The 576,716-nt window shown below is 48.9% G+C and overlaps 5 protein-coding genes across 6 annotated transcripts in view; 2 read left to right on the forward strand and 3 right to left on the reverse strand.

Moving 5' to 3' along the window:
• The first annotated feature begins 21,184 nt into the window (after window positions 1-21,184).
• Window positions 21,185-91,340, forward strand: zgc:86598 (STKc_CK2_alpha domain-containing protein). The gene is made up of 12 exons (XM_038798704.1): window positions 21,185-21,325; window positions 23,352-23,463; window positions 26,204-26,305; window positions 31,042-31,092; window positions 37,674-37,733; window positions 38,310-38,393; window positions 41,420-41,530; window positions 48,023-48,124; window positions 53,573-53,673; window positions 59,999-60,147; window positions 71,638-71,727; window positions 90,569-91,340. The coding sequence occupies exons 1-12, from the start codon at window positions 21,225-21,227 to the stop codon at window positions 90,682-90,684; spliced, it is 1,179 nt and encodes a 392-aa protein (XP_038654632.1). The 5' UTR covers window positions 21,185-21,224; the 3' UTR covers window positions 90,685-91,340.
• Window positions 91,341-131,245: 39,905 nt separating this feature from the next.
• LOC119965715 lies at window positions 131,246-275,226 on the forward strand. Its single transcript, XM_038796476.1, has 28 exons — window positions 131,246-131,509; window positions 136,350-136,424; window positions 138,438-144,317; window positions 144,480-147,603; window positions 160,548-161,930; window positions 170,589-170,760; window positions 182,646-182,871; window positions 197,615-197,827; window positions 198,582-198,788; window positions 202,564-202,745; window positions 203,649-203,781; window positions 203,977-204,039; window positions 205,988-206,107; window positions 209,432-209,687; window positions 212,150-212,283; window positions 212,621-212,818; window positions 215,999-216,150; window positions 219,831-220,008; window positions 227,365-227,473; window positions 229,250-229,383; window positions 236,444-236,555; window positions 245,775-246,001; window positions 251,916-251,949; window positions 252,262-252,381; window positions 255,981-256,162; window positions 260,700-260,932; window positions 266,302-266,352; window positions 274,267-275,226. The coding sequence occupies exons 1-28, from the start codon at window positions 131,246-131,248 to the stop codon at window positions 274,334-274,336; spliced, it is 14,232 nt and encodes a 4,743-aa protein (XP_038652404.1). The 3' UTR covers window positions 274,337-275,226.
• Window positions 275,227-280,894: 5,668 nt separating this feature from the next.
• On the reverse strand, window positions 280,895-465,760 carry cyhr1 (cysteine/histidine-rich 1). 2 transcript variants are annotated; one of them, XM_038798705.1, is made up of 5 exons: window positions 465,185-465,760; window positions 400,378-400,616; window positions 316,136-316,347; window positions 295,139-295,174; window positions 280,895-283,332 (listed from the first exon to the last, which is right to left on the reverse strand). In XM_038798705.1, the coding sequence occupies exons 1-5, from the start codon at window positions 465,512-465,514 to the stop codon at window positions 282,941-282,943; spliced, it is 1,209 nt and encodes a 402-aa protein (XP_038654633.1). In that variant the 5' UTR covers window positions 465,515-465,760; the 3' UTR covers window positions 280,895-282,940. The 2 variants fall into 2 exon arrangements, with proteins under 2 accessions (XP_038654633.1, XP_038654634.1); XM_038798706.1 differs by lacking the exon at window positions 295,139-295,174.
• Window positions 465,761-470,312: 4,552 nt separating this feature from the next.
• LOC119966651 lies at window positions 470,313-482,230 on the reverse strand. The gene is made up of 3 exons (XM_038798707.1): window positions 482,103-482,230; window positions 472,278-472,426; window positions 470,313-471,250 (listed from the first exon to the last, which is right to left on the reverse strand). The coding sequence occupies exons 2-3, from the start codon at window positions 472,380-472,382 to the stop codon at window positions 470,744-470,746; spliced, it is 612 nt and encodes a 203-aa protein (XP_038654635.1). The 5' UTR covers window positions 472,383-472,426; window positions 482,103-482,230; the 3' UTR covers window positions 470,313-470,743.
• Window positions 482,231-488,584: 6,354 nt separating this feature from the next.
• The window catches only part of oplah (5-oxoprolinase, ATP-hydrolysing), a 91,971-nt gene continuing 3,839 nt past the window's right edge, over window positions 488,585-576,716 (reverse strand). The window contains exons 3-23 of the mRNA XM_038796478.1: window positions 576,419-576,584; window positions 575,677-575,815; window positions 572,891-572,958; window positions 567,518-567,804; window positions 562,795-562,907; window positions 560,654-560,824; window positions 558,888-559,031; window positions 554,714-554,852; window positions 544,847-544,959; window positions 539,871-540,022; window positions 537,463-537,623; window positions 536,438-536,539; window positions 534,419-534,593; window positions 529,452-529,636; window positions 527,755-527,904; window positions 513,822-513,956; window positions 509,996-510,145; window positions 506,786-506,943; window positions 505,290-505,450; window positions 491,451-491,548; window positions 488,585-489,332 (exon numbers count right to left, since the gene is read on the reverse strand). Coding sequence (XP_038652406.1) covers window positions 489,168-489,332; window positions 491,451-491,548; window positions 505,290-505,450; window positions 506,786-506,943; window positions 509,996-510,145; window positions 513,822-513,956; window positions 527,755-527,904; window positions 529,452-529,636; window positions 534,419-534,593; window positions 536,438-536,539; window positions 537,463-537,623; window positions 539,871-540,022; window positions 544,847-544,959; window positions 554,714-554,852; window positions 558,888-559,031; window positions 560,654-560,824; window positions 562,795-562,907; window positions 567,518-567,804; window positions 572,891-572,958; window positions 575,677-575,815; window positions 576,419-576,584 — 3,132 coding nt within the window. The 3' untranslated portion in view covers window positions 488,585-489,167. The remainder of the gene's footprint in view (window positions 489,333-491,450; window positions 491,549-505,289; window positions 505,451-506,785; window positions 506,944-509,995; window positions 510,146-513,821; window positions 513,957-527,754; window positions 527,905-529,451; window positions 529,637-534,418; window positions 534,594-536,437; window positions 536,540-537,462; window positions 537,624-539,870; window positions 540,023-544,846; window positions 544,960-554,713; window positions 554,853-558,887; window positions 559,032-560,653; window positions 560,825-562,794; window positions 562,908-567,517; window positions 567,805-572,890; window positions 572,959-575,676; window positions 575,816-576,418; window positions 576,585-576,716) is intronic.

Here is a 576,716-nt window from a genome sequence, read left to right on the forward strand (position 1 = left end):
CATTCAATGAGATCATGGCTGATCTTTTGTGGACTCAGCTCCACTTTCCGGCCTGAACACCATAACCCTTAATCCCTTTATTCCTCAAAAAACGACCTCTCTTTATCTTAAAAACAGTTAATGAAGGAGCCTCAACTGCTTCAGAGGGCAAGGAATTCCATAGATTCACAACCCTTTGGGTGAAGGGGTTCCTCCTAAACTCAGTCCTAAATCTACTTCCCCTTATTTTGAGGCTATGCCCCCCTGTTCTGTTTTCATCTGTCAGTGGAAACAACCTGCCCGCATCTATCCTATCTACTCCCTTCATAATTTTATGTTTCTATAAGATCCCCTGGTAGCAGGCACATGGTGTAAATACTGTCGGTAATATTCTGTTGAGTCGTCAGTGAGTATCAGAAAGTTGTTTGCAGATAATTTGCTATGCGTGTATTAACAGCTTTCACCATCCACAATATCAATTCACTTCACTTAACCTTGTTTACTGTAAATAAGAGACTAGAATAAATATTCCAACATTACAACAGTGACACCTGTTGTATTTATGTACCCCATCAATACTCTCATCCATGTTCAAACATTGCAAAATGGGAAAAAAGGAATGCATTCGCAATTTAGACAGGTTCCACCTGCCCTCGCAGGAGGACATCAATTATTCCACTGCCACTATTCTAAAGACAAGCAGGGGAGTTCCAGCCAATAATCTATCCCTCAGCCAACATCAACAAAAAACATGATGTGGAGAGCATGTCCGAAAGTGGGGTTATGGTCTCAATCAGATTAGCCATGACCTTTTTTTTTCATAAATTTAGAGCAGTGTTTTTCAAACTTTTTTCTGGGGACCCATTTTTACCAACCAGCTAACCTTCAGGACCCAACCCAGCCCATCTTCGCGGCCCACGCCGGCCGACCTCTGCGACCTACGCCGGCCGACCTCTGCGACCTACGCCGGCCGACCTCTGCGACCTACGCCGGCCGACCTCTGCGACCTACGCCGGCCGACCTCTGCGACCTACGCCGGCCGACCTCTGCGACCTACGCCGGCCGACCTCTGCGACCTACGCCGGCCGACCTCTGCGACCTACGCCGGCCGACCTCTGCGACCTACGCCGGCCGACCTCTGCGACCTACGCCGGCCGACCTTGCCGATCCACGCTGGCTGACCTTCAGGACCCAACCTAGCCGACCTTCGTGACCCACGCCGGCCGACCTCTGCGACTCACGCCGGCCGACCTTCGCGACCCACGCCGGCCGACCTTCGCGACCCACGCCGGCCGACCTTCGCGACCCACGCCGGCCGACCTTCGCGACCCAAGCCGGCCGACCTTCGCGACCCACGCCGGCCGACCTTCGCGACCCACGCCGGCCGACCTTCGCGACCCACGCCGGCCGACCTTCGCGACCCACGCCGGCCGACCTTGGCGACCCACGCCGGCCGACCTTCGCGACCCACGCCGGCCGACCTTCGCGACCCACGCCGGCCGACCTTCGCGACCCACGCCGGCCGACCTTCGCGACCCACGCCGGCCGACCTTCGCGACCCACGCCGGCCGACCTTCGCGACCCACGCCGGCCGACCTTCGCGACCCACGCCGGCCGACCTTCGCGACCCACGCCGGCCGACCTTCGCGACCCACGCCGGCCGACCTTCGCGGCCCACGCCGGCCGACCTTCGCGGCCCACGCCGGCCGACCTTCGCGGCCCACGCCGGCCGACCTTCGCGGCCCACGCCGGCCGACCTTCGCGGCCCACGCCGGCCGACCTTCGCGGCCCACGCCGGCCGACCTTCGCGGCCCACGCCGGCCGACCTTCCGGCCCACGCCGGCCGACCTTCGCGGCCCACGCCGGCCGACCTTCGCGGCCCACGCCGGCCGTCCTTCGCGGCCCACGCCGGCCGACCTTCGCGGCCCACGCCGGCCGACCTTCGCGGCCCACGCCGGCCGACCTTCGCGGCCCACGCCGGCCGACCTTCGCGGCCCACGCCGGCCGACCTTCGCGGCCCACGCCGGCCGACCTTCGCGGCCCACGCCGGCCGACCTTCGCGACCCACGCCGGCCGACCTTCGCGACCCACGCCGGCCGACCCTCAGGAACCAACCCAGCCCACCTTCGCGGCCCACGCCGGCCAACCTTGCCGATCCACGCTGGCTGACCTTCAGGACCCAACCCAGCCGACCTTCGTGACCCACGCCGGCCGACCTCTGCGACCCACGCCGGCCGGCCTCTGCGACCCAAGCCGGCCGGCCTCTGCGACCCACGCCGGCCGGCCTCTGCGACCCACGCCGGCCGGCCTCTGCGACCCACGCCGGCCGGCCTCTGCGACCCACGCCGGCCGGCCTCTGCGACCCACGCCGGCCGGCCTCTGCGACCCACGCCGGCCGGCCTCTGCGACCCACGCCGGCCGGCCTCTGCGACCCACGCCGGCCGGCCTCTGCGACCCACGCCGGCCGGCCTCTGCGACCCACGCCGGCCGGCCTCTGCGACCCACGCCGGCCGGCCTCTGCGACCCACGCCGGCCGGCCTCTGCGACGCACGCCGGCCGACCACTGCGACCCACGCCGGCCGACCTCTGCGACCCACGCCGGCCGACCTTTGCGACCCACGCCGGCCGACCTTCGCGACCCACCATTTTCTGTTACCTTGTTTGTTGCTGCCAAAAATGGAGGAAATGGTTTTTGGTCCCTTTGGCTGCAATGGTCCCTTTGTTCCCCCCAACTTGTAAAAACAAAAGGCTGCGACCACATAAAAAAAATGCAGCCGCACTGCGCATGCGTGCCCGATCATCGGTACGCATGTGCATAGTTTCGTGCATGTACACTGATGATTGGGAACGCATGCGCAGTGCGGCCAAATTTTTTTTACCTGTTCCTGGCCATTTTGAAGGCCGGTCCCAGCCGGCATTATTAAAAGGTGGCTGTTGCACGCGGATTTGTGCGATCAGAGTGCCGTGACGGACGGCTCCGCGACCCTCCTGACACCCGTCCGCAACCCACCCGCGGGTCGTGTCCCCGTGTTTGACGACTGCCTGATTTAGAATACCCAATTCTTTTTTTTTCCAATTAAGGGGGGATTTAGCTCGGCCAGATCACTTACCCCGCATATCTTTTTGGGTTGTGGGGGGGGTGAGCCCCACGCAGGCATGGGAGAATGTGCAAACTCCACACAGACAGTGACCCAGGGCCATGTTTGAACCTGGGTCCTCGGTGCAATGAGGCAGCAGTGCTAACCATTGCGTCACCGTGCTGTCCTAGATTAGCCATGATCTTGTTGAGTCGTCCAAAGATGTGCAGGTTAGGTGGATTGGCCGTGCTAAATTGCCCCTTAGTTTCCAAAAGGTTAGGTGGGGTTATGGGGATAGATACATAGAGATGTAGAAGGTAGGAGCAGGAGGAGGCGGGGGGCGCTGCACGTGGGGGTGGCGCGGTGGCAGGTGACGCCATGCGCGGTGGCGCGTGACGCAGTGCCGGGTGGCGGCGTGGACAGGACAAACCCTTAATCCATCTCATTGATTGTTCCAAAAACCAATGCAAATCAACATCAATTCATGGTGTCCACAAGAGAGACATACTAGATCCAAGCTGACAAGAAAAGGCTTGAAGTTAAGGGCTTGAGCTGAGGCTCGATGTTAACCAAAAGGCTGAGAAGTGATACTATGTAAAGTTAAAACTCATGGGATTGTGGATATTGTCTTGAGATGGATAAAAAGCTGGTTAGCAGTCAAGAAGCAAAAAGCTGGAATAACTGGGTCTTTTTCTGATTGGCAGGCAGTGACTAGTGGGGTACCGCAGGGATCTGTGCTCAGACCCCAACTGTTCCCATTATATATTAATGATTTGAACGAGGCAACTCTCTCCAAATTTTAAGATAATACGAAATTGGGTGGGAGGGTGAGCTGTATGGAGGATGCGGAGATGCTTCAGTGGGATTTGGACAGGCTGAGTGAGTGGGCACATGCATGGCAGATGCAGTATAATGTGGATAAATGTGAGGTTATCTGCTTTGGTAGCAAAAATAGGAAGGTAGATTATTATTTGAATGGGTGTAACTTGAGAGAAGTGGATATTCAGCGAGATCATGGTGTCCTTGTGCATCAGCTAAAAAGAATCATAGAATTTACAGTGCAGAAGGAGGCCATTCGGCCCATCGAGTCTGCACCGGCCTTTGGAAAGAGCACCCTACTTAAGCCCACACCTGCACCCTATCCCCGTAACCCAGTAACCCCAGCTAACCTTTTTTTGGACACTAAGGGACAATTTTTATCATGGCCAATCCACCCAACCTGCACATCTTTGGACTGTGGGAGGAAACCGGAGTACCCGGAGGAAACCCACGCAGACACTGGGAGAACGTGCAGACAGTGACCCAAGCTGGGAATTGAACGTGGGACCCTGGAGCTGTGAGGCAGCAGTGCTAACCATTGTGCCACCGTGCCGACCCAGTCGCCGAAAGTAAGCGTCCTGGCACAGCAGGCAGTGAAGAAGGCAAATGGTATGTTAGCCTTCATGGCAAGAGGAATAGAGATGTTTTACTGCAATTTTATCGGGAATTGGTGAGGCCACACCTGGAGTATTGTGTGTAGTTTTGGTGTCCTTATCTGAGGAAGGATGTTCTTGCTATGGAGGGAGTGCTGCGAGGGTTTACCAGGCTGATTCCTGGCATGGCGGGAGTTAGGATTATATTCATTGGAGTTTAGAAGAGTGAGAGGGGATCTCAGAAACTCACAAAATTTTAACAGGATTATGTCATAATATATACCAGTATATCATGGTGCAGACACACACTGATGGACACACACTGGGACCAATCAACATGTACAAACACCGCAGCCAATCACCAGTTAGAATACACACACTATAAAGGCAGAGGGCACCATGGTTCCCGTTCATTCTGGGTGCTGCCTCTGAGTGTACCAGGAACTCATCCAGCCCAGCACAGACTCACAACACGTGCTGAGAGAATCAACTGGTTCGGACAAGGCTTAGGTCTCTAGTTCAAGTTAGCATTATTTAGACCCACAGTCATCGTGTGTTAGTTAGTTAGAAGTAGTTAATAAAATTGAGTTGAACCTTCATCTGTGTTGGAAGTGCCTGTTCATCTCTCAAGCCTACACAAGCCAACACAACAGATTAGAGGGGCTGGTTTAGCTCACAAGGCTAAATCGCTGGCTTTTAAAGCAGACCAAGCAGGCCAGCAGCACGGTTCGATTCCCGTACCAGCCTCCCCGAACAGGCGCCGGAATGTGGCGACTAGGGGCTTTTCACAGTAACTTCATTGAAGCCTACTCGTGACAATAAGCGATTTTCATTTCATAGAAGGGGTAGATTCAGAAAGAATGTTCCCGATGGTGGGGGAGTCCAGAACTAGGGGTCATAGTTTGAGGATAAGGGGTAAACCATTTAGGACTGAGATGAGGAGAAATTTCTTCACCCAGAGAGAGGTGAACCTGTGGAACTCACTGCCACAGGAAGTAGTTGAGGTCAAAACGTTGTGTAATTTCAAGAAGGAATTGGATATCGTTCTTGGGGTGAAAGCAGTGTTTTTCAAATTTTTTTTCCAGGGACCCATTTTTACCAATCAGCCAAACTTCGGGACCCACCATTTTTGCTTACCTTTAATGGGACAGGTGAGCCTGCTTGGTCTTCGCGATCTCACTTGCTTTGTCATTCAATGTTACATTTCTGTATGGGTTGTTCACCAGAGGACCTGGAGCTCACACCACCACTGCTTTGTCCTGTTGTGGATTCTCCTGAGCCACTATCCGGCAGGTTTAGTTGTGAGAGCCTGGCCTGTTTGTGTCTCTGGCCCTCTCTTCCTTATTACATTTTAAATTTTACCCTCCTTTTGCTTGTTTGCTGCTGACAAAATGGAGGAATCGCAATTGTGACCAGAGGATGTGACGTCAATGTTCCGGGTGCCTGACCTGTTCTCTGCTGTCCCTTCAGGCAGGAAGACTGTATTGAATTTTTAAAAAATCATCTTGTGGGTCAACGCGCTGAGGTCAGGAGGTGGCGGTGTTTCTTGCTGGACCCTGGGCATGGGCACTGATGAGCAGGCATGCATGCGCAGCGCGCCCACATTCTGAAAGCCAGTCGTGGCCATCCTTTTTAAAAGCCGACTGCTACGGCCGTTGCACATTAATTCCCGTAATTGGGAACACCGTGATGGATGGCTCCGCAACCCTATCGACACCCGCCCACGACCCACCTGTGGGTTGCCACACCGACTTTGAAAATGACTGGACTAATGGAATCAAGGGATACAGGGGAAGGCATCATCAGGGTATTGAACTTGATGATCAGCCATGATCATAATGAATGGCGGGGCAGGCTTGAAGGGCCGAATGGCCTCTTATTTTCTATGTATGTTTCTGTGTAACAGTGCTATATCCATAGAATCCCTACAGTGCAGAAGGAGGCCATTCGGCCCATCGAGTCTACACCGACCCTCCGAAAGAGTGCCATGAATTGACACTGGCCAATCCACCTAACCTGCACATATTTGGACTCAGAGAGAAAACCGGAGCACCCGGAGGAAACCTACGCAGACACGGGGCGAAAGTGTAAACTCCACACAGACAACCACCCAAGGCCGGGATTGAACCCGCGTCCCTGGCGCTGTGAGGCAGCCGTGTTAACGTTTCTTCCTCGTTCTCTTATCCTGTTTAGTGCTGCGATTTCCCCCTCCATCCATTCTGCCTCAAACACCTCCACTTGGTACCCAGTCTCATCTGGCCTCTCTCTGCAGGGACAATGCTACTCCTTCAAGGTTTGCATGCGGCTGACTGAACGGGAAGGTTCGACAGAACTTCGGGGAGTGCTTTGCCTGGGGTAGGCAGAACAGGCACTGGAATTAATGTCTTAATTTGAAAGAGACTTTCGTTCTGCCTTGGACTGAGAAAGGATTGATATGATCAAAGTGATGCAAGCTGAACAGTTGCACAATAAACTGGTTACTGTTTTTATCTTAAAGCTTGTGTGGGCACTTGTATTTTTGTCTCTCTTCTCGAACAATACGAGCCTTGTCTTGAGCAGTCATAATCCACCAGAAATCCTTTCGGATTGGACCTCTGAAGCTTACAGAGAGCGAGAGAGAGAGAGTCTCTGCAGCTGGAGTAACCGAGAATGAATATCAACCCATTGGTGTTGCTGAACGTGGAGCCTTAAGAGGAGAGTTTGCTTAACTGCTTTGTGCAGTCTCCTCACTCTCTGCACAGTACGTACATCTTTCTTCACACTTGTGGAAAGAGCGAGAAAACTCTTTCGCAATATCATCAATTGATCTTCCACGGTCAGTCCCGATCAAGTATGGTCTTCAGATCAAATAGGTTAGGATATGGGGGATAACGGGCAGCACGACAGCACAGTGGTTAGCACTACTGCTTCACAGCACCGAGGTCCCAGGTTCGATCCTGGCTCTGGGTCACTGTCCGTGTGGAGTAGCCACATTCTCCCCGTGTTTGCATGGGTTTCGCCCCCTCAACCCAAAGATGTGCAGGGTAGGTGGATTGGCCACGCTAAATTGCCCCTTAATTGGAAAAAAATTATTGGGTACTCTAAATTTATTAGAACTGAAATGGATATGGGGATAATTAATTCAGTCCCCATTTTCAAATTAAAACATTTCATCCTTGTTTTTAGATTATACTTAAGTTTTATTACTGTCTTGAATGAATGGCACTTTATTTTTAAACAGTGACCCCTAGTTCTGGATTCTCCTACAAGAGGAACCATCCTCTCTACGTCCACCCTGTCAATACCCCTCAGGAGTTTATATGTTTCAATCAAGTCGCCTCTTACTTTTTGACACCCGATTTTCCCATATCCCCACTTCTCTTGCCTCCTCCACTTTTGTTAAATTATCAGACTACTTGTCCGACATCCAGTACTGGATTAGCAGAAATCTCCGTCAATTAAATGATGGGAAGACTGAAGCCTATTTTAGAGTCCTTGCTCCAAACTCTGTTCCCTCGCTACCATCTTCGTCCCTCTACCAAGCAACTGTTTGAGACTAAACCAGACTGTTTGCAACCTTGGTGTCACCCTGAGATGAGCTTCTGATCTTGAATCTGTGCCGTCACTAAGATCGCCTCGTACCGCTGTTTAAGAAAGGTAGCAGGGATAATTCAGGAAACTATAGGCCGGTGAGCCTCACATCAGTAGTAGGTAAATTATTGGAGAGAATTCTCAGGGACAGGATTTATACCCATTTGGAAACCAATGGACTCATTAGCGATAGACAGCATGGTTTTGTGAAGGGGTGGTAGTGCCTCACTGACTTGATTGATGAGGGGAGAGGGGAGGATGGTGGATATTGTTTACATGGACTCAGCAAAACCTTTGACGGGTGCCTCATGGCAGACTGGTACAAAAGGTGAAGTCACATGGGATTAGAGGTGAGATGGTAAGATGGATACAGAACTGGCTCGGTCGCAGAAGGCAAAAGGGTAGCAGTAGAAGGGTATTTTTTTGACTGGAAGGTTGTGACTAGTGGTGTTCCACAGGGATCTGTGCTGAGGCCTCTTGTTTGTAGTATACATAAACGATTTGGAGGAAAATGTAGCTGGTCTGATTAGTAAGTTTGCGGATGACACCAAGGTTGGTGGAGTGGCAGATAGTGTTGAGGATTGTCAGAGGATACAGCAGGGTATAGATAGGTTGGAGATTTGGCAGAGAAATGGCAAATGGAGTTTAATCCAGACAAATGTGAGGTAATGCAATGTGGTAGGTCTAACATAGAGGGGAAATATACCGCAAATGGCAAAACTTAGGAATATAGAAAGACAGAGAGATCTGGGAGTGCAGGTCCACAGATCTTTGAAGGTGGCAACACAAGTGGGCAAAGGTAATCGAGAAAGCATACGGAATGCTTGCCTTCATTGGACGAGGCATTGAGTATAAAAGCTGGCAAGTCATGTTGCAATTGTATAGAACCTTGGTAAGGCCGTACTTGGAATATTGCGCACCATTCAGGTTGCCACACTACCAGAAGGATGTGGAGGCTTTTGCGAGGGTGCAGAAGAGGTTTACCAGGATGTTGCCTGGTCTGGAGGATGTTAGCTATGCGGAGAGGCTGAATAGACTCGGACTATTTTCATTAGAAAGATGGAGGTTGAGGGGTGACCTGTTAGAGGTCTACACGATTATGAGGGGCATGGATAGAGGGGATGAGCAGGCACTCCTTCCCAGGGTGGAGGGGTCAGTCACCAGGGGTCATAGGTTTAAGATCCGTGGGGCAAAGTTTAGAGGATATGTGTGAGGCAGGTTTTTTACGCTGAGGGTGGTGAGTGCCTGGAACACATTGCCAGGGGAGATTGTGGAAGCAGATACATTAACGGCGTTCAAAAGGCATCTTGACAAACATTTGGAAAGGATGGGTATAGAGGGATACGGCACAAGGAAGTGCTGAGGGTTTTGGCCAAGGTTGGTATCATGACTGGTACAGGCTTGGAGGGCCGAAGGGCCTGTTCTTGCGCTTTTTTGTTCTTTGTTCCACCTCAGCTGACTTCACCACAGCTTCTGATGCTGAAACCCTGCTCCATGTCTTCATTAACTCTCGGTGTGACTATGCCAACACACTCCTGGTCAGCCTTAAATATTCTACCCTCTGTAAACCTGAGGCCATCGAAAACTCTGCAGGCCGTGTCGTAACTCTCACTCGGGCCCATTATTCCCCTGTCACCCCTGAGCTCGCTGATCCACATTGGCTCCTAGTCAATCAATGTCTTTGATTTAAAAATTCTCATCCTTGTTGTTAAATCCCTCCATTGCCTTACTTCTCCCGACCTCTGTAATCTCTTCCAGCCCCCCCCCCCCGGCCGAGATATGTGCAATCCCCTAATTCTGGCCTCTTGAGCATCCCTGAATTTCACCGCAGTTGGTGGCCATGCCTTCAGCTGCTGCAGTCTTAAATTTCCTCCCCAAAAACCTCTTCACCTCTCTGATTTCCTCCTCTAAAAATATCCTTAAAAGTCCCCTCTTTGACCAAGCTTTTGGTAATCTGATCTAATATCTCCCTGATGTCAAATTTTGCTTTGTAAATTTCCTGTGAAGTTCCTTGTGACATTTTGGAATGTTAAAGGCGATACATAAATACAAGTTGTTGCTGGGAATTGGGTAAGGAAGATTGAAAAGCTAGCTTGATTACAGTGTGTGTGGAGAAGCACATTCTGGTTGACGGGCAAGGTGTTTGTAGACTGGATTGAGTAAATGGTGGTGGGAGACATTTTCCTCAGTGAGGCAGTTTGATATGTGTTCATGATATTCTCCAGTGCAGGGAGGCACGGTGGCACAGTGGTTAGCACTGCTGCCTCACAACGGCAGGAACCCGGGTTCAATTCCGGCCTCAGGTGACTGTCTGTGCGGAGTCTGCACATTCTCCCCGTGTCTGCGTGGGTTTCTTCCGGGTGCTCCGATTTCCTCCCACAGTCTAAGGATGTGCAGGTTAAGTTGCCCCATAGTGTCCAAAAGTTAAGTGGGGTGACGGGGATAGAGTAGGGGAGTGGGCCTGGGTAGGCTGCCATTTCGGAGGGTCGGTGCAGCTTCGATGGGCCGAATGGCCTCCTTCTGCACGGCAGGGATTCTGTGGACTTGTGGTGATTTAACCTGAGGATCATCATACCTCATGTGATGGGGTGGTTGAGAAGGCGGGGCCTTTGTGAATAACCTCAGCCGGAATGGGAATTGGAATGGGAACTGAACCCACGCTGCTGGCCTCAGTCCGCATCATGAACCAGCCGCCCAGCCAACTGAGCTAACCCGACATCCCTTGCCAAAGAGTTTCTGAATCCGTGTACACCACCTTTACTGCATGTCATGTACTGTATCTGTTCTCCTGAGGATTATTAGAAATGGGCGCTGTACAGCAAGCACCTACTCTGACACCACCTACAGGGAATTTGGGTAAATATTTGAAAAGATGGTGTGTAAAAAGATAGGGGAGAGTAGTGAATAGAGTTTATGATAACTACATCTAGCAGCAGAAAAAATATTCACCGTCTGTAATCCTGATGTCACATATGATAATGGAGTCACTGATTAATCTCATTGATCAATCTCTATTAATACAGTAACTTCATTGCAGTGTTAATGTAAGCCTACTTGTGACAGTAATAAAGATTATTATTAATAAGTCGACAGAACACTCAGGCATGAGGTGAGGAAAACTCCCAGGGGTGGAGAGATTTGGGAATCTCCGCTCTGAAGTCACCTGCTCCTCCCTATCAGTTCTCAAATGACTCACGCTGGATCCCAAAATATCATCTTCATTTAAATGTATCAGTAGGATATATCTCGTGTTCTCTTATGGTATTGCCACATCTATGCCAATCAGAATGACTGAGATACATTATTCAGCCAGTAGCGATGGTGGGGAGAGAATCCAGTCCAGACTGAGAGTCTCCCATCTTTACGCCCGCTCCCCTGACCAGGAGCTGGGTGCCAGTCTGAGCTTCAATTCTGTTTGAGCTTTTGGTATTAAGGCTTTGGAGCTGGCTAGCAGAGACGGCGATGAGTCTGCGATAGGTTTGGGGGCACCGTGTGCCTGAGGGACTTCAACTTTCATCAGCAGGGGATATTGCCACCATCTGCTTCTCCCTCTTTCTGGAGGCCTGGCATTATTAGGAAGGCGAAAGGGAATATAAAGGTGGGGAAGTTGTACTGCAGCTGTACAGGACTTTGGTGAGACCACCTCTGAAATCCTGCGCACAGATTTGGTCTCATTTAAGAAATATATATATTTGCGTTGGAGGCAGTTCCGAGAAGGTCCGCTTGATTCATTCATCAAAGTTTACAGCATGAAATCAGGCCCTTTGGCCCAACTTGTCCATGCTGCCCAGTTTCTATCACTAAGCAAGTCCCACTTACCCACGTGTGGCCCCTATCCCTCCATCCCCATCTTTCCCATGTAACTGTCTAAATGCTTTTTTAAAGACCAAATTGTACCTGCCTCTACTACAGCCTCTGGCAACTCGTTCCTGACACTCACCACCCTCTGTGTGAATACATTTCCCTGTGGACCCTTTTGTATCTCTCCCCTCTCACCGTAAACCTATGCCCTCTAGTTTTAGACTCCCCAACCTTTGAGAAACGATCTTGACTAACTACCTTATCTATGCCCCTCATTATTTTATAGAACTCTATAAGATCACCCCTAACCCTCCTATGTTTCAGGGAAAAAAGTCCCAGTCTATCCAGCCTCTCCTTATAACTCAAGCCATCAAGTCCCGGCAGCATCCTCGTAAATCTTTTCTGCCCACTCTTTCTAGTTTAATAATATTCTGTATACAGTATTCCAAGTGTGGCCGTACTAATGTCTTGTACAACTTCGACAAGACGTTCCAACTCCTGTATTCAATGTTCTGACCAATGAAACCAAGCATGCCGAATGCCTCCTTCACCACCCTGTCCACCTGCGACTCCACTTTCAAGGAGTTATGAACCTGTCGCCGTAGATCTCAGATGAGGGAACTTATCGTTTGAAGTTGAACAGATTGGGCCCTATACCCATTGGAGGTTAGAAGAATGAGAGATAATCTTATTGAATGGGGATGAGAAAAATATCAGCCATGATTGAATGGCAGAGTAGACTCGATGGGCCGAGTGGCCTAATTCTGCTCCTATGTCTTATAGTCTTATAAGATCCTGAGGGGATTTGATAGGGAAGAGGGTGATTTTCCTTTTGTGGGAGAGACTGGAACCAAGGGACACAGTGGTATTCGCTTTCCTAGAAAGTGGTGGAGGCTGGGTTTTGGTGGAACATTATTGGGGACAGACAGGAAAGTGGAGTTGAGACTGGGAGGCGGTGGCGTCGTGGTATTGTCACTGGATGAGTAATCCAGAAATCCAGGGTAATGCTCTGGGGACCCCGGTTCGAATCCCATCGCAGCAGATCGTGAAATTTGAATTCAATACAAATCTGGAATTAAACGCCTAATGATGACCATGAAACCATCGTCGATTGTCATTAAAATCCATCTGGTTCACTAATGTCCTTTAGGGACTCATACAGTTTAAGGTGCTACATAGGGCTCATATGACTGGGACGAGGGCAAAGACAGGTGTGCTAGGTGCTCGGGGAGCCCAGCGAACCACGCCCATATAAGAACATAAGAACTAGGAGCAGGAGTAGGCCATCTGGCCCCTCGAGCCTGCTCCGCCATTCAATGAGATCATGGCTGATCTTTTGTGGACTCAGCTCCACTTTCCGGCCCGAACACCATAACCCTTAATCCCTTTATTCTGCAAAAAACTATCTATCTTTACCTTAAAAACATGTAATGAAGGAGCCTCAACTGCTTCACTGGGCAAGGAATTCCATAGATTCACAACCCTTTGGGTGAAGAAGTTCCTCCTAAACTCAGTTCTAAATCTACTTCCCCTTATTTTGAGGCTAGGCCCCCAGTTCTGCTGTCACCCGCCAGTGGAAACAACCTGCCCGCATCTATCCTATCTATTCCCTTCATAATTTTAAATGTTTCTATAAGATCCCCCCTCATCCTTCTAAATTCCAACGAGTACAGTCCCAGTCTACTCAACCTCTCCTCATAATCCAACCCCTTCAGCTCTGGGATTAACCTAGTGAATCTCCTCTGCACACCCTCCAGCGCCAGTACGTCCTTTCTCAAGTAAGGAGACCAAAACTGAACACAATACTCCAGGTGTGGCCGCACTAACACCTTATACAATTGCAACATAACCTCCCTAGTCTTAAACTCCATCCCTCTAGCAATGAAGGACAAAATTCCATTTGCCTTCTTAATCACCTGTTGCACTTGTAGACCAACCTTCTGTGACTCATGCACTAGCACACCCAAGTCTCTCTGAACAGCGGCATGCTTTAATATTTTATCGTTTAAATAATAATCCCGTTTGCTGTTATTCCTACCAAAATGGATAACCTCACATTTGTCAACGTTGTATTCCATCTGCCAGACCCGAGCCCATTCACTTAACCTATCCAAATCCCTCTGCAGACTTCCAGTATCCTCTGCACTCTTCGCTTTACCACTCATCTTAGTGTCATCTGCAAACTTGGACACATTGCCCATATGTTCTGGGCATGCCCAGCGTTGGGGGGCTTTTGGAAGGGGGTAGCAAGCACGGTGTCGAGGGTGGTAGGATCCAGGGATGAGCCAGGCTGGGGACTCGTGATATTTGGGGTAGCACCGGAGCCGGGAGTGCAGGAGGCGAAAGAGGCCGGTGTTCTGGCCTTTGCGTCTCTAGTAGCCCGGCGTAGGATTTTGCTTCAGTGGAAGGATGCGAGGCCCCCAAGCGTGGAGGCCTGGATCAATGACATGGCGGGGTTCATCAAGTTGGAGAGGGTGAAATTTGCCCTGAGAGGGTCGGTGCAAGGGTTCTTTAGGCGGTGGCAGCCTTTCATAAGAACATAAGAACTAGGAGCAGGAGTAGGCCATCTGGCCCCTCGAGCCTGCTCCGCCATTCAATGAGATCATGGCTGATCTTTTGTGGACTCAGCTCCACTTTCCGGCCCGAACACCATAACCCTTAATCCCTTTATTCTGCAAAAAACTATCTATCTTTACCTTAAAAACATGTAATGAAGGAGCCTCAACTGCTTCACTGGGCAAGGAATTCCATAGATTCACAACCCTTTGGGTGAAGAAGTTCCTCCTAAACTCAGTTCTAAATCTACTTCCCCTTATTTTGAGGCTAGGCCCCCAGTTCTGCTGTCACCCGCCAGTGGAAACAACCTGCCCGCATCTATCCTATCTATTCCCTTCATAATTTTAAATGTTTCTATAAGATCCCCCCTCATCCTTCTAAATTCCAACGAGTACAGTCCCAGTCTACTCAACCTCTCCTCATAATCCAACCCCTTCAGCTCTGGGATTAACCTAGTGAATCTCCTCTGCACACCCTCCAGCGCCAGTACGTCCTTTCTCAAGTAAGGAGACCAAAACTGAACACAATACTCCAGGTGTGGCCGCACTAACACCTTATACAATTGCAACATAACCTCCCTAGTCTTAAACTCCATCCCTCTAGCAATGAAGGACAAAATTCCATTTGCCTTCTTAATCACCTGTTGCACTTGTAGACCAACCTTCTGTGACTCATGCACTAGCACACCCAAGTCTCTCTGAACAGCGGCATGCTTTAATATTTTATCGTTTAAATAATAATCCCGTTTGCTGTTATTCCTACCAAAATGGATAACCTCACATTTGTCAACGTTGTATTCCATCTGCCAGACCCGAGCCCATTCACTTAACCTATCCAAATCCCTCTGCAGACTTCCAGTATCCTCTGCACTCTTCGCTTTACCACTCATCTTAGTGTCATCTGCAAACTTGGACACATTGCCCATATGTTCTGGGCATGCCCAGCGTTGGGGGGCTTTTGGAAGGGGGTAGCAAGCACGGTGTCGAGGGTGGTAGGATCCAGGGATGAGCCAGGCTGGGGACTCGTGATATTTGGGGTAGCACCGGAGCCGGGAGTGCAGGAGGCGAAAGAGGCCGGTGTTCTGGCCTTTGCGTCTCTAGTAGCCCGGCGTAGGATTTTGCTTCAGTGGAAGGATGCGAGGCCCCCAAGCGTGGAGGCCTGGATCAATGACATGGCGGGGTTCATCAAGTTGGAGAGGGTGAAATTTGCCCTGAGAGGGTCGGTGCAAGGGTTCTTTAGGCGGTGGCAGCCTTTCATAAGAACATAAGAACTAGGAGCAGGAGTAGGCCATCTGGCCCCTCGAGCCTGCTCCGCCATTCAATGAGATCATGGCTGATCTTTTGTGGACTCAGCTCCACTTTCCGGCCCGAACACCATAACCCTTAATCCCTTTATTCTTCAAAAAACTATCTATCTTTACCTTAAAAACATGTAATGAAGGAACGGTAGGGAAATAGGTCGGCAGCAGCAGCAACCCGGGGGGGGTGGTTTGGTTCGGTGGGAGGGAGAATTGTGTACATGTGTTTATTGGATGTGGTGGGTTGGTTGTTGTCCTTTGGTTTTTACTATGGTTGTTTTGTTAATATTGTTTTGTTTATATTTTGTGAAAATCTTAGTAAAAATTATTTAAAAAAAATAAAATGGTCCTTTAGGGAAGGGAATTTGCCGTCCTTACCTGGTCTGGCCTACATGTGACTCCAGACCCACAGCAATGTGGTTGACTCTTAGATGCCCTCAGGTATGGGCAATAAATGCCGACCCAGCCAGCGATGCCCACATCCCATGGACGAATATATATATAAAAAGAGAACCAAATCAGCTATGACTTTATTGAATGACGGAACAGGTTTGAAGGCCTGAATGGCCTACTCTTGCTCTTAAGTTCTATGTTCCTATTTGAAGGCCATGTGTCTTGTGTATATTTGTGGGACCTTGCATTGTGGTCAACATGACCACCTTGTTTTCTTGCCAAGTGGCCATTCATTTATTATTAACAATAATAATAATAATCGCTTATTGTCACAAGTAGGCTTCAATGAAGTTACTGTGAAAAGCCCCTAGTCGCCACATTCTGGCGTCTGTTCGGGGAGGCCGGTACGGGAATTGAACCCGCACTGCTCTGTTCTGCTTTGCAAGCCAGCTATTTAGCCCACTGTGATAAACCAGCCCCATTTATTCCATTTATAATGACGATTTGTTGAAACACAACAGGAAAACAGCAACAGCAGAGTTTGCAGTGAGATAGTTAGCACTGTTGCTTCACAGCACCAGGGACCCGGGTTCGATTCCCTTCTTGGGTCACATGCGGAGCCTTCACATTCTCCCCATGTCTGCGTGGGTTTCCTGGTGGAGGGATCAATGACCAGGGGACATAGGTTTAAGGTAAGGAGCAGGCGGTTCAGAGGGAATGTGAGGAAAAGCTTTTTCACCCAGAGGGTGGTGGGAATCTGCAACTCGCTGTCTTAAAGGATGATGGAGGCAGAGACCCTCATAACATTGAACATAGAACAGTACAGAACAGGCCCTTCGGCCCTCAATGTTGTGCCGAGCCATGATCACCCTACTCAAACCCACGTATCCACCCTATACCCGTAACCCAACAACCCCCCCCTTAACCTTACTTTTTTATGAGGACACCGGGCAATTTAGCATGGCCAATCCACCTAACCCGCACATCTTTGGACTGTGGGAGGAAACCGGAGCACCCGGAGGAAACCCACGCACACAGGGGGAGGACGTGCAGACTCCACACAGACAGTGACCCAGCCGGGAATCGAACCTGGGACCCTGGAGCTGTGAAGCATTTATGCTAACCACCATGCTACCCTGCTGCCCTGAAGTATTGAAGAAGTATTTAGATGTGCACTTGTGATCCCAGAGTATCACAAGTGCTGGAACGTAGGATTAGAATGGTTAGGTGGTTGTTTCTGACTGGTGCAGATGCAATGGGCCAAAGGGCCTTTTCTGTGCTGGATGAGTCCATGTCCCTATGACTCCTCCCTGATGGCAATGTCCTTGTCACCTTTCTCTTTTGTGAAAACAGATGCAAAGTGCATTTCTTCACAACACTCGAGAAACTCAACACCATCCAAGACAAAGCAGCCCACTTGATTGGTGCCCCGTAAACCACCTTCAACATCCACTCTCTCCATGACCGATGCACAGTGGCACCCCCATGTGGTGCTGTCATGAAAGGTGGTTTGTAGCTAACGAGGCTGTGGCTGGGATGCAGACGGAGTGCATCAACACTCCCTCACCCTGCTCGGCATTGCCTTTTCACCGATTTGGGCCGGTGTTGTAAATGTTAACCAGCATGTACGATGCAGCTTTCCTGGTGTGACCTTATCCAGTCCATTCCTGTGGGATGGAATAAAATGCAGTGGGTGAGGTTCCTTTTGAAGCTTTCATTCAGTGATGGAAATAAGAGATTGGAATGGTCTTTGGCTGTAACTTGCGTTTGCTTTGTTTTTTGCTGACTGCTGGAATTTCTCAGTGGCTAGAAGCTTTTTTATCCAGGACTGCAGGTTTTCTGGAACTTTCACTGCTAAAAAGGCAGGTGGCGTTGGGGGGGGGGGGGGGGGGGGGGGGGGAGTTGTCAATTGACATTTTAAGGTCTGAGATTGATGAGTATTTGTTGGCGAGTGTGTCGAGGAATATGCAACAGAAGCAGGTAAATGGCGTTGAGGTAAGGTTAAGCACAACCTGAATGAATGGCGAATGGGCTGAATGGCGTCCTGATCCTGTGGGTTAAATAAGATGGACTGAGTGGCCTGAGTCACCTTGTGACACTTGTTAGCTTCAGATCATTGCCCTGCAGTTGAAGTTTAGTGTTGTTGCCCTGTGTTAAACCCAGGCTGGTGTTACTCCCGAGAGTGTTGTCAGGGGCAGTTAGATAGTTATTAACGTGGTGGCAAAATCTATTGCAATGGGAGCTATTGGTGAGAAATCCAGGTTGGCATTTCATTTTGTGCTTGACATTTTGGTTAAGCAGCCAGGGTTCTCCTCTGGGTCGTTCCTCTGGATTGAGGGTGACTTTCTTGCACTTGGATCAATCCAGTGCATGCTATGCGCACATGGGGCAGATAGTGTTTGAAAGGTTGGGTAGGTGGGTTGGGTAGGTGGGTTGTTTGAAGGGTTGGGTAGGTGGGTTATTTGAAGGGTTGGGTAGGTGGGTTGTTTGAAGGGTTGGGGTAGGTGGGTTGTTTGAAGGGTTGGGGTAGGTGGGTTGTTTGAAGGGTTGGGTAGGTGGGTTGTTTGAAGGGTTGGGGTAGGTGGGTTGTTTGAAGGGTTGGGTAGGTGGGTTGTTTGAAGGGTTGGGTAGGCGGGTTGTTTGAAGGGTTGGGTAGGTGGGTTGTTTGAAGGGTTGGGTAGGTGGGTTGTTTGAAGGGTTGGGGTAGGTGGGTTGTTTGAAGGGTTGGGTAGGTGGGTTGTTTGAAGGATTGGGTAGGTGGGTTGTTTGAAGGGTTGGGTAGGTGGGTTGTTTGAAGGGTTGGGGTAGGTGGGTTGTTTGAAGGGTTGGGTAGGTGGGTTCTTTGAAGGGTTGGGTAGGTGGGTTGTTTGAAGGGTTGGGTAGGTGGGTTGTTTGAAGGGTTGGGTAGGTGGGTTGTTTGAAGGGTTGGGTAGGCGGGTTGTTTGAAGGGTTGGGTAGGCGGGTTGTTTGAAGGGTTGGGGTAGGTGGGTTGTTTGAAGGGTTGGGTAGGTGGGTTGTTTGAAGGGTTGGGTAGGTGGGTTGTTTGAAGGGTTGGGTAGGTGGGTTGTTTGAAGGGTTGGGTAGGTGGGTTGTTTGAAGGGTTGGGTAGGTGGGTTGTTTGAAGGGTTGGGTAGGTGGGTTGTTTGAAGGGTTGGGTAGGTAGGTTGTTTGAAGGGTTGGGGTAGGTGGGTTGTTTGAAGGGTTGGGTAGGTGGGTTGTTTGAAGGGTAGTGGGCAGGACGGGAATATTTGGACAGCTGTTGATTTTTTTTACCAGCTTCCTAAATTTTCTTGTGTTGGGCCAGACAATCCCACCCACTGAACAGGGTAACAGTGGGTTTTGATGTGGTTATTTAGTATGCAGAATTATTTGAAAACATGGCAATGCAACACCCTCTGTTTGGCCACTTGGCAGTTCTGTTTTACATCACGAGTCTAAAACATTTCGCCCCTGCAAAATTGTTTTCATCAAATGTCAGAAATTTTAAAGGAGTCAATTTTCCCAGCAGTCATTCTTCAAACAGGTGACTTAACAGAGCGATAACGTCAGATAACCTTTCATTTCAGTGCAGAGTTTTATTTCCCAGTCCAGTTTTGAATCTAGTAGCTGTTGGAGCAGAGTATAAAAATCTCTGTTTTATACTGTTTCAATTCCCTGTTTTATACTGTTTCAATTCCCTGTTTTATACTATTTCAATTCTGTTTTATACTGTTTCAAATCCCTGTTTTATACTGTTTCAATTCTGTTTTATACTGTTTCAAATCCCTGTTTTATACTGTTTCAATTCTGTTTTATACTGTTTCAAATCCCTGTTTTATACTGTTTCAAATCCCTGTTTTATACTGTTTCAAACCCCTGTTTTATACTATTTCAAACCCCTGTTTTATACTATTTCAATTCTGTTTTATACTGTTTCAAATCCCTGTTTTATACTGTTTCAATTCTGTTTTATACTGTTTCAAATCCCTGTTTTATACTGTTTCAAATCCCTGTTTTATACTGTTTCAATTCTGTTTTATACTGTTTCAAATCCCTGTTTTATACTGTTTCAATTCTGTTTTATACTGTTTCAAACCCCTGTTTCATGCTGTTTCAATTCCTTGTTTTATACTTGTTCAAATCCCTGTTTTATACTGTTTCAAATCATAGGGCGGCACGGTAGCACAGTAGTTAGCACTGTTGCTTCACAGCTCCAGGGTCCCAGGTTCTATTCCCGGCTTGCGTCACTGTCTGTGGAGTCTGCACATCTCCCCGTGTGTCTGTGTGGGTTTCCTCCGAGTGCTCCGGTTTCCTCCCACAGTCCAAAAATGTGCAGATTAGGTGGATTGGCAGCACTAAGTTGCCCTTAGTGTCCGGAAATGTAATGTGGGGTGACTGTGTTATGGGGATAGGGTGGAGGTGTGGCCTTAAGTGGGGTGCTCTTTTCAGGGCCCCGTGCAGACTCGATGGGCTGAATGGCCTTCTGCACTGTAGACTTTGAGAACTATGAAATCCCTGTTTTGTGCTAATTGAATTCTATCCACCAGTGCTCGCTTAAGAGAACAGTGCAAATGTGGAGCTCATTGCAAAGTCAAGTGGAGAACAATGAAGGGAGGTTTGATGCTCATGCACAGGAGAAGAGGATAGTGGGATGCAGGGGCGGGGCAGTGTTGGATATAGCTAGTATGGGGTATAAAGAACAACATGAATCAATCGGGGGAGTGATGCTGAGAGGCTGAGTTTGATGTTGTGGGTTGGTCTAGCAGCCTCCAGTGGGGAGCAGCACTCCGTGATCTCTGTAATTATTTTTATATTGATTGACACAGTGACTTTGTGGTTATATTGAATACTGAACACCAGGCTACACTGCGCTCTGTCCTCAGTCTGTGCTTTCTCCACTGCCTAACCAAATTGTAAGAAGTCTTACAACACCAGGTTAAAGTCCAACAGGTTGCACTTTAACCTGACTTCTTACTGTGCTCACCCCAGTCCAACGCCGGCATCTCCACATCATGGTAACCAAATTGGAAAGTTGCTCTGTAGGTAGAAAGTATGATTCAGTCTCGTAGGGAAACTGGTCTGAGTCAATGTACAAATTCACTGTTTACGTTGTATTGCAGGTAACGCACAGGTGACCATTTCACCTCTGAACAAAGCAACATGTCTGGGCCGGTCCCAAGCAGGGCCAGAGTGTATGCAGATGTGAACACACAGAGACCTCGCGAGTACTGGGACTACGAATCACATGTTGTTGAATGGGGGTAAGAAGAACTCTGTCTCCTCCTCTATTCTGTTACCTGTCTCTGCTTCCTTCTCTTTGTGTGCGCCCCACCCCCCACCTGTCTCCGGTATGCCCGCCCCTACCCCCACCATCAACCCTTTATTGGCCCATTAGCTGCCCCGTGATGACCCCACCCGACCTCTGTTCCCTGGCTTCTCCCCATCCTTGGCAGGCTGTCTGACCACCAACCTCGGACAGTGCCCCTCCCTTCAGCCAACCCTGCCATTGTCCTCCTCTTGGTCAGTCTCTCCATCACCCCCCCACCCCCAAAACACGTCAGATGACCCTACCCCCACTTCTGCTTGACAGGCTCATCCACCCCCCCACCTCGCCAAAACCTTAGTCGAACCCTCTCCCTTTGACCAGTCTCGCCATCGACCCCTCTTGTCTGCCCTGCCCCACCTTGAGTCGCCCGATTTCCCCCTCCCACTAGCCTGGCCCACTGGCCCATAATCCCCACCGGCCTTTCCCAGCCTGAACTTCAGAAAGGTGGTGGGTAGTGATGCGGAAGTAAGGGGTCTGTGACTCGAGAAAATATGCAGATGAAGAATCAACATCCAGTAATCCTTGTCCATTTGTTATCAAGTGGGAAATTATATACCACAAGAAATGGCATTAATTGCCAACTTCAGGGATCTCTTACCTGCCGTGTATGACTAAACCAGGCATTGTCAAACTCGGGGGCGAGACCTCCGGGCGGGTCGCGGGCAGGTGTCGGGAGGGTTGCGGAGCCGTCTGTCGCGGCGCTCCTGATCGCGCAAATCCGGGCGCAACAGCCGCAGCAGCCGGCTTTCAACGATGCCGGCTGCTGCGGCCTTCAAAATGGCCATGAACATATAAAAAAAATACGGCCGCACTGCAAATGTGTGCCCGATTATAAGTGCGCATGTGCCCAACTATGCGCATGTGCATTGATGCATTGATGATCGGGCACGCATGCGCATTTTTTTTATACGGTCGCAGCCTTTTATTTTACAAGTTCGGGAGGCCAAAGAGACCAAGGGGACAAAGAGACCGAAAACCATTTCCTCCATTTCTGTCAGCGACAAACAAGGTAAGAGAAATTGGTGGGTCGTCAAGGTCGGCCGGTGTGGGTCGCGCAGGTCGGCCGGCGTGGGTCGCCAAGGTCGGCCAGTGTGGGTCGTCGAGGTCGGCTGGCGTGGGTCGCGCAGGTCGGCCGGCGTGGGTCGCCAAGGTCGGCCAGTGTGGGTCGTCAAGGTCGGCCGGTGTGGGTCGCGCAGGTCGGCCGGTGTGGGTCGCCAAGGTAGGCCGGCGTGGGTCGCCAAGGTCGGCCAGCGTGGGTCACGCAGGTCGGCCGGCGTGGGTCGCCAAGGTCGGCCAGTGTGGGTCGTCAAGGTCGGCCGGTGTGGGTCGCGCAGGTCGGCCGGTGTGGGTCGCCAAGGTAGGCCGGCGTGGGTCGCCAAGGTCGGCCAGCGTGGGTCACGCAGGTCGGCCGGCGTGGGTCGCGCAGGTCGGCCGGCGTGGGTCGCGCAGGTCGGCCGGCGTGGGTCGCGTCGGCCGCCGCGGGTCGCGCAGGTCAGTCGGCGCGGGTCGCGCAGGTCAGTCGGCGTGGGTCGCGCAGGTCGGCCGGCGTGGGTCCCGCAGGTCGGTCGGCGTGGGTCGCGCAGGTCGGCCGGAGTGGGTCGCGCAGGTCAGTCGGCGTGGGTCGCGCAGGTCGGTCGGCGTGGGTCGCGCAGGTCGGCCGGCGTGGGTCGCGCAGGTCGGCCGGCGTGGGTCGCGCAGGTCGGCCGGCGTGGGTCGCGCAGGTCGGCCGGCGTGGGTCGCGCAGGTCGGCCGGCGTGGGCCGCGCAGGTCGGCCGGCGTGGGCCGCGCAGGTCGGCCGGCGTGGGACGCAAAGATTGGCCGGTTGGTAAAAATGGATCGCCGGAAAAAAGTTTTAAAAACGCTGGACTAAACCACGGAGAAATAATGAATCTCAAGAGCTGAAGATTTGTGACCTACGATTGACTGCATTCGCTCTGACGCTGCTTTGCTTTTTCACACAGCAATCAGGACGATTATCAATTAGTTCGGAAATTAGGCCGTGGAAAATACAGTGAAGTCTTTGAAGCCATCAACATCACAAATAATGAGAAAGTAGTTGTCAAAATATTGAAGGTGCGTGCTGATTGTCTAAGAACACGAGATTACTTAGCTATGTGTTTCTTCTGTCGTATGGTTTTATTTTCTCTCTTGCTTTGTGCACTCAGTGACTTCCATATCTTGGTGTTGCTGTTGATCAGAATGGGGTAATTGGATGATGAGTCTGTATTGGATTTGTTTGGCACGCCACCGATTGGTCAGCCAGTCATGGCTGTGCTGATGGACTGTGACCAACCAGTAGTGCGGCCCTTACTGTACGGGCAGCAGCAGGCTGTGTTTCATTCCAGGGATGGGAATCGCCATATAATCCCAGCTAATTCAGAAAATGTGCAGTGCTTGAACATGTTCCTTTTGTTTGCAGAGAACAGGTCCCTGTGTATGAAAGTATGTCACTTCTAGCAAGTGTCTATACACACACAGACAAACACAGAGGGGAAAGGGTGGTTGAAAGGTAAAGAAAATACTAATCTAATCGAATAAAAGGATAAAGAATCTTTGATTCAGCTGGATATCTTCCAGTTAATTTATTTTTTCAGGTTAGGCCTTCAGCTTTGACAAAGGGCCATCTGGACTCGAAACGTTAGCTGTTTCCTCTCCCTACAGATGCTGCCAGACCTGCTGAGATTTTCCAGCATTTTCGCTTTGTTCGGCCTTCAGTTGGGTGCTCTCCCTCTTTTCTTTCAGCTTGTACTGATCTTCAATGACGACTTATGGAGACAGCAGGCAACCGTCAACAGAACGGGGGAGAAACACAGCTTCTCTCCCTTCGAGAGTCTTGAGACTTAGAACATAGAACATAGAACAGTACAGCACAGAACAGGCCCTTCGGCCCTCAATGTTGTGCCGAGCAATGATCACCCTACTTAAACCCACGTAACCCGTATACCCGTAACCCAACAATCCCCCCATTAACCTTACACTACGGGCAATTTAGCATGGCCAATCCACCTAACCCGCACATCTTTGGACTGTGGGAGGAAACCGGAGCACCCGGAGGAAACCCACGCACACACTGGGAGGACGTGCAGACTCCACACAGACAGTGACCCAGCCGGGAATTGAACCTGGGACCCTGGAGCTGTGAAGCATTGATGCTAACCACCATGCTACCGTGAGGCCCCTGCTCAATTTTTTTTGCCTTTTGCTCAATTCTCTCAGCATCACGCAGGAACCAATCACTGATTGTTGTCAGGCAGAACACTGACCCTGTCCAACCCACCGGTTACCAACTTGCTCCAAAATCGGTTCCTGAGATTCACTCTTCGCCGACGAGTCTGGTTTTTCTTCCCCAAAAAACAAAACCTAGGAACACACTGTCCTGGCAAACATTCTTCAGTTTAAAGACATATACCGATTATGGGTCATGGACCAAAAATAATAAAGTAAAAGAAGTGGAAACAAAGGAAATAAACAGGAAGGACACTTACACTAACCTTATCAGAGCATTGCTCACTGTGTATCGTGCAAACTCACCAATAGACAACAGGCTATCATTTTTGCCGCAACCAATTTAAGATGATCAGTCCAGCTTGTAATGTGACTCAATTATTATTAGAAGTGACATACATTCATACTCGGGGAGCAGTTCTCTGCAAACAAAAGGAATATGTTCAAGCCTTGCAGCTTTCTTTTGAATTACCTGGGAGCTTGGGGATTCTATAATTCCTTGTTTCTTTCTCCATGGCAGCACCTCAGCAAATTGGAATCGACTTGCCAACCAATCTCTTGTATGGACAGTAAGAAGTCTTACAACACCAGGTTAAAGTCCAACAGGTTTGTTTCAAACACTAGCTTTCGGAGCACTGCTCCTTCCTCGGGTGAATGAAGAGGTATGTTCCAGAAACATATATATAGACAAATTCAAAGATGCCAGACAATGCTTAGAATGCGAGCATTTGCAGGTAATCAAGTCTTTACAGATCCAGAGATAGGGGTAACCCCAGGTTAAAGAGGTGTGAATTGTCTCAAGCCAGGACAGTTGGTAGGATTTTGCAAGCCCAGGCCAGATGGTGGGGGATGAATGTAATGTGACATGAATCCCAGGTCCCGGTCGAGACCATGCAGACGCTGCAACAACGAATGAATGGACATTGCGCGACAATCTCCAGGCAGGAATGTTCCCTTCCAGTCGGGGAGCACTTCAGCAGTCAAGGGCACATTCAGCCTCTGATCTCCGGGTAAGCGTTCTCCAAGGCGGCCTTCAGGATGCGCGACAACGCAGAATCACTGAGCAGAAACTTATAACCAAGTTCCGCACACGAGTGCGGCCTCAACCGGGACCTGGGATTCATGTCGCATTACATTCATCCCCCACCATCTGGCCTGGGCTTGCGAAATCCTAGGCTTGAGACAATTCACACCTCTTTAACCTGGGGTTACCCCTGTCTCTGGATCTGTAAAGACTTGATTACCTGCAAAAGCTCGCATTCTAAGCATTGTCTGGCACCTTTGAATTTGTCTATATATATGTTTCTGGAACATACCTCTTCATTCACCTGAGGAAGGAGCAGTGCTCCAAAAGCTAGTTGGACTTTAACCTGGTGTTGTAAGACTTCTTACTGTGCTCACCCCATTCCAACGCCTGCATCGCCACATTGTAGTATGGATAGTTGTGATTGTTTGAAATTTGCCATTCTTGTGTTTGTCCTGATGAGTGCAAGTTGGGAAACTTCAGCGACATGTCTCTCTTTTCAACAATATTCTAGTTAAGCACTGTTTGTTTGTGTCAACATTTATCTAGTTTTTGTTTCCACAGCCAGTAAAAAAGAAGAAAATAAAGCGAGAAATAAAGATTTTAGAGAACCTGCGTGGAGGTCCCAATATTATTATCCTGTTAGACATAGTAAAGGACCCAGTGGTGAGTACCGAATATTGTCAAGGACTTTACCCACAGCCTCCAGATTTATAATAGGGTCAGGAGGCAGGGTTACCACCTTTATCCATCACATTGCAACTAGTAAAATGGCCTGCGTGCTTTTCTATATCTGAGCCAGTGGGGAAGAGCCCAGCGATCAGGAATATGTTTCCGTTTCAGAGAGGGTGCTCACGTTAGCCTGTGTGTTCAGTCAGGGCTGATATTGGCCACGGATCGTGAATATGTCAATTATTTGAGATCCGATGGGGAGAAACTGCGTCATCTGTGCAGCAGAAGATCTTTCAGGAAAGATTTTGATGTAGGAAGACCATTTCCCACAGCTGTTTAAATATCTGCACTATTTGTTGCCTGCACCATCTGCTTGTAGGCAATTCCACGAGTTATTCATTGTTTTACTGTGAAGAAAGAGTTTTTAAAAAATGTATTTGATTCCAAACGAGGGGCGGCGGCATGAGGACGCAGTGGTTAGCGCTGCTGCCTCATGGTGCTGAGGACCCGGGTTCAATCCCGGCACTGGGTCACTGTCCGTGTGGCGTTTGCACATTCTTCCCGTGTCTGCGTGGGTCTCACCCATACAGCCCAAAGATGTGCAGGGTAGGTGGATTGGCCATGCTAAATTGCTCCTTAATTGGAAAGATAAATATAAATAAATAAATAATCAGACAAAGTCAGCATGGATTTACGAATGGGAAATCATGCTTGACAAATCGCTGGAATTCTTTTAAGATGTAACCAGTAGAGTTGACCAGGGAGTACCGGTGGATGTGATTTATCAATAATTTCAGAAGGCTTTCGACAAGGTCTCGCATAGCAGATTACTATCATACAATTTACACTGCAGAAGGAGGCCATTCGGCCCATCAAGTCTGCACCGGCCCTTGGAAAGAGCACCCTACAGAAGCCCACACTTCTCCCCTATCCCCGCAACCCAGTAACCCCACCTTTGTGGACACTAAGGGCAATTTATCATGGCCAATCTACCTAACCTGCACATCTTTGGACTGTGGGAGGAAACCGGAGCACCCGGAGGAAACCCACGCAGACACGGAGAGAACGTGCAGACTCCGCACAGACAGTGACCCAAGCCGGGAATCGAACCTGGGACCCTGGAGCTGGGAAGCACCTGTGCTAACCACTGTGTTACCGTGTTGTCCTATGTAAAATTAAAGTGCATGAGATTGCAGGGAGCGTTTTGAGATGGATAAAAAGCAGGTTAGCAGACAGGAAGCAAAGAGTTGGAATAAATGGGTCTTTTTCCAATTGGCAGGCAGTAAGTAGTGGGGTACCGCAGGGATCTGTGCTAGGACCCCAACTGTTCCCATTATAGATGAATGATTTGGACGAGGGATCTAAATGTATTATCTCCAAATTTGCAGATAAGGTGGAAGTTAGATGAGCTGTGAGGAGAGTGCACAGATGCTTCAGTGGGATGTGGATGGGCTGAGTGAGTGGGCATATGCATGGTAGATGCAGTATAATGTGTTATCTGCAGTATGTGAGGTTATCTGCTTCGGTAGCAAAAATAGGAAGATTATTATTTGAATAGGTGTAAATTGAGAAGGTGGATACTCAGGGGAGACCTTTGTGTCCTTGTGCATCAGTCACTGAAAGTCAGCACGCAGGTACAGCAGACAGAGAAGGTAAATGGTATGTTAGCCTCAATAGTGAGAGGATATGAGTACAGGAATAGCGATGTTTTACTGCAATTTTATGCGTGACTTTGTCAAAAGTCTTCTGAAAGTCCAAATTACACCACATCCACTGGCTCCCCTTCATCAAGGGGACGAGTTACATCCTCAAAGTATTCCTGTAGATTTGTCAAGCATGATTTCCCCTTCATAAATCCATGCTGACTCTGTCCGATCTTGCCACTGTTTTATAAGTGCTCTGCTATAAAATCCTTGATACTGGATTCTAGAATTTTCCCTACTACTGATGTCAGACTCACTGGTCTATAATTCCCTGCTTTCTCTCCATCTCCCTTTTTAAATAATGGAGTTACATTAGCCACCCTCCAATCTGCAGGAACTGTTCCGCAATCTATAGAATCCTGGAAGATTATGGCTAATCTTGGGCTTCAACTCCATTTTCCCGCCGATCCCCATATCCCTGAATTTGCTGAGAGACCAAAAATCTGTCGAGCCCGGCCTTCAATTATTCAACAATGGAGCTTCCACAACCCTCTGGGGTCGAGAATTCCAAACGTCCACAATCTTCTGGGATAGAGAATTCTAAAGATTCACAACCCTTCGAGTGAAGTAATTTCTCCTCGTCTCAGTCCTAAATCATCAACCTCTTACCCTGAGATTCCCCCCCCCCCCCCCCCAACCGTGTTCTAGATTCCCGACCATGGGAACAATCTCTCCATGGCGCCCCTTCATGAGTTCGTAGGTTTCAATGCGATTGCCTTTCATTCTTCTAAACTTCAGAGAATATAAACCCAATTTACTCCTCCTCTCGTCTCTCATCATAGATGCCCTTTGTGGCAGGGACCAATTTTTTTTAAAACTTTAGAGTACCCAATTATTTTTTCCAATTAAGGGGCAATTTAGAGTGGCCAATCTACCTACCCTGTACATCTTTGGGTTGTGGGGGTGAAACCCACGCAGACACGGGGAGAATGTGCAAACTCCACACGGACAGTGACCCAGGGCCGGGATTCGAACCCGGGTCCTCAGTGCCGTAGGCAGCAATGCTAACCACTGTGCCACCGTGCTGCCCTGCATGGACCAATTTAGTGAATCTTTGCTGTACAGCCTTCAATACAAGTATATCCTTTCCTAAAATTGGGATTGAATGTTGTTGATCATATTGGTGCCAATGGCACGGGGTTCAATCCCTATTCCGACAGGGGTAGATTTTAGGACCTGTCGTCTTGCCCTACCCGTGGTGGAGATTGTGGCATTATGGGTCAGACCTGCCTTTGGACAGGAAGAGTGGAATCTGGAATTCCCCAGTGGAATGGTCCTGATAAAGCAATTGATGGCAAAGGGGCAATTAATTTAACTGTTTAATTGTTGGCGGAGTTGTCATCATTCACTGAGGGTGCTTCAGAGAGTGGATGTGATCTGGTGAGGTACTGAATTTTGTTGCAGCGTTAATGTAAGCCTACTTGTGACCCTAATAAAGATTATGAATTGTGAAGCAGCCGGGGAGAAGCAGTTAGCTGTTGTGGGGATAATGTGGACATTTGTTGAAAGCAAACATAAGAAGCAAGGAAAACAGAACATTTTGGCTTGTGTGCCTCCCTGTGTTCCTGGAGTACTGTTCCCTCTATCCATTACCTCACTGGTTACCTTTCGTAGCAATTATCTGTTATGCAGTTAGTGTTGTGCTGTACCTAACATAGTTTACATACGTGACTTCATTCCCCAAATCATTAAGATCGCTCGTTGCGATTTACTAATTCTGTTCGACTCGAGAACAGAGAGTCAGGAAACTGATGTATTTGATTGAAACCCTTCATATGGTTTATTTTATTGCCTCCAAATCATAAAGTTTCATTCGTCATATAAAACAAAGGGTAAAATTCTTAAAGGGTGCAGGAGCAGAGGCAGCTGGGTGTATCTGTGCAGAGATTATTGAAGGTGGCAGGACAGGTGGAGAGAGCAGTTAATGAAGCAAATAGTATTCTGGGCTTTATTAATAGGGGCACAGACTACAAGAGCCAGGAGGTTATACTGAACTAATACAAGGCACTAGTTAGACCCCCGCTGGGATATTGTGTACAGTTCTGGGCGCCACACTATGGGAATGCATTGGAGGGAGAGCAGAAGAGGTTTACAAGAATAGTTCCAGAGATTATGAGAAACTTAAGTGATGAGGATGGATCAGAGAGGTTGAGACTGTTCTCCTTACAGAGAAAAAGGCTAAGAGGAGATTTGATCGAGATGTTCAAAATCATGAGGGGGCTGGACAGAACAGAGAGAGAAACTGCTCTGCTTCTTAAAGGATCAAGAATGAGAGGGCACAGATAATAGTAATCTTTATTAGTGTCACAAATATTCTTACATTAACACTGCAATGTAGTTACTGTGAAAAGCCCCTAGTCGCCACATTCCGGCGCCTGTTCGGGTACACAGAGGGAGAATTCAGAATGTCCAATTCACCTAACAAGCACGTCTTTCGGGACTTGTGGAGGAAATCGGAGCACCCGGAGGAAACCCATGCAGACTCCGCACAGACAGTGAACCAAGCCGGGAATCGAACCTGGGACCCTGGCGCTGTGAAGCAACAGTGCTAACCATTGTGTTACCATGCCGCCCTAATTTAAAATGATTTGCAAAAGAAGCAAATGTGATGTGCAGCAGTACGGGGAAAAGGCAGGGGAACGGTATTGAGTCATGATGCTCGTTTGGAGAGCTGGTGCAGACACGATGGACCAAATGGCCGCCTCCTGCACTGTAATAATTGGGTGATTCTCAGTTTATTGATGAATTTAGTTGCAACACTTAGTATTTACCCAGTCGAGCCCCTCAGAATCTGATATGTTTCAAAAAGATCACATCTCATTCGACTGAATACCAATGAACTTAAGACTCAGAAGCAGGAGTAGGCCATTGGGCCTTCAATCCTGCTTTGCCTTCAATAAGATTCTATCATATATGGAAATGCAGATCGCGTTTTGTTACTTCTTTCTGAACAGATCTTATTTAATGGCACACAGGGCTAAAAGCACCTTTCTTTTCTTTCCATGTCTTGGAATCGGCCTTTCTCAGTCTCGGACACCTGCACTGGTGTTTGAACATGTTAACAACACCGATTTCAAGGTAAGTCAAGCCGTGGTTTATTTTGGGGTAGTAATGGCACGAGGTGTACAGTGATCAGCAAAGCTGTGGATGCAGCTAGAACTGTGGAGCACATGTCTCAACCAACTTGTTTCAGCAATACAGTTCACTACAGCGCTCTTGCACCGTAACTCTATCTGCTTTGAATGTTTCCTACTCTTCTCTTAAAGGATGCAGTGGTCTCCACCTCACTGTGATGTGTCATTCACTGCTCCTTAATCCCTCTGCTGAACGGCATTCATTCCATCCAATGCTTTCAACATTTATTACCATCTCAGACCAGGCCCCAACAGTGGCTGGGATATTGCACTGAAACCCCAATATTTTACTTCAATTTTTTGTAAGACTGTGAGGAAAGGATACCTCGCTCCAGGAGTAATTTCACGAAGAAATAGGGATATGATATATTAAAACAAATGTTATTACCAACAATATTTAACTCTTTAACGTCACACCAGAAAATAGCTTCCAATTACCCCATAAACAACACTACTCAATACAGTGAATAGAATACGCTTAACTGCTATCTTTATTCCCACTTAAACAACAAAGGAAAAATATATATCCACTCTGAATCCACCTTAAATAGCACTGACGCTCAGGAATATTCACTTTACAGAGATGTCCTTTGAGAAAGAGAGATCTCTTGACACTGCTTTACAGAAAAGATCTGCTTCCTGTCAGACCTATGCAGAAACTCTGACTGTATGTCTTCAAAAGCTCTTTGTTTCAACTCCCCTTGTTCTCCAACAAGTCTGCGCTGCATAAATACTCTTTAATATCTTTTAACAAGCCTACAGTGAGAGCAGAACTGCCTCAGTTGTGCACATAGCTTCATTCAGCCTGGAACTACAGAGGGCAAAACTTGACTTGTGTTCACCGCTTCATCCAGAACGGAACTGACCTGCTTTTCCTACAAAATTCCTGATGCCTAGGCCATACCCAGCAACGATATCATTCCCCCCTCCCCAATCTGAAATCTATTGAACGCCACAGGGAATCCCCTTAATCCAGGGGTGGGCAAACTTTTCCGTGCAAGGGCCACATTCAGAAATTCACAATTTTAAAGGGCCGCATAGTATATTAAGTAAAATAATTACTTCACCCGGTTATGATTCTGGGCGCCTCATATAGAACATAGAACAGTACAGCACAGAACAGGCCCTTCGGCCCTCGATGTTGCGCCGAGCAATGATCACCCTACTCAAGTCAACGTATCCACCCTATACCAGTAAGTCACCCAACAGCCCCCCAATTAACCTTAAAAAAAAAAATTTTTTTAATTTGTTTTTTAAAAAAAATTAATTTTTTAATGACTTGGTGGGCCACATAAAGACCTTTGGCGGGCCGCATGCGGCCCACGGGCCATAGTTTGCCCACCCCTGCCTTAATCAAAACAGCATTCCATAGCCAGGCCTATTACAATGCTTTAATTGCACCCCAGGCTCCCAAAATATACTTGCCTTTCAAACTAGGATTTCTTTTAAAACATGACTGCAGCAGTCAAACACACTCTAACCCAGGCTTTTAACCCTTACTTCACCAAATGCTTATAATACAATACATCTGAAATGTCTACATTCATCACAAGTTCACTCTTCCACCAGCAACGCGCAGTAGCAGCTGTTTGTACCGTCTACAAGATGCGCCACATAAACATGCCAAGTATCCTTCAGCAACACCTTCCAAACCCGTGACCTCTGTCACCTGGAAGGACAAAGATAGCCGACACATGAGAACATGATTCTTGAGCAGCTGCAGTCCGTGAGGTGCACGTACGGCCACATTGCTGTTCGGGAGGAAGTTCCAGTACCTTGAACGAGCAATGAAGAAGAAGCTGTATAGTTTCACATTGGAATGGTACGTGACTTTGAGGTGATGGGTGTTCCCATACACCTGCTGCCCTTATCCTTCTAGATGGCTGTCTCTTGTTTCCCTACCTCCTCTTCTCCCACATTCTGGAAGAGGCAAAACATGGGTCCCACAGCAAATGCAGGTGATTCCTGTCAGAAATTTCTCTCTGACCATTTGAAGGGAAAAGTGCCATGAGATCTCTGAAATCCCAGATCTACCTTCTGTGATAAACCGTAGATCACGGTGTACAAGTTGACCTGACATATGAGACAACCCTACTTTTTTGGTACCAAAAATCATTTTTGGTCCTAAACGTAAATCGTCACCTCTTTCCTGCTATGAAATTAATTAGGAGTCAGCTCCAAGTTTTCACCACAGACAACCAGTTGGTGCCAGAGACCAAGCAAGCAATATTGGCCATGTTGTGAAGAAGGTGCATGGAGTTGAAGACAAGACCACAAGGAGCAGATCGTGAGCTACAAACAGAAATGGGCCTCCAGCAAAAAGTGAAGTATGAAACTGGTTTCGAGCTAAAAGTCACAACATTAGCTAGCTCCTCAGCTAACTCCACTGCAGCGAGGGAATTTTGTGCTCGCGGGAAAACTGGTGAGAGAATGGAAGAAAGGAATGTGATCTGAAGAAGATGCCCAAGACCAAATGCGCCATGAGAACAGGGACCAGCCACTGACCTGAACTTGGGAAACGGTGACCATGTCGTCAGAAATGCAATGTGTGTCTGTGTGTCCTTAAGTGAGACAAATGAAACCAAGTCCAGCAAAGGTTTCAGAGCAGCAGCGAGTGGGGGAAGCTGCTTTATGGAATGAAAATGTCAAGATCGTTCCGAGATAACCAAAATGACCAGTTTCCGGCAATTCATCGTCAGAAAGCGGCAAAAAAAAAAGAACTCATTTCGCCACATGGGCAACATGGAGGAAACATTCATGGATTTTGAAACAACCCGCAACTGAACTGCGGAGTCGAAAGGTTCAAAAACGGTTTGAGCAAAAATCACGAGTAAGAAAACTAGAAAAGAGTGGTGCTCGCCTACAGGGTCAATGGAACAAAATTAAAGCCTGTACTAATTTCAAAGTAAAACCATGCTGGAAATCACGACCGCTGCAGGGGCTTGTATGCATGTCCATGACAATGGTTGGATGGATGAAGATTGGGTGAAGTTGTTAACCAATAATGTGAAGAATATATAACATCCTCATAAAGGACACTTGATTAATCCCAGAGTTGAGGGGGTTGGATTACGAGGAGAGGTTGAGTAGACTGGGACTGTACTCGTTGGAATTTAGAAGGATGAGGGGGGATCTTATAGAAACATATAAAATTATGAAGGGAATAGGGGGCCTAGCCTCAAAATAAGGGGAAGTAGATTTAGGACTGAGCTTAGGAGGAACTTCTTTACCCAAAGGGTTGTGAATCTATGCAATGATGGAGTGAAGCAGTTGAGGCTCCTTCATTTTTTATTTATTTTAGAGTACCCAATTCATTTTTTCCAATTAAGGGGCAATTTAGCCTGTTCAATCCACCTACTTTGCACATCTTTGGGTTGTTGGGGTGAAACCCACGCAAACACGGGGAAAATGTGCAAACTCCACACGGACAGTGACCCAGAGCAGGATCGAACCTGGGACCTCTGTGCCGTGTGACTGCAGTGCTACCACTGCACCACTGTGCTGTCGAGGCTCCTTCATTAAATGTTTTCGAGATAAAGATAGTTTTTTGAAGAATAAAGGGTTATTGGATTCGGGCGGGAAAGTGGAACTGAGTGCACGAAAAGATCAGCCATGATCTCATTGAATGACGGAGCAGGCTCGAAGGGTCAGATGGCCTACTCCTGCTCCTCGATCTTATGTTCTTATTATAAAGCAGGCATTGTTAAACGTGGGGTCGCGGGTGGGTGTTGGGAGGGTTGCAGAGCCGACCGTTGTGGCGCTCTGATTTGGCACGCATGTGCAGTGCGGCGGCTTTTTTTTAAACGGTCGTAGCTTTTTGTATTACAAGTTCGGGGGGGGGGGGTGTGTGTTTATTTATTTATTTATTTATTTATTTTCATTCATTTTTTTTACAAGTTTGGGGGGGTTTTATTTGATATAATTTTACAGGAAAAAAATGCAGAATTTTGGACAGATGGAGACTCCATACTTTCCGACACCGGAAGGCTTCACCTTCATCCAACAGGTTCCATTGGAGGAGCGTGTACGAGGGCCAAAGGGACCCAAAACCATTTCCTCCATTTTTTACAGCAGCAAACAAGGTGAGAGAAAATGGTGGGTCGGGCAGGTCAGCTGGCGTAGGCCGTGAAGGTCGGCTGGCGGGGGTCACAAAGGTCGGCCGGCGTGGGACGCGAAGGTTGGCCGGGTTGGTCCCGAAGGTTGGCCGGTTGGTAAAAATAGGTCCCTGGAAAAAAAGTTTGAAAGACACTGTTATTCCGGATGCAGCTTATTACTGAGGACATGTTTAGATCTCCTACAACCAATGAGATCAAGAGGCACCTGCAAAGAAGCAACACGCAAGTTGCAATTATACCAAGTTATTTCAACCTTTGGACGTGACAACAAGCCATTCAAGGATCATGTTCGCACTGAAGAGAACAGGTGAATGGGTGTGAGGGGGCAGGAAACCTTCACAAAGAGTGGAAGTATGTGCGCTGTTCTGGCTTGATGTTTCGGTTGGGATTCGTCATCGAATTGTGAGATGCTATTAATGCTCAAACTGTCATCAGATTGTTCAAAAAATGCTGACTATCCAATCAGTGGGTTGGAGAGGATTTGTCACGTAGGGAATGTCCCTGAAGCTGAAAGTGTCACATCTGATCCAGAGTGGGATCCTATCGATGATGTCATCGCCAAAGAAACTCCGAATGAATTTGATGAACTCTTTGCATCAAATGCCAAGGGCAGTCATTTGATGGTTTTAAAATGTTTTGATTGTGGTTAAAGGTTTCCTTGTAACATTAATTCATTGTGTCAAATTAATTTTCATTTGAATAACCAGTTTTATGTTTTTCTTTCACGTCTTATACTCTCAGAAGTCGATCCCTGTTTTTCAGAACGGGTTTTTCGAGGCTTCAGAGGTTGACTAGTACACTGCGATCTCCGGTTATACACAATATCCAGTACTTACAGAAACTAGCTGTTTGGTGAACTGGTCCACACTAGAGTTACGTTTCACCCAAACCTCACCCCTCCATCCTCTCACCCCATCCACATATCTTTTCTTCCTCATGTTCTTCATCTTCGTCTGAAATGTATCGATGCTACTTCCCTCAGGCTAAAAGCACAAGTTTCTCCTGAATCCCTGCTTGGATTAACCTATGACGATCGTGTATTGGTGGCCCATAATTCTGATTTCACCCGCAGGTCGAAACTTATTTTCCGTGTCTATCCTATTCAACTCCATTCAGATTCGTAACGATCTCGATCAGGTCACCCCCTCAGTCTTCTCTTCCCGCGGGACCAGCACCCCAGTCTGTTCAATCATTCCTGATGAGTATAATTTCTCACTTTTGGTATTATTCTTGTAAATCCATTTTGCACTTTCTCCAGAGCCTCCCTTTTGGACAGCATGGACACTACAACTGTGCATTTATACTCCACATCTCATTTTCCAATGATATTCGTCCTCACTAGTATCTCCAGAATTTTATTCCGCCGGTCAAGAACACTCTTGAGGAAAAATAAAACCATCTGCATATCCAACCCCTCTCGCTCGTTTTTTTTTCATTTAAAAAAAATTAATTTAGAGTACCCAATTCATTTTTTCCAATTAAGGGGCAATTTAGCGTGGCCAAACCACCTAGCCTGCACATCTTTGGGTTGTGGGGGCGAAACCCACGCCAACACAGGGAGAATGTGCAAACTCCACACGGACAGTGACCCAGAGCCGGGAACGAACCTGTGACCTCGGCGCCGTGAGGCAGCAATGCTAACCACTGTGCCACCATGCTGCCTCTCGCTCGGTTTCCTGAGTTTAAAAGCTGTGGCCTCTTCTCAGGCTTGCAAAGTCTTTGGACCGAGCTGTCCCTTGTTTTTTTTGTACAATCTTTCCTGAATTTCTTTTTTGATATAAATTTCGAAGTACCCAATTAATTTTTCCAATTAAGGGGCAATTTAGCTTGGCCAATCCACCTACCCTCACATCTTTGGGTTGTGGGGGTGAAACCCACGCAAACATGGAGAGAATGTGCAAACTCCACACGGACAGTAACCCAGAGCCGGGATCAAACCCAGGACCTCGGCGCCGTGAGGCAGCAGTGCTAACTACTGCGCCACTGTTTCCTTCTTTCTAATGAACTTATACTATGTTTTCACTCCTCTTAATGTAACACTCCACAGTCTACAGCATTAAATTACATCTGGCATCTGTCTACAATTCCACTGACCTGTTTTCCTGATGTCTTTTAACAAGCCAAGTTATCTGTAACATTTTGACTGTGAGGGTGATGCAGGGAGGGGGGGAGCTAAGTGTAATTTTTTTTAGCATAGAAGGACCAGGCCACTGCCAAAGGTTTGAGAATTAAGTGCCAGTGAGATAGGGCGGGGTTGCTACCCCAGTTCACTGAGAGGTTACATCGTCAACCAGGCATCACCTGCAAAATGGTCGTTAGTTTTGGCAAAGTTGTGCCAGCCCTTGGGGTGTTGGTGTGTGGGGAGGGAAGACCTGTGGAGATAACGTGTGTCCTTTTCTCAATTCTACAGCAATTATACCAGACGTTATCAGATTACGACATTCGATTCTACATGTATGAGATTCTAAAGGTGAGGAGCCTCTTTACTGTAGAGCTGTTCCGTTTGATGACCTTGAACTGAATACAGCTATCCCTTGTTTAGCACTCCTAAGGTGTTGCTGAAAACATGTAAAACAAAAATTACTTTCCTGTAAGGAAACAATATAATAATGAGTGGGTTTTGTCCCTGAACTGAAAATGAAAATCGCTTATTGTCACGAGTAGGCTTCAATGAAGTTACTGTGAAAAGCCCCTAGTCGCCACATTCCGGCGCCTGTCCGGGGAGGCTGGTACGGGAATCGAACCGTGCTGCTTGGTCTGCTTTCAAAGCCAGCGATTTAGCCCAGTGAGCTAAACCCAGAACTGTAATTTCTACATTAACAACCTACTGACTGCTTTGAATGTAAATGAGCCAAAGGTTCTCTTCCTAGCTCACTCTTAATAACTGAACTTACTAATTTGTTCTACTTACCTCCCGCCCATTGACCTGTTCTCAGCGAAGGTTTCCCCTTTTGACCACTGCCTCAACCTCTCCTGCACCCCCAGTTGTGAAGGTGTTTTTCATAATGGTTGAGCTGACATTTTGCTGTTTCTTTTCTCTGGCCAGGCTCTGGATTACTGTCACAGTATGGGGATCATGCACAGGGACGTCAAACCACACAATGTGATGATTGACCACGAACACAGAAAGGTAAAGGGCTGATGTATCTGGCCTTCAGGCTGATCTCAGCCAGGTATGGGGAAGCATTAGAGCTTCCAAGGCCACATCCAGGAGGTTGCTGCTAATCTATTGGAACTGAATCAATTATGAACTTGCCGCTTTCTCATGCCTCACGTGTTCAGATTGCAATGAAGTTGAGTTCAGCAGAGGCCCTGTCTCGGAGCGCTGATATCTCTGTGAAACCCATTGGGCGGTATTCACCCCTCCCACACCGGGTGGGAGAATCACCGGGGCGCCGTGCGAGTCACGCCACGCCGCCCCAACACCCGCATGCGATTCTCCCACCCTCCCGAAACCAGTGCCGCGAGTATCGTGCCGGGAGGCTCGGAGAATCTCCGCAAACGGCGAGTGGTGATTCTCCGGCCCGGATGGGCCGAGCGGCTGCTCCGACACGACAGGTTCCCGCCGGCGCCGTCCACCCCTGGTCGCTGCCGGCGGGAACTATGCGGGAACGCTGTGCGGGGCGGCGTGCGGGGGGGGGGGGGGGGGGGAAGGAGGGGAGCTCCTTCACCTGGGGGGGGCCACCGATGGGGTGTGGCCCGCGACCGGGGCCCACCAATCCCCCCCCCCGGCCTTCCTCCTTCCGCGGCCGGCCCCAGAACACCGGCGCCATGTTGGTGAGGGGCCGGCGTGCGTAAGAAGTTCCCCGCGCATACGCAGGATGGCGCGGCCCAACTGCGCATGCACAGGATTGAGCTGCCCCAACTGCGCATGTGCGGGTTGGCGCGGCGCCCATTTGGCGCCGTGTAGGGACGCTGGAGTGCCGTGAACCACTTCAGCGCGTGCTGGCCCCTTGTGGGGGCCAGAATAGGTCATGCCTGGGACCTGTTCACGCCGTTGTGAAACACGACGGCGTGGGCACTTAGTCCCGGGAGCGGAGAATCCCGCCCATTATGTACTGTGTGTGTAACTGTGCTCAGAGCTGTAGTTATATCAGCTTCAGCATTGGCTTGAGCTGCTGACAAATTGAGGTTCTGGCTTCTTGCTAGACTCTAGACCTGAACAGACCCAGTCTCCTGCTGGGAAAGCCAGAGCAAAGGTGGGGGCGAGGGGAATGGGCTTAAAGTTAGAACCAGTCATTAAGAGCAGGAGTAGGCCATTCAGCCCTTCCTGCCTGCAGTGTCATTTTGTCAAATGGCTCATCTGATTGTGGCCTCGCTCTACTTTCCTGTCTACCTCCCATAACCCGTTGACTCCCTTGCTCATCAAGAATCTATTGCAAACGGCCTTAAAAATATGCAATGACCCAGCCTACAGCACACTCTGGGAACGAGAGTTCCACTGACTAACAAATGTACACAGTACTGCAGATGAGGTCTCACCAAGGCTCCAAACAATGAAGCTCTCCCCAAAAAACAGTGGATCCTGGAGGTCGACTGAAAATTTCAAAACGCGAGACTGGTAAGATTTTTGTTAGGTAGGATTATGAAGGGTAACAGAATGAAGAGAGGTAGATGGAGTTAGGATACTGGTCAGCCATGATCTAATTAACTGCTAGAACAGGCTTGAACAGCTAAACAGCTCCAGGGACCTGGGTTCAATTCCTGCCACGGGTGACTGTGTGGAGTTTTCACTTTCTCCCCATGTCTGCTGGGTTTCCTCCGGATGCTCCAGTTTCCTCCCACTGTCCAAAGATGTGCAGGTTAGGTGGGTTGGGTGTGTTACATTGCCTCTTAGTCCACGGATGTGCAGGTTAGGTGGGTTGGGCGTGTTACATTGCCCCTTAGTCTACGGATGTGCAGGTTAGGTGGGTTGGGCGTGTTACATTGCCCCTTAATCCAGGGATGTGCAGGTTAGGTGGGTTGGGCGTGTTACATTGCCCCTTAGTCCAGGGATGTGCAGGTTAGGTGGGTTGGGTGTGTTACATTGCCCCTTAGTCCAGGGATGTGCAGGTTAGGTGGGTTGGGCGTATTACATTGCCCCTTAGTCCAGGGATGTGCAGGTTAGGTGGGTTGGACGTGTTACATTGCCCCTTAGTCCAGGGATGTGCAGGTTAGGTGGTTTGGGCGTGTTACATTGCTCCTTAGTCCAGGGATGTGCAGGTTAGGTGGGTTGGGTGTGTTACATTGCCCCTTAGTCCAGGGATGTGCAGGTTAGGTGGGTTGGGCGTGTTACATTGCCCCTTAGTCCAGGGATATGCAGGTTAGTTTATGGGTTACAGGGATAGAGTTGGGTGGAAGGGGGACATGGGTAGAGTTCTCGTTCGAAGGGTTTGTGCAGACCTTATGGGCCGAATGGCCTCCTTCTGCACAGTAGAGATGCTGTGATTCTATATTAACTTGGACACTGAGGAGAACCCCCTGCTGTCCAAAATAGTCCCCATAGAATATTTTATGTCCACCTGAGGGGGCAGGTGGGCCTTGTTTTAGCATCTAATCTGGATTTTGGCATTTTTGACAGTGCAACCATCGTTCATAGAATCCCTACAATGCCATTCAGCCCATTGGGTCTGCACCAACCCTACCCATATAGGGGGCCTGGGTTCGAACCCGCCACAGCAGATACTGCAATCTGAATTCAATAATAATCATGACGTATGAAACTATTGCCAATTGTCGCAAAAACCCATCTGGTTCACCAATGTCCTTTCGGGAAGGAAATCTGCCGTCCTTACCTGGTCTGGTCTACATGTGACTCCAGACCCACCGCAATCTGGTTGACTCTTAACTGCCCCCTCGGGGAAAACCAGAGGTGGGCCCAGCCAGCGACGCCCACATCCCATTGTAAGAATGGGGCGTGAACCTTTTTCACAGAGAAGTTTGGATAATGTTGTCAAATAAGAGATGATGATTTCCTCTCGGTCTGCTCTCAACTTCTCCACCTCAATTGGTGACTGAGAATTGTTTCACCACGACCGTGAGAGATCATACTTTCCATCCCCGAACCAGCCAGAAATCTGTGCAGCATCTTTCTCTTGTGATGTGTAGGGCATTGCAGAGGCCAGCACATTTATCCTGATATATGACATATTTTTATTCAATCATTCTGACCCACAGCTTCGACTGATAGACTGGGGCCTGGCAGAGTTTTACCATCCGGGACAGGAGTACAATGTGCGGGTGGCATCCAGATACTTCAAGGGACCTGAGCTTTTGGTCGACTACCAGGTAGGTTAACGAAGGGCCAGACGGTCAGTGGCTCAATTGGACAAAATAATGTATGGTTCATCAAGCCTGCCTCGTAATGGGCAGAGCATCACCATACTGGCCTGGAAATATATCGCCGTTCTTTCACTGTCGCTGGGTCAAATACCTGGAAATGCCTCCGTGTCTGAGTGTCGGTGGGCAGGTTGTTACTGAGCAAGTGCCATTTAGCATCAATGCTCCAAAGAAAACCAGACCCAGCTCCTTGAGCCTTTCTGAGTAACTGAGGTTCTTGAAATTAGATTCAGTCTTGTAGCTCTCGCTGTGGACCACCTTGTAGGAAGGGGGACTGCAGTTGATGCACAGCAAGATCCCACATAAAGCAAGACTTGAACCCTTAGAATTCAGGGGCAAAGGTGTTCAGAGAATTGTTACAGCGCAGGAGGCCATTCGGCCCATCGTGTCTGCACTGCGTCTCCAAATGAGTAATTCCCTCAGTGCCAATCTCCTGCCTGCTCCCGACAACCCTGAACATTCTCCCTTTTCAGACAACAGTTTACTTCCCTAGTGAAAGTTTCAAATGAATCAGCCCCCACCACGCTCACAGACAGTGCATTCCAGACCCTAACCACTCGCTGTGTGACCCTACCTCCACCACGCTCACAGACAGTGCATTCCAGACCCTAACCACTCGCTGTGTGACCCTGCCTCCACCACACTGTCAGACAGTACATTCCAGACCCTAACCACTCGCTGTGTGACCCTGCCTCCACCACACTGTCAGACAGTGCATTCCAGACCCTAACCACTCGCTGTGTGACCCTGCCTCCACCACACTGTCAGACAGTGCATTCCAGATCCTAACCACTCGCTGTGTGAATCTGCCTCCACCACATTGTCAGACAGTGCATTCCAGATCCTTTTTTTTTTTTTTTTTAAATTTTTTTATTGGAATTTTTTGCAGAAAATATAACAAAAAGTATAGCAAAAAGCAGTAATATGCAACTAACAGCCCCATAACACCCACAATTCCCCCCATACCGTAACATCACATGTATCACATTCCCCCACCCCCCCCAAACAAGAGAACTTAACCATAAATTAAAATTAGATAAATCAAATTTAAATAAAATAAGCTAACATAATCAACGCCCCCCCCCCTCCCCCCCCCCACCCCCCCAACCCCCCCCACCCCCCCCCCCCCCCCCCCCCCCCCCCCCCCCCCCCCCCCCCCCCCGGGTTGCTGCTGCTACTGTCCCAGTACCCTATCGTTGAGCCAGAAAGTCGAGGAAAGGTTGCCACCGTTTAAAGAACCCTTGCACCGATCCTCTCAGGGCGAGTTTAACCTTCTCAAGCTTAATAAAGCCCGCCATGTCATTGATCCAGGTCTCCACGCTTGGGGGCCTCGCGTCCTTCCACTGTAGCAAAATCCTTCGCCGGGCTACTAGGGACGCAAAGGCCAGCACACCGGCCTCTTTCGCCTCCTGCACTCCCGGCTCTACCCCAACCCCAAAGATCGCGAGTCCCCATCCTGGCTTGACCCTGGATCCCACCACCCTTGACACCGTCCTCGCCACCCCCTTCCAGAACTCCTCCAATGCCGGGCATGCCCAGAACATATGGGCATGGTTCGCTGGACTCCCCGAGCACCTGGCACACCTATCTTCACCCCCAAAGAACCTATTCATCCTCGTCCCAGTCATGTGGGCCCTATGCAGCACCTTGAATTGGATGAGGCTAAGCCGCGCACACGAGGAGGAAGAATTTACCCTCTCCAGGGCATCAGCCCATGTCCCGTCTTCGATCTGTTCCCCCAGTTCCCCCTCCCACTTCGTTTTCAGCTCCTCTACTGACGCCTCTTCCTTCTCCTGCATAAGCTTGTAGATATCGGATATCTTCCCCTCCCCGACCCAGACCCCCGAGAGCACCCTGTCACTCACCCCCTTCGCGGGGAGCGCAGGGAATCCCTCCACCTGCCGTCTAGCAAATGCCTTTACCTGCAGATATCTAAACATGTTTCCCGGCGGGAGCCCAAATTTCTCTTCCAACTCCCCCAGGCTCGCAAACCTTCCGTCGATAAACAGGTCCTTCAGCTGTCTAATGCCCGCTCTATACCATCCCCGAAATCCCCCATCCATGTTCCCCGGGACGAACCTATGGTTCCCCCTTAACGGTGCCTCCATCGAGCCCCCCACTTCTCCCCTATGTCGCCTCCACTGCCCCCAAATCTTGAGGGTAGCCGCCACCACCGGACTCGTGGTATACCTCGTGGGAGGGAGCGGCCACGGCGCCGTTACCAGGGCCCCCAGGCTTGTATCCCCACAGGACGCTCTCTCCATCCGTTTCCATGCTGCCCCCTCCCCCTCCATCACCCACTTACGCACCATCGACACGTTGGCCGCCCAGTAATACCCCGAGAGGTTGGGCAACGCCAGCCCCCCCCCATCCCTACTCCGCTCCAAGAAGACCCTCTTCACCCTCGGGGTGCCATGCGCCCAAACAAATCCCATGATGCTGCTGGTCACCCTTTTAAAAAAGGCCCTAGGGATAAAGATGGGCAAGCACTGGAAGAGGAACAAGAACCTCGGGAGAACCGTCATTTTGACGGATTGCACTCTGCCCGCCAGCGATAGCGGCACCGTGTCCCACCTTTTAAATTCCTCCTCCATCTGTTCCACTAGTCTGGTGAAGTTAAGCTTATGAAGAGCCCCCCAACTCCTGGCCACCTGCACCCCCATTCCAGATCCTAACCATATTTTTCTTGGTTACCTAAAAATGTTTTTCTTCATGTTGTCATTGCTTCTTCTGCTCCTCTCTCTCTCTCTCACTGTTAATATCTCCGCTCCTCTCTCACTGTTAATATCTCCGCTCCTCTCACTCTCTCACTGTTAATGTCTCCACTCCTCTCTCTCTCTCACTGTTAATGGTCCCGCTCCTCTCTCTCTCTCTCACTGTTAATGGTCCCGCTCCTCTCTCACTCTCTCACTGTTAACAGTGAATCTGTGAATGGCCCCGCCCCTCTCTCACTCTCTCACTGTTAATGTCCCCGCTCCTCTCTCTCTCACTCTCTCACTGTTAATGTCTCCGCCCCTCTCTCACTGTTAATGTCACCGCTCCTCTCTCACAGTTAATGTCCCCGTTCCTCTCTCACTGTTAATGTCCCCGCTCCTCTCTCACTGTTAATGTCCCCGCTCCTCTCTCACTGTTAAGTCCCCGCTCCTCTCTCACTGTTAATGTCACCGCTCCTCTCTCACTCTCTCACTGATAATGTCCCCGCTCCTCTCTCACTCTCTCACTGTTAAAGTCACCGCTCCTCTCTCACTCTCTCACTGTTAATGGCCCCGCTCCTCTCTCTCACACTGTTAATGACCCCGCTCCTCTCTCACTGATAATGTCCCCGCTCCTCTCTCACTGATAATGTCCCCGCTCCTCTCTCACTGTTAATGTCTCTGCTCCTCTCTCACTCTCTTACTGTTAATGTCCCCGCTCCTCTCTCTCTCTCACTGTTAATGTTCCCGTTCCTGTCTCACTGTTAATGTCCCCGCTCCTCTCTCACTTTTTTTTTTATAAATTTAGATTACCCAATTATTTTTTCCAATTAAGGGGCAATTTAGCATGGCCAATCCACCTACTCTGCACATTTTTGGGTTGTGGGGGCGAAACCCACGCAGACACGGGGAGAATGTGCAAACTCCACATGGACAGTGACCCAGAGCCGGGATCGAACCTGGGACCTCAGCGCCGTGAGGTGGTTGTGCTAACCACTAAGCCACCGTGCTGCCCTTCCTCTCTCACTGTTAATGTCCCCGCTCCTCTCTCTCTCTCTCACTGTTAATGGCCCTGCCCCTCTCTCACTATTAATGTCCCCGCTCCTCTCTCTCTCTCACTGTTAATGCCCCCCCCCTCACTGTTAATGTCCCCGTTCCTCTCTCTCACTGTTAATGTCCCTGCTCCTCTCTCACTGTTAATGTCCCCGCTCCTCTCTCACTGTTAATGTCCCCGCTCCTCTCTCACTGTTAATGCCCCTGCTCCTCTCTCACTGTTAATGTCCCCGCTCCTCTCTCACTGTTAATGTCCCCGCTCCTCTCTCACTGTTAATGTCCCCGCTCCTCTCTCACTGTTAATGTCCCCGCTCCTCTCTCACTGTTAATGTCCCCGCTCCTCTCTCACTGTTAATGCCCCTGCTCCTCTCTCACTGTTATTGGCCCCGCTCCTCTCTCTCTCTCACTGTTAATGGCCACGCCCCTCTCTCACTGTTAATGTCCCCTCTCCTCTCTCACTCTCTCACTGTCAATGTCCCTGCCCCTCTCTCACTATTAATGTCCCCTCTCCTCTCTCTCTCTCTCACTGTTAATGTCCCTGCCCCTCTCTCACTGTTAATGTCCCCGCTCCTCTCTCACTGTTAATGTCCCCTCTCCTCTCTCACTCTCTCACTGTTAATGTCCCCCCCCCTCTCTCACTGTTAATGTCCCCGCTCCTCTCTCACTGTTAATGGCCCCACTCCTCTCTCACTGTTATTGGCCCCACTCCTCTCTCACTCTCTCACTGTTAATGGCTCCGCCCCTATCTCACTCTCTCACTGTTAATGTCCAGCTCCTCTCTCACTGTTAATGTCCCCGCTCCTCTCTCACTCTCTCGCTGTTAATGAAAAACAAATTAAAATTGCTTATTGTCACAAGTGGGCTTCAAATGAAGTTACTATGAAAAGCCCCGAGTCGCCACATTCCAGCGCCTGTTCGGGGAGGCTGGAATGGGAATTGAACCGTGCTGCTGGCCTGCCTTGGTCTGCTTTCAAAGCCAGCGATTTAGCCCTGTGCTAAACCAGCCCCACTCCTCTCTCACTGTTAATGTCCCCATTCCTCTCTCACTGTTATTGGCCCCGCTCCTCTCTCACTGTTAATGGCACCGCCCCTCTCTCACTGTTAATGTCCCGGTCCTCTCTCACTCTCTCCCGTTAATGTCCCCGCCCCTCTCTCACTGTTAATGTCCCGGCCCTCTCTCACTCTCTCCCGTTAATGTCCCGCCCCTCTCTCACTGTTAATGTCCCCGCTCCTCTCTCACTCTCTCACTGTTAATGTCCCCGCTCCTCTTTCACTCTCTCACTGTTAATGTCCCCGCTCCTCTCTCACTCTCTCACTGTTAATGTCCCCGCTCCTCTTTCACTCTCTCACTGTTAATGTCCATGCTCTGTCTCACTCTCTCATAGTTAATGTCCCCATTCCTCTCTCACTGTTATTGGCCCCGCCCCTCTCTCACTGTTATTGGCCCCGCTCCTCTCTCACTCTCTCACTGTTATTGGCCCCGCTCCTCTCTCACTGTTAATGGTCCCGCTCCTCTCTCACTCTCTCACTGTTATTGGCCCCGCTCCTCTCTCACTCTCTCACTGTTATTGGCCCCGCTCCTCTCTCACTCTCTCACTGTTATTGGCCCCGCTCCTCTCTCACTCTCTCACTGTTAATGTCCCCGCTCCTCTCTCACTCTCTCACTGTTAATGTCCCCGCTCCTCTCTCACTCTCTCACTGTTATTGGCCCCGCTCCTCTCTCACTCTCTCACTGTTAATGTCCCCGCTCCTCTCTCACTCTCTCACTGTTATTGGCCCCGCTCCTCTCTCACTCTCTCACTGTTATTGGCCCCGCTCCTCTCTCACTGTTAATGTCCCCGCTCCTCTCTCACTGTTATTGGCCCCGCTCCTCTCTCACTGTTATTGGCCCCGCTCCTCTCTCACTGTTATTGGCCCCGCTCCTCTCTCACTGTTATTGGCCCCGCTCCTCTCTCACTGTTATTGGCCCCGCTCCTCTCTCACTGTTAATGGCCCCGCCCCTCTCTCTCACTCTCTCACTGTTATTGGCCCCGCTCCTCTCTCACTGTTAATGGCCCCGCCCCTCTCTCTCACTCTCTCACTGTTATTGGCCCCGCTCCTCTCTCACTCTCTCACTGTTATTGGCCCCGCTCCTCTCTGACTGTTATTGGCCCCGCTCCTCTCTCACCTCTGGGGGTCGAGGTGATTGACAAGCCTGGCGATCAGCCATTCTGGATTGTACCGGATCATCCTGTCATTTTGGCGGCTGTCTCCTTGTTTGGGGTAAATACCGTTTTTCCAGTATTTGCGATGTGGAACCCTTGCACAGCCGCATTGCACAGTCTTCTCTCTGGAGACCTGAAATGTCTGGTAGAACATCACCCCCCCCCCCCGGCCACCGCCACCCCTTTGTTGTCAAAGGCCCCCTTGAATATTTTACCTGGAGTTGGTCACTGTTGACAAATGAGCCAGAGATGACCTGAGCAGCAGGTTTTTTTTGCTGCAGTGAAAGTGGTTCGGATCTGGGGTGCACTGATCTGATGCCTGAGAGAATGCTGGGGCAGGGTCAAGTGAGGCATTTCAAAAGGAATTGACTTGTTATCCGAAGATCAGTGATGATATTGAGTTAATCCCTAGTTGAGCAGACTGTTAAAATGACTTTGGTGCAGTGAGAGCTGTGTTAACCGACATAACTAAACCACCTGTTCTCTCCTAGATGTACGACTACAGTCTAGACATGTGGAGTTTAGGCTGTATGTTGGCGAGCTTGATCTTCAGAAAGGAGCCCTTCTTTCATGGGCACGACAACTATGACCAGGTAGATATCTTTATCTTCCAGATGTATCGAGCTAACTGCAGAGAGAGTTTTAAACAGGAGACTAATTCTCTCACAGTTGCCCCTCTTTCCCTTGCCCGCCATCTGCCCATTTCCCTGCGAGCATTATTAATTAGTAGCAAGGAAGGACACAAGGGTCTTCCCCAGGCCCATTAACCACTGCGCCTACCTCAGCCACCATAGTTAATGATTTTGCCAAATTCTGGTCATTCGTGTCTTGTGGTGTACATTATTTTGAAAGAGGAAAATGCAAGGAAACCCAACCAACCAGGCCAGGCAGCGTGTCTCCATTGTTCTCTGTCTTGCCCACTCTCTCTTTCGCTCTTGTGTGTCTGCTCCGTTTTGCAATTGTTATTTTTTTTGCTCCCTCTGTGTCTCCATTCTCACGAGTGCACTCTCGTTGCACCCCTTTAGCCTCCACCCTCTGCTGAGCTTACTTCACCCAAAATGGTTGAACATAAGAACGTAAGAGCTAGGAGCAGGAGTAGGCCATCTGGCCCCTCGAGCCTGCTCCGCCATTCAGTGAGATCATGGCTGATCTTTTGTGGACTCAGCTCCACTTTCCGGCCCGAACATCATAACCCTTAATCCCTTTATTCTTCAAAAAACTATGTCTCTATCTTAAAAACATTTAAAAAAATAAAAATTTAGAGTATCCAATTCATTTTTCCAATTAAGGGGCAATTTAGCATGGCCAATCTACCTAGCCTGCACATCTTTGGGTTGTGGGGACGAAACCCACGCAAACACGAGGAGAATGTGCAAACTCCACACGGACAGTGACACAGAGCCGGGATCGAACCTGGGACCTCGGCGCCGTGAGGCAACAGGGCTAACCCACTGCACCACCGTGCTGCCTATCTTAAAAACATTTAATGAAGGAGCCTCAACTGCTTCACTGGGCAAGGAATTACATTCCCTTTCCCTTATCTACTTTCCCTTATTTTGAGGCTATGCCCCCTAGTTCTGTTTTCATCCGTCAGAGGAAATAACCTGCCCGCATCTATCCTATCTATTCCCTTCATGATTTTATATGTTTCTATAAGATCTCCCCTCATCCTTCTAAATTCCAACGAGTACAGTCCCAGTCTACTCAACCTCTCCTCGTAATCCAACCCCTTCAGCTCTGGGATTAACCTAGTGAATCTCCTCTACACACCCTCCAGCGCCAGTGCGTCCTTTCTCAGGTAAGGAGACCAAAACTGAACACAATACTCCAGGTGTGGCCTCACTAATATCTTATACAATTGCAGCATAACCTCCTTAGTCTTAAACTCCATCCCTCCAGCAAAGAAGGTCAAAATTCCATTTGCCTTCTTAATCACCTGTTGTACCTGTAAACCAACTTTTTGCGACTCATGCACTAGCACACACAGGTCTCTCTGCACAGCAGCATGTTTTAATATTTTATCATTTAAATAATAATCCATTTTGCTGTTATTCCTACCAAAATGGATAACCTCACATTTGTCAACATTGTATTCCATCTGCCAGACCCTAGCCCATTCACTTAACCTATCCAAATCCCTCTGCAGACTTCCAGTATCCTCTGCACTTTTTGCTTTACCACTCATCTTAGTGTTGTCTGCAAACTTGGACACATTGCCCTTGGTCCCCAACTCCAAATCATCTATCTAAATTGTGAACAATTGTGGGCCCAACACTGATCCCTGAGGGACACCACTAGCTACTGATTGCAACCAGAGAAACACCCATTAATCTTCACTCTTTGCTTTCTATTAATTAACCAATCCTCTATCCATGCTACTACTTTACCCTTAATGTCATGCATCTTTATCTTATGCAGCAACCTTTTGTGTGGTACCTTGTCAAAGGCTTTCTGGAAATCCAGATATACCACATCCATCGGCTCCCCGTTATCTACTGCACTGGTAATGTCCTCAAAAAATTCCATTAAATTAGTTAGGCACGACCTGCCCTTTATGACCCCATGCTGCGTCTGCCCAATGGGACAATTTCCATCCAGATGCCTCGCTATTTCTTCCTTGATGATAGATTCCAGCATCTTCCCTACTACCGAAGTTAGGCTCACTGGCCTATAATTACCCGCTTTCTGCCTACCTCCTTTTTTAAACATTGGTGTCACGTTTGCCAATTTCCAATCTGCCAGGACCACCCCAGAGTCTGGTGAATTTTGGTAAATTATCACTAGTGCATTTGCAATTTCCCTAGCCATCTCCTTTAGCACTCTGGGATGCATTCCATCAAGGCCAGGAGACTTGTCTACATTTAGCCCCATTAGCTTGCCCATCACTACCTCCTTAGTGATAGCAATCATCTCACGGTCCTCACCTGTCATAGCCACATTTCTATCAGTCACTGGCATGTTATTTGTGTCTCCCACTGTGAAGACTGACCCAAAAAACCTGTTCAGCTCCTCAGCCATTTCCTCATCTCCCATTATTAAATCTTCCTTCTCATCCTCTAAAGGACCAATATTTACCTTAGCTACTCTTTTTTTGTTTTATATATTTGTTGAAACTTTTACTATCTGTTTTTATATTCTGAGCAAGTTTACTCTCATAATCCATCTTATTGTTCTTTATAGCTTTTTTAGTAGCTTTCTGTTGCCCCCTAAAGATTTCCCAGTCCTCTAGTCTCCCACTAATCTTTCCCACTTTGTATAATTTTTCCTTCAATTTGATACTCTCCCTTATTTCCTTAGATATCACGGTTGATTTTCCCTCTTTCTACCGTTCTTCCTTTTTGTTGGTATATATACCTTTGCTGAGCACTGTGAAAAATCGCTTGGAAGGTTCTCCACTGTTCCTCACCTGTTTCACCATAAACTTTTTTGCTCCCAGTCTACCTTAGCTAGGTCTTCTCTCATCCCCTTGTAATCTCCTTTATTTAAGCACAGAACGCTAGTGTTTGATTTTACCGTCTCACCCTCCATCTGTATTTTAAATTCCACCATATTGTGATTGCTCCTTCCGAGAGGATCCCAACTATGAGATCATTAATCAATCCTGTCTTATTACACAGGACCAGGTCTAGGACAGTTTGTTCCCTTGTAGGTTCCATTACATACTGTTCTAGGAAACTATCGCGGATACATTGTATAAACTCCTCAAGGCTGCCTTGACTGACCTGGTTAAACCAATCGACATGTAGATTAAAATCCCCCATGATAACTGCTGTACCATTTCTACATGCATCAGTTATTTCTTTGTTTGTTGCCTGCCCCACCATAATATTACTATTTGGTGGCCTATAAACTACTCCTATCAGTGACTTTTTTGACTTACTATTCCTGATTTCCACCCAAATGGATTCAACCTTATCCTTCATAGCACTGATGTCATCCCTTACTATTGCCCGGATGTCATCCTTACATAACAGAGCTACGCCACCTCCCTTACCATCCACTCTGTCCTTCCGAATAGTTTGATACCCTCGGATATTTAACTCCCAGTCTTGACCATCCTTTAACCATGTTTCAGTAATGGCCACTAAATCATAGTCATTCAAGATGATTTGCGCCATCAACTCATTTACTTTATTCCGAATACTACGAGCATTCAAGTAAAGTACACTTATGTTGGCTTTTATACCTCTGTTTTGAATTTTAACACCTCGATCAGTAACCTCTCCTAAGTTATATTTCCTCTTAACATTTCTCCTAATTTTCCTTGTCATTGATCCCATATCTTCATGTAACAACCTACCGCATCGCTTACCATTTACGTTTTTACTTCCCGTTTTATTCCTTTGAGTATTCCCTGAGCTCCCCTCAGTCACTGTACCTTGTACTGTTGCCCTTTTTGATTTTTGACTCTGGCTTCTCTGCCTTACACTTTCCCCCTTACTGCCTTTTGTTTCTGTCCCTGTTTTACTACCGTCCGACTTCCTGCATTGTTTCCCACCCCCCTGCCACATTAGTTTAAACCCTCCCCAATAGGTCTAGCAAACACCCCCCCCAGGACATCGGTTCTAGTCCTGCCCAGGTGCAGACCGTCCGGTTTATACTGGCCCCACCTCCCCCAGAATCGGATTCAATGCCCCAGGAATTTGAATCCCTCCTCTTACACCATCTCTCGAGCCACGCATTCATCCTATCTAGCCTGACATCCCTACTCTGATAGCTCGTGGCACAGGTAGCAATCCTGAGATTACTACCTTTGAGGTCCTACTTTTTAGTTTAACTCCTAATTCCCTGAATTCAGCTGTAGGACCTCATCCCGTTTTTTTACCTATATCGTTGGTGCCTATGTGCACCACGACAGCTGGCTGTTCACCCCCCCCAGAATGTCCTGCAGCCGCTCCGAGACATCCTTGACCCTTGCACCAGGGAGGCAACATACCATCCTGGAGTCTCGATTACGTCCTCAGAACCGCCTGCCTATTTCCCTTACGATTGAGTCCCCTGTCACTATAGCCCTGCCGTTCTTCTTCCTGCCCTGCTGCGCAGCAGAGCCAGCCACGGTGCCATGAACCTGGCTGCTGCTGCCTTCCCCTGGTGAGCCATCTCCCTCAACAGTATACAAAGCGGTATATCTGTTTTGCAGGGAGATGACCGCAGGGGACTCCTGCCTTCCTACTGTTGCTCTGTCTTTTGGCGACCCATTTTCTATCTCCCTCAGTAACTTTCACCTGCGGTGTGACCAACTCGCTAAACGTGCTATCCACGATGTCCTCAGCATTGCGGATGCTCCAAAGTGATGCTATATTTGATTTTCACCGAGCAATGCAGCGCAGGAATGGAGGAGGCCATTCAGCCCATTGTCCCTGTGCTGGCTCTTTGGAAGGACTGTCCAATTTGTTCCACTCTCTCTCCTTTCCTCATAGCTCTGCAATTTGCTTCCCTGCCAATATTTGTCCAATTTTTCTTCGAAAGTTCTTGAATCTGCTTCCACCGCCCTTTTAGAGGGCACATTCCAGATCAGAACTCACTGTGTTACAAGGGGTAACTTTGAAGATGGCAAGATAAGTTGAGAGTGGTCAATAAAGCAAACAGTCCTTCGTGTTTGAAGGAGTCCTTCATGTCCTTCCTCAAGTGTGATGTCCCGAATTGGACGCACTGCTCCACCTTGAGGCCCAACCAGTGATTTGAAATGGCTTTGTGTAAATTCATTGAGTTTATGCTCTGTGTCCCTGTAAGGCGAGGCTCCTGAATACCTTTTGAACAACCTTCTTAAGTGCCCTTCCATCTGTACCTACGCCCCTAGGGCTTTCTGTTTCTTTAGAGTCGTACTGTTTACTTGATATTGCCTCGCCTCATTCTTCCAACCAAAATATATCATTTCACCTTAAATTGCAGGCACCATGTGTCTGCCCGTTTCACCAGTCACTTTATGTCACCTGGAGTATCCTCACTGTGTGTACATTCCTGAATTTCATGCTGTTTTCAGATTGTGAAATGATGCTCTGTTGACCCAGATCATTGATTTATTATTCACTTGTTTCTAGTTGGTTAGAATTGCGAAGGTGCTGGGAACAGAAGACTTGTATGATTATATTGACAAATACAACATTGAGCTAGACCCACGCTTTAGTGATATTTTGGGCAGGTGAGTCCTCACGGTATTTTATTTATTCAATGAAACCTGAAGGGTTGAGCTAGAGGAAGTATTTATATCGAGACTGCAAAAGAGAACATGTTGGGTCCCGAGCCTACAGCCTTTTAATGTCAAGATCATGTGTCGATGTGGAAATGTTTTGCTCATTCAGGAGGCTATTGGTCGTGCATGTCAGCTCGGATACGCTCAGGAAGTTAATCCGACTATGAAGCACGGGGAGTGCGTTTCGCTGCGGAGTGTTGTCCTGCTTTCACCTGACCGTATCATTATCACTCATTCCACCGGCGTAGGAACCCTGGCTCCCCCCCCGCCCCACTCCCAGCTGTGTTGTGCTTCCATTCTATAACCGTCCCTCTGTTACTGTACCTGGGATCAGTTCACTTAAACTGAGACCTGATGTTGTGTTTGGTACCTCCCCAGTCATTGCTCGGGCCTCCTACCTATTTCACGAGTGTAGTGAAAATCTGGAATTCCATCACTCCCTCCTTTTGCCCAACCCCCCGAAAAGCTGACAGTCAATTTAAGATCACCAGAAGCAGGAGCAGGCCATTTGGCCCCTCGATCCTGTGCCACCATTTGATAAGATCATGCCCAATCTGACCATGGTCTTAACTCCACTTCTTTACCTGTACTCTTGTCAATCAAAAATCTGTCTAATTCAGTGATATTCAATGACCCAACCTCCGCTGTTCTCTATGGAAGGTAATGGTGCAGTGATATTGTCACTGTCCAGGGATCCAGTTAATGCCCTTGAGACCTGGGTTCGAATCCCACCATGGCTGACGGTGGAATTTGCATTCAGTAAAAGTCCATTTGGTTCACTCGTGTCCTTTAGGGAAGGAAATCCCCTGTCCTTATCTGGTCTGGCCTACATGTAACTCCAGATCCACAGCAATGTAGTCGATTCTTAAATGCCCTCTGAAATGGCTGAACAAGCCACTCAAATGTATCCAACAGCTACAAATACCTACCCCTCGGGGACTGCAGCTCAACGCCACCTTCTTGAGGGCAATTTGGCATGGACAATGAATGCAGGCCCTGCCAGCGACACCCACATCATGCAAAAAATGTATTTAAAGAAAATTCCATCACACTCCTGATGGAGGTTTTGGGGAGTCAGGAGGTGAGTTACTTGCCACAGGATTCCTAGCCTCTGACCTGCTCTTGCAGCCACAGTATTTATAATATAATATAATAATCTTTATTGTCATAAATAGGCTTATATTAACACTGCAATGAAGTTACTGTGAAAATCCCCTAGTTGCTACATTCCGGCACCTGTTCGGGTACACCGAGGGAGAATTCAGAATGTCCAAATTATCTAACAGCACGTCTTTCAGGACTTGTGGGAGGAAACCGGAGCGCCCGGAGGAAACCCACACAGACACGGAGAATGTGCAGACCGCACAGACAGTGACCCAAGCTGGGAATCGAACCTGGGACCCTGGTGCTGTGAAGCAACAGTGCTAACCACTGTGCTATGGGCTGCCCTTGGAATTCAGTGCCTTTGTACAAGTTTGACAACATGGGGCAGAGGTTGGGGGGCAGGGATTTGTTGGGGGGGGGGGGGGTTGTTGAGGAGGGGAGTGGCAGGAAGTTGCCTTCCATTTGTCCATTATTGCCAGCAGAAGCCATCTTGATGGTGTCCTCTGCTGGAGGCACTGTTGCTGACCTCTGGCTCTGTGGAAGCTGGTCCTATGTTTGTGTCTTGTTCACATGTGCCTGTATGAGCCAAGAGTACAGGGTGGGATCAGTAATGAGGAGAAATCCTGGCTAATATTACCCTTCAAATATATGTCGCAGATTACTGCAATACCACTGTGCTCCTCTTGGTGGAGATGCTGAGCTATTAGAACTGGGAGGACCCAGCAAATCAACAAGTGCACAGACTGTGGATAATGCCATTCAGCCCTCCCGGGTGCACAGCCTGGGGATACGGCCATTCGGCCCTCCCGGGTGCACAGCCTGGGGATACGGCCATTCAGCCCTCCCGGGTGCACAGCCTGGGGATACGGCCATTCAGCCCTCCTAGGTGCACAGCCTGGGGATACGGCCATTCAGCCCTCCCGGGTGCACAGCCTGGGGATACGGCCATTCAGCCCTCCCGGGTGCACAGCCTGGGGATACGGCCATTCAGCCCTCCTAGGTGCACAGCCTGGGGATACGGCCATTCAGCCCTCCCGGGTGCACAGCCTGGGGATACGGCCATTTGGCCCTTCCAGGTGCACAGCGTGGGGATAAGGCCATTCGGCCCTTCCTGGTGCACAGCGTGGGGATAAGGCCATTTAGCCCTCCCGGGTGCACAGCATGGGGATAAGGCCATTCGGCCCGTCCAGGTGCACAGCGTGGGGATAATGCCGTTCAGCCCTCCCGGGTGCACAGCATGGGGATAAGGCCATTCGACTCCTCCACGTGCACAACACGAGGATAAGGCCATTCGGCCCTTCCAGGTGCACTGCCTGGGTATAAGGCCATTCGGCCCTTCCAGGTGCACTGACTGTGGATAAGGCCATTCGGCCCTTCCAGGTGCACAGATTGGGTATAAGGCCATTCGGCCCTTCCAGGTGCACTGACTGTGGATAAGGCCATTCGGTCCTTCCAGGTGCACAGATTGGGTATAAGGCCATTCGGCCCTTCCAGGTGCACTGACTGTGGATAAGGCCATTCGGCCCTTTCAGGTGCATTGCCTGGGTATAAGGCCTTCGGCCCTTTCAGGTGCACTGCCTGGGGATAAGGCCATTCAGCCCTTCCAGATGCACTGACTGTGGATAAGGCCATTCGACCCTTCCAGGTGCACAGCGTGGGGATAAGGCCATTCGGCCCTTCCTGGTGCACAGCGTGGGGATAAGGCCATTTAGCCCTCCCGGGTGCACAGCATGGGGATAAGGCCATTCGGCCCGTCCAGGTGCACAGCGTGGGGATAAGGCCATTCGGCCCTTCCAGGTGCACTGACTGTGGATAAGGCCATTCGGCCCTTCCAGGTGCACAGATTGGGTATAAGGCCATTCGGCCCTTCCAGGTGCACTGACTGTGGATAAGGCCATTCGGCCCTTTCAGGTGCACTGCCTGGGTATAAGGCCTTCGGCCCTTTCAGGTGCACTGCCTGGGGATAAGGCCATTCAGCCCTTCCAGATGCACTGACTGTGGATAAGGCCATTCGACCCTTCCAGGTGCACTGACTGTGGATAAGGCCATTCAGCCCTTGGTGCACAGATTGGGTATAAGGCCATTCGGCCCTACTGGGTGCACAGCATGGGGATAAGGCCATTCGGCCCTTCCTGGTGCACAGCCTGGGGATAAGGCCATTCGGCCCTTCCTGATGCACAGCCTGGGATAAGGCCATTCGGCCCTTCCTGGTGCACAGCCAGGGGATAAGGCCATTCGGCCCTTCCTGGTGCACAGCCTGGGGATAAGGCCATTCGGCCCTTCCTGGTGCACAGCCTGGGATAAGGCCATTCGGCCCTTCCTGGTGCACAGCCTGGGGATAAGGCCATTCGGCCCTTCCTGGTGCACAGCCTGGGGATAAAGGCCATTCGGCCCTTCCTGGTGCACAGCCTGGGGATAAAGGCCATTCAGCCCTTCCTGGTGCACAGCCTGGGGATAAAGGCCATTCAGCCCTTCCTGGTGCACAGCCTGGGATAAGGCCATTCGGCCCTTCCTGGTGCATAGCCAGGGGATAAGGCCATTCGGCCCTTCCTGATGCACAGCCTGGGATAAGGCCATTTGGCCCTTCCTGGTGCACAGCCAGGGATAAGGCCATTCGGCCCTTCCTGGTGCACAGCCTGGGGATAAGGCCATTCGGCCCTTCCTGGTGCACAGCCTGGGATAAGGCCATTCGGCCCTTCCTGGTGCACAGCCTGGGGATAAGGCCATTCAGCCCTTCCTGGTGCACAGCCTGGGGATAAAGGCCATTCAGCCCTTCCTGGTGCACAGCCTGGGGATAAAGGCCATTCAGCCCTTCCTGGTGCACAGCCTGGGGATAAAGGCCATTCAGCCCTTCCTGGTGCACAGCCTGGGGATAAGGCCATTCAGCCCTTCCTGGTGCACAGCCTGGAGATAAGGCCATTCGGCTGCTCCAGTGTACAACCTGCTTTAAAAGTTTGTTCAAGAAAAAAAAAATTGTTTTTAATCACAGACCTTCCAAATGGTCTTCGTCAGCAGATCTGTAGGTATCAGCTTGGCTCAGATCTTGACCACTTGCCTCTAAATCAAGAGCTTTTGGAACAAAACTCGCTCCTGGCCTTAGGCAGAGATTCCATAAGACATAGGAGCAGAATGAGACCACTCGGCCCATCGAGTTTGCTCTGCCATTCAATCATGGCTGATATTTTCTCAATCCATTTTCCTGCCTTCTTCCCATAACCCCTGATCCCCTTATTAATCAAGAACCTATCTATCTCTGTCTTAAAGAAACTCAGTGATTTGGCCTCCACAGTCTTCTGCGGCCGAGTTCCACAGATTCACCACCCTCTGGCTGAAGAAATTCCTCCACATCTCTGTTTTAAAGGATCGTCCCTTTAGTCTGAGATTGTGTCCTCTGGTTCTAGGTTTTCCTACAAGTGGAAACATCCTCTCCACGTCCACTCTATCCAGGCCTCGCCGTACCCTGTAAGTTTCAATAAGATCCCGCCTCATCCTTCTAAACTCCGAGTACAGACCCAGAGTCCTCAACTGTTCCTCATACGACAAGTTCTTCATTCCAAAGATCATTCTTGTGAACCTCCTCTGGATCCTTTCCAAGGCCAGCACATCCTTCCTTAGATCCTGTTGCTGGTTATGCTTTCCCTTAATTTGCTCTGTTTTAATTACCTTTGCTCACGAGTCGCCAGGTATCTTTCTGATACCACCACAGGGTTCAAAGCCGAACACTGATCAATGACTCGATACACCAGTTAGTAAGTTTGAAATCAATGCACATTTATTTACACACGCAGTCAATTATTACTCATGCATAAACTCTACTCGCTAAACTACAACTACTACTAAAAGCCTATACTTAGCTTCGAGTGGCCCACTCAGTCAGAGGAACAATGGCCGTTGTCCGGTTCTGATACTGCTGGCTTCGAACTGGTATAGAATAGTAGCTAGGAGCGCCTATCTCGTAGCGTGTGTTGACCTTAGACTTACTTGGCTGGTGCTTGGCGGGCCTCTCGTCGCTGAGAGCCAAAGGCCAAGGTGAAGATGGAGAGGAGTAAGAGTAAGAGTTCTCAAGAGAACAAACTGACCTTGGGGACTCTGTTTTATAGCCCCCAGGGGTTTCGCGCCCTTCGGGGCGGACCCTGGACTTGGTCCCAATTAATTGGACCATGTCCCAATTGTTTGTATCGATTCTCTCCAATAACGGGGTTGTTCCCCGATCGCTGGGCGGGCTCTAGGTAACCGTTGGCCTGCCTTTGTTTTAGCTCCCACTGGCGCCGGGGAGTCTGTCCTGGTACCGATTGTTTCAATGTTTCTTTTTGTCCCCGGAGATTACTATGCTAATGGCTTGTAGTTTCAGTTCTGTCTGGGTTCTGCAAGTTCCAATCCACAGGAAACCTTGCACCTGCTTCTTTTTCTAGTGCTGTCCATTTTTCCCTGCACTCTTTACGAGTATCCATTTTGGAATCGGGACGTGGCCACCCCAGGTGGGTACAATACGGGGCCCAAAACTGCTGACAATACTCCAAATGGGGTCTGACCAGAGCCGGATATAGCCTCAGAAGTACATCCCTGGTCTTGTATTCTCGCCCTCTTGACATGAATGCTAACAGTGCATTTGCCCTCTTAACTGCCGACTGAACCTGCACATTAACCTTAAGAGAATCGTGTACAAGGTCTCCCAAGTCCCTTTGTGCTTCTGATTCCTGAGCATTTCCCCATTTAGAAAACAGTCTATGCCTGAATCCCTCCTTCCAAAGTGCATAACCTCACACTTTTCCACATTGTATTTCATTTACCACTTCATTGCCCACTCTCCGAGCCTGTCCAAGTCTTTCTGCAGCCCCCTTGCTTCTTCAATACTACCTGTCCCTCTACAGGTCTTTGTATCATTTGCAAACTTAGCAACAGTGCCTTCCGTTCCAGATCATTTACCTTTGGGTTGTGGGGGTGAAACACACGCAGACATGGGGAGAATGTGCAAACTCCACACGATCAGTGACCAGAGCTGGGATTGAACCCGGGTCCTCTGCGCCATATGCAGCAGTGCTAACCACTGCGCTATCATGCTGCCCACTATAATAATTTGTATTTGAAATGGTTTTGGCGGTGCCTCTGAGGGACTAATTTGACGCGTTTCCAATAGTTGTTAACCCGTGTCGTCCCCCTTCTCTTTCAGGCATTCTCGGAAGAGGTGGGAGCGCTTCGTACACAGTGAGAACCAGCACTTGGTCAGCTCAGAGGCCCTGGACTTCTTGGACAAGTTGCTCCGTTACGATCACCAAGCACGGCTTACGGCGAGAGAGGCCATGGAACACCCTTACTTCTGTACGTCTCCCACATAGCATGTTGTAAAACACTGGGTGGGAGGAGGAGTGCATGAGTAACGAGTCGGGTATCTGTGAAAGAAGAACTCATGCTGCAAATGGATGGCAGCGTATTTTTCTCTCTTTGTAACTATTTAGCTAGCTGTATATCTCCAACCTGTAGATGGACTGGGTCGAGAGTTAGACTGACCTCCCCTGCCAAATACTTGTAAAAATAACCTTAAGAAATAGTAACTCGATTAGGCCCTGTGGTCCCTTGAGCCTGCTGTACCATACGTTACTGATCTTCAACCCTGATTCTACCCACCCTCAATACCGCAATGCCCCAAAACTCTTTAACCTCTGTCTTGAATATACTCCACAGCTGAGTTTTCACTGCTTCCAAAGATTCACAACTCTCATATCAGTCCTAAATGGTCGACTTCTTACCCCGACATGATGGGTTTTGGACTCTCCAGCTGAGGCAAACATCCTCTTAGCACTTAACCCAGTCAATCACTCTCAAAATCTTCTATTTCTTTTTCAACAAGATCACTTCTCGTTCTTACAAACTCCAGAGTATATAGACTCTTTCTATGCTTTCTCAATCATACCTGACAGTTCATACCTTGTTCTACCGTTATTCTAAACATTCTAACACAAAGCATCTTCCATGCAAGAGACGCCATCTTTTTTTAAAATACTTTGTTCTGAGGATGTGGGCGTCGCCAGCATTTATTGCCCATCACCAACTGGCATTTAAGAGTCAACCACATTGCTGTGGGTTTGGACTTGCATGCAAGGTGGGAGTGGCAGATTTCATTCCTCAGAGGACAATGGTTTCATGGTCACTGTTAGACTTTTAATTCCAGATTGTTATTAGTGAATTCAAATTTCACCACCTGCCGTGGTGGGATTTGAACTGGGGTCCCCCAGGGCTTTACCCTGGGTCTCTGGATTATGAGTCCAGTGACAATACCACTAAGCCATCACCTCCAACAATGTATCACTCCTTTTGCTCTTCCCTAGGAGTGCCAGACTGGATCTTGTGCTCGGGTCTCTGGATTACGCTCGAATCCACAACCTTCTTATTCAGAGGCTACCCCTTAAGCCAATGGGCTACCAGACAGCTCAATTAGTCCTTGGTGTCCTTATTGTAACCGGCCATTGAATCTTAAACTGTCTCTTCTGGGAAGGAAATACCTCTTGTTTGGATACCTGACCAGATCCCAATTTTCGTTAGGATACCAAGCGAGAACCTAATTCGAGAATCAATTTGTAAAACTGCGAGGAGAGGATACCACCTTGATAATGGATGAATATTCAGTTTTCTGCAAAAATAAACAACAAGTCTTTCTATATCTTTGTTCTCTTCATGTAACAACCCAGCACCAACGCCTATACCACTCGCATCAATTGCCACCTTAAATTGCGTGGCATAATTTGGTGTTACCTAACTGGTATGGTGGTTAATAGGGTTTTCAGGGCGGCGCAGTGGGTTAGCACTGCAGCCTCACGGCGCTGAGGTCCCAGGTTCGATCCCGGCTCTGGGTCACTGTCCGTGTGGAGTTTGCACATTCTCCCCGTGTTTGCGTGGATCTCGCCCCACAACCCAAAGATGTGCAGGGTAGGTGGATTGGCCACGCTAAATTGCCCCTTAATTGGAAAAATGAATTGGATATTCTAAATTTATATTAAAAAAATACGGTTTTCAGATTGTGAAATGCCTCCCGAAATTCTGATGTCCAGTGAAGTTTCCGGTTCTTTTTGAAAGGTTCAGTCAGTGGAGTAACCACACTGCTGAAATTTGGCATGAAGTTTCTGCCCAGAAATATCTCAACTTGTCTTCTCATCGCTGGGATTGGGAACTCCCCATTATCTTTAATTTTCATATTCCATGGGGCCATGTCCAACAGATTAGCCTAAGAATGTGACTTGGGCTTTTGCAAACTCACTTTTAGTCAAGTTTATCACCAAGCCAGCCTCCTCTAATCGATCGAACAATTCCTTTACGTATCCAAAATGCTCCTTCCACTTTGACTGAACACCACCAGATTGTCTATGTACACTGCACAATTCTTTAGCCCAAAAATGAACTTGTTGGTTAGTATTTGTAATATTGTTGCCACATTCTTCATTCCAAACAGCATAACTTTAAACTGGTACAGATCACTTGGCATTACAAAAACTGAAACCTCCCTTCGTGCTTTCTGTTGAAGGTATCCTTTAAGTGAGTCAATTTTGATAAAATTTGCCTGTCTCACCTTTTCAATACAGTCTTATAAAATAGGAATAGGATACGAATCTGACTTTGTAACTGCATTGACTTTCCTAGAGTCCACACGCAATTGTTGCGTTCCATCTGGTTTTGGTACCATCACAATAGGTGAGCTCCAATTGCTGCAACTCACTCAATGAAATCATTCTTAAGCATGCTTTCAATCTCCTTTGAACCTGTGCCTTGAACCTATGCCAACATTAAGTGGATTCGAGGGGCGGTACAATGGCGCAGTGGTTAGCACTGCTGCCTCAGCGCTGACGACCCAGGTTCAATCCCAGCTCGGGGGCACTGTCTGTGTGGAGTTTGCACATTCTCCCTGTGTCAGCTTGGGTCTCACTCCCACAACCCAAAAAGATGTGCAGGGGAGGTGAATTAGCCATGCTAAATTGCCCCTTAATTGGAAAAAAATAATTGGGGAAGAAGTTGGTTTAGATAGGTTCGGTGAATGGGCCAAAATGTGGCAGATGGAATTTAATGTGGATAAGTGTGAGGCTATCCATTTTTGTTGGAAAAATGAAAAGGCAATTTATTATCTAAATGGAGAAAAACGTCAGAGTGCTTCAGTGCAGAGGGATCTGGGTGAGCTCGTGCATGAATCGCAGAAAATTAGAATGCAGGTTCAGCAGGTAATTAGGAAGGCAAGTGAAATTTTAGTCTTTATAGCTAAAGGAATTGAGTATAAAAGTAGGAAAGTGTTATTGCAACTGTACATGGCATTCAGGAGTCCGCGCCTGGAGTACTGTGCACAGTTTTGGTCCCTTATTTGAGAAAGCATTAGAGACTGTTCAGAGGAGGTTCACTAGATTGATTCCAGAGGCGAAGGGTTTGTCATGTGAAGAGAGATTGAGCAGTTTAGGCCCATACTTGCTAGAGTTTAGAAGAATGAGAGGAGATCTAATTGAGGTGTGTATGATAAAAGGTATCGACAAAGTAGACGTGAAGCGGATGCTTCCTCTTGTGGGACAATCTAGAAAATGGGGTCACCGGAAGGGTTACGGAGAATTGGCAGGAAAGTGGAGTTGAGGTCGAGAGGTAATCAGCCATGATTGAATTGAACAATGGAGCAGGCTCAAGGGGCTGAATTGCCTATTCCTGCTCCTAGTTCTTGTGTGTGACATGTATGGCAAAATTCAACTACATCCTTATGCAGTCCAGGCCAATAAAAATGTATTTGTATTTTCATTTGACTTTTCCTTACTCCTAATTGACCCCCTACTGGAACCTCATGTGCTACCTGCAAAACCTCCTTTATGTAACCCACTGGTAATACATCTTGAACATCTGCCCATTTCTCATCTGCCTGAATATGTAAAGATCTCTGCTTCATCAGTAATACATTGTTTCTAATATAATAACACTCAGATTCTATTTCTGTATATGCCTTCTGATACAACTGCTTTATTTCTGAATCTTTCTGCTATAATTCTACCAACTTTCCTGAACTAAAGATATCCGCTCCATCTTCCACCTGTTCTAGTACTTTATCAACCATCTTACCTCTCGACCTCAACTCCACTTTCCTGCCAATTCTCCGTAACCCTTTAACCCATTACTAATTTTAAAATTTACTCAATGTCCTGTGATCCACCTCAGTCTGGGATAGTGATTTCCAGATTCACGACCCTCTGGGAGAAGTAATTTCTCCTCATCTTTGCTTTAAATCTGCTGGCCCTTATCCTAAAACTGTGACCCCATTTTCTAGATTGTCCCACAAGAGGAAGCATCCGCTTCACGTCTACTTTGTCGATACCTTTTATCATCATACACACCTCAATTAGACCTCCTCTCATTCTTCTAAACTCTAGCAAGTATGGGCCTAAACTGCTCAATCTCTCTTCACAAGATTGTTTCTCATAACTGAACTTCAGCCTCCCTATCTTTACTCTTTGATTCTCCTCCTCCTGTTTCAACCTGTGGCTTTGTGATCTTGTTACCACACAATCTGGAAACACCCCAGGATTTGCTTCGTGCAACACCTCAGTTGTTTGACTTTCCACTGGCTTTTCAACCACAGTAGGCTGCACTCCAACCTGTGAGCCAGCCATATCATTACACAGGATAAATTGTACCCCTGAAGAAAGGTAATTCTGTATTATTCCTCCCACCACTTTTCACCGGACTCTCTAACCTTACCGTACATAGTGGCACACAATCCTCTCGCCAATAATTCCGCATTTTACCACCTTTCCTGGGAATGCTCCTTATCTCTTGCTCCTGTATCCCTTAAGATCTTAATCTTCTTACGTACTCCACCTTGTACACACAAGTAAAAACTCACCGTCAGATATAAAATCTTTAAAAAGATCTGGCACCTGCTGTTGACCAGGAACCTCGCTCCAATTGATTGATAGACACAACACCTTTAACTTTGAATCACATCGGGCAGCACGGTGGCCTAGTGGTTAGCATAACCGCCTCACGGCGCTGAGGTCCCAGGTTCGATCCCGGCTCTGGGTCACTGTCCGTGTGGAGTTTGCACATTCTCCCCGTGTCTGCGTGGGTTTCGCCCCCACAACCCAAAAATGTGCAGAGTAGGTGGATTGGCCACGCTAAATTGCCCCTTAATAGAAAAAATAATTGGGTAATCTAAATTTTAAAAAAAACTTTGAATCACATCAGGACGGCACGGTGGTTAGCACTGCTGCCTCATGGCGCCGTGGACCCGGGTTCGATCCTGGCCCCAGGGCACTGTCTGTGTAGAGTTTGCACATTCTCATCGTGTCTGCGTGGGTTTCAGCCCCACAACCCAAAGATGCGCAGGGTAGGTGGATTGGCCATGCTAAATTGCCCCTTAATCGGAAAAAAAACTTTGAATCTAATAATCTTTAATTGAACACAATGCTTATCACCACAAGAGAGGTTCTATCATACATGTGTGGAATTGTACAGATATTCGGCTTCAGTGTACTTCACTCTCCACTCACAAGAAGCCAGACAAAGGTGAGTTACAATTGAGACCTTTATTACAATGCTATAGCACAGGCTAATGGCATTCTGAGACACCAGAGAGCAGTGATTCAAGAATTATATCAACAGATATACTGTAGATTCGGTTACATGAAATTAGCAGCCTTTGTTACTAGTTATCTATGTCCAATCATGACTCAATTAGGTTTACATCATCCATATTATATGAGAACAACTAACCAATTACAACAGGTGCATGCCTATTTTATTATATCCAATTAGTACAAACTATGTACATGCTGTCTCCTCACGTTTATCACAGGTTCCCCATTATCAAGAATGCGGTTATCAACCACCTACCTTATCTAAGTATAATGGTCGGGATTCTCCGTCCCGCTGCATTTTTGACAATGTCCATCTGTAAATTATCTCTTCATCAGCGAGATGTGTCCTTGGGCAGACTTCCTGCAGCTAACAACTTCAGCTAAACTGCTTGTGTGTGTAATACAGATACAGAGCTTTAACCCCTTCTGCGTTTATTGGATAACTAAAGTTTTAAAAACTAATTTTGATATAAGGTCCACAAATGACATACCCTATTAATACATCGCATATAAAGCACGTAAAAGATTCCACCTTCCTTTGCTACCACTACAAGTTCCTAAGCATAGGTTAAACTGTTAATATTTAGCAAAGTTCTTGTAGTGGATTTGTGGAGTTCGTTGCTACCCAATCTCATTGGCAAGCGGGCATTGAACTCTGTCTTCAAGCTGTGGAGATTTGAGGCTTCTTCCTTCTGCAATGTTGTTCCTTGAGGTTTCACTGATGAAATCTATTTGTCTCTCCTTCTTATACAGATCGTACTGGCACTGATCTCATCCTCTCAGTCATGTGCTCACAGAACAGCACTAATCAAATAAATGTCTTTTCTGGTCACGAATGTTCAAAGAGTCACTCAGGGGTTTTTCTTTTCAGGGGCATGACACACAGGGGCCTGAGTTTAATCACTGTCCAAGACATAACAAAAGCCATTGTCCAATCAGCTCCTGTGCTCACTCCCTGACTGCACCTCTTGTCCTTCACTGCACACCTCCCACTGTTTATGCTGATATAGGCTTTGCTGGTGCCTTTATGAATACCTATCAGGCCATAGTGTGTCTTTTAACTTTGTCATATTTCCCAGTAGACTTTGGGCTCCGGACCCCCTCCACTGGGGCATCCTCCCTCTTCATCAGCTCCCCATATATATCGGACACCTTGCCCAATCTCCTCCTCAGACAGCAGCTTGTCCTGTAGCGCTGGAGGTGGCAGCTATGGGAAAGAACGCAACTCAAGAAGTCGCTCACCTGCAGGTACCAGAATCCATTCCCCTTCGGCAGCAAGAACACCTCCTCAAGCTCCTCCAATACCGCAAACAAACTCCCCACAAGTAGGTCCCGAAAATACTCTATCCTAAAGTGGCTAGCCCCCGAAACCTCGCATCCAGCCCCGTCGGAAACTATCTTTATTCTTGATTACGGTAGAATGAGGGGCTGTAGATTGATTTGTTCTTAATCTAGGACAAAAGTTCGGCGCAACATCGTGGGCCGAAGGGCCTGTTCTGTGCTGTATTTTTCTATGTTTAACGCAGCATTAAATAGATTAACCTCACGGAAATCAGCTTACAATTAACACTTAAACAATTCTTAACAATAAATTAAACACTCTAACTTCTAACTGACACCTTCTCTATCTCCAATTGAGCAAAGCCCATCTGAGGCCAAAGGCCACTTCTAAATAAAATGAGTAAACACAGGGATGCTTGTTATCCTCTGGAGATTTCTTGGAAAGACTGCTTGAAGAGAGAGAGAAGACCTTTCAGACACCACCTGCAAGTCTTGGCTGACTTTTTGGAGACAGAAACTCAACAGCCTGCTGCAGACCTGTCTCCTCCCATTAATTATCCCACTCTGGTCCCCTGACCTGCTTGTTTAAGTCTAAACACAATGGGCTGGATTCTCTGCTGTCGGGATTTGCCGTTTCACCGACAGCTCGGGGATATCCCGACGGTATGGGGCTGCCCACAATGGGAAACTCCATTGGCCAGCTGGCGAGACAGAGAATCCCACCCCAGATCTCAAATTATTTACCATTCAGGGAATCATCTTTCCATAAAGAAATGTCCATTAAGTAAACACATACATGGTTGGAATGAATTATGATCTAACTTTTACGACATCTTAATTGCACTGTTTGCAGCCACGGAGTCGAGATACCCTAACCTAAATGATTTAATAATATTATTGCAACAGATATAAAATACTATATACACATGCACTAATTTATTACATTCATCACACAAACCTTTTGAACCATCAATACCCACATAATTTTTGGCCACTTCAATTGTTTAGCTACTTTCTCTAATGAGATTAAAATAGCTTTCACATCTTTCTCATCAAACCATGGCAGTGCTTGAATATATTTAAACATATCCCCAGTCGGCTTTGGAATGTGAAGAGTTACTCCTTCCTCTGAACATCCTTAATTACTGTCTTTAACGCCAACATTTTAAGGAGATAATGCTTTTCCAACCCTCGCTCCTTCAGTTTCATTTTGTGAAGTTTAAAATCTCGCCTTTCACTATTTTCTCATGCCTTTGCCTCTGTTTTCCTTTCCCTGCCCTCTTTCTTGCCTTTTCTTCTGTCATTACCGGGCTCTCTTTTTCCTTTTCCTGCATTTCTAATTGTTAAGTTTGCAATTGAATATGAGCTAATTCCAATAATTCAGCCTGTTTCTCTGGCAAATTTAAATGCGGAGCTTTCGTTTTAATTATCTCCACTTTCCTCATCCCTGCAGGTAAAGTCAACTGAGCATTTCTGTTAAATCCAAAAGCTTTGTTTTAACCACCACCCTTTGTAAACCACCCAGAGTGACCTCTTCAACACCCAGGAACCTCTTAGCCACTGAAAAAGCCATTTCGCAAATCACTCTCTATTTAAACTGACAGAATTCAACAAATGAAAGAAAGCATCAGTCCCTCACACATTCTGTCTTTAGATTCAATAATCCCAAGCCAAAATCAGAATTATACTTTTAATAATAATAATCTTTATTGTCACAAGTAGGCTTACATTGCAATGAAGTTACTGTGAAAACCCCCCAGTCACCACATTCTGACGCCTGTTCAGTTACACAGAGGGAGAATTCAGAATGTCCAAATTACCTAACAGCACGTCTTTCGGGATTTGTGGGAGGAAACCGGAGCACCCGGAGGAAACCCACGCAGACACGGGGAGAACATGCAGACTCCGCACAGATAGTGACCAAGCCGGGAATCGAACCTGGAACCCTGGTGCTGTGATGCCACAGTGCCAACCACTGTGCTACCGTGCTGCCAACGGTCCTGAGAAAGAGCCCCCACTTTTTGTTAGGATCCCGGATGTGAACCCCAAACAATTTTTAAAATTTTAAAACTGAGAGGAAAGGATACTTCATCCCAGGAGTGGATAACACTGACTAATAGGCATCTTTTTTGTCAAAACAAGCTTTAATTAAAACACAGAATTAACCACATTAACATCAAATAAAAAACTTTTTAAAAAAATAATTTTTATTGAAAAACTTTGAATTTATACAACAACATCAAACCATACTAAAATACCAACAATAACAATAATGACAACAATCATGAACCTTCGCCCCTCCTAAATGAACAACCCAACATATTAACAACAACTTAAATTAACACAATGTTAAGTTACATAACCGTTGTGGGAAAAAAAAATAGAAACTATAATAAGGAACTAAATAAAAAACTTTACAATTAAACAGTTCTTAAATAAAATTAAAAACTTTAATTTACTATCTACACTTGCCACTAATTCCAATTAAGAAAGCCAACGCAGTTCCACTGCCACTTATAAATAAAGTTAACAAAATAGGCTACTTGCTTATCTGTGCTGACCTTTGAAGAGAGAGAGAGAGAGACCCTATTCAGAAACAACCTGAAAATCCTTCTGTCAAGTCAGACCCTTCTGCCAACCTAGCAGAATTTGGCAAAACTGCAAACTACAGACAGCCCTGGCTTCTCCCATTAATTACATCATCTATATCCCACTAAGATATCCCATCAGCTGCTTAGCTAGGACTAAATACAATCCCTCATAAATTATCTACTCACCGGAGAATCTCCAGCAATCAAAACAATATCCCATTAGCCATCTCTCTGGCAACAAGTAAATGGTTAAAATCAATCATGACCTCATTTTTTACGACTCCTTAATTACAGCTTTAGTAGACATGCTGCCTGTATGTATTTTAAACCAGGGTTGTAAATAACATTACTGCCACAAATATGAAATATAATATATAACAATTTCTACATTCATCATACTATTCTTTCCTCACTATCCTTTAACCGGTGTCACAGTAGGGAGATTGGCGGCTCGCAGTTCCGACTGTGATATTGGGAGGGTTGGAGAGATGGGACAGGTTGGGGAATGGTCCAATGTGGCTGGTTGAGTTGGATTGAAGCTGAAATCCATTTTCCGGTTGTCTTTATTTTCCCAAGTGTGTGACCAGCTCTGGAAGCACTATTGGCTTTGGACAAATGTTCTTGGACTGGTCAAAAGTGGGCAGACAACAAAGCTATTCCAAATAGATAGGAAATGTATTAAGCAGCGATTATATCTAACAGGTAGAAGTTGATGGACTCTGTGGTTTTTACTTCCCAGTGTAGCTTGGGCAAGTTCAACATGTACTGACTTCTCTTTCCTTGTATTCTGCTTCTTCAGTAAGATCGTGAAACTGTGCCTCGGATCTCAAGGAACCCTCAATAAAAACTAAATGCTGGAAAAACTCAGCAGGTCTGGCAGCTTCTGTGGAGAGAGAAACAGAGTGAACAGTTCGAGTCTGTATGAATTATCACTGTAGCTGCCATCTCTAGGATTTCTCCTGCCATGTTTGGTAAAGGTCCAGCAGTCAATTCAAAAGTTAACCAATAGACCATTTGCTGTTATACCCGAGTCGGAACAATAGCCTGACCTTTAATTAACAATGTTAGCATGCAGACATCTTAAGGCTAACATCGTTCTTTGCACTTAACGGTCTTCCGTAATGCAGTCTTCTCTTTGGCAGTTCCTTGGTATTGAGGATGATTTACTTCCACTCCGGTTCGATGGGTTCTGAGGCAGCTGATGGATCCAATGTGCGATATACAGGCTGTCACAAGTGTGGCTGGTGCTGTTTGAAGGGTTGGGTAGGTGGGTTGTTTGGAGGTTTGTGCCTCGACTTTGCCTCTGCACCTTCCTGAATGAGCCCTCTCGCTTTGGGCCTGTACAAGCCAGGTCTGTCTCCCATGAGTCAGTGGGGGTGTTTGATCTCTTCAGGGATGCTGCAAGGACATCCCTGAAGTGTTTCCGCTGTGTTCCCGGGTGTTTCCTACCTCGATGGAGTGAAGCGGTTGCTTCGGGAGTCTGATGTCAGGCATGCTCTGTATCCTTCCCAGAGGAGCTGGTTTTGGGTGATTCGTGCCTCGAGGCTGGGCATGTCAGTCTGATACAGAGATACCTAGAAGATAGGAGCAGGAGGAGGCCATTTGGCCCTTCGAGCCTGCTCCGCCATTCATCACCACCATGGCTGATCATCCAACTCAATAGCCTAATCCTGCTTTCTCCGCTGGGAGAGGGCGCTGCTGTTGGAGTGACGTTCCTGCTGCTGGATCTGGAGGTTCAGCTGCCCTAACTTGTCCAGTGCTTTGTGGTGTCTGCTGCAGGGCGTCCAAGTCTCAAAACAATCTGAAGAATGCAGGTGGCCTCACTATTTCACTCATTTCTCTGTCTCCACTGTTGATTCTACAGATAGACCCGATCATTTAAAATTGTTCTAATTTCTTATCCTTTGTCTCTATAGAAACCTGGTTCCATAAAGCCTGTTCTCCCTAATCATCCCACCACATCCTCATTTGTACCTAACCTAGTCGAGCAGTAATTTCCCATTCGAGCACAACCCAGCAGTAACTCTGTTTACCAAAAGTCAACACAAAACATGCTTTAAAGGTCATATAGTGTAAAATTCCTAATCCAAAAAGATATAAAACAGTCCACCTTTGTTGTAGCAAGGTGTAGCTGAAATCCCAAAAGCTGTTGAGGCTGGAGGTCAATTGAAAATGTCAAAAGTGAGATTGATTTTGCTTCACCAAGGGGATACTGAGGGTTAAGACGAAGATTGGCAATTATCTAACTGAACGGCGGGTCAGGCTTGAAGCTGCTGAATAGCCTTCTGTTCCTGTGTAGACAGAAAGTGATTGTGTTTATATTAAACTTTGAACGCTCTCCTCCACAGATCCAGTGGTGAAAGATCAGGTGCGAATGGGTTCCACGGCGAGTATGTCCTCCAGTAGCACCCCAGTCAGCTCTGCCAGTATGATGTCAGGTAAGCAGGTTAACCCAAGAGGGAGACTTGGAAATATTTATAGTGCAGAAGGAGGCCAGTCAGCCCGTTCTATTTGTGCTAGCCAAGGAGGAGCTATCCAGTCTAATCCCAGCTTCCAGTTCTCGGTCTACAGTGGTTATTGCAACCTGAGTGCATATTGAAGTGTTGTTTTAAAAAACTGTGATGAGGCTTTCTGACACTATTGCCCTTTAAGGCAATGAATTCCAAATCCTCACCACCCTCCCGAGTGAAACGATTGCTCCTCAACTCCCCTCTAATCCTTCCACCAGTGACTTTAAGCCTCTACTCCCTGGTTATTGACCTCTTGTACTGATGGAATGGGTTCTTCTATCCACTATCTATATCCTTCCCAACTTTATACTTCTATTAAATCTCTTCCCGGCCACCTCAATTCCAAAGCAAACAACCCCAACCTATCCAATTTTTTAAATGTTAATTTAATTTACGAATTAATTAACGCAATGTCAATTAGAGGGGTACAGTGCTCTGACTGTGACATTTGGCAGGCCCCAGATGGCTTCATCTGCAGAAAGTGCACCCAACTAGAGCTCCTCACAGACCGCATTGTTCGGTTGGAGCAGCAGTTGGATGCACTTAGGAGCATGCAGGTGGCGGAAAGCGTCATAGATAGCAGTTATATAAATGTGGTCACACCCAAGGTGCAGGCAGAGAGATGGGTGACCACCAGAAGGGGCAGGCAGTCAGTGCAGGAATCCCCTATGGTTGTCCCCCTCTCGAACAGGTATACCCCTTTGGATACTGTCGGGGGGGATAGCCTATCAGGGGAAAACAGCAGCAGCCAGAGCAGTGGCACCACGGCTGGCTCTGATGTTCAGCAGGAGGGTCAAAGCGCAGAAGAGAAATAGTCATAGGGGACTCTAGTCAGGGGCACAGATAGGTGCTTCTGTCGACGTGAAAGAGACTCCAGGATGGTATGTTGCCTCCCTGGTGCCAGGGTCCGGGATGTCTCAGAACGGGTAGCGGGCATCCTGAAGGGGGAGGGCAAACAGGCAGAGGTCATTGTACATATTGGTACTAAGGACATAGGCAGGAAGGGGCACGAGGTCCTGCAGCAGGAGTTCAGGGAGCTAGGCAGAAAGTTAAAAGGCAGGACCTCTAGGGCTGTAATCTCGGGATTAGTCCCTGTGCCACGTGCCAGTGAGGCTAGAAATAGGAAGATAGAGCAGCTGAACATGTGGCTAAACAGCTGGTGTAGGAGGGAGGGTTTCCGTTATTTGGACCACTGGGAGCTCTTCTTGGGCAGGTGTGACCTGTATAAGAAGGACGGGTTGCATCTAAACTGGAGAGCCATAAAAATCCTGGCCGCGAGGTTTGCTACTGTCACACAGGAGGGTTTAAACTAGTATGGCAGGAGGGTGGGTAACGGAGCAATAGGTCAGAAGGTGAAAGCATTGAGGGAGAACTAAGGAATAGGGCCAGTGTGGCTCTGAGGAAGAGCAGACAGGGAGATGTTGCTGAAAACAGCAGATCTAGTGGCCTAAATTGTATATGTTTTAATGCAAGAAGTATTATGGGTAAGGCAGATGAATTTAGAGGTTAGATTAGTACTTGGAACTATGATGTTGTTGCCATTACAGAGACCTGGTTGAGGGAAGGACAGGATTGGCAGCTAAACGTTCCAGGATTTAGATGTTTCAGGCGGGATAGAGGGGGATGTAAAAGGGGTGGCGGAGTTGCGCTACTGGTTAGGGAGAATATCAGAGCTGTACTACGGGAGGACACCTCAGAGGCAGAGAGGCTATATGGGTAGAGATCAGGAATAAGAAGGGTGCAGTCACAATGTTGGGGGTTTATTACAGACCTCCCAACAGCCAGCGGGAGATAGAGGAGCAGATAGGTAGACGGATTTTGGAAATGAGTAAAAACAACAGGTTTGTTGTGATGGGAGATTTCAACTTCCCCAATATTGACTGGGACTCACTTAGTGCTAGGGGCTTGGACGGGGCAGAGTTTGTAAGGAGCATCCAGGAGGGCTTCTTAAAACAATATGTAGATAGTCAAACTAGGGAAGGGGCTGTACTGAACCTGGTATTGGGGAATGAGCCCGGCGAGGTGGTAGAGGTTTCAGTAGGGGAGCATTTTGGGAACAGTGACCACAATTTAGTAAGTTTTAAAGTGCTGGTGGACAAGGATAAGAGTGATCCGAGGGTGAATGTGCTAAATTGGGGGAAGGCTAATTATAACAATATTAGGCAGGAACTGAAGAACCTAGATTGGGGGCAGATGTTTGAGGGTAAATCAACATCTGACATGTGGGAGGCTTTCAAATGTCATTTGAAAGGAATTCAGGACCGGCATGCTCCTGTGCGGAAGAAGGATGAATACGTCAAATTTCGGGAACCTTGGATAACGAGATATATTGTAGGCCTCGTCAAAAAGAAAAAGGAGGCATTTGTCAGGGCTAAAAGGCTGGGAACAGACGACTCCTATGTGGAATATAAGGAAAGTAGGAAGGAACTTAAGCAAGGAGTCAGGAGGGGTAATAGGGGTCACGAAAAGTAATTGGCAAATAGGTTTAAGGAAAGTCCCAAGGCTTTTTACACGTACATAAAAAGCAAGAGGGTAGCCAGGGGTGGCCCACTGAAGGACAGGGGAGGGAATCTATGTGTGGAGCCAGAGGAAATGGGCGAGGACTAAATGAATACTTTGCATCAGTATTCACCAAAGAGAAGGAATTGGTGGATGTTGAGTCTGGAGAAGGGTGTGAAGATAGGCTGGGTCACATTGAGATCCAAAAGGTCGAGGTGTTGGGAGTCTTGAAAAATATTGAGGTAGATAAGTCCCCAGGGCCTGGTGGGATCTACCCCAGAATACTGAAGGAGGCTAGAGAGGAAATTGCTGAGGCCTTGACAGTAATCTTTGGATCCTCACTGTCTGGAGAATAGCCAATGTTGTTCCTTTGTTTAAGAAGGGTTGCAAGGATAATCCAGGGAACTACAGGCTGGTGAGCCTTCCGTCAGTGGTAGGGAAATTACTGGAGAGAATTCTTCGAGACAGGATCTACTCCCATTTGGAAGCAAATGGACGTATTAGCGAGAGGCAGCATGGTTTTGTGAAGGGGAGGTCGTGTCTCACTAATTTGATAGAGTTTTTCGAAGAGGTCACAAAGATGATTGATGTAGGTCGGGCAGTGGATGTTGTCTATATGGACTTCAGTAAGGCCTTTGACAAGGTCCCTCATGGCAGACTGGTACAAAAGGTGAAGTCACACGGGATCAAGGGTGAGTTGGCAAAATGGATACAGAACTGGCTCGGTCATAGAAGACAGAGAGTAGCAATAGAAGGATGCTTTTCTGATTGGAGGGCTGTGGCTAGTGGTGTTCCGCAGGGATCAGTGCTGGGACCGTTGCTGTTCGTAGTATATATAAATGATTTGGAGGAAAATGTAACTGGTCTGATTAGTATGCAGACGACACAAAGGTTGGTGGAATTGCAGATAGCGATGAGGACTGTCAGAGGATACAGCAGGATTTAGATCGTTTGGAGACTTGGGCGGAGAGATGGCAGATGGAGTTTAATCCGGATAAATGTGAGGTAATGCATTTTGGAAGGTCTAATGCAGGTAGGGAATATACAGTGAATGGTCGAACCCTCAAGAATATTGACAATCAGAGAGATCTAGGTGTACAGGTCCACAGGTCACTGAAAGGGGCAACGCAGGTGGAGAAGTTAGTCAAGAAGGCATACGGCATGCTTGCCTTCATTGGGCGGGGCATTGAGTACAAGAATTGGCAAGTCATGTTGCAGCTGTATAGAACCTTAGTTAGACCACACTTGGAGTATAGTGTTCAATTCTGGTCGCCACACTACCAGAAGGATGTGGCGGCTTTAGAGAGGGTGCAGAAGAGATTTACCAGGATGTTGCCTGGTTTGGAGGGCATTAGCTATGAGGAGCGGTTTCCTCCCACAAATCCCGAAAGACGTGCTTGTTTGGTGAATTGGACATTCTGAATTCTCCCACAGCGTACTCGAACAGGCGCCGGAGTGTGGCGACTAGGGGATTCTCACAGTAACTTCATTTAATGGAAGCCTACTTGTGACACTAATAAAGATTATTATTATACTCTATCATTTCGATAATATGCTTTTTTATTCTTCCTGGCAAAATGGACAATTTCACATTTTCGCTCATTATATTCCATTTGCCTGAACTTTAGCCCACTCAGTTAATCAATTTATATCTTTTTGGAGCCTCCTGATGTCCTCTTCAGAACTTACTTTTCTTCCTCTCTGGTTTTATCTTCATTTCATCAGCAAATTTGGAAACCATCCCTTCAATCCCTTCCTTTGAGTCATTTATATAAATTAAAAAGTTGAGGCCCCAGCACTGATCCCTGTGGCACACGACTAGTTACATCTTGCCAACCTGAAAAAGACCGATTTATATCTATTTTCTACTTCCTGCTAGCCAGCCAATCTTCTATCCATGGCAATAGGTTACCCCCATACATGAGCTTTTATTTTCCACAATAACCTTTCATGTGGCACTTTAATCAAATGTCTTCTGAAAATCCAAGTACAGTACATCCCCTGGTTCCCCCTCATCCATGTTACTTCCTCCCTCCCTTCCATTCCTTAGTTTATAGTTGCCTCTGGACTGTCACTTGTATCCTGTATAGTGAAGGCTGATGCAAAATACCTGTTCAATTCATCTGCCATATCCTTGTTTGCCATTATCAATTCTTCAGACTCACTCTCTGTAGCACCAACTTTGTTAACTCTTTTCTTCTTTAAGTACTTATAAAAACTCTTACTATCTTTTTATGTTTCTGACTATCTGTCAGACTCAAATTTTTTCCCTCCGTATTAATCGTCGTGTCATCCTTTGCAGTTCCGTCTATTCCGTCCAATCTTCTGACCTTCCAACTGTCTTTTTCCACAATTATTTGCTTTTTCTTTATGTTTGATACTATCCAGCAACACGGTTCAATTCCCATTCCAGCCTCCTCGAACAGGCGCCGGAATTTTTAACTCGTTGCAATGTATTTATTCTGTTTATTCTGAAGTAGCCCCTTAAACGTTTGCCATTGCATCTCTATTGACCGATCTCTTAATCTAATTTGCTAGTTCACTTTGGCTAACTCTGCTTTCATGCCCTCATAATTGCCCTTATTTAAGTTTAAAAACATAGTCTCAGAACCATTCTCCTCTCCCTCAAACTGAATGTCAAATTCAATCATGTTATGGTCGCTGCTACCTGGGGGTGCCTTCACTATGCAACCATTAATTACTCCCACTTCATTGCACAATGTCAGGCCTAGTATGGACTGCTCTCTGGTTGGCTCCAGAACATGTTGTTCCGCGAAACTGTCCTGAAAACATTCTATGAACTAGGCTAACTTTGCCATCTGACTTTTCCAGCCTGTATGTAAATTAAAATATCCCCCCCGATTATCGCTGTACCTTTCTGACAAGCTCCACTTATTACTTCCTTTACGCTCTGACCTACTATGTGGCACTGTTAGGGGGTCTGTACACAGCTCCCACAAGTGACTTCTGGCCTTTACTATTATCTCTACCCTAACCGTTTCCACATCCTGGTTTCCTGTGCTTAGCTCACTGCTCTCTAATATGCTACAACTACCAGAGCCACCCCTCCACATTTTCCTTGATTCCTGCCCTTTCTAAATATCCTGTACCCGTCAATATTTAGGTCCCAATCCATGTCCTCCTGCAGCCGTGTCTCCGTAATCTAATCACGGATTATAAGACCATTATCTAACCATACTTATTTTATTCCGTGTGCGCTCCTGGTTGATGTGTTTTGTTTCAAGTGCTTTGTGAATTCAGATACAGAGCTTTTACTTTTATCATTTTATTCTTTATACAACCTCTAGTCTCATCTATTGATTTACTGTTAGATTTCTCTACTTGTACTCTCTGTCCTCCCTGTCACGGTCTGTTTTTCATTGCCCATCGTAATATGTTTCTCTTTTACCTTGATTCCACTCTTTGATCTGCCACATTGCCCCCACTATTCAGTTTAAAGCTCTCTCTACTTCCTTAGTTATTTGGTTCACAAGAACACTGGCCCCAGCACAGCTTGGGTTCGACCGTCCCAGTGGTAAAGATCCCACTTTCCTGAGTAACTGGTATCCGTGCCCACAAACCAAAACCCGCTTCTCCCGCACCAGTCTTTGAGGCACTTATTCATCTCTCTAATATAATTGGTCCTGTTCCAATTTGCACATGGTTCAGGTCAGGGTAGCACGGTAGCATTGTGGCTAGCACAATCGCTTCACAGCTCCAGGGTCCCAGGTTCGATTCCGGCTTGGGTCACTGTCTGTGCGGAGTCTGCACATCCTCCCCGTGTGTGCGTGGGTTTCCTCCGGGTGCTCCGGTTTCCTCCCACAGTCCAAAGATGTGCAAGTTAGGTGGATTGGACATGATAAATTGCCCTTCGTGTCCAAAATTGCCCTTCGTGTTGGGTGGGGTTACTGGGTTATGGGGATAGGGTGGAGGTGTTAACCTTGGGAAGGGTGCTCTTTCCAGGAGCCGGTTCAGACTCGATGGGCCGAATGGCCTCCTGCACTGTAAATTCTATGATCTGAGATTATCACCTCCTTAATTTGATGCCTCAGATCTTATGCTGACCAAGCAGAACCTCCTTTTTTGTTTCGCCTGTGTCATTTGTACCTTCATGGACCGAGACAACGGGATCCTTCCCTTCCCTCTGAATGTTCCTCTCCAGCCCTGAGAAGGTGTCCTGAATCCTGGCACTGAACAGGCAAATAGCTGTCTGAACTTGTGTTCTTTGCTGCAGAGAACAGTGTCACTCTCCCACTACGGCTATATTCTTACCTGCTCCCTCCACTTGAATGTCTTCCTGTATCACAGCGCCATGATCAGTCAGTCCATCCACCCTGCAGCCCCCACTCCCATCCAAACAAGCTGAAAAAGCTTCAGTGCTGTTTGTAAGGCCGAGGCTCCAGTACTCCTGCCTTCTAAATCCCCTCACCTGCCTCACTTGCAGTAACACTCTCCTGTCCCTTTATTAGTTGAATTCCCACTTTGAACCAGATTCCTAAATAAACTCACTCGTTCTCTGTCTCGCTCAGGCCAAAATCTCCCCTCATTGATTGTACACCTCATACGGGTATCGCCTCAATGGCATCACCACCTATTTGCTACTCCACCCTCTATCGCCCCTCCCCCTCTCTCTCTGTTACTGCAATTCCTGATCCCAAGTAGCCATCAACTGATACATGGAATGACATAGAAGGTGGTTATTCGGCTATTCAATTAATCCCACTCTCCAGAAGCCTGCAAATACTTCTCCTTCAAGTATTTCTCCAATTCCCTTTTAAAATGTATTATTTAATTTGCTTCCACTTCCCTTTCAGGCAGTGAGTTCCAGATCACAATAACAAAAATGTTCGTTTTCCCTATTTACTCCCATCAAAACTTCCTCAAAAAGTCTTCCTATGTTCGGGAAACATGACTTGGCTCTTGCAAATCATTGTCTGTATCTGCCCAGTTCAAGTTTACTCAAAGGTCGGTCAATCTGTCACTAATGACAAATTCCGGTGACTGATGCTTCCGCCCCCACACTTTCTTGAATAATCTTCATAGTTTTCTGACGATCTGCTCTGTGTAACAACTTATTGTCTATCATCTTTAAGGGACTAAAACATCCCAGAGAACTTTCTGGAACTCTGGCCTTGGTCTTTCCTCCCTCACCCGGGCAGGCAGGTATTCAAGATACAGGAGCTGTGTCGCAGTCCAACAGCCTTCAAAGGACTGCGGTTAATTATCGTGTAGAACAATATATTTCTTAAAATTATTTCCTCAAATTTACTTCCTTCTCTGCATGACCGTCTCAATAGTTTTACCAGGATCACCACAACCCTCTTATTAGGTTTAATTGTTCCTTGTGAGTTCTGCCTGTGCTACTGGGGAGGGTTGAAGCTAACTCGACAGGGGTATGGGAACTGTGAGAAAATATCAGGAGAGGAATATCAAAATGCACAAAATATTGGGATAGAACTGAAGTAGACAATAGTAAATTGAAAGGTGGGATCAGAGGAAGGGCGAAAGTAATAAAGTCTAAAACAGGTACACTGTATGTATGTGAATGCACGGAGTGTGATAATTAAAACTGGTGAGTTATGCATCCAGGTTGTCACGTGGATGTACAATGTTCTGATTATAACAGATTAAGGATAAGCCCAGCAACTATATTAATAATCTTTATTAGCGTCACAAGTAGGCTTACATTAACACTTCAATGAAGTTACTGTGAAAAGCCCCTAGTCGCCACATTCTGGCGCCTGTTCGGGTACACAGAGGGAGAATTCAGAATGTCCAATTCACCTAACAGCAAGTCTTTCGGGACTACAGACCAGTTAGTTTAACTTTGGTTGGCAAACTTCTCAAAATTATAATTTGGGTCAGAATTTTAAAAAATAAATTTAGATTACCCAATTCATTTTTTCCAATTAAGGGGCAATTTAACGTGGCCAATCCACCTAGCCTGCACAGCTTTGAGTTGTGGGGGTGAAACCCACGCAGACAGGGGGAGAATGTGCAAATTCCACACAGACAGTGACCCAGAGCCAGGATCGAACCTGGGACCTCATTTTGGGTCAGAATGAACACTCACATAGACAAATGCGGGTTAATTAAGGAAAGCCAGCTTGGATTTTTTTTTAAATTTTTAGATTTTTAATTTTATTCCTTTCTCAGAGTTACAAAGCCAAAGCTCAGAGTGGACAGGTAATCCAGCTCCTTGCCTGCTCCAAAAAACAGATTGGATGTGGAGGCTTTAGAGAGGATGCAGAAGAGATTTACCAGGATGTTGCCTGGTATGGAGGGCATTAGCTATGAGGAGCGGTTGAATAAACTTGGTTTGTTCTCACTGGAACAACGGAGGTTGAGGGGTGACCTGATAGAGGTCTACAAAATTATGAGGTGGATAGTCAGAGGCTTTTCCCCAGGGCAGAGGGGTCAATTACTAGGGGGCATAGGTTTAGAGGAGATGTACGAGGCAAGTTTTTTTAGACAGAGGGTAGTGGGTGCCTGAAAGCCGCTGCCGGAGGAGGTGGTGGAAGCAGGGACGATAGTGACATTTAAGGGGCATCTTGACAAATACATGAATAGGATGGGAATAGAGGGATACGGACCCAGGAAGTGTAGAAGATTTTAGTTTAGACGGGCAGCATGGTCGGCACAGGCTTGGAGGGCCGAAGGGCCTGTTCCTGTGCTGTACTTTTCTTTGTTCTTTGAATCCAATTCATGATGCCCACAAGAAAGACATACCAGATCCAGGCATTACACCTAACCTCACGCTCAATCTTAGTCAAAAGGCCGAGAAGCAATATCAGCATGGATTTGTAACGGAAAATCATGATTAACTAATTAGAATTTTTCAAAGAGGTAACAGAGGGTCGTTGAGGGAAATGTAGTTGATGTGATGCACATGGACTTCCAAAAGACTTTGGATACAGTGCTACACAACAGACTTGTGAGAAAAGTTATAGCTCATGGAATAAAGTGATCAGTGGCAACATGGGTACAAAATTGGCTGAGTGACACGAAACAGAGTTAATGGATGTTTTTTGGGCTCGAGGAAAGGTTGTAGAAATGTTCCTTCGGGGTCGGTCCTGGGACCCATGCTATTCCTGATATATATTGATGAGCTAGATCTTGGCATACCGGGAACAGTTTCAAAATTTGAGAATGAAACAAAACTTGGAAACATTGTTAACTGTGAGGAGGACAGTGTAGAACTTCAAAAGGACACAGACAAGCTGGTGGAGTGGGCAGATAGGTGGCAGATGAAGTTCTATGTGGAGGGCTGAGAAGTGATGCATTTTTAGGCAGAACATGGCCCAATGGGACTCTCCGCTGGAGCCACCCCACACCGCCGGGAAACTTATAGGCGGGGATGCACGACTGGCGGGAACGGAGAGTTCCGGCCAATATGAAATGAAGGAGCAGAGGGACCTGGGTGTAAATGTGGATAAATGATTGAAGGTGGCAGGACAGGGTGTGGGAGTAGTTAAAGCAGACAGAATCGTACACTTTATTAATAAAGTCATAGAGTGCATGAGCAAGGAGGTTATATTGAGCTTGATTAAAATAGCAGATAGACCTCAGCTGCAATACTCTGTACTGTTCCGGGCACAGGGGGGTAGGGTAGGGGGGGGGGGGGGGGGGGGGGGGAGTATGGTAGGGTAAGGGGGGTAGGGTAGGGTAGGGAGGTAGGGTAGGGGGGGGGAGAGTAGGGTAGGGGGGTAGGGTAGGGTAGGGTAGGGGGGTAGGGTACGGGGGGAGGGTAGTGTGGAGGGAGGAGGGTAGGGTGGGTGGGGGGGGTAAGGGGAGGTGGGTTTGGGATCCGTTAAGGGGGTTTGTTCTTGCGACAGTATGTTCGCTATTTTCTTCTTTTTTGTATTGTTCTTATTAATTTATTGCTTTGTTTTGGGGGGGATTTTTCTTTCTGTTTATTTCTACACCTTGTTTACTTTATTGTTGGGAGAAAATTTGTTGTTGGAAAATTTGAATAAAAATTTTTTTTTTAAACTGCCCCCCCTCCCCCGCGCCGAGCAACCACTCAGTTCAAGGGGCAGTTTGGGATGGGCAACAAATGTTGGTCCAGGCAGTGATGCCCACATACCAAGAACGGATTTTTAAAAAATGTAATCGAAGTGTTCAAAATCATGAGGGGTTTGGACAGGGTAAATGGGAGAAGTGTTCCCATTGATGGAAAGATCGAGAACAAGTGGCCGCAGATTTAAGGTAAAAGAAGCAAAAGTGATATGAGGGGAAAAAAGACATTTTACACAGCGAGTGGTTAGCATCTGGACTGCACCGAGCTCTTTCCAAAGGCCAGTGCAGACTCGATGGGCTGAACGGACTCCTGCACTGTAAATTATATGAACTATGAGTGTGCGGAGGCAAGTTCAATTGAGGCTTTCAAGAGAGGAATGAGCTGATTATTTAAAAAGAAACAATCTGTCGGGTCACGGGAGAAGGCAGGAGAGTGGCTCCAGGTAAAATGCTCATTCAGAGCTGTTGCAAAGGGTAGCCGCTGCACTGGAATAATTCTGTTATACAATCCCCCTCGCTAGTTATACTAGTGTCATCGCGGCCTCTTTGCTAGTTATGCTAGTGTTACCGTGATCCCTTCGCTAGTTGTACTAGTGTCACTGTGGCCCCCTCGCTAGTTATACTAGTGTCACCGTGGCCACGTTGCTAGTTATGCTAGTGTCAACATGGTCCCCTTGCTAGTTATACTAGTGTCAACGTGGCCCACTCGCTAGTTATACTAGTGTCACCGCAGCCCCCTTGCTAGTTATACTAGTGTCACCGTGACCCGCTCGCTAGTTATACTAGTGTCACCGCAGCCTGCTCGCTAGTTATACTAGTGTCACCGCAGCCCCCTTGCTAGTTATACTAGTGTCACCGTGACCCACTCGCTTGTTACACTAGTGTCACCGCAGCCTGCTCGCTAGTTATACTAGCGTCACCGTGGCCCACTCGCTTGTTATACTAGTGTCACCGTGACCCACTCGCTAGTTATACTAGTGTCACCGTGGCCCGCTCGCTAGTTATACTAGTGTCAACGTGGCCCACTCGCTAGTTATACTAGTGTCACCGTGACCCACTCGCTAGTTATACTAGTGTCACCGCAGCCTGCTCGCTAGTTATACTAGTGTCACCATGGTCCCCTCGCTAGTTATACTAGTGTCACCGCGGCCCCCTCGCTAGTTATACTAGTGTCAATGTGGCCCGCTCGCTTGTTATATTAGTGTCACCGTGGCCCACTCCCTAGTAATACTAGTGTCACCGTGACCCACTCGCTTGTTATACTAGTGTCACCATGACCCACTCGCTAGTTATACTAGTGTCACCGTGACCCACTCACTAGTTATACTAGTGTCACCATGACCCACTCGCTTGTTATACTAGTGTCAGTGTGGCCCGCTCGCTAGTTATACTAGTGTCACCGCAGCATGCTCGCTAGTTATACTAGTGTCACCATGGTTCCCTCGCTAGTTATACTAGTGTCACCGCAGCCTGCTCGCTAGTTATACTAGTGTCAGTGTGGCCCGCTCGCTTGTTATACTAGTGTCACCGCAGCCTGCTTGCTAGTTATACTAGTGTCACCATGGTCCCCTTGCTAGTTATACTAGTGTCACTGCAGCCTGCTCGCTAGTTACACTAGTGTCAGTGTGTCCCGCTCGCTAGTTATACTAGTGTCACCGCAGCCCCCTCGCTTGTTATACTAGTGTCACCATGGCCCACTCGCTAGTTATACTAGTGTCACCGTGACCCACTCGCTAGTTATACTAGTGTCACCGCAGACTGCTCGCTAGTTATATTAGTGTCACCGTGACCCACTCGCTTGTTATACTAGTGTCAGTATGGCCCGCTCGCTTGTTATACTAGTGTCAGTGTGGCCCGCTCGCTAGTTATACTAGTGTCACCATGACCCACTCGCTTGTTATACTAGTGTCAGTGTGGCCCGCTCGCTAGTTATACTAGTGTCACCATGACCCACTCGCTTGTTATACCAGTGTCAGTGTGGACCGCTCGCTAGTTATACTAGTGTCACCGCAGCCTGCTCGCTAGTTATACTAGTGCCACCGCGGCCCCCTCGCTAATTATACTAGTGTCACCGTGGCCCCCTCGCTGGTTATACTAGTGACTGTGATCCCTTCGCTAGTTATACTAGTGTCACCACAGCCTGCTCGCTAGTTATACTAGTGTCACCGCAGCCTGCTCGCTAGTTATACTAGTGTCAATGTGGACCGCTCGCTTGTTATACTAGTGTCACCGTGACCCACTCGCTAGTTATGCTAGTGTCACCGCGACCCCTTCGCTTGTTATACTAGTGTCACCATGACCCACTCGCTTGTTATACTAGTGTCACCGTGACCCACTCGCTAGTTATACTAGTGTCACCGTGAGCCACTCGCTTGTTATATTAGTGTCAGTGTGGACCGCTCGCTAGTTATACTAGTGTCACCGTGACCCACTCACTTGTTATACTCGTGTCACCGTGACCCACTCGCTTGTTATACTAGTGTCAGTGTGGACCTCGCGCTAGTTATACTAGTGTCACCGCAGCCTGCTCGCTAGTTATACTAGTGTCACCGCAGCCTGCTCGCTTGTTAAACTAGTGTCACCGTGGCCCCCTTGCTGGTTATACTAGTGACTGTGATCCCTTCGCTAGTTATACTAGTGTCACCACGGCCACTTTGCTAGTTATGCTAGTGTCACCATGGTCCCCTTGCTAGTTATACTAGTGTCACCGTGACCCACTCGCTTGTTATACTAGTGTCACCGTGACCCACTCGCTTGTTACACGAGTGTCACCGTGACCCACTCGCTAGTTATACTAGTGTCACCGCAGCCTGCTCGCTAGTTATACTAGTGTCACCGTGACCCACTCGCTTGCTATGCTAGTGTCACCGCGGCCCCTTCGCTAATTATACTTGTGTCACCGTGGCCCCCTCGCTATTTATACTAGTGACTGTGATCCATTCGCTAGTTATACTAGTGTCACCGCGGCCACTTTGCTAGTTATGCTAGTGTCACCATGGTCCCCTCGCTAGTTATACTAGTTACACCGTGACCCACTCGCTTGTTATACTAGTGTCACCGTGACCCACTCGCTTGTTACACTAGTGTCGGCGTGACCCACTCTCTAGTTATACAAGTGTCACCGTGACCCGTTCGCTAGTTATACTAGTGTCACCGTGACCCACTTGCTTGTTATACTAGTTTCACCGCAGCCCCCTCGCTTGTTAGACTAGTGTCACCATGGTCCCTCGCTAGTTATACTAGTGTCACCGTGACCCACTCGCTTGTTATACTCGTGTCACAGCGACCCGCTCGCTAGTTATACTAGTGTCACCGTGACCCACTCGCTAGTTATACTAGTGTCACCGTGACCCACTCGCTTGTCATACTAGTGTCACCGTGACCCACTCGCTAGTTATACTAGTGTCACCGTGACCCACTCGCTTGTTAAACTAGTGTCACCATGACCCACTCGCTTGTTATACTAGTGTCACTGCAGCCCCCTTGCTAGTTATACTAGTGTCACCGTGGCCCCCTCGCTAGTTATACTAGCGTCACCGTGACCCACTCGCTAGTTATACTAGTGTCACCGTAACCCACTCGCTAGTTATACTAGTGTCACCATGGTCCCCTCGCTAGTTTTACTAGTGTCACCGCAGCCGCAGTTATACTAGTGTCAGTGTGTCCCACTCGCTAGTTATACTAGTGTCACCGCAGCCCCCTCGCTTGTTATACTAGTGTCACCATGACCCACTCGCTTGTTATACTAGTGTCACCGTGACCCACTCGCTAGTTATACTAGTGTCACCGTGACACACTCGCTACTTATACTAGTGTCACCGCAGCTCCCTCGCTAGTTATACTAGTGTCACCGCAGCCCCCTTGCTAGTTATACTAGTGTCAGTGTGGCCCGCTCGCTAGTTATACTAGTGTCACCATGACCCACTTGCTTGTTATACTATTGTCACCGTGACCCACTCGCTAGTTATACTAGTGTCACTGCGACCCACTCGCTAGTTATACTAGTGTCACCGCAGCCTGCTCGCTAGTTATACTAGTGTCACTGCAACCCCCTCGCTAGTTATACTAGTGTCAGTGTGGCCCGCTCGCTAGTTATACTAGTGTCACCGTGACCCACTCCCTTGTTATACTAGTGTCACCGTGACCCACTCGCTAGTTATACTAGTGTCACCGTGACCCACTCGCTAGGTATACTAGTGTCACTGCGACCCCGTCGCTTGTTATACTAGTGTCAGTGTGGACCGCTCGCTAGTTATACTAGTGTCACCGCAGCCCGCTTGCTAGTTATACTAGTGTTGCCGCAGCCGCTCGCTAGTTATACTAGTGTCACTGCAGCCCCCTCGCTAGTTATACTCGTGTCACCATAGCCCCTTCACAAGTTATACTAGTGTCGCCGTGGCCCCCTTGCTAGTTATACTAGTGTCACTGTGGCCCCCTTGCTAGTTATACTAGCGTCACCGCGGCCCGCTTGCTAGTTATACTAGTGTCACCGCGGCCCCTTCGCTAATTATACTTGTGTCACCGTGGCCCCCTCGCTATTTATACTAGTGACTGTGATCCATTCGCTAGTTATACTAGTGTCACCGCGGCCACTTTGCTAGTTATGCTAGTGTCACCATGGTCCCCTCGCTAGTTATACTAGTTACACCGTGACCCACTCGCTTGTTATACTAGTGTCACCGTGACCCACTCGCTTGTTACACTAGTGTCGGCGTGACCCACTCTCTAGTTATACAAGTGTCACCGTGACCCGTTCGCTAGTTATACTAGTGTCACCGTGACCCACTTGCTTGTTATACTAGTTTCACCGCAGCCCCCTCGCTTGTTAGACTAGTGTCACCATGGTCCCTCGCTAGTTATACTAGTGTCACCGTGACCCACTCGCTTGTTATACTCGTGTCACAGCGACCCGCTCGCTAGTTATAATAGTGTCACCGTGACCCACTCGCTAGTTATACTAGTGTCACCGTGACCCACTCGCTTGTCATACTAGTGTCACCGTGACCCACTCGCTAGTTATACTAGTGTCACCGTGACCCACTCGCTTGTTAAACTAGTGTCACCATGACCCACTCGCTTGTTATACTAGTGTCACTGCAGCCCCCTTGCTAGTTATACTAGTGTCACCGTGGCCCCCTCGCTAGTTATACTAGCGTCACCGTGACCCACTCGCTAGTTATACTAGTGTCACCGTAACCCACTCGCTAGTTATACTAGTGTCACCATGGTCCCCTCGCTAGTTTTACTAGTGTCACCGCAGCCGCAGTTATACTAGTGTCAGTGTGTCCCACTCGCTTGTTATACTAGTGTCACCGCAGCCCCCTCGCTTGTTATACTAGTGTCACCATGACCCACTCGCTTGTTATACTAGTGTCACCGTGACCCACTCGCTAGTTATACTAGTGTCACCGTGACACACTCGCTACTTATACTAGTGTCACCGCAGCTCCCTCGCTAGTTATACTAGTGTCACCGCAGCCCCCTTGCTAGTTATACTAGTGTCAGTGTGGCCCGCTCGCTAGTTATACTAGTGTCAACATGACCCACTTGCTTGTTATACTATTGTCACCGTGACCCACTCGCTAGTTATACTAGTGTCACTGCGACCCACTCGCTAGTTATACTAGTGTCACCGCAGCCTGCTCGCTAGTTATACTAGTGTCACTGCAACCCCCTCGCTAGTTATACTCGTGTCAGTGTGGCCCGCTCGCTAGTTATACTAGTGTCACCGTGACCCACTCGCTTGTTATACTAGTGTCACCGTGACCCACTCGCTAGTTATACTAGTGTCACCGTGACCCACTCGCTAGGTATACTAGTGTCACTGCGACCCCGTCGCTTGTTATACTAGTGTCAGTGTGGACCGCTCGCTAGTTATACTAGTGTCACCGCAGCCCGCTTGCTAGTTATACTAGTGTTGCCGCAGCCGCTCGCTAGTTATACTAGTGTCACTGCAGCCCCCTCGCTAGTTATACTCGTGTCACCATAGCCCCTTCACAAGTTATACTAGTGTCGCCGTGGCCCCCTTGCTAGTTATACTAGTGTCACTGTGGCCCCCTTGCTAGTTATACTAGCGTCACCGCGGCCCGCTTGCTAGTTATACTAGTGTCACCGCGGCCGCTCGCTAGTTATACTAGTGTCACCGTGACCCACTCGCTTGTTATACTCGTGTCACCGCGACCCACTCGCTAGTTATATTAGTGTCACCGTGACCCACTCGCTAGTAATACTAGTGTTACCGCGACCCCGTCGCTTGTTATACTAGTGTCAGTGTGGACCGCTCGCTAGTTATACTAGTGTCACCGTGGCCCGCTCGCTAGTTATACTAGTGTTACCGTGACCCACTCGCTTGTTATAGTCATGTCACCGCGACGCCCTCGCTAGTTATACTAGTGTCACTGCGGTCCCCTCGCTAGTTATACTAGTGTCACTGCAGCCCCCTCGCTAGTTATACTCGTGTCACCATAGCCCCTTCACAAGTTATACTAGCGTCACTGCGGCCCCACTTGCTAGTTATAATAGTGTCTCTGCAGCCCCCTTGCTAGTTATACTAGCGTCACCGCGGCCCGCTTGCTAGTTATACTAGTGTCACCGCGGCTGCTCGCTAGTTATACTAGTGTCACCGTGACCCACTCGCTTGTTATACTCGTGTCACCGCGACCCGCTCGCTAGTTATACTAGTGTCACCGTGACCCACTCGCTAGTTATACTAGTGTCACCGCAGCCCGCTTGCTAGTTATACTAGTGTCACTGCGGCCCCCTCACTAGTTATACTAGTGTCACCATGACCCACTCGCTAGTTATACTAGTGTCATTGCAGCCCCCTTGCTAGTTATACTAGTGTCACCATGACCCTCTCGCTAGTTATACTAGTGTCACTGCAGCCCCCTCATTAGTTATACTAGTGTCACTGCAGCCCCCTTGCTAGTTATACTAGTATCACTGTGACCCTCATTCGTTATAATAGTGTCACTGTGCCCCCTCACTAGTTATATCAGTGTCTCTAAAACTTGCTAGTTATACTAGTGCCACCGTTGTCCCCTCACCTGTTATACTTATGTCACCCCAGCCTCCTTGCTAGTTGTACTAGTGTCACCTTTGTCCCTGCGCTAGTTATATTAGTGACACCTCGGCCCTCTCACTAGTTCTCCTAGTGTTACCTCGGCCCCCTCGTTACTTGTACTAGTGGCACGTGGCCCATTATTAGTTTTACTAGTGTCACCGTGGCTCCCTCGCTAGTTGTACAAGTGTCACCGTGGCTCGCTTGCTAGTTATACGAGTGACACCCTGGCCCACTCGCTTGTTATACTAGTATCACTGCATCCCCCTCACTAATTATACTAGTGTCACCGTGGCCCCCTCACTAGTTTTATTAGTGTCACCCAGGCCCCCTCGCTGGTTGTAATAGTGTCACCGCAGCCCCTCACTAGTTATACTAGTGTCACCACAGTCCCCTCGCTAGTTATACTAGTGTCACCACAGTCCCCTCGCTAGTTGTACTAGTGTCACCACAGTTCCCTCGCTAGTTATACTAGTGTCACCACAGTTCCCTCGCTAGTTATACTAGTGTCACCACAGTCTCCTCGCTAGTTGTACTAGTGTCACCACGGTCCCCTCGCTAATTATACAATTTCACTGCGGCCCCCTCGCTAGTTATACTAATGTCACCGTGGCGCTGTGAGGCGAGGGCGCTGCGAGGCGAGGGGGCTGCGAGGCGGGGGCTGCGAGGCGAGGGGGTTGCGAGGCGAGGGGGCTGCGAGGCGAGGGCGCTGGGAGGCGAGGGGGCGGCGCGGCGAGGGGGCTGCGAGGCGAGGGCGATGCGAGGGGGCTGCGAGGCGAGGGGGCTGCGAGGCGAGGGGGCTGCGAGGCGAGGGGGCTGCGAGGCGAGGGGGCTGCGAGGCGAGGGGGCTGCGAGGCGAGGGGGCTGCGAGGCGAGGGGGCTGCGAGGCGAGGGCGAGGCGAGGGGGCTGCGAGGCGAGGGGGCTGCGAGGCGAGGGGGCTGCGAGGCGAGGGGGCTGCGAGGCGAGGGGGCTGCGAGGTGAGGCATGGCTGCCGCTTTTCAGCTCGTGTGGCTTGGAAGCCCTGTTTCTGTCTTGTCTGTTTAGTGTAAATGTTAATTATGTTGGCAGGGCCGCACAACCAGGTTCTGACAACTCTGAGGTACTCGGTGTCTTCATGTTGGGGTAGCTGTACTGGGACTCCCACCCCTAACCTGGCTGTCTTTTTCTGTTGCCTTCTGTTACCCCTGCAGGTATAATCTCGATGCCCATGTCTCAGCCCTTGGGCCCACTTGCCGGATCGCCAGTCATGTCTTCACCCAACACCTTGGGACCACCTGTCCCCGTCCCCGCCGGAGCACAGCCTTGACGATCGACCCTCGGCTCTTGACGTTGCCTGTCGCACCAAGGGCCCCACCGCGTTGTCGCACCCCCCCCCACCACCACCACAACCTCCTCGTCTGACGAGGCAGGGGGGCAGGTGGCGGTCGAGAGACGGAGCCTCAATCGCTCATGGGTCCTTAACACGTTTATTTTTGTTCACTGCAAAAAAAGGAATGACAGACCACCTGCAAAATTAATGATATTTGGGTTTGCAGCCTGTTATTGACGTTGGTTTCCTGTGTACTTAACTGCTGGACTGCAGAGACCTCGTGTCCTGTCCTGTCTTGGTCAGCAATGTAGCTGCTGTCTTTTTGTGACACTAGGTTTTTAGAATACCCGGCCTCTGTTATTGCAGAGAGCTATGGGAAAAAAACAAAAAAAAAGGATTTATTTTATATGTTCGTTACATCCCAACCCTGAACTATTGGTGCGCTTCCTGAAGCTGAGGCTTGAGCAGGAATAGACATTAATTGAGACCTTGCCCCTCAAACCCCTCTCCCTGAGATGATCAATGAGGGGAATAAACTTGAGATTTATGGTATTTAAACTCCCGTAAGTGTTATAATGAGAAACCTTCCCTCTACCACAACCCCCCACCCCCTCTCCAGGCTAAAGGTAATAATAAAACAAATACTTTTTCTGATACTGTGTTGTTGTTGTGATCTACTCTTATTTCCTTGAGCGCAGGTTTGGAGTGAGGGTAAGCCCATCTACTCTGTTGCCTCCATGCAAGGGGCAACTCACCTTGTCATCAGGCTCTAACCCAGGCTGACTGAGCCCATTTCCTGGTTTGAGAAGTACAACAGCTTATGCAACCCCCTTTAATGTGGGGGGTGGAAAGTCCCGCTGGGCTTCACAAGTGTGCGATGGAAATACGGACATCAAAACGGAAAGGAGGGGTGATCAGAAGCTGTTGTTTATGCCCAGAGAGACCTTCTCAACCTGACTTCATCACAGCTGATGAACGTATGCTTCTGTGCCTTTCTCCTGTATGTGTTTAGCTTCCCCTTCAATTAAGGCTGTGTCCCAGCCCCATTACGCTTGACCTTCTCCACGCTCCTGATCTGTTGCCTTCCCTGTAAATATGTAAGGGGTCTGTTAAAGCACGAGGTCAGAATGCAGGTTGTGCAGTGTATCAGGACTGAAAGCCTAGTGTCCCGATCAGAGAACCCCTCAATGCTGATGATGCTGCACAAGCCACCCACCCACACGGAAACTCCGTTGCAAAGAACCATGGACCATCTCTCCCGTGCCTGTCACTTGTTGTCCCTGACCTCGAGAAAACGATGGCCGTGGGACAAGTTATTGCTTCTCAGCCACTGTCTCACACACTGAATAATGCTTCTGCTGTGAGTGGGTGGTAAATCCATGGTGGCAGACAATGATCAGCCATGATAGAATGAAGCAGGCTTGATGGGCCGAATGGCCTGTATATCTTAGAATCACAGATTTACAGTGCAGAAGGAGGCCACACGGCCCATCGAGTCTGCACCGGCCCCTGGAAAGAGCACCCCACTTAAGTCCATGCCCCCACCCTCTCCCTGTAACCCAGTAACCCCACCTAACCTTTTTTGGACACTAAGGGCAATTTATCATGGCCAATCCACCTAACCTGCACATCCTTGGACTGTGGGAGGAAACCGAAGCACCCAGAGGAAACCCACGCAGACACGGGGAGTACGTGCAGACTCCACACAGACAGTGACTGAAGCCGGGAATTGAACCTGGGACCCTGGTGCTGTGGAGCAACTGTGTTAACCATTGTGCTACTGTTCTGCCCTTGATTCTTATGAGGTTACCTGTCACTTGATGCAGAGTTTGAAACGCACAGAGGGAAAGCAGCTACCACCCTCGGCTGACTCGTGGAATGAGCATGGGCTAACCCTGAGCTAGTTCTTGGCACCAAGCTGATGGTTTATAAGGTTTATATTCCCAGGATCTTACTGTATCGCTGTGAAAACAGACAATTCAACAGCTATCAAGAACCTCAACAATTCCCATCTCTCAGCCTGCGGCACATTATGGGAATACTGTATCACGGTAGGGCAGAATCATGAAAGCGGCAGTCTTCTCAAAGGCAGAGCTCCCAAGTTTATTAGCACTCAAACTGGGGCGGCTGTGTAGGCACGAAATCTCTCTATACTGAGGTAGCCAGAGCCAGACAACCAGTGGGGAGCCCAAAGCTCCACGTCGAGAACGCTTGCAAGCGTGACATAAAGGCCGTAACCATCGATTATCACACCTGGCCGTCGCGAGCACACGAAAGCGAGAAACGGCGATATCGCATGTAGGCTGCAGTGCACCACCCTGACCATCGGTGTCCAAGGCAGCTTGGCAGCAGGCACCAATACCGACAGAACCTGCCACTAAAGGATTGGCTTTCACAGCCACCAGTAAAGGTGCACCGAACGAAGACACTCCCACCTAAATGAACTGTTTGCTATGTGTCCCTCCTCTGGTAGGTAGGAGGATGCCAACACAAAACTGAGGCATCAATGCTATTCACCTCCACAGCCCCCTGTGAAAGCTAGTCCCACGTTCAGAGCTGTCTGGGTGAAGAGGATTCTCCTACAGCAGCTGTGGAGGGAGAGCAGAGTTAAGCTTTCACATCAATGATCTTTTTGTCAGAATTGTCAGAACATGCCAGAGGTCAACAGCTTTTAAGAAAGCTCAGAGGCAAGGCAAAGGTAAATGAGGATGGGAAGAGAGAAAGAGCAAATTCAACAGTGTGTGAGAGGGTGCAAGGTAAAGGGGAGATTTACTGATAAAAGAGTGCTGGTAAAGAGACAAATAAAGAAGGTGGGATTACAGAAACTGAAAATAACAATTGCAAAGTCACTAGTGACTCTTTGATAGAAATAAAATAGAGCTAGTACAGCACTCCATCTGTCCTGATCCGCTGACAGTGCAGCTCTCCCTAAGTACTGACCCTTTGACAGTGCAGCGCTCCCTCAGTACTGACCCTCTGACAGTGCGGCACTCCCTCAGTACTGACCCTTTGACAGTGCGGCACTCCCTCAGTACTGACCCTTTGACAGTGCGGCACTCCCTCAGTACTGACCCTCTGACAGTGCGGCACTCCCTCAGTACTGACCCTCTGACAGTGAAGCACTCCCTCAGTACTGACCCTCTGACAGTGCAGCGCTCCCTCAGTACTGACCCTCTGACAGTGCGGCATTCCCTCAGTACTGACCCTCTGACAGTGCGGCACTCCCTCATAACTGACCTTCTGACAGTGCAGCACTCCCTCAGTACTGACCCTCTGACAGTGCAGCACTCCCTCAGTACTGACCCTCTGACAGTGCAGCACTCCCTCAGTACTGACCCTCTGACAGTGCAGCACTCCCTCAGTACTGACCCTCTGACAATGTGGCACTCCCTCAGTACTGACCCTCTGACAGTGCAGCACTCCCTCAGTACTGACCCTCTGACAGTGCGGCACTCCTCAGTACTGACCCTCTGACAGTGCGGCACTCCCTCAGTACTGACCCTCTGACAGTGCGGCACTCCCTCAGTACTGACCCTCTGACAGTGCAGCACTCCCTCCGTACAGACCGTCTGACAGTGCAGCACTCCCTCAGTACTGACCCTCTGACAGTGCGGCACTCCCTCAGTACTGACCCTCTGACAGTGCAGCTCTCCATCAGTACTGACCCTCTGACAGTGCAGCACTCACTCTGTACTGACCCTCTGACAGTGCGGCACTCCTTCAGTACTGACCCTCTGACAGTGCGGCACTCCCTCAGTATTGACCCTCTGACAGTGCAGCACTCCCTCAGTACTGACCCTCTGACAGTGCAGCACTCCCTCAGTACTGACCCTCTGACAGTGCAGCACTCCCTCAGTACTGACCCTCTCAGTGCAGCACTCCCTCAGTACTGACCCTCTGACAGTGCGGCATTCCCTCAGTACTGACCCTCTGACAGTGCGGCACTCCCTCAGTACTGATCCTCTGACAGTGCAGTGCTCCCTCAGTACTGACCCTCTGACAGTGCGGCACTCCCTCAGTACTGATCCTCTGACAGTGCAGCACTCCCTCAGTACTGACCCTCTGACAGTTCAGCGGTCCCTCAGTACTGACCCTCTGACAGTGTAGCGCCCCCTCAGTATTAACCCTCTGACAGTGCAGCACTCCCTCAGTACTGATCCTCTGACAGTGCAGCACTCCCACAGTACTGACCCTCTGACAGTGCAGCGCTCCCTCAGTACTGACCCTCTGACAGTGCAGCACTCCCTCAGTACTGACCCTCTGACAGTGCAGCACTCCCTCAGTACTGACCCTCTGACAGTGCGGCACTCCCTCATAACTGACCTTCTGACAGTGCAGCACTCCCTCAGTACTGACCCTCTGACAGTGCGGCACTCCTTCAGTACTGACCCTCTGACAGTGCGGCACTCCCTCAGTACTGACCCTCTGACAGTGCAGCACTCCCTCAGTACTGACCCTCTGACAGTGCAGCACTCCCTCAGTACTGACCCTCTGACAGTGCAGCACTCCCTCAGTACTGACCCTCTGACAATGCGGCACTCCCTCAGTACTGACCCTCTGACAGTGCGGCACTCCCTCAGTACTTACCCTCTGACAGTGCGGCACTCCCTCAGTACTGATCCTCTGACAGTGCAGCACTCCCTCAGTACTGACCCTCTGACAGTTCAGCGCTCCCTCAGTACTGACCGTCTGACAGTGTAGCACTCCCTCAGTACTACCCTCTGACAGAGCAGCACTCCCTCAGTACTGACCCTCTGACAGTGCAGCACTCCCTCAGTACTGACCCTCTCAGTGCAGCACTCCCTCAGTACTGACCCTCTGACAGTGCGGCACTCCCTCAGTACTGACCCTCTGACAGTGTAGCCCTCCCTCAGTACTGACCCTCTGACAGTGCAGCACTCCCTCAGTACTGACCCTCTGACAGTGCGGCACTCCCTCAGCACTGACCCTCTGGCAGGGTAGCACTCCCTCAGTACTACCATCTGACAGAGCAGCACTACCTCAGTACTGACCCTCTGACAATGCGGCACTCCCTCAGTACTGACCCTCAGACAGTGCAGTGCTCCCTCAGTACTGACCCTCTGACAGTGCAGCGCTTCCTCAGTACTGACCCTCTGACAGTGCAGCACTCCCTCAGTACTGACCCTCTGACAGTGCGGCACTCCCTCAGTACTGACCCTCTGACAGTGCAGCACTCCCTCAGTACTGACCCTTTGACAGTGCAGCACTCCCTCAGTACTGACCCTCTGACAGTGCAGCACTCCCTCAGTACTGACCCTCTAACACTGCAGCACTCCTTCAGTACTGACTCTCTGACAGTGCAGTGCTCCCTCAGTACTGACCCTCTGACAGTGCAGCACTCCCTCAGTACTGACCCTCTGACAGTTTAGCATTCCCTCAGTACTGACCCTGTGACAGTGCAGCACTCCCTCAGTACTGACCCTCTGACAGTGCAGCACTCCCTCAGTACTGACCCTCTGACAGTGCGGCGCTCCCTCAGTACTGACCCTCTGACAGTGCAGCACTCCCTCAGTACTGACCCTCTGACAGTGCAGCACTCCCTCAGTACTGACCCTCTGACAGTGCGGCGCTCCCTCAGTACTGACCCTCTGACAGTGCGGCGCTCCCTCAGTACTGACCCTCTGACAGTGCAGCACTCCCTCAGTACTGACCCTCTGACAGTGCAGCGCTCCCTCAGTACTGACCCTCTGACAGTGCGGCACTCCCTCAGTACTGACCCTCTGACAGTGCGGCACTCCCTCAGTACTGACCCTCTGAAAGTGCAGCACTCCCTCAGTACTGACCCTCTGACAGTGTAGCCCTCCCTCAGTACTGACCCTCTGACAGTGCAGCACTCCCTCAGTACTGACCCTCTGACAGTGCGGCACTCCCTCAGCACTGACCCTCTGACAGGGTAGCACTCCCTCAGTACTACCATCTGACAGTGCAGCACTCCCTCAGTACTGACTGTGAATTACTCTCACTGAGAGTCAGCACAGACTAAAACGTATTGAATGGAGTCATGTGCTGTGTCTTATTCAATTGTGAACAGCTGGGTAGCAACCATTGAATGCAAACTAAAGGAAGAAAGAAATTAAGAAAAAAACGAGCATGTAAAGAAACAAAGGGAAAGAAAATAATGTAATATGTTGAACAGCACTGTGGGAGTATCTACACCACTTCAAAATGGCGTCTCACAACCACCATTCCAAGGGCAATTAGAGCTGGACAATAAATACTGACCTAGCCAGTGATGCTAACATCGTTGGAAGAACACAGGCTTTTTCTTCAGAGGGCTGAGCCCAAAGATGAGGTGCTGTTCATTGAGCTTTTAATGATCTTCATTCGAACACTGAGGCAGGCCAAGGACAGAAAGGTCAGAGTGGGAGCATTCTTTCGGATCTACCTCTTTGATCTCACTTTTGGCCACCTATTCTAATCACACTTTTATGTGACTCGGACATACTTTTATAACGCTCCTGGAAAGAACCTTTGGGTGATTTGCTACATTAAAGATGCTATTTAAAGAACAAAGTAAAGTACAGCACAGGAACAGGCCAATCGGCCCTCCATGCCTGTGCCGACCATGCTGCCCGTCTGAACTAAAAATGTTTACACTTCCGGGATTCATATCCTCGATCCCCATCCCATTGATGTGTTTGTCAAGACACCTCTTAAACATCACTCTTGTACCAGCTTCTTCCACCTCCTCCGGCAGCAAGTGCCAAGCACCAACTACCCTCTGTGTAAAAAAAATCTTCCCTCACACATCTCCTTGAAACTTTGCCCCTCGCATCGTAAACCTATACCCCCTGGTAATTGACTCTTCCACCCTGGGAAAAAGGTTCTGATTATCCACTCTGTCTATGCCCCTCATAATTTTGTAGACTTTTTTCAGGTCGCCCCCTCAACCTCCATTCCAGTGAGAACAAACCAAGTTTCTCCAACCACTCCTCATAGCTAATGCACTCCATACCAGGCAACATCCTGGTAAATCTCTTCTGCACCCCCTCCAAAGCTTCCAAATCCTTTTGATAGTGTGGCGACCAGGATTGAATATTATATTCCAAGTGGCCTAACTAAGGTTCTATACAGCTGCAGCATGACTTGCCAATTCTTATACTCAATGCCCCGGCCAATGAAGGCAAGCATGCCGTATACCTTCTTGACTACCTTCTCCACCTGTGTTGCTACTTTCAGTGACCTGTGGACCTGGACACCCAGATCTCTCTGACTTTCAATACTCTTAAGGGTTCTACCATTTACTGTATAGTTCCCCCCTCTGTTGGACCTTCCAAAATACATTACCTCACATTTATCCGGATTAAACTCCATCCGCCATCTCTCCGCACAAGTCTCCAAACGATCTTTATCCTGCTGTATCCTCTGACAGTCCTCATCGCTATCCGCAATTGAAATGAAATGAAATGAAAATCGCTTATTGTCACAAGTAGGCTTCAAATGAAGTTACTGTGAAAAGCCCCTAGTCGCCACATTCCGGCGCCTGTTCGGGGAGGCTGGTACGGGAATTGAACTGTGCTGCTGGCCTGCCTTGGTCTGCTTTCAAAGCCAGCGATTTAGACCTGTGCTACAACCTTTCTGTTGTCTGCAGACTTACTAATCAAACCAGTTACATTTTCCTCCAAATCATTTATATATACTACAAACAGCAAAGGTCCCAGCACTGATCCATGTGGAACACCACTAGTCACAGCCCTCCAATCAGAAACGCACCCTTCCACTTCTACCCTCTGTCTTCTATGACCGAGCCAGTTCTGTATCCATCTTGCTAGCTCACCTCTGATCCCGTGTGACTTCACCTTCTGTATCATTCTGCCATGAGGGACCTTGTCAAAGGCCTTACTGAAGTCCATGTAGACAACATCCACTGCCCTACCTTCATCAATTGTCACTTCCACGAAAAACTCGATAAAGTTAGTGAGACACGACCTCCCCTTCACAAAACCATGCTGCCTCTTGCTAATATGTCGACTTTTGCTTCCAAATGGGAGCAAATCCAGTCTCAAAGAATCCTTTCCAATAATTTCCCTACCACTGACGTTCACCGTCTGTAATTACGTGGATTATCCTTGCTACCCTTCTTAAACAAAGAAACAACATTAGCTATTCTCCAGTTCTTTGATACCTCACCTGTAGCCAGTGAGGATACAAAGTTTTCTGTCACGGCCCCAGCAATTTCCTCTCTTGCTTCCCTCAGTATTCTGGGGTAGATCCCATCAGACCCGGGGGACTTATCTATCTTAATATTTTTCAAGACACCCAACACCTCCTTTTTGATCTCAATGTGACCCAGACTATCTACACATCCTTTCCCCAGACTCCTCATCCATCAAGTGTTTCTCTTTGGTGAATACTGCCGCGAAGTACTCATTTAGTACCTCATCCATTTCCTCTGGCTCCACACATAGATTCCCTCCCCTGTTCTTGTGTGTGCCAACCCTTTCGCTGGCTACCCTCTTGCTCTTTATATATGTAAAAAAGCCTTGGTTTCCTTATTCCTGTTTGACAATGACTTTTCGTGACCCCTTTTAGCCCTCCTAAATCCTTGTTTAAGTTCCTTTCTACTTGCTTTATGTTCCTCATGGGCTTCATCTGTTGCCAGTCTTCTAGCCCTAACAAATGGTTTATTTTATGTTTGGACTAGGCTCACAATATCCCTCATTATCCAAGATTCCTGAAACTTGCCATATTTACCCTTCTTCCTCACAGGAAGCTGGTCATGAATTCGTATCAACTGACATTTGAAAGCCTCCCCCAGGCCAGATGTTGATTTATCCTTAAACATCTACCCCCAATCTATATTCTTCAGTTCCTGCCAAATATTGTTCTAATTACTCTCCCTGCCTGCCCCCCCCCCCCCCCCCCCCCCCCCCGCATTTTACACTTTCACCTGAGGACTAGTCATCTTTATCCAACAGCATCTTAAAACTTGCTGAATTATTTCACTGTTCCCGCAATGCCTCCCTACTGAAACTATGGGCTCATTCCCCAATACCAGGTCCAGTACGGCCCCTTCCCTAGTTGGACTAGTTACATATTGTGTCAAGAAGCCCTCCTGGATGCTCCTTACATACTCTGCCACATCTAAGCCCCTAGCACTAAGTGAGTCCCAGCCAATATTGGGGAAGTCAAAGTCTCCCATCACAACAACCCTGTTGCTTTTACGTCTTTCTGAAAACTGCCTCCATCTCTGCTCTATCTCCCGCTGGCTGTTGGGAGGTCTGTAGTAAACACACAACATTGTGACTGCACCCTTCCAATTCCTGAGCTCTACTCATACTGCCTCATTGCATGAGCTCTCCGAAGTGTCCTCCCGCAGTACAGCTGTGATATTCTCCCTAACCAGTAGCGCAACTCCCCCACCCCTTTTACATCCCCCTCTATCCTGCCTGAAAAATCTGAATCCTGGAACGTTCAGCTGCCAATCCTGTCCTTCCCTTAACCAAGTCTCTGTAATGGCAACAACATCATAGTTCCAAGTACTAATCCAAGCTCTAAGGTCATCTGCCTTACCTGTTATACTTCTCGCATTGAAACAAATGCACTTAAGACCACCAGTCCCACTTGTTCTTGAAAATACAGAAAAATGTGTCATTTGAAACATGGAAGTCTGGCAATATCTGGTTTGAGAGGGTACAGGGAAAGATCCCACAAAAGTTTCATAGCAGCTTCAAAGAGCAGGGTTGTAAAATGCAGATTCTTGCTCACAAGCAGGCTAATCAAACACACCTGTCTCATGTGGTAAGCTAAAACAATGGCTCACACCTTCATGGAATGTAACTATGTCAGGAAGCATCTGAAAAAGCATGGATGAGAGTTTCAATTGCATTAAGTGACGAATGTTTAAAACAGGCAAGTCTTTCAAGTCATAACCAAGTTAAATTTTAGCATACAGCTAAAAGCAAAGTTTCACACCTTAATTGAAATAAACTCTCTTAGTAAACAGCTGGACAGGATGGAAGATGCCCAGTCGACTTTGGTGTCAATTTTAAAGTGTAAAATTCTATGAACATCAAGACAATTAAAAGAAAATTGGAGACGACCTGTCTACGAGAAACATCATGTAAGTCAAAATCAAAGGCAAAGTTATGAGCTGGGGACAATTGGAAAATTAAACTATTCGAAATCACAGAAATAAAAGTTAACTATTGAAACCAAAGCATTTTTTAATCAGATCTGAGAGGAGACGATATGCCCAAAATGAATAATTAGTTGTAGTAAGATGTTTACATCAAAGATACTTTTAAACTATCAAAGTGAAACAAGCCCATTTACAATAAAGTCGTTAAAACTTAATAACTCTCAGAAAGAGAATATAAACCCAGGGAGCAGCAACAGAGGACAGGACAGAGAGAAACCAGCAACAGGAGAGAAGGGGAGGAGAACTCAGAGAGAGAGAGAGAGCTCGGTCATGGGAAAGACAAGGCAAGCAGCCGAGTTTAAACAGCTATACATCTAAGGAAGGCTAGAATTTAAACAGGAGTCAGAGTCAGCTTAGAGATAGCTAGCAGAGCCAGCTCTCTCAGCTCGGTGCATGGGAAGAACAGGACACAGCAACCGAGTTCACCAGCGAATACAACTCAAGAAGACCAGATTTTAAGAAGATCGATTGCCAAGGTGGGCCTGAAGCAACCAGCAGCAGCCAGAAGCAAGATCTTTTTTCCTTTCTGTAAAGAAAGTGTTTGCAGCTTTTAAAAGAAAAAATATAATAATAAAAATAACTTAACCTGAAAAAGTGGTTATTAGCTTACTTCACTTCCTTAATAACGCAGGACCCAGGACATCAATGCTATTAAGGGGTAAGTAGGTAAAATTCTTCGGTGAAGGTATGGGTTATACCGGGGGATAACTTGAAAAGATAGTTTGACCTGAATAGCACCCACAGAAGCCTGCATTGGAGTCAGGGAGTGAGAATCCCTGTTCACCATTTAGAATATCAACCTTTTTTTTGGTATAGGGGGAATTCTAAGAATAGTGGTGAGTTTTAACTTCACACTGTATTTTGCAACATCTCCCTGCCTGCTCTTCCTCTGAGTCTTACTGGCTCTATATAGTGGTCACCCATCTATCTTCCTGCACCTTGGGTGTAACCACATATCTAAAACTCCCGTCTATGATTCTTTCCACCACCTGCATGTTCCTAAGTGCATCCAACTGCTACTCCAACCGATCCATATGGTCTGTGAGGAGCTGCATTTGGGTGAATTTCCTGAAGATGTAGTTGTCCAGAATGCTGAGAGCCACATGGACCTCCCACATCTCACAACTAAAGCATTTTGCCCCTCTAACTGCCATTTCTAGAATTAATAAAATTAATATAAAAATAGATACTCACTAAGTTAAAGTAAAGTACAGTTTTGTTTCTCTTTTTAAAATTTAGTGTACCCAATTTTTTTTCCAATTAAGGGGCAATTTAGCATGGCCAATCCACTTAACCTGCACATCTTTGGGTTGTGGGGGTGAAACCCACGTAGACATGGGGAGAATGTGCAAACTCCACACAGACAGTGACCCAGAGCCGGGATTCGAACCAGGGTCCTCGATGCTGTAGTCCCAGTGCTAACCACTGCGCCACGTGCTGCCCTAAGTAAGGTACAGTTAGGTGGATTGGCCATGATAAATTGCTCTTAGTGTCCAAAATGGCCCTTAGTGTTGGGTGGGGTTACTGGGTTATGGGGATAGGGTGGAGGTGTTGACTTTGGGTAGGGTGCTCTTTCCAAGAGCCGGTGCTGACTCGATGGGCCGAATGGCTTCCTTCTGCACTGTAAATTCTATGATAAACTGTAAACTTCCTCGCATTCGATTTCTACTATAAATGACTCACTTTATTCTTTAAGCTTGGTTCCCTTACTTGTTATCTTTTTCAGTTTTCAGTTCCAGCTATTTAGACACAGTCCCTAATATCACCAACTAAACAGCTTACCACTTTCCTGTGATGACACTGTTATCCTGAATTGCAGCACGCTGTTTTAACAGCTGAAGAAAAGGCTGTCCTGGTGCGCCCTCCTCCCGCAGGTAAGTGCTGTCCCCGAGCCTTGAGCTGTCTTTATATTCTCCGCAGTACTAGGTGCCTGTCTCTTACAGGTCCGGTCCCCTCTCTTCCCGAAGGTAAGAGATAGTTGTTGTTGACTGACCAGCTTCTTGACTCATAACACGACACGTGGGCAAAGAAACAAACCAACTTATATAAATTTAAACAACAAAGGCAATGGATAATTGAGCAACGTTTGCCTGATACTGTTTTCGAAGATGACTCATTTTATCCCCCCCCCCGCATTCTGGGCTTCTGTCCAGTTCCTGTTAACTAGGAATGGTTTCGAGACCCGAGAAATGAAACTGAAACTGTGCAGCTGGAAAGTGCAGAAACTGACTACATGGTTGATGAGCTGAGAGTCTGAATGTACCGAGGCGCCTTTGGTCATCCTATGCAGCAGTCTACCCTGCTAACCTGCCCTTTTCCCCAGCAGCTTTAAATATCTCCTTCCTTCTCCAAATGTCAGCAGCCTTTTAGAGATGTTGTGTACCTTCATAGTTGCCTCATGGCCTCAGTTGCACGCTCCACATTTAGAGTACACCAACCTAGACTTAACATTAACTGGCTGGCAATATCAAGAGCCATTCAACAGTGCACCCAGTGGCACATCAGATTATGGAGGGCTATAACAAAATGGTCTTTAAAAATAGCAGAAGCATAGCTAGGTCACTGGACAGGCAGCACAGAGGGTAGCACTGTTGCTTCACAGCTCCAGGGTCCCAGGTTCGATTCCTGGCTTGGGTCACTATCTGTGTGGAGTCTGTACATTCTCCCCGTGTCTTTGTGGGTTTCCTCCGGGTGCTCCGGTTTCCTCCCACAAGTTCCGAAAGACGTGCTATTAGATCATTTGGAAGTAGGGCAGCACGGTGGTGCAGTGGGCTAGCCTTGTTGCCTCACGGCGCCGAGGTCCCAGGTTCGATCCCAACTCTGGGTCGCTGTCCGTGTGGAGTTTGCACATTCTCCCCGTGTTCGTGTGGGTTTCACCCCCACAACCCAAAGATGTGCAAGCTAGGTGGATTGGCCACGTTAAATTGCCCCTTAATTGGAAAAAAAATGAATTCGGCACTCTAAATTAAAAAAAAAGATAATTTAGACATTCTGAATTCTCCCTCTGTATACCCGAACAGGCGCCGGAATGCGGCGACTAGGGGATTTTCACAGTAACTTTATTGCGGTGTTAATGTAAGCCTACTTGTGACAATAAATATTATTATTATTATTTGGAAAGATTGTAGGCACAAAGATGCTACCTCAGACCGGCACCAAATTGAAAAGAAAATTGCTTATTGTCATGAGTAGGCTTCAATGAAGTTACTGTGAAAAGCCCCTAGTCGCCACATTCCGGCGCCTGTCCGGGGAGGCTGGTACGGGAAGTTGTAGCGGCTAACTCTGCATAGTTCAGATTCTCCATCCCAGACGTTCTCTGAAGGAGGGGGTCATGGGACCCACTAGCCCAAACAGCAAAGGGAGTTGTAAATTCACTGGTATGTGTTGGGACTTGTCCCAGCAGTTAGACCCTCGAGATGAAAATGGAAAGCCTGTTTTAAAGCACTCTGTAAATAGTTGTTTATAGTTGGAATAAATCGTTCGTTTTTTATAAGTTAACTGGGGGACCAGATTCTTGAAGTTATTACGCCAGTCAACAAGTCAAGCTTTCCAATCTCATCCATCAGACTCACTATTGCTCCATAGCAGCTAATCTACCCAAGTAACTGATCATTGGCATTGCTTCATGCCACTGATTATTAAATAACGGAGATGTGGTTGAAGGAGGGTCAGGCCTGGCAACTCAACATTCTGGGATATAGGATCTCCAGGCGAGACAGGGGAGGGTGTAAAAGAGGCGGTGGTGTTGCATTATTAATTAAGGAGTCAGTTACTGCAATAAGCAGCGATGATATCTTGGAAGTGTCGTCAAATGAGGCTTTGTGGGTAATGGTTAGGAATAACAAGAATACAGTCACATTGCTGGAGAGTGTATTACACCCCCCCAAACAGTCGTGCAATGGAGGAGCAGATATGTAGACAATTTACTGAGGTGTGTAAAAATAAGACAGTACAATTTACGTTTCATAGGTTCATAAGATATCAGAGTAGAATTAGGTCATTCGGTCCATCAAGTCTGATCCACCATTCTATCATGGCTGATATGTCCCTCATCTGTTACCTAGAATGCTACATACCAAGAGCTGGATTACAAAATCAGCCAGAGCATCTGCTCCCGAGAACACATGGTACCAGGAGTGGGCAATTTAGCCTCCAGAGCCGAAACACCTTCAATGTGATCATGGCTGATCCCATCATGGCTTCAACTCCACTCTCATGCCTGTTCTCCATAACTCTTCAACCCCATTACCAATTAAAAATCTGTCTAACTCCTCCATAAATTTACTCACTGTCCCTGCATCCACCGCACTCTGGGGTAGCAAATTCCACAGATTCACAACCCTTTGGGAGAAGCGGTTTCTCCTCAAATTTGTTTTAAATTTGCTGCCTCTTGTTCTGAGATTATGACCTCTCGTTCTAGAATACCCCACAAGAGGAAGCATCTGTTCCACGTCTACTTTATCCATTGTAGCATAAAGTTTGTTATGGAAAAGGAAAAAGACGGACTGCAAAGATTGGGGGCAGAAGTTGTTCGAATAAGGCAGGATCTGAACAAAGTAGACTGGGAGCAGCTTCTTGTGGGAAAATCTACAGCAGAGTTGAGGGGGGGGGGGGCTTAAAAAAGAAATGGGGAGAGTACAGTCCCAAAATAATAATGTAAGCCAGACTGAACATTAGTGAATCAGGTGGAATTTTATGACAATTGGTTTGGTTTTATGGTCATCATGGTCATGGACTTTTAATTTCCAGATTTTAATTGAATTCAAATCTCACCATCTGCAGTGGTGGGTTTTGAACCTGGGAGCCCAGAGCATTACCCTGGGTCTCTGGATTACTAGTCTAGTGATAACACCACTATGCCACCTTCACGTCTATCTTCACTCGGGAGATGGAGGATGTAATTACAGAATTTGGGGAGAGCAACTGAGGTTCTTGAACAGTTTGACACAGGGATTGAGGATTTTGTGGGCCGAAAAGTGAACAAATCCCCAGGTCCGGATGAGTTATATCTCAGGCCACTTGGGGGTGACGAGGGTGGAAATTACAGAGCTCAAACGCAAATTTATAATTTCTCTTTGGCCACAAGGGAGGACGGTTAATGTGGTTTCACTATTTAAGAAGAGTGGTTTAGATAAGCCAAGGAATGAGTCTCACAGGGAAACTGTTGGAGAAAATTAATCTCCACTTGGAGAGGCAAGGTTTGATCAGGAGTAGTCAGCATGGCTTTGTCAGAGGGAGGTCATGCCTAACAAATTTCATTGAATTTTTCAAGGTGACTGGGTGTGAAGATGAGGGTAGTGCAGTTCATGTAGTTGACACGGATTTCGGCAAAGCCTTTGACACATGGGAGATTGATAAAGAAGGTAAAAGCACACGGGATCCAGGATAACATGACAAGTTGGATTCAAACTGACTAAGTGGTAAGAAACAAAGGGTGGTGGTAGAAGGCTGTTTGTGTGAGTGGAGGTCAGTGTCCAGGGGCGTACCACAGGGATCAGTGCTGGGCCCCTTATTGTTTGTGATATGTACAAACAATATAGATGAGAATTTGTGGGGGGGGGGGGGGGGGGGGGGGGGATGATAAGTAAGTTTGTGGATGACAGGAAGGTTGACAGGGTGGTTCATAGTGAGGAAGACGGTCTTAGGTTGCAGGAAGATATCATAATAATCTTTATTAGTGTCACAAGTAGGCTTACATTAACACTGCAATGAAGTTACTGTGAAAATCCCCTGGTCGCCATACTCTGGCGCCTGTTCAGGTACACAGAGAGAGAATTCAGAATGTCCAATTCACCTAACAGCACGTCTTTCAGACTTGTGAGAGGAAACCGGAGCACCCGGAGGAAACCCACGGAGACACGGGAAGAACGTGCAGACTCCACACAGACAGTGACCCAAGCCAGGAATCGAACCTGGGACCCTGGAGCTGTGAGACAACAATGCTAACCACTGTGTTACCGTGCTGTCCATATAGATGGGTTGGGCAGATTAGAGGCAATAGAGTTTAACCCTGAAAAGTGTGAGGTGATGCACTTTGGAAGGAGTAACAAGGCAAGGAAGTACTCAACGAATGACAGGACACTAGGAAGCTCAGAGGAACAAAAGGATCGTGGAGTGTTTGTTCACAGATCCCTGAAGGTGGCAGAGTAGGTGAATAGGGTAGTTAAGAAGGCATAAGGGACACTTGCCTTTATCAGTCGTGGCATAGATTATAAGAGCAGGGAGGTTATGGTGGAGCTGTACAGGACTTTGGTTAGGACACAGTTGGAGCACTGTGTTCACTGTGTGGAGCACAGTAACTTCATTGAAGGCTACGTGTGACAATAAGTGATTATTATTATTAGTTCTGGTCACCGCACTACAGGAAGGATGTGATTGCACTGGAGGAGGTGCAGAAGAGGTTCACCAGGATTTTGCCTAGGATGGAGCATCTCAGCTATGAAGAGAGGCTGGATCCGCTTGGGTTGTTTGCGTTAGAGCAGAGAAGGCTGAGGGGGAGACCTGATTGAGGTGTACGATATTGAAGGGTATGGATAGGGAGTTCCTCTGAGTTGAAGGGTCAAGGTGAGGGGAAGGAGGTTTAGAGAGGATTTGGGGAAAATGTTTTTCACCAGAGGGTGGTGGGAGTATGGATTGCACTGCCTGGGAGGGTGGTAGAGGGGAGAAACATCACAATCTTTAAAATGTACATGTCCCAGCACTTGAAATGTCTTGACATTCAAGTGTTGAAAAGTGGGATTAGTGTAGATATTGTGGAGTTTTGTCAGTACAGACTCGATGGGCCAAAGGGCCTCTTCTGTGCTGTATGACTATGATTATAAAGAAGATGCGACAAAACCTCTGTTCCAAGATATCTCACAGCTATTGAAGTGCAAGTTCTCCTGGGGTGCAGATGTTGTTGTCATGCAGGAATGAGGGATTTTAGACACAAAGTTAGGGTGGAAAATTGTGGTTGTTCCACTTGGAGCTTAGGATTTAAAAAATAATTAATTTACGGGATGTGGGCTTCATTGGCCATACCAGCATTTATTGTCCATCCCGAATTGCCCTTGGGAAGGTGGTGGTGAGCTACCTTCCTGAACCACTTCAGTCCCTGAGGTGTAGGTACACCCACTGTGCTGTTAGGGAGGGAGTTCCAGGATGTTGTCCCAGTGCCAGTGAAGGAACGGTGATGTATTTCCAAGTCAGGTGGTGAGTGACTTGGAGAGGAACCTCCAGGTGGCGGGGTTGCCAGGTATCTGCTGCTCTTGTCCTTCTAGATGGTAGTGGTTGTGGGTTTGGAAGGTGCTGTCTCAGTTACCTTTGTGAGTTTCTGCAGTGCATCTTGTAGCTCATACACACGGCTGATACTGTGCGTCGGTGGTGGAGGGTTTGAATGTTTGTGGAAGGGAAGCAATCAACACACACACAAACCCCATAACACACCCAACTCTCTCCCCCCCCCCCCCTTGCCCTAAACCCTAACTACCCATACATTCGATTCCCTGCCCTTATTCGTCACTTCCATGCCTCCCACCCCCACCCCCACACCTGCTGACGGTCAACTCTCCTTGAAGAAGTCAATGAACGGCTGCCACCTCCGAGCGAAACCCTGTAACAAATCCCTTAAGGCAAACTTAATTTTCTCTAGCCTAAGAAACCCTGCCACATCACTGACCCAAACACCCGATTTTGGAGGCTCACACCTGTCCTCCACCTCCTCAAAAAACCTACTCATTCGGGCCACAGTCATATGAGCCCTGTGGACCACCGTGAACTGGATCAGGCTAAGCTTGGCACACGACGAAGATGCATTGACTCTCCTCAGGGCCTTCTCCCATAACCCGACTTCTAACCTTCCTCCCACTTCCTCTTCACCTCCCTAATTGGGATCCCTTCCCACTCCATCATTTCCTTGTATATTTCCGAGACCCTGCCCTCCCCAACCCCTGTTTTAGACATTGTCATATAGTCCCCTTAGTGGGAGGCGAGGAAAGCACAGGACCTGCCTCCGAACAAAATCCCGTACCTGCAGGTACCTGAACCCATTCTCACCCGGTAACTCAAACTACTCCTCCAGGCTGGGGAAATGCTCCTCAATGAAGAGATCCTCAAATCTCTCAATCCCTGCCCGCTGCCATCTTCTGAAGCCCCCCCCCCCAAGCGAACCGGTGATTATCACAGATCGGTGACCACACCGATGCCCCCTCCGGTCCCATTTGCTGCCTCCATTGCCCCCACACTCTCAGGGCTGCCAGTACCACTTTGCTTGTGGAGTACTGAGCTGGCGAGAACAGCAGAGGTGCCGTTAACAAAACCTTCAGACTCGCGCCCTGACAAGATGCCGCCTCCACTCGTTCCCACACGGAATCTCCCCCACTACCCATTTCCTAACCATCAATATATTAGCTGCCCAGTAGTAATTAATAAAGTTTGGAAGGGCTCCCTCATTGCACCCGCTCAAGAAGGACCTTCTTCACCCTCGGCGCTTTCCCGGTCCATATAAAACCCGAGATCTTCCTACAAAATGCCTTGGGGATGAAGATTGGGAGACACTGAAAAACAAACAGCAATCTCGGGAGCACTGTCATTTTCACAGTCAGTACCCTCCCCGCCAGTGACAGTGGGAGCACTTCCCACCTACGGAAGTCCCCTTTCATTTGCTCAATTTTCCTGCCCAAGTTTAGTTTATGAAGCTGTCCCCAGTCCCTTGCCACTTGAATCCCCAGGTACCTGAAACTCCCTCCCACCACTTTGATCTCCCTCAGTCTCCTCTCCTGCCCCCTTGCCTGGATCGCAAAAACCTCACTCTTGCCCAAATTTAGTTTGTCACCTGAAAACCGACCAAATTCCTCCTGTATTCCCATAATTCCTGCAATTTCCCCCCCAACGGGTCTGTTATATAAAGGAGCAAATCGGCCACATAGAGCGAGACCCTGTGTTCCACCCCCCCCCCCTCTCACTATCCCCCTTCAAACGTTTGATGCTCTCAGTGCCATTGCCAAAGGCTCTATGGCCGGGGCAAATAGTAGTGGGGAGAGTGGACACCCCTGTCTCGGCCCCCGACACAGACTAAAATACTCTGATCAAACCCAGTTTGTCCTCTCATTCACCACCGGTGCCTGATATAGCAACAGGACCCAATCCACAAATAGCTATGAAGAGAGGTTGAGTAGATTAGGATTATTTTCATTAGAAAGACAGAGGTTGAGGGGGGGTCTCATTGAGGTCTACAAAATCATGAGAGGTATAGATAGGGTGGATAGCAAGAAGCTTTTTCCCAGAGTGGGGGACTCAATTACTAGGGGTCACGAGTTCAAGGTGAGAGGGGAAAAGTTTAAGGGATATATGCGTGGAAAGTTCTTTACGCAGAGGGTGGTGGGTGCCTGGAACGCATTGCCAGCGGAGATGGTAGAGGCGGGCACGATAGCGTAATTTAAGATGTATCTAGACAGATACATGAATGGGCAGGGAGCAGAGGGATACAGATCCTTAGAAAATAGGCGACAGTTTTAGATAGAGGATCTGGATCCGTGCAGGCTTGGAGGGCCGAAGGGCCTGTTCCTGCTGTAATCTTTCTTTGTTCTTTGCGTGGGTTTTGCCCCCATCAACCCAAAAAAAATGTGCAAACTAGGTCGATTGGCCACACTAAATTGCCCCTTAATTGGAAAAAATGAATTGAGTACTCTAAATTAAATTGTTTTTTTAAAAAGGCAAGAAGTAAAAACAAACAATCCCTTCCAAGGTCCGAACACAGAGACCCAACGCTCATCCCATAACAAAGCATTCTAAACAGACCTAACCCCAAACAGAACCAAAACAAACGGGGAAAAAAACAAAAGAAACCCAAACAACAAAGACCCAAAGTTTTTCACAACATAGTTCATTCTTCTCAATCAAAGTTCAAGGTCCTTCTTCCCCTGCCAGTCCATTCTCCTTCGTGAAGTCTGCTGCCTCCTCCGCCGAGCCAAAGTACAGCTCCCAGAGGTCACCCATTGGCGAGTAGGTATAGTAACCCAAATTTAACACTCTTCTTGTACAGGGCCGACTTGACCCTATTAAAACTCGCCCTCCTCTTTGCGAGCTGTGCTCCCAGGTCTTGGTACACCCAAATCTCGACGTCCTCCCAAGTGCATCGCTTCGTCTGCCTGGCCCACCTCATGATGCGTTCCTTGTCCAGGAATCGATGCAATTGTACCACCATTGCCCTCGGCGGCTCGCCCCTCTGTGGTTTGCGCATCAGTGCCCTATGGGCCGATCTACCTCCAATGGCCGGTCAAATGCACCTTCCCCAAGCAGCTTCTCCAGCATTTTCCAACGTACACACCCGCATCTGATCCTTCGATTCCCTCCAGCAGACCCATGATCCGGATGTTCTGCCTCCGAGAACGGTTATCCAGATCCTCCACTTTCTCCAGCAGCCCAATCACTGCTGCCATCGAGGTGGACTGCTCCTCCTGCTCCCCTGCCAACTCCTCCAGCCTCTGGATCACCTGTCCATGGGCTGCCAGTCTCATCTCCACACGGTCAACCACCGCCCTGATCGAGTCCACCGCCCGGGCCAGGATCTCCGCACTTTCCTTCTGCTGTTGAGTGAACCTCTCATTCAGGAAGCTCACCAACTGTTCCATCGACCACTGAGCTGGCAAGGCCACACCCTGCACATCCACCATCTCTGTGTGCATTGTCTGCTTCTCGCTCACCTCAAACAACAGATTCGCTTTTTCCTGGGTACTTCTGGACCGCAGCTCCATAAACTAGGGGTCACTGTCTTCTGCTCTTACTTCTGCATCTTTTTCTTACAAAATTCCTGCGACAGAGTAAAGGTCACGAAATGACCACCGTGAGCGGGAGCTGCCAAATATGCGACCACTCACTCCATGGTCACCACCGGAAGTCCAGGAATAGGGATGTTTTACTAAAATTGTATAGGGATCGGTGAGGCCATACATGAAGTATTGTGTGCAGTTTTGGTCTCTTTATCTGATGAAGGATAATAATAATCTTTATTGTCACAAGTAGGCTTACATTAACACTGCAATGAAGTTACTGTGAAAATGTTCTTGCTTTGAAAGGAGTGCAACGAAGGTTTACCAGGCTGATTCCTGAGATGGCGAGACTTTCAGATGAGGAGAGACTAAGTCGGTTAGGATTATATTCATTGGAGTTTAGAAGAATGAGCGGGGATCTCTTAGAAACGTATAAAATTCTAGCAGGATTAGACGGAACATTCAGAAGAATGTTCCTGATGGTGGGGGAGTCTAGAATTAGGACTGAGGGGAGGAGAAATTTCTTCACCCAGAGAGAGTGGTGAATCTGTGGAATTTCCTACCACAGAAAGTAGTTGAGGCCAAAACATTGTCTAGCTTCAAGAAAGAATTAGATAGAGCTCTTGGGGCTAAAGGGATCAAGGGATATGGGTGAAGGCAGGATCCGGGAATTGAATTTGGTGATCAGACATGATCGTAATGAATGGTGGAGCAGGCTCGAAGGAGCTCCTCCTCCTCCTGCTTTATTCCATGTTTCTATGTTTGTCCAGTCGTCAGCGCATATGAAATGAAATGAAAAATGAAAATCGTTTATTGTCACAAGTAGGCTTCAAATGAAGTTACTGTGAAAAGCCCCTAGTCGCCACATTCTGGCGCCTGTTCGGGGAGGCTGGTACGGGAATTGAACCCGCGTTGCTGGCCTGCCTTGGTCTGCTTTAAAAGCCAGCTCCATAGCCCTGTGCTAAACCATCCCCTGTTGCTTGTGCTGTAGGTGTACTGGAACATCTTGGCTAGGGACGCTGCACGTTCTGGAGCACAAGTCAAGTGCTGTTGCTGGAATAGTGTCATGGCCGTTGCAATATCCAGTGCTTTCAGCCCTTAATATCACATGGATTGAGTTGGCTGAAGACTGACATCTTTTAAAAAAATTTTAGAGTACCCAATTATTTTTTCCAATTAAGGGGCAATTTAGCGTGGCCAATCCACCTACCCTGCACATCTTTGGGGTTGTGGGGGTGAAACCCACCCAAACACGGGGAGAATGTGCAAACTCCACACAGACAGTGACCCAGGGCCGGGATTCGAACCCAGGTCCTCAGCGCCGTAGGCAGCAATGCTAACCACTGTGCCACCATGCTGCCAAGACTGACATCTTTGACGCTGGAGACCTTTGGAGGAGACGGCTGGATCATCCACTCGGCATTTCTGACTGAAGATTGTTGTGAATGCCTCAGCCTTATCTTTTGCACTGATGTGCTGGGCTCCTCCATCAGTGAAGTTGGGGATATTTGTGGCGTCTCCTCCTCCAATGTGTTGTTCTTTTTAAAAAAAAATAATTTTAATTGAAATTTTTGAAAAATGTATAACAACAGAACAATAATAATAACAATAATAAACACCCCCCGGACCCGTAACAACGCATATAACGAACCCCCCCCCAAACCCGATGAACAACAAAATAAATTAAAATAAATTAAATTAACATAAACAATACCCCCCTGAAACCCCCCCACCCCTCCCCCCCCGGGTTGCAGCTGCTGCTGACCTAGTTCCTTATCGTTGAGCCAGAAAGTCGAGGAAAGGCTGCCACCGCCTAAAGAACCCTTGTACCGACCCCCTCAGGGTGAATTTGACCTTCTCCAGCTTAATGAATCCCACCATGTCATTGATCCAGGTCTCCACGCTTGGGGGTCTCGCATCTTTCATTGCAACAAGATCCTCCGCCGGGCTACTAGGGATGCAAATGCCAAAACACCGGCCTCTTTCGCCTCCTGCACTCCCGGCTCCACCCCAACCCCAAATATCGCGAGTCCCCAGCCTGGCTTGACCCTGGACCCTACCACCCTCGACACCGTCCTCGCCACCCCCTGCCAGAATTCCCCCAGTGCCGGGCATGCCCAGAACATATGGGCATGGTTCGCTGGGCTCCCCGAACACCTAATGCACCTGTCCTCACCCCCAAAAAACCTGCTCATCCTCGTCCCGGACATATGCGCCCTGTGCAGTACCTTGAACTGGATGAGGCTAAGCCTCGCACATGAAGAGGAGGAGTTCACCCTCTCCAGGGCATCCGCCCATGGCCCCTCCTCAATCTGCTCCCCCAGCTCCACTTCCCACTTAGCCTTCAGCTCCTCTACCGACGCCTCCTCCACCTCCTGCATCACCTGGTAGATGTCAGACACCTTCCCATCCCCGACCCACACCCCCGAAAGCACCCTATCCCTCACCCGCCGCGGGGGCAGCAAAGGGAACCCCTCCACCTGCCGCCTAGCAAACGCCTTGACCTGAAGGTACCTGAACATATTTCCCGGGGGGAGCTCAAACTTCTCCTCCAGCTCACCCAGGCTCGCAAACCTCCCGTCAATGAACAGGTCTCCCAACTTCCTTATGCCCGCCCTGTGCCACCCCAGGAACCTGCCATAAATGTTCCCTGGGACAAACCGGTGGTTCCCCCGCAGCGGGGCCTCCACCGAGCCCCCCACTTCCCCCCTGTGCCGCCTCCACTGCCCCCACATCTTGAGGGTAGCCGCCACCACCGGGCTCGTAGGGTACCTCGGAGGGAGCGGCAACAGCGCCGTTACCAGTGCCTTCAGGCTTGTGCCTCCACAGGACGCCATCTCCATCCATTTCCATGCTGTCCCCTCCCCATCCATTACCCACTTGCGTACCATCAAGACATTAGCCGCCCAATAGTACCCAAAGAGGTTGGGCAGCGCCAGCCCCCCTCTATCCCTGCCCCGCTCCAAAAAGACCCTCCTCACCCTCGGAGTCCCGTGCGCCCAAACAAATCCCAGAATGCTGCTGTTCACCCTCCTAAAAAATGCCCTCGGAATAAAAATGGGGAGGCACTGGAACAAAAACAAAAACCTCGGGAGCACCGTCATTTTAACGGACTGTACTCTACCCGCCAACGACAGCATGTCCCACCTTTTAAACTCCTCCTCCATCTGCTCCACCAACCTAGTAAAATTAAGCTTATGCAAAGTCCCCCAACTCCTAGCCACCTGAACCCCCAGGTACCTAAAACTCCTCACTGCCCTTTTTAGTGGGAGCCTACCAATCCCCTCCTTCTGATCTCCCGGGTGTACAACAAACAGCTCACTCTTGCCCAGGTTCAACTTGTAGCCTGAGAAACTCCCAAACTCAGCAAGAATCTCCATCACCTCCGGCATTCTCCCCACCGGGTCTGCTACATACAGCAACAAGTCATCTGCATAAAGTGACAGTCGGTGCTCCTCCCCACCCCGCACCAGACCCCTCCACCTCCCCGACTCCCTTAGCGCCATGGCCAGAGGCTCAATTGCCAATGCAAAAAGGGGGACGGGGGCACCTCTGCCTCGTCCCACGGTAGAGCCTGAAGTACTCGGACCTCCTCCCATTTGTCGCTACACTCGCCATCGGGGCCTCGTACAGCAACCTCACCCATATGATAAACCCCTCCCCAAACCCGAACCTCTCTAACACCTCCCACAAATACCCCCACTCAACCCTATCAAAGGCCTTCTCCGCATCTAATGCCACCACAATCTCCGCCTCTCCTTCTGCGGCCGGCATCATTATCACATTTAGCAGCCGTCGCACGTTAGTGTTCAGCTGCCTCCCCTTCACAAAACCCGTCTGATCTTCGTGTATCACCCCCGGCACACAGTCCTCTATTCTAGTGGCCAAGATCTTCGCCAGCAACTTGGCGTCCACGTTTAACAGTGAAATTGGCCTATATGATCCACACTGCAAGGGGTCCTTATCTCACTTCAGGATCAGGGAAATCAGCGCCCGTGACATCGTCGGGGGCAAAACTCCCCCCTCCCATGCCTCGTTAAAGGTCCGAACCAACAGAGGGCCCAACAGGTCCGCGTATTTTTTATAAAATTCAACCGGGAACCCATCCGGTCCCGGCGCCTTCCCCGACTGCATGTGGCCAATCCGTCAGACCAGCTCCTCCAACTCGATCGGCGCCCCCAGTCCCTCCACTTGCTCCTCCTGCACCCTTGGAAATTGCAGCCTGTTCAAAAAGCTCTCCATTCCCCCCCCCCACCACCGGCGGCTCCGACCAGTACAGTTCCCTGCAGAAGTCCCTGAAGACCCCATTGACCTCTACCCCCTTCCGCACCACATTCCCACCCCTATCCTTCACTCCACCAATCTCCCTTGCCGCGTCCCGCTTGCGAAGCTGATGCGCCAGCATCCTGCTCGCCTTCTCTCCATATTCATAGACTGCTCCCTGCGCCTTCCTCCACTGTGTCTCCGCCTTTCTGGTGGTCAGTAAATCAAATTTAGCCTGCAGGCTACGCCGCTCCCCCAACAATCCCTCCTCCGGGGCGTCCGCATACCTCCTATCTACACTCAGCAGCTCCTCCACCAGTCTCTCCCTCCTCTCCCTATGGGCTCGGATGGAAATCAGCTCCCCCCTAATCACTGCCTTCAGAGCCTCCCACACCATCCCCACCCGGACCTCCCCAGTATCATTGGCCTCGAGGTACCTCTCAACACATCCCCGGACCCTCCTGCACACCACCTCATCAGCCAACAGCCCCACATCCAGACGCCAAAGCGGGCGCTGATCCCGCACCTCCCCCATCTCCAGATCCACCCAATGCGGAGCATGATCCGAAATCGCTATAGCCGAATATTCGGCATCCTCCACCCTCGGGGAGGCTGGTACGGGAATTGAACCCGCGCTGCTGCCTTGTTCTTCATTACAAGCCAGCTGTTTAGCCCAGTGTTTTTCAAACTTTTTTTCTGGGGACCCATTTTTACCAACCAGTCAACCTTCGGGACTGAACCCGACCGACCTTCCCGATGCACACTGAACGACCTTCGTGACCCACGTCGGCCAAACTGCACTACCCACCATTTTCTCTTACTTTGTTTGCTGCTGACAAAAATGGAGGAAACGGTTTTGGGTCCCTTTGGCCCTGGTTTGGAACAAAAAAGGCTGCGACCATATAGAAAAAAATAATGCTGCATAATTTTTCGCATGCGCAACGATGATCGGGCACACGTGCAGTGCGTTCAAATTTTTTTATCTGTTCCTGACCATTTTGAAGGTTGCTTGCATTATTAAATGACGGCTGCTGTGGCTGTTGCGCGCGGATTTGTGCGATTGGGAGCGCCGCGACGGATTCCTCCACGACCCTTCCGACACCCGCCCGCGGATCGCGCTCACGAGTTTGACAATGCCTGGTTTAGCCCACTATGTTAAACCAGCCCCAGCATGTTTTTCCCTCTTTTTGGTTCCCTCACCACTTGCTGGAGTCCCAGTCTAGCAGCTATGTTTTGTCGGACCTGGGCAGCTGGGTCTGTGGTGGTACTACCGAGCCAATCTTGGTGACAGACATTGAAGTCCCCCACACTGTACATGCTGCACATTGCCAGCCTCAGTGTAGTAGATTCATAGAATCCTTACAGTGCAGGAGGCCATTCGGCCCATCGAGTGCACCAACCCTCTGAAGAAGCGACCCACTGCCCCACCCTATCCCTGTCATTTCACCTAACCTGCTGAGGAGCAATTTAGCATGGCCAATCCACCCAACCTGCACACCTTTGGACTGTGGGTGGAAACCGGAGCACCCGGAGGAAACCCACGCAGACACGGGGAGAACGTGCAGACTCCACACAGCCGGGAATCAAACCTGGGACTGTGAAGCAACAGTGCTAACCTCGAAGTGTGGAGGGAGCGGAGCTCCCTGAGAGGGGCTGCCTGGTGGGGGCATGGCTGAGGGGGGGAGGGGGGGTGGGGCCGCTCGCTGGGCTGGGTGGAGACAGAGGGGGCGGGGTCTGGGCTGTGCTCAGCGCGCGCGAATGAAGAGGGCGTGTCCTCAGGGCGCGGGACAAAGTGCGTCACAGCCAAGGGAAGGGAAGGGGCGGGGCCACACTGGCCGGTTGAGAAAGCAGAGGGCGGGGCGATCATCGAGCGCGAGACTGACAGGGGAGTCCCGTTGAGGACAGGGGGCGGGGAACGGGACGGCCAGGGGGCGGGGCACAGTCAGGGGGCGGGGTTACATGGGCTGGAGCGCCAGATGCGGGGGGGAGAGGGTGGGGCCGGTCAGGGGGCGGGACGGGTCTTGGTCTCCTGCTGCTCAGACAGCGCGAGCCGAGTCCTCGGGCGGTAGGTGGTGGCGACCGGGGGACAAGTCTGGGCAGAACCCCGGAGAGGGACACCGGCCCCTGGGCACTGTTTATGCCATGTTCACTCCTCAATGATGGAGCCAAGTTTACAGGATCAGAGTCGGCATGGGTGGGAGGGGCATGAGGGGAGGGGATGGGCGGGAGGGGCATGAGGGGAGGGGATGGGCGGGAGGGGCATGAGGGGAGGGGATGGGCGGGAGGGGCATGAGGGGAGGGGAGGGGAGGGGATGGGCGGGAGGGGCATGAGGGGAGGGGAGGGGATGGGCGGGAGGGGCATGAGGGGATGGGCGGGAGGGGCATGAGGGGAGGGGAGGGGAGGGGATGGGCGGGAGGGGCATGAGGGGAGGGGAGGGGATGGGCGGGAGGGGCATGAGGGGAGGGGAGGGGATGGGCGGGAGGGGCATGAGGGGATGGGCGTGAGGGGATGGGCGGGAGGGGCATGAGGGGAGGGGATGGGCGGGAGGGGCATGAGGGGAGGGGATGGGCGGGAGGGGCATGAGGGGAGGGGAGGGGCATGAGGGGAGGGGATGGGCGGGAGGGGCATGAGGGGAGGGGATGGGCGGGAGGGGCATGAGGAGGGGATGGGCGGGAGGGGCATGAGGAGGGGATGGGCGGGAGGGGCATGAGGGGAGGGGATGGGCATGAGGGGAGGGGATGGGCAGGAGGGGCATGAGGGGAGGGGATGGGCGGGAGGGGCATGAGGGGAGGGGATGGGTGGGAGGGGCATGAGGGGAGGGGATGGGTGGGAGGGGCATGAGGGGAGGGGAGGGGATGGGCGGGAGGGGCATGAGCGGGAGGGGATGGGGGAGGGGCATGAGGGGAGGGGATGGGTGGGAGGGGCATGAGGGGAGGGGATGGGTGGGAGGGGCATGAGGGGAGGGGAGGGGAGGGGATGGGCGGGAGGGGCATGAGGGGATGGGCGGGAGGGGCATGAGGGGAGTGGCATGAGGGGAGGGGAGGGGCATGAGGGGAGGGGATGGGCGGGAGGGGCATGAGGGGAGGGGATGGGCATGAGGGGAGGGGAGGGGATGGGCATGAGGGGAGGGGATGGGTGGGAGGGGCATGAGGGGAGGGGATGGGCGGGAGGGGCATGAGGGGAGGGGATGGGCGGGAGGGGCATGAGGGGAGGGGATGGGCGGGAGGGGCATGAGGGGAGGGGATGGGCGGGAGGGGCATGAGGGGAGGGGATGGGCGGGAGGGGCATGAGGGGAGGGGAGGGGATGGGTGGGAGGGGCATGAGCGGGAGGGGCATGAGCGGGAGGGGATGGGGGGAGGGGCATGAGGGGAGGGGATGGGCGGGAGGGGCATGAGGGGAGGGGATGGGCGGGAGGGGCATGAGGGGAGGGGAGTTAGAGGCATTTGGGGAGGGAAGTGTATCGGAGCGAGGGGCATGAGACCAGGAATGAGAAGAGGGAGAGGTGGGATGGAGGGAGAAGTGGGAGGTTCATGAGCATGTGGGTTAGAGAGGTACAGGAGGGGAGAGATGGGAAGGAGGGGCATGAGGTGGGAAGGAGGGGCATGAGGAGAGGGAGGGAGGGGCATGAGGAGAGGGAGGGGCATGAGGAGAGGGAGGGGCATGAGGAGAGGGAGGGAGGGGCATGAGGAGAGGGAGTGGCATGAGGGGAGGGAGCGGTGGGATGGAGGGGCCTGAGGGGAGGGAGATGCATGAGAAAGGAAGGGGCATGAGGGGAGGGAGAGAGGAAGGGGTGAGGAGGATGGGGAGAGGGTGAATGAGGGAAGGGGAGAGGGGTAATGAGGGAAGGAAAGCGGGGATGTGGGAAGGGGAGAGAGGGGGATGAGGGAAGGGGAGAGAGGGGGATGAGGGAAGGGGGAGAGGGATGAGGGGAGGGGGTGTGTGGTACTGGACATGGTTTAATATAATTAACCAAAGAACTGTTCTGGTTGTGAGAAGTGTTCACAGATTGCTCTGACTTAGACTGAACTAATTGGAAGGGAGGGAGAATCGGATTTCAGACAGAATTGGTGTAAACATTAGGTTTGTTTAATTTTCAGGGTGAGGGAGCTGCTGCACACATGATGGACTGAATGGCCTGTGCTGTGCTCACCTGATTCTCAGAATTGGACAATTTTTTTTATTTGAAAGAGAAAATGTTAGAAAATCACAGCAGGCCTGGCAGCATCTGTAGGAAAAGAAAAGAGCTAACGTTTCGAGTCCGATGACTCTTTGTCAAAGCTCTGTTTTGTATTGACAAGGGAGGCGTGTTCGGGGGGGGTGGGCGGACAGACACAGAAGTGGAATTAAGACCGTGACTGAACCAGCCGTTGACTGGCAGAGCAGTTTCGAGGGCCGACACCTGCATGTTCCTGTGTGGGTTGCAGCAAATGGTAGGCTGCCTGGCGGAGTTCCTCAGGAAGCTCTACCAGGGCCTTGGCTTTGCACCATCTCTTATCAAGATGAAGAAGTTTAGAAGACCGTGTAGAGAGTTGTTTTATCATAGTTTGCAGGTGACACAGCATTCGGAGACACGGTTAACTGAACAAGCAAGAACTGAAAGTTATAAAGGGGCAGAAAGAGGAAAGGAATGGAGTGTCGTATGAGGCTTGATTCTGAGACAGAGATCGACCAAGAGAATTTCTGAATAGTGAGAGACCAGGAATTGCGAAGGAGCAGATGCAGCTGCCGAGATACACAGTTATCGAAAAGGCTCATGGAATATACGCCTTTATATTGAGGGAACTGGAAATAGAGGAGAGCAGGTGGAACCTCCGAGGTAAAAAGCGCTGGTCAGACCGCATCTGGAGTAACTGGGCTGCGTTCTGGGGCCTCACACCTCGGGCAGGAGAGATTGATCTCGGAGTGGGTGCAGTTCACCAGAATGGTGGCAAAGGCTAGATTTATAATCCTAATTGCAGAAGATTGAGGAATGTTAAATTAGAGGTTTTTAAGATGGTGAAAGGAATTTGATAGAGTTTAAGAAGAGAAACTGGTGGGTGGGGAGTCTAAAACAATCTTAACATTAGAGAGATGCTGTCAGGGCTGATATAAGGACGGACTTCATACAGGGTGGGGAGTGGAAGTTTGGAATGCTCAGTCCAGAATAGTGAAGGTCAGATGGGACTGTCAAGACTGAGATTGATTGCTTGAGTGCATTAAGAATTTGAAGAAAGGTGGGTAAGTAGGGTTGAGATGGGCAGCACGGTGGCGCAGTGGGTAGCACTGCAGCCTCACGGCGCCGAGATCCCAGGTTCGATCCTGGCTCTGGGTCACTGTCCGGGCGGAGTTTGCACATTCTCCCCATGTTTGCGTGGGTGTTGTCCCACAACCCAAAGATGTGCAGGGTAGGTGGATTGGCAATGTTAAATTACCACTTAATTGGAAAAAATGAATTAGGTACACTAAATTTATAAAAAAAAAGAAATCAAGTGACTTAACTAGCTGGATTAAAATTATAACAAAAAACAAAAAAAGTAGGGTTGAGATACAGATCAGGGACTGAAAGGCCTCCTGTCTGTTTTCATGTCCTTATCTGAGGAAGGATATTCTTGCTGTGGAGGGAATGCAGCGAAGGTTTACCAGGCTGATTCCTGGAATGGCGGGACTGTCATATGAGGAGAGACTAAATCAGTTAGGATTATATTCATTGGAGTTTAGGAGCGTGAGAGGGGATCTCACAGAAACTTAGTAAGTTCGAACACGATTAGACAGGGTAGATTCAGAAAGAATGTTCCTGATGGTGGGGGAGTCCAGAACTAGGGGTCATAGTTTGAGGATAAAGAGTAAACCTTTTAGGACAGAGATGAGGAGAAATTTGGGCAGCGCGTTAGCACAGTGATTAGCACTGTTGCTTCACAGCGTCAGGATCCCAGGTTTGATTCCCAGCTTGGGTCACTGTCTGTGCGGAGTCTGCACGTTCTCCCTGTGTCTGCGTGGGTTTCCTCCGGGTGCTCCGGTTTACTCCCACAAGTCCTGAAAGATGTTAGGTGAATTGGATATTCTGAATTCTCCCTCCGTGTACTCGAACAGGCTCGGAGTGTGGTGACTAGGGAAATTTCACAGTAACTTCATTGCAGCGTTAATGTAAGCCTGCTTGTGACAATAAAAAAGATTATTCTTCACCCAGAGTGGTGAATCTAGAATTCACTGCCACAGAAAGTAGTTGAGGCCAAAACGTTAGATGATTTCAAGAAGGAATTAGATATTAGATGGGGGCTGGTTTCACGCACTGGCTAAGCAGCGCGGGTTCAATTCCTGTACCGGCCTCCCCAAACAGTTGCCGGAATGTGGCGACTAGGGGCTTTTCACAGTAACTGTTCCTGTGCTGTACTTTTCTTTGTTCTTTAGAGGGATAAGGACCCCGGAAGTGTAGAAGATTTAAGTTAAGACGGGCAGCATGGTCGGCACGGGCTTGGAGGGCCGAAGGGCCTGTTCCTGTGCTGTACCTTTGTTCTTTGTTCATTGAAGCCTACTTGTGACAATAAACGATTATTATTTTTATTATTATTATATAGCTCTTGGGGCTAAATGGATCAAGGGTTATGGGGGGGAAGGCAGGATCAGGGAATTGAATTTGATGATTAGCCATGATAATGAATGGCGGAGCAGGCTCGAAGGGCCGAATAACGTCCTATTTTCTACCTATGTTTCTGCGTATGTTTTCAATTACAGGCTCAATGTCAGTCTGAACTGACCGCTGTGAATATGACACGACATCGCTCAAACAGTGACGGTTTTCCTCAGTATCACCTTCGACGCATTGGACGTAGAGCGTCACTCCCAGACATCGCCAGTCTAATTGAGTGAGTAATATGGAGCAGTGTTGGACAGCAGTGGGGGCTCATTCAGGATGGAAACAGGCAGATCATTAACTGACACAGGCAGTTAAACAAGACCAGGTCATTCCGACTCACTGTATTCAGGATCTCCCAGGACAGGCTGTCTATTGTCCAGTTGGGCGGGACAGCCCCTCGCCTTGTTCTACTGCAGTCATAGCCAAAGAATTACCTTGTTTTTATGTGGGCCTTACTGGCTAGGACTGCATTTGTTGCCCATCCCTAACTGCCCTTGAACTGAGTGTCTCGCTCTGCCATTTCAGAGGGCATTTAGGAGTCAATCACATTGTTATGGATCTGGAGTTCGGATGGCGGCCAGATCAGGTAAGGAGGCAGATTTCCCCTTCCCTAAAGGACATGGGTTTTTACAAAAATTGATGATAGTTTCATGATCACCATTACTGAGACTATCTTTATATTCCAGATTTATAAATTGATTTTAAATTTCACCAGCTGCCGTGGTAGGATTTGAACCCGTATTTTCAGAGTGTTAGCCTGAGCCTCTGGATTACCTGTAATGGCTTCACTTCCTGTTCCTGTTCCCTTTCTGTTATCCCTGGTATCTCCCAAGCACCCATTCTTGGGCTCCTGTGGTTGTTTCTGATGATATCCAGCAGCATCGCTCTGGTCGATAGGTTCAACTCCTTGTTTGACATCGGGATTGGACGAGCAGGAACTAAATATTGAAAAGTCATTTCACTGGGTGGATGTACTGTATCTGTGTTCTGTTTATTACATTAAACATCGAGTGACTGTGTCCCATTTCCAGCCAAACAAAATACATTTAAAAAAAAAACAAACAAGAGCAAAATTGTTCTTCCGCTGTGCCCAGGTTAATTTACATTATAGCTGCCAGGTCATCACCTCGACCTCGGAACCGGCCATCGCAGCTTTGTGCTGAAGGATATTAGAAAGCAGCGAGGAAATGTAGGACCGACAATGGGAAGTCTGATCAACATGGGAATCCCATGACGAAATGGTAAAAGAAGGCAGTCCCTCTGCAGTTAGTTGGGAGTGGCCAACTGTCCCAAAACAGCCACGGAGCTTCCCAAAAATTGAAGATGAATCTCCCAGGACTTGACAGTGAACAATACCTGGAGAACATCAGAGAACTAAAACAAAATTATTTTTTCTTTTGATTTGATCACCTTGTTTACTAATTTTAGAAAATGTGTTGTGGACGGGGTGGGGCAGATTGACAATGAGGCATCCAATCATGGAATGCAGAGGCTGTTTGCTTTCCCACTGGCTGTGGGCATTTTGCAGATGGATATGTCAGCCAGTGAGTGGCGGTGGGGGTCTGCCAAGTTGGGGGGCGGGGGGGGGGGGGGGGGGCAGGGGTCAGGCCCGGGGCCAGAGAGTAGACTGAGAGGGCGCAGTCTCTGCGTGAGACTAGGCCAAGGTAGGGTGGTGGGAAAGCCTGGGAATTGAGGGGACAGCACTGTCGATGGAATGTGACTGCTTTGTAATCTGGTGGCCTCACTACAACCATGTTGCTCACACAATGTCTGATTTAATCTCCTCTCTCACCACACAGCTTCAGCAGGAGAGTGACCCTGATAGGAAGGAATGGGGATGTGGTCGACTATGTCCTCAGCTCTGCCAACGAATCGAGGAGTAGGATTATCTCCAGGACTCATGCCCGGGTCATCCGATCATCCCCGGATAACCAGCACCGGCTGGTCGATTCCAGTTTCTCCGGAGTATACATCAATGACCGGCGTATAGATGGTAAGCGGCAGCATGCCTGGCGGCAGTGGAATTTCAAGCTTTTGTTGTTCATTGTGTTGAATATTACCCACTCTGTACATAATTGATTCCAATAGCAACAATAAATCTTTCACCCCTCGATTTGTAACTCATTCACTCGCACTGGTCTGTGAAACGAGCAATGACTTCCGGCAGACTCCAGGACCATTTCTAGACCGTCAATTTCAGCTCGTAGAGCGACTGAGGAACAGCTTTTATTCAATCATGGCTGTGGAATGGCTCTGGATTGCCAAGAGGTGTGGTCATCCTTTAAAAGATTGATCCTACTCTTTCTGCAAAGGAAAGCCAAAGCCAGCTTCTCAACATGTTTTCCAGGCGTTTTTTTTTCTAAGACATAAACCATCATTTTGTAAACAGTCCACCAGGGTGGAGGGATTTTCAGCTTCTTTCAAACAGCTTGAATACCTTTTCTTATAAAATGCTGTCTTTTCCAGGAACAGCAGCAACCAGAGTCCTTGCATTAACTCTTTAAGGGACAATTTCTGTTAAAAATCCAATGCTTCCAGAATGTTCTTGGTCCCTGAAGATGAGCTATTTACTGTGATTGATGCATTTGTAACACCACTGACCCTCTGACAGGGAAACCTTATCTCGGTGCTGACCCTGCGTTGACCCGCCCTTGTCTCGGTGCCGGCCCGGCCTCGCCTCGGGGGTGCCGGCCCGGCCTCGCCTCGGGGGTGCCGGCCCGGCCTGGCCTCGGGGGTGCCGGCCCGGCCTGGCCTCGGGGGTGCCGGCCCGGCCTGGCCTCGGGGGTGCCGGCCCGGCCTGGCCTCGGGGGTGCCGGCCGGCCTGGCCTCGGGGGGTGCCGGCCCGGCCTGGCCTCGGGGGTGCCGGCCCGGCCTGTCCTCGGGGGTGCCGGCCCGGCCTGGCCTCGGGGGTGCCGGCCCGGCCTGGCCTCGGGGGTGCCGGCCCGGCCTGGCCTCGGGGGTGCCGGCCCGGCCTGGCCTCGGGGGTGCCGGCCCGGCCTGGCCTCGGGGGTGCCGGCCCGGCCTGGCCTCGGGGGTGCCGGCCCGGCCTGGCCTCGGGGGTGCCGGCCCGGCCTGGCCTCGGGGGTGCCGGCCCGGCCTGGCCTCGGGGGTGCCTGCCCGGCGCGGCAGGGAAAGCCCCTTTGCCGGGTATAAGGTCAAAATCTGGTCCCTTAGTCGCTGGTGGGGAGAGAGTGCCTGCTGGCCCAGGTGGAGCCTCAATCCACGGTCAATGTGTTCTGTGATCGGCAGAGGGCAAGAACCGAATCCAGCCTCTTGGTTCCTCGGATGTGCATGTCTGATATCGGGTGTTGAATGTCGACAATTACATTCGTGGATGATTCCATGTCAGTTGGTGCTGGTCTCAATGGACTCCCTTCGAGTTGATTCTCCGTCCTGATCAATCTGTCTATCCAGATCCTGCCGTGACCTGGGGAGGGGAGCATAGCTCCGCTCAGGTATTTTACACCTCGCTCTGCCCAGTGACCAGCTATCTACTCGGGCAATCAACCTAGGTTGGCTGTTGAACTGCAGTCCAGCCAGAGTACAAAACTTATAGTCATTGAGTACAGAGGTCATTTGGCCATGGGGTGCATGCTGGCTCTTTGGAAATGTTATCTGGTTAATGTCACTCTCCACTGTTCCCTCAAGTGTCCTACAAATGTTTCCTTTTGTGGGTATGTGCATCTCAACTGCTCTTCGATGTTGAATTTGCTCTTTTAATGAGAAAGGAAACCGAGCGGAAAGTTTGACTTTGTAAATTTGACTCCTCTCTCTTGTGACCTTAGGTGAAGTGATCCTGAAGGAAGGTGACACGGTGACCTTTGGCCATCCGCGGGGCTCACAAGTGGAACAAGGGGAAAAAGTCCGCCAGCCCAACTCCGAATTTTACTTCCTGGTAAATCTGTTTGAAGGGACAACATTTTTTATTTTCAACCCTTGCAATGTCATGATTGTGGAAAGGTGAAAGAGGATTCACAATTATAAGATGGAATTGTGAATGGGCAGGGCATCTTGCGGCGTTCCCAGCTCTGAATGATCCTAGTCCCAGTGAACGGCAGTGGATGAGTGCAGCTCCAATAATACTCGGGAAGCTCAACGTCATCCAGGACAAAGCAGCTCGCTTGATTGCCACCCCAGCCACTGTCATGGGACTGTCACTTTAAGAAATGTTTGTCTGCTCAAGTGGCTGCAGTGATGTCAGAGTGTGGGTGGATCTCAGCTCTGACTCTGCTTTTTAGTTTCACTTTGAGGAAAAGCTTGGGTGTGTCTCTTTTTTTTAGTTTTGTTTTAGTGTTGGAGCTGAAGCCAGCCAAAGAAGGTGTAATTTTGATCTCTCTGCCATTTAAAGACTATCTCTAGATCATTTGGTGAATTCAGAGTGATATCTGCTCTCAGTAGAGAATTTAAACCTGATTTGCTTCTTTTAAAAGGGTTTTTTTGTCTTATGGATGTTAAAAGGAAAGTTTAAGGATTACTTAAGAGTGTTGTATTCTTTAGGGGGTATATTTGAATTGATGGTTGCTAAGATGTTCATTGTATAGTTTTAAAAGGTTAACTGAATTCATAGAATAAACATTGTTTTGCTTTAAAAAATACTTTTAGATTTCTGCTGCACCACACCTGTAGAGTGGGCCATGTGTTCCCCGTACCACAACCTATTAAAAGTAGTGGGTCAGGTGATCTCCATGATACACTTTGGAGTTCTCTAAACCCTGACCCATAACACCACCAACATTCACTCCCTCCACCACCGACCATCTGCAAGATACACTGTAAAGCTCCTTCCAAACACACGACCACTGCCACCTAGAAGGATAAGGGCAGCAGATACCTGGGAACACCACCACCTGGAGGGGACCATGTCATTCACCACCCTGATTTGGAAATATATCGGCCGTTCCTTCACTGTCGTTGGGGCAGAATCCTGGAACTCCCTCCCTAGCAGCACTGTGGGTGTACCTACGCCACAGGACTGCAGCGGTTCAAGAAGGCAGCTCACCACCACCTTCCCGAGGGCAAATAGAGATGGGCAATAAATGCTGGGTCTAGCCAGCCATACCCATGTCCTGTAAATGAATTTGTTAAATCCCTTTATTCCCTTAGGGTCCACAAATCTATTGACCTTTTGAGAATACTCTGTGATGCAGCATCGACAGCTCTGCAATTCACAGTCCTCTGACTGAAGAACTGGCTTATCATCACAGTCTTAAATTTCCACCCCTAATCCTGAAGCTGTGCTCTTGTGTTCTGGGTCCTACGGCCAATGGAAGTAGTATCTATGCTATTCGAACGCTGTAAGCACGTTGTACATTTAAATAAGATCACCTTTTATTCATCTAGATTCCAGAGAGTACAAGGCCATCCCTCTGCTTTTGTAGGATGGCCTTTTCATCTCCAGAATCAGTGTGGTCACCTCTAAAACAAGTATATCCTTCCTTTGGTCTGTAGACCAGAACTGTACAGGTCTAGTCTAACCAAGCCCTGTTTAATTATAATCAAATAAAAGCAAAATACTGCAGATACTGGAAATCTGAAGGAAAAATACAGTAAATGCTGGAAAATACTCAGCGGGTCTGGCAGCTGTTGTGGAGAGAGGAACAGTCGCAAATGACTTCACATCTGGAGGAAGGTAGAAATTTATTGAAAATCAGGTTGTTGAAAGTGGGGAGAGAGGAAGAACGGGAAGGGAAATTCTGGGTTACGGTAGTGGGCGGGAAAGATTGAATGATAAAAGATGTAATGGAACCCAAGGTAAAGGGAGATGACATGGAACCCAAGGCAAAGGGAGATGTCATGGAACACAAGGCAAAGGGAGATGACATGGAACCCAAGGCAAAGGGAGATGTCATGGAACACAAGGCAAAGGGAGATGTCATGGAACACAAGGCAAAGGGAGATGTCATGGAACACAAGGCAAAGGGAGATGTCATGGAACACAAGGCAAAGGGAGATGTCATGGAACACAAGGCAAAGGGAGATGTCATGGAACCCAAGGCAAAGGGAGAGGTCATGGGAACACAAGGCAAAGGGAGATGTCATGGAACACAAGGCAAAGGGAGATGTCATGGAACACAAGGCAAAGGGAGATGTCATGGAACACAAGGCAAAGGGAGATGTCATGGAACACAAGGCAAAGGGAGATGTCATGGAACACAAGGCAAAGGGAGATGAAATGGTCGTGGCAAAGAAACCAAACATTTGTCCAGAGCACGTGTGATTGACAGAATAATTTTTAAAAATAAATTTAGAGTACCTAATTATTTCTTTTCCAATCAAGGGGCAATGAAAATGAAAATCGCTTATTGTCACGAGTAGGCTTCAAATGAAGTTACTGTGAAAAGCCCCTAGTCGCCACATTCCGGCGCCTGTTCGGGGAGGCTGTTACGGGAATCGAACCGTGCTGCTGGCCTGCTTGGTCTGCTTTCAAAGCCAGCAATTTAGCGTTGTGCTAAACAGCCCCTGTAGCTGTAGCGCGGCCAATCCACCTAACCTGCACATCTTTGGATTGTGGGGATAAAGCCCATGCAGACACGGGGAGAATGTGCAAACTATACACGGCCAGTGACCCAGGGCCGGGATTCGAACCTGGGTCCTCAGCCCGCAGTCCCAGTGCTAACCAGTGCGCTCCGTACTGCCCAGTAATTGACAGAATAATGAACAGTTCTGTCCAAATGCAAAAAAAAATAAAAAGCAGATTCAAACTGGCTCATGGCAAAGAAAACAGAATCGAAATGGGGATGTGGGGGCTGTTGAGGGGGAGAGAGAGAGAAAACATTTGCTTGTCTGGAGTCCCGAATGCTGTCAAGTGCCTAAACAGAAGATGCAGTTGTGTACCTCAAACTTGTGTTGAGCTTCATTGAGCATTGCAGTTATGGTGGGGCGATGGTTAGCACTGCTGTCTCATGGTGCCAGGGACCTGGGTTCGATCCTGGCCGTGTGGAGTTTGCACATTCTCCCCGTGTCTGCGTGGGTCGCACCTCCACAGCCCAAAAAAAGGTGTGCAGGGTAGGTGGATTGGCCACGCTAAATTGCCCCTTAATTGGAAAAAGATAATTGGGTACTCTAAATTTATAAAACAATAGAGCACTGCAGCAGGCTGAGAACTTGGCAAAGGTGGCGTTGATGAGGAGTTCGTGGAACGTTTTCGCTATACTGACCTGGTATTATGCAAGGAGATTGGATTCATTAATAACCTAACAGTCAAAGCATCATTAGTGTTGTATCTGTCCAATCCAGATACTTCCACCAGTATTTTAATTAAACACTTTACCGAGATGTCTTTATTAACGAGGAGACCAAAGGACAACAAGTATAAAAACAATCAATTTTATTTAATAAACAAAGTTAACCTAAACAAAATAAGATTCATTTATGCTACCTCTTAAGATGGATTAGGTTGAACTGTGGGTCCGACTCTGAGTCTCTCTGGTCCATCGTCACAAAAGTAAGTCTTGCTGGCAGGTTCTCTCCCTACTTTATGGATGGTCAAGGTCACCTCCCACATCGAGTCTTCATTGCTAATGGGTCTTGGGTTTCTACCTTTATCCCCCTTCCTTCGTGCCTTTCTGAAGCTTCTGTGCTTTCTGCCAATGAGGCCTCGGGTGGGGGAGGTTCCAGCAACCAATGAATTAGGTGATGACCACTTGACAGAATGCTGGGGGCCCGCCCCATGTGTCCATCTCCTGCGGTGTGGTTTTCCCGTACCTTGTTGCCATAGACGACAACGGCAGCAACCGTCGTCTAACCCAAGTTAGGTGGATTGGCCATAGTAAATTACCCGTTAAGTGTCCAGAAAAGGTTAGGTTGCATTTCGGGGATAGGGTGGTGGAGTGGGCCTGGGTGGGGTGCTCCTTCAGAGGGTAGGTACTCCGGCTTTTCCAATCATCATGTATTTAATGGCGGTTTGGACTTTACCAACACTTGGTGGGGGTCCAAGATCATCTTTGATGGGGAGTTGGGGGATTTTCTCAAACACGTCCTCATCTATGGTTGTATCAAGGTTTAGCAGTTTTTCGAAGTGTTCTCACCATTGGAGGCCGATGTTTTCTCTCTCTCTCAAGAGGGTTCCGTCCATACTCCGCTCTGGTCTGCGGCCTAGGCTATTAGGTCCATCTAATGCCTTGGTGCCGCTGAAGCCCTGGGTGTCAGCGAGGAGTTGCAGCTCCTTGGCTTTCTCAGTTCATCATTGGTTCTTGATTTCTCTAGTACTTCTTTGTACCTCCACTGTGGCTAATTGATGAGCTCTCCTCTTTGCCTTGATGGTTATGCCATTTTGCCAGGCAAGGCGAGCTTTCCTTTTCTTGTCGATGAGGTCTTAGATGGTGTGGTCATTCTCGTCGAACCTGTCTTGGAGTTTCCTGGTCTTGTAACTTCCTAGTCTGGTAGCTGATGGTTTCTTCACAGTTTTAGATTAATGTCTTCAGTTCTTTCCAGTTTTCCTCCATTCCATTGGAATAGACATTTTGGAGAGGACATTGTTGGAAGTTCACTAGCATGCTTGGCTCTTGAAGCCGCTCAATGTTGATAATTTTTCTGAGCTGTTTCTTCTTCCGCTGCTTCTCGTGGAGCTTGACAGACATCGAGGAATGGATGCTCCGGTGGTCTGTCCAGCTGGTACCTGCGCTGCTCATCACTTTGGTGATGAGGGCATCCTTTTTGGTTCAGGATCGGACAATGACAAAGTCGATCATGTGCCAATGCTTTGATCGTGGGTATCCTCGGATCCTCCGGAAGTCTTGAACTTGTCTTTTTGGTGGAACAATGTTTTAGTGATGGCAAGCTGGTGTTCTGTGCATTTTGGTGAGTGGGAGTACCCCGTTGGAGTTGCAATTCCCAACTCCTTCCTTTTCAATGGTCCTTTTCCAGAGTTTGGAATCCATTCCAACGCTGGCGTTGAAGTCCACAAGGAGGATGATCTCATCTTCCAGAGGAATGTTGGAGAGTATGAAGTCCAGGGTAGAGTAGAAGCTGTCTTTGAACTCATCATTGACAAGGGTTGGGGCGCAGGCATCACCACCATTGCCTGTTGGCTCTTGGCAAGTTGTAGATGGAGGGTCATGAGGCGCTCGTTGATGCTGATGGGGAACTCCGAGAGTCAGTTAATATGCAGATCTGGCTAGATTCTTAATGAATGATTCTCAATTAGTCCATGGTTTAGCACAGGGCTAAATTGCTGGCTTTGAAAGCAGACCAAGGCAGGCCAGCAGCACGGTTCAATTCCCATCCCAGCCTCCCTGAACAGGCGCTGGAATGTGGCGACTAGGGGCTTTTCACAGTAACTTCATTTGAAGCCTACTTGTGACAATAAGCGATTTTCATTTTCATTCATTTTCATTTCATAATGAGGATGAAAGGTTATCTGAGTAGGCAGAAATGTGGGGTTGAAGTTACCATCCGATGAGCTCTGATCTTATAGAATTATATAGAACAGGGTCGAGGGGCCGAATGGCCTGTTTTGCTCCTAATTCATAGGTAGATGTAAGTGTGAGAGCAAGCTGGGGTATGATGCCTGTGGGCTGAGTGGAGGTGTTCTGCAAAGCAGTCTGAATCTACGTTTGGTCTCCCAAACGTAGAGGAGACCGCACCGTGAACAGAGATTGCAGTAGTCTAAATTGAAAGAAGTAAAAGTAAAATGCCGCTTCACCTGGAACGTGTGTTTGGGACATTGGATGGTGATGAATTAAAGGAGCAGGTGCTACATTTGAGTTGTCACGGGGAGGTGCCGTAGGAAGGACGAAAGATGCTGCGTTTTTTTATTCACGGGATTTTGGGCCAGCACTTTTATTTCCATTCTCTAATTGGCATCTGGTGGTGGTGAGCTACCGCCAGGAACTGCTGTGGAATGGTGACTGGCTTGGAGGGGAACTTTCAGGTGTGGTGTTCCCATGCACCTGCTGACTCTGCACCTCTAGCTCATAGAGGTCGCTGAAGGCTCTCATAATTTTTTTTTTAGTAATTTTTATAATAATAAGCTTTATTGTCACACGTAGGCTTACGTTGCAATGAAGCTACTGTGAAAAGCCCCAAGTCACCTCGTTCCGGGTACACTGAGGGAGAATTCAGAATGTCCAATCCACCTAACCACATGTCTTTCAGGACTCCGCAGAGATAGTGATCCAGCCAGGAATCGAACCTGGGACCCTGACGCTGTGAAGCCACAGTGGTAACCACTGTGCTGCCCTTATTGTCACAAGTAGGCTTACATTAACTCAATGAAGTTACTGTGAAAATCCCCCAGTCGCCACATTCCGGCGCCTGTTTGGGTACACAGAGGGGGAATTCAGAATGTCCAATTCACCTAACAGCACGTCTTTCGGGACTTGTGGGAGGAAACCGGAGCACCCGGAGGAAACCCATGCAGACACGGGGAGAACATGCAAACTTCCCACGACAGTGACCCAGGGCCGGGATGGAATCCGGATCCTCAGTTCCGTGAAAAAGCAGTCCTAGGAGCATTGACGAGTTGCTGCATTGCAGCTTGGGGATAGTTCACACTGCTGCCATTGCAAGAATCTCTATCCAGCCCTCTCACTGCTTTAAAAAAATTAATTTAAGGGATGTGGGCGCCGCTGGTTCGGCCAACATTTATTGCCCTTCCCTAGTTGCCCTTCAGAAGGTGGTGGTGGGGGGTTGCAGTCCTCGAGGTGTAGGTGCATTCACTGTGTTGTTAGGGAGGGAGTTCCAGGAATTTGCCACAGTGACAATAAAGGAACGGGAATATATTTACAAGTCAGGGTGGTGAGTGACTTGGAGGGGAACCTCCAGGTGGTGGGGTTCCCAGGTATCTGCTGCTCTTGTCCTTCTAGATGGTAGTGGTCGTGGGTTTGGAAGGTGCTGTCGAAGGAACCTTGGTGAGTTACTTCATTGCATCTTGTAGATAGCTGCCACTTTGTCGGCCATGATGTGGAGATGCTGGCGTTGGACTGGGATGGGCACAGTAAGAAGTCTTATAACACCAGGTTAAAGTCCAACAGGTTTGTTTCAAATCACCAGCTTTCGGAGCGCAGCTCCTTCATCAGATGGAGGAGCTGATGAAGGAGTTGCACTCTGAAAGCTAGTGATTTGAAACATGCTTCGTCAATGGTGGAGGGTTAAATGTTTGTGGAAGGGGGAGCAAAGGCTGCTTCGTCCTGGATGGTGTCGAGCTTCTTGAGTGTGGTTGGAACTACACACAATAAGGGAAGTGGAGAGTATTCCATTACACTTCTGACTTGTGCCTTGTAGATTGTGGACAGGCTTTGGGGGGGGGTCAGGAGGTGAGTTACTTGTCGTAGGATTCCTAGCCTTTGACCTGCCCTGGTAGCCACAGTATTAATGTGGCTAGTCCACTTCAGTTTCTGATCAATGGTAACCCCCAGGATGTTGATCAGCGATGGTAATGCCATTGAATATCAAGGGCTGGTGGTTAGATCCTCTCTTGTAGGAGATGGTCATTGCCTGGCATTTATGTGGCACAAATAGGGAGAAGGCAGGAGAATGGGGATGAGAAAATATCAGCCATGATTGAATGGCGGAGCAGACTCAATGGGCCGAGTGGCCTAGTTCTGCTCCAATGTCTTATGGTCTATGCTCTTATGGTCTAAATGTCAGCCCAAGCCTGGATATTGTCCAGGTCTTGCGGCATTTGGACATGGACTACTTCATTATCTGAGGAGTCGCGAATGGTCCAGAACATTGTGCAGTCATCCGCAAACACCCCCACTTCTTACCTTATAATGGAAGGAAGGTCATTAATGAAGTAGCTGAAGATGGTTGGGCCTAGAACACTACGCTGAGGAACTCCTGCAGTGCTGTCCTGGAGTTGAGATGATTGACCTCCAACCACCACAACCATCTTCCTTTGTGCCAGGTATGACCCCAACCAGCGGAGAGTTTTTCCCCCCGATTCCCATTGACTCCACTTTTGCGAAGGCTCCTTGATGCCATACTCAGTCAAATGCTGCCTTGATGTCAAGGGCAGTCACTCTCACCTCACCTCTGGCATTTAGCTCTTTTTTCCATGTTTGAACCAAGGCTGTAATGAGGTCAGGAGCTGAGTGACCCTGGCGGAACCCAAACTGAGTGTCCGTGAGAAGATTATTGCTGAGTAAGTGCCGCTTGATAGCACTGTTGATGACATCTTCCATGACTTTGCTGATGATGGAGAGTAAACTGATCCGGCTGGGTTGGATCTATCCTGTTTCTTGACACACCTGGGCAATTTTCCACATAGCTCGGTAGATGCCAGTGTTGTAGATATACTGGAACAGCTTGGCTAGGGGTGTGGCAAGTTCTTAAGCACAACTCTTCAGTACTATTGACGGGATATTGTCAGGGCCCATAGCCTTTGCAGTGTTTGGTGCCTTCAGCTGTTTCTTGATACCACGTGGAGTGAATCGTATTGGCTGAAGACTGAGATCTGTGATGCTGGGGACCTCCGGAGGAGACCGAGATGGATCATCCACCCGGCACTTAAGATTGTTGTGAATGCCTCAGCCTTGTCTTTTGCACATAATGTGCTGGGCTCGTTCATCATTGCTTTACAGACACATGCCGAGTCAAGATGCTCTGCCAAGCATGGCGCCTTGGTGAGTTGCTGCAGTGCATCTGCTCTCACTGCGTTGGTGGAGGGAGTGGATAATAATAATAATAATCGCTTATTGTCACAAGTAGGCTTCAATGAAGTTACTGTGGAAAGCCCCTAGTCGCCACATTCCGGCATCTGTTCAGGGAGGCAGGTACGGGAATTGAACCTGCGCTGCTGCCTGGCTCTGCACTACAAGCCAGCTATTTAGCCCAGTGTGCTAAACCAGCCCCTGGATAGTGAATCAAGCGGGCTGCTTTGCCCTGGATGGTGTTGATTGTGTATGTTGTGTTGCGACACCCTGGGCTACTGCACAGTCAATTCTAGTCCCACAGGCTCCGGAGTCCCAACACAAGTGAATTAACAAATAAAAATTCCCAAAATATTTTGCCCTTGGCTGTCCAATAATCACAGTCACCAGGTTTGTAAGTTGAAACACAATTACTGTTTATTTATAAGAGAGATAAAGATGAAATATGCAGTAATTTCAGCTACATGACAAGCAAGCTAACCTACTACCCTCCTCTTAACTGTCCTACCCTCTACCCACACAGACAAACACAGAGGAGTGGAAAGGGGTAAAATAATAAGGATTAAGATAAAAAGGATGAATCCTTCCTTTCGACAATGAGTTATTTGCAACAGGCTGTCCTCCCAGAGCTCTGATAGATCAAAGCCCCTAGTTTACAGTGGAGGATGGTCTTCTTGCAGAAACCTGTATTCAGTACTCGCAGGCAGGAGGATTTCTTCAGGAGAGGCACTTTAGCCTTTAATAAACTGGGCCTTCAACCTTGGTGCCCTTTTCTCTCTTAAGACTCTCTGTATCGCATCAAACCCAGCTTCAAACCTGCGTCTAATCTCAATCCTTTGCAGTTTCAATAAAATTACATCCAGCCTTACTGGGGAGAGAGAAGATTTCCTACACTGGATTTTTAAGAGACATTTCATCACATCAGAGAGAGAAAATCAGAGCCGCTCCTTCCAGCTTCAGAATCAAAAGCAAAACTAAAAAACCCAAGCTTTATGACTCTGAGAAATAGTGCAGCGAACTCAGAACCAATCACGCCTAATTATCAGCACAGCTCAGCCATTTCGATCCAGTTCATTGGCCGCCAGCCAAGCCAGTCAAACTGAGTCATCACTGACCTTTCCAGCTTGAATTAAAGGCAAAGGCTGCATTAAAGTCTTGGGTCCACTAATCGTCCATGGATCAAAATTGTAATAAAAAACTACATGGTCAGAGAGTATATGGGGAGGAGAGGCTGTGACGGAATGAAGGCAGTGCTGATTGCATTGTTGTTGTGTTTTCTCAGTTTGAACTGTGTGACTGTCAACAGGAAGAAAGCAATGGACAGAGTCAGGGCCCCAGGTCCAGCTCTCAACAACAGGTAAGTAGTACAATCTTGCCTGGTTTAGCCAGAATTCCAATACCACCGTGTTTCAGGCTCAGTGTAGAAAGTAATGCAAGCCTGTCTCAGCCTGTCTCCTGATGATGACAACAGACCCCATAATTGTCTGATTAGTCCCTCTCCTTACAGTATGATAGGTAATCTGCATGCTCCTGTTACCTTTGCTACATGAAAACGTACGTAGAAAATAGGAGCAGGAGGAGGCCATTCTGCCCTTCGAATCTGCTCCCCCATTCATTATGATCATGGCTGATCATCAAGTTCAATACCCTGACCCTGCCTTTCCCCCCTCCCCCAATGTCCTTCATCCCTTTAGCCCCAAGAGCTATCTATATCTCATTCTTTCTTGTAATTACACAATGTTTTGGCCTCAACTAATTGATTAATTATGCAGAGGGCAGCACGGTGGCACAGCGGGTAAGCCCTGCTACCTCATGGCGCCGAGGTCCCAGGTTCGATCCCGGCTCTGGGTCACTGTCCGTGTGCAGTTTGCACATTCTCCCCATGTTTGCGTGGGTTTCGTCCCACAACCCAAAGATGTGCAGGCTAGGTGGATTCGACATGGTAAATTGTCCCTTAATTGGGGAAAAAATGAATTGGGTACTCTTATTTTTTTTTAAATTATGCAGAGTAACAGTAACAGCCCATAATGGACATACATTTCCCTCGTCCATTTCATGGTCTTTGGATTTCCCAAAATGCTTTACGGTATTACCCCACTTTGAAAATGTAGTCGCTGTTGTGGTGCGTTTTTCCTGTATTATAACAAACAGCAATGACACACGCCATCTGTTTTTGTGATGTTCTTTGAGAGATGGATATTGACCAGGACCCGAGGAAAAACTTGGCTTAAAATAAAATAATTGCCAGTCAATCTTAGCTGAGAAGTGGTTTCAAGCCTCATCCGACATATGGCACATCCTATACTAGGGCAGCACGGTGGCAAGTGGTTAACACCACTGCCTCACAGCGCCAGGGACCCGGCTGCAATTCTAGCCTTGGGTGACTGTCTGGGGTTTGCACGTTCTCTCCATGTCTGCGTGAGTTTCATCATCCGGTGCTCCGGTTTCCTCCCACAGTCCAGAGTTGTGCAGGTTAGATGGATTCCGGGATGTGGCGGCCCTCCCTGGTTCCTGCCCCCAGGACGTGGCAGCGTTCAACTCGTCGCCTATTAAAGATGTACAGGTTGGATGGGATCTCCCACGGTTGCATAGTCTACTTGGTGTTGAGGCTGGTGTGTGTCATGGCCAGGAGTGAGTTTCTGGAGTTCCATGGTTTTTCAGACACTAGTCCAACAAGCAGTTCATATCTTGGGGCTTGGAGAGAACTATCAAGCTGTCTGAGTGCAAATGGTAAACTTAACTTTTATAGAGAGGATGCTGAAAGGTGAGACCTAAAGAGTGGGGTTCCCAGGAAGCTTAGTCAGTATTTATTCCTTACTCTCAAGATGTGGGCATTGCTATTTACCCAATTATTTTTTTCCACTTAAGGGGCAATTTAGCTTGGCCAATCTTTGGGTTGTAGGGTGTGATCCACATAGACACGGGGAAAATGTGCAAACTCCACATGGGCAGTGACCCAGGGCCGGGACCTGGGTCCCCGGCGCCATGAGGCAGCAGTGAAAAATGCCGCCTTTGCTGGCAAAGGTGCATTTATTGCCCATCCCTTGTTACCTCTCAATGTTTGAGTCACCCATTTTAGAATTGCATGTTCACCCAGATTGGGTAAGGAGATCAGGGTTCTTTCGCATCAATGAACTAGTTGGGCTCCTATATCCATTGACAGGAGTCATGAATATAAGACAGTCATTATAAATCCACTCAAGAATTCAGGAGAAATGTGTTTTGCCCAGAGAGTGATGAGAAGATGGAATTAATCTAATGGGCTCATCGTAGGAATTTGTTTGTGAGAATTGGATATATTGAGTAACCAATGCTGTGAACTCCTTTTGACATGTATGTTAAGAGTAACTTGTTTTCCTATTTGTTGCAGACCACGATTGTTCCCGCCTCCTGCCCAATATACCCGACTCCCCGGGAATTATTACCATCCTTGGAGACATTTCTTGGGTTCCTGCAGGGAGTACCTTGGCCTGTGGCTGAAGCTGGTATCAGACACACCCTGACACTGCGCAGTTCTGTGCCAGTGGTTGTTCCAGGCACTCCCCACTCAACTTGTGGCGGGCCCCAATCGGCCGCACCTCGGATGTTATTATTTCCATATCGCCAACCTGTCCCTGAGCCGATGGGATCAACAAGCCAGGCAGCAGGCCGTGAGACATCGTTGCTAGCGACCAGAGCATCCCATAGTTTTGAGGTATCACCAGTGACGGCGGGAGAGACCTCCCAGCCGCCTGCCTCAGCTGCAGGTCGTTTTCCCATCGCTGAGGAGCCTGAGGATTCCCGGATAGCGGAATGCAGACCCTTTTTCCTGCTGGTGAACTCGGGGAGGTTTGGTCTTCCCACCTCGCCGGGTTCTGCTGGACATTCTAACAGACAACTACTTGAAGGTCGCACTCAGGGATGTGCATCTGTGGAAGAAGCTTCTCGTTCTAAGCAACCTCCTCCCTTGAATGAAAGGCATGGCTCCAGGACGTATTACCGACCATTAGGGGGTGAAGAGCAGACACTGGCACCTCCCAGTCTAGCTGGAGGGAGAACAGAGGCTGCCGGCTCGGCCACAACTGACCACATTTCGATGTCTTCGCCCTGCTTTCACCAGGACTCGGTGCATAGAGGTAGCTCGAGTGAGGGTGAAGACCGCTCTGTATCACATTCTGACTCACCAGTGCTGATGGGCGAAATTGGTCCCTTCAAAGGGACCTCAACCGGTGGCTGGTCCACATCAGCCTATTTGAGTGCTGTGCAAGACTGCGCTGGAATAGGGACCCAGGCTGGCAGTGTCCACGAGGAGAACCTGGGCAGCAACCAGCCCTCCCAAAGGAGTGAAAAGGGCAGATCTCCCAGCGATGGGGAGCACAGGGTGGAGGACGTGGTGGGTATGGAATGGGCACCTTCCATAGTAAATGACAGAGCAGCTGACCCTGTAGTGCTAGGTGTGACAAAGGCAGATGTGCACCCGGTGCCCCAGCTGGACATTGATGCCATTGGACACGACATGGAAGATGAACGAGTGGTGACTGAGCCCACGGTGCAAGATGGCACGCTTTTAGAGGAGGTATCAGCTGCTTTTGGTGTGAGCACTGTGGGCATCATCTCAAAAAGCCCCAGGTCTACTGTCAGTGACCCTTGTAGAGATTCTGCTTCTGTTGCTCAAAGATTGGAGAGCCAGTGCCACCTACTGAATGGAGACTGTCATCTCGGACAGGGCAAGGCAGCTGAGCCGATGAGGGCGTCAGATTCACTCCATCCCATTTCTGAACAGCGGCCGGATTGCTCTTCCCAGTCTGAAAGTAAGGAGAATATACAGGATGTGGGGAATGAGATTGGCTTAGCAGAGCCACCTGTACGGACAGAGACATTACTTGATGCCCTGGGGGTTTGTTCTTTGAATGAAGAAGACATCAAAGGTCACTCTGCATCTGAAGAAGATTCAAACTGCCAGACTGGAGAGATTTTGAACAAACCTGTTGATAAACTAAGGGATGGTGGCCGGAACAAAGATATTCCAGACTGTGACTTCTTACTTCAAGATAGACTTAACAACACCACAGCAGTGTGTGTGGGCAACAAAGAGAATGTGGGTTCACGTGAGGAGCCCATGAGATTTTTGGGTTCTGAGTCTACCAAACCGAATCGGGGTGAAGAGGCCGCAATGGCTATAGAGCCGACCACTTCTAGTGAGGAGTTGACAGATGATGCCCATCGTGATGAAGGTGTGAACTGTGGCCACAATCAGACTGAGGGGGAAGCAGGGGAACTGGGGTCAGCCTGTCAGAGCGAGGTTGAAACTGAGGTGCATCGAGCTGAACCAGCCTTACCTGCAGCTCTGGAATCTCCAAGCCCTGGAACAAAATCTGATCTCTTGAACAACCGCGAATCGCAAGCACTTTCTCCTCCATGTTTGCCAATCGGAGGAACATCTCTTGTCAATGCTGACTCGACAACTCAACGTCTGAATTCAAATGTGAATACGCTTGCCTTTGATAAATTGCATCTTCTGAATACATTGGGCTTGAAAGCAGAAATTCCGAACACTTCACCTGGATCAACATCGAGTGGAATTAGGCGACAGATGGGAAAAGTAGGAAATTTGATTGACCCTGAAGCATCCAGCACTGTTGTCGAGACAGCAGTCACACATGAGGAGGACGTCTCAGATGTAGGTGGACTCTCTGTGAATATAAATTTGGCAGAGGATGGAGTGGCCTTCACGGAGGAATGGTCAGGAGTGGCTTCAAACCTTGCTATGGCTGAATGTCTCGTGCCAGGCAATTCCCTGCCAAAAGTTGACCTTTTCCCTCATTTTACAGAGACCAAAGATGAGTCCCCATTGACCATTAAAGCAACCGCGCACATGCACAGCATTCCAATCACTACGTGTCCAACCTCAGACCACTCCTTGCCAGCAACGGCCAACACAGATAATGATACCTTGACATATTCCAACCTAGGGAAGTTATGCTGCTCTCCCGTTGTGGAATCTGGGATCTCAGATGCGTCCAGGATGCAGGGTGAAGTTAGTACACCCGGCCAACATAGTGAAGGACGGCGGTCATGCACAGTGCTTGGAGAGGTGGCAAGAACCTCTGGGGGATGTGTTGTGCAGGGGAATACTCCAAGAAACTCCTCCGAACCAGGGGACATCACCGTGTTAATGGAGGATGTGGAAACCCAAAGCGAACTTTACTCGACTGATCAAAGAGAGTTGGAAACAAATGACAAAACTCGAGGATTACACCCAGGCAGTGATATCAAAAGTAAACCAGACCCTCCGGCATATACACCATTCCCAAACAATCCCTTTGGATCTGTGGGTATAAGCGTTGAGGGAGTGGGAAGGCTCTGTGTCACCGCACTCGCTGTAAATAATGCAACAGTGAAAAAAGGGTGTCTCCATGGCGCTGCTTCTAATATGGAACATTCTGTGATCGGGAATATTGGAGGTGATTCCATGGATGTTGAAGTTCCCATTGTGATGGATGAAGTTATGGATGTCGATCCAGTGTCAGAGCGTGCAGGCAGGAATGTGATTGAAGCATCTGATTTATCCAATGTTAGTCCAGTACCCACTCCGTTGGAGCTACTGAGTGACTGCAGCGTTGTTTCCGGAACCTGCAGAGGTGAAGGAAGTGTAGATGAGACCCCATCGGCAAAGTCATCTGCTGTGACGATCACTCTCGGTGACACCGTGGGGGAGGAGGTGGAAGGACTTGAGTCATTGACACGCGCCGGCGATCCAGTTGCCACTTGTGCTCAATTGGAAGTTAAGGATACCCTGGCAGCACACCGGCATGATGGAGCTCGAGTTTCTCCTTGTATCCGGGCAAGAGATGTCCACTGGCGGGTGTCCCTGACCACAGTGACACCTGGGGACGATGGCAATCTTGACCCCCTCATGCAGGCTGAAAGCCTGACCTGCACAGCAGAGGAAGAGTCCTATCAACAAAACCGCTGTGAGGGCCCGGCCACAGATGAGCCTCCCCACAGGGTCCGAATTCCGATCTGCCCGTCAAATAACACGGAGAGTGAAGCGAGTTTGCAGGGTGCGGTAGGGGTGCCACGTTCGGAGAGTCCACTCGATGCCACTCCAGTTACCTCTGGTCAGGATGTTGTAGATCCACCCCGAGCAGCGAGGCCTCGAGAGCAAGGTGCAACAGATGGACCTCAGACAATGTGTGAAGCTGGGCTAGATCAGCCAAGTCTGGTCTGTGTAGAAGGGAAGGGAGACCTGCTCCCCAAATGCCGAACAAAGCACGTACCGTCCGAAGCTTGTGAATTGTTGGGTGAGCCCTGCGATCATTTCACTGCTGTTGATAAAACCAAGGCACATATGAATCCTGTACGCGAGGAATTGGAGAAATTCCCTACAGGAATGGAATATGGAGCTGCTAGGCCAGGAGCGATCTCACAGATGAAGAACAGGAAATTTGATACAGAAGATAAACCGGCGAAGACCCAACGTTGCTCTCTGAGTGTGCCAGATGCTGAAAACTGCAATTTCTCTGCTGGGCCAATGGCTGCCTCTGGCCAGAGCGAGGTTGCAGAGGCTGGTGAAAGCCCAGAATCGCCATCTGGAACCTTCCCGCCTTCGTGCATGACTGCAGGTGCTGTCCAACACCACGACGGCGGTGTTCCTGCGACTCTGAGGCATCTGGAGAGAGTCCATGCTTGTGAAAATGACACGGAGGTCAAAGATGATTCTGCTGGCTCCAAGAAAGCAGCTGATGTCTGTCCCACTGAATTTTCTGGAGAACATTCTGGAAAGAAAGTTAATCCTTCTTCTGCCGGCCTTGGAAATGGAGATTCTTCTCCGGAGAACCACCTTCTTTGGGATGAGGCTTCTGCTGCCCTGGCACAAACTGAACAGAGACTGACGATGAATGACTCAATCCATGATTCTGAATTTGAGTCGGTGTCTGAGCAGAGCAATAAATTGATCCTCTCCAATCCAGACCCGGGGCTCCGGGCACAGGAAGCTTGTCCATTCGTGGGCAGCGTGTTTAAGAGAGAGTTGGGGTTGAGTAGCGGAAACGAGCAAAGGTGCTTGGGTGCGACAGATACCAACCTGTTAGAGCAGAGCATGGCTGACAACAACGAGGCAGAGGTGACGGAGGTGAGATTGAATAAAACCCATGGCGATAAGAGTTCCAAATTCCTGTTGGACTGCCCGAGGAAGGTGGATACTGCAGATGCAGAAGAGGGGGAACTGGCCAAGAGCTTTCCCTATGATTCCCAAGGGGATTTAGTCCGAGGGCAGTCCTCAGTTGACGAGCGAGATGAAGAAGAAAATGTTTGTGGAAAATCCATGGTACGACAAGATGCTGCAAAGAATGGAGTCCTACAAAGTTGCAGCCTGTTGCGGAGCGAGGAATCAGCAGAGGAATTGAACTCCGTGACTGGCTCTGAATTATCTGTGCGACTAGGGTCATCTCTTGGGGCGGAGCAGGATCAAGATGAAGGGTCCATGGAGAGTGATGGCATGTTTGGCAGTGATGGACTGTGTTGGTCAATGGAAGGCAGTGAGATGACTGTCCGGGATGATGCCGAGGGCTTTGAAGATGAGATATCGAGCGACAAAGGCTCAATGCAAACTGAAGTACGTGCTGTATGTATACGGGTTCCTGACAGCCCAGAGGAGAGGGCTGTTTGCATCACAGTTGCCACCAGCCCACAGCCGATGTCTTTCTCTGCAGTTAAGTCCTCCAGGCAAGCTAATAGAGAGGTCGGAGGGGCCAGTCAGACATCACTTGATGCTGAAGGGAAGTTAGTTCCTGTATCCTGTGAAAAGGAGGAGCGTCTTGCGGATGAAAGGCAGGAAGAGATAAAGAAATCTCAAGTCCCCGAGGAATGTCCAGGATGGTCAGAACGCCGAGTTGGAATTCCCCCGGCTAGTGAGTGGACAGGGTCTCCTATGGCATCACAGAGCCCTGATACAATGCAGCAGACTCTCCAATTGGGCCTGGCAATGGCCAGTTCAAAGTGTGAAGTGACCAGGACTTTGGAAACAGAGCGAAGGGAGAAGCTGTTGGGTGAAGAACGGGCAAAAGGACTTATTTCGGTAACTGGGTTACCTGAGAGACTGGATTCATCTGATGGAGTGGGATTGGAGGCAAGTGAAGGGTCCCGTGAACATGACGTGTTGCCTGGCGTTGCACCGTGTGAACTAATGGGAAGCAATGAGCTGACTGAGCAAACTAATGAAGAGGAGGAGGAGAGCGAACTAGAGGAGGAACTGGAGGAGGAGCAAAGTGCGCAGGAGGAGTTGGAGGAGAGTGAGCAGGAGGAGAAATTGGAGGAGGGACAGGAGCAGAGCGAGTTGGATGAGGAGGAGAGCGCGCAAGAGGAGGGGTTGGAGGAGAGCAAGCAGGAGGAACTGGAGGAGGAGGAGAGCGAGCAGGAGGAGGAACTGGAGGAGAAGAGCGAGCAGGAGGAGGAAAGCAAGGAGGAACTGGAGGAAGAGCAGAGCGAGGAGGAGGAGGAGGAAGATTGCTCCGTTCCAAGTGAGGTGGACTTCAGTCATATTGCCATGGCAGTTCGGAATGAAGATGACCCATTACCACCATCAGGAATAGTGATGCATAATGCACACCCGTGTGAAGGTGAGAGGGTCTCACAGAAGACCTGCTCTTTAACAGGCTTCTCTGAAGAGCTGTCTGTCTCGGGTGACAGATCACCAGAATTAGAAGATCAATATCTGGAGGAAAATCAACGCGGAAATTCAAATCCCAATCAGCTCAAGCAGCAATTCGATTTCTCCAGGGAAGCTGAGGGAGAGCCTGCAGGTTTTGTTGAGGAGCTCCCTGCGGATCAGAGAGAGGACGCAAAATCTAAGTTAGTGACTCTGGATGAGAAGGGTGAACCGAGCGGGAATGAAATTGCGACGACGCAGCCGGAATGCACCAAGCACGCCTCCGAGTGGAGAGATTTGAAAACTGACCCACAGCAGGATCATGAAGTACCAAAGCAAAATCTAAACGCGGGTGTTGAACAGGAAACCGGGAATGAGGTGACCAGTGATTGTGGACAGTCCCAGCAGGAGGAGACCCTTGCTCAGCTTAGCCCCTTCAACAGAAAACCCCAAGCTCTGCTGTCAGAGTCATTGGACTTGATACCAATTGCTGAGATTCGTCAGGGAAGGCGCACCAATCCCGAGCCTGAACATGCAGACACTAGATGGCAAGACATGGAATTGGATGTGATGGGAATGGGCCAAGCTGTTGTGAAGCACAGAGATTTATCTGAGAAAGAAAGTGTCGATCTCAGTAATAGCGAGGCCGGTGTTGAAGTTGGCTCTATGATTGTCTCGTCAAGCCCCGAGTACCTGAACCTGCAACTTTCAGAGTCTGAATCCGAGAGGGAGGATATCACGAGCCAGAGATTAAATGGCCAAAGGCACCTTGATTCTCAAGAGTTGAAGAGATCTCGCACAGAGGAGACGCTGAGTTCCAATTCTGCTGGCGCAAGTCCCAGTAAAAGAACGTGCATGTCCCAACAAACTGGAACAGAGGGGTTTGTATCAGCAGAGAGGCTGAATTTGAGCCTGTTGTCCCTCTCCAAAGAGCTGAGACGGCATCGAGCCTGGCATATTGGCAGACTGGTCCAACAATTCTTTACAGAACGCAGAGCCTCTTGGGAGCGTCGATTTTACAGCAAAGCGAGAGTATTCAACAGACGCGCTGAGGTAGCGCGAATAGTTAGAGAGTTCTTCAAAACTCCTGTGGTTCAGCCACAGAAAGAAGCCATTAATACGTTGCACCGGAATGTGGAGAGTGAAAGGCTGACTGTTGTTAATCCATGTTACACCTCGGAGATTGCAGGATGTAGGCAGGAGCCAAGAGATAACGAGGAATTACTGTGTCAGGAGGTGCAACATCGAGATTCTGTTGGCTGTGGCCTTGACTATAGATGTGCTGCTGATGGCACTGCTGCTACCAGTGCCACAGATCCTTCCCCTTCAATCCCTCATTCACTCAATACGGAGGTGAACTTGCTTGTTGGAGTGATGGATGACTTGGAAACATCGCCTCTGCAGGATGCTGGCAAATGTGATGGAGAAATGGAGACCGTCCAAGAAAATAGTTGGGGTAACGTCTTGCATATTAATTCTCCAGACTCCAGGAAGAGTCATTCAGACAAACGCATCCAAGGAAACCTTGACCGGATGCAGAAGACCAGCAACTATGGTTTTCCTTCTACCTTGCTTGCAAAGGGCTCAGGGATATGTTTGGAGGGGAGTGATGCCCCCAGGGAAAGCCAAACAGGACCGTGGTCCCTTCTCCAGCGTTCTTCCAGTGCTGATTCCCACGAGGGGTTAGAGAGCAGTGGGAGCAATTTGTGCGACAGCCAGGAAGTGAAGGAAGTACCCGGTGGTGGTGTTGGGATGGAGGAGGATGCTGGTGATGTGAGTGGGCATTTACTCCAGGAGCTATCGAAAACGTCTGGATCCCTGATGTCCTTTAGCTCTGCCCGTGTAGTGCGTGATGGAGAAGCAGGGAAAGATTCAGAATGTTGTGCTCCCCCAGCTGATGAATCCATTGATTATGCCATTGGTGGTGTGACAGGGATTTTCTGTGATCACAGACCCAGCACAGATGTGTCACCTCCTTCACCTGCTCTGTGCACAGATCCTTCAACTTCTGACCCTGGTCATCTTGGTGGAATGAAACGTTTCAGTGTGGCAGAACTATCGTATCCTGTCCACGATAATCGGGGCCGTAGTCACGATGTGGCTGAATATTTCAGTGTAACAGAACCATCACCTCCTGTCCATGATAATCGGTGCCGTAGTCACGATGTGGTTAAAGATTGCGGTGTAACAGAACCACCGCCTCCTGATCACGATAATCTGGGTCGTAGCTATGGTGTGGGAGAGACACTTCTGAATGTTAACTGTGTTGGCTCAAATGTATCTCCTTTGGGATCCTCTCATAATGTGCAGAGTCTCCGGTCACAAATTGGGAGTTCTATTGCACTGGATCCTGTTTCCGGTGGCTTTGCCGAGTCCTTGCCCAAATTCAGAGGCGACTGCGATGGGAAACAAGGGAGAGAATGTTTGACCGACAGGTCAGCCCCGTCCGATTGGAGAGATTCCAGCCTAGTGGCAGTGGTACATGGCTGTGAACCTGACGTGCAGCATGCAGACAGAGACTGGCCACAGGCCACGCCCAGGAGGAGGCGTCAGGCTGGCCGGTCCGTTGAATCGCTCGGCACCGATTTCTCGCCCAGCCGGTCACCTGGGTTTGAAGCTGAGAGATTCGGGATGGTGGCACCTCCGAATGTCAGCATGAGGGATCCGGTCCGGAGTCAGAGTTCACCAGAGTGGAAGGGGGAGCCATCCACAGAAGGAGAAATTGCCATCCGGGAAACTGGAACTGAACCAGAGGCCAAAACAAAAGTAGAATTGTTGGAAGATTCTGTAAGTCAGAGAGCGGGCGACAGTATCGAGAGATTGTGGACTGGTTTCCCAAAATCTGATAAAGAGGACACAGGAAAGGACGGAATAATAACACCTGTAGCAAGCAGCCAAACCAGCTCAGGTAAGGGCTCCCATTTAGAAAAACAATCTGGGCAAGAGATAGCCGAGGTATGACTTCTTTAATAACACGTTAGACAAAGATACAACACCAGAGGACTGGTGGACACCTAACATAATCCATATATTTAAGGGGAAAGAACTCATCCAGTGAGTTATAGTGCAGCCAGCTTAACATCAGAGGAGGAAAAATAATGCAATCCCTCACTAAATAAAAGAAACGAAGAACAAAAACAAGAATTATCTCAAAAAATCAGCAATGATTTCAAAAGAGAAAATCTTGCTTGACCAATTTGACCTAATTTTTTGAGGAGGGAACAGAGAATAGACAATGGCAATGCAGCAGATGGAATTTGCCTAGATCAGGGGTGGGCAAACTACGGCCCGCGGGCCGCATGCTGCCCGCCTAAGGTCTTTATGCGGCCCACCAAGTCATTTAAAAAAAAAAATTTTTTTTAAATTAAAAAAATTTTTTTTTTTAAGGTTAATGGGGGGGCTGTTGGGTTACTTACTGGTATAGGGTGGATACGTTGACTTGAGTAGGGTGATCATTGCTCGGCACAACATCGAGGGCTGAAGGGCCTGTTCTGTGCTGTACTGTTCTATGTTCTATGTTCTACATGAGGCGCCCAGAATCATAACCGGGTGAAGTAATTATTTTACTTAATATACTATGCGGCCCGTTAAAATTGTGCATTTCTGAATGTGGCCCTTGCACGGAAAAGTTTGCCCACCCCTGGCCTAGATTGTCAAAAGACCTTCGAGAAGGTGACCTACAACAGGCGAGTGAGTAATGCTAGAGAATGTGGAGCTGGGGCAGCACGGTGACACAATGGTTAGCATTGCTTCCTATGGCGCTGCGGACCCGGGTTCGAATCCCGACCCTGGATCACTGTCCATGTGGAGTTTGCACATTCTCCCCGTGTCTGTGTGGGTTTCACCCCCACAACCCAAAGATGCGCAGGGTAGGTGGATTGGCCACACTAAATTGCCCCTTAATTGGAAAAAATAATTGGGTACTCTAAATTTATTTTTTAAAAATGAAAAAAAAAGAGACCGTGGAGCCGGGGACAAGTGACAGAATGGATTGCTAGCTGGCTTCAAGACAGAAAGCAGACAGTGGAAATAAAGGGTAGCTATTCAGAGTGGCAGAGGGCGAGTGCTGTTCACAATTTACAATCGGACTTTGGAATCAAAAGCACAATTTCTAAACTTGCAAATGACATCAAATTGAGGGGGGTGATGACAGTCAATACTGAGGAGCACTGTGACAACATACAGGAGGACATTAGTATTATTTACAGATGGACAAATAATTGGCAAGTTAAGTTCAATCCAGAAAAGAGTTTAGTATATTTTGGCAGGAAGAATAAGGTGATTGCATTATTTGGAAGGTGCAAACCTCAGTGGGGTCGAGGAACCAAGTGCACCATTTACTAAAAGTTATGCCACAAGTCAGCAAGGCCATTAAACAAATTGTGCGCGAGGCTTTGTTTTGAGAGGATTAAAAAGTAGGGAAGTTATAGTGAACCTGCCTCACATCGTGGTTAGACCGCGGCCAAGGGTCTGGGCGGTGTTAGGGGCCTGGGTGCAGTACTGATTGGCAAATTATAAAAATATTCTAGATAAGGAAAGATCGGAGGAGCCTTGAGTGGAACATAATCACCGGCACGGACTGGTTGTGCTGAATGTCTTGCTCCTGTGCTGTATATCCTGTGTAACCCAATGAATGGGTGATTCTGAAAGCTCATTAATGGCCATGATCCAGGGTGTAGAGCATGGTAGACAAGGGGTGGGAGATGAGAGTCACTAATTGAGAGCTCAATTTGGCTTTCAGAAAGGCTTCGCAGAGCTGGGTGGAGAGGCGTGTCCAGGTGCCACCCTGGGATCCAGAGTATCTGTTTGGGGATTAGACCTAACATTCCCCAAGTTTCGATATTGCCACTCTTGGCGGGTCGGTGCTGCCGAAGCGGTTGCTGCGCTGGCCGAGGGTCAGTACTGGGGGTTGGGGAAGGGACCGTGCCAAGGCAGTTGCAGCACTGGTGGAGGGTCGGGGGGGATGTTGGGCTGGAGAAGTGTCAATGTTGAGGGGGTGTGCAGGGGGAGGGGGATGCCGTGCAGGTGCTGTCTATTGAATGAAATGTAAGATTTTCTTCCTTAAAGGCTGTAAAGTTCATAAGTTGAGTTTTGTGTAACCTGATAGCTTTGTGGCGACTTTTGCTAGAACCAGCTTTTTATTTGCAGTCTTTGAACTGAATTGCATAGAGTAGCTGGTCTGGCTCTCTGTGAACCTGGCCCTGCGTGGGGGTCGTTGACCCTGGCCCTGCGTGGGGGTCATTGACCCTGGCCCTAAGCCGGGATGTTGACCCTGGCCCTGCGCGGGGGTCATTGACCCTGGCCCTGCGCGGGGTTCATTGACCCTGGCCCTACGCCGTGGTCATTGACCCTGACTCTGCACGGGGGTCATTGACCCTGGCCCTATGCCCAGTATGTTGACCCTGGCCCTGTGCCCAGTATGTTGACCCTGGCCCTGTGCCCAGTATGTTGACCCTGGCCCTGTGCCCGGGACATTGACCCCGCGCCGGGACGCGTTGCCTCTGGGCCTGTGCAGGGACCTGTTGACCCTGGGCCTGTGCCGGGGCCCATTGACCCTGACCCTGGGCCTGTGCCGGGGCCCGTTGACCCTGGGCCTGTGCCGGGGCCCGTTGACCCTGACCCTGTGCCGGGGCCCATTGACCCTGACCCTGGGCCTGTGCCGGGGCCCGTTGACCCTGGGCCTGTGCCGGGGCCCGTTGACCCTGACCCTGGGCCTGTGCCGGGGCCCGTTGACCCTGACCCTGGGCCTGTGCCGGGGCCCGTTGACGCTGACCCTGGGCCTGTGCCGGGGCCCGTTGACCCTGACCCTGGGCCTGTGCCGGGGCCCGTTGACCTTGACCCTGGGCCTGTGCCGGGGCCCGTTGACCCTGACCCTGGGCCTGTGCCGGGGCCTGTTGACGCTGACCCTGGGCCTGTGCCGGGGCCCGTTGACCCTGGGCCTGTGCCGGGGCCTGTTGACGCTGACCCTGGGCCTGTGCCGGGGCCCGTTGACCCTGGGCCTGTGCCGGGGCCCGTTAAACCCTGGGCCTGTGCCGGGGTCCGTTGACCCTGACCCTGGGCCTGTGCCGGGGCCCGTTGACCCTGACCCTTGGCCTGTGCCGGGGCCCGTTGACCCTGACCCTGTGCCGGGGCCCGTTGACCCTGGGCCTGTGCCCGGACCCATTGACCATGACCCTGGGCCTGTGCCGAGGCCCGTCGACCCTGACCCTGGGCCCATGCCGGGGTCCATCGACCCTGGGCCTGTGCCGGCACCCGTTCACCCTGAGCCTGAGCCTGCGCCGGCGCCTCTTGTCCCTGACCCTGTGCCTGCGCCCGGGCCCGTTGACCCTGGGCCTGCGCCGGGACCCGTTGACCCTGGGCCTGCGCCGGGACCCTTGTGTCACTGGCATTGGATTCGAGGAACAAATGACAGAAAATTCAGTAAAATTTGAGATTGTAGCATGATTTTGTTTCAGCAGCTGAGGACATAGACTGAAGGCAATTGGCAAACAGGCTTGTTTATTAAGCAGCAAGGTGTGGGGTGGCAGTGGCGTAGTGGTATGGTCACTGGACTAACCAGAGACCCAGGTTAACCGCAGGACCCCGGGTTCAAATCCCACCACGGTGAAATTTGAATTTATTAAAATCTGGAATAAAAGTCCATGATATCATTGTCGTTTGTCATAAAATCCCATCTGGTTCACTGATGCCCTTCAGGGAAGGAAGTCTGCCGTCCTTAGCTGGTCTGACCCTGTTGCACGTTTTACTATGGGCGTAAAACGCGTTTATTGGAGTGTATTAACACGCCTCCGAGTTCGACGTGTGCTTAACACTGCTAGGCTCTGTTCTATGTAATTATTTAAGCTCTGGAGTCGCCAGCTGCCGTATAGGCAACGTCACAAGTATTCCAAGGTCAAATTCAAAGTAATAAAGACGATACACCGATTAGTCAAGTTCAAACGATCAATATTTATTATACAGTTAATAATAAATATTCATGCACACACACTAAGAGACTAAGCTACAACTAAACATAAGCAAACAGAATACTTATCTAACAGGAACAGGCAAGGTCAGAGAACGAGGCCTTCGTCCTGGTTTTGTCTGCAGCCTTCAGCAAGCGTTCTGGCACTTGGGAGTCTAGTGGGCTTGGATCGCGTAGCGAGCGTTGAACTTACGGTTTCGGCGGCTGGTGCTCAACGGCTGGAGTCAGGATACCAGGTGTCAGTCGGGGCCGGAGCACAGGTTTAACAGGCCGGACAACACGAGGTCCCTATCTTTTATAGGGGTTCCGTTGTCCTTCCCTCTTCTCGGGCGGGCTCTACCTATTGGATCAATTTCTTATCGATACTGGATTAATTCCCCAATGCGAGGGGGTCTCCGTGATGGAGGGGGCGTTTCTTATGTCCTTTTGTTCGGAGGTTTCTGGTGCCTCGATGTCTGGGTCTTGATTGGAATGTGTCCATTCAGAACCAAATGTATCTATTGTGTGGGTGTTCAAGTCTGATGGCCTCATTAGCATGCAAAGCGTTTTGCCATTTGCACCTAACTAAGGTCGTTTCACCTGAGCCCAAACTGGTTTCTGCTGCTGCAGAATGCAAACTGCTCTTTGCAGACTGCTGTTCTGGCTGAACTGTCTGTTTCTCAGCAGCCTTCCATTTTAGTTTGGCTCAGTGTCCATTTTGCGTGGCCAGCATGGCTACATTCCCTCCTTGTGATCCTCACAATCATACTATTGTGAAGGATCACCTATGTGCTTTGCCTCCTTGTGTTCTGACCTCTTGCCAGTTCCTGTTCTACTCTGTTCTAAACTATGGGAAGAAGAGAAAAAAAAATTTAACTAACATCTCTACTTGGCCCTATGTCAAAAAGGGACATGCATTACTACAATTGGGAACCTCTACCTATCACTATTAACCTTAACTTAAACATTTAATCACTCTAAACCTTAACCATTCACACCACAACATCACACTTCCCAACTCGGCAGTCGAGTATGGAACAATATAATACATGGCTGAATTTTATTTACAGAGTGTTGTAATCAGTGAGGGGTTGAGGGGTTTGGTGGAATCCGAAGATGGGGGATTGCACTCTATAGATGGGTGAGGTGCTGGAACGAGAGGCTCTCCTCTTCCATTTCCTCAACCTGAGGGTCTGCACTAGGATGGTGAGGATCGCAATCACCAACAGTGATTCGATTATGTAGGACATGGAGTACCACGTCATGAATTTAGTACACCAGGTCTGAACCTCGCTGATCAGAGCTGAGCACTGGGGTTTGCTGTACTAACATTTACGGTGGGGGTTGTGGGGGAAACGTGTCTTGTTTCCACACATATACATATGACATTAAATAGTAATAAGTGGGCTTCCATCATTTTGTTGTTCTTCTTCTTTCTCTTCCTTCTTCCTCCGGTATTGACAATCCTGGCTTCGACCTCTGTCTCGTCCTTTGAAACCTTTGGGATCAAGCACAGTATCTGTCAATACACAGTTTAAGACCTTTACTTGTTAGTGCATCTGTCTTTTCAAAACCCAATTGACCCTTTAAAATGACTGGCTAAGTCACACCCTGTGACTCCCCTCATTTTTTTTTCAAAAAGCGAATTTAAAGACCAGCATACACCTAACAATCCTTCCTTCTGCGAGCCGTCTCGCAGGCTTTGCTGATTTACCATCCGCATGTTCCCGGATGTAAATAGCATGTGGGATGGCGGCCGAAGGGCTACCTAACGTAAAATGAAAACAAACTTGGAAACAAAAATCCGAATGAGTTGCGTATGGGCCGCTACGGGTACGAGTTGGATGGGATCCCCGGGTAGGGCGTGCTGTGCCATACCCGAGCTTGGCTGACCAAGGGTTGGTTCTCAGACAGGGCGGGTCCTCAGTGCCGTTTGTCCACTGCCTGAGTAACCTGGAGAAAACGGGTACGAATGTGTTTACCATGACTTGCAGCCTCTATTTCGCCGAATAGAGGGGCACCTAAAAAACCAAGGGAGCCAAGATGCTCCAACTGAGGACATCCCTGAAGTTCTCAGAGATATCTGCGGACAAGCTATTTGGCGTGTGGCCTTACAACTTTGGAAAGGATCTCCAATCAAACCGAAGTTCTCAAAAGTTTCGGCAGACAAGCTAACGTGTATGTGAGGTGGTCACAATCTTTTCAGCTGAAAAGAAGATGTCCATCCTCCAGCTGAACAATGTACATTCCTGAAAACAAACAAACATAAAACGAAGACAAACATACGTGCAGGTTCCATCAGAAAGGACATCGTTTCCCTCAAACGATTCCTATCTTGCATCATCTGGACACCTCACTTTGATTCTGCCTCTGTGAACAGGGTCACAAAGGGGTTGCCGTGTCGGGAGTCAGACACCGTGTCGTCCTGCTCTCCCGGATCCCACACCCTTGTGTGGATCAGGCATGCTATTTTGGAGTTGTGTGACCGGGGGTCACTCTCGTCATTGCGGACAAGTCTGTAGGAATTGTCCCTGTGCCATTGTGTGGCGTCGAGTGTGTTGTCGGGGTAGTCGGGGTCGGGTGGTGGGTCGGGGTTTTTGAGGTAAGTGACTTCCATGGGGTCACTGGAGTCGGGGTCGTAGTTGGTGCAGTGTGGGCTGTATGGCTGTGTGCTGTCGCTGTCTTCAGAGTCAGTGTCTGTCCTACTGTCTCTGCTGTGGCAGCTTGTGGGCGTGTCGGGGCGTGGTCTGTAGTGGTCTGTGGGCGGAGTCGTGGGCGAGTCCGTTGATGAACTGGTCTGTGAGGGGGATGGTGGAAAAGTGTCTCTGGTGGGCGGGGTGAAGTGTTCTGCCGCGTCTAGCAGGACATGGTGAGCATGGTTGGCCTGTGTTCCATATGCCTTTAACTGGTTTATATGGAACCACGCGGTCTTCCCATTAGGATATTTGATCCTGTATACGGAGGGGCTAATTTTGTCCGAAATTGAGTAGGGACCGGAATATTTTGGAGCCAAAAAACTGCTGGGGTTATAAACAGATAACATTACCTGTTGCCCAACCTGGAATTCTGTGGTGTGGACGGTCTTATTGAAACAGGCAGTACGTTGCTGTCGGCGTTTCCCTAGCTGGACTGCGGCTGCGAGCTGTGCAGACCTCACAGTCTCAACTAGATCTTTAACTGCCTTTTCATGTGTGAGGGCCGTCACTTCGGGGCTTGTCATGTCCAGTCCTAAAAGGAATTCTGTACCTTTCATAGGGCGTCCGGTCATGAGTGTGTGTGGTGTGTATCCTGTCGATGTGGAGACAGTGTTCCTTATGAACATAAGTGCAAAGGGGAGCACTGAATCCCATGTGGAATTGTTCTCTTGAACCATTTTCCTAAGGGTAGTTTTTAGGGTCCGATTCATGCGCTCCACAATCCCGCTGGACTGTGGATGATACGCAATGTGGAAGTTCTGTTTGATTCCGAATATTGTCAGGACGTCCCTCATGACCCGTCCTGTAAAGTGAGATCCCTGGTCCGAATCGATACTTCGGGGTAAACCCCATCTCGTGAAGATGTGGTGGGTCAGGATCTTTGCAGCTGTCTTTGCTGTATTTGTTCGTGAGGGAAATGCCTCTACCCATTTGGTAAAGGTATCTATCACCACCAGAACGTATTTATAGCCATTCCGACAAGGGGGCAATGGACCTATAAAGTCGATCTGGAGGTTTGTCCAAGGGCCGTTAACTGGGCGAGTATGCCGAAGTTGTGCCTTCTTAGAATACCGCTCCGGGTTATTCTGAGCACAAATCAGGCAATTCTCTATGTAGTGCGTTACATCATTCCTGAGATCAGGCCACCAACAGAGTTGCCTGAGGTGCCTCGTTGTTGCATCAATTCCCTGATGCCCGTGTCCGTCATGGAACAAGGCAATCATCTGATTCCTGTCCTGCTGTGGGACCACATAAAGTTGGTCCTTAATGATCACACCCTCATGTGTGGTCAGTGCGTGTTTAAAGTGCTCGTAAGCAGGCACAAAATTTCCCTTGAAAACCTCCCTGAGGTCTCCGTCCTGTTTTTGTGCTGCCACGAGATCTTTAATATCAGTCTGTGAGACTTGGACTGCGCTCACAGGGGCGCTAGCTGGTGCGCTAGCTGGGGGGGTCCATAAGTGTCCTCTCCTGGAACCTGCCTTAGCCAACGCGTCGGCTTTTACATTCCCAGGTGGTGATGACCTATGGTGGCTGCGAACTTTTATAATGCCGAAGGTCCTGTCCTTCGCTTTCGCTAAAATATGCTGGAGTAGAGGGGCTGATGGAAGGGGTTTCCCGTCTGCGGAGACAAAACCTCGTGTCCTCCACAGGGGCAGAAAATCGGTTAAACTGTTACAGACATATAAGCTGTCTGAATATATGTCTGCTGGGCTGGGGAAAGAATCGGGGTGGTCCACTATGTACGCTATGGCTGCTAGCTCTGCTGCCTGCGCGCCTAAGTGACCTGGTAACTTAAGAGCGATTTCTTCGAGAGCGCGCCCCTGCGCGTCCTCTACATAGATGCCGCATCCTGTGATACGCTCACCATTTAAAACTGTGGAGGAACCGTCTACATAAATCCTCAAGGGTCCACACGTGTCTGTGGGCTGGGGGCTTTGTTTCGGGTTCCCTATCTTCCTGGGGGGTGTTTTGGCTAAAAAGGGTCCTGTGTTATGCAGGGGAGCTACAATTTCACAGTCATGGGGCTGTCCGGGGTATTGGAGGTTGTCTGCTAAGTATGTGTGGGTGCGTGTCCGTTTCACTGTAATGTCCCGTCCTTGTAAAAGTAGGGTCCACCTAGCTGCCCTAATCTGGCTAACTGAACCGTCCTTCAGTCGACCGTCTAGTAGTAGCTGTGTGGGTGTGTGTTCGGTTAGAATGGTGATGGGGTTGAGTCCGGTGATGTATGAGAAATACTGCACTGCCCAGAAGACAGCAAGGAGGTGCCTCTCACAGGCTGAAAATCCTTGTTCTACCGGGTCTAACAGTCGGGAGGCATAAGCCACTGGTCTTAGCTGCTCGTGCCGTTCCTGAAGCAACACGGCCGAGAGGGTCAGATCGGTGCTCGCTACCTCTATTGCGTACGGTGAAAGTTGGTCGGGGACTAGCAGCGCGGGTGCTGCACTAAGGGCTCGTTTCAACTCTTCCACAGCGCCTGTATGCTGCGGAAGCCATTCCCAGGGGGCTCCTTTCTTAAGGAGGTCTGAAAGTGGGGCGGCTTTTGTCGCGAATCCGTCGATGTGGTTCCGACAATAGCCAACCAGTCCTAAAAACGACCGGAGGGCTGAAACATTCTGGGGAAGGGGCAATTTGACGATCGAATCAATTCTTTTGAATTCGATCTCGCGTTTGCCGTGCGTGATGACTGTTCCCAAATACATCACTTTACTTTCCAATATTTGGGCCTTTTTCGGGTTAACTTTACAGCCAATTTCAGTTAAGAGTTCCAGGAGTTCGGCCAGAAGCGAAATGTGCTCTGCCTTTGTGTCTGTCTGCAGTAGTAGGTCGTCTACATACTGTACCAGACATTCGGGTCGGGAAAATTTTTCTAATCCACTTGCCAGCTGTCGGTGGAAAATGGAGGGTGAATTGTGGAATCCTTGTGGGAGGCATGTCCACGTGTACTGCTGCGTTTTAAAAGTGAATGCGAATTTGTATTGGCACGCTTTTGCCAATGGTATTGACCAGAATCCATTACTGATGTCCAATACCGTGAAGTACTTGGCGTTGAGACCCTGCTTGAGCATGGTCTCGGGACTAGTAGCTACCGTTGGGGCTACTGCGGGGGTTACTTTGTTGAGTTCCCGATAATCGATGGTCAGACGCCATGATCCATCGGGCTTCCTCACTGGCCAAATAGGGGCATTGTTGGTGGAGGCTACCGTTCTCAGTACACCTTGGTCCAACAAGCTGCCTATAACCTTTTCTATTTCCACCTCTGCCTCGAGGGGAAATCTATACTGCTTTTGCGGTCGGGGGTCCTGTCCGGTAACATGAACTTGTCCAGTCATTCTGCCACAGTCATGACGGTGACTTGCAAATGCTGTCCTGTCTTTGTTCAGTAGGGCCTTAATTTGTCGGTCGGTGTGGAGTGTAGTCAGGTCGAATGAGTACTCTCCCACTGCGCTAATCCGATTAGCGTAGTCTCCTACTGTGAGGGTGGCTGGGGCTCTGTCTGATCTCGCCATTCGCCAGACACACTGGTTCACTGGGTCGAACGACAAGCTGTGGGCGTTCATAAAATCTATCCCCAGGATGTGCTCCGCTGTCCGGGGAAGATTTACTAAAACTACGGGGTGCCTTGTGCTAATGTTCCCTAGCTGGATCGCTACGGGTGCTGTGATATGTCCCTGCTGCGAGTGTCCGGTGAACCCGCTAAGTGTGATGGTGGAGGTGGTCGGCCACGTGTCTGCGTGTGCCGTGGTTGTGGAGTTAATGGTGGTGCGGGATCCTCCTGTGTCCCACAATAACTCTATGGGCTTCCCTTTGACTTTTGCCGTGACTACGGGCCTCCCTGATGAGTCCCATAGTGTGTCACAGACCCAAGTGGGGGAGCCCGAACACCGTCAGTTCGTCTCGTCCACATTGGTGGGTCCTGACTGTACTGCTACATTGTGGATGGGTTTTGCCTTGTTGCGGTTCAGAGTGCCTGTCTGCTGGCCTCTCTGAGATCGCTGGGGTGCTTGGCATTCTTTTGCCCAATGCCCTAACTGTCCACAGTTATAGCATTCCTGTCCTTTCTGTTGAGGGCTGCTCTTGCCTTCATTTACCCATGCGGGCTTCTGGTGCTCTCTGACTGCTTGGATATCTGCAGCAGCCTGAGCCTCTTCTGGGGATCTAACCTTTGCTTTTGCCTGAAGCGATTGCTCCCAAGCGCGGGACAATCTTTTGAGGACCCATTTCTCGTTATGGGCCTCTTCTGAGGGGTCGTAATTATTGCAAGCGCTCTGTCCTGCCTCTGTTGCGTGTGAGATAATTGTGCGCGTCCACTTAACCATGTTTTCGCGGGTTAAATGCGCTCTATCTAGCTGTCCGAAAACTGCGCTGAAGTGAATCCACAGCCTTCCGGCGAATGCTGTGGGGTGTTCAGATCTCTTCTGCCTGCACTTATTCAAGCCTTCTACGGGGTCACCTCTATTGTACCCGATGGCATCTAAAATAGCAGTGTGCATCTCCTCTAGGCTGCCTCCTGCCACGTTTTGTGGGTCGGGGAGGGCTGCCACTACACTCTGGTCTAAGCTCAGCACGGTGAGCTTAACCTGCTCTCTCTCATCCAGGCCGTACATGGTAGCCTGCTGTTTTACTTTCGCAAAGAACTGGTGGGGGTCTGCGGTGGGGAGGAACGGAGTGATCTTTTCACAAGCGTCCCTTAGCTGGGTTACTGTTAAAGGGGTGGTGTAAGTTATGTCTGGGGCGCCTTCTGATTCGGCTTTCCTCTGTGTGGTTACGGGATTCATGGGTGCGGTTATGGTCTGAGCTGTGGGGGGTTGGGGTGCCTGTCGTTTCTGCTGAGCTGCGGGCGCACATGTTCCCTGAACATAACGCTGCGCTGTCTCGCTTAATTCCTGCCAATCTGGGGCATTTTCCCCATCTAACTGAGCTCCAAAGGTGCTTTGGAAGCCATTCTGCACCGAAAGCAGAGATTGCAGTTCCGCAATCTGTTTCCTGCATTTCGCGTGGTCAACTGTGCTTTGTCTTTGTTCGGTCGTTGCAGCGTGGAGTGCTCTCAAAGCTGCTTTGAGATCGGAACATTGCCTCTGCAATGCCTCCACCTGCTTTTCCGATTCCTGTCTTATCAGAACGGCACGTTGCACGTCCTGATAGGCTTTCTCATACTGGGTCTGGGAACTGTTCAGATGAGCTAGACAAGACTGGTGAGCCCTCTTGGCATCATCCACCTCTCTACCCTTCTCTGCCAACTTCCCTTTGAGATCCAGGTTTTCTTTCTCGATGTCCCTGACATCGACCTTACTCATTCGGTTCCTTTCCTCTAAATCTGCCCGGAGCGTCCTGATGACCTCCTCTGCGCCTCGCAACTGTGCCAAGCAGGACACAATCGCCATCGGCTTGCGTGCTTTACTTAAACTCTTTTTGTGTATCTGAGAGAGGTTCTCCCACCAAGTATGACCTATACTTCCGGGACCTGTCTCCTCATTTGCACAAAACTCTTTCCAAAGGGGCCATCCCTTTCCCTGCAGATATTTGCGGAGTTCCAGCTCCCACGTGGGACACTGGCCTACTCTGCTACTGCTGCTGGTCGCTGCGACCACAAACTTTGCTGGATCCATCAGACGTTCCATTGCCTGCATGGCCATTTCCTCTGACTCTCTTTTTATAATTTGGAACAGGGGGTTGCTGGGGTGGTGTTTCGTGAAAAGGGTACGGCTTACGCTATTTTCCGATTACAAAACTACCGAAAGTTTGTCGCAACAAAAAGCTTTCAGTTTTACCTTACAGCCCTGTTAGTACGCATGCACTAAACACACTTCCGAATTTCGCTTATTATTTTGAACACCTTGAATACTTGTGATCTCTTTCTTTCTCTGCAATTTGGAGTTCTAATTCAAATTTCAGGGTCCTGGACACTGTGGTGTTTCCACTTGCAACAGGGTCCCGGCGGATGTCGCCACTAAATGTTGCACGTTTGCAACATGATTGACTAAATGCCTCAAGGAAGCAGATTAAATCATCACTTTTTAAAGGGAGTTGGATAAATATGAAGGGAAAATGTTTCCTGGCCCTGGGGAAAGAGCAGGAGAGCGGGGCGAATTCAAAGAGCTATCATCGATGTAATGGGCCTCCTGTATTGTACAGGTCAGACTCTCCTGTCCCCACCTGTGTAACTGTGTGAAACTCTTGGATGCATTTTAATAGTTTTATTTCTTTTCACCACAGTTTGTTTTGCTGAAGACAGGGTGGTGGAGAGAGGGCGTGCTCTCCTTGTGGTCGGTGATGCTCATCCTGTGCTGGCCTGGTCACAGAATCCCACAGAATGGAAGATTCCTCCTCATTGGGGTGCTGCGGACCCGGGGCGTGGGGGCGAACCCGGCTCGGGGCGTGTACAAGAGCCCGGCCTGGGGTGGGGGGGTGACCCAGGCACCTCTGGCTCAAGCTCAGTGGCTGATTTGTCGAGTGCAGTGAGCCCTCCCCCGCAGTTGTCATTGGCCAATCGTCACTCCTTGCGGGCGAAGAAGAGGATCAGGGAATCGGGTGATGGAGCGGATGGTAGCTCTCAGCTAATGTTCCCGGCATCTCCCTGCCCCTTACCCCCAGAGGATGAGAGTCATGGAGATTCCATTAGCTGTGTGATCATCATCAGCGATAGCGAGGAACAGCCTCCGCTAAAAGCTGTTAAACAGGAAAGTGAGAGTGACGACGAAGCTGGAGATTACCCATATGGCCACGGGGCAAGAGGTTCAGTTGCTCGTGCACCCGGGTCCCTGCCGTCTGGTACGCCCAGTGGAGGCAACGTTTATTCTGAGCGTGTGAAAGGTGTCAGCCATACTCCAGGAGCTTCATGTCGCAGAGGAGCATTAAGACCTAGCCTGCCCGAGCAGTACCCTGCGCCCAGGGATTCGCCCTCCTATCCAAACCTCTCTGCCAGGCCGCTCGCTGAGGTCTCTCTCGCCACTGATTCTCACAGGCTGCAGGAAGCCAATCGCTCTGAGAGGAGCATGCCAGAATGTTGCACCGACCTTTCACTCGGTGAGGAACATAGGACAGGACCTCCCAATCTCCAGATTGACGGATCACCCCCCATCGAGCTCCTGCACCTTTCGAGACAGAGACCGAATCCCATATCCTTGGTTAAATCCGAAAGTGTCCAGAGTGACCTCTTCCAGTCCCAGGATCCGCCAGCACTTTTCGACTTCCGGAACACCGAATTTCCTGATCGACTACGCCTTCCATACAGTTTAGATGATGAGATATTCCCACCTCCGGAGCTAGACTACCTCTCGGATTCCTGTGACAACTCTGATCGCGAGGGTTCCCGGGACGGTTTTACCAGCCTCCGGAAGCAATTGGTCGATTCTTCGGGCTCTGACTCCGTGTTTAGTGGTAGCCGGCCTCCCGTGGATCATGGAGATGGGAAAAGCTGCGCTGAGTTGTCTCTGTCCCAGAGAAACATTAATCCCAGCTGTGGTTGGGACCTGAGCCAGTGTGAAGTACGGGCTGCCTCCCGCTTGACTCCTGAGGGCCATTCAGACGGAGGTCAACCAGGTTCGGCATTTTGGGAACTTCGCGATGGAAAGAGGGCTGAGGCCAGTTCTCCATCAGGTAAGGCAATCTGTTTCTTATTGGAATCCAGAGGTTCAAATCCCACCACGGCAGTTGGTGAAATTCAAATTCAATTAGTAAATCTGGAATATGAAGCTAGTCTCAGTCATGACGGCCATAAAGAATGATCAGTTGTTGGTTCACTAATGTCCTTTAGGGTACAATAGGGTACTCAATCAATTAAATAAATAAAAAATATTTACACAAGACAAAAACCAAGAAAAAGAGAACAGGAAGTCTCATAACAAATAAATAACACACCCCCCCCACCACACACCCTCCCCGCCGTTTCCCTCCATACACCCTGCCTCCCCCGTTCCGTCCTGTCCCTATGAAATGAAAAAATTAAAATTGCTTATTGTCACGAGTAGGCTTCAATGAAGTTACTGTGAAAAGCCCCTAGTCGCCACATTCCGGCGCCTGTCCGGTGAGGCTGGTACGGGAATCGAACCGTGCTGCTGGGCAGCTTGGTCTGCTTTAAAAGCCAGCGATTTAGCCCAGTGAGCTAAACCAGCCCCTATATGCCTGAATCGATTTAAACTCCCCCCTGATCATTGCCTTAAGCACCTCTCATAGTGTGGCAGCCAAACCTGACCCATGTCATTCAGCTCCACATAGCCCCGAATGGTAGCCCTCACCCGCTCGCATACCTCCTCGTCTGCTAACAACCCCACGTCTATATCTCCAATGCGGGTGCTAGGCCCCCCATGGTCCACTTGCAAGTCCACCCTGTGCGGTGTGTGATCAGAAACCACAATCGCGGGGCAGCACCGTGGCTCAGTGGTTAGCATTGCTGCCTCACGGTGCCGAGGTTCCAGGTTTGATCCCGGCTCTGGGTCACTGTACTTGTGGAGTCTGCACATTCTCCCCGTGTTTGCGTGGGTTTCGCCCCCACAACCCAAAAGATGTGCAGGCTAGGTGGATTGGCCACACTATATTGCCCCTTAATTGGAAAAAATTAATTGGGTACACTTATATTATAAAAAAAAAAGAAACCACAATCGCCGATCCCCCCCCCCCCCCCCCCCCCCCCCCCCTCCCCCTCCTGCACTCCATAAAGCCCCAATCACGGACTCGACCATTTCAATCTCGGCTCGATCACCGTATTGTAATCCGCTCACCCCCCATGAGCATGCTCCCCAGAGGGCAGCACGGTAGCATTGTGGATCGCGCAATCGCTTCACAGCTCCAGGGTCCCAGGTTCAATTCCGGCTTGGGTCACTGTCTGTGCGGAGTCTGCAAGTTCTCCCGTGTGTGCGTGGGTTTCCTCCGGGTGCTCCGGTTTCCTCCCACAGTCCAAAGATGTGCAGGTTAGGTGGATTGGCCATGATAAATTGCCCTTAGTGTCCAGAATTGCCCTTAGTGTTGGGTGGGGTTACTGGGTTATGGGGATAGGGTGGAGGTGTTGACCTTGGGTAGGGTGCTCTTTCCAAGAGCCAGTGCAGACTCGATGGGCTGAATGGCCTCCTTCTGCACTGTAAATTCTATGAATCTATAAATTCTATGAATCTATGATAAACCGGTGTGAGTCCAGGTCCGGGACCTTCCCCGGCACCCGCCTCATAAATTTGACATCCCAATTTGGGGCATAAACGTTTACCCCGACCACTGGCATTCCTTCAAATTTCCCACTCACCATCACAGACCTTCCCCTTGAATCTGCCACTATATTCCCCACCTCAAACGCTACTCGCTTATATATTTGCACCGCCACTCCCCACGTCTTCATATCCAACTCTGATTGAAAAACGTGCCCTCCCCACCCTTACCTCAGCCTAACCTGGTCCCCAATCTTCAAATGCGATTCTTGTAGAAATGCCACATCCACCTTTAAGCTTCTCAGGTGTGTGAACACGTGCGACTGCTTGACTGGCCCATTCAGCCCTCACATTCCATGTGACCAGCCTGTTCGGGGGGGGTACCCCGCACCCTCCCCTACCGATCAACCATACTCCTTCTTGGGCCAGCCCCCGGCTCGCACCCCGCAACCTGCAAGGCCCGCTCTCGATGTCCACCGCCACTCCCTCCTTGCTGCACATCAACTGCCCCATCCCTGTCAGCAGTCCCCCTCCCACCCCCACACCCCTCTCCGCGGGGGCAGCACGGTAGCACAAGTGGATAGCACCATGGCTTCACAGCTCCAGGGTCCCAGGTTCGATTCCCTGCTGGGTCACTGTCTGTGCGGAGTTTGCACGTTCTCCCCGTGTCTGCGTGGGTTTCCTCCGGATGCTCCGGTTTCCTCCCACAGTCCAAAGACGGGCAGGTTAGGTGGATTGGCCATGATAAATTGCCCTTGGTGACCAAAAAAGGTTAGGAGGGGTTATTGGGTTACGGGGATAGGGTGGAAGTGAGCGCTTACGTGGGTCGGTGCAGACTCGATGGGCCGAATAGCCTCCTTCTGCACTGTATGTTCTATGTTATCTATGTCATCTAAGCAACACAACAATCCCATCCCTCTCTGAAACTCTAACCACCTGATTGCTCCCACTGCACTCCCGTGAACTAGCTGGCCCAGCTAGCCTGGCAGCCCCCGCCCATGGCGCCAAGCATCCTACCCCACACTGATTCCCCCCAGCTCACACACTACAATAGTGTAAACAACAATAACAATGAAGGAAAAAAAGATGCATTCACTGTCCTCTGGCCTCCCACCAAAGAAACCCCTGAAGACACTAAACAGGCCCTAAGAGAAGAGAGGTTGCCGCCTCCGGTGTTCCAAAGTAATATTCGTGGCCATTGTGGGTTGGATACAGCATCCCAAACTTCACCCCCTTCTTAAAGAGGGCAGCTTTGACCCGGTTGAATCTGACTCTCTTTGCCAATTCCAGGTTCTGGAATACCCGGAGCTCGTTGCCTTCCCAGGTACATCTCTTCGTCTGCCTGGCCCACTGCAAAATCTTCTCTGCCCAAGAACTGGTGTAGCCTCACCACCATCGCCCTCGGCGGCTCATTTGCCTAAGCGCTCGAACGATCTCCAGGGGCCAGTCAAAGGCCCCCTCCCCCATTAGCTGCTCTAACACATTGGCCACAAAAGGGCCTGTATCCGTTCCCTCAGTGCCCTCCGGCATCCCCACTATTCAAATTCTGCCTCCGGGAGAGGTTCTCCAAATCCTCCACTTTCACCGTGAGCCGCTTCTGGGTCTCCCTCAGCATCGGCTGCCAATGAGGTAAGCTGCTCCTTGTGCTCCCCCACTGCCTCCTCCACCTTCTGGATAATAATAACAATAATCTTTATTAGTGTCACAAGTAGGCTTACATTTACACTGCAATGAAGTTGTGTTGTTCCTCGTGTCTTAATAAAGCTCGTAGTCTCAAAGGTGGAGAAGATGCTTTATTGTGAATTTGTTCTGTCTTCAGAGCTTAATTTATGGCTACCTCAAATGCTGCCTGCCTGTGTCTGTGTCCTGCTACCAGTTCTCCCTTCCGTGAAGTGTGTCCTCACTTCCTGTCCCTGTGTATTTATAGCTCTCCCGTGCTCCCTCTAGTGCTTGCTGAGTTATATTGTATCTACTCAGATCTACAATCACCACATCCCCCCTTTTTTCTTTACATATTTTCTGTACATCGTTAAAGAAAATTGTACAAAACAGTTAGATTACTTACGGTATGTGTATCTATACAAGAGATGGTGCTATTGCATATTTTACAAAGCCAATTTATATTTATGAGTCCAATCGTAATAAAACATTTATGAGTCCAAACTTGATGAATTTGTTCATTGAGTTTTTTCTTTTTCGTTGTTGACGTGGTGAATGTTGTCGGTGTTCTTGTTATTTTAAGTAACCAATACGTCATCCCGAGGTGTTTGCATGGTCGAACCACTGATGTTGACTGACATGGACTTTTTTCTGTGCTTGTGGTATCGATTTAGTATGTCATCTGCTTTGAAAGCTGGTGTGCTTGCTTGTTCTGGAGCAGATGTGAGTTTGTGCGATTCATTGTCATCCCATGGCATGTTTGTAGTCTTGTCATTGTGCAGTGTGCTGTGGCATTGTCCTTCATGTGCAGAGTTGCACCATTTTGTACAAGTCGTTGTTTCATTGCTGTTGTTTCTGTCGTTCCTGTCTTTGTTGTTTTCATTGCCGTTCTTGTTGCTGTTTTTGTCGTTTCTGTCTTTGTTGTTGTCGCTATCTTTGTTATGCTTCTTGTTGGTTTTGTTCTTGTAGTTTTTGTCGTTGTGCTTGTAGTTTTTGTTGGTGCTGTTGTTCTTGTTTCTGCAGTGCTTCTTGCGATTTTTGTTCTTATCGCGCTTCATGTTGCTTTTGTTCTTGCTGTTGTTCTCGTTTCTGCTGTGCTTCTTGTGGCTTTTGTTTTTCCTGTTATGCTCAATGACTGTCCCGTGTGGATAATTTGAGTCATTGTCACAGTTATTGGTGCGAGTGTCCTTTGTGGAATCTGTTACATTGAACGTTTCGTCTCGAGAATGGTGAGAATGATCTGATGTTGCATTGATGCTGGTGACATCAGTCATTTGTGGTGGATTTGATTCGTAGTCTTTGCTTTCTTGGTGCTCCTCTTCTGGAGTCAAATTCTTCACAATTTCATTTGACGCGGTCTCTCTGGACTCTTGGTGCTCCTCTTCCGGAGTCAAAATCTTCATGATTTCAATTGACGTGGTCTCTCTGGACTCTTGGCGCTCCTCTTCTGGAGTCAAAATCTCCATGGTTTCTGTTGATATGGTCTCACTGGACTCTTGGGTGGCCCTACTCTGTGCTTCTGTACAGACAAGCTGAGAACTGTCAGTCTCGCTGTGATCCTGTACCTCCTGTATGTCGAGTGTGATCACCTTGTCACTGTTTTTGCATACTGTGGGTAGATGTACATTGTCTTCTTCTTGATTATGTGAGCTTGGTAGACTTTCATAGTCTGCTTGCGGTTGCTTAGATACGGCGGGTTGACCTTCATGGTCTTGTTCATGCATGGTGTTCGCCAGGGAGTGTTTGCTTGCTTCCCTTTTGGAGTCTTTCATCACGGTAGCATGGTGGTTAGCATAAATGCTTCACAGCTCCAGGGTCCCAGGTTCGGTTCCCGGTTGGGTCACTGTCTGTGCGGAGTCTGCACGTCCTCCCCGTGTGTGCGTGGGTTTCCTCTGGGTGCTCCGGTTTCCTCCCACAGTCCAAAGATGTGTGGGTTAGGTGGATTGGCCTTGCTAAATTGCTAAATTGCCCGTAGTGTCCTTAAAAAAAAAAAAAGTAGGGTTAAGGTGGGGGGGGGGGGGGGGGGTTGTTGGGTTACGGGTATAGGGTGGATACGTGGGTTTGAGTAGGGTGATCATTGCTCGGCACAACATCGAGGGCCGAAGGGCCTGTTCTGTGCTGTACTATTCTATGTTCTATTTTCTATTTTCTATCACTCTCACTGTGGAGCCTGTCATCGCGCTCTCTGTGGAGTCTTTCTGTGCTCTCTGTGTGGCGTCGTCTTCGTCTTGGGTATTGCTGTCATCCAATGTATCGACGATCTGCCATGGCACCATGGTGTTGGATTGATGTACCATAGAATAGATTTGTGTTGAGCTTTGCGACCGTGTCGCTGATGCTGTGATCAGCATATCCAAATAACTCAGCCATGTCTGAGTAGTATTGTTCGAAAAACAAATCATCTTTTTTGTTTTGGATTTTTTCTTGTTCTCTTCACTTTGGGTGGTGCAGACTGCTTTTTCCAGGGTGTTGAGAGTTATTTTCAACTGCTGGTTTAAGTTCAGGCGTTTTTCTGTCTTCTGAGGCAAGAAAATTTGGTTTTACAGCTTTAAATATCTTGTTTTCAATTTTCGAGCATTTCCCTTTTAAGTGGACGTGGTCCGGATCCTCGGACATCATGACGCTTGTGATGTCATGCGTAGGAATCAATCGCGCATGCGCAAATCGATCTTCCTTTACTGTGCGGTTTTGTGTCCAATGCGCATGTGTGGCTTGCGCATGCGCATATCGATCCGCGACCAAAACGTCAGCAACAAGAACTTTTTTAAACTGCGCATGCGCGGCTTCTGTTTCCTGCGCAGACACAGACGCAGATTTTAGTTCTTTGTCTCCCAGAGACTGTAAAATGTGCTCCGACGCCATTTTATCGCGGATTTCAGCATTTTTTCTTTCTGAAAGTTGTAAGTTACCTTTTCCTTTCGATCTGGACTGGATTTCAGCGTTTTGGCTTTGTGAAAAATTTATTTTTCCTTTTGATCTGTACTTTTCACTCGCGATTTCTTGACTGAACCCTTTCTGTTCTTTTAGTGATTGTTTGAGTTTTGCATCACTCAGTCTCTGTGCAGTTTGGCCTCTGAGCTTACAGTGCTGTTCAAATTCCATACAGTACTCTTCAAATTTTTTTTGTATTATTTGTAAGTTGTTGCTGTTTTCAGCTTTTAAGTATTTAAATCCATTATATACTTTTCTAGCTTCATGTCCTGCGATGAGCAGTGCTATTTTCATTTCGTCTGAGGCTGCTGCTAAATCATTAGCTATGATATAAAAATCGAACATTTGTTTAAATATTTTCCAGACATTTCTTACATTTCGGTCATGTTCAGCTGAGGTGGGCGTCCAACCCACATCCTCGAATAAGCGAGGTCTTCCCAAGTCCAATGTCCAGTGGGAGGTTTTCTTGTCATTTTGGTCTTTCCGTATCTGCAGCTGAGTTGTCCTGTAGTAAGCATCTGAAGCCACTCCTGGTACCATGTGTTGTTCCTCGTGTCTTAATAAAGCGCGTAGTTCTCCCTTCTGTGAAGTGTGTTCTCACTTCCTGTCCCTGTGTATTTATAGCTCTCCCGTGCTCCCTCTAGTGTTTGCTCAGTTGTATTGCATCTACTCACATCTACAATCACCACAGAAGTTACTGTGAAAAACCCCGAGTTGCCACATTCCGGCACCTGTTCGGGTACACTGAGGGAGAATTCAGAATGTCCAATTCATCTAACAAACCCGTCTTTCGGGATAGTGGGAGGAAACCGGAGCACCTGGAGGAAACCCACGCACACACGGGGAGAACGTGCAGACTCCACACTTACAGTGACCCAGCAGGAAATTGAACCGGTAACCCTGATGCTGTGAAGCAACAGTGCTAAACACTGTGCTATGCAGGATGGCCTGGCTCTGGGTCTCCAGCCTCAGCTCCCGCCTTTCAGTCGGTCTACCACCTTCGCCAGGTCCTCCAGAGCCTCCCTCCTCTGCTGACTGAACGGTTCATTCAGAAAGTCCACCAACTGCACCGTCGACCATTGGGCTGGTAGTGCCGGCCCTCCACCCTCCGCCATCTTGCCCTTTGTCACCCAAAGAGTTTCTAGATCCTGCAGCTCCTTTCTTCTTGACCCACGTCTGGTCCCCGGCTCCGTCCACCGACCTCACCAGTGGAGTATAACTTTCCTCTACCACCTCTACACCTTTTTTCTCCAAAACATCCACCCGTCAACCGGGGAAAAGGACCAAAAAAAACCGCCTCGAGCGAGAGCTGCCAAATGTGCGACCAACCACATGGTCGGCACTGGAAGTCCTTCTGGTCTGATCAATCTCCACTGCAAAGTGGATGATGGCCTTGCACTTGTCCACGTTAAACCACACCACCCCTCCCCTCCCCCACAGCTTTGCCCACCCACTCAATTTGTTTATGGGATCCAAACCAGTTGGTGAAGCCGAAACCAGGATTTAGCGCTAAACAAAAACAAGGCCAATGGGAGTTCTGCCAAGCCATCGAAAACACAGCCGAGATGCTTTGAACATAACCGTCTTTGCTCCTGGCTGCTGCCCACTCTGTCGTTCAAAATGACGTCACAGAGTAAAACACCAGAATTGTGCGGGCATGCGTTGGCAGCAAGCGCAGCCGAACAAGAATAAATCTTCAAAAGTAAACTTGATAATAGGCGGCACGGTAGCACAATGGTTAGCAGTGTTGCTTCACAGCGCCAAGGTCCCAGGTTCGATTTCCCGGCTTGGGTCACTGTCCATGCAGAGTCTGCACATTCTCCCCGTGTCTGCATGAGTTTCCTCCGGATGCTCCGGTTTCCTCCCATAAGTTCCAAAAGACGTGCTTGTTAGGTGAATTCAACATTCTGAATTTTCCCTCTGTGTATCTGAACAGGTGCCGGAATGTGGCGACTAGGGGCTTTCCCACAGTAACATCATTGAAATGTTCATGTAAGCCTACTTGTGACAATAAAGATTATATTATTAAATTATCAAATTAAATAAAATGTTGTTTCCGGGCTGATGATGCACTCCAGCCGTGCTGTTCCCACCAGTTGCGGATGGCCTCAAGTGTGCCAGTAGACACTGCGTGTTTCCTCTCCAGGGAAACCTGGGCACGAACGTAGCCACGGAAGAGGGGCAGACAGTCTGGCTGAGCACCACTTCAACCATCTGCTGTCTGGTCTGTTACATCCCCAGGTACTCCGAGTATTTAAACAATCCACACATACAATTGACATCTGTCCCTTTGTACCTCCCTGCTCCCGCTTATACAAATTACTGTGCTTCTTAATATAATGTCACTTGCAAACTCTGATTCACGACTCTCTGTTTCCACAAAAGCAAAATAATGCAGAAGCTGGAAATCTGAAATTTTTTTGTGAATCTGTAACATGCTGGAAATACTCAGCAGATCTGTGGGGGGAGAAGCAGAATTAACGTTTCAGCTCGGGGTGACACAGAATAATATATATTTTTATTTTGTTAGTTGTCGCTGCTGCTCCTCACTTTCCCTCACCTGGAGGCCCTGCCGAGAGTTTGTGGGCAACATCGGACCAGGATGTGACTGGCCAGCTGAGGGAGTGTGGACTGTTGCTTCAGTGTACCTCACAGACACTGCAAGCAGAGGGGATCGCACAGGCACATGTGAAGGAGTGGAAGTGAGTATCAGTTAATCATTTATTGGGTTAGCTTTTCACTACCTTGAGATGGCCCAACGCAGCTCAGAGTTAATCAAGTCATTTTTTCAAGGTGTTGTCACTGCCCTAAAATACGGAAACATGGTTTTCAAAAGTTGCATGGCAAGATCCTCCAGACAGGTCTGGTGCAATCTATTTGATAAATATCAATAATCTATTTGATAAATATTGACCAGAGGGGAACTTCTCTATCCTTGGAATGATATTGTACACCCATCCCCCACTTGAGCGAGAATAACAGCCCATAATTTAATGTTTAGCACAAGGAAAAAGGGCCGCCAACATTAAAAAAAAAAAGTTTTAAAAATTAATTTGCAGCACGTGGGTGTCGCTGGTTAGGCCAGCATTTATTGCCCATTCCTAGTTGCCCCTGAGAACTGCTGTAATCTATGTGGTGTGGATGCACCCACAATGCTGTTAGGGAGAGAGTTCTAGGATTTTGACCCAGTGACAGGGTCTTTAGTACAGGGGCCTTACCGTAAAACCCATATATGTAAATATATACAGTATAATACATCAGTGGTGACTACCGCAGTACTTTTCTTTGTTCTTTGTTCAAAGTTAGAGAGAACTGGAAATAGGGGAAGACTAATTCTGTTGTGTTGGGGGTTGGGGGTTGGGGGGGGGGAATGGTGAGAGAAAAACAAATTGATGGAAGAAATGAAGATATAATTGATAGAAATAAAAATGGGGTGAAGGTGGAGGAGAGAGTTCAGTCTCAAGTTGTTGAACTCTATGTTAAGTCCAGAAGGCTGCAACGTGTCTAATCGGAAGATGAGGTGCTGTTCTTCCAGTTTGGGCTGCACTTCACTGGAACATTGCAGCAGGCCAAGGACAGACATGTGGACGTGAGAGCAGGACGGGGAGTTGAAATGGCAGCGACAGGAAGGTCTGGATCCTGTTTGCGGACGGACCGGAGGTGTTCTGCAAAGCGGTCACCCAGTCTGCGTTTAGTCTCTCCAATGTAGAGTAGACCGCACTGGGAGCAGCGAATACAATAGACCAGATTGAAGGAGGTGCACGTGATGCACTGGCTCCCTGAAAAGAGTGTTTAGGGCCTGGGTTGGTGAGTCGGGAGGAAGTAATGGGACAGGTATAGCACCTTCTGCAATTGCATGGGAAGGTGTCATGGGAAGAGAGTGAGGTGATGAAGGAGTGGACCAGAGTATCCCGGAGGGAACAGTCCCTGTGAAATTCTGACGGGGAGTGAAGGGAAGATACGTTTGGTGCTGGAGTTGGCGGAACTGGTGGAGGAAGATTCTTTGAATGTTAAGGCTGTGGGGTGAAAAGTGAGGACAAGGAGACCCTATCCTGGATCTGGGGGGAAGGGGTGAGAACAACGTTGCGGGAGATGGGCTGAACACGGTTGAGAGCCCTGTCGACCACAGTGGGTGGGAAACCACGATTAAGGAAGAATGAAGATATGTCAGCAGCACCGTTTTGGAAAGTGGAATCATTGGAATGTGGTGGAGACGAAGGAGCTGGGAGAATGGGATGGAGTCCCTCCAGGATATGGGGTGTGAAGAGCTCAAGCCGAGGTAGCTGTGGGAGTCGGTGTGTTTGTAATGGATACGAGTGGACAGTCTAGCCCCAGAAATTGAAATAGAGGTCAAGGAAAGGAAGGGAAGTGTTGGAGATGGACCATGTGAAGGTGATAAAGGGGTGAAAATTGGAAGCAAATCAACTTTTCCAGGTCCAGACAGGAACTTGAAGTGGCACCGATACAGTCAGCGATTTGGGAAGGGTGTTGGGGGCAGATAGGGGGCAGGTAGGGGGTTCTAGGGGCAGGTAGGGGGTTCGGGGGCAGGTAGGAGATTCTGGGGGAAGGTAGAGAGTTGGGGGGGGGGCAGGTAGGGGTCTGTGGGTAGGTAGGAGCCTGGGGGTAAGTAGGGGGTTGGAGGGCAGGTAGAGGGTTGAGGGGGTTAGCTAGAGGGGTTGGGGGAGGGGCGGGTGGGGGGGCAGGTAGGAGATTGGGGGCAGGTAGGGGATTGGGGGCAGGTAGGGGCCTGGGGGGTAAGTAGGGGCCTGGGGGGGGGTAGGTAGGGGCCTGGGGGGGCAGGTAGGGGGTTGGGGGGGGGCAGGAAGGGGCCTGGGGGTGGCAGGTAGGCGGTTGGGGAGGAGGTAGGGGTTTAGGGGGGTAGGTGGGTTGGGGGGCAGGTAGGCGGTTAGGGGAGCAGGTAGGGGCCTAGGGGGGCAGGTAGGGGGTTGGGGCAGGTAGGGGGTTGGGGGGGCAGGTAGGGGGTTGGGGGGGCAGGTAGGGGGTTGGGGGGGGCAGGTAGGCGGTTGGGGGGCAGGTAGGGGGTTGAGGGGGAGGTAGGGGGTTGGGGGTAGGTAGGGGGTTGGGGGCAGGTAGGCGATTGGGGGCAGGTAGGGGGTTGGGGGCAGGTAGGGGGTTGGGGGGGAGGTAGGGGTTTGGGGGGGCAGGTAGGCGGTTGGGGGAGTAGGTAGGGGCCTAGGGGGGCAGGCAGGGGGTTGGGGGGCAGGTAGGGGTTTGGGGGGGCAGGTAGGGGGTTGGGGGGGGCAGGTAGGGGGTTGGGGGGGGCAGGTAGGGGGTTGGGGGGCAGGTAGGGGTTTGGGGGGGGCAGGTAGGGGTTTGGGGGCAGGTGGGGGTTGGGGGGTAGGTAGGGGGTTGGGGGAGCAGGTAGGCGATTGGGGGCAGGTAGGGGGTTGGGGGGCAGGTAGGGGGTTGGGGGGGGAGGTAGGCGGTTGGGGGGGCAGGTAGGCGATTGGGGGCAGGTAGGGGATTGGGGGGGCAGGTAGGGGGTTGGGGGCAGGTAGGCGGTTGGGGGAGTAGGTAGGGAGTTGGGGGGGCAGGTAGGCGGTTGGGGGAGTAGGTAGGGCCTAGGGGGGCAGGCAGGGGGCTGGGGGGCAGGTAGGGGTTTGGGGGGGCAGGTAGGGGGTTGGGGGGCAGGTAGGGGGTTGGGGGGGCTGGTAGGGGGTTGGGGGGGCAGGTAGAGGGTTGGGGCGGCAGGTAGGGGGTTGGGGGGGCAGGTAGGGGGTTGGGGGGCAGGTAGGGGGTTGGGGGGGGCAGGTAGGCGATTGGGGGGCAGGTAGGGGGTTGGGGGCAGGTCGGCGGTTGGGGGGGCACAGATAGGGGGTTGGGGGGAGGTTGGGGGGGAGGTAGGGGGTTGGGGGGGGGAGGTAGGGGGTTGGGGGGGCAGGTAGGGGGTTGGGGGGGCAGATAGGGGGTTGGGGGGCAGGTAGGGGGTTGGGGGGCAGGTAGGGGGTGGGGGGGGCAGGTAGGGGGTGGGGGGGGCAGGTAGGGGGTGGGGGGGCAGGTAGGGGGTTGGGGGGGCAGGTAGGGGGTTGGGGGGGGCAGATAGGGGGTTGGGGGGGAGGTAGGGGTTGGGGGGGCAGGTAGGGGCCTGGGGGGGCAGGTAGGCGGTTGGGGGCAGGTAGGGGGTTGGGGGGGGGGGGAGGTAGGCGGTTGGGGGGGCAGGTAGGGGATTGGGGGCAGGTAGGGGATTGGGGGGCAGGTAGGGGGTTGGGGGGCAGGTAGGCGGTTGGGGGAGTAGGTAGGAGGGTTGGGGGGGCAGGTAGGCGGTTGGGGGAGCAGGTAGGGGCCTAGGGGGGCAGGCAGGGGGTTAGGGGGGCAGGTAGGGGTGTGGGGGGCAGGTAGGGGGTGGGGGGGGAGGTAGGCGGTTGGGGGGCAGGTAGGGACCTGGAAGGGGCAGGTTCGGGGGCAGGTGGGCTGGTTTAGCTCACAGGGCTAAATCGCTGGCTTTGAAAGCAGACCAAGGCAGGCCAGCAGCACGGTTCGATTCCCGTAACAGCCTCCCCGAACAGGCGCCGGAATGTGGCGACTAGGGGCTTTTCACAGTAACTTCATTTGAAGCCTACTCGTGACAATAAGCGATTTTCATTTCATTTTTCATTTTCAGGGGTGTGGGGGGGGGGGCAGGTAGGGGGTTGGGGGGGGCAGGTAGGGGGTTGGGGGGGCAGGTAGGGGGTTGGGGGGGCAGGTAGGGGGTTGGGGGCAGGTAGGGGGTTGGGGGTGGCAGGTAGGGGGTTGGGGGGGGAGGTAGGCGGTTGGGGGGCAGGTAGGGACCTGGAGGGAGCAGGTTCGGGGGCAGGTGGGCAGGTTGGGGACAGGTAGGCGGTTGGGGGGGCAGGTAGGGGCCAGGGGGGCGGGCAGGTAGGGGCCTGGGGGGGGGGGCAGGTTGGGGGGGGCAGGTAGGGGGTTGGGGGGGCAGGTTGGGGGGGGGTAGGGGGTTGGGGGAGCAGGTAGGGGCCTGGGGGGGCGGGCAGGTAGGGGCCTAGGGGGGGGCAGGTTGGGGGGGGCAGGTAGGGCGTTGGGGGGGCAGGTTGGGGGGGGTAGGGGGTTGGGGGAGCAGGTAGGGGCCTGGGGGGCGGGCAGGTAGGGGCCTGGGGGGGGGGGGGGCAGGTTGGGGGGGGAGGTAGGGGGTTGGGGGGGCAGGCCGGGGGTTGGGGGGCTGGCCGGGGGTTGGGGGGCAGGGCGGGGTTTGGGGGGCAGGCCGGGGGTTGAGGGGCAGGCCGGGGGTTGAGGGGGCAGGTAGGCGGGTGGGGGGCAGGCAGGGGCCTGGGGGGTGCAGGTTGGGGGGGCAGGTAGGGGGTTGGGGGGGAGGTGGGGGGCTGGGGGGGGGGGGGGGGGGGGGGGGCAGGTAGAGTTTGCTGCCTTTTCTTTGTTTTGTTTGTGTGGGAGAGTTTGGTGCCATCTTGGGTGGGCTCGATGCCTGCATTTTCTGATGAGTTGGGTTATGGGATAGGTATTTCACTCTGGTTTCGCTAGTAGGGCACAGGGGGCTGCGGTTTTGATTAATAAAATGGTTTCTTTTCCGACTGCTAAGATCCTGATGGACCCGAACGGGAAGCATGTGATTATAAGTGGATCTTTGGTGGGCACCTCTGTGGTCCTAGTTAATGGGTGTGCTCCAAATTGGGATTATACGGCCTTTATTATGATTTTCAAAATTCATTTACGGGATGTGAACGTTGCTGGTTAGACCAGTATTTATTTATTTCTCCCATGTTTACTCTCAGATTGACTTTTATGTGTCTCCTTCCTGGGGTGAAGAGAGCGAGGTTTTCAGCAATTGTTATCTCAGATCATGCCCCACATTTTGTGGATGTGGTATCAGAGCCAGGTCCCCTCCAATGCCCGCTGTGAAGATTGGGCACGGCATTGTTGGCAGGCAAAGGATTTTGTGAGCGCATGTCCTCTGCCATTGGGGAGTACATAATGTCTAACAAGAGTGAGTCTGCCTCACCTTCTACCTTGTGGGACGCCCTTCAGGCAGTCATTATGGGAGGAGGTAATTTCCCACAAGTCACACAAGGTAAGGCCCGAGAGGGTGGAGCGGCAGCAACTGGTGGATTCCATCCTAGAGGTGGACCACCAGTACTCGCTTGCCCCTACTCTGGAGTTGCTGGCGAGTATGATAAAGTTGCAGATGCAATTAGAGGCATACAAAATGATCAGAGGGTTGGATAGGGTGGACAGCGAGAGCCTTCTCCCGCGGATGGAGGTGGCTAGCACGAGGGGACATAGCCTTAAATTGAGGGGTAATAGATATAGGACAGAGGTCAGAGGTAGGTTTTTTACGCAAAGAGTGGTGAGGCCGTGGAATGCCCTACCTGCAACAGTAGTGGACTCGCCAACATTGAGGGCATTTAAAAGTTTATTGGGTAAGCATATGGATGATAATGGCATAGTGTAGGTTAGATGGCAGTTAGTTTTTGACTTCCCATGTCGGTGCAACATCGTGGGCCGAAGGGCCTGTACTGCACTGTATCGTTCTATGTTCTATGTACTCTCAACGGATAAGGTGGTGAGCCAGCTGTGACGCCCAAGGGGGACATTCTGTGAACATGGGGTACGGGCCTCTGGCACGGAGTCTGTCCCTGTTGCTCAGAAGGGAAGGGGGGAGAGGAGCAGAGCATTAGTAATTGGGGACTCAATAGTCAGGGGCACAGATAGGAGATTTTGTGGGAGTGAGAGAGACTCACGTTTGGTATGTTGCCTCCCAGGTGCAAGGGTACGTGATGTCTCGGATCGTGTTTTCCGGGTCCTTAAGGGGGAGGTGGAGCAGCCCCAAGTCGTAGTCCACATTGGCACTAACGACATAGGTAGGAAAGGGGACAAGGATGTCAGGCAGGCCTTTAGGGAGCTAGGATGGAAGCTCAGAGCGAGAACAAAAGAGTTATCTCTGGGTTGTTGCCCGTACCACATGATAGTGAGACGAGGAATAGGGAGAGAGAGCAATTAAACACGTAGCTACAGGGATGGTGCAGGCGGGAGGGATTCAGATTTATGGATAACTGGGGCTCTTTCTGGGGAAGGTGGGACCTCTATAGACAGGATGGTCTACATCTGAACCTGAGGGGCACCAATATCCTGGGGGGAGATTTGTTAGTGCTCTTTGGGGGGGTTTAAACTAATTCAGCAGGGGCATGGGAACCTGGATTGTAGTTATGGGGTACGGGAGATTGAGAGTATAGAGGTCAGGAGCACAGATTTGACTTTGCAGGAGGGTGCCAGTGTTCAGGTAGGTGGTTTGAAGTGTGTCTACTTCAATGCCAGAAGTATACGAAATAAGGTAGGGGAACTGGCAGCATGGGTTGGTACCTGGGACTTCGATGTTGTGGCCATTTCAGAGACATGGATAGAGCAGGGACAGGAATGGTTGTTGCAGGTTCCGGGGTTTAGGTGTTTTAGTAAGCTCAGAAAAAGGGGCAAAAGAGGGGGAGGTGTGGCGCTGCTAGTCAAGGACAGTATTACGGTGGCGGAAAGGATGCTAGATGGGGACTCTTCTTCCGAGGTAGTATGGGCTGAGGTTAGAAACAGGAAAGGAGAGGTCACCCTGTTGGGAGTTTTCTATAGGCCACCTAATAGTTCTAGGGATGTAGAGGAAAGGATGGCGAAGATGATTCTGGAAAAGAGCGAAAGTAACAGGGTAGTTGTTATGGGAGACTTTAACTTTCCAAATATTGACTGGAAAAGATATAGTTCGAGTACATTAGATGGGTCGTTCTTTGTACAATGTGTGCAGGAGGGTTTCCTGACACAATATGTTGACAGGCCAACAAGAGGCGAGGCCACATTGGATTTGGTTTTGGGTAATGAACCAGGCCAGGTGTTAGATCTGGAGGTAGGTGAGCACTTTGGAGACAGTGACCACAATTCGGTGACCTTTACGTTAGTGATGGAAAGGGATAAGTATACCCCGCAGGGCAAGAGTTATAGCTGGGGGAAGGGCAATTATGATGTCATTAGACATGACTTAGGATGTGTAGGTTGGTGAAGTAGGCTGCAAGGGTTGGGCACACTGGATATGTGGAGCTTGTTCAAGGAACAGCTATTGCGTGTTCTTGATAAGTACGTACCAGTCAGGCAGGGAGGAAGGGGTCGAGCGAGGGAACCGTGGTTTACCAAAGAAGTGGAATCTCTTGTTAAGAGGAAGAAGGAGGCCTATGTGAAGATGAGGCGTGAAGTTTCAGTTGGGGCGCTTGATAGTTACAAGGAAGCGAGGAAGGATCTAAAGAGAGAGCTGAGACGAGCAAGGAGGGGACATGAGAAGTCTTTGGCAGGTAGGATCAAGGAAAACCCAAAAGCTTTCTATAGGTATGTCAGGAATAAAAGAATGACTAGGGTAAGAGTAGGGCCAGTCAAGGACAGTGGTGGGAAGTTGTGTGTGGAGGCTGAGGAGATAAGCGAGATACTAAATGAATACTTTTCGTCAGTATTCACTCAGGAAAAAGATAATGTTGTGGAGGAGAATGCTGAGACCCAGGCTATTAGAATAGATGGCATTGAGGTGCGTAGGGAAGAAGTGTTGGCAATTCTGGACAAGGTGAAAATAGATAAGTCCCTGGGGCCTGATGGGATTTATCCTAGGATTCTCTGGGAAGCCAGGGAAGAGATTGCTGAGCCTTTGGCTTTGATTTTTATGTCATCATTGGCTACAGGAATAGTGCCAGAGGACTGGAGGATAGCAAATGTGGTCCCTTTGTTCAAGAAGGGGAGTAGAGATAACCCCGGTAACTATAGGCCGGTGAGCCTCACGTCTGTTGTGGGTAAAGTCTTGGAGAGGATTATAAGAGATACGATTTATAATCATCTAGATAGGAATAATATGATTAGGGATAGTCAGCATGGTTTTGTGAAGGGTAGGTCATGCCTCACAAACCTTATCGAGTTCTTTGAGAAGGTGACTGAACAGGTAGACGAGGGTATAGCAGTTGATGTGGTGTATATGGACTTCAGTAAAGCGTTTGATAAGGTTCCCCACGGCCGGCTATTGCAGAAAATACGGAGGCTGGGGATTGAGGGTGATTTAGAGATGTGGATCAGAAATTGGCTAATTGAAAGAAGATAGAGGGTGTGGTTGATGGGAAATGTTCAGAATGGAGTTCAGTTACGAGTGGCGTACCACAAGGATCTGTTCTGGGGCCGTTGCTGTTTGTCATTTTTATAAATGACCTAGAGGAGGGCGCAGAAGGTTGGGTGAGTAAATTTGCACACGACACTAAAGTCGGTGGAGTTGTAGACAGTGCGGAAGGATGTTGCAGGTTACAGAGGGACATAGATAAGCTGCAGAGCTGGGCTGAGAGGTGGCAAATGGAGTTTAATGTAGAGAAGTGTGAGGTGATTCACTTTGGAAAGAATAACAGGAATGCGGAATAATTGGCTAATGGTAAAATTCTTGGTAGTGTGGATGAGCAGAGGGATCTCGGTATCCATGTACATAGATCCATGAAAGTTGCCACCCAGGTTGATAAGGTTGTGAAGAAGGCCTATGGTGTGTTGGCCTTTATTGGTAGAGGGATTGAGTTCCGGAGCCATGAGGTCATGTTGCAGCTGTACAAAACTCTGGTACGGCTGCATTTGGAGTATTGCGTACAGTTCTGGTCGCCTCATTATAGGAAGGACGTGGAAGCTTTGGAACGGGTGCAGAGGAGATTTACCAGGATGTTGCCTGGTATGGAGGGAAAATCTTATGAGGAAAGGCTGATGGACTTGAGGTTGTTTTCGTTAGAGAGAAGAAGGTTAAGAGGTGACTTAATAGAGTCATACAAAATGATCAGAGGGTTAGATAGGGTGGACAGTGAGAGCCTTCTCCCGCGGATGGAGGTGGCTAGCACGAGGGGACATAGCCTTAAATTGAGGGGTAATAGATATAGGTCAGAGGTAGGTTTTTTACGCAAAGAGTGGTGAGGCCGTGGAATGCCCTACCTGTAACAGTAGTGAACTCGCCAACATTGAGGGCATTTAAAAGTTTATTGGGTAAGCATATGGATGATAATGGCATAGTGTAGGTTAGATGGCCTTTAGTTTTTGACTTCCCATGTCGGTGCAACATCGTGGGCCGAAGGGCCTGTACTGCGCTGTATCGTTCTATGTTCTATGGGGAGACAGCCATTTGCCTTTTAGTGCACCAGCTGAGGCGGCAGGCTGCCTCCTGGGAGTTTGTGCAGGTAAGGGAGTTGGGTGGCAAGTTGGGTTCTGTCCCATCGAAGGTTAATGCTGCTTTTGAAGACTTTTATCGAAGTCTGTATAGATCGGAGCCCCCGGAGGCAGGTTCACTCATGAACCAATTTTTGGAAGGGTTCTCTCTCCCGGTGGTGGAGAGAGAGAGAAGGGAGGAGTTAAAATCCCTGTTGTGCCCTGAAGTGATTTTGAAGTATTGATTTAATGCAGTCGGATAAAGCTCCGGTCCCGGATGAATTCCCCATCGAGTTCTATAAGGAGTTGGCGGGGCAGTTGACCCCACTTATATTGAACAAGGAACAAAGAAAAGTGCAGCACAGGAACAGGGTTTTTGGCCCTCCAAGCTTACGCCGACCATGCTGCCCGTCTAAACTAAAATCTACTATACTTCCGGGGTCCGTATTCCTCTATTTCCATGCTATTCATGTATTTGTCAAGATGCCCCTTAAACGTCACTATCTTCCCTGCTTCCACCACCTCCTCCAGCAGCAAGTTCCAGGCACCCACTACCCTCTGTGTAAAAAAAACTTGCCTCGTACATCTCCTCTAAACCTTGCCGCTCGCACCTTAAACCTATGCCCCCTAGTAACTGACCCCTCTACCCTCTGGTAATTGACCCCTCTGCCTTGGGAAAAAGCCTCTGACTATCCACTCTGTCTATGCCCCGTATAATTTTCTAGACCTCTATCAGGTCACCCCTCAACATCCTTCGTTCCAGTGAGAACAAACCAAGTTTATTTAACCTCTCCTCATAGCTAATGCCCTCCATACCAGGCAACATAAGACCATAAGACCATAAGACATAGGAGTGGAAGTAAGGCCATTCGGCCCATCGAGTCCACTCCGCCATTCAATCATGGCTGATGGGCATTTCAACTCCACCTACCAGCATTCTCCCCGTAGCCCTTAATTCCTCGCGACATCAAGAATTTATCTATCTCTGCCTTGAAGCCATTTAGCGTCCCGGCCTCCACTGCACTCCGCGGCAATGAATTCCACAGGCCCACCACTCTCTGACTGAAGAAATGTCTCCGCATTTCTGTTCTGAATTTACCCCCTCTAATTCTAAGGCTGTGCCCACGGGTCCTCGTCTCCTCGCCTAACGGAAACAGTTTCTTTGCGTCCACCCTTTCTAAGCCATGTATTATCTTGTAAGTTTCTATTAGATCTCCCCTTAACCTTCTAAACTCCAATGAATACAATCCCAGGATCCTCAGCCGTTCATCATATGTTAGACCCCCCATTCCAGGGATCATCCGTGTGAATCTCCGCTGGACACGCTCCAGTGCCAGTATGTCCTTCCTGAGATGTGGGGAAGGACATCCTGGTAAATATTTTCTGCACCCTCGCCAAAGCCTCCTTCTGGTCGTGTAGCGACCAGAATTGAACACTATACTCCAAGTGTGGCCTAACTAAGGTTCTATACAGCTGCAACATGACTTGCCAATTTTTATACTCAATATAAAATGGACATAAAGAAAGGGGAAATAGGGGAATAAGCAGGAAGGAGCCTTACAGGTTCAGTGGGGAAGCTGATGCAACACCCTGATAATGATTATACCAGGGCGGCACAGTGGTTAGCACCACTGCCTCAGCTCCAGGGACCCGGGTTAAATTCCAACCTGTGGTTGATTGTCCATGTGGCGTTTGCACTTTCTTCCCGTGTCTGCATGGGTTTCCACCGGGTGCTCCGGTTTCCTCCCATAATTAAAGATGTGCAGTTAGGTGGATTGGCCATGCTAAATTGCACTTTAGTGTTCAAAAGGTTACGTGTAGTTATGGGGATAGGGTTGCAGCGTGGGCCTTGGTCTTTCAGAGGGTTGGTGCAGAATCGATGGGCTGAATAGCCTCCTTCTGCACTGTAGACATTCTGTAATTCTATAATGGTAGCGTAGTGGTTAACACTATGACTTCAGAGCGCCAGGGTCTCGGTTTCGATTTCCAACTTGGGTCACTGCCTGTGCGGAGTCTGCATGTTCTCCACATGTCAGCATGGGTTACCTCCGGGTGCTCCGGTTTCCTCCCACAAGTCCTGAAAGATGTACCGGTAGGTAATTTGGATGTTGAATTCTCCCCCAATGTACCCAAATAGGCGCCGGAATGTGGTGACTAGGGGCTTTTCACAGTAACTTCATTGCAGTGTTAATGTAAGACTACTTGTGACAATAAAGATTATTATCATTATTATCTGGTCACGTGCCAGATTGTCTTTTTTGGGGATTCTGCTGTGCTTGCTGCGTTGCAACCGTGAGTATCCTGGAGTATCCTTTTATTGGCTATCGGAGTGTTTTACAGTGTCCCAAGTTCATGAAAGGCACAGGATAATAGCACTTTCCGTTATTAACCCTTTTAACGTCTCTGATACCCACTCTCTTCCAACTTCTTTCTCTGACTCTAGGGAGCAGATTGAAGAGCTGCAGAAACAGACCATCCCACCTCCGACCCACATAGCAGTGATTGGAGACACGGGCTCAGGGAAGAGCAGTCTGCTGAATGCCTTGCTGGACGAGGAGGCTGTCCTGCCCACCTCCGCCATGAGAGCCTGCACTGCCGTGGCCGTCGAGGTCTCTCACAACAGTCACAATGACTGTTACTGTGCTGAGGTGGAATTCTTCTCTGAGGAGGTGAGTTAAACTCATTTCTCGCCACCCTGCTCGTGAGTGATAGCAGTTACCTCCCTAAATATTAACATGGAATGCAGTGTTCAGTTCTGGTCACCCTATTAGAGGAAGGATATTGTTAAACTAGAAAGAATGCAGAAGAGATTTTCAGGGATGCTACCAGGACCTGATGGTCTGAGTTATAAGGAGAGGCTGGAAAGGCTGGGACTTTTTCCCCTGGAGCGTAGAAGATTTAGGGGTGATCTTATAGAGGTCTATAAAATAATGAGGAGCATAGATAAGGAGCAAAGTAGAGTGGTCTAGAACTAGAGGGCATAGGTTTGAGTTGCGAGGGGAGAGATATAAAGAGACCAGAGGGGAAATGTTTTCATACACAGGGTGGTGAGCATCTGGAACGAGCTGCCAGAGGCAGTGGTAGAGGCGGGTACAATTTTTTCCTTTAAGAAACAGTTAGACAGTTCCATGGGCAGGGTGGGTATAGAGGGATACGGGCCAAATGCGAGCAAGTGGGACTAGCTTAGCGATAGAAACTGGGCAGCATGGACAAGCTGGGCCGAAGGGCCTGTTTCCATGCTGTAAACATCTATGACTCTATTCGATGAAAGATTATAATCTTTTATTTGAAAAAAATGGAAGCTGGAAATCTTTTTTAAAAGAAAAACCCCAAATGATGAAAATTCTCAACTCCGGCAGTATCTGTGAAGAGAGAAAAACAGAATTAACATTTGAGGTTTGTCAACATTCCAGTGAAAAGTCTAAGGAGCTTTTTAAAAAAAAAAAATATGAGTGTTGAAAATGTTTTCATTATAAACAAAATAAATATAAAACAATTAACCCAGGTTACAATGTCAAAGAACGCAACAATCAAAAGCACAAATTAATTTATCCCCCACAACATTTAAACGAAACCCATTAACAACTGACGGTGACTAGCTCTTTGAAAAAGGAAATGAATAGCTGCCATCTCGGGTAGAACCCTTCAACTGACCTCCGAATGGTGTACTTGACCTTCTCCGAATGTAAGAATGACATGAGGTCACCCAACCAATTAAATTTAATTTCAGAGCTAATGCCCAGCTACGTTAGTTCTTTAATCTCGAAATTAAAAGCTGCTCTTTTGATTATTGTAGTTTGGTTGCATTCCTGAAACAGGAGTCAGCTGATGTAGCTGGTTAACGGTGCAACTGGTTTAATCCAATCTCCAAATCATTGTAATTTGAAACCTCCAAAAGGAGACATTGCTCAGTGTCTGCTTGGCTGAGAATGCTGTTGGAGTTGGGTGAACAACAGGGAGTTAGGTGAAACTGGGAGATGGTGAAACCAATGAGACTGAGTATGGAGCTCAGTCTCAGTACGGGCAGGGGCGGACCAGAGCGGAGTTTCATAAACACCAGTGGGATTCCTTTTCTCATTGACTTTGCAGTCTGCGTCACAGTGAAACCGTCGTGAGTACAAAAAGTGTTTTTTTTATATAGGAGAGGGATAACTGAGAAACAGCATAAATAAGTATAAGTTAGGGTCAGTAAAATAAAGTAATATAAGTAAGTAAAGTAAGGTAAGGGAAGTAAAGTTGGTGTAAGGGAGATATGTAAATAGCATTCTTATATCGCTTAATTTTTTTATTGAAAGGGAATAAATAAGGGCTTTAAGGGTAGTCATGGCAGGAGAGCTTCCACCCTCCTGTATGTATGCTCCCCCTGAATATGTGGCAAATCATGGAAGCTTCAGTTCTCTCGGGTGGCCGCATGTGCATGATGTGTGTCCAACTGCAGCTACTGGCTTACCGCATTTCAAAAGACCATAAGACCAAAAGGCATAGGAGCAAAATTAGGCCACTTGGCCCATTGGGCCTGCTCCGCCATTCAATCATGGCTGACGTTTTTCTCATCCCCATTCTCCTGCCTTTCCCCATAACCCCTGATCCCCTTATTAATCAAGAACCTATCTATCTAAGATGAGTGGTAAAGCGAAAGTGCAGAGGATACTGGAAGTCTGCAGAGGGATTTGGATAGGTTAAGTGAATGGGCTAGGGTCTGGCAGATGGAATACAATGTTGACAAATGTGAGGTTATCCATTTTGGTAGGAATAACAGCAAACGGGATTATTATTTAAACGATAAAATATTAAAGCATGCCGCTGTGCAGAGAGACTTGGGTGTGCTAGTGCATGAGTCACAGAAGGTTGGTTTACAGGTGCAACAGGTGATTAAGAAGGCAAATGGAATTTTGTCCTTCATTGCTAGAGGGATGGAGTTTAAGACTAGGGAGGTTATGTTGCAATTGTATAAGGTGTTAGTGAGGCCACACCTGGAGTATTGTGTTCAGTTTTGGTCTCCTTACTTGAGAAAGGACGTACTGGCACTGGAGGGTGTGCAGAGGAGATTCACTAGGTTAATCCCAGACCTGAAGGGGTTGGATTATGAGGAGAGGTTGAGTAGACTGGGACTGTACTCATTGGAATTTAGAAGGATGAGGGGGATCTTATAGAAACATTTAAAATTATGAAGGGAATTGATAGGATAGATGCGGGCAGGTTGTTTTCACTGGCGGGTGGAAGCAGAACTAGGGGGCATAGCCTCAAAATAAGGGGAAGTAGATTTAGGACTGAGTTTAGGAGGAACTTCTTCACCCGAAGGGTTGTGAATCTATGGAATTCCTTGCCCAGTGAAGCAGTTGAGGCTCCTTCATTACATGTTTTTAAGGTAAAGATAGATAGTTTTTTGAAGAATAAAGGGATTAAGGGTTATGGTGTTCGGGCCGGAAAGTGGAGCTGAGTCCACAAAAGATCAGCCATGATCTCATTGAATGGCGGAGCAGGCTCGAGGGGCCAGATGGCCTACTCCTGCTCCTAGTTCTTATGTTCTTATCTCTGTCTTAAAGGCACTCAGTGAATTGGCCTCCAGGGCCTTCTGCGGCAAAGAGTTCCACAGATTCACTACCCTCTGGCTGAAGAAATTCCTCCTCATCTCAGTTTTAAAGGATCGTCCCTTTAGTCTGAGACTGTGTCCTCTGCTTCTAGTTTTTCCCACGTGGAAACATCCTCTCCACGTCCACTCTATCCAGGCCTCGCCGTATCCTGTAAGTTTCAAGAAGATCCCCCCCTCATCCTTCTAAACTCCAACAAGTACAGACTCAGAGTCCTCAATTGTTCCTCCAGGGAACATTCTTGTGAACCTCCTCTGGACGCTTTCCAAGGCCAGCACATCCTTCCTTAGATACAGGGCCCAGAACTGCTCACAATACTCCAAATGGGGTCTGACCAGAACCTCGTATAGCCTCAGAAGTACATCTCTGGTCTTGTATTGTAGCCCTCTCGACATGAATGCTAACATTGCATTTTGCCTTCCCAACTGCCGACTGAACCTGCACGTTAACCTTAAGAGAATCGTGAACAAGGACTCCCAAGTCCCTTTGTGCTTCTGATTTCAAAAGCATTTCTCCTTTTAGAAAAAATTATAATAATCTTTATTGTATTATGGGCCAGGGTTTAGAGAACCCCAAAGAGTATCATGGAGTTCATCTGACCCATAAATTTGAATAGATTGTGGTTATGTGGAGCACAAGGGCCCACTTTACAGGTGTGATGCAACAGAGCTAAAGTACTTTTAAAACAAAACAATGTTTACTCTATGAAATCCAGTTCACACTTTATAAACCCACAGTAAACATCTTAACAACTATCAACACCAATAATCCCCGCAGATATTCAATATTCTACAAGTAACCCGTAATCATTCCTTGCAACATCCATAAGACAAATACCCCCTTTAACACAGAGATAAGATTCAAATTCTTTCCTGAGAGCATTCAGCACTTTGAAATCCTCAAATGATCTGGAGACAGTCTTTAGATCCAGAGAGAGATCCTTATACAGCTCTTTGCTTTGTTGCAGCTATCCAGCTCTGAAAACAAAACTAAAACACACCCTGTAGCAGACAGCCCAAAGCGAAAGTAAAAGCAGACAGACAGCCTAGCTCCATCCACACTCTGACATCACTGCAGCCATTTGACAAACACCCATTTCTTAAAGGTACATCCAGCTATTTGCTAAACACCCATTTCTTAAAGGTACTCTCACATGACAATTTTCACAAGTAGGTTTACGTTAACACTACAGTGAAGTTAGTGTGAAAAGACCCTAGTTGCCACATTCCGGCGCCTGTTCAGGTACACAGGGAGAATTCAGAATGTCCAAATTACCTAACAGCACGTCTTTTGGGAAATAGAACATAGGAAAATGCAGCACAGAACAGGCCCTTTGGCCCACGATGTTGTGCCGAACTTTTATCCTAGATTAAGAACAAATTAATCTACACCCCATCATTCTACCATAATCCATGTACCTATCCAATAGCCGCTTGAAGGTCCCTAATGTTTCCGACTCAGACAATGCATTCCATGCCCCCACTACTCTCTGGGTAAAGAACCTACCTCTGACACCCCCCTATATCTTCCATCATTCACCTTAAATTTATGTCTCCTTGTAATGGTTTGTTCCACCCGGGGAAAAAGTCTCTGACTGTCCATCTATTCCCCATATCATCTTATAAACCTCTATCAAGTCGCCCCTCATCCTTCTCCGTTCTAATGAGAAAAGGCCTGGCACCCGCAACCTTTCCTTGTAAGATCTCCTCTCCATTCCAGGGAACATCCTGGTAAATCTCCTTTGCACCTTTTCCAAAGCTTCCACATCCTTCCTAAAATGAGGCGACCAGTACTCCAATGTAGCCATACCAAGGTTTTGTACAGCTGCATCATCACCTCACGGCTCTTAAATTCAATCCCTCTGCTAATAAACGCTAACACACCATAGGCCTTCTTCACAGCTCTATCCACTTGAGTGGCAACTTTCAAAGATCTATGAACATAGACCCCAAGATCTCTGCTCCACATTGCCAAGAACCCTACCGTTAACCCTGTATTCCGTATTCATATTTGTCCTTCCAAAACGGACAATCTCTCACTTTTCAGGGTTAAACTCCATCTGCCACTTCTCAGCCCAGCTCTGCATCCTATCTATGTCTCTTTGCAGCTGACAACAGCCCTCCCCACTATTCACAACTCCCCCAATCTTCGTATCATCTGCAAGTTTACTGACCCACCCTTCAACTCCCTCATCCAAGTCATTAATGAAAATCACAAACAGCAGAGGACCCAGAACTGATCCCTGCGGTACGCCACTGGTAACTGGGCTCCAGGCTGAATATTTGCTATCCACCACCACTCTCTGACTTCTATCGGTTAGCCAGTTCGTTATCCAACTGGCCAAATTTCCCACTATCCCATGCCTCCTTACTTTCTGCACAAGCCTACCATGGGGAACCTTATCAAATGCCTTACTAAAATCCATGTACACCACATCCACTGCTTTACCTTCATCCACGTGCTTGGTCACCTCCTCAAAGAATTCAATAAGTCTTGGGAGGCAAGACCTACCCCTCACAAATCCGTGCTGACTATCCCTAATCAAGCAGTGTCTTTCCTGATGCTCAGAAATCCTATCCCTCAGTACCCTTTCCATTACTTTGCCTTCCACTGAAGTAAGACTAACTGGCCTGTAATTCCCAGGGTTATCCCTATTCCCTTTTTTGAACAGGGACACGACATTTGCCACTCTCCAATCCCCTGGTTCCACCCCTGTTGACAGTGAGGATGAAAAGTTAATTGTCAACGGCTCTGCAATTTCATCTCTTGCTTCCCATAGAATCCTTGGATATATCCCGTCAGGCCCCGGGGGACTTATCTTTCTCAAGTTTTTCAAAATGCCCAACACACCTTCCTTCCTAACAATTATCTCCTCGAGCTTACCAGTCTGTTTCACACTGTCCTCACCAACAATATGGCCCCTCTCATTCGTAAATACTGAAGAAAAATACTCATTCAAGACCTTTCCTATCTCTTCAGACTCAATACACAATCTCCTGCTACTGTCCTTGATCAGACCTACCCTCGCTCTAGTCATTCTCATATTTCTCACATATGTAAAAGGCCGTGGGGTTTTCCCTGATCCTACCAGCCAAAGGTTTTTCATGCCCTCTCTTAGCTCTCCTAATCCCTTTCTTCAGTTCCCTCCTGGCTATCTTGTATCCCTCCAGTGCCCCGTCTGAACCTTGTTTCCTCAGCCTTACATAAGTATCCTTCTTCCTCTTAACAACCTCTCTTGTCAACCATGGTTCCCTCACTTGACCATCTCTTCCCTGCCTGACAGGGACATACATATCAAGGACACGTAGTATCTGTTCCTTGAACAAGTTCCACATTTCAATTGTGTCCTTCCCTGACAGCCTATGTTCCCAACTAATGCACTTCAGTTCTTGTCCGATAGCATCGTATTTCCCCTTCCCCCAATTGTAAACCTTGCCCTATTGCATGCACCTATCCCTCTCTATTACTAAAGTGAAAGTCACAGGATTGTGGTCACTATCTCCAAAATGCTCCCCCACTAACAAATCTATCACTTGCCCTGGTTCATTACCCCCCCCAACCTCTTTTACCACCCTCCCTAATCTTATTGAAACATCTATAACCAGGAACCTCCAACAACCATTTCTGCCCCTCTTCTATCCAAGTTTCCGTGATGGCCACCACATCGTAGTCCCAAGTACCGATCCATGCCTTGCGTTCACCCACCTTATTCCTGATGCTTGGTGCGTTGAAGTATACACACTTCAACCCATCTCCGTGCCTGCAAGTACTCTCCTTTGTCAGTGTTACCTTCCCCACTGCCTCACTACACGCTTTGACGTCCTGAACATCGGCTACCTTAGTTGCGGGACTACAAGTCCGATTTCCATTCCCCTGCCAAATTAGTTTAAACCCTCCCGAAGAGTACTAGAAAACCTCCCTCCCAGGATATTGGTGCCCCTCTGGTTCGGATGCAACCCATCCTGCTTGTACAGGTCCCACCTTCCCCAGAATGCGCTCCAATTATCCAAATACCTGAAGCCCTCCCTCCTACACCATTCCTGCAGCCACGTGTTCAACTGCACTCTCTCCCTATTCCTAGCCCCGCTATCACGTGGCACCGGCAACAAACCAGAGATGACAACTCTGTCTGTCCTGGCCTTTAACTTCCAGCCTAACTCCCTAAACTCGTTTATTACATCCACACCCCTTTTCTTACCTATGCCATTGGTACCAATGTGCACCACGACTTCTGGCTGCTCCCCCTCTCCCTTAAGGATCCTGAAGACACGATCCGACACATCTCTGGCCCTGGCACCTGGGAGTCAACAGACCTTCCGGGAGTCTCGCTCGCGACCACAGAATCTCCTATCTATTCCCCTAACCATTGAGTCTCCTATCACTATTGCTTTTCTATTCTCCCCCCTTCCCTTCTGAGCCCCAGAGCCAGACTCATTGCCAGAGACCAGGCCGCTAGGGCCTTCCCCCAGTGGGTCATCCTCCCCAACAGCTCCAAAACGGTATACTTGTTTTGAAGTGGAACAGCCACGAAGTATCCCTGCACTGTCTGCCCGTTTGTTTTCTTTCCCCTGACTGTAACCCATCTACTCTTGTCCTGTACCTTTGGTGTGGCTACCTCCCTGTAACTCTTCTCTATTACCCCCTCTACCTCCCGGGATGATCCGAAGTTCATCCAGCTCCAGTTCCCTAACACGGTCTCTGAGGAGCTGGAGTTGGATGCACATCCCACAGGTATAGTCAGCGGGGACACCGGTGGTATCCCTCACCACCCACATCCTACAGGAGGAGCATGCAACTGCCCTAGCCTCCATTCTGGGGCTGGTTTGGCACGCTGGGCTAAATCGCTGGCTTTTAAAGCAGACCAAGGCAGGCCAGCAGCACGGTTCAATTCCCGTACCAGCCTCCCCGAACAGGCGCCGGAATGTGGCACATAGGGGCTTTTCACAGTAACTTAATTGAAGCCTACTCGTGACAATAAGCAATTTTCATTCATTCATCCCCTCTTACCTTACAGAATATAGCTGCACTGTGGACCAACTGGGACTCCGCCCTCCGACTCTGCTCCCAGTCAGCTGTACTCTCTGTAAACTCCTGGCTCCCTTCTCGCTCTTTGAGGAAATGTAGGAAATGAAATGAAAGGAGGACCTTACTCCCTCTTCACCTAACTCCCTTAGTCACCAAACTCTCACTACAGCACTCAAATGCACCCAAATTCAGAACTCCCTCAGTCACCAAACTCTCACTATAGCACTCAAATACACCCAAATTCCGCACTCCCTCAGTCACCAAACTCTCACTATAGCACTCAAATACACCCAAATTCCGCACTCAGTGCAAACAAAGTCTGCACTGTAACTAGCTCAGATTTATACTGTGAATCTAGCCTCTGAAAACTGGCCTAATCCAATTAACTAATTAACAAGCTCCAGCTGCAAGTAAAGTAGAACCTTTGTTTAAAGCGGATTGAAAAATCACCTTCTTCTCAACCAAACAGCAACTTTTAAGTTAATTAACTGAATAAAAGAAAGATTAGACTTTAGATAAAAATAAAAATAAACCCTTAATATCCCTCAGTCACCAAACTCTCACTATAGCACTCAAATGCACCCAAATTCAGTACTCAGTGCAAACAAACAAACTTGTTGGAGGAAATCGGAGGAAACCCACACAGACAGGGAGAGAATGTTCAGAATTGGCACAGACAGTGACCAAAGCCGGGAATCGAACTGGGGACCATGGCGCGATGAAGCAGCAATGCTAACCACTGTGCTACCATGCCTTCCTCAAGAAACGCCTGGGAGTCACTTGCTCAGAAGAAACCTACTTGGATTGATTGAAGAGAAACAATTCTTCAAGTACACCCGACAGCAAGAGAAAGTGTGGAAAAGGAGCCTGCAAAAGGAATATCAGCGATCGAGAGACAAAGGACCGATTCCACCTCCTGGAAACACCTGCCAAGTGTGAGGTCAAAGATGCGGCTCTAGGATCAGGCTCATCAGCCACGCAAGAGCACACACATCCCATGACCAGTAACACATAGTTTCTTACGTGTACAATCTTACTCGTTAATGCGTGATAGCCGAAGAAGATCCAAAATCCTCCGGACACATTTAACACCGAAAGGAGCTTGTGTTCGACCCCCACACCCGGCCACCCTCCTGTATTCGGGTCAGAACAGTTCTGATCTTTCTCTTCATTCATGGAATGCGAGCATCGCCGGTCGGCAATTAATGTCCATCCCTAAAAGTGGTGGTGAGCTGCCTTCTTGTACCGCTGCTTGTGGTGTAGGTACACCCGATTGTGCTGTCAGGGAGGGAGTTCCAGGATTTTGATCTTGCGACAGTGAAGGAATGGAAATATATTTCAGGAAGGTGTGTGGCTTGGAGAGGAACAGTCATGTATCTGTTGCCCTCCTGGGGGAACTGGAAGATAAATTTGGCCTTCCCCAAGGGAACATGTTCAGATACTTGCAGGTAAAGGCATTTGCTAGGCGACAGGTAGAGGGATTCCCTTTGCTGCCCTCGCAGGGGACGATGGACAGAGTGCTTTCGGGGGGTGTGGGTCAGAGAGGGGAAGGTGTCTGACATCTATAAGGTAATGCAGGAGGTGGAGGAGTCGTCAGTGGAGGAGCTGAAGGCTAAATGGGAGGGGGAACTTGGGGAGCAGATAGAGGACGGGACTTGGGCGGATGCCTTGGAGAGAGTCAACTCTTCCTCCTCATGTGCGAGGCTTAGTCTCGTCCAGTTTAGGGTGCTGCACCGGGCCCACATGTCCGGGACTAGGATGGGTGGGTTCTTTGGGGGTGGGGATGGGTGCGCCGGGTGTTCGGGGAGTCCGGCGTACCACGCCCATATGTTCTGGGCATGCCCAGCACTGGATGAATTCTGGAGGGGGGTGGCGGGGACGGTGTCGAGGGTGGTTGGATCCAGGGTCAAACCAGGGTGAGGACTCATGATTTTTGGGGTTGCGGTGGGGCCGGGAGTGCAGGAGGCGAAGGAGGCCGGTGTCCTGGCCTTTGCATCCCTAGTAGCCCGTCGAAGGATTCTGCTACAGTGGAAGGATGCAAGGCCCCCAAGTGTGGAGACCTGGATCAGTGACATGGCGGGATTTATAAAACTGGAAAGGGTCAAATTTGCCCTGAGAGGATCAATACAAGGGTTCTATAAACGGTGGCAGCCTTTTCTGGACTTATTGTAGTATCTATTCTGTAACTTTATATTGTGTTAATTTGCGTTGTTGTTAAAATGCTGTGTTGTTCTTGGAGGTGGGGCGAATGTTTATGATTGTTAATATTATTGTTATTTTTGGTATTTTACTAAGGTGCGTTATTGTTGTATAAATTCAATTTTTCAATAAAAATTATTTCAAAAAAAAAGTATCTGTTGCCCATGTACTTCTTGATGGCAGCAGTCAGAGGTTTGGAAAGTGCTGTCTATGTGTTGCCACTGGGCGGAAAGGTCTCAAAATGAAACCCTGGCTCAGAAGATTGTAACATTTTACTTTTAAGAAAACATGGAGGAACAGTCACAGAACTACGAGTTAATTTTTAACAACAATAAAAAAAATTAAACATAAAAAGTTTGATTTTAATACATTACTCCTTTACTATCCCTATAGTTCACAAATGTACACAGTTTTCAAAGGTAACACCCCAGTCTGAAACCAAATGGTTGAGGCCTGGTTGATTGTCACGAGCATTTCCAAACTCCACTCCCAAAAAAGATGTGCTTTAAAATAGTTTTTCAGTTTGAAAAATGCTTTCCATCAGCTGTTTGTGTTCAGAATCTACTCCATGTTTTCCAACTATCCTGTCAAATAAGCTTCCTCTCCACTGTTTTAACAAGGAATTCAGCTCCAGACTTTCCACCTGTCCTTGCAGGCTTCCTTTGTCTTGAAGGCTTTTACACAAACTCTGAGATCCGGCCATCAATTTCCACAATTATTTAAAAGAATGTCTCACAAACTGTAGTAAGACCTCACAAACCTCAAGGACTCCTACATCAGACTCCTATTTGTTGACTACAGCTCCGCCTTCAATACCATAATCCCATCCAAGCTCATATCAAAGCTCCAAAACCTAGGACTTGGCTCCTCACTCTGCAACTGGATCCTTGACTTTCTGACCAACAGACCACAATCAGTAAGAATAAACAACAACACCTCCTCCACAATAGTCCTCAATACCGGGGCCCCGCAAGGCTGCGTACTTAGCCCCCTACTATACTCCCTATGCACACATGACTGCGTGGCAAAATTTGGTTCCAACTCCATCTACAAGTTTGCTGACGATACGACCATAGTGGGCCGGATCTCGAATAATGACGAGTCAGAATACAGGAGGGAGACAGAGAACCTGGTGGAGTGGTGTAACGACAACAATGCCAGCAAAACTAAAGAGCTGTTCATTGACTTCAGGAAGCAAAGTTCTGTACACACCCCTGTCAGCATCAACGGGGCCGAGGTGGAGATGGTTAGCAGTTTCAAATTCCTAGGGGTACACATCACCAAAAATCTGTCCTGGTCCACCCACGTTGACGCTACCACCAAGAAAGCACAACAGCGCCTATACTTTCTCAGGAAACTAAGGAAATTCGGCATGTCCACATTAACTCTCACCAACCTTTACAGATGCACCATAGAAAGCATCCTATCGGGCTGCATCACAGCCTGGTATGGCAACTGCTCAGCCCAGGACCGCAAGGAACTTCAGAGAGTCGTGAACACTGCCCAGTCCATCACATGAACTTGCCTCCCATCCATTGACTCCATCTACACCTCCCGCTGCCTGGGAAAGCGGGCAGCATTATCAAAGACCCCTCCCACCGGGCTTACTCACTCTTCCAACTTCTTCCATCGGGCAGGAGATACAGAAGTCTGAGAACACGCACGAACAGTCTCAAAAACAGGTTCTTCCCCGCTGTTACCAGACTCCTAAACGACCCTCTTATGGACTGACTTCATTAACACTACACTCCTGTCTGCTTCACCCTGTTAGAGGTGAAAATATTCACACAAAGGTCTGAGTATAAGTAAAAAAAGCAGTTTATTATGTCAGAATTCTGGGGACAAGATCTGGGGGCTCCGCAGCCTCTGACAGCACCTTATCCCACTTGAGCTAAGGCTCGCATGGGTTAATATACTGATACAGAAGCGAAATCAGTTTGTAATCACATTTACATACAGCCAATCACCTTTATTTGCGTCACAATCATTACATGCAACTAATTAGACTTAATTAGTCCACCATTATCTCAGTCCATGCCATAAATGGTTATTAGGTTGTAATCTATTGCCTCTTCCTGCTGTTAAATTCCCAGCTCGTAGCTAGTTGGGCAGAACAGGGTTATCTTAAGGCATTTAGACCTTGGGCAAAGTTTGTGAATAGTTCATTGTCTGTGGGTCAGCTCCTGGCGATGAGTCACTTGTTTTGCACACAGGACTGTCTTCAGTATCACACAAAAAGCACATTGGGCTACGAAGTTAGCTACAATTTGCAACAATTAGCAGTCATATAAGACCATAAGACATAGGAGCGGAAGTAAGGTCATTCGGCCCATCGAGTCCACTCCACCATTCAATCATGGTTGATTTCAATATAATGTGAGAACAGAATTGGATATACTGTGAGAGACAGAATTTTCTCACCAACAATCCGATACCGGTGCTTATGTAGTTACATTGTGTACCTTGTGTTGCCCTATTATGTATTTTCTTTTATTTCCTTTTCTTCCCATGTACTTAATGATCTTTTGAGCTGCTCGCAGAAAAATACTTTTCACTGTACCTCGGTACACGTGACAATAAACAAATCCAACCCAAACCAAACTTTAGAACCACTTCAGATATATTTCTGGCCTTATAGAATTACAGTGCAGAAGGAGGCCACTCAGCCCATCGAGTCTGCACCGGCTCTTGGAAAGAGCACCCTATCCGAGGTCAACACCTCCACCCTATCCCCATAACCCAGTAACCCCACCCAACACTACGGGCAATTTTGGACACTAAGGGCAATTTATCATGGCCAATCCACCTAACCTGCACATCTTTGGACTGTGGGAGGAAACCGGAGCATCCGAAGGAAACCCACGCACACATGGGGAGGATGTGCAGACTCCGCACAGACAGTGACCCAAGCCGGGAATCGAACCTGGGACCCTGGGGCTGTGAAGCAATTGTGCTATCCACAATGCTACCGTGCTGCCCATTGCCTCTCATGAGTCAACTTCTTTTAAGCTTTATCTGTGACTTTACTGATCTTATTTTGGTTTCCTCTGCTCCTTTACTTCAGGCTTCTTAATTAGCTGCTCTTTAAGTTTCCTTCACAGGTTTTCCTAATGATTACTCCATAGTATGGCGTTTCTTCTAGCAAAGCTGAGAAAGATGTTCCCCCTCTAACTTCCCATAACCAACTGCCATGAATTCAGTAAAAAATATAATCACAAAAAAAGCTTCCTATCCTAAAGATGTCCCTGGTTACTAAGCAATAACTTTTAACTTCTCCCAGCTTGTTTAATTTTCACACTACAAAGCTCTCAAGCATAATAGAACCACAGTTTAAACTGATCAAACCCCCATACATACAAACACCTTTGTCTAACATGAATTAACTAGAGTTTTATTCTTCTTTCACAGAATCACTCCATTAAACCCACTTAAATCCATGCCTTATTTCTAATATTCAACAATTCAAATATAAATCCCTTAAAACTACCTGTTTTCCTGACATCTAAGATGCCGTGGCAAGTTGCTGCAGTGCATCTTCTACATGATACACACGGCTGCTAATGTGTGTTGGTGGGGGAATGATTGCATGTTTATAGAGGTGGATGGGGTTCCAATCAAGCGGGCTGCTTTGTCGTGGGTGGTGTTGAGTTTCTTGCGTGTTGTTGGAATGTCACTCATCCAACAAGTGGAGAGTATTCCATCATCACACCCCTGACTTGTGCCTTGTAGAAAGTGGACAGGCTTTAGTTTGTCAGGAGGTGAGTTATTCGCTGTGGAATTCCTAGCCTTTGACCTGCTCTGGTAGCCACAGTATTTATACGGCTGACCCAGTTCAGTTTGTGATCAACGGTAACTCCAGGATCTTGATTGTGGAAGATTCAACGATGGTAATGCAATTGAATGCAATGGGGAAATGGTTAGATTCTCTCTTTCTGTAGATGATGGCACAAAATTCTAAGAGACTTGCTTCCCTGATCCCTTTAAGCAATCTGGTGGGCTCTGGCAGCACTGAACCAGCAGCAGTAATTCTTGTCCAGTCCATAATTCTCAGCTCTTCCTCCATGTTCTATCCTGTCCAACCAATTACCACACACAGTAACACAGTTTCTGTTCTATTCTCAAGAGACCTGCTTCCAACACCAGGATCTGTTCTAAACTGCCAACAGTAACCGGAGAGCCACGTTTACATATTCACCAATCCAGTGGGCTCTGAACTGTCTGCTGCCAGTGGAACTCTTCCGCTACAATTAGATTTCTATTTGCTTCTTAGCTTTATATTCCCCTGGCAATCTCGGGCCATAGGAACCTAATGATGTTATAATCAGGAAATCAGTTGACCTCTTTCAGAATACTCCCAGCTTACTTTGGTCTGCTAAAAGGGGCAACGCCCCAAAAAGAAAACACAGGCTTTCCTCAAAGCACATGGATCATCACACATCACAGTTTGTGGGATCTTGCTGTGCTTAAATTTCTGCAAGCATTTTGTTGGCCTCATTGTGGTTTAGGAGGTCCAGCGGTTGTGAATCGTGCTCAAGAAAAGCTCTTTTTGGTTCTTCGCAACTGATTTTATATATCTGTTTATATTTTGGCGTCTCAGGAATGGCAAAATGAGCTCTTCTCGTTGTTGAGAGACATGAGCGACAAGAATGGGCGGCTGAAGAAGAGGAGGCCAGACCCTAACTCCGAGGCCAGCATGGCTTACAGTCGTGTGAAGGCCGTTTACGGAAAAATCCTCCCGTACAACGAGCTGAAGGAGATTCGGGATGTCACATCATACCTGGGGAAGACCGAGATCATCAGCGAGACACGGGTTAGTGAAATCTGTTTTGCTACTGTTATTTTGCCCTGTGCGCTGACTGAACAGGGAGGGAGGGAAGTTGCTTCCAGAGCCTCTGACCATTTAGTTTTTAACTGATGAAGATTTGTGAGAGAATTCACTAACTGTATATAGGTCCTGAATAGACTATGAATCACTTTTGGCTTCTATTTTTAAAGTCTCCAAAACCAACTTGTTATACTTCTATCATTGTGTGTTTCTGCTTCCCCTAGCTGTGCTGCTGTAATTGTGTTTAATCAGGGACCCTTCCGTGTTATCCCTTCCGTTCAAGTGTCTTGGAATGATTGATTGACCTGCCATCACAGAATGGCACAGCACAGTCTCACTCTGCTGCCCTTTCCCCAGAGCCCGGTAAATTCAAATATTTATCCATCTTCCTTCTTAAAGTTATTATTGAATCTGCTTCCACCTTCCTTTCAGGCAGCGCCTTCCAGATCACAACACGCTGTGTAAGGATTCCTCATCTCTCTTCTCCTTTTACCAATCATCGTGAACCCCTGCCCTCTGGTTACCGTCCCTCCTGCCACTGGAAACAGTTTCTCCTAATTTCCACCCTCAAATCCCGTCACAATTTTGTCTGCCTCTTTTAACCCCCCCCCCCCCCCCCCCCCCCCCCCCCCCCCCAAAACCTTCCCCGAAGGAGAGCAATCCCAGCTTTTCCAGTCTCTGCACTCAACTGTCCCTCATCGCTGGAACTATTCTAGTAAATTTCCCCTCTGTTCTCCAGGCCAGGGATTTCCGCTTCAAAGTGCAGCGTTTCATCGATTCCCGCACTGATGATTCCCGGGGCTGCCGTGGGGGTGAGTTTTGGCCGATTGTGAAGCGGGTGAGGATCCGAGTGCCAAGGTCGGCAGTGCTGCGGACTGGAGCTGTCCTGGTGGACCTTCCGGGTATCAGAGACTCCAACACCGCGAGGAACAACATTGCCAAGGAGGTGAGCGAGCGAGGCCTTCTGCCACCAACTGGAACCGGGTGGGGCGAGGAAGGAGTGAGAGCAAGCCGTTAGCCCAGCTCCTCTTCTGGTCAAAACCGGCCAGGAAGTGAGAGCGAGAGTCAGACCATTGATTATAAAGCCCCTGAGTACAAGGTGATGCCTTGAATACTTTGGGGAAGGTGGTGGCATAAGGGTATTGTCATTGGATTAGTAATCTCGAGCCCCAGGGTAATGCTCTGGGAATCCAGGTTTGAATCCTGCCTTGGCAGATGAAGAAGTTTGAATTCAATAAAAATCATCATAGAATCCCTACAGTGCAGAAGGAGGCTGTTCGGCCCATTGAACTTGCAGCAACCCTCTGAAAGAGCATTCCAACTAACGCGCACACCTTTGGACAATAAAGGGCAATTTTAGTATGACCAATCCACCTAACCAGATCTTTGGACTGATATTAAAAGTCTAATGATGACTGTGAACCCGTTGTCGATTGTCAAAAAACCCATCTGCTTCACTAATATCCTTTCGGGAAAGAAATCTGCCGTCTTCGCCTGGTCTGGCATACTTGTGACTCCAGATCCACAGCAATGTGGTTGACTCTTAAGAGTCCAGTTGAACGGCAATTAGGGATGGGCAATAAATGCCCGCCCAACCAGCGATGTCCACAGCCCATGCAATAATTTTTTTAAACTGTTGCTCACTGGGTCAAGTCAGACACAGGCCAGACTGGGTAAGGACAGCAGATTTCCTTCCTTAAAAAGGACCCAGGCGCCTTCTTGAGCTGTGACCTACAGGGCTACGGGCACAATGCAGGCTAGAGAGCTCCCACTCCTCATCTGATGGGATGATAAGGGGAGCAGGTGGTGCTTTTTAAGCACATGGTAGTGGGTTTGGGGGTAGGGGTTATTATAGCAGATTGATGATTTGGTCCATCGAGTTTGAATTTAATCTTCTCCACAGGGTGTGCAGGTGAGTTGTGTGGGGGTGAGGTATAGCCATTGCAGCCCACGCTTTGCTGGTGCAGCTAACTCTCTCTCTGTACCGTCATGGTTGCTGACTAGGCCAGAATTTATCATCCCTCAATATCCCCAAGAAACTGCTCGTGAGCTGCTGCCTTGAACACAACTGTGTTGTTCACTGGGTTATTTTGGAGAGTAGTTAAGAGTCAGCCACATTGTTTAGAGTCACGAGCAGGCCAGCCTGGGTAAGGATGGCAAATTTCCTTCCCTAAAAAGGACTCCCATGTCTGTTTGAGGAACTGACCTGCAGGGTTACGGACACAATGCTGGAAGGTGGGATTAGGCTGGGTGCCTCGGGCTGAATGGCCTTCTGGGTCTCAATTTTTCTGTGATTCAGGACATGAGTGAAAGAGGTGGGTTTTTAGTATTATGAAAAAAAAAGGTTATTTTAAGGGATTTTTAGCAAACATTAGAAATAAGGGATAGTTTTAAGTGTGTTTATTTTAATATTTCTTTGCCTGGAATGGTAAAACCAATAGTTAGATTCAGGCTGGACAAAGATGTATGTGTGGGGTTGGTTTCAATTCCAACTGTGATTCTATTGAGCTCAGAGAGGGCTATGGCATGACGAGTAAATAAAGCAGCAATGGTTGCTTAGCAAGGTAGTGTTTGAGTTTAGCTAATTTGATTGCAGTTGGAGATAGGTAGTGAGTACACGGAGTATACGGGTACACGGAGGGAGAATTCAAATTACCTAACAGCGCGTCTTTCGGGACTTGTGGGAGGAAACCAAAGCACCCAGAGGAAACCCACACAGACACGGGGAGAACGTGCAGACCCAAGCCGGGAATCGAACCTGGGACCCTGCCGCTGTGAAGCAACAGTGTTAACCACTGTTGCTACCGTGCCACCCTGAGAGAAGGCAGATCTCGTAGCTCTGCTAGAAGCAGTTGGTTTTAGAAGACTAAAGAGGGAGTGTCTCTCTCGGCCTTGTTAGAAGAAAAACCATATATGGAGCAATGGTTAAGAAAACATATGCTGGAAACCTAAAGTTAAGCTAGTTAAGGAAACTAGAGAAATGAAGTAATTAATTTAAATAATTGTGGAAATCCGTGGCTGGATCTAGAGTAAAAACCATTAAGACAAAAGAAATCCTAAACGGGGTGGTGTTAATCCTGGACTGGATTCGCTGTTAAAAGTGGAGCAGAAGCTTTGTTTGCGAGAGTCATTCATAAAACCTGGACTGGATTTCAGAATGCAAACAGTCAAAGGAAAGCATTATTACGAGAGGATCTAACCCTCACCCTTTGACATTCAATGGCATTAGCATTGCTGAATCCTCCACAGTTGGCGGCACAGTGAGACAGTGGTTATCACTGCTTCCTCTCACTGCGCCAGGCATCCGGGTTCAATTCTGGCCAGAGGTGACTGTCTTTGTGGAGTTTGCACATTCTCCCCGTGTCTGCGTGGGTTCCATCCGAGTTCTCCAGTTTCCTCCCACAGTCCAAAGATGTGCAGGTTAGGTGAATTGGCCATGCTAAATTGTCCCTTAGTATCCAAAGTTGTGCAGGTTAGCTGGGGTTACAGGGATAGGGTGGGGGAGTGGACCCATGTAGGGTGCTCTTTCAGAGGGTCTGCGTGGACTCAACGGGCCGAATGGCCTTCTCTGCTTTGTAGGGATTCTCTGAACTATCAACATCCTGGGAATTACCATTGACCAGAAACTAAACTGGACTAGCCATTTAAATACTGTGGCTACAAAAGCAGGTCAAAGGCTAGGAATCCTGTGGAGAGTAACTCACCTCCTGACACCCCCCCCCCCCCCCCCCCCCCCCCCTAAAAGCTTGTCCACCATCTACAAGGCACAAGTCAGGAGTGTGATGGAATACTCTCCACTTCCCTGGATGAGTGCAGCTCCAACAATGTTTAACACCATCCAGGGAAAGCAGCCGCTTGATTGCTCCCCCTTCCACAAACATTCAATCCATTCACCAACGATGAACAGTAGCGGCCATGTGCACCATCTACAACAAAAACAGAAAATACTGGACAATCTCAGCAGTTGTGACCACAGTAACAGTTCTTACTGTGCTCACCCCAGTCCAACGCCGGCATCTCCACATCATGGCTACCATTGACACCGCAAACTGCCGGCTCAAAGTGGAGAGGATCTCCAGGAAGATCGCGCCTTCTTACTGTGCTCACCCCAGTCCAACGCCGGCATCTCCACATCATAGCAGTTGTGACAGCATCTGTGGAGAGAAAAGGGAGCTGATGTTTCTAGACTTGAGATGTTCGCTCCCTTCTCTCTCCACAGACGCTGTCAGACCTACTGAGATGTCCAGTATTTCCTGTTTTTGTTTCAAATTCCAGCATCTGCAATAATTTGATTTCTGTACCATCTACAAGATGCGTTACAGAAACTAACCCAGGTTGCTTAGGCACCTTCCAAATTAATGGTCACTACCATCTAGAAGGACAAGAGCAGCAGATACTTGGGAACTCCACCTCTGGAGGTTCCTCTCCCAAGTCACTCACCACCCTGACTTGGAATTATATTGCCGTTCCTTCACTGTCGCTGGGTCAAAATCCTGGAACACCCTCTCTAACAGCACAGTGGGTGTACCTGCACCTCAGGGACTGTAGTGGTTCAAGAAGGCAGCTCACCACCACTACCTCAATGGCAACTAGCATTGGACAATAAATGCTGGACTAGCCAATGACGCCCACATCCCATAAGAATGAGTTGAGAAAAATTAGGGATTACACTGCAGGGCGAGTGTCAGGCTGTAATTCTGCCGTGTCTCTCTTGTGCTCAGTACCTGACAAACTGCGACGCTGTGTGGATTGTGGCTAATGTGACGCGGGCGATCGATGACAAGACAGCCAAGGACATGTTGGACGAGAGTCTCCGCAGACAGCTCCTGATGGATGGTCAGTACGGGCGCATCGCCTTCATCTGCACCAAGTCCGACTCGCACAATGTAACCGAGATCCTCAGGTACGGGGGCATATGGTGGCGGTGATTAACAAAGACGGAATAAGGGATTAGGAAGGGATGACCAGAGTTTGGTCTGTGATGTGATTTCATTTATTTAGTTATTTAACTAAATTTAGAGTACCCAATTATATATTTTATTTTCCAATTAAGGGGCAATTTAGTGTGGCCAATCCACCTAACTTGCACATCTTTGGGTTGTGAGGGTGAAACGCACGCAGACATGGGGAGAATGTGCAAACTCCACACGGACAGTCACTCAGGGCCGGGAGTAGAACCCGGGTTCTCAGCGTCGCAGTCCCAGTCAGTGGTGTGATTTAAGTAGGGGTTTAGAGGGTAAAGCTTTCAGAGCAACTGGCGGAATGTCCAGTTCGTACAACTGCCCACCATTGGGCAAAGGGAGTTTCAGAAAGTACCCAAGAAGCTGGGGTCGGAGGAACGCAGTGTCGGGATGGGGGCAGGGAGAGGGGGGTGAGGATGGTGAACGAGCTGAAGACTAGGAGGAGGCCATTCAGCCCCCATGTATGAGCACAGGGTGATGGGTGAATAGGACAGCAGGATGGTACGTGGTGGGTGGGCATGGTAGAAATGTGTAAGGCCTACTTCAAGGCGCCGAGGTCCCAGGTTCGATCCTGCCTCTGGGTCACTGTCCGTGTGGAGTTTGCACATTCTCCCCGTGTTTGCATGGGTTCCGCCCCCATAACCCATGTGCAGGTTAGGTGGATGGGCCATGCTAAATTGCCCATTAATTGGAAAAAAATAATTTGAAACTCTAAATTTTTTTTTTAAGTGTGCGAGGCCGGGGATGGGGGTTTGTGATCAATGCTTGTGTGAGGAACGGTGCAGGAATGCTCAGAGCATTAATAGCTCAGTCTTGGGTTAACTGTGGTCTCCTGTCCTTTTCAGAGCCCTGCCTCAAACCAGCGACTGCAACCTTCTGGAAGATGAGATTGTGGAGCTGAAGAACGAAATTGAAAAACGACAGACTGAGCAACTGACCTGGGAGTCAGAGTTGGAGCGGTTACAAGTATGCACTCAGGTATTGGTTTCTCTGGGTGATGGAGGGACAGCATAGCAGCGATAAGAGCAAGGTATAATGTGACACCTCTGCTTAGGTGCAGAGAGCTTCTGGTTCCAGTTCAAACACTGACTCAGCCGTCCTCGCTCTCTGAAATGGAATCTTGTTAATCTACAATAACTGCCATGCTGGTTGCCTTTTGTCTCCTGTTAACAGATTGAAAGGAGAGATTCCAGGGCCAAACAGCTCGAGTGTGCCATCAAACACCAGGCATCGGAGGTCAGCATTTGCTCAATGAATTTTCCTGTACTTATGCTCCTGTTACCAATTGATTTTAATTTCATTCTTTCATGGGATGTGGACTTTGCTAGCAAGGCCAGCATGTGCTACCCGCCTCTAATTGCCCTTGAGAAGCTGGTGGTGAGCTGCTTTCTTGAACCATGCAGTTCATGTGGTGTAGGTACACCCACTGTGCTGTTAGGGAGGGTGTTCCAGGATTTTAGCCCAGTGACAGTGAAGAAACGGTGATATATTTCCAAGTCAGGGTGGTGAGTGACGTGGAGGGGAACCTCCAGGTGCTGGGGTTCCCAGGTATCTATTGCTCTTGTACTACTAAATGGAAGAGGTTGTGGGTTTGGAAGGTGCTGCCTAAGGAGGTTAAAGTCCAACAGTGTTGTAAGACTTCTTACTGTGCTCGCCCCAGTCCAACGCCGACATCTCCACATCTTGGTGAGTTACTGCAGTGCATCTTGTAGATGGTATACATGGCTGCCACTGTGCATCGGTGGGGGAGAGTTTGAATGTTTGTGGAAGGAGGAGCAATAAAGCAGGCAGCTTTGTCTTGGATGGTTGTTGGAGCTGCACTCATCCAGGCAAGTGGAGAGTATTCCATTATACTCCTGACTTGTGCCTTCGATGGTGAATGGACTTTGGGGGTCAGGAGGTGAGTTACTCACCACAGGATTTCCAGCCTCTGACCTGCTCTTGTATCCACAGTGTTTACATATAGATACATACATAGATACATAGAAGATAGGAGCAGGAGGAGGCCTTTTGGCCCTTCGAGCCTGCTCCGCCACTTATCACGATCATGGCTGACCATCCAACTCAATAGCCTAATTCTGCTTTCTCCCTTTGATCCCATTCTCCCCTTTTGTGCCACTGTCCCTTTCCTCCCATTGACTTCACTTATTTCAATAAGTCTATTCTGTGGTATTTTATTAAACACCTTTTGGAAGTCCGTATACACATCAACCACACTAGCCTCGATAGTCATCTCTTTCAAAGCCAACTTGATTTGTCTTTGACCTTTACCAAAAGCCAATTAATTTTGTCCTGGGTTATTGCCTCCCACCACACCCCCAGCATTAGGCTGACTGCTTTGTGGTTCTGGATTTATTCACCTTCCTTTTCTGCACTTCCCACTCTTAAGTTCCCTCAGCAATTTAGGATTGATCCAATCCGGGTCAAGTGATGTTTCTGCTTTGATGCTGCTCTTTCCCAATATTGCTGCAGCCACCTGGTTTACTGGTACATTGGCAGCATGTGAGGACAGATCCAGAGTTAGTGCCCCAGTCACGTGCTCTCAGCTTTTTGGTGTCTCTGTTTCCTTTGACCACACCTTTTGTTACCTTTCTCTTATGTTAGCTGCTAATGATTCTCCCTCTAAGTTTGGTCCTCTTATGACGCAGGCCATTCAGCCCATCATGTCTGTGCTGGCTATCTGTCTTACATTTGTCAAAGCTTCCTTTTTTGTGTTGTATTTTAATTTCCCAAATGTTTCAGACCACTGTCAAACCTTTAAAAAAAACATTTTTTTTTAGAGTAACCAATTAATTTTTTCCAATTATGGGGCAATTTAACGTGGCCAATCCACCTAACCTGCACATCTTTGGATTGTGGGGGTGAAACCCACGCAAACACGGGGAGAATGTGCAAACTCCACACGGACAGTGACCCAGAGCCGGGATCGAACCTGGGGCCTCAGAGCCGTGACGCAGCAGTGCTAACCCACTGCGCCACCGTGCCGCCCTGACCACTGTCAAATCTGAGCATTTATTCCAACCTTGGTCCCTCTTCTGCTTTCCCCTCCAAATGTGCTTTGGACAGGTATGGGGTGGATATGGTGATTGGTGTCTTCCCTTGGGTGTGTGAGCTTGGTTTTCTTATCATGAAATATGGGGATCTATGTGTGGGTGTATTTATCTCCTGCCTCCCTCTCACACAGTTGGATAAACTCCATCGCAGTATGAACCTGAAGCGACGTGAACTCTCCATGAACTCCATCAAGGCTCGAAACTTCTTCTGTAAGAGAAATATTCGACACAACTTCAAGTGTGGACTGCAGGTGGGTGCAAATTTAGCGGTGGAGGGGAAGATTGGAATAGGAGAGTTGTTCATGTGTGAGGTGCGAGGAAACTCTTCATGTCCCACTGCAGAGAGAGACATGAGAACAGCTCTGTGAACCTGAAACATTCGCTCCGTTTCTCTCCACAGATGTTGCCTGACCTGAGTATTTCCAGCATTTTTGTTCTCGTTTTAAAACATTGACTGTAACAAATTACTCACAAACACTACTGACTAAACACTTCTCTTTTTGTAGTTAACTTGTGCTTCAACTACAAAAAATGCCCATTGCGTTACCTGTGGAATTACAGTCCATTATAGCAAGCAGTCCACAGTTTCCCCAGCTTTCAAAGGGTACCTCCATATCCCTGCTTCGCTGAGGGGTTTTGGGTGACTGTTTCCAGGCGCTTTCCTGAGTTTTGGGAGTTGTTTGAAACAACCACCAGCTGTAAAACTTGTTCCAATGAGCTATCTTTCCCTGAGCCGTGCCAGACGAATCTCTCAAAATATTTAGATGGCAGTAGGATCTCTTTGACTAGAGAATGTCTCCCTCTGCATCCAGCTGTGGTAGTTAACAAAGTCAAACAGCCTCCTTCTCTGTTGATCACACACGACCTCTGTTGTGAAATGTTTGTTGATTTGTAGGGAATCCTTAGCCTTCTCTCAAAATTGGCTTCCTCTGCTCTCTTTCCCATGGCAACGTGAAACACATTAACCTTGTATCTAGGTAGAAATGCTTGAGAGACTAACTCCCTTTCAGCATAGAAGTAAATGGATAGTTGATGGCACAAGTATTTACAATGTTTTAAACTTCAATACTTTTCTAAGACTTTGGGAGACTCCAATTTTACTCATTATATTCAGAGGCTGCTGCCATTGTCTCCAAGTGTAAATACCTCGCACCTTCTTATCAGTAAAACAATCTCAGCCTTCCTTTGATCTCTGTAAGGATCCCCCTGGTTTCCCTTTATTTTCTGTTCTCTTGGATGTTTTAACTTCTGTATCTGGACGATTACTGAAACACCCCGGCAGGATGTGCTGGTTGGTCTGGCCCAGGGGAACCTCCGGTACAATGTAGTATTTGGGTGGTCTAGCCTGATGATGTCTAGACTTGATGGACTTGGTTGGCAGCCAGTCGGCTACTGATATTCCCAGGTCTTGACCCATAGTCTGTGCTGATTGGTGCTGGTGTTCGGACTGTTCTGCCAAACCCATACAGTTCTGGTTTAGCTCACAAGGCTAAATCGCTGGCTTTTAAAGCAGACCAAGCAGGCCAGCAGAACGGTTCAATTCCCGTACCAGCCTCCCCGGACAGGCGCCGGAATGTGGCGACTAGGGGCTTTTCACAGTAACTTCATTGAAGACTACTCGTGACAATAAGCGATTTTCATTTTTTTTTTTCATTTCCATTTTGAGAGATTGGAGCTCACTTTTGATTAAGAGGCTTGGAGAGCCGTAGTTCCCATTTCTCTCTCTCCCCTGATGACCTCTCTAAGGTCCTGAAGAAAAGGCCTTTCTCTCTCTCTCTCCACGGCCTCCAGGTAGATTCAGACCAACACCAGCTGCAGGCTGGGTTATTTGAAACCTCCTTTTAAAATCTGATAATTGGATAACTCTAATCTTGCCTCAGTGAGGCTGATGAATGCACATGCCAGAAGATCCAATGCTTCAACACTCCGGATCCTGAGAAGATAGCCGACTACAAATACTTCAACACCAGCAATAAGAACATACCTCTCACTTCCCCATTTTAAACCACTGTCATTTTGCTCCTTTCCCTTCCTCTGTGTGTGTCGTCCTGTGATATTTATGTTAAGCTTAGCCACTAGAGGGAGCTAAGGGACAGTACTATAAATTGCACTGGCTCTTGGGCTTGGGGAGATTAGACTTGGAGCTGAAGAAGATAAGATTCATAGTGTATTGCAGAGTTAGTTAAGATATAATTGTGGGCAGCACGGTGGCGCAGTGGTTAGTACTGCTGCCCCATGGCGCCAAGGTCCCAGGTTCGATCCTGGTTTTGGATCACTGTCCATGTGGAGTTTGCACATTCTCCACGTGTTTGTGTGGGTTTCGCCCCCACAACCTAAGGATATGCAAAATTTCAATAAAGATATAATTGTTATAGTTAGTAGTGTTAGTGAATGTAGTTTAATTCTTATATATATGTTTTCTATTCAGAATAAGTGTTGGACTAAAATTTAGTAGTGTTAATAAAATCAATTTAATAATAATAATCGCTTATTGTCTCAAGTAGGCTTCAATTAAGTTACTGTGAAAAGCCCCTAGTCACCACATTCCAGCGCCTGTTCAGGGAGGCCGGTACAGGAATTGAACCCGCGCTGCTGCCTTGTTCTGCATTACAAGCCAGCTATTTAGCCCACTGTGCTTTAGTTCTTCAAAAGAGCTTTGTGAATCTTTGTGATCACCACTCCTTCCATCCTGGAAACCCCTCACAAAGATCACCACAGTCTTGTGTGTTTTTGGGTAGAGGGTGGGACGATCAAGGGGAAAGCATTAGATTAACAGGCCATTATTCTAGTTTATTGCATGATTTAACTCTTGTCATAAATGCACAATTATTGGTTGTTACTTACAAATCTGGTGCCTGTAGGGCCTCGAAAACTTTGTAAGAAGTATTGGTAAATCCACCTGTGTTGCAACTCCAGGTCAGAGGGGGTGCCTGAGCCCCAGCCAAGGGTGTTGTGACATCCCAACAATCAAAACTACCCAAGTTTGCTGTCGGGTAGATGCTGAGAAGGTCACATGACCCCCTTCATTTACCCTAAATTAGTGCCACAAAATATTAAAATATTTTATGTCTCATTTTAACGCCATGGTCACTGTTTTGTTGAATTAATGTCTTAATTTATTTTTTCCTAAAATTTAGAGTACCCGATTATTTTTTTCCCCCAATTAAGGGGCAATTTACCGTGGCCAATCCACCTAACCTGCAGATCATTGGGTTGTGGGGGAGAAACCCACACAGACACGGGGAGAATGTACAAACTCCACACAGATAGTGACCTGGGGCCAGGATCGAACCCGGGCCCTCAGCGCCGTAGGCAGCAGTGCTAACTGTTGCGCCACCAATCTGAACAGCACCCTTAAACATTGCTGTTTTGAGATCTTGAAAATTGGTTGCTATGTTTTCTACATTGAACACTGTCTTGTATTTCCTGATGCTGTGGAGGGTGCAATCGAGGTACAAGATCTTTAAGTCACAGGAGATATCAACAATGGTTTCATCTTTTACTGCCTTTCTCTCCCTCAGAAACGCTTGGGAGCTCTCGGATTTATTTATTGTTATATTTTGATTTGTGTTTAGGAGTTGAAGCGTCAAGCCAAGACTGAAGAGCTGGACTCTGAGGAGGAGAAGGAGGAGAGCGATGAGGAGGAGGATGAAGAAGAGGATAATGATGATGATGTGGTTCACCCTCTGTTGACGGGGGGGCCTGAACCTGTCCTGAGCAGAGATGGGCAACTTCACGTGTTCACAGTCAGCTCCACCGAGTACCTGAAACTCCGTGATAAGCTGCTGCGCGATGGACCCCCTCAGGTGTTCAGCAGTATCGAGGACACAGGTTTAAGTTTTTCCGGATCTTCAGCCTCTCCATAGACCTCCTTTCAAGAGGGGTGGGGGTAGTCCAGGCTTAGCTTTATAACAGGGCAGGTTACACATGGCCGAGAGGTGGGAAAGGCCCTGGATTGCTAACCTCTGACCTGTTTGGTTCAGTTGGTTACAGGAGGAGGCCATCTGAAAATGAAATGAATGAAATGAAAAATGAATGAATGAAATGAAATGGAATTGTCCATCCTCCCTGTGCTGCCTCTTTGAAAGCACTCTCCAGTCGGCCCCACACCCCTGCTCTTTCCCCATACCTCTACAAATGTCTCATTTTCAAATATATACCCAATTCATTACAACTGAAGCTGCATCGACGTCCCCCGAGTGTGGTGTTCTGAGGGAGTGCTGCACTCTTGAGGTGCAGTCTTTCAATAGAAATGTTAAATTGAAGCTACAGTTGTCTGTGCTGATGCACATCCCCTGGGTACCTATTACAAAAGAAGTAAAGTGTTCCTGAGGTTTCTTTGACTCCCTTAAATGATACAACTACAATCTGATTGGTCTCATTGCTGTTGGTGGGATCTTGCTGTGCAAAATGGCTGCCGTCTTTGTCATCTCATGTATATAAAGCTTCTTCCTTCAGCCATCTTTGTCCCAACCTCTGATCTGCTCTGGTAGGAAGAAGGAATGGGGAAGGGGGTACCATTCAGTCCTTGCAACTTCTTTCACTATCCAGTGAGTTTGTTGCTGACCTTTGACCCAATTCCACATCCCCACCTTTTCCCCCATATCCTTTAACAACTTTTTCTAACAAAACACTTATCAAAGTTTTATATTAAGTATCGATCTGGGGTGGAGGGGGCAAGGGGGTTGCAGGGAGGAGGATTTGGGAAGGGAGGAGGTTTCTGAGGGAGGGGGGGGAGGGATGGTTACTAGAGAGGGGGTTGAGAAGGTAGTGACTGGGGAGACATTGGGGTGCTGGGGGGGAGTGACAGGGGCATTAGATGGAATGAGAGAGATTAACCATAAATTATCCGTCATATATCTTGAAAATCTGCAGTAGGTTTGGCATTTGTGAATCTGGTCAAGTTAAGTTACTGACTAACGCCGACCCCCTCGGATGCTGGTTTCAGAGACTTGGTGACGTTTGCTGGAGCAAACGCCCATGAGATGGTGGCGACTGTAGCCACTGTGTTGATACTGGAGGCAGTGAATGTTCAGACAGGTGGGAGCAGTTTGAGAACAGCTTGTGAAGGAGAATAGAAGCATTCATCCAATTAACCTCATCCACTGTAAGTGGAGTCCTGGTACTGTTCTCCTTGCTTGGCAAAAATGGATTGGTGCATGTTCCCCTGAGGTGAGATAAAGGTGTGGGGGTTGTTTGGAGGGAGTCCACTCTCACCTCCACACCCGCTCCACAAACCCTTCTCCTACCCATGCCAACCCGCCCCTCTCCCTCTCCATCCTACTGGCTGTGACCTGTTGGGTTGGAGTAGGGGTTTTGGTGGATAAAGCAGGAGAATGGACTTCCCATTTGTCATTTAATGGTTATTATGATGCTGGCGACCTCGTGACGTTCACGGGGAGGAGGACGGCACACTGGCGCAGTGGTTAGCACTGCTGCCTCACAGCTCCAGAGACCTGGGTTCAATTCTGGCCTCGGGTGACTATCTGTGCGGAGTCTGCACGTTCTCCCAATGTCTGCATGGGTTTCCTCCGGGTGCTCCGGTTTCCTCCCACAGTCCAAAGATGTGCAGGTTAGGTGGATTGGCCATGTTAAATTGCCCCTTACTGTCCAAGGATATGCAGGTTAGGTGGGGTTATTCGTTATGGGGGTAGAGTGGGTCTGGGTAGGGTTCCCTTTCATAGGATCGGTGCAGACTCGAATAGCCTCCTTGTACATTGTTGGAATTCTATTATTTTTTCAGGCAGAGCTGGATAGATTCCGGATTAACAAGGGGGTAAAAGGTTATTGGCGGTGGGCAGGAATGTGGGGTTGAGGATACAATCAGACCAGCCATGATCTTATATTGAATGGTGAAGCAGACTCAAGGGGGCTAAATGGCCTCTTCCTGATCCTAATTCAGATGTTCATAATTAAATGTCTCCACATAAGTAGGCTTACATTAACACTGCAATGAAGTTACTGTGAAAATCCCCTAGTCGCCACATTCCGGTGCCTGTTCAGGTCAACGGAGAATTCAGAATGTCCAGTTCACCCTAATAAGCACGTCTTTTGGGACTTGGGACATTGGCCACGCTTGCTGCCTGTGAAAGCACTCCACTACTGGGTGACGGGTTATGTAGGTGGAGAATTTCATTTGGAAGGCTTGAAAATGTGATGCCTTCTACATCTGAATAGTTGATGGAAGACCCTGCCTTGGCTCCCGGGAGCAGGAATCTGGGCTGGGGAGGTAATTGCTGAATCTCGATCACAGGAGAGATTGATTCTGTGTTTATTTTTTCGATTTCACACAGAAATCCCTGCGGTTCAGCGTTTCGTCCATCAGATCACCCTGGCACGCCGGGCGCTCGCCACAGAGATGGTCATCCGCAAGGTCGCCACCTTGATCAGTCATGTGGTTGCATACCTGACCAACCGCAGAGCCCAGGTGAATGACGGGGGACTAACGTTAGCAGGGTCGGGGGTGGAGGAATGTTGTGGGGAGGGGGGCGACAATGCACCAGGGAGTGGGGTGAACAGTCTTCCTTTCTTTTCCCTCTGCGGTGTTGGTTGGAGGGGGGCCGAGGTGCAGGGCATGATTGTGCGTTTGACTCTACTCTCTGCTGGTGCATTGTGATGTCCATTTCCCATAAACTGAGCCCAGGGCCATACCTGCTAATTCCTAATCACTGGAGTGCCTGGCTCCAATGGGAGCACAGCCCACTCCCAACCGGGTACCTCTGGGCAGTGCTAAACAGTACAGATAATCTGCTTTCTCTCCTCAGGATGCCTCTTATCAGGCACAGGTCCGAGTGACAGTGCAGACCTGTCTGTCCCGTGTGGAAGGACTTTTCCACCAAACAGCCGAGGATTGTAATCGGAAAATTGGATCTTCCTTTTCCCTCATCGAGACACAGCTGAACAATGGCATGAGATTGGCTGTGAAGAGTTCCAAGAGCAGTGTGCTGAGATGGGGATCGCAGGTAAGGGATCAAAGCTTGTATAACTCTGTATCAATCTCTAACTAATCCCACTGCCCCACTCTCTCCCCATAGCCATGTAACAATCCCTTACTAATCCCACTGCCCTACTCTCTCCCCATAGCCCTGTATCAATCTCTAACTAATCCCACTGCCCCGCTCTCTCCCCGTAGCCCGGTAACAATCCCAAACTAATCCCACTGCCCTACTCTCTCCCCATAGCTCTGTATCAATCCCAAACTAATCCCACTGCCCCACTCTCTCCCCATAGCCCTGTATCAATCCCAAACTAATCCCACTGCCCCACTCTCTCCCCATAGCTCTGTATCAATCCCAAACTAATCCCACTGCCCCACTCTCTCCCCATAGCCCTGTATCAATCCCAAACTAATCCCACTGCCCCACTCTCTCCCCATAGCTCTGTATCAATCCCAAACTAATCCCACTGCCCCACTCTCTCCCCATAGCCATGTAACAATCCCTTACTAATCCCACTGCCTCGCTCTCTCCCCGTAGCCCGGTAACGATCCCAAACTAATCCCACTGCCCCACTCTCTCCCCATAGCCCTGTATCAATCTCAAACTAATCCCACTGCCCTGCTCTCTCCCCAGAGCCCTGTATCAGTCCAAAACTAATCCCACTTCCCCGCTCTCTCCCCATAGCCCTGTATCAATCCCAAACTAATTCCACTGTCCCGCTCTCTCCCCATAGCCCTGTATCAATCACAAACTAATCCCACTGCCCTGCTCTCTCCCCGTAGCCCTGCATCAATCCCCAAATTAATCGCATTTCCCTGCTCTCTCCTCATGGCCCTGTATCAATCACAAGCTAATCCCATTGCCCCGCTCTCTCCCCATATCCCTGCATTAATCCCCAAACTGATTCCATTTCCCCGCTCTCCCCCCATAGCCCTTAATCAATATCAAACTAATCCCATTGCCCCACGCTCTCCCCATAGCCCTGTATCAATCCCCAAACTAATCCCACTGCCCCACTCTCTCCACATAGCCCTGCATCAGTCGCAAATTGATCCCACAGCCCCGCTCTCTTCCCATAGCTCTGTATGAATCCCAAACTAATCCCACTGCCCCGCTATCTCCCCATAGCCCTGTATTAATCCCAAATTAATCCCACTGCCCCGCTCTCTCCCCATAGCCCTGTATCAATCCCCAAACTAATCCCACTGCCCCGCACTCTCCCAATAGCCCTGTATCAATCCCAAACTAATCCCACTGCCCTGCTCTCTCCCCATAGCCCTGTATCAATCCCAAACTAATCCCACTGCCCTGCTCTCTCCCCATAGCCCTGTATCAATCCAAAACTAATCCCACTTCCCCGCTCTCTCCCCATAGCCCTGTATCAATCCCAAACTAATTCCATTGCCCCGCTCTCTCCCCATAGCCCTGAATCAATCACAAACTAATCCCACTGCCCCGCTCTCTCCCCATAGCCCTGCATCAATCCCCAAACTGATTCCATTTCCCCGCTCTCCCCCCATAGCCCTTAATCAATATCAAACTAATCCCACTGCCCCACGCTCTCCCCATAGCCCTGTATCATTCCCCAAATTGATCCCACTGCCCCGCTCTCTCCCCATAGCCCTGCATCAATCCCCAAACTGATTCCATTTCCCCTCTCTCCCCCCATAGCCCTTAATCAATATCAAACTAATCCCACTGCCCCACGCTCTCCCCATAGCCCTGTATCAATCCCCAAACTAATCCCACTGCCCCACTCTCTCCTCATAGTCCTGCATCAATCACAAATTGATCCCACAGCCCCGCTCTCTCCCCATAGCCCTGCATCAATCACAAATTAATCCCACAGCCCCGCTCTCTTCCCATAGCTCTGTATGAATCCCAAACTAATCCCACTGCCCCGCTCTCTCCCCATAGCCCTGCATCAATCCCAAACTAATCCCACTGCCCCGCTCTCTCCCCATAGCCCTGTATCAATCCCCAAACTAATCCCACTGCCCCGCACTCTCCCCATAGCCCTGTATCAATCCCCAAACTAATCCCACTGCCCCGCACTCTCCCCATAGCCCTGTATCAATCTCAAACCAATCCCACTGCCCCGCTCTCTCCCCATAGCCCTGTATCAATCCCAAACTAATCCCACTGCCCCACTCTCTACCCATAGCCCTGTATCAATCCCAAACTAATCCCACTGCACCGCTCTCTTCCCATAGCCCTGTATCAATCCCAAACTAATCCCACTGCCCCACTCTCTACCCATAGCCCTGTATCAATCCCAAACTAATCCCACTGCCCCGCTCTCTTCCCATAGCCCTGTATCAATCCCAAACTAATCCCACTGCCCCGCTCTCTCCCCATAGCCCTGCATCAATCCCCAAACTAATCCCACTGCCCCGCTCTCTCCCCATAGCCCTGTATCAATCCCAAACTAATCCAACTGCCCCACTCTCTCTCCATAGCCCTGTATCAATCCCAAACTAATCCCACTGCCCCACTCTCTACCCATAGCCCTGTATCAATCCCAAACTAATCCCACTGCACCGCTCTCTTCCCATAGCCCTGTATCAATCCCAAACTAATCCCACTGCCTCGCCCTCTCCCCATAGCCCTGTATCAATCCCAAACTAATCCCACTGCCCCGCTCTCTCCCCATAGCCCTGTATCAATCCCCAAACTAATCCCACTGCCCTGCTCTCTCCCCATAGCCCTGTCTCAATCCCAAACTAATCCCACTGCCCTGCTCTCTTCCCATAGCCCTGTATCAATCCCAAACTAATCCCACTGCCCCGCTCTCTCCCCATAGCCCTGTATCAATCCCCAAACTAATCCCACTGCCCTGCTCTCTCCCCATAGCCCTGTCTCAATCCCAAACTAATCCCACTGCCCTGCTCTCTTCCCATAGCCCTGTATCCAGTGTTTCCATGGGGAATGCATCAGGAGTCAGTCAGTTGTCCCTCCAGCTTTTATTGATAAAGGTGCAGTACCGCACATACAATATGAATTTAAGATTTGGTATTCTTGTGATTTTGTTCTGATGACTGCAAGATGAAAAGCTTTGACAGAATATTTCCTTTTTCAATCATGTGTATCATGAAAAGGAAATTGGATAAATACTCAAAGGAAAAACTTCAAGCCTGCCGTGTGGCACTTCTCTGTTCACTAGAAGTGACTTTCTGTTGTTTCTCTCCCCTCTCCAATGGGCAGCCCCCCCGTGGATATCTGTATTCAACCTATAAAGCTACCTGTGGCCGCAACGGGACCTTCACCTCTCCCTCATGTGGAACCATTGACTTCAACGAGGAGCTGACACACCCAATGTTCACCCCCGTAATGGTGATCTGGAGTGAGGTGTTCAGGTAAATCAACTTTTACCGTCTGTGAAGGGGAAGAGGGCTGATTGGGGGAGTGAATTTATGACGTGACAAAGAAAAACAGAAAAGTGAATAAATAAGGAGAGAGGGAAATGTAGATATTCGCAGGGACCTGGGTGTCCCTGTACATTCCTTCGCATGATGTGGGCGTCTCTAGCAAAGCCAGCATTTGTTAGTCGCATTCAGGGAGTCCAGCAACTCAGCCTTCAGCTCCGCAAAACAGCGCAGAAGAGAGGCCTGCTGCTCCTGCGCCCACTTCCACCAGTCCTCGGGTGTTCCGCCGGCCGCCATTTTGTCCTTCTTCCCCCGCTTTTCTTGGGGAGCTGCTGCAGCTTTTTCCTTTGCCCCACTCCGGGTGAGCACCATAAATTATGGGGAATGCTCCTCTAGACACCTTCCCCCACCGGGATTCGTCGAGACAGCGCCGTTTGAGGCCCTCAAATCGGCCCAAAAGTCCTTAAGTAGCGGGAGCTGCGGTGCGGCTTAGAGCCGCACCTACAAAGCCGATTTTCTGACCGCTCCACTCCTAGTCCAGGCCATCCACCGGTGGAGAATCTGAGAAGGAGTGTTCCCACACGGGGAAAAGTCCAAACAGCACCACTACGAGCCCTTAAAAGAGCCCCCAAGTCCGAAAATAGTGGGAGCCACTGAACGTGCGGCGTAGCTCCGCATCACCGCTACCGGAAGTCCGTCTCCGCTTCTTCAATGGCCTTGGTGAGATCTCTTCACAGTTCTTCCCTCTGCTGCTAGAATTCAGCTTTCATAAAGGCCCTCAGGTCAGCTTGAGACCTATAAGCTGGCCCTTCCCCCGCTTGCATGCTTGCAGAGGCTTTCGTTTGCTGCTGTTCAGACAAATCTTGCACTGTTTCTGAGGGTCTGATAACCAAGAAACATCCTATTCCTGGGGGAAAATACTCCTTGAACCTTCACCCACGCCTTTTCATCAAAATTCCAACCCGTGCTGCCCAAAAAAGAGCTCTTTTCTGCAACCTTAGGCAGGAGCTGCATGATGCACACAGGAAGTCCTCGCAAAGCCAGCATTTGTTGTCCAACCCTTGAACTGAACATTTTTCAGGAGTTATTACTGCCTTTGCAGTATGAGCATGAGTGAGACCACACCTGGAGTACAGCATATAGTTTTGGTCTCCTTAGCTAGGGAAAGATATACTTGTGCCTTGGAGGGTCCTCAATGAAGGTTTTTAGCAGGGTGGTCCCTGGGATGACAGGGTTGTCCAATGAGAGGCTGCGCAAATTGGGATTTATTGTCTGGTGGTTAGAAGAATGAGCGATTATCTCATTGAAACCTGCCAGATTTTGAAGGCTTTTGACAGGGCAGCTCTCCTGGTCGAGGAATCTAGAACATGCAGCACAGACTCAGGACAAAGGGGCGATCATTTAGTATTGAGATGAAGAGAAGTGACTTACTCAATGGGAGGTGGGGGGGGGGGGGGGGGGGTAGTGGTGGGGGGGAATGTTGGGGAAGGGGTGGTGGTGGTGGGGGGTATGTTGGGGAAGGGCTGGAGGGGGGAATGTTGGGGAGGGGTGGTGGGGGGGTTGGGTGGTGAGGGAATGTTGGGGAAGGGCTGGGGGAGGGGTTGAGTGTGGTGGGGGAATGTTAGGGGGGGGTTGGTGGTGGCGGAAGGCTGGGGGAGGGGTAGGTTGGGGAGGGAATGTTGGGGAACGGCTGGGGGAGGGGTTGGTTGTGGTGGGGGAATGTTGTGGAGGGAGTGGTGGTGGGTATGTTGGGGAAGGGCTGGAGGGGGTAATGTTGGGGGGGTTGGTGGTGGGGGGTATGTTGGGGAAGGGCTGGAGGGGGGAATGTGGGGGTTAGGGTGGTGGGAGGGTTGGTGGTGGGGGAATGTTGGGGAAGGGCTGGAGGAGGGGTTGGTTGTGGTGGGGGTGGTGGTGGTGGGGGGTATGTTGGGGAAGGGCTGGAGGGGGGAATGTTGGGGTTAGGGTTGGTGGTGGGGGAATGCTGGGGAAGGGCTGGGGAGGGGTGGGTTGTGGTAGGGGTGGTGGTGGGGGGGTATGTTGGGGAAGGGCTGGAGGGGGGAATGTTGGGGTTAGGGTGGTGGGAGGGTTGGTGGTGGGGGAATGTTGAGGAAGGGCTGGGGAGGGATGGGTTGTGGTGGGGGAATGTTGGGGGAGGGGTTGGTTGTGGTGGGGGAATGTTGTGGAGGGAGTGGTGGGGGGTTGGTGGTGGGGGAATGTTGGGGAGGGCTGGGGGAGGGGTGAGTTGTGGTAGGGGAATGTTGGGGAGGGGTGAGTTGTGGTAGGGGAATGTTGGGGAGGGGGTGGAGGGGGGTGGGTGGTGAGGGAATGTTGGGGGAGGGGTGGGGGAATGTTGGGGAGGGGCTGGGGAGGGGTGAGTTGTGGTAGGGGAATGTTGGGGAGGGGTGGATTGGGTGGGGGAATGTTGGGGAGGTGGTGGAGGGGGGTGGGTGGTAGGTGGGGGAATGTTAGGGAGGGGCTGGTGGAGGGGTTGGTTGTGGTGGGGGAAGGTTGTGGTGGGGGGTTGGTGGTGGGGGAATGTTGGGGAGGGGCTGGGGGAGGGGAGGGGAATTTTGGGGAGGTGGTGGAGGGCGGTGGGTGGTGATGGAATGTTGGGGAGGGGTGTGTTGTGGTGGGGGAATGTTGGGGAGGTGGTGGAGGGGGATGGGTGGTGAGGGAATGTTGGGGAGGGGTTAGTGGGGGGTTGGTGGTGGGGAAATGTTGTGGAGGGGGTTGGTTGGTAAGGACATGTTGGGGAAGGGTTGGTTGGGGTGGGGGAATGTTGGGGAGTGGGGTTGCTGCTGGTGGGGGAATGTTGGGGAAAGACTGGGGGGGGTGGTGGTGGGGGAAGGGCTGGGGGTGGGGTGGGGAGGGAATGTTGGGGAGGGGGTTGGTGGTGGGGGAATGTTGGGGAGGGGCTGGGGAGGGGTGGGTGGTAGGTGGGGGAATGTTAGGGAGGGGTTGGTTGTGGTGGGGGGTTGGTGGAGGGGGTGGGTGGTGATGGAATGTTGGGGGAGGGGTGGGTTGTGGTAGGGGAATGTTGGGGTTAGGGTGGTGGGGGGGGGGGTGGGTGGTGATGGAATGTTGGGGGAGGGGTGGGTTGTGGTAGGGGAATGTTGGGGTTAGGGTGGTGGGGGGGGTGGGTGGTGATGGAATGTTGGGGGAGGGGTGGGTTGTGGTAGGGGAATGTTGGGGAGGTGGTGGAGGGGGGGTGGGTGGTGAGGGAATGTTGGGGAGGGGTTAGTGGGGGGTTGGTGGTGGGGGAATGTTGGGGAGGGGTGGAGGTGGGTGGATGGTAAGGACATGTTGGGGAAGGGCTGGGGGAAGGGTTGGTTGGGGTGGGGGAATGTTGGGGAGTTGGGTTGCTGCTGGTGGGGGAATGTTGGGGAAAGACTGGGGGGGGTGGTGGTGGGGGAAGGGCTGGGGGGGTGGGGAGGGAATGTTGGGAAGGGGGTGGTGGGGTGGTGGTGAGGGAATGTTGGTGAAAGGCTGGAGGGGGTTTGGGTGGAGGTGGTGAGGTAATGTTGGGGAGGGGGTGGTGGTGAGTGAAGTTGGGGAAGGGCTGGGGGGGGTGTGGGTGGTGGGGGGGAATGTTGGGGGATGGCTGGGGAGGTGGGGGTTGCTCTGTTTGCCCTGTCTAACTGATTGCTGGCCCTGGGTTTCTGGGTGTTCAGTGACTCTCCTCTCTGCAGCAAGTCCGTGTTCCAGCATTTGCAAACGTTCAAGGTGGACGTCCTGGAGAACCTTCGGCATTTCTTTAGTGACCTGAAGTGGCAACTACAACGGATCAAAGGCGACCCGCAGCCCGTGGATTACATCCTGCGGCAGCAGCTTTCGGCTGTGGAAGCCAAGGTCAGTGGAGGCAGAGTAGCTGTGCCCAACCCAAATCTATCTGTCACCCCCTGCTCCTTACCCCCCCTGCTCCTTACCCCCCCTGCTCCTTACCCCCCCTGCTCCTTACCCCCCCTAAATATCTGTCATCCCTGACCTTCCCCCCCCCCCAAACCATCTGTCACCCCCGATGAAGCACCACCCATCCATTACCTCCCCCTGATGCCCCCGCCCCCCACCTTGCCGTCACCCCATAGCCCCACCCACCCATCTGCACCCCATAGCCCCCAGCCACCCGTCCGTCACCCCATAGTCCCACCCTAGTAGTAACCCTGAGGATTGGCAGCATTTTAGAATTCAGCCAAGGTGCACCACAAAACTGATGAGGATACAATCTGAATGTAAACTGGCAGGAAACATAAACGCAGACTGTTTATCGGGATGTAAAAAGGCAAAGATTAGCAAAGACAAATGTGGGCCCGCTACAGTCAGAGACAGGAGAACACACAACGGGGAATATGAAAACGGCAGAGAAACTACCACATATTGTGTGTCTGTATTCAGAGAGGAAGGTTCAGGAAATCTCCCAGAATGAGATCCAAGGGACATGAGGAACCAAAATAAATTTGTATTTGTAAATAAATGTAGCACTAGAGAAATTAATGGGACTGAAAGTTGATAAAGCCCCTGGACCTGATGATGTACATCCCAAAGTGTTAAAGAAGGTGGCTGTAGAGAGAGTGGATGCGTTGGTGGTTACCTTCCAAAATTCAGTCGAATCTGAAAAGGTTCCTGCAAGGTGACAAATGTAGCTTCGCTGTTCGAGAAGGGAGTGAGGGAGAAAACTGGCAACTACAGACATGTTCGCCTGACATCAGTAGTAGGGAATATACCAGAATCTATTGTAATGGATGTGATAACTGGATACTGACCTGATCATTGATCTGATCTGATTAGGCAGAGTCAACATGGATTTATGAAAGGGAAATCACATTTGACAAATCTTTTGGAGTTCTTTGAGGAAGTTGGGCAACCCGGTAGCACAGTGGATAGCAATGTTGCTTCGCAGTGCCAGGGTCCCAGGTTCGATTCCTGGCTTGGGTCACTGTCTGTGCGGAGTTTGCACATTCTTCCCGTGTCTCCGTGGGTTTCCTCCGGGTGCTCCAGTTTCGAAAGACGTGCTGTGAGGTAATTTGGACATTCTGAATTCTCCCTCTGTGGTCCCGAACAGGCGCCGGAATGTGACGACTAGGGGCTTTTCACAGTAACTTCATTGCAGTGTTGATGTAAGCCTACTTGTGACCATAAAGGTTATTATTATTATAAGTTAATATCAGAATAGACAATGGAGAGCGAGTGAATGTGGTGTATTTGGATTTTCAGGAAACTTTTGATAAAGTCCCACACAGGGGGCTAATGAACAATATTGAGTTTATGGGATTGGGGGTAATAAACTGGCATAGATCGAGGATTGGTTAACGGGCAGAAAACAGGGAGTAGAGATAAATGGATCACTCCGATTGACAGGCTGTAACTAGTGGGATACTACACGTGCCAGTGTGTGTCCCCAGCTATTCACATTTGGGGGATGGGGACAAGATGTAATAATTCCAAATTTGCGATGACACAAAACTGGGTGGAAGTACGAGTTGTGAGGAGGATGCAAAGAGGCTTTGAGGGGATTTGAAAGGCTATTGACTGGACAGGAGCATGGTGGATGGAATACAAAGTGGATAAATGTGAGGTTATCCAGTTTTGAAGGAGGAACAGAGGGGTGCAGAGTATTTCTAAATAGTTGGCAGTGGACCTGAGTATCCTTGTTCATGAGTCACTGAAAGATAACATGGTACAACAGCCAGTTAGGAAGACAAGGCAGGGTGGCGCAGTGGTTAGCGTTGGTGCCTCACTATGCCGAGGACTCGGGTTTGATCCTGGCCCTGGGTGTCTGCATGGGTCTCACTCCCACCCCCAGAGATGTGCAGAGTAAGTGGATTGGCCATGCTAAATTGCCCCTTAATTGGAAAAAGAGAATTGGTTACTCTAAATTTTAAAAAAAGTTGGGGGCGGCACAGTGGTTAGCACTGCTGCCTCACGGCGCCGAGGTCCCGGGATCAATCCCGGCCCCGGGTCACTGCCTTTGTGGAGTTTGCAAATTTTCCCCATGTCTGCGTGGGCCTCACCCCCACAACCCAAAAATGTGCAGGATAGGTGGATTGGCCACGCTAAATTGCCCCTTAATTGGGAAAAAAAGTGAATGGGTAATTTATATTTTTTTAAGTTTAGAAAATGTAAATTTCCCCACCCCCTCTAAAACATGAAGGCAACATCAGTATGTTACCCGTCCTGAATTCCCCTTTGAGAGAGAACCACATTGCTGTGGGTCGAGAGTCACATGTAGGCCAGACCAGGTAAAGACAGCAGATTTCCTTCCCTAAAGGACATTAGTGAACCAGTTGGGTTTTTACAACAATGGTTAATCATTTCATGGTCACGAATACTGAAAAAAGCTTTATATTCCAGATTTCTTAATTGAATTTAAATTGCACCAAACTTGTGATGACATTTGAACCCATGACCCGAAAGTATAAACCTAGGCCGCTGGATTGGTAGTGACTTTATCACTACACCACCATCGCCCACCGTGTTGACCTTTATTTGAGGAGAGGAGTAAAGTCTTGCTTCAATTGTAGACACCCTTGGTTAAAAAGCAGAGTATTGGGTACAGTGTTGTTCTCCTTATCTGAGGAAGGATATACTTGCCATAGAAATTGACAGATTTTGAAATCCCAGTGATGGCACAGTGGTTAGCACAGCTGCCCACAGCTCCAGGGATCTGGGTTCAATTCCAACCTTAGGTGACTGTGTGGAGTTTGCACTTTCCCCCAGTGTCTGTGTGGGTTTCCTCCGGGTGCTCCGCTTTCCACCCACAGTCCAAATATGTTAGGTGGATTAGCCATGCTAAATTGACCCTTAGTGTCCAACGGTTAGGTGGTTACTGAGTTACAGGAATAGGGCGGGGGAGTGGGCTTAGGTAAAGTGCCCTTTCAGAGCGTCGGTGCAGACTCGATGGGCCAAATGGACTCCTCCAATTTAGTGAATCTATGATTCTACATGGGGATAGTCTGGGGAAAAAGACATTGAAGTGTGGGTGATCAGTCGTGATTATATTGAATGGCGGAGTAGACACAATGGAGTAGGCCAATGTTCCTGTATTCCACTGCTCCAGTGGCCCTGCTGTGATTTGTCCGTATTCCAGTATAACTATGATAGAAGTTCGTTGGAACTAGTTAGTGCTTGATGGATGGCGAGGGTGCTCCGATCTGAGCCGCGTAGGGAGGATCAAAGATCTCCACCCCTTCCCCACTGTTTTTGGGAGCAAGACAGCAAGAAACAGTGAAAGCTGAACAAAAAGGGAAATGGGAGTATCCTCTTAGGAAAATCACTTTCTTTGTTTCTGCTCCTGCCAATGCAGACTTCAAAGTCAATCACGAGACAATTTCTGACCCATCCACATTCAGCCAGTTCCAGTTTTTCTCCTTTCAATAACTAGAAATATGTTGCTTTTGACAGGCGCGGACACGATGGGCTGACCGGCCTTTCCTGTGCTACAGATCTCTGTGACTCTACGCTGCTTTCATGAACAGATGTCTTCCTGCAAACCACTACTTAAATCAAAACTACTAATATTGAAGCCAAATTTCCCACTTGAATGTTTGTACACCACTAGGAGGTGCATTTCTACCTAACATCTCAACTTCTCATCTCCGTCCTAAACAATCAGCCCCTTGGGATTGCTTTTAAATTCCCCGTCCGGTGGTTGCCTCCTGGTCGGAAATGTTTGTCCCGTCACTGGATAGCTTTGGCCCTCGTCCTCTCGCAGAGGTGATGGCGGTTTGCCCAGGGGTAGGGCCGCTGGTTGGCGACGTCTTCCTCAAGGTGCTCCTTGGGTTCAGAATTTATTAGGAGGTTATCAAACAGGACGTCAAAAGTAGTAATTTCCACATCACTCCCAGTACCAAGTGCGAGGGAATCTGGAAGCAGGAAGCCGATGAATGTGTAACCCCAATGAATGGACGGCACGCCGGCACAGTGCTGCCTCACAGCATCAGGGACCCAGGTTAAATTCTTACCTTGGGGGACTGTCCGTGTGGAGTTTACACGTTCTCCCTGTGTCTGCGTGGGTTTCCTCCCACAGTCACCAGATGTGCAAGTTGGCTGGATTGGCCATTCTAAATTGCCCCTTAGTTGTGGGGATAGGGCAGGGTTACGGGGATGGGTGGGGTAATGGGCTTAAGTGCGGTGCTCTTTCAGGGGGTCGGTGCAGGTGAGATTGGCCGAATAGCCTTCTGCACTGTAGGAATTCTATGGTTCCTGGAAAGATGGTGCACGATGGGAGGGCTTTAGTTTCTTAAGACTGGTTCTGGGGGATTGGGACCTGTGTAGACTGGGTTACCAAAGATTCCTGAAAAGCTTCCCGAGAATGGTCCCAGGGATGATGGACCTCAGTTTTAAAGAGAGGTTGGAGAAATTGGGACTTAGAGATGAGAAGGTCGAGAGGAGATTTGAGAGAGATGTTCAAAATCATGAGGGGTCAGGACAGAGTAGAGAGGGAAAAACTGTGTCTCCCCGCCCGCGTGCTATCTCCCCGCCCAGTCTCTCCCTCGCCTTTCTCTAACTCTAACACTCCCTCTCTCTGGCTCTCTCTCAGCAAGCAATTCTGGATTTGGTGATATGCAATGAGGCAGACTTGATGAGGAAACTTAGGGTGAAGGGACCCTTGGGGAGCAGTGACCACAATATGATAGAATTTACCCTGCAGTTTGAGAGGGAGAGGCTGCAATCAGATGTAACGATATTACAGTTAAATAAGGGTAACTACAAAGACATGCGGGTGGAGCTGGCCAGAGTTGATTGGAGAAGGAGCCTAGCAGGGAAGACAGTGGAACAGCAATGGCAGGAGTTTTTGGAAGTTATTAGGGAGGCACAACAGAAATTCATCCCAAGGAGGAGGAAACATGCTAAGGGGAGGACAAGGCATCCATGGCTGACGAGGGAAGTCAAGAACAGCATAAAAGCAAAGGAAAAAGTAAGCAAAGTGGTGAGGATTAGTGGAAGCCTTTAAAAGCGAGCAGAGGACAACTAAAAAAGCAATAAGGGGGGAGAAGAAAAAGTATGACAAAGAGTCATCGGACTCGAAACGTTAGCTCTTTTCTCTCCCGACAGATTTTCCAGCATTTTCAAGTATGAATGCAAACTAGCTAGTAATATAAAAGAAGATAGGAAGAGGTTTTTATCGACATATAAAAAGTTGAGAGGGGCAAGAATGGATATTGGACCACTGGAAAATGTGGCTGGAGAAGTAATAATAGGAAACAAAGAAATGGCAGAGGAAATGTATAGTTGCTTTTGCATCAGTTTTCACAGTGGAAGACACCAATGGCATAACAGAACTTCAGGAGAATCAGGGGGGAGAGGTGAGTGCAGTGACGATTACTAAGGAGAAGGTTCTGGGGGAACTGAAAGGTATGAAGGTGGATAAATCTACCATTACCACCAAGCCAGGAGAACAACCCTGGTTCAATGACGAGTGCAGGAGAACATGCCACGAGCAGCACAGGCATACCTGCTGAAGCTACAACACAGGACTACCAGTGTGGCAAACAGCATAAGCAGCAAGTAATAGACAGCTACGTGATTCCATAATAAACGCATCAAGTCTAAGCTCTGTAGTCCTGCAACGTCCAGCTGTGAATGGTGGTGAACAATTAAACAATTCTCTGGAGGAGGAAGCTCCACAAATATCCCCATCCTCACTGATGGAGGAGCCCAGCACACATGTGCAAAAGATAAGGCTGAGGCATTTGCAACAATCTTCAGCCAGAAATGCTGAGTGGATGATCCATCTCGGTCTCCTCCGGAGTTCCAGCATCACAGATGTCAGTCTTCAGCCAATACAACTCACTCCATGTGATATCAAGAAACGGTTGAAGGCGCTGGATACTGCAAAGGCTATGGGCCCTGACAATATCCCAGCAATAGTACTGAAGACTTGTGCTCCAGAACTTGCTGCATCCCTAGCCTACCACAGCTGTGACACTGGGGCAACATCCTGGAACTCCCTACCTAACGGCACAGTGGGTGTACCTACCCCTCAAAGACTGCAGTGGTTCAAGATGGCAACTCATCACCACCTTCTGAAGGGCAACTAGGGGGTGGGCAATAAATGCTGGCCTAACCAGCAACGCCCAGATCCCGTATATGATTTAAAAAAAAAAATTATCACCTGGATCGGATGGACTACACCCTAGGGTTCTGAAAGAGATAGCTGAGGAGATTGTGGAGGCATTGATGGTGATCTTTCAGGAATCACTGGAGGCAGGGAGAGTCCCAGAGGACGAGAAAATGGCTAATGTAACACCACTGTTTAAGAAGGGAGGAAGGCAGAAGACGAGAAATTATAGGCCGGTTAGCCTGACTTTGGTCATTGGTAAGATTTTAGAGCTCATTACTAAAGATGAGATTGTGGAGTACTTGAAAGTGCATGATAGCATAGGACTGAGTCAGCATGGATGTGCTGGCCTTGGAAAATGTCCAGAGGAGGTTCACCAGAATGATCCCTGGAATGAAGAGCTTGTCGTATGAGGTTGAGGACTCTGGGTCTGTACTCGTTGGAGTTTAGAAGGATGAGGGGGGTCTTATTGAAATTACAGGATACTGCGAGGCCTGGATAGAGTGGACGTGGAGAGGATGTTTCAACTTGTAGGAAAAACTAGAAGCAGATGACACCATCTCAGATTAAAGGGACAATCAGTCTTAAAACAGAGATGAGAAGAAATTTCTTTCACCAGAGGGTGGTGAATCTGTGGAACTCTTTGCCGCAGAAGGCTGTGGAGGCCAAATCACTGAGTGTCTTTAAGACAGAGATAGATAGGTTCTTGATTAATAAGGGATCAGGGGCAGCACGGTGGCTTGGGTCACTGTCTGTGCAGAGTCTGCACGTTCTCCCCGTGTGTGCGTGGGTTTCCTCCGGGTGCTCCGGTTTCCTCCCACAGTCCAAAGATGTGCAGGTTAGGTGGACTGGCCATGCTAAATTGCCCTTAGTGTCCAAAATTGCCCTTAGTGTTGGGTGGGGTTACTGGTTATGGGGATAGGGTGGAGGTGTGGGCTTGGGTAGGGTGCTCTTTCACAGAGCTGGTGCAGACTCGATGGGCCAAATGGCCTCCTGCACTGTAAATTCTATGAATTCTATGTTACGAGGAGAAGGCAGGAGAATGGGGATGAGAAACATATCAGCTATGATTGAATGGCTGAGCTGACTCGATGGGATGAGTGGCCTAATTCTGCTCCTGTGTCTTATGGTCTTTTTGTCTTTCATAGTTGCAGAATTTTACCCTGATGCTAATGGTTGACATCACTGCACGCCAGCGAAATATCTCTAGGATATTGACACCCAGTGTTCAGAAGGAGATGACTCCTGCTTACACGGGTGAGTAAACCGCAAAACTGTTTTATCACCAGCTCCAAAAACAACACGATAAAAAAAGGTTCTTCAACTCCGGGTCTGGAGTCAAATCTGACCAAAAGGGTTGTGGGTTCCAAACCCAATCCTGGGATATGAGCACAGAATCCACGCCGACCGTCCGAGTGCAGTACTGAGGAAGTTCTGCACTGTCAGAGGGTCAGTACTGAGGGAGTGCTGCACTGTCAGAGGGTCAGTACTGAGGGAGTGCTGCACTGTCAGAAGGTCAGTACTGAGGGTCAGAGAGTCAATATTGAGTGCTGCAGTGTCAGAGGGTCAGTATATTGGGAGTGCCGCACTGTCAGAGAGTCCGTACTGAGGGAGTGCTGCAGTGTCAGAGGGTCAGTACTGAGGGAGTGCCGCACTGTCAGAGGGTCCGTACTGAGGGAGTGCTGCACTGTCAGAGGGTCAGTACTGAGGGAGTGCTGCACTGTCAGAGGGTCAGTACTGAGGGAGTGCTGCACTGTCAGAGGGTCTGTACTGAGGGAGTGCTGCACTGTCAGAGGGTCAGTACTGAGGGAGTGCCGCACTGTCAGAGGGTCAGTACTGAGGGAGTGCCGCACTGTCAGAGGGTCAGTACTGAGGGAGTGCTGCACTGTCAGAGGGTCAATACTGAGGGAGTGCTGCACTGTCAGAGGGTCAGTACTGAGGGAGTGCTGCACTCCTGACTTGTCCCTCATGTTAGTCGCTGCAGAATATCCAACCTCTGACGTGCCTTTTTAGCACAGTATTTAAATGGCTGGCCCAGTTCACTTTCTGGTCACTGATAACTCGTAGGATATTCATAGTGAGGAATTAGTTAATAAAAGTGATGGAAGCAAATTACTGTGGATGCCGGAATCTGAAACCAAAGAGAAAATGCTGGAATATCTCAGTCCAGCTTTGACAAAGGGTCATCTGGACTCAAAACCATTAGCTCTTCTCTCCCTCCAAATGCTGCCAGACCGGCTGAGATTTTCCAGCATTTTCTCTTTGGTGAGGAATTAATTGCCTGGCACGTGTGTGGCACGAATGTTATTTGCCACTTGTCAGCCCAAGCCTGGATATTGTCCAGGCCTTGCTGCATTTGGACATGGACTGCTTCATTATCTGAGGTGTTGTGAATGGTGCTGACCATTGTACAGTCATCTTCAAGCATCCCCAGTTCTGACCTTATGATGGAATGGAGGCCATTGATGGAACAGCTGAAGATGGTTGGGTCTAGGACACTACCCTGAGGAACTCCTGCAGTGATATCCTGGAGTTGAGATGATTGACCACCACAACCATCTTCCTTTGTGCCGGGAATGACTCCAACCAGCGGCGAGTTTCCCCCCGTTTAGCTTAGGGCTCCTTGATGACACAGTCGGTCAAATGCTGCTTCGATGTCAAAGACTGTTACTCTGAGCTCACCTCCTGGGTTCAGCTCTTTCTTCATATTTGGATGAAGTCTGTACCCCTCGATCAATATCACTGAAACAGACTATCTGGTCATTATCACGCTGCTTTTGATGGGATTGTGCTGTGCCTGATTCAGCTGCTGTTTCCCAAATTGACTACATGCCATTGGCTGAAAGGTGTTTTGGGGATGTAAATGGGGCTAGAGATGCAAATCTGCTGCTTTCTTGATGTTTTGGTGCTGAATATTGGAGGGTGAGGGTAAGTTGATGGGGGTGTGGAAGAGGATGGGTGTATAGTCTGTCAGGATGGGGGAAGAAGGGGGTGAAGAACGATTTTCACCTTTTTTAAACCCGCTCTCTGCAGTTTGTCAGCTTCAGACTGGATCCGGCTCCTTCAAACGGATGAAATCTCACCTGGAGAAGTATGTTCAAAAGCATGGAGACCACATCTTCTGTACTGCGTGCAGAAAACTCATGGAGCAACTCTGTCTACTTCAGGTAAGGGGCTGGGTGGAAAGGTAATGGCGGGAGTGGGGGAGGGGTCCTCGCCAGTGAGGTGGTAGTGGAGGGGATCTCAACAGTAGTACAAATGTAGCAACGTGAGACTTCGGATTAGGGGAAGGCCATTCGGCCCTGCTCCACCATTCAATAAAGTCATGTCTGATCTACTTATTGTCTCAACTCCACTTTCCTGCCTGACCCACATAACCCTTGCCCCCCCCCCCCCATCAAAAATCTGTAACTCGGGGTTGAATATACTCAATGAGCTACAGTCTCCACTGCTCTCTGGGGAAGAGAGTTCCACAGATTTAACAATCCTCTGAGAGGAAAACATTCTCCTCATCTCCATCTTTAAGGGACACCTCTTATTGTTAAACTGTCCCCCACAAGGGGAAACATCTACCCCTCACCCTATCCCCTCCCCTCAGGATCTTGTATGTCTCAATCTGATCACCTCTCATTCTTATAAACTCCAATGGTCAACCTTGCTTCACAGGATAAACTCTTTGTCGCAGGAATGATCCAGTCAACCTTCTCTGAACGGCTATGAACACATCCCTTTCCTTCTTCAAATAAGGCGACCAAAACTGTGCACACTGCTCCAGATGTGGTCACCCCAAGGCCCTGTACAGCTGCAGTGAAACCTCCCCACTTTTATATTCCATTCCCCTCGTAATAATAGATGCCAACATTCCATCTGCCTTCCTCAACACTTGCTGTACCTGCAGACTCTCTTTATATGATTCATGTACCAGGGCACACAGATCATAGAAATCATTGAATTTACAGTGCAGAAGGAGGTCATTCGACCCATCAAGTCTGCACTGGCCCTTGGAAAAAGCACCCTACCCAAGCCCACACCTCCACCCAAGCCCACACCTCCACCCTATCCCTGTAACCCAGTAACCCCACCTAACCTTTTTGGACACTAAGGGCAATTGATCATGGCCAATCCACCTAACATGCTGAAGTTAAAACTCACCACTATTCTTAGAATTCCCCCTATACCAAAAAAGGGTCGATATTCTAAATGGTGAACAGGGATTCTCACTCCCTGACTCCGATGCGGGCTTCGGTGGGTGCTATTCAGGTCAAACTATATTTTCAAGTCATCTATCCTTTCCAGCTGTTTAGTAAGAGAGTTTATTTCAATTAAGGTGTGAAACTTTGCTTTTAGCTGTATGCTAAAATTTAACTTGGTTATAACTTGAAAGACCTGCCTGTTTTAAACATTCGTCACTTAATTCAATTGAAACTCTCATCCATGCTTTTCCAGATGCTTCCTGAGATAGTTACTTTCAATGAAGGTGTGAGCCATTGTTTTAGCTTACCACATGAAACCTGTATGTTTGCTAAACCTGCTTGTGAGAAGGAATCTGCATTTTATAATCTTGCTCTTTGCAGCTGCTATTAACCTTTTGTGGGATCTTTCCCTGTATCCTCTCAGACCTGATATTGCCATACTTCCATGTTTCAAATTACACATTTTTCTGTATTTTCAATTACAATGCACATCTTTGGACTGTGGGAGGAAACCGGAGCACAGGGAGGAAACCCACGCAGAGAACATGGGAGAACATGCAGACTCTGCACAGACAGTGACCCAAGCCGGGAATCGAACTTGGGACCCTGGAGCTGTGAAGCACATGTGCTAACCACTATGCTACGGTGCAGTCCCCTCTGTAGATCCCTCTGTATCTCAGTTCTGCAATCTCTCTCCATTTAATTAATACACCACCTTTCTATACTTTCTGCTAAAGTGGACAAGTTCACGTTTCCCCACATTATACTCCAACCGTCGAATATATGCCCATTCATTGAACGAATGTATATCCCTATGCAGACTCTCCCTCCTCTTGGCAATGTACTTTTCCACTTATCTTGGTGTCATTGGCAAGTTTAGATCCCATGTTTTTGCTCCCTTCATCCAAGTCTTTGATAAGACCATAAGATATAGGAGCGGAATTAGGCCACTTGGCCCATCGGGTTTGCTCTGCCATTCAATCATGGCTGATATTTTCTCATCCCATTCTCCTGCCTTCTCCCCATAACCCAGATCCCCTTATTACTCAAGAACCTATCTATCTCTGTCTTAAAGACACTCAGTGAATTGGCCTCCACAGCCTTCTGCGGCAAAGAGTTCCACAGATTCACCACCCTCTGGCTGAAGAAATTCCTCCTCATCTCTGTTTTAAAGGATCATCCCTTTAATCTGAGATGGTGTCCTCTGATTCTATTTTTACCTACAAGTGGAAACATCCTCTCCACGTCCACTCTACCCAGGCCTCGCTGTATCCTGTAAGTTTCAATAAGATTCCCCCTCATCCTTCTAAATTGTAACAAGTACAGACCCAGAGTCCTCAAACATTCCTCATATGACAAGTTCTTCATTCCAGGGATCATTCTTGTGAACCTCCTCTGGACCCTTTCCAAGGCCAGCACATCCTTCCTTAGATACGGGGCCCAAAACTGCTCACAATACTCCAAATGGGGTCTGACCAGAGCCTGATACAGCCTCAGAAGTACATCCCTGGTCTTGTATTCTAGCCCTCTTGACATGAATGCTAACATTGCATTTGCACTCTTAACTGCTGACTGAACCTGAACATTAACCTTATTTCATTTGCCACTTCATTGTCCACTCTCCTAGCTTGTCCAAATCCTTCTGCAGCCCCCTTGCTTCCTCTACAGATCTTTTGTATCATCTGCAAACTTAGCAACAGTGCCTTTAGTTCCTTCTTCCAGATCATTAAAGTATATTTTAAACAGCTGTGGTCCCAGCACAGACCCCTGAGGCACACCACTAGTCACTGACTGCCATCCTGAAAAAGACCCCTTTATCCCCACTCTCTGCCTTCTGTCAGTCAGCCAATCCTCTATCCATGCCAGGATCTTGCCCTGAACAACATGGGCTTTTAACTTATTTAACAGACTCCTATGCGGCACCTTGTCAAAGGCCTTCTGGAAATCTAAATAAATCACGCCCACTGGTTCTCCTTTGTCTTACTTGCTTGTTACCTCCTCAAAGAACTCTTAACAGATTTGTCAGCCATGACCTCCCTTTGACAAAGCCATGCTGACTCAGTCCTATTTTATCATGCACTTCCAAGTACTCCACGATGTCATCTTTAATAACAGACTCCAAAATCTTACCAATGACCAAAGTCAGGCTAACCGGCCTATAATTTCCTGGGTTGGGCACAGTAAGAAGTCTTATAACACCAGGTTAAAGTCCAACAGGTTTGTTTCGAATCACTAGCTTTCGGAGCACTGCTCCTTCCTCAGGTGAATGAAGGAGCAGTGCTCCGAAAGCTAGTGATTCGAAACAAACCTGTTGGACTTTAACTGGTGTTGTAAGACTTCTTACTATATGTTACGATTTAGCTTTCTCTCATTCTCCTTCATTGTTTTTTTCATCATTCTTTGCTGGTTCTTGACATTTGACCAATCTTTCTTTTTTTAATAAATTTAGAGTACCCAATTCATTTTTTCCAATTAAGGGGCAATTTAGCATGGCCAGTCCACCTACCCTGCACATCTTTGGGTTGTGGGGGTGAAACCCACACAGACACGGAGAGAATGTGCAAACTCCACACGGACAGTGACCCAGAGCCGGGATCGAATCTGGGACCTCAGCGCCGTGAGGCAGCAGTGCTAACCACTGCGCCACTGTTCTGCCCTGATATTTGACCAATCTTCTGACCTGCCACTAATCTTTGAATATTTGTAGTTTCTTTGATTTGATACTATCCTTAAGTTCCTTCTTCCACAATAGATGTTAAGAACTGGGAGCAGGAGTAGGCCATCTGGCCCCTCGAGCCTGCTCCGCCATTCAATAAGATCATGGCTGATCTTTTTGTGGACTCAGCTCCACTTACCCGCTCGCTCACCGCAACCTTTTATTTCTTTACTGTTCAAAAATCTATCTATCGTTGCCTTAAAAACATTTAACAAGGCAGTCCTATATCTGCTGTGCCTTATTTTGAGGCTATGCCCCCTCGTTCTAGTTTCACCTGCCAGAGGAAACAAGCTCCCCACATTTATCGTATTTCCTTCATAATTTCATGTTTCTATTAGATTCCCCCTCATTCTTCTAAATTCCAATGAGTATGATCCAAGTCTACTTAGTCTCTCCTCATAAGCTAATCCTCTCAACTCCAGAATCAACCTAGTGCACACTCTTCTGCACACCCTCCAGTGCCAGTACATCCCTTATCAAGTAAGGAGACCAAAACTGTACACAGTACTCCAGGTGTGGCCTCACCAGCACCGTATACAGCTGCAACATAACCTCCCTGCTTTTAAACTCCATCCCTCTAGCAATGAAGGACAAAATTCCATTTGCCTTCTTAATTACCTGCTGCACCTGCAGACCAACTTTTTGCGATTCATGCACAAGGACATTAAATAATAATCCATTGTGCTGTTATTCCTACCAAAATGGATGACCTCACATTTATCAACATTGAACTCCATCTGCCAGACCCTTGCCCGCTCACTTATACTATCCATATCCCTCTGCAGACTTTCAGTCTGCTCTGCACACTTGGCTCTACTACTCATCTTAGTGCCATCTGCCAACTTTGACACATTACACTTGGTCCCCAACTCCAGATCATCTATGTTGCAACCTTCTCTAAGAGTCTTTCTTTCTCACAAGGATAAATCTTTGCTGCGAGTTATTAAATATTTCCTTAAAAATCTGCTACTGCATCTCTACTGTCCTACCTTGTAGCCTAACTTCCAGTTCATTTTAGATAGATCTACTTTATTCAGTTTTAAAAACTAGTCTTAGTGTCACGCTTCTCCCTTCAGCCTGAACATGAAATTCTATCATGATAGGATCACACTTGCCAGGTTCTAGAAGCTCCTCTGTGAGGTTACTGAGTAATCCTGTCTCATTGCTCATTGGCAGATCCATATTGGTCTGTTCCCCGGTTGACTGTAGAGCCCGCTCCTCTAAGAAATAGTCCCACACACGCTCATCTTCCAGGTTACCTTTGCCAATCTGATTCAGCCGACCGCCAAGTAGATTATAGTCACCGTGATTATTGTGGTGCCATTCTTACACACCCCATTTATTCATTCCTGTATGCTCTGTCGTACAGAGTAACCACTGTTGGGGGGCCTATTAACTCGTCCCATGAGTCACCTCTTACCTTTCATATTTGACCTTTTCCTGTTTCTTTGCCCAAACTGATTCCACATCGTGCTCTTTCGAGCCAAAGTCATCTCCCACTGCTGTACAAATCACATCCTTAATTAACAGAGCTACTCCACCACCTTTTCCTACCTTCATGTTGTCTCTAAATGTCAAATGCCCTTCAATGTTTAGGCCCCAGCCTTGGTCACCAACAGCCATGTCTCTGTAATTTTGTTACGAATGCTGCACGCATTCAGAGACACAGAGCCTTTAACTTTTATTTTAAAGCATTTTTGAAATCTGGCCTTATCTGCAAGTGTATTTTTAAATTTGTATACTCTGGTTATCGTTGTCCAGATCACTAACCTGCTCTATTACCTCCTTTCACTTTTATTTAAGGGTGGGTCCCAGCGGGTGATGGGAGGGGAAGCGTTCCAATAGGGATGGGGGAGGGGACCCAGCAGTTAAGGGTGGGGGATCCCGATGGGTGTGGGGAGAAGTTCTGGCAGATAAGGGAGGGTTCCCAGTGGGTGAGGGACAGGGAGGGAGCGCCCGGCCGGGTGTGTGATCTCAGTGCGGGAGGAGTTTTGTTTGGGGATCGGGTCCCAGTGGGTGAGGGAGTCATAGGAACAGAAGGCCATTCAGCCCCTCTAGCCTGTCCCACCATTCAATTAAATCATGGCTGATCTGTGACCTAACTTCAAATGTCCCATATCCTTTGTGTAACAGAAAATTACCTAAATCAATTGTGGAAGAAATTTCAAAACGTCTGCCACCCTCAATGTGAAGACATGTTGCTGAATTTCACACTGAAAGGTCTGCCTCTAATTTCTAGACTCCCTGGGGCAGAACAGCATCTCTCTCCCTTTCTCTCTCTCTCTCTCTCTCTCTTCCCCCATCTGATCCCTTTAATATCTTGAAAGCTTCGATCAAATCAGAGTTCCAGGGTATAATGTAATTTATAGCTCGGAGTCCAGTTATCATTCTAGTAAACCTACCGCACTCCCTCACCAATTAATATATCCTTCCTATAGTGTGTCCAAATCCTCTGCCCCTCCCATCACCCGCTTGACCCTCACCCACCATCCTGCCCTTCACCCCCTACCCTTCAATCACCCACCCACCCATCACCCGTCTGTTCCTCACCCCCCATCCTGCCCTTCACCCCCTGCCCTTCAATCACACACCCACCCATCACCCGTCTGTTCCTCACCCCCCATCCTGCCCTTCACCCCCCTGCCCTTCAATCACCCACCCACCCATCGCCCGTCTGTTCCTCACCCCCCATCCTGCCCTTCACCCCCCCTGCCCTTCAATCACACACCCACGCATCACCCGTCTGTTCCTCACCCCCCATCCTGCCCTTCACCCCCCTGCCCTTCAATCACACACCCACGCATCACCCGTCTGTTCCTCACCCCCCATCCTGCCCTTCACCCCCCTGCCCTTCAATCACACACCCACGCATCACCCGTCTGTTCCTCACCCCCCATCCTGCCCTTCACCCCCCTGCCCTTCAATCACACACCCACGCATCACCCGTCTGTTCCTCACCCCCCATCCTGCCCTTCACCCCCCTGCCCTTCAATCACACACCCACGCATCACCCGTCTGTTCCTCACCCCCCCATCCTGCCCTTCACCCCCCTGCCCTTCAATCACACACCCACCCATCACCCACTGGTTCTTTCCTTCATTCCCCGCCTGTCTCCTATCCAGTGGCTCTTTCGCTCCTCCTGGTGAAATATTGGTTGTTCATTTTCAGTTGATTCAAAGATTGGCAGCAGCTCCTCTGCAGTGGCTGAATGGAACTGGTGGTGGATACTGCTACTGTGTGGTGCTCGGAGGTAGTACAGCATTGAACTTTCAGTTCAGGTAGAACTTCTATTAATCTCTCTCTTTGTCACTTTTCAAGGGTGTAATCTACTCTCACCTGAAGCAGGTTCTGTCCGAAATCAAAAATGATCTGTTGGTGCAGTTCGAGCCCATCTTGAAACCGGTGAAGATAATCGATGAAATAATCCCCAGTAAGTGAGAGTCTTTCTGTATGTTGGGACACGGCAGAATTACAAAATACCGCTCAGAAACAGGCCATTCGGCCCATCTGCTCCATACTGGTGCTCATTCTCCGCACAAATCTCCTCCCAGCCCCTCTTCATCTCACCCCATCAACATCTACTTCTTTTCCCATCTCTTTTGTGTTTATCCAGCTTCCCCCTTCAATATATCAACACTAGGGCGATATGGTAGCTTAAGAACATAAGAACTAGGAGCAGGAGTAGGCCATCTGGCCCCTCGAGCCTGCTCCGCCATTCAATGACATCATGGCTGATCTTTTGTGGACTCAGCTCCACTTTCCGGCCCGAACACCATAACCCTTAATCCCTTTATTCTTCAAAAAACTATCTATCTTTACCTTAAAAACATTTAATGAAGGAGCCTCAACTGCTTCACAGAGCAAGGAATTCCATAGATTCACAACCCTTTGGGTGAAGAAGTTCCTCCTAAACTCTGTCCTAAATCTACTTCCCCTTATTTTGAGGCTATGTCCCCTAGTTCTGCTTTCACCCGCCAGTGGAAACAAACTGCCCACATCTATCCTACCTATTCCCTTCATAATTTTATATGTTTCTATAAGATCCCCCCGCATCCTTCTAAATTCCAACGAGTACAGTCCCAGTCTACTCAACCTCTCCTCGTAATCCAACCCCTTCAGCTCTGGGATTAACCTAGTGAATCTCCTCTATACACCCTCCAGTGCCAGTATGTCCTTTCTCAAGTAAGGAAACCAAAACTGAACACAATACTCCAGGTGTGGCCTCACTAACACCGTATACAATTGCAGCATAACCTCCCTAGTCTTAAACTCCATCCCTTTAGCAATGAAGGACAAAATTCCATTCGCCGCCTTAATCACCTGTTGCACCTGTAAACCAACTTTCTGTGACTCATGCACTAGCACACCCAGGTCTCTGTACAGCAGCATGCTTTAATATTTCATCATTTAAATAATAATCCCGTTTGCTGTTATTCTTACCAAAATGGATAACCTCACATTTGTCAACATTGTATTCCATCTGCCAGACCCTAGCCCATTCACTTAACCTCTCCAAATCCCTCTGCAGACTTCCAGTATCCTCTGCACTTTTCGCTTTACCACTCATCTTAGTGTCATCTGCAAACTTGGACACATTGCCCTTGGTCTCCAACTCCAAATCATCTATGTAAATTGTGAACAATTGTGGGCCCAACACGGATCCCTGAGGGACACCACTAGCTACTGATTGCCAACCAGAGAAACACCCATTAATCCCCACTCTTTGCTTTCTATTAATTAACCAATCCTCTATCCATGCTACTACTTTACCCTTAATGCCATGCATCTTTATCTTATGCAGAAGTGGTGAGCACTATGGCTTCACAGCGCCAGGGTCCCAGGTTCGATTCCCCGCTGGGTCACTGTCTGTGCGTGGGTTTCCTCCGGGTTCTCCGGTTTCCTCCCACAGTCCAAAGATGTGCAGGTTAGGTGGATTGGCCATGATAAATTGCCCTTAGTGTCCAAAAAAGGTTAGGAGGGGTTATTGGGTTATGGGGATAGGGGACCTCATTCTGCACTGTATGTTCTATTCACATTAACTCCCTGTGGGAGCGAGTTCCACATTCTCCCCACTTTGAGTAGAGAGATTTCTTCTGGATTTTCCATTGGATTTGTTAACGACTGTTTTGTATCAATGGCCCGAAGTCTACCCTATCAAACCCTTCTAAAATTAACTGACTGACAAAGCTGGAAATCCCTCCTCTATTGGTTTTTTTTACTTATGCAATTATTCTCCTCCTCCTTTACTGCTCCATTGGCAATGAGCCTGAAATGGTTCTTATCAAAGTCACAAGTTGCATCCAGTGTGACTGTGACGCGGGTAAACCTTCCCCCTCATCCATCTGGTCCTGCCTGCAGTCTTTGACATGTTTTTCAAAAATAATTTTAGAGTACCCAATTATTTTTTCCCAATTAAGGGGCAATTTAGCATGGCCAATCCACCTAACCTGTGCATCTTTGGGTTGTGGGAGCGAAACCCACGCAAACACGGGAGAATCTGGAGCCTCGGCGCCGTGAGGCAGCAGTGCTAACCCACTGTACTGCCTGCCTTTGACACGGTTTGACCACATCATCCTCCTTCAACACCTCTCCGCTGTCGTCCAGCTGGGTGGTGCTGCTCTCTCTCCCCTGCTTCAATTCTTCCCCGTCCAAATCTGGCCAGAGAATCGAGAGGGCGGAGGAGAGGAGGGTCTGCTGGACAAGATGAACTCGGAGAGGTCATGTGGGGGTGTGTGGAGATGGAACAGAAGAAGCGAGAGAAAGGTGCACGTTGAGAGTGAGGACAGAGAGGAGCGGCCCAGAGAAAAGCAGAAACACATGCAAATGGATTTGGAAAACTCGAGTTCCAGAGGTTGGGAAATATCGATTTATGAAAACCTGGGAACGGGAAATGTGCAGAAAACGACAGGAAAGTTTGTGACGTAATCACAGAACCCAGGTGAATATAGAAAAGAGAGGATCATTGAAGAAGGAAATGAGAGCGACTAAGAGTGAAAGAGTGAATATTAAAGTAAATCAGTGGGTAGCATGAAACTCTGAAGTCTTTTAAAACAATATAAACATATTAGAGAGTCTGGGGAATTAATAATAGAAGGTAAGGAAATGATCATAGAATTTACAGTGCAGAAGGACGCCATTCGGCCCATCGAGTCTGCACCGGCCCTTACAAAGGGCAACCCACTCAAGCCCACTTATTTACCCTTTTTGGACACTAAGGGCAATTTATCATGGCCAATCCACCTAACCTGCACATCTTTGGACTGTGGGAGGAAACCGGAGCACCTGGAGGAAACCAACGCACACACGGGGAGAACTTGCAGACTCCGCACAGACAGTGACCACGCCGGGAATCAAACCTGGGACCCTGGAGCTGTGAAGCAATTGTGCTAGCCACTATGCTACCGTGCTGCCCCCAAATGGAAATGGTGAACAAACTACACATTAATCATCTGTCTTGACATTAGATACAAATCACATCCCAGGAATAACTGCACCAAATGGTGAAAGGGAGGGAAGAACATTTACAATCACCCATTTCCCTGCTCCCCACCTGGCACCGAAGTAAACTAAATTGTTGGTTCACTTGCTTCAGGCACTGTCCCTCACTCTCTACTTCAAAATTTTCCATCATCACCCCTCTCCCCCAAAAAAGCAACCCTTGCCCCCACTGTCCTTGCAACCGACTGTCACATCTCCCGTCTCCTTTCCCTCTCCGAAGCTACCCAGCATGTTGTTGCTTCCCAACTCTATTCCCATCTTCCCCAAACTGATGCTTGGATTCCTCCCATCAGGTTTCTACTGAAACGGTTCTTCGCAAAATCACAAGTGATGTCCTGCGTAACTGACGCGGGTAAAACCCCCCCCCCCCAACCCTCACTCATTCTCGCTACCTGCATGCAGCCTTTGACACGGTTTCACCACGTCATCCTCCTCCAACACCTGCTGTCCAGCTGTGGGGGCGGGGGCCTGCTCTCTCCCCTGTTCCAATCTTATCAATCTAATATCAAAGCAAATTACTGCGGATGCTGGAATCTGAAACAAAAACATAAAAGTGGAGAGGAAAGGGAGCTGACTGTTGACACGCTGCCTCTTGGCAACATCATCAAAGCTGGCGTTAGTTTTCACGTGTAAGCTGATGGCACCCAGTTGTACCACATCACCATCTCTCTGGACTCCCCCACTGTTGCTCAATTAAAGGGCTCAAGTAAAGGGGCTGGTTTAGCTCACTCGGCTAAATCGCTGGCTTTTAAAGCAGACCAAGCAGGCCAGCAGCACGGTTCGATTCCTGTACCAGCCTCCCCGGACAGGCGCCGGAATGTGGCGACTAGGGGCTTTTCACAGTAACTTCATTGAAGCCTACTTGTGACAATAAGCGATTTTCATTTCATTTTTTTCATTATCAGTACATCCAGTATTGACTGAGCAGACATTTTCTCCAGTTAAATATTGAGAAGACTGAAGTGGGCTGTTTTCAGATCCGAGTCCACTCTCTCACTACCAACTCCATCCCTTTCCTAGGCAGCAGTCTGCGATTAGGCCGGTTTGTGCACAGGTCCTTCTGTTGTATTTGACCTGGAGATAATCTTCTGACCACATATTCACGACCCTGGTTATAGACGTTTCCACAAGATTAGGGAGGATGGTAAAAGAGGTGGGGGGGGGGGGTGGCATTGTTAATTAGAGATAGTATAACAGCTGCAGAAAGGCAGTTCGAGGGGGATCTGCCTACTGAGGTAATATGGGTTGAAGTCAGAAATAGGAAAGGAGCAGTCACCTTGTTGGGAGTTTTCTATAGGCCCCCCAATAGCAGCAGAGATGTGGAGGAACAGATTGGGAAACAGATTTTGGAAAGGTGCAGAAGTCACAGGGTAGTAGTCATGGGTGACTTCAACTTCCCAAACATTGAGTGGAAACTCTTTAGATCAAATAGTTTGGATGGGGTAGTGTTTGTGCAGTGTGTCCAGGAAGCTTTTCTAACACAGTATGTAGATTGTCCGACCAGAGGGGAGGCCATATTGGATTTAGTACGTGGTAATGAACCAGGGCAGGTGATAGATTTGTTAGTGGGGGAGCATTTTGGAGGTAGTGACCACAATTCTGTGACTTTCACTTTAGTTATGGAGAGGGATAGGTGCGTGCAACAGGGCAAGGTTTATAATTGGGGGAAGGGTAAATACAATGCTGTCAGACAAGAATTGAAGTGCAGAAGTTGGGAACATAGGCTGTTGGGAAGGACACAAGTGAAATGTGGAACTTGTTCAAGGAACAGGTACAGCGTGTCTTTGATATGTATGTCCCTGTCAGGCAGGGAAGAGATGGCCGAGTGAGGGAACCATGGTTGACAAGAGAGGTTGAATGTCTTGTTAAGAGGAAGAAGGAGACTTATGTAAGGCTGAAGAAACAAGGTTCAGACAGGGCGCTGGAGGGATACAAGATAGCCAGGAGGGAACTGAAGAATGGGATTAGGAGAGCTAAGAGAGGGCATGAAAAATCTTTGGCGGGTAGGATCAAGGAAAACCCCAAGGCCTTTTACACATATGTGAGAAATATGAGAATGACTAGAGTGAGGGTAGGTCCGATTAAGGACAGTAGCGGGAGATTGTGTATTGAGTCTGAAGAGATAGGAGAGGTCTTGAACAAGTATTGTTCTTCAGTATTTACAAACGAGAGGGGCCATATTGTTGGAGAGGACAGCGTGAAGCAGACTGATAAGCTTGAGGAGATACTTGTCAGGAAGGCAGATGTGTTGCGCGTTTTGAAAAACTTGAGGGTAGACAAGTCCCCCGGGCCTGACGGGATATATCCAAGGATTCTATGGGAAGCAAGAAATGAAATTGCAGAGCCGTTGGCAATGATCTTTTCGTCCTCACTGTCAACAGGGGTGGTACCAGAGGATTGGAGAGTGGCGAATGTCGTGCCCCTGTTCAAAAAAGGGAATAAGGATAACCCTGGGAATTACAGGCCAGTTAGTCTTACTTCGGTGGTAGGCAAAGTAATGGAAAGGGTACTGAGGGATAGGATTTCTGAGCATCTGGAAAGGCATTGCTTGATTAGGGATAGTCAGCACGGATTTGTGAGGGGTAGGTCTTGCCTTACAAGTCTTATTGACTTCTTTGAGGAGGTGACCAAGCATGTGGATGAAGGTAAAGCAGTGGATGTAGTGTACATGGATTTTAGTAAGGCATTTGATAAGGTTCCCCATGGTAGGCTTATGCAGAAAGTAAGGAGGCATGGGATAGTGGGAAATTTGGCCAGTTGGATAACAAACTGGCTAACCGATAGAAGACAGAGAGTGGTGGTGGATGGCAAATATTCAGCCTGGAGCCCAGTTAAAAGTGGCGTACCGCAGGGATCAGTTCTGGGTCCTCTGCTGTTTGTGATTTTCATTAATGACTTGGATGAGGGAGTTGAAGGGTGGGTCAGTAAATTTGCAGATGATACGAAGATTGGTGGAGTTGTGGATAGTGAGGAAGGCTGTTGTCGGCTTCAAAGAGACATAGATAGAATGCAGAGCTGGGCTGAGAAGTGGCAGATGGAGTTTAACCCTGACAAGTGTGAGGTTGTCCATTTTGGAAGGACAAATATGAATGCGGAATACAGGGTTAATGGTAGGGTTCTTGGCAATGTGGAGGAGCAGAGAGATCTTGGGGTCTATGTTCATAGATCTTTGAAAGTTGCCACTCAAGTGGATAGAGCTGTGAAGAAGGCCTATGGTGTGCTAGCGTTCATTAGCAGAGGGATTGAATTTAAGAGCCGTGAGGTGATGATGCAGCTGTACAAAACCTTGGTTAGGCCACATTTGGAGTACTGTGTGCAGTTTTGGTCACCTCATTTTAGGAAGGATGTGGAATCATTGGAAAAGGTGCAAAGGAGATTTACCAGGATGTTGCCTGGAATGGAGAGTCGGTCATACGAGGAAAGGTTGAGGGTGCTAGGCCTTTTCTCATTAGAACGGAGAAGGATGAGGGGCGACTTGATAGAGGTTTATAAGATCATTAGGGGAATAGATAGAGTAGACAGTCGGAGCCTTTTTCCCCGGGTAGAACACACCATTACAAGGGGACATAAATTTAAGATAAATGGTGGAAGATATAGAGGGGATGTCAGAGGTAGGTTCTTTACCTAGAGAGTAGTGGGGGCTTGGAATGCACTGCCTGTGGAAGTAGTTGAGTCGGAAAAGTTAGGGACCTTCAAGCGGCTATTGGATAGGTACATGGATTAGGGTAGAATAATGGAGTGTAGGTTAACTTCTTAAGGGCAGCATGGTAGCATTGTGGATAGCACAATTGCTTCACAGCTCCAGGGTCCCAAGTTCGATTTCGACTTGGGTCGCTGTCTGTGTGGAATCTGCACATCCTCCCCGTGACTGCGTGGGTTTCCTCCGGGTACTCCGGTTTCCTCCCACAGTCAAAAGATGTGCAGGTTGGGTGGATTGGCCATGAAAAATTGTCCAAAATTCTATGATTAACCTAGGACAAAAGTTCGGCGCAACATCGTGGGCCGAAGGGCCTGTTCTGTGCTGTATTTCTCTATCTATCTCTATCTCTATGAGGGAGAGAGCCAATTTCCCACCTGCAGAACATTATCCAGCTTCAGCTGCTGCTGAAACCCTCATTGTGCCGTTTTGTCACCTCTAGATGTGACTATTCCAACACACCCCTGGCTACTCTCCCACATTCCACCCTCTGTAAACCTGCTGCGGGTGTTGTTAACTCGCAGCCAGTCCCGTTCCTCTATCATCGCCCCCTCTGCCTTCCTACGTGCGCTAGCTCCCGGTTAAGCAATACCTTGATTTTAAAATTCTCATCCTTATTTTCAAATTCCTCCCATGTCCTTGCCTCTCACTGTCTCAGTAATCTCCTCCAGCTAACAACCTTCTGATATCTCTCTGCTCCTCTAATTATGGTCTCTTCCGATCTGAATTTCTCTGCCATCCCATTCCTTCCCTCCCAACACCGCTCGCTCTCTCCGTCTCCCGACACCTCTCGCTCTCTCCGTCTCCCGACACCTCTCGCTCTCTCCGTCTCCCGACACCTCTCGCTCTCTCCGTCTCCCGACACCTCTCGCTCTCTCCGTCTCCCGACACCTCTCGCTCTCTCTGTCTCCCGACACCTCTCGCTCGCTGACTCCCGACACCTCTCGCTCTCAGTCTCCCGACACCTCTCGCTCTCTCCGTCTCCCGACACCTCTCGCTCTCTCCGTCTCCCGACACCTCTCGCTATCTCCGTCTCCCGACACCTCTCGCTCTCTCCGTCTCCCGACACCTCTCGCTCTCTCCGTCTCCCGACACCTCTCGCTCTCTCAATCTCCCGACAACTCTCGCTCGCTCTGTCTCCCAACACCTCTCGCTCTCTCCGTCTCACTCTCTTGCTTGGAGATGCTTATTAAAACCCTCTGATCTGATAGGTCCGTATGTGACTTAGTGTCAGCCTTTGGCAGGAGCATTTTGGGGCATTTCATCATGCAATATAAATATCTTATATTTTAATCTCTATATTTTTAGGTAAAGCTTTAGTCTCACTTCTGGATGCCCTCCTCTCTCAGCACTGTGTCCAGTCTGTGCCCAGACATCACTTTGAAAGCCTCCCATTGCTCATGAACCATTTTAACTGCTGCTCTTGGATTCCATAGAATCCCCACAGTGCAGAAGGAGGCCATTCGGCCCAACGAGTCTGCACCTTTGACAGAGCACCCTACCTAGGCCCACTCCCTATCCCTCTAACCCCACCTAACCCTTGGACACTGGGGGGCAATTTAGCAAGGGAAATCCACCTAACTTTTTTATTCTTTATTCGTTCATGGGATGTGGGTGTCGTGGGCAAGGCCAGCATTTGTTGCCCAACTGAGTGGCATTTGCTAAGAGTCAACCACATTGCTGTGGGTCTGGAGTCACATGTAGGCCAGACCGGATAAGGACGGCAGATTTCCTTCCCTAATTAATAATCTTTATTGTCACAAGTAGGCTTACTTTAACACTGCAATGAAGTTACTGTGAAAATCCCCTCGTCGCCACACTCCGGCGCCTGTTTGGGTACACAGAGGGAGAATTCAGAATGTCCAAATTACTTAACGGCACATCTTTCGGGACTGGAGCATCACCTGCCCTGGCGAGGTTCGAACCCAGTGCCCGGAACAGTACTCTGGGTGTCTGGATTACTAGTCCAGCGATGATACCACTGTGCCACCGCCTGCCCCAGCACATCTTTGAACTCCCATTCCCTTTTCCCCCCCGATTAATTGCAGTTACATTCCACAAGTATCTTTGTGGGATTTGAACCTATGTCCCTAGAGCATGAGCCTGGGCCTTCTGGATTACCAGCCCAGTGACACTACACCTTCATCACCCCTGAACCGCCGCAGCCTTTTTCAACTCGCTGCTGTGTCCACCTCCTGTTAAATACCTGCACATTTGCTTTTTCCTCTTTTTCCATAGCATGACTGAAGCTAACGATATTCTGACTGCTCTTCCACTGAAACTGGCTCCATTTACCCCACACCATTTCCCAGAACATACGTGAGCACAAACTCAATGAGCTGCACATATCGAGCCTTTAATTTCTCACAAAGTCTGAAGTTCCTGAAAGGAAGCTGTTGTTGTTTTCTGGAGGGGGTTAATGATTGCCTGTTTGGATTTCCACTCCATTTGCAGAGCTGGAGAGTGTCTGTGCGAGGATAGGTAATCTGTGTCGGAGATCCCACATCGATTTCACCATGCCCAAGATCGAGGAGGGTGAAGCAGAACCAGAATCCACCACGTCCCTGAGGGAGCAGGAGAAACTGGAGATCCTGTCGATTCAGAAGCTGGAAAAATTCCTGGGACAAGCCAGGATAATGAAAATCGGTGAACTCGATGTGTCTCCCATCAACCCTGTCGAGGTGCCTGCATCTTTCTTCCTTGTTGCTCACCGTTGTCCTCTGACAAAAGCTCTGGAATATCATATCCCTGTCCAGCCCGGCTCCCCCACCCTCTCCCCCAGCACCCCCACCCTCTTCCCTGGCGCCCCAACCCTCTCCCCCAGCACCCCCACCCTCTCCCCCAGCACCCCCACCCTCTCCCCCAGCACCCGCACCCCCACCCTCTCCCCCAGCACCCCCACCCTCTCCCCCAGAACCCCCACCCTCTCCCGCAGAACCCCCACCCTCTCCCGCGGCTCCCCCACCCTCTCCCCCATCTCCCCCACCCTCCCCCAGCACCCCCACCCTCTCCCCCAGCACCCCCACCCTCTCCCCCAGCACCCCCACCCTCTCCCCCAGCACCCGCACACCCACCCTCTTCCCCCAGCACCCCCACCCTCTCCCCCAGAACCCCCACCCTCTCCCGCGGCTCCCCCACCCTCCCCCAGCACCCCCACCCTCCCCGCGGCACCCCCACCCTCTCCCCCAGCACCCCCACCCTCTCCCCCAGCACCCCCACCCTCTCCCCCAGCACCCCCACCCTCTCCCCCAGCACCCCCACCCTCTCCCCCAGCACCCCCACCCTCTCCCCCAGCACCCCCACCCTCCCCGCGGCTCCCCCATCTCCCCCAGCACCCCCACCCCACCCTCTCCCCCAGCACCCCCACCCCCACCCTCTCCCCCAGCACCCCCACCCTTTTCCCCCAGCACCCCCACCCTCTTCCCCCAGCACCCCCACCCTCTCCCCCAGCACCCCCACCCTCTTCCCCCAGCACCCCCACCCTCTTCCCCCAGCACCCCCACCCTCACCCTCTTCCCCCAGCACCCCCACCCTCACCCTCTTCCCCAGCACCCCCACCCTCACCCTCTTCCCCAGCACCCCCACCCTAAACCCCAGCACCCCCACCCTCTCCCCCAGCACCCCCACCCTCTCCCCCAGCACCCCCACCCTCTCCCCCAGCACCCCCACCCTCTCCCCCAGCCCCCCCACCCTCTCCCCCAGCACCCCCACCCTCTCCCCCAGCACCCCCACCCTCTCCCCCAGCACCCCCACCCTCTCCCCCAGCACCCCCACCCTCTTCCCCCAGCACCCCCACCCTCTTCCCCCAGCACCCCCACCCTCTTCCCCCAGCACCCCCACCCTCACCCTCTTCCCCCAGCACCCCCACCCTCACCCTCTTCCCCCAGCACCCCCACCCTCACCCTCTTCCCCAGCACCCCCACCCTCTCCCCCAGCACCCCCACCCTCTCCCCCAGCACCCCCACCCTCTCCCCCAGCACCCCCACCCTCTCCCCCAGCACCCCCACCCTCTCCCCCAGCACCCCCACCCTTTTCCCCCAGCACCCCCACCCTCTTCCCCCAGCACCCCCACCCTCTTCCCCCAGCACCCCCACCCTCACCCTCTTCCCCCAGCACCCCCACCCCCACCCTCTCCCCCAGCACCCCCACCCTCTCCCCCAGCACCCCCACCCTCTCCCCCAGCACCCCACCCTCTCCCCAGCACCCCCACCCTCTCCCCCAGCACCCCCACCCTCTCCCCCAGCACCCCACCCGCTCCCCCCAGCACCCCACCCTCTCCCCCAGCACCCCCACCCTCTCCCCCAGCACCCCCACCCTCTCCCCCAGCACCCCCACCCCTCTCCCCCACACCCCCACCCTCTCCCCCAGCACCCCCACCCTCTCCCCCAGCACACCCACCCTCTCCCCCAGCACACCCACCCTCCCCGCGGCACCCACACCCTCTCCCCCAGCACCCCCACCCTCTCCCCCAGCACCCCCACCCTCTCCCCCAGCACCCCCACCCTCTCCCCCAGCACCCCCACCCTCTCCCCCAGCACCCCCACCCTCTCCCCCAGCACCCCACCCTCTCCCCCAGCACCCCCACCCTCCCCGCGGCTCCCCCACCCTCTCCCCATCTCCCCCAGCACCCCCACCCCCACCCTCTCCCCCAGCACCCCCACCCCCACCCTCTCCCCCAGCACCCCCACCCTCTTCCCCCAGCACCCCCACCCTCTTCCCCCAGCACCCCCACCCTCACCCTCTTCCCCCAGCACCCCCACCCTCACCCTCTTCCCCCAGCACCCCCACCCTCTCCCCCAGCACCCCCACCCTCTTCCCCAGCACCCCCACCCTCTTCCCCCAGCACCCCCACCCTCTTCCCCAGCACCCCCACCCTCTTCCCCCAGCACCCCCACCCTCACCCTCTTCCTCCAGCACCCCCACCCTCTTCCCCAGCACCCCCACCCTCACCCTCTTCCCCTAGCACCCCCACCCTCACCCTCTTCCCCCAGCAACCCCACCCTCACCCTCTTCCCCCAGCACACCCACCCTCACCCTCTTCCCCCAGCACCCCCACCCTCTCCCCCTTCCCCCAGCACCCCACCCTCTCCCCAGCACCCCCACCCTCTCCCCCAGCACCCCCACCCTCTCCCCCCGCACCCCCACCCTCTCCCCCAGCACCCCCACCCTCTCCCCCAGCACCCCCACCCTCTCCCCCAGCACCCCACCCTCTCCCCCAGCACCCCCACCCTCTTCCCCCAGCACCCCCACCCTCTTCCCCCAGCACCCTCACCCTCTTCCCCCAGCACCCCCACCCTCACCCTCTCCCCCAGCACCCCCACCCCCACCCTCTCCCCAGCACCCCCACCCTCTCCCCCAGCACCCCCACCCTCTCCCCCAGCACCCCCACCCTCTCCCCCAGCACCCCCACCCTCTCCCCCAGCACCCGCACCCTCTCCCCAGCACCCCCACCCTCTCCCCAGCACCCCCACCCTCTCCCCCACCACCCCCACCCTCTCCCCCAGCACCCCCACCCTCTCCCCCAGCACCCCACCCTCTCCCCCAGCACCCCCACCCTCTTCCCCCAGCAACCCCACCCTCACCCTCTTCCCCCAGCACACCCACCCTCACCCTCTTCCCCCAGCACCCCCACCCTCTCCCCCTTCCCCCAGCACCCCCACCCTCTCCCCCAGCACCCCCACTCTCTCCCCCAGCACCCCCACCCTCTCCCCCAGCACCCCCACCCTCTTCCCCCCGCACCCCCACCCTCTTCCCCCAGCACCCCCACCCTCTTCCCCCCAGCACCCCCACCCTCACCCTCTCCCCCAGCACCCCCACCCTCTCCCCCAGCACCCCCACCCTCTCCCCCAGCACCCCCACCCTCTCCCCCAGCACCCCCACCCTCTCCCCCAGGACCCCCACCCTCTCCCCCAGCACCCCCACCCTCTCCCCCAGCACCCCACCCTCTCCCCAGCACCCCCACCCTCTCCCCCAGCAACCCCCACCCTTTTCCCCCAGCACCCCCACCCTCTTCCCCCAGCACCCCCACCCTCTTCCCCCAGCACCCCCACCCCCACCCTCTTCCCCCAGCACCCCCACCCCCACCCTCTCCCCCACCCCTCCCACCCTCTCCCCCACCCCTCCCACCCTCTCCCCCAGCACCCCCACCCTCTCCCCCAGCACCCCCACCCTCTCCCCCAGCACCCCACCCTCTCCCCCAGCACCCCACCTTCTCCCCCAGCACCCCCACCCTCTCCCCCAGCACCCCCACCCTCTCCCCCAGCACCCCCACCCTCTCCCCCAGCACCCCCACCCTCTCCCCCAGCACCCCACCCTCTCCCCCAGCACCCCCACCCTCTCCCCCAGCACCCCCACCCTCTCCCCCAGCACCCCCACCCTCCCCGCGGCTCCCCCACCCTCTCCCCATCTCCCCCAGCACCCCCCACCCCCACCCTCTCCCCCAGCACCCCCACCCTCTCCCCCAGCACCCCCACCCTCTTCCCCCAGCACCCCCACCCTCTTCCCCCAGCACCCCCACCCTCTTCCCCCAGCACCCCCACCCTCACCCTCTTCCCCCAGCACCCCCACCCTCTCCCCCAGCACCCCCACCCTCTCCCCCCAGCACCCCCACCCTCTTCCCCCAGCACCCCCACCCTCTTCCCCCAGCACCCCCACCCTCACCCTCTTCCTCCAGCACCCCCACCCTCTTCCCCCAGCACCCCCACCCTCTTCCCCCAGCACCCCCACCCTCTTCCCCCAGCACCCCCACCCCCACCCTCTTCCCCCAGCACCCCCACCCTCACCCTCTTCCCCCAGCACCCCCACCCTCTACCCCAGCACCCCCACCCTCTTCCCCCAGCACCCCCACCCTCTTCCCCCAGCACCCCCACCCTCTTCCCCCAGCACCCCCACCCTCACCCTCTTCCTCCAGCACCCCCACCCTCTTCCCCAGCACCCCCACCCTCACCCTCTTCCCCCAGCAACCCCACCCTCACCCTCTTCCCCCAGCACACCCACCCTCACCCTCTTCCCCCAGCACCCCCACCCTCTCCCCCTTCCCCCAGCACCCCCACCCTCTCCCCCAGCACCCCCACCCTCTCCCCCAGCACCCCCACCCTCTCCCCCAGCACCCCCACCCTCTCCCCCAGCACCCCCACCCTCTCCCGCGGCTCCCCCACCCTCTCCCCATCTCCTCCACCAGCACCCCCACCCCCACCCTCTTCCCCCAGCACCCCCACCCTCTTCCCCCAGCACCCCCACCCTCTTCCCCCAGCACCCCCACCCTCTTCCCCCAGCACCCACACCCCCACCCTCTTCCCCCAGCACCCCCACCCTCACCCTCTTCCCCCAGCACCCCCACCCTCACCCTCTTCCCCCAGCACCCTCTCCCCCAGCACCCCCACCCTCTCCCCCAGCACCCCCACTCTCTCCCCCATCTCCCCCACCCTCTCCCCCAGCACCCCCACCCTCTCCCCATCTCCCCCACCCTCTCCCCCGGCTCCCCCACCCTTGCCATTGCTCTCCACCCTTCAGTATGAAGTTCTGCCTGATAATTGCTCCTGGGAAAAATCAGGTGCTATGTAAATGAAAGCCCCCCCACCCCAAAGGCATGTCTCTACATCGCTACATCTGTCTAGTTACTCACCATCCTGACTTGGAAATATATCGCCTTTCCTTCACTGTCGCTGGGGCAACATCTTGGAACTCCCTCCCTAACAGCACAGTGGGTCTGCAGGGACTGCAGCAGTTTGAGAAGGCAGCTCACCACCACTTCTCGAGGGCAATTAGGGATGGGCAATAAGTGCTGGGTCTAGCCAGCACAGTCCACATCCTGTGATCCAAGGGGAGGTGAGAGATGGTTCACACAGCAAGTGGTTAGGATCTGGAATGCAAAGAGTGGATTCAATTATGGAATTGGATTATAATTTGGAAAACAAATGTCGAGGCTGCTGGGAGAAGGTGGGGAATGACGCTCATTCTTGCAGAGAGCTAGTACACAGACAATGGGCTGAATGGCCCCCTGTGCTGAAATGATTGTATGAGGAGAGTAATCAGCCCTTTGTACCTTTTTTGGTGAAGCGAACCATTTAATCAAAAACACTCCAAAATCCCTGTGGATATCTGCTTGTGCTCCCGGGACGTGTGTTACTTGTGTCTGGATTAAATGGGCGGCAGGGGTGGGGGCGGGGTGCGGAAGGTCGACGGGAGCAGTGAGCCTCTCTGATGCTGCCTGTATTGGGGCCGTTGACAGAGCTGGCACAGATGCACACCAAACGCCATCCCCAACATGAATGAGCACAAACCTGTGAAAATGCGGCTGTAGATTATTGGCCATAAGATGCAAGAGCAGAAGTAGGCCATTCGGCCCATCGAGTCTGCTCCGCCATTCAATGAGATCATGGCTGATCTGATATAATCCTCAGCCCACTTTCCCGCCTTATCCCCATGACCCTTGGATTCCCTTACTGATTAAATATCTGTCTATCTCAACCGCATGTCACTTCTGGCTGGTGGGCAGAGTTGCCCTTTGATGTAGGTGGCCCAGTGAAGGCTTCTGTTGTGGACTGAGAATGTTAATGGAAGTCTTCTCTCTCATTTTGAATTTTTTCCTTTCAGATCTCGTTGGATGAAGTGATTCTCTGTTTTGAAGGTCAGTGGCTGAAGAAAGTGGACACCGTTTATGGAATGTTTATTCAGCTGTGGGGGGAGGTGGCAAAATGGGGAATGGAGGGAGTGAGTTAGGGACGGGGGATAGGAGGGGCTGGGGAGGAGGAGGGGGTTTTGATGTCAGGGAATGCCTGGGGATTAGAATGGGAGCATGGATCGGATCCCTCTCCCTGGATAAGGTGGTGTGGGGGACTGGGACCTCTGGGAGGGGTGGGTTTGTGGGGCGAGGCACAGGGGCTGACTGAGGGGTTGTGTGGATTGTGTTGCCATTACTTTTGTCTTCTCTCCTCTGCAGTGTCTGGGAGCCCACGCCGATGTGTGATCCCCTTCCAGTCGTTGTCCACCTGCGATTTCTGCCCCAGCATGCACTTCTTCATTCTGTACCTTCAACCACAGAGGGCAGAGGTTACTGGGGGTGAGTGACACTGTTTGCCAATCTATCAGTTGGCACTGCATGCGATGACAGACTAGACCCATGGGGTTTGGTAGGAGAAGTTTCCGGGAAGAGATGGGGTGTTGGGGGTAGGGAGGGATCTCTGGGAAGGACTGGAGGAGTTAGAGGGATCTCTGGGAAGGGGGGGAGAGAGGGATCTCTGGGAAGCAGAGGGGGAGGGGTCTCTGGGAATGATATGGGGAGGTAGGGGTCTCTGGAAAGCTGGGGGGAGGAGGAGGGGAGGAAGAGGTCTCTGGGAAGCTGGGGTGTGAGGAGAGGGAGGGTCTCTGGGAAGCTGGGGTGTGAGGGGTGGGAGGGTCTCTGGGAAGCTGGGGTGTGAGGGGAGGGAGGGTCTCTGGGAAGATGGGGTGTGAGGGGAGGGAGGGTCTCTGGGAAGCTGGGGTGTGAGGAGAGGGAGGGTCTCTGGGAAGCTGGGGTGTGAGGAGAGGAAGGGTCTCTGGGAAGCTGGGGTGTGAGGGGAAGGAGGGTCTCTGGGAAGCTGGGGTGTGAGGAGAGAGAGGGGTCTCTGGGAAGCTGGGGTGTGAGGAGAGGGAGGGGTCTCTGGGTAGCTGGGGTGTGAGGAGAGGGAGGGTCTCTGGGAAGCTGGGGTGTGAGGGGAGGGAGGGGTCTCTGGGATGCTGGGGTGTGAGGGGAGGGAGAGTCTCTGGGAAGATGGGGTGTGAGGGGAGGGAGGGGTCTCTGGGAAGCTGGGGGGAGGGGAGGGAGGGGTTTCTGGGAAGCTGGGGTGTGAGGAGAGGGAGGGTCTCTGGGAAGCTGGGGTGTGAGGGGAGGGAGGGTCTCTGGGAAGCTGGGGTGTGAGGGGAGGGAGGGTCTCTGGGAAGCTGGGGTGTGAGGGGAGGGAGGGTCTCTGGGAAGCTGGGGGGAGGGGAGGGAGGGGTCTCTGGGAAGCTGGGGTGTGAGGGGAGGGAGGGTCTCTGGGAAGCTGGGGTGTGAGGAGAGGGAGGGTCTCTGGGAAGCTGCGGTGTGAGGAGAGGGAGGGTCTCTGGGAAGCTGGGGTGTGAGGAGAGGGAGGGGTCTCTGGGAAGGTGGGGTGTGAGGGGAGGGAGGGTCTCTGGGAAGCTGGGGTGTGAGGAGAGAGGGTCTCTGGGAAGATGGGGTGTGAGGGGAGGGAGGGGTCTCTGGGAAGATGGGGTGTGAGGGGAGGGAGGGGTCTCTGGGAAGATGGGGTGTGAGGGGAGGGAGGGGTCTCTGGGAAGCTGGGGTGTGAGGAGAGGAAGAGTCTCTGGGAAGCTGGGGAGGGAGGGGTCTCTGGGAAGCTGTGGTGTGAGGAGAGGAAGGGTCTCTGGGAAGCTGGGGTGTGAGGAGAGGGAGGGTCTCTGGGAAGATGGGGTGTGAGGGGAGGGAGGGTCTCTGGGAAGCTGGGGTGTGAGGAGAGGGAGGGTCTCTGGGAAGCTGGGGTGTGAGGAGAGGGAGGGTATCTGGGAAGCTGGGGAGGGAGGGGTCTCTGGGAAGCTGCGGTGTGAGGGGAGGGAGGGGTCTCTGGGAAGCTGGGTGTGAGGAGAGGAAGGGTCTCTGGGAAGCTGGGGTGTGAGGAGAGGGAGGGTCTCTGGGAAGATGGGGTGTGAGGGGAGGGAGGGTCTCTGGGAAGCTGGGGTGTGAGGAGAGGGAGGGTCTCTGGGAAGCTGGGGTGTGAGGGGAGGGAGGGTCTCTGGGAAGCTGGGGTGTGAGGGGAGGGAGGGTCTCTGGGAAGCTGGGGTGTGAGGGGAGGGAGGGGTCTCTGGGAAGGGATGGGGAGGGGTCTCGCTTGAGATAGGGGTGGGAAGGGTCTCTGGGATGGGAGAGTTTGGGAAGCTGGGGGCTGGGTCTCAGAAGCAATTGAGGTGGTGAGAGGAGAGAGGGGTCCCTGTGATGGGACAGGGGTGGGAGGGGTACATGTGAGCGATATGGGGAGGGAGGGTCTCTGCGAAGCTGGGGTGAGGGTCTCTGGGAGAGATATGGAGAGGGAGGATCTCTGGGAGCGATATGGGGAGGGTCTCTGGGAGCGATATGGGGAGGGAGGGTCTCTGGCAGCGATATGGAGAGGGAGGGTATCTGGGAGCGATATGGAGAGGGAGGGTCTCTGGGAGCGATATGGGGAGGGTCTCTGGGAGCGATATGGGGAGGGAGGGTCTCTGGCAGCGATATGGAGAGGGAGGGTATCTGGGAGCGATATGGAGAGGGAGGGTCTCTGGGAGCGATATGGGGAGGGAGGGTCTCTGGGAGCGATATGGGGAGGGTCTCTGGGAGCGATATGGGGAGGGAGGGTCTCTGGCAGCGATATGGAGAGGGAGGGTATCTGGGAGCGATATGGAGAGGGAGGGTCTCTGGGAGCGATATGGGGAGGGTATCTGGGAGCGATATGGAGAGGGAGGGTCTCTGGGAGCGATATGGGGAGGGTCTCTGGGAGCGATATGGGGAGGGAGGGTCTCTGGGAGCGATATGGGGATGGAGGGTCTCTGGGAGCGATATGGGGAGGGAGGGTCTCTGGGAGCGATATGGAGAGGGAGGGTCTCTGGGAGTGATATGGGGAGGGAGGGTCTCTGGGAGCAATATGGGGAGGGAGGGTCTCTGGGAGCGATGTGGGGAGGGAGGGTCTCTGGGAGTGATATGGAGAGGGAGGGTCTCTGCGAAGCTGGGGGGAGGGTCTCTGGGAGCGATATGGAGAGGGATGGTCTCTGGGAGCGATATGGGGAGGAAGGGTCTGTGGGAGCGATATGGAGAGGGAGGGTCTCTGGGAGCGATATGGGGAGGGAGGGTCTCTGGGAGCGATATGGAGAGGGAGGGTCTCTGGGAGCGATATGGGGAGGGAGGGTCTCTGGGAGCGATATGGAGAGGGAGGGTCTCTGGGAGCGATATGGATGGTCTGGGAAGCGGGGGGAGGGTCTCTGGGAACGATATGGAGAGGGAGGGTCTCTGGGTGCGATATGGGGAGGGAGGGTCTCTGCGAAGCTGGGGGGAGGGTCTCTGGGAGCGATATGGAGGGTCTGGGAAGTGGGGGGAGGGTCTCTGGGAGCGATATGGAGGGTCTGGGAAGCGGGGGGAGGGTCTCTGGGAGTGATATGGAGAGGGAGGATCTCTGTGAAGTGCGGGGGGTGGTTTCTGGGAGCGATACGGAGAGGGAGGGTCTGGGAGCGATATGGAGTGGGAGGGTCTCTGGGAGCAATACGGAGGGGGTGGTTCTCTGAGAAGCGGGGGAGGGTCTCTGGGAGCGATATGGGGAGGGTGGGTCTCTGCGAAGCTGGGGGGAGGGTCACTGGGAGCGATATGGGGAGGGAGGGTCTCTGGGAGCGATATGGAGAGGGAGGGTCTCTGGGAAGCGGGGGGGAGGGTCTCTGGGAGGCTGGGGGGAGGGTCTCTGGGAGCGATACGGATGGGGAGGGTCTCTGTGAAGCGATTGGGGTGGTGTGAAGCGATTGGGGTGGTGAGGGGAGGGAGGGTTTCTTGTCAGGGGTTTCCACGATTTTGAGGAGGGGGACAGCAGGGTGGAGTGGGCAGGTCGAGGTTTCTGCTCTTTATCTGTTTGTGGATTGCGCTGCTTGTTTCACTAAGGCATGTGTTTTCCCCCATTACCCTCCCCCTAGACCACCCCAGGTGTAATGTGGTGATTCTGGATGAACAACAGACCTCTGCTGATTTTGGCGAGTGGATGGAGGTGGTTCGCGATCACTTGAGAGATTCCGTGCAGTTGAGGAAGTTGGAGTTGTGCCAGGGTGTGGAGAGGCTGCAATCTCTCGGTGTGATATTCCAGGGTGCAAACACTTGGGTAATACAAACATGAGAAAACCAATCACCTGGAGGCAAGAAATAAGTGACCAAATAATATGTTGGTGAGGGATATATAATGCAGCACTCCCTCAGTACTGACCCTCTGACAGTGTGGCACTCCCTCAGCACTGACCCTCTGACAGTGCAGCACTCCCTCAGTACTGACCCTCTGACAGTGCGGCGCTCCCTCAGTACAGACCCTCTGACAGGGTAACACTCCCTCAGTACTGATCCTCTGGCAGTGCAGCACTCCCTCAGTACTGACCCTCTGACAGTGCAGCACTCCCTCAGTACTGTCCCTCCGACAGTGCGGCACTCCCTCAGTACTGACCCTCTGACAGTGCGGCACTCCCTCAGTACTGACCCTCTGACAGTGCGGCACTCCCTCAGCACTGACCCTCTGACAGTGCGGCACTCCCTCAGTACTGACCCTCCGACAGTGCAGCACTCCCTCAGTACTGACCCTCTGACAGTGCGGCACTCCCTCAGTACTGACCCTCTGACAGTGCAGCACTCCCTCAGTACTGACCCTCTGACAGTGCAGCATTCCCTCAGTACTGACCCTCTGATAGTGCAGCATTCCCTCAGTACTGACCCTCTGACAGTGCCGCACTCCCTCAGTACTGACCCTCTGACAGTGCAGCACTCCCTCAGTACTGACCGTCTGATATTGTGGCATTCCCTCGGTACTCGTGCTGAATTAGGAATGCAATCCACGAGTGGGGATTGAACCCGGGATCTTTGTGCTCGGAGATGTGAGTTCTCACCACCGGATCATGTGAGATTATGTTCTGATGTTGAGCGGTCGAAGGTGTTCAGTAATGGGTTGAGAGAGATTCCAATTAGTTGTCTCATTTATGTTAAGTATCCAATAATTGACACTGATTATATAAAGAGGCTTCAGGTGGCCTTGGTGTCAGGTGATGTGATAATAGAGGTTTGTGCAGAGTCTGTTAAAGTGAAATAAAGGTGTTTGTGAAAAGGAGCTATACCTTTGACTCTATACAACAGCAGCTAAATGTTTAATAAATGGTAGCAGAGGATGGTTGCTGTGCAAACGTGAAGGGTTGAAAGAAACAACTTTTCCAAACCAAACCAAGGAGTGAGTGAGAAGAAAAGAAAAAAGATATATTAGCTGAACCCAGGATAAAGATGGCCGGATATGACTACCTCCTTATTTTCTGAAAGGGAATCGTACGACCAACGGAGAAGTGCAGTAGTTATGTGGACTAAGGTAACTGCCTTGGGAAAGAGGAAACAAGGTATGGCATTGGCTCTTTCTCTACCTTATGACGGTAGAATCCGGAGCAAAGTGTTTTCTGAGCTGAAATTGGAAGAGTTAGACTCAGAAGAAGGTTTGGAGACTCTATTACATTATATGGATAAGATTTATAAAAAGGATGACTTGTTAGGTGCATATGAAGCATGGTCGGAATTCTCCATTGAAGACTATATAATGGAATTTGGCAGGTTGTATAAAAGGCAGCTGAAACACAACCTGGAATTTCCACAGTCTGTGTTGTCCTTTAAATCACTTGATTGTGCTAGAGTGAGCAACATGGATAGACTCCTCGTTTTCACAGGAGTTCAGTTTGTGGATAAGGATATCTTATTTGATCAGATGACAGAAGCTTTAAAAAGGTTTCTGGGGAAACATTCGATTCTGATGGCTCTGCTGACCCAAGTAGGTCAGTCTACAATAAAGCAGAATATGGAAGATACACTACTAACAGGATGGCGAAATCGCACGGCTACAAACAGGTTCCAAGACTATAGAAGGAGATTGGGACCCGGAAATTATGAAGACAGAAACCCAATTAGAACCTACAATAGGAAGATGAACCCCAGAAATGCCCAGGGGTATGATAAATTGATGTTTTCGATGTGACTCTCAATACCATTATGCTTTCAACTGTCCAACACGTTATAATAGTGTTTGAAGCGACACATGACACGGAAGAGTCAGAAGAGGAAAAGGATAGTGACCAGAAAGAAGGCATTGTCCTATTAACAAGCAGTTTTACGACGGTAATGAGGGTGTTGGTTGCAGAATTCTTCAATTGTGCTGTATTGGACAGTGGCTGCACATCTACTGTGTGTGGAATTGACTGGTTAAAATGTTACCTGGACTCCTTGAATGCTGAAAATCGTAACAAGGTTAAGGAATTTGAAAGTTCCACAAGTTTCAGGTTTGGGGATGATAAGACTCAAGTCGCTGAAAAGAGAGATTATCCCTCGCAATATTGCCGGAGTGAATCATTTCATTAGCACGGATGTTGTATCAAGTGAGATACCTTTGCTTCTGAGCAGACCATCGATGATGAAAGCACACATGAAACTGTATATGGAACAGGATAAGGCAACAGTTTTTGGAAAGATGGTGGCTTCCTATAAATTATATGAAAAAGCTATCAAAGATGCCAAACAGCAAGAAATGCATAGTTGGAGTGAATTTGGGGTATACACGGAAGTACTGGATAGGGGACAAAGAGCTCTATCCCACAGATAGATTTGTACAGAAAAGGTTCTTCTGGATGGAACTTATAAGGCAAAGGCCAGGCTTGTGGCAAGGGGATTTGAAGGGATTTTAAGGGTAGATTCACCTACGGCAGGAAAGGTTATTTTAAAGATCTTCTTTGCTCTATTAGCCACAAAGGCATGGGAATGCAAATCTATAGATATAAAAGCTGCCGCCTTGCAGGGGCATCAGCTCCAGAGAGACATTTTTCTCCGTCCCCTTAAAGAGGCAGCTAACACAGAAGGGGTACTCTGGAAGTTGAACAAATGTGTATATGGATTAAATGATGCGTCTAGAGTCTGGTATTTTTCAGTAAGGTCAGTTTTGTTAAAGTTAGGCTGTTGCCAGTTGAAAGCAGATCTGGCAATATTTTACTGGCATTATAAAGGACATCTTTCTGGCATCTTTATGATGCATGTCGATGATTTTTTTTGGGGTTGGGACTAGTGATTTTGAAGCTATTGTAATCTCTGGTTTGAGGAAAGAATTCAGGGTTGGCAGTCAGGCTTCCGGTGCATTTAAATCTATTGGACTCAAAATCGGACAGACTCAGACAACTTTACGTCAGCAATCTTATTTGGAAAGCATCAACCCAATAGCAATTAGTCGTGACCGGGTTTCACAAAAATACGCAATGGTTTCAAAGATGGAAAAAGAGCAACTGTGAAGTTTAATTGGGCAATTGAATTCGGTAGACAGACTAGACCGGATGTGAGTTTTGATGTCTTAGAGTTGAATACAAAAATGAATGATCCCAACAGCTGGCTTGTACTGCAGAACAAGGCAGCAGCACGGGTTCAATTCCTGTACCGGCCTCCCTGAACAGGTGGGGGAATGTGGCGACTAGGGGCTTTTCACAGAAACTTCATTGAAGCCTACTTGTGACAATAAGCTATTATTATTATTTATTATTATTATTGTTAAGTGGAAGACGTAAGAGCAAATAAAGTGTTGGTCAAACTAAAAATGCAGGAGTGTATTTTGAGGTTCCCGGTTTTAGGTAACCGCAGGAATTTGAAACTCGTAGTTTATGGTGATGCATCCTATGTAAATTTATGTGATGGAGTTTCAAGCGCAGGAGGTTTTACAATTTTCCATTTGGGGAACAATGGTAAATGTTGCCCTCTTGTGTGGGAAACAATATCTCCGATATTGACAGAAATTTTGGGATTAGGGGATTTGGGTAATATACCTATTGACTGTCACATTGACAATAAATCTCTGGGAAAATGTGTGCACTCTACAAAAAGTGTCAATGAAACAAAGGTTAAGGATAGACATCGCAAGTTTGAAGCAGATGTTGGACAGAGGGGAAATAGAAAAAAATAAATGGGTTGACAGTAGCTATCAATTGTCAAGACTCTTTTACAAAAAGAGGGGCTAGTTCCAGAAACTTTTGGATATTGTTAGTGAACGGTGCCTGTTTCTGTGACTTTTTCTTCCAAAAAAAGGGGGGAAAATTTCTTGTCATTTTGTTTTCCCCTAATATTTTTTCTCCAAGGAAGGGGAGACTGTTAAGTAATGGGTTAAGAGACATTCTAATTAGGTCTCATTTATGTTAAGTATCCAATAATTGGCACTGACATATAAAGAGGCTTCAGGTGGCCTTGGTGTCAGGTGATGTGATGATAGAGTTTTGTGCAGGGTCTGTTAAAGTGAAATAAAGGTGTTTGTGAAACAGAGCAGAACCTTTGACTCTTTATAGAACAGCAGCTAAACGTATAACAGAAGGTCCTGCTCGACGCTGTGTCCCTGAGAGTTATTCCAGGCTCCATGCTGCACATCAAATTGATGCTGCTGTTGTCCCTGAGTTATAAACAGAGGCCGTTTATTAGGCAGCATTCCCGCCCCTGGGAAAAACATCCTGCTTGGAATCAGTGGCTGTGGATGGTATTATCGAGGGTACATGTGGATAGGGTGGGGAGGACAGTTTCTGACACGCACAAGCATCTCCCCTGGCAGGCAGCTTGTTGAATATAAACCCGCCTCTCACTGGAACCAAATTCTCCTCCCACAGACATCGGAGGGAGACGGGATGCCCCTCGCTGCACCAGAGCCGATTGGTGAACTCGTAGCTTTCCACTCAGCCGGCCCATTCGCCAGCACAAACCAGCAGAGCAGGAAAAGGTCATGGAGTGAGCCGGCGACTGGAATCGACAGATTGAACCTGCAACACACCTTCCAGTGTCCCCCGCACTGGCAAGTGACCTCGTTTGGGACAGAGTCTGAATTGTTGCCTCCAATATTAAAGTGAGTTCTTGTCTACCTGCTCTCGTACTCTCCAACACCTCTATCCACCTCGCCCTCTAATACCTGTCAGAATTCTCATCATCACTGTCGATTTAAAGGTAGTACAGTGGTTATCACTACTGCTTCACAGCACCAGGGTTCGATTCCCGGCTTGGGTCACTGCCTGTGCGGAGTCTGCACGTTCTCCCCGTGTCTGCGTGGGTTTCGTCCGGGTGCTCCGGTTTCCTCCCACAAGTCCCGAAAGACTTGTTAGGTGAATTGGACATACTGAATTCTCCCTCTGTGTATCCGAACAGGTGCCGGAATGTGGCGACGAGGGGATTTTCACAGTAACTTCATTGCAGTGTTAATGTAAGCCTACTTGTGACACTAATAAAGATTACTATTATTAGTGTCACAGAAACAGAGGCCTCGGGTGAAAGTACTGGAATCATTACAGTGCCAAGACAATTTGAGAAGGCTTTTTTTAAAAAATGTTCAGAATCCTGGAATCATTAAAACTTTCAACACAGCAGAAGGTCATTCAGCCCATCAAACCTGTGCTTGCCCTTTGATAAAGCAGCTGTGCTTCGTCCCACGTCCCCGTTTTCTGCATGTGACCCTAAACTCCTCATCGTCAAGCAGCGGCCCAACAGCCGTTAAAAAGTATCCCGAGAATCAGCTCCTACCACCTTTTCCGATTGAGCGTTTCAGAGCCATTTAAATCCTTTTACTACTGATTTTGAAGCCCTGACCAGTCTCTGAACCAGTTGACCGAGGGAATAGTTTACCATCTACTCTTTCAAAATGGCTCATCTGTTTGTAAGCCTCTGCTATACTACCCCTTGATGCACCATCGTTGAAGCTGGCGTGGATAGATTTTTGGGAGTTAAGGGCAGCGGGTGTGAAAATGGAGTTGAAGCCCAGGATCAGCCATGATAGTATTGAATGGCGGACCTGGCTCAACGGGCCGAATGGTCTATTCTTGTGTTGACTGTCTCTGCTCCAAGGGGGAGCATCCCATCTTCTCCCCGTAACTGAAGCCATAGACATTTACAGCACAGAAAGAGGTCCTTCTGCCCATCGTGTCTGTGCCAGGCACAGATCTATTCTAATCCCATTTCCCAGCGCTTGATCTTGTTTGCTATGATGTTTCAAGTGCTCATCTAAATGCTTCTTAAATGTTGTGAGGTTCCCGACTCTCTCACCCTTTCAGGCAGCGAGTTCCAGATTCCCAGCACCCTCTGGGTGGAAAGGTTATTTCCTCCAATCCCCTCTGAATCTTCTGCCCCTCACCGTAAATCTTTGCCCCCTGATAATTGACCCCTCCGCTATGAGAAGTGAATCTTTCCCGTCGACCCTGTCCCAGCCCCTTATCATATCGTTCACCTCAATTAGGTCACCCATTAGCCTCTTCTGTTCTAAGGGACCCCAACCGATCCAGTCTCATCTCATTGCTGCAATTTTCCAGCCCTGACAACATTCTTGTAAATCTCTGCTCTCTCTCCAGAGCAATTATGTCCTTACTGTAATGTGATGACCAGAACTGGACACATTACTCCAGCTGAGTGTCTTTAAGCTAGAGATAGATAGGTTCTTGATTAATAAGGGGATCAGGGGTTATGGGGAGAAGGCAGGAGAATGGGGATAAGAAAATATCAGCCATGATTGAATGGCAGAGTGGACCCGATGGCCGAGCGACCTAATTCTGCTCTTGTATCTTGGTGCCCTAACCATCGTTTTATATAGTTCCAGCACTGCATCCCTGCTTTTGTATTCAATACCTCGCCTAATAAAGTAAAGCACGGTGGCACAGTAGTTAGCAATTCTGCCTCACGGCTCTAGGGATCCAGGATCGAATCCGCCCTCGGGTGACTCTGTGTGGAGTTTGCACTTTCTCCCCGTGTCTGCGTGGGTTTCCTCCGGGTGCTCTGGTTTCCTCCCAGGGTCCAAAGATGTGCAGGTTATGTGGATTGGCCATGCTAAATTGTCCCTTAGTATGCAACATTTAGGGGTTACTGAGTAATGGGGATAGGTTGGGCGATTGGGTGGGGTGCTGTTTCGGAAGGTCGGTGCAAACTCAATGTGCTGAATGGCCTCCTGCACTGTAGAGATTCTATCCCATATGCTTTCCTGGCCATCTTATCCACCTGTTCTGCCTTGGGAATAGTACCATAATGGGTAGAATTCTTTATCAAGGTGGATAATGAGATAGTTGATTCTGAGACCAGGATCCTGAATATCAATAAAGCTAACTATGATGGTGTGAGGCATGAGCTGCCTATGATGGACTGGGAAACATTACTGAAAGGAAGGACAGTGGACAGGCAATGACAGGCATTCAAGGAATAGGTGAACTCCAAAAGGTGTTTATTCCTATTTGGCGCAAGAGTAGAAAGGGAACTGTGGCCAAACCATGGCTTACAAGGGAAATTAGAGGTAGTATTAGATTCAAAGAAGCAGCAAATTAGCTAGAAAAAGCAATAGGCCTGAGGATTGGGAACAGTTTCAAATTCAGCAAAGGCAGACCATGGAATTGATTACAATATGAATGTAGCTAGCGGGGGAACATAAAAACTGACTGTAAAAGTTTATATTGGTATGTAAAGAGAAAAAGATTGTTAAAAACTAATGTAGGCTCCTAACAGTCAGAAACAGGAGAATTCATAACGGGGAACAAAGAAATGGCTGAGGAACTAAATTTGTACTTTGCTACTGTCTTCACAAAGGGAGACATGAATAATGTACCGGAAGTTCTGAGAAACACAGGTTTTAGTGAGGAGCTGAAGGAAATTAGTATTAGTAAAGAAATGGTTTTGGGGAAATTAATGGGATTGAAGGCAGACAACCCTGATAATCTTCATCCCAGAGTACTTAAAGAAGTGGCTGTAGAAAATAGTCAATCCATTAGCAGTCATTTTCCCCAAATTCTTTGGACTCTGGAATGGTTCCTACAGATTGGAGAGTAGTGAATGTAACCCCGCTATTCAAAACGGGAGGTAGAGAGTAAACTGGGAACTATAGACCAGTGAATCTAACGTCAGTAGTAGGGAAATTGCTGGAGTCTATTATCACTTAGAGATACTGCGAGGCCTGGATAGAGTGAACATGGAGAGGATGTTTCCACTTGTAGGAAAAACTAGAACCAGATGCCACCATCTCAGACTAAAGGGACAATCCTTTAAAACTGAGATGAGGAGGAATATCTTCAGCCGGAGGGTGGTGAATCTGTGGAACTCTTTGCCGCCGAAGGCTGTGGAGACCAAATCACTGAGTGTCTACAAGACAGAGATAGATAGGTTCTTGATTAATAAGGGGATCAGGAGTTATGGAGAGAAGGCAGGAGAATCGGGATGAGAAAAATATCAGCCATGATTGAATGGCGGAGCAGACTCGATGGGCCGAGTGGCCTAATTCTGCTCCTATGTCTTATGGTCTTATCAAGGATTTCATAGCACAGCATTTGGAAAGCAATGGTGTAATCAGACAAAGTCAGCATGAATTTATGAAAGGAAAATCATGCTTGACAAATGTACTGGAATTCTTTGAAGATGCAACCAGGGAGAACTGGTGAATGTGGTTTATTTAGACTTTCAGAAGGTTTTCGGCAAGGTCTCAAATAGCAGATTACTATGTAAAGTTAGTGTATGGGATTACAGGTAGTGTCTTGAGATGTATAGAAAGCTGGTTAGCAGACAGGAGACAATAAGTTGGAATAAATGGATCATTTTCCAAAGGCATGATGTGGAGATGCCATCCACATCATGGCTACCATTGACACAGCAAACTGCCGGCTCAACTTGGAGAGGATCTCCAGGAAGATCGCGCATATAGACACTTCTTACTGTTTCCAAAGGCAGGCAGTGACTAGTTGGGTACCACAATGATCTGTGCTAGGACCCCAACTGTTCACATTATATATTAATGATTTGGATCAGGGAACTAAATGTATTATCTCCTAATTTACAGAATATACAAAGCTGGATGGGAGGGTGAGCTGTGTGGAGGATGCAGAGATGCTTCAGTAGGATTTGGACAGGCTGAGTGAGCGGGCACATGCATGGCAGATGCAGTATAATGTGGATAAATGTGAGGTTATCCACTTCGGTAGCAAAAATAGGAAGGCAGATTATTATTTGAATGGGTTTAAAGTGAGAGGTGGATACCAGTGAGACCTTGGTGTCCTCGTGCATCAGTCGCTGAAAGTAAGCGCACAGGTACAGCAGGCAGTAAAGGAAGCAAATGGTATGTTGGTCTTCATAGCGAGAGGATTTGAGTATTGGAATAGACATGTTTTACTGCAATTGTGTAGGGTATCGGAATATTGTGTGCAGTTCTGGTGTCCATATCTGAGGAAGGATGTTCTTTCTATGGAGGGAGTGCAGCGAAGGTTTACCAGGCTGGTTCCTGGGATGGTGGGACTGTCATATGAGGAGAGATTATATTCAAAGGAGTTTGGAAGAGTGAGAGGGGATCTCATTGAAACGTACAAAATTCTAACAGGAGTGGATAGGGTAAATTCAGAAAGAATGTTCCTGATGGTGGGGGAGCCCAGAACTAGTGGGTCATAGTTTGAGGATAAGGGGTAAATCTTTTAGGACTGAAGTGAGGAGAAATTTCTTCACCCAGAGAGAGGTGAATCTGTGGAATTTGCTACCACAGAAAGTAGTTAAAACGTTGAGTTATTTCAAGAAGGAATTAGATCTAGCTCTTTGGGTTAAAGGGACATGAGGGGAAGGTGGGATCAGGGTATTGAACTTTATGATCAGCCATGATCATGATGAATAGTGGCGCAAGCTCGAAGGGCCGAATGGCCTCCCCCTGCTTCTATCTTCTATGCGTGCTCCAAGGTATCTCACTCCCTCAACCCCTCTGAATATGATCCGTTTATTGAATATTCCCTTGAGTATTACTGAGTATTCCCATGCTTTGTTTGTCTTCCCCCTTTCTATTTGCTACGACTCTGCCCACACAAACAGCAATGTGGTACATACCAATCGGTTTTTGTGACAAGAACAGAAAATACTGGACAATCTCAGCAGGTCTGACAGCATCTGTGGAGAGAGAAGGGAGTGAACCTTTAGAGTCTGGGTGAGACTGGGAAGTGATTGGATGAGAGGAATTTGGGAATTAGGAGCAGACGTGGGCAGTTCAGTCCTTCGAGCCTGCTCTGCCATTCAGCCCTTCGCACTCGCTCCGCCATTCAATCAGATCATGGCTGATCTCTTCCTGGTCTCAAATCCACCTCCCTACCTGTTCCCCATATCCCTTTAACCTGTTTATAGGGGGGCTGAATGTGGGAGTGGTTGATCCTGGGGTCTTGCTGCAAAGTGTGTCAGTCTGTTTAAAACGGCTCTGCCTTCACCCTTTACATCTGTTGCTTTTGTCAGGAAGGAGAAGCACGACGAGCAGGACACCAGCTCCTCAGATTGGGTTGACAGGTGGGTCCTCACTGAACATATCGCGAAGTACGAACCCCAAACATTACCTGAGGTCAACCGAGGATTCCTGCACTTTCCTTCCTCAGCCCCCTCCGTCAGGCTAGTGAAAAAGATACCCAACCCAGGCCCCTCCCCGGCACAGTTTTCAATCTGTTCCCAGAAAGGGGTCAGGAATCCATGATTAAAGAAGAGAATGTGAAATCTTAAGTAGAAGGCGAATAACAGACTTGAACTTCTCTTGTACCTTTCATACCTGTGGGACATCCTAAAGCACTTTACATCGAATTGAATACATAGATACATCGAAGATAGGGGCGATTTCGGAGACATGGGTAGAGCAGGGACAGGAATGGTTGTTGCAGGTTCCAGGATTTAGATGTTTCTAAGAACAGAGAAGATGGTAAAAGAGGGAGGGGTGTGGCATTGTTAATCAAGGAAATTATTACGGCGGCAGAAGGGACGTTTGAGGACCCGTCTACTGAGGTAGTATGGGCCGAGGTTAGGAACAGGAGGGGAGAGGTCACCCTATTGGGAGTTGTCTATAGACCTCTGAATAGTTCCAGAGATGTAGAGGATAGGATAGCAAAGATGATTCTCGACAGGAGCAAGAGTAACAGGATAGTTGTTTTGGGGGACTTTAACTTTCCAAATATTGACTGGAAATACTATAGTTCGAGTACTATAGATGGGTCAGTTTTTGTGCAGTGTGTGCAGGAGGGTTTTCTGACACAGTATGTAGACAGGCCAACAAGGGGCAATGCCACATTGGATTTGGTACTGGGTAATGAACCAGGACAGGTGTTGGATTGGATTTGTTTATTGTCATGTGTACCGAGGTACAGTGAAAAGTATTTTTCTGCAAGCAGCTCAACAGATCATTCAGTACATGGAAGAAAAGGGAATTAAACAATTCAAGAAAATACATGAGAATACATAATAGGGCAACACAAGATATACAATGTAACTACATAAGCATTGGCATCGGTTGAAGCATACAGGATGTAGTGTTAATGAGGTCAGTCAATAAGAGGGTCATTTAGGAGTCTGGTGACAGTGGGGAAGAAGCTGTTTTTGAGTCTGTTTGTGCGTGTTCTCAGACTTCTGAATCTCCTGCCCGATGGAAGAAGTTGGAAAAGTGAGTAAGCCGGGTGGGAGGGATCCTTGATTATGCTGCCCGCTTTCCCCCGGCAGCGGGAGGTGTAGATGGAATCAATGGATGGGAGGCAGGTTTGTGTGATGGACTGGGCGGTAATCACGACTCTCTGAAGTTCCTTGCGGTCCTGGGCCGAGCAGTTGCCATACCAGGCTGTGATGCAGCCCGATAGGATGCTTTCTATAGTGCATCTGTAAAAGTTGGTAAGGGTTAATGTGGACATGCCGAATTTCCTTAGTTTCCTGAGGAAGTATAGGCGCTGTTGTGCTTTCTTGGTGATAGCGTCGACGTGAGTGGACCAGGATAGATTTTTGGTGATGTGCACCCCTAGGAATTTGAAACTGCTCACCATCTCCACCTCGGCTCCGTTGATGCTGACAGGGGTGTGTACAGTACTTTGCTTCCTGAAGTCGATGACCAGCTCTTTAGTTTTGCTGGCATTGAGGGAGAGATTGTTGTCGTTACACCACTCCACTAGGTTCTCTATCTCCCTCCTGTATTCGGACTCGTCGTTATTCGAGATCCGGTCCACTATGGTCGTATTGTCAGCAAACTTGTAGATGGAGTTGGAACCAAGTTTTGCCACGCAGTCGTGTGTGTACAGGGAGTAGAGTAGGGGGCTACGTACGCAGCCTTGCGGGGCACCGGTATTGAGGACTGTTGTGGAGGAGGTGTTGGTGTTCATTCTTACTGACTGTGGTCTGTTGGTCAGAAAGTCAAGGATCCAGTTGCAGAGTGGAGAGCCAAGTCCTAGGTTTTGGAGCTTTGATATGAGCTTGGCTGGGATTATGGTGTTGAAGGCGGAGCTGTAGTCAATGAATAGGAGTCTGATGTAGGAGTCCTTGTTTTCGAGATGCTCTAGGGATAAGTGTAGGGCCAGAGAAATTGCGTCTGATGTGGACCGGTTGCGACGGTATGTGAATTGAAGTGGGTCAAGACGTTCCGGGAGTATGGAGGTGATACACTTCATGATCAGCCTCTCGAAGCACTTCATTACAACTGACGTCAGGGCCACCGGGCGGTAGTCATTGAGGCACGTTGCCTGGTTCTTCTTTGGTACCGGTATGATGGTGGTCTTCTTGAAGCAGGTGGGGTCCTCGGAGTGGAGTAGGGATAGGTTACAGATGTCTGTGAATACCTCTGCCAGCTGGTATGCGCAGGCTCCGAGTGCACGACCAGGGATCCCGTCCGGGCCCATCGCCTTCCGTGGGTTCACTTTCAGGAAGGCCGATCTGACTTCGGAAACTGTGATGGTGGGTATGGGTGAATTATGGGCTGCTGGGGCACTCGACAGCGGATTGTTAGATTTAGATGTAGGTGAGCACTTTGGTGATAGTGATCACAAGTCGGTTATGTTTACTTTAGCGATGGGCAGGGATAGGTATATACCGCAAGGCAAGAATTATGGCTGTGGGAAAGGCAATTATGATGCTATTCGGCAAGATTTAGGATGTATAGGATGGGGAAGGAAACTGCAGGGGATGGGTACAATCGAAATGTGGAGCTTTTTCAAGGAACAGCTACTGCGTGTCCTTGATAAGTATGTACCTGTCAGGCAGGGAGGAAGTTGTCGAACAAGGGAACCGTGGTTTACTAAGGAAGTTGAAGCACTTGTCAAGAGGAAGAAGAAGGCTTATGTTAGGATGAGACATGAAGGCTCAGTTAGGGCACTTGAGAGTTACAAGTTAGCCAGGAAGGACCTAAAGGGAGAGTTAAGAAGAGCGAGGAGAGGGCAGCACGGTGGCCTAGTGGTTAGCACAACCGCCTCACGGCGCTGAGGTCCCAGGTTCGATCCCGGCTCTGGGTCACTGTCCGTGTGGAGTTTGCACATTCTCCCCGTGTCTGCGTGGGTTTCGCCCCCACAACCCAAAAATGTGCAGAGTAGGTGGATTGGCCACGCTAAAATTGCCCCTTAATTGGAAAAAATAATTGAGTAATCTAAATTTTAAAAAAAAGAGCGAGGAGAGGACACGAAAAGTCGTTGGCAGATAGGATCAAGGAAAACCCTAAGGCTTTCTATAGGTATATCAGGAACAAAAGAATGACTAGAGTAAGATTAGGGCCAATCAAGGATAGTAGTGGAAAGTTGTGTGTGGAATCAGAGGAGATAGGGGAAGCGTTAAATGGATATTTTTCGTCAGTGTTTACACCGGAGAAAGACAATGTTGTCGAGGAGAATACTCAGGTACAGTCGACCAGGCTAGATGGGATTGAGGTTCACAAGGAAGAGGTGTTAGCAATTTTGGAAAGTGTAAAAATAGATAAGTCCCCTGGGCCAGATGGGATTTATCCTAGGATTCTCTGGGAAGCCAGGGAGGAGATTGCAGAGCCTTTGTCCTTGATCTTTATGTCGTCTTTGTCGACAGGAATAGTGCCGGAAGACTGGAGGATAGCAAATGTTGTCCCCTTGTTCAAGAAGGGGAGTAGAGACAACCCTGGTAATTATAGACCTGTTAGCCGTACTTCGGTTGTGGGTAAAATGTTGGAAAATGTTATAAGAGATAGGGTTTATAATCATCTTGAAAAGAACAAGTTGATTAGGGATACTCAACACGGTTTTGTGAAGGGTAGGTCATGCCTCACAAACCTTATTGAGTTTTTTGAGAAGGTGACCAAACAGGTGGATGAGGGTAAAGGGTTGATGTGGTGTATATGGATTTCAGTAAGGCATTTGATAAGGTTCCCCACGGTAGGCCATTGCAGAAAATACGGAAGTATGGGATTGAAGGTGATTTAGCGGTTTGGATCAGTAATTGGCTAGCTGAAAGAAGACAGAGGGTGGTGGTTGATGGCGAATGTTCATCCTGGAGTTCACTTACTAGTGGTGTACCGCAAGGATCTGTTTTGGGGCCACTGCTGTTTGTCATTTTTATAAATGACCTGGAAGAGGGTGTAGAAGGATGGGTTAGTAAATTTGCAGATGACACGAAGGTCGGTGGAGTTGTGGATAGTGCTGAAGGATGTTATAGGTTACCGAGGGACATAGATAAGCTGCAGAGCTGGGCTGAGAGGTGGCAGATGGAGTTTAATGCGGAAAAGTGCTGTTAGGAAGGCATATGTTGTGCTAGCCTTTATCAGTAGGGGGATTGAGTTTCGGAGCCACAAGGTCATGCTGCAGCTGTACGTAACTCTGGTGTGGCCGCACCTGGAGTACTGCGTGCAGTTCTGGTCACCACATTATAGGAAGGATGTGGAAGCTTTGGAAAGGGTTCAGAGGAGATTTACTAGGATGTTGCCTGGTATGGAGGGAAGGTCTTACGAGGAAAGGCTCAGGGACTTGAGGTTGATTTCGTTAGAGAGGAGAAGGCTGAGAGGTGACTTAATAGAGACATATAAGATAGTCAGAGGGTTAGATAGGGTGGACAGTGAGAGTCTTTTTCCTCTGATGGTGATGACCAACACGAGGGGACATGGCTTTAAATTGAGGGGTGGTAGATATAGGACAGATGTCAGAGGCAGTTTCTTTATTCAGAGAGTAGTATGGGTGTGGAACGCCCTGTCTGCAACAGTAGTAGACTCGCCAAATTTAAGGGCATTTAAGTGGTCACTGGATAGACATATGGATGGAAATGGAATAGTGTAGGTCAGATAGGCTTCAGATGGTTTCACAGGTCGGCGCAACATCGAGGGCCGAAGGGCCCGTACTGTGCTGTAATGTTCTATGTTCTAAATCTTTGCTGCACTCGCTCGAGAGCAAGAACGTCCTTCCTCAGAGGAGACCAAAACTGCCCACACTACTCCAGGTGAATCCTCTAGAAGTATAGTCATGTTGTAACATAGGAAGGGAAGCACGGTGGCCTAGTGGTTAGCACAGCTGCCTTACGGCGCTTGAGGTCCCAGGTTCAATCCCGGCTCTGGGTCACTGTCCGTGTGGAGTTTGCACATTCTCCCCGTGTCTGCGTGGGTTTTGCCCCCACAACCCAAAAATGTGCAGAGTAGGTAGATTGGCCACACTAAATTGCCCCTTAATTGGAAAAAATAATTGGGTAATCTAAATTTTTTAAAAAATGTTGTAACATAGGAAACACCGCAGCTAGTTTGTGCACAGGAAGATGGTACACACAGCAATCTAATAACCAGATGGATAAATATTGGGCGGGACATGGGACAATTTCCCTGCTACTCAAAATAGTGGCTGAGGGATAGCTACAGCCACTGATGGGCATGCAGCATTCCATCAGCACTGACCCTCTGACCGTGCAGCACTCCCTCAGTACTGACCCTCTAACAGTGCAGCATTCCATCAGCACTGACCCTCTGACAGTGCAGCACTCCCTCAGTACTGACCCTCTGACAGTGCAGCACTCCCTCAGTACTGACCCTCTAACAGTGCAGCATTCCATCAGCACTGACCCTCTGACAGTGCAGCACTCCCTCAGTACTGACCCTGCAGCACTCCCTCAGTACTGACCCTCTGACAGTGCAGCACTCCCTCAATACTGACCCTCTGACAGTGCAGCACTCCCTCAGTACTGACCCTCTGACAGTGCGGCACTCCCTCAATACTGACCCTCTGACAGTGCAGCTCTCCCTCAATACCGACCCTCTGACAGTGCAGCACTCCGTCAGTACTGACCCTCTGGCAGTGCGGCACTCCCTCAATACTGACCCTCTGGCAGTGCGGCACTCCCTCAATACTGACCCTCTGACAGTGCAGCTCTCCCTCAATACCGACCCTCTGACAGTGCAGCACTCCGTCAGTACTGACCCTCTGGCAGTGCGGCACTCCCTCAATACTGACCCTCTGACAGTGCAGCACTCCCTCAGTACTGACCCTCTGACAGTGCGGCACTCCCTCAATACTGACCCTCTGACAGTGCAGCACTCCCTCAGTACTGACCCTCCGACAGTGCAGCGCTCCCTCAGTACTGACCCTCTGACAGTGAAGCACTCCCTCAGTACTGACCCTCTGACAGTGCAGCACTCCCTCAGTACTGACCCTGCAGCACTCCCTCAGTACCGACCCTCTGACAGTGCGGCACTCCCTCAGTACTGACCCTCTGACAGTGCGGCACTCCCTCAGTACTGACCCTCTGACAGTGCGGCACTCCCTCAGTACTGACCCTCTGACAGTGCGGCACTCCCTCAGTACTGACCCTCTGACAGTGCGGCACTCCCTCAGTACTGACCCTCTGACAGTGCGGCACTCCCTCAGTACTGACCCTCTGACAGTGCGGCACTCCCTCAGTACTGACCCTCTGACAGTGCGGCACTCCCTCAGTACTGACCCTCTGACAGTGCGGCACTCCCTCAGTACTGACCCTCCCACAGTGCGGCACTCCCTCAGTACTGACCCTCTGACAGTGCAGCACTCCCTCAGTACTGACCCTCTGACAGTGCAGCACTCCATCAGTACTGACCCTCTGACAGTGCAGCACTCCCTCAGTACTGACCCTCTGACAGTGCAGCACTCCCTCAGTACTGACTCTCTGACAGTGCAGCACTCCGTCAGTACTGACCCTCTGGCAGTGCGGCACTCCCTCAATACTGAGCCTCTGACAGTGCAGCACTCCCTCAGTACTGACCCTCTGACAGTGCGGCACTCCCTCAATACTGACCCTCTCTGACAGTGCAGCCCTCCCTCAATACCGACCCTCTGACAGTGCAACACTCCCTCAGTACTGACCCTCTAACAGTGCAGCACTCCCTCAGTACTGACCCTCTAACAGTGCAGCACTCCCTCAGTACTGACCCTCCGACAGTGCAGCGCTCCCTCAGTACTGACCCTCTGACAGTGCGGCACTCCCTCAATACTGACCCTCTGACAGTGCAGCTCTCCCTCAATACCGACCCTCTGACAGTGCAGCACTCCGTCAGTACTGACCCTCTGGCAGTGCGGCACTCCCTCAATACTGATCCTCTGACAGTGCAGCACTCCCTCAGTACTGACCCTCTGACAGTGCGGCACTCCCTCAATACTGACCCTCTCTGACAGTGCAGCCCTCCCTCAATACCGACCCTCTGACAGTGCAACACTCCCTCAGTACTGACCCTCTAACAGTGCAGCACTCCCTCAGTACTGACCCTCTAACAGTGCAGCACTCCCTCAGTACTGACCCTCCGACAGTGCAGCGCTCCCTCAGTACTGACCCTCTGACAGTGCAGCACTCCCTCAGTACTGACCCTGCAGCACTCCCTCAGTACTGACCCTCTGACACTGCAGCGCTCCCTCAGTACTGATGCTTGGTTTTGGTTCTGCATTTTTTATCCTGGACTGTCTGCTTGAGTTTCTGTAACTAATTTGGATCCATGAGCTTCTGACTGGCAAGAGGTAGACTCTCCCCACTTAGTCATGGTCAGGGGAGGCAGTGACGTAGCAGTATTGCCACTGGCCCCGTAATCCAGAGACCCAGGGTAAAGCTCTGGGGATCCAGGTTTGAATCCCACCGCAGCAGATGGTGAAATTTGAATTCCGGTGAAATTTGCAATCTAATGATGACCATGAAACTATTGTAGATTGCTGTAAAAACCCATCTGGGTCACTGATGTCCGTTAGGGAAGGAAATCTGTCGTCCTTACCTGGTCTGGCCTACATGTGACTCCTGACCCACAGCAATGTGGTTGACTGTGAAATGCTCTCAGGGATGGGCAATACATGTTGGTCTAGCCAGCAACACCCACATCCCATGAATGAATGTTTAAATAATGGCAAGATTTTTGTTCCTGGGATTAATACTCGATAGGGATCCAGACTGGGATGACTTCAAGAATGTCTCTGAACATGTTGTAAGGATTTACTGAATTTATTTCTGTCTCTGCAGATCAGTGCCTCCCGTGTTAAAGTGGGAAATGATGGCAAATCCCAAGGGTGGGGAATTTAAGAATCCGTGAGCGGCATTTTGGGTTCCCGGGGCCGCTGTCCAGCGAGCCTGCCACATGTCAGCTTGCTGTGTTTGAACTCTTCACGTTCCTGCCACATGACCACCACATTCCGCAAGCTATGGAGAGAAACATGACCGAGGTGGGCTTGAGGGATCTTTACTCTGCACCCAGCCGTGCCGTACCTGACCCTGGAGTACTCGATGCTGAGAATGGGAAAATTCCTGCTGCCTTGCCCCTTATTTCCCCAGTTGAAATTCGTGGAAAGCTTCTCGGCTGAAACAAAGAGCATTTGACCCGAGTGTGTGGACGGGGAGGTTTTGTACTTATTTGAGCTGGGAGGTTTATGCAATGATTGGGAACGGTTGAATGTGTGCGAGTGCCGGGTCTTCGAGACTGAAGCTTCAGCCCAGCTGACAATCATTTAAAACTGCAAAAAAAAAACTGTTCAACTCTCCCAGCCTGCAAATCTCCGATTTCTGGAATTGGTTTGTTTGTTTACTTTCCGCGTCTGGCTCACCTTTGTGCCTGTTGCTGGGGTTGAGCGCATGATCGGTACAGACTGTGGTTTTACTGAAGAGACCTGAGGAAGGAGCAGTGCTTCGAAAGCTAGTGTTTGAAACAAACATGTTGGACTTTAACCTGGTGTTGTAAGACTTCTTACTGTGCTCACCCCAGTCCAACGCCGGCATCTCCACGTTATTACTGAAGAGTCTGTGGTTATACTGACGTCCTTGCACTAATCTGCCATTTTTTACTTTGTCAGTTATCTGCTGATTCACTGCAGCTGTTTATAGTTTAAGAAATATTATTGCAACAATTGATGCTACTTAGTCTGTTGTATGCATTACCCTGTATCACTGCGAGAATTGAGAATTTATTGAACCAAGGTTTATCTGCTGCTTTCCGTTTTGTTTTATGAATCCTCTTTATGCTTTCCACTTTGCGGTCAGAATCATGAATGCATTTGAGGGGTTTCCAGAGTCAGGGATGAGAGACCATTCAGCCCCTTCTGCCATTTAATCTGGTCATGCCTGATCTGCATTTCAGATCCATTTACCTACCCCGATGCCACAACCCTCCATACCGTCAGTCTTAATCATGAGCCCTGATTTGCCACAGCTTTCTGGGGGAAGAGTCCCAGATTGCCACTCCACCTTGTGTGAAGAAATCTGTAAGATATAGGAGCAGAATTAGGCCGTTTGGCCCATCGAGTATGCTCCGCCATTCGATCATGGCTGATCTCATCCTGGCCTTAACTCCACCATTACCCATTCTCCATAATCCTGCAACCCATTACCAATTAAAAATCTGCCTAACTCCTTAAATTTACTCACACTCCCAGCATCCACTGCACTCTGGGGTAGCAAATTCCAGATTCACAACCCTTTGGGAGAAGTAGTTTCTCCTCATCTCTGTTTTAAATTTGCTGCCTCTTATCCTGAGACTGTGACCTCTCATTCAAGAATGCCCCACAAGAGGAAGCATTCACTCCACATCACTCTTTAACGGCCTGACTCTAACTTTAAGGCTTAAAACTAAATTTTAAGTACCCAATTCATTCTTTTTTCCTAATTAAGGGGCAATTTAGCGTGACCAATCCACCTACCCTGCATATCTTTGGGGTGAGACCCATGCAGACACGGGGTGAATGTGAACAGTGAAGAAGGTTATCTGGCATTGCAACGGGATCTTGGATCAATTGGGCCAGTTGACCGATGAATGGCAAATGGAGTTTAATTTAGATAAATGTGAGGTGATGCATTTTGGTAGATTGAATCGGGGCAGAACCTACTCAGTTAATGGTAGGGAGTTGGGGAGAGTTACAGAACAAAGAGATCGAGGGGTACAGGTTCATAGCTCCTTGAAAGTGGAGTCACAGATGGACAGGGTGGTGAAGGAGGCATTCAGCATGCTGGGTTTCATTGGTCAGAATATTAAATACAGGAGTTGGGACATCTTGTTGAAGTTGTACAAGACATTAGTACGGCCACACTTGGAATACTGTATACAGAATATTATTAAACTAGAAAGAGTGGGCAGAAAAGATTTACGAGGATGCTACCGAGACTTGATGGGTTGAGTTATAAGGAGGCTGGATAGACTGGAACCTTTTTCATTGGAGCGTAGGGGTGAACTTATAGAGGTCTATAAATTAATGAAGGGCATAGATAAGGTAGTCGACATCTTTTCCCAAAGGTAGGGGAGTCTAAAACCAGAGGACACATATTTAAGGTGAGAGATGGAAAAGGGTCCAGAGAGGCAAATATTTCACAGAGGGTGGTGAGTCTCTGGGATGAGCTGCCAGAGGCAGATACAATTTTGTCTTTTCAAAAGCATTTAGACAGTTATTTGGGTAAGATGGGTATAGAGGGATAGGGCCAAATGCGGACAGTTAAGACTAGCTTATTGATAGAAACTGGATGGCATGGACAAGTCGGGCTGAAGAGCCTGTTTCCATGCTGTAAACCTCTATGACTCCACACGGACAGTGAGCCGGGGCCAGTATTGAACCCGGGTCCTCTGCGCCATGAGACAGCAGTGCTAACCACTGCACCACCGTTCTGCCCTCTAATTTAAAATTTATACCCCTCCCAATTTTGGACGCCCCTCCCCCCAAAGCTCCCCTATAAACTCTTAATCGTCTTAAACACCTTCAGTAGATCACTCCGTAATCTTCTACATTCTAGGGAATATAAGATTAGGCTGCAACGTGCCGTCGTAAGGTATTGAGATTCTACATAACGAGTTTATCAATTTGCTATTTCCCGATGACACTCTGGTTTTCACCCCCCAGATGACTGCAGATGCACTGGGAGAGTCCAATGATTTATGCAGAAATCACAATGCACAAAAATGACCGTGATCCATTCAGTTCACCCTCTTGTCATCCTGGTGGTCCTGTGATGCAGTGGTAACTGAGGTGTCAACTAATCACACTGATTAATCCTTCCCGAGTGACATTTCTCCATGTGGATGTAAACTTTTTATAGGAAGCCCTCAATCCCTCTCGCGCTCTCTTAACCGCTCAATCTCCCTGAGTTTTAAGACGAGGTGGGGAAAACTGCAAAGTGTTCAAACTGAAAGTTCTGAGGAGGAATTAACTCCTAAAGGTTCTCAGGCTATATCCGGGTGTTTTATCCCAATGTTAATGGGCTAATCAAATGCAGAGGGCTTCGCAGCAAAGCTCAATTCTGATTTTGGGTCTCTGTTGCCCAGTATTGGTCCCTGGTGATCAGAAGGGGTTCTGGGTGATGTCACCTGTCAGGGTGCAGCTCAAACATGGCATGGATTTGAAAGTCCTGTTTCTGTGTAGACCCAACTTAATTCTATAACCTCACAATTAGATGCTTAATTTGTTCCATTCCCATGTATTGTCATAAATATGAGTAAAACTAGCATGCAGCTGAGCGGTATGAATGGTGAACCTTGGGAGGACATCACCGAGTGCATGTTCTGAGTGTTATTCTTGGGCAAACAAGTACACTGAATTTATAAGAAATTGATAGTGTATTTATCTTGAAATCATTACGCTGGGTGCAGATAAATGCACCTTCCAGCAGGAGGATCATGTTACAAAGTCTCATGTTTAATATTTCTCAGCACTGCATGCTACTTCACACACAATAAACTCTATTCATGAAGGTGGTTAAAGGTTGCCGGGTGTTCATAGTAAGAAGCAGTTCATCTCTCATTAGTGGAGTGGTTTGAGAGATGAATTGTAGCTGTGATACTCGGTTTCTTCTCTTCAAATAGTAGCCCCGGAATCTATTGTAGTTGCCAGAGGGCAAAAGGGCCTGTTTAATACCTTATTTGAAAGATGGCCTCTGCAATAGGACACGCACACAGACAGGAGCCACTGGAGTAGTTGGCATGCTCTTCAGTAAACCCCCTGGTGTGATATTTCTGGGCTGGGAGCCACAACACCAGGATGCCCTGCTGAGCTCCATCACTTGTTTGGCGCGATTGCAGTATGAATTTACTCCCTTGTAGGTGAGTTCAGAACAAGGACAACAATGTGAGACAAATAAAAAGAAAAAGGAATTTAAGTTTTTCTTTACACAGGTAGTTTGGGAATGTGTCACTTGCTGCTACCCTGTGGATGCTGATACGATCCCTTTGATCTGGTGATGACATTCCATTCCACATCTTACTGCAGCCGCTGATGGTCACGGTGAGCTCCTACCTGCCGGTTTAGACCCTCTGTAGATGCATCGGTCGCCTCTTCAAGTGAAGCATCAATATGTTGTTGAGAAGTAAATGAGAAAATGCTGGAATCACTCTGCAGATTAGGCAACATCTGTGGAGAAACATAGTCCAGCTTGATGGATAAGAAGGTCTCTCTCCACAGATGCTGAGTGTTCCAGCATTTTAAAAATTTAATATGAAGACAACAGGATGGCATTTCCACTTCTAACGGTGCAGGTTACAATTGTGATCCTGTTGGGTCAGCAATGGAAGGAAATACTGTTTGTAAGAATTAAGAGTCTACGGAACAGTAGCAGGCATTTGCCCCGATAGGTCCTCATGTTGGTACTTACACTGCTAACGAACTTCCTCCAACCCTCTGTCATCTCCCCCTATCAGCATTTCCTTCTTGTCCTTTCTGCCTCATGTTTCTCTGGTTCCCTGTTAAAGGCATTTATGTGCTATTTGCTTCAAGTAGTCCTTGTTGTTGCCCCTGAATTCTTGTTAGGATGTATTAGTCACTATCTTATATTTATATGGACCTTGATTGTGGTCTTGCCCGCAAGTGGAAAAATCATTTCTACGATTTGTTTGGCAAGAGCTACACAGTAGTCAACAAGACCCATGGATGGAGAGGATGAGTGAATGGAGAAACAAAGTTCTTCATAAAGGAAAAAAGCTGTTTAGTTTCTTGCTGGTGGTGGTGAATTTTGGCGGGTTGAGATCAAATCTGCTGAGGTCATCTGTAAGTGGACAGAAAATGGCTAGTTTACAACTTTCTGTTCAGTTTTCTGTTGAGGGTTACAGATATTAATAGCTTAACTTGCTCTCCTTACTACCATACCCAGCCTTCAAGAAGGAAAGGATAGCAAATGCTCTTTTAAAATATAATCAACGGATAAGTGGAGGCGGCCTTTGGCTCAGTGGGACCAGTCCACCACAACCTCATTCCAAATAGTCACAGGAAGACTGGAGACCAGGCTCTGAATTCTGGATTGACATCTATTAGGATACTGTCATCTGATGTGTGGGTGTGGGTGCGCCCTTGTGTCTTCTCCCCCCATTGTGTGGGTTGTGGAAGCCAAGAAACGATGCAACGTTGTGGGCCTGAACCTGCTCTCGCCCCAGCAATCAGCTGGGAGAATGATGGTTATGGCCCATGGAAAGAGTGATGTTCTGGCAGCTTGTCGGATTGTTAAGCAGCCTGCGAATCCTTTATCCTCCATGGGATGAAAGAAGATACAGAAAAAAGATTATGCACAGACCTTGGGCATAGGGGCTGGGTGGAATGAGTGATCTGGGGTGGCACCGTGGTTGGCACTGCTGCCTCACAGTGACAGGGACCCCAGTTCGATTTCGGCCTTGAGTGATTGTAGGGGTTTGTACATTCGCCCTGTGTCTGTGTGGGTTTCCCCCTGGTGTTCCACTTCCCTGCACATGAGGTTAGGTGGATTGGACATACTAAATTGCCCCTTAGTGTCCAAACATTGGGGGTGGTTAGATGGGCCTAGGTGGGGCTCTTCCGGAGAGTCAGTGCAGACTCGATGGGCCGAACTGTTCCCGCTGACTGGAGATTACCATCAGTGCTTAGGGCGGGGTCAACCTTAAATCAAACTGGCAGCTCACCACCACATTCCCCAGGGCAATTCAATAAATCCCCGTGCGGTGCACCTCCTTGGACAAAAGAAAATCTTAACTGCTGGCAGACTGGTATTTCACTCCCCTAGTATGAAGAGTGTCACCTATTTAATCTTGTTCATGTTGACAGATTAGTGCATTTTTCTATTGTGTGTCACAATCTGGCCACAGTATTTAACTGGAGAAGAATACCACCCTACCCTGGGATAGAACCTCCCTCCTCAAACCCCAATAACTCTCAGGCTGAACAGTAGGGGTCACCAAACAATAGGGAAACTTTGTACCTGTGTCAATATTTGGTAGTTCGATCCTGGCCCTGGGTCACTGTCCGTGTGGAGTTTGCACATTCTCCCCGTGTATGCGTGGGTTTCACCCCCTCAACCCAAAGATGTGCAAGGTAGGTGGATTGGCCATGCTAAACTGCTCCTTAATTAGTAAAATGAATTGGGTACTCTAAATTTATTTTTAAAAATATATTTGGAGGGGGTTTGGGGAGGAGGTGGATGGTTGGGAAAGGTGGGTGAGAAGCAAAGTGACACAGTAGTGCCAGACTGCGATTGCAGGCAAGCACCGAGTATGGAGAGAAACAACGATGTGCACCAGTGCAATTATATAAAAAGGCTCCAAAATAAACAATTAAAAAGAGGGTTGTTAGATTAAATGACCAGCAAATACAGTGCACTAATTGTACACCTGATCAGTTTTCATACTGTCTAAATGCAGGCGGAGTGATTTATACACCAGTGCGAATTATAATCTAGATTTTATGGTTTTTGAACTATACAGTACAAGTGGGTACAGAAAATAAATGGTAAGAACCGACAATATCATTTTGGTACCAGACAAAAACCCCCAAAAGCCTAAGTCGCATTGGTTTCACTAAATCCTTCGCAGTTTTATTTCATTCAGCAGGACGAGGGTTAACGGGGCCAGTTAAACCCATTGGTTGTGCAAGTGTATAAAGTTCCAGTTTAATCAGCAGGATATAGGAGGGTTAAAGTGCTAGTCACGACAGTAGTTACGTTAATATGGAGGTGGTTTATTTCAGCATGGTGAGGGGCCTCTCACTCTATAACTGTGGAGTTGTGTTTATTCAGGATAAGAGCTATTAGCTGCGTAACCATACAGAGTTGCTGTTTCTTCAGCAAGGTAGGATTGTTTGGTCTTTTTTAATATATGGAATTGCACTGACTTAAGGAGCCATCTGCTTCCTGGCATGGGATCCAGAGGCAGGCGACTGGAACTGATTCAAATTGAGAAAATGCAGCATGTGGGGTGAGTGGATAAGGACAGTGGAGTACAGTGATCTCTGTTCACTGCTGGTTTCCAAGGACTGACCTGCTGCTCTGTAAAACAATGTACTGGACTAGGCCGCTTAAAGGTGTTTTATTACGTTCTCGGTTTTCTTTGCCACCCTCCGATAAATTCTCATTTAAAAATCATTTCTAATCAGCTTTGCCTGATCTTTGAGCCTAAAGGGCTGTGAGCAACACCGGCAGCAACGGTCAGGCTCCTGTCTGATGGGGAGGACCTTGGTCTCTGCCCTCGTCTCCCCTCCAGCTCCACGAGCAAAATGTTATGTTAAATATGATAAAATGAGAAGAGAATAATAAAATGGTTAAGATAAGCGTACAAAGGTGACCGTAGGATTCTTGTTAATACATTTTCCCTGCAACCCCCCCCCAACAAGTCTCTGTTTTCATCTACAATATTTTCTCTCGTGCCCCGATGTTCATTTAGATTTTAATTCTTATATACTTACTAGCAAATGTGAAGCAAAAACTGAAACAGAGAACTGAAGGGGAGAGTTAACTGTGCCCTTTGGTTGCAGTGTCGGAATGTGTGACTGCAACCAATGAAGGATGGATGGTTAGCTGACTGGTTGGCTCTAATCTCTCAGGATTAACACGTGCTACCTCCCTCACTGCGTACTATTGATCGAGTGTTGAGAACGAACAGGCTGTTTTCATGCTTTGCAAAACAGAGTGGCTGGCCCTTGTCATTGCGCCCCGTTGAGTCTTAACGAAAACACTTTTTTTGGACAACTCTCCTCCGAGCTGCACATGCGCACATGGCTAGGTGAGCTACTTACTGGTTGTTTAGTATCCCCCACCGCTGCCGCCACAGCTGGGGGACAGCATGATCCTCCTGCTGGACTCTGGCTCACCAGACGGTGCTGTGATGCACACCAATCAAGTGGAAGTTTGGTTAGGAGGTTTGTTCAGGGGTGTTACAGGAGGTTCCACCTACAGAATTAAATAACTTACTACACTTTCAGAAACAAATAGGCAATCTGACCGAATAAAATAATAAGCAAGCACAACAGATGAAATAGTGGGTGTGACAGAGGGAAGCTAGTGTGGCACCTTGGCACCGACTGGTGAGCAGAGCGTGTCGATGGACTGTGTGGGCTCAATGCACAGGCAGAGACTGACCACTCTGCACTGCTTAAATAGTTCTAATAGCAGCGACTGAACTCGGACACTTTTCTCATTTCCCTCCCCCTCCACCTAGTTTATAACCGTTGCGTGAGAGGCTTCTGAACAAAACCGCGCAATTGTGACAGTCCCGGGTAGATACGACCACATGCGGGTTAGTAGATATTTTCTTTGTCTCGTCTTCTTTTTCCTTCCTTTTCCAAGAATTCCTCTGCGTTTTTAAACTATTGACTGATGTTGCTGGCTTTTTCGAGGTACTATGGTTCAGTGGTGCTCACTCCATTCTGATGTCTCTCTTCCCTCCCCTCACCCCCATCTACACTCTTTCTCCCTGGCTCCACCCCACCCCCCTCTACTTCTGTATCTGAAATATAAAGAGCCTCAGGTTAATGTTTTTGGCCGCTAGCAGTTTGTTGCATTCAACAGAGTCTATGATAGGCAGCGGCATGTAGTCTGTTTCATTGTTCTCATTGGTGAAGGCGAAGTGGTAGATGACGGGGTTAATTTTGACATCATCATAGGGCCCCTTCAGAAGGAGGAAGGAGCACTCCATGGGGGAGTTGACCTTGCTCTTCAGGATGAGTTGGAATGACAGGGTGCGCTTGCAGGACAGGTTGGGGTTGCGCTCGGAGTCGTTGACCCGCGCCTTCAGGACCCACGTCTGGTTGAGCACTGTGAACCTTGGGGTCTCGTAGTAGAGCCTGGTGATGAAGTCATCTGTTCGATAGGGCCTAAATTGAACTTCTGCAAAAGAGACAAAGAGAGAGGAAACAAATCACAGAATCACAAAATACCAACTGTTTTAAACACAGTCAGGAAACAGCCTGTTCAGAATTCGACATCAGGCTGGTTGACTGAACACCCAGTTTAACCTTAGATTGAAAACAGAGAATTTGGACCTGGATTAAGAAACCGTAAAGATCTGAATTAAAATGGGGGGTACGTCATCATATTTAACCATTTCACTTAGTCTTGCCCCTCGGTGGTGGTGGTGGCCCTTTGCACCTGGGCTCCCGGAGGCCACTTACTGACAGTGGCCAAAGCCTGAGAACAGGTGAGCCTGGCTGCTCTCAATGGGAACTGGAAGGCCCAGGTGGACAAGGAGGAAAAAAGTACCACTGAGAAAATAAAATTGCCACAAACAGTGCAAAGTGTGGGGTTACAGCAACATTATATTGCTGTGTGGATGGCAGCATTGAGCCCATTGGTTAGTCACATAGCAGCTTCAGTGTCAATGACTGGAGCGAGGAGAGAAGGGGGGAGGGGGAACTGGGATTTAACCTCAGGGTTCGACTGTTACATTAAATCCAAGCTAAAACTTTGAGGAAAGGTTTAACAGGGCCAGTCTCACGACAGGGGACATTGATATAGAGAAAGCACTGAGCTGGCCCTTGTCAATCCAATGCTTGCTGAGCACAGAGAGCAGGAACCTCACAAATATCTGAGCTGTCTGGCTGGGGTGTGAATTTAAAAAATATATATTTAAAGCACCCAATTCTTTTTTCCAGAATTAAGGGACAATTTAGTGTGGCCATAGAATTTACAGTGCAAATGGAGGTCATTCGACCCATCGAGTTGCACCAGCCCTTGTAAAGAGCACTACTTAAGCCCACACCTCCACCCAATTCCCGTAACCCAGTGGGGTACCTAACCTTTATGGACACCCTATCCCCATAAACCAGTAACCCCACCTCATTTTTATGGACACGAAGGGCAATTTTTTTTTTTTTCAAAATCTTTTTATTGGTTTTTCTCATTTATAAACAGTTGTTGCTTATATTCATTACATTTTTCTTGCCCATGGAGGTGGCAGAGAGGTTTGTTTTGTCCTTTATTTGACTAACTGTACATACATTTTGCTGCCCTCTGGATCGGTCTATGATATCCCCCCATCCTTCCCACCCCCCCATTGGTTTCAGCACCCTTCCTCTTCTCTTGTGGCAAGCGATTAGGGAAGCGAAAGCAAGGGCGTTGGCCCCCTTCCCCATGTGTAACTCTGGCTGCTAAGATTGCCAATATTGGCAATGGCTTCACCCCCACAACCTTGGACATTGCCTCGGAGAAGGCTGTCCAGAACCCAGCAAGCTTGGGGCAAGCCCAGAACATGTGTGTGTGGTTGGCCGGGCCCCTCAGGCACCTCTCTCATTTGTCCTCCACCTCCGGGAAGAACCTGCTCATTCGGGTTCTGGTCAGGTGCGCTCTGTGCACCACTTTGAGCTGCATTAGGCTTAGCCTTGCACAGAAGGAGGTGGAGTTCACCCTGCTCAGTGCTTCGCTTCAGAGTCCTCATCCCACCTCTGCCCCCTGTTCGTCCTCCCATTTTTGTCTGATCCCGTCCAGTGGTGTTCGGGCTCTGTCCAGTAGCTGTCCGTAGATTTTCCCACCTAGCCCCCCCTTCTTGCTGCTTGTGCCTATCAGGTCCTCTAGTAGTGTGCTTTCTGGGGCCCCGGGGTACCCTACTGTCTCTTTGCGGAGGAAGTGCTTTATTTGGAGGTGTCCCAATTCCTGTCCTCTTGATAGTTTCCACTTCCTCGTCAGTTTGTCCAGTGTCGCCAGTCTGCGTCCTACGTAGAAGTCCCCGACCATCAGTGTGCCCTCGTCCCGCCTCCATCTTTTGAAGGTGGTATCTAGTGTGGCTGGGGTTATCTGTGATTGCCGCAGATGGGGGCCATCGGGGACACTTTGGTTATCCTGAAGTGCTGTCTCAACTGGGTCCACGTTCTCAGCGTGGCCGCTACCACTGGACTCGTTGTGTACCTTGTTGAGGGGGATGGGAGTACTGCTGTGGCCAGGGCCCGGAGGGTTGTTCCTTTACAGGATGCCTCCTCCATTTGTACCCAATCTGTGGGTTCTTGTACCCATCTCCTCACTTTTCCTGCCGTTGCTGCCCAGTGGTAGTATTGTAGGTTTGGTAGAGCCAGGCCCCCTCTGACTTTCCCTTTTTGCAGTGTCGGTTTGGGAATTCTCGTGTTCTTGCCCCCCCCCCCCCCCCCCCACACACACACTAACACTATGATTAAACTGTCTATGTTTTGGAAAAAGGTCTTGGGGATGAAGATCAGGATGGATCTAAACAGGAAGAGGAACCTTGGCAGTATGTTTATCTTGATCGTCTGCACTCTCCCTGCCAGGGAGAGTGGGAGTGAGCCCCACCTTTGAAGGTCTTTTCTTACTTCCGCCACCAGGCTGGTCAGGTTCCACTTGTGGATCTGTGTCCAGTCTCTGACTATTTGGATCCCCAGGTAGCGGAATCTGTTCTGGGCCGTTTTGAACGGGAGCCCCTTCAGCTCTGTCCCTCCCCCTTTTGGGTTCACTGGGAATGCCTCGCTTTTGCCCAGGTTAAGTTTGTAGCCCGAGAAGGTTCCAAACTCTTTCAGTCCCTCCTGTGGCTGCGAGACATAGAGGAGCAGGTCATCTGCATACAGTGAGACTCTGTGCTCTCTGTCTCCTCTCCGGATTCCCTTCCAGCTTTTTGCGTCCCGCAGGGCTATCGCCAGGGGTTTGAGCACTAGCACGAACAAGAGTGGGGACAGACTAAGGGCAATTTAGCATAGCCAATCCACCTAACCTGCACGTCTTTGGACTGTGGGAGGAAACCAGAGCACCCGGAGGAAACGCATGCAGACATGGGGAGAACGTGCAGATTCCACACAGACAGTGACCCAAGCCGGGAATCAAAGCTGGGACCCTGGAGCTGTGAAGCAACAGTGCTAACCGCTGTGCTACCACACCGCCCACTTTGCCTGCACATCTTTGGGTTGTGGGGGTGAGACCAACGCCAACACAGGGAGAACGTGCAAACTCCACACAGACAGTGATCCGGGGCCAGGATCGAACACGGGTCGTCAGCGCCGTGCGGCAGCAGTGCTAACCACTGCACCACCATGGCGCTCGGTCTGGGGCGTGAATTTAAGATCATCACCAAAGAGAAATCAAAGAGGTGTCAACATTTTATTTCTGTAGAGGGACCTGAAGCAAAGGGGAAATATTGGCACGAGCAAGAGTATTGGGACTGATGGCAGAGCTCCTTGAAAGAGAGAGCGCACAGGCCCATGGGGCTGAATGGCCTCTCTCTGTGCTGCAAGATTTTATGGTGCCGTTAAAGATCAGCTGCTGGTTTTCTTTTCCATTGAAGTCGATGCCGTTCATTTCCCAACCTGCAACCCACCCCACCCAGGAAGCCCTCTCACTAATGAGAGGTTGGGGAAATCAGCAAAATGTGTAGGAATATGCACAACAGAGTTCCTGACATAGACATAGAACAGTGCAGCACAGAACAGGCCCTCCGGCCCTCGATGTTGTGCCGAGCAATGATCACCCTACTCAAGCCCACCCTATACAAGTAACCCAACAACCCCCATTAACCTTATTTTTTAGGACACTAAGGGCAATTTAGCATGGCCAATCCACCTAACCCGCACATCTTTGGACTGTGGGAGGAAACCGGAGCACCCGGAGGAAACCCACGCACACACGGGGAGGATGTGCAGACTCCGCGCAGACAGTGACCCAGCCGGGAATCGAACCTGGGACCCTGGAGCTGTGAAGCATTTATGCTAACCACCATGCTACCATGCTGCCCACTACCGACAGGCCCATGATCCAAATCCTACTTGCTGTTAAGTTAAGGAACTTGGGCTGGGGATTGAAGTCTCAAGGAGCTAATCTCTGGATACAAGTTAGAATCTTCTAAAGGGGAGGTAGAGAATTGCAAGGAAAAAGCCGAATGATTTTGTGAGGTACAATTGTGCTTTTGCCTCTCTGGCAATGTGCAGGACACTTGAGCAGCTGAACAGCTCCAGGGGAAGGGAGACCTGGGAGGAGGCTGCAGCTCAAACCAAGAGGCACTGATCCAGAATCTTTCTGAGCGTGGGGGCTTTACTTGGAGCACTATATCATTTAAAAAACCCAAGGTTACTTTGTACATCAAAACAGAACCTTTCAAAATATGATTAAAGCAAAATGCTGCAGATACTGGAAAAACTCAGCAAGTCTGGCAGCATCTGTGGAGAGAGAAACAGTTAAAGTTTTGAGTCTGTATGACTTTTCTTTGGAACTTCAAAGAAGTTGTCATGGATTCGAAATGTTAACACGCCTTTCAAAATATCATCTTTTTTATTTAACTTGCACCAACAAACATTGTATAATTATATAAGAAACATAGTATAAGAAAAGCCCATTCACAGACCCTGTATAATCTGCTCTTCTATCCCCATCCTGAAGCTCCTGCATACCTACTGTGACCCCCATGTCTCAGAGGCACTATGGCACAAGAGGCCATTCAGCTCACTGTGTTTATCCTAGTCTTTGTTTTGTCCGTCCTAGTAGCCTACTCTCTGCACAGCCCATCCACTCAACCTCTGCCCTGACCCACACCAGTCATAGGATCATGAGGAGGCCATTCAGCCCCTCGAGCCTGAATGAGATCATGGCTGATAGGTGACCTAACTTGCCTTTGCCCATCTCCCTTAAAGCCTTTGACAAAAATATCAATCCCAGTTTTCGAATTAACAATTAGTGTATCATCTAGTTTGCAAAAGTGAGTTTGAAGATTTTGTTATCTTTTGTGTACAGAGAAGGGTTGCCTCTGATTTTTAGACAATGGTCTCTAGGCCTAAACTCTCCAATCAGCAAAATAGTTAATCTATCCTCTCTGTGTCCCTTGCATCAAATCACCCCTTAGCCTTCTTTATTAATATTCTCCCCTTCTGATCTGCACGAGGCTGCAATTAGGCAGGTTGCATGTAAGGCTTTTGGTTTAGGTTAAAAGGGACGACAGAAGGAATATTTTGTGTTAAATCCTATCCTGCCCCTCCCACACTCCCTCCCATGTGTGTGTTGCTGGACAGAATGAGGAAGATCTCAGATCTATTTCCTGTTTATTGATCTGGACACAGGGTGATGTTGCCACTGGTTACCACTCACCACTCATGTTCAAATGGTAGGTGGATGCAGCAGTTGGAGCTCACTACATCACCGCCTGCAAAGATTTGACACCTTCAGGAAGATTTCTCCCACCACATAAAACATCTCCCTCCTCAGTGACACTACAGGGCAGTTTTGAAGAATTTGTAAAGTTGAAGAAGGTTAGTAAAGCTGAAGGAGGTCACTAAAGACAGAAATCTACACAAAATAATAGGTCCTGCCTGAGTTGTACTAATCAATGATTATTTTAAAATGAGGAGTGAAGGGAGACATCCATCACTTGATCATTCCCCTCATTTACCTCTCAGCCCTTGATGCTTTAACCACACACATCTGTGAGTCACAACCAAGGTAAAATGACAAGGAAGATCATGGATGTTGATGACCCTGCCTCCATGAAAACAAGAGAAATAAATAGAGGAGGAAAGAATCACAGGATTGTTACAGGCCATTGAGTCCACACGGATTCTCCGAATGAGCAATTCCTTCAGTGCAATTCTCCCACCTTCTTTTCCCCATAATCCTGTACATTCCTCCTGACAGGTAACAGTCTAATTCCCTTTTGAATGCCTGCATTAAACCTGCCTCCATCACACTCTTAGTGCATTCCAGACCCAAAGCACTAGCTGTGTGAAAAAGTTTTTTCTCATATCGCTTTTGTTTCTTTTGTAAATCTATGCCATCGCGTTCTCGGTCCGTTCGTGAGTGGGAACAATTTCTCCCGAAATACTCTGTCCAGACCCCTCTGTCAAATCTCCTCTCAGTCTTAAAACAGACTTAACCTCTTCAACCGTATCCCCATAACTGACCTTTCTCATCCCTGGAACATTCTCGTGAATCTTTCTGCTCTCTCTTCTGTCTTTCTCTCCTCACCCTTGTACTCTGTGCCCCTATTAATAAAGCCCAGGATACTTTATGCTTTATTAACTGCTCTCTCCACCAGTCCTGCAATAACTTTTGTACATACACACATGTACATATACACAACTCCCTCTGCACCTGCACCCCCTTCTCCATGTTGTTCTGCAAAAACTAGTCACTTTGCATTGGTCCACATTAAACCTCATGTGCCACCCATTCCACTAACTTCTTAATGTCCTTTTGAAGTTCTACACTATCCTCTACATTGCCCACAATGCTTTCAAACTTTCTATCATCTGTAAATTTTGAAATTGTGCCCTGTACACAAGATCTAGGTTATTAATGTATATCAGGAAAATCAAGACTTCTGGGTAATCCCAGTACAAGCCTTCCCCAAGGGTGAAAATAATCCATCAACTACTTTCTGTTTCCTGTCATTCTGCCAATTCCGTATCCACATTGCTGCCGTCCCTTTTATTCTATCAGCTACTTTTCTCACAGCACTACATCAAATGCCTTTTTGAAGTCCATGTAAACCACATCAGCAGAATTTCCCTGATCAACCCTCACTGTTACCTCCTCAGAAAAACTCCAGTTAATTAATCATGATTTTCCTTTAACAAATCCATGCAGACTTTCCTGAATTAACCCTCAATTGTCTATGAAGTTATTAATTTTGTCCTAAAATTGACCAAAGTTAAACTGATTGGTCTGTAGAAGTTGGGCTTCTCTTCCCAACTTTTTCACAAGGGAGGGTAACTTCAGCAATTCTCCAGTCCTTTAGCACCACCCTGAGTCTAAGGAAGAACGAAAGATCATGGCCAGCATCTCTGCAATTTCCACTCTCACTCCCCTTGGATGTATCTCATCTAGTCCTGGTGCCTTACCGACTTGAAGTATAGACAGTCTATTCAACACCTCCTCACTAATTTTAAACCTGAATTACCTTCTCTTTCCTTGGAAAAGATAGATGCAAAGTATTAATTTAATACCTCGCCCTTGCTCCATGTGTAAATCCCCTTTTCTGGTCCCTAATCAACTTTGTTTTGTTTGTTCATGGGATGTAGGCTGGGCCATTATTTGTTGCCCATTACTGAGCACATTTAAGAGTCGACCACATTGCTGTGAAATGAAAATGAAAATCACATTGTCACAAGTAGGCTTCAAATGAAGTTACCGTGAAAAGCCCCTAGTCAATACATTCCGCGCCTGTTCGGGGAGGCTGGTACGGGAATTGAACCATGCTGCTGGCCTGCCTTAGTCTGCTTTAAAAGCCAGCTATTTAGCCCACTGTGCTAAACCAGCCCTCTGGGTCTGCAGTTACATGTAGGCCGGACCAGGTAAGGACGGCAGATTTCCTTCCCTGAAGGTCATTACTCCTTTCACAATCCTTCTGTTATTTATATGCCGATAGAAGACTTTGGAATTCCCTCCTATGATGGCTGCTGGTATCTCATCAAACTCTCTCTTCACTTCGCTAATGTGCTTTTTCACATTCCTCTGAACCATCTATATTTACCCTGATTCCATTGTATTTTCTACCAGACATCAGTCATAAGCACACTTTTCCTTTATCTTAATTTCTATCCTGTCATCCAAGGAGCTCTGGGTTTCTTTGCCTGACACTTCCCTTTGAAGGGAATATACCATGATTGTGCCTGAACTTTTTCTCCTTTGAATGCAGCCCATTTTTCAGCCACCATTTTTCACACCAACCTTTGGCTACAATTTATTCTATCCAGATCCATTCTTACCCAATTCAAAGGAACAAAAAGGAACAGACTATAACCCATGGGTTTCCTCCGGGTGCTCCGGTTTCCTCCCACCAGTCCTGAAAAATGTGCTGTTAGGTAATTTGGACATTCTGAATTCTCCCTCAGTGTACCCGAACAAGCGCCAGAATGTGGCGACTAGGGGCCTTTCACAGTAATTTTATTGCTATGTTAATGAAAGCCTACTTGTGACAAAGATTATTATTATTCCACATCCGTTCTATGTTCTATGCAGTCCATGGATCATAGAATCATGAACTTGTGCCAATAGGGACTCAAAAATCTCCACCTTCTCTTCTTCAACCTTAACAGTGAGCGCCAGATACCATTTGGAGTAAAATGGAAGAGCACAGGTTTGTACCCATCTCTCTCACGGGGTGAAATGAGTTCCCAATCTCGGCTATAAATTAGGAAGGAGTGGCTGTGCCAAGACAGGAATTCGTCACCTGATATCAAAGATGGGCAGGAAGCTGGAGTCTCTGACAACCCGCCCGATCTGAAGAGGACACAAGGAGAAATAAAATAGCAGTCAATGGCACGGAATGGTGCTTGGCCATTTAATTAGATTATGGCTGATTTGCACCTCAACCTCATTTACCTGCCTTTGTTAATTCACTTTTGAGGTATTTGAGCATCTGTGGCAAGTTGAGTATTTACAAAACTCAATCAAGTTAGTAAAACAGGATTTGCCCGTAACTAAACCGCGTGGGCTTTCCTTAATTAACCCACATTTATAAAATTAATTCTAGGGACTTAAGTGTTGCTGGCAAGGCCAACATTCATTGCCTATCTCTAACCTCTCCTTAAGAAAGCATCTTGAGGGAAGCACGGCGGCGCAGTGGTTAGCACTGCGGCGCAGTGGTTAGCACTGCTGCCTTACAGCGCCGAGGTCCCAAGTTCGATCTCGACCCTGGGTCACTGTCTGTGTGGAGTTTGCACATTCTCCCCATGTTTGCATGTGTTTCGCCCCCACAACCCAAAGATGTGCAGGGTAGGTGGATTGGCCACACTAAATTGCCCCTTAGTTGGAAAAAATTAATTGGGTACTCTAAATTTTAAAAAAAAGAAAGCATCTTGAATCACTGCAGTTATGTGGTCCAGGTACTGTTCAGTGCTGTGAGGGAGGGAGTTCCAGGATCTTGACCCAGCTACAGTGAGGAACGGCCGAAATATTTCAAAGTCAGGATGGTGAGTGACTTGGAGAGGAGCTTACAGGTGGTGATGGTCCCATGTATCTGCTGCCTTTGTCCTTTTAGCTGATAGAGTGTTTGGAAAGTACTGTCAAAGGAGGTTTGGCGAATTGCTGCAGTACATCTTGTAGATGTTTCACACTGCACCAGTAGTGGAGAGAGTGAATGTTGAAGGTGTGGATCGGGTGTCAATCAAGCAGGCTGCTTTTGCTTCATATACCTCAATATCCCTATCCAGCAACAATCTTGAAAATTTCAACAGGCCCCAGCATCCACAGCTATTTGGGGGTGTGTGTGTGTGGGTTCTTCGGGCATTCAGTAAGCTGATAATTACCAATGAAATATGTAAAGACAGTTAATCAACCATATGTGGAAAAGAATCAATCTTTTTCTGCAATGTTGCTGCATCTAACAGGTCAGTCACAAACTGAAAATCTGGCCAGCATGCTCCATAAGCTTTGCATGTTCTACTCAGTATTGAGAAGTTGTTGGGAAAATAAAGGTAGTTTTAAGGGATTTATATTTTTGTATTGGTAAACATTAGAAATAAGGGATAGTTTGAAAATGAAATGAAAATTGCTTATTTTCACAAGTAGGCTTCAAATGAAGTTACTGTGAAAAGCCCCTAGTTGCCACATTCCGGTGCCTGTTCAGGGAGGCTGGTACGGGAATTGAATCGTGCTGCTGGCCTGCTTTGGTCTGCTTTCAAAGCCAGCGATTTAGTGTGTTTAATTTAATGTTTCTGTGCCTAGAAGGGTAAAACCTACAGTTAGATTCAGGCTGGACAAAGACGTTTGTATGTGTGGGGGTTGTTGAAGTTCCAACTGTGTTTCAATTGCGCTTAGAGAGGGCTGCGGCATGAAGAGTAAATAAATCAGCAGTGGTTGCTTAGCAACTGGGTTCTTGTAAGGTAGAGAAGCTTTTCAGTTTTAATTTAGCTAATTTGTTTGCAGTTGGAGTCAGGACCTCTGGGAGTCAATATCTCTCAACTTTGCCAGAAGAAAGACTGGACAGAACAGGAGCAAGTACAAGTTACATTCCAAATAACCAGGGAATTGGGACAGAAAGAATGTTTAAGGAGACTGGAGTTAAACGAATAGAGACCAAGGTGTTTTTCGGAAGAGTTAAAGAGACAATTGCAGGAACTAGATTTAAAGTTGGATAGCAGCCGTAAAAGTTACATCAAATGTCTAATGCTATTTAAATACTTGGAATTGAGAGTTAAAGCAATTGTGAGCAGTTTGCACAGTAATCAAGACAAAGAAAGCCTAAAGGGGTTGGTGTAAAAGCCTAGACTGGATTCATTGTTAAAAGTGGAGCGGAAGTTTTGTTTAAAAGTGTTTTGTTTAAAAATTTGGAAATCCTGGTCTGGGTTTTGGAATGCAAACCACTAAGGGAAAGCATTATTATGAGTTAGAGACATTATCAGCACTTAAAATGGAACTAGATAAATATTGAAAAAGATGAGTATAAAGGTTGACTGGGAAAGGCATCAAAATCAGATTAACTGTTGTGAAGTAAAATGCCTCAAGTCAATAAATCGATCACTGAAAAGTTAGAGGTAAGGATTTAAGATGTTTTGGAACAGGAAAAGGCTGCAACTCCAACAAACTCGGGAAGGATAGGGCTGAATGGTACCAGGGATGGCATGAAAATACCAGGGAGAGACTGGATCGTTCTCTTTAGAGCAGGGAAAATAGAGGTGTTGAAAATCATAAAGGGATTAAGTGTAAATAGGGACAAAATGTTTTCAGTGGCGGGAGAGTCTATAACCAAAGGACCCAGATTTAAGGCCAACAGCACTAGAGCCAGAGGGGAGAGGAGGATAATTTTTTTCACAGTAATTTGTTGTGATTCGGAATGCTCCGGCTGAAAGGTGATGGCAGAAGATGCAATAATAACTTTCAAAAGGGCATTGGACAAATTATGGAAGAGGAGGAAATTGCAGGGCTGTCGATAGAGTTGGGGGAGTGATGCTAAACTCAAATGTGGTGGAACTTTGAACCGGTCACTTTCTGTCACAGGATGTGTGCATCGCTGGTCAGGCCAGCATTAATTGCCCATCACTATTTGTCCTTGATAAGTTGGTGGTGAGCTGCCTTCTTGAACTGCTGCAGTCCATGTGATGTAGGTACACCCTCTCTGCTGTTAGAGAGGGAGTTCCAGGATTTTAACCCAGTGACAGTAAAGGAACAGCAATATAGATGCAAGTACTTTCCCTCTCATTATCCTTGCCTGAGAATCTATTTGAGAACATCATTACTCTTTAGCTAAAAGACCGTTCTTTGTTCTGTAGTTAAGAATATTTTATTTGTATTGCCTCTCATTTGAACCCTTTACTACAGGCTTTGCTGTTTAAATTCTTGTGAACCCCCATTGCGACCTCTATTAAGGTCACTTTGAACCCTCTTTCTTCCTGAAGGAAGCCAGCCAAGCTTCCTTAATATTTCTACTTAACTTGAATCCCCAATAGCTGGAATTGCCTTTGTTACTGACTCCATGCATACTACACCATCTGGGGTAATCCAAAGGAGAGAGAGTCAGAGTGAAAAAGAGAGACAGAGATAGAGGGAGAGGCAACTTTCCCTAGAGATGCCTGTTAAATGATACTTAACTGAACATGTGCCCCAGACGCCCACACTCGCTCTCTTCCCAGGATGACAGTTTTGGTACAGTTTGCTGTGTCATAACAAGATAATAAGAGGCTGATCGATTGCCCTGCCACCCTGGGGAGTTCTGGATGAAAGGGTAAGAAGGGCAGCAGTACTTTTTGCCATCAGGAATCGGGTGTAGCTGTCCTACCTTTTTTGTGACATGTCTGACTGCAGAAATCGGTTCCTGTGTGAGTAAAGATCAACCAATTACATTTTGAGCGGAAACAACGCATTATTTTTGAAGATATTGCCCATTTTAACTGTAAATAAGACCCAGCGTGGGACTAAAACTTTACCCGATAGCTCGGAGTTCTCAGGCAGCAAGTGGGAGGGAGTGGCTAGTGGGGACTGATCTAACAAACATAAATGTTCTCGGTCTTTGCACGTACGAATGTGATGGTTATTTGTTTACTATTTAAATATACCCTACCAGGGAACTGAGTCATTCCTCTCCCATTTTCAGCTGTGTTCACTTTGGCCTCCTCTGCAGCTACAGAGGCTGGGTCAATGTGGGTAGGATCTGTAAGGCAGGTCAGCTACAATGGCCCCTTTAAAGACCATAAGACATAGGAGCACAATTAGGTCATTTGGCCCATCGAGTCTGCTCTGCCATTCAATCATGGCTGATATTTTCCTCATTCTCCTTTGCCTGCCTTCTCCCCATAACCCCATATTAATCAAGAACCTGTCTATCTCTGTCTTAAGGACACAGTGATTTGGACTTCTGCGGCAAAGAGTTCCACAGATTCACCACCCTCGGGCTGAAGAAATTCCTCCTCATCTCTGTTTTAAAGGATTGTCCCTTCAGTCTGATGCTGTGCCCTCTGGTTCTAGTTTTCCCTACAAGTGGAAACATCCTCTTCATGTCCACTCTATCTCGGGAGAATTGAACGGTAGAGATGAATGTGGGATGGGATCAAGACTGCTCATTTGGCTGACTGCGAGGATGCCCGTGTCCTTTCTGACCAATGATTACTCTGGTAAATCACCTTGGGGACTTCCTTCAGATTGTCTCTTACTCCAACCTTTCACTCCTGGTCCACTGCTCATGCCCCAACCTCTTCAGTCTGTAATGTCTCTGCAAATCTGTCCCAACACCCTTCCCATCACCTCGCTTTCAAAATCGTTCTAAAGACATCACATTGCCCTCACCTGTCCCCATGCACAACCCCCTTAATTCCAATCCTCACCCTGCTGTTGAGTGTTCACTTCATTCTCTAAGCATTCTTGTGTAAAGCCTAAGCTGACATACCAATGATAACCCAGTTCCTCGCCAGTGTAACTTTGCGCCTCAATACTACCCTTTGAATTGCTTGCAATTTGGTCTTTATTACTAATATTTCTTGCTGACTTGGGCAAGCAGGTGTGCAGCTGAAACGTAATGCAGGAGGTAGTTTAGACAACGAGGTAGAAAGCAGCCAGATTGTCTGATGTAGTGGAATTTAAACTCTCCAGCTGTTGTGTTGGGATTTGTCGCTGGAACATTCGTCCATGTGGCTCGGTGTCAAATGTTGTTTGATAAGTGGTGTAAAGTGCCTTGCAACGTTTGACTACGTTAAAGGCATGTTTGAAACGGCAAGTTATTGTTTTGTTCTTACACTGCTTGCAATTGGGGTTCCACAGCAGACGGGCTCCTCAGTGCTGGTTTGTTTATTCAGCCCCACAATCTTCCTGTGTGGGTATTTGCCCCCACCTCACCAGTAAGTGGCAGAAATCAAAGCAGGAAGAAGGGGAGGACAGCAAAACCTAGACTGATGTGCAAAGGAGCGCATTCAAATTTTGGTGCTTTAACTCATAATGTAATGGGTGTGTTGTGTTAGTGTTTCAAACCTCCTTTCTCTCCCACTCCCTGTGTTAGTGTCTCAAACCCACATTCTCTCCCTGTGCTGTGTTAGTGTCTCAAACCCCCATTCTCTCCCTGTGCTGTGTTAGTGTCTCAAACCCCCATTCTCTCCCACTCCCTGTGTTAGTGTCTCAAACCCCCATTCTCTCCCTGTGCTGTGTTAGTGTCCCAAACCCCCATTCTCTCCCACTCTGTGTTCGTGTCTCAAACCCCCATTCTCTCCCTGTACTGTGTTAGTGTCTCAAACCCCCATTCTCTCCCTGTGCTGTGTTAGTGTCTCAAACCCCCATTCTCTCCCTGTGCTGTGTTAGTGTCTCAAACCCCCATTCTCACCCACTCCCTGTGTTAGTGTCTCAAACCCCCATTCTCATCCAAATCCCTGTGTTAGTGTCTCAAACCCCCATTCTCTCCCACTCCCTGTGTTAGTGTCTCAAACCCTGATTCTCTCCCTGTGCTGTGTTAGTGTCTCAAACCCACATTCTCTCCCTGTGCTGTGTGAGTGTCTAAAACCCCCATTCTCTCCCTGTGCTGTGTTAGTGTCTCAAACCCCCATTCTCTCCCACTCCCTGTGTTAGTGTCCCAAACCCCCATTCTCTCCCACTCCCTGTGTGAGTGTCTCAAACCCCCATTCTCTCCCTGTGCTGTGTTAGTGTCTCAAACCCCCATTCTCTCCCACTCCCTGTGTTAGTGTCTCAAACCCCCATTCTCTCCCACTCCCTGTGTTAGTGTCTCAAACCCCCATTCTCTCCCACTCCCTGTGTTAGTGTCTCAAACCCCCATTCTCTCCCACGCCCTGTGTCAGCGTCCCTAACGCCCATTCTCTCCCAAACCCTGTGTTGGTGTCTCAAACCCCCATTCTATCCCTGTGCTGTGTTAGTGTCCCAAACGCCCATTCTCTCCCACTCCCTGTGTTAGTGTCTCAACCCCCCATTCTCTCCCACTCCCTGTGTTAGTGTCTCAAACCCCCATTCTCTCCCTGTGCTGTGTTAGTGTCCCAAACCCCCATTCTCTCCCTCTCCCTATGTTAGTGTCTCAAACCCCCATTCTCTCCCACTCCCTGTGTTAGTGTCTCAAACCCCCATTCTCGCCCACTCTGTGTTAGTGTCTCAAACCCCCATTCTCTCCCTGTGCTGTGTTAGTGTCCCAAACCCCATTCTCTCCCACTCCCTGTGATAGTGCCTCAAACCCCCATTCTCTCCCACTCCCTGTGTTAGTGTCTCAAACCCCCATTCTCTCCCACTCTGTGTTAGTGTCTCAAACCCCCATTCTCTCCCTGTGCTGTGTTAGTGTCTCAAACCCCCATTCTCTCCCTGTGCTGTGTTAGTGTCCCAAACCCCCATTCTCTCCCACTCCCTGTGTTAGTGTCCCAAACCCCCCATTCTCTCCCTGTGCTGTGTTAGTGTCCCAAACCCCCATTCTCTCCCACTCCCTGTGTTAGTGTCTCAAACCCCCAATCTCTGCAACTCCCTGTCTTAGTGTCTCAAACCCCCATTCTCTCCCTGTGCTGTGTTAGTGTCCCAAACCCCCATTCTCTCCCACTCGCTGTGTTAGTGTCCCAAACCCGCATTCTCTCCCTGTGCTGTGTTAGTGTCTCAAACCACCATTCTCTCCCTGTGTTAGTGTCTCAAACCCCCATTCACTCCCACTCCGTGTTAGGGTCCCAAACCCCCATTCTCTCCCACTCCCTGTGTTAGTGTCCCAAACCCCCATTCTCTCCCACTCCCTGAGTTAGTGTCTCAAACCCCCATTCTCTCCCTGTGCTGTGTTAGTGTCTCAAACCCCCATTCTCTCCCACTCCCTGTGTTAGTGTCTCAATCCCCCATTCTCTCCCACTCCCTGTGTTAGTGTCCCAAACCCCCATTCTCTCCCACTCCCTGTGTTAGTGTCCCAAACCCCCATTCTCTCCCACTCCCTGTGTTAGTATCCCAAACCCCCATTCTCTCCCACTCCCTGAGTTAGTGTCTCAAACCCCCATTCTCTCCCTGTGCTCTGTTAGTGTCTCAAACCCCCATTCTCTCCCTGTGCTGTGTTAGTGTCTCAAACACCCATTCACTCCCACTCCCCGTGTTAGCATCTCAAACCCCCATTCTCTCCCTGTGCTGTGTTAGTGTCTCACACCCCCATTCTCTCCCTGTGCTGTGTTAGTGTCTCAAACACCCATTCACTCCCACTCTCTGTGCTTGTGTCTCAAACCCCCATTCTCTCCCTGTGCTGTGTTAGTGTCTCAAACCCCCATTCTCTCCCACTCCCTGTGTTAGTGTCCCAAACCCCCATTCTCTCCCACTGCCTGTGTTAGTGTCTCAAACCCCCATTCCCTCCCACTCCCTGTGTTAGTGTCTCAAACCCCCATTCTCTCCCACTCCCTGTGTTAGTGTCTCAAACCCCCATTCTCTCCCTGTGCTGTGTTAGTGTCTCAAACCCCCATTCTCTCCCACTCCCTGTGTTAGTGTCTCAAACCCCCATTCTCTCCCTGTGCTGTGTTAGTGTCCCAAACCCAAATTCTCTCCCTGTGCTGTGTTAGTGTCTCAACCCCCCATTCTCTCCCTGTGCTGTGTTAGTGTCCCAAACCCCCATTCTCTCCCTGTGCTGTGTTAGTGTCTCAAACCCCCATTCTCTCCCACTCCCTGTGTTAGTGTCTCAAACCCCCATTCTCTCCCTGTGCTGTGTTAGTGTCCCAAACCCCCATTCTCTCCCACTCCCTGTGTTAGTGTCCCAAACCCCCATTCTCTCCCACTCCCTGTGTTAGTGTCTCAAACCCCCATTCTCTCCCTGTGCTGTGTTAGTGTCTCAAACCCCCATTCTCTCCCTGTGTTAGTGTCCCAAACCCCCATTCTCTCCCACTCCCTGTGTTATTGTCCCAAACCCCCATTCTCTCCCACTCCCTGTGTTAGTGTCCCAAACCCCCATTCTCTCCCTGTGCTGTGTTAGTGTCTCAAACCCCCATTCTCTCCCTGTGCTGTGTTAGTGTCCCAAATCCCCATTCTCTCCAACTCCCTGTGTTAGTGTCCCAAACCACCATTCTCTCCCTGTGCTGTGTTAGTGTCTCAAACCCCCATTCTCCCCCTGTGCTGTGTTAGTGTCTCAAACCCCCATTCTCTCCCTGTGCTGTGTTAGTGTCTCAAACCCCCATTCTCTCCCACTCCCTGTGTTAGTGTCCCAAACCCCCATTCTCTCCCTGTGCTGTGTTAGTGACCCAAACCCCCATTCTCTCCCACTTCCTGTGTTAGTGTCCCAAACCCCCATTCTCTCCCTGTGCTGTGTTAGTGTCCCAAACCCCATTCTCTCCCACTCCCTGTTAGTGTCTCAAACCCATATTCTCTCCCACTCCCTGTGTTAGTGTCTCAAACCCCCATTCTCTCCCACTCACTGTGTTAGTGTCCCAAACCCCCATTCTCTCCCTGTGCTGTGTTAGTGTCCCAAACCCCATTCTCTCCCACTCCCTGTTAGTGTCTCAAACCCATATTCTCTCCCACTCCCTGTGTTAGTGTCTCAAACCCCCATTCTCTCCCACTCACTGTGTTAGTGTCCCAAACCCCCATTCTCTCCCAGTGCTGTGTGAGTGTCTCAAACCCCCATTCTCTCCCACTCCCTGTTAGTGTCTCAAACCCCTATTCTCTCCCTGTGCTGTGTCAGTGTCTCAAAACCCCATTCTCTCCCACTCCCTGTGTTAGTGTCCCAAACTCCCATTCTCTCCCATTGCCTGTGTTAGTGTCCGAAACCCCCATTCTCTCCCTGTGCTGTGTTAATGTCCCAAACCCCCATTCTCTCCCACTCCCTGTGTAAGTGTCCCAAACCCCCATTCTCTCCCACTCCCTGTGTTATTGTCCCAAACCCCCATTCTCTCCCACTCCCTGTGTTAGTGTCCCAAACCCCCATTCTCTCCCACTCCCTGTGTTAGTGTCTCAAACCCCGATTCTCTCCCACTCCCTGTGTTAGTGTCTCAAACCCCGATTCTCTCCCACTCCCTGTGTTAGTGTCTCAAACCCCCATTCTCTCCCACTCCCTGTGTTAGTGTCTCAAACCCCATTCTCTCCCTGTGCTGTGTTAGTGTCCCAAACCGCCATTCTCTCCCACTCCCTGTGTTAGTGTGTCAAACGCTCATTCTCTCCCACTCCCTGTGTTATTGTCCCAAACCCCCATTCTCTCCCACTCCCTGTGTTAGTGTCTCAAACCCCCATTCTCTCCCACTCCCTGTGTTAGTGTCTCAAACCCCATTCTCTCCCTGTGCTGTGTTAGTGTCCCAAACCCCCATTCTCTCCCACTCCCTGTGTTACTGTCTCAAACCCCCATTCTCTCCCTGTGCTGTGTTAGTGTCTCAAACCCCCATTTTCTCCCTGTGCTGTGTTAGTGTCCCAAACCCCCATTCTCTCCCACTCCCTGTGTTAGTGTCTCAAACCCTCCATTCTCCCTGTGCTGTGTTAGTGTCCCAAATGCCCATTCTCTCCCTGTGCTGTGTTACTGTCGTAAACCCCCATTTTCTCCCACTCCCTGTGTTCGTGTCTCAAACCCCCATTTTCTCCCACTCCCTGTGTTAGCATCTCAAACCCCCATTCTCTCCCTGTGCTGTGTTAGTGTCTCAAATCCCCATTCTCTCCCACTCCCTGTGTTAGTGTCCTAAACCCCCATTCTCTCCCACTCTGTGTTAGTGTCCCAAACCCCCATTCTCTCCCACTCGCTGTGATAGTGTCTCAAACCCCCATTCTCTCCCTGTGCTGTGTTAGTGTCCCAAACCCCCATTCTCTCCCACTCCGTGTCAGTGTCTCAAAGCACCATTCTCTCCCACTGCCTGTGTTAGTGTCTCAAACCCCCATCCTCTCCCACTCCCTGTGTTAGTGTCTCAAACCCCCATTCTCTCCCACTCCCTGTGTTAGTGTCTCAAACCCCCATTCTCTCCCTGTGCTCTGTTAGTGTCTCAAACCCCCATTCTCTCCTGTGCTGTGTTAGTGTCTCAAACACCCATTCACTCCCACTCCCCGTGTTAGCATCTCAAACCCCCATTCTCTCCCTGTGCTGTGTTAGTGTCTCACACCCCCATTCTCTCCCTGTGCTGTGTTAGTGTCTCAAACACCCATTCACTCCCACTCTCTGTGTTAGTGTCTCAAACCCCCATTCTCTCCCTGTGCTGTGTTAGTGTCTCAAACACCCATTCACTCCCACTCTCTGTGCTAGTGTCTCAAACCCCCATTCTCTCCCTGTGCTGTGTTAGTGTCTCAAACCCCCATTCTCTCCCACTCCCTGTGTTAGTGTCCCAAACCCCCATTCTCTCCCACTGCCTGTGTTAGTGTCTCAAACCCCCATTCCCTCCCACTCCCTGTGATAGTGTCTCAAACCCCCATTCTCTCCCACTCCCTGTGTTAGTGTCTCAAACCCCCATTCTCTCCCTGTGCTGTGTTAGTGTCTCAAACCCCCATTCTCTCCCACTCCCTGTGTTAGTGTCTCAAACCCCCATTCTCTCCCTGTGCTGTGTTAGTGTCCCAAACCCAATTCTCTCCCTGTGCTGTGTTAGTGTCTCAACCCCCCATTCTCTCCCTGTGCTGTGTTAGTGTCCCAAACCCCCATTCTCTCCCTGTGCTGTGTTAGTGTCTCAAACCCCCATTCTCTCCCACTCCCTGTGTTAGTGTCTCAAACCCCCATTCTCTCCCTGTGCTGTGTTAGTGTCCCAAACCCCCATTCTCTCCCACTCCCTGTGTTAGTGTCCCAAACCCCCATTCTCTCTCACTCCCTGAGTTAGTGTCTCAAACCCCCATTCTCTCCCTGTGCTGTGTTAGTGCCTCAAACCCCCATTCTCTCCCTGTGTTAGTGTCCCAAACCCCCATTCTCTCCCACTCCCTGTGTTATTGTCCCAAACCCCCATTCTCTCCCACTCCCTGTGTTAGTGTCCCAAACCCCCATTCTCTCCCTGTGCTGTGTTAGTGTCTCAAACCCCCATTCTCTCCCTGTGCTGTGTTAGTGTCCCAAATCCCCATTCTCTCCAACTCCCTGAGTTAGTGTCCCAAACCACCATTCTCTCCCTGTGCTGTGTTAGTGTCTCAAACCCCCATTCTCCCCCTGTGCTGTGTTAGTGTCTCAAACCCCCATTCTCTCCCTGTGCTGTGTTAGTGTCTCAAACCCCCATTCTCTCCCACTCCCTGTGTTAGTGTCCCAACCCCCATTCTCTCCCTGTGCTGTGTTAGTGACCCAAACCCCCATTCTCTCCCACTTCCTGTGTTAGTGTCCCAAACCCCCATTCTCTCCCTGTGCTGTGTTAGTGTTCCCAAACCCCATTCTCTCCCACTCCCTGTTAGTGTCTCAAACCCATATTCTCTCCCACTCCCTGTGTTAGTGTCTCAAACCCCCATTCTCTCCCACTCACTGTGTTAGTGTCCCAAACCCCCATTCTCTCCCAGTGCTGTGTGTGTCTCAAACCCCCATTCTCTCCCACTCCCTGTTAGTGTCTCAAACCCCTATTCTCTCCCTGTGCTGTGTCAGTGTCTCAAAACCCCATTCTCTCCCATCCCTGTGTTAGTGTCCCAAACTCCCATTCTCTCCCATTGCCTGTGTTAGTGTCCGAAACCCCCATTCTCTCCCTGTGCTGTGTTAATGTCCCAAACCCCCATTCTCTCCCACTCCCTGTGTTAGTGTCTCAAACCCCCATTCTCCCCCTGTGCTGTGTTAGTGTCTCAAACCCCCATTCTCTCCCTGTGCTGTGTCAGTGTCCCAAATCCCCAGTCTCTCCCACTCCCTGTGTTAGTGTCCCAAAACCCCATTCTCTCCCACTCCCTGCGTTAGTGTCACAAAACCCCATTCTCTCCCACTCCCTGTGTTAGTGTCTCAAACCCCCATTCTCTCCCACTCCCTGTGTTAATGTCCCAAACCCCCATTCTCTCCCTGTGCTGTGTTAGTGTCCCAAACCCCATTCTCTCCCAGTGCTGTGTTAGTGTCTCAAACCCCCATTCTCTCCCACTCCCTGTTAGTGTCCCAAACCCCCATTCTCTCCATGTGTTAGTGTCTCAAACCCCTATTCTCTCCCTGTGCTGTGTCAGTGTCTCAAAACCCCATTCTCTCCCACTCCCTGTGTTAGTGTCCCAACTCCCATTCTCCTCCCCTGTGTGGTGTTAGTGTCTCAAACCCCCATTCTCTACCTGTGCTGTGTTAGTGTCCAAACCCCCATTCTCTCATTCCCTGTGTTAGTGTCTCAAACCCCATTCTCTCTCCTGTGCTGTGTTAGTGTCTCAAACCCATTCTCTCCCACCCTGTGTTATGTCTCAAATCGCCCTCTCCCCCTGTGTAGTGTGTCAAACCCCATTCTCTCCCATCCCTGTATTAGTGTCCAAACCCCCATTCTCTCCCAACTCCGTGTTAGTGTCCCAAACCCCACTCTCCCATCCCTGTGTTAGTGTTCCAAACCCCCATTCTCTCCCACTCCCTGTGTTAGTGTTCCAAACCCCCGTTCTCTCCCACTCCCTGTGTTAGTGTCCCAAACCCCCATTCTCTCCCTGTGTTAGTGTCTCAAACCCCCATTCTCTCCCTGTGCTGTGTTAGTGTTCCAAACCCCCATTCTCTCCCTGTGCTGTGTTTAGTGTCCCAAACCCCCATTCTCTCCCTGTGCTGTGTTAGTGTCTCAAACCCCCATTCTCTCCCTGTGCTGTGTTAGTGTCTCAACCCCCATTCTCTCCCTGTGTTAGTGTCCCAACCCCCCATTCTTTCCCTGTGCTGTGTTAGTGTCTCAAACCCCCATTCTCTCCCACTCCCTGTGTTAGTGTCTCAAACCCCCATTCTCTCCCTGTGCTGTGTTAGTGTCTCAAACCCCCATTCTCTCCCACTCCCTGTGTTAATGTCTCAAACCCCCATTCTCTCCCACTCCCTGTGTTAGTGTCCCAAACCCCCATTCTCTCCCACTCCCTGTGTTAGTGTCCCAAACCCACATTCTCTCCCACTCCCTGTGTTAGTGTCTCAAACCCCCATTCTCTCCCACTCCCTGTGTTAGTGTCAAACCCCCATTCTCTCCCTGTGCTGTTTTAGTGTCTCAAACCCCCATTCTCTCCCACTCCCTGTGTTAATGTCTCAAACCGCCATTCTCTCCCACTCCCTGTGTTAGTGTGTCAAACCCCCATTCTCTCCCTGTGCTGTGTTAGTGTCCCAAAGCCCCATTCTCTCCCACTCCCTGTGTTAGTGTCCCAAACCCCCATTCTCTCCCTGTGCTGTGTTAGTGTCTCAAACCCCCATTCTCTCCCTGTGCTGTGTTAGTGTCCCAAACCCCCATTCTCTCCCATTCCCTGTGTTAGTGTCTCAAACCCCCATTCTCTCCCTGTGCTGTGTTAGTGTCTCAAACCCCCATTCTCTCCCACTCCCTGTGTTAATGTCTCAAATCGCCATTCTCTCCCACTCCCTGTGTTAGTGTGTCAAACCCCCATTCTCTCCCACTCCCTGTATTATTGTCCCAAACCCCCATCTCTCCCACTCCCTGTGTTAGTGTCCCAAACCCCCATTCTCTCCCACTCCCTGTGTTAGTGTCCCAAACCCCCATTCTCTCCCTGTGTTAGTGTCTCAAACCCCCATTCTCTCCCACTCCCTGTGTTAGTGTCCCAAACCCCCATTCTCTCCCACTCCCTGGTTAGTGTGTCAAAACCCCCATTCTCTCCCACTCCCTGTGTTATTGTCCCAAACCCACATTCTCTCCACTCCCTGTGTTAGTGTCCCAAACCCCCATTCTCTCCCACTCCCTGTGTTACTGTCTGAAACCCCATTCTCTCCCTGTGTTAGTGTCTCAAACCCCCATTCTCTCCCTGTGCTGTGCTAGTGTCCCAAACCCCCGTTCTCTCCCACTCCCTGTGTTAGTGTCCCAAACCTCAATTCTCTCCCTGTGCTGTGTTAGTGTCTCAAACCCCCATTCTCTCCCTGTGCTGTGGTAGTGTCCCAAACCCCCCATTCTCTCCCACTCCCTGTGTTCGTGTCTCAAACCCCCATTCTCTCCCACTCCCCTGTGTTAGTGTCCCAAACCCCCATTCTCTCCCACTCCCTGTGTTAGTGTCTCAAACCCCCATTCTCTCCCCCTGTGCTGTGTTAGTGTCTCAAACCCCCATTCTCTCCCACCTCCCCTGTGTTAATGTTCAAACCCCCATTCTCTCCCACTCCCTGTGTTAGTGTTCCAAACCCCCGTTCTCTCCCACTCCCTGTGTTAGTGTCCCAAACCCCCATTCTCTCCCTGTGTTAGTGTCTCAAACCCCCATTCTCTCCCACACCCTGTGTTAGTGTCTCAAACCCCATTCTCTCCCACTCCCTTTGATAGTGTCTCAAACCCCCATTCTCTCCCACTCCCTGTGTTAGTGTCTCAAACCCCCATTCTCTCCCTGTGCTGTGTTAGTGTCTCAAACCCCCATTCTCTCCCTGTGTTAGTGTCTCAAACCCCCATTCTCTCCCTGTGCTGTGTTAGTGTCCCAAACCCCCATTCTCTCCCACTCCCTGTGTTAGTGTGTCAAACCCTCATTCTCTCCCTGTGTTAGTGTCTCAAACCCCCCATTCTCTCCCACTCCCTGTGTTAGTGTCTCAAACCCCCATTCTCTCCCACTCCCTGTGTTAGTGTCCCAAACCCCCATTCTCTCCCTGTGCTGTGTTAGTGTCCCAAACCCCCATTCTCTCCCTGTGCTGTGTTAGTGTCCCAAACCCCCATTCTCTCCCTGTGCTGTGTTAGTGTCTCAAACCCCCATTCTCTCCCTGTGCTGTGTTAGTGTCTCAAACCCCCATTCTCTCCCTGTGTTAGTGTCCCAAACCCCCATTCTTTCCCTGTGCTGTGTTAGTGTCTCAAACCCCCATTCTCTCCCACTCCCTGTGTTAGTGTCTCAAACCCCCATTCTCTCCCTGTGCTGTGTTAGTGTCTCAAACCCCCATTCTCTCCCACTCCCTGTGTTAATGTCTCAAATCGCCATTCTCTCCCACTCCCTGTGTTCGTGTCCCAAACCCCCATTCTCTCCCACTCCCTGTGTTAGTGTCTCAAACCCCCATTCTCTCCCACTCCCTGTGTTAGTGTCTCAAACCCCCATTCTCTCCCTGTGCTGTTTTAGTGTCTCAAACCCCCATTCTCTCCCACTCCCTGTGTTAATGTCTCAAACCGCCATTCTCTCCCACTCCCTGTGTTAGTGTGTCAAACCCCCATTCTCTCCCACTCCCTGTGTTATTGTCCCAAACCCCCATTCTCTCCCACTCCCTGTGTTAGTGTCCCAAACCCCCATTCTCTCCCACTTCCTGTGTTACAGTCTCAAACCCCCATTCTCTCCCTGTGTTAGTGTCTCAAACCCCCCATTCTCTCCCTGTGCTGTGCTAGTGTCCCAAACCCCCATTCTCTCCCACTCCCTGTGTTAGTGTCTTAAACCCCCATTCTCTCCCACTCCCTGTGTTAGTGTCTCAAACCCCCATTCTCTCCCTGTGTTAGTGTCTCAAACCCCCATTCTCTCCCACACCCTGTGTTAGTGTCTCATACCCCCATTCTCTCCCACTCCCTGTGATAGTGTCTCAAACCCCCATTCTCTCCCTGTGCTGTGTTAGTGTCTCAAACCCCCATTCTCTCCCTGTGTTAGTGTCTCAAACCCCCATTCTCTCCCTGTGCTGTGTTAGTGTCTCAAACCCCCATTCTCTCCCTGTGTTAGTGTTCCAAACCCCCATTCTCTCCCACTCCCTGTGTTAGTGTCCCAAACCCCCTTTCTCTCCCACTCCCTGTGTTAGTGTCTCAAACCCCCATTCTCTCCCTGTGTTAGTGTCCCAAACCCCCTATTCTCTCCCACTCCCTGTGTTAGTGTCCCCAAACCCCCATTCTCTCCCACTCCCTGTGTTAGTGTCTCAAACCCCCATTCTCTCCCACTCCCTGTGTTAGTGTCAAACCCCCATTCTCTCCCTGTGCTGTTTTAGTGTCTCAAACCCCCATTCTCTCCCACTCCCTGTGTTAGTGTGTCAAACCCCCATTCTCTCCCTGTGCTGTGTTAGTGTCCCAAAGCCCCATTCTCTCCCACTCCCTGTGTTAGTGTCCCAAACCCCCATTCTCTCCCATTCCCTGTGTTAGTGTCTCAAACCCCCATTCTCTCCCTGTGCTGTGTTAGTGTCTCAAACCCCCATTCTCTCCCACTCCCTGTGTTAATGTCTCAAATCGCCATTCTCTCCCACTCCCTGTGTTAGTGTGTCAAACCCCCATTCTCTCCCACTCCCTGTATTATTGTCCCAAACCCCCATTCTCTCCCACTCCCTGTGTTAGTGTCCCAAACCCCCATTCTCTCCCACTCCCTGTGTTAGTGTCCCAAACCCCCATTCTCTCCCACTCCCTGTGTTATTGTCCGAAACCCCCATTCTCTCCCACTCCCTGTGTTAGTGTCCCAAACCCCCATTCTCTCCCACTCCCTGTGTTACTGTCTGAAACCCCCATTCTCTCCCTGTGTTAGTGTCTCAAACCCCCATTCTCTCCCTGTGCTGTGCTAGTGTCCCAAACCCCCATTCTCTCCCACTCCCTGTGTTAGTGTCCCAAACCCCCATTCTCTCCCTGTGCTGTGTTAGTGTCTCAAACCCCCATTCTTTCCCTGTGCTGTGCTAGTGTCCCAAACCCCCATTCTCTCCCTGTGCTGTGGTAGTGTCCCAAACCCCCATTCTCTCCCACTCCCAGTGTTAGTGTCTCAAACCCCCATTCTCTCCCTGTGCTGTGTTAGTGTCTCAAACCCCCATTCTCTCCCACTCCCTGTGTTAATGTCTCAAACCGCCATTCTCTCCCACTCCCTGTGTTAGTGTGTCAAACCCCCATTCTCTCCCACTCCCTGTGTTATTGTCCCAAACCCCCATTCTCTCCCACTCCCTGTGTTAGTGTCCCAAACCCCCATTCTCTCCCACTCCCTGTGTTAGTGTCTCAAACCCCCATTCTCTCCCTGTGCTGTGTTAGTGGCTCAAACCCCCATTCTCTCCCTGTGCTGTGTTAGTGTCCCAAACCCCAATTCTCTCCCAATCCCTGGGTTAGTGTCTCAAACCCCCATTCTCTCCCACTCCCTGTGTTAGTGTCTCAAACCCCCATTCTCTTCCTGTGTTAGTGTCTCAAACCCCCATTCTCTCCCACACCCTGTTTTAGTGTCTCAAACCCCCATTCTCTCCCACACCCTGTGTTAGTGTCTCAAATCCCTATTCTCTCCCTGTGTTAGTGTCTCAAACCCCCATTCTCTCCCACACCCTGTGTTAGTGTCTCAAACCCCATTCTCTCCCACTCCCTTTGATAGTGTCTCAAACCCCCATTCTCTCCCACTCCCTGTGTTAGTGTCTCAAACCCCCATTCTCTCCCTGTGCTGTGTTAGTGTCTCAAACCCCCATTCTCTCCCTGTGTTAGTGTCTCAAACCCCCATTCTCTCCCTGTGCTGTGTTAGTGTCCCAAACCCCCATTCTCTCCCACTCCCTGTGTTAGTGTGTCAAACCCTCATTCTCTCCCTGTGTTAGTGTCTCAAACCCCCATTCTCTCCCACTCCCTGTGTTAGTGTCCAAAACCCCCATTCTCTCCCACTCCCTGTGTTAGTGTCTCAAACCCCCATTCTCTCCCACTCCCTGTGTTAGTGTCTCAAACCCCCATTCTCTCCGACACCCTGTGTTAGTGTTCCAAACCCCCATTCTCTCCCACTCCCTGTGTTAGTGTTCCAAACCCCCGTTCTCTCCCACTCCCTGTATTAGTGTCCCAAACCCCCATTCTCTCCCTGTGTTAGTGTCTCAAACCCCCATTCTCTCCCACCCCCTGTGTTAGTGTCTCAAACCCCATTCTCTCCCACTCCCTTTGATAGTGTCTCAAACCCCCATTCTCTCCCACTCCCTGTGTTAGTGTCTCAAACCCCCATTCTCTCCCTGTGCTGTGTTAGTGTCTCAAACCCCCATTCTCTCCCTGTGTTAGTGTCTCAAACCCCCATTCTCTCCCTGTGCTGTGTTAGTGTCCCAAACCCCCATTCTCTCCCACTCCCTGTGTTAGTGTGTCAAACCCTCATTCTCTCCCTGTGTTAGTGTCTCAAACCCCCATTCTCTCCCACTCCCTGTGTTAGTGTCCAAAACCCCCATTCTCTCCCACTCCCTGTGTTAGTGTCCCAAACCCCCATTCTCTCCCTGTACTGTGTTAGTGTCCCAAACCCCCATTCTCTCCCTGTGCTGTGTTAGTGTCCCAAACCCCCATTCTCTCCCTGTGCTGTGTTAGTGTCTCAAACCCCCATTCTCTCCCTGTGCTGTGTTAGTGTCTCAAACCCCCATTCTTTCCCTGTGTTAGTGTCCCAAACCCCCATTCTTTCCCTGTGCTGTGTTAGTGTCTCAAACCCCCATTCTCTCCCACTCCCTGTGTTAGTGTCTCAAACCCCCATTCTCTCCCTGTGCTGTGTTAGTGTCTCAAACCCCCATTCTCTCCCACTCCCTGTGTTAATGTCTCAAATCGCCATTCTCTCCCACTCCCTGTGTTCGTGTCCCAAACCCCCATTCTCTCCCACTCCCTGTGTTAGTGTCTCAAACCCCCATTCTCTCCCACTCCCTGTGTTAGTGTCTCAAACCCCCATTCTCTCCCTGGGCTGTTTTAGTGTCTCAAACCCCCATTCTCTCCCACTCCCTGTGTTAATGTCTCAAACCGCCATTCTCTCCCACTCCCTGTGTTAGTGTGTCAAACCCCCATTCTCTCCCACTCCCTGTGTTATTGTCCCAAACCCCCATTCTCTCCCACTCCCTGTGTTAGTGTCCCAAACCCCCATTCTCTCCCACTTCCTGTGTTACAGTCTCAAACCCCCATTCTCTCCCTGTGTTAGTGTCTCAAACCCCCATTCTCTCCCTGTGCTGTGCTAGTGTCCCAAACCCCCATTCTCTCCCACTCCCTGTGTTAGTGTCTCAAACCCCCATTCTCTCCCACTCCCTGTGTTAGTGTCTCAAACCCCCATTCTCTCCCCTACCCTGTGTTAGTGTCTCAAACCCCCATTCTCTCCCTGTGTTAGTGTCTCAAACCCCCATTCTCTCCCACACCCTGTGTTAGTGTCTCATACCCCCATTCTCTCCCACTCCCTGTGATAGTGTCTCAAACCCCCATTCTCTCCCACTCCCTGTGTTAGTGTCTCAAACCCCCATTCTCTCCCTGTGCTGTGTTAGTGTCTCAAACCCCCATTCTCTCCCTGTGTTAGTGTCTCAAACCCCCATTCTCTCCCTGTGCTGTGTTAGTGTCTCAAACCCCCATTCTCTCCCTGTGTTAGTGTTCCAAACCCCCATTCTCTCCCACTCCCTGTGTTAGTGTCCCAAACCCCCTTTCTCTCCCACTCCCTGTGTTAGTGTCTCAAACCCCCATTCTCTCCCTGTGTTAGTGTCTCAAACCCCCATTCTCTCCCCATTCTCTGTGTTAGTGTCCCAAACCCCCATTCTCTCCCACTCCCTGTGTTAGTGTTCCAAACCCCCATTCTCTCCCACTCCCTGTGTTAGTGTTCCAAACCCCCATTCTCTCCCACTCCCTGTGTTAGTGTCCCAAACCCCCATTCTCTCCCTGTGTTAGTGTTCCAAACCCCCATTCTCTCCCACGCCCTGTGTTAGTGTCCCAAACCCCCATTCTCTCCCTGTGTTAGTGTCTCAAACACCCATTCTCTCCCTGTGCTGTGTTAGTGTCCCAAAGCCCCATTCTCTCCCACTCCCTGTGTTAGTGTCCCAAACCTCCATTCTCTCCCACTCTCTGTGCTGTTTTCACACTGGAAATGCAATCGGAAGTGAGGATTATATTTGGGGATAAAAGATACTTTCTGAAGATGTACTCAGATCTAAAAGAAGGTTGGAAAAGCAAAGGAGAAAGATATATCAAAAAAATAAGGGGTGTAATGGAGAGCAAGAAGATGAGGAAGATAGTGAAGAGGAAGAGAGGACATAGGTGACAAAAGAGAGATAGACCGAGTTAGGGGGGTGGGGGGGGGGGGGGGGGGGGGGGGGGGAGAGAGAGAGAAGAGAGAGAGAGAGAGAGAAAGGTAGGTAGACTGATAGGGCGAAAAAGGCAAGAATGACAGAGAAAGAACAAGAGGAAAGTGTAAGAACCAGGTTTCAGGGAATGACAATGGGGAAAGGAAGATGGTGGCTTCAGTGAATTGTGAATCAAATTGATATTATTCAATCATATGGGGCCCAATCACTGCTTTTGCCACTAGGATTAGGCTCCAAACCCCAATCGCTGGATATCCCTGCTCTAGGATCTCCAGCTACAGAATGGTGAGCTGTGCCTAACTTCTCCTACCTTCCTCTTGGTTCAGACACAAGAGTGTGAGGCAAGATGTCTTCACTGGTTGGAAGGTGAAATTGAGAGAAAGGTCTTTCTCCAACACACATTGCCCAGTTCACTCCAGCACTGGTAAAAGGGATTTCCTCCCCATTTATCCAGCGGCCAGGGGTGTAGAAAGAGCTAAAAGAGAAAGGTTTTAATTTAAATTAGAATACTTTTTCATTATATAGTCATAAAAATGAAACAAGCATCTCCAGATTTCCTCTCTCCAATGTTCCCACCCTGTGCTCTCTTCCTTCCCTAGTCCTCATTGACTCCCCTCCCACTCCCCCACACTCTCCTGATTTCTCAGTCTGTTTCTGCGGGCAGCCATCTCCCCTCTCTCTCACTGCCAAACTGCATTTGCTCATTTTCGTCGAGTCAACCAAAGGTCTCCAAAGGAACTTTCCATGACATCTGCACTGCCAGCCTACTCTGCCGACTCTTTTAGGTGCCTGCAGGGACCTTCCCCTCTGTTACTCGTGATCCAGGATCTCAGCACCTTCTCTTCCCAATGTGTCTGATCGTTCAGCCACTCCATCCCGATTCTCCCTCCGCCAGTCTCTCCCTGTCTCTCCTTTCCCTCTCCTACTTGGTGATTAATTCTTATCCACTGCTCTGTAAAGTGCCCTGAAATGACTTTGTGCATTTGCCGAGCTAGTTGTTGTACCCTCAACATTTTGTCCCTAACAAACACTGCCATGTTATAGGTACATAGGAGCAGGAGGAGGTCATTCAGCCCATTGAGGCTGTTCCACCATTCAGTCAGATCCTGGCAGACGTGTACGTCAACCTAATTTTCCTGCCTTTGCTTTATCTTCCTCGAGACCCTTAACCAAAATAAAATCTATCGATCTCAGCCCCGGCTCCCAGAATCCACAGCTTTTTGTGGAAGGGAATTCTGAAGCTTGCTCACACCTTGTATGAAGCAGTGCTTCTTGATTTTACCCTGAATGGCCTAGCTCCAACGATGCCTGATTGTTCTGGATGTCCTCATCCGAGGGAACAGTTTCTCTCTATCTATCCCATCAATTGCACTGTCTGAGATTGTGGTGGTGGCAGATTCAATTGTGGCTTTCAAAAGGGGATTGGATAAGCACCCGAACAAAAAAGAATTACAGGTCTTCGAGGAAAGTGACTTTTACATTTAAAAAAATAATATATATCAATGACAGGTGAGGGGAACAAAGGCATGTTAGCTAAATTTGAAGATGACACAAAGATAGGGAGGAAAGTATGTTGTGAAGAGGACATTGGGAGGTTGCAGATGGAGATAGATAGGTTGAGTAAGTGGGCAAAAATCTGGCAGAGGGGTATAATGTAGGAAAATGTGAAGTTGTTCACTTTGGAAGGAAGAATAAAAAAACAGTATTACTTTCTTTAAAATTTGGAGTATCTAATTTTTAAAATTCCAATTAAGGGGCAATTTAGTGAAGAATGAGGGGTGATTTGATTGAAGTCTATAAAATCCTGAACAGTATTGACAAGGTGGACCTGGAAAGGGTGTTTCCGCTTGTGGGCGAGTCCAGAACTAGAATCCTGAACAGTATTGACAAGGTGAACCTGGAAAGGGTGTTTCCGCTTGTGGGTGAGTCCAGAACTAGGGGGCACTGATTTATAATTAGGGGTCACCCTTTTAGGACAGATAGGAGGAGAATTTTTCTCTGAGGGCTATGTGACTTTGGAACTCTCCACCTCAGAAGGCGGTGGAGGCGGGGTCACGGAATCTTTTTAAGGAGGAGGCAGGTAGATTCTTGTTAGACAAGGAAATCAAATGTTACAGTGGGTAGGAGGGAATCTGAAATTCAAAACACAAACAGATAAGGCATTATCTTATTAAATGGTGGACTTCGTTCTAGGGCCCGAATGGCCTAATTCTTCCTCTACTTTGTATGTTCGGAAGCTGCCATTGGAGCAAGAGTCGAGAATCAAAGGACACCAGTTTCAGCCAAAAGGAGCAATGGTGACATTAGGAAAAACACAGCGAGTAGGCAGGATTTGGAATGCACTGCCTGATTGTGTGGTGGAAATAGATAAAATGTTTGGCTTTCAAAAGGGAATTGGATGAGCAGCAGAAGAGAGAAAATGTGCAGGGCTCTGGAGAAAGGACAATGGGAGTGAGAGTAGCTGAGTAGCTCTTGCAGACAGCTGGCATGGACTGATTCTATTCTACGATTCAGTTCAATGCCTCTTTATATAAAATTCTCCTCCACTGCACATGCAGCAATCACATCATGGAACAGACTGTCTGGCCCAACCAGTCTATGCTTGTTTTTATCCCCGAAAGCAGTGGTCCATGTGTCTGCCTTGTTCCAGTTCTCTTCGGTCCTCATTTCCTTCAATTGTCTATTTTTAAATGTTGGCACAGTCTCTGCTTCAGTCCCTAATTATACAGCTTCACTATCCTGTAATTTTCCACCTAGCTCTGCAAGGGAGACACTCCAATAATGTGATCCCGAATTCCCGACTCCTCACTGCTATGACGTTTCATCGCTGGTTGGCTTGAAATCTGACCCACTAAGCTATGTTTACCAAACAATTCAATACAGAGAGCCATTTGTAGGGGAGCATTTGTAACAGTCCTTTCAACATCCCATGTCAAACCAAAATATAAAAGGCCGAACTGTCCATAAACCGGCTACTGGGGGGATAAATCTACACTTCTGCGTGGTCTTCAACCTTTCAACCTCTATAAACGTGAGGTAAAAACGGTGCTATGTGTACCCTAATATGCACCAAGTCCTGTTCACCCATCATTTCTGCAATCATTGACCTCCACTTGCTCCCGGTCTGCCAATGCTTCCAATTTAAAATTCCCATCCTTCTTTTCAAATCCATCCATGGCCTCGCTCCAGCTTCCCTGTTATTTCTGCAACTCCTGCAACCCTCCCAACATATATTTCTTCATTCCTCCAATTCTAGCCTCTTCTACCACCTTGGATCTCTTCACTCCAACAATGGTGGTGGGCGAGCTTTTGGCTACGCTCTGGAATTTCCTTCCTAAACCTCTCTGCCTCTCTCTTCTCCTTTAATACACCCCTTAAAGGTGACCAGGCTTTTGGTCACCTGTCCTAATACCTCCTTATGTGGCTCTGCGTCAAACTTTGTCTGCGAATGCCCGTCAAGCGGCATGGGACATGTTAAAGGCGCTATATAAGTACAAGTTGTGGTTGTTGACATTTACTCCTATTGTATTTATACAGAAAACACTAGTACAAACATTTCCATCAGTTTTGTTCTTAAGAAGTCACAACTGCCCAAATAAAGTGTGGGGATAACCCAGTTTCTAATAACTGAAGGATCCGTCACTGAGCCTCAGTCACTAGAGCCGGGAATGAATTACATTCAGTAACAGCTTCCAGTTTAATGAATTTTCCACTGCCCAATGTCAGAGGTATTGAAAGGACACAACTACACTACAGGCTGTGATATCAACAACTGGGTTATGTCAGTCCAGCAATTTCATGAATGGAACATTCCAAATGCCTGTTATCTTATAATTGCAGACTAAAATGATCACATTTTAAAATCAGGCGCCACCGGGAATCACGCTCAACAATCCTACAACCCTTTGATAGAAGAGGGGGTTAAACAGGAGGGCTGGACAGACCCGGGGTCATGGCTCTATACTGTAACCAAAGGGGAAACAGGTTTCTTTCATTTCTCCTCTTAGATCTGCCGGGCACCAAACATCACCCCCCACCACCACCACCTGCCTCACCCAGAGCGGCCATTCATCATACCTTAGCCCAGGCAGCAATATGACGGGCAAGATATTCAACATCAGAAGCATCACAGCTGAGCCTGATTGTGCCTGAGGTGCAGGGGAGGGGTTACTAGCCAGCCAGCAGGAGCCAGGACTGTTTAACTTATGTTGAACCAAGACCTGCTGAGGATGACTGCAGGCAGCCAACTGTTACTCTGCTGAGAATCAGCTATCAGCACAGAGTAGGAACTGAACCCAGGACGTTCCTGGTCTCTGCAGCTCAGTAGCTGGGGGGAGTGCCTTTCTTCAGGCAGAATATGAGCTTGGTGTATATGATGAAAGCACAAGCCACCCTTACCTGTGTATCCTATTTTCTCAAAGCTAAGCAGGTTGAAAATGCTATTGTAGAGTTGCATCTCCTTCTTGTGGTTTTGGTCCATTTCGTCCAAGATCTCCATCAGTTCGTTGCCAGTTTTGGTAGGGTGGCCACATTCCCCCTCATGAACGGTTAGCTCATGGAATGGCCCCTGCCACGGGCATCCAATCCGCTTGTATTTACACAGCGTCACTCTGGCATGAGGAGGTAGAAAAAGAACACAGCAGGTTAATAAATGGCATCTCAAGTACTTACACAGTCACAGACCAAAAGACGGACATTTTCAGAATGCCCAAATCACTCTTCAGCCAAAGAATAGCTTTGCATCCAGTTCTGGTCACCTCAATTTGAGAGTGCAGGGATGTGAGAGTCCTTGAGAGTGTGACGAGGACATTTACCACAGTTCCCAGCATGGTGGGAGGAGGGTTTAGTTACAAGATTAGGTTGGAAAGGCTGGGGTTCTTCTCCTTGGAGTTCAGGAGATTGAGGAAGATTTGATAGAGGTGTACAAGATTATGAAAGGCTTACATAAGGTAAACAAGACATTTCTCATTAGCTGATGGTATAAGGACTAGGGGAGACAAATTTATGATTTAGGATAAGAGATGCGGAGGGAATATGAGGAAGAGCTTTTTTTTTTACACAGCGAGTGATAATGACCTGGAACTTATTTCTCCATGAGGGTGGTGGAAGTGGAAATGATTAGCAATTTGAAAAGGAAATTGGATGGGTGACTTGATAAATGACTTGGAAGAACTAAACTTGTAGGGCTATGGGGATTGAAAAGAGTAGTGAGATTGGCTGGATAGCTCTGCGAGGATCTGGCATATAGTCAATGGGCCAAATGGTCTCCTGTACTGAAAACAACTCTATGACTCTATGCACTTTTGAAATGTAGTCACTATTGCAATGTAGGAAACACAGCAGCCAATTTGTGGTGTTGGTTAAGGGATAAATATTAGCCGGGTCTCTGGAGTAGGACTTGAAACAAGAACCTTCTGACTTAGAGACGAGAGTGCCAGCTAAAAGTAATTAATGATCAAAATGAACTTTCCCATCACCAGTTGTGCCGAGATTTCGAGGCCCTTTGGCCGATCGTAATTGTACTCCCACTGCACATAAACACACTAATGCTAATACCCACTCCTACACCATTTTATGTGCACTGCCATGATAAATGACTCAGGCAGGTCTTTGCCCATGCCCGCAAGAAGGCTGAAAGTAGGATAACAGTTTGAAAAGGCTATCCTAACCTTCCCACTGATGTTTCCAGTACTATTCTTTAAATTTGATCATTGGAAATAATCTTTCATCATTTTCCCTCTCAACATCCATCGTAATTTCCAATTCTCCTGGGAATGCCCCTTGATTTTCCCTGCTCTGGTATATACAAGTCTCTCAGAATCGCTGATATCTGGTGTCAACTGCTTTGCACATCCAATTCTTTCTGCTTCTCATATGATTGCTTCCCTATGTTCACTGTTTTCCTGTATATAAAACTCAGGATATCAGCTGACCTGCAAAGGCTTTCACCGCCTGCAATCCCACTTTTCAAGATTGGTATATTGGCGGACCTGTGGGTCTATGCACCTGTGCCCTGAGATATGTGTGTTAGCCTGAATCTGTGCACTCGTACTCCCAACCTTGCCTTCCTCCTCTCCCTGAGAAATGTTGCAGTTTTTGTTCATTTTCTGTTATTTTTCCAAGAGGTGATGGTGTCGAAGTGGTGATGTCACTGGAGTAATCCATGAGCCCAGGCTAACGCTCTGGGGACATAGGTGGAAACGCAACAGGTGGAATTTTAATTCAATGAACTAATAAGCTAGTTTCATATTACAGATAGAACTTGTGCGGTCCCTTTTAGCCTGAATCAGGATTTGTGTGGGTAAGGTGTGTGCATTTTCTCATTTCAATGTAGACAACCTAAATGTTACACCGTGCACCATTTGTAATGACCATTATGAAATGTCTGTAATGTTTCTTTGACTTTATTGAAGCACCTCAGAATGCGACATGATCTGAGTAGAAAAGCTCAATATTATTGCACTTTGTATGATGGCTATTTTGAAATGTTTGTAATGTTCTTTCAGATATTTCACGAATAAAGTATAATTTTGCAAAAATTTTTTTTTTTCCTGATTTCAAATAAATTCCAGCAGCAGGCTTTCTGCTGATTTAAAAAATAAACAGGGTTATTTATTGTCACACATTAGCCTGGATGTTTAAATCACAACTTCTCAATCACTTGTCTCACTCACACTATCACACACGCAAAGGTTAGATACAGAAAGAGTTAAATTTGTACTCATAAAATGGATTTTATTTATTTTTTATAAATTTAGAGTACCCAATTCATTTTTTCCAATTAAGGGGCAATTTAGCGTGGCCAATCCACCTACCCTGCACATCTTTGGGTTGTGAGGGCGAAACCCATGCAAACACGGGGAGAATGTGCAAACTCCACACGGACAGTGACCCAGAGCCGGGATCGAACTTGGGAGCTCGGCGCCGTGAGACTGCAGGGCTAACCCACTGCACCACCGTGCTGCCACAAAAATGGAATTTATAATTCAGTCTTTATATCGATACCTTCTTGGCTGAATTGATACTCTAGTTGGAGTGAATGTCTGTTGATATAAAAGATCTCATGAAGCTGCAAAGCTTCTTATAGACGAATAGCCAGGAGGCTGGTTCTCAGGTGGTCTTGGAATCTGGAACAAACACAGCACCTTGGCTGCATTCAAAAACTTTCAGTTATGATGCTTCAGATGTTTCTCACTGCCAGATTTGCTTTTCGAGTTGAATTGTACTGTAATCCCGGAAAGTTAGTTTCAGTCACGTGACTGCAGGGTTAACACTTCTTTTAAAGCCATAAAAGTTCTGATGATCAGCACTGTGGAGTCGCTATCCAGCATCAACTGAAGGTTGCCAATGTGTGTCAGACCCTCCCACATTCCCATAGTCCAAAGATGCGCAGGTTAGAGGTGTGGTTCTGGGGATAGGGTGGGGAAGTGGGCCTAGGTAGGGTGCTCTTTTGGAAGGTCATTGCAGACTTGATGCTCCGAATAGCTTCCTTCTGCAGTGTTTGGATTCTATGGATCACCTCCTTATGTGCTATATCATTCCACAGGAAGTATAATGCCGAAGAGTGTTAGGTGTGTGAGGGTGGGAGAGGGGAAGATGAGAGACACGGGTAAGAGGTGAATTTGAAGAATTGGTTGAAGGTGTGGTCAAAGAATTCGATTTTGGTTACAAGTGGTCGATAAAAGAAAGCCTTGCCTTTCTATCGGACCTTTCATATTCTCAGGATGCCCCAAAGCCAATGAAGTACTTTTGAAGGGTAATCACTTGAAAATGTGATAGTGAAAAGGTAATCTGTTTTGGCAATGTTAGACAGCCAGCTGAGTCAAAAAAAAAGCAAATATTATCAGGGAGGAATGTGAACAGCTATCTCTGGATAAGTTGTAAGTCACCGATAGTGCAACTTGGGACAATGAGAAGGAGATTAATTAAATCAAGTTGATTTCATTTATTGTCACATGTACCGAAGTACAGTGAAAAGTACTTTTCGGGCAGCACGATGGCGCAGTGGGTTAGCCCTGCTGCCTCACGGCGCCGAGGTCCCAGGTTCGATCCCGGCTCTGGGTCATTGTCCGTGTGGAGTTTGCACATTCTCCCCGTGTTTGTGTGGGTTTCGCCCCCACAACCCAAAGATATGCAGGGTGGGTGAATTGGCCACACTAAATTGCCCCTTAATTGGAAAAAAATGAATTGGGTACTCTAAATTTATTTTTAAAAAAGTACTTTTCTGTGGCCAAGTGAATGTATACAGTACGTACATAGTAGATAAAAGAATAATCAACAGAAAACATTGACAAACGGTACATCGATAAACAGTGATTGGTTACAATGCAGAACAAGGGCCAACAAAGCAAACACATGAGCAATAGCAGCATAGTGCCTCATGAATAGTGTTCTTACAGGGAACAGATCTGTCCGAGGGGGAGTTGTTGAGGAGTCTTGTAGCTTTGGGGAAGAAGCTGTTCCAATGTCTGGATGTGCAAATCTTCAGACTTGTGTACCTTCTGCCTGATGAAACGGTCTGGTAAAAGGCAATGCCTGGGTGGGAGGGGTCTCTGATAATGCTGTCTGCCTTCCTGAGGCAGAGGGAGGTGTATACAGAATCAATGTGGGGGTGGCAAGCTTGTGTGATGCGTTGGGCTGAGTTCACCACACTGCAGTTTCTTGCGATCTTGGACTGAGCAGTTGCCATACCAGGCTGTGATGCAGCCGGAAGGATGCTCTCTATCACATATGTAAAAGTTTGTGAGAGTCGATGCAGACATGCCAAATTTCTTTAGCTTCCATAGGATGTAGAGACGTTGTTGGGCTTTCTTGACTGTTACATCAACGTGAGTGGACCAGGACAGACTGTTGGTGATGGTGACCCCCAGGAACTTAAAGCTATCGACCATCTCCACTTCGGAGCCATTGATGCAGACGGAAGTTTGTGTCGTGCTACACTTCCTGAAGTCCGCAAAGAACAAAAAGCTGCGTGAAGGATCAGTACAGTACACAGTAAGGAGCTATCAGGCCAATCCCCACACCTGTCACTACAGTCCAAGTTGTGTATTAGTTCAAATTATTTGATTACTATTTTCATTCTACAGAGAATTGTACAGACACAAATACATCATTCATCCATAACCTCACACTGGTTCTCACACTGCACAGTCTTAAGAAGGCAGCTCACTACCATCTCTCATGAGCAATTAGTGATCAATAAATGTTGGTCTAGCCAACGTCCCGTGAATTAATTTTTTTAAAAAACCATCTCACTCTGTAGAAGTTGAAAAAAACATCTGACTGGAGAACAGTCATGTAAGTCAACCCATCCGCCATCTCGTCCTGTACAGGTTAAGCTATCCACCATCTTATCGAATACAGTGAAGGGAATACAGCGAAGGGGCTCAAAGAATATGGGAGAAAGTGGGATTAGGCTGTTGAGTTATATGATCAGCCATGATCATAATGAATGGCAGAGCAGACTCGGTGGGCCGAATGCCTCATCCCGCTCCTATTTTCTATGTTTCTACAGGTTAATCCAAATTTTAGCTCATCGAATATACCCTGTAACCCAGGTTAACCCCACCCCATTATCTCATTCTGTACAGGTTAACCCAGTTTACCATCTCACTCTGTACTCATTAACCTGCCCACCATCTCGTTCTGTAAAATATAGCCATAAAGATATAGGAACACTATTAGAATGTCATCATTTATTGCGAGGGAATTAAAATATAAAAGTAGGGAGGTCATGCTTCAGTTACACAGGACACTATGAGACCACGTCTAGAGTACTGTGTACAGTATTGTCTCCTGAATTGAGAAAGCATGTAAATGAGTTAGAAGCAATTCAGAGAAGGTTTACTGGACTAATACCAGGAATGAGTAGGTTGTCTTAAGGAAAGGCTAAGTTTGCATTCACTGGAGTTTAGAAGAGTAAGAGGTGACTTGATTGAAGCCCTTTAGATCCTGAGTGGTATTGACAGGGTGGATGTGGAGAGGATGTTTCTTCTTGTGAAATGAAAATCGCTTATTGTCACAAGTAGGCTTCAAATGAAGTTACTGTGAAAAGCCCCTAGTGGCCACATTCCGGCACCTATTTGGGGAGGCTGGTACGGGAATTGAACCATGCTGCTGGTCTGGTCTGCTTTCAAAGCCAGTGATTTAGCCGTGTGCTAAACCAGCCCCTGTGGGAGAATCTAGAACTAAGGTCACTGTTTAAGAGGGCCATGATCCTCTGGAGCTCTCTTCCTCAAAAGGCAATGGGAGCAGAGTCTGAATATTTTCAAGGCAGAGCTAGATAAATTCTCGATAAACAAGGGAGTGAAAGGTTATCAGGCACAGGCAGGAGGTTACAATCAGATCAGGCCAAATTCTTATTGAATGGCAGAGTGGGTTTAAGGAGCCAAGCAGCTACTCCTGTTCCTAATTCGTTTATTTATATAGAGAATACCAAAAACAGAGCTTGAAAATCAAAACAAGGGCAAAAGTTAGAGGGAATCAACAAATCTATGACACAGAAGCGGAGAGCCTCAACTCTGAGGAAGGTAACCCAAATGTATTCAGAGGGAGTGGGAATAAAGGGAATTACAGACCGGTTAGCCTAACATCAGTAGTAGGGAAAAATGCTAGAGTCTATTATAAAGGATGTGACAACAGGGCATTTACAAAATATCAGTGGGATTGGACAAAGTCAACATGGATTAATGAAAGGGAAATCATGTTTGAAAAACCTCCTGGAGTTTTTGAGGATGTAACTAGTAGAATAGATAAGGGAGAACCAATGGATGTGATGTACTTGGATTTTCAGAAAGCTTTTGATAAAGTCCCATGTAAGAGTTTAGTGTGAAAACTCCTCCATTAGGATTGGGGGTAACATTGGCATGGATTGAGAATCAATTAGCAGACAGGAAACAGAGAGTAGGAATAAATGGGTCTTTTTTGAAGTGGCAGGTGATGACTAGTGGGGTCCCACAGGGATCAGTGCTTGGGCCCCAACTATTCACAATATACTTCAATGATTTGGATGAGGGAACCAAACGTAATATTTCAAAAAGTGCTGATTACATAAAACTTGGTGGGAGTGAGTGGTGATGGGGATGTTAAGAGGCTTTAAAATGAATCAGACAAATTTAATTTGTGGGCAAATACATGGCAGATACAGTAAAATGTGAAGTTATTCAGTTCGGACGGAGAAACAGAATGTCAGAGTATTATTTAAACGGTGATAGATTGGGAAATGTTGATGAATAAATGGACCCGGATGTCCTTGTACATCAGTCACTGAAAACAAGAAGGCAGATGGTTGCTTGAGGAGGCAGTGGCGTGGTCATATTATTATTTAACTAGTAATCCAGAGACCCAGGGTAATGCTCTGGGGAATCCAGGTTTGAACCCCACCATGACAAATGGTGAAAGTTGAATTTATTATAAATCTGGAATTTAAAAAGTCGAATGAACCGTTGCTGATTGCCATAAAAACCCATCTGGTTCACTTCTGATGTTCTTCAGGGAAGGAAATCTGCCATCCATACTTGCTCTGACCTAGATGTAACTCCAGATCCACAGCAATATGGGTTGACACTTATCTGCCCTATGAATTGAGTTCACGGTCAATTTGGCATAGGTAGCAAATGCTGGTCCAGCCAACAATGCCCATGTCCAATTGATTTTTAAAACGCAGTTAAGAAGGCAAATGCTGAGTTGGCCTTCATTGCAAGAGGACTCGAGTACAGGTGCAAGGCTGTCTTACTGCTGATGTACAGGGCCTTGGTGGTACCACACCTGGAATATTACATGCCGTTTTGGTCTCCTTATCCAGGAAAGGATGTACTTGCCAGAGAGGGAGTGTAGCAAATGTTCACCAGACTGATTACTGGTTGTCGCAGGATTGTCATATGAGGAGAGATTGAGTCTATATTCACTGGAATTTAGAAGAATGAGAGGGGATCTAATTGAAACGTTTATAATGCTGTAGAATTCTGACAGGGCTGGATAGACTGGATGCACGGATGTTGTTACGTCTGGCTGAGGGGGTGGGGTCTAGAACAAGGGGTCACAGTCTCAGGATTTGGGTAGGCCATTTAGGATTGGGATGAGGAGAAATGTCTTAATCCCAAGGGTGATGAACCTGTGGAATTCTCCACCACAAGGCTATGGAGGCCAAGTCACTGAATATATTTAAGAAGAAAATAGATAAAGATTTTTAGACTCTAAGGCATCGAGGGTTATGGGGAGAGTGCTGGGTATGGTGTTGAGTTAAAGGATCAGCCATGGTATGTTGAATGACGGAGCAGGCTCAAATGTCCGAATGGCCCCCTCCTGCTCCTATTTTCTGTGTTTCTATGTGACAAGATACAACCTATCTATCTGTGACAATACCACACAAACTTAGTCAGTAACAAATAAATATTCTCTGGTTTGTGCTGTGTGATGGATCAAACTACTTTTACAGCAGGGCTTGTAGAATTCTTGGCTGTCAAGTTTTTTTAAAAAATGGAAGCAGCTAACAATTTTTTACCCCTCTTTCTCATTCTTGACTGTAAAAGCATGATGCTTAGCAGTATGGGCAAGCTGAATGTAACAATATTAAACCTGGGATCGATGTTAGTGTGTTGGCACTGGGACCATTTAGTCAGACTAGTACATAAATTACTCAAAGTGCTGGTGTGCAAGTCTGTATTTGTAATCTATTTTAAGCCCTGTAAATACAAGGCTAAAGATACTTCTATAATATACTGATAGAGCCCAAATTACACACTAAGCTTTACAGTGTGTAATTTGAAGCTTCCTGGTGAAATTTACTGTTTTCATTTGCCCACCACGTCTCTTTCAAAATCTGAAACCTCTCCTCTCAGTCACCAGTACTTACCTACATATAACACACATGGGCTTTGCATCCTTATTTGCATTGGCACATTTAGACCATAAGACATAAGAGCAGAGTTAAGCTACTTAGCCCATCGAGTCTGCTCCGCCATGCAATCATGGCTGATATTTTCTCATCCCCATTCTCCTGCCTTCTCCCCATAACCCCATAGCTCACTGGGCTAAATCGCTGGCTTTTCAAGCAGGCCAGCAGCACGGTTCGATTCCCGTACCAGCCTCCCCGAAAAGGTGCCAGAATGTGGCGACTAGGGGCTTTTCACAGTAACTTCATTGAAGCCTACTCGTGACAATAAGAGATTTTCATTTCATTTTTATAACCCCTGATCCCATTATTAATCAAGAACCTATCTATCTCTGTCTTAAAGACACTCTGAATTGGCCTCCACAGCCTTCTGCGGCAAAGAGTTCCACAGATTCACTGCCCTCTGGCTGAAGAAATTCCTCCTCATCTCTGTTTTAAAGGATAGTCCCTTTAATCTGAGATGGTGTCCTCTGGTTCTAGTTTTTCCTACAAGTGGAAACATCCTCTCCACGGCCACTCTATCCAGGCCTCGCAGTATCTTGTACGTTCCAATAAGATTCCCTCTCATCCTTTTAAACTACAACGAGTACAGACCCAGAGTCCTCAAAAGTTCTTCAGACGACTAGTTCTTCATTCCAGGGATCATTCTTGTGAACCACCTCTGGACCCTTTCCAAGGCCAGCACATCCTTCCTTGTATATGGGGCCCAAAACTGCTCACAAGACTCCAAATGGGGTCTGACCAGAGCCTTATACAGCCTCAGAAGTATATCCCTGGTCTTGTATTCTAGCTCTCTTGACATGAATGCTAACACTGCATTTGCCCTCTTAACTGCCGACGGAACCTGGACATTAACCTTAAGAGAATCGTGAACAAGTACTCCCAAGTCCCTTTGTGCTTCTGCTTTCCAAAGCGTTTCCCCATTTAGAAAATAGTCTATGCCTAAATTCCTCCTTCCAAAGTGAATAACCTCACACTTTTCCTTATTGTATTTCATTTGCCACTTCATTGCCCACTCTCCCAGCTTGTCCAAGTCCTCTGAAGCCCCCTTGCTTCCTCAATATTACCTGCCCCTCTACAGATCTTTGTATCATCTGCAAACTTAGCAACAGTGCCTTCAGTACCGTCTTCCAGATCATTAATGTATATTGTAAAAAGTTGTGGTCCCAGCACAGACCTGTGAGGCACACCACTAGTCACCGGCTGCCATCCTGAAAAAGACCCCTTTATCCCCACTCTCTGCCTTCTGCCAGTCAGCCAATCCTGTATCCATGCCAGGATCGTACCCTGAACACCATGAGCTCTTAACTTATTTAACAGACTCCTATGCGGCACCTTGTCAAAGGCCTTCTGGAAATCTAAATAAATCATGTCCACTGGTTCTCCTTTGTCTTACTTGCTTGTTACCTCCTCAAAGAACTCTAACAGATTTGTCAGACACGACCTCCCTTTGACAAAGTCACGCTGACTCAGTCCTATTTTACCATGCACTTCCAAGTGCTTTGCGATCTCATCTTTAATAACAGACTCTAAAAATCTTACCAATGACCAAAGTCAGGCTAACCGGCCGATAATTTCCAGTCTTCTGCCTCCCTCCCTTCTTAAACAGTGGTGTTACATTAGCCACATTCCAGTCCTCTGGGACCCTTCCTGACTCCAGTGATTCCTTAAAGATCATCACTAATGCCTCCACAGTTTCCTCAGCTATCTCTTTTAGAACCCTGTAGTGTAGTCCATTCGGTTCAGGTGACTTATCCACCTTCAGACATTTCAGTTTCCCCAGAACCTTTTCCTTAGTAATGGTCACTGCACTCACCTCTGCCCCCTGGTTCTCCTGGAGCTCTGGCATCCCACTGGTGTCTTCCACCGTGAAGACTGATGCAAAGTAACTATTCAGTTAGCCTGCCATTTCTTTGTTTCCTATTATTACTTCTCCAGCCACATTTTCTAGTGGTCCAATATCTATTTTTACCTTTTATATATTGAAAAAATCTCTTTCTATCTTCCTTTATATAACTAGCTAGCTTGCACTCGTACTTCATCTTCTCCCCCCTTATTGCTTTTTTAGTTGTCCTCGGCTTGCTTTTAAAGGCTTCCTAATCCTCTGTTTTCCCACTAATCCTCGCCACTTTGTATGCTTTTTCTTTAGCTTTTATACTGTCCTTGACATCCCTCGTCAGCCATGGATGCCTTGTCCTCCCTTAGCATGTTTCCTCCTCCTTGGGATGAATTTCTGTTGTGCCTCCCTAATAACCCCCCAAAACCCCTGCCATTGCTGTTCCACTGTCTTCCCTGCTAGGCTCCTTTTCCAATCAACACGGGCCAGCTCCTCCCTCATGTCTTTGTAGTTACCCTTATTTAATTGTAATGCTGTTACATCTGATTGCAGCCTCTCCCTCTCAAACTGCAGGGTAAATTCTATCATATTGTGGTCACAGCTCCCTAAGGGTTCCTTCACCTTAAGTTCCCTAATCAAGTCTGCCTCATTACACATCACCAAATCCAGAATTGCCTGTTCCCTAGTAGGCTGTCACAAGCTGCTCCAAAAAAACCATCTCTTAGACATTCCACAAATTTCATTTCTTGGGATCCACTACCAACCTGATTTTCCCAGTCCACGTGCACATTGAAGTTCCCCATGATTATTGTAATATTGCCTTTTTTACATGCCTTTTCTATCGCCTGATTTATTTTCTGCCCCACATCCTGACTACTGCTAGGAGGCCTGTACATAACTCCCATCAGGGTCTTTTTACCTTTGCGATTCCTGGTTTGACATAACCATACCACAAAAAAATCATCTTTATACAGCTTTGTTGCCGAATTAAGTTTCTTCTTTGTAGGCTGTTAAGTAGATGCCCTGGTGCTCTGTACATGGCTAACATCAGCACTGCTCTGTCCTGCCGTGGACTCTCCTGTTCCGCTCTCTTCAGCAGATTCAGATGTGAGATCGTGGTCAGTAGGTACACTGCCAATTTGTGTCTCTGGCCATCTCTTCTTTGTAACAAAATGATCCGTCTTCACAGCCCTCTTGCCTTGCTTGCTAGCAGCTAGGAATTGGAAGAAGCTCTCCTCTGTGATTTGGCACCAAAAGCATGTACGTACAGGGCACTTGATGTCAAATAGACGCGCAGGGCGCGTGACCAGCTCACTGCTGCTGCTTATGGTCAAAAGATTGAACACAGTCTAATTTAATTCTCATTTAAAAGCCGGTAGCAGCCGCCATTCTCAGTTTAAATACCCGTGGCGGCTTTTGGGCTCTTCTCCCATAATTGGGACTACCGCAGGAATGCCGCAACAAATCTTTCTGCGACCCTCCGATACCCGCCTGTGGGTCATGAGCCACACTTTGAAAAATATTGCTCTTGAGAATACAGGCCCAGTTTCCTCAATCTCTCCTCACAGGACAATTGCATCATCTCAGGGATCAGTCTGTTGCACTCTCTCTATGGAAAGTACATCCTTCCTGAGAAAAGAAGACAAAAACTCTACACAATACTTCAGATGCTGTCTCACCAAGCCTCCATGTAATTGCAGAAAGTGCTAATTGTAGTGTGATGATGTCCCGAGCTACTAGAATCTACTGCATCAAAGAAGGATGTTCGGCCCATCATGTTTATACTGGCTCTTTGGAACAGCTATCAATTTAGCACAGGGCTAAATCGCTGGTTTTGAAAGCAGACCCAGGCAGGCCAGAAGCACGGTTCAATTCCCGTACCAGCCTCCCCAAACAGGCGCCGGAATGTGGTGACTAGGGGCTTTTCACAGTAATTTCAGTTGAAGCCTACTTGTGACAATAAGCGATTTTCATTTTTCAGTTAAACCCACCCCCCAGCGCTCTTTCGTCATAACTCTGTAAATGTTTCCTTTTCAAGTATTTATCGAATTTCCTTTTTTAGTTACTATTTTGAATCTGCTTCTACCACCCTTTCAAGACAGTGCATTCAAGATCATATCAACTCACTGTATAGAATTTTTAAAAAATCTTCCCACTGGTTCTTTTGCAAATTACATTAAATCTGTACCGTGCTCTGGAACTATCAAAACATTTCATAATTTTGAACTATTTTAAAAAATAAATTTAGGGTACCCAATTCTTTTTTTCGAATTAAGGGGCAATTTAGCATGGACAATCCACCTACCCAGCACAACTTTGGGTTGTGGGGGTGAGACCCAGACAGACACGGGGAGGAATGTGCAAGACACAGAAAGTGACCTGGGGCTAGGATCGAACCCAGATCCTCAGTGCCATGGGCAGCAGTGCTGACCCTTCCACCGGGTGCTCCGGTTTCCTCCCACAAATTCCGAAAGACGTGCTGATAGGTGAATTGGACATTCTGAATTCTCCCTCAGTGTACCTGAACAGGCGCCGGAATGTGGCGACTAGGGGCTTTTCACAGTAACTTCATTGCAGTGTTAATGTAAGCCTACGTGTGACAATAAAAGATTATTATTATAACCACTGTGCCATTGGGCCGCCTCTTGAACAAGTCTATTAAACCTTCCCCTTAACCTCTCTAATCGAGGTATTTTCCTCTTGAACAAACATTCACCTGTATCACCGACTTCCTGTGGCTGAAGAGATCCTCCCAGTGTGGCTTTAGATCTTCCAGATGAACCTCTGTCATGGTTCTTTTTTGCCAGTAAAATTCAAGAAAAACATCGCGAGCATCACCAGAAACTTTCCATTGTATTCCTGCACTTGATTAAAGCATTTGACTCAGTAAATCATGAGGCCCTGTGGAATGTGCTCTGAAGATTTAGATGTCTGAGAAACTTCATTACAATCCTGCAACTGCTTCATTATGTGACTGCAACTGCCTTGAATGGGATCTGAAACAGTTGCCTTCAAAATCCAGTACAAGGTCAAGCAAGTCTGTGTGATAGGCCCCAGAATATTTAAAATCGACCTGACAGCTGCTACTCATCTCATTACAGACCAGGGGCAGGATTCTTCGTTGCCTGACGCCAAAAATCTGCGATTGGGCGGAGAATAGCTCCGGTGCCAAAATCGCGGCAGGCGCAGGATCGCGATGCCCCACCCACTCCAAATCGGCATCAGTGGCAACTGCGTTCGTTTCTCATAATTGGGCCCACCTGCGATGTCCCGCCTCTGTTAGGCCGAGTTCCCGATGGAGTGGGTCATGTGTGGTCTCAACAGTTGTGAGCCTGGTGTGGTGGCCGCGGAGAGGGCGTACGGACAGTGTCCAGCACCGCCATACATCGCCGACAGTTGTGCCGCTGACTGGTGGCTTCGCCAGGGCTGGGGAGAGTCGTGGGGGGTAGCCGGGCGGTGGGGTTGGGGTGGATGGGTACATGGTCCAGCACAACCGGCGCCATATTTTCGGTGCGTGTGTGGGGGGTATACTTGTACCCGCGGCTGTAGCTTGTCACCCCTGCATGTGTCCAGCATGGACCCGGCGATTCTTGTTTTCCACGTGTTCCACGGGTGTTTCACGCGGCTCCGGTGCTAGCCCCTCACCGGTAGCGGAATCAGTGCGGATGTGGCGCCGACGTTTCCGACGTGGAACTCCACGGATCCTCTGTTGGCATCAGCACTTTGTCGCAGGAATGGAGAATCCAGCCCCAGCTGTCTGGCATGAATATTAAATACCCCCGAGACGAAATGCTCTTTAACCTCAGTTACCTCCATGCCAAACCTAGACGGACCAAAAGAACTATACACGATCTATAATTTGCAAATGACTGCAGTGTTATTAGTAGATTTGCATGTCACTCTTGATACTGAGGCTGGTTTAGCACAGTGGGCTAAACAGCTGGCTTGTAATGCACAACAAGACCAGCAGCGTGGGTTCAATTCCCGTACCGGCCTCCCTGAACAGGCGCTGGAATGTGGCGACTAGGGGCTTTTTACAGTAACTTAATTGAAGCCTACTTGTGACAATAAGCGATTATTATTATTATCCTTTCAATTCTGCATAAAAGAAACGAAGTCCTTGAATTTTGCCAAAACAAAACTCACAAATCAACCCACACTTGGTGAGCTAAATATTCCACCTCCCATATATGTTGAAGCAGCGACTCTGGAATATGTTGAACATTTCTCACACCTTGGCAGTCACCTCTCTCAAAAACAGATCCAACAGTGGATCAGCTGTGCCAACTCAGCCTTCTACAAATTACAGCAGCAAATGTTTAATCACAAACCTCCACAAATCAACAAAAATCTAGTGTACAGAGCAGTTGTCGTCACCACACTCCTGTGTTACAGTAAAACCTGGACTGTGTATCAGGGCGCATAAGAGTGCTGGAGGAACACCATCAGCAATGCTTCTGCCAGAGCCTCCAGATTCAATGGCTCTCCACAAGAATTCAGGAAAAACCACTGCAAAATCAACTTTGATAGACTGGACACTGTCCGGATGGCTGAAGAGCGTCTACCCCGTCAGGTCTTGCTGTCTCAACTCTCAAATGGCCAGTATTCCAGGGGAGGACAAAGAAAACACTTCAAAGAAACTTTGAAGCTCTCCTTGAAGCCTGGTAGTATTGATATTAATGACTGAGAGGAGCTTGACACCAATCGTTCAAAATGGCGATAACATGTCGATCAAGCTGCGTCATGCCTTGAATCACAATGCCTTAATGATGAAGCAGAGCGACAGCAGAGAAGCATAGAAAAGAAAGCAAATTCTGCACTCTGGATTTCATTACCTCAGGGTATCCTGCCCCATGTTCTCAAAGATACATGGGTCAAGAATCGGCCTGTTTATTCATATCAACATCAATGGCAAGAACTTGTGGATTAGGAAAAGAAAGGTACTTTTTAAGGAGTTTATGTTTGTATTGGTAAACTTTAGAAATCATGTCAATTATGTCCAGGGGATGGTTTAGCACACTGGACCAAATAGCTGGCTTTTCAAGCAGACCAAGGCAGGCCAGCAGCACGGTTCAATTCCCGTACTAGCCTCCCCGAACAGTCGCCGGAATGTGTCGACTAGGGGCTTTTCACAGTAACTTCACTGAAGCCTACTTGTAACAATAAGCGATTTTCAAATAAGGTATAATTTTAAGTGGGTTTAATTTAGGGTTTTTGTGGCTGGAAGGGTAAAACCCACAGTGAGATTCATGCAGGACAAAGGTGTTTATATACGTGGGGGCTGGTAAGTTCCAAATGTGATTCTATTGTGCTTATGGAAGGTTGCAGCATGGAGAGCAAATAAAAGCCTAGAGAAGGATAAGTAATTGCTTAGCAACTGGGGCCTTGCAAGGTAGAGAAGATTTTGAGTTTTAGTTTAGCTAATCTGATTGCAGTTGGAAACAGGCATTGAGAGAGTAGGCAGCTCTCACAGCTCTGCTAGAAGTAGCTGGTTTTAATAATAATCTTTAGGCTTACATTCACACAGCAATAAAGTTACTGTGAAAAGCCCCTAGTCGCCAATTCTGGCTGTTTGGGTACACAGAAGGAAAAGCAACAGTGCTAACCACTGTGCCCCCCAAGAAGGCTAAAGAGGCAACATCTCTCTCCATATTATGGAGTAATGGTTAAGAAAACAGATGCCAGAAATCTAAAGTTTAGCTAGTTAAGGAAACTAGAAAAATAAAGAGTGTCCAAGAAGACTGGAGTTAAATGAACAGACACCAGGGCATGGTTCAGAAGAATTGAAGGTAACAAAGTGTTCTGAGTTGAAGAGGCAATTGCAGTAATCAGATTTAAAGTGGGCCAGCTGCCTTCAAAGGTAAACCAAACGACATTTTAATAGTCTGGGAATCGAGTGTTAAAGCAATTGTGAGCAGTTTGCACAACAGTCAAGTCAAATAAATGCTAACGGGGTTGATGTAAAATCCTGGACTACTTCACTGTTAAAATGGAGCAGAATCACAGAATTCCTACAGTGCAGAAGTTGGCCAGTCGGCCCATCGAGTCTGCGTGGACGCTCTGAAAGAGGGATATTTCTGTCCAGTTCTAACACCAACAGGGATCGTAACAGTTAGTCGACATCATCCTTAATTGTGGAACAGCCAATGAATATTCCCTGCTCAAAGGAGAACAACCCCCACTTTCTGCAATCTCTTCATATAACCAAAGTTCCTTATTCCTGTTACTATTCTAATAAACAGCCTCTGACATGTTTAATAGATCTCCTCTGAAAAGTCTTGGGCATTGACCCAGTGAAAAGGAGTGGCATTCAAGTTGGCAAGTTACATAAGAACTTTCATAGCTAAAGATGTTCCCATGACCTTGCTGCGGTGTAGTTGAGTTTAGTACAAATTGTAGCCACATTGCAGCAGATGTCAAGAGAATCTTGAGCTCACTTGCCCGATGTCAAGAGAATCTTGAGCTCGCTTGCCCGTAGCCAAGCTATTCCAGGACAGCTAGAACACTGGCACCTTCCTGGCATGTGGAAAATTTCCCAGGTGTGTCCTGTACACAAACAGCAGGACAAATCCAACTCTGCCAATTACGGTCCTATAAGTCTGCTTTCCATCATCAGTAAAATGATGGAAGGGGTCATCAACGGTGCTATCAAGCAACAGTCAGGAGTGTAATGAAATATTCTCCACTTGCCTGGATGAATGCAGCTCCAATAACACTCAAGATGTTGACACCATCCAGGACAAAGCAGCCCGTTTGCTTGCTCCCCCTCGCACAAACATTTACTCCCTCCACCACTGGCCCACAGTAGCAGCTGTGTGTACCATCTGCAAGAACAACTGCAGGAACTTGCCAAGGTTCCTTAGGCAGCACCTTCCAAACCCATGACCACTACCATTTAGAAGGACAAGGGAAGCAGATACCTGGGAACCCCACCACCTGGAGGTTTCCTGCAAGTCACTCACGGTCCTGATTTTGAAATTCATCACCGTTCCTTCACTGGCACTGGGTCAAAATCCTGGAACTCCCTCCCTAACAGCACTGTGGGTGTACCTGCACCACATGGACTGCAGCGGTTCAAGAAGGCAGCTCATCACCATCTTCTCAATGGCAATCGGGGATGGGTAATAAATGCTGGTCTAGCCAACGAGACCCAGGTGCGATAAATAATATTAAAACGAGACATATTTTAATCTCTTGGGGAATCAAGGATGTGGGGAACGGGCGGGAAAGTGGAGTTCAGGTCCAAGATCAGCCATGATCATATTGAATGGCAGAACAAGCTTGCTGGGTTTTATGGTCTACTCCTGCAGCTATTGTTCCTGAATGCCCACAAACCTGTAGGTTGTCATAAAATGCAGGATATGGAGATCAAAGGAAGATCTTTGCTTAGTTGGTAACCACCTTGGGCATTTTTCAGCATGTATTGGTGTGGTTGGGGGGCGAGGAGGAAAGCGTGGCAGTATGGAATTGTAGGACAGGTATCAGAATATGGCAGTAGTGTAAAGAGGGTCGAGGTGTCCCACGATGTGAGAACACTGAATAGGGAGGGATCTCTTCATTGGGAATGTGTTTGTACCAGAAGCGGAATGCCATAATGGAAAATAAGTGAGCTCCCAGCATATGGTACCTGCTTGGGAGTAGAGAGGATAACCTGGTTCGGTAAGTATCGTGAGTGATGTTCGAGCATCTGGGGAAGGAGATCCAGGATCTGGGATCACTATAGAATGGGATTCCAAAGTCCAGCAGCATTGATGGAGATGTCACGTCTGATTGCATCAGGAGTGGCAGGGCCCAGAAGAATCTTATGGTGCCGTCCGGGGCTGCTAGCTTAACTCCTGCCCTGAAGTTTGTTTATAGTTTAGGATGCATCTTTATTTTATAGTTAAACCTGTTAAGAACATAAGAACTAGAAGCAGGAGAAGGCCACCTGGCCCTACAAGCCTGCTCCGCCATTCAATGAGATCATGGTTGATCTTATGTGGACTCAGCTCCACTTTCCCACCCGAACACCATAACCCTTTATTCTGTTATAACTGATTAGAATATCAGATGACATAGGTACTAAATGCCCAAACATAAAGACTACAGAACAGGTTATTCTGCTCTGTTTGATTGGAAATTTAAAAATAAATTATATCATTGGGGGGTACATTTGGAAATAGGCCTCCTAAGGTATTAAGTATGGAGAAAATGCGCTTTTCTCAATAATTCATGTTGTGTCTCCAATAACCAGTACAGCTGCTTATGAACCCAAATGCGAATAATTTTGACAGTTTAGTGTTCAAAAGTATCCAGGATGATTTTCAAGACATATTCAGCTACAAACATAAACAGACTGAGATCAAATTTATCTGACGTGAAGGACACTGGGGGTGAGGTGCCCCCACTGACTTCAAGAAGGTTGTGATGCAATTGAATTGGCCGTTCGACCACAACAGAGGGCAGTGTGGTCTGCAGCAATATACATACAGGTCATATAGCACAAGGATTCCTTCCCTAAAGGACATTAGTGAATCAACTGCATTTTTACAACAACCCAACAGCTACATGGTCACTTATACTGATCCAAGCTTTTTATTTGAACAGATTATTTAAACTGAAATAAATTTTTTAAATTGCCACTGAGGGGTGTGTACTCACATCTGATTGGTTCTTAGCTCATACCTATGGTTTGCCAGTTCAATAACATATTGCATTATATATCGAAAGTGAGGGTGGCAAGTGGTTAGCATTGCTGCCTCACGGCGCCGAGGTCCCAGGTTCGATCCTGGCTCTGGGTCACTATCCGTGTGGAGTTTGCACATTCTCCCCGTGTTTGCGTGGGTTTCGCCTCCACAACCCAAAGATGTGCAGGGTAGGTGGATTCGCCACGGTAAATCGCCCCTTAATTGGAAAAAATGAATTGAGTACTCTAAATTTGGATAGTCCTTTTTATTGATTATGGGTTGAGGACATCTCTTCTAAATAATGCCGTGGGATCGTCTATGTCCACCAGAGAGGGCAGAAGGAACATTGGTTTAACATTTCAATAGAAAGAAAACACTCCAGTAATGCAGCACTGCACTGGAGTGCCGGTTCAGATTCAGTAATAAAAACAGAAAATGCTGGAAAATACTCATCAGGTCTAGCAGCATCTGTGGAGAAAGGTAATGTTTCAGGTCTGAGGCCTGCCATTGGAATTGGGAACAGTTAAAAATGTAATATGTTCTGAGCAAGTGAAAGGGGAGGATGGCGGGAAGAACAAAAGGGAAACGTGTGTTAGAGTGAAGGGATTAAATGATAAATGCTTTCATGATGCACAGTCGGAAGGAATGGTAATGGCACAAGAGAAAAAGAACGACAGAATTATAGATCGCAATTCTCCAGCCGCATTACACTCAAATGAGAGCACACTGGTTAGCACTGCTGCCTCACGGCAGGGTCACCGTCCGTGTGAAGTTTGCACATTCTCCCCGTGTTTGCGTAGTTTCACCCCCACAACCCAAAGATGTGCAGGGTAGGTGGATTGGCCATGCTAAATTGCTCCTTAATTGAAAAAAATGAATTGGGTACGCTAAAGTTATTTAAAAAAGTGAGAGCACAGCGTGGCCGGAGAATCCCGGGAACGGCCTGCAGCGAGCCTCCCGATAGCCTCCGCGCCTCGCGTGATTCACCAGAGTCCCGCGGGATGTCGGAGTCCACAAACATGGACCAAGCGGGATGGCAGCCGGGGGTTTCCCAGCCCATCGGAGACCCCTGGGTGGGTCAGGGTAAGTGGTCAGATGGCACTGCCAAGCCAGCAGGAGCACTACCTGGGTGCCGGTGCAAGGGTGCCCAAGGATCAGGTGATGAGGGGGGCCATGCCCATGAACTGAGGGTGGAGGAGGGGGTTGAAGGGTGGGTGTGTGGATGGCAGGTAAGTAGGGGCATCTGAGAGGTTTGAGGGGTGATGGGTGGGGGTCCTAGAAGGGAGGGGGTGTTGTAAGTGAGCTTTGGGTGTCATGAGGAGGGGGGAATCTCAGGAACCCCATAGCAGGGTGTCCTCGCTTGGGGGGGGGGGGTATTACCCATGTGTGTGGGGAGTGACATTGCCCATAGGTGGGCACTTGGGAGATCGGGGCACCCTTTTAAAATGGTGGCCTGATCTTGCAGTTCAGCTCCCCAGTGCTAAAAAAAAATTCAAATAATAATAATCACTTATTGTCACAAGTAGGCTTCAATGAAGTTACTGTGAAAAGCCCCTAGTCGCCACATTCTGGCGCCAGTTCGGGGAGGCCGGTACAGGAATTGAACCCACGCTGCTGGCCTTGTTCTGCATTACAAGCCAACTGTTTAGCCCACTGTGCTAAACCAGTGTGGGCTAAACCGGTGAGAAACACCCCAGGTGCCAAAAAAGTGACTAAGTATCATTGAATAGCAGTGGGGAACTCCCTGAAAAACCCGTCATAAATTAATTTAGTAATTTTTTGGAAGAATTGCGCCCATAGAATAGAGCAGAGAAGATCATCCAGCAGGTGGGATTAGATGGGCAGGTCAGGGGAGCACTGTGCTATTGTTTGAACGCCTCGATTGAATCTGCCTTCGCAGCAATCACCGACAGCTACTCCCTATCCACCCTGTCCATGCCCCTCATAATCTGCACACATCGCTCAAGTTACCCCTCAGTCTTCTCTGCTCTAGAGACAACAACCCAAACCTATCCAACCTCTCTTTCTAATTTAAGTGTTCCATCCCAGGCAACATTCTGGTGAATCTTCTCTGCATTCCATCCAGTGCAATTACATCCTCGAAAGTGAGATTAGGCTGGAGAGTTTTTTTTCAGCAGCGCAGACACAATGGTCACCTTCTGTGCTGTAAATTTTCGATGTTTAATATCCTAACCACATGCTGCGTAAAAATGTTTTCCTCATGTCACTTTTGTTGTTCTACCATTAAATTGGTGTTCTCTGGTTCTCGAATTTTCTTTTAATGGGACGTTTCTCCCAACTAGTCCCCTCAGGAGTTTGAAAACTCCTTTTGATCTTCTCGAAGGAGAACAATCCCAGTTTCTCCAAATATCCATATAACTGAAGTCCATTACCCTGGTACAATTCTGCTCCCTCTCTACTGCGTTCACATACTTCCTAAACTATTGTGCAGAGAATTGCATACAATATTCCAGTTGAGGTTGAGCCAGCGTTTTATAATATGTACTCTGGGCCTCTATTGAAAACGCTTAGGATCATTTATGCTTTATTGACCACTTTCTCAATCTGCCCTGTCACCTTCAACAATTTGTGTACATATCACTCCATGTCCCTCTGCACTCCTTTTAGAATTTTATCCCCTATCATAGACTGTTCTTCTTATTCATCCTACAAAAATGTATCATTACAAACATCTCTGCTTAAATTTCACCTGCCATGTGTCCATCCATTCCACCAACCTGTCGACATCCTCTTGAAATCTTCCACTATTCTTCTCACAGTTCACAATTCTTTCAAGTTTCGTGTCAACTGCAAATATTGAAATTGTGCCCGACACCCCCCAAGTCTAGGTCATGAATATAATAATAATATTTTTTTTATTGTCACAAGTAGGCTTACATTACTACTGCAATAAAGTTACTGTGAAAATTCCCTGGTTGCCACATTCCGGGTACACAGAGGGAGAATTCAGAACGTCCAAATTACCTAACAGCATGTCTTTCGGGACTTGTGGGAGGACACTGGAGCACCTGGAGGAAGCCCATGCAGACACGGGGAGAACGTGCAGACTTCGCACAGACAAGCCGCAAATCGAACGTGGAGCTGTGAAGCAACAGTGCTAACCACTGTGCTACCATGCCGCCTTTCACGGCTACTCTCTGTTCTTGTCACTCAGTCAGCTTTGTGTCCATGTTGCTACTGTCCTTTTTATCACATGGGCTTCAATTTTGATTGCAAGGCCATTATGTGGCACTCTATCAAACCCCTTTAGGAAATCCACATTCGCCACATCAACCTCATCAGCCCTCTCTGTTACCTCATCAAAAATCTCAATTACATCAGTTAAACACGATTTGTTTTTAACAAAGCTTTACTTAATTACTCAGCTTTAGCTCAAGTGATTTTTATTTTGTCCTGCATTATAGTTTCTGAAAGGTTTTTCACCATCGAGGTACAGCTGACTGGCCTCATGTTGCTCGGCTTATCCCTACATCTATTGTACAATAGTGTAATTTTTCACAATTCCCCAGTCTTTTGAAACCACCTGTAATTTCCACCAGTGTTACTTCCCTCAGATGGATCTCATACAGCCGTGGCGATTTTTCAACTTTAAATTTAACCATGTTTGAACTCACAGCAAGTTCCATTTCCCTATCAATACTGTGCTTGCCGACTTACATTGGCTTCCGGTGAAAGAATGCCTTGACTTTAAAATTCTTATCCTCGTTTTCAAATACCGTCGGGGCTTGCCCCTCCCTGTCTCTGTAATCTCCCCAGCCCCACAACCTTCTGAAATATCTGCCCTCCTCTGATTTTGTCCTGTTATAATTATTATTGCTCCACCATTGGTGGCCATGCCTGGGCTCCAAGCTCTGGAATTTCCTCCCTGACCTTCTCTGCCTCTCAACCTCACTTTTCTCCTTTAAGACACTCAAAACCCGCTTCTTTAAGAAACCTTTGTTCATCTGACCTAATATTGCCCTTTGTAGCTTGGTGTCATACAATAACCTTATGAAATTTGTTAAAGGCGCTGTATAAATATAATTTGTTGTTTTTAAGTACGGCCAGCCATTCTCGTCTTTAACATTTTTTTAGACAATCCAGTGTCTCAACTATCTCCTATTTCACTATGACTTTGGCATCTTCTTTTTATGACGTTTGGACTCCCTTTTATGTCAGTCTCTTCTCATATTCTCTCGGGTTTTTTTTCTCACAAATGTTTTTATTAAAGATTTTTAAGCTACACAAGACAAAGGTGATTGTGAACATACATTGAAAAGAACAGAAAACAGAAGGAAAGATTTATACATTCATTGGTTGTCTTTTGCTATTTACATCGGTTGCAGTTTCATGTTTTACATTCTCCAGTTGGTATTTATTCCCAGTCGGATCCCCCACTTTCCTCCAACCCCTGCTTTCTTCTTTTTTTTATTTTTTCCAATTAAGGGGCAATTTAGAGTGGCCAATCTACCTACCCTGCACATCTTTGGGTTGTGGGAGTGAAACCCACGCAGACACGGGGAGAATGCCGTGCTTTCTTCTTGACCCCCCTCCCCTTTCCTCTTCGTCTCCGACACTTTGTTCCTGTCTTAATTGGCGTGTGTCGTGTTAAGCACACTGAGATAACACGGGCTGCAACTGGATGCAGCTTTAACTGAAAGATACTCCAGATCTTGAAGTTAGTTCAATCTGATTTATTGAACCTGTCACAGTTAGCAGTCCTCTGTGAGTTCGACTCTCTGATAACCTAAGTGTGATTGCTCTGTCTGAATGAACCAGACTAGCTCTTAGCCACATGCTGGAGGTGTCCCCAGTGGAAAGAGGCGGAGTGTGAGTGCCTCATGCCTTTTATAGTGGGATACCTCCCCCAAGTGTTCTGCCTGCTGATTGGTTATGTCCTGTTCTCTGTGTTCATTAGCTGCCTGTCTGTATCTCATTATGTGCATGTCTGCATATCTGGCAGCATGATGCCGTGTATTTTGTTATTTTCTGATCTTGGTTGGGCTCTATGTTTCTTTGTTCCCTCCTCTACCTCTACCCCCCTTTCATTGGCATTCATTATTGTGTTGTGGCTTTCAGCTCCCTCTGGTTTATTGGCTGTTGGCTGCAAACAGGTCTTGGAACAACCGGGTGATTGACTCCCACATTTTGTGGCAGCCCTCCTCTGACTCCTGGATGGCAAATTTGATTTTCTCCATCTGGATAAATTCCGATAGGTCGGACAGCCAATCTGCAGCTTTGGGTGGTGCTGCTGACCAGCACTCGAGCAGGATTCTCTGACGGGCGATTAGGGAGGCTAAGGAAAAGGCGTCAGCCCTCCTTCCCATTAATAGATCTAGCTGTGACTGCCACTCTCGGGCACAGCTCCACTCTCATCCCCATCACCTTGTGCATTGCCTTGTAGAAGGCTGTCCAGAAACCGACAAGTCTGGGACAAGAGCAGAACAGGGGGTGTGGTTGGCCGGGCCTCCTTGGCACCGTTCACATTTATCCTCCATCTCTGGGTAGAATCTGCTCATTCGGGTTCTAGTTAAGTGGGCTCTGTGTACCACATTGAGCAGCATTAGGCTTAGCCACGCACAGGTGGAGGTGGGGTAGACCCTATGCAGTGCTTCACTCCAGTCCCCATCCTATTTCAAACCCCAAGTCCTCCTCCCATTTTTCCCTTGTCTTGTCCAGTTCTCTCTTGGCTTCTCATTACTTGTTCAGCCGAGTTCTCACTTGTATTATCAACTGAACATCTGTCAACCCCACACTTTTTTCTGCTTCATCTTACTCTACATCTCGTTTGTCATCCATGAAGCTCTAGCTTTGTTTGTTCTCCATCTTCCCCTCGTGGGAATGTACCTTGACTGAACCTGTGCCATCTCCTCTTCAATAACAGCCAACTGTTAGTTTTGCCTCCAATATTTGATTCTAAATGATCTGGCTCCTTGTCCTTTTCCATAGATAACCTAACCTTAAGTTACGATGATTATTACTCCCAAAATGTTCCCCTATTGATACTCAATCTACTTTTTTAACATAAATTTAGAGTGCCCAATTCTTTTTTTTTCCAATTAAGGGGCAATTTAGCTTGGCCAATTCACCTACCCTGCACACCTTTTTGTGTTTTGGGGGTGAGACCCACGCAGACACGAGGAGAACGTGCAAACTCCACACAGACAGTGACCCGGGCCGGGATCGAACCTGAGTCCTTTGATTTGATTTATTATTGTCACATGTATTAGTATACAGTGAAAAGTATTGTTTCGTGCATGCTGTACAAACAATGCATACCGTACATAAGGAAGGAAGGAGAGACTGCAGAATATAATGTTACAGTTATAGCAAGGTGTAGAGAAAAGATCAACTTAATACGACGTAGGTCCATTCAAAAGTCTGATGGCAGTAGGGGAGAAACTGTTCTTGGGTCGGTTGGTACGTGACCTCAAACTTTGGTATCTTTTTCCTGACGGAAGGAGATGGAAGAGAGTATGTCCGGGGTGCGTGGGGTCCTTAATTATGCTGGCTGCCTTTCTGAGGCAGCGTGAATTATAGATAGAGTCAATGGATGGGAGGCTGGTTTGCGTGATGGACTGGGCTACATTCACGACCCTTTGTAGTTTCCTGCGGTCTTGGGTAGAGCAGGCTCCATACCAAGCTCTGATACAACCAGAAAGAATGCTTTCTATGGTACATCCTCGGCGCCGTGAGGCAGCAATGCTAACCACTGCACCACCGTACTGTCCATATTCGATCCCCTTGACCCACCTCATTCCCAGAATCAAATCCAACAATACCTCCTTCCTCCCTGGACTGAAATGCACTAATCTTGAAAATTTTCCTGAACAGACTTCAGAGACTCTTACCCCTTTGCGTTTTATGTAATCCTTGGGAGGTCAGTTAGCTCAATTGACTGGACAGCTGGTTTGTGATGCAGTGTGATGTTAACAGTGCAGGTTCAATTACCCTACAGTCTGAGGTTACATAAAGGCCCCACCCTCTCAACCTTGCCCTGTGCCTGTGGTGACCCTCAGGTGAAATCACCACCAGTCAGCTCTCTTTCAAAGGGGAGAATAGCCAGTGGGACTATTCATATACCAGTCTTTATTAGGATAATTAAAGTCCCTTATTATAACAGTCCAAAGCTTTTTCACTTTTTCTGTTCTTTCATAAGATGTGACATCACTGACAAGTCCAGCATTTGTTGTCCATCCTCACTGCCCTTCAACTAGCTTACTAGGCAATTTCAAGGGGCAAGAGTCAACGGTATGGGTCTAGAATCACAGGTCTGGATGGCAGATTTCCTTTCTTGAAGAACATGAGTGAACTAGTTGGGTTCTTATGACTATCAATGATAACTATCACAATCACTATTACTGAGGCTAGCTTTCAATTCCAAGTTTATTAATTGAATTTAAATTCCATCAGCTGGTATTTGAACCCATATCCCTATAGCATCAGTCTGGGTCTCTGGATTACTAATCCAGAGATATTACCACTACGCCCTCATCTCCCAATAAGGTGGTGAGCCATTTTCTTGAACCGTTGCAGAAAACCCACCATGCTGTAAAGAAGGGAAAGGCAGGATTTTAACACCATGACACTGACATTGTTGCAATTCAGGGTGGTGAGTGGCTTAAGGGAATTTTGCAGGTGTGGGTGCTCCCATGCATCTGCTGCCCATATTCTTTACAGATGATGTGCATTGATGGTGGAGGGGATGAATGTTTAAGGAGGCGCCAATCAAGCTGGCTGCTTTGTCCTGGATAGTGTCAAGGATCTTGAGTGCTGCTGGAGCAGCACTCATCCAGGAAAGTGGAGAATATTACCTCACACTCCTGACTTGTGTCTTGTAGATGGTGAACAGGCTTTAGGAAATCAGGAGGTGAGTTACTCGCTGTAGAATTCTCAGTCTCTGACCTCCTCTTGTAAACAATATTTATATGGCTGGTTCAATTCTGTTTCTGGTCAATGGTAATCCCCAGAATGTTGATAGTGGGGGATACAGTCAGCTCTTTCCCTTCTTTACAGCATGGTGGGTTTTCTGCGATGGTAATGCCATTAAATGCCATGGGGAGATTGTTAGATTCTATCTTTTTGGAGACATTTATGTGGTGGGAATGTTACTTGCCACTTATCAGTCCAAGCTGACAACACCCAATTGACTCAAACTCATCATTACCACTCTTGATTCCTCTACTGTTGCTTATCTAAACATCCAGTACTGGATGAGCACAAATTTTCTCCAATTTAACACTGAGAAGACCAAAGTAAATTTCTTCGGTCTCTGGTCCAAACACCAACTAGGGAATGATCCTAGCGAGTGACTACAACCTTCTCCCTGGCAACAGTCTGAGATTAAGCCCATCTGTATCAGATTTGATCTCAAGATGAACTTCCCACCTCATATTCATGGCATCACTAAGACCCCAATTTCCACCTCCGTAATATCACTCAACTTAGCCTGTTTCAGCTCAACTGATGTTTTTGTTATCTCAGACTCGCTGTTTGCAATGTATTCCTGGCCGATCTCCCATATTTCACCCTCCGTAAACTTGAGATCATCTAAAGCTCTGCTGCTTGTATCTTAACTCACACCCAATCACAGAATCTCTACAGTGCAGAAGGAGGCCATTCGGCCCATCGAGCCTCTGAAGGAGCACCACCAAGCCCACTTCCCCACCCTATTCCAATAACCCCTTAACCTAACCTACACATCTCTGGACACTAAGGGGCAATTTATTGTGGTCAATCCAACTAACCCACACATCTTTGGACAGTGGGAGGAAACCGCAGCATTGGAAGGAAACCCACGCAGACATGGGGAGAACGTGCAGACTATGCACAGACAGTAACCCGAGGCTGGAATTGAACCCGAGTCCCTGGAGCTGTGAGGCATCAGTTCTAACCACTGACTGCTTCCCCTATCACCTTGTGCTTGCTGACCCACAGTGGCTCCCGGTCAAGCAGCATCTTGAAGTTCAATTACTCATCATTGTTTTCAAATCCCTCCATGGCCACACCCCTCTCTATCTCTGTAACCTCTTCCAGCTCCACAACTCTCCATCTAATTCTGGTCTCTTGAGCAACCTCAATTTTAATGCAGACTCGCTCATACCCAAGCTTTTTTTTTTCATAGAATTTACAGTGCAGAAGGAGGCCATTCGGCCCATCGAGTCAGCACCGGCTCTTGTAAAGAGCACCCTACCCAAGGTCAACACCTCCACCCTATCCCCATAACCCCCCCCCCCCAACATTAAGGGCAATTTTGGACACTAAGGGAAATTTATTATGGCCAATCCGCCTAACCTGCACATCTTTGTGACTGTGGGAGGAAACCGGAGCACCCGGAGGAAACCCACGCACACACGGGGAGGATGTGCAGACTCTGCACAGACAGTGACCCAAGCCGGAATCGAACATGGGACCCTGGAGCTGTGAAGCGATTGTGCTATCCACAATGCTACCGTGCTGCCCAATAAGAGCAAAGTTTTATTTACAAACGATATATGTACGCTTCCTGGTAGATAGTCAGTGCTGTGATGGCTGACCTTATATACACTGTTTCCTAACCACCAACAACCCCATTTCCTAGCAGTCTCTCTTTGTAAGTGCTCTACTTACTCTATTAAACAATGCCCTTCACACTGTTTAATAATAGTCTTTTTAAGTTACTATGAAAAGCCCCAAGTTGCCACACTCCGGCGCCTGTTCGGGTGCACCGAGGAAGAATTCAGAATTCTCAGCTGGTTTGGGAATTGAACCCACACTGCTGGCCTTGTTCTGCATCACAAACCAGCTGTCTAGCCCACTGAGCTAAACCAGCTGTGCAACCATATTTGTAGCAGGAGAGAGAGTAGGATTGCTGTGACATTCGGAGGTGATGTGTAACACAAAATACCATGTTTACCACACCACGTGCCTTAGAGGGCACACCAAAATGAACTGACACCAAAACGCAGCAATTTCAAAGTCATTTCTTCCTCCCACTCATTAGTTTGAAGAGCAATAACACGACCAAAACTAAAGTCATTATTTGCAGAGTCTGGGAAAGTTCCATTTTCGGTTAAGATTCATGATTAAGGTTTAAAAATAAACACAGCACAGTTCTGCGGAGAGAATTTCACCAAGAAAGATATTGCACGTATTTAGAACCTATCATAATTTCAGGGGGTCCCAAATCATTTTACAGCTAATGAAGTAATTTTGAAGTATAGTGACTTGTAGGAAATGTAGCAGCACAGTTTGTACAGAGCAAGATCCCCAAACAGTAATCAGAGTAGAAACCAGATAATCAGTTTTGTTGATGTTGACTCAGGGATAAATATTGTCCAAGACGCCAGAAGGAACTCTTCTCCGAACAGTGCCATCTACCTGAGAGGGCAGATGGTACCACAGTTTAACGTCCAAAAGACGTCATTACTGTACTCCATTGGAGTTTAGAAGGATGATGTTGTAAAGCAAGCATTTTAGGTTAAAAAAATAGCTTATTTCATAAAACACAATACCCATTCCTATTTATATAACCCAGTATATCCATAATATATTACAAAATCTAATTTAAAAAAAATTATTTCACGGGACGTGGGTGTCACTGGCGAGGCCAACATTTACTGCCCACCCCTAATTGCCTTTGAGATGGTGGTCAGCTGTCTTCTTGAACCACTACAATACATCTTGTTAAGAATTGGGGGGGAATTAAGATTTAAAAATGAAATTGGGATAAAACAAAACAGGAAGTTGATGACAGCATCTGTCTGAAGAGAATTTGAGATGAGAATTAGCGTATCAGTGAGAAAAAACAAGTGTTTACCTTTGTGACGAGAGGAAAACAATGGGGGAGAGAAGAGGTAACTTCAAAGTGGAGAGATGTGGAAATTGACATGTATATGCTAAAAGCCAACTTCACATGGTGGATAACATCAAAGTGAAAGAATTATATATCCATAACACAATGACTGGGGAAAGGAGACCCAGTAGCAGCTACCATCACAGCCATGCTCAGCTGCAAAAATAGGCATATAACCTGTGTTTGGAAATTATTTGCTGGATTTAGCTCATAGAATTACATAAAATTGGATGTGGTTTGGGAACAAAGGGGCGTCTCAGAGTTCAGGGAACGTAGGTAGTTGGGAACCAAGGGTAATTTAGTGTAATACTGTGTGTGCACAGACATCAGTGTGATCAAGTGTTGCAGTGTATTATAGCCTTTCTTGTCCTTTTTATCCATTTTATGTTAAAAAATATTCTTTATCAATTGTTCACACAATGACTGGCCTATTCCTCCCTGGTTCACATATATTTTTCTCACACTATAACAGTTCCCACAGAGTGGGCAGCACGGTAGCATAGTGGTTAGCACAGTTACTTCACAGCTCCAGGGTCCCAGGTTCAATTCCCGGCTTGGGTCAGTGTCTGTGCGGTGTCTGCACGTTCTCCCCATGTCTGTATGGGTTTCCTCCGGGTGCTCCAATTTCCTCCCACAGTCCAAAGATATGCAGGTTAGGTGTATTGGCCATGCTAAATTGCCCTTGGGGTTCATAAAGGATGGGTGGGCTTGGGTAGGGTGCTCTTTCGAAGGGCTGGTGCAGACTCTATGGGCCGAACGGCCTCCTTCTGCACTGTAAATTCTATGACATATACCAAATTGAAAATATACACTGCTGAGAACCGGTTCCAAGTTACCCTTCTAGGATTTGGGATACACTCGCATTTAACATCATAGGCGGCACAGTAGCCCAGTTGAGAAGCACAGTGGTACAGTGGGCGGCACGGTAGCACAGTGGTTAGCATTATCGCTTCACAGTTCAAACGTCCTGGGTTCGATTCCCGGCTTGGGTCACTGTCTGTGCAGAGTCTGGACGTTCTCCCCGTGTCTGCGTGGGTTTCCTTCGGATGCTCCAGTTTCCTCCCAGAAGTCCCAAAATTCTGAATTCTTCCTCAGTGTACCTGAACAGGCACTGGAGTGTGGCGACTAGGGGATTTTCACAGTAACTTCATTGCAGTGTTAATAGAACATAGAACATACAGTGCAGAAGGAGGCCATTTGGCCCATCGAGTCTGCACCGACCCACTTAAGCCCTCACTTCCACCCGTCCCCGTAACCCAATAACCCCTCCTAACCTTTGTGGTCACTAAGGGCAATTTATCATGGCCAATCCACCTAACCTGCAAGTTTTTGGATTGTGGGAGGAAACAGGAGCACACGGAGGAATCCCACGCAGCCACGGGGAAGAACGTGCAGACTCCGCACAGACAGTGACCCAGAGGGGTATTGAACCTAATGTAAGCCTACTTGTGACACTAATAAGGTTACTATTATTAACATCAGCGGGGTTCTTAACAATGTGGTGTAAGTTCACCCAAAGCGAGTTGTAGGATTTTGACCCAGCGTCAGCAAAGGAATGATGATATAGTTCCAAATCAGGGTGCTGTGTGGTTTGGAGAAGAACCTCCAGGTGGTGGTGGTGTTCCCAATGCATCTTGCTGCCCTTGTCGTTCTGAGTTGTAGAAGTCATGGCTTTGGAAGGGGCTGTTGGAGGAGCCATGGTGAGTTGCTGCAGTGCACCTTTATATAGTACATACTGCTGCCACTGTGTGGTGGAGGAGGTCTGTCCTGGTTTATCCTGAACGGTGTCAAGCTTCTTGAGTGTTCCTGCAGGAGACTCAAATTTACTGCCTGCTGCCAGACACCTATTCCCATTTTTTGTGTTAATTCAACTTTAATTATGCTTTTTATAATTAAAAAGTTACATATTTCACAATAACCTGCATTTATCCAATTAACTGTCTTTTTCTTTCTTTGGTTAAGTTCTGACTGCAAGGCCTCAGCCACATCCAAAAGCCAAACAATGACGTTGATATTTTTGTCCAGAGCTATGATGTGACATGCCAACTTCCAATTGTGAAATCCCAGCATCTAGAGAGACCATATTTCCCAGGTTGGGTCAGCTGCGTGAAAGAACTTGCTAACACCAATGAGGCAGAGAAAGAGCTAGAGGGAGACAAGCATAGTTTCTCCTCATTCTTGAATTTTGTTTTAAAGCTGCGTTACAAAAGCTGTGATGAATAATTTTGAATGAAAACTAAAACAGAAAGGTCTTTATCATAGATGGTTTTGCAAATTTTAATATGTATATAGTTAACAGTATGGTTGTTGTAACCGACCATTTGAGTTTTCTGTCAGTATGATTTGATTTTCCTGTGTTTTCTTACCTCCTCGTTATAAATACAAATGAAGATCAATAAAAATACTTTAATAGGGCAGCACGATGGCGCAGTGGGTTAGCACTGCGGCCTCACGGCACCGAGGTCCCAGGTTCAATCCCGGCTCTGGGTCATTGTCCGTGTGGAGTTAGGTTTGCGTGGGTTTCGCCCCCACAACCCAAAAATGTGCAGGATAGTTGGATTGGCCACGTTAAATTGCCTCTTAATTGGAAAAAATGAATTGGGTACTCTAAATTTAAAAAAAATACTTGAATAAAAAAGAAATCACAGATGGTATCTCACAGAGCTATCTGTATAATCGGGCCAATTTGGTTTGCCCTACATGTAATGCACAACGGCAAATTGACCAAACAATGGCAGCACGGTGGCGTAGTGGGTTAGCACTGCAGCCTCACGGCGCCATGGTCCCAGGTTTGATCCCGGCTCTGGGTCACTGTCAGTGTGGAGTTTGCACATTCTCCCTGTGTTTGCGTGGGATTCGCCCCCACAACCCAAAAATGTGCAGGATAGTTGGATTGGCCACGCTAAATTGCCCCATAATTGGAAAAAATTAATTGGGTACACTAAATTTATAAAGAAAAAAAAAATTGACCAAACAGCGATAAGTCAAAGTTCAGGAGGGAGATAGAGAACAATCTCTCCCTCAATGTCAGCAAAACTAAGGAGCTGGTCATGGAGTTCATTCAGGAAGCGAAATGTCATACACATTTGCATCAATGGGGCCAAGGTAGAGATGGTTGACAGCTTCAAATTCCTAGGTGTGCACATCACCAACAATTTGTCTTGGTTCACTCATGTTGACACTATGACCAAGAAAGCACAACAGCGCTTATACTTCCTCAGGAAAGCATCCTATCTGGCTGCATCACAGTGGTATGGCAACTGCTCGGCCCAAGACCATAACAAACTACAGAGTCGTGAACACAGCCCAGTCCATCGCGCAAACCTGCCTCCCACCCATTGGCTCTGTCTACACCTCCTCCTGCCTTGAAAAAGTGGGTAGCATAATCAAAGATCCTTCCCATCCGGGTTATTCTCTCTTCCAACCTCTTCCATCGGGCAGAAGATAAAAAAGTCTGAGAACACGCACTAGCCGATTCAAAAACAGCTTACCAGACTCCTGAATTACCCTCTTATGGACTCAGCTGATCTCTCCATGCTTCTTCGATGTGTAGCACTACACTCCATATGCTTCACCCGATGTCTATGTATTTACATTGTGCATTTATCTGAAGTCCTATGTTTTTCATGTATAGAACATAGAACAGTACAGCACAGAACAGGCCCTTCGGCCCTCGATGTTGTGCCAAGCCAAGATCACCCCACTCAAACCCACGTATCCACCCTATACCCGTAACCCAACAACCTCCCCCCCCCTTAACCTTACTTTTTAGGACACTACGGGCAATTGGGCAATTTAGCATGGCCAATCCACCTAACCCGCACATCTTTGGACTGTGGGAGGAAACCGGAGCACCCGGAGGAAACCCACGCACACACGGATGTATGGAATGATCTGCCTGGTATGTGTGCAGAACAATACTTTTCACTGTATCTCGGTACACGTGACAATAAGTCTAAATTTAAATCTACTGCAACCCAGGCACACAACCTAAAAAACCCTGTTGACATCTTGCTCATGAGATTTTGCACAGTAAGAAGTCTCACAACACCAGGTTAAAGCCCAACAGGTTTATTTGAAATCACTAGCTTTCGGAGCGTTGCTCCTTCATCAAGTGAAGTGGAGACAGATTCTGTGTTTGTAAACCTGCCTCCACTTCACCTGATGAAGGAGCAGCGTTCCGAAAACTTGTGATTTCAAATAAACCTGTTGGGCTTTAACCTGGTGTTGTGAGGCTTCTTACTGTGCTCACCCCAATGTCAGCATCTCCACATCATGAGATTTTGCATGTGACATGAAACCGGATCTTGAAGTCACCTTTCAACACAAGATGTGTCAGACCACAAAGTGCAAAGCCAATACAAACTATCCTTCAGTTAGGGGACGAGCATGATTGAACTGTAAAGACAGGAGCTGGCTGCTAGCAGTCAAATTAGACGGACTATTCATTTGAGCCAGCTTAAACTAACCAAAACCATCTGCTCTCCAGTATTTCGGCTGCACTATGCTGGACTATACAGTTCAACATGTTCCCTGTGCAGAATACAAATGGGCGCAAGTACAGTTCCCTGGATTAGTCCTACTTCCCTCTTCAACAAAAGTTACAATTGCTCTTCGCTTGTCTTCTGACAATATTCCAAATTCTAGTGAATTATAATATATGGTTATTAGTGTCTTTGCCATCTTCTCCCTTGTGTAAATATAATCTATCTGGATTTCATCCTCCTGATTTTTTGTATATAACTACTTTCTTTCCATCCTATTGTAATATAATTTAGTACGTCTTCCCCTGTAATAATTTTCACTTTAGCAGCCTCTGCATTAATAAATACTGTAAAGAATCTATTTCCCACCATTTCAATAATTTCTAAATATTGCCCACTATTTTGGGGCATGTGCGTGGGAGGAGCGAAAGGCAGCGAGGGGGCGGGACCCAGCATCACTCCAAAACTGGAGGGGAAGAAAATGGCAGCCTCTTTCTACCGCTCCTTTAATCCCGAGGACCACGAGCTGGACAGGAGCTTCCGCCTTACCACCCCCTCCGACCTGAAAGGATTAGGCTGCAAGGTCACGCAGGAGGTGCTGCTCAAACCCCTGCAGAGGCTCGGGCCTGATTTAGCTGAGCACTTGAAACACCACAGCATACAAGATCCCTCCCTATTCTTTATCTCAACAACAACTTAAGTTTATATAGCACCATTTACATAATAGAATGTCCCCAGCCGCTTCACAGGAGCATTACAAAACAAAATTTGACACAGCCACTAAGGAGATAGTAGGTCAGATGACCAAAAGCCTGGTCTTGAGAAGTGTTTTACAAGAGAAAGCAAGGTAGAGGGGTTTAGGAAGGGAATTCCAGATAAAGGCAACTGAAGGCAGACTACTTAATGTGGAGCAATTTCATGTAAATATAACATTACTTTTAGAATGTTTTTTGTATTCACCACAAACATACAAACTGGTTGACAAATCCAACTTGTCCCAGAGTTGTGATTCCTCCTGCATTGTATCAAGAAATTCCTTATTTTTCAAGTACTTTGCAGCCTCCATTTGGATTCTCTTTCTCTAAGTTGTGTCCTTTCTTGCCATTCTGTTGTTTCTGATTGACTGTTACTCATCAACCCTTCCACCTTCCGATTATTTCTAAAGACTTCATAGACAGTAATATTTAATTGGAAATCCTGGGCCGGCAGAGTGGCGCAGTGGTGAGCACTGCTGCCTCATGACACCGAGGACCCGGGCTTGATCCCGGCCCCGGGTCATTGTCCATATGGAGATTGCACATTCTCCCCGTGTGTGCATGGGTCTCACCCCTACAACCCAAAAAGATGTGCAGGGTAGGTGGATTGGCCATACTAAATTGTCCCTTAATTGGAAAAAAAAGAATTGGCTACTCTAAATTTATATTTTTAAAAATTGGCAGTCCTGCCCTGCCTAGTCATGTTTCCACTATCACCATTACCACCTCCACCACAGGAGATGGGCAGAAGTAATGCTTTCAACCCTGCTAATCTGTAATAAATATATACCAAAAAAAACCAATGGATGGATTTCAACAAAACTTGGTACACAAATGGTGGCGCATGGCCCAAGGAAGAACGGATTCATTTTTGGTGAAAATGCAGATCTGAATAATGGAATTGTTTTAAGGATCCATTAATATTTAGGGATGGGGGCATTGACATTTTTTTTAAAGAATGTTGCATGTTTTTTGATTTTGAATGTTGGGGATTGTTTTTGAATGTTGTGGATTGTCTCAACTGCTGTGGTGGAATTTGTCACATGTCAAAATGTGAGCAGTGCTTTCACAGCAGGTTGTTGAATGTGGATCGGCATGACACCTCCTCAGAGAGATGAAGCCCTTAATAAAAACATTTCTTTCTTCAGGGCTGTAGTTACAGAACATCAATTAGGCAGTAAAAGCCTCAAGAGCTTCGTAATTATAACAGCCTGGTGCTCTTCCCTTGTTAACTGCTGCCTCCATTCCCCCATTTTGTTGCGGATTTTTTGTACATTGCTATATTTGCTGATCTTTCATTGCTCTTCCTTTGTTAGATCTATTCCCTATTATTTTTTTCCAACCTTGTTGCTCCACCCGTTTTGTTTAACTTTAGGCTATACACCCATTGCTCCACTAAAAAGGCTGCTATATAAGCTTTAAACAGTTTTGAGATAAAACCAGAAAGGACTTAAGTAAGGAGTCTAGTTTAGACAACCATGAGACAAGAGAGTTCTCAGAAGCAGTACACATATCAAAAGGATTGACTCATGTTGTCAAAAGACTGATTAGCATGAGAAGACTGAAAAACGTGGGCTCTTCGTCTCAAAAAGCGAGACAGGAAGTGGTAAAGACCTGGTAAATCCAAATCATTGTGGTACCACTGAATCAAGTCAAATTGTGACAAGAGGCAAAATGGATAAAAGGGATTAAACTGACAAAAGGGAAATGTCTGACTCTCTTCAGGATGTTGTTATTCATGTAAAGTTCAATTAGAATGTGTGTAAGATACTCAAAGCAAAAGGTGGCAAAGGACTGAATGGTACAATAGGGGAATTAGTGGATTTTCTGAATGAGTGAGTTAAGGTTGGCTGCAGCCTTTGGCACAGATGACCACACCAACCTCCTCCAACAGCTCCCCCTGCACTATCTGAGTGAGACTGCACTTGGCTGATTCAAACATACCAAATAGGAGCAGAAATAGGCCTGCTCTGCCATTCAATAAGATCGTGGCTAATCTGTTTGTGTGGAGTTCCATATTTTCCCATCCAGTTGCCTACAAATTAATTAGCAATGCCTTTTTTTCCTGCTCCCGAGTATCTATCTATAGCCCCAACCTAGATCTCAAAATCCCTTGTTGACATCATCCAAAAACAGAATATCTGGCCACAGGCTGAAATGCCCAACTTTATCCCAGAATCTGTCTTGAACTCTCCACTGCCTAAAACAAGGTTCCTTGTCCAACATCCAATGTTGGATGAGAAATTTCCTCCAATAATGGAGACTGTCTGGAGCTCAACTAGATTGCCCACAACTTTGATGTCAAAACTGACCCGTAAACTTCCAACCACATAGCCATGCCATCATTCCAAGTAACTACTGCCAGTTCTGTAACATGGCACAGCCCTGCCCCACCCCATATGCTACTGAAACCCTAATTTAAATTGTTGCTATCTCAGAACTCGAGTTCAACCTACTTCTGGCTGCCACCTACCTTATCCATAGAAACATAGAAAATAGGAGCAGCAGTAAGCTATAAGAACGGTCCTTCGAGCCTGCCCTGTCATTCATTATGATCATGGCTGATCCCACAACTCAGTAACCTGTTCCCACTTTCCCCCCATATCCTTTGATCCCTTTAGCCCCAAGAGCGATCCAGGCAGACTCCTTAAAAACATACAGGGCGCGATTCGCCAGCCTCATTGTGCTCTCACTCAAGCGAGATGAGGCTGGTGAATAGCGGTAGAGGCAGAAAATGAGGACCACGCCAGGTGCCAAACAGTTTGTGATGCAACCGGTCTGCTCCTATAGGCTAAATCGGGATCTTGCCGTAGTGTGGCGAGAAACCAATGATCCCACTTAAGCCTTATTTCTATACAATTAACAAGAGCCATCCCATATCTAATGGCTTCCCGTCATTCAGCGGCCTCACCAGCAAGTGGTCATACTGACGTCAATTAGTTGTCCTTTTGAAAAAAGTGAACCTGGCTGAAGGGCTTCTGTGGGGAGTCGAGGAGGTGAGTAACCATCTTTGCTCACAGGCAAAGAGCCCGGGGAACTGGACTTGCCACCCCAGTGCTCAGTGGGGTGGGCCGCCATAGGAGGGTGGGGGGTGGGAGGCACTGGAGGGGGCCAACCACTTGCGGCACCACCATACGAAACATTGGATCGTGTGTGCCCGGTCCTGGGGCAACCCTTATCCCTGCCTGTTTGCCACACCGACCACCTATAACCCCCGCCGACTGCTGAGGCCCCTGGCCGTGCGGCTGAAGGCTATTGCCGGTAGGGAAGTAACAACCATGGTTAAGTGAGCACTTCACACAACCTAAGTGGATCCCCGTGGGTGGGCGGGCCATGGAGCATGTGGGAGTCGTTGCCTAGCATCCAAATCACACCTTTATGCATGGACACTGCAGGAGGCAACACCACACATGCAGCAGCCAACATCCGAACACCCAGGAGATGGGACACTGCTCCAGGGACATGTCCACGGCCGGAGGGTGGGTGAGTGCCTGGAGAGATGGACCAAGAGTTCGGAGGTCAGCTCGCATTGTGGAAGAAAATGACAGAGGCATCATACTAGCTCTACCACTACGTCTAGGTGTGTCCCCAGGATATACATCTGAGGTGAAGGCTTCCAGCTGCTTACCATGTCCCGTGGCCTTTGGTGCCCCTGGTGGGCGTCCTCGGGGTGCTTTGAGGCTGGAATGCCTCGGTTCACTTGTTGGCAGCACATGCACAGCCGTGCCGCCCTGTCCTGTGTGCTGGCTGTGAGATGAGGCCTCATCAGAGGGGAGCTAGTGGCCACCGCCGCCACTCCAAGGGACGGGTCCGGGTTGGCACCCGGCATCTCCAAGTGCCCACAGGACCCTGGGGTTCATCTTGGGATGGAGAGGCAACTGGTTTGAGCCACAGCTGCCCCTGCATCATCTGGCTCTGCCACCCCTGGCGGTTCCCCATGGTCCGCACCATGGTCTCAACGCCCTCAGAGATGCTCCTCAGTGATTGGGCCATGTTCTGAAGCGCCTCGGCTGCACCCCAACGTCTCCATCAGCTCCGGAATGACCTCTTCCACAGGCTCAGCATCAAGTTGGGATCCAGCTGGATCCTGGGATCCAGCAGCCCTCCGACTGCTGTCTCACCTGGGGATTCCCGTCTCTATCCTGATATACACCAGCAGCAATATGGTGCCCCAGAAGCCTGACCACTAACATTTCCCACTGAGGTGAGTGTATCTGCGCTGGTTGAGGGTGGGGATGACAGCTGTGAAGCGGCTAGTACTGTGGCATCCTTGGATCTCTCCGAGGTGGGTCTCATGGAGAATTCTCATGGAGAGGGAGTCACCAGGGATGAGGCGGTGCCGTTGCTGGAGAACCTGCGGGGAGAATGGACATCTTGTCAGTGGAAGGATGGGTCAGTCAGTAAGGCAATATCAACTCACGTTTGACAGGTCCTCCAGGTGGGGCCCAGTGGCTCCTCACCTCTGCGGTGTCCGGCAGCCTCCGCGTTGGCGACTGCCCTGTCCTCGGCCACACCGGTCACCTCCACGGCCCGCTCCTCAAAGGTGGTGAGCATCCTGATGTCTGGTACACAACCATCATTCTGGGCCTCTCCTGGCCATTGTGGGAGAGCTTTTCCTGAGGGGACACAGAGAGGGCATCGTTAGCCACACACATGGTTCACAGTGGTGGGAGTGGGGGGGGGGGGGGGGGGGGGGGGGGGTGTGAAGGAGGGTTGAAGGGGGAAAGGGGGTGGAGGAAGGGTTGGGGGGATTTATGGGGGAGGAGATGAATGCTCCCGTGGGCAGAAAAGTCTCGGGGGAAGGGTGGGGTGTATACTCAATCCTGCTGCAAGGGGTAGGTCATTGACCTTTTTCCTGCACTGGAGAACAGTCCTCCTGGTCACACTCCCCAAGCTCACAGTCGTCGCCACCTCGTTCCAGGCAGCACTGCCTGCCCTATGGCTGACCCTCCTGGACCCTCAGGAGAACAGGGACCCTCCTCGCCTCTACAGCGTCTAACAGCCTCCCTAGGTCAGCATCCCCGAATCTTAGGGCTGGTCTCCTCAGTGCCATTTCTGTGAGCTGGCTGGGGTTGGCTAAGCAATTGCAGCTTAGCAAGTGCTGCTTGACCTTGTTACTGGACGGCTGCCGTGCGCGATGCAGGCGAATCGGCTGGTGAGCCTTCATTTATGAGAAGAAGCCCGAGAGGCCTCGTTAAGTGGACCAATTAACATTGAATAGCGTTGTCGGCCTCGCTGGGCGAGCGCCGGGAAGCTTGTGACAATTCCTGTTTGCTGCAACACTTCGAAATCTTTCCAGAGAATTTTGCCCACAACTGCTTTCTGTGGTAGTGAATTTCACAGGCTCCTCACACTCTGGGTGGTTCTGGACTCTCCTCCCATCAGGAACATCCTTCCTAAATCCTCCCTGTCTCGTCCTGTTAAGAATTTTATATGTTTCTATGACATGCTCCTTCATTCTTCAGAACTCCAGCAAACATAATCCTAACTGACTCAATCTCTCCTCGTACATCTCAGAATCAACTACATAATTTTTCATCTTGATGGAAGAATTCTGTCATATTCTGCTAGCTCATAACCCTTACATAAACTTAAAAGTCTAGAATTCTGCATCAAGTCCCATTCACCCACTGACCCCTGTTCTCTCTGACCGACATTTGCTTTCAAGTTAAACAACACTTTGATTTTAAAATTCTCACTCTTGTTTTCAAAACCCACCAGGACTTTACCCATCCCTATGTCCGTGGTATTCTCCAGCCACAGGACCTTCAAACATCTGCACTTATGTAACCTGGTCTCCCTCCTGAGCCATCTTAATTCTCCACCCATTGCTGGTGGTGCATTCACCTAACGGCATGTCTTTCGAGACTTGTGGGAGGAAACCGGAGCACCCGGAGGGAACCCACGCAGACACGGGGAGAACGTGCAGACTCCGCACACTGACCCAAGCCGGGAATCGAACCTGGAACCCTGGAGCAGTGAAGCAACAGTGTTAACTACTGTGCTACCTTGCCACCCAAAAAATCACTTCATCCGTGGGTGGGATCGCACTTTGTCCCTGGAGAATCGAACCACCAACATTTCAGTCAACAGTCGAACGCGCAAACTGATTGCGCCACAGAGGTTGGTTTATGTTGCGACCATCCAGTCAGGCAGACCAGCCCATAAAACACGTTGATAAGTGATACTGGTTACCTCCACGAGGTCGCTCCAGCTTACAAATACATATATCAATCTGGCTGAAAAACCACAGCTGGGATTGTCTGAAATCCTCGCCAAGTGTTGACGCCGGCGTCAAAACCGGCGCGTGGAGGGCAGCACGGTGGCGCAGTGGGTTAGCATTGCAGTCTCACGGCGCCGAGGTCCCAAGTTCGATCCCGGCTCTGGTCACTGTCCGTGTGGAGTTTGCACATTCTCCCCGTGTTTGTGTGGGTTTCGCCCCCACAACCCAAAGATGTTCAAGATAGGTGGATTGGCCACACTAAATTGCCCCTTAATTGGAAAAAAATGAATTGGGTACTCTAAATTTATTTATTTTTAAACCGGCACGTGCGACTCCGGCGTCAACGGGCCTCCATGTCCAGGCATTCACCCCTTCCTAGGGGGCTAGTACGGCGCTGGAGTGGTGTCCACTGCTCCGGCACTCGAAAGCTGGCGCGCAACGGCTGGCGCAGGTCCACGCATGTGCGTGGGATGCCATGTCCGCGCCAGCCCCCGGGCAATATGGCGGAGCCCTACAGAGGCCTGGCGCGGAGGAACATAGGCCCCCACCGGAATTAGCCCGCCCGCCGATCGGTAGGCCCCGATCGCGGGCCTGGCCACCGTGGAGTGAGCGTGTGAGAGAGGAGTGAGCATATGTGAGAGGAGAGAGCGTGTGTGAGAGGAGAGAGCGTGTGTGAGAGGGGGGTGAGCGTGTGAGAGGGGGGTGAGCTTGTGAGAGAGGGGGTGAGCTTGTGAGAGAGAGGGGTGAGCTTGTGAGAGAGGGGTGAGCATGTGAGAGAGGAGTGAGCGTGTGTGAGAGAGGTGTGAGCGTGTGTGTGAGAGGGGTGAGCGTGTGTGTGAGAGGGGTGAGCGTGCGAGAGAGAGAAGTGAGCGTGCGTGAGGGGTGAGCATGTGTGAGAGAGAAGTGAGCGTGCGTGAGAGAGGGGCGAGCTTGTGAGAGAGGGGTGAGCGTGTGGGAGAGGGGGTGAGCATGTGTGAGAGAGGGGTGAGCGTGTGTGAGAAGGGTGAGCGTGTGTGAGAAGGGTGAGCGTGTGTGAGAGGGGGGTGAGAGTGTGGGAGAGAGGAGTGAGTGTGCCTGAGAGAGGGGTGAGCTTGTGAGAGAGAAGGGTGAGCGTGTGGGAGAGAGGGGTGAGCGCGTGTGAGAAGGGTGAGCGTGTGTGAGAGGGGTGAGCGTGTGTGAGAGGGGGGTGAGCGTGTGGGAGAGGGGTGAGCGTGTGTGAGAGGGGTGAGCGTGTGTGAGAGGGGGTGAGCGTGTGGGAGAGAGGAGTGAGTATGCCTGAGAGAGGGGCGAGCTTGTGAGAGAGGGGTGAGCGTGTGGGAGAGAGGGGTGAGCGTGTGTGAGAGGGGGTGAGCGTGTGCGAGAGAGCGGTGAGCGTGCCTGAGAGAGGGGCGAGCTTGTGAGAGAGGGGTGAGCGTGTGTGAGAGGGGGTGAGCGTGTGTGAGAGAGCGGTGAGCGTGCCTGAGAGAGGGGTGAGCGTGTGTGAGAGGGGGGGTGAGCGTGTGGGAGAGAGGAGTGAGCGTGTGTGAGAGAGGGGTGAGCGTGCCTGAGAGAGGGGTGAGTGTGTGTGAGAGGGGGTGAGCGTGCCTGAGAGAGGGGTGAGCGTGCCTGAGAGAGGGGTGAGCGTGTGAGCGATAGGCAGCATGGTAGCACAGTGGTTAGCACAATTGCTTCACAGCTCCAGGGTCCCAGGTTCGATTCCAGCTTGGGTCACTGACTGTGCGGAGTCTGCACATCCTCCCCATGTGTCCGTGGGTTTCCTCCGGGTGCTCCGATTTCCTCCCACAGTCCAAAGATGTGCAGGTTAGGTGGATTGGCCATGATAAATTGCCCGCAGTGTCCAAAATTGCCCTTCGTGTTGGGTGGGGTTACTGGGTTATGGGGATAGGGTGGAGGTGTTGACCTTGCGTAGGTGCTCTTTCCCGGAGCTGGTGCAGACTCGATGGGCCGAATGCCCTCCTTCTGCACTGTAAATTCTATGGGTGAGCGTGTGAGAGTGGTGAGCATGTGAGAGAGGGGTGTGCGTATGTGAGAGGAGTGAGCGTGTGTGAGAGGAGTGAGCGTGTGTGAGAGAGGGGTGAGCGTGTGAGAGAGAGGAGTGAGCATGTGTGAGAGAGGAGTGAGCGTGAGAGGAGTGAGCGTGAGAGAGAGGAGTGAGCGTGAGAGGAGTGAACGTGAGAGGGAGGAGTGAGCGTGAGAGAGAGAAGTGAGCATGTGTGAGAGAGGAGTGAGCATGTGTGAGAGAGGAGTGAGCGTGTGTGAGAGAGGAGTGAGTGTGAGAGAGAGGGGTGAGCGTGCATGAGGGAGGGGTGAGCGTGCATGAGGGAGGGGTGAGCGTGTGAAAGGATCAGCGTGTGGGAGAGAGGGGTGATCGTGTGTGAGAGGGGTGAGCATGGGAGAGAGGAGCGAGCATGCAAGACAGAGGGTGAGCATGGGAGAGTGGGTGTGCAAGAGAGAGGGGTGAGTGTAGGAGAGAATGGTGAGCGTGTGAGAATGGGAGAGAGTGGGAGTGTGCAAGAGGGGTGAGTGTATGAGAGAAGGGTGAACGTGTGAGAGAGAGGAGTGAGTGTCTGAGAGACGAGTGAGCGTGCGTGAGAGGGGTGAGCGTGGGAGAGAGCTTAATGGGACTGTGCCTTTTATTCGAAGTGAACCCTTGGGTGGTTTAAACTGGGGATTGGCCCGTGGTGTTAAGAAAGCAAACTGCATGAAGCAGCCTTTAATTCAAACAAGTAGATTCCAGAATGATTTGACTGTCATCAATGCTGACTCAGACTGATGGACTTGGCTGAAGGCCAATAAACCAGCTCAAAATGCTGGGCTTTCCCATTAGCCCCTGGCGATTGGGTCTAATTGCTCTGGAATGCCTCTCTCCCGGTAAGGCTGGTTGTAGTTTTGCTTTCAGTTCAGAAGCTGACAGAAACAGCTCTGAAGCTTCTCTCTCTGTAAAATCCATTGCAGGAACTCTTTTCTTTCCCCAGTAAAGCTGGAGGTCATTCTAGTGAAACTGCAAAGGGATTGTGATGAATACTCGGACTGAGAGATGGTTTGATGTGAGACCAAGAGTCTTATGAAGTAGTCTGAAAGGTGGACCGTTGAGTTAAGGCCCAGTTTCATAAAGGTTAAAGAGTCTCTCCAGAAAACATCCTACTGCCCACGAAGTATTTCTGCTGGAAGACCATCACCAACTGTACCCAGGTGGGAGGAAAGCCTGCGGCAAAGGGTTCAACATCGAAAGCAAACACTTTGATTTTTCGTTTGATCTCAATCCTCATTATTTTAACCCCTTTCCACCCCTCTGTCTTGTGTGTACGTGTGTGTGTGGGTAGAGTGGGACAGCTGAAAGGGGTGGGGGTAGTAGGTTAGCTTGTCATTATTCCTTCGCAATTACTGCATATTTCATCTTTATTTCAGTTATAATTTTTTTAAATTTAAAGTAGTCAATTCTCTTTTGTCCAATTAACGGGCAATTTAGCATGACCAATCCACCAATATTTTGGGGGGGAGGAGGAGAGAGACCCACGCAGACACAGGGCAAATGTGAGACAGTGACCCGGGGCTGGGATCAAACCCAGGTCCTCGCCGCCGTGAGGCAGGAGTGCTAACCACTGTGCCACCGTGCCGCCTTTATGTCAGTTATAAATAAACAGTACTTGTGTTTCAACATAGAACATACAGTGCAGAAGGACGCCATTCGGCCCATCAAGTCTGCACCGACCCATTTCAGCCCTCACTTCCACCCTACCCCCCTAACCCAATAACTCCTCCTAACCTTTTTGGTCACTTAGGGCAATTTATCATGGCCAATCCACCTAACCTGCACGTCCTTGGACTGTGGGAGGAAACTGGAGCACCCGGAGGAAACCCACGCAGACACGGGGCAAACATGCAGATTCCGCACTGTGACCCAGCAGGGAATTGAACCTGGAACCCTGGCGCTGTGAAGCCACAGTGCTATCAACTTGTGCTACCGTGCTGCCCTCCTTGTAAGGTTTCTAAGTTTCAACTTACAAACCTAGTGACTGTATATTATTGGGCAGCCAAGGGACAAAGTATTTGGGAATTTAATACAAATTATTGGTTAATTCACTTGTGTTGGACCTCCGGGGCCTGTGGGGCTGGAATCAACTGCACACCAGCCTCCCTGAACAGGCACCGGAATGTGGCGACTAGGGTCGTTTCACAGTAACTTCATTGAAGCCTACTTGTGACAATAAGCGATTATTATTATTATAATTTAAGGAGATAGCCGGGACAGACAGATGCAGAATTTGAATTTGATCATTGAGCATTTTGTCACATAAATTTTGGGCTTGTCCAGGATCGTTGGAATGTTAGATGACGAATGTGGGTTACCGTATAACTTTAAAAAAAAGAGACACCAGGTTTGTTGTGATATTATGTTTAGGTGGAAGACGTATCTGGTTTATTAAAGGAAAATCGCAAAGACGTGCTAGCTGAATTGGTCGCTGAATTCGAACTGAAAGTACTAGCTAGAGCTAGGAAGGTAGAGATAATTGAGGTGATTGGTCAACATTTAAATTTAAATTTGAAAGAAATACAAGAAACACAGCCTTGGTCAGGGCAACAATCAGCAGAAATACCAGGGAAACAATTGGAAATGCAGTATAAACAGGAATGAATGGGGAGACATCAAAAAACCAAAATGAATGGGATGGAAATGCGGAAGGTAGTATTAGAGAAAAACCTCCATATTAGGATGCTAGAAATGAGTGGGAAGTTGATAATAGGTAGAGGGGTGCTTAGGGCTTTTACAAAAACAGCAACCCAAATGGAGTGGGCAAGAGAAAATTGTACATTACCTATGCAGAGTAAATTGATTGGGGGGGGGGGGGGACAGGAAGTACAGGAAGCAGGAGTGTAAAAATTATGATGTGGTAAGAAAGGCTAATCTGGATGCACATTAATTGGTTCCCGAAGCATATAGGCAAAAGTTTCAGAATTTTAGAGTTTCAGAGGGGCTGGTTTGGCACAGTGGGCTAAACAGCTGGCTTGTAACGCAGAACAATGCCAGCAGCGCAGGTTCAATTCCCGTACCAGCCTCCCGGAACAGGCGCCGGAATGTGGCAACTAGGTCTTTTTCACAGTAACTTCATTGAAGCCTACTTGTGACAATAAGCGATTATTATTATAATTTAAGGAGATAGCCGGGACAGACATATGCATAATTTGAATTTGAGCACTGAGAGTTGAAACTACCTATGAGGCTCTGAAAGGTTATTCTCTTAGAGGAGTTTAAGAATTCCCTACCTTCTATAATAAGAATCCATGTTGAAGACCAGAGGGTGAAAACTGCTAGTCAGGGCAGCACAGTGGATCAGTGGTTAGCACTTCTGCAAACGGCGCTGAGGACCAGGGTTCCATCCTGGTCCCGGGTCACTGTCTGTGTGGAGTTTGCACAGTCTCCCTGTGTCTGTGTGGGTTTCATCCCCACAGCCCAAAGATGTGCAGCTTAGGTGGATTGGCCATGCTAACTTGCCCCTTAGTTGGGGGAAAATAATTGGGTACTCGAAATTTAATTTAAAAAAAAAAGAAAACTGCTACAGACAGCAAATATGGCTGACGATGATGAACTAATCCATGAATTAAAAAAACCTTTGTTCCTTCACCCCCCCCCCCCCCCCCCCAGATTTTATGAAGAAGAGGAAGCCAAGGTAAGGAATGGATAGCTGGGAAGGCTCAGGGATCTCCTTCTCAGACGAGGAAGGAAGGTACTGAGGGTGGAGGTGAGAGTTGGAAGCTGAGGATTTGCCATTGTAATAAGGTGGGACATGTTCTGTCAGCATGTTGGAAGTTGCAAGGATAGCCCGTGGGACTTGTATGGGTTCATAAGGACGATTCTGAAAAGGGAACAAAAGTGGAGAATACTACAGGGCAGACTGTAGCATTAACTGGACTCAGGAGACCTGAGGTAAATACTGCTTGTGGGGCCAGGTGTGAGAAATGAGGTAGATGAGAGATATGTTAGTTTTTTTGTCTAAGGGGAAGGTCACCCCATTTTCCTCAACTGATGTAGCCAAACCCGTAACAATTTTAAGGGACACAGGGGCTACTCAAACCCTCATATTGGAGAAGGATTTGGTTTTCCCTCCAGAGAGCTCAGTGAGGCTGAGGTATTGGTGAATGCAATAGGTGGAAGTTGTATTCCAGTTCCATTGTATAAATTGGAGTGCGATTTAGTGTCAGGTCCAGGGGTTGTTGGAGTGGTTAAGGAATTCACAGTGGAAGGAGCAGACTTACTTTTGGGGAATGATTTAGAATGAGTGAAGATTGCAGGTTTACCCATGATTAGAGAGAGTTTTGAGGAAGTACTGCAGATAGCATGAGATGAAAAATGTTGGGCATGAGAGTTAGGAAAACTCATTGGGCAGTAAATGACTCAAAAAAAGATGTTAACCACATATCAGAGGACAGTGGGAGCGACCCGATACTGTGAATTCTCAGACTGAAGGTGACCATAAGAAAGAGGAATCCAAATTTAAGAGTGGTGGCAGGGATGAAGGGTCAGACAAGAGTTTTGACTTTGGTTCTGATTATGAAATAATGATGAACAGCTGTTACCGAGTAGACCATTCACTTATTGATCTTGAACAACTGGCAAATAATTCTTCCAAAGCTAGTAAAGAAGACAGCAAACTGAAATACGAAAGTGACTTGGACTTTTCTAAAAGTAACTTGTCACTGCCTCTTGCAGTAAACTCATTGCCATTTCCCTCAGGTGGAAGAATTTCCCAGAGTATGCTTGCTTTGAAGGACCATATGCACGATGGCGTGGCATTGGATAGTCAGGTGGAGGACAGTAAGGACTGTGAAGTGATACCAAGCGAATGGCTAATTAACCCACATCCTTTTGACGGTCTGCGATGACTCTCCGAGGTAAAAGAAGATGATAGAAAGGGAGGTGAAGTAAATGGTCAAGAATTTCTTTTGAGAATTAAGGGGAATGTGGATGGAGAGTTTTGTAATAATAATCTTTATTAGTGTCACAAGTTGGGAGAGCAATGACCATGTTGGAGGATGAACCAGTGCTAACCGCCCCAGCCTTTCAGACCATAATCCACTTGCATTTATAGAAAAGTTTAAAACCCAGCATGAAAGATTATGCCACTGGAGTTTACCATTACAGCAGTTTAATGTTAAAGTTGTGCATATTCCTGGAAAAGATAATGTGTTTGCAGCTGGTTAAAGGCTGACTCATTACTAATGTGTAGATCGGGAAGGGGACTTATATACCGGGGATGATTCAGAGAGGTGTGTGAGGTGATTTATTTCTTGCATACCTCATAATGATATGTCAATTTTCATCCATGGAAACTTAATTGAATTATGCCTTTAATTCAAGCAGAATTAGGGGAGGCGGTGATGTAGCGTATTGTAAGAAGTCTTACAATACGAGGTTAAAGTCCAACAGGTTTGTTACAAACACTAGCTTTCGGAGCACTGCTCCTTCCTCAGGTGCTCTAAAAGCTCGTGTTTGAAACAAACCTGTTGGACTTTAACCTGGTGTTGTAAGACATCTTACTGTGCTCACCCCAGTCCAACACCGGCATCTCCACATCATGTAGTGCATTGTCACTGGACTAGTAAATCAGAGACCCAGGGTAATGCTCCAGGTTCAAATCCTACCACAGCAGATGGTGAAATTTGAATTTAATAAATATCTGGAATTAAAGTCTAATGACGACCATGAAACCATTGTCAACTGTCATACAAACCCATCTGGTTCACTAATGTCCTTCAGGGAAGGAAATCTGCCATCCTTACCTAGGGCGAAATTCTCCGACCCCCAGCAGGGTCGGAGAATCGCCTGGGGCCGCCTAAAATCCCGCCCCCGCCGTGGCAGAGATTCTCCGCCACCCGGGAAGTGGCGGGAATCTCGCCACCCCGATCAGCGAGGCCCCTGCGGTGATTCTCCGGCCCTAATGGGCCGAAGTCCCGCCGCTGGGAGGCCTCTCCCACCGCCGAGGTTTGAACCACCTCTGTAACGGCGGGATCAGCGGCGCGAGCGGGCCCCCGGGGTCCTGGGGGGGGCGGGGGGCGATCGGACCCGGGGGTTGCCCCCACGGTGGCCAGGCCCGCGATCGGGGCCCCCCGCTCAGACTCCGGGCCAGTGCCCTGGGTGCACTCTTTCTCCTTCCGCGGCCGCCACGGCCTCCGCCATGGCGGAAGCGGAAGAGAACCCACATCGCGCATGCGCCGGTGGTGATGTCAGCGGCAGCTGGCCGCTGACGTCACCGCCGGCGCATGCGCCGACCGGCAAAAGCCTTTCGGCCAGCCCCACTGCCGGGGGCGCCGGTTTTTTGCGCCAGTCTTCTGGTGCAAACCGCTCCGGCGCGGGGCTGGCCCCCAAAGGTGGGGAGAATTCCCCACCTTTGGGGAGGCCCGACCCCTGAGTGGTTGGCGCTACTCCCCTACGCCGGGCCCCTCCGTCACACTGGGTAGGGGAGAATCCAGCCCCTGGTCTGGCTTACATGTGACTCCAGACCCACAGCAATGTGTTTGACTCTTACCTGCAGGGCAATTAGGGATGGGCAATAAATGCTGGCACGTGCCATGAACGAATAATTTTTTAAAAATTCAAGCAGAAGCCTGGGCTGGACCTGTCACATTAAGAAATTGGTCTGCATGAAGCAGCCTTTAATTCTAACAAGCAGATTCTAGAATGATTTGATTGACATTAATGCTGACTCAGACTGATGGACTTGGCTAGTGGTCAATAAACCAGCTCAAATTACTGGGCTTTTCAGATAGTGCGTGGAGATTGGTTCTAATTTCTCTGGAATGTCTCTCTCCCAGTAAGGCTGGGTTGTCGTTTCGCTTTCAGTTCAGAAGCTGGCTGAAACATCTCTGAAGCTTCTCTCTCTGATCTGATGAAATCCCATTGAAAAATCCAGTGTAAGGACTCTTCTTTCCACAGTAAGGCTGGGGGTCATTGGGATTGTGGTGAAACCCCAGGCTGGGAGCTGGGTTTGATGCAAGATGATTAATGAAGGAAGGGCAGTGAACTTCAATAAAGTGTGTGAGGTGAGCATGTGCGTGTGCGCATGCACAAGAGATGTGTGCGTGAGAAGTGAGTGCACTTGTGAGAGAGGTGCGAGTGTGTGAGGTGTGAGTATGCGAGAGAGGTGTGAGGGAGGTGTGAGAGAGGTGTGAGTGAGAGAGAGGTGTGAGTGTGAGAGAGAGAGATGCGAGTGTGAGAGAGGTGTGGGTGTGAGAGGTGAGTGTGAGAGGTCTGAGTGTGAGAGAGGTGTGTGTGAAGGATGTGAGAGAGGTGAGTGTGTGTGAATGAAATAAAACGAGGATAGGATAGCAAACTGGCAGACTGGTGTTTCAATGAGAAATTGTGGCTGTGATTTAAATATATGCTTTTGAAGAAATGCCACCCAAGATGGTAATTGGGCACTGTATAGAACTGCAAGAAAATGGCACACATTAACCATGTGAATGGACAAAAGGAATGAGTGGAAACTAAAGGAGGACCAGCTGGCAGATGTGTTCGCGAACATCTTCAAACTGTCCCTACTCGCTCCAAGGTTCCCACCTGCTTCAAGAAGACCACCATTATACCGGTGCCAAAGAAGAACCAGGCAACGTGCCTCGATGACTACCGTCCAATGGCCCTGACATTAATCTTAATGAAGTGCTTCAAGAGGTTGATTATGAAGCACATCAACTCCATACTCCCAGAATGCATACAGCCGCAACCGGTCCACAACAGACGCCATCTCCCTGGCCCTACACTCATCCCTGGAGTATTCCAACAACAAAGACTCCTACATCAGACTCCTATTTATTGACTACAGCTCCGCCTTCAACACCATAATCCCAGCGAAGCTCATATCAAAGCTCCAAAACCTAGGACTTGGCTCCTCCCTCTGCAACTGGATCCTCAACTTTCTGACCCATAGACGTAGTAAGTATAAACAACAAAACCTCCTCCACGATAGTCCTCAATACCGGAACCTCCCTAGGCTGCATACTTAGCCCCCTACTATACTCCCCATACACACACGACTGCGTGGCAAAATTTGGTTCGAACTCTATCTACAGGTTTCCATCTACTTCTCCAGCCTTATTTTCCAGTGGTCCAATGTCAGTTCTTGCCTCTCTTTTACTTTTATATATCGAAAAAAAACCTCTTTCCATATTCTTTTATATTCCAAGTTAACTTTTTCTCCCCTTATTGCTTTGTTTAGTTGCCCTCTGCTTGGTTTTACAGGCTTCCCACTAAATCTCGCCACCTTGTTTAATTTTGTGTTTCCCTTTATGCTGTCCTTGACTTCCCTTGTCAGCCATGGATGCCCTGTCCTCCCCTTAGCATGGTTCCTACTCCTTGGGATGAATTTCTGTTGTGCCTCCCTAATAACCCCCAAAAACTCCTGCCATTGCTGTTCCACTGTCTTCCCTGCTAGGCTCCCCTTCCAATCAATTCTGGCCAGCTCTTCCCTCACAGAACAACATAGAAAATAGAACATACGGTTCAGAAGGAGGCCATTCAGCCCATCGAGTCTGCACTGACCCACTTAAGCCCTCACTTCCATCCTATCCCCGTAACCCAATAACTCCTTCTAACCTTTTTGGTCACTAAGGGCAATTTATCATGGTCAATCCACCTAACATGCACATCTTTGGACTGTGGGAGGAAACCGGAGTACCCGGAGGAAACCCACGCAGACACGGGGAGAACGTGCAGACTCCGCACAGACAGTGACCCAGCAGGGAATTGACCCTGGGATCCTGGCGCTGTGAAGCCTTTTCTATCTCGTGATTTATTTTCTGCCCCACATCCTAACTACTGTTAGGGGGCCTGTACATAATACCCAGCAGGGTCTTTTCTCCTTTGCGATTCCTCAACTTGTTCCACACAAATTCTACGCCTTCTTGCTATCAATTTAATTTCATTCCTTACTAACAATGCAACTCCGTCCCCTTTGCCCTCTGGCTGTCCTTTTGATGTACATCCTTCTATATTGAAATCTTGGCCCTGATCCCCTTACAGCCACGTCTCTGTGATACCCACAACCTCTTACCGGCCAATTTCAATGTGTGCAACAAGCTCATTTACCTCGGTACAACACCCTCAGTCCTGCATTGACCAACGTCTTCTAGCTATCCCCTTTACTGCTGTGCCTGAAGTAAGATTTCTGCCGCTTTCTATACTCTCTGCTCTATTACTTGTTATGGAAACTTTACTAACCTCTCCTAAGCCTCAAACTTTCGCCTTTAACTTTGAATTTTTCTAATTTTCCATACGACTGAACCCCCGACTATTTAGTTTAAAGCCCTATCTGCAGCCCTAGTTATGCGATTCGCCAGAAGACTGGTCCCAGCATGATTCAGATTTTCCCAGCGGAACAGCTCCTCCTTCCCAGTACTGATGCCAATGTCCCATTAATTTGAACCTATTTCTCCCACACCAACCTTTGAGCCACTCATTTACCTCTTTAATCTTGTTGGCCCTGTGCTAATTAGCTCCTGGCTCAGGTAGTAATCTGGAGATTACCTTTTTGGTTCTGCTTTTTTAAATTTAGGCCCTAGCTGTTCATATTTCTTCAGCAGAACCTCTATCCTTGTTCTACCTAAGATGCTGGTACCCACGTGGACCACGACAACTGGATCTTTACCTTCCCATTCTAAGTTCCTCGGCAGCCCAGATGGGATATCGCGAACCTGAGCACCAGGCAGGCCATACAACCTTCAGGATTCTCGATCCCGGTCACAGGGTCTACCCCCTGTACTATCCCCGATTATGACATTTCTTTTCTCTCTCCCCATCCCCACTTAAATGGCTCCCTGTACCATGGTGCAGAGATCAGTTTGCTCATCCTCCTCAGTCCCCACTCTCATCCACACAGGGAGCAAGAATCTCAAATCTATTCGATAAGGGTGAGGCTCCTGCGACCCTACCCTCTGCCTACCCCACTCACAGTGACACCCTCCTGTCCCTGACCACTGGCAGAATTCAAGGTAGTTAGTCTAAGAAGTGTAACTGCCTCCTGAAACACAATGCCCAGGTAACTCGCTGATGTGTCGCAGCGTACAAAGCTCAGACGCCAGCTCATCAACTCTGAGTCGAAGTTCCTCGAGCAACCAACACTAGCTACAGATATGGTCACGAGCAACCACAATGGGGTCCTCCAGCTCCCACATCATGCAGGAACAACACATCGCCTGGCCATTTATCTCTATTTTAGTTCAGTTATTTTTTAATTTTAATTTCTAGCTGGGTCTTAGTCTTCCTAATCTGTAAAATTTTTATTTTTAATCTTTAATCAGGAGGTAAATTAGCAACTACATACCAGCCAAAGAACTAACCGTTTTCCTATGTCGTCACTCTTCGTTTTTTCCTCAGTTTATGGTGAGCTTCAATCCCCTGCTGTTGGAATGGGGCGGGTCCACCTTGAGAGAAGGAGCGAGTGAAGGAGCGCGTCCGCCTCGCGAGAAGGAGCGAGCGACGGGCTGGGTACGCCTAGAGAGAGAGAGCGCGAGCGACGGGCCGGCTTCGCCTCGAGAATGGGAGCGAGCGAAGGGGCGGGTCCGCCTCGCAAGAAGGAGCGAGCGACGGGCTGGGTACGCCTAGAGAGAGAGAGAGCGCGAGTGACGGGCTGGCTTCGCCTCGAGAATGGGAGCGAGCGAAGGGGCGGGTCCGCCTCGAGAGAGGGAGCGAGACACGGGCCGGCTTCGCCTCAAGAGAGGGAGCGAGCGAAGGGGCGGGTCCGCCTCACGAGAAGGAGCGAGCGACGGGCTGGGTACGCCTCGAGAGAGGGAGTGAGTGAAGGGGCGTGTCCGCCGAGAGAGAGAGAGAGAGAGAGAGAGCGAGCGAGCGATGGGCCGTCTTCGCCTCGAGAGAGAGGGAGTGAGTGAAGGGGCGTGTCCGCCTCAAGAGAGAGAGAGAGAGAGAGAGAGAGAGAGCGAGCGAGCGACGGGCCGTCTTTGCCTCGAGAGAGAGAGAGAGAGGGAGTGAGTGAAGGGACGTGTCTGCCTCGAGAGAGAGAGAGAGAGAGAGAGAGAGAGAGCGAGCGAGCGACGGGCCGTCTTCGCCTCGAGAGAGAGAGAGAGAGGGAGTGAAAGGGCGTGTCCGCCTCGAGAGAGCGAGCGACGGGCCATCTTCGCCTCGAGAGAGGGAGTGAGTGAAGGGGCGTGTCCGCCTCGAGGTAGAGAGAGAGAGCGACGGGCCGTCTTCGCCGAGAGAGAGAGAGAGAGGGAGCGATGGGCCGTCTTCGCCTCGAGAGAGAGAGAGAGAGAAAGAGAGAGAGGGAGCGAGCGAAGGGCCGGCTTCGCCTCGAGAGAGAGGGAGGGAGCGAAGGGCCGGCTTCGCCTCGAGAGAGAGAGAGGGTGTGATCAACGGGGTGGGTGCACGAGAAAGGGCGAGAGCGATGGGCAACAGGTTGCCTTGAGAGAGAGGACGTGAGCGACGGGGCGGGACTGCCTCTCCCTGCATCGTTTCTTGCTCTCAAATTCTCGACGGAGGCGTGCACACGAGAGAGAGAAATAGAGAGAGAGCGCGAGAGATTGAGAGCGAGCAATGGGGCGGGTGGGTGCGTGGGCAACAGGTGCACGAGAGTAGGTGCCAGCGCCGAGGCTGAGTGAAGGAGCCGGGCACATGAGAGAGAGCGCGAACGACGGGGCCAGACGCACAAGAGAGTGCAAGAGGGAGCGAGAGCGAAAGCTAGCAAAGGGGGCGGGTGGGCATGCAAGCAACGTGCGCATGGGAGAGAGCGCAAGCAACGGGCGCACGGGAGAGTGCGCGATCGATGGGGGCGGGCATGAGCTACAGTGCGGGCGCACACGAGAGGGTGCGAGTGACAGGGCAGGTGCACGAGAGAGGGTGCGACTGACAGGGCAGGCGCAGGAGAGAGGGCGTGAGTGATGGGGCGGGCGCAGGAGAGAAAGTACGAGCGATGGGGCGGGCGCACGAGAGAGGGGGCGAGCGATGGGGCGGGCGCATGAGAGGGGGCGCGAGCGACAGGGCGGGCACACGAGAGAGGGCGCGAGCGACTGGGGGCAGGCGCACGAAAGAGGGCGCGAGCGACTGGGGGCGGGCGCACGAGAGAAGGCACGAGAACGGGGCAAGCGCACGAGAGAGGGCACGAGCAACGGGGCGAGCGCACGAGAGAGGGCACGAGCAACGGGGCGAGCGCACGAGAGAGGGCACGAGCAACGGGGCGAGCGCACGAGAGAGGGCACGAGCAACGGGGCGAGCGCACAAGAGAGGGCACGAGCAACGGGGCGGGCGCACGTGAGAGGGCAAGAGTGACAGGGCAGGCGCACAAGAGAGGGCAAGAGCGACGGGGCAGGCGCACGAGAGGGGGCACGAACGACGGGGCGGGCGCACGAGAGAGGGCACGAACGACGGGGCGGGCGCACGAGAGAGGGCACAAGCGACGGGGCGGGCGCACAAGAGGGCACAAGCAACGGGGCGGGCGCAGGAGGGCGCGAGCGACGGGGCGGGCGCATGAGAGAGGGCGCAAGCGACAGGGCGGGCGCACGAGAGAGGGCGCAAGCGACTGGGCGGGCGCACGAGAGAGGGCGCAAGCGACGGGGCGGGCGCACGAGAGAGGGCGCAAGCGACGGGGCGGGCGCACGAGAGAAGGCGCAAGCGACGGGGCGGTTGCACGAGAGAGGGCGCAAGCGACGGGGCGGTTGCACGAGAGAGGGCGCAAGCGACGGGGCGGGCGCACGAGAGAGGGTGCAAGCGATGGGGCAGGCGCACGAGAGAAGGCGCGAGTGACAGGGCGGACGCACAAGAGGGCAGGAGCTACGGGGGGGCAGGCGCACGAGAGAGGGCGCGAGCGACGGGGCGGGAGCACAAGAGGGGGCGTGAGCGACGGGGCGGGAGCACGAGAGGGGGCGCGAGCGACGGGGCAGGCACACGAGAGAGGGCACGAGCGACGGGGCAGGCACATGAGAGAGGGCACGAACGACGGGGCAGGCACACGAGAGAGGGCACGAACGACGGGGCGGGCGCACGAGAGAGGAAGCAAGCGATGGGGCGGGCACACGAGAGAGGAAGCAAGCGATGGGGCGGGCGCACGAGAGAGGAAGCAAGCGATGGGGCGGGCGCACGAGAGAGGAAGCAAGCGATGGGGCGGGCGCACGAGAGAGGAAGCAAGCGATGGGGCGGGCGCACGAGAGAGGAAGCAAGCGATGGGGCGGGCGCACGAGAGAGGAAGCGAGCGATGGGGCGAGCTCACGAGAGAGGAAGCGAGCGATGGGGCGGGTGCACGAGAGAAGGTGCAAGTGATGGGGCGGGCGCACGAGAGAAGGCGCGAGTGACAGGGCAGGCGCGAGTGACATGCGGGCGCACAAGAGGGCAGGAGCTACGGGGCAGGCGCACGACTGAGGGCGCGAGTGACGGGGGCAGGCGCACGACAGAGGGCGCGAGCGACGGGGGCAGGCACACGTGAGACGGCGCGAGCGACAGAGGCGGACGTACAGAGGGAGCACAAACTCATGAGGGGACTGAGCGACGAGGCGTGCGTATGCGAGTCAGCGCGAGTGATGGGGACAGGCGTACAGAAGAGAAAGTGCAAGAGAGAGCGAGAGCGAACAAAGGAGGCGGGTGGGCATGCAAGCAACGGGCGGACGGGAGAGAGCGCGAGCGACAGGGCGGATGCACGAAAGACGGGGTGGGTGTACAAGAGAGGGCGTCAGCTACGGGGTGAGCGCACGAGAGAGAGCTCGAGTGACAGGGCGGGCGCATGAGAGCTCGAGTGACAGGGCGGGCGCATGAGGACTCGAGTGACGGGACGGGCGCAGGAAATAAAGCGCGAGCAACGGGGCAGGCGCACGAGAGGGGGTGCGAGCGGCGGGGATGGGCGTACAGAAGAGAGAGTGCAAGAGAGAGCGAGAGAGAACAAGGGGGCGGGTGGGCATGCAAGCAACGGGCGCACGGGAGAGAGTGTGAGCGATGGGGTGGACGTATAAGAGAGGGCGTGAGCGATGGGGCAGGCGCACGAGAAAGAGCGAGAGTGACAGAGCGGGCGCACAAGGGCGCAGGTGACGGGGCGGGCACAGGAGATAAAGTGCGAGCGACGGGGAGGGTGCACGAGGGCACGAACAACGGGGCAGGTGCACGAGAGAGAGTGCGAGTGATGGGGACGGGCGCATGAGAAGATGCGAGTGACGGGGTGGGCGCACGAGAGGCGGCGCACGAGAGAGGGCACGAGCGATGGGGCAGGCGCACGAGAGGGTGCACGAGCGACGGGGCAGGCGCACGAGAGAGGGCACGAGCGACGGGACAGGCGCACGAGAGAGGGCACGAGCGACGGGACAGGCGCACGAGAGAGGGCACGAGCGACGGGGCAGGCGCACGAGAGAGGGCACGAGCGACGGGGCAGGCGCACGAGAGAGGGCACGAGCGACAGGGCAGGCGCACGAGAGAGGGCGCGAGCGACGGGGCAGGCGCACGAGAGAGGGCGCGAGCGACGGGGCAGGCGCACGAGAGAGGGCGAGCGACAGATGGGCATACACAGGGGGAACAAGCTCATGACAGGGGCCTGAGCGACGAGTCAGGCGCATGAGAGTGGGCATGAGAGAGAGGGATGGAAATAGAGGGAGAGAGGGAGGGAGTGGGAGTGAGAGAAAAGCGGGTGTGCGCAAAGGACAGAGAGAGATCGGGGTGCGTGTGTGAGAGGGAGAGAGGGAGAGGGAGAAAAAGGGGGAGGGAGGGAAGGGGAAGAAAGGAGAGGGAGGGGAGAGAGGGAGGGGAGAGAGGGAGGGGAGAGAGAGGGAGGGGAGAGAGAGGGAGGGGAAAGAGAAAGAGGTGAAGAAAAAGAGGGGAAGAGCGAAAGGGAAGAGAGGGAGGGAGAGTGAAAGAGAAAGACTTGGCGAGAAAGGGGGAGAGAGAGATGGGAGAATGTGCATGAGAGATGTAGGCGCGTGCTGGAGGGAGAACACGCATGAGAACACACATGAGAGAGAACACGCATGAGAGAATGAGAGCACGCATGAGGGGGAGAGAACGTGCATTAGAGAGCGCACGAGAGAAAGAGAGCGTGCCAATGTGTGCACGCAAGAGAGGGCCCACATGAGAGAGCGCATCATGAGAGAATGAGCACGCGAATGAGCGCATGAGAGAATGGGAGGAGTGCACGAGAGTGTGCATGAGAGAGGGTGCGCATGAGGGAGAGAGGGTGCGCATGAGGGAGAGAGGGTGCGCATGAGGGAGAGAGGGTGCGCATGATGGGGAGAGAGAGCACGCATGAGGGAGAGGGAGAGAGCGCGTATGAGGGAGAGAGAGCGTACATGAGAGAGCGCGCATGAGAGAGCACGAGAGAGAATGAGCATGCGAGTGAGCGAGAGAGAGCGCATGATAGAGAGCACTCATGAGAGAATGAGAGGTGTGCACGAAAGAGAACGCACGAGGGAGAGAGGGTGCAGATGACAGCGCACACGAGTGAGAGCGCACACGAGAGCGTGCATGAGACAGAGAGTGCATGAGAGAGTGAGAGTGCATGAGAGAGCGAGAGCGCATGAGAGAGCGAGAGCGCATGGGAGAGCGTGAGTGCATGAGAGGGCATGAGAGAGAGGGCATGAGAGAGCCACATGAGACAGAGCCACATGGGAGAAAAGTGCATGAGAGGGAGAGAGCACACATGAGAGGGAGAGAGCACACATGAGAGCAAGAGAAAGAGAGCGAGAGCACACGAGAGCGTGAGCGCATGAGAGAATGAGAGCACGTATGAGGGCACACGAGAGGGAGTGCGCGCGACGCGCATGAGGGAGAGAGCGCATGACACAGAGAGCACATAGAATTTATAGAACTTAGTGCAGAAGGAGGCCATTTGGCCCATCGAGTCTGCACCGGCTCTTTGAAAGAGCACCCTATCCCCATAACCCAGTAACCCCACCCAACATTAAGGGCAATTTTGGACACTAAGGGCAATTTAGCATGGCCAATCCACCTAACCTGCACATCTGCATGAAAGAGAGCACATGAGAGCGAGAGTGCATGAGAGAATGTGCATGAGAGAGAGCGCACATGAGGCCGCATGTGAGAGGGAGAAAGAGCGCATGAGGGAGAGAGCGCACATGAGGCCGCATGTGAGAGGGAGAAAGAGCGCATGAGGGAGAGAGCGCACATGAGAGCAAGAGAAAGAGAGGAAGAGGGCACGAGAGAGAGCAAGTGCATGAGAGAAAGAGAGCGCAAGAGAGGGAGAGAGCGCAAGAGAGGGAGAGCACACACGAGACAGAGAGAGAGGGAGAGCGCAAGAGAGCGAGCGCACGAGACAGATGTAGAGGTGGGTGGGTGTACAGGACAGAGAGAGGAGGGGGAGTGCACGAGGCAGAGAGAGAGGAGGGGGAATGCTCGAGGCAGAGAGAGAGGAGGGGGTGTGCACGAGACAGAGAGATGGGAGGGGGCGCGCAGGAGAGACTGAGGAGGGGGTGTGCACAAGAGAGGAGGGGCCGCGCATGAGAGAGGAGGGGCAGCGCAGGTGTGAGAGAGAGAGAGAAAGAGGAGGGGGCACGCATGAGAGAGAGAGGAGCGTGTTTGAGACGGGAGGGTGCATGCACGAGAGAGAGGGGAGAAGACGTACGAGAGAGGGGAGAGGGCGTACGCAAGAGAGAGGGCGTACGCAAGAGAGAGGAGAGAGGGCGTACGCAAGAGAGAGGAGAGAGGGCGCGCACGAGAGGGGAGGGGGCACACACGAGAAAGACTAGAGAGGATGCAGAGATCACCAGGACCTGAATTGTGAATCCCTTCCACAAGTCCCAAAAGACGTGCTGTTAGGAGAATTGGGCATTCTGAATTCCCCCTCCGTGTACTCGAACAGGCGCCAGAGTGTGGCAACTAGAGGCTTCTCACAGTAACTTCATTGCAGTGTAAATGTAAGCCTACTTGCGACAATAATGATTATTGTTATTCTTTGTACCCTATGCCAATTTGGACGCTGCTCGGTAATACTCCAACAATGTAAACTGTAGAGATTCTGTTATTTAATTTTGTGCCTAGCTCCTCAAACGAGGGAGTGGGAGCAAGAGAGTATGTAGGGGCAGGGGAATGCACCCATGCGAGAGAGAGGAAAAGGGACGCGCGAGAGGAAAAGGGGCGCGCGAGAGGAAAAGGGGCGCGCGAGAGGAAAAGGGGCGCGCGAGAGGAAAAGGGGCGCGCGAGAGGAAAAGGGGCGCGCGAGAGGAAAAGGGGCGCGCGAGAGGAAAAGGGGCGCGCGAGAGGAAAAGGGGCGCGCGAGAGGAAAAGGGGCGCGCGAGAGGAAAAGGGGGGCGCGAGAGGAAAAGGGGGGCGCGAGAGGAAATGGGGCGCGCGAGAGGAAATGGGGCGCGCGAGAGGAAAAGGGGCGCGCGAGAGGAAAAGGGGCGCGCGAGAGGAAAGGGGGCACACGCACGAGAGAGAACACGCTCATGAAGGGGGGGAGAAAGGGGCGTACGGAGGGAAATGGGGCACACGAGAGAGAGCACGCTCATGGGGGGGGAGAAAGGGGCGCACGGGGGGAAGGGGGCACACGCACGAGAGAGAACACGCTCATGGGGGGAGAACGGGGGCACGGGGAGGAAGGGGGCACGAGGAGAAAGGGGGCGCACTCGCAAGGCGAGAGGGGGAAAGGGGGCGCGAGGGGAAAGGGGGCATGCACATGCAAGAGAGGGGGGAAGGGGGCACGCATGAGAAAGAGGAAAGGCAGCGCACGTGAGAAAAAGAGGAAAGGGGCGCGAGAGAAGAAAGGGGGTGCACTCGCACGAGAAAAGGGGGGCATGCGAGAGAGATACAAAAGAAAGGCTGCGTCAAAGAGGAAAGGAGGCGCGCGAGAGAGAGCAAAGGAGGCACGCGTGAGAGATTAAAGGAGGTGTGCGAGAGAGAGAGGGGAAAGTGTGTGTCAAAGAGAGGAAAGGGGGCGGGTGCACGCATGCGAGAAAGAGGGGAAAGAGGGAACAGTAGCGCAAGAGTATGGAAAGGGGGGCGCGAGAGAGAAGTGAAAAGGGGTGCGCGCTAGAGACGGGGGAAGGGGGTGGGGAGGGGGGAACACGAGAGACGGAGGAAAAGGGGGCACAGGTGCGAAAGAGAAAAGTGATGCACGCGCGTGAAAAGGGGAGCGCCCGCCCATGCGCGTGAAAAGGGGGGCGCCCGCCCACGCGCGTGAAAAGGGGGGCGCCCGCCCACGCGCGTGAAAAGGGGAGCGCCCGCCCACGCGCGTGAGAAGGGGAGCGCCCGCCCACGCACGTGAAAAAGGAGAGCGCCCGCCCACGCACGTGAAAAGGGAGAGCGCCCGCCCACGCATGTGAAAAGGGGGGGCGCCCGCCCACGCGCGTGAAAAGGGGGGGACACCCGCCCACGTGCGTGAAGGGGGGGGGGCGCCCGCCCACGCGCGTGAAGGGGGGGGGGGGGGGCGCCCGCCCATGCGCGTGCAAAGGGGGGGCGCCCGCCCACACGCGTGAAAAGGGGAGCGCCCGCCCACACGCGTGAAAAGGGGGAGCACCCACCCATGCGCGTGAAAAGGGGGGGGGGGGGTGAGCGCCCGCCCACGCACGTGAAAAGGGGGGGGGCGCCCATCCACACGCGCAGGGAAAAGATTTGCCCACCCTATGCACACCTGAGAAAAGGGGGTGCCCACCCCCACACACCCATGATAAAAGGAGGTGCCCACACCCACGAGAGCACCCACCCCCACACACAGAGAAGAGGGTGCCCACCCTGTGAGAAAACTGCATCCCCGCCCGCACAGAGAAGGGCACCCACCCCCACATGCGAAAAGGGGGTGCCAGCCCCCATGCACGTGAGAGTTAAGGGGGTGCCTGTGTGAGCGAGAGAGGGAGCAAGAGAGAAAGCAAAAGTGGGCACACGCACCCAAGAGAAGGGGATATGCTTACAAGACTGATGCAATACCACAGATGCACATGAGGTACAGCAAGTGGAGAAGTGGAGCCAAGTGAGTTTGCAAGAGACAATATGGTGCACATTAGAGCATGAGAAATATTAAAAGAGCAATATTTTTATTGTTTCATCAGAAATTGGCCCCGTTGGCTCAGCCAGCCTTTATTGACCATTCCCAATTGCCCTGGAGAAGGTGGTGGTGCCGAGCACCTTCTTGAACTGTTGCAAGTCCATGCGTTGTAGGAACATCCACTCTTCCGAAATTTCAATCCAACGACAGTGAAGGAATGATGCTATAATTCCAAGTCCGGGCGGGTGTGTGACTTGGAGGGGGTGCCACATATCCGTTGCCATGTCCTTCTCGGTAGCAGAGATCACAGGATTGGTAGGTGCTGTTGACGGAACCTTGGTGAGTTGCAGTACATCTTGTAGATGGTATACACTGCTGCTGTGCGTTTATGGTGGAGGGAGTGAATGCGTGTGGAAGCGACTGCAGTGATGGCCTGGAACGGAGATGATTGACCTGAAACAACCATAATCATCTTCTTTTGTGCCAGGTGTGACGAGCTTGTGAGCAGGGGAAGGGCTGGCTTCAGGCATGGGAGCAGGGGAAGGGTGAAATAAGGTCTGCGGTGTCTATTGTATTTGGGCAGCAAGGGAGACAACTAGCAATTCTGATTATTCCCACATATCCCATCTTTCCTCATAACTCCAATGCAGTTCCATGACTTTTCACTTTCATCGACATTTGAATGTCACCTTTCTTTATCAGTATCTATTATTGTCCAGCCTCGAGAGGACAATGGCAAGATCTCATGAGCATCGGAAACTGGATAGAAATAATACATCGGAAGCAATGTTTCTAGTTGAGCCACAGCAGGAGGAAAGGGAACTCTGGTTGAAACTATGAATTAGGAAATTTAGACCAGTATCAGTATGTCAAGCAGTGATTGTCCTGTGGATTGGACTTTGGCAAGGCTAGATTAAGCAAAAGTCTATTTAAGAAGCATTTTGATCTTATTTTAGGGTTTTAATTCTTTCGGGACTGATGAACTAAATAGTCTTCCTCAGCTATTCCTATCTCCATGAATTTACCTACAATGTAATGTAAATATCTGAAATTGTAAATATTCTCCCATCAGGAGTACCAGCATCCTTCCCACATAAGAACCCACTCATACGGAATGAACTTGGAAGACTGCTGATGAGAGTGTGGTGGTGTGGATTAATACAGGGTTAGCTGGTGGTGTGGAAGATGGATCAGAGCTTCTCGGAATACATTGCAAGGGTTTCACTGACTCCAAGCACAGACTGGTTTATGAAAAAGAGGCTGGTGTTTTGGACTACAACGCCGGATTTAAATGTCAAAAAGCTGGCTGGCACATCAGCCTGTGTTGATTCTCCCATCATTCTGGGACCTCTGCTCTTTGTGGTTTTTAGAAATACCTTGGATGAGGAAGTGGAAGGGTGGGTTAGTAAGCTTGCCGATGACACAAAGGTTGGTGGAGTTATAGATAGTGTCGAGGGCTGTTGCAGGTTACAACAGGACATTGACAGGATGCAGACCTGGGCTGAGAAGTGGCAGATGGTGTTCAACCGTGATAAATATGAAGTGATTCATTTTGGAAGGTCGAATTTGAATGCTGAATACATGGTTAAAAGCAGGATTCTTGAAAGTGTGGAGGAACAGAGGAATCTTGGGGTCCAGTACATAGATCCCTCAAAGTTGCCACCCAGGTTGATAGGGTTGTTAAGAAGGCGTATGGTGTTGGCTTTCATTAACAGGGGGATTAAGTTTAAGAGCCGTGAGGTTTTGCTGCAGCTTTATAAAACCCTGGTTAGACCACACTTGGAATATTGTGTCCAGTTCTGGTCGCCTCATTATAGGAAGGATGTGGATGCTTTGGAGAGGGTGCAGAGGAGATTTACCAGGATGCTGCCTGGACTGGAGGGCATCTCTTATGAAGAAAGGTTAAGGGAGCTAGGGCTTTTCTCACTGGAGCAAAGAAGGAAGAGAGGTGACTTGATAGGGGTGCACAAGGTGATGAGAAGCACAGAAAGAGTGGATAGCCATAGACTTTTCCCCAGGGTGGAAATGGCTGTCACGAGGGGACATCGTTTTTAAGGTGATTGGAGGAAGGTATTGGGGAGATGTCAAGAGGTAGGTTCTTTACACAGGTAGTGGTGGGTGTGTGGAATGCACTGCCAGCAGAGGTGGTGGAGTCAGTCATTAGGGACATTTAAGCAACTCTTGGACAGGCTCATGGACAGCAGTAAATTGAAGGGGTGTCGGTTAGGCTGAACTTAGATTAGGATAAATGGTCAGCACAACATCGTGGGCCAAAGGGCCTGTACTGTGCTGTACTATATTCTATGATGAAGGATGAGGAAACTCAGATTTAGGGTTCAACTGCCGCATGGCATTATCTGGAGGTCAGCAGAACACATCCACTGGGTGGCAGAGTCGCAAATAACTACTGCCGAAACCTCAACAGCTCAAATCATTATTCGATAGGCTATGACAGTAAGCTACAGTAACCATGCAGTCACTATTGCAACTAGCGACTATCTACTGGATAATGATTGGAATAAGATGGGAAGAGAGAGCCAAGCAACACATCATTGGGGTTGATGACACATACAGGAAGATATCTCTGGCAACCAGAAGTTCAAGTCAACTCTGGCAGATTCAGTAATCTGACACCAGAGCCTGATGGGTCCAAAGTACCCCAGGATATTGTTTAGAACTTACCTGCAACTTGTTTCATTGTTTGATCCTGTTAGTTACAGGGCCACCAGTGGGGATTTGCATTCTTTTCATTCAGCACCCCCCCCCCCCCCCAAAACTTTGCAAGCCAGCTTTAACAGTTAGAGAGGTCTATGCCCGAGATGCAGTCGGAGGTTCTATATTCATGGCCTCCGCAATTTCAGTTGGTTGAACTTTAGCAATACAGTTGTCTTCCATTGCTGGATATTTTCAGCTCAGAAATTATATATTCCAATGAGCACTTGCTAATATTAGCTTGGGTCAGTAGTAGCATTCTTATGAAGGTTGTAGTTGCAAGCTGACACTTCAATGCAGCAATCCCTTAGTACTGCTCTACGGTGCTCTTTTACAGATGAGATATTAAATCAAGGCACCATTTGCCTGTTCAAATGGATGCTGAATATCCCACAGAACCATCCTAAAATGAATAGGCAGTTCTCCCAGGGCTTGGCCAACAGGTGTTTCCACATTCAAGCTCATTGTTCCTTAACTGAATAACTGATTACGCTAGCTTTTTCAGAAATTATTCACCTACAAGACATCAATTCTCCACTACCCTCAAGGGAAAACTATTCTTTTGAATTTCACCCATAAATGACCCGTATGCTCTGGTTCAATATTCGGGCGGCACAAGTGGATAGCACTGTGGCTTCAGGGTCAAAAAGCCTTCAGGGTCCCAGGTTAGATTCCCCGCTGGGTCACTGTCTGTGAGGAGTCTGCACATTCTCCAGTGTCTGCATGGGTTTCCTCCGGGTGCTCCGGTTCCGTCCCACAGTCCAAAGACGTGCAGGTTAGGGGGATTGGACATGCTAAATTGCCCTTAGTGTCCAAAAAGGTTAGGTGGGGTTATTGGGCGAGCCCATGCAGACGCTGCGACAACGAATGAACAGACATCGCGTGACAATCACCAGGCAGGAATGTTACCTTCCAGTCGGGGAACACTTCAGCAGTCAAGGGCATTCAGCCTCTGATCTCCGGATCTCAGCATCGCTGAGCAGAAATTTATAGCCAAGTACCGCACACATGCGTGCGGCCTCAACCGGGACCTGAGATTCATGTCGCATTACATCCACCCCCCACCATCTGGCCTGGGCTTGTGAAATCCTACCAACTGTCCTGGCTTGAGACAATTCACACCTCTTGAAAAAATGAAAATCGCTTATTGTCACGAGTAGGCTTCAATGAAGTTACTGTGAAAAGCACCTAGTCGCCACATTCTGGCACCTGTTCGGGGAGGCTGGTACGGGAATTGAACTGTGCTGCTGGCCTGCCTTGGTCTGCTTTAAAAGCCAGCGATTTAGCCCAGTGTGCTTTACCAGCCTCTTTAACCTGGGGTTACCCCTATCTCTGGATCTGTTAAGATTTAATTACCTGCAAATGCTCGCATTCTAAGCATTGTCTGGCATCTTTGAATTTATCTATATACATGTTTCTGGAACATACCTTTTCGTTCACCTGAGGAAGGAGCAGTAATCCGAAAGCTAGTGTTTGAACAAACATGTTGGACTTTAACCTGGTGTTGTAAGACTTCTTACTATTATTGTTGCATCATGCGACTACCAGGATGGTAAAAGATGAAACAGACAACGCAACCTGGCAATTCCTATCCTCAGGAAAACGAGGAATTATAATACTTTTCTTTTGGCAATACCACTGTCATATTTATGGTGTAGTGGAAAACAGGCAGTTGGGGCCATGTGGATTGCTGTAAGAGACAGAGTGACTGCAAGGGTCAAAAACAAAAGCAAGTGGTTTTGATATGTTAATGAACCAAGAGGGGCTTCAATAAAGAATTTACATAAGGCAATAAAAGTAGTATTTTTGAAGTGGGTTTGTTTTAGTTCAAAGGCGACATTTACAAGTTGTACAAATTGTAAGTGAGGCAAAGATAGGGTAAGGGCACTTGAGAGAGGTTGGATAAAACAATAGAGAATAGAGAGATTCCCGGACCGGGGAAGGGATAGATTTAAGAAAACTGAACCGATGTGAGGAGTTGATAGTGTGGACAAGGTGAACCAATTGCTGTCAGCCTCTGAGGACCCCAAAGAGCAAAAGGGGACTGTCTGGAAAAATTACTGGAATTCTATAGATTTTCAAAACTATAAGGATTGTTGCCAAGCAGAAAAGGGAAGGTTAGCTCCCAAAGTGTAGTTTAAGTCAAGATCATTTGGAACTGTTTTAAAGTAATGTGAAGTCATTTTTGTGTTTTTTTTGGTAAAATATTTTTATTCTCCATTTTCACATTTTTCTTCAGAATTTACACCCCACCAACAAGCAGTAAACGGTAACAAATACAAAGTCAATCCCCTTATCAACAACAACGATCCCATCCTCCCATCGCCCCAAACGGCCCACCTGACAATATAAGCATCAAATAAAACAAACCCTCCCACGGTGGGAAAAACAAAGGAAAAAAGAAAAAGGAATCGCCTATGGTCACCACTGACCTATAGAGCCCACCCCCCCTAACATTCAATGCCATCCAATCCCCGAAAGAGTAGCATAAATTACACCCCTGAATTGTAAACACCCCCCCCCCTTCCCCCCCCACCCAATTCTTTTGTAAACTCCTCCCCCCAACCTCTGTTCCTTCCCCCCAACTTCCCACCCCGGCTAGACTCATCGGAACCTGTTCTGCCAGGCTCCGATTGCCGCAGCCCCTTCCCCCACCTCACTCCCGTTCACTGGCCGGCTTAAACTGGCCAGCGTGGAGGCCCCCGCCCGGGTCTCTTTCCCCCTTGCCCAGTCCCAGGAAAACCAAGAAATCCCCTTTAGCACACAAACCCCACATGAAATGAAATGAAAAATGAAAATCGCTTATTGTCACAAGTAGGCTTCAATGAAGTTACTGTGAAAAGCCCCTAGTCGCCACATTCCGGCGCCTGTCCAGGGAGGCTGGTACGGGAATCGAACCGTGCTGCTGGCCCAAAGTCCCAAAGAACCATCATTTCAAGTGAAAGTCCCATCTCTTCCCTTGACCAAATATATACAACGTTGGCTCATTTAGCATATACACTAGCATGCAGTGGAAAAAATACAGCTACATGAGGCTACATCGGTACATGACCATTTCTCAGTTCTGTCACAGTCCTTCTGCCTTGTCAAACTCCTCCGCTGCTTCCGCCGTCCCAAAATAAAAGTCCTTGGATTTGTCGGTCACCCTCAACTTCGCTTGATATACTATGCCGCACTGTATCTTGCTGATGTAGTGCCTTCTTCACCCGGCTGAAGACAGTCCGCCTCCTCACCAGCTCCACCGTAAAGTCCTGATATATGCGTATACCAGCTCCAGCCCACTGCACCACCCGCTTCTGCTTTGCCCAGCACAGGACCTTCTCCTTCACACTGTACCTACGGAAGCACAGAGTCACTATTCTTGGCGGCTCACTCTTCTTTGGTACAGGCCTCCACGACCGATCCAGTTCATATCGGGAGGGATCATCCCCCTCCCCCAATAGCTTCACCAACATCGTGGCAAAATACTCAGTCGGCCTCGGGCCTTCCACTCCTTCGGGCAGACCCACAATCCTCAGATTCTGTCGCCTGGATCTGTTTTCCAAGTCGTCCATTTTGGCTCGCAGACCCTTGTTGATTTCGATCACCGTCCGCATCTCCTTCCCCATCGAGGTAAGTTGATCACTGTGCTGTAACAATGTCTCTTCCACTTCCTTCAGCGCCTTACCTTGCTCCCGCACCTCCACCACTATGCTCAATACCGCCGCCCTCACCGGGGCAATCGCCTCCTCCACCAGCACTTTCAATACGGCCCCCATCTCCTTCCTCATCGCCTCCATGTGCGAACTGCCATAACCTTAGTAATTTCGTCAACCGCGGGCATTGCGGCCTCCCCTGATGCCCCAGCCTCCACTTCCCTTGCCGTCCCCGCAGTGACCCTTCCACTCCCCGACGGACATTCAGCCGCTTTTTTCACTGCTGTTTTTAAATTTATTTTTGACATTTCCCTTCACTGTGCCTTCTCCCTGCTTTTGCCGCCTCCGTTGCCCCTGGGACCGGGGGTAAAACCCCGAAAATGCCATTTCCGAACGGGAGCCCTCCAATGTGCGGCTGCCTCCCGACAGCCTTCACCGGAAGTCCGTAATTTTTGCGTTTAAGTGTATATTTAAAAATTCTTTATTTTTTAGTACATTTTTATTTTAATATAAAATCACCACAACTGGTGGGAGTCATCATTTCCTGATTTCAGAAAACCTCCTCGTAATATCCAAATTGCAAGCATCATTTTGAGAGCTGTTTCAAGTTTCCCTATGAGATCGGGCAGCTCCAATGTTACCATCAACTGCGCCTTAACACTGTGTCCCTACAATAACAACAGGATCATGTCCTCAATTTTTCCAATGCAAAAAAACAGGTGCAAAATCAAGGTCAAAATTAGCATTTGCAAAGTTGTAGCACTGATTGACTGATGATCTAGTGAGCGTCGTCACACTCTGGGGTTTGTGCCAGTCATTTATATTTGATCTTCGGTGACTCGTGCTGCACGAGGTACTCATATTTTTGCCACCTGTCTCTCTTGCTGAAGACATCAATTCCTCCTGCGAACATGGTTCCTGGGCAAGAGCCTAAACATAGGCAAAGTCCAGACTGATTCTTTCCTTCTAAATGCCCACATATGTACACTTTCTAGCAGTGAACAACTGGATGGGTTGGGAACCCCAACTCCATCCTTCCCATCCCTTAAAGTATAGACAATGAGATCAACCCACTGCTACTATCGTTTGGTTACATGCTGCTTTAATCAACTAAGTTATCAGTGGAGTTTGGAGGTCTAGCTCACGGACACTGACATCTCTACTTTGACAACACAAGCCAATGTTGAATACTGTTCAATTAGTCAGTCATGTGAACAGGCAGACATCTCAACCAGAACCTGAGGCAGTGCCCTTGAAAGACAGTTTAAACAGCTGTAGTGTCAATCACAAGGAATGAATCAAAACAGGAGGCAAATCTTGAAATTCCTACATCAGCACAAACAGAAAAAAACTGGGTTATTGGCACCAGCCTGGAGTCTCAAATTAAAGGAAGACTAAAAAATCATGAGCTTGGAAAACAAAGTCCAGAACTGAAGGTCAAAAGTATTTAATACAGCCACGCCTGCTGCCAGCAGTAGAAAATAATTAACAATATCCTCCAGGACTGGTCTCACTCAATGTAGACCACAGACCAAGAGTTTAAACAACAGAATGTGGCTGCCAACGGCGATGTTGTCTTTGCTGAAAATCTCGGCTCTGTGGTGCAGGCCATCAGGACTCATTTCCAAGAGTTGCAGGGTACTTTTATGGAGGCATACAAGGAAGTTCTTGTGCTTGACAGTACACTTTCCCTAGTCGGGACCGACTGCAGTGTTGTCGTGATCCAGCTACATGGCGTGTCGTCCACACTGAAGGGTTCAGGAGAAGGGGATCGGGTAGGGTACACCCCTGGACCCAGTCCCCGGCGAGAGGTAGCAGAAGAGTTCCCCGGTGACTTCGAAAATTGGTTGCCAAGTTTTGGTAATCTCGATTTGGAGGCTGGATGTATCAGATTCGATGGAGCACAATGTACCCGGTAACAACCAGGGATTGGTCTGGCCGACTGATCATTGATCCTGTACCTGATGTTCATGGTGAGCGGTTTAAGGTGGCTGAACCGGACCAATCCCCATGCGAGATGGCATGGTGGAAGTAATGATGTCTCAAGCTTCAATCATCTGAATCCTAGAGAGATCCTGAACAGTGCTAGTTGGTCCTGCTTTATCCTTGGCTTTTGTTTCCTTTGTGCAACCAGGAAGATGTCTTTATCCTGGGGATTGTCCTACAGCGTGTCTGTTATCCTGAACATGATGCCCTGTCGATCATGTGTTTCGTCCTCTCTGACTGAGGTTAGCACCCCAGTTGGAGCTAATCCATTTTGGGTTTTTCTTATAGACTTGAATTTAAGAATCCGTGCTCATCTCCTTCTATCACTCCTTGTTACCCTGGGAAGACAGGGTTCCTTCGGACTCTTACTTTGGGTCGAGTTCAACTTTTCTCCTAGTATGGGTCTCTCTCGTTAGCTGTTTTCGGTATTATGAAATGAAAATCGCTTATTGTCACGAGTAGGCTTCAATGAAGTTACTGTGAAAAGCCCCTAGTCGCCACATTCCGGTGCCTGTCCGGGGAGGCTGGTAATAGAGTGTCTTGTCTGATATTAGAGTAGACTGAAGTGGGATTTGTATTCATGGCTGAGGATTTGGGTTGTGAGTGACCCTGGATGGCCTTTACAAGATGGTGGTTACCGTGAATTGATTGGGTGTCCCCTCCCTGGGGTTTCTTTTTTTCCTTTTTTCATCTGGGCAAGCATTGTGCTGGCCCGGTGGTGGGTGGGGGCGAGGAGAGCGACCCTTTCTCCAAGGGCATCCTACTGATGGGTGTCTTCAGGGTGGTTTTTTTCCCTTACTGGGATCCCCTCCTGGTTCTGGTTAGAGCGATTGTCCTTTCCCTCCTTGTGCGAGTGGGAGTGGTGTATTAGCTTGGATGGGGTTGTGTGGGTGCAGACTTGGCAGGATGTGGGTTTTGGGGTTGTGAGCGAAATACTGGGTACATCAGTTCCTGAGCTTTCTTTTTGGACTGCCAGGTCCTGTGGCGGGGCTGATATCCTGTTGTTCCCGAAGATTGGAGGTGCTCCTTTTGATGCTTCGAGATTTGGGGATGGGTTGAACGCTGTACTTAGTAGACATCTTGTTTTTTCCTTGGGGTAGGTGCTATTCTCCCCCCTTATTGACTGGCTCTCCTCCTCGTTGGTGTGTACCCGTAAAGTTGGGGATAAAGGTTGGATACGGATTCTCTGTTATCCAAGTGATTAGTTCCGATTCTACTCTCCCTTCTTTTTTCTTCTGGTAGGCCCTGAAGATTGAGGCATCCGCTGGGTTTTTCACCATTCTATTGCCTTTCCCTTGAGCTACTTATAAGTGAAGTATAGTCCTGGCATATGTTGAGGTTGGTTGTTCGTTAAGACCCATAAGACACAGAAGCAGAGTTAGGCCACTCGGCCCATCGAGTCTGCTCCGCCATTCAATCATGGCTGATATTTTTCTCATCCCCATTCTCCTGCCTTTTCCCCATAACCCCGGATCCTCTTATTAATGAAGAACCTATCTATCTCTGTCTTAAAGACACTCAGTGAATTGGCCGCCACAGCCTCCTGCGCAAAGAGTTCCACAGATTGACCACCCTCTGGCTGAAGAAATTCCTCCTCATCTCTGTTTTAAAGGACTGTCCCTTCAGTCTGAGGCCGTGCCGTTGGGTTCTAGTTTTCCTTCTCGTAGAAACATCCTCTCCACATCCACTCTATCCAGGCCTCTCAGTATCGTGTAAGTTTCAATAAGATCCCCCTTCATCCTTCTAAAGTCCAGTGTCCTCAACCTCTCCTCACGTGACAAGCTCCTCATTCCAGGGATCATTCTTGTCAACCTCCTCTGGACCCTTTACAAGGCCAGCACATCCTTCCTTAGATACGGGGTCCAAAACTGCTCACAATACTCCAATGGGGTCTGACCAGAGCCTTATATAGCCTCAGAAGTACATTCCTGCTCTTATATTTTTTTTCAATTAATTGTCCAATTTTTTTTTCTAATTAAGGGGCAATTTAGCATGTCCAATCCACCTACCATGCACATCTTTGGGCTGTGGGGTGAATCCCACACAGACACGGGGAGAATGTGCAAACTCTACATGGACAGTGACCCAGAGCCCATTCGACCCTAAGACCTCGGCGCCGTGAGGCAGCAGTGCTACCCACTGCGCCACATGCTGCCCCTTATTCTAGCCCTCTTGACAATGCTCACATTGAATGCTAGAATTGCATTTGCCTTCCTAACCGCCGACTGAACCTGCACGTTAACCTTAAGAACAAGGACTCCGACTTCCGGTTGCGGCTATGCGGAGCTAAGCCGCACGTTTGGCAGCTCCCGCTTTTATAGGAATTGTGGGCTCTTTTAAGGGCCCCAAACGGCGCTGATTCGACGATTCCCGGTGTGTAAAGGGGTCTGGAGCAATACCCCCGGGATTTATGGTGCGGACCCGGAGTGTGGCGAGGAAAAAAGCAGCAGCAGCTCCCCTGGAAAAGCGGGGCAAGGTGGACAACATGGCGGCCGGTGGAGCCCCCGAGGAGTGGAGGCAGTGGGCGGAGGAGCAGCAGGCGGCCCTTCTGCGCTACTTTATGGAGCTGAAAGTGGAGTTGCTGGACTCTCTGAAGGTTACGACAAGTAAGCTGCTGGAGACCCAGACAACCCAGGGTGCAGCGACCCTCGAGTTGCAGCAGCAGGCCTCTGTGCGCGAGGACGAGGTCTCGGCCCTCGTGGGGAAGGTGGAGATGCACGAGGCGCTCCACAAAAAGTGGCAGGATCGCTTTGAGGAGATGGAGTTTCGGTCAAGGAGGAAGAACTTGCGGATCCTGGGCCTCGCTGAGGGGCTGGAGGGGTCGGACCTGCCAGCTTATGTGGCCGTGATGCTGAACTCGCTGGTGGGGGCAGGATCTTTCCATCTGCCCCTGGAGCTGGAGGGGGCCCACAGAGTACTGGCCAGGAGACCTAAGGCGAATGAACCCCCGCGGGCTGTGCTGGTGCGGTTCCATCGGTTCAGTGACCGGGAGTGTGTTCTGCGATGGGCCAAGAAAGAGAGGAGCAGCAAGTGGGAGAATTCGGTAGTGCGTATCTACCAGGACTGGAGTGCGGAGGTGGCCAAGCGGAGAGCTGGGTTTAACCGGACGAAGGTGGTGCTCCACAGCAGGCAGGTGAAATTCGGCATGCTGCCGCCTGCGCGCTTGTGGGTCACCTACAAGGACCGGCATCACTTTTTTGAGTCCCCGGAGGAAGCGTGGGCCTTTGTGCAGGCTGAAAAGTTGGACTCGAACTAGGGATTGGGGACTGTGGGGTGTTTTTTGTATCACTGCTTATGCTGTTGCTAGCTATTCTGTTTGTTTTTTTTCCCACTTTCGGATGATGTTGGTTATGGTTTTGTTTTAAGGGGGGTGTTGGGGTCTGTGGTTGTTCCGTTTTTGTTTGTACGGGGTTGGTGGATAGGTTGGGACTGCTATTTGGGAGCTGCGTTGAGGGGGTTGGGTGGGGCAGTGGGAAAGCGCGGGCTTTCCTCTGGTTTCCCGCGCTGCGGGACGAGAGGGGTGGAGCTGGTGGCAAGGGGCGTGGATATCAGATCCGTTTTCCCGCGCTGAAGCGGTGCCAAGGAGCTGCTGCAGGGGGGGAGGGGTGACCCCGTATCGGGAGGGGTCGGAGTTAGGGCGGGAGCTGCCGGGGTCAGCAGAAGTCAGCTGGCTCACGGGAGTACTATGGAGGGAGCGTCGCGGCTAGGAGGGGTCCTAGCCGGGGCGGGGGGAGATACCGGGTTGCTGCTGGAATGGCCAGGGGGGAGCTGGTGCGGGTCGGGGTCGGGGTGAGGTTCTATCGCCGTGGGAAACGGGCCGAGTGGGGGGTGCTGGCCAGGGGCGAGCAGTCGATGGGCCATGGCTAGTCGACGGGAGAGGGAGGCGGGGTGCCCCCTGATCCAGCTGATCACGTGGAACGTGCGGGGATTGAATGGGCCGGTGAAGCGGGCCCGGGTGCTTTCGCATCTGAAGGGGCTGAAGGCGGACGTGGCCATGCTTCACCTGAAGGTGGTGGACCAGGTTTGTCTGAGGAAGGGGTGGGTGGGGCAAGTTTTCCATTCAGGGCTCAACGTGAAGAACCAGGGGTGGCGATCCTGGTGGGGAAGAGGGTGGCATTTGAGGCGTTTGAGGTGGTGGCTGATAGTGGCGGCAGATATGTGATGGTGAGCAGGAAGCTGCAGGGGGAGAGGGTGGTTTTGGTAAATGTGTATGCCCCAAATTGGGATGATGCTGGTTTCATGAGGCGTATGTTGGGCCGCATTCCTGACCTGGAGGCGGGGGGCCTGATCATTTTGGGGGGGGGGGGGGGGGGTACTTCAATACTGTGCTGGATCCCCCACTGGATCGTTCTAGTTCTAGGACAGGCAGGAGGCCGGCGGCAGCCAAGGTGTTGAGGGGGTTTATGGACCAGATGGGAGGGGTGGATCCCTGGAGGTTTGGGAGGCCGAGGGCTCGGGAGTACTCTTTTTTCTCCCACGTGCACAGGGTTTATTCCCGCATTGATTTTTTTGTCTTGAGTAGGGGGCTGGTCCCGAGGGTGGAGGATGCCGAATATTCGGCTATAGCAATTTTGGACCATGCTCCGCATTGGGTAGATCTGGAGATGGGGGAGGTGCGGGACCAGCGCCCGCTTTGGCGTCTGGACGTGGGGCTGTTGGCTGATGAGGTGGTGTGCAGGAGGGTTCGGGGATATATTGAGAGGTACCTCGAGGCCAATGATACTGGGGAGGTCCGGGTGGGGATGGTGTGGGAGGCTCTGAAGGCAGTGATTAGCGGGGAGCTGATCTCCATCCGAGCCCATAGGGAGAGGGGGGGGAAAGAGGAGGGAGAGGGAGAGACTGGTGGGGGAGCTGCTGAGTGTAGATAGGAGGTATGCGGAGGCCCCGGAGGATGGATTGCTGGGGGAGCGGCGTAGCCTGCAAGCCAAGTTTGATTTATTGACCACCAGAAAGGCGGAGACACAGTGGAGGAAGGCGCAGGGAGTGGTCTATGAATATGGAGAGAAGGCGAGCAGGATGCTGGCGCATCAGCTTCGCAAGCGGGACGCGGCTAGGAAGATTCGTGGAGTGAAGGATAGGGGTGGGAATGTGGTGCGGCAGAGGGCAGAGGTCAATGGGGTCTTTGGGGACTTCTACAGGGAACTATATCGGTCGGAGCCGCCGGTGGCAGGGGAGGTGGGGGGTGGAATGGAGAGCTTTTTGAACAGGCTGCGATTTCTAAGGGTGCAGGAGGAGCAGGTGGAGGGACTGGGGGCGCCGATCGAGTTGGAGGAGCTGGTCTGAGGGATTGGCCACATGCAGTCGGGGAAGGCGCCGGGACCGGATGGGTTCCCGGTTGAATTTTATAAAAAATACGCGGACCTGCTGGTTCGGACCTTTAACGAGGCATGGGAGGGGGAGTTTTTCCCCCGACGATGTCACGGGCGCTGATTTCCCTGATCCTGAAGCAAGATAAGGACCCCTTGCAGTGTGGATCATATAGGCCAATTTCACTGTTAGACGTGGACGCCAAGTTGCTGGCGAAGATCTTGGCCACTAGAATAGAGGACTGTGTGCCGGGGGTGATACATGAAGATCAGATGGGTTTTGTGAAGGGGAGGCAGCTGAACACTAACGTGCGACGGCTGCTAAATGTGATAATGATGCCGGCGGCAGAAGGAGAGGCGGAGATTCTGGTGGCATTGGATGCGGAGAAGGCCTTTGATAGGGTTGAGTGGGGGTACTTGTGGGAGGTATTAGAGAGGTTTGAGGAGGGGTTTATTAAATGGGTGAGGTTGCTGTACAAGGCCCCGATGGCGAGTGTAGCGACAAATGGGAGGAGGTCCGAGTACTTCAGGCTCTACCATGGGACGAGGCAGGGGTGCCCCCTGTCCCCCTTGCTTTTTGCGTTGGCAATTGAGCCTCTGGCCATGGCGCTCAGGGAGTTGGGGAGGTGGAGGGGTCTGGTGCGGGGTGGGGAGGAGCACAGAGTGTCGCTTTATGCAGATGACTTGCTGCTGTTTGTAGCAGACCCGGTGGGGGGAATGCCGGAGGTGATGGAGATTCTTGCTGAGTTTGGGAGTTTCTCGGGCTATAAGTTGAACCTGGGCAAGAGTGAGCTGTTTGTTGGACACCCGGGAGATCAGGAGGAGGGGATTGGAAGGCTCCCGCTAAAAAGGAAAGTGAGGAGTTTTAGGTACCTGGGGGTTCAGGTGGCTAGGAGTTGGGGGACTTTGCATAAGCTTAATTTTACTAGCTGGTGGAGCAGATGGAGGAGTTTAAAAGGTGGGACATGCTGCCACTGTCATTGGCGGGTAGAGTACAGTCCGTTAAAATGACGGCGCTCCCGAGGTTTTTGTTTCAGTGCCTCCCCATTTTCATTCCGAGGGCCTTTTTTAGGAGGGTGAACAGCAGCATTCTGGGATTTGTTTGGGCGCACGGGACTCCGAGGGTGAGGAGGGTCTTTTTGGAGCGGGGCAGGGATAATGGGGGGCTGGCGCTGCCCAACCTCTCTGGGTACTGTTGGGCGACTAATGTCTCGATGGTACGCAAGTGGGTAATGGATGGGGAGGGGACAGCATGGAAACGGATGGAGATGGCGTCCTGTGGAGGCACGAGCCTGAAGGCACTGGTAACGGCGCCGTTGCCGCTCCCTCCAACGAGGTACACTACAAGCCCGGTGGTGGCGGCTACCCTCAAGATTTGGGGGCAGTGGAGGTGACACAGGGGGAAGTGAGGGGCTCGGTGGAGGCCCCACTGCGGGGGAACCACCGATTTGTCCCAGGGAACATTGATGGCGGGTTCCTGGGGTGGCACAGGGCGGGCATTAGGAAGTTGGGAGACCTGTTCATTGACGGGAGGTTTGCGAGCCTGGGTGAGCTGGAGGAGAAGTTTGAGCTCCCCCCGGGGAATATGTTCAGGTACCTTCAGTTCAAGGCGTTTGCTAGGCGGCAGGTGGAGGGGTTCCCTTCGCTGCCCCCGCGGTGGGTAAGGGATAGGGTGCTTTCGGGGGTGTGGGTCGGGATGGGAAGGTGTCTGACATCTACCAGGTGATGCAGGAGGTGGAGGAGACTTTGGTAGAGGAGCTGAAGGCTAAGTGGAGCTGGGGGAGCAGATTGAGGGGGGGACATGGGCGGACGCCCTGGAGAGGGTGAACTCCTCCTCTTCATGTGCAAGGCTTAGCCTCATCCAGTTCAAGGTACTGCACAGGGCTCATATGTCCGGGACGAGGATGAGCAGGTTTTCTGGAGGTGAGGACAGGTGCATTAGGTGTTCGGGGAGCCCAGCGAACCATGCCCATATATTTTGGGCATGCCCGGCACTGGGGGAATTCTGGCAGGGGGTGGTGAGGATGGTGTCGAGGGTGGTAGGGTCCAGGGTCAAGCCAGGCTGGGGACTCGCGATATTTGGGGTTGGGGTGGAGCCGGGAGTGCAGGAGGCGAAAGAGGCCGGTGTTTTGGCCTTTGCGTCCCTAGTAGCCTGGCAGAGGATCTTATTGCAATGGAAAGATGCGAGACCCCCAAGCGTGGAGACCTGGATCAATGACATGGCGGGATTCATTAAGCTGGAGAAGGTCAAATTCGCCCTGAGGGGGTACCGGTACAAGGGTTCTTTAGGCGGTGGCAGCCTTTCCTCAACTTTCTGGCTCAAAGATAGGGAACTAGGTCACCGGGGGGGGGGGGGGGGGGGGGGGGGGGGGGGGTTTGTTATATGCGTTGTTATGGGTGCCGGTGGGTGTTTATTATTGTTATTATTATTGTACAGTTGTTATACATTTTTCAAAAATCTCAATAAAGAATTAAAAAAAAAGAACAAGGACTCCTAATTCCTTCGTGCTTCTAAGCCTTTACCCATTTAGGAAATAGTCTGTGCCTCCGTTCTTCCAACCAAGTGCATAACCTCACACTTTTCCATATTGTATTCCACTTCTTTTCCCACTCTCCTAGACAGTCCTAGTCCTTCGGCAGCCCCCCTGTTTTAACACTACCTGTCCCTCTGCATATCTTTGTATCATGTGCAAACGTAGCAACAGTGCCCTCAGCTCCTTCTTCCAGATCGTTAATGTATATTGTGAAAAGTTGTGGTCCCAACACTGACTCCTGAGGTTACACCACTAGTCACCTGCTGCCATATGAAAAAAATCCCCTTTATCCCCACTCTCTGCCTCTGCCAGTCAGCCAATCCTCTATCCATGCCAGTATCTTTTTTAAAATAAATTTAAGAGTACTCAATTATTTTTTTTCCCAATTAAGGGGCAATTTAGCATGGCCCATTCACTTAACCTAATCTTTGGGTTGTGGGGGTGAAACCCACGCAGACATGGGGAGAATGTGCAAACTCCACACGGACAGTGACCCAGAGCCGGGATTCAAACCTGGGTCCTCAGCGCCGTGGGCAGCAATGCTAACCACTGTGCCGTGTGCCGCCCCTCCATGCCAGTATCTTACCCTTAACACCATGGGCTCTTAACTTTTTCAACAGCCTTCGATATGGCAAAGGCCTTCTGGAAATTCACACGTCCAGTGGTTCTCCTTTATCTAACTTCCTTGTTACGTCCTCAAGGAATTCTAGCCAGATTTGTCAGACATGACCTCCCCATGACGAAGCAGTGCTGACTCAGTCCTATTTTATCATGCACTTCCAAGTACTCTGCAATCCCATCTTTAATAATGGACTCTAAAATCTTACCAATGACCGAGGTCAGGCTAACTGGCTTGTAATTTTCTGGAGTGGGTCTACGTGTTCTTTTTAAGTTGCAGCCAGCCTTTCTTCTGATTGGGCCCGGTTGGTGGGGTGGGTCCCATGGTGCCGGGGAGGGGGTCTTGACTCCCATCTTCCTGGGCAGGGTCCCCCCCCCCCCCACCCTCCCCTCCCCCCTTCGATTAGGATTGGAAAGATTATCCTTACTCAACCTTTGTGCCTTGAAGGTTAGCCTGTCATTTCCCTTGGGGGAACGAGTTGTCCTCTTGTCGGTTAAATGGCTTATTCCCTTTTTGTTGATGAATGCCTCATGAGTGCTATGATGAGTCAGGGCTTGTTGAGTTCAGAGTTCTTGGTATCTGGTGGGTTAGCTCTGGTAGCTTTAGTCTTTTCTTGCCTCTTCTTTTTCGAGACCAACTCTTACCTGTTACTGCTGGCCCTCTCTTTATAATTTTGCAAGTATGATTGATATTGGTTCTGATCTGGGCCTGGACAGGGGTTAGGTTGCGTTGTGGGGTGTGTATATAATTTTCCCATAAAACTGGGGTTCTCATGGACTTTCTTTTGTTTTTTGTAGAGTTGAGCATGAGAAATCCGCTCTTGGCTTCTGCATGGGTGCGGCTGGATCTGATATCTGAAAGAATACGACCATGTAGGATCAGTGCTGCCTGTGGTGCTGCAGGGGGTGATGGAATTGTATGTTGGTGTGCACCCGATCTGGCTGCTGGAAATTTATCGTGACTTCTTATAATGGTTGTAGCTCTGGTCAGTGTGAGAGGGTGTGCGCCATTTGTTATAACTTTACGATCATATCCTGTTTTTCCTTTGGTTCTTGGCGGGGTCATGAGCACTTTCGGTTATCTCTAATGGTTGTATCGAGCTATGTTGTCATTCACCTGTGCCATCCTGTGCCCATGTACGTTGAGACATTTTTTTTGCTTTTTTATTATGGTATTATTTTGTAACTTGTTGCATCAATTGCTAAAATGTAAAATCTCAATAAATATATTTATTTATAAAAACAGAATGTCCAAGTGCTTCTTACTGTGCCTATTTGCACAGATTCTTTACTAGCAAGATCTTTCCAGAACACAAAGCTCCAAAACAATTAGGAATTATATCCTTTCTCCGCAATTTTTTTCCTTTTCTTAAATAAATTTAGAGTACCCAATTATTTTTTTCCAATTAAGGGGCAATTTAGCGTGACAATCCACCTAACCTGTGCATCTTTGGGTTGTGGGGGCGAAACCCACGCAGACACGGGGAGAATGTGCAAACTCCACATGGACAGTGACCCAGGGCCGGGATTCGAACCCGGGTCCGCAGCGCCGTAGTTCCAGTGCTAACCACTGCGTCACTGTGCTGCCCTCCTTTCTCCGCACTTGCGGGCAATCTAAATATTATTCTCCAGTCCTAATTGGTGAGAAACGTGTTGCTTGTATAGAAGAGATGTCATAAATGCTTTAATCACAAAAAATGGTTAATCTTCAAGGATGGGAAACATTCTGGAAGAATGTTTGTTTATAAAAGGCACTGTACCTTAAGAGTTAATGCAAGGACTCTGGTTGCTGCTGTTCCTGGAAAAGACAGCATTTTACAAGAAAAGGCAATTAAGCAGTTTTAAAGAAGCTGGAACCAAAAGGGTCATATGGTGCTTTATGGCTTTAGGGAAAAAAAAATCATGCCTGGAAAATTGTGTTTAAAGGCTGGTTTTGGCTTGGGAGAGACAAATACCAATGTCAGGAGAAACAACTTTATACTACTTGGGGGTGGTCACAGTGGCACAGTGGTTCAAACACATGTGGAGCTTGCACATTCTTCCATATCAGTGTGGGTCTCACCCCCACACCCAAAGTGGGTAGATTGGCTGCGCTAAATTGCCCGTTAATTGGAGGAAAAATTACAAAAAAAGGTAGGCAAGCAGAGAGGGGCAGAGGGAGAGTAGTGTGGAGGGGGTAGAGAAAGAGAGCAAGAGATAAAAGAGAGCAAGCGAGAGTGTGTGTGCACGCGCAGGCAGTGCTATGGTATGAGGAAATTGAGTGACCATTCAGTGATTTATATATAAAGTTCACATTTGGCCCCACAACTAGTTGGAAAGATTATTTAAATATAAGTTGTGACCTGCAGAGGAGTGGCGAGAGACAGGCAGGGCACTCTTCCCATCTTGGTCTTTGAAGATGTAACCACTACAGTTGACAAGGGGGAGCCAGTTGATGTGGTATATTTGGACTTTCAGAAAGCGTTTGATAAAGTCCCACATAACAGATTATTGTGCAAAATTAAAGCACATGGGATTGGGGGAATGTATTGAGGGGGATAGAAAATTGGTTGGCAGAGAGGAAACAGAGTAGGAATTAATGGGTCCTTTCCAAATTGGCAGGCAGTAACCAGTGGGGTGCCACAGGGATCGGTGCTGGGACCCCAGCTATTCACAATATATATTAATGATTTGGATGAGGGAACAAAGTGCAACATCTCAAAGTTTGTAGATGATACCAAGTTAGGTGGGAGGGTGAATTGTGACGAGGATGCAGGGATCCTACAGCATAATTTGGACAGGTTGAGCGAGTGGGCAAATCAATGGCAGATGCAGTATAATCTGGATAAGTGTGAGGTTATTCATTTTGGAAGCAAAAACAGGAAGGCAGATTACTACCTGAATGGTTGAAAATTGGGAGAGGGGAGTGTGCAGCGGGACCTGGGTGCCCTTGTGCACCAGTCGCTGATAGTAAGCATGCAGGTGCAGCAGGCGGTAAAGAAGGCTAATGGTATGTTGGCCTTCACTGCGACAGGTTGAGTATAGAAGCAGGGATGTGTTGCTGCAGTTGAAAATGAAATGAAAATCGCTTATTGTCACGAGTAGGCTTCAATGAAGTTACTGTGAAAAGCCCCTAGTCGCCACATTCCGGCGCCTGTCCGGGGAGGCTGGTACGGGAATCGAACCGTGCTGCTGGCCTGCTTGGTCTGCTTTAAAAGCCAGCGATTTAGCCTGGTGAGCTAAACCAGCCCCTGGTTGTACAGGGCCTTGGTGAGGCCACACCTGGAGTATTGTGTGCAGTTTAGGTCTCCTTCTGTGAGGAAGGATGTTCTTGCTCTCGAGGGAGTGCAGCAAATGTTTACCAGACTGATTCCAGGGATGGCAGGACTGTCATTCGAGGAGAGATTGACTAGGTTGGGATTGTTCTCGCCAGAGTTCACAAGAATGAGGGGGGATCTCAGAGACTTATAAAATTCTAAAAGGACTGGACAGGGTAGATGCAGGGAAGATGTTACCAATGATGGGCGCGTTCAGAACCAGGGGTCACAGTCTGAGGATTCAGGGTAAAACATTTTGGACAGAGATGAGGAGTCATTTCTTCACCCATAGAAATGAAAAAACGAAATGAAATGAAAATCGCTTATTGTCACAAGTAGGCTTCAATGAAGTTACTGTGAAAAGCCCATAGTCGCCACATTCCAGCGCCTGTTCGGGGAGGCTGGTACAGGAATTGAACCGTGCTGCTGGCCTGCCTTGGTGTGCTTTAAAAGCCAGCTCTTTAGCCCTGTGCTAAACCAGAGTGCTGAGCCTGTGGAATTCATTACCACAGGAAGTAGTTGATGCTAAATCATTGAATATATTCAAGAGGCGGCTAGATATTGCACTTGGTGAAAATGGGATCAAAGGCTATGGGGAGAAAGCAGGATTAGGCTATTGAATTGGATGATCAGCCATGATCGTGATGAATGGCGGAGCAGGCTTGAAGGCCCAAAAGGCCTCCTCCTGCTCCTATCTTCTATGTATCTATGTATGTATCTATGTAACAGAGGTTCTGGTTTCTCAGTTAAGTAGCAATTGCACCAGAATTTGAATACAAAGCACTAGCTTGCCAGACAGATTACAGACTACCACAGCGAGGTGATTGCCGAAGGGAGTAACCCAGGACACTTCTATGCATTTTTAGTATATTGCAACAGGTCAGCACTGGTCAAGGTCAGAGAACAAAGAGTGCAGGAGAAGACCTCTAGATCAATTTTTAAACATTTAAATCAACTCTGCCCCATGATGGATCTCCAGGGCAATTGTTTTATTTCACTTTTTTTTAAAAAATGCAGTAATTCTAACAGTTCACTAAGCGAAGGAATCAATATTCTACACAGGATACAGATTGGGGTCTGAATTCCCCCCAAACATTGAGCTCTCAATCTCAAGTCTCGGTCGGTGTCCTTGGGAAAGGTGCTCTGAAGAGAGCTGCCCTAGGACTGCTGACTCCATTTGTGGTAGAGGCTTGAGAAAACCTGGCTCTGCTCCAAACATAATACATTGAACAAGATGATCAAGATAGGGTGGGAAAATTAACCTATAAAGGAAGTCTTGCATTCTAGAAAGTAATTAAGAAAAATGCTATAATGTGTGTGGTTTCATACAACATCCATGATTTGTCAACTGAACTCTCCAAGACATTACCACTGAAAAGATCCAATAGGTTAATACGGTCAGTATTGCTTTCTGAAATTTGTCCCCAGCCCTATTGCAACATCTTAAGCTGCCTTAACCCACTGCCTTAATGACATTGCCATTCCCCCACTGCAGTCACTTGAAGATGGACAGCGAGGCAATGGATTGTTTTTCTGTAGTGCATCAGACAAATTCAGAAGAGTTCTAATTATGAAAATTACCACTTGAGAAAGTATTTACACAACTAACATATGGCTAATAAACAATTGCCACTCTGTTCTTTGCACTGGTTTGACACTTCCATGGATATGGTGAGGAAACTGCCGAGCACTAGGACCTGCCGTTTATTGTTGGGCAGTGCACATAAGTGCAGGGAGCCAAGTGGTTGTTGCAGCCATGACTTATTATAGATCATTTTTGTTTAATATTGTCCCCAAAACCCACTTGTGTCCGTCAATTCATTTCTGCCACCCTAATATTCAGCACCTGCACTCTCCTGGCTCCCTACACGCTGTGAATAAAAAGCAGGATCACCAAGGGCTGCGATTTGGATTAAAAAACTGCCTGGTTCTGAGTTTTAAGTGCATTACCTGTCCTGGCAGTCCTCCTTCTGGTGTCTCTCGAGAATGGAGCGTGGGAACGGCTTCAGGCAGAAGCCGCACTCGCTGGGAAGCTCGCTCACCGCCTTTTCCACGGCTAGGTTCCTGCAGCATAGGCTCTTGCTGATCTCACAGCGGCAGTTCGGGCAGGTGGCCTGTTCCTCCTTCAGCCTGGCATCAGCCAGCAGGTGAATGAAACAGCCTGCACACATCAAGTGACCATTCGTGCACTGCCGGGCGGAAAGAAAACTGACATTTATACCAAGTTGGACACTACAGCAAGTCTTTGTTTTGAATAGGAGGAAGGGCAGTGCTGGGAAATGGAACATTTTGTTATTTTGCATCCAATTGACAGCAAGAACTCAAGGTCAAGAATAGCACTAATCAATGTAATGCAGAGCACTCCAGCCTCCTGCAATGCCCCAACTCTCCTGAATCCAATTGCAGAACCATTGCTCTCCAAACCAGCAACATCTTTTCAATATACTTACTGTCCTTGCGGTGCCTCACAGCTAGACTGCAGAACGAGTGCCAAATAAATGCTGAACTTAGGACAAGCTATCTAATTCCTGTCTGTTGGGGAAATGGATGGAGATATTCTTAAATTCTTGTGGAAGTACTCATCGGCTCTTTGAAATACAGGAGGTCTTCACCTCCACCTTTCTTCAGCCGGAAACAAGTCCTAGAGGACAGAAGAATGAGTTCTAATATTTACTTACTTCTACCTTCCCCTCCTAATTTATTCAATGAGAACTAGGTCAAGAATTTCTGGGTGTAGGAATAGGGAGAAAGAAATAAAAACAGCAGGCAAACCTCAATTGACAGAATAATAATAATAATAGCTTATTGTCACAAGTAGGCTTCATATGAAGTTACTGTGAAAAGCCCCTAGTCGCCACATTTCGGCGCCTGTTCATGGAGGCCGGTACGGGAATTGAACCCGCGCTGCTGCACTTGTTCTGCATTACAAGCCAGCTGTTTAGCCCACTGTGCTAAGCCAGCCCCTTCATGAATCCCCACGGGCTGTGCACAGAACCAACAGATCACAGCAGCCAGTGACAATAATTTGCACCACATTTTTGCTGGGATGGTTTATTGTTGAAAGCACAGTGCAAACTGACAGGTGTGCTCCGCCAATACCTGCAGTCTGTCAGAAACACCTTGTGGTGAACTTAAGCAGACAGCTAAAATTTATGCACAAAAGCAAATTCCAGATGGATTCCCAAATACATATTTGCTATATGAGCCATGGGGAAGTGGTATTTTTTGAGATTTCACACATCTTATTTCACAAGATGGCATCAACATCACGCAGTAGACGAGTATTTGTAATGTTTGACATTGGAATTCAAAACTATTCTTTTTTTTTTCCATTTGCTTAATGGCAAACATGCAACATGTACCATGTACCTTTCAATCAAAAAGGGTGACAGGGCTAATTTTTGCCGGATATTGCTTGGGAATGGATTAGACAGAGGGAGCAATCTTGCGAGTTTCCACTGTGCTGTCTGGCCTGCTGACAAAACTACAAAACTATCCAACTGCCCAGTAGTCTTACAAATAGGGAAGAAATTCATTTTCAGACATACACCACTACGAATATTTGATGGGAGTTTGCAAGGAAAGCTGGATAGAGTAAGATTACCTACCTTCTCTCTCCCTTTCTTATCCTCCACATACCTCAAGACAGTCCCATCATCCAATAGGGGAAAATCACCTGGATAGTGTCCGTCCAGGAGTTCTAACCTCACTGAAGTCTCTCAAGGGCTATGTGACTTTTCCCGACTCCTAGGCTGTATAGGAGACGTGGCTACACACGGTCTGCGGTTCTTTTATCAATGGAGGCAGCCTGCAAGGTAGGTAATGCTTACACAGCAAAGGAAAACAATTTTGTCAACATTTAGTAAAATGTCAAATACTCCAAACGAGAGTAAGAAACAGCGGGATAAGTGAATGCATGAGAGATATGTGGAGGATAATATACAATCAGAAATGGGCAAAAACCACAGTGAATGAAGATAGTTAATCTTACTTCCTTCCTCATTCATTTATCCTCAATGTATTTCAGGACTATGCTTCAGTAGTTAGAAAATGAAGGTGAAGAATCTATGGTAAATCAAAGCTTGTCTCAAGACTCAAAATTACTCTTTTCTTGGTAGATGTTTCAGACCAACTTGTTAAATAATAGTGCCAACATATTTATCGTTAATGCTTTTTGAATTCATCTCCTGGTGTGAGCTTACGAGGCTGCAGCAGATAGAGTGTAAGGAAGTTTTACATTATGTGGTAGCTGGTAAAGAGGCATTGCTCAATCACCAGTGTCAGCACCAACAAAGATTGGAATAAATAAATCAGTTGGAGAAAGCGCAAAACATGTCTGAGTCAAATCAAGAGTTTGGTTACATAGCGGTGGAAAGAATAAGGGATAAACTCTTCAGAAAGATGGAATACTGAGCTCATCCATACATTTTCCAAGATTATCCTGGAAGTGACCCAAGGCGAACAAGATGGATCTACTGAGAGGCCAACATTCTTTTAATAATTGCATGATTTAAACCAAACTGGATCAGAGGCTTAAAAGGAGCCTTAGCTGGTGGAGGACAAGACAGAACACAAAGGGTCAACCTAAACTACATTATCCGTGCCTCTCAATACCAAACAGTGGTTTTATCTCCAATAGACTTTCCAATTACAATGACTGGAAGTTCCAACTCTGAAGCTTCAATTGGCAAACATTTTAAGGAGATCAGTTTTTTGATAGTCCCAACTTTTCTACTTCTATCTTTACAGCAGATGGACACCAAGAGTACATCCATCACTAAAAATAGAACATTTAGCAGCCAAGAAACGAGTCATGGGCAGAAGACATCTCATTTCAACAGATACAGGAAGTTCAACCTATCCAAAGTTCAAAGACACAAGGGGATACAAGATCTTCTTTTCGAACGCCAAGTTTTTCTTTTAGTAGACCAGTGCTGTGCATCATGGTCAGAAGGCAGGAGAGAACTTTTCTTGTACCCCACTTCTTTCTTGAAGTTGTTCATGTCACTTTCTGAGGGGTCAGCCATTAGCCTGAATTTACTGGTGTGGAATCTTAACGGTGAAGACGGTTCAACATAAGTCTGCAACGTCATTTAAGTGAAAATATATCTTTAATTTTCCTTGCCTTCAAAAGAAGTGATGTGGAGATGCCGGCGTTGGACTGGGGTGAGCACAGTAAGAAGTCTTACAACACCAGGTTAAAGTCCAACAGGTTTGTTTCAAACACGAGCTTTCGGAGCACAGCTCCTTCTTCAGGTGAATGGAAAGGCTTGTTCCAGAAATGTTTATATAGACACAGTCAGAGATGCCCCGGAATGCGAGCACCTGCAGGCAATCAAATCATCAAAGATGCAGAGAGAGAGGTAACTCCAGGTTAAAGAGGTGTGAATTGTCCCAAGCCAGTTCAGTCGGTAGGCCTCTGCAAGTCCAGGCTTGTTGGTGGGGGCCGAATGTAATGCGACATGAATCCCAGATCCCGGTTGAGTCCGCATTCATGCGTGCGGAACTTAGCTATAAGTTTTTGCTCAGCAATTTTGCGTTGTCGCGTCTCCTGAAGGCCTCCTTGTAGAATGCGGACCCGGAGATCAGAGGCTGAATGTCCTTGACTGCTGAAGTGTTCCCCAACTGGAAGGGAACAGTCCTGCCTGTTGATAGTCGCACGATGCCCGTTTATTCGTTGTCGCAGTGTCTGCATGGTCTCGCCAATGTACCACGCTTCGGGACATCCTTTCCTGCAGCGTATGAGGTAGACTACATTGGTCGAGTCGCACGAGTATGCGCCGCGTACCTGGTGGGTGGCTTGGGACAATTCACACCTCTTTAACCTGGAGTTACCTCTCTCTCTGCATCTTTGATGATTTGATTGCCTGCAGGTGCTCGCATTCCGGGCCATCTCTGACTGTGTCTATATAAACATTTCTGGAACAAGCCTTTCCATTCACCTGAAGAAGGAGCCGTGCTCCGAAAGCTCGTGTTTGAAACAAACCTGTTGGACTTTAACCTGGTGTTGTAAGACTTCTTACTGTTCAAAAGAAGTGACTGTGTAGAGTAGTGTAACAATCTCGTGAAGACAGCAGCAATTTGATCCAAAGAGATATTTTTGCAACCCGAAGTTTAACAAGCTCTCAGCACCTTTAGATTATGGTGCAATTTTCTCTTCCCAATAGGAAGGTAAGACAACGTTCAGGGTTAAGTTTTCTCCTATCTCTACATTTTCATGCTCTTTGATTCCGGTATATAAACACATCCAAAGAAGTTTCTTTGACTCAACAAGACAGATAAATCTCTACATTAATCAGTTTTAGGTTTTGACATTTCATAAACCACATAGCATTTCTGCAACCTAATTATCAAAGATCTCCAAAAGCTTCTCCTGAATACCGCCTAGATGGTAGGAACGGAAAGTGTGTCTCTGGAGTCCTGATTTGTCAAATAATACTTCCAAAATCAAAACCCCAAATAACAGAACATTCTGTATTCTGCAATCAAGGCTGGTGTTTTCCCCTTCACACAGGAGGTAATTGTGCCATTCTGTCATTAGTTTGGAGATACCAGCTGAAGATGAATAAACTTGAGAATAAACCCATCCATCTTCATTTGTAAAGTGTCCTTGAATCACAGCTGACCGCTTCCAAACATTCAATTTCTTTAACTTCTGAATAGCAAAGGATCACTGTCCAGTATATTTTACCTGAACACAGAACTTCATAGAGAGGGTGCATTGGTTTACCGGGGTTGAGGGACCTCAGTTACGGGAAACAGGAAATGCGAGGACGATTCTCCTTGGAACAAAGGTCAGCGCAGACCTAATAAAGATTTTCCAGGTTGAGGTGTCTTGCTGGCGCTGGGAAATAAAACTATTTCCTCTGCTGAGTGGGTCAATAACCGAAGGTCATGAATTCAAAATCATTGACAAAAGATCGAGAAGGGAGATGTGGGTAATTTTTCTCACTCGACTGTTGGGATTCGGACCTTCTACCCGAAACGATGACAGAGGCTGATATTTTTAAACTGGAATGAACAGGTACTTGAGGATGCGTAATTTATATGATTATGGACAGCAAGTTGGGATGTGGTACTCAGTGTAGCTGCTCTTCAAAAAATTCAGCATAGGCATGACGGGTTGAATATGCTAGATTATTTTTTGGATTTTAAGACACCCCAAAGCAATGGAAGTTGGGAGCTTTTTCTTGAACTGAAAGAACGTTTATGAAGGCATTTTGACCTCAACTAAACAAATGTTAGATGGTCCCAAAGGGTCATCAGATTCTGCGAGATCTTCCAGCATATGTATTGTTTTACAGTGAATACATACAAGAACAGGAATAAATCCCAAAGCCAGAACTAAATCTGATTAGGCAGGACTTAGTAACCATAACCCGGTCAGTGAACCCAAAATCCAACGGTCAGAGGCTCCTCTGGAACTAAATGTCTTTGTGAACAAATACTGTGGACATACATGATAACAAGATGACTCTTATCCCAGAACAATAATGCTGTGTTGTTGAAATCTTCAGTTCCTGCTTATTCCATGTTCCACAGTAGGGATGTTATTTTAGGTCATTTAATGTTCCACAAAAGGGGAGAGCTGGGTCACAAAGTAAATGATGCAGCACAGAGGCGACAATTCGGCCCAGTGTGCCAATGCCAGGATAAGGCGAATGTAATCAGCACGACACTCACTCCCGGTAAAGTAAAACTATCCAAACTTGGCCAATTCTCTTCTATCTGAACAGTCCAAAGATCAAAAAAGATTTTCTCTCTAATTTGACAAATTCCTCAAAGAGTAGTTACTTTTGCTTCACTTTAGATTTGGACAGCAAACAAAGTCCCGAGGTTACGTTTCCAGCAAGTATCGAGGTATCCAATCTTCCAATTTTTCATGACACACCTTTATGAAGGGGTACTGGCGGTACTTTCCATGCCTGCTGCCATCTTTTGATGGAAGACAAAATAAAGACTCATTGGAGAATAGAGGTTGGCAAGGAAATCTCAACAGGAGGTTGAAAACGTGACGCTCGATTTCACTTAATTTGTTTTTCAAAGTATACTTTTCAACTCAAAGCTTATTGGAATGAGTCAAAAGCAAAGCCAAAGCTTTTCATGGTTGACATGTTCGCAAGAAAAATTGAGAACTGGTCCTACAGAAAAGACCAACAAGCTGGACATTGTTTACTGGAGAACAAAAGGATTGATTTTACAGCATCTACTTAGAGGGCAACCAGGAGATTTTTTGCAAGCTTTCACAAATTGTAAAATTATTGGGAGGTTTATCAGAGATTTGATCACCTATGGGCCTATCCTGAAATCTACGAACATAGGTGAATGAGGAAGAAAGCAGTTAGTTGGGTTTTGGTGCCTAAAAGAAAACCTGACAAGATGGTTAGAATTGCTTTGAGACTAGTAGTAGGGATGGTTCTGTGCTCCATCAAATGCTCGGCTCCAGTTTAAACATTAAAACATTTCACAACCCTGTGACATTTTGCAAATGAAACCGATGGAATTTAATAATATTAGCAAAATAAAAAATTGTCATCAGTAGTTAACGGACAGAAGCACCAATCAGATCACTCCACAGTAACCAGAACCATGTGCTTTTCTGAGAGATCCCAGCAACTCAATGAAAGGAGCAATGCCTCCCACTATACAGAAAGGGACCAGGGCGGAACCAGAGCCTGCTTGTTAATGCCCTCACTCGTCCTGTGGCAAACTCATTTGAACATCTAGACAAACATATAGTCCCAAGTGATGAATTATCTATTATAGTCTTCCAAGTATAGTGCAGCTTCATGCACACAATAAACGTACATTTATTGCACATATGGAGTTAAACTATAGTGTCAGACGACAGCAATATACAGAGCTGAAGTAATGAATTAACTACTATAACTATCTCTTCCCCATCTGACATGGTCCGAAATATCAACTGCATAAGCAATTTTAACTATTTAAGTGACCTGAGCCTTTAGAAATCAATGAAGGCCTGCACCCAAAGTTTTTAAAAACAAACATCGTTCAGAAAAGAATGGAGGAATAGCAAGAGTAGGAGATTTGCATGTACAGTCAGACTATGCTGAAAGAATACAACACATTATGGTAAGATTATTCTGCCACCTTTATAAAGATGTATATCAAGAGTGAAAAACATTTTGCGTCTGAAGTGGACCGAAGAGCCTAAATTTATTTTAAAAGTCCTGCAGCAACAAAAGAACCAACTGATGTGCTCAGAATGAGACAACAGTGCTTAGTGGAAGTTATTCAGGTTGCTGCCCATTTAGTAAAGTCTTCTATATATTAGCCCTTAAGGTCAGGCTTCTATGTTGACTCCTGACCAGATCCAGGAGATGAATCATTCTACATTTCCTAAGCTCTGCTTAGTTTGGATTTAGGCCACACAATCACCAAGAACTAAATTTGAATGATGGCAATTACCCTACTGGTAATCAGAATGGTGTGGTGGATATCCACTAAGGCTGAAAGTTCACAAGATTGTGTGTTGAATCTGTGCTGAGTGTATCTCCCTTCAGTGAGATATTTCAGCTTGCAAGAAAATATAGGTTCATTATGCTCCAAACAAAATTCAAATAGTTGGTGATTAGTTGAGAGATGAATAATTAATTTCACTTTCAGGCTGTCCTTCAAGAACCTGGAGATCGTAAGATACTCTTCAACAACGCAAGATGATCCTCTTCCACTTAAGTCCTCAGTGCAGTCGTCATGACACTAGACATCTTCCACTACTCAAGACCATTTGAAAATTTTGCCTCGAGTCAAACTATCAAGCAAATGTGCCATTGGTCATGGATTTATTCTACACCATGAGGTATCCAGTCTGTCTGGTTGTTGTTGGGCTACAGGGTCAGAGAAACAAGATTTTCTGAGCCAGTGACAACCAATCTACATTCTCCAGGTCTGTCAAATGTTTTGGGTTAAGAGGGGAAATTGGATCCAAACCCCTTGTTGAGGACTGTTTGTAATCGTCTTTCCCATAAATGTTCCGAGCAGACTTGCTTTTTGAAGACAATGAGAATTAATCAAATTGTCTGATAGCCGCATCTTTTGCGCATCAAAATGTGCATGGCGAAATTTATGCTCCTTCTCATTAAAGGTGACCAATGTGGGAACATGTGCAATGTAAGGTCAAAAATACTAATATAAGCATGTCAGCAGGTCCCACAATGCACCAGAGCCATCAAAAGATCTGTGGTAGTAAACATTCTTCACATTCAAAACCTTCAGTTTCATTACAGGTCAGAAACATCCTTTAGTTTTAAAAAAAGATACAAGTAGAATGGTGGTGAGCTGCCTTCTCGACTGCTGGAGACCATGTGTTGTAAGAACACCCAGTGCTGTTAGGAAATAATCATCATATTGACCCAGTGACACTGAAGGAACAGCAGCATAGCTCCAAGTCAGAATGATGAGTGGCTTGGAGGGGGCATTGCTGGTAGTGGTGCTCCCATGCATCTGCTGCCCTTGTCCTTCTAGGTGTTAGAGGTTGCAGGTTTGGAAGGAGTTGTCGAAGGAGCCTCGGTGAGTTGCTGCACTGCAGCTTGTCGAGGGTACACACTGCGGCCACTGTTTGTTGATGGTGGAGCGTGTGAATGTTGGTGGGGTGTCAATCAAGCAGGCTGTCCTGGATGGTGCCGAGCTTTGTGCTTTTGGAGCTCACTCATCCAGGCAAGTGGAGAGTAGATGGGATAGGTGACTGACAGGAGAAGAATCAGTATGGAGGTGACCCCAAGCAAAATGGGAAACACCGAAAGAAGAAAATATAATCTTGAGCTTTCTTGATTGAATGTAACTTTTCCTATGGATGGAACCAATAGATGAGGCGCCTCTGAAGCTGAGAATTTTGAAGCAAGTATTTGAACTTCCAGTGCACGAAGTAAATCCTCTCAATGGGGTAGTCTGGGGAATATCTAGTGAATAACACGGTGACCAAACAGGCACATTACTCAGGATACATCTAAACGGACTCACACTTCAGTCAAAACCAGTCAAGTGGATTATTTGAATTTCCACCAGTGTTTGTAAAGACTGGCAGTCATTGCTGCAGAGGCAAAGGAACAAGACATCTTCCTGGTAGGGATTTGTTTAAAAATTTTGGGCTGTGGAGAACAAATGCTAGTTATTAATTCTGCCCTGGTAATGTTTTTCAGAGCTAAACTGACTATCCTAAATCCCTTGATGCAAGTATGAGACTTTTCAGCTCAAGATGATGCACAAGCGAGTGTCAGTTTGTTTGATGGAGGAGGATACTGGTCAAAATGGGTTTCTCAGGCTGGTCCTCTGATGATGGTGTTTTTACAATGGTATTTTTTGCTGGCAAATGTATCAACACTCAAAAGTCTGCACCGATAATTCGGTGGCCATTCAAGATTATAGTTCCGTTTTGATGACGTCCAAGCAGGTGCAGAGCCAGATAATGATCAAGTTATACCTAAAGAGGGAAATCGGGACCCTCTACCCAGTGAAGCAAGCTCTCAGGGATCAGTAATTAAGAACAAAGAAAATTACAGCACAGGAACAGGCCCTTCGGCCCTCCCAGCCTGCGTCGATCCAGATCCTTTATCTAAACTGGTCTCCTATTTTCCAAGGTCTACTTCCCTCTGTTCCCGCCCATTCATATACCTATAATCAGTGATTATTATGATGATTGAGAGAAGCCTGTCTCACTCTGAAAGCTTCAAGAATTGATTTCTTATAAATGTGAGAAAACGTGCATGAATAAAATCTTCATGCTTAAAAAAAGAAAGCTTCAAGGGACCTTCCAAAAGATGAGGTGACCATGGCAAGTTCCTTTGCTGAATTTTGGATGAACTCCTCTGTCATACTGCATAGAAAACAATTCGGGCTATCCAATTCTGAACAAAAATGTTAGCATCAAGTAATCCTAAAGGAAAGATAGCTGGGAATACAAATTTAATAGGGAACCTCAGTAAGATGTTTGTTTGATGATTAACGGCACATGACTGCTGCCAAAAAAAAAGAAAAACTAAATAACGAGGATCCAGCCTAGATCACCTAAATGTACTGGGATTGTGAAGAGCCCCTCGCAGGTTCTGATGGCTGGCGTGTTGGCTGCAAGAAGAAATATTCAATTCCCGTAAAGAGTTATACAAATGAGGGAAGCTTAGTTTTTTTCATGAACTAATTCAAAGAACTGGTACTAATGGTGGATTGATTTCACCCAGGAGACTCACTAATGGGTAAGAAACAAAGCAGTGTGACGTTGTTTCTGATCATTTAAATTAGATTAGTCTTCCAAAGAAAAATTCTCAGTGAATTACAGACATTTTAGGAGCAGGTAAAGGTCACTGAGACCAACAAGCTCATCGGAGTCCATGGACCCCATCTCCATCAGAGTATTGTTTCATACTTCTCTATCCATCCTCCCTCCAGCAACATCCAACTGACCCCGTTTACATGGTTCACATCTGGAAATGAGTGACAGTACTCACTTCTATGGGCTTTCATGCTAACAATTCAGGACTCTGCATATTAAAAAATAGTCTCTATTCAACTTATTTTATTCCAAATGCTTAAAGTGTAATTTTCTGGCATTGAAAAAAATGTCAGTGTCCAAAACTGTGTCTCTTCATGGACTATGTGGCTGTGAGCCTCAAGGCACACATGTGAAGTTTAAATTCAATCTTACTGCATGCTCTGGATCTTGGTAAATGATTTCGGATTTATCTACCGATAATTCTGACCATTATGCTGATCAAATAATTCAAATCGGTCAAAAACACACACAAGCGGGTAAAGAGTTTTCTCAAACTTCATTGGCCAAAACAGGTCCAAGGCACATATAGTTGAGGTGCCCTCAACTCATCAGTAACGAATCAACTTCAGTCATTTTATTCCAAGTCGTAAAACCCAATTTCTTTAACTATTCTCCACCAATTCTGGATAATCAGGTTTCTTGCCCTTGTATCTTCTCAAGAGCAACAGACAATATTGTCTGTGGTTAGGCAAGAAGGACAGCAGACTATTACGGATATAGTCGGACTAATACTTTTTTTTAAAGAGCTATTTAAATTTAGCCTCTGCTCGGTTTTACACTGAAGTATTGGACAGCTCTGCTCGGTTTTACACTGAAGTATTGGACAGCTCTTTTACATTCATCTATTATAATCCCTGTCTAATTTCTAATCAGCACACAATATTCTGCACTGCAATCCCGCTCTTTTCCCATATTAAATTACATTTTTTACACTTATCTAGTGAACTCTCAAATATTGGTCCAGCTAGTTGAAAGATCCGAAAGGGATTCACACTGCTCTGTCTTTCAGTTCCATACCTACAACCAGCCCATTGTACACGAGAAGATATTTCAATTAAAACCGAGTCTAGGTGAAAACTTCACAGAACAGAACAGAACAAAACTTAATGAAGTCTGAAAAAGTGACTCCACACTTTGCAATAGTTCCCTCTGTTTGTACTTTGACAATAATTTAGCTCTCCGGCATCAATTTTAAGCAGATACTCGATCCCTCAGTGAGTGACACAAACTGGTGTCCGATTGCGCTGTGGCAATGTTATCCAAACCCCTAGATTGGATTACCATCTTACATTCATTGTGGAGATACATAGTATATTTTGAAAGAGTTAGGTTTTCATGTAAACAGCAGAGATGAACTGACAGTAAACCTTTCCTTCAGTGGTTATTTATTCAATCACTTCTGCCAAACATCCAGAATACAAATTTTAAATGTGACATATTTTACTTTCAAAGTCAGTAAATTTCTCAATAATTTCCGATTTAGCTTTCCAGTTTTAGCTTTAGATCACTATCTCCATTATAGAAGCCAACATCTGCTGGCATTCTTCCTAGTGTCTCAGTTCTTTAATCAGCATTTGTCAATCGGTTACGTCAACTGTCGTAATGCAGTCGCAAATAGTGCCAATAAGTGACTTGGTGAAGCAAGTTCCTATTCCCAACTCGGTCACCATCTTACATAGTAAAAATAAACTTGAATTTTGTTCAGTGACTGGATCAATAAAGGGAAGAGAAAAAAATTCAATTGAAACCAGGCAACTGGTTGTGGCCCTCAACTTCCCCAGATTTCTTTGCTCTCAGAGCACCTGGGCAGTCCATGTCAGAATGTGAATAGGTTCCTCAATAAGCAGAGTGTTGGGACTAATTTAAAGTAGAACTAAACATATATTTATGGTTGGGAGATATAAGTTTTTGTGATTAGCCATACAGACTGCAGAGTCTTTTTTTGCTTTTTGCTGTTGCATTTCCCAAGATTGCTCATTATGAATCTCCTACGATTAGGAATTACAAACCCTGCATTGTAACCTTGTTCATTTCCTCTCAAATGCCAAACCTAAACATTACTGCACCAGCAAACCCATGGATTCTAGAAAAATACTCCAGAAAATAAATATGCACCAGGTGTCATCAACTATCTTAAGTTGATGCATATTGTATGGTTAAAGGGCTGAGGGAACAACAAAACAAGACACACGCGACAGCCCAAAATGTGTGGCTTATAGAAGTCCACACCTAGTCTAAAAGCTACAGTATTTCAATGTATATCATGGATCCTGCTGCAGGTTCAACCTGCTAACCTGTTTCAGGTATTCTGCTTTGTTCTTCCATAAAAAGGGACGGAGAGGAACAATTTTTATTTATTCATTCATTCCCAGGACGTGGGCATAACAGGCTAGGACAGCATTTACTCCTCATTCCTACTTGCCCTCGAGGTGGTATTGGTGAGCTGCCTTCTTGAATCACTGCAATCCATCTTACAAATGTTTGCTCTGAATTCTAAATCAATACAACAATGCAAACAGATCGGTGAAGAAAAGTTCTAGGTTCTCTGCAACCTTTTAAGCCTCACGTGCCAAGGAATCGTGATAACGAACGTACACTTACAATGATAGAAGTCAGGATATCACACATATCAGGCTATATGATTCCCATTTCTTTATGCACCTTCTCAGCTGCAGAATTTTTGAACAATCAACATTACCGTAATCAAGACACAAACACATAACCAAGCACAAATCAAAATTTTTAGCTGTTTACCATAATATTACCAAACGAGTTTCAGAGGTATGGCAACACTTTTAAGCAGCAAAGCAAAAAGGTAGTAACTTAAGCAAGCAAACAGAATTTTGCAATATGAAGCTGGCACCACTCAATTTAAGTCCAGGGGCTCCCTCATCCTACAATGCAACACAGCAAAACAAAAAGGCTGGAAAGTTCAGGGTTTTCTACCTGCAGTTTTCAGAGATTCTAGCCATTGGTGACTGCTCCTTTTTAACTCTTGGCTGACACCCTCATTTCAACAACTAGTGGATTTCCTCTCACTGAGTGACATGTTCCTGCCAAATGGAGGCACTACAGGAGACTAGGACATGTATGAAGGAGAACACATTGATCTGCATTTAGAAGTGACACCCAGCTCAGATTCTAATAAGTCTCCAAGGTTCAGAGTTAAGGCAATTTATACTACCTGGTTTAATGTTCCCTACTTCCTATGAGTTAGCTCATGAGGCGCTGAAATAACTGAACAGCTCACAAGGAAAGACATGCATGTTCGAGATTTTACTCATGAGCTCTCAACTGGTCATCCAGACTGGATGGGACAGGAGAAACAAATGGTTTAGTTATTTTCTCATTTGAGAGCTCAACATCTGTGCACTGTTAGCTTGGCAGTTAGTTTAAATTTGTTTTTCCTGAAAATATATTTCCAGCATTTTGGCCACACCAGGGCATCGGAGAAAACAGTGGATTTCCATGTGTTGATGGTTGAAAGGTGAGCGGGGAAGACTGAGGGGGAAGTGTGTACAAGTTGTACAAATGGACTGAAAACTTATTTAGTAGAAGACAGAAGGTAACAATAATTGGGGAAAATGCTCTGCTTGGGGAACCTGTTGGGATCCAGAGTTACCCGTTCCGAGCCCCAGCTGTCCACAACATTCAAGAAATCAGGGAAAAAGGTGCATGTGGTAGATATGTTTAAATTCGTTGATCAAGGCACGGCCAATTACATAGCTAAACTGAGCGTGGACAGCTTGGTTGAAGAATTAACTAAATAGCCTCACTATAATTTCTATGGTCTATGAAATTGACCTGCGGAAATCAACCAAAAGTAAATCTGAGGAATTTAAACAATGGATTTTACAAATTGGAAAATAGCTATTTTATAGCCTTATTCAAAGGAAGGAGGGTGGCAGGAAGCAGGAAATATCTATCATATGGATCCAGCATTGAAATTATAGCAGGATACTTTAAAAAATCACAATGTGATCAGGCTTCACAAAAGAGAAATTGTGTTTAACTAATTTATTTCAGTTTTTTGGTAAATTAACATTCAAGATGGACAATGAGGAATCAGTAGAGGTGGCGAATATTGCTTTCCAAGGCATTTAAAAAGGTACAATATCTAAGATTACTACACAAGAGCATGTGTCGTACAGGGTTTAGCTTGCTCTCATGCCCAAATGTCTGTCCCAGGCCTGCTGCAAAGCTCCATTGATGCCCAACGCAAACTGGAAGAACATCCCATCTTCCGATTAGGCACGGTACAGCCTTCTGGATGCAACAGGAATTCAATGACTTTAGAATGTGAACTTTTCCCTCCATCGTGACCCAATTTTGATTTTCGGTTCCTTTAGCTTTCCCCAAGACAACCCCACCCATCCCCCACATGGCCACCTGTCCCTTGTTGTCCAGTTTTGCTCCTACTGAGCACTGCCCTTTTGCCACGATAAGCACTCTTCAGTGTGTAATGGCACCATGAACATGCCCACTTTGTCTCATGTCCATGTCCTTCTATTCTGCCATACCTCCTCCAACTGTACAAGTTTTACATTTCTACCCCTCTTCAGTTCTGTAGAAGAGCCATACGGACTCAGAAAGTTAACTGTGTTTCTCTCTCCACAGAAGATGCCACCCCCGAGTTTAACCAGCATTTTCTGTTTTATTTCATATTTACAGCATGCAGAGTTTTTTGCTTTTATTAGCAAGGATAAAGGGTTGATTAGCTGACAAGAAACAGAGTAGGGATAAATGGATCTTTTTCAGATGTTATAACTCGTGAAATGCCACAGGGTCCTCAACTTTTTACAATCTATATTAATAACATAGATGGAAAGAGACAGTGCATGATCGATAAATTTGCCAGTGACACCTAGCTAGGCAGGAAAGGAAGTTGTCAGGGAGGCATAACGTCTGCAGTGGGATATAGATAGGTTAAATGAGTGGGTAAAAATTTGGCAGTTGGAGTATAATAGGAAAATGTGAACTTCTTCACTTTGGCAGGAATAGAAAAGTAATGTACTATTTGAATGGAGAAAGACTGAATCTGGGAGGCTTAGTTGTAACGTCACCAGATTAGTAATACAGAGACCCAAGCCTAACACCCTGCCGATATGGGTTCAAATCCTGTCATGGTAGCTGGTGGAACTGAAATTCAGTGAATGAATATAGAATTAAAAAAGCTAGTCTCGGTAATAGTGACCATGAAACAACTGTTAACCTACATGGACATATTGAACAGACTGACAGAGTTAATTTGGGAACAGGTCATCAATATCAGTGGATAAAATTTGTAATATTTTAAATTCAGAGAAAGACAGGAACAATCCTAATATTCTTTGAAGTAGGGATCAATGGGGGAGGGGGGAGTTGCATATTTGTGTGGGTGTTCAAAACTGGGGGCTATAAATACGAGATAGTCACGGAATAGAAAGCATCTATTTCAGGATCACGCAAGTGTTGATTTTACAGAAGTGAATGTCTCTTGGAGTAGTCAGCTTGCTGGGATGATGGACTATTTTGCACTCTATTTTTAAACTAGTTGCACCACATGTCTTCCCCCTTTCCCAGAGTTTTACACATTTCCGTCATGAAAGGTTAAATGGGCTATTCTCTTTTGACTCAGAAGGCCGAGGTGTGACCCAACAAAGGTCTTAAAATTATGAGTGGACCCAATAGAATAGATGTAGATATCTTTCTTGTGGGAATGTTAAAATCTAAGGGCCATTAATACAAAATGGTCAATAATAAGTCCAACATTTATTCAAAGAGATGAGAGTGTGGATTCACCATCAAGGATTGGTAGATGTGAATAGCATGGATGCATTTAAGAAGCTAGATAAACAAAAGAGAAAGAAATAGAAGGATACGTTGATATGGTTAAATGAAGGTGGGAGGTTTGAATGTAACAAACACCGCACAGATCAATTGGGCTAAATAGCACTCTGCTGTAAACACTAAATAAATCTATGCAAAAAGCCAAGCGAAATATACAGAACCTTCTCTCCCTCCAATGATGAATTGAAGTTTCTTACCCACAGTTTTCAGTTTCCACTTGTTGCATCAATCTCAGTTGGCTTGGAGAACGTGACAAGCTTGTAATATACTTTCCACCAGAGACGTTGGACTGAAATGACTGCAACACAATCAAAAGCAAACTAGGCAACTAGCTTCAGTTACCTGCAGTCAGGATGGGGAAACTAGGAAAACAGCATACCCTGAAGAGCTATTTTAATAGCTTCCGTCTCTATACCAACAGCAGTGAAACTTTCAGAGATGAGACGTTAAAACACTTGTAGAATAATTCCCATTTGCAAGAAGCCAGCCCAGCCAAGAGGGCTTCGACTCATATCTGGCCCTCAAGTCCATGGATCTCGTCCACAAGAGTTGGACTGAGAATTGAGAAAATCACAAGTCAAAAGGTTTATTTGGCTATTGGAATTACTATGACAAAGAAAACATGAATGATTTAAAGAAAAATATCAATGAACCAAGTTTTCAATTATGTAAAGTTTGATTGTACAGCAGAGCCATGTTCCTGCCAAGCAGCAATCCAATGCAGTACAGTATTATGTCCATCTGCAAGGCACTAATCTGGCAGATTTGTACCAGAATGTGCAGGGGCAGATGATCATTGTTGTTCACCTGGCCAGTGTAAAGGAAGGATAACAGAGGTAACCAAACTGTTTCCAGTTTAACTCTTGTGTTGAAGTATAACTTCGTATTTGAGCAGATTCCTTCTGTTTGCTGTAGCTTGTGGGAGGACACAAGTGTAGTTACTGTGATATTCATATCCTGTAATAGTTTTACCGTCTTGAAAATTGCCCTTCAGTGAGAGGCTCATCCTGGCGCAGGCTAGAATTCTCCTTGATCTGGGAACGCCAAGAGATAGCCGGGCCACACTTTCTTGGCTAAACAGACCCTCCTTCAGGGAATCCAAAGCCTTTTACTCCAGGGTAAGTTATCCCCTTCAAGTATTTATCCAATTCTCTTTCAAGTGTTACAACTGGGTCAATTTCCACCACTCCTTCAGGCACTCCCAATAACGACCTTCCGTTAACAAAATATTTCCTCACGTCTTCTCTGGTTCATTTACCAAACATTTTAAATGCGCCCCCTCCAGCGACCAACTATCGCATCAGTGGAAACATTTCCTCCTTGTTTACTCTGTCCTTTAGGGCGCCACAGTGGCACAGTGGTTAGCACTGCTGTCTCAGTGCCAGAGACCAGGGTACGATTATGATCTTGGATGACTATGTGTGGAGTTTGCACGTTCTCCTTGCATCTGCTGGGTTTCCTCCGGGTGCTCCGGTTTCCTCCTACAGTCCAAAGATGTGTCGGTTAGGTGGATTGGCCATGCCAAATTGCCCCTTAATGTCCAAAGTTTAGGTACGGTTACAGAGATAGGGTGGGGGATTGGGCCGAGGTAGGATGGTCTTTTGAAGGGCTGTGCAGACGCGGGCCAAGTGGCCTCATCCCGCAGTGTAGGAATTCTATGATTCACGATTTTGAACATCTCTATCAAATCTCCTCTAACCCCTCTGATCAAAGGAGAACAATCCCAGCATCTGTAATGTCTGCATAACCCAAGATGCCCAGCAGAGTCCAAGAAACTATATATCAGGTTGAGACAATGAAACCGCAACAGCAAGAGTAGAGGGCCAAAACTAGGTATTTCGTAGTGCTTCACGCAGAGCACTAGATTTAAAAGCAAGACGACTTCCCACACCAACACACTCCTCCAAACTCCCTTTTCTAGAAGTGGTGGCATGCTGAGTTATAGATCTGCCAGCAGCACTATCTGGGATGGACCAGGGAATATTCAACTGTGCAGGCATTACAACCAAATCCAATCCACACACTTTCAACGTTTGCAGGAAAAGGGAAGGAGCAAGCCACCCCTCCAACCCCCGGAACTAGATCTGGGGTGAACTCTTGACCTCCCCCAGTCAGTGTATAAACATTAGGGTCAACAGCCTGCATTGGCCAGATTGGTTTTAGGAGCTTTGAGCGCCAGATAGGGTCATTCTGCTGTGGTACTAAGCCTATTGACAGTGTAGTGCGTTTACAGGGGAAGTTCTCCAATTTTATTTCTATGTCATTGTTTTTCCTAAATCAATGAAGGTTCAAAAACACAACAGTTAAGAAAAGGCTTGTTTTCATGAGAAATTCTAAATGACAAGATGAGAAAACTGGAAAATGCAGTTCAGAGGTGAGTTGTCAGGATTAAAATTTGAAGAAAAACACACACACAACCATTTGTAAAATAAGCTATTTTATTATCGCATTATAAAAATCATTTGGCAAACAATAACATCTGGAAAAGATGAAAAGATACACAGCAATGAAAAAACATTTGTAGAGGTTGCTTTTTTAAAGTTCCAATGACCATTGACTTCAAACGTTTAATGTTATTAGCAGGATTTTTCTAGAACACAGAAGCACAAAGCACCATCATTGGTCCCAATTCTCCTTTTCACATAATTTGCCGACTTCACTTTTACACACCTCAAATGATTAAATCCATTGCTCTCTGGGGCAGTGCATTTTGACATCAAGTCTAAATACTTCAATACTACATGCTGCCCAAACATCAGTGTTCACGACGAAACCCAAGTACATATATTAAGTGGTTTATTTTCTCTTTGTTAATATTTTTTTTCATTCTGCAGCTGTCCACTGGAGTGAAATCTACCTGCTTGAGTGAGTGACCTCTTCTTACACCAGAGTCAAATCCAGCATGTGCTCTGAAATGTAACAGCAGAGCATCTGGTTTAATCTTCAATGGCAGTCACGGTACCATACAAGGAAAGATCAGCAGCAATTTTGCCAACAACTCAACTGATAATGCGAGTGCACCGTGAGGGGGGAGGGCAAGTGCACTATTGATAACAAAATTAACACACACAACTAGGGAACTTGAGCCCTGTGTTTTTAAAAATTAATTTAATTCAGGGAGATTTACAAGGTAATCCAGCAGGTTTCAGTGAATTATGGAATAAGGCAAAGATACTAAATTTCACTGCAAATGTTTTGCAAGTCTGTGCTAGTTACGGAATAACAGATACGGCGCAGAAGGAAATCCTTCAGACCATGGTGTGCCAGCTCTTGGAACGAGATATCCAATTAGCCCTTGCTCTTGGCTCTGCCAATTTTTCTTCAATTATTCATCAAATTCATTTTTGAAAGTTACGACTGAATCTACTTCCATTGCTCGCTCAGGCAGCAAATTCCAGATTATAATTTACTGCGTAAAAAGAATCTCATATCTTGCTTCTTGTTCTTTTGTCAAAAACGTTTAATCTGGGTCGTCTGGTTACTGACCCTCCTATCAGTTTCTTCCTAGTTATCAAACTCCTTTACAATTCTGAACACCTCCGTTAAATCTCCTTGCGACTTCCTCTGCTCTGAGAACAATCCCAGTTCCTCTAATCACGCCACGTAACTGTACAATTCATAAAAATGCATCCATTGGTTATCAGCAGCTGCTCTTTATCCTGGAGAGCAGAGTGGAGGAAGAGGAAAAGGAAAGTTGGGATGAGGCGCCTCTAAACAAAATCCAGGCATGCACCAATTTGCAGCTCAACAAGACAACCCCGTTAATTGTGACCATGGTGACATTCATAGTCCAGATCAGTATTGCACTCTTGGGTAATGACAACAGGTGGGGCAGGGAGTTTACTACAAAGGTAATGAGATTCTAAATAAAACCACAATTATAAATATGGAATACAATCAATGAAAGTGAATACCCCTGCTTAACTAGATACCTTTGTTTGCCATGGCACACTAACATGCAAGAGCAGCATCTTTCCAGCCTTTCAAATTGTTTATTAAATGACATCCTGAACAGCTTTAAGAAATGCCTCTCATTACTGCCATTGTTGCATCTGCACCTCACTGTAAAGTGGACAGGGACGATGTAGAAAGGGTCGAGAGCTTCATGTTTTTAGGTGTACAGATCACCAACAGCCTTGGTTCCCCCCCATGCCGACACTATAGTTAAGAAAGCCCACCAACAACTAGTTTCTCAGAAGACTAAGGAAATTTGGCATGTCAGCTACGACCCTCACCAACTTCTACAGATGCACCATAGAAAGCATTCTTTCTGGTTGTATCACAGCTTGGTATGGAGCCTGCTCTGCCCAAGACCGCAGGAAACTACAAAAGATCGTGAATGTAGCCCAGTCCATCACGTAAACCAGCCTCCCATCCATTGACTCTATCTATAATTCACGCTGCCTCAGAAAGGCAGCCAGCATAATTAAGGACCCCACGCACCCCGGACATACTCTCTTCCATCTCCTTCCGTCAGGAAAAAGATACCAAAGTTTGAGGTCACGTACCAACCGACTCAAGAACAGCTTCTTCCCTGCTGCCATCAGACTTTTGAATGGACCTACCTCGTATTAAGTTGATCTTTTCTCTACACCTTGCTATAACTGTAACATTATATTCTGCAGTCTCTCCTTCCTTCCCTATGTACGGTATGCATTGTTTGTACAGCATGCAAGAAATAATACTTTCACTGTATACTAATACATGTGACAATAATAAATCAAATCAAAAAGGAAGTGAATGGTAAATTGGGCAGGAAATGAATGGTAAGAGGTGAGGAAAAACATTTTTCTTTTTATAAAACAGAGATCTGGAATGCACATCCTGACTGTGTGGTGGAGACAGATTCAACCATGGCCTTTAAAGGGGATTAGATAAATTTTTTGAAGAGTAGAGATTTACAAACCTTAGAGAGAAAAAAAACAGAATTGGGTCAAGCTGAGTTGCCCTCAGACAACCAGCACAGACCTGATGGGCTGAATGACCTCCCTCTTGTGCTGCAAACATTCAATCATACTGTAACAGCAGATTGCAATTGACAGCTAGCCTTTTCAACCTCATCGCAGCCTCTGCTCAATATCTGCAGTCAGAAGAGTGAGGCCCTTTTGCACTGCACTGACAAGTTTCAATTTCAGACCCAAAGACAAACCGGATTTTAAAAAGGTTGAATGCGAATCACAAGCATCCTACCACAGCACAGTGCAACCAGTACACAGCCGATCAATAAGCACCAAGCTGTCACAGTTCTGCCAGTTTCGCTGATCAATATTCTAACTCCGAGGTATGCATTACCAAGTGGTAGTTTCCAGTCACATTTGGAAAGAAACTCAACTCGCAACCATCCATATGAAAACAGACAATACACTTTAAAGGTATGGAAAAGAGCAATAAATGGAACTAGGCGAGTTGCTCAATTGGAGATGGTGAAGATACGATGAGACAAATGGCCTCCTTTGGTACAGTAACAATTCTGAGATGGTGATAATTCATTAGTTGCAAAGCGGATTGGGACATCCTAAGATCAAAGACACTGTAGTAAATGCAATTCTCTCAAATGAAATTATAAAGTGGGGTAAAATCTCAAAACTGACATTCCAACTTCAACTAGAATCCGGACATTTGTTCACATATTTGTTCACATCCCTAGAAATCACCTTTGGGTACATTCCCTACCCCTTAAAACAAACAGCTCTCCTCCCCTGCCTCCACCTGAAAGCAGAGACACATCTGGGCAGGTCGTGTCACGCACAGCTTTCAGGCCAGGAGGATGTCACAGCCAAATCTGATACCTATCCTCAACGGACACTTTCAGCAGGGGAAATTTGGGAGAGATTAATAACAGGTAACTTGGTTTTCCCTGACACCGTAGAGATACTGAGCATCTGATTGCAATCATCTAACATAGCACAGAGCAAGAAACTAACATGTGCTACATCTCTCTGTTGAACTATCACATTTTTATTAAATGTAACATTGAGTCGATGTCCAAGATTTTGTTTAGTTTGCATTTTTGCTAAGGAGCAGCCCATGATACCATGGCTCATGACCTTCATTAATTTACAATTCAGCACAGGAAGCATTCATCTAAAAGCTTTCACCGCCTAGGATCCCAGTGCATCACTCCCTCAGTACTGACCCTCCGATAGCGCAACACTCCCCCAGTACTGACCCTCCGACAGCGCAACGCTCCCTCAGTACTGACCCTCCGACAGTGCAGCACTCCTTCAGCACTGAACCTTTGACAGTGCAGCACTCCTTCAGCACTGAACCTTTGACAGTGCAGCACTCCTTCAGCACTGAACCTTTGACAGTGCCGCACTCCTTCAGCACTGAACCTTTGACAGTGCAGCACTCCTTCAGCACTGAACCTTTGACAGTGCAGCACTCCTTCAGCACTGAACCTTTGACAGTGCAGCACTCCTTCAGCACTGAACCTTTGACAGTGCAGCACTCCTTCAGCACTGAACCTTTGACAGTGCAGCACTGAACCTTTGACAGCGCAACGCTCCCTCAGTACTGACCCTCCGACAGCGCAACGCTCCCTCAGTACTGACCCTCTGACAGCGCAGCACCGTCTCAGTACTGGACTGTAAGAGGCAGATATTTATTCCATCATGTCTGTTGGCTCCACAAGAGAATTAGTTCATAATCCTGCTTTAGTCTCTTGAATACAGTTCATTGTCAAGGCCTACATTTTTTTCAGGTTTTGTGTGAGACTTTGCTTCAATTGCCTCAACAGGCAATTTATCCCATATTTTAATTATCCATGGAAAGAAAATATATTCTCCTAACCACTCCTTATGCTTCTAGAACTAATGTGTATCTTCCTTTTTATCAATTCAGTGACTACTCACTCAAACCCTTTTACAATTTTATATAAATTGATTAACTATCCAATAGCCTCCTCCGGCGATTGCATTATCATTGATGGAAAGACGGAGGTTGAGAGGGGACCTGATTGAGGTCTACAAAATTATGAGAGGTATGGACAGGGTGGATAGCAACAAGCTTTTTCCAAGAGTGGGGGTGTCAGTTACAAGGGGTCACGATTTCAAGGTGAGAGGGGGAAAGTTTAAGGGAGATGCGCATGGAAAGTTTTTTACGCAGAGGGTGGTGGGTGCCTGGAACGCTTTACCAGCGGAGATGGTAGAGGCGGGCACGATAGCATCATTTAAGAGGCATCTAGACAGGTATATGAACGGGCGGGAACAGAGGGAAGTAGACCTTGGAAAATAGGAGACAGGTTTAGATAAAGGATCTGGATCGGCGCAGGCTGGGAGGGCCGAAGGGCCTGTTCCTGTGCTGTAATTTTCTTTGTTCTATTCCAGATGGGTGGGAGCATCTGTATTGTGACATGTGAAGCATCATAACCTTGTGGAACAAGCTGGATGGGTCAGGAAGTCATATTCCTGCCACTGATTTTGTTACGTTTGCAAGTATAAAGTACACTAGCAGGATAAATGGATACAAGGATGCAGAAAGAGATGAAGGTTAAAGAGTAGAATTGGCTTTAATTTAAAAGACTCATCTCTGAAGAACACCAATAAAGAAAACAAATAGGATGTTTAACAATACTGTTGAATCGGTTATGTTTTCAAGATACTGTGCTCGAGTCAAGATGGAACCTTGAATGCTGCTTTCACTTCACTCGATTGATCCCGGGTATGGAGCGACTTTCTTATGAGGAGAGGTAAAGTAGATTGGACCTGTACTCATTGGAGTTCAGAAGAATGAGATGTGACCTTATTGATTCTTGGGGACATTGATAGGGTAGATATTTTTTTGAAATAAATTTTAAGTGCCCAATCTCCCTCCCCCCCAATTAAGGGACAATTTAGTGTGGCCAATCCTTTTACCTGCACATCTTTGGGTTGTAGGGCAAGACCCACGCAGACACGGGGAGAATGTGCAAATTCCACACAGACAGTGACCCAGGGCCGGGATCAAACCCGGGTCCTTGGTGCCATGAGGCAGCAGTGCCAACCACTGTGCCATTGTGTCGTCCCAATAGGGTAGGTGCTGAGAGGATGTTTCCTCTTGATGGAATGTCTAGGACCAGAGGTCATTACCTCAGAGTAAGGGGTCACCCATTTAGTGAATCTTAGGAATTCTTTACCTCAGAAAGCTTAGAGGATGGGTCGATAAGTATGTTCAAGGCTGATACACAAATTTTTAACCATAAGGGAATCAAGGGTCATGGGGATAAGGCGAGAAAGTGGAGTTGAGGATTATATCAGATCATCCATGATCTCATTGCATGATGGAGCAGACTCAATGGGCCGAATGGCCTACTTCTGCTCCTACATCTTTTGATCTTGTGGAGTTTTGCAAACATTGACACCATGGCAGGAGTGCAAATAGACAGGGGGCAGCACGGTAGCACACGTGGCTAGCATTACGGCTTTACAGCACCACGGTCCCAGGTTCAATTCCCAGCTGGGTCACTGTCTGTGCGGAGTCTGCACATTCTCCCCGTGTGTGCGTGGGTTTCCTCTGGGTGCTCCGGTTTCCTCCCACAGTCCAAAGACGGGCAGGTTAGGTGGATTGGCCATGATAAATTGCCCTTAGTGTCCAAAAAAGATTAGGAGGGGTTATTGGGTTACAGGGATAGGGTGGAAGTGAGAGCTTCAGTGGGTCGGTGCAAACTCGATGGGCCGAATGGCCTCCTTCTGTATGTTCTATGTTCTAGACAAGTGGATGATAAATGGCATCAAAATACTTGAGTTACAAGAAAAGACTGACTCCTTTACCGTCAAAAATGATGGAGAAGGGACCCATTAGAATTAGAAAGATATTAAAATGTATCAAGGCTAATTTAGACCACTATTTCAAGGAATATTGGAACAAGGGAGCATAGATCAAAAGCAGTGAAAACCAAGTTCAGGATAACACTCAAGGAAATGCTTCATGGTAAAAGTGTCATCAACATTCCTCATGGTCTCCTGCACAGGGCAGTGAAGGTGAAAACCTTAGGGAGTCATTAGCTCTTGGATTGATGAACTGAAAGTCTGAATGGCCACATCCACATCCATTGTAATCTTGCTTTTGATATCAATAGCCTGATTAATAAAGCACAATTTTATTTTCATGAAGGGCATCCACTTGGATTCACACTAAAGGACATATGATAAAATAAAAAAAGCCAAATTACTCCATCAACACCAATAATACAAAGATTACAGGCAGCACGGTGGCAAGCATTGTTGCCTACGGCGCTGAGGACCCAGGTTCGAATCCCGGCCCTGGGTCACTGTCCGTGTGGAGTTTGCACATTCTCCCCGTGTCTGCGTGGGCTTCGTCACCACAACCCAAAAGATGTGCAGGATAGGTGGATTGGCCAAGCTAAATTGCCCCTTCATTGGAAAAAATAATTGGGTACGCTAAATTTATTTTTTTTTAAATACAAAGATTGTAAAAGTCCAGTTTTATGCTGTAACCCTTAATCTTAAAATGATCCCTTTATGAAAATGAAAAATGAAAATCGCTTATTGTCACGAGTAGGCTTCAATGAAGTTACTGTGAAAAGCCCCTAGTCGCCACATTCCGGCGCCTGTTTGGGGAGGCTGGTACGGGAATTGAACCGTGCCACTGGCCTGCCTTGGTCTGCTTTAAAAGCCAGCGATTTAGCCCAGTGTGCTAAACCAGCCCCTTTATCAGCAGGTTTGTCCAATAAGAATATACAGTTTGCACAGGAGAACTGCAAGGACAATTGTATACTTAGATCACTAGACCATAAGAAATAGGAACAGGAATAAGCGGCTCAGCCCCTCAAGCCTGCTCCGCTATTCAATAGGGTCATGGCACATGGCTCACCATGTCACAGGTGCACAGTGGCTTGTCGCCTCCCAAGTTCTAGCCCAGCCCTCAAAAGTTAAAAATTCCAGCGACAAGGACCAAAATTTGGCACTGGGCAGCATTACTGAAGAGTCGAGCATCGCTGGCCAAGGCCAAGCCCACATGCAGGCCCCAAAATCTGATCCTGTTCTGTAACAAGTTAATGAAATGGCAGAAAGATTAAACAGAAATAAAAAATGAAAGACTTGTACTGGAAAGCAGCTGACAGAAGTAAAACATTAGAAAAGTAATTGGAACACATTAATAGCTCAGCTAAATCCCAGTGCTGGGGATTGGAGATTCTACATAAAAGCCATTTAAAGAGATTACAGGAATCAGCATACAAGTTCACTTATATGTAGCAAGACGAATCATGCTCTTTTTATAGCCAATCAGAATAAGTCCAAACCCCTCTCTTATGACTTGCTCTTTATGAATGGAATCAAGCATGGAACAAAGGCTGACATTAGCAGCTCTGGCCTTTAATAATTACACACAGTAGTATCGGACAGCCGAACACTGCAGCCTAATGTAGTTTTAATCTCTGTTTAAGCAGCTTTGCCAAATGATTGCGTTCAAATTTTTTTACATTTTATGCTTTCTCTATTGTAACCTTCAATGCACACCGCACAAACCCATTTGTTCCTGTTGCTACGCACTCTCCAGAGAGAACCAACTCCAACACTCGCCCCAGCCAATCGATAAAACACCTTCCAGAGATGACCAACTCCAATATCCACAGCCCCATTGCCAAAACGCCTTCAAGATAGCCAACTCCCACAATGTAGAGGCATTCTGGTTGTTTGCCTGCCAATAGTATTACTATTATCCAATAGTAAAACAATGTCAGTGAACACATTCTAGCCCATAATTGGATACAATCCAGTAAATGAACCTGCCGCCAAAATAACATGCAGATATTTTCAGCTTTATCATCCTCTGAGGTTTAAAATAAGGCAGCTCATCACCAGCTCATACGGAGCACAAATACACCTCACTCCATGGTGTGAATAAGATAAGGGTTCATGACTGCAGATCATTGCACAAACATTTCTGAAGTGTACCTCAGAGTAGAGCTTTAGGGCACAGAAAGAGGTCCTCTGTCGCATTGTGTCTGCGCTGGCCTTCAAATACCTATCGATTCTCATCCCATTTTCCAGCACTTGTATCCTACGGCATTTCAAATGCTCATCTAAATGTTTAAATGTTGAGGGGGTTCTGGCCTTGACCACCCTTCAAGGCAGTGGTCCTCAACAGCACAGTGGTTAGCACTGTTGCTTCACAGCGCCAGGGTCCCAAGTTCGATTCCCGGCTTGGGTCACTGACTGTGTGGAGTCTGCACGTTCTCCCAATGTCTGCGTGGGTTTCCTCCCACAAGTCCCAAAAGGTGTGCTGTTAGGTGAATTGGACATTCTGAATTCTGCCTCGGTGTACCCGAACAGGCACTGGAGTGTGGCGACCAGGGGATTTTCACAGTAACTTCATTGCAGTATTAATGTAAGCCTATTTGTGACAGTACTAATGATCATTATTACTAAAACTATGCCCCCGGTTATTGATTCCTCTACTAAGGGAAAATGTTCCTTCCTATCTACCCTACCTATATCCTTCATAGCTTTGTACACAACGATGTGGTTCCTCCCCTCAGCATTCTCAGCTCGAAGAAGAACAACCCCAGCCTAATCAACCTCTCTTCACAGCTGAAATATTCCAGCCCAGGCAACATCTTGGTGAATCTCCTCCGTACCCTCTCCAATATAATCACAAGTGGAGTGTGGCAACCAGAACTGCACACAGTACTCTAGCTGTGGCCTAACCAGTGTTTTGTACGGCTCCATCATAACCTCCCTTCTCTTATATTCCATGCCTTGGTTAACAAAGACAAGTATCCCATTTGCTTTCTTAATCACCTTACCGACCTGTCCTGCTACTTTCAGGAACTTTGGACATGCACCATGATTAGGGTGATTTGGATATGCACCCTGTACTTCCTAGCGTTTAACTGTTCATTGTGTATTCCCTTGCTAGCCCTCCCAAAATGCATCATCTGACAAGCCCATCAATATCATGCTGTAATCCAAGGATTTCTCCTTGATATTTACCACACCACCAATATTTGGGTCATCTGCAAAGTTACTGATCATACTTACCACATACTTACGTTTAGGTCATCAATGTACAGTGCAGACATGTACATGTTAGGTGGATTGGCCATGATAAATTGTCCCCTAGTGTCCAAAGATGTACAGGTTAGTTGGATTATGGATATGGGCCTGGGTAGGGTGCTCTTTCAAAGGGGTGGTGCAGACATGATGGGCCAAATGGTTTCCTTCTGCACTATAGAGATTCTATGACGATGATTCAAACAAAAAACGGGCAGCACGGTAGCCTTGTGGATAGCACAATTGCTTTACAGCTCCAGGGTCTCAGGTTCGATTCCGGCTTGGGTCACTGTCTGTGCGGAGTCTGCACATCCTCCCCGTGTGTGCATGGGTTTCCTCCGGGTGCTCCGGTTTCCTCCCACAGTCCAAAGATGTGCAGGTTAGGTGGATTGGCCATGATAAATTGCCCTCAGTATCCAAAAATTGCCCTTAGTGTTGGGTGGGGTTACTGGGTTATGGGGATAGGGTGGAGGTGTTGACCTTGGGTAGGGTGCGCTTTCCAAGAGCCGGTGCAGACTCAATGGGTCGAATAGCCTCCTTCTGCATTGTAAATTCTATGAAACAAGGATCACATCTTTTTTTAACTAAATTCAGAGTACCCAACATTTTTTCCAATTAAGGGGCAATTTGCGTGGTCAATCAACCTACCCTGCACATTTTTGGATTGTGGAGGCAACACGGTAGCAGTGGTTAGCATGGCTGCTTCACAGCTCCAGGGTCCCAGGTTCGATTCCTGGCTTGGGTCACTGTCTGTGCAGAGTTTGCACGTTCTCCCAGTGTCTGCGTGAGTTTTCTCCAGGTGCTCAGGTTTCCTCCCACAGTGTCCAAAGATGTGCAGGTTAGGTGGAGTGGCCATGATAGATTGCCCTTAGTGCCCAAAAAAAGGTTAGGTGGGGTAACTGGGTTAGGGTGGAGGCATGGGCTTGGGTGGGGTGCTCTTTCCAAGGACCGGTGCAAACTCAATGGGCCAAATGGCCTCCTTCTGCATTGTAAATTCTGTGAAACACAGAAGAATGCGCAAACTCCACACAGTGACCCAGGGCCAGGTTCAAACCCGAGACCTCGGCACCCCGAAGTATCAGTGCTAACCACTGCTCTGCCCCGAGCAAGGGACTCATCACCGATCCCAGTGGTACATCACTGGACACAGGCTTCCAGTCACAAAAACGACCTTCGACCATCACCCTCTGCTTCCTGCCACTAAACCAATTTTGCATCCAATTTGACAAATTGCCCTGGGTCCCATGGACTTGATCAGCCTCCCATGTGGGGCCTTAAAAGCCTTACTGAAGTCCATGTAGACTACTTCAACTGCACTGCCCTCATCTATGCACCGAGTCACATCCTTGGTAAATTCAATGAAATTTGTTAGACATGATCTCTCTTTACCAAAGCCATGGTGACCCTTGATTAATCTTTGCCTCTCTAAGTGAAGATTAATTCTGTCCCTCAGAATTTTTCCTAATAATTTCCCTACCACTGATGTTAGACTGTGCTATCAATGCAAGGTTTTCAGTAACTCCTCATTACAAATCATCATGTGGTCAGTAAGTATCTCACTTTATGTAATACTTAGATTTTATCTATCCTTTAATATAGAGAGACATCACAAGGTGTTTCCCAGAGATTTAGAGCGATTTTAGAGCATTGGACCTGGAATGCCAAACAGGCGAGGTCAAATAGTGAAAGTGAGAAAAGATGAATTAAAGGATGAAAGTTCAGCAGCAGAAGGGCCGAGGAAGGGGTGCAGAAAGATTATATGGTGGAAGTAGGTAGTGTTTGCAATGGAGAAGATGAGTTAGGAGCTCAATTCAGACTGAACATTCGGTTTAAACTGGGATAGTGGCCAGGAAGGGGGTGCAATCAAAGTCATTGGTACAAAGGGCCCAGTGATGGTTTTGGTCTTCCCAGCATTGAACTTGAGAAAATTGTTTTGTCTCATCCAAGACTGGCTGCTGGTCAGAGCCAGGGGATGAGAAAGGTGGGTGTCTAATAGGATAGGTAACTTTGATGTTGCAGCCAAGAGGCACCATGTAGATGGAGAGAAGCGGTACAAGGATAGATCTGTGGGGGTGGGGGGCTCCAGAAGTAATGGTATGACGGCAGTGAGGCTGTGACTGGAGATCCTTTGGTTCCAATTGGATAGACAAGAGTGTAACCAAATGACAGTTATCACAATCAGTGGAGGAAATGCATTTGAGGGTGGCATGATTGATCATGAAGACGACATGAGGGGTAGAGAAAGACACAAAAGAAATTAATGACTTTGATTAGGGCCATTTCAGCATTTTGTCAGGGGATAAAACTAGATTCTAATTGATGGGCTCTAACTAATGAAAGTACAATTAATCTTAAATTGAAACATCTTCAGTATCAACAATGCACTAATCTAGTCACCACTGTATCAGACAGGGAAGTAGCCAAGAACAATTTGCTTAATTGACAGCTTTCACATTAATTTTCTAAAACTTAAAGCATGTTACTTGATGTAACTCAATTTTTGAATGAAAACTGTGGAACTCACTGCAATGATATATATTTTAATCACAAAGCTTTGCAATTGAAGCGACAACTGTAAACCTCTTGGATTACCAAATCTAAATTGCACCTTTACTACTCGTTCCCCATGTAAGAGTGCCAGTGGGCAAACCAACTGTATATACATTCAACCAAGTCAACAAGAAACAGCAACCCAATACTCAAATAAAACCACACTAAAAATTACACTGCAAATGGAATGCGCAATCCAATGATTTTAAAGGCAGGTGTGTAAACTTGCAGTTTGCATTTAGCCTTATGAAACCTGGCAAAGCCAGGCAGGAACAGGGAAGGCCATTCCGCCCCCGCAAGATTGGGAATTTTATAGCAAGTAATTTGCTTCTCGACTCCCCAAAGCCTATAAACCATCTACAAGGCACAAGTCTCGAGTTTTTTTTTAATTCATTTACGGGATGTGGGGTCATTGGTTAAACTAGTATTTATTGTCCATCCCTAGTTGCCCTTCAGAAGGTGGAAGTGAGTTGCCTTCTTGAACTGCTGCAGTCCTTGTGCTATACTGGGAGGGAGTTCGAGGATGTTGCCACAGCGACAGCGAAAAAAAAGCGATATATTTTTAAGTCAGGATGGTGAATGACTTGGAGGGGAGCCTCCAAGTGATGGGGTTCCCAGGTATCTGCTGCTCTTGTCCTTTAGATGGTTGTGGTCGTGGGTTTGGAAGGTGTTGTCTAAGGAACCTTTGAGAGTTACTGCAGTGCATGTTGTAGATGGTACACACGGCTGTCACTGTGCATCAGTGGTGGACAGTTTGAATGTTTGTGGAAGGGGGAGTAATCCATCGGGCTGCTTTGTCCTGGATGGTGTCTAGCTTCTTGTGTTGTTGGAGTTGCACTCAACAAAGGCAAGTGGAGAGTATTCCATTACTCTCCTGACTTGTACCTTGTAGATGGTGGACAGGCTTTGGGGAGTTAGGAGGTGAATTAGTCGCCGTATGATTCCTAGCCTTTGACCTGCCCTGGTAGACACTATTAATGTGGCTCATCCAGTTCAGTTTCTGATCAATGGTAACCCCCAGGATGCTGATTATGGGGGATTCAGCGATGGTAATACTATGAGGTGGTGGTTAGATCCTCTCTTGTAGATGGTCATTGCCTGGCACTTGTGTGGCATGAATGTAACTTGCCACTTGTCAGCTCAAGCCTGGATATTGTCCAGGTCTTGCTGCATTTGGACATGGACTGCGAATGGTGCTGAACATGCACATGACGCAAACATCCCCATTTCTGACCTTATGATGGAAGGGAGGTTATTGATGAAGCAGCTGAAGAAGGTGGAGCCATGGACATTACCCTGAGGAACTCCTGCAGTGACTCTTGGAATTGAGATAATTAAACTCCAACCACCAGAACCATCTTCCTTTGTGCCAGCTATGACTCCAACTAGCTGAGAGTTTTCCCCTGATTCCCATTGACTCCAGTTTTGCTAGGGTTCCTTGATGCTGCCTTGATGTCAAGGACAGCCACTCTCACCTCACCTCCAGCATGGAGTTCTTCTATCCATGTTTCAGCCATGGCTGTAATGAGGTCAGGAGCTGAGTGACCCTGGCGGATACCAAACTGAGCGTCCGTGAGTAGGTTATTGCCGAGTAAGTGCTGCTTGAAAGCACGATTGATGATCCCTTCCATCACTTTGCTGATGATGGAGAGTAGACTGATAGGGTGGTAATTGGCTGGGTTGGATTTGTCCCGTTTCTTGCGTACAGGACACACCTGGGTAATTTTTCACATTGCCGGGTAGATGCCAATGTTGTAGCTGTACTGGAACAGCTTGGCTAGGGGTGCGGCAAGTTCTGGAGCCGGGATATTGTCAGGGCCCATAGCCTTTGCAGCATCCAGCACCTTCAGATGTTTCTTGATATCACGTGGAGTGAATTGTATTGGCTGAAAACTGACATCTATGATGCTGGGGAACTCCGGAGGAGACCGAGATGGATCATCCACTCGGCATTTCTGGCTGAAGATTGTTGCAAATGCCTCAGCCTTATGCTTTGTCCTGGATGGTGTCTAGCTTCTTGAGTGTTGTTGGAGTTGCACTCACCCAGGCAAGTGGAGAGTATTCCATTGGGGATATTTGTGGCGTCTCCTCCTCCAGTGAGTTGTTTAATTGGCCACCACCATTCTCGACTGCATGTGGCAGCACTACAGAGCTTAGATCTGATACATTTGTTGTGGAATCGCTTAGCGCTGTCTATTACTTGCTGCTTATGCTGTTTGCCACACTGGTAGTCCTGTATTGTAGCTTCACTAGGTTGGCATCTCATTTTTCAGTATGCCTGTATGAAAGAATACTCTCCACTTGCTGAATGAGCACAGCTCCAACAGCTGTCAAACAGTGTACACTATCAGGACATTTACAACATTCAGAACCAAAAATAATTTAAGCAGTCGATGGATTCACGCCAAACAAGGGCCACAAGATTGCATCTTACACCACATGGACTGCAGAGGCTCAAGGCAGCGGCTCATCCCCACCTTTAGGAATGGAAAATAAATGCTGGCATTGCCAGCAATACCTGCATTCCGTGAAATAATTTTTTAAAAGTATCGGAGTGCTGGATTATGAGCTATGATTAGTTCAATGCAGAAAAGCAAGGCAACAGAGTTTGGCAAGATGAGCAAGCAAAATGATATGATTTTTTAAATTTTAGAGTATCCAATTACTTTTTTTTTCCCAATTAAGAGGCAATTTAGCATGGCCAATCCACCTAACCTGCACATGTTGGGTTGTGGGGGCAAAACCTCCACAGACACGGGGAGAATGTGCAAACTCCACACGGACAGTGACCAGGGCCAGGATTCGAACCCGGGTCCTCAGCGGCGCAGTCTCAGAGCTAACCACTGCACCACCGTTCTGCCCTAAAGTGATATGATTGTAAAGGAATGCAAGAACAAAGACAAGGGGTTTGCACATACATCTTTTTGGGTCAAAATCCTGGAACTCACTCCCAAACAGCACTGCGACTGTCCTCCACCATCGCGGCTGCGCACCATCACCTCCTCGAGGGCAATTAGGGATTGGCAATAAATGCTGGCCTAGCCAGCGATACCCACAACTCATTAAAGAGCAAGAAAAAGGTGGCAGGGCATGCTAAGAAACCTATTAACAAAGCATATAAATTTTATATAGAAACATACTGTATAAGAGCTGGCAATTATATTTCATTATATATGAAGTAAAACACTAGTTCAGCCTCAGAATTGTGTAAAATTATGGACACCTCACATTAGGAAGAATGTAAAGAGTGAGCACGCAGAAGAGATTTATTAGAATGGCTCAATGTATGAGGGATTAGTTACATGCATACACTGGAGAAGCTGACTTTGTTCACCTCAAGAGCAGAGAAGTAACAAGGCCATCTGATCAAGCTGTTTAAAATTCTGAAAGGTTTAGATAGAGGAATCATTCCAAGGCTGAAGGGTCAATAAACGGAATGCAGATTGAAGGTGATTGGCAAAAAAATTCCTTTTGCACCGTGCTATTTTGAGTCTATATGAATAAAATTGTTTCTTCAGCCCTGAAAGGAAGTGAATGAGGGAACCTCATTTGAGGTAGAGCAGATACCAATTGGAAGAGAAAGGGTTAATGCTAACAAAATCACCACTGATTGAAACAGGGAGATAAGCATCAACTGTCTCGGGCTTGATTTTAGGAAATAAATCACATGATGATTAATGGCTGAAATGGTCTTCCAGGTAGAACAGAGACAGACAGTCAGGCAAACTGCATTGGTGCAGTTACAGTTTCTATGGAAACGTGAATTGAATGGCCTGTCTTATCAGCAGGGCTATTTTGGAGCACAAAAACAAACATTTGTATTGCACACCAACATTCAGTGAATTCCTGTTATTGTGAAGACAAATGAGAGGTGTAAGTTTCTATCGCAAGATTCTCTCAATTCTCACTGAAGCACAGGTGGGAGAGGAAAGACGTTTAGGGATCGTATCTGTCACATCTCACATTTATGCCCCCTTAACTTCCCTGTCAGCTTTCTGAAGGTACCATTTCCACCATGACACCCTGATCCTCGCCATCTCCTGATCCCCTTCCCCAATCTGCATTCCGTTTATTGACCCTTCAGCCTTGGAATGATTCCTCTATCTAAACCTTTCAGAATTTTAAACAGCTTGATCAGATGGTCTTGTTACTTCTCTGCTCTTGCAAAGTCAGCTTCTCCAGTGTATGCATGTAACTAATCCCTCATGCAATCGTAGGAAGTGTAACACGTTCCCCTTCTCCTCAGCACCTGAGGCCCCACACACTTTAACCAAGGCAGAGCGTATACGAGCAGGGAGGTTATAGAACATAGAACATGCAGTGCAGGAGGCCATTCAGCCCATCAAGTCTGCACCGACCCACTTAGGCCCTCACTTCCACCCTATCCCCATAACCCAATAACCCCTCCTAACCTTTTTGGACACCAAGAGCAATTTAGCATGGCCAATCCACCTAACCTGCACGTCTTTGGACTGTGGGAGGAAACCTGAGCACCCGGAGGAAATCAATGCAGACACGGGGAGAACATGCAAACTCCACACACAGCTGTACAAAACATTGGTTAGGCCACTGGAGTACTGTGTGCAGTTCTGGTCACCGCACTAGAAAGGGTGTGATTGTACTGGAAAGGGTGCAGAGAATATTCACCAAGATGCTGCCTGAGCTAGAGTGTTTCAGCTATGAAGAGAGGCTGGATAGGCTGAGGTGGGGACCTGATTGAGGAGTATAGAATTATGAGGGACATAGATCGGGAAGACAGGAAGGAAAGGTTCCCCTGAGCGGTGGCGTTTAATAATCAGAGGGTTGGAGTGGTCTAAGTACTATTTAGATGTGCACTTGAAAAACCATAGCATGCAAGGCAACAGACCAAATGTTGGAAGATGGGATTAGAGTAGATGTGTTCGATGGCTAGCGTGGACACTATGGATCTCTTCCGCATTGTAAAAACTGACTCCTTCCAGGTGAGGTTGTGATTTATTTGCACTTTTTCCAATTACAGCCTACTGGATTCAACATCAAGTTCAAAAACTTCAGATCATGTATTCTGTCCCACTGCTCTTCCCCCTATCAACACATACATACAAAGGAATTAAGAGTACGCCAGTCAGCCCTCGAGTTTGCTCTACCATTCAATAAGATCAAAGTTGACTGGATTGTAAATTCAGCTCCACATTTCCACCTACCCTTGGTGACCTATCACTCCCTTGCTTGTCATGAATCTATCTAGCACGACCTTAAAAATATTCAACTGTACTGCCTCTTTCCATCGCCTTTTGAGGAAGACATTGTAAAGATTCACTACCCTCAGCTTTTAAAAAAGTTCTTCTCTTAAATGTGTGACACCTTAAATGATCCCTAGTTCTAGATTCTCCCACATCGGGGCAGCACGGTAGCATGGTGGTTAGCATAAATGCTTCATAGCTCCAGGGTCCCAGGTTCGATTCCCGGCTGGGTCACAGTCTGTGCGGAGTCTGCACGTCCTCCCCGTGTGTGCGTGGGTTTCCTCCGGGCGCTCCGGTTTTCTCCCACAGTCCAAAGATGTGCGGGTTAGGTGGATTGGCTATGCTAAATTGCCCGTAGTGTCCTAAAAAGTAAGGTTAAGGGTTATTGGGTTACGGGTATAAGGTGGATACGTGGGTTTGAGTAGGGTGATCATTGCTCGGCACAACATCGAGGGCCGAAGGGCCTGTTCTGTGCTGTACTGTTCTATGTTCTATAAGGAAACATCCTCTCCGCATCCACCCTGTCAAGATCCCTCAGGATCTTCTGTTTCAATCAAGTTGCTGATCTTTATTCTGCTATTAACATCTACTCTGAATCAAAGTTTAAAATATTAATGCTACAATCACTCGCTTAGCTGTGTTCCATAACATCTTTATCAGTTAATTTCCTCCCCCCTCCAACCTGTGACTTTCTATTAATAATAATCACTTATTGTCACAAGTCGGTACGGGAATTGTACTGCTGGCATTGTTCTGCATTACAAGCCAACTTTTAGCCTACCGTGCTAAACCAGCCCATTTGCCCCTGCCCCACTTTTCCGGTACCTGCAGGTACGGGATTTTGTTTGGAGGCAGTCCTGAGCTTCCCTTGCCTCCCACTGAGTGGGCTACAGGATAAGGGTGATGTCAAAAACAGGGGTTGGGGAGGGGAGGATCTTGGAAATATACAAGGAACTGATGGAGTGGGAAAGGGGTTCCAATTGGGGAGGAGAAGAGGAAGTGGGAGGAAGAGTTGGGAGGGGAGTTGGAAGTCAGGCTATGGGTAAAGGCCCTGAGGAGAGTCAATGCATCATCGTGTGCCAGGCTCAGCCTGATCCAGTTCAAGGTGGCCCACAGGGCTCATATGACTGTGGCCCAGATGAGTACGGTTTTTGAGGAGATGGCGGACAGGTGTGGGCAGTGAGGGGGAGGTCCTGCGAACCATGTACATATGTTTTGGGCGTGTCTGAGGCTGAGGGGATTTTGGCAGGGATTCTCAGATGTCATGTCAGAGGTCCTGGATGGGAGGGTGACTCTGAGTCCAGAGGTGGCGAAGGCAAGAGTCGTAATGCACTGTTGGGACTCCAAATGTTAACACTTTCTCTTTCCACAGATGCTGACAGACCTTGCTGAGGTTTCCCAGCATTTTCTTCTTTTATTTCACATCCCACTTTCCTGCTGCACGATTTAAAAAGAGCTCAGCTCATATACAGATCACATAATTGGACATCCAGAGAATATAAACTTTGACTTTTCACTTGGGCGGATGTAGTCTGTAAAGAACAATGGGGGCTGAAAATAACTCCACCTCTATCTGTCTGGATCAGGAAATCCTCAGGACAACACAATAAGACCAGTTTTAAAGTAATAAAAGAACAAGTTTTGGACATTAAACAATCCTTCACTTGTGCAAATGTCCTGATATTCTTCTCTAGAGATAAAACTGAAGGACATCTTGCAGATTTGTGCAATATTTTGCTGCCCTTGACAATAGTTTTTCACCCTTACATGAACAGATGCTGATGTTCTCTGATAACTGCAAGGAGCATTTGTGATACCCTCAGTTCCAAATACGGATGGTCCATCTTTTGAGGCACACAGCTTAAAAACATTCAGACAGGCAAATCCATTCACTCAAGATAGTATTGCAACTGGGTAATTAATGGTTCTATTAAAAAGGAACAGTGGTCGACTGGAAGCAATAAAAAAAAAAATCTAAATGAAAACAAAATCTAGTACTACTCAATAGACTAGTTCACAGTCCTTTAAAAGCACCATAATTTTCATGGCCGCATCACACACTTGCTCGGAAATCTGCACAAGTGTTAAATTCCAACACACACACACGCACATAATTTGGAAGGTGGGTGGGCGGCGTGCCTGTGCATGTTTGATATTTCCCCCTATTGATGACCTTCATTTAGATACATCGGCCTTGGAAGGGGTACCATGCAAATTCATCAGGACAGTAATAGGGAGGACAGATTGCATCAAGGAGAGTGATCTAATCACTGCGTTCAGGGTGATCAAGGGATTCAATAGGATACAGAAAAACTATTTTCTGTGGCAAGTGGATCCACAACAAGGTGCATAATCATAAAACGTAATGTGCAGGATATGGAGCCGACAAGGTGTTGAGAGGTTCAGGGATTTGTTTGTGGAAGGTATGTTTGCAGGTCTAGAGGAGAAATTTCAACTCCCAAGAGAGTGTATTTAGGTATTTGCAGGTGAGGAACTTTATTCGTAAAGAGTTGTCCTTGCCCCCAGTTGCCGAGACCCACACTGATAGATGGGTCTATCACAGGATACGATGGGGCAAGGGAAGATCTCTGATAAATATGTGTTTGCTGGAGATAGAAACCACTCGAAGAGCTGAAGGGGAAGCGGGAATTAGAGTGGGGCCTAGGGCTAGAGGGAGGGGTATGGAGTGAGAGCCAGCATAGGGTGCGCTTTACGCCCTCCTGCCTTAGGCTGAGCCTGATGTAGTTTCCGTACATAAGTACATAAACTGCACTTAACTAAGACGCTAAGAAAGATAGGGTGGAAAGGGTGGGTTCTGGGTCTCATTATTTGAGATCATGTTGCAGATCGCTGGGGTCAAACTACAGCAATGTGCTATGGATGTCAGACTCTCCAGAGCTCTGGGTGGGTAGGTAGTGGTGGTGGTTTGGCAGGGAACTTTGCCTCCTTTGTGGCCAGGTGACGGGTCTTCTTGGATGGAGGTTGACAGTGCCACCCAGTGACCTGGCAGATTTTTGTATTGTTACAAGTAGGCTTACATTAACACTGCAATGACGTTGTGAAAATCCCCTAGTTGCCACTGTTCGGGTACACTGAGGGAGAATGCAGAATGTCCAAATTACCGAACAGCACGTCTTTCAGGACTTGTGGGAGGAAACCGGAGCACCCGGGAGGAAACCCACGCAGACACAGGGAGACAGTGACCCAAGCCTGGAATCGAACCTGGGACCCTGAAGCTGCGAAGCAACAGTGCTACATTCGGAGGGAGGGGGAGAGAGAGAGAGGGCAAGAGAGAGTGTGCGCGAGGGGGCGGAAGAGGGGTTGCCGGGGGTGGGGGGAGAAGAGGGGTGGGGGGGGAAGAGAGGGGTGGGGAGTGTAATTGAAAATATGGAAAGATCTGTCATTTGAAACATGGAGGTCTGGCAATATCTGGTCTGAGAGAAACATGAGAGGATACAGGGAAAGATCACACGAAGGGTTAATAGCAGCTGCAAAGAGCAGAATTATAAAATGCAGATTCCTTCTCCCAAACAAACACAAAACATTTTTGTATGAAGCTAAAAACAATGGTTCACACCTTCATTGAAAGTAACTATCTTAGTAAGCATCTGGAAAAGCATGGATGAGAGTTTCAGTTGAATTAGGTGACGAATGTTTAAAACAGGCAGGTCTTTCAAGTTATAACAAAGTGGATTTTAGCATACAGCTAAAAGCAATGTTTCACACCTTCATTGAAATTAACTATCTTAGTAAACAGCTGGAAAGGAAAGGATGAGGTTCAGGTGAATTTGCTGACAATTCTAAGTGTGAAGTTCTGCCGATATCAAGTAAATTAAAAGAAAATTGGAGACCACCAGTCTACGAGAAACATAATTTCAAGTCAAAATCAAAGTCAAAATTATGAGCTGGGGGACACAATTGGAAAATAAAACTATAGAAATGACAGGAACCAAATCAAAATTCACACCTCTATTGAAACCAAAGCATTTTTGAATATCACAAAGGAACTTTGAACATCACAAAGGAAACAATGTAATCAGAGACCTGAGAGGTGAGGTTATGTCAAAATGAATACTTAGTTGTATTAAAATGTTTAGATCAAAGATACTTTTTACAATCAAAGTGAAATAAGTTACTTTACAATAAAGTCATAAAAATGTAATAACTGTTAGAAAGAGAATATAAACCCAAAGAAAGGGGACAGCCAGCAGAGCCAGCTCGGTACATGAGAAAGATAGGACATAGCAACCGAGCTCACCAGCGAATACATCTAAAGAAGGCCAGATTTTTAAAAGATTGATTGTCAAGTTGGGCCTGAAGGTCCCTTCAACCAACCAGAAGGATCCAGAAGCAAGATCTTTTTACTTTTCTGTAAAGACAGTGATTGCATCCTTTTTAAAAGAAAAAAATATATTATAATAAAATAACTTACAAGTTTTAACCTGAAACAGTGGTTATTAGCTTATTTTACTTACTTAGCAACGCAGGACCCAGGATATCAATGCTACTAAGGGGTAAGTAGGTAAAATTATTCGGTGAAGGTATGGGTTATACCGGGGGATAACATGAAAATATAGTTTGACCTGAATAGCACCCACCGAAGCCTGCATCGGAGTCAGGGAGTGAGAATCCCTGTTCACCATTTAGAATAGGGGGAATTCCAAGAAGTGGTGAGTTTTTAACTTCAGGGGGGAGACGAGAGGGGTGGGGGGGGGAGGACGAGACGAGACGAGACGAGACGAGAGGGGTGGGGGGGGGGAGGACGAGACGAGACGAGACGAGACGAGAGGGGTGGGGGGGGGGGGAGGACGAGACGAGACGAGACGAGAGGGGTGGGGGGGGGGAGGACGAGACGAGACGAGACGAGACGAGAGGGGTGGGGGGGGGGGAGGACGAGACGAGACGAGACGAGACGAGAGGGGGGGGGGGGGGGGGGAGGACGAGACGAGACGAGACGAGACGAGAGGGGTGGGGGGAGGAGACGAGACGAGAGGGGTGGGGGGAGGAGACGAGACGAGAGGGGTGGGGGGAGGAGACGAGACGAGAGGGGTGGGGGGAGGAGACGAGACGAGAGGGGTGGGGGGAGGAGACGAGACGAGAGGGGTGGGGGGAGGAGACGACGAGAGGGGTGGGGGGAGGAGACGACGAGAGGGGTGGGGGGAGGAGACGACGAGAGGGGTGGGGGGAGGAGACGACGAGAGGGGTGGGGGGAGGAGACGACGAGAGGGGGGGGGGGGAGGAGACGACGAGAGGGGTGGGGGGAGGAGACGACGAGAGGGGTGGGGGGAGGAGACGACGAGAGGGGTGGGGGGAGGAGACGACGAGAGGGGTGGGGGGAGGAGACGACGAGAGGGGTGGGGGGAGGAGACGACGAGAGGGGTGGGGGGAGGAGACGACGAGAGGGGTGGGGGGAGGAGACGACGAGAGGGGTGGGGGGAGGAGACGACGAGAGGGGTGGGGGGAGGAGACGACGAGAGGGGTGGGGGGAGGAGACGACGAGAGGGGTGGGGGGAGGAGACGACGAGAGGGGTGGGGGGAGGAGACGACGAGAGGGGTGGGGGGAGGAGACGACGAGAGGGGTGGGGGGAGGAGACGACGAGAGGGGTGGGGGGAGGAGACGACGAGAGGGGTGGGGGGAGGAGACGACGAGAGGGGTGGGGGGAGGAGACGACGAGAGGGGTGGGGGGAGGAGACGACGAGAGGGGTGGGGGGAGGAGACGACGAGAGGGGTGGGGGGAGGAGACGACGAGAGGGGTGGGGGGAGGAGACGACGAGAGGGGTGGGGGGAGGAGACGACGAGAGGGGTGGGGGGAGGAGACGACGAGAGGGGTGGGGGGAGGAGACGACGAGAGGGGTGGGGGGAGGAGACGACGAGAGGGGTGGGGGGAGGAGACGACGAGAGGGGTGGGGGGAGGAGACGACGAGAGGGGTGGGGGGAGGAGACGACGAGAGGGTGGGGGGAGGAGACGACGAGAGGGGTGGGGGGAGGAGACGACGAGAGGGGTGGGGGGAGGAGACGACGAGAGGGGGGGGGGGAGGAGACGACGAGAGGGGTGGGGGGAGGAGACGACGAGAGGGGTGGGGGGAGGAGACGACGAGAGGGGTGGGGGAGGAGACGACGAGAGGGGTGGGGGGAGGAGACGACGAGAGGGGTGGGGGGAGGAGACGACGAGAGGGGTGGGGGGAGGAGACGACGAGAGGGGTGGGGGGAGGAGACGACGAGAGGGGTGGGGGGAGGAGACGACGAGAGGGGTGGGGGAGGAGACGACGAGAGGGGTGGGGGGAGGAGACGACGAGAGGGGTGGGGGGAGGAGACGACGAGAGGGGTGGGGGGAGGAGACGACGAGAGGGGTGGGGGAGGAGACGACGAGAGGGGTGGGGGAGGAGACGACGAGAGGGGTGGGGGAGGAGACGACGAGAGGGGTGGGGGAGGAGACGACGAGAGGGGTGGGGGAGGAGACGACGAGAGGGGTGGGGGGAGGAGACGACGAGAGGGGTGGGGGAGGAGACGACGAGAGGGGTGGGGGAGGAGACGACGAGAGGGGTGGGGGGAGGAGACGACGAGAGGGGTGGGGGAGGAGAAGGAGAAGAGAGGGGTGGAGGGGAAGGAGAAGAGAAGGGTTGGGGGGAGAAGAAGAGAAGGGGGGGAGGAGAAGAGAGGGGTGGAGGGGAAGGAGAAGAGAGGGGTGGAGGGGAAGGAGAAGAGAGGGGTGGAGGGGAAGGAGAAGAGAAGGGTGGGGGGGGAAGGAGAAGAGAAGGGTGGGGGGGAAGGAGAAGAGAAGGGTGGGGGGGGAGGAGAAGAGAAGGGTGGGGGGGGAAGGAGAAGAGAAGGGTGGAGGGGAAGGAGAAGAGAAGGGTTGGGGGGAAGGAGAAGAGAAGGGTGGGGGGGAGGAGAAGAGAAGGGGGGGAAGGAGAAGAGAGGGGTGGAGGGGAAGGAGAAGAGAAGGGTTGGGGGGGGAAGGAGAAGAGAAGGGTTGGGGGGGGAAGGAGAAGAGAAGGGTTGGGGGGGGAAGGAGAAGAGAAGGGTTGGGGGGAAGGAGAAGAGAAGGGTTGGGGGGGGAAGGAGAAGAGAAGGGTTGGGGGGGGTAAGGAGAAGAGAAGGGTTGGGGGGAGAAGAAGAGAAGGGGGGAAAGGAGAAGAGAAGGGTGGGGGGGAGAAGAAGAGAAGGGGGGAAGGAGAAGAGAGGGGTGGAGGGGAAGGAGAAGAGAAGGGTTGGGGGGGGAAGGAGAAGAGAAGGGTTGGGGGGGGAAGGAGAAGAGAAGGGTTGGGGGGGGAAGGAGAAGAGAAGGGTTGGGGGGGGAAGGAGAAGAGAAGGGTTGGGGGGGGAAGGAGAAGAGAAGGGTTGGGGGGGAAGGAGAAGAGAAGGGTTGGGGGGAGAAGAGGAGAAGGGGGGAAAGGAGAAGAGAAGGGTGGGGGGGAAAGGAGAAGAGAAGGGTGGGGGGGAAAGAAGAGAAGGGTGGGGGGGAAGGAGAAGAGAAGGGTGGGGGGGAAGGAGAAGAGAAGGGTGGGGGGGAAGGAGAAGAGAAGGGTGGGGGGGAAGGAGAAGAGAAGGGTGGGGGGGAAGGAGAAGAGAAGGGTGGGGGGGGAAGGAGAAGAGAAGGTTGGGGGGGAAGGAGAAGAGAAGGGTGGGGGGGGGAAGGAGAAGAAGAGAAGGGTGGGGGGGAAGGAGAAGAGAAGGGTGGGGGGGGAGGAGAAGAGAGGGGTGGAGGGGAAGGAGAAGAGAAGGGTTGGGGGGGGGGGAGGAGAAGAGACGGGTGGGGGGGGAAGGAGAAGAGACGGGGGGAAGGAGAAGAGAAGGGGGGAAGGAGAAGAGAAGGGGGGAAGGAGAAGAGAAGGGGGGAAGGAGAAGAGAAGGGGGGAAGGAGAAGAGAAGGGGGGAAGGAGAAGAGAAGGGGGGAAGGAGAAGAGAAGGGTGGGGGGGGGAAGGAGAAGAGAGGGGTGGGGGGGGAAGGAGAAGAGACGGGGGGAAGGAGAAGAGAAGGGGGGAAGGAGAAGAGAAGGGGGGAAGGAGAAGAGAAGGGTGGGGGGGGGAAGGAGAAGAGAGGGGTGGAGGGGAAGGAGAAGAGAAGGGTTGGGGGGGGGAGGAGAAGAGATGGGTGGGGGGGAAGGAGAAGAGATGGGTGTGGGGGGAAGGAGAAGAGATGGGTGGGGGGGAAGGAGAAGAGAAGGGGGGAAGGAGAAGAGAAGGGTGGGGGGGGAAGGAGAAGAGAAGGGTGGGGGGGGAAGGAGAAGAGAAGGGTGGGGGTTGGGGGGGGAAAGGAGAAGAGAAGGGGGAAGGAGAAGAGAAGGGTGGGGGGGGGAAGGAGAAGAGAAGGGTGGGGGTTGGGGGGGGGGGGGGAAGGAGAAGAGAAGGGCAGGAGAGGGCATTGTGACAATTTAGAGTGTAGTTGAACCAGATATTTACGCACACACACCTGGTCAAGAGTTTCTTTGTGTGTAAGTACCCTGCCAAGGGCCTCTATTAGGTGACAGCTGGTCACGAGATGTTTGCTGCTGTCATTCACAATGAAAGCTTGTAATCTAGCACACCCGCTGCATTTCAACTCTGAAAATAGTCACTATCAAGCATCAGACTTGGCCCATTGCCATGTGAACCCTCAGCAGTCACGGGCGAAGCTTGCAACAGTGAAGGGCGAGTTGCAATGTTGGCACTATATCTTGGCCACAATTAAAATGAGCTTCATCAGGCGCCTGTGGTACTGCTTGCAGAATGCTGTGGGCAGCTTCACCTGCAGTAAAACAGCCTGCATTTCAGCAAATGCCAAAACCCAGCATTAGATGAAGTAACCACTGATACCCCCCCTCATAAAAACTATTTTAGCAGACAACCCATTACTTGCCAATATCAGAAATCATAGGTTTCCAAGTTAATAACATGGTTGACGAGAGGAAAGCGTCTTGATCACACCTAATAGTTTAGTCACTCTCCCATGCCTATCCAGTTAGGAAACAGAATACAAATCTTGAAATGAAATGAAAATGAAATTTGCTTATTGTCACAAGTAGGCTTCAAATGAAGTTACTGTGAAAAGCCCCTAGTCACCACATTCCGGCGCCTGTTCCGGGTTGGTTTCCTCCAGGTGCTGGTTTCCTCCCACAGTCAAGGTGCGAAGGTTAGGTGGGTTACGAGGATAGGGTAAAGGAGTGCTCTTCATAGGTAGGGTGCTCTTTCAGAGCGTCAATACAGATTCAATGGACCAAATGGCCTCATTGTACACTGTAGGAATTCTTTGATCCTATTCTATGATTATAACTATCCAGTGATACAGCTGGTAAATGCTCATGTCAACATTTGGAGGACAGGCGATTCACCTCAGGTGCAGTTTAGTCAGCAAGCCCACAGCCCGCGAAAAGAAAAATTTACAGCATTCATCAACAAGAATTATACAGCAAGACGCCAATGTAATTTAGCCAACAAACTTAAAATAATGGGAAATGAGATGGCATCCAGTCTGGCCCCTCCAATTTCCTAATCCTGTGACGCAGGCTAAGCAAACAGATGAATTGGGGCTGGTTGCTCTAAGAGACAAGAGAAAGAACGAGACCTGCTGCTCCTATTAGATTGTGTTATTAGTTAATCTACATTAATACGGCTAAACATGTGGAATGGTCACCAAGTGTCACATTTGGCTCATTCTAAAAATACACTGCCCCCAAATGAGGAAGAAAGAAAAACTGCCACAATGCTCCCTCCACTATTCAATAAATCACAACTAATCCACAGTCTACGGTCACCTAAAGTCAAAATGCTGATTGGTTTAGTTCATCCAGCTGACACATTCTTTCTGGAATTGCTCTCCCCAAAAGGTTGTGCAAACTGGTCAAATGAATCTGAGGTATATAGATCATTCTTAAGCTAATGAAAAAGGGCTAAATGGCCTACTAATTTACCCATGTCCAAAACACAAGGAATATAAAATAATTAACCTGGAAGAAAATCACCTATGACTTAAGCAACCACCATGTCATAGAGGGGAGATTAACTAAAATTAGATTCACTTCCTTGTAAAATAGCTAAATGGTTTTGAAACATTGAACTATGAAGACAGTTTGTAACTTAATGGTGTGCAGAGACACTATTCAAGTTCAATGTTGCAGGTCTGTGTCAGCACCCGATTTGAAACTTAATACTGCAAGTGGAATTCACACTTAACCACTCTGCAGTCCCAGGAACAGACCTGGTCTCGTTGCAGGTTAACACATTAAAATTATTCCCTCACAATTTTCTGGCTTCCTGCCTCTCTGACCCACTGTTCAATAGTTCTGTGCAGCTACAAGATAATCTCAACTGCACTGCATCACCTCATCAGATGGTCAAAATACATCATGGAATGGTTACAGTACAAGAGGACTTAAATTCTGCTGATAAGCCAGTGAGGTGGCACTTCATCAAAAGACTTTTGGAAGTCCATGTACATCACATCAATTGTATTATCCTCATCAACCAGCTCTACAATATCAAAAATGCTCAAGTTAGTTAAACACAAGTTACCTTTTCTTAATTAATGCACACACGACTATTAATTTTGCCCTGGATTATCATTTAAATCTGAGGTCATACAGAAATAGTTTTCTGCCTGCCTGACCTCCGCCAGAGCTTGGGAACATTCGGATACTTCACCAAAGTTCACATTATTCATGCCCAAGCCACTATCATGAGCAGAAACACACAAACAACATATAATTCTCGCTGAACATTCATAGTACCAGTTTCCAGCAAGGCTTCTTCCTTGGGTGCGAAACACTGACTGATGTCCCCCCCTCCCCAATTTTAGCACCCCTATTACTACCAGGCAACCCTGACATCGTCCACAACATTGTAAATCAACCTCTGCAAGACTTTGTTTTATAAGCTAATAGTAATTTTGTTTCACTGCAAGCCAAAATCATTACTGTTACATGGTTACAGCACTATTCATCGTAATGCATCCAAGACCGGTTAACTGTAGACAGCAATGACACCTTTAACAGCTCAAACCCGGGGATATGAAAGCTCTTAAGATTGTCAGTGACAACTGGCTACATTATTACAAGAAAGGTCAGACAACAAACCCCTGAGTCTCAAACCCTTAGCCATAAAACTCTAGGAGCTTGAGCTGGCATTCTACCCAAAAGAGCAGGTGTTTGTTTTGCAACCTGATTAATACCCCGGATATAGAATTTTGATAGAAACCAATGCTGAGTCATCACTGTCCCTTCTCAGAATGGTGTCATTAATAGTGCAGTTTTCTCTGAATTCAGAGCATAAACAAATTAAAATAGTAACCACCAAATATCATCAGTGTTCTGTTCAGTTGCTTCCCCCTCAGTACGAGAATTGTCTTAAACTACTTCCCTGGCACACACATCCAAATCTCAGCCACTCACTCCTCCTTTTAAGACACAAGATGGCACGGCAGCACATTGGTTAGCACTGTTGCTTCACAGTGCCAGAGTCCCAGGTTCCATTCCCGGCTTGGGTCACTGTCTGTGTGGAGTGTGCACGTTCTCCCAATGTCTGCGTGGGTTTCCTCCGGGTGCTTTGGTTTCCTCTTAAGTTCCCAAAGGCATGCTGTTTGGTGAATTGGACATTCTGAATTCTCCTTAGTGTACCCAGACAGGCACCAGAATGTCGCGACTAGGGGATTTTCACAGTAACTTTTCACAGATCCTTTGGACATCAACACTTCCCGACCCCCTCACCACTGAAGAAAATACCCTGCCTTTCTGCTCTTTTACCAAAGTGGATAACTTTACACCGATCACATTTCTCAACATACAGCTCTTTGGGTGAACATGAATCCCTGAGCCACAACAATGGGAAGGTGCCAGGTTGGATTCCCAGTCTGAGAAAGTCGAAGATGATAACAGGCTTCTCGGCCAGTTAGATCTTTAATAGCCAATTACACTCACTGTTGCTATCTAGCAGAGGATTCTGGTAAATCTTTGGAGCAATATTCGTGCTAATATCCGATCCATTTCTCTGGCTCGGTCTAAGCAATATTCAGGGTTTGTAGCTTTGTGGATAGCACAATTGCATCACAGCTCCAGGGTCCCAGGTTCAATTCCGGCTTGGGTCACTGTCTGTGCGGAGTCTTCACGTCCTCCCCGTGTGTGCATGGGTTTCCTCCGGGTGCTCCGGTTTCCTCCCACAGCCCAAAGATGTGCAGGTTAGGTGGATTGGCCATGATAAATTGCCCTTAGTGTCCAAAATTGCCCTTAGTGTTGGGTGGGGTTACTGGGTTATGGGGATAGGGTGGAGGTGTTGACCTTGGGTAGGGTGCTCTTTCCAAGAGCCGGTGCAGACTCGATGGGCCGAATGGCCTCCTTCTGCACCGTAGATTCTATGAAGTGCAGCTTAAAATTTCTTTACTCAGCTCACTCTCTTTCCAGAACACCTATAAAACATTTCTATTGCAACCCACAGTAAGAAATTCGGATTTGATTTCTATAGAACCTTTCAAAATCACAAAAACCAAAGCACTTTAAAGAAAATTACATACTTTAAGGGCAGTCACTGTTACAATACAGGAAACTAACAAATATATGCACAGCAAGTTCCCATATCATAAAGGCTAGATGGTCTGTTAATAATTCTAGTGTCAAGCCTCAAATTACCAGATCCATTCCATTACTTTCTATGTTGGGATTTGAACACTCAGACTCTGCATAATCAACAGAATAAATGGTACCCAGCTGCTGCTCTTACTAGTACCACCATCACTAGAATATGGTATCCACTGTTGCTCCTCCTGGTACCTTCTCCAATGATTGTAAATATGTTTTACGGCAGATGACCAAAGTTTAACAAAGTGAAGTCTGCTCCACGCTTTTTGAAACTCCAGTATAATCACCTGGTGATTTTCATCTAGCAGTCTGCTTGCTACACTTGGAAAACAAAAATTCACCTGCAACTTTCTCAATCTTACTAAACTGTAACTTTTCCAATCTGGAAATCTATTGTTCAGAAACACTGGTTGCCAAAAAAATAATTTTAAGATGACCCCAACAACCCATAGCATCAATTTAGTAGAGTACCTTGGGATCGAAAACATGGAAGATACAGTATTTGGCTAAGCAAAACAATTTTTATCTGCGTTACACTATTTTACCTGAAGAACCAAAAGTGATATCTATGGTGTTTTCCAGTTCATACATTTAATAATAGTAATCTTTATTTGTGTCACAAGGAGGCTTACATTAATACTGCAATGAAGTTACTGTGAAAAATCCCCTAGTCGTCACACGACACCTGTTTGGGTACACAGAGGGAGAATTCGGAATGTCCAAGTCACCTAACAGCACTTCTTTCGGGACTTGTAGAGGAAACTGGAGCAGCCAGAGAAAACCACGCAGACACAGGAAGAACGTACAGACAGTGACCCAAGCCGGGAATCAAACCCAAAATGCTCTGGGTACAGAGTTTGAATTCCGCCATGGGAGGTGGTGAAATTTGAATTCAATAAACATAAAATCTGGAATTAAAAGTCTCATGATGATCATGAAACCATTGTCGATTGTCGTAAGAACCCATCTGGTTCACTAATGTCCTTTAGGGAAGGAAATCTGCCGTCCTTGCCTGGTGTGGCCTACATGTGACTCCAGACCCACAGCAACGTAATTGACTCTAATGCCCTCAGGGATGGGCAATAAATACTGGCCCAGCCAGCAACGCCCACATCCCCTGATCGAAAAAAAAGTTCTACCATGCCTATGACAATTTTTTGAAAGATCTATCCAATTAGAACCACTAATTAGAACCATTAGGCCCCAGGCAACACAGTGGCGCAGTGGGTTAGCCCTGCAGCCTCACGGCACCAAGGTCCCAGGTTCGATCCCGGCTGTGGGTCACTGTCCATGTGGAGTTTGCACACTCTCCCAGTGTTTGCGTGGGTTTCGCCCCCACAATCCAAAAGATGTGCAGGCTAGGTTGATTGGCCACACTAAATTGCCCCTTAATCGGAAAAATTAATTGGGTACACTAAATTTATAAATAAAAAGAAGAACCATTCGGCCCCACAGGCCTGCAATTCTTCCCCCAATCGAGTAATTTATCAAATTCCTTTTAAAAGAGATTATTAAATCTGCTTCCATGACGTGAAGCGGATTTCAGATCATAACTTGCTGTGCAAGAATAAATTCTTCTCATCTTCCCTCTGGTTCGTTTGCAGATTTTAAATCTGTATCCTTGGTTACTGACATCCCCAATAACCCACTTCCCTCCCCACCACTAGAAACAGTTTACCTTCATCTTCACCAACCAGAGACCATCATCCACCATACAGACTTGCTACTTGACGAGGCGCTCGTCATCATGGACGGCGAAGACCATGGAACTTTACACTCTAGCCAACTTCAGTTCAGCCCCCATGGGGTGTGCTTTTTACACATCCCATTCCTAGGTAAATCAGACAGCTGCTCCCTCAGCCATGATCTTACAGAGTGACGGAGTAGCCTGCTGAATGGCTCCTGCTCCTTGTTTCTTCTGCAAGCTGTAGTGCAGAACAAAGAGGCAAGCCAGATTTTTTATAGATTATGCAGAAACTACAAATCACTGAATGGTTACAGCACAGGCACTAGTCATTTTGCCCATCAACTCTGTGCCAGAGTACCACTCTCTGAAGCCCTGCAAATTATTTTCCTTCAAATACTTACCCCAATCCTTTTGAATCTGCCTCCACCACACTTTCACCAAGGCTCCTTAGACAGTACCTTCCAAACCCATGACCACTACCATCTACGACAAGGACAGCAGTCACTTGGGAACCCCACCACCTGGTAGTTCCCCTCCAAGTTACTGAACACCCTGACTTGGAAATATGTCAGCATTCCTTCACTGTCACTGGGTCAAAAATCCTGGAACTCCCTCCCTAACAGCACAATGGGTGTAACTGCACCTCAGGGTCTGCAATGGTTCAAGAAGGCAATTCACCACCACCTTCAAGGGCAATTAGGAGTAGGCAATAAATGCTGGCCTTGTCAGCGATGCCCACATCGCAAGGATGATTTTTAAAATGTTGTATCTACTCACGGCATCAAAACATTTATTTGATTCTTCCACTAATCACCTTAAAATGTCTCTTCTGGTTTGAGACCCTACTACAATGGCTTACAATTTCTCTCTCTATTCTGTCTCGAAACTTCATGATTTTAACAACGGAACAGAAAAGAATACTGAAGAATTGGAAAAAGCACAGGAAAGATTCAGAAGGATGTTATCCAAATAGAGCAATGTAACGGTCAGGAAAAATTAAACAGGTTGGGTTTCTTTTTACGTGGAAAGAGAAGACGGAGGGGAGGCCTAATGAAGGGATTGGATCAGGTGAATGTTGGGAAATTGTTTCCACTTGTGTATGTAGGACCACAACAGTCACACAAAAACCTAGGAATGGGAAGGAATTTCTTCAGAAAGCAATGAGAATATAAAACTTGCTGCAGGAGAGCATTGACATTTCCAAGGGGACACTTTTTTCTTCTTTTTTAATATAAATTTAGAGTACCCAATTTTTTTTTCCAATTAAGGGGCAATTTAGCGTGGCCAATCCACCTAACCTACACATCTTTGGGTTGTGGGGGTGAAACCCACAGACATGGGGAGAATGTGCAAACTCCACACGGACAGTGACCCAGGGCCGGGATTCGAACCCAGGCCCTCAGCTATCCACTGCGCCACATACCGCCCTTCCAAGGGGATACCTGATGTAAAATGTTTACATGAGAGAAACAGGGGCTATGGGGAGGGCAAGGTGGAGGGGTATTTTGTATGGGAAGAGGCTTGTTTAGAAAACAACAGCTGGGCTGAATGGTCTGCTTTTATGCTGTAAACGTCATGTAATTCCATATAATTAGCTCCCAAGAACCACCCACTGCATTTAGCTTTTAACCTTAAGGAATGATGCAACATCATTTCCCATCTAAACATAGTACAAACCACACAAGAGCTGTGTTTATATTACAGTGCTGCTGACCAAAATGAGCCCATTCTAGCAGTAGCTTGGTGAGGTAAACAGCGACAGGTCACCTAACAGCAAATCAACCACTCCCCTAAGACTACTTTCCCTTTGACTGCTTGAAGTAAATGGACCATTTGTTGAATAGAACAGGTTCCTGGTTTGTTCAGCAATGCACGTTTTGGATTTACCTTAGCCTTTCTCTTGTATTCCTCTGCGGTCATGTGACGTGGTCCAATTCACAACATCGTTAAAAAGCATTTAACTCTTCGACTAAAGGCTTGCAACTTGATTTATTAGTAATTGCTACTTTTGGAATAAGTGCATACTCAAGCATTTGATGAGTTCACCTAAGAAATTTCCAATGGTTTCACAGACTATGACGTTACATGCTAAGCAGGAGTCCAGTGTTCAAAGTAATAATATGCAAAGACGACAAAATAAAAATTTTCGTCAGAAAGAAGTCCACAGTCTCTGCTCAGTGGGTGAAAATCCCTCTCTCTCTTGGTACCATGCCCAAAAAGGACATTGAGAACACTGGGTCTCGGCGTCCTGGTTATGTTTGGCAAGGATTTTTGGCAGTGATTTGCTCTTGCCTTCTGCAGGTTCTGGCTGACCAGAAGGAGCTCCCTCTCATCTCCTGCCATAGGCATATTCAAGGTTTATTCAAACTCTCCTCGTAGCTAATACCCTCCATACCAGGTAAGTTCCTTGTAAACCTTTTCTGTGCTCTCTCCAAAGCCTCCACGTCCTTCTGGTAGTGTGCCGGCCAGAATTGGACACAGTATTCCAAATGTGGCCTAATCGATGTCCTATATAATTGTAACAATTTGAGCTTTTATACTCGATACCCATCCCATGAAGGCAAGCATGCCATATGCTTCTTTTTTAAACCACCTGTGCTGTCACTTTTAAGGATCTGTGGACCTGCACGCCCAGATCTATGTCTCTATACTCCTGATGGTTCTGCCATTTATTTTATAGTTCCCACCTGAATTGGATCTACCAAAATGCATCACCTCGCATTTGTTCGGGTTTAATTTCATCTGCCATTTCTCCGCCCAATTTTGCAGCCTATCTATATCCTGTTGTATTCTCTGACAATCTTTATCACTAGCCACAACTCCTGCAATCTTAGTATCATCCGAAAACTTGCTAATCAGACACACTGTTTTCTTCCAAGTCATTTATATATATTACAAAGAGCAAAGATCGCAGAACTGATCCCTGCGGAACACCACTAGTTACAGGCCTCAATTTGGAAAAACACCCTTCCACTGCTACCCTCTGTCTCTATGGCCAAGCCATCCCCTTTCTTCAAAGATAACCCCAAAAGACTACAACATTAAACAATCCTTCAAACTGTTCTTTTAAACATCCAAAGACTTCACCTTCAAAAACAGACATGAGGTTACATTCAATATATTTATAGTCTTTGGATTTGCAGACATCCACAGGCCAGCTCTGTGTTTTCTTCCTGCAACTCTCAGCAAAACACACAGACACTCCCAGCTTTCTCCTCAAACTGGCTTTCTCCTTTCAAGCAGCTCACAGGAAACCAGCCAGGCACTTTTCAGCTGCTCTCTCTCAAAACTGAAACTGAAACTTCAAAATGGCCAAGCTGAAGCCCAGCTCCACCCACACTGACATCACTGCATTTCTTAAAGATACATTGCTTGAACATCCATTTCTTAAAGGTACTCTCACATGACAATACTCAGTCATCGTGCCAATAACCAGTGTGTCAGTGGTAAAGGAAGTAAATAATTAAAGTAGTGGTTGGCGTGCCAATTAAGCAGTTTGCTGCTTTGTCCTGGATGTTGAGCTTCATGACTGTGATTGGAGCTGTACTCACAAATAAGTGGAGAGTATTCCATCAGACTCCTGACTCGCACCTTGTACATGAATCATAAAACACTAGCATGCAAGTACAGCAAGATATTAGGAAAGTAAATGGAATGTTGGCCTTCATGAAATCTGGTTACAACTGTACAGGCTTTGGTGGGACCACACCTAATGTGTAGAGTTTTGACCTCTTACTTGAGGAAGGATATACCTACTTTGGAAGCAGCTCAGAGAAGGTATACTCGGCTGATTCCTGGGATGAAGAGTTTGTCTTGAAAAGGTGAGCAGGTTGGACCTATACCAAGATCCCGAGGGGAATTGACAGGATAGAAAAGGAAAGGGAGTTTCCCCTTGTAGAGAGACTTGAACGAGGATGCAAAATTTCAAAATAAGGGGTCTCCCATTTACAAGAGAGATGAGGAGGAAGTTCTTCTCCCAAACAGTCGTTAGTGTCTGGAATCATAAGACACAAGGCAAAAAGACATAGGAGCAGAATAGGCCATTCGGCCCATCGAGACTGCGGCGCCATTTAATCATGGCTGATATGTTCAATAATAATCTTTATTAGTGTCACAAGTAGGCTTACATTAACAGTGCAATGAAGTTACTGTGAAAATCCCCTAGTCGCCACACTCAGGCGCCTGTTCGGGTACACAGAGGGATGAATTCAGAATTCACCCAACAAGCACATCTTTTGGGACTGGAGAGAAGAAACCGGAGAATCTGGAGGAAACCCAACACAGACACGGGGAGAACGTTCATACTCCGTATAGACAGTGACCCAAACCAGGAATCTAATCCAGGCCCTTGGTGCTGAGGCAGCAGGATTAACCAGTTCTACCTTGCCGCCCTATTCTCATCCCGATAACCCCAATGCCCTTATTAATCAAGAATCTATCTCTATCTTAAAGACACTCAGTGATTTGGCTTCCACAGCCTACTGAGGCAAAGAGTTCCACAGATTCCCCAACCTCTGGCTGAAGAAATTCCTTCTCATCTCTGTTTTAAACGATCATCCCCCCAGTCTTAGGCTGTACCCTCGAGTTCTAGTGTTTCCTACTAGTGGAAACATCTTCTCCACATCCACTCTATACAGGTCATGCAGCATCCTGTAAGTTTCAATAAGATCCCCCCTCATCCTTCTAAACTCCAACAAGTACAGACCCAGAATCCTCAACTGTTACACATACGACAAGCTCTTCTTCCAGGGTTAGTTCTTGTGAACCTCCTCTTTACAAAGCCAGCAGAATTTTCCTTAGATACAGGTGCCCAAAACTGCTCAGAATACTCTAAATATCATCAAGGAACATCCTCACTTCTGACCTTACGATGGAAGGAAGGTCATTGATGAAGCAGTTGAAGATGGTTGGCCAAGGACACTACCCAGAGGAGCTCCTGCAGCGATGTCCAGAAGCAGAAATGATTGACCAGCAACCAACTTCCTTTATACTGTGTTATGATTCCAACCAGTGGAGAGCTTTCCGACCCACCCTGGTTTCCATTTTGCGAAGGTTCCTTGATGCCTTACTTGGTCAAATGCTGCCTTTGTCGAGGATTAATCGCTCTCACCTCACCTCTTGAATTCAGCTCTTTTGTCCAAGGGGGTAATGAGGTTAGAAGTGAAATGGCCCTGCAGAACATAAACTAAGCATCAGTGAGCGGGTTATTTCTGCCTAAGCATAGCTTGATAACATTCATCAGGACAACTTTCGCCACTTGCTGATGATTGAGAATAGACTGATGGGTAGTAGTCAGCCAGGCTGGATTTGTCCTGCTTTCTCTGCACAAGACATGCATGCGCTGTAGCTTGAACAGGTTGACACCTTATTTTTAGGTACGCTTGGCATGCTCTCATTGAACCAGGGTTGATCCCTTGTCTTTACGGTAATAGTGGAATGAGGAATATGCCAGACCAGGAAGTTACAGATTGAGGTTTACCACAATTCCGCTGCTGCTGATGGCTCATAGCAACTCATGAATGGAGCTGCCAGATGTGTTCTGAATCTAACCCATTTAGCATGATAGTGGTACCCACACGAAGGACAATATTCTCACGTGTGAAGAGGGTCTTTGTCTCCACAAGGACTGTGCAGAGGTCACTTCTATCAATACAGTCAAGAACCGATGCATCTGTCTTTTATTGTCACAGAACATGGGCATCGCTGTCCATGCCAGCAATTTTATTGCCCATCCCTAATTGGCCTTCAGAAGTTAGTGGTGAGCTACCTTCTTGAACCACTGCAATCCATGTGGTGCAGATGCTTCCGAACAGCACTGTTGGTGTAAATTCCAGGATTTTGATCCAGCGACAGTGAAAGAACATGAAATAGTTCAGGATGGTGAATGGCTTGGAGGGGTACTTACAAGTAATGGTCCCTTTTTTAACCAAGTCTCAGTTACAGCAACCACATCCAAGTTCCGCACGTGAATAAAGTTCCAATGCATCTGTTGCCCTGACCTTCTGGATCGTGGAGGTCGCAGGTTTGGAAGGTGCTGTTGAAGGAGCCTGAGAGAGTTGCTGCAGTGCATCTTGCAGATGGTACACATGGCTGCCACTGTGTGTCAGTGGTGGAGGGTTTGAATGTTTGTGGAAGGGGTGCCAAGACTGCTTTTTCCTGGATGGTGTAGAGCTTCGAGTGTTGTTGGAGCTGCACTCATCCAGGCAACTGTAAAGTATTCCAACACACTCCTGACTTGTACCTTGCAGATGGTGATCAGGCTTAGGAGAGTCAGGAGGTGAGTTACTCTGCACAATTCACAGCCTCTGACGTGCTCTTGTAGCCAGTACTTATATGGCTAGACCAGTTCAGTTTCTCATCAATGGCAACCCCCAGGATATTGATACAGTAGTGGGGATTCAGCGATAATAAAGCCATTGAATGTCATGCAGAGATTGTTGTGTTCTCTCTTTCTGAAGATGGTCATTAATTGGCACTTAAATGGGGAGTAATGTTTGTGGCACACATCAGCCCAAGCCTCAATTTTATCTGGTCTTGATATACATGGACCGCTTCAGTAACCGAGTCGTCAACATTGTGCACATCAGCAAATATCCTCACTGTTGGCATAGCACAGTGGTAAACACTGCTACCTCAGCACAAGGGACCCAGATTCAATTCCGGCTTTGAGCCACTGACTTATGTGGAGTTTGTACATTCTCCCCATGCTGCCTGGGTTTCCTCCCACAGTCTAAAGATGTGCAGGCTAGGTGGATTGATCATGATAAATTGCCCCTTAGTGTCCAGGGATGTACAGGTAAGGTTATGGGGTTACAGGGATAGGGTGGTGTGGATGGATGAGTGGACACGGTCGAGTGCTCTTTCGAAGGGTCAGTGCAGACTTGATGGGCCGAATGGCCTCCTTCTACACTGTAGGAATTCTGTGACCTTATGAAGGAGGAAAGGTCACTGATAAAGCAACTGTAGATGTTTGGGCCTCGGTCCTGGGATTAAGATGATTTGACCTCTAACATCCACAACCATCTTCCTTTGTGCTAGGTATGACTCCGACTAGTGTAGTTATTCCCAATTGCCAATGACTCCAGTTTTGCTATGGTGCTTTGATGCCATACTTCATCAAATGCCACCTTATGTCAAGGGCAGTAAATCTCACCGCATCTAGGAGTTCAGCTCTTTTGCCAATGTTTCAACTAAAGTTGTAATGGGTTCAGGAGCTGAACAGTCCTGGCAGAGCCCAAAAAGATCAGTGAGCTGGCTACTGCTGAGTAAATGCTGCTTGATAGCACTGTCAACAACACCTTCCATCACTTTGTTGACGATGGAGAGTAGACTGCTGAGGTGGTAATTGATCGGGTTGGATTTGTCCTGTCTTTTGTGGAATGGACATACCTGGGCAGTTTTCAATATTGCAGGGTAGATACCAGTCATAGCTGTACTGGAACAGCTTGGCTAAGGGCACAGCTAATCCTGAAATACAAGTCTTCAAAATAATTGCTGGAATGTCAGGGTCTTTTGCCTTTGCAGCATCCAGTGGCTTCAGCCATTTTTTGGTATCACATGGAGTGAATTGAATTGGTTGAAAACTGACACCAATGATGTTGGAGACCTCAGGAGAAAGCAGAAATGGATCACCCACTTGGCACTTCCAGCCTTGTCTTTGCAACAAATAAGATTGGCAAAGACGAAGGCTCATTCATCTCTTTTCTCGCTCGTTCATCTGATAAACACCTTCCACAGGCCCAGACTGAACCGTATGCCCTTCAGGACCTATTCAGCTTGGTCAACAGTGGTGCTAACCACCCAGAATTGAATACAGGATTACAGCGGAGGCCTAAGCAGTGATTTGCAATCGTTTAGCATTGCTTCCTTGCTTTTATACTCCACTAAGGTTAATATACAAGGAAGATCACATAGGGTTAGGGGTAACATATTAGCTTGGATAGATGACTAGCTGACAGACAGAGTCGGGATAAATGGGTCTTTTTCTGGATGGCAAGATGTAACTAGTGGGGTGCCACAGGGTTCGGTCCTTTGCCCCAACTATTTACAATCTATATTAACGACTTGGATACAGAGATAGATGGTTCTATAGCCAATTTGTTGACGACACAAAAATAGATGGGACACTAAGTTGTAATGAGGAAATAAGAACCTTACAAATGGATATAGATGGTTAGATGCATAGGTCAAAATGTGACTGATGAAATTACCTGGAAAAGTAAGAAGGCATCCATTATGGTCGGAAAAAATGGAATGGCAACTTATTCTCTAAATGGACTTCAGGGTGCCCCGGTGCAGAGGGACTTGGGTGTCCTCATGCATAATTCAGAGAAAACTAGCATGCAGGAAATAATGAATGGAATGTTGGCATTTATAGCTAAAGGAATAGAGCATAAATGCAAGGAAGTGCTGTTGCAGCTGTACAAGGCTTTGGTGAGACTGCACCTGGAATATTGTGCACAGTTTTGGTCCCCTTAATTGAGGAAAAATTTAATAGCATTGGAGGCAGTTCAGAGGAGGGTCACTAGATTGATTCCAGAGATATGGGGTTTGTCGTATGAAGCGAGATTGAGCAATTTAGGTCTACACACTATTTAGAAGAATATGGGGAGATTAAATTGAGGTATACAAGATGATAAAACGTATGGTTAAGGTACGGAAGTGGGTGTGGATGCTTCCTCTTGTGGGGCACTCTAGATAAGAGGTAGCAGATTTAAAACAGAGATGAGGAGAAACTTCTTCCAAAGGGTGGTGAATCTGTGGAATTCGCTACGCAGAGTGTGGTGGATCTAGGAGTGAGTAAATTTGAAGAGTTAGACAGGTTTTTAATTAGTAATGGGTTGAAGGGTTACGGAGAACAGGCAGGCGGTGGGTGGAGTTGAGGACATGATGAGATCATCCATGATCATATTAAATGGTGGAGCAGGCTCAAGAGGCTCAATTACCTATATTGCTGCTCCCAGTTCTGATGTTCCACGAAATAAGTATTCTGTGTAATTCCACCTCTTGGTCTGTAGCCCTATAGGCAACAGCATCTCAAGCACAAATCTGGTCTTCTTGACGAATATGGGGATTCCTTGAATAATATGGGGATCAGGGGCTATGGGAGAAGGCAGGAGAATGGGGATGAGGGACATATCAGGCATGATTGAATGGCGGAGCAGACTCGATGGGCCAAATGGCCCAATTCTGCTCCTATATCTTATGGTCTTATGCCTTTTAACAACACCAGGGCAGCACGGTAGCACCGTGGGTAGCACTGTTGCTTCATAGCTCCAGGGTTCCAGGTTCGATTCCCAGCTTGGGTCACTGTCTGTGCAGAGTCTGCACGTTCTCCCAGTACCTGCGTGGGTTTCCTCCGGGTGCTCCAGTTTCCTCCCACAAGTACCGAAAGACATGCTGTTAGGTAATTTGGACATTCTGAATTCTCCGTGTACCCGAACAGGCGCCGGAATGTGGCGACTAGGGGCTTTTCACAGCAACTTCATTGCAGTGTTAATGTAAGCCTACTTGCGACAATAAAGATTATGTGAAAGATCAAATGTGTTTTATTTGTTAAAAACAGCCCTCTTGACCCTCCACCTGCAAACATATTTGTAAATACACTCAGTTCTTTCTCTTCCTGCATCATTTTCAAATTGTACCACTCAGTTCATATTTCCTCTCCTTATTCATGCTACAAAAATGAATCACTTCATACTCTTAGAAATTTCAACCACCATTCCCACCAACCTATCTATATTATCCTGCAGTCTGCCAACACGTTACTCACTGTTTACTATATTTTCAAGTTTTGTGACATCTACAGTTCTGGACACGGAGGTGAACCAAATAAATCTTTATCTGCGGTTAGCTGTGAGTGGGGGAATCTTCAAACAATATTTTGCATTATCCATCAGCATGCTGTCTTTTATTTCACCATTAGCTAATTTTGTACCATACGAGCACTACCCCTTTAATCCCACGGGCTTTAATTTTGTTAATAAGTTTATTATGTAGCACTTTATCAAACACCTTATGAAAGGCCATAAACAACATCAACTCTCCCCATTACTTCAAACAAATCAACACGATTTTCCCTCAACTAATTTGTTTTGGCCCATTTATTAATCCATGTTTTCCGAGTGACAATTATTTTCCTGGATTATGGTCTCCAGAAGATTCCCCACTACTGACATTAGGCTGACTGGTCTGCAGTTACCAGTTTTATCTTTCTTCCCTTGATTAATTATTTCTCGAGATGTGGGCTTCGCTCGCTAGGCCAGCATTTAGAGTACAGGAGAGAGAAAGAGAACCTAGTGGAGTGGTGTAACACAACAATCTCTCCGGCAACGTCAGCGAAACTAAGGAACTGGTCATTGACTTCATTGAAGTGTCGTACACACCCCTGTCTGCATCAATGGTGCTGAGGTGGAGATGATTGACAACTTCAAATTCCTAGGTGTGCTCACCACCAATACTTCGTCCTTTGGTCCACCCACATCGACGCTATGACCAAGAAAGCACAACAGAACCTATAATTTCTCAGGAAACTAAGGAATTTCAGCATTGACTCCTACCAATTTTTACAGATGCACCATAGAAAGCATCCTATCTGGCTACATCACAGCCTGGTATGGCAACTGCTCCGCCCAAGACAATAAGAAACTACAGAGAGTCGTGAACACAGTTCAGTCCATCACACAAACCCACCATCCATCCATTGAATGTCAACACCTTCACTGCCTTGTGAAAGCAGGCAGCATAATCAAAGATCCCACCCACCCGGGTCATTCGAGTTTAGCACACAGGGCACTAATTTAGCACACAGGGTTAAATCGCTGGCTTTTAAAGCAGACCGAGGCAGGCCAGCAGCACGGTTCGATTCCCGTACCAGCCTCCCCGAACAGGCGCTGGAATGTGACAACTAGGGGCTTTTCACAGTAACTTCATTTGAAGCCTACTTGTGACAATAAGCGATTTTCATTTTCATTCTCTCTTCCATCGGGCAGGAGATACAAAAGTCTGAGAACACGCACTAACAAGTCCAAAAATAACAATTCTCCAGTCCTCTGGTGCCACCAGCATACCCCAGGAGGCTTGAAAACAATGGCCAGAGGCTCAATACTTCCCCTTCCTCAGCGACCTACGTATTTCTTTCATCAAGCAAGCAGCAAGACAGAGCAGTTCAGGGAGTGCATCTCAAAACAGTGGTAGGTGACTGAAGACTCCGCTTAGTGAGATGCAAGGCAGCATGGAAGAGTCACAGGCCCCAAGGAAGAGAAGAGTGGGTTGCAGAAATAATAAAACCACTGAAGGATCTGTAAACAAGGATGACTTTGATCAGAGCCAATGGATGTTGGGGAGGATCTTCATCAACGGCTCACAGTCTGGTCATACCTCAATTTTAAAATTTGAGTCACTGTTTTCAAATCCATGTGCTTTTACTTGCCTATCTCCAACCTCCTCCAGCCCTACATCCTTCCGAGATTTCTACATTCCTACAATCTGACCTCTGATTTTTAAACTCCACTGCTGGTGGCCATACCCTCAGCTGTCTGGGCCACAAACTGGCTAAACAAAACCTACCCTTAGTGTGAAATGTGGTTTGACAGCGAACCTGTGAATTGCCTTGGAACGATGTTACATTACAGCAACTTGTATTCTGAATTTCATGATTCCTTTATCCACATTTTCCATTCCGTCAACCCAAGTACAATTATGATCAAAGCACATTGGGTTAACTTTTAAACATAAAATAAATTACTGACAGCTGTCAGCAGACATCACAGATCCTACAGAAAATGAGTAGGCCAAGAAAGCTAATGATTGCCAGCTGTATTTAGAGTTGTATGATTCGTAGCTTGCTGCAGAGGTCTTTTTGGAAGTATTTTAATTCTACTACCCGATTGGGGAGGTTGTACAAAATGGTTGGTTATTTAGTCAAACTTGAAACGTCAGCCTCACAAGTTGGGACACTGCTGTTAATGCAATGCTTTGTTGTGCTATTTGAGTACAAGTTCTTGATTTATTTTCACAAGCTATTGGTATTCGTACCAGCATGTTGAATGTCAAACTTGACATCAGGAACAAAATTGCAGCACTAATTTAATTTTACAATAACCCAAATGAACTAACACACACACACAATTTGAGACTGGTTAATACTAAATTTAAATTCTTCTGGTCAAACCTAGAGAAGACAAGATGGAAGATAAATGATGGGGGATGGGCAGAGGTTAGGAAGTACAGCATCATGGAAGGTCCTCCTCCAGGGAGCGTATTTTACCAACCACAACAGTCAAATATAAATAAATACCTTGACCTGATCCTCCAGTTTAAACGTAAAACGTACCTCAGAGCAGGCATCACATAAATGAACAGATACAAGTCTCAAGCAAATCTCTATAAAGCAACTAGCTCTCCACCTACATTATTTTGAAACCTTCAGCCTTTGAAACCTTCCACACAATCACAGGATGGCATTTTGACTGTGGTGTGGCGTACTAGTGTTCACTTCTAATACAGTAAGAGTTCCTTTCATTTCCTCCTTTCAACCCCCTGCTACCCCCCATGAATTCAGACAGGCAGTACAGCCCTGCCTCCAATTCCATTACTACTTTAACACTTTAAACACTGGGATTGCCAGGAAGCGCACAAGTGCACACACATACCACATGATAAGACTGGGTTTTTCTTTAGACGAAAACCTTTTAAAAATGCAGGGAACAATTTAAAGACATATACTGCATTTTTTTTTTAAACGGAAGATTTTTAGAAACTTTAAATAACTGCAATCGTGATGATATGGGGCTTTGTTGCAACGTGGCTATGTGGGGCAGGGTTAATAATACGGCATGTAATGAAGTGTTCAGAATGTCTGATGCAGTGCTGCTTCAGAATTACTGCAGTTCGGATCGAAACCAAGGAGGTACTGATGAAGCAATAACCTCAGCGAGCAAGAGCTCCCTCGATTTACATTTCTCCCCGCATCTTTCGGGAACGAGAGAAAAGAACGTCTCCCTCCTTGAAAGCGGCCTTTCAATTTACTGGAACATGAATTTAAAAGTCTAATGCTTTGTGCCTATGACATTGTTCTCAGTCAAGGATAGATTCCCTATCACACCAAGCCCCTGAATCAATATCTAATTAAGGGAACTGTGAGCATCCAGAGAAGTAGAGAAAGAGCAGCTGTGCTTAAAGTGGGATTACATTAATGCGATGTTTACCACAATGACTACAGTGAACCCAACATGCTTTATTGATACAAACACATTTACAGAGAAACACCTTTTTTGCAAATTCAACTGTAATATAAAATTATATTTAACATATACTTAAAGAGTGAATACCTGATGGTTGTGAATGGTTTACAGGGACCTATAACAAAAAGGATTATAGGTAAGGTTGCAAACCTTGAGGCATCAGTCTTAGACTGAAATATCCTTGACCCTTCTCTCTTACCCACCAAGAGAATATACAGTTAAATATCGATTGCATCACATACTTTTGTTTAGAGGGAGCGGCCCAGAGAAATTGACCACTATCATGCTTCAATCCGATATCACAACCAACAGTAAAGCTACATAAAACGGTAACATGATGATGCCAGATCTGCTGCCATCATAAATGTCAGGAACAGGCTGCTTTTTGCAACAACCGCAAGGAAAAAAAATAATCAAACGGCCCCACTGTGCTGTGCATCGAGAATTAGATGAGCAATAAAGTGTTTTCGTTTTTGAGATTTTCTGTATCCTGACACAATCATACACACATATAATATATATATATATATTTATATTGCTGGGTAGGTTAATTCCACCTCTTGGGCAGATGACAGTCAAGGCAGATGAAGCTCATTCCTAGGGTGGCAGTTTTGGTCAAAGCATTAATGTCCCAACTCCAATCCCTCAATCTTTTTAAGACTAAATCCCCCACGGTCCAAATAATCCACCGATACACCAGCCCCACTCATCCCTTTCTCTCTCTCTCTCCCTCCATCCATCCCTCCAGACAATTGCCAGGGTCCAAATAACCCACGACACACCACCTCCACCCATCCCTCTCTCCCTCCATCCATCCTTCCAGACAATTGCCAGGATCCAAATAACCCACCGACACACCAGCCCCACCCCAAGCCACCCCACCCTCCATCCATCCATCCATCCCGGCAGGCAATTGCCAGATCCAAATACCCCACTGACACACCACCCCCACCCCAATCCATCCATCCAGTTAATTGCCAGAAACCAAATAACCCACCGACACACCTATGTGTGTATAAATAATAATTTAAAAGACAGGTTGCTGTGTAGTTATGTAACCACATTTTACATGTGATGACCTCAATCACATCTATAAAACATAACCACACAGGAGGAGGTTATGTACGAACGCTCACACACAATGATCTTTTACAGTGCTCTGTGAAGTAGTGTTGCAATCTCATGATGACAATATTTTATATCTAATATATATTAAATGACATTATCACGTTTGAAAACACAGCTGCAAACACACACAGCAGCAGCCCAGTGGGATGGCCCCTCTGGGTTGAGGAGGGGGTGGGGAATCGGGGCTGTTTTAAGGGGGTGGTGTGCCCCCCGCAGCGGCCCCGGTCTCTCTCCGTCTCTCCCGCCGCCCCCCATCCCCGGTGTACCTGGTAGACTGAAGCTTTGGGCAGGTCCAGGCACACGGTGCAGCACAGCACCGAGTACAGCCTCTCCTCCAGCTTGTGCTCGACGCCGGGCTTGGCCCCGGGCGCCGCTCCGCCCGCCGAGCCGCCGCCGCCGACCGACTCGGCCTCCAGCCGGGCCCGCTTCTTGGAGCTGGGCCCTTCCTCCAGCTCCGGGTGGTTGAGCTCCTGGGCCGGGTGCAGGGGCTCGGAGGGGCCCGAGGCCGCCATCATCGCTGCTGCCGCCGCTCCTCCTCCCCCCGCCGCCGCTGAGGATGCCGCAGGCGCCGGCTCTCTCTCCTCCACAGCCGACATTTTAATCTCTTATTTCTTTTTTTTTTAAACGGCGATTTTTTTTTTCCCCCCCTCACACAATGTTCTCTGAAAAGTTGTCGTTTTAATTAAAAATGGGTCTTTAGTGTATTTCTGAGGTCAACGGCGTCTTTTGCCTCCTCCTGGGCCGCCGCCGCCTGTCGCTGCTGAGCGAGCCGGGTGTTCGTGGTGGGAGGGAGGGGGAGGGGAATGGCCTCATGCCGCCATCTTTGTTTTTCTTCTTCTTTTCGTCTCCTCCTTCTGTGACGCGCGCCATCCGCGTCCCGCCAATCCGCGACCGCCTTCTTACTCGCTGCGACCAATAGCCGACGCTCTCTTTGAGCGGGGTGGCCGGAGAAGGCCCCGCCCCCCCGAAAGCGGGAAAGCCGCCGTCGGATTGGGCAATTCCGAGCAGGCGGCCGATTGGGGGAGATGGGTGGGGCGGGGTTTCACGCGCCATGACGTCGCCGAAGGCCCGCACTCCACTCCCGCCCCCGTTCATTCATGCTTTGCTGCGTGTGTGCTGCTTACTACCATTCAGCAGTACTCAACGTCACCGAGTGGAAGGGGCTCATTCCCTAGAGTTCTGCAGAATCAGGTGATCTGGTGGAAACTGATCACCACTCGTGGCTCACATCCCCGGGGGGTCAGCAAAAGGTGAGGGTTGACTACACTCCCAAATGTGTGCCACTTTGGTGGAGTGGCCATGTTAAATGGCCCCTTAGGGCGAGGGTCACAGGAATAGAGCAAGGAGATTGGCCCTAGGTCGGGTGGTCTTTCGAACGGTCGGTGCAGACTCAATGGGCCGAATGGCCTCTTTCTGCACTGCAGAGATAGCGATCACAGAGACAGGTTGGGACAGATGGCCATGATGATATGAACCATGTATGAATTTGTAAAATGGAGACGTTGCCAAGCCAGAGGTCAGTGTGGGCCAGCAAACACAGGGGTGATAGGTCGAAAGATGTGCAGGTTAGGTGGATTGGCCAGGCCAAATTGTCCCTTTGTGTCCAAAGGTTAGGTGGGTTCCGGGGTGTGGCTCTAGGTAGGCTGCACTTTTGGAGGGTCGGTGCAGAACCAATGGGCCGAATAACCTCCTTCTGCACTGTAGGGAATCTATGAGTGAACAGAGTTTGCTGGAATCCAGGAACACGGACAGCAGTTTTGGATGAAGTTTCTGATGGGTGGGAGATGGGAGGCTGGCCAGGGGAGCAATGAAATAGTTAAAATGGGAGGTGACAAGGACATGGATGTTGGTTTCAGCAGCTGATTAGCTTCGACAGGGGCAAAGTCGGGTAACGTTAGAGGTGGAAATAGATGGTCTTAAAGTAGATCAGAGGATCATCTCGTGACCAAATGTGACACCAAGGTTGTGAGCAGACTAGCTTAACCTTTAACCTTGCTTTGTTGCCAGAGAAAGGGATGAAGTCAGTAGCTACACAACTGAGCTTGGACTGGCGACCCTAAAACAATGACTTAATCTTCCCAATATTTAATTGGACAAACTTTCTGCTCATCCAATACTGGATGTTTGATAAGTAGTCTGATAATCATGATCAGAAGTGATGAAATAGAGCTGGGCATTTTCAATGTACGTGTGAAAACTAACACGGAGCCTTCGGTGATGTCACTGATAGGCTGGCGTCTAGATGAGAAACAGGAAGGAGGGGGCGTAGACTGATCCTTGGGTGACAGTAAGAATGGGAAGAGATTGATAGATAAGAATGGAATCGGATGATAGCAGTCCCACTCGGCTGTACAACAGTGAAAAGAGATTTGAGGAGGGTGATGTGATCAATGGTGTTGAAAGCAGGTCATGAAGGATGAGCAGGGAGGGAAAGTTTACCTTTTTCAGTCTCAGTGGATGTAGATTTGTGACTTTTATAATAACCGTTTCAGTACTGTGGTGGGGTGGACTATAAGACGTGTGAGCAGAAGTAGACCATTCAGCCCATCGAGTCTGCTCCACCATTTAATGAGATCATGACTAATCTGGATAATTTCAACTCCACTTTCCCACCTTATTTCCCTTGATTTCCTCACTGATTAAAAATCTCTCAGCCTTGAACATACTTAACGACCCAGCCTCTACAGCTCTGTGTGGTAACGACCCAGCCGCTACAGCTCTGTGTGGTAATGAATTCCACAGATTCACTCCCCTCTGACAGAAGACATTCCTCCTCATCTCTGTCTGAAATGGGTGACCCCTTACTCTGAGATTCTGCCCTCTGGTCCGAGACTCTCCCACAAGGTGAAACAATCTCTCAGCACGACCCTGTCAAAGCCCCTGAGAATCCGATATGTCTCAACAAGGTCACATCTCATTCTTCGAAACGGCAATGAGGACAGGGGCGGCTCTGTAGCACAGTGGTTAGCACTGTTGCATCACAGGTACCAGGTTCGAGTCCCGACTTGCGTCACTGTCTGTGCGGAGTCTGCACGTTCTCCCCGTGTCTGCTTGGGTTTCCTCCCACAAGTCCCGAAAGACATGCTAATAGGTAATTTGGACATTCTGAATTCTCCCTCAGTATACCCGAACAGGCGCAGGAGTGGGGCAACTAGGGATTTTTCACAGCAACTTCATTGCAGTGTTTAATTTTTTCTTTTTAATTTGGAATACCCAACTCATTTTTTTTTCCCAATTAAGGGGCAATTTTAGCGTGGCCAATCGACCTATCCTGCACATCTTTTGGGTTGTGAGGGGTGAAACCCACGCAAGCACGGGGAGAATGTGCAAACTCCAGACGGGCAGTGTCCCAGAGCTGGGATCAAACCTGGGACCTCGGCGCCGTGAGACTGCAATGCTAACCACTGTGCTGCCCTCTATTGCAATGTTAATGTAAGTCAACTTGTGAGAATAATAAAGATTATTGTTAACCTGCTCAACCTCTCCTCATTGAGAAAATCCCTCCATACCCGGGAGCAACCCAGTGAACCTTCTCTGAATGCCTCCTATTCCAGTATATCTTTCCTTAGAGACGGGTGGAAACCTGTTTGGAAGGATTAAAACATGGAGCTGCAGGATGATGGGTATGGACGATTCAACAATGTTACAGTTGAACAAATCATCAGATTGGTGTGATAATTTCAAATGGTTTTTATTTATACAAGAACAGTGCATTGCGACAATGTGCTTCCTCTCACTATTGCTGTTCAGTTTACAATTCATATGGGGAAATATTGATAAAGAAATAAACAGTGCAGATACTGAATAGAGGAAAGACAGACAGCTGAATGTTTTGGATTGAGGCAGAAAGGCTACATTGATATAACACCTTTGATACAGTAAAATGTTGCAAAGTATTTCACAGGAGTGCAGACAGAAACTGACACAGAGCCAAAGGGTAAAGTAGGGCAGGTGATCAAAAACCTGGTTAAAGAGGCCGGTTTTAGGTAGCGTTTAAAAGCAGAGGATGAATACCGCTGGTAACATACAACACAAATCAGGGATGCGCCAAAATATACCACAAAAAAAACTGGGATTCTGGAAACCAGAAAGGAAATCATAAAACATTGGGAATGCCCCACTCGTCTGGCAGCATCTTTGGGGAGAAAAACAGAGTAAATGTTTCCCGTGGCACAGAGGTTCGCGCTGCTGCCTCACAGCGCCAGGCACCCGGGTTTAATTCCGGCCTCAGGTGACTGTCTGTACTCCTTCTGCACTGCAGAGTTTCTATGGACCTTACATCAAGGGCAAGCTTTGGGGAAGTCATGAGAGTAAAATGAGTTGTGGCACAAACCACAGTAAACAGTTTAACACTCTCAGCCATGGCCACTGTCCCCATCAAACACTCCCAGGACAGGTACAGCACGGGGTTAGATACAGAGTAAAGCTCCCTCTACACTGTCCTCATCAAACACTCCCAGGACAGGTACAGCACGGGATTAGATACAGAGTAAGGCTCCCTCTACACTGTCCCCATCAAACACTCCCAGGACAGGTACAGCACGGGATTAGATACAGAGTAAAGCTCCCTCTACACTGTCCCCATCAAACACTCCCAGGACAGGTACAGCACGGGGTTAGATACAGGGTAAAGCTCCCCCCACACTGTCCCCATCAAACACTCCCAGGGCAGGTACAGCACGGGGTTCGATACAGAATAAAGCTCCCTCTACACTGTCCCCATCAAACACTCCCAGAACAGGTACAGCACGGGGTTAGATACAGAGTGAAGCTCCCTCTACACTGTCCCCATCAAACACTCCCAGGACAGGTACAGCACGGGGTTAGATACAGAGTAAAGCTCCCTCCACACTGTCCCCATAAAACACTCCCAGGACAGGTGCAGCACGGGGTTAGATACAGAGTAAAGCTCCCTCTACACTGTCCTCATCAAACACTCCCAGGATAGGTACAGCACGGGGTTAGATACAGAGTGAAGCTCCTGCCATTCTGACCTACAATTGCATCCAGCAATTTGCTCTCTGTCTTCCATGCCAATATTTTGCAAGTAAGTTAGGAATGGGACTGGAACATGGGACTGAAATCACACTTTGTGCCACCCACACCTATTGGGAAGGACAGGAACAGAAAATCAGAGATTCAGATAAACCAAAACATACAAGAATGTTATTGGGGAATGAAACCAATTAAATATTACAATACAGTGACTATAGAATCCCTACAGTGCAGAAGGAGACCATTCGGCCCATTGAGTCTGCACCGACCCTTCAAATGAGCACTCTGCCCATGCCCCTCTCCCCTATCCCTGTAACCCCATTGACCTAACCTGCACATCCCTGGGCACGAGGGGCAATTGAACATTGACCTAACCTGCACATCACTCAACTTGTTGGAGGAAACCGGAGCACCCGGAGGAACCAACGCAGACACGGGGTGAAAGTGCAAACTCCACAGTCACCCAAGGCCAGAATTGAACCTGGGTGCCTGGTGCTGAGAGTCAGTAGTGCTAACCACTGTGCCGTTCGACAGTGAATTTTGTTGGATGATCCTAACGTGAACTTAGCGACTCTCTAACTCTGGTGAGTTGCTGGGAACTCACAGGGACTGAGAGTCCATCGCACTGCCCAATGGTCACTTCCTCCCCTTTCTTTGACAGAGCTGAGCGTTTGCTGATCAGTCTGTAACTGACCGCACAATATCCTGGTGTCAGAGCCTAGGAGGTAAAGTTCAACTTGTCCAGCGTATTCGGCCTCATATCAGTCAGGTCAAGAGTCAGGATCATTCTGATCCCCTTTGGCGATTCCTGCATGGTGACAGAGTGAGGGTCACATTGACTCTGCCCCGTACTGTGTTCCCAGTGCCCGCTGCAACGCCACGACCCCAGAGGTCAGCAGGACATTCTGGACATCCACTTTCTTCAGCCCCAACAGCCCACCCAGCTCCAACTCCGACACCACGCCCACCAGGCAGATGGCAAGGCTGCCCACAATGCCGTACAGATTGACAGTAAAGAGGCAGACGGTGAAGACAGAGAGGATGGGAGCAGCTATGGCCAGCCTGACTGCTGCCTCCCGACCCTCCTCGGCCAGATTCCCGGAGCAGGCTGCGGCCAGGATCCCGCCAGCCATTGCGGAGTTAGCCGCTAGCCAGTCGTCATTGAGCCAGTGGAAACCGAAAGAGACAAGAGGCAGTCCGATGACCATGGAGACCCAGCTCACCTCCCGCAGGCTGGTGCTGAGCACAGCAGGCGGCTCCTCACTGTACGAATGGACGACGCTGACGGCTCCCGCGCAGGCCTGCATGAGGAAGCCAGCGGCAGAGCCCAAGTTTACCTGCGGAATAACACAAAGATATTGGAGACATTCTGGGGCACTGTCAATGCACAATCACTCTTCACGTTATCACTATTGGCTCTCATCAGGTTACTGTCTTCATATTGGACTCAAACCAAAGCTTTTATTGACCTTTCTATCTTAGTGAATGTTGGAGCAGGCTCCAAGGCCAAACGGTCTACTAAAGCACCTAACTTGTATGTTCATAAAGGATTAGGACCCTCCTGTCCATTCTGTCTGGGGATTGGCTATGAGGCCTCTTTAAATAGAGTTTGCAACCGCCCCCCCATTTCCCCTCTGCTCACACCACGAGCGAAATGGGGTCACAGCGGAAAAAATAGTTTGAGAAGCACTAATCCCGACCCCTGAGAATTTTATACCTCGATTAAATCTCTCTTCAGCCTCCTCTGTGCCAAGGCAAACAACCCTAGCTCATCCAATCTTGCATTGTTAAAATTCTCCAGCTTTTCTCTGGGTGCTCCAGTTTCCTCCCAACAAATCCCAAAACAGGTGCTTGTTATAATAATCTTTATTGTCACAAGTAGGTTTACATTAACACTGCAATGAAGTTACTGTGAAAATCCCCTAGTTGCCACATTCCGGCGCCTGTTCGGGTACACGGAGGGAGAATTCCGAATGTCCAATATACCTAACAGCACGTCTTTCGGGACTTGTGGGAGGAAACCGGAGCACCCGGAGGAAACCCACGCAGACACGGGGAGAACGTGCAGACTCCGCACAGACAGGGACAGTGACAGGAATCGAACCTGGGACCCTGGTCTTATGGAGCAACAGTGCTAACCACTGTGCCACCCATAGGTGAATTGGACATTCTGAATTCTCCCTCTGTGTACCCGAACAGGCAGCGGAGTGTGGCGACTAGGGGCTTTTCACAGTAAATTCATTGCAGTGTTAATATAAGCCTACTTGTGACAATAAAGATTATGATTATTCTCTTGTACACTCAGAGTGACCATATCCTTCCTGCCATATTCCAGGGCGTTGATTGTGCCGTGAAGACTCCTACCTTACGAGTACGGTGAGTCGCTGTCAATGCTGCGGCACACAACAGCGAGCTGGTGATGACCAGGCTCCACTCCCTGTCTTTAGATATCAGCTTCACACACCCCATGGTCGATGGCACCCCTTCAATAATTACAACACGAACACTGAATTCTAGAAACAGAAAGGCTCAGATTGGTGAACACTGCACAAATCCAAGAAAGACCAGAGTATTTTCCCAGACATTTCAATAATCGATAGGGACAAACTCTTCCAACTGAAATGAAATGAAAATCGCTTTATTGTCACGAGTAGGCTTCAATGAAGTTACTGTGAAAAGCCCCTAGTCGCCACATTCCGGCGCCTGTTCAGGGAGGCTGGTATGGGAGTTGAACCGTGCTGCTGGCCTGCCTTGGTCTGCTTTAAAAGCCAGCGATTTAGCCCAGTGAGCTAAACCAGCCCCTGGTGAATGGACTGAGGAGAGGGGTGGAGGGGGAGTGACATAGTCACTGGAGTGGAGACCCAGCGTGATGCTCCAGGGAACCTGGGGTATTCAACAAAATGCTAATGATGACCATTAAAATAGCTGAGCAGGTCACTCAGTCCAGGGATAATTAGGGACACAGGGTCCGGGGGTAATTAGGGACACAGGGTCCGGGGGTAATCAGGGACGGAGGGTCCGGGTGTAATCAGGGATGGGAGGGTCCGGGGGTAATCAGGGACGGAGGGTCCGGGTGTAATCAGGGATGGGAGGGTCCGGGTGTAATCAGGGATGGGAGGGTCCGGGGGTAATCAGGGATGGGAGGGTCCGGGGGTAATCAGGGACGGGAGGGTCCGGGGGTAATCAGGGACGGGAGGGTCCGGGGGTAATCAGGGACGGGAGGGTCCGGGGGTAATCAGGGACGGGAGGGTCCGGGGGTAATCAGGGACGGGAGGGTCCGGGGGTAATCAGGGACGGGAGGGTCCGGGGGTAATCAGGGACGGGAGGGTCCGGGGGTAATCAGGGACGGGAGGGTCCGGGGGTAATCAGGGACGGGAGGGTCCGGGGGTAATCAGGGACGGGAGGGTCCGGGGGTAATCAGGGACGGGAGGGTCCGGGGGTAATCAGGGACGGGAGGGTCCGGGGGTAATCAGGGACGGGAGGGTCCGGGGGTAATCAGGGACGGGCGGGTCCGGGGGTAATCAGGGACGGGAGGGTCCGGGGGTAATCAGGGACGGGAGGGTCCGGGGGTAATCAGGGACAGAGGGTCCGGTGTAATCAGGGACGGGAGGGTCCGGGGGTAATCAGGGACGGGAGGGTCCGGGGGTAATCATGGACAGAGGGTCCACGGGCAATTACGGACAGGAGGGTGCGGGGTAATTATCAATGGGAGGGTCCGGGGGTAATTATCTATGGGAGGGTCCAGGGGTAATTATCAATGGGAGGGTCCGGGGGTAATTATCAATGGGGGGTCCAGGGTAATTATCAATGGGAGGGTCCGGGGGTAATTATCAATGGGAGGGTCCGGGGGTAATTATCAATGGGAGGGTCCGGGGGTAATTATCAATGGGAGGGTCCGGGGGTAATTATCAATGGGAGGGTCCGGGGGTAATTATCAATGGGAGGGTCCGGGGGTAATTATCAATGGGAGGGTCCGGGGGTAATTATCAATGGGAGGGTCTGGGGGTAATTATCGATAGGAGGGTCCTGGGGCAGTGTCACACGGGAGGGTTTAAACTAGTATGGCAGGGGGATGGGTACCGGAGCAATAGGTCAGAAAGTGAAAGCATTGAAGGAGAACTAGGGAATAGGGCCAGTGTGGCTCTGAGGAAGAGCAGACAGGGAGATGTTGCTGAACACAGCAGGTCTGGTGGCCTGAATTGTATATGTTTTAATGCAGGAAGTATAACAGGTAAGGCAGATGAACTTAGTTCCAAGGACTAATCCAAGCTCTATGATGTTGTTGCCATTACAGAGACCTGGCTGAGGGAAGGACAGGATTGGCAGCTAAACGTTCCAGGATTTAGATGTTTCAGGCGGGATAGAGGGGGATGTAAAAGGGGTGGAGGAGTTGCGCTACTGGTTAGGGGGAATATCAGAGCTATACTACGGGAGGACACCTCAGAGGGCAGTGAGGCTATATGGGTAGAGATCAGGAATAAGAAGGCTGCAGTCACAATGTCGGGGGTTTACTATAGACCTCCCAACAGCCAGCAGGAGATAGAAGAGCAGATAGGTAGACAGATTTTGGAAAAGAGTAAAAACAACAGGGTTGTTGTGATGGGAGATTGCAACTTCCCCAATATTGACTGGGACTCACTTAGTGCTAGGGTCTTGGATGGGGCAGTTTGTAAGGAGCATCCAGGAGGGCTTCTTAAAACAATATGTAGATAGCCCAACTAGGGAAGGGGCTATACTGGACCTGCTATTGAGGAATGAGCCTGGCCAGGTGGCAGAAATTTCAGTAGGGGAGCATTTCGGGAACAGTGACCACAATTCAGTAAGTTTTAAAGTGCTGATGGACAAGGATAAGAGTGATCCGAGGGTGAATGTGCTAAATTGGGGGAAGGCTAATTATAACAATATTAGGCGGGAACTGAAGAACCTAGATTGGGGGCGGATGTTTGAGGGTAAATCAACATCTGACATGTGGGAGGCTTTCAAGTGTCAGTTGAAAGGAATTCAGGACCGGCATGTTCCTGTGCGGAAGAAGGATAAATACGGCAAATTTCAGGAACCTTGGATATTGTAGGCCTCATCAAAAAGAAAAAGGAGGCATTTGTCAGGGCTAGAAGGCCGGGAACAGACGAATGCTGTGTGGAATATAAGGAAAGTAGGAAGGAACTTAAGCAAGGAGTCAGGAGGGCTAGAAGGGGTCACAAAGTCATTGGCAAATAGGGTTAAGGAAAGTCCCAAGGCTTTTTACACGTACATAAAAAGCAAGAGGGTAGCCAGGGAAAGGTTTGGCCCACTGAAGGACAGGGGAGGGAATTTATGTGTGGAGCCAGAGGAAATGGGCGAGGTACTAAATGAATACTTTGTATCAGTATTCACCAAAGAGAAGGAATTGGTGGATGTTGAGTCTGGAGAAGGGTGTGTAGATAGCCTGGGTCACATTGAGATCCAAAAAGACGAGGTGTTGGGCGTCTTGAAAAATATTAAGGTAGATAAGTCCCCAGGGCCTGATGGGATCTACCCCAGAATACCAAAGGAGGCAAGAGAGGAAATTGCTGAGGCCTTGACAGAAATCTTTGCATCCTCACTGTCTTCAGGTGATGTCCCGGAGGACTGGAGAATAGCCAATGTTGTTCCTTTGTTTAAGAAGGGTAGCAAGGATAATCCAGGGAACTCCAGGCCGGTGAGCCTTACGTCAGTAGTAGGGAAATTACTGGAGAGAATTCTTCAAGACAGGATCTACTCCCATTTGGAAGCAAATGGACGTATTAGTGAGAGGCAGCATGGTTTTGTGAAGGGGAGGTCGTGTCTCACTAACTTGATAGAGTTTTTCGAAGAGGTCACAAAGATGATTGATGTAGGTAGGGCAGTGGATGTTGTCTGTATGGACTTCAGTAAGGCCTTTGACAAGGTCCCTCATGGCAGACTGGTACAAAAGGTGAAGTCACATGGGATCAGGGGTGAGCTGGCAAGGTGATACAGAACTGGCTGGGTCATAGAAGGCAGAGAGTAGCAATGGAAGGGTGCTTTTCTAATTAGAGGGCTGTGACTAGTGGTGTTCAGCAGGGATCAGTGCTGGGACCTTTGCTGTTTGTAGTATATTTAAATGATTTGGAGGAAAATGTAACTGGTCTGATTAGTAAGTTTGCAGACGACACAAAGGTTGGTGGAATTGCGGCTAGCGATGAGGACTGTCAGAGGATACAGCAGGATTTAGATTGTTTGGAGACTTGGGCGGAGAGATGGCAGATGTAGTTTAATCTGGACAAATGTGAGGTAATGCATTTTGGAAGGTCTAATGCAGGTAGGGAATATACAGTGAATGGTAGAACCCTCAAGAGTATTGAAAGTCATAGAGATCTAGGTGTACAGGTCCACAGGTCACTGAAAGGGGCAACTCAGGTGGAGAAGGTAGTCAAGAAGGCATACGGCATGCTTACCTTCATTGGCCGGGGCATTGAGTATAAGAATTGGCAAGTCATGTTGCAGCTGTATAGAACCTCAGTTAGGCCACGCTTGGAGTATAGTGTTCAATTCTGGTCGCCACACTACCAGAAGAATGTGGAGGATTTAGAGAGGGTGCAGAAGAGATTTACCAGGATGTTGCCTGGTATGGAGGGCATTAGCTATGAGGAGAGGTTGAATAAACTCGGTTTGTTCTCACTGGAACGACGGAGGTTGAGGGGCGCGATAGAGGTTTACAGTATTATGAGGGGCATAGACAGAGTGGATAGTCAGAGGCTTTTCCCCAGGGTAGAGGGGTCAATTACTAGGGGGCATAGGTTTAAGGTGCGAGGGGCAAGGTTTAGAGGAGATGTACGAGGCAGGTTTTTTTTTTTTTTTACACAGAGGGTAGTGGGTGCCTGGAACTCGCTGCTGGAGGAGGTGGTGGAAGCAGGGACGATAGTGACATTTAAGGGGCATCTTGATAAATACATGAATAGGATGGGAATAGAGGGATACGGACCCTGGAAGTGTAGAAGATTGTAGTTTAGTCGGGCAGCATGGTCGGCACGGGCTTGGAGGGCCGAAGGGTCTGTTCCTGTGCTGTACTTTTCTTTGTTCTTTGTAATTATCAATGGGAGCATCTGGGGGTAATTAGGGGTGGGGGGGGAGGATCTGGGGGTAATTAGGGATGGGAGGGTTTGGGGGTAATTAGGGACGGGAGGGTCCAGGGTAATTAGGGACGGGAGGGTCCGGGTGTAATTATCAATGGGAGGGTCCTGGGGTAATTAGGGATGGGAGAGTCCGGGGGTAATTAGGGACGGGAGGGTCCGGGGGTAATTAGGGATGGGAGAGTCCGGGGGTAATTAGGGACGGGAGGGTCCGGGTGTAATTATCGATGGGAGGGTCCGGGGGTAATTATCGATGGGAGGGTCCGGGATAATTATCAATGGGTGGGTCTGGGGGTAATTAGGGATGGGAGGGTCCGGGGGTAATTAGGGATGGGAGGGTCCAGGATAATTATCAATGGGAGGGTCCGGGGGTAATTAGGGATGGGAGGGTCCGGGGGTAATTAGGGATGGGAGGGTCCGGGGGTAATTAGGGATGGGAGGGTCCGGGGGTAATTAGGGATGGGAGGGTCCGGGGGTAATTATCGATGGGAGGGTCCGGGGGTAATTATCGATGGGAGGGTCCGGGGGTAATTATCGATGGGAGGGTCCGGGGGTAATTATCGATGGGAGGGTCTGGGGGTAATTATCGATGGGAGGGTCTGGGGGTAATTATCGATGGGAGGGTCCGGGGGTAATTATCGATGGGCAGGTCCGGGGGTAATTATCGATGGGCGGGTCCGGGGGTATTTAGGGACAGAGGATCCGGGGGTAATTAGGGATGGGATGATCCGGGGGTAATTAGGAATGGGAGGGTCTGGGGGTAATTATCAATAGGAGGTTGAGGGGGTAATTAGGGATAGAAACATAGAAAATAGGTGCAGGAGTATGCCATTCGGCCCTTTGAGCCTGCACCATCATTCATTATGATCATGGCTGATCAGTATCCCACTCCCACTTTCTCTCCATATCCCTTGATCCCTTTAGCCGCAAGGGCCACGTCCGACTCCCTCTTGAATCTATCCAACAAACTGCCCCCAACAGCTTTCTGTGGGAGAGAATTCCACAACCTCACAACTCTCTGAGAGAAGAGGTTCTTCCTCATCTCAGTCCTGAATGGCTGACCCCTTATTCTTAGGCCGTGACCCCTAGTTCTGGACGTCCCCAACATCGGGAACATTCTTCCCACATCTAACCTATCCAGTCCCATCAGGATTTTATGTTTCTTCCATTTAAAAAAAAATCGAGTGCCCAATTAATTTTTCCCAATTAAGGGGCACTTTAGCGTGACCAATCCACCTACCTTGCACATCTTTGGGTTGTGGGGGCGAAACCCACGCAGACACGGGGAGAATGTGCAAACTCCACACTGACAGTGACCCAGAGCCGGGATCGAACCTGGGACCTCGGCGCTGTGAGGCAGCAGTGCTAACCACTGTGATACCGTGTTGCCCCAGATTTTATATGTTTCTACGAGATCCCCTCTCATTCTTCTAAACTCAAGAGAATACAAGCCCAGTCGATCCAGTCTTTCGACATCTGTCAGTCCTGCCATCCTGGGAATTAGGGTGAACCTTCGCCGGACACCCTCAATAGCAAGAATGTCCTTCCGCAAACTAGCAGACCAAAACTGCACACAATACTCAAGGTGTGGCCTCACTAAGGCCCTGTATAACTACAGCAAGACATCCCTACCCCTATACTCCAATCCTCTCGCTATGAAGGCCAACATGCCATTAGCTTTCCTCGCCGCCTGCTGTACCTACATGCCAACCTTCAGCGACCATTCCACGACGACACCCAGGCCTCGTTGCACTTCCCCTTTTCCTAAACAGCAGATAATAATCTGCCTTCCTCTTTTTGCCACCAAGATGGATAACCTCACATTTACCCGCATTATATTGCTTTTGCCAAGTATTTGCCCACTCAGCCAGCCTGTCCAAGCCACCCTGCAGCCTCTTTGCATCCTCCTCACAGCCACACTGCCACCCAGCTTAGTGCCGTCTGCAAATTTGGAGATATTGCATGCATTTTCTTTGTCCGCACGGTAGCACAATGGTTATCGCTGTTGCTTCACAGCACCAGGGTCCCAGGTTCGATTCCCGGCTTGGGTCACTGTCTGTGCAGAGTCTGCACGTTCACTCCCTGTCTGCATGGGTTGCCTCCGGGTGCTCCGGTTTCCTCCCACAAATCCCGAAAGACGTGCAGGGTAGGTAATTTGGACATGTTGAATTCTCCCTCTGTGTACCCGAACAGGCACTGGAATGTGGCGACTAGAGGCTTTTCACGGTGACTTCATTGCAGTGTTAATGTAAGCCTACTTGTGACACTAATAAAGATTATGATGTTATTATTAATGTATATCGTGAACTGCTAGGATCCCAGCCATGATGTGGAGATGCCAGCGTTGGACTGGGGTGACCACAGTAAGTCTTACAACACCAGGTTAAAGTTCAACAGGTTTGATTACCCGCAAATGCTCGCATTCCAAGCCTTGTCTGGCATCTCTGACTTTTTCTATATAAATGTTTCTGGAACATACCTCTCCATTCACCTGAGGAAGGAGCTGCGCTCCGAAAGCTCGTGTTTGAAACAAACCTGTTGGACTTTAACCCAGTGTTGTAAGATTTCTTACTAGGATCCCAGCCATGATCCCTGCGGTACCCCACTAATCGCTGCCTGCCATTCTGCTTCGTTTATTCCCACTCTGCTTTCTTTCTGCCAACCAGTTCACTATCCACATCAATACATTACCCTGAATACCACGAGCTTTAACTTTTCTCACTAATCTTGTGTGTGGGACCCTGTCAAAAGCCTTTTGAAAGTCCAGATACACAACAGCCACTGGTTCACCCTTGTCCACCTTACTGGTCACATCCTCAAAAAATTCCAGAAGATTTGTCAAGCAGGGATAGGAGGGTCTGGGGATAATTATCGATAGGAGGGTCCGGAGTAATCAGGGACGGGAGGGTCCGGAGTAATCAGGGACGGGAGGGTCCGGAGTAATCAGGGACGGGAGGGTCCGGAGGAATCAGGGACGGGAGGGTCCGGAGTAATCAGGGACGGGAGGGTCCGGAGTAATCAGGGACGGGAGGGTCCGGAGCAATCAGGGACGGGAGGGTCCGGAGCAATCAGGGACGGGAGGGTCCGGGGCAATCAGGGACGGGAGGGTCCGGGGCAATCAGGGACGGGAGGGTCCGGGGCAATCAGGGACGGGAGGGTCCGGGGCAATCAGGGGCGGGAGGGTCCGGGGCAATCAGGGACGGGAGGGTCCGGGGCAATCAGGGACGGGAGGGTCCGGGGCAATCAGGGACGGGAGGGTCCGGGGCAATCAGGGACGGGAGGGTCCGGGGCAATCAGGGACGGGAGGGTCCGGGGCAATCAGGGACGGGAGGGTCGGGGGCAATCAGGGACGGGAGGGTCCGGGGCAATCAGGGACGGGAGGGTCCGGGGCAATCAGGGACGGGAGGGTCCGGGGCAATCAGGGACGGGAGGGTCCGGGGCAATTAGGGACGGGAGGGTCCGGGGCAATTAGGGACGGGAGGGTCCGGGGCAATTAGGGACGGGAGGGTCCGGGGCAATTAGGGACGGGAGGGTCCGAGGCAATTAGGGACGGGAGGGTCCGGGGCAATTAGGGACGGAGGGTCCGGGTAATTAGGGACGGAGGGTCTGGGGTAATTAGGGACGGAGGGTCTGGGGTAATTAGGGACCGGAGGGTCTGGGGTAATTAGGGACGGGAGGGTCTGGGGTAATTAGGGACGGGAGGGTCTGGGGTAATTAGGGACGGGAGGGTCTGGGGTAATTAGGGACGGGAGGGTCTGGGGTAATTAGGGACGGGAGGGTCCGGGGTAATTAGGGACGGGAGGGTCCGGGGTAATTAGGGACGGGAGGGTCCGGGGTAATTAGGGACGGGAGGGTCCGGGGTAATTAGGGACGGGAGGGTCCGGGGTAATTAGGGACGGGAGGGTCCGGGGTAATTAGGGACGGGAGGGTCCGGGGTAATTAGGGACGGGAGGGTCCGGGGTAATTAGGGACGGGAGGGTCCGGGGTAATTAGGGACGGGAGGGTCCGGGGTAATTAGGGACGGGAGGGTCCGGGGTAATTAGGGACGGGAGGGTCCGGGGTAATTAGGGACGGGAGGGTCCGGGGTAATTAGGGACGGGAGGGTCCGGGGTAATTAGGGACGGGAGGGTCCGGGGTAATTAGGGACGGGAGGGTCCGGGGTAATTAGGGACGGGAGGGTCCGGGGCAATTAGGGACGGGAGGGTCCGGGGCAATTAGGGACGGAGGGTCCGGGGTAATTAGGGACGGAGGGTCTGGGGCAATTAGGGACGGAGGGTCTGGGGTAATTAGGGACGGGAGGGTCCGGGGTAATTAGGGACGGGAGGGTCCGGGGTAATTAGGGACGGGAGGGTCCGGGGTAATTAGGGACGGAGGGTCCGGGGTAATTAGGGACGGGAGGGTCCGGGGCAATTAGGGACGGGAGGGTCCGGGTAATTAGGGACGGGAGGGTCCGGGGTAATTAGGGACGGGAGGGTCCTGCAGCAAACGGCGAGCAGCATCGTCCGGAGAGAATTACAGCCCGCAGGAACCGGGCAGCAGCGCCACCTCCTGCCCGGAGAGCGAATTACAGCCCGCAGGAACCGGGCAGCCGCGCCACCTCCTGCCCGCAGAGCGAATTACAGCCCGCAGGAACCGGGCAGCAGCGCCACCTCCTGCCCGGAGAGCGAATTACAGCCCGCAGGAACCGGGCAGCAGCGCCACCTCCTGCCCGCAGAGCGAATTACAGCCCGCAGGAACCGGGCAGCAGCGCCACCTCTCGCCCGGAGAGCGAAGTACAGCCCGCAGGAACCGGGCAGCAGCGCCACCTCTCGCCCGGAGAGCGAAGTACAGCCTGCAGGAACCGGGCAGCAGCGCTCACCTCCCGCCCGGAGAGAATTACAGCCGGCAGGAACCAGACAGCAGCGGCACCTGCCAGCCGGAGAGAGAATTACAGCCGGCAGGACCCGGACAGCAGCGCCACCTGCCAGCCGGAGAGAGAATTACAGCCGGCAGGAACCGGACAGCAGCGCCACCTGCCAGCCGGAGAGAGAATTACAGCCCGCAGGAAACATCACCGGCTCTGGAACTGGGCCTTCCTCACTGGCCAATTTCTGGACCGAGTACCCGCGCTCAGGGCAAGCCTGAACTCCCGCCGGGTCACCTTCACCGATTGGCGGCCACCACCTCTCCGGAGAACTGACTGCAAAGATGCAGTGCGCCCGCGCCCGCTCTTAGAAATAATGGCCCGCCAACAAGTGCACCGGACAGCGAATTACAGCCGGCAGGAACCGGGCAGCAGCGCCACCTGCCACCCGGAGAGCGAATTACAGCCCGCAGGAACCGGGCAGCAGCGCTACCTGCCACCCGGAGAGCGAATTACAGCCCGCAGGAACCGGGCAGCAGCGCCACCTGCCACCCGGAGAGCGAATTACAGCCGGCAGGAACCGGGCAGCAGCGCCACCTGCCACCCGGAGAGCGAATTACAGCCCGCAGGAACCGGGCAGCAGCGCCACCTGCCACCCGGAGAGCGAATTACAGCCTGCAGGAAACAGCGAGCAGCGCCACCTGCCACCCGGAGAGCGAATTACAACCCGCAGGAAACAGCGAGCAGCGCCACCTGCCACCAGGAGTGCCAATTACAGCCCGCAGGAAACGGACAGCAGCGCCACCTCCCGCCCGGAGATCTAATTACAGCCCGCAGGAACCGGGCAGCAGCACCACCTGCCACCCGGAGAGCGAATTACAGCCCGCAGGAAACAGCGAGCAGCGCTACCTGCCACCCGGAGAGCGAATTACAGCCCGCAGAAAACAGCGAGCAGCGCCACCTGCCACCCGGAGATCGAATTACAGCCCGCAGGAACCGGGCAGCAGCGCCACCTGCCACCCGGAGAGCGAATTACAGCCCGCAGGAAACAGCGAGCAGCGCCACCTCCCGCCCGGAGATCGAATTACAGCCCGCAGGAAACAGCGAGCAGCGCCACCTGCCACCAGGAGAGCGAATTACAGCCCGCAGGAAACAGCGAGCAGCGCCACCTGCCACCCGGAGAGCGAATTACAGCCCGCAGGAAACAGCAAGCAGCGCCACCTGCCACCAGGAGTGCCAATTACAGCCCGCAGGAAACGGACAGCAGCGCCACCTCCCGCCCGGAGATCTAATTACAGCCCCCAGGAACCGGGCAGCAGCGCCACCTGCCACCCGGAGAGAGAATTACAGCCCGCAGGAAACAGTGAGCAGCGCCACCTGCCACCCGGAGAGCGAATTACAGCCCGCAGGAAACAGCGAGCAGCGCCACCTCCCGCCCGGAGAGCGAATTACAACCTGGGGTGAGGCAGGGGTGGTCTTGAGAACCCAGGAAGAGGCAAGTTGGGTAGTGGGAGGTCCTGAGGGGGCTGAAAGATCAGGGCTACCTTTAAAAAATGGCTCCCCGGTCCGCGAGTGGTCTTCCTGCATTGGCGAGCTGACCTATTCCGTACCTGGACAGGGAGTTCCTCACCGGGGCAAGGTGCAGCCGAATAGCCATTCAGCGGACATTGGCCAAATCTGCCGAATGGCGCCTGGTGATTTATATACCGTAATTGTGAGACGCCCTGTTTGTGTGTATTTGCTTTACTTTAATAAATAGGTTCCCGGCTGGGTCACTGTCTGTGTGGAGTCTGCACGTCCTCCCCGTGTGTGCGTGGGTTTCCTCCGGGTGCTCCGGTTTCCTCCCACAGTCCAAAGATGTGCGGGTTAGGTGGATTGGCCATGCTAAATTGCCCGTAGTGTCCTAAAATGTAAGGTTAAGGGGGGGGGGGTTGTTATAGGGTGGATACGTGGGTTTGAGTAGGGTGATCATGGCTCGGCACAACATCGAGGGCCGAAGGGCCTGTTCTGTGCTGTACTGTTCTATGTTCTAGGTGTTAATAATTCTCACCGGGGTTTCACTGGTCTCACATCAAAACAAAAGTAAACTACACCTCCCCACAAACCGGTGTTCCAAGGTGTGACACCCTGGCAGAGAACATCTGCTTGACGAGTGTTTGCATCAAGTTAAATAAATTAGTGGAATTAAGGGTTTTGAACTAATAGCCATTACCGAGATGCGGGCGCTGAGTGACCAAGGTTACTCAAAGATAGTCGCTGTTTCGAAAAGACAGATCAAATGGAAAAGAACGGTGTGGGGTGGGGGGAGAAAGAGAGGGGGGGAAGGGGGGGGTTGGCGGGGTGATAGTGTAGCCACTATCACCCCGTCTGAAATGGGCAACCCCTTACCCTGAGATTGTGCCCTCTGGTCCTAGGCTCTCCCACAAGAGGAAATATCCTCTCAGCATCGACCCTGTCAAACCCCCTGAGAATCCGATACGTCTCAATAAGGTTGCCTCTCATTCTTCTAAACTCCAATGAGTACAGGCCCAACCTACTCGACCAATCCTTATCGGAGGATCAACCTAGTACGGATCAATCCTGCACATTCCTCCTTTTCAGACAGAAAGGCCGGATTGAATCTGCCTCCATCACCCTGTCTGCCAGTGCATTTCACACCCGACTAATCACTGGCTCTGTGAAAAGGTTCAGCTTGTTTTGGCAATTATCTTAAATCTCTACCCTCTCGTTCTCGATCCTTCTACCAATGGGAACAATCTCTCCCTATCTACTCTGTCCAGAACACACCCCTCATGATTTTGAATTCCCTCTCAGCCTTCTCCCCTCAGAGGAAAACAGCCCCAACTTCTCCAATCTATCAACAAAACTGAAGCTTCGCATCCCTGGAATTATTCTCATGAATCTTTCCACTTGTACATCCTTCCTAAAGTGCAGCGTCCAGTACTGCAAACAATACTCCAGCTCAGGTCCAACTAGTCTCTCATACAAGTCAAACGTAACCTCCTTGAGGACTGGGAAACAAATTGTAACAGAGTAAGGAATAAACGGGCCATTTTTCAGTTAACAAGCTGTAAATATTGGGGTTCTGCAAGTTTCAGTATTTGGGCCCCAGCTGTTTATAACCCAGGTTAATGATTTGCTGACAACACAAAGTTTGGTTGCAAAGTTAACACAAGAGGAAGCAAAGAAACTGCAACGGGACAGAGACATCATAGAATAGCTACAGTGCAGAAGGAGGCCATTCAGTCCATCGAGTCTGTACTGACAGGGAAGGCCCACTTCTCCACCCTCTTCCTAGAAACCCCAATTAACCTTTAGACACTAAGGGCAATTTATCACGGCCAATCCACCTAACCTGCACATCTTTGGACTGTGGGAGGAAACCGGAGCACCCGGAGGAAACCCATGCAGACACGGGGAGAACGTGCAAACTCCACACAATCAATCAAGGCCAGAAGTGAACCTGGGATCCTGGAGCTGTGAGGCAGCAGTGCTAACCACTGTGACGCTCCAATGTTGGGTGAGTGGGCAAGAACGTGGCAGGTGAAATCTCGTGTGGCAAAGTGTGAAGTTGGGATATTTCATAACTGGGAAGTAATTTTCATTCAGAGGCACCTGGGCCTCTTTGTACCTGATCCTTGTATCCGAGTGACAGAAAGTCAATCCGCAGGTGCAGCAAACAATCAGCAAAGTAAATGGTGGGTTAGCCTTTGATCATAAAAGAATAAGAATAAAGACGTCTTACTGCAATTCTATAGAGTTTTGGTGAGACCACACCTGGAGTACTTTGTGCAGCATTGGTCCCTTCGCCCAAGGGAGAATATACTTTCCCCAAAGGGAGACGGGACTGACGGATGAGGAGAGCTGGAGTGGACCAGCTCCACATTTACTAGAATATTTTATTAAATATTTCTTTATTCTCCTCCTTTTTCACATTTACTCCCAAATTTACACCTACCAACAATAAACAATAATCAGTACCAAATATGTCAATCCCCATATCAATAACGATGCCATCCTCTCACTGTGGTGAATGTAACGTAGTAATTCACACTGTATTTATCAATACCATTGTAAGCGCAGTAGCGTTATCCGACCACTAGGGGGAGTAGCTCTGGGAATGCTCAGGAGTTTGTACAGGGCTCCGCCCTTGGCTCCGCCCATGACTCCTTCCCCTTGACTGCTGTAGAAATAACCGTGTCCAGAGCCAGCCTGCAGTTCATCGAGAGTTCAACGGGCAACAGGCTGGCTCTGTAGTAAGTAGATTAAAACCACTGTTCATATCTTAAAGCACGTGTCTCGTGAATTGATGGTTCCATCACTCACCAACCCCCAAACATTAGCCCGCATGTTCACATAAACAAAAAGGAATCAGGAATCACCCACAGTCACCATTAACACACACTGCCCCCCTCCCCCCAATCCACATGCCCCAACTAATGTTTGATGTTATCCAGTTCTTGAAATAATGAATAATGCCCATGAATTGTAGAACCCCTCCATCCTTCCCCTCAGTCCAAACTTATCCTTCTCAAGAGTCAGGAATTCCAACAGGTCCCCCCGCCACGCCAGGGCACAGGGTGGAGAGGCCGCTCTCCATCCCAGCAGGGCTTTGAGCGACCAACGAGGCGAGGGCTACGATAGCTGCCTCCGCCCCCGTTTCCAACCCCGGCTGGTCCGACACCCCGAATATGGCCTCCCGGGGGCCCGGGTCCAGTTTCACGGGCACCATTTTAGAAATTACCCTAAAAACCTCCTTCCAGTCATCCTCCAGCTTTGGACAGGACCAAAACATAGGAACGTGATTAGCGCACCCCCCCCCCCCCCCCCCCCCCCCCCCCGCGCAACGTTCACACACATCTTCTACTCCTTCAAAGAATCGGCTCATCCTCACCGTTGTGAGGTGCGCTCTGTATACCGCCTTCAGCTGTATCACACCAACCTCGCGCACGAGGTGGAGGCATTTACTCTCCGGGGCACCTCACCTATATTTACTAGAATTGAGAGGAATGAAAGGTGATCTAATGAAAGCATGTAAAGGCTTTGACAGGAGAGCTGCAGAGAAGAGGTTTCCAATTCATGGGGGAATCTAGAATAGGGGGTTACACTCTCAGGGTAAGGGGTCGTTCATTCATTCAAATGGAATGTTGGTCTTTATTGCAAAGGGATGGAGTAGAGAGGTTTTGCCATGACTACAGGGCATTGGTGAGTCCACATCTGGAGAACTGTGTACAGTTTTGGTCTCCTTACCCAAGTAGGGATAAAGTAAGTAAAGTCGTCATAGTCCCAGATGACCACAGACTGCTTCCTGTTTTGAGAGGGAGAGCTGACCGGTGTTGGTTTAATCTGAGGGTCACCACACCTCAGGCTTCACGAATAACCTCAGCCGGTATGGGAATTGAACCCGCGCTGCTGGCTACACATGGGCCTATACCCATTGGAGTTTAAAAGAATGAGAGGTGATCTTATTGAAACATAGAGGATTCTGGGTTGGGAGCTTTACAGGGTAAATGCTGAGGCAATACTTCCCCTTGTGGGCGAGTCTACAAATAGGGGACACCATTTAAGATGAGGGGTTACACACATTTAAGACTGAGATGAGGAGGAATTTATTTTCTGAGGCTGGTTAGTCTGTGGAATTCTTTTCCCCAGAGAGCGGTGGAGGCTGTGGGTCATCGAGTACATTTAAGGCCGAGTTAGACAGATTTTTGTTAGGCAAGGGGGGTCAATAATTATAAAGGCAGACAGGAAAGTGGAGTTCAGGCCAAAATCAGAAATGCTCTTATTAAATTTCAGCTAAGCTCGAGAGGCCAAATAGCCTACTCCTACTTCAACATGGCACTCCAACAGCTTCTGTACTCAACACTGAGCTCAACAATATCAGACCAGTCCCCCCCGTCTCCATTTTGTATTGTGTTTATTTTTGCTTGTTTGGTTTCATCTCGTTTCTTCCTTTGGCAGCTGGCAGACAGCTATTCACATCTCATTCTGATGCATCTTTTGTTTCTTTACTTTGCGGATGACACGAAGATTGGCAGAGTTGCTGATAGTGCCGAGGATTGTCAGAGGATACTACAGGATAAAGATAGATTGGAGACTTGGGCACAGAAATAACAGATGCAGTTTAATCCAGACAAATGTGAGGTGATGCATTTTGGAGGATCAAATCTAGGTGTGAATTATACTGTAAATGGCAGAACCCTTAGCAACATTAACATACAGTGATCTGGGCGTGCAGGTCCACAGTTCCCCCAAGGTGGCAACACAGGTGGCCAAGGTGATTAAGAAGGCACAAGGCATGCTTGCCTTCATCAGCATTGAGTACAGGAGTTGGGAAATCACGTTACAGCTATATACAACCTTGATTAGGCTGACAAAGAGGCATAGACAGGGTGGATAGTCAGAGGCTTTTTCCAAGGGTGGAAGTGTCAATTACAATGACCCCCTTATGGACGGACCTCATTAACACTACACCCCTGTATGCTTCACCCGATACCATCGTTATGTAGTACATTGTGTACCCTGTGTTGCCCTATTTTGTATTTTCTTTTATTTCCATGTACTTAATGATCTGCTCGCAGAAAAATACTTTTCACTGTACCTCGGTACACATGACAATAAACAAATCCAAATCCAAATTAAGAGGCATCTGGATGGATACATGAATAGGGAGGAAATAGAGGGATACGGCCCGAGTAAGGGCAGGAGGTTTTTTTTTTAAGTGAGGGAATCATGATTGGCAGAGTCTTGGAGGGCCGAAGGGCCTGTTCCTATGCTGTATTTTTCTTTGTTCTTTACCCGTTCTCCCTTTTAGCTTTTACACCAGGAACCCTTTTGTCATTTAATCTCTCCTACCCTCCACCCTATCGCGGACCTAACTTTCCTGGGTTCTGACAGAGCTGAAAGTTTCACTCTGTTTCTCTCTCTCCACAGAAAACGGCAAACAATGATCTGGTCACTTATTTCCCCGCCGTCTGTGGGATCTTGCTGTGCGTACGTTGGCCGCTGTGTTTCCTACATGGCAATAATGACGACACGATAGGAAGTATTTCTCTGGCTGTAAAGTGCTTTGGGATGTCCTGAGGTTTTCCTTTCTTTGTGTCCCGTGTGGGGGGGATGGCGGAGGAACAGTGAAAGATCTCGAATACACCTGGGACTATCCGCAGATCTCAGAATATGCTGGCCAGGGATCTCGAAGGTGAGTGAGAGAATCAGTCCAGTGACCTCTGCCCTCTACGTTAAGTGCCCAGGAACCCAAAAGAAAGAGGAAAGAGTTTTTGCTGGAGTGTCCAGTGGTCTTGATCATGCCGATTCTTGGGTCTGTTTGTATTCGAACACACTTCCCCGTTCAACAAAGGTCACTCCTGATTTCTGATTCGCCGACCCTGGCAGAACTTCACGTTTCTCCATCACATCTTCAGCCTGGCCCCAACCTCCACCTCCAGGCGTGTGCAACAGAAAGATGTCCTGAATCACAGAAAGGAAGAGAGAGAGCGAATGTGAACCTGTGTCAGCTGAGCGAGGGAGAGAATGAGAGAGATAGAGAGAATGTGAAGCAGGCAAGGGAGACTGCGGAGAGGGAGTAACGTGTATGTGCCTTTGCCGGTCTGTGCGTGACTGCGCGCGAATGTGTGACTACGCGCGGGTGTGACTGCGTGTCTGTATGTGTCTGCGTGAGTGTGTGTGTATGTGTCTGCGTGTGTGTGTGTATGTGTCTGCGCGTGTGCCTGTGTCTGTGTGTGTGTGTCTGCGTGAGTGTGTGTGTATGTGTCTGTATGTGTCTGCGTGTGTGTGTGTATGTGTCTGCGCGTGTGCCTGTGTCTGTGTGTGTGTGTCTGTGTGTGTGTGTGTGTCTGTGTGTGTATGTGTCTGCGCGTGTGTATGTGTCTGTGTGTGTGTCTGTGTGTCTGTCTGTGTCTGTGTGTGTGTCTGTGTGTCTGTGTGTGTGTGTGTGTGTGTGTGTCTGTGTGTGTGTCTGTGTGTGTGTCTGTGTGTGTATGTGTCTGCGCGTGTGTATGTGTCTGTGTGTGTGTCTGTGTGTGTGTGTCTGTGTGTCTGTGTGTGTGTGTGTCTGTGTGTGTGTGTGTCTGTGTGTGTATGTGTCTGTGTGTGTATGTGTCTGTGTGTGTATGTGTCTGTGTGTGTCTGTGTGTGTGTGTGTGTGCGCGTGTCTGTGTGTGTATGTGTCTGTGTGTGTGTGTCTGTGTGTATGTGTCTGTGTGTATGTGTCTGCGCGTGTGTCTGTGTCTGCGCATGTGTGTGTCTGTGTCTGCGCATGTGTGTGTCTGTGTGTGTCTGTGTGTGTGTGTCTGTGTATGTGTGTGTCTGTGTGTGTGTGTGTGTGTGTGTGTGTGTGTGTGTGTGTGTGTGTGTGTGTCTGTGTGTGTCTGTGTGTGTGTGTCTGTGTGTGTGTGTGTGTGTGTGTGTGTGTCTGTGTGTGTGTGTGTCTGTCTGTGTGTGTCTGTCTGTGTGTGTGTGTGTCTTGTGTCTGTGTGTGTCTGTGTGTGTGTGTCTGTGTGTGTGTGTGTGTGTCTGTGTGTGTGTGTCTGTGTGTGTCTGTGTGTGTGTGTGTCTGTGTGTCTGTTTGTGTGTGTGTCTGTGTGTGTGTGTCTGTGTGTGTGTGTCTGTGTGTGTGTGTCTGTGTGTGTGTGTCTGTGTGTGTGTGTCTGTCTGTGTGTGTCTGTGTGTGTGTGTGTCTGTGTGTGTGTGTCTGTGTGTGTGTGTGTCTGTGTGTGTGTGTCTGTGTGTGTGTCTGTGCGTGTGTGTCTGTGTGTGTCTGTGTGTGTGTCTGTGCGTGTGTGTGTGTGTGTGTATATTCTCTCGAGACTGCAGAGACCTGAAATCAAACCACAAGGTTTGATGTGAAATAAAGTGTCTTTCTAGAAAGTAGTGGCCGAACTTCGAGCTGAAGGCCAAGTTTGATATGAAATAAGGTGTCTCCAGAAAGTCTGCTGCTTGTGAGTATTGTATTTTCTAAACTACAGGGACCCCTAATGAATGACTCTACAAAGAAAACCATTACTGGGGCTGCAAACCAAAGACTTTACTCCACAAGCTTGCTGTGAGGAAAGTGTGCTAAAGACTCATCTTTTGACCGTCAGCCTTATTGTTTCTTACCCCTTTCCACCCGTGTTTGTCTGTCTCGTGTGTGTGGGTAGAGGGTGGGTTAGTTAAAGAGGGGACTCGGTATTAGCTTGTCGTTAAATAGTTGTATTTACTGTATAAATAAACAGTAATCATGTTTACATTTACAAACCTGTGACTGTAATTATTGGGCAGACAAAGGCCAAAGACTTTGAGTATTTTTAAAAGAATTATTGATTAATTCACTTGTGTTTTAACTCCAGGGCATGTGGGGCTGGAATTGACCGTGCACTAGCCCAGGGTGTTGTAACACTGTATGTATGTGTTTGGGATACTAGACTGGGTGAGACTATGCACTGTGTGTGTGTGTGTGTGTGTGTGTGTGTGTGTGTGTGTGTGTGAGAGAAGATAGAACAGAGATTGAAGTGTCCAGTGTCCGGCAGGGTGTGAGCAGTGTTTTTGGACCACAATGATTACAGTTGCCAATCACTGTCCTCTTACCCCGGCCCCAACAGCAACAGATGTCTTTGCTCCAAGATTGATGGTCCTTCCATCTTCACGGACCAGCAGATTGAGCCCTCGAGCTCCTGGCTTCCCTCCTGCACAGTGAACAGAAACTAGATTTACTACTACAGAAAAAGCTGCTGCTTCGGTCCAGAAACCACCTTCCTAGCAGCACCGAGAGGAGAGTGCGAGAGGAGGACATTGGGACAGACAGTCAGCAGCACCGAGAGGAGAGTGTGAGAGGAGGACACTGGGTCAGGCAGTCAGCAGCACCTAGAGGAGAGAGTGAGAGGAGGGCACTGGGATAGACAGTCAGCCCCTAGAGGAGAGTGTGAGAGGAGGATGCTGGGACATATAGCCAGCAGCACCTAGAGGAGAGTGTGAGAGGAGGACATTGGGACAGACAGTCAGCCCCTAGAGGAGAGTGTGAGATGGGGACACTGGGTCAGGCAGTCAGCAGCACCTAGAGGAGAGAGTGAGAGGAGGGCACTGGGATAGACAGTCAGCCCCTAGAGGAGAGTGCGAGAGGAGGACACTGGGACATATAGCCAGCAGCACCTAGAGGAGAGTGTGAGAGGTGAACACTGGGTCAGGCAGTCAGCAGCCCCTAGAGGAGAGTGTGAGAGGGACACTGGGACAGACAGACAGCCCCTAGAGGAGAGTGTGGGAGGGAGACACTGGGATAGACAGTCAGCACCTAGAGGAGAGTGTGAGAGGGAGACACTGGGATAGACAGTCAGCACCTAGAGGAGAGTGTGAGAGGAGGGCACTGGGTCAGACAGTCAGCACCTAGAGGAGAGTGTGAGAGGGAGACACTGGGACAGACAGTCAGCAGCATCTAGAGGAGAGTGTGAGAGGGAGACACTGGGATAGACAGTCAGCCCCTAGAGGAGAGTGTGAGAGGAGGACACTGGGACAGACAGTCAGCACCTAGAGGAGAGTGTGAGAGGAGGACACTGGGATAGACAGTCAGCACCTAGAGGAGAGTGTGAGAGGGAGACACTGGGACAGACAGTCAGCACCTAGAGGAGAGTGTGAGAGGAGGACACTGGGATAGACAGTCAGCCCCTAGAGGAGAGTGTGAGAGGAGGACACTGGGGCAGGCAGTCAGCCCCTAGAGGAGAGTGTGAGAGGAGGGCACTGGGATAGACAGTCAGCAGCACCTAGAGGAGAGTGTGAGAGGGGGACACTGGGACAGACAGTCAGCAGCACCTAGAGGAGAGTGAGAGAGGAGGGCACTGAGGCAGACAGTCAGCACCTAGAGGAGAGTGTGAGAGGAGGACACTGAGACAGACAGTCAGCACCTAGAGGAGAGTGTGAGAGGAGGACACTGGGATAGACAGTCAGCCCCTAGAGGAGAGTGTGAGAGGAGGACACTGAGACAGACAGTCAGCACCTAGAGGAGAGTGTGAGAGGGAGACACTGGGACAGACAGTCAGCAGCATCTAGAGGAGAGTGTGAGAGGGAGACACTGGGATAGACAGTCAGCCCCTAGAGGAGAGTGTGAGAGGAGGACACTGGGACAGACAGTCAGCACCTAGAGGAGAGTGTGAGAGGAGGACACTGGGATAGACAGTCAGCACCTAGAGGAGAGTGTGAGAGGGAGACACTGGGACAGACAGTCAGCACCTAGAGGAGAGTGTGAGAGGAGGACACTGGGATAGACAGTCAGCCCCTAGAGGAGAGTGTGAGAGGAGGACACTGGGGCAGGCAGTCAGCCCCTAGAGGAGAGTGTGAGAGGAGGGCACTGGGATAGACAGTCAGCAGCACCTAGAGGAGAGTGTGAGAGGGGGACACTGGGACAGACAGTCAGCAGCACCTAGAGGAGAGTGAGAGAGGAGGGCACTGAGGCAGACAGTCAGCACCTAGAGGAGAGTGTGAGAGGAGGACACTGAGACAGACAGTCAGCACCTAGAGGAGAGTGTGAGAGGAGGACACTGGGATAGACAGTCAGCCCCTAGAGGAGAGTGTGAGAGGAGGACACTGAGACAGACAGTCAGCACCTAGAGGAGAGTGTGAGAGGAGGACACTGGGATAGACAGTCAGCCCCTAGAGGAGAGTGTGAGAGGAGGACACTGGGATAGACAGTCAGCCCCTAGAGGAGAGTGTGAGAGGAGGACACTGAGACAGACAGTCAGCACCTAGAGGAGAGTGTGAGAGGGAGACACTGGGACAGACAGTCAGCCCCTAGAGGAGAGTGTGAGAGGAGGACACTGAGACAGACAGTCAGCCCCTAGAGGAGAGTGTGAGAGGGGGACACTGGGTCAGACAGTCAGCCCCTAGAGGAGAGTGTGAGAGGAGGGCACTGGGACAGACAGTCAGCCCCTAGAGGAGAGTGTGAGAGGGGGACACTGAGACAGACAGACAGCCCCTAGAGGAGAGTGTGAGAGGAGGACACTGGGACAGTCAGCAGCACCTAGAGGAGAGTGTGAGAGGAGGACACTGGGATAAGGACAGTCAGCACCTAGAGGAGAGTGAGAGAGGGGGACACTGGGACAGTCAGCACCGAGAGGAGAGTGTGAGAGGAGGACACTGGGATAAGGACAGTCAGCACCTAGAGGGGAGTGAGAGAGGAGGACACTGGGACAGACAGACAGCACCTAGAGGAGAGTGTGAGAGGGAAACACTGGGACAGACAGTCAGCCCCTAGAGGAGAGTGTGAGAGGGAGACACTGGGACAGACAGACAGCAGCACCTAGAGGAGAGTGTGAGAGGGGGACACTGGGACAGACAGTCAGCAGCACATAGAGGAGAGTGTGAGAGGGGGACACTGGGACAGATAGTCAGCCCCTAGAGGAGAGTGTGAGAGGGAGACACTGGGACAGACAGTCAGCCCCTAGAGGAGAGTGTGAGAGGGGGACACTGGGACAGATAGTCAGCCCCTAGAGGAGAGTGTGAGAGGGAGACACTGGGACAGACAGACAGCAGCACCTAGAGGAGAGTGTGAGAGGGGGACACTGGGACAGACAGTCAGCATCTAGAGGAGAGTGTGAGAGGGGGACACTGGGACAGACAGTCAGCATCTAGAGGAGAGTGCGAGAGGAGGACACTGGGACAGACAGTCAGCAGCACCTAGAGGAGAGTGTGAGAGGGGGACACTGGGTCAGACAGTCAGCCCCTAGAGGAGAGAGTGAGAGGAGGACACTGGGACAGACAGTCAGCCCCTAGAGGAGAGTGTGAGAGGAGGACACTGGGATAGACAGTCAGCAGCACCTAGAGGAGAGTGTGAGAGGGGGACACTGGGACAGACAGTCAGCAGCCCCTAGAGGAGAGTGTGAGAGGGGGGCACTGGGACAGTCAGCCCCTAGAGGAGAGTGTGAGAGGGAGACACTGGGACAGACAGTCAGCACCTAGAGGGGAGTGTGAGAGGGGGACACTGGGATAGACAGTCAGCACCTAGAGGAGAGTGTGAGAGGGGGACACTGGGACAGACAGTCAGCCCCTAGAGGAGAGTGTGAGAGGGGGACACTGGGACAGATAGTCAGCCCCTAGAGGAGAGTGTGAGAGGGAGACACTGGGACAGTCAGCCCCTAGAGGAGAGTGTGAGAGGGAGACACTGGGACAGACAGTCAGCACCTAGAGGGGAGTGTGAGAGGGGGACACTGGGATAGACAGTCAGCCCCTAGAGGAGAGTGTGAGAGGAGGACACTGGGACAGACAGTCAGCAGCACCTAGAGGAGAGTGTGAGAGGGAGACACTGAGACAGACAGTCAGCACCTAGAGGAGAGTGTGAGAGGGGGACACTGGGACAGACAGACAGCAGCACCTAGAGGAGAGTGTGAGAGGGGGACACTGGGACAGACAGTCAGCAGCCCCTAGAGGAGAGTGTGAGAGGGGGGCACTGGGACAGACAGTCAGCAGCCCCTAGAGGGGAGTGTGAGAGGGGGACACTGGGACAGTCAGCCCCTAGAGGAGAGTGTGAGAGGGAGACACTGGGACAGACAGTCAGCACCTAGAGGGGAGTGTGAGAGGGGGACACTGGGATAGACAGTCAGCACCTAGAGGAGAGTGTGAGAGGGGGACACTGGGACAGACAGTCAGCAGCATCTAGAGGAGAGTGAGAGAGGAGGGCACTGGGACAGACAGTCAGCCCCTAGAGGAGAGTGTGAGAGGGACACTGGGACAGACAGTCAGCACCGAGAGGAGAAAGTGAGAGGGGGACACTGGGACAGTCAGCAGCACCTAGAGGAGAGTGTGAGAGGAGGACACTGGGACAGTCAGACAGCCCCTAGAGGAGAGTGTGAGAGGGGGACACTGGGACAGACAGTCAGCACCTAGAGGAGAGTGTGAGAGGGGGACACTGGGACAGACAGTCAGCCCCTAGAGGGGAGAGTGAGAGGGAGACACTGGGTCAGACAGTCAGCCCCTAGAGGAGAGTGTGAGAGGAGGGCACTGGGATAGACAGTCAGCACCTAGAGGAGAGTGTGAGAGGAGGGCACTGGGATAGACAGTCAGCAGCACCTAGAGGAGAGTGTGAGAGGAGGACACTGGGACAGTCAGACAGCCCCTAGAGGAGAGTGTGAGAGGGGGACACTGGGACAGACAGTCAGCACCTAGAGGAGAGTGTGAGAGGGGGACACTGGGACAGACAGTCAGCCCCTAGAGGGGAGAGTGAGAGGGAGACACTGGGTCAGACAGTCAGCCCCTAGAGGAGAGTGTGAGAGGAGGGCACTGGGACAGATAGTCAGCAGCACCCAGAGGAGAGTGTGAGAGGAGGGCACTGGGATAGACAGTCAGCACCTAGAGGAGAGTGTGAGAGGAGGGCACTGGGATAGACAGTCAGCAGCACCCAGAGGAGAGTGTGAGAGGGAGACACTGGGACAGACAGTCAGCCCCTAGAGGAGAGTGTGAGAGGGAGACACTGGGACAGACAGTCAGCACCTAGAGGAGAGTGTGAGAGGGGGACACTGGGACAGACAGTCAGCAGCACCTAGAGGAGAGTGTGAGAGGGGGACACTGGGACAGACAGTCAGCACCTAGAGGGGAGTGAGAGAGGAGGACACTGGGATAGACAGTCAGCCCCTAGAGGAGAGTGTGAGAGGAGGGCACTGGGACAGACAGACAGCCCCTAGAGGAGAGTGTGAGAGGAGGACACTGGGACAGACAGTCAGCACCTAGAGGAGAGTGTGAGAGGGAGACACTGGGACAGACAGTCAGCACCTAGAGGAGAGTGTGAGAGGAGGACACTGGGACAGACAGTCAGCACCTAGAGGAGAGTGTGAGAGGAGGACACTGGGATAGACAGTCAGCACCTAGAGGAGAGAGCGAGAGGAGGGCACTGGGATAGACAGTCAGCAGCACCCAGAGGAGAGTGTGAGAGGAGGACACTGAGACAGACAGTCAGCACCTAGAGGAGAGTGTGAGAGGGAGACACTGGGATAGACAGTCAGCACCTAGAGGAGAGTGCGAGAGGAGACACTGGGACAGACAGTCAGCAGCACCCAGAGGAGAGTGTGAGAGGAGGACACTGAGACAGACAGTCAGCACCTAGAGGAGAGTGTGAGAGGAGGACACTGAGACAGACAGTCAGCACCTAGAGGAGAGTGTGAGAGGACAATATTGGATCAGGCAGTCGGCAGCACATAAATCTGGATTAGAAACTACAATGGTGAGAGTTGATAGATTGAAAACCGCGTGAGAATGCAGGGCGAAATCGGCATACGAGTTTGGAGCTCCTGTGGTGACATCAGGAATTCAAAGGTAGGCGGCACGGTGGCACAGTGGTTAGCATTGCTGCCTACGGCGCTGAGGACGTGGGATCGAATCCCGGCCCTGGGTCACTGTCCGTGTGGAGTTTGCACATTCTCCTCGTGTCTGCGTGGGTTTCACCCCCACAACCCAAAGATGTGCAGGGTGGGTGGATTGGCCACACTAAATTGCCCCTTAATTGGAAAAAAATAAATAATTGGGTACTCTAACTTAAAAAAAAAGTAATTCAAAGGTGACACAGGACAAGTGGATGCAGCTGATTGGGTGAGTAATGTCAGGTCAGTATTTACTACTTTTATCGCTTACAGTTTGTAAGGCCTTTATTTTGTGGCAGCCTGGGATACAACTTATCTGGAACTGGAGATTTGTCACTTTTCAGCCCGCCAAAACCTCCTCACTTTGTGTCAAACTATTCAAGAGCCTCAGTTCCTCTCCCCGAATTCTGTACCTACATCATCCTCCTCCCGAGTGAAGACAGATGTGAAGAACTCGTTTAACATCCGACCAATGTCCTCCGGCTCTACGCAGTTTTCCCTCTTGTTCCATAATGGGCTCCACTCTTTCCCTGGTTATCCTCTCCCTTTGTACCTGTTAAAAGGCTCTCTTTTATTTCTTATCCAGTCCTGAATATTCCCAGACATGCAGAGTTCTCTGGCATTGCTGCTCCAACATATCACCCTAATTTGAGCCTGTACTTTTCTTGAACCGCTGCAGTCCATAGATAGATTATCATAGAATTTACAGTGCAGAAGGAGGCCATTCGGCCCATCGAGCCTGCACCGGTTCCTGGAAAGAGCACCCAACCCAAGGTCAACACCTCCACCCTATCCCCATAACCCAGTAACCCCACCCAACACTAAGGGCAATTTTGGTCACTAAGGGCAATTTATCATGGCCAATCCACCTAACCTGCACATCTTTGGACTGTGGGAGGAAACCGGAGCACCCGGAGGAAACCCACGCAGACACGGGGAGAACGTGCAGGCTCCGCACAGAAAGTGACTCAAGCCGGAATCGAACCTGGGACCCTGGAGCTGTGAAGCAATTGTGCTATCCACAATGCTACCGTGCTGCCCATGTGGTGTAGGTGCACAGACAATGCAGTTAGGGAGACACCAGTGGGATGCCAGAGCTCCAGGAGAACCAGGGGGCAGAGGTGAGTGCAGTGGCCATTACTAAGGAAAAGGTTCTTGGGAAACTGCAATGTCTGAAGGTGGATAAATAACCTGGACCGGATGGACTACACCCCAGGATTCTAAAAGAGATAGCTGAGGAGATTGTGGAGGCATTAGTGATGATCTTTCAGGAATCACTGGAGGCAGGAAGGGTCCCAGAGGACTGGAAAGTGGCTAATGTAACACCGCTGTTTAAGAAGGGAAGGAGGCAGAAGACGGGAAATTATAGGCCGGTTAGCCTGACTTTGGTCATTGGTAAGATTTTAGAGTCTATTATTAAACATGAGATCGCAGAGTACTTGGAAGTGCATGGTAAAATAGGACTGAGTCAGCGTGGCTTTGTCAAAGGGAGGTCGTGTCTGACAAATCTGTTACAGTTCTTTGAGGAGGTAACAAGGAAGTAAGACAAAGGAGAACCAGTGGACATGATTTATTTAGATTTCCAGAAGGCCTTTGACAAGGTGCCGCATAGGTGTCTGTTAAATAAGTTAAGAGCTCATGTTGTTCAGGGTACGATCCTGGCATGGATACAGGATTGGCTGACTGGCAGAAAGCAGAGAGTGGGGGTAAAGGGGTCTTTTTCAGGATGGCAGCCGGTGACTAGTGGTGTGCCTCAGGGGACTGTGCTGGGACCACAACTTCTCACAATATACATTAATGATCTGGAAGAAGGAACTGAAGGCACTGTTGCTAAGTTTGCAGATGATACAAAGATCTGTAGAGGGACAGGTAGTATTGAGGAAGCAAGGGGGCTGCAGAAGGACTTGGACAAGCTGGGAGAGTGGGCAATGAAGTGGCAGATGAAATACAATGTGGAAAAGTGAAAAATGAAATGAAAATGAAATGAAAATCACTTATTGTCACGAGTAGGCTTCAAATGAAGTTACTGTGAAAAGCCCCTAGTCGCCACATTCCGGCGCCTGTTCGGGGAGGCTGTTACGGGAAGGTTATGTGAGGTTATTCACTTTGAAAGGAGGAATGGAGGCAGAGATTATTTTCTAAATGGGGAAATGCTGAGGAAATCAGAAGCACAAAGGGACTTGGGAGTCCTTGTTCACGATTCTCTTAAGGTTAATGTGCAGGTTCAGTCGGCAGTTAGGAAGGCAAATGAAATGTTAGCATTCATGTCGAGAGAGCTGGAATACAAGACCAGGGATATACTTCTGAGGCTGTATAAGGCTCTGGTCAGACCCCATTTGGAGTATTGTGAGCAGTTTTGGGCCCCGTATCTAAGGAAGGATGTGCTGGCCTTAGAAAGGGTCTAGAGGTGGTTCACAAGAATGATCCCTGGAATGAAGATCTTGTCATATGAGGAACGGTTGAGTACTCTGGTCTGTACCATTGGAGTTCAGAAGGATGAGGGGGGAATGAACTTACAGGATACTGCGAGGCCTGGACAGAGTGGACAAGGAGAGGATGTTTCCACTTGACAGAAAAACTAGAACCAGAACACACCATCTCAGGCTAAAGGGACGATCCTTTAAAGCAGAGATGACAGGGCAGCACAGTGGCCTAATGGTTAGCACAGCTGCCTCACGGCGCTGAGGTCCCAGGTTCGATCATGGCTCTGGGTCACTGTCCGTGTGGAGTTTGCACATTCTCCCCGTGTCTGCGTGGATTTCGCCCCCACAACCCAAAGATGTGCAGAATAGGTGGATTAGCCACATTAAATTGCCCCTTAATTGGAAAAAATAATTGGGTAATCTAAATTTATTTTAAAAAACAGAGATGAGGAGGAATTTCTTCAGCCAGAGGGTGGTGAATCTGTGGAACTCTTTGCCGCAGAAGGCTGTGGAGGCTAAATCACTGAGTGTCTTTAAGACAGAGATAGATAGGTTCTTGATCAATAAGGGGATCAGGGGTTATGGGGAGAAGGCAGGCGAATGGGGATGAGAAAAATATCAGCCATGATTGAATGGCGGAGCAGACTCGATGGGCCGAGAGGCCGAATTCTGCTCCTATGTCATAATAATAATCTTGATTATTGTCACAAGTAGGCTTACATTAACACTGCACTGAAGTAACTGTGAAAATCTTACGGTCTTATGGGAGGCTGTTCCAGGATTTTGACCCAGCAAGAAACAATGCAGCCATGTCAACACCTCTGTACTCAAACCCCATGCAATAAAGGCTCAGATTATAGTTGCCTTCCTAATTGTTTGTGTAGCTGTATGTGAACCTTCTGTTGTTCATGTGCAAGCACACCCAGATTCATTGGAATATGAACATTTCCCAGTGACTGCTTTCCGGGAGCGGGAGAGAGAGGGAGCCGGAGTGCAGCTTGGAAATCAGGTACGTGCTTACGTGTTTTATTTTTACCTGTATATAAGTTGGACAGTTGCCAAATCCGAGACACTACACTTTTAGTGTCCCCCACCCTTCCACCTCCTCTAACCTAAGGGGTTGAGTGAATATCAGGTGAGCTCTTCCTTTCTTTTATCTGCAAGTTATCTAGAGGGGATGGCAAGGAAGGCAGTGCAATGTTCCTCCTGCAGAATGTTTGAGGTGAGGGACGCCGTCAGTGTCCCTGCTGATTTCACCTGTGGGAAGGGCACCCATCTCCAGCTCCTCAGAAACCGCGTTAGGGAACTGGAGCTGGAGCTGGATGAACTTTGGATCATTCGGGAGGCAGAGGTGGTCATAGATAGAAGCTTCAGGGATGTAGTTACTCCGAAGTATGTAGATAGATGGATGACGGTGAGAGGGGCTGGGAGGAAGCAGTCAGTAGAGGGATCCTCTGTGGTCGTTCCCCTCAGTAACAAGTATAGCGTTTTGGATACAGTTGAGGGGGACGACCTACCAGGGGTAAGCCACGGTGACTGGATCTCCAGCACTGAGTCCGTCCCTGTGGCTCAGAAGGGAAGGAGGGAGAGCAGGAGAGCAATAGTTATTGGGGACTCGATAGTTAGAGGGACAGATAGACGGTTCTGTGGCAACGAAAGAGACTCACGGATGGTATGTTGCCTCCCGGGTGCCAGGGTCCGTGACGTCTCGGACCGTATTTTCAGAATCCTTAAGGGGGAGGGGGAACAGTCACAAGTCGTGGTACACATCGGTACCAACGACATAGGTAAGAGAAGGTACGGGAATTTAAAACAGGAATTTAGGGAGCTAGGGTGGAAGCTGAGAGCCAGGACAAACCATGTTGTCATCTCTGGTTTGTTGCCGGTGCCACGTGCTAGCGAGTTGAGGAACAGGGAGAGAGTACAGATAAATATGTGGCTGCAGGGATGGTGTAGGAGGGAGGGTTTCAGTTACGTGGATAATTGGAGCACATTCTGGGGAAGGTGGGATCTGTACAGACAAGACGGTTTGCACCTGAACCAGAGGGGCACCAATATCCTGGGAGGGAAATTTGCTACGGCTCTTCGGGGGAGGGGGGTGGGGGGTTTAAACTAATGTGTCAGGGGGATGGGAAAACGAGCTGTAGTCCAGAAGCCAGTGTTGAGAGTAGTGAGGTACTGAGGATTGTATCAAGGTCGCAGGAGTGTACTGGCAGACAGGAAGGTGGGTTGAAGTGTGTCTACTTCAATGCAAGGAGCATCTGGAATAAGGTAGGTGAACTTGGAGCGTGGATTGGTACTTGGGACTACGATGTTGTGGCCATTACGGAGACATGGTTAGAACAGGGACATGTATGGTTGTTGGAAGTTCCGGGGTACAAATGCTTCAGGAAGAGTAGGGAAGGTGGTAAAAGAAGTGGAGGAGTAGCATTATTAATTAAGGATAGTTTAACGGCTGCAGAAAGAAAGTTCAAAGGGGATCTGCCGACTGAGGTAATATGGGCTGGAGTTAGAAATAGGAAAGGAGCGGTCACGTTGTTAGGAGTTTTCTATAGACCCCCAAATAGTAATAGAGATGTGGAGGAAGAAATTGTAAAACAGATTATGGATAGGTGTGGAGGTCTCAGGGTAGTTGTCATGGGTGACTTTAACTTTCCAAATATTGATTGGAACCTCTGTAGGTCAAACAGTTCGGATGGGGCAGTTTTTGAACAGTGTGTGCAGGAGGGTTTCCTGACACAATATGTGGATAGGCCGACAAGAGGGGGGGCCACATTGGATTTGGTACTGGGTAATGAACCGGGCCAAGTGTCAGATTTGTTTGTGGGAGAGCACTTTGGAGATAGTGACCATAATTCGGTGTCTTTCACTATTGCAATGGAGAGAGATAGGGCCATACAGCAGGGCAAGGTTTATAATTGGGGGAGGGGTAATTATGATGCGATTAGGCAAGAATTAGGGAGCATAAGATGGGAACAGAAACTGTCAGGGAAAGGCACAAATGAAAAGTGGAGCTTGTTCAAGGAACAAATACTGCGTGTCCTTGATAGGTATGTCCCTGTCAGGCAGGGAGGAAATGGCCGTGTGAGGGAACCATGGTTCACAAAAGAGGTTGAATGTCTTGTCAAGAGGAAAAAGGAAGCGTATGTAAGGATGAGAAAACAAGGTTCAGTTGGGTCGCTTGAGGGTTACAAGGTAGCAAGGAATGAGCAAAATAAAGGGCTTAGGAGAGCTAGGAGGGGGGCATGATAAAACCTCAAGGCTTTTTACTCTTATGTGAGAAATAAAAGAATGACCAGGGTGAGGTTAGGACCGGTCAAGGACAGTAGTGGGAACTTGTGCATGGAGTCAGAAGAAATAGGAGAGGCGTTGAATGAATACCTCTCCAGTGTTCACCAAGGAGAGGGGCCATGTTTTTGAGGATGAGAGTGTGATACAGGCGGGTAGGCTGGAGGAGGTGGATGTTCTGAGGGAGGATGTATTTGCAATTTTGAAAAACTTTAGGGTCGACAAGTCCCCTGGGCCAGATGGTATATATCCTAGGATTCTTTGGGACGCAAGGGATGAGATTGCAGAGCCTTTGGCTTTGATCTTTGGGTCCTCACTGTCCACGGGAATAGTGCCAGAGGACTGGAGAGTGGCGAATGTTGTTCCTCTGTTCAAGAAAGGGAATAGGAATGACCCTGGTAATTATAGGCCAGTTAGTCTTACTTCGGTGGTCGGTAAGTTAATGGAAAATGTCCTGAAGGATAGGATTTATGACCATTTGAAAAGATGCAGCTTAATCCGGGATAGTCAACGCGGATTTGTGAAGGGTAAATCTTGCCTCACAAATTTGATTCAATTCTTTGAGGAGGTAACTAAGTGTGTAGATGAAGGTAGAGCAGTTAATGTATACATGGGTTTTAGTAAGGTGTTCGATAAGGTTCCCCATGGTCGGCTCATGAAGAAAGTAAGGAGGTGTGGGATAGAGGGAAATTTGGCCAATTGGATAAGTAACTGGCGATCACATAGAAGACAGAGGGTGGTGGTGGATGGAAAATTTTCAGACTGGAGACCAGTTATCAGCAGTTTACCACAGGGATCAGTGCTGGGTCCTCTGCTATTTGTGATTTTTATCAATGACTTGGAGGAGGGGGCTGAAGGGTGGGTCAGTAAATTTGCTGATGGCACCAAGATTGGTGGAGTAGTGGATGAGGTGGAGGGCTGTTGTAGGCTACAAAGAGATATTGATAGGATGCAGAGCTGGGCCGAAAAATGGCAGATGGAGTTTAACCCTGATAAGTGCGAGGTGATTCATTTTGGTAGGAAAAATTTGAATGCGGATTACAGGATCAACGGCAGGGTTCTGAGGAATGTGGAGGAACAGAGAGATCTTGGTGTTCATGTCCACAGATCTCTGAAGGTTGCCACTCAAGTGGATAGAGCCGTGAAGAAGGCCTATAGTGTGTTAACGTTTATTAACAGGGGGCTTGAGTTTAAGAGCTGTGAGGTTACATAGAACATAGAACAGTACAGCACAGAACAGGCCCTTCGGCCTTCGATGTTGTGCCGAGCAATGATCACCCTACTCAAACCCACGTATCCACCCTATACCCGTAACCCAACAACCACCCCCCCCAAACCTTACTTTTTAGGACACTACGGGCAATTTAGCATGGCCAATCCACCTAACCCGCACATCTTTGGACTGTGGGAGGAAACCGGAGCACCCGGAGGAAACCCACGCACACACGGGGAGGACGTGCAGACTCCGCACAGACAGTGACCCAGCCGGGAATCGAACCTGGGACCCTGGAGCTGTGAAGCATTTATGCTAACCACCATGCTACCCTGGTATGGTATGGCCCTGGTTACCTGGTTATGCTGCAACTGTACATGACCCTAGTGAGACCACACTTGGAATATTGTGTGCAGTTCTGGTCACCTCACTATAGGAAGGATGTGGAAGCATTGGAAAGGATGCAAAGGAGATTTGTCAGGATGCTGCCTGGTTTAGAAGGTAGGTCTTATGAGGAAAGATTGAGGGAGCTAGGGCTTTTCTCTTTGGAGCGGAGGAGGATGAGAGGCGACTTAATAGAGGTTTATAAGATGATGAGGGGGATAGATAGAGTGGACGTTCAGAGAATATTTCCTCGGGTGGATGTAGCTGTTACAAGGGGACATAACTATAAGGTTCGGGGTGAAAAAATGAAAATCGCTTATTGTCACAAGTAGGCTTCAAATTAAGTTACTGTGAAAAGCCCCTAGTCGCCACATTCCGGCGCCTGTTCGGGGAGGCTGTTACGGGAATCGAACCGTGCTGCTGGCCTGCCTTGGTCTGCTTTCAAAGCCAGCAATTTAGCCCTGTGCTAAACAGTCCCTACTGTTGGGTGGGAGATATGTTACTAAGTCTCCTGCATTTCTGTCCTTCCTTCTGAAATGATTAACCTCCCATTTCCCCCACGCTGTATTGTACCCACCATCATCTTTCCCACTCACTAACTGGTCAAGATGCCCTTGCATCCTCTGTGTCTTGCTCACAGCTTACTTCCCCAGCTAATCTTGTATATACATCCCCATCCCTTACTTCTCCAGAAACCGAGGCAGCTGACCCTTGACCCATGTCTTGCTGTGTACTGCAATGCACTTCCCCATGAACTCACTCAGCAGGTTTTGCCATGTGTTACCGTTTAGGCCGTAAGGACGGAAGGCTCGCCGTTCCGTCAGCACCGATAGGACCACCCTGTCCCGGAAGAGCAGCTCCCGAATGACCCCATCGCCGCCATGGTGACGGCCTTTGCCCCCGGATCCACGGTTCAGCTCAAACCTCTTCAGGACGACAGGATACCTGGGAATCAATCCACAAAGGAATAATGAAGCTCTCAAACTGACAAGGCAGGAGGAACGTGTGCAACTGGCAATGAAGGGATTCTGTTATTGGGCCAGTAATCCAGAGAACATGAGTTGAAATCCCACCAGGGATGTCCAACAATTTGAATTAGATTCTGAAAGAAATGGAATAAAGGCGGTGACCACCATAAGGTTACAATATGGCCTGGACTGGGTTGTTGGATAGACGGCTGCTGCTGGGCCCCTATTGTTTGTCATTTATATAAATGACATAGATGACTATGTGGGGGATAGGATCAGTAAGTTTGTGGATGACACAGATTGGCCGGGTGGTTGACAGTGAGGTCGAGTGTCTTGCGTTACAGGAAGGTATCGACGGGATGGTCAAATAGGCAGATAAGTGGCAGACGGAATTTTACCCTGAGAAGTGGGAGCTGATACACTTTGGAAGGAGTAATTTAACAAGGACGTATACTATGAAAGATCTGATACTGGGAAGTTCCGAGGAACAAAGGGACCTTGGCGAGTTTGTCCACAGATCTCTGAAGGCAGAAGGGCAGGTTAATAGGGAGGCAGAGAAGGTATTTGGGACACTCGCTTTTATCAATCGAGGCATAGATTACAAAAGCAGGAAGGTCATGATGGAGCTGTGTAGAACTTTGGTGAGGCCACAGCTGGAGCACTGTGTGCAATTCTGGTCGCCACATTATAGGGAGGATGTGATTGTACTGGAGGGGGTGCAGAGGAGATTCACCAGGATGTTGTCTGGGATGGAACATTTCAGTTATGAGGAGAGGTGGGATAGGCTTGGGGTTGTTTTCTCTGGAGCAGAGAAGACTGAGGGATGACCTGATCGAGGTGAACAAGATTATGAGGGGCATGGACAGGGTGGATAGGGAGCAGCTGTTCCCCTCAGTTGAAGGGTCAGTTACGAGGAGACACAAGTTCAAAGTGAGGGGTGGGAGATTTAGGGAGGATTTGAGGAACAATGTTTTTGCCCAGAGGGTGGTGACGATCTGGAATGCACTGCCTGGGAAGGTGGGAGAGGCAGGGTGAGGGTCTGGAATGCACTGCCTGGGAGGGTGGGAGAGGCAGGGTGAGGGTCTGGAATGCACTGCCTGGGAGGGGGCGGGTTGCCTCACATCCATTAAAAAGTACCTGGATGAGTACTTGGCACGTCATAACATCAAGGCTATGGGCCATGTGTTGGTGGGAGAGGTGGGCAGGTCAGGGCCTTTCATGCAGACCTCGATGGGCCGATGGGCCTCGTCTGCACTGTAGTATTCTGGTGATTCTGTGGTTCCTCGCTGCGTTTGCATTTTGGGAGCTGTACCTTTTCTCCAGGATTTCGGGGTCTGTGATGCGTGTGTTGGTCATGTGGGTGTGAACTCCTCCCCGCCCATTCCATCGAGGACCCGCTCCAGAGCCTCCAGCCACTGTCTCGTAGTATCCCACTCGATCATTACCAAAGGTGATGTTGTTCATACAGCCCTGGAAACGGCAGGCAGAGAGAGAGGGGGGGTGGTTACTGAGACCCACAGGGTAGAAGCAGAGATATATTGGTCTTCAAGAAGGTTCTGCACAGATTACAACAGGCTGACAAGGGTTAAATTACAGGACTAGGTTGCATAAACCCAGTTAGTATTCCCTAGGATTTGAAAAGAAATAACTCCACACTGACCCTCCAACGAGGCGACACACGTTAGAGTGGGATTTGAACCCCTGTCACTAGGACACAATCTGGGCCTCCTGATTGCTCGTCCAGTAAAATTACCTCTGTGCCACCACCTTCCCACAATGGACACATTGTTATACTGTTAGAACACTGGTGCCGCACTGTCAGAGGGTCAGTACTGAGGGAGTGCCGCACTGTCAGAGGGTCAGTACTGAGGGAGTGCCGCACTGTCAGAGGGTCAGTACTGAGGGAGTGCTGCACTGTCAGAGGGTCAGTACTGAGGGAGTGCTGCACTGTCAGAGGGTCAGTACTGAGGGAGTGCTGCACTGTCAGAGGGTCAGTACTGAGGGAGCGCTGCACTGTCAGAGGGTCAGTACTGAGGGAGTGCTGCACTGTCAGAGGGTCAGTACTGAGGGAGCGCTGCACTGTCAGAGGGTCAGTACTGAGGGAGTGCCGCACTGTCAGAGGGTCAGTACTGAGGGAGTGCTGCACTGTCAGAGGGTCAGTACTGAGGGAGTGCCGCACTGTCAGAGGGTCAGTACTGAGGGAGTGCCGCAATGTCAGAGGGTCAGTACTGAGGGAGTGCTGCACTGTCAGAGGGTCAGTACTGAGGGAGTGCTGCACTGTCAGAGGGTCAGTACTGAGGGAGTGCTGCACTGTCAGAGGGTCAGTACTGAGGGAGTGCTGCACAGTCAGAGGGTCAGTACTGAGGGAGTGCCGCAATGTCAGAGGGTCAGTACTGAGGGAGTGCTGCACTGTCAGAGGGTCAGTGCTGAGGGAGTGCCGCACTGTCAGAGGGTCAGTACTGAGGGAGTGCCGCACTGTCAGAGGGTCAGTACTGAGGGAGCGCTGCACTGTCAGAGGGTCAGTACTGAGGGAGTGCCGCACTGTCAGAGGGTCAGTACTGAGGGAGTGCTGCACTGACATAGGGTCAGTACTGAGGGAGCGCTGCATTGTCAGGGGATCAGTACTGAGGGAGCGCTGCACTGTCAGAGGGTCAGTACTGAGGGAGTGCCGCACTGTCAGAAGGTCAGTACTGAGGGAGAGCTGCACTGTCAGAGGGTCAGTACTGAGGGAGAGCTGCACTGTCAGAGGGTCAGTACTGAGGGAGTGCTGCACTGTCAGAGGGTCAGTACTGAGGGAGTGCCGCACTGTCAGAGGGTCAGTACTGAGGGAGTGCTGCACTGTCAGAGGGTCAGTACTGAGGGAGTGCTGCACTGTCAGAGGGTCAGTACTGAGGGAGTGCTGCACAGTCAGAGGGTCAGTACTGAGGGAGTGCCGCACTGTCAGAGGGTCAGTACTGAGGGAGTGCCGCAATGTCAGAGGGTCAGTACTGAGGGAGTGCTGCACTGTCAGAGGGTCAGTACTGAGGGAGTGCTGCACTGTCAGAGGGTCAGTACTGAGGGAGTGCTGCACTGTCAGAGGGTCAGTACTGAGGGAGTGCTGCACAGTCAGAGGGTCAGTACTGAGGGAGTGCCGCACTGTCAGAGGGTCAGTACTGAGGGAGTGCCGCAATGTCAGAGGGTCAGTACTGAGGGAGTGCTGCACTGTCAGAGGGTCAGTGCTGAGGGAGTGCCGCACTGTCAGAGGGTCAGTACTGAGGGAGTGCTGCACTGTCAGAGGGTCAGTACTGAGGGAGTGCTGCACTGTCAGAGGGTCAGTACTGAGGGAGTGCCGCACTGTCAGAGGGTCAGTACTGAGGGAGTGCCGCACTGTCACAGGGTCAGTACTGAGGGAGTGCTGCACTGTCAGAGAGTCAGTACTGAGGCAATGCTGCACTGTCAGAGGGTCAGAGGGAGTGCCGCACTGTCACAGGGTCAGTACTGACGGAGGGCTGGCGAGGCCAGCATTTGTTACCCATCCCTAATTGCCATTGAAGGTGGTGGTGAGCCGCCTCCTTGAATCGCAGCAGTAGAGGAGGTGTAGGTGCACCCACTGTGCTGTTAGGGAGGGAATTCAAGGACTTTGACTCAGCGATCCATTCGGATGGGCAATAAATCAGGGGCAGCAGGGTAGCATGGTGGTTAGCATAAATGCTTCACAGCTCCAGGGTCCCAGGTTCGATTCCCGGCTGGGTCACTGTCTGTGTGGAGTCTGCACGTCCTCCCCCTGTTTGCGTGGGTTTCCTCCGGGTGCTCCGGTTTCCTCCCACAGTCCAAAGATGTGCAGGTTAGGTGGATTGGCCATGCTAAATTGCCCGTAGTGTCCTAATAAAAGTAAGGTTAAGGGGGGGGGTTGTTGGGTTACGGGTATAGGGTGGATACGTGGGTTTGAGTAGGGTGATCATGGCTCGGCACAACATTGAGGGCCGAAGGGCCTGTTCGGTGCTGTACTGTTCTATGTTCTATAAATGCTGGTCTTGCCAATGACACCAGTATCCCACAAACAAATGAAACTGAAGCCTCCAGCGTTGTGATTGCTGGATTCGTATTGCGCAGGAGCAGCAGGGGATATGGAGAAAAGACGGGTGAGTTGGTTTGAGATTCTGATGAGCCATGTTTGAATTCAATCGCAGGACAAGCTTGAGGGCTTCAATATTTGCCTTTGGTTTTCAATTCTCTGCACAGGAGATGTTCCAAAATGATGCAAATGATAGACAGACCATGGGAAGTCCATGCCAAAGGCAACAGTGTCCAGTGGTGGCATGGGGCCCAGACTGGAGCCCACCATTAGCTGTATCCCCCTCAGAATTCCCTTCACCACCCATCAACAGGATCAAGTGACACGTGCCACAGGATACAGAGTAAAGTTGGCATCTCACTGTTAGCTTCACCATGTGCATGCAGGTCAGGGTGTGTCAATCTCCCAGAAAACACACGCAATCTCGTCTTGTGCCCACAATGTCACAGTACGTTTACTGTCGCTCACCTGGGAGGCTGCACAGACCTCAAACGCCTTGAATATAACATCAACGACTCGCTGTGATGTCAGCACATTACCACCCACAACTGCAGCTCCCGCTGATGGGTCCAGGATGGATTCCCTCGGAACTATGATCTTCACTGGAGCCAGGCAACCCTATCAATGACATCGCAGGTCAATGGTCCTGGTTGGACCGAGTCTTTCAACTTAGCTAAAGTCACCCACACACGTTACCACATCCTGCCCCAATAACACATTCTGCCCCAATAACACATCCTGCCCCGATAACACATCCTGCCCCGATAACACATCCTGCCCCGATAACACATCCTGCCCCGATAACACATCCTGCCCCGATAACACATCCTGCCCCGATAACACATCCTGCCCCAATAACACATCCTGCCCCGATAACACATACACGATAACACATCCTGCCCCAATAACACATACACGATAACACATCCTGCCCCAATAACACATCCTGCCCCAATAACACATCCTGCCCCAATAACACATCCTGCCCCGATAACACACCCTGCCCCAATAACACATACACGATAACACATCCTGCCCCGATAACACATCCTGCCCCGATAACACATCCTGCCCCGATAACACATCCTGCCCCGATAACACATCCTGCCCCGATAACACATCCTGCCCCGATAACACATCCTGCCCCGATAACACATCCTGCCCCGATAACACATCCTGCCCCGATAACACATCCTGCCCCGATAACACATCCTGCCCCGATAACACATCCTGCCCCGATAACACATCCTGCCCCGATAACACATCCTGCCCCGATAACACATCCTGCCCCAATAACACATCCTGCCCCGATAACACATCCTGCCCCGATAACACACACCCGATAACACATCCTGCCCCGATAACACATCCTGCCCCGATAACACATCCTGCCCCGATAACACATCCTGCCCCGATAACACATCCTGCCCCGATAACACATCCTGCCCCGATAACACATCCTGCCCCGATAACACATCCTGCCCCGATAACACATCCTGCCCCGATAACACATCCTGCCCCGATAACACATCCTGCCCCGATAACACACCCTGCCCCGATAACACACCCTGCCCCGATAACACATCCTGCCCCGATAACACATCCTGCCCCGATAACACATCCTGTCCCGATAACACATCCTGCCCCGATAACACATCCTGCCCCGATAACACATCCTGCCCCGATAACACACCCTGCCCCGATAACACACCCTGCCCCGATAACACATCCTGCCCCGATAACACATCCTGCCCCGATAACACATCCTGCCCCGATAACACACCCTGCCCCGATAACACATCCTGCCCCGATAACACACCCTGCCCCGATAACACACCCTGCCCCAATAACACATACACGATAACACATCCTGCCCACATCCTTAATTTGGGCCTCACGGTAGCATGGTGGTTAGCAGCCATGCTTCACAGCTCCAGGGTCCCAGGTTCGATTCCCGGCTGGATCACTGTCTGTGTGGAGTCTGCACGTCCTCCCCGTGTGTGCGTGGGTTTCCCCCGGGTGCTCCGGTTTCCTCCCACAGTCCAAAGATGTGCGGGTTAGGTGGATTGGCCATGCTAAATTGCCCGTAGTGTAAGGTTAATGGGGGGATTGTTGGGTTACGGGTAACGTGGGTTTAAGTGGGGCGATCATTGCTCGGCACAACATCGAGGGCCGAAGGGCCTGTTCTGTGCTGTACTGTTCTATGTTCTATGTTCTAACACATCCTGCCCCAATAACACACACCCGATAACACATCCTGCCCCAATAACACACACCCGATAACACATCCTGCCCCGATAACACATCCTGCCCCAATAACACATCCTGCCCCGATAACACATCCTGCCCCCATAACACATCCTGCCCCGATAACACATCCTGCCCCCATAACACATCCTGCCCCGATAACACATCCTGCCCCGATAACACATCCTGCCCCGATAACACATCCTGCCCCGATAACACATCCTGCCCCGATAACACATCCTGCCCCGATAACACATCCTGCCCCGATAACACATCCTGCCCCGATAACACATCCTGCCCCGATAACACATCCTGCCCCGATAACACATCCTGCCCCGATAACACACCCTGCCCCGATAACACACCCTGCCCCAATAACACATACACGATAACACATCCTGCCCCGATAACACATCCTGCCCCGATAACACATCCTGCCCCGATAACACATCCTGCCCCGATAACACACCCTGCCCCGATAACACATCCTGCCCCAATAACACATCCTGCCCCAATAACACATCCTGCCCCGATAACACACCCTGCCCCGATAACACATCCTGCCCCGATAACACATCCTGCCCCGATAACACACGCTGCCCCGATAACACACGCTGCCCCGATAACACATCCTGCCCCAATAACACATCCTGCCCCGATAACACATCCTGCCCCGATAACACATCCTGCCCCGATAACACATCCTGCCCCTATAACTCACACAGATAAAACATACTGCCCCGATAACACAGACCCTTGCTTGGATCATTCCCCATTAACAGAGACTCACTCGGATCATTCCCCATTAACAGACCCTCGCTCAGATCATTCCCCATTAACAGGCACTGACTGGGTACTTTCCCAATTAACAGACCCTCACTGGGTTCATTCCCCATTAACAGACCGTCACTGGGTGCATTCCCCATTAACAGACCCTCGCTCGGTTCATTCCCCATTAACAGACCGTCACTGGGTGCATTCCCCATTAACAGACCCTCACTGGGTGCATTCCCCATTAACAGACCCTCACTGGGTTCATTCCCCATTAACAGACCGTCACTGGGTGCATTCCCCATTAACAGAGCATCGCTCGGTTCATTCCCCATTAACAGACCCTCGCTCGGTTCATTCCCCATTAACAGACCGTCGCTCGGTTCATTCCCCATTAACAGACCCTCACTGGTTTCATTCCCCATTAACAGGCCCTCACTGGGTGCATTCCCCATTAACAGACCCTTGCTTGGATCATTCCCCATTAACAGGCCCTCACTGGGTGCATTCCCCATTAACAGACCCTCACTCGGATCATTCCCCATTAACAGACCCTCACTCGGATCATTCCCCATTAACAGGCTCTCACTGGTTTCATTCCACATTAACAGACCCTCACTCGGATCATTCCCCATTAACAGACCCTCGCTCGGATCATTCCCCATTAACAGACCCTCACTCGGATCATTCCCCATTAACAGACCCTCGCTCGGATCATTCCCCATTAACAGGCCCTCACTGGGTGCATTCCCCATTAACAGACCCTCACTCGGATCATTCCCCATTAACAGGCTCTCACTGGTTTCATTCCACATTAACAGACCCTCACTCGGATCATTCCCCATTAACAGACCCTCGCTCGGATCATTCCCCATTAACAGACCCTCACTCGGATCATTCCCCATTAACAGACCCTCGCTCGGATCATTCCCCATTAACAGACCCTCACTCGGATCATTCCCCATTAACAGGCTCTCACTGGTTTCATTCCACATTAACAGACCCTCACTCGGATCATTCCCCATTAACAGACCCTCGCTCGGATCATTCCCCATTAACAGACCCTCACTCGGATCATTCCCCATTAACAGACCCTCGCTCGGATCATTCCCCATTAACAGACCCTCACTCGGATCATTCCCCATTAACAGGCTCTCACTGGTTTCATTCCACATTAACAGGCCCTCACTGGGTTCATTCCCCATTAACTGACCCTCACAATCACTCATACAAACACTCATTCACCCCTGCCCCAGTCATGTCCAGTAGTACCCACCTGGTTGAGCGGTATATCCTGACCCACCATGCACCTCAGGCAGTAGATGAGGGCAGAGAGGGTAATTGCCCGAGGGGCATTGCAATTCCCAAATACCTCTGGTCCGGTACCCGTGAAATCAAACACAGCGGTCCCCTGTGAGAGATGGAGGAGGGAGAGGGATAGTGAGAAATATTTCATTGATGGGATTTGTGCGTCGCTGGCTGGCCCAGCATTTATTACCCTTGAACTGACCATCTTGCTCAGCTATTTCAGAGGACAGTGAAGTGTCGACCGCATTACTGTGGATCTGACTGTAGGCCAGACCAGGTAAGGATGGCAGATTTCCTGGTTTAAATTCCAGATTTATTCATTGAATTTAAATTCAACCAGCTGCTCTGGTGGGTATTGAACCCATGTCTCCAGAGTATTAGCCTGGGCTACTGGCTCACTCGTCCCGTGACATCACCACTACACTTCTCCCCCTCACCCGTCTGCCGCCCACATGACACCATCTCCCCCCAACAAAGTTAAAGAGATATGAGTTTTGAAGAAGTCACATTTTTTGGTGTGCAGAGAGTGTGTTAGATGGTGAGACTGAAGTGAGTGATTGAATGACCATTGACTAAGTGTATGGGTGCAGTGTGTGTGTGGTAGTGAGCAGTGTGTGTGTGGTAGTGAGCAGTGTGTGTGAGAATGTCCATGTCTGAGCACAGTATCAGTGAGTGAGAGTATATGAACACAGTGGGCGGTATTCTCCGCTCCCGGGACTAAGTGCCCGCACCATCGTGAACGCCGTCGCATTTCACGGCAGCGCGTACAGGTCCCGGGCACGACCTATTCTGGCCCCCTGTAGGGGCCAGCGTGGCGGTGGAGTGCTTCACGCCACTCCAGCGTCCCTACGTGGCGCCAAATGGGCGCCGTGCAAACCCGCGCATGCACAGTTGGGGCAGCTCATTCCTGCGCATGCGCGAGAAACTTCTTACGTGCGGCACTGGTTTAGGGGGGTGGGAGAATCGCGTACGGGGGTCGGGGCGGCGTGGTGTGATTCGCGCGGCCCGCCAGCGATTCTCCCACCCGGCGTTGTGGGCGGGGGGGGGGGGGGGGGGGGGGGGGGGGGGGGGGGGGGTAAGAATGCCACCCAGTGTGCCTGTATGTTATTGTGTGTGAACAAAGTGTGTGTTTAAGAGCACGGGGTGGGAGTTAGTAAAAATAATCATCATTTTTATTATTGTCACAAGTACGCTTACGTTAAATTAACACTGCAATGAAGTTACTGTGAAAAGACCCTGGTTGCCACATTCCATCATCTGTTCGGGTACACCGAGGGAGAATTCAGAATGTCTAAATTAACATTACAAGCACGTTTTTCCGGACTTGTGGGAGGAAACCGGAGCACCCGGAGGAAACCCACACAGACACGGGGAGAACGTGCAGACTCCACACAGATAGTGACCCAAGCCGGGAATCGAACCTGGGACCCTGGAGCTGTGAAGCAACAGTGCTGACCACTGTGCTACCATGCTGCCCGTCTGTATGAGTAACTGTAACTGTGTAAGCATGTGTGTGAGTGAGTGTGACTGTGTGTGAGTGAGTGTGACTGTGTATGTGAGTGTAACTGTGACTGCGCATGAGTGTGACTGTGTGAGTGAGTGAGATTGCGTGTGAGAGTGGCTGCGTGAGTGAGTGTGACTGCGTGAGTGAGTGTGACTGCGTGAGTGAGTGTGACTGCGTGAGTGAGTGTGACTACGTGAGTGAGTGTGACTGCGTGAGTGAGTGTGACTGCGTGAGTGAGTGTGACTGCGTGAGTGAGTGTGACTGCGTGAGTGAGTGTGACTGCGTGAGAGTGAGTGTGACTGCACGTGTGAATGTGACTGTGAGTGAGTGTGACTGTGTGAGTGAGTGTGACTGTGTGAGTGAGTGTGACTGCGGCGTGTGTGAGTGTGACTGCGGCGTGTGTGAGTGTGACTGTGTGAGTGAGTGTGACTGCGGCGTGTGTGAGTGTGACTGCGGCGTGTGTGAGTGTGACTGCGGCGTGTGTGAGTGTGACTGCGGCGTGTGTGAGTGTGACTGCGGCATGTGTGAGTGTGACTGCGTGTGTGAGTGTGAGTGAGTGTGACTGCGGCGTGTGTGAGTGACTGCATGTGTGAGTGAGTGTGACTGCATGCGAGAGTGTGACTGTGTGTGTGTGAGTGAGTGTGACTGCATGTGTGTGAGTGAGTGTGACTGTGTGAGTGAGTGTGACTGCGGCGTGTGTGAGTGTGACTGCGACGTGTGTGAGTGTGACTGCGGCATGTGTGAGTGTGACTGCATGTGTGAGTGAGTGTGACTGCATGCGTGTGGGAGTGTGACTGCGTGCGAGAGTGTGACTGCATGTGTGAGTGAGTGTGACTGTGAAAGTGAGTGTGACTGCGTGCGAGTGAGTGTGCGTGCGTGAGTGTGACTGCGTGTGTGTGTGAGTGTGACTGTGTGTGAGTGAGTGTGACTGCTTGTGTGTGTGTGACTGTGCGTGTGTGTGTGTGACTGTGTGTGAGTGTGACTGCGTGTGAGTGAGTGTAACTGTGTGCGAGTGAGTGTGACTGTGTGCGAGTGAGTGTGACTGTGTGCGAGTGAGTGTGACTGTGTGCGAGTGAGTGTGACTGTGTGCGAGTGAGTGTGACTGTGTGTGTGAGTGTGACTGTGAGCAAGTGTGAAATTGATTGTGACTGTGAGTGAGTGTGACTGCGTGTGTGTGTTAGTGTGACTGCGTGTGTGAGTGAGTGTGTCTTTGTATGTGAGTGAGTTTGACTGTATGTGAGTGAGTTTGACTGTATGTGAGTGAGTGTGACTGTGTGTGAGTGAGTGTGACTGTATGTGAGTGAGTGTGACTGTATGTGAGTGAGTGTGACTGTATGTGAGTGAGTGTGACTGTATGTGAGTGAGTGTGACTGTGTGTGAGTGAGTGTGACTGTGTATGTGAGTGAGTGTGACTGTGTATGTGAGTGAGTGTGACTGTGTATGTGAGTGAGTGTGACTGTGTATGTGAGTGAGTGTGACTGTGTATGTGAGTGAGTGTGACTGTATGTGAGTGAGTGTGACTGCGTGTGTGTGTGTGTGTGTGTGTGTGTGTGAGTGTGAATGTGTATGTGAGTGAGTGTAACTGTGTGTGAGTGAGTGAATGAGTGTGACTGTATGAGAGTGAGTGTGACTGTATGTGAGTGAGTGTGACTGTATGTGAGTGAGTGTGACTGTGTGTGAATGAGTGTGACTGTATGTGAGTGAGTGTGACTGTATGTGAGTGAGTGTGACTGTATGTGAGTGAGTGTGACTGTATGTGAGTGAGTGTGACTGTATGCGAGTGAGTGTGACTGTGTGTGAGTGAGTGTGACTGTGTGTGAGTGAGTGAATGAGTGTGACTGTGTGTGAGTGAGTGTGACTGTGTGTGAGTGAGTGTGACTGCGTGTGAGTGAGTGTGACTGCGTGTGTGTGTGTGTGTGTGTGAGTGTGAATGTGTATGTGAGTGAGTGTAACTGTGTGTGAGTGAGTGAATGAGTGTGACTGTATGAGAGTGAGTGTGACTGTATGTGAGTGAGTGTGACTGTATGTGAGTGAGTGTGACTGTGTGTGAATGAGTGTGACTGTATGTGAGTGAGTGTGACTGTATGTGAGTGAGTGTGACTGTATGTGAGTGAGTGTGACTGTATGTGAGTGAGTGTGACTGTATGTGAGTGAGTGTGACTGTATGTGAGTGAGTGTGACTGTATGTGAGTGAGTGTGACTGTATGTGAGTGAGTGTGACTGTGTGTGAGTGAGTGTGACTGTGTGTGAGTGAGTGAATGAGTGTGACTGTATGTGAGTGAGTGTGACTGTATGTGAGTGAGTGTGACTGTATGTGTGTGAATGAGTGTGACTGTATGTGAGTGAGTGTGACTGTATGTGAGTGAGTGTGACTGTATGTGAGTGAGTGTGACTGTATGTGTGTGAATGAGTGTGACTGTGTGAACAAATAACAATACAGCACAGGAACAGGCCCTTCTGCCCTCCAAGCCTGTACCGGTCATGATACCAACCTTTGCCAAAACCCTCAGCACTTCCTTGTGCCGTATCCCTCTATACCCATCCTATCCATGTGTTTGTCAAGATGCCTTTTGAACGCCGTTAATGTATCTGCTTCCACAATCTCCCCTGGCAACACGTTCCAGGCACTCACCACCCTCTGCGTAAAAAAACTCTCTCGCACATCTCTAAACTTTGCCCCACAGACCTTAACCCTATGCCCCCTGGAGACTGACCCCTCCACCCTGGGAAAGAGTGCCTGCCCAGCCACTCTATCCATGCCCCTCATAATCTTGTAGACCTCTATCAGGTCACCGGTCAACCTCCATCTTTCTAATGAAAACAGTCCGCGTCTATTCAGCCTCTCCGCATAGCTAACACCCCCCAGACCAGACAACATCCTGGTTAACCTCCTCTGCACCCTCTCCAAAGACTACCACATTAGCTATTCTCCAATCCTCTGTGATCTCACCTGTAGCCAATGAGGATACAAAGATGTCAGTCAAGGCCACAGCAATTTCCTAACTTGCTTCCCTCAGTATTCTGGGGTAAATCCCATCCGGCCCAGGAAAATTATCTACCTTAATATCTTTTAAAAGACCAAATACCTCCTCCTTTTCGATGCTAACATGATCCACACTGTCCACACACCCTACCCAAGAATCCTTTTCTTTGGTGAACACTGATGCAAAGCACTCATTTAGTACCTCACCCATTACCTCTGGCTCAACACATAGATTCCCCCCCACTATCCTTAAGTGGTCCAATCCTTTCCCTGGCCACCCTCTTGCTTTTTACACATGAATAAAAAGCTTTGGGATTCACCTTAATCCTCCTTGCCAAAGACTTTTCAGGACCCCTCCTAGGCCTCCTAACTTCCCGCTTCAGTACTTTCCTACTTTCTTTATACTCCTCAAGGGTTTTGACTGTCCCCACCCTTCTGGACCGTACAAAAGTCTCCTTTTTCTTTTTGACAAGGCTCACAATATCCCTCATTATCCAAGGCTCCCTAAACTTCCCATACTTATCCTTCATTCTCTCAGGAATGTTGCTGAATCCTAATCAACTGTTGCTTGAAAGACTCCCAAATGTCTGATGCTGATTTACCCTCCAACAGCCGCACCCAATCCAAATTCTTCAATTCCTGTCTAATGTTATCGTAATTTGCCTTTCCCCAGTTTAGTACCTTAACGCGAAGGTTACCCTCAACCCGATCCAAAATACCCTAAAACTTACAGAATTGTGGTCATTTCTCTCAAAATGTTCCCCTACTGAAACCTCAGCCACCTGTCCAGGCTCATTCCCCAATACCAGGTCCAGTACTGCCCCTTCCCTAGTTGGACTATTTACATATTGCATCAAGAAGGCTTCCTGGATGCACCTTAAAAACTCTGCCCCATCCAAACCCCCAGCACTAAGTGAGTCCCAGTCAATATAGGGGAAATTAAAATCCCCCACCACAACAACCCTGTTACTTTTGCACCTGTCCAAAATCTCTCTACCTATCTGCTGTTCTATCTCTCGCTGGCAGTTGGGGGGGCCTGTAATAAACCCCCAACATTGTGACTGCCCCCTTCCTGTTCCTAAGCTCTACCCAGATTGCCTCATTGTATGAGCCCTCCAAGATGTCCTCACACAGTATGGCTATAATATTCTCCTTAACCAGTAATGCAACTCCCCCACCCCTTTTACATCCCCCTCTGTCTCTCCTGAAGCATCTATATCCTCCAGCGTTCAGCTGCCAATCCTGCCCTTCCTTTAACCATGTTTCTGTGATAGCCACAACATCATTGTTCCAAAAACTGATAGGCGCTCCAAGTTCATCTGCCTTACCCACTATACACCTGGCATTGAAACACTTCAAACCTCTGCATTTGAACAGACAGGGCTATATTTTTCTCTTATTTTTGTTCTCTATTTTCCCTTCAGTTATTACACCTTCTAGTGTGTGCGAGTGAGTGTGACTGTGTGCGAGTGAGTGTGACTGTGTGCGAGTGAGTGTGACCGTGTGCGAGTGACTGTGTGCGAGTGAGTGTGACTGTGTGCGAATGAGTGAGTGAGTGTGAGAGCATGAAAATGTATGTGAGAATGTGTGTGAGTTTGTGATAATGAGAGTGTGAATGAGTACTTGCTAGGGCAGTTGGGGAAGGGTTTAAACTAATATGGCGGGGCGGGGCGGGGGGGGGAGGTCTATGCAAGGATTCAGAGCAGGGGAAGCTTTCTTGAAAACATTCAGCAACTTGGCCTCCACAACACTGTAGTATAGAATTCCACAGGTTTGCTACCCTTTGAATCACAGAATCCTTGCAGTGCAGAAGGAGGCCATTCAGCCCATCGAGTCTGCCTCTGAAAGAGCACCCTACCTGGGCCCACACCTCTGCCCTATCCCTGTAACCCCACCTAACCTACACATCTTTGGACTGTGGGAGGAAACCGGAGCACCTGGAGGAAACCCTCGCAGGCACGGGGAGAAAGTACAAACTCCACACAGACAGTCACCCAAGGTTGGAATTGAACTCTGATTCCTGTTGCTGTGAGGCAGCAGTGCTAACCACCGTGCCACCGTGAATGAAGAAACTTTTCCTCACCTTACTCCTAAATGGTCTATCCCATATCCAAGACTGTGTCCCCTGCTTCTTGATTCCCCAACCAGGGAAAACATCCTCCCTGCATCTAGTTTGTCCAGCCCTGCCTGGTTAGAATTTTTTATGTTTCAATCAGATTTCCTCTCATCCTTCTGAACTCTAGTGACTACAGGTCCAGTCGAACCAATCTTTCCTGATAGAACAGTCCTGTCAACTCTGGTATCAGCCTAGTGAACCTCCGAATTCCACTGCACTCCTTCTATGACAAGTACATCCTTTCTTGGGTAGGGAGGCCAAACCTGCATGCAATACTCCCAAGTGTGGTCTCACCAAGGCCCTGTATCGGCACGGTAGAACAGTGGTTAGCACTGTTCCTTCACAGCGTCAGGGATCCAGGTTCGATTCCCTGCTGGGTCACCGTCTGTGTGGAGTCTGCACGTTCTCCCAATGTCTGCGTGGGTTTCCTCCGGGCGCTCCCGTTTCCTCCCAAAGTCCCAAAAGACGTGCTGTTAGATGAATTGGACATTCCGAATTCTCCCTCGAACAAGCGCCGGAATGTGGTGACTAGGGGCTTTTCACAATAACTTCATTGCAGTGTTAATGTAAGCCTACTTGTGACACAAATAAAGATTATTAAAAAGATTATTATTATAACTGCAGTAAGACATCCCTACTTCTGAACTCAAATCCTCTTGCAATCAAGGCCAACTTACCATTTGCCTTGCCAATTGCTCACTGCACCTCCCTCTCCATTTTCATTGACTGATGTACCATGACACCCAGATCCCTTTGTACATCCACACTTTCCATTTAAATAATACTCTTCCTGAGCTCAGTTGGCTGGTTGGTGATGCGGAGCGAGGCCAGCAGTGTGGGTTCCATTCCCGTACTGGCTGAGGTTATTCATGAAGGCCGCGCCTTCTCAACCTCACCCCTCGTCTGAGGTGTGGTGATCCTCAGGTTAAATCCTGACCACCAGTCACGACTTCCAGTGGCGACTATGCTGTGAACAGTAGCAGCTCCCGCTCTTGGTGGTTTTTTGACGGCTTTTAAGCTGGATTTTCGTGGAAATCTTTTCTAACATAAGTGGATAAAGGTGAGGGGAGGAGAAGGCGATCCCTATCCTATGGAATTACGCTCGAAAAGTAATCGCAAAAGAAGGAATCAAAAGCTGGTTGGAGGTGAGGATCTGAGCTTGGTGGCTTAAATGGCAGAGAAGCGAGGTCCAGCCCCGTCGGCTAAATGGTCGACAGATCAGTTGGTGACGTACCTGGATGAGAAGTTTGCCCGGCACCGTAAGGAGTGTGCGGAGAACCTGACCAAGGTGGTAGCCTCGATTAAGGAGGCTGTCGACCGGATGGAGGTGACAGTGACGGCCCAGGGACAGTCGATCCAAATGCTACTGGAGCAGGCGACGGAGCAAGAGGAGCAGTCCACTGGGATGACACTGCAAATTGGCATTTTACAGGATCCGGAAAAGAGGCTGCTGGAAAAGGTGGAAGACCTGGAGAATCGTTCCCGCAGGCAGAACGTTCGGATCGTCGGTCTCCCGGAGAGAAAAGAAGGATCGAATGCCAGTGCATATGTTGTGAAGATGTTCGAGAGAATGATGGGGGCAGAGGCGTTCGACAGGTCGTTGGAGGTGAACCGGGCTCACAGGGCACTTATACGCGAGCCCCTGAGAGTGTTGGTGGTGAGGCTGCATCGATTCCTGGACAAGGAACGCATCATGAGATGGGCAAGGGAGACAAAATGGTTCGTACGGGAAGAAGCCGAGATCCGGATTTACCAGGACTTGGGAGCAGAACTTGCTAAGAGGAGGGCGTGTTTTAATAAAGTTAAAGCGTTCCTGTATGCGAAGGGAATAGAATTTGGACTGCTCTACCCGGCTGGTCTGTAGGTAACCTATGAGGAACGGGAACTATATTTTGGCTCGCCAGAAGGGGCGGGCTTTATGAAAGGCAATAACCTGGGGGAACCATAAGGACTTAATAAAGAGAAAACTGGTCAGTAGCAATTTAAATCAAAAAGTTCTGTGGCACACGGTAAGTTGAGTTGCGATGACCGGGAAGAGAAGGATTTCTCAGAGTTATTGAACTTTTACCTTTCAGTGTATGTACTGAGGTACAGTTTCTAACTCTTTTTTGTGTTTGTAAAAAAGAAAAAGGGGGGGAAAAAATGAAGGGGGGGGGGTGAAGAAAAGTTCTCAAATTGAGATGTTCTAGGAGGGAAAGACATCTGTTTGAGTTTTTGCATGCATAATGTTTTGTGTGTCTCCATTTATCCTGTTTGTTTACACTTCCCTTGTTTGGGGCTCTGTTTGAAGGTAATGGGATTGATAAGATGTTGTAACGGGGGAGGGGTGGGCCTTTGAGCTTAGACCTTAAGTGGATGGTGTGTTTGCTTTCGGTGCTCGGTGATATTGTTTTGAAAACTTATGTTAAGAGTTGGGGGGTAAAGATCCAGCAGCTGGTAGACGTTTAGGCATCAGGGGTGGAGCAGCTGGGCTAGCTGGTAAGGCTAACCCCCCACGGAAGTGAAGTGGGGGGTGAGCTGAAAAGTGACGGGGGGGGGGGGGGGGGGGAAATAGAGCCCCCCACAGCCAGACTGGTTACGTGGAATATTCGTGGCCTGAATGGGCCGGTCAAGAGGGCCCGTGCGTTCGCACGCTTGAGACAGTTAAAGGCGGACGTGGCCATGTTACAGGAGATGCACTTGAAGCTGGGGGATCAATTTAGACTGAAAAAGGGATGGGTCAGACAGGTGTTCCATTCAGGATTGGACTTTAAAACAAGGGGGGGGGGGTGGCCATCCCATCAGGGGCTGGTTTCGCACACTGGGCTAAATCGCTGGCTTTGAAAGCAGACCAAGTCAGGCCAGCAGCACGGGTTCAATTCCCGTACCAGCCTCCCCGAACAGGTGCTGGAATGTGGCGACTAGGGCTTTTCACAGTAACTTCATTGAAGCCTACTCGTGACAATAAGCGATTTTAATTTTTTTCATTTTCATCCTGATTAACAAAAGGGTGGCGTTTGAGGAAAATGGAGACAGACCTGGGAGGCAGATTTATTATGGTGAGTGGGAAACTGGAGGGAATGGCAGTGGTGCTGGTAAATATGTTTGTTAGGAAGATGCTGGAAAAAATCCCGGACCTCGACTTGATTATGGGGGATGATTTTAACACGGTCTTGGATCCTAGGATAGACCGGTCGAGTTCCAGGTCGGGGAAAGTATCAGTAATAGCGAAAGAGCTGCGAGGGTCCACGGAGCACATGGGAGGTGTTGATCCGTGGAGATTTGAGAAGCCAAGGAGCAGGGAATATTCATTCTACTCTCGTGTGCACAAGGTGTACTCCAGGATCAATTTTTTAATATTGGACAAAACATTGTTAGCGGGGGTGGTGGACACAGAGTATTCAGCAATCGTAGTATCGGACCATGCGCCACATTGGCTAGACCTACAGATGAAACGGGAAATTCTCAGCGGCCACAGGAGGCTAGATGCGGGGCTGTTAGCAGACGACAAGATATGTGAGCGAGTGAGGGAGGCAATTGGGGGTATATGAAAACCAACTACACGGGAGAGACTGGGGTGGTGTGGGAGGCATTGAAAGCGGTCATCAGACAGGATTATATTTCATTCAGGCCCATAGGGAGAGGGCTGAACGGGCGGAGCTGGACAGTAGGAGAAATCTTACATGTGGATCGGAGATATGCGGAGTCTCTGAATGAGGAGCTCCTGAAGGAGCGTCAGAGACTTCAAATGGAATTTGGGCTCCTTTCCACAGGCAAGGCGGGGGGACAGCTGAGGAGGGCAAAAGGGACAGTGTACGAATATGGGGAGAAAGCTAGCAGGATGTTGGCACATCAGGTGAGGAAGCAGGAGGCGGCGAGAGAGATAGGGAAAATTAAGGATGTGAGAGGGAAAGTAGTGAGGGACTCGGAGGAGGTTAATGACGTGTTCCGTGAATTCTATAGTCGTTTATATAAGTCGGAACCCCCTGCGGGGGAGGAGGGAATGAACCAATTCCTGGAGAGGCTAGAGTTCCCGAAGGTAGATGAGGAGCTGGTGGAAGTCTCGGTGAAGTGTTAGACGGATTTGGGGCAATGCAATCAGGTAAGGCCCCGGGACCTGACGGATTCCCAGTGGAATTTTATAAAAAGTTTTCGGGGCTAGTGGGACCGCTGTTAGTCAAGGCTTTCAATTAATCCAAGGAGTTGGGAGTGCTTCCCCCAACGCTATCACAGGCATCAAACTCTGTCATCCTGAAGCGAGACAAGGACCCGGAGAGCTGTGGATCGTACAGACCAATTTCCCTTTTCAATGTAGATGCTAAATTACTGGCAAAGATCTTGGCCACCAGAATAGAGGACTGTCTCCCAGAGATAATAGGTGAGGATCAGACGGGATTTGTGAAGGGCAGGCACCTGACGTCCAATATTAGACGGCTTGTTAATGTTATAATGATGACAGCCGAGGAGCGTGAGGCTGAGGTGGTAGTAGCCATGGACGTGGAGAAGGCTTTCGACCAGGTGGCGTGGAAGTACCTATGGGATATTTTAGGCAGGTTTGGGTTCAGGCAGGGTCCGGCTGCTGCAGGCCCCGGTGGCAAATGTGAGAACCAACCGAACCCGGTCAGAATATTTTAATCTCTGGAGAGGGACAAGGCAGGGATGTCCGCTCTCCCCATTACTGTTTGCCCTGGTCCAGAGAGCCTTTACCAATGGCCTTAGAGCATCGAGTGCGTGGCGGGGAATAATGAGGGGGGGAGGGGGTGGAGCACAGGGTTTCTCTCTAAGCGGATGACTTGCTGTTTATGTTACAGACTCGGTTGGGGGGGGGTGGGGGAGAATGGCCGAAATCATGGAGGCACGGAGAGAATTTGGGCGATTTTCAGGCTTCAAGCTGAATATGGGAAAGAGCGAGATGTTTGTGATCCAGGTACCTGGACAGGAAAGGAGACTGAGAGAGTTACCTTTTACAGTGGTGTCGGGGAGTTTTAGATATTTAGGGATTCAAGTGGCTAAAGAGTGGGGGCAGCTCCACAAGTTAAATCTGGGCAAAGCGGTCGACCAATCGAAAAGGGATTTCCACAGATGGGACATGCTCCCGCTGACGTTAGCGGGAAGGGTCCAGGCGGTGAAGATGACAGTCCTCCCAAGATTGCTTTTCTTTTTTCAATGCCTTCCAATTTTTGTCCCAAAGGCTTTTTTTTAGAAAAATAAATGTGGCGATTACAGGTTTTATGTGGGCGGGGAAAACCCCGAGAGTAAAGAGGGCACTCCTGGAGCAGGGTCTGAGAGAGCGGGGCCTGGCCCTCCTGAGCTTTATTAATTATTGCTGGGCGGCCAACATATCGATGGTCAGGAAGTGGGTAGTGGGGGGAGGGGTCAGCCTGGGAGCGATTGGAAGCGGCATCCTGTAAGGGTACGAGTTTGGAGGCTTTACTAATGGCGCCCCTGCCGTTTGCGCTGGCTCGGTACTCTACAGGACCCGTGGTGGTGGCAGCCCTTAGGGTGTGGGGGCAATGGAGACAGTACATGGGATTGGAGGGGGCGTCAGTATGGTCTCCGATTTGTAACAATCACCGGTTTGTCCTGGGGAGGCTGGATGGGGGCTTATTGTCACGAGAAGCCCAGTGTGCTAAACCAGCCCATAGTTTAGGAGGTGGCAGCAGGCAGGGATCGAGAGATTAAGGGATTTATTTATCCAGGAGGGCCTTCCGACCTTGAAGGCACTAGAGGATGAGGTTGAGCTCCCGGGAGGGAATGGGTTTTGATATCTTTTGACTTTACGAAGGCAGGTTCCAAGCTTTCCTCGCCTCCCCCTGAGGGGACTACAGGATAAGGTGATGTCAAAAACTGGGGTTGGAGAGGGGAGGTTTTCGGAGATATACAAGAAGTTGATGGGAGTGGGAGGGAGCCCCGATCAGGGAGGTGAAGCGGAAGTGGGAAGAGGAGCTAGGAAGAGAGCTTGAAATGGAAAAGTGGGAAAAAGCCTTGCAGCGAGTCAATTCATCTTTGTCCTGTGCCAGACTTAGCCTGATCCAGTTCAAAGTGGTCGACGGGGCCCACATGACGGTGGCCCAGATGAGCAGGTTCTTTGAGGAGGTGGAGGATAGATGTGGGCGGTGTGGGGGGTAGCCCGGCGAACCATGTGCATATGTTCTGGGCGTGTCCGAAGTTGAGGGGATTCTGGCAGGGATTTGCAGACGTTATGTCAGAATCCTGGAAGGGAGGGTAACCCCGAGTCCAGAACTGGCAATATTTGGGGTACTGGATGATCCGGGAGCCAAGGGGGGGGAGGGAGGCCGGTGTCCTGGCTTTCTCCTCCCTGGTGACCCGGAGACGGATTTTGCTGGGGTGGAGGGACCCGGAGCCCCCAAAGTCAGGGGTGTGGGTCAGCGATATGGCCGGGTTCCTCAGCCTGGAAAAGATCAAGTTCGCCATGAGAGGGTCAATTCAGGGGTTCGCCCAGAGATTTCAGCGACTTCTTCAAAGAAAATTGAATGTCAGCAGTAAGGGGGAGGGGGAGCGATGGGGAGGGGAAGAAAATAGGAGGCATGGCAGGGTTAGATAAGGACAGTGAACTCAGTATACGGGTAATTAGGAAATAGGGCGCGGGCAGTGGGGGACATTGTTTTTTGTTAGGTTTTTTTATACATGTGTCGGCCCAGGCGGTTGTTTAAGAAATTTTAATGTGTTAAACTGTGAAAATTACAAATGCTTTAATAAAATGTTTCTAAAAGAAAAAAAATCACCACTAGTCAGCTCTCGCCATCAAAGGGGAAAGTAGCCTATGGTCACCTGGGACTATGGCAACTTTACTTACTCTTCCTTTCTGTTTTTCACACCAACGTGTATAACTTCACATTTAGCCATGTTGTACTCCACCTGCCACGTGTTTACCCACTCACCTAAATAGTGTCCAGTGACAGGAGGGTCAGGAGCCAGAGGGACACCGATTTCATACGAACAGCCAATGAAGAGAATGATTTTTACGCAGTGAATTCTCCTGATCATGAAGGCAACAGCAAATTCAGTAGGAATTTTCAAACAGGAACTGGATAAATACTTGAGGGGGAAAAGGATTGCAGGGCTCGGGGACAGAGCCGGGGAGTGGGAATAATTGATACCTCTTACAAAGGGCCAGCACAGGCAGAATGGGCTGAATGGTTTCCTTCTGTATCGCTGATTCTATAATTGCACCAAGGCCAAGAGCCTGTGACGCGAGAGGAGATCGCCGAGATGACGCGAGAGGAGATCGCCGAGATGACGCGAGAGGAGATCGCCCAGAGGAGAGGAGGTGGTCTGACAAGTCAAACATATCTCACCTCTGCCTCGTTGATTTTCACTTTTAATCTGATTGGAGTTCCGTCATCCATGTGGTCCTCGGATTCGACCTCCAGCAGTCCATCTGCCTGCCGGCTACACCGACGGGCAAACTCCCTCAGCATCTCCTTCACAGCGATCTCGGCATTATTCTGTCAGGTTGCCAGATGTCCAACGTGTCAAACATTGAAAGAAAATAATAGAAATACTTGATTTCCTACGGCACCTATCACAACCTCAGGATGTTGAAAAGCATTTAGAGTCACGGTTCGTTCATGAAGTGTCGTTACTATTGCATTTGTTGTGGGCCAGGGTTTAGAAAACTCCAAAGTGTATCATGGAGCTCACCTAACCGACAACTGTTTATTGATTTTGGTTACGGTGAGCACAAGGGTCTGCCTTTCAGGCGTTATTCAACAGAGGCCTTCAGAACTTTTAATCAAAATCAAAGTTTATTCGACGAATTTAGTTAACATTTTTATAAACACACACAGTAAGCATTTTTATCAGCTACATACATTTTTTTAAAAATTTAGAGTACACAATTCATTTTTTCCAATTAAAGGGCAATTTAGTGTGGCCAATCCACCTAGCCTGCACATCTTTGGGTTGTGGGGGCGAAACCCACACAGACACGGGGAGAATGTGCAAACTCCACACGGACAGTGACCCAGAGCCGGGATCGAACCTTGGACCGCGGCGCTGTGAGGCAGCAGTGCTAACCACTGCGCCACCGTGTTGCCCGGAAATAGATATTCCACCCCCCCCCCCCCCCTCCACCCAACCGCTCCTGACAATGCAGCACGGTGGCGCAGTGGGTTAGCACTGCGGCCTCACGGCGCCGAGGTCCCAGGTTCGATCCCGGCTCTGGGTCACTGTCCGTGTGGAGTTTGCACATTCTCCCCGTGTTTGTGTGGGTTTCACCCCCACGGTCCAAAAGATGTGCAGGGTAGGTGGATTGGCCAGGCTAAATTGCCCCTTAATTGAAAAAAAAAATGAATTGGGTACTCTAAATTTATAAAAAAAATGACAATACTGCACTCCTTCAGGACGACCCTCTGACACAGCAGCAATCCTGGACTAGAATGTCAGCTTCAATCTTGTGGGGAAGTCTCTGGTGCAGGTCATGAACCCACAGCCGTCTGACTCAGAGACAAGTGTTGACACCCATATGGACCATGAGTGACACCAACAGTTTATACTTAAGACTAATAAATTTCAACCTGCATAATTGCAGAGAATAGAATATGGTCTGGATTGTTTTCTCTGTGAATACCACCCCCTTGAGTTATATTTTGTGTTCCTTGCATTTTTGATCCTTCCTGCTGATCCTTGGTTGTGAGGACTGAAATAAAATAAGTATTTAGCACGCCGATTTCCACATTTCCACTCCCTGCTGCTTAGGTGTCTTTAACCTTAGCCAATCTTACATTTGGGGGGGAAATCAGGAAACACTTTATCACGTTGAAGGCAGTGGAAATCAGGTTAACTGGATTTTTTTTAAACTTATAAATTTAGAGTACCCAATTCTTTTTCTCCAAGTAAGGGTCAATTTAGCATGGCTAATCTACCTACCCTGCACATCTTCGGGTTGTAGGGGTGAGATCCACGCAGACACGGGGAGAATGTGCAAACTCTGAGGTCACAGGGCCCGTGGCCTCTGGTCGGGTTATAACAGCCAGCTTTGCTGAAGTCCTACCTGTATGTGGAACATGTAAGCCTGGACCACCTCCAACCCGTACACATCGATCAACTCATTCACCAGCTGGATCCCCCTCTGATTGGCTGCTACCTGTGCTCGCAGGTCTGACAGGTTGTCATGGAGATTGCGTGTTCCGCTGCTGCCTGGGATCTGCGCTGGGGCCATGAGTGCCTCAGTAACAGCTGCAAGAGACACAGGGTAAACAAAGGATGGCATTAACTGTGTAAATGCATTTCAGACAGAATAAGCATTAGTAATTCTGACTACAAGGTGTCAAGCACAAACGCGATTTATAAAAACACAGAAAGCAGTAGACAATCATTGGTTCAGTAAATTCCCACAATTGTCATCTCGCAGTGCTTATCAGACATCCACACTCTGTGGGAGTCGGGGATGGGGGGGTGGTGAGGCAAATGGGAGGGGGTGGGGGGGGTCACTCGATGGGGACGAACCCTGGCTGACCCTCCCAATTCTAGGGGCCTGTGGTGAATGTAACTCCGTAATTCACACTGTATTGTATATACTGAGACCATGCATTTGTAAGCGCAGTTGCGTTGCCCGACCACTAGGGGGAGTAGCGCTGGGATTGCTGAGGAGTTTGTACAGGGCTCCATCCTTGGCTCCGCCCACGACTCCTCCCCCTGGACTGCTGTATAAATACCAATGCTCAGAGCCAGTTGTTCATTTCATCGAGAGTTCAACGCGGAACAGGCTGGCTCTGTTGTAAGTAGATTAAAACCACTGTTCATATCTGAAAGCACATGTCTAGTGAATTGATGGTTCCATCAATTTAATCTACTAAAGAAACAGTCAGGATCAATCATGGAATCAGCCCTCAAGCCTGAGCGACTGGAACTCGACCCGCAGGATGCAGAGGCAAAATAATTTTTTTCTCATTGGCTGCGGTGTTTTAAAGCCTACCTGGCGGAAGCAATCACAGCCGAAACAACGGAGGAGCAGAAAATGAGCCTACTGCACGCGAGGGTGAGCCACAGAATCTCTACTCAACTAAACTGTGCCGGTTCGTATACTGAAGCCCTAGCGCTACTCGACAAAACGTATGTGAGGCCTGTAAATGAAGTCTATGCACGACACGTGTTCACTACTCACCGCCAGCGGCCTACGGAATCGCTCGCAGAATTCCTGAGAGAGCTTAAATCTTTATCTAGTGACTGTAATTACCAGGCGGTTACCGCGGCAGAACATAGAGAACTTGCTGTACGTGATGCCTTTGTTGCGGGCCTTAGGTCAAATGACGTGCGCCAGCGACTGCTGGAAAAGGGGGCCCTAAATCTTGAAGCGACTGTTGACCTTGCTACCACTATGGAGGTCTCCTTCCGCAGCCTCACCTCGTTCCCCGCGGACCCCGTGACCCCGTCATGGGCCCCCGACCAGCGACTCCCCCAGGCCTGCGCCATGCGGCCACCCAGCCACAATGCTGCCCCAGCCTGCCACTTTTGCGGCCAGAATCAGCACTCGCGGCAGCACTGCCCGGCCCGCAATGCGACCTGCAGCAGCTGCGGGCGAAAAGGACACTATGCCAGAGTGTGTCTGGCGAAGAAGGCCCCAGCCTCTAACCCTCCCACGGCTCAAAGCACTCGTTCCCTGAATTCACAGGCCCGCAGGCCCTGAAATGCTGCAGCCTGTATGCCGACTCTGCCCCCACCCGACATGTGCGACTCATGGGGACAGCCATCTTGGCAATCCTCCTCCATGCGGCCGGCCATGTGTGACTCATGGGGGCGGCCATCTTGGCAATACTCCTCCATGCGGCCGGCCATGTGCGACTCATGGGGACAGCCATCTTGGCAATCCTCCTCCATGCGGCCGGCCATGTGCGACTCATGGGGGCAGCCATCTTGGCAATACTCCTCCATGCGGCCGGCCATGTGCGACTCATTGGGGCGGCCATCTTGGGATCCATCCCTTTCAAACTCTGAAACTCACCTCGACGACTACGAACTCAGAGGGCAGTCATCACGGGGCCACTCCAGCACAGCTGATCGAGCCACCGACTACCCGCAACTCAGCGCAGTCACTCTGGACCAATCGCGCCCGAAGCATCTGCGAAACTCGATGACAGAGGTCCAAATCAACGGGTACAGCACGCCATGCCTTTTCGACTCCGGGAGTACTGAGAGCTTCATACACCCAGATCTGGTGAGACGCTGTTCGCTCCCCGTTTTCCCCTTGCGGCAAACTTTCTCTCTCGCTTCTGGCTCCCACTCTGTCCAGATCCAGGGGCGCACCGCCGCGACACTCACAATCCGAGGCGCTAGCTATGCAAAATTTCAACTTTATGTCTTGCCCGAACTCTGCGCGCCACTCTTATTAGGCCTAGATTTTCAATGTAACCTTAAGAGCCTCACCCTCGGCTTCGGCGGACCCCTGCCCCCACTCACTATCTGCAGCCTCACCACGCTGCAAATCTCCCCCCCTCCCCTCTTTGCCAATCTCACACAGGACTGTAGACCCGTAGCCACTCGCAGCAGGCGGTTTCTCAGTGAGGGGATCATAGAGGCCAGCAACAGTCCCTGGAGAGCTCAGGTGGTGGTCGTGAAGACTGAGGAAAAATTCCGTATGGTTGTCGACTATAGTCAGACCATAAATAGATTTACGCTCCTTGACGCGTATCCCCTCCCCAGGATTGCAGACAGGGTAAACCAGATTGCCCAGTATCGGCTCTTTTCCACGGTGGATCTGAAGTCTGCATACCACCAGCTCCCAATCCGCCCGGAGGACCGCCACTACACGGCATTCGAGGCCGATGGCCGCCTCTTCCATTTCCTCCGGGTCCCCTTCGGCGTCACTAACGGGGTTTCGGTGTTCCAACGAGCAATGGACCGAATGGTGGACCAGTACGGGCTGCGGGCCACGTTTCCGTACTTGAACAATGTCACCATCTGCGGCTATGACAAGCAGGACCACGACGTCAACCGTTTTCTCCAGACGGCACAGAAATTAAACCTCACTTATAACAAGGAGACATGCGTTTTCCGCACAACCAGACTAGCCATCCTTGGCTATGTCGTGGAAAACGGAGTCCTGAGCCCAGACACGGACCGTGTAGAACTCCCCCTCCCTCATTGTCCCAAGGCCCTCAAACGGTGCTTGGGTTTCGTTTCCTACTTCGCCCAGTGGGTCCCTCAATATGTGGACAAAGCCCGCCCACTCTTTAGGGCCACACTATTTCCCCTGTCAGCTGAGGCGCGCCAGGCCTTCAGCTGCATCAAGGAGGACATCGCCAAAGCGGCCATGCGGGCGGTGGATGAATCCGTCCCCTTTCAGGTTGAGAGCAACCTCTCAGAGGTAGCTCTAGCAGCCACCTTAAATCAGGCAGGAAGGCCAGTTGCATTTTTCTCCCGTACCCTCTCCGCTTCGGAACTCCGACACTCGGCAGTCAAAAAAGAAGCACAAGCCATTGTGGAGGCTATTCGTCACTGGAGGCACTACCTCGCAGGTAGGAGGTTCACCCTCATCACCGACCAACGATCGGTTGCCTTTATGTTTGACAACTCGCAAAGGGGCAAAATTAAAAACGATAAAATCCTGCGGTGGAGGATCGAACTCTCCACCTATAGCTACGATATTAAGTATCGACCGGGGAAGCTCAACGAGTCCCCAGATGCTCTGTCCCGCGGGACATGCGCCAGCGCGCAGATCGACCACCTGAAAGTCATCCACAACGACCTCTGCCACCCGGGGGTCACCCGGCTCGCCCACTACATCAAAGCCCGAAATCTGCCTTTCTCCACTGAGGAGGTAAAAGCGGTCACCAGGGACTGCCCGATCTGTGCGGAGTGCAAACCGCACTTCTATAGACCAGACAGGGCCCACCTGGTCAAGGCTTCTAGGCCCTTTGAACGCCTCGCGATCGATTTCAAAGGGCCACTCCCCTCAACTAACAGGAACGTTTACTTCTTAAATGTCATAGATGAGTTCTCCCGCTTCCCATTTGCTATCCCGTGCCCCGATATGACCTCCCATACAGTCATTAGGGCCCTGCATAGCATCTTCACCCTGTTTGGTTTCCCCAGCTACGTGCACAGTGACAGGGGTTCGTCCTTCATGAGCGACAAACTGCGTCAGTACCTGCTCGACAAGGGCATCGCCTCGAGCAGGACTACCAGCTACAACCCCAGGGGGAACGGGCAGGTGGAGGGGGAGAATGCGACGGTCTGGAAGACCGTCCTACTGACCCTCCGGTCTAGGAATCTCCAAGTCTCCCATTGGCAGGAAGTCCTCCCAGACGCACTCCACGCTATTAGGTCCCTCTTATTCACAGAGCCCACTAGCTCGCTCCACCTGTTCCGCGCGCCCACACCGGCTAACCCCCAGCGCCCTCAGTCCCCAGTCGAACCAGACGGGTATGGAGCTCGGACGAGATCTTCCCTGGAGTCCGCCATCGTACCCCAACCCACAACACCTGTCCAGCCACCGCAAGAGGCTGCAACCCCGGTGCTCCGCAGATCGCAGCAGACAGTCCGACCACCGGACAGACTCAATTTATGAACCACCACCCCCGCCGGACTTGATTTTTTTTGTAGGGGGTGAATGTGGTGAATGTAACTCCGCAATTCACACTGTATTGTATATACATGAGACCATGCATTTGTAAGCGCAGTTGTGTTGCCCGACCACTAGGGGGAGTAGCGCTGGGAATGCTTAGGAGTTTGTACAGGGCTCCACCCTTGGCTCCGCCCACGACTTCTCCCCCTGGACTGCTGTATAAATACCAATGCTCAGAGCCAGTCGTTCAGTTCATCGAAAGTTCAATGCGGAACAGGCTGGCTCTGTTGTAAGTAGATTAAAACCACTGTTCAGATCTTAAAGCACGTGTCTAGTGAATTGATGGTACCATCAGGGCCCTCACCAAGCCCGGTCACTCGAATCGATTGGGGCAAAGCTCAGTGGGGCGAATGCATCAACTGTCCAATAGGTGGCGTGCCAAAGCCCACACTCACCCTCCTCCTGGAAGACTCCATCCTTCACCAGTTTGAATGAAATGAAGACGGCTCCTTCCTCCTGCAATGATTTGGAGTGAGGTGGCATGGACCCAGGGGTGATGCCTCCGATGTCAGCGTGATGCCCCCGGCTCGCTACAAAAAACACGGCGCGGGAAACGCCCTTTCGGAAAACCTGCGGGAGAGAATAATCAAGTGGATCGTCCAGATAAACAAGGAAAGAAATGGCTTGCATTTATATAGTGCCTTGTACAACCTCAGGATGTTCTCGGCCACTTTGCAGCCAATGAGGTACTGACGAAGCGTAGTCACTGTTTTAATGCAGAAAACGCGGCCGCCAACTCTGTGCACAGCAAGGTCCCAAATACCAAAGTGATCATAATCAGATCATAGATTCAGAGGATAATTTTGGCACGGAAGGGTAAGGCCTATAGGGTATCGTGCTCTCTGCAAGAGCAACTCCCTCTGCTATTCCCCTGCTAAACAGATATACCATTTTGGATACTGTTGAGGGGAATGGCCTCGCAGGGGATAACAGCAGCAGTCAAATTTGTTGCACCACGGGTTGGTTCTGCTGCGCAGAAGAGGAGCAAAAGACACAGAAATGCGATAGTCATAGGGGATTCAATTGTGAGGGGAATTGATAGGCACTTCTGTGGCCGCAAGAGAAACTCCAGGATGGGATGTTGCCTCCCTGGTGCTAGGGTCAAGGATGTCTCGGAGTAGTTACAGGACATTCTGGAGGGGGAGGGTGAACAGCCTGTATACACATCGGTACCAACGGCTTAGGTATAAAAAAAAAGGGATGAGGGCCTAAAAGCGGAATATAGGGAGTTAGGAAGAAAGTTGAAAAGTCGGACCTCAAAAAGTAGTGATCTCAGGATTACTACCAGTGCCACGTGCTATTCAGAGTAGAAACAGCAGGATATGCAAGATGAACATGTGGCTGAAGAGACGGTGTGGGGGGGGGGGGGGGGGGGGGGAGAGATTTCAGATTCCTGGGGCATTGGGATCGCTTCTGGGAGAGGTGGGACCAGTCGCTGGGTCATAGTCCTGGAACTCCCTCCCTAACAGCACAGTGGGTGTACCTACACCTCAGGGAATGCAGCGGTTCAAGAAGGCAGCTCACCACCACACCTTCTGCAGGGCAACTAGGGATGTTGCTATAAATGCTGGCCTAACCAACGACGTCCACATCCCGTAAATTAATTTTTTTTAAAAACTGAACTGTTGATCTAGCAGCATTGCCAATTTACAGAAGACAGTTCCAGACTTCTTCCATAAATATTCTGTCTAACTTCTCTGTTTGCCATGGCAGCCAGCTTGTTCCACTGCGCAGTCTCTTTAAGACTGGACACCAGGCTGCGCAGGAGCGTATGCCTGAAATCGCTGTTGGTGTCAGGCCTGTTGGTTCCCTGCACATTCCGGAGTGTCGCACAGCCACGGACCAGCACAGCTTCGAGAGAACCCCTGTGTGTAGCGCCGTTTCCCAATCTCACTCCTGCAAGAACTGCCAGTTACCCTTCTCGTCCTAGACTCCCCAATCCTCAAAAATAGTTTCCGTCTACCCAGGCCTATTTGCTAAAGACGAAGTTATGTCTTCCCCCGGGACTAACACCCACCATCTCGACGATCAATAAATTCACCTAAAGACGGCTGGAGAGTCTAACGGGCCTTCTGCACTTCCTATTTATTTTGTTTTATTTGTTTCACAGGATGTGGGCGTCGCCAGTTAGGCCAGAGTTTATTATCTATCCCCCGTTGCCCCTTGAGAAGGTGGTGGTGAGCTGTCTTCTTGAACCCCACGCAATCCATGTGGTGCAGGTACACTCACTCTGCTGTTAGGGAGGGAGTTTCAGGATGTTGCAACAGCGACAGTGAAGGAACGGCTGATATATTCCAAGTCAGGGTGGAGACGGACTTGGAAGGAGAACCTCCAGGTGGTGGGGTTCCCAGCTATCTGCTGCCCTTGTGCTTCTCGGTGGCTGGTACAGTACTGGGCAGTATAGTGGATCTTACCGGCGTGATGGCAGTCAGGTCAGGAAGATGGCTGCCTCCTGCACTGGGATGGTTGCTGAGGATGACATCACCTTCTTCGAGGTCATCCCCCAAGTGGTTAATCTGTTGGGGGGGGAAGAGAGTGCACACAGAAATCAAACGTAATTCTGACACTTGAAATCCTTCTTTGCGGTCCCGCCAACCAGCTCGGCTGCTCAACTACAGAGGGCGTCACAGCTGACCCTAGCCCTCTGCTCACCCTGACCGCACAAAGAGTGCAGGAGTAGGGGATGGGGCTTTCAAGAAAGTATGGTTATGTGGTTGAGAAAAGGCTGTTAAAAAGGCATCTGCAATTCTTGGCTTTATAACGAGATCCAAGGAAGTTATGTGAAATTATTTTAGAATACCAGTTAGGCTGCAATGTTGTGTCTGACACACCTCGCAGTGGAGGTTTACTGGAGTGGTTCCAGGCATGAGGACATTTGCAGAAAGACCGGATAGCACCAGTCCCACTGATCACCATATTCAGTACACCGAACGCACCCCCACCCACCCTGCGCTCCAGGATCAGCTTCTGCTTCCTCCTGTCAAACCTGAATAAAGTCCCCCCTCCCCCCACCCCACGTGTCCCACTGGAGGAGGTGGGAGTATGATGCAGTTACTGCCCCCTCCCCTCATTCAGGATGCAGATCACCTGCCCAGAGTTCCTTCCTGAACTCTGACCTCCATAGAATAGAATCCCATGGAATTCCTACAGTGCAGAAGGAGGCCATTCGGCCCATCGAGTCTGCACCCGCCCCTTCGAAATAGCACCCGACCTAGGCCCACTGCCCTGCCCTATCCCCATAACCCGATCTAACCTGCCCATCTTTGGACACCAAGAGGCAATTTAGTAGGGAGGAAACCAGAGCACCCGGAGGAAACCCACGCAGACAGGAGAATGGGCAAGCTCCACACAAAGAGAGAGCCCAAGGCTGGAATTGAACACGGGTCCCTGGCTGTGAGGCAGCTGTGCTAACCACTGTGCCACCTTAGCTGAACCTTACCTGGAACTGCACGGTTTCCTGCATAGCTCCCAGATGCACAGGGATGTGGGGGGCATTGGACACCAGACCACCCGCGGGACCAAACAGAGCACACGAGAAGTCCAGTCGCTCCTTGATGTTGGTGGAGATAGCGGTTCGCTGCAGTATACGGCCCATCTGCTCTGTAGGGAGAGAGGACAATGAAGTGGGGGAGACGATTTATATCTCTATAGTGCCTTTCGCTGCCTCACGATTTCTCAGACAATGAAGTCCCATGTTTATTGGAGAGGCAAGACCAAGATCAACATCAACAATAACTTGCATTTATATCGCGCCTTTAATATAATAACACATCTGAAGGGGGTGAGACCTCTTAAAACTGAATAGCTAGGATGCCGCTAAAGTAGTTTTACATAAGTTAGTTTATTAAGGATTGAGATTAATTATAGGAAGTGTACTGAGTAATCATTATTAACCATTAAACCTGTATTTTTAGGACATAGCAGTAATAAGTAATCAAACTCTGGCTACAAGCAGTGGCCACAATGCATGATGGGATTTAGGCTAGCCAACTTGACCATGTTTTTGAGACACAGGTGATGTGTGATCAGCAAATTACTAGTAAACACAAGTTTTTATCAGTGGCCTCCGATATCCTCTGGAAGCGAAAAGGAAGTCACTTTTGATATCCTGGCTTTCGGAAAGAATCCATGAAGTAAAGAGGATGCCAGTTCTACCATCCTGGCCCTCATGAACAATGGGTGTGCAGGATGAAGAGATGGGGAAAAAACAACTTAGGATGCTAAGATTGACGTCAAGCTTTTTTCAGGGATTGGATTGAGTCCAACTGGGGTAGGCTATTGGTTTTTGGAAATTGCACAATTGATGTGGTTTTATCCGTGTTTAGTAGATAGATCTTGGCATTATTCAGATCTCAGCTCCGTATACACATAACCAAGCTTGGATTAATAAATAAACCATTTTATCCAGATTGCTGATGTGTCTGTTGTTCTCTGTACTGAGTAGAGCCACAAGGAAGAATCCCACGTGGAAGCTGACTCAATACACAGGTCTTGAAACCGCTCTTACAACATCCCAAAGTGCTGCACAGGGCTCCGATGAAGCAAACTCATTGAACCTCAAAGAGATATTAGAGGAGGTCCCAAAAACCTGGTTACAGAGATAGGAAGAGTCTTGAAGGAGGAAAAACGAGGTAGAGTGAGGAAAGAGGTGTAGGGAGGGAATTCCAGAGTTTCTGGCCCCCAAGGAGGTGAAGGCACGGCTGCCAGCGGTGGAACAATTAAAATGGAGGATGAGCAAGAGGCTAGAATTAGAGGAGTGAACATCCTTTGGGGAGGGCTGTGGAGCTGGAGGAGATTACAGAGTTAGGGAATGGGTGAGGCCTGGAGGGGTTTGTCAAACAAGGACGGGAACTTGAAAAGCAAGACATCATTTGACTAGGAGCCAGTATAGATCAGAGAGCACGGTGGGTGGGGGTAGAGGAAAGGCGGTGGGTGGGGGTAGAGGAAAGGCGGTGGGTGCGAATAAAGACATTAAGCTTTGTAAAGTTTATGCAGAATGTGGGGAACCAGCTAGGAGTGGATTGGAAGAGTAAAAAAAAACATAAATGTCGCCATAATCCCTTTTGAGAGAGAGCTGACTGGCGGTGATTTAACCGGAAGGTCCTCACACATCAGGCAAGGGGCAAGGTTGAGAAGGTGGGGCCTACATGAATAACCTCAGGTAGGGGGATTCGGGCCCGCGCTGTTGGCCTTGCTCCGCATCACAAACCAGCTGTCTAGCCAACTGAGCTTCTTTCAGAGAGTGGCTAATCTTTGGACTTCTCCAGCCCGGCGGGCGATGGAGGTTGGGGGGGGGGTCATTGACCAAATTCAAGGTGGAGTTATACAGTGTTCTGTTCGACAAGGGAGCCAAGGGCGATGGAGAATGGGCAGGAGTTGAAGACACAGTCAGATCAGCCATGATCTTCCTGAATGGCGGAGCAGGCTCGAGGGGCTGAATGGCCTCCTCCTGCTCCTATTTACTATGTTCTCAGATTAGTCTGTAGAAGAGCGAGGAATGACGTCTCGATTATCAAATAAACTAGACAGCATTGCATAGAATGATATAACATTCAGCTAAATTCACACTTCAGTGGGTCACACTTGTACCAGTCCAGCTTTAATCACAGTGGCGGGTGGCATTGATGTGTCTCATAGGCACTGTGTACACCGACTCGGTCAACCCCCCCTAATAACCTTACTAGTTTATTCCCGTTGACTTGAGTTAAACAGAAGTAACCAGATATTTCAATCTGTCTCAGTCCTCAAACTGGCGAATAACAATGTCCTCCGGTGCCTCACTGAAGGACAATGGACAGCATGCTACAATCCAATTGTCTGCTTCCTCCAAACTCCTGTTATTCGTACCTGCGATGCTCATGAAGCGGTGTGAGAAGATAGAGAGCTGGATTGTGTCCAGTTTGGGCCCAATAGCGTGCACCTTGCCACTGCCGATGGTTATTTTGATGTCACCGTGCTGGGTGATGTCAGCGGTACAGTCTGGTTCAATTAGGATGGTGCTGTGGAGTAAAAGGGAGAAGAACTGATGTCAAAAGTTTCATTTGTATAGTGCCTTTAATGGAGTGAAATACCCCAAGGCACTCCACAGGAGCATTATCACATAATATTTAAGAAGTATTTAGATGTCCACTTGCGATGCGAAAGCGATGGGCCAAGTGCTGGGAAATGGGATTAGAACGGTTAGGTGGTTGTTTTTGACTGGGGCAGCACGGTAGCATTGTGGATAGCACAATTGCTTCACAGCTCCAGGGTCCCAGGTTCGATTCCCGGCTTGGGTCACTGTCTGTGCGGAGTCTGCACTTCCTCCCCGTGTGTGCGTGGGTTTCCTTCGGGTGCTCCGGTTTCCTCCCACAGTCCAAAGATGTGCAGGTTAGGTGGACTGGCCATGCTAAATTGCCCATAATGTCAAAACTTGCCCTAGGGTTGGGTGGGGTTACTGGGTTGTGAAGATAGGGTGGAGGTGTTGACCTTGAGTGGGGTGCTCTTTCCGGGAGCCGGTGCAGACTCGATGGGCTGAATGGCCTCCTTCTGCACTGTAAAAGATTCTATGACTGGCGCAGATGTGATGGGCCGAAGGGCCTTTTCTGTGCTGTCAGCTTCTGTGACTCTATAAACACCGACACCAAGCCGCATGCGGAGCCATTAGGATTAGGGATGGGAGATTAGGGCCTTGGCTCCACCAATGGAGGATGGAAGAAAGAGGTTACAATTACAGGAGCGCTGATGCCTCGGAGAGTTCTTGGGACAGAAGAGGTTTCAGAGGCATTAAGGGGAAAGGCCACGGAGGAATTTGAAAACAGGCTTACAAATTTTAAAAAAAATAAATCGAGGGACTGCTGGATCAGAAGCCCGGGTAAGTTTGCAATTATATAGCACCTCTCAACCACAGGACATCCCAAAGATCCAGAGTTGATGAAAGCTCTTCTCGAGTGCTGCCACTGTTGTGGGAGGCAGAGCAGCTAACTTGTGCCACAGTAAGATCCTACCCAGCTGAGCCATTTGAGACCTCGGGGCGATGGCCGTCCCTGCCCTTCTGAGAGTTGCCCCGGGCCCAGGTAGGCATTCCACATTCAGGGTCACAGGCAACAATAGAACCCTCGAATTTCCCATGGTGATGGCGTGAGAGCTCAAATCCTGAGGGACAACAGCTGCTTACAGGTGGTGGGTCCCACAGGAGGAGGATTGGTGTTTATTTAAACACATATGAGGGAGGCTACAGGGAATTATCTCAGGTATTCTGCTCCTGAATCACACTGAGCACTAAAATTGATAACGAGAGGCTCGTAGGAGCAAATCGAAGTGATAAGCACAGGACTGTGAGGTGTGGAGATGGGAGCAATGGCTCTTACATAGATCGCCACCACAAGGTCGCACAGGCAGCAATGCGATAACATCAGATCATCTGTTTTATTGGCATTTGTTGATGGATAACCTGGATTGGCCAGCTTCCCTTCGAAACAGCAGCTGTGGGATCTTTTACAATCACCTGAGGGAGGGGCAAATGGGGCTTCAGTTTAATATCCCATCCAAATATCCAAAAGATGGAACCTCTGACAGTGCAGAACTCCATTAACTTTGAGGGATATCCGAGGTAGGTTCTTTACTCAGAGAGTGGTTAGAGTGTGGAATGGACTGCCTGCCGTGATAGTGGAGACGGACACTTTAGGAACTTTCAAGCGGTTATTGGATAGGCACATGGTGCACACCAGAATGACAGGGAGTGGGATAGCTTGATCTTGGTTTCGGACAATGCTCGGCACAGCATAGAGGGCCAAAGGGCCTGTTCTGTGCTGTACTGTTCTATGTTCCATCAAGTCCCACTGCGGGTGTCAGCCTGGATTTCGTGCCCAACTCACTGGAGTGGACCTGAAACCCACAACCTCTGACACGCAGTCAGACTGATAATAAGAGAATGAAAATTGGAGCAAAATGAATCTGAGGCACAAAGAATGAGAGAGATAGTCAGGGTGACAGATACAGGGAAGATAACCCAAAAAGGGATGGGTATGAGAGAGAAAGAGAGTGAGATGAATAGTTGCTCATTCTTTTTTTTTTAAATTTAGAGTACCCAATTATTTTTTCCAATTAAGGGGCAATTTAGAGTGGCCAATCTACCTATCCTGCACATCTTTGGGTTGTGGGGGTGAAACCCACGCAAACACGGGGAGAATGTGCAAACTCCACACGGACCCAGAGCCGGGATTCGAACCCGGGTCCTCAGCGCCATAGGCAGCAATGCTAACCACTGTGCCACCGTACTGCCCTTTAGTTGCTCATTCTTAATCTGACCCACCCTCAGTTTGTCAGAGTAATACCCTGCCCAGTCTGTCTGGGTAATACCCTGCCCAGTTTGTCTGGGTAATACCCTGCCCAGTCTGTCAGAGTAATACCCTGCCCAGTCTGTCTGGGTAATACCCTGCCCAGTTTGTCAGCGTAATACCCTGCCCAGTTTGTCAGAGTAACACCCTGCCCAGTTTGTCTGGGTAATACCCTGCCCAGTTTGTCAGAGTAATACCCTGCCCAGTCTGTCTGGGTAATACCCTGCCCAGTTTGTCAGAGTAATACCCTGCCCAGTTTGTCTGGGTAATACCCTGCCCAGTTTGTCAGAGTAATACCCTGCCCAGTTTGTCTGGGTAATACCCTGCCCAGTTTGTCTGGGTAATACCCTGCCCAGTTTGTCAGAGTAATACCCTGCCCAGTTTGTCCGAGTAATACCCTGCCCAGTCTGTCAGAGTAATACCCTGCCCAGTCTGTCAGAGTAATACCCTGCCCAGTATGTCAGAGTAATACCCTGCCCAGTTTGTCAGAGTAATACCCTGCCCAGTTTGTCAGAGTAATACCCTGCCCAGTCTGTCTGGTTAATACCCTGCCCAGTTTGTCAGAGTAATACCCTGCCCAGTCTGTCAGAGTAATACCCTGCCCAGTTTGTCAGAGTAATACCCTGCCCAGTTTGTCAGAGTAATACCCTGCCCAGTCTGTCAGAGTAATACCCTGCCCAGTTTGTCTGGGTAATGCCCTGCCCAGTTTGTCAGAGTAATACCCTGCCCAGTTTGTCAGAGTAATACCCTGCCCAGTCTGTCTGGGTAAAACCCTGCCCAGTCTGTCTGGGTAATACCCTGCCCAGTCTGTCTGGGTAATACCCTGCCCAGTTTGTCTGGGTAATACCCTGCCCAGTTTGTCAGAGTAATACCCTGCCCAGTTTGTCTGGGTAATACCCTGCCCAGTTTGTCAGAGTAATACCCTGCCCAGTTTGTCTGGGTAATACCCTGCCCAGTCTGTCTGGGTAATACCCTGCCCAGTTTGTCAGAGTAATACCCTGCCCAGTTTGTCAGAGTAATACCCTGCCCAGTTTGTCAGAGTAATACCCTGCCCAGTTTGTCAGAGTAATACCCTGCCCAGTTTGTCTGGGTAATACCCTGCCCAGTTTGTCAGAGTAATACCCTGCCCAGTTTGTCTGGGTAATACCCTGCCCAGTTTGTCAGAGTAATACCCTGCCCAGTTTGTCTGTGTAATACCCTGCCCAGTTTGTCTGTGTAATACCCTGCCCAGTTTGTCTGGGTAATACCCTGCCCAGTTTGTCAGAGTAATACCCTGCCCAGTTTGTCAGAGTAATACCCTGCCCAGTTTGTCAGAGTAATACCCTGCCCAGTCTGTCTGGGTAATACCCTGCCCAGTTTGTCAGAGTAATACCCTGCCTAGTTTGTCAGAGTAATACCCTGCCCAGTCTGTCTGGGTAATACCCTGCCCAGTTTGTCAAGAGTAATACCCTGCCCCGTTTGTCTGGGTAATACCCTGCCCAGTCTGTCAGAGTAATACCCTGCCCAGTCTGTCAGAGTAATACCCTGCCCAGTTTGTCAGAGTAATACCCTGCCCAGTTTGTCTGGGTAATACCCTGCCCCGTTTGTCTGGGTAATACCCTGCCCAGTTTGTCAGAGTAATACCCTGCCCAGTCTGTCAGAGTAATACCCTGCCCAGTTTGTCAGAGTAATACCCTGCCCAGTTTGTCTGGGTAATACCCTGCCCCGTTTGTCTGGGTAATACCCTGCCCAGTTTGTCAGAGTAATACCCTGCCCAGTCTGTCAGAGTAATACCCTGCCCAGTTTGTCAGAGTAATACCCTGCCCAGTCTGTCTGGGTAATACCCTGTCCAGTTTGTCAGAGTAATACCCTGCCCAGTGTGTCTGGGTAATACCCTGCCCAGTCTGTCTGGGTAATACCCTGCCCAGTTTGTCAGAGTAATACCCTGCCCAGTCTGTCTGGTTAATACCCTGCCCAGTTTGTCAGAGTAATACCCTGCCCAGTTTGTCTGTGTAATACCCTGCCCAGTTTGTCAGAGTAATACCCTGCCCAGTCTGTCAGAGTAATACCCTGCCCAGTCTGTCTGGGTAATACCCTGCCCAGTCTGTCAGAGTAATACCCTGCCCAGTTTGTCTGGGTAATACCCTGCCCAGTTTGCCAGAGTAATACCCTGCCCAGTCTGTCTGGGTAATACCCTGCCCAGTCTGTCAGAGTAATACCCTGCCCAGTTTGTCTGGGTAATACCCTGCCCAGTTTGTCAGAGTAATACCCTGCCCAGTCTGTCAGAGTAATACCCTGCCCAGTTTGTCAGAGTAATACCCTGCCCCGTTTGTCAGAGTAATACCCTGCCCAGTCTGTCTGGGTAATACCCTGCCCAGTTTGTCAGAGTAATACCCTGCCCAGTCTGTCTGGGTAATACCCTGCCCAGTTTTTCAGATACACACATGCACTCAAATGGACACACAGCCAAATACGTACACTCTCACATGAACATGAACACGCACATACACACACACAGCTTCCTACCTGTTTTTATCAATGATGATTGCAGGTCCAGGAATGGTGTTATCACACGACAGCTCCTCCAGTAGGTATACAGGGGTATCTAGATAACCATCATCAAAGTAACACTTTACCACCTGCCGACCAGTAAAGAAAGAAAAGGTTTCAACCTACAGCAGAGGTCATTGTATTGTGATTTCAAACTCTGGAGTGCTGTCTGAATATTGGAATATGCTCAGGACCTTCAGGACCTGATCAGGGGAGTTGAGGAACAACTTTACACGCTGGGCTACCAGTTAACATACACCCTGACCGAGGCTTTAGTTAAACTATAGAGATTGAAGGCCTCCTCTCTCTAGAAGGATGCGGGGGGATCTTATAGAAACATAAAATTAGGAAGGGAATAGATAGGATCGATGCGGGCAGGTTGTTTCCACTGGCGGGTGAAAGCAGAACTAGGGGGCATAGCCTCAAAATAAGGGGAAGTAGATTTAGGACTGAGTTTAGGAGGAACTTCTTCACCCAAAGGGTTGTGAATCTATGGAATTCCTTGCCCAGTGAAGCAGTTGAGGCTCCTTCATTAAATGTTTTCAAGATAAAGATAGAAAGTTTTTTTGAAGAATAAAGGGATTAAGGGTTATGGTGTTCAGGCCGGAAAGTGGAGCTGAGTCCACAAAAGATCAGCCATGATCTCATTGAATGGCGGAGCAGGCTCGAGGGGCCAGATGGCTACACCTTCTCCTAGTTCTTATGTTCTTATATGGCATGCTTATCTTCATCAGCCAGGGGATTGAGTACAGGAGTTGGGAAATCATGTTGCAGCTATATAAAACCCTGGTTAGGCTGCATTTGGAGTATTGCGTGCAGTTCTTGTCACCACATTATCAGAAGGACGTGGAAGCTTTGGAGAGAGAGCAAAGAAGATTCACCAGGATGTTACCTGGTCTCGAGGGTGTTGGTTATGAGGAGAGGTTGAATAAACTAGGATTATTTTCACTAGAAAGATGGAGGCTGAGGGGAGACCTGACAGAGGTCAACAAAATTATGAGAGGCACAGGCAGGGTGGATAGATGCTTTTTCCAAGGATGGAAGTGTCAATTACACAGGGCACAGGTTCAAGATGAGAGGGGGAAAGTTTAAGGGAGATTTATTGATTGATTTGATTTATTGTCACATGTACCAAAGTTCAGTGAAAAGTATTTTCTGTGTCCGAGGGAACGTAACCCAGTACGTATATGGTAGACAAAAGAATAATCAACAGAGAACATTGACAAATGGCACATCAACAAACAGTGATTGGTTACAGTGCGGGACAAGGGGCCAAACAAAGCAAATACATGCGCAAGAGCAGCACAGGGCGTCATGAATAGTGTTCTTACAGGGAACAGATCAGTCCAAGGGGGAGTCGTTGAGGAGTCTTGTAGCTGTGGGGAAGAAGCTGTTCCTATGTCTGGATGTGCGGGGTACGCTTTTCACGCAGAGAGTGGTGGGTGCCTGGAACGCGCTGCTAGAGGATGTGGTGGAAGCCGGCACATTAGCCACATTTAAGAGGCATCTGGATGGGTAGATGAATAGGGAGGAAATAGAGGGATGTAGACTGAGTACGGGCAGAAGGGTTTTATTTTAGTTAGGGCATCATGACCAGCACAGGTGGACAGTGAATATACGTTTTTTTTAACAAAACAAAACACGCAAACATTTATAACAACATAGTCCATTTTAGTTCTTCTTCCTCCAACTGGAATCCTTCTCGATTGACAGTCTCATTGAACAAGAAGGTCTCTGCACGATCCATCCATTTCTCTATGTCTTGGCCTTTCTCTTTAAAGTCAGATACTTTAGTTCAATCTGATCAGAGTCCCTTGTAATTCTCCAACACAGGAGCATTGGTTATCACAGCTTTCAGGCAGTCAAATGCCTGTTGAAACTCTGCTGTCCACAGAAATTTTCGACGTTTCCTCAGCAAGTCCATCGGTGGAGCAACCACACTACTAAAATAAAGCACATATTTCCGGGAGAATACACTCATGCCAGGAAATTGCATTATTTCCCTTTGTGTCAAGGGTTTTGGAAACTCCCCAATAACTTTTGTTTTCACATCCCGTGGGACCATTCGACCCTGTCCGATTGTATGGCCAAGGAAAGTGACTTGGGCTTTTCCAAATTCACTTTTGGCTAGGTTTACCACCAAACCCGCCTCCTGAAGTCGATCGAATAACTCCATCAGATGTTTTAAATGTTCTTTCCATGTCTGGCTGAAAATTACCAGATCGTCGATGTATATCGCACAATTGGGTAATCCTGAAACGACTTTGTTAGTTAACCATTGAAATGTGGCTGGGGCGTTTTTCATGCCAAATGGCATAACTTTGAATTGGTATTTACCATCTGGAGTCACAAAAGCTGAAATTTCCTTCGCCCTTTCGGCTAAAGGTACCTGCCAGTAACCTTTAAGTAAATCCAGTTTGGAAATAAAAGCTGATTGTCCCACTTTCTCAATGCAATCCTCCAAACGTGGGATAGGATAAGAGTCCGTTCTTGTAACTGCATTAACTTTTCTATAGTTCAAATACAACCGTTGGGTACCGTCGGGTTTAGGTACCATCACTATGGGTGAGCTCCATTGGCTGCAACTCACTTCAATTCTGCCATTTTTAAGCATTCTCAATTTCTTTGTTAACCTGTCCCAATTTTATATGGATGTTGTTTAATTGCAACAACATTTCCCACATCTACATCATGTATAGCCATTTTAGTGCTTCCCAACTTATCTCCACAAACTTGCCCATGTGATATCAATAACTCTTTCAGGTCAGTTTATTTTTCCTCTGGAAGGTTACTGAACAATTTATCCCAATTTTTAAGAACATCCTTGTTTTCCAATTTAATTTGAGGTATGTCAAATTCAAAGTAATCTGGATTTGGTTGTTCACTTTGAGTTAGAATCATTAAAACCTCCTCCATTTGCTCTCCTTCCCTTTCAAAGTACCTTTTAAGCATATTCGCATGACACACATGGTGAGTTTTCCTTCTATCCGGCGTTCTTACCACATAATTCACCTCACTTAATTTTCTTTCAATCTGATCCACAAAACCTTGCTTTCAAAGGTTCACCTACCACTGGTAGCAATACTAAAACTTTATCTCCACTGGCAAAACTACGAACTTTAGATTTCTTGTCCGCTACCTGTTTCATCACATTTTGTGCAACTTTTAAATGCTGTTTTGCCAATTCACCTGCTCTATATTATCGTTCCCTAAAATTTGACACGTAATCCAATAATGTAAGTTCCGATTTCTCACTCACCTATTTTTACTGAATCAATTTAAGTGGCCCTCTTACCTCATGACCAAAAATTAGTTCAAAAGGACAGAATTTGGTTGAATCATTAGGTGCATCCCTAATTGCAAACAATACGAATGGAATTCCTTTATCCCAATCCTCTGGATAATCTTGACAATAAGCCCTCAACATTGTCTTTAATGTCTGATGCCACCTTTCTAACGCTCCCTGCCATTCTGGATGGTATGCAGTTGATTTAAATTGTTTTATATCCATAACTTCTTTGAATAACCTTGAGGTAAAAATTTGACCCTTAATCTGATTGTATTTCTGTGGGTAGTCCATATCTAGTAAAGAATTTAAGTAACTCCTCCACAATCCTTTTAGCTGTAATATTACGTACTGGAATGGCCTCTGGAAACCTAGTTGACACATCCATTATTGTTAAAAGATATTGATTCCACTTTTCGTTTTAGGAAGCGGTCCTACGTAATCAATTAAGACCCTTGAAAAAGGTTCTCAAATGCTGGAATGGGTATTAAGGGCGCTGGTTTTATCACTGCTTGGGGTTTCCCTATCACTTGGCATGTATGACATGATCAACAAAATTTAACTACATCTTTATGCAGTCCAGGCCAATAAAAATGTTTTTGAATTTTAGCTTGAGTTTTCCTTACCACCTCATGTGTAACGCGCAACACCTCCTTTCTATACCCTACCGGCAATACCACTTGATGAACTTCTGCCCACTTTTCATCCACCTGTATATGTAAAGTTCTCCATTTTCTCATCAAGACATAATTTTTACGGTCATTACTTTCTGGTATACACGCAGATTCCTCTTCCATGTATGCTTTCTGATACATCCGTTTTATTTCTATATCGTTCTGTTGTAACTCCGTCAATTTTCCTGAACTAAAAATATCTGCCTCATCCTCCACCTTTTCTTTTTCAACCATCTGATCAAAAATCATTTCTGATAATTGAACGTCAACTTTATCTTCACTCTCTGATTTCTCTTCTTGTCTTAACCTGTGACTTTGCGACCTACACAATCCAAAAAAATCACAGGATATTCGTCCTTCAACACTTCAGTTGTCTGATTTTCCACTGGCTTATCAACCACAGTATTAATCACTCCCACCTGCGATCCAGCGATATCATTACCCAAGATAAACTGTATTCCTGGACAAGATAATTTCTCTATTACTCCTACTACCACTTCACCACTCTTCACTGGACTTTCCAACCTTACCTTATATAATTCAACATTACTCTTCTCACCCTGAATTCCACGTATTACCACCTTTTCTGGCAATATTCTCCCAAACTACATAACTCCTCATCTCTTACCATTAAAGATTGACTAGCTCCTGTATCTCTTAAAATTGTGACTTCTTTACCTGCTCCTTCTGGTACACATGAGTAAACTTTACCCACACAAGTAAATTCTTTAAAGACATCCGGCACCTTCTTATCAATCACCTCTTGATCAGGCTGTACAATCGTTTGCACCTCCTTCGCTTCCCTTGGGCTTTCCTTTACCACTTTAACAAACCCCAATGTTTTATCCTGTTTTACCACATCAGCCTTCCCAGTGCTTTTCTTCAACCACCAACACTGTGACTTTACATGGCCTAGTTTATTACAGTGAAAACATTTGCAACTTTTCATTTTTCTTCCACCCTCCTGGATTTCATTTTTAATCTGAGGTACACTCTCCTTATTATCTCCCATCAGGTCACTTTACCTTTACCACTTGAGTATTTCTCTTTTCCCCAGTTTCTAGCCGTCACAGGCTGAAACTGATGTCGGAAACCAAGCTGTGATTTCTGAACTAATTCATAATCATCTGCCATTTCTGCTGCTAACCTCGCAGTTTTAACCATTTGCTCTTCCACACGAGTTCTCACTATATCAGGAATTGAATTTTTAAACTCCCCCAAAAGCATAATTTCTCTAAGAGAATTTGGTCTATTTTCAAAGCCCTTATCCACCTATCAAAATTACTCTGTTTGATCCTTGTATAAACTCCATGTGTGTTTAACCAGGTTCCTTCCTGGTAAATTTCTAAACCTTTGTCTGTAGGCTTCAGGCACTAGTTCATATGCACCCAAGATGCGTTTTTTCACCTCCTCATACCTCCCTCTCCGGTAGCGATGCAAACACTTCACTAGCCCTACCTACCAGCTTTGTTTGAATCAGTAATACCCACATGTCCTGTGGACATTTCATTTGCTTAGCCACCTTCTCAAATGAAATGAAAAAGGCTTCTGCCTCCTTCTCATCAATCCTTGGCAATGCTTGGACATATTTAAATAGATCCCCACCAAGCCTTCAACTATGTCGCTCTTTCACTTTATCCTCATCACTATCCTCCAACTGTACATTTCCCTTTACATGCGCCAATTTTAACTGACTGTCATGTTTCATGGCCATTTTCTGAAGTTCAAACTCTCTTTTCCCCTTTCCTCTCTCTTTTTCCCTGATCTATACCTCCCTATCTCTTTTTTTGTTCTGCTAGGGCTATTCTTTCTTTGTTTCTTTCATCTCTCTCCTTTTCTTTTTCCTCCCTTTTTCTTTCCCCCTTGATCTGTATCTCCCTTTCTCTTTCTTTTTCTCTCATTGCGTATTCAAGCTGCTTTAATTATTTTTCATGTTCAAAGTTGCTTGATTTATAACTGTATTTTTGCCGTTTCTAACGAGTCAGACTGTATCTCAGGCAATTTAAAGTGCTCAGCTAGCACCGTAAGTCCCTCTTCTTTTCGCATTCTGTCAGGTAATGTTAACTGTCATGTTTTTGCCAAATCTAAAACCCTATTTTTAGTCTCTGTTCTTAAGGTACTGCGTGTGACCGTCTCCACCCCCAAAAACTACAGAGCCTCTGAAAGAGCCATTCACCACAACACATTCCCCACTTAAACTAGTATACCGCACCTGAAAAGGAACCACAATATGCTCATCCCTCACTCTCTTTTAAGTTCACAAAGCCAACCCAATAGATCAACTTTTATCCCGGACGAGCCCCCAATTTGTTATGGGCCAGGGTTTAGAGAACACCAAAGTGTACCATGGAGTTCACCTGACCCACAACCTTTAATAGATTGGGCAGCACAAGGGCCCACTTTGCAGGTGTGGGGTGCAACAGAGAGCTAAAGGTATTTTTAAAACAAAAACAATGTTTATTCTACGAATCCCATTAACATTTTTTAAACACACATAGTAAACATCTTAGCAACTATCACCTAAAATACTCCCCCCAAAGAATACAGTACTCTATAAGTAACCCTTAATCTTTCCCTACACTATCCATAAGACAAAAGACCCTTTTAAACACAGAGATCAGGTTTACATTCTCTACTGAGAGCAGTTATCACTTTGAAATCCTCAAATGACCTGGAAACAGTCTTTAGATTGCAGAGAGATCCTTATACAGCCGCTTGCTTTTCCTGCAGCTATCCAGCTCTCAAAACGAAACTAAGCACACTGTAGCTGCCTGCTCAAAAACAAAAGTGAAAGACAGACAGCCCAGCTCCACCCACACTCTGACAACACTGCAGCTATTCAATAAACATCCACTTCTTAAAAAGGTACTCTCACATGTCATTAGTGAACAGATGAAGCAGCATAGGACCGATGGTAATTGGGCGCCAGTTGTCTATGTCATTCAGGCGTTCTTGATCCTCGCACTTAGGAATCAAGACCGTTCTACTCTTTTTGAGTGATTCAGGGATTGACGCTGATTTTAACCAAAGGGAGACGAGCCGAGGTAGTCGTGTTTTGTCCTTGTCGCGCATGTCCTGGATGTCTATCGATTTCATGTCATCCAGGCCGGATGCGCTTTCCTCGTCTATGCCCTTGATTGCCTTTGTTACTTCTTCTCCTTCAATTGGTTTTATCAACTCCCAATTATTGGTACTGCCTTCGAAGGTGGCGAATTTGCTCAAGTTCGCCTTGTTATTGGGTTTTGAGGGCTTCTCTCGAAAGCAACGTTCGAGCTCCTCTTTCGGTAGAGGACAGGTGGATGTGGATGGGGCGCCAATAATCTGTCTAGCCAGCCGGAGCCTATTGGTCTTGTAGAGCATTTGGGTCGCTCGAAAGACTGATTTCCAGGTGGCCCATCTTTTGCATGCGCCGTTATTAGCTTTGCACTTCTCCTTCTTGTTCCTTCTTATCTGACCTTTGTGAGGCCCTTCCAGCAGCAAGTCAGTGATGCTCTCTGTTATCCCAATACCCAGAGCCCAGCTGTCGGGGTCATTCCTCACGCCCCGTAACTGTTCAGCTTTTGTGAGCTGATCATCCACGTCCCTGTGTTGTGGGACAGGTGTCGGTGGTCTGATCGCTCTCTTTGGGCATTGGTTTGACGTACTGGGGTTCCTCGTCTCCCCCTCAGGCTTGGATTCTGCAAGATTGCCCGCTGTTACCACTGGGGCCTCCGTTTGGGTGTTCTGCAGAATTCTGCGTGTGACCGCGATTTGTTTCGCAGGCTTCGTTTTCAGGACGCTGGCAATCTCTTTATTGATGCACCGATGTCCTTCAAATCTAACCACTAGTTCCCTCAAGATTGAAACCTCCTCTGAGGACCACTTGTGGTCACTCCTCCCCGGCCTGGATAAGTCTTTGGAGGGCTGGAACCTTTTCTCATTCCGCAGAGCTGGGTGCTCGTGTTGCGCGAGGACTATTTTGGTCGTGAACCTTTTCTCACAAATGCTGCAGCCGAAGGCACCGGCCGGAACCGGCTGCCTTTCCCCTTTGCATCGAGGCAGGCGATAGCATGGTACTCGCCCGGTTTGCTGCATCGTTAGCATTTGGTTCTGATGGTTTAAATCTGATGTTTCTTGGTCATATGATTGTTAAACAATCCCATGTTGGGGTATTACATAGTCTGCAGAACAACCCATGGATGGGATAGTGGATCGTCACTTCTTTAACTGCTGTCCCGTCGTAGCTGGGCTCGATAACGACCCCTTCCATGAAGGTGGTCGAATCGGATGTTTCTTCGCTTATTGCACACCCAGATTGGTTTCAGTCACCTTTCCCAAGTTCCCTTTCAGGTATTTCTTACCATCTGGGTCTGGGTTTCCAGAGTTACTACTTGTCCTGCCAGGTGGGCCAGCCGTTCTTCTATAGCAGTGATTGTGGCATTGACTATTGGAGATGCTGGTCTTTGTGGTCTGGACCCAGATCCAGCTCCCAATAGGGAACATAATATCGTCTGTTTGGTCTCCTCTTCCGTCTGGGTTGAGGTGGACGCTGTTACTAGCCTGGCAGACTGGCTAGAACATGTGCAGCACTGAGACTTGCGGGGAGGTTTGTCTTCCGGGACGCATCCCAAGCAGTCTCATCTATCATCGATAGCATCTCCAGAATAATATTTTATTGCAAGGCAATATCACACAGATATCACATCTACGCAGATCACAGCTGTCTCGTGTTCTTTCTCAGCAGTTTCGTCCCTTAATAGTCCGTTCCTACTATTGAGTTAACCAGCGGGGCCAGTGGGGAGGCAAAGCATTCAACATGGTGACAAAAACACGTACTAACACCACAAGGGTAACTATCCAGAGATGACGCGAGAGTGAGACCCGTCCAAGAGAATCATAGTTACTCAGGAATTTGAGGATAGTTACCCGAAGATCCTTCACTTCTCAACACCTTTCACTATTTTCCCATTCATTGTACAATCCTTAACCTTGTTTGACCTCCATAGTTGCATCATCTCACTCTTTTGCAGACTGAATTACATTTGCCACTTTTCGGCCCACCTGACCAGTCCATTGATACCTTCCTGGAGTCCACAGTAATCCTCGGCTCTATCGACCATACGGCCAGTGTCAGTCGGTGACTGGGTTAATGAATAGAGACCAGGTTTAGTCAGTGACTGGGTTAATGAAGAGACCGGGTTAATGAATAGAGACCAGGTTTAGTCAGTGACTGGGTTAATGAATAGAGACCAGGTTTAGTCAGTGACTGGGTTAAAGAAGAGACCGGGTTAATGAATAGATACCAGGTTTAGTCAGTGACTGGGTTAATGAATAGATACCAGGTTTAGTCAGTGACTGGGTTAATGAATAGAGACCAGGTTTAGTCAGTGACTGGGTTAATGAATAGAGACCAGGTTTAGTCAGTGACTGGGTTAATGAAGAGACCGGGTTAATGAATAGAGACCAGGTTTAGTCAGTGACTGGGTTAATGAAGAGACCGGGTTTAGTCAGTGACTGGGTTAATGAAGAGACCGGGTTAATGAATAGAGACCGGGTTTAGTCAGTGACTGGGTTAATGAATAGAGACCAGGTTTAGTCAGTGACTGGGTTAATGAAGAGACCGGGTTAATGAATAGAGACCGGGTTTAGTCAGTGACTGGGTTAATGAAGAGACCGGGTTAATGAATAGAGACCGGGTTTAGTCAGTGACTGGGTTAATGAAGAGACCGGGTTAATGAATAGAGACCGGGTTTAGTCAGTGACCAAAGAGAAAATGCTGGAAAATCTCAGCAGGTCTGGCAGCATCTGTAGGGAGGGAAAGGAGCTGACGTTTCGAGTCCAGATGACCCTTTGTCAAAGCCCACTGGGCTAATGGGTTAACACTTGTGCCAGTAACCCACGTACAGTTTCCACACCAGCTTCTCTCCCACTAGGCTTCATTTTCTCTTCTGAATGGATGCCTGACTTGGCGCTGCCACGCACACGAATGTCGTCCACAATGATTGGCCGTTCCGGTATTACGAAGCCAAACTCCTTCATGTACCTGGCAATACAGCATGGTGTCAGAATCGGAGCTGCAAATTCCCACACATCCCGTTAGACTCAATACTTTACCATCACTGATCACCTCCCCACACAACCTACCGACACCCACCACCCCCCCACACAAACTCCCGACACTGACCTCTCCCACCCAATCTACCGACACTGATCACCCCACACAAACTCCCGACACTGATCACCCCCACACAAACTCCCGACACTGATCACCCCCACACAAACTCCCGACACTGACCTCTCCCACCCAATCTACCGACCCTGATCACCCCACACAAACTCCCGACACTGATTACCCCCACACAAACTCCCGACACTGATCACCCCACACAAACTCCCGACACTGATCACCCCCACACAAATTCCCGACACTGATCACCCCACCCAATCTACCGACACTGATCACCCCCACACAAATTCCCGACACTGATCACCCCACCCAATCTACCGACACTGATCACCCCCACACAAACTCCCGACACCCACCCCCCCCACACACAGTCTACTGTTATGGGCCAAGGTTTAGAGAAGCCCAAAGTGTATCATGGAGTTCACCTGACCCACAACGTTTAATAGATTGTGGTATGGGGAGCACATGGCCCACTCTACAGGTGTGGTACAGCAGAAATGGAAAAGTATATTTTCAAACAAAACAATGTTTATTCTATGAACTCAAGTTAACCTTTTCAAAACATAGTGAACATCTTAGCAACCATTAATTCAAATACAACCCCCAAAGAATACAACACTAAGTATTCCTAATATCTTCCCAAACAACATCCAGGAGATAAAATAAATACCTTTTAACTGAAGCACATCAGGTTTACATTCACTACTGAAAACATTTAGAATTCTGAATTCACCAAATGATCAAGAGATAGTCTTTTGATGGCAGAGAGAACAGCAGTACACCTGCTTGGTCTGGCTTCAGCTCCAACACTGAAAACAAAACCAAAAAGACACAGACACACCCAACCTTTTTTCAAAGAGAAACTAAAAAGCAGAGCCAGAGCTCAGCTCCACCCACACTCTGACATCACTGCAGTAACATGAGCAGTCAAACATTTCTTAAAGCAACATTCTCATGACACTACCGACACTGACCCCCCCCACACAATCTCCCAACACTGACCCCCCACTCAATAACCCGACACCCACCCCCCCACCCAATCTACCGACTCCCATGATCCCACACAATCTCCCGATACAGACCCACCTACCCAATCTACCGACACTGAACCCCCCACCCAATCTCTCGACACCCGACCCCTCCACACAATCTCCCGACCCCCTCCTACACAATCTCCCGACACCCCCCCACACACAGTCTCCCGACACCCACCCCCCCCACACAGTCTCCCGACACCCACCCCCCCACACAATCTCCCGACACTGGCCCCACCTCACGATCTCCCGACACTGACCCCACCTCACGATCCACCCACACAATCTATCGACACCAACCCCCCACACACAATCACATGGCACCCCCCACACACACAATCGCCCGACACTGACCCCACCCAATCTCCCGACACTGACCCCCCCACCGAATCTTCCGACACCCGATACCCCCCACACACAATCTCACGACCCCCTCCCACACAATCTCCAGTCACCCACAACCCCCACACAGTCTCCCAACACCCACCTCCCCCCACACAATCTCCCCCCCACACAAAACTCCCGACACCCACCCCCACCACACCCAATCTACCGATACCCACCCCCCACACAATCTCCCGACACCGACCCCCCCCTCACACAATCTCCCGACACCGACCCCCCCCACGCAATCTCCCAACACCCATCCCCCTACACACAATCTACCGACACCCACTCCGCCACACACAATCTCCCGACACCCACCCCCACACACACAATCTCCCGACACCCACCCCCCCACAGACAATCTCCCGACACCCACCCCCCCACGCAATCTCCCGACACCCATCCCCCTACACAAAATCTACCGACAACCACCCCCCCCCACGCAATCTCCCGACACCCATCCCCCTACACACAATCTCCCGACACCCACCCCCCCACAGACAATCTCCCGACACCCACCCACCCCACAGACAATCTCCCGACACCCACCCTCCCACAGACAATCTCCCGACACCCACCCACCCCACAGACAATCTCCCGACACCCACCCTCCCACACACAATCTCCCAGCACCCACCCCCCCACGCAATCTCCCGACAACCACTCTCCCTACACACAATCTCCCGCCACCCACCCCCCCCACGCAATCTCCCGACACCCACCCCCCCACACACAATCTCCCGACACCCACTCACCCCCACGCAATCTCCCGACACGCACCCTCCACACAATCTACCAACACCCCACTCACAATCTCCCGCCACCCACCCCCCGCACGCAATCTCCCGACACCCACCCCCCCCACGCAATCTCCCGACACCCACCCCCCCCCACGCAATCTCCCGACACCCACCCCCCCCACGCAATCTCCCGACACCCACTCACCCCCACGCAATCTCCCGACACGCACCCTCCACACAATCTACCAACACCCCACTCACAATCTCCCGACACCCACCCCCACACACAATCTCCCGACACCCACCCCCACACACAATCTCCCGACACCCACCCCCCACACAATCTACTGACACCCACCCCCACACACAATCTCCCGACACCCACCCCCCACACAATCTACTGACACCCCCCCATATAATCTCCCGACTCCGACCCCCCCACACAATCTACCGACACCCACCCCCCACACAATCTCCCGACACCCACCCCCACACACAATCTCCCGACACCCACCCCCACACACACACAACCGACACCCACCCCCCACACAATCACAACCGACACCCACCCCCCACACAATCTACTGACACCCCCCCATATAATCTCCCGAATCCGACCCCCCCCACACAATGTACTGACACCCACCCTCCCACACACAATCTACCAACACCAGCAAGTCCCTTACACCTCCCGTCCCCTGCAATGACCAATCTCTGCCATTCAATATCATTGCCAACTGATCTGATTATTGCCTTTACTCGCTTCCTGCCTGCTCCTCATAGCTCCCGAATCAAAGTTCATTGGAAAGGTTACAATCCCGCACCCCCTTGGTGTATCATGATTTAGGGTTACAAGGGCTAACAGGCTGTGGTACCAAGCAATAGTCAGAGTGTGGGATCAAACATGGGGTAGCAGGGTGAAGGGCCACAATATGGGATGATCCACGGAATTCAGGGCGAAAGGTCTCAGTATCGAATGATAGGGTTTTAAGGTGAAAAGTGGGACGTCCCTCCTATAAGCAGGTTTGAGACCAGGAAGAGATCAGCCGTGATCTGATTGAATGGGGGAGCGGGCGCGAACGGGTGAATTGCCCCCTTCTGCTCCTGATTGCGAAGTTCCTATGTTCCCCATGGGGTTTTAAGGTGAAAGGTTACTGGATGGGTGCCCCATGACGGCAAAAGTTTAAGGCGAGAGGAGAGAGATACAAAAGAGAGCAAAGGTGACATTTATTCACACAGAGGGTGGTGAGCATCGGGAACGAGCTGCCAGAGGCAGTGGTAGATGTGGGTACAATTTTGTCTTTTAAAAAACAGTTAGACACTTACATGGGCAGGGTGGGTATAGAGGGATATGGGCCAAATGCCGGCAAGTGGGATTAGCTTTGTGATAGAAACTGGGCAGCATGGACAAGCTGGGCCGAAGGGCCTGTTTCCATACTGTAAACATCTATGACTGCGTGACTCTATAAGGTTTTAAGGTGGCATTTTTTAATAAAATCAGCGTCCATTCCTGTAGAATTCTGGAAACACAGATGGACCCGGTCTGATTCTTCCAAATCCATAATGTGGTGATGAGAATGGGATGTGCATCCTCAGGATGCTCTGGGGATAAAAGGGAATAAATTCTATCGTGTAAATTTCAATCAAATGGCATAGAAATTAATCCCAAACTCCCGACCCACCGATCCGTAGCAGAACTCGGAATCCCAACTGATGCAGAATTTTCTAACCTGCTAGTGAAGGCAGCCCGAAAGTCTCCATAGCGACAGGAGTCAGAATCCTGGTGGGCAGGGTAACCATTGGCAGAGCACATGAGGGCACAGTCGGTACGGTCGTATCGCAGGTGGAGGAACGCCTCGGTGCTAATCTGACACCTGAAAACCACGGCAAGCACAGACTAATCAAACAATCATTTCCCCAAATATTTCCAGTATGTGAGGGTAACCAGCAGGACAGGATTTTTTTGCCCTGTGCATCTCAGGCGCCTTGAGAAGGTGGTGCGAGCAATTCGGCTTTAGCCACCACTTTAAGTAGAATGAATGGACCTGTCAGACAGCAGGTGTTGAACACACAACAGCCCAGAAAGGGGGAAGACAACAGACTTCCTCCCCTGAAACATCAGTGAAGCAATTGGGTTTTGATCCCAATCTGGTAGCTTTATGGTCACTATTACGGAGAACAGATTTCTGTCCACCAGCATTCCTTTCTGCCCCCTGACAGTGCAGCACTGCCTCGGTACTGACCCTCTGACAGTGCAGCACTGCCTCGGTACTGACCCTCTGACAGTGCAGCACTGCCTCGGTACTGACCCTCTGACAGTGCAGCACTCCCTCCGTACTGACCCTCTGACAGTGCGGCACTCCCTCAGTACTGACCCTCTGACAGTGCGGCACTCCCTCAGTACTGACCCTCTGACAGTACAGCACTCCCTCAGTACTGACCCTCTGACAGTGCAGCACTCCCTCAGTACTGACTCTCTGACAGTGCAGCACTCCCTCAGTACTGACCCTCTGACAGTGCGGCACTCCATCAGTACTGACCCTCTGCCAGTGCAGCACTCCCGCAGTACTGACCCTCAGACAGTGCAGCACTCCCTCAGTACTGACCCTCTGACAGTGCAGCTCTCCCTCAATACCGACCCTCTGACAGTGCAGCGCTCCCTCAGTACTGACCCTCTGACAGTGCAGCACTCCCTCAGTACTGACCCTCTGACAGTGCAGGGCTCCCTCAGTACTGACCCTCTGACAGTGCAGCACTCCCTCAGTACTGACCCTCTGACAGTGCGGCACTCCCTCAGTACTGACCCTCTGACAGTGCGGCACTCCCTCAGTACTGACCCTCTGACAGTGCAGCACTCCCTCAGTACTGACCCTCTGACAGTGCAGCACTCCCTCAGTACTGACCCTCTGACAGTGCAGCACTCCCTCAGTACTGACCCTCTGACAGTGCAGCACTCCCTCAGTACTGACCCTCTGACAGTGCGGCTCTCCCTCAGTACTGACCCTCTGACAGTGCAGCGCTCCCTCAGTACTGACCCTCTGACAGTGCGGCGTTCCCTCAGTACTGACCCTCTGACAGTGCAGCGTTCCCTCAGTACTGACCCTCCCCATCCACAATGAGCACCCTCTGTGTAGTAATCTTTCTCTGATTACCCCCCCGCACGATTAAATAACTGAACTTTTAATAAAGTCCATGAAAGGATCCTTGTGGTCAGAGTCATCAAGTTTAATGAATCAGTTAAACAATTGAACGCAAAGGTTTACACAACATCCACATCCAGAAGCTCCTTGGGGCTCATTCTGATTGCTGACAACTTAAATGCAACAATAGAAATAGAATGTAGATACATATAATTACATAGTCCCTTCAGCACAACAAAACATGATCAAATAAACGTGACACCGAGCTGAATCGGGAGCTAATTTTATCAGGGTTTTGACTGGGATGGTTCAACTTTGTCATGTGGTTAACCGAGGCAAAGGTAATCAGCAGGTACCTGTGAAATCCCTGAGCACAGAGTGCGGCCACACACTGCTCCTCCAGCACTGCTACCCTATCATCCAGCAAAGAATAGGACTCTGCTTCATAAACCGCACTGCATGGTTCCTGCGCTTCATGGACTACATCCGCCAAGGCCATCCCATAGGCCGATAGTATACTGCTGTACCTGAGAGAGAGGGAGAGACAGTGAGTGAGGGACAGAGAGGGAGGGTGAGACAGTGAGTGAGGGACAGAGAGAGGGTGAGACAGTGAGTGAGGGAAAGAGGGAGGGTGAGACAGTGAGTGACGGACAGAGAGAGGGTGAGACAGTGAGTGAGTGAGAGAGGGAGGGTGAGACATGAGAGGGAAAGAGAGAGGGCGAGACTGTGAGTGAGGGACAGACGGAGGGTGAGACAGTGAGTGAGGGACAGCGAGAGGGTGAGACAGTGAGTGAGGGAGAGAGGGAGGGTGAGACAGTGAGTGAGGGACAGAGAGAGGGTGAGACAGTGAGTGAGGGAGAGAGGGAGGGTGAGACAGTGAGTGAGGGACAGAGAGAGGGTGAGACAGTGAGTGAGGGACAGAGAGAGGGTGAGACAGTGAGTGAGGGACAGCGAGAGGGTGAGACAGTGAGTGAGGGAGAGGGGGAGGGTGAGACAGTGAGTGAGGGACAGAGGGAGGGTGAGACAGTGAGTGAGGGAGAGAGGGAGGGTGAGACAGGAGAGGGAAAGAGAGACAGCGAAAGGCAGAGTGTTAGACGGAGACAGTGAGAGAAGAAGTGAGACAGAGTCAGTGAGACGGAGTCAGAGAGAGAGATAAAGATATATAAACAGGAGCCAAGTTCTGATAGCGAGATTAAGATGAGAGATTGCCTGAGAATGTGACAAAGTACACAACAGAGAGAGCGAGAGATGGATAATGTGAAAGAAACAATAGCCAGACATGGAGTAATGAAGAGCGAGGCAGGGAGAGCGTGGCAGGGAGCGAGGCAGGGAGAGCGAGGCTGGGAGAGCGAGACAGAGAGAGCGAGGCAGGGAGAGCGAGGCAGGGAGAGCGAGGCAGGGAGAGCGAGGCAGGGAGAGCGAGGCAGGGAGAGTGAGGCAGGGAGAGCGGCAGGGAGAGCGAGGCAGGGAGCGAGGCAGGGAGCGAGGCAGGGAGAGCGAGGCTGGGAGAGCGAGACAGAGAGAGCGAGGCAGGGAGAGCGAGGCAGGGAGAGCGAGGCAGGGAGAGCGAGGCAGGGAGAGCGAGGCAGGGAGAGCGAGGCAGGGAGAGTGAGGCAGGGAGAGTGAGGCAGGGAGAGCGAGGCAGGGAGCGAGGCAGGGAGAGCGAGGCAGGGAGCGAGGCAGGGAGAGTGAGGCAGGGGAGAGCGAGGCAGGGAGAGCGAGGCAGGGAGAGCGTGGCAGGGAGAGCGTGGCAGGGAGCGAGGCAGGGAGAGCGTGGCAGGGAGCGAGGCAGGGAGCGAGGCAGGGAGCGAGGCAGGGAGCGAGGCAGGGAGAGCGAGGCAGGGAGAGCGAGGCAGGGAGCGAGGCAGGGAGCGAGGCAGGGAGCGAGGCAGGGAGAGCGAGGCAGGGAGAGCGAGGCAGGGAGAGCGAGGCAGGGAGAGCGAGGCAGGGAGCGAGGCAGGGAGCGAGGCAGGGAGAGCGAGGCAGGGAGAGCGTGGCAGGGAGAGTGAGGCAGGGAGAGTGAGGCAGGGAGAGAGGCAGGGAGAGAGGCAGGGAGAGAGGCAGGGAGAGCGTGGCAGGGAGCGAGGCAGGGAGAGAGGCAGGGAGAGCGTGGCAGGGAGAGTGAGGCAGGGAGAGTGAGGCAGGGAGAGAGGCAGGGAGAGAGGCAGGGAGAGAGGCAGGGAGAGCGTGGCAGGGAGAGTGAGGCAGGGAGAGTGAGGCAGGGAGAGAGGCAGGGAGAGAGGCAGGGAGAGAGGCAGGGAGAGCGTGGCAGGGAGCGAGGCAGGGAGCGAGGCAGAGGGAGCGAGGCAGGGAGCGAGGCAGGGAGAGCGAGGCAGGGAGAGAGGCAGGGAGCGTGGCAGGGAGCGAGGCAGGGAGCGAGGCAGGGAGAGCGAAGTAGAAGGACAGAGTGAGAGTTGATACAATCAGTTCAGTTTTTCACTGCCCAGTGATGGGAGAGAAACTAATCACAGCCACACTGCTTGAATCCAGCACCTACTTGTGAATGAAGACTGTTTTCATGCCCAGTGACCTGGCAATAGCACAGGCATGCTGCCCTCCAGCACCGCCGAAACATGCCAGAATGTGTCGCGAGGTATCATGACCTTTGGCCTATGATAGGGTGGAGGAAAACAAATGGTTTGATATCAGCGAATGCAATAAATCGGTGAGGTGGTGGACACTAACCCAGAGCGGAATATATGTCCAACATACCCTGTCCCCTCTCTGTGTGACACCCTATACCTGCTCATCCCCACCCATCTCTTCTTCTCTCTCCATGTCCACTCTTCAAATTGCAATTAATAGAGTGCCACTTGTGAGAAGAGTCATAGCTCATGGAATAAAAGGTACAATTGGAACATGGAATAAAAGGTACAATTGGAACATGGAATAAAAGGTACAATTGGAACATGGAATAAAAGGTACAGTTGGAACATGGAATAAAAGGTACAGTTGAAACATGGAATCAAAGGTACAGTTGGAACATGGAATCAAAGGTACAGTTGGAACATGGAATAAAAGGTACAGTTGGAACATGGAATAAAAGGTACAGTTGGAACATGGAATAAAAGGTACAGTTGGAACATGGAATAAAAGGTACAGTTGGAACATGGAATAAAAGGTACAGTTGGAACATGGGTATAAAGTTGGCTGAGTAACAGGAAAGAAAATAATATGAGAAAGCTCTGGCTGGTAAAAGTAGGGAAAATCCCAAAAATAAGTATATCAATGGGAAGTGGATAATCAGGAAAATAGTAGGGCCCATTAGGGAGCAAGGGGGGGAATCTGTGGATGGAGCCAGAGGACATTGTATGGTGTTGAAACGAATATTTCACATCCGTCTTCACCCAAGGGAATGAGGATGTGGGTATGGAACTTGGGGAAGAGAGACTGTGAGGTTCTTGAACAAATTGACATAGGGAGTGAAAAGGTATTGGAGGTGGTGGCAGGATTAAAAGTGGACAAATCTCCAGGTCCGGATGAATTGTGTCCCAGGTGCTGGGGGAGGCGAGGGAGGAGATTGCCGGGGCTCTGACCCAAATGTTTCATTCCTCTCTGGCTATGGGGGAGGTGCCAGAGGACTGGAGAGCAGCTAATGTGGTCCCACTATTTAAGAAAGGTTGTGGAGAACAGTCAGGGGACCTGTCTCATGTCTAGGGAATCTATTGGAGAAAGTTCTGAAGGAGAGACTCTGTCGCCACTTGAAGAGGCACAGTTTGATTAGGAAAAGTAAGCACGGCTTTGTCAGAGGGGGCTCATACCTAACAAATTTGATTGAGTGTTTTGAGGTGGCCAGGTGTGTAGATGAGGGTAGTGCAGTTGATGTAGTTTACATGGATTTCAGCAAAGTTCTTTGTGGTGATCTTTGTGAGGGGTTTCCAGGATGGAAGGGGTAGTGATCACAAAGATACACAAAGCTCTTTTGAAGCACTAATTTAGTGGCTTGTTTAGCTCAGTGGGCTAGACAGCTGGTGTGTGATGCAAAACAAGGCCAGCAGCACAGGTTCAATTCCCGTACCAGTTGAGAATTCTCCCTCTGTGTACCCAAACAGGTGCCGGAATGTGGCGACTAGGGGCTTTTCACAGTAACTTCATTGCAGTGTTAATGTAAATTTACTTGTGACAATAAAGGTTATTTACATATTGGGGGCTGGTTTAGCACAGTGGGCTAAACAGTTGGCTTGTAATGCTAAACAATGCCAGCAGCGCTGGTGCAATTCCCGTACCGGTCTCCCCGAACAGGCGCTGGAATGTGGCGACTAGGGGCTTTTCACAGTAACTTCATTGAAGCCGACTTGTGACAATAAGCGATTATTATTAGGGCAGCACGGTAGCATAGTGATTAGCACAATTGCTTCACAGCTCCAGGGTCCCAGGTTCGATTCCCGGCTGGGTCACTGCCTGTGTGGAGTTCTCCCTGTGTCTGCGTGGGTTTCCTCCGGGTGCTCTGGTTTCCTCCCACAGTCCAAAGATGTGCGGGTTAGGTGGATTGGCCATGCTAAATTGCCCTTAGTGTCCTAAAAAGGTTAAGTGGGGGTTGTTGGGTTACAGGGATAGGGTAGATACGTGGGCTTCAGTAGGGTGATCATTGTAAGGGCCGGTGCAGACCCGATGGGCCGAATGGCCTCCTCCTGCACTGTAAATTCTATAAAATTCTATAATTTTATTAACACTACTAAATTTGAGGTCGACACTTATTCTGAATAGCAAACACACATGTAAGAATTAAACAACACTAACATTATCTCTATCTACTAATTATAACTATTATATCTTAACTGACTCTGCAATACACTATGAATCTGACCTTCTTCAGCTCCAGTCCAATCTCCTTCCCAAAGAGCCAGTGCAATTTATAGTACTGTTCCTTCACTCCCTCCAATGGCTAGGTTTAGCATAACATTAACTCTTCACACGCTGTACACTTGTATAATGTCACACTTTTAACAACGTCCCACATGGGAGACTTATAAAAAAAAAAGGCAAATGCACATGGGATACAGGGAACCTTGATACAGTGAATTAAAAATTGGTTTAGCTGTAGGAAACAGAAGGTGATGCCAGACGGCTGCTTTAGTGACTGGAAACCAGTGTCCAGTGGCGTACTGGATCCACTATTATTTGTCATTTATATAAATGACATAGATGACAATGTGGGGGATAGGATCAGTAAATTTGCGGATGATACAAAGATTGGCCGGGTGGTTGACAGTGAGGTTGAGTTTCTTGGGTTACAGGAAGATATCAACGGGATGGTCAAATGGCCAGGTAAGTGGCAGATAGAATTTAACCCTGAAAGTGTGAGGTGATACACTTTGGAAGGAGTAATTTGACAAGGAAGTATTCAATGAATGGCATGACACTAGGAAGTTCTGAGGAACAAAGGGACCTTGACACGTTTGTCCATAGATTTCTGAAGTAGAAGGGAAAGTTAATAGGATGGTGAGGCATATGGGACACTTGCCTTTATCAATTGAGGCACAGATTACAAAAGCAGGGAGGTTCTGTTGGAGTTGTATGGAACTTTGAGAGGCCACAGCTGGAGTGCAGTGTACAGATCTGGTCGCCACATTAGAGGAAGACTGTAATTGCACTGGAGGAGGTGCAGAGAAGATTCACCAGCATGTTGCCTGGGATCTGAAGTTCACTTAAGTTCTGAACAGAGCTTGGAGAGGCTTGGGTTGTTTTCGCTGGAGCAGGGAAAACTGAGAGACGACCTGATCAAGGTGCACAGTCCAAAGATGTGCAAGTTAGGTGGATTGGCCGTGCTAAAATTGCCCCTTAAGTGTCCAGGGATGTGCAAGTTAGAATCATAGAATTTACAGTGCAGAAGGAGGCCATTCGGCCCATCGAGTCTGCACCGGCAGTTAGGTGGGGTTACGGAGATCGGTTGGGGGAAGCAGGCCTCGGTGCAGACTTGATGGGCCGAATGGCCTCCTTCGGCACTTGTAGAGATTTTATGATTCTATGGACACTATTACGCCCCATAGTGATCTGTCATTGGCAAGAGACATGAAGTTGTAGCAATGGGCTTGGAAGTATGGGATAAGGACAAGAACATTTTTCTCTTACACTTGATAGACATGGCACTAGATTTAGTTGACAGTAATATATAGCAAAGATAAAAAGGTAATTATGAACAAGATAATGGAAAAACAGATGAGTTGGACTGGGAGCACTGGCTAAATTCCTAATTGACAATGGGGGAGAATTTGCCAAGGATCAATTTAAAAGTATGTGTTACAATATGAACATTGGTTGAACAGAGCAACGGAGAGCCCCTTTGGCAATGAGGTTTGTGAAATAAATCACGCAGTAATTTTTCGAAATTCATTTACGGGATGTGGGCGTCGCTGGTTAGGCCAGCATTTATTGCCTATCCCTAGTTGCTCTCTTGAACCGCTGCAGTCCTCAAGGTGTAGGTACACCCACTGTGCTGTTAGGGAGGGAATTCCAGGATTTTGCCCCAGTGACAGTGAAGGAACGGCGATATATTCCCAAGTCAGGGTGGTGAATGACTTGGAGCGGAACCTCCAGGTGGTGGGGTTTCCAGGTATCTGCTGCCCTTGTCCTTCTAGATGGTAGTGGTCTTGGGTTTGGAAGGTGCTGTTGAAGGAACCTTGATGAGTTACTGCAGTGCATCTTGTAGATGGTACACACAGCTACCACTGTTTGCCTGTGGTGCAGGGTCTGAATGTTTGTGCAATCAAGTGGGTTCCTTTGTCCTGGATGGTGTCGAGCTTTAGTGTTGTTGGAGCTGCACTCATCCTGGCAAGTGGAGAGTTTTCCATTACAATCCTGACTTGTGCCTTGTAGATTGTGGACCGGGGAATGGGGGGGGGGGGGGGGGGCACAGTATTAATGTGGCTAGCCCAGTTCCGTTTCTGATCAATGGTAACCCCCCCAGGATGTTGATTGTGGGGATTCAGCGATGGTGATGCCATTGACTGTCATGGGGCGGTGGTTAGATCTTCTCTTGTAGGAGATGGTCATTGCCTGGCACTTACGTGTCTCGAATGTAACTTATCTGTACCAGCAGTTAGCAAATTTACTTACATTACTAACTAGTTGTAAATGTACCTGTACAGCTGTATCTTTGCATATACCTGCATGAGTATACCTGTAACCAATCTGTATTGATGTACCTGTACAGCTGTTTTACCCACTATGCCAGTATACCTGAACTTGCTCCACCATCATCCAAATGATTCATGATATACCTGAGTAAGAGCTCTGATTGGTCGACACATTGATTCATTGGCCACCCGGACGAACCCCAGGGCAACTTCTTCCACGGTCATCTGCGATTGGCCAGAGCCCTTCTCCTCACCACCCTCCGATTGGTCATGGAGGAAGGTGTTGACCTGTTCCGCAACCTTCTGGAACCCCTCGAGAGCCCCTTCTCTCCACAGCGGCTGGTCCTCCGTGGCTCCAAAGATTTTGGGGAAATAATCTGGCAACAGTCTCCCGAGGCAAAGGTTGGCATCGGTGATGGTGAGTGGGCCCCCTGGGAAACCAATACCGGATGGTCAGGTTAAATGGTGCATCAACTGACAGCTGGGTCCTCATGAGCTCCTGGGTTCAAAGGTCTGAAATTCCATCACAAAAACCTCCCCACCTCTCTCTCTCCTTATTTAATATCCTCCTTAAAGCCACTGAACCAAACTTTTGTTGGCCTGTCCCATTATCTTTTTTGGCTTTAGGATTCAGAAAAACAATACAAAGTATTCAAATTTGAAAATCGATGAGCCTGAACATCTACAGCACCTTTCACAAACTCAGGACCTCCAAAAGCATTACAACCAATGAAGTACTCTTTTAAAAGGGAAGTGAATTAAACAGAGCAAATCCCCCAACAACAATGTGACGATGACTAGGTCAACACTTTTAGCAATGTTGCTTGCCGGTTTAATATTGGTTCAAAATAACGCCCCAGCTCTACTTTGAGTAGTACCATTTGATCGTAGTTAGTCAGCGCATCATGGTCGGCAAAGGCTTGGAGGGCCAAAGGGCCTGTTCCAGTGCTGTACTTTTCTTTGTTCACTTCCACCCAAGAGGGGGCATTGGGAAGATGACACTGCAGCACTCCCTCAGAACTGACCCTCTGACAGTGCGGCACTCCCTCAGTACTGACCCTCTGACAGTGCGGCACTCCCTCAGAACTGACCCTCTGACAGTGCGGCACTCCCTCAGTACTGACCCTCTGACAGTGCAGCACTCCCTCAGTACTGACCCTCTGACAGTGCAGCACTCCCTCAGTACTGACCCTCTGACAGTGCAGCACTCCCTCAGTACTGACCCTCTGACAGTGCAGGGCTCCCTCAGTACTGACCCTCTGACAGTGCAGGGCTCCCTCAGAACTGACCCTCTGACAGTGCAGCACTCCCTCAGTACTGACCCTCTGACAGTGCAGCACTCCCTCAGTACTGACCCTCTGACAGTGCAGGGCTCCCTCAGAACTGACCCTCTGACAGTGCAGCACTCCCTCAGTACTGACCCTCTGACAGTGCGGCACTCCCTCAGTACTGACCCTCTGACTGTGCAGCACTCCCTCAGTACTGACCCTCTGACAGTGCAGCACTCCCTCAATACTGACCCTCTGACAGTGCGGCCCTCCCTCAGTACTGACCCTCTGACAGTGCGGCACTCCCTCAGTACTGACCCTCTGACAGTGCAGGGCTCCCTCAGTACTGACCCTCTGACAGTGCAGGGCTCCCTCAGAACTGACCATCTGACAGTGCAGCACTCCCTCAGTACTGACCCTCTGACAGTGCAGCACTCCCTCAGTACTGACCCTCTGACAGTGCAGCACTCCCTCAGTACTGACCCTCTGACAGTGCAGGGCTCCCTCAGTACTGACCCTCTGACAGTGCAGGGCTCCCTCAGAACTGACCCTCTGACAGTGCAGCACTCCCTCAGTACTGACCCTCTGACAGTGCAGCACTCGCTCAGTACTGACCCTCTGACAGTGCAGGGCTCCCTCAGAACTGACCCTCTGACAGTGCAGCACTCCCTCAGTACTGACCCTCTGACAGTGCGGCACTCCCTCAGTACTGACCCTCTGACTGTGCAGCACTCCCTCAGTACTGACCCTCTGACAGTGCAGCACTCCCTCAATACTGACCCTCTGACAGTGCGGCCCTCCCTCAGTACTGACCCTCTGACAGTGCGGCACTCCCTCAGTACTGACCCTCTGACAGTGCAGGGCTCCCTCAGTACTGACCCTCTGACAGTGCAGGGCTCCCTCAGAACTGACCATCTGACAGTGCAGCACTCCCTCAGTACTGACCCTCTGACAGTGCAGTGCCTCCTCAGTGCTTGCCCTAAGGCAGTTAATGATCAACCACATTGCTGTGGGTCTGGCGTCACAGATAGAGCTGAACGGTTAAGGACGGCAGATTTATTTCCCAGTGGACATTAGTGAACAGCAGAGCACTTAGAAAACAAGGGCAGATTCGGACAGAGTCAGCATGGCTTTACCATAGGGAAATAGTGCTCAAGAGAACGAATGGAATCCTTCGATGAAGTAACTAGTAGAGTTGATGAGGGGGAGCCAGTGGATGGGGTTTATTTGGACTTTCTGAAGGCTTCAACAAGGTCCCACATGAGAGATTAGCGTGTAAAATTAACAAGCATGGGTTTGGGAGTAGTGTATTGAAATGGATCGAAAACTGGTTGGCAGACAGGAAACAAAGAGGACTAAACGGGTCATTTTCCAAAGGCAGGCAGTGACTAGTGGGGTACCGCAGGGATCTGTGCTAACACCCCAACTGTTCCCATTATATATTAATGATTTGGATGAGGGTACTAAATGTATTACAGTAGCACAGTGGTTAGCACTGTTGCTTCACAGCTCCAGGGTCCCAGGGTCTGTGCGGAGACTGCACATTCTCCCCGTGTCTGCGTGGGTTTCCTCCGGGTGCTCCGGTTTCTTCCCACAAGTCCTGAAAGATATGTTGTTCGGTGAATTGGACATTCCCGTACCAGCCTACCCAAACAGGCGCCGGAATGTGGCGACTAGGAGCTTTTCACAGTAACTTCATTTGAAGCCTACTCGTGACAATAAGCGATTTTTATTTCATTTCATTTTTCATTCATTCAATAAAGATTATATTATTATAATTCCAGATTTATGATTGAATGTAATTTGCATTCCCCTTGCTTCTATGCTGGGATTTGAACTCGTGTCTCTGCATCAATGGCCCAGGCTTCGGATTACTAGTGCAACAATATGACATTATGCTACCGTTCCTCTATTATTCTGAGACATAACTGCAGCTGCCTATGTGCTGCCTGTTAGGGGGTCTGAGGACCCCAAGTAGGTATGAGCGCTGAACATTGAATCACAGAGTTCAGGAGGAGACCATTCAGCCCATCGTGCCTATTCGGACTCTTTGAAAGAGCTATCAAATTAGTCCCAGTGCTCTTTCCTCAGAGCTCTTTAAATTAAAGAATTCCTTTTCCAGTAATGTCCAATTGGTTTTTGAAAGGTCCGGTGGAATATGACGACACTGTCTGCATTCCATATCTCGTTTAAAAAAAAACTTTCTCCACATCCCCCTGACATGAGAAAAAACCTTTTCACGTAGCGAGTGGTTGGGACCTGGAATGTACTGTCTGTGAGTGTGGTGGAGGCAGGGTCACACAGCGAGTGGTTAGGGTCTGGAATGTACTGTCTGCAAGTGTGGTGGAGGCAGGGTCACACAGCGAGTGATTAGGATCTGGAATGTACTGTCTGAGCGTGTGGTGGAGGCAGGTTCACACAGCGAGTGGTTAGGATCTGGAATGCACTGTCTGACAGTGTGGTGGAGGCAGGGTCACACAGCCAGTGGTTAGGGTCTGGAATGCACTGTCTGACAGTGTGGTGGAGGCAGATTCACACAGCGAGTGGTTAGGATCTGGAATGTACTGTCTGACAGTGTGGTGGAGGCAGGGTCACACAGCGAGTGGTTAGGGTCTGGAATGTACTGTCTGACAGTTTGGTGGAGGCAGATTCACACAGCGAGTGGTTAGGATCTGGAATGTACTGTCTGAGAGTGTGGTGGAGGCAGATTCACACAGCGAGTGGTTAGTGTCTGGAATGTACTGTCTGAGAGTGTGGCGGAGGCAAGTTCACACAGCGAGTGGTTAGGGTCTGGAATGTACTGTCTGAGAGTGTGGTGGAGGCAGGGTCACACAGCGAGTGGTTAGGATCTGGAATGTACTGTCTGTGAGTGTGGTGGAGGCAGGTTCTCACAGCGCGTGGTTAGGATCTGGAATGTACTGTCTGTGAGTGTGGTGGAGGCAGATTGACACAGCGAGTGGTTAGGGTCTGGAATGTACTGTCTGTGAGTGTGGTGGAGGCAGATTGACACAGCGAGTGGTTAGGGTCTGGAATGTACTGTCTGAGAGTGTGGTGGAGACAGGGTCACACACCGAGTGGTTAGGATCTGGAATGTACTGTCTGAGAGTGTGGTGGAGGCGAGTTCACACAGCGCATGGTTAGGATCTGGAATGTACTGTCTGTGAGCGTGGTGGAGGCAGATTCACACAGCGAGTGGTTAGGATCTGGAACGCACTGTCTGAGAGTGTGGTGGAGGCAGATTCACACAGCGAGTGGTTCCGATCTGGAACGCACTGTCTGAGAGTGTGGTGGAGGCAGATTCACACAGCGAGTGGTTCCGATCTGGAACGCACTGTCTGAGAGTGTGGTGGAGGCAGATTCACACAGCGAGTGGTTAGGATCTGGAACGCACTGTCTGAGAGTGTGGTGGAGGCAGATTCACACAGCGAGTGGTTCCGATCTGGAACGTACTGTCTGAGAGTGCGCTGGAGGCAGATTCAATCAAAGCTTTAAAAAGCAAATTAGACCATTATCTGAAAAGGAAGAATGTGTAGGGTTACGGGGAGACACAAATGGCAGTAAGTGAATTACTGACTTGGTGAGCTGGTGTAGGCACGATGAGAAAATGGCCACTCTCTGCGCTGTAACAATTCTGTGAATCTGTTTCTTTTGTAAATTCTCTTCAATCTATAAGGGCTGGTTTAGCACAGTGGGCTAAACAGCTGGCTTGTAATGCAGAACAAGGCCAGCAGTGCGGGTTCAATTCCCGTACCGGCCTCCCCGAACAGGCACCGGAATGTGGCTACTAGGGGCTTTTCACAGTAACTTCATTGAAACCCACTTGTGACAATAAGCGATTATTATTATTATTATCTATGTCCCTCCATTTTCTGACCCTGCTGCCACCGGAATAGTTTCTCTTTATTTACACCATTAAAACCCTTCATAATTTTGAACGACTCTATTAGAACTCCCCTTAACCTTCTCTGCTCCAAGTAAAATAATCCCCACTTCTTCAGTCTCTCCACAAGTCCCTCATGCTTGGGATCATCCCAGTAAGTATCCTTGAGTCGTTCTCCAGGGTCTTGACATCCTGGCTAAAGTACGGTTCCCAATGTTGATGAAAGGGTCCCAGTTTGGGCCGAGCCAGCGTGAGCTGTATGACAGGCAATGGAAGGTAGAACCCAGCGTTTGAACTGAATGAATCAGCGAGTCACTGGCTGACGATGGACACTGCGGGTGGTTTTTGCACGCGACCCCAGTCACTGACCTTTCCAATAGCAGGCGGGACCTGGATGAGCACCAGCCGATTCTGGACCAACAACAAACAGCCCTGACCTGGAAGAGGAAAACGTGTCAGAGAAGCCGTGAGATAAAGACAGAGGGAGAGGGACCTCGCTAAGAGGTTTACCAGTCACTGACGAGGCTAACTTTCCACACATTCAGTTTGACAATATTACCCGAGCCGATGGCCAATGTTGGCTTCTGGTCCCTAAACTGCTCAAAAAAAATCCCATCCTCGTCTTCAAATCCCTTCATGGCCTCAAACCTCTCTCTTTCTCCGCAATCTCCTCCAGCCCTACCATCCTCAGATATATCCACACTCACCTATTTCCCGCTGCTTTAGCAGCCCCACAATTTTTATTACTTCACCATTGGCGGCCATGCTCTCAGCTGCCTGGGCCCCCAAGCTCTGGAATCCTCTCTCTAAACCTCTCCACTCTCTCTTCTTTTTAAGATACTGCTTAAAACCCATCTCCCCAACCAAGCTTTTGGACATCTGTCCGAATATCGGCCAACGTAACACAGTGTCAAACACTGTTTGACTATACATCCTTTGAAGCACCTTGGGAATATTTAACCATGTTAAAGCTGCTACAGGAAAGCAACTTGCTGTTGATGTTCAAGAAAACTCTGCGCTCAAACGGTTGAGGAATCTACAGCGGACTCTGGTGCACCGAAGTGCGGCGCTTCCCTGTGTCACAGTCCCTGTGAGAGACTGGGACCACAATCCTACCCTCATTACATATTACAAGCAAGCTGACATCTAAAAGGGGGAATGGGAAGAGCTTCCTATGGTACAAGTCCGCAACACTGGCCCATTGTGCTCAACCATGACCAGCACAAGAGCCGTTGGTGCTTTGGGTGGGTGAACAGGCCAATCTCCTGCTCCTGGTCCTCAGCTCCTGATCTTGGACTTGCCGAGCGCGTCAAATGTTTTTTTGAGGCATTTAGAAATTTAACATGTTAAACAACAGAGATCCAACATACACAAAAATCCCCACAATAACACCCCCCCCCCCCCCCCCCCCCCCCCCGCCTAACTACCCATACATTAGATTCCCTACTCTTATTAGTCACTTCCATGCCTCCCCACCCCGCCCCCCCCCCCCCCCCTGCTGACGGTCAATTTTCCTTGAAGAAGTCGATGAACGGCTGCTGAGCAAAATCATGTAACGAACCCCTTAAGGTGAACTTAATTTTCTCTAGCTTAAGGAACCCTGCCACATCACTGACCCAAACACCCGATTTTGGAGGCTCCGAGTCCCTCTATCCCATAAAAATCCATCTCCGGGCAACCAGGGAGGCAAAGGCCAAAATGTCGGTCTTTCTCCCCACACTGGGCTCCCGGATCTTCCGACACTCCAAATATTGCCACCTCTGGACTCGGAGTCACCCTCCCTTCCAGGACCTCTGACATGGCATCTGAAAATCCCCTCAGCCTCGGACACACCCAAAATATACATGATTCGCAGGACTCCCCCAACCTCCGCCCCCCCTCCACCCCGCTCCGACCACACCTGTCCTCCATCTCCTCAAAAACCCTACTCATCCGGGCCACCATCATGAGCCCTATGGACCACCCTGAATTGGATCAGGCTGAGCCTGGCACACAACGAGGATGCATCGACTCTCCTCAGGGCCTTCTCCCAAACCCCGATTTCCAACTCCCCTCCCAACTCTTCCTGTTCACCTCCCCTATTGGAACCCCTTCCCACTCCATCAGTTCCTTACATATTTCCGAGACCCTCCCCTCCCCAACCCCTGTTTTTGACATCACCCTTATCCTGTAGCCCCCTTAGTGGGAGGCGAGGGAAGCTCGGAACCTGCCTCCGAACAAAGTCCCGTACCTGCAGGTACCGGAACCCGTTCCCACCCGACAACTCAAACTCTTCCTCTAGCTCCTCCAAGCTGGGGAAATCCTCCTCAATGAAGAGATCCCCAAATCTCTCAATCCCTGCCCGCTGCCACCTCCTGAAGCCCCCATCCAGCCCCCCCAGAGCGAACCGGTGATTATCACAGATCGGTGACCACACCGATGCCCCCTCCAGTCCCATTTGCTGCCTCCATTGCCCCCACACTCTCAGGGCTGCCGTTACCACTGGGCTTGTGGAGTACCGAGCTGGCGAGAACGGCAGAGGTGTCCTTAACAAAGACTCCAAGCGCGTGCCGTTGCAAGATGCCTGCTTCCACTCGCTCCAACACCAATCATCTCACACTTCTTCGCACGAGCCTCCGTCTGCCGCAGGTCCGTCTATGCTGCCGCTTTGCAACTTCCAGCGCACGTCTGCACATCTGGGGACAGGCTGGGCGGCAGCGAGGATTGGCAAGATGGTGCGGGAAGTTCGTGGGCAGTACTCCTTTCTGTTTCTACTGCCATACCACCATGCCAGATGCGGGAAGGGTGGCTGCCAGACAGGGAGACTGTCCTGACTTCTGGACCAGCATTTGTTGCCCATCCCTAACTGCCCCTGAACTGAGCATCTTGCTCGGCCATTTCTAGAGGGCAGTTCAGAGTTGGTCACATTGCTGTGGGTCTGGAGTCACATGTAGGCCAGACCCGGGTAGGGACGGCAGATTTCCTTCCCTAACGGACACTGGTCAACCTGATGTCTTTTTTTTTACAACAACTGATGATAGTTTCATGGCCACTATCACTGAGACTAGTTTTATGTTCCTGATTTATTAATTTAATTGAAATTCCACCAGCTGCCGTGGTGGGATTTGAACCCAGCTGGCTGTCGGGTTCAGGGCTGCTCTGCTCACTCCCCTCACCTGAACGCGAGGATGGAGCCTCCACCAGCTGCCACAGTGTTGACGTCGAGCTGAGGGGCCTGGACAGTGATTCCTGCAGTCACGGCCTCGAACACGTGCTCGTATTCCCCTGCATAGCGGCTCACGTCTGTTGATGTGCCTGGAATTGGAATGGAGGGAGATGTGGTAAGGGGCAGCCCGGCTTCCTACAGTAACCCCCTCCCCACCCCGTCTGCTCGATCAGGGACGACTCAGTGACCCCCCCCCCCCCCCCCCTCCGTTCCCCCCAATTTACAGAGGAAACATCCCAGGTACCAGTGGCAGGGATTATGGGGGGTGGTGCCACAATGTGCTGGAAAATCCCAGGAGGGTAGGGAGGAACAACACTGGACAATCCAATGGGGAGGGGCTCACTAGATAATCCCAAGGGAGGAGGACAGGGAATACTGGATAATTCTGAGGGAGGGAATGGGAATCACTGGACATTCCAGAGGAAGGGGAGGGGATTGGATAATCCTGGCGAGAGCACCAATATGTCTCTGATTGTCTATGAACAGGTTGGGGGAGGGGCGATCGGATCACCGGGAGAACAGAGTTTACATCAGATGATTCTGATTTATTGTGCAGTATCCAGGGAAAGGGAGAATTTCTGAGGATCTGGGGGAAAGGAGGAAGTCGCTGGGTGGGGAGTGGGGCCATGATCCCACACATGGAGCAGGCGGTGCTGTTCAGCAGGAGATGGGAAGGAAGAGAAGTTACTCACCACCCATGTCGAAGCCGATGACCGGCTCTGCACGTTCTTCTCCACGTGTGGTGACTGCGTAGCCAACAACACCACCCGCCGGCCCAGATAGGATGGCCCGAGACCCATTAAACCTCTCCATCGGAGTCAGGCCACCATCAGATTGCATGAACAGCACACGAACATCCTAGAAGTGGAAGAGCATTGGGATTGAGAGGGCCCCGGGACTGAGAGAACCTATCCTTTCTCCTCAACTAACATTCAGCTCCTTCCATCATTACCCAACTGGACAGTGCTGGCCGTTACCACAGCGGCTCCT

The sequence above is a fragment of the Scyliorhinus canicula genome, chromosome 5 (genome assembly GCF_902713615.1).
Source record: "Scyliorhinus canicula chromosome 5, sScyCan1.1, whole genome shotgun sequence".
Lineage (NCBI taxonomy): Eukaryota > Metazoa > Chordata > Chondrichthyes > Carcharhiniformes > Scyliorhinidae > Scyliorhinus > Scyliorhinus canicula.

What these genes read in the sequence shown, in the direction of transcription:
- zgc:86598 (XM_038798704.1), top strand. Translation starts at nt 21,225, where the DNA reads ATGTCTGGGCCGGTCCCAAGCAGGGCCAGAGTGTATGCAGATGTGAAC. An exon ending in ACATAGTAAAGGACCCAGTG is followed by an intron (nt 26,306 to 31,041) that starts GTGAGTACCGAA and finishes GGCCTTTCTCAG; the next exon opens with TCTCGGACACCTGCACTGGT. An exon ending in TTTAGTGATATTTTGGGCAG is followed by an intron (nt 53,674 to 59,998) that starts GTGAGTCCTCAC and finishes CTTCTCTTTCAG; the next exon opens with GCATTCTCGGAAGAGGTGGG.
- LOC119965715 (XM_038796476.1), top strand. Translation starts at nt 131,246, where the DNA reads ATGGCAAGCTGGTGTTCTGTGCATTTTGGTGAGTGGGAGTACCCCGTT. An exon ending in AGATCATCAGCGAGACACGG is followed by an intron (nt 197,828 to 198,581) that starts GTTAGTGAAATC and finishes TCTGTTCTCCAG; the next exon opens with GCCAGGGATTTCCGCTTCAA. An exon ending in ATCTGGAGTGAGGTGTTCAG is followed by an intron (nt 216,151 to 219,830) that starts GTAAATCAACTT and finishes CTGGGTGTTCAG; the next exon opens with TGACTCTCCTCTCTGCAGCA.
- cyhr1 (XM_038798705.1), bottom strand. Translation starts at nt 465,514, where the DNA reads ATGTCGGCTGTGGAGGAGAGAGAGCCGGCGCCTGCGGCATCCTCAGCG. An exon ending in CCAAAGCTTCAGTCTACCAG is followed by an intron (nt 400,617 to 465,184) that starts GTACACCGGGGA and finishes TCCGCCCGGCAG; the next exon opens with TGCACGAATGGTCACTTGAT. An exon ending in TCAGACATGTCACAAAAAAG is followed by an intron (nt 283,333 to 295,138) that starts GTAGGACAGCTA and finishes TCTCTTTTGCAG; the next exon opens with AAGTTCAATTTAGGCCCTAT.
- LOC119966651 (XM_038798707.1), bottom strand. Translation starts at nt 472,382, where the DNA reads ATGGGGTGTGTGAAGCTGATATCTAAAGACAGGGAGTGGAGCCTGGTC. An exon ending in CGACTCACCGTACTCGTAAG is followed by an intron (nt 471,251 to 472,277) that starts GTAGGAGTCTTC and finishes GTTATTCCGCAG; the next exon opens with GTAAACTTGGGCTCTGCCGC.